The sequence below is a fragment of the Prionailurus bengalensis genome, chromosome B3, assembly GCF_016509475.1.
Source record: "Prionailurus bengalensis isolate Pbe53 chromosome B3, Fcat_Pben_1.1_paternal_pri, whole genome shotgun sequence".
Taxonomy (NCBI): domain Eukaryota; kingdom Metazoa; phylum Chordata; class Mammalia; order Carnivora; family Felidae; genus Prionailurus; species Prionailurus bengalensis.
This window is the reverse complement of record NC_057355.1, coordinates 117,295,472-117,783,058: the sequence shown is the minus strand read 5'-3', so window position 1 is coordinate 117,783,058 and position 487,587 is coordinate 117,295,472. Positions and strand designations below refer to the sequence as shown.

At 42.0% G+C, this 487,587-nt stretch overlaps 1 protein-coding gene and 1 long non-coding RNA gene across 17 annotated transcripts; one reads left to right on the top strand and one right to left on the bottom strand.

Annotated features, from left to right (window-relative positions):
* Window positions 1–691: 691 nt before the first annotated feature.
* SIPA1L1 (signal induced proliferation associated 1 like 1) lies at window positions 692–369,487 on the bottom strand. Of its 16 annotated transcripts, none has more exons than XM_043556489.1 (26): window positions 369,347–369,487; window positions 368,657–368,716; window positions 331,311–331,392; window positions 284,761–284,827; window positions 183,977–184,035; window positions 128,779–130,578; window positions 111,112–111,242; window positions 105,449–105,637; window positions 89,713–89,887; window positions 80,047–80,150; window positions 77,041–77,198; window positions 67,471–68,044; window positions 66,559–66,833; window positions 58,607–58,876; window positions 47,864–48,013; window positions 43,309–43,433; window positions 40,985–41,047; window positions 40,429–40,547; window positions 35,952–36,394; window positions 25,070–25,303; window positions 24,138–24,303; window positions 19,025–19,271; window positions 7,127–7,273; window positions 5,686–5,800; window positions 3,333–3,417; window positions 692–2,699 (listed from the first exon to the last, which is right to left on the bottom strand). In XM_043556489.1, exons 6-26 carry the CDS (start codon window positions 130,274–130,276, stop codon window positions 2,556–2,558), a joined length of 5,412 nt encoding a protein of 1,803 aa, XP_043412424.1. In that variant the 5' UTR covers window positions 130,277–130,578; window positions 183,977–184,035; window positions 284,761–284,827; window positions 331,311–331,392; window positions 368,657–368,716; window positions 369,347–369,487; the 3' UTR covers window positions 692–2,555. The 16 variants fall into 16 exon arrangements, with proteins under 16 accessions (XP_043412424.1, XP_043412434.1, XP_043412428.1 ...); XM_043556499.1 differs by having other exon boundaries at window positions 3,333–3,414; window positions 369,347–369,421; XM_043556493.1 differs by lacking the exon at window positions 369,347–369,487 and adding an exon at window positions 273,622–273,652 and having other exon boundaries at window positions 368,657–369,217.
* LOC122469278 lies at window positions 9,025–13,233 on the top strand. The gene is made up of 2 exons (XR_006293428.1): window positions 9,025–9,131; window positions 13,138–13,233. It is a non-coding gene; the product is annotated as an uncharacterized LOC122469278 (long non-coding RNA).
* Window positions 369,488–487,587: the final 118,100 nt, after the last annotated feature.

The following is a 487,587-nucleotide window of genomic DNA, read 5'->3' as shown; positions in this document are numbered from 1 at the left end:
CACCTTCTCCCGGGGACTCTCAACCCACGTCCAAGCCCTTCCCATCAGGTAAGAATCATGGTCTAAACAGACCCTTTTTAGCTTGCGAATCAGAGTGTCTGGGGGCATCCAGTCTTACCCTGTCTTGTAATTCTAGAAATTGTAGAATTGTTGAACCAAATAAAAGGAAGGAACTCTTGTCAGTTCTCAATTAGCTGCACCACTGGAGAGGAACAGTGATGTGGTAGATTTTAAAAATTTGGTTCCATTTGGCTTTGGAATGCATTATGATTTTTTCAGCAGATTAACTTTCCTAATTATATTTTGTACAGCCTGATATTAACAGGCATTTGTATTCCCGGAGCACACAACATCTAACACAGATTTGGGTGGTGTGGTCGAGGCCGTCCAAACATGTGCTGGTCTCGGGGAATGACAGTGTTGTCATGGAAAATCCACACATGGATAATGAAGAAGGAGCTAATTAGAAAGTGCTCTGTAAATATTAAATTATAAGCAGAGAAGCCAAATCAGGAATTCTCTAACGACGAACAGAGAATAAAAAAGGTTATTAACATTCTAAGAGGGGCAGAAACTTGGAAGAATCATCCTTTAGTGTTAAGGGAGCCTGATGAAAACACTGGTTGCAAGGAGGGTCAACGGGTTACTGGGTGGTCTTTGAAATGCGAAAACCTCAAGCAATAATACCAAAGCGTTTTAAAAGAGCATTTAAAATGAATTTTATTGTTTGAATTTTACAAGTAGTCTTTAAAGGCTTCAAACAAGAACTCTGTTGCAAAACTCTAATAAATAGCTTGCCCCAAGTTCCCAAACAAATGAAAGACAAAATAAAAAGTCAGGATAAGCAAGACTTCAGAATGCTTGGATGTTAGCAGTATTTCTCATTTACAAAGAGATTATCAGGCAATGTAACAATCTCCTTCATACAAGTCAAAGAGAGAAAGAGGCAGACAATTGAGATCTTTACAAAGCACTCCGAAATCTTCCTATTTTCCGTGATGGAAACGTCACCAGGAAAAAAAAAAATCCCTTGAAAAAAATCACAATCATGAATGAAACTGTAGCATAAAAGTCTGGTGGAGGGGGTGGGGGGAGAAGAGAGAACACCCATCCCATTCCCGTCAGGGTTGGAGGAAGGAGCTGAGATCACTTGGGGCAGGGAGCTTCCACACAGAGGACCGTACGTTGCGGAACTTTCCCTAGATCAGAGTTGCCACTGAAGGGACACGGGTGTCAGCTGAGTGACATTTTATGAAGGCAGGGAACAAGGCCACCAGGGGCTCCCTGGGTTCCTCAACACTGGTGGGCCCAGCGTGTCTGTCTGCAGGACTGGGAGCCTTGGAACAATGACCAGAGGCCCCAGAGTGGCTAGAGCGCTAGACAGGACAAAGAGCACATCAAGTCATTTCTGTAGCGGAATCCTTCGGCCACAAAGGGATTCAGCAAATGCCGTGCTTAAATCGCACACTGGGACATGCAGGTTTCAAAGCCCATTCTGTTATCACAGTCGTTGCTCCTAACAAGCAAGCAGGAAACATTTTAACATTCACTTTCCCTAGTTACAAACACTGGTGAAATCTGGCTTTGGAGAGGATTGATTAATTAATTAATTAATATGGTCATTTTGAGGGCGCCAAAGAGCCCAATTTTGCCACATTTTCATCTTTAAACACCTCGAACAAAAGCTATACTTTTGACCAAAATGCAAACGAGTTTTTAGTCTGGAGGAATTCTGAACCCAATGAACGTTTGGAGCCAGGAAGCCGTGGAGAGGCAGACTCCAACCTGGTAGGACTCAGTCACACCAGACAAAAAGGGGTCCAGCTCCGAGAAGCACACACCTGGGCCCATCTGCCTGGGGAAAGGAAGCAGGGGAGGAGTTACGTCACAATGCGGGACAGGAAGGGGGCGTGGCCCGGGGGGCGTGGCCCGAGGCGCGAGCCCGGTCTCTGGTGCACCTGGCGGTAACCCTGACCTGCCCACAGCGGCTAAGATAGGGACAAGGGCACTAGCTCATGCACAGGCCATTCAAGGGAGGCAGGCGTTTTCTTAAAGCACCTTCCTCCCCCGACGTTTTAGGAACAGAGGTAAGGAAATCCCCCTCCCTAAACAAACAACTTTTAAAAACTTTATTAGGAGCAATGACATTTGTCAGGATAAGGAGGGAAAGCTTGGGTTACCTGAAATAGATCAGAGCTAATGGAAATAGAGGCAGATGGGCCAGGACAGCCTAGGCCCACTTTTTTTTTCTTTTTTTTAAATACATAACAGATAAAGATATTGTGCAAAAAAATAAAGACATTCACATTTTAGCAGTTAAACTTTTATTTTACTTTTTAAAATTTTTATTTACTTTTTCGTTTTTCTTTTCTACAAAAGGCAGATAATGATTGTTGATCTGCAATCGTGTTGTGCACTCCCCGAGAGGGGCCGGAGTAGGAGGCCGGGGAGGAGGGGTGGGGAGGCAGAGAATGCTTTCAGTGTCACGGCTAGGGACTGCCAAATCTCACCGGAGAGCACCCCCGTGCCCCCCACTCCTGTCCCCTCAGCCTGCCCTAGCTCATGTCTATGGTGTTGAAGACCCACTCGGTGAACTTCTTGAGCTTGTCTGAGGCGTTCTGGGACTCCTCCTGCAGCCTCAGGTTGTCCTCCCGCAGGTGCTGGACCTCCGCCTGGAGGTGGGCTTTGTCTTCTTTTTCCTGGGAGGGAGGGGAGAGGAGAGAAGGGCTGGGAGGGGTGGCCAGGGATCTGTCTGTACCCTTCACCCACTTCTGTTCTTTAGCCTAAACATCTGCTAACAATGTGTGAACGTGGCCTGGTCCTAGACTCGCTCAAACCAGGGGACAGGTCTTCTGGAGACTCCCCACAGTTGGTTTCGGAAAGCCAACACATTCATGGGTCCTTGAGCATCTTCGAGAAGGACCATCTTAACTTTTGGACTATTGTTTTGGTGGCTGTTGGCTTAACACAGCGAAAGCCACTCGAGCAACAAAACAATTCTTCTTGTGTGAAGAAGGGGTGTGAAAGCCCGGATTAACAATGAAGACGTGTGGGTCTGGGCTACTGACCCCTGAGACGAGGAGTGGGGAGGCCGAGAGAGAGCTCGGTGGGGCTGGCGGGGGTTTGGGGGCTTTCACAATTGTTCTGCACGTGTGACAACGAAGGCCCTTCTTGCGCAGTGTGAGTCAGTGGGAACCGGGCTCCAGGTGGCCCGTGGAACACGTGTCCCGAGGAAACAGACAGTCCACGTGGTCAGTCCACGGACACTACTTAAGAAGGGTGTTTGTTCAAGCACAATTTGCACAGACCAGGCACTTTGAGAATGTGTTTACCTTCTTCAAGTCTTCCCGGAGCATCTTCAGCATACCTTCCAGCTGGTCCACTTTGGACGCCAGAGTGGGAGAGGAATCCTTACTGCTGGCGGCAAGAGACAAAAGACGGGTGTCAGGAGAAACCTCTGTGGCTGGGTTTGTTTGGCCCTTTTTTAGTGAGGCCGCTGTATTTTTTTTTTATGTCAGATTACTCAGTACGGTGACCCAATGTGCGTTTTCACTTTAAAAAGGAAAAGGTAATCTTAACAAAAGGTAATACAAGGGTGAATGCAGCCAATCATTAGCTTCCTTTGTTACAGACGCTGTCACTCCATGACAAGAGAATACAAGAATACGGGACAGAAAGTGAGAACGGGCTCTGGCAGCGGGAGAGGCACTTTCTGGCAGACACAGCCGTCAAGCAGTGCGGTGCTCCCTGCTCTCTCCAGCGGCTTTGAGGAGAAGAGAGCCACTCCTCTGTGTGCAGAGGGGCTGATGTCAGCTCTGCCTCGGGGCAACCAGGATAGCTAGGTCTCTGGTTCCCCGTAAAACAGTCTGTGGTTACTCATCCGGCTGCAGCTCAGGTATCGTGCTCTTGTCTTGAAAGCTTGTCTAAATATCTTAAAATAGTTAAAAAATAAGACCACAGGTTTCAAAAGCTTGTCAGTCCAACCTTAATGTCTCCTTGGCTATTGTGATGAGCGAACAAGGCCTGCAATTTTCTTTCTCCCAATTTACCTAAGTGCTATAGCAATGCCAGGCCAGTGGGGCACCAAAAAAAAAAAAAAAAAAAAACCCGTTAGAGGATGAGACAGCCGGGCAAGGGCGGAAGACCCTTGTCAACTGTTCTTCGTCCAACTCCTGTCTACTTGAATTCAAGCTGTGGAAAGTTCCCGTGAGTTCCAGCCAGATACGCCACCTCAGAGTCACACAACCAAGAATCTAGAGCCTTCCGCTGGGATTACACATGGCTACCACTTCGCAGAGGTCAAAAGGGAAGGTACAGACAGACCGAAGTTTTGGAATCAAGAAAAGGCAGTCTCGAACTGTGTTGATGTCTTTGGCTAATTCTAGACCTAATTCTAGATCTACAAGCCCAAAAGGCAAAACTCACAGTGCAACAAATGAAATGATAAGAATCTGCAAACTTTTAAGATGGGGGACGACCAGTTCAAACCCTTAGCAGCCTATCTTGACTTGCGAAGGTTTGCAAAGTGAATTTTGTGTCTGTGTACGCCTTGAGTTTTAAGAACACATTTAACTTCATTTATTTGTTCACTGAACAAAAAGAAAAGTGCCAACCATCACCCTCATCTTATGATTCCACAAAGATTTAAGAACTAGTTGGCTCAATAATCCTTAGGAAGATGGACTTGTTCATTCAGACTTCTCCCTGTTGGAGGAGGCCCCACCCTCGGTGGGTTTTTTCCTTAAAGTTCTCAACGGCCAAGCTAACTGCAGCCCTCCCACCAGAGACACCTCTATGATAGGAGTGAACGCGGCCTCCATTATACTTCTGACCAACAACACATTCCTCCTCTTCTCTCTTCTGAAGGGCATTTCCTTGCACACTTGCTCCGAGGAGTCTTCAGGAACAGGTCCCACAGGCTGTCTGGATAACCTATGCCGACCTCACTTTTCCTATTATCTGTTTCTGACCAAGTTTTAGAGATACCTGGATTCTTAACTGCCCTCAAAAGGTTTTAAAGGGAGATTTCAAACTGATGAAATTATTCTGTGTCAAGGAGCGCCTAATGCGTGTACCATGGCAGCCCATGGGCTGCTTTAATATCCATGATATGACACATATATATCCAACATCCTCACGCTTGAAACAGAGGGAAAATGGAAGTCTGCCTCTACACAGTTAAAACCGAAGTCAAAATCCCAGCTCCTAACTCTTAAGAAAACCCTCAAGGCCTCAGTCACTGCTTGCCTTTCATTCTGTATCTGATCTCTCTTACCCACCCTTGTGACCCAGACCTAATGTAGCTCTGAAGCTGCCCCCTGGGACCTGCAAAGATAGCGCCATGTTCCCGAGCACGACCGAGAGCAGAGGGACAGATTCCAAAACCAGGCTCAAGGCTACAAGGCAAGTGATTTTTCTTACCTTACCTGATAAGCCCCGAGGGCATACGTGTATCACAATGTCAAATAATGATGACTATTCATGATTCTAAGTCACCAAGAACAGTTTAATCATGTTTACGGTACTTAGTTACAAAGCGTTCTAAAATGTGATGAGCCTGGCCCTGTGCTGCTGAGCTTTGAGCAGCTAATCCACGTGGCCTCCGTCTCCTCTTCCCCACACTTGCTGTCACTAGAGGAGGCGACACACGGTGCAGGGCGGTGGCCTCACCACTGGGTAACCGACCTGCTGTAAGACTTCATCTGGGCCAGCGCCTGCTCCTCCAGCTGGTCACTGTTGGACGCGGCACTCAAGGGGCGGTGGTTTTCATCAGCAGCAGCAAAGAAGGAGGCTCTCTGGACTGGAAGGGAGAGAAGAAGCCATTCAGGATGTTAGAGCCACATCCTAGGTCCTATCTCTCAAACGTCAACAGCTGGCCTACACCGAGGGTCAGATCTGAACATTGTGAGCAGAGGCCTCCGAAACCTAGCTCCTGACCCGTGTAGGAAAAATTACTGTTGCAGCAGTAAGAGGACAGTAACGTTGTCAGTTCTCTTTGAAAAATACTTGTGAATCGATTTGTAGTCCTCCCTTCATTACTCATCAAAGTAGCATTCTATGAAATGTTTCCCTGGAAACGGGCATTGTGCCAAATTTCCAGACCAAGGCTTTCCACCGGGTGAGGATATAAAATGCACTTCTAGAAATGTTTCCACAAGATAGCTGGCTATCTCCGTTGGCTTCAAAGTCCAACCATACGTATTCCAAAATATACCAAACCAAAAATGAGACAAGAAAACGAAATCAAAGTTTGAAAAACCTCTCGTTAAAAACTCAAAACTGCTTCCATCTTAGATAAAAGAGTGACCAACAAATCGAAAGTTAAAATCAAGGCAGTACCGGGGAAGTACCATCAGCTAACATGGGGACGGATGCCCTGTGGACTCCGCCATGGTGGCCGGACTTCTGAATTCTGTGGCCTAATCCATTTCTCCTGAAAACTCTAGCTTGACTGAATAGCTACATTCAATTCTTCAAGCAAGAGCAAGACAAGCCCCAAACCATTCATCTGATATCACCGTTTTTTAAAAGAGTATTTCCAGAGAGTTTACATTGATGAACATAGAGTGAAGTCAGTCTATTCAAAACAGGTATTTGACAATTTTTGTGCACATACACAACATTACATTTAGTCACGGGAAATGTGCTACCAGAGTCTGGAGAGGTGAACAAGGAGCACAAAGGGAGTGTCCCTGACATTTGTCGAGACTGGGGCCGGCCAAGTGGACCAAGCATCCTAACAGATCCAACCACGCACTTTGCAATGATGTCTTTATGATGCGGTGAAAGACTCTCTCTGGACGTGTGATCTCTTCAGTCAAGTGACAGCTGGGATTCCCCCCACACCCTGCCCTCCCCACGCATGGGCAGGTGAGGCACAATGCTGTGAATTCCTCTGTGGAGGAGATGGCAGGCTCCACCTGTTTAAATCACGCAACGTGTGCCCCTACCGAGTACTCGGTAACTGTGGGTTCAACTGTTTCTGGCTGTGCCGGTCAAGTCCATGTGCTGGCGGGGTGTTGGAGGAAACCGAGTGGACAGGGACAGACCGGAGCCTCGCACTGCCCAAACCCCAGCGTGGCCCTGCAGGTCCTGTGCTGTCCTGTTTGGTCTGCAGCAGACTCACCCTCATAGGCCTTCGCAGCGTCCACCAGGTTGGACCAATCCAAATCCGCAGCGGCATCGGGCAGGGGCATCAGGCCAGGGTCGGGCATGGGTGGCCTTCGAGTCTCCTGGACGTCAGTGAGGGAGCTGTCCGAGGCTGAGAACTCTCCTACAGGAAGAGAAGAAAGATCAGATACTTCTCATGCCCACAGGAGAACCGCTCAAGGTCTTACCCAGTTCCTGTTACCACAGCAGATTTCTAACTCAGTTGTTGTCTGGAATCTGTTTCTAATCCAGCAGGCCACGAGGGGCTGTCCTAAAGCTGATGTGAACCAGGAACTGGCTTCTTCCAGTCTTAACTCATTTTTCAATAACCTCCCTCTATCTCATTTCTAGTAGTGTGAGACACAGAAAAGTTAGTTTTGCACCCAGGCAACATGTCTGCTTTTGTGGGAGCTGTCTACAGTGGGGCCCAGGGTGGCTCCAGTGTCTTGCTTTTTTTCAGTCAAGGATTCAGGCTAGGATGCTGAAGTGTGGTTTGACAGACAACTGGGGTTTGAAGCCAGACCAGGAAGCTTGTTGGTATCTGTTCCAGGGGATAGTAGGGTCGTTCTCACTGGACTGGGACCTGGACTCTGACCCACCTGCCTGTGGACCCCCTGCACCCCTGGGGCAGGAGAGACAGACTTCTCCCCAGACTACGCTGGCCCTGTACCCTGGGGATGTGTCTGCAGGGCGGTGTGAGCACCGAATCAGATGATGTGAGGGTGCTCGATTATCCAGATGGGAGTTCCTACAAGAAGGGGATGTTAGGATTGGTGCTGGCCTTCTTCCCCTTCCCAAGGGCACAAGGAGCTACTCTTGGGACTGGTTTGGGATCACAGCAGTCCCACAGCCTGAGCTGCGACAGAGAGTGAGCCACCAGTAGGCTGCTAGTGCTCAAGTTCATAGGGCAGAGAACAGAGGGAGAGGGCTGCTGGGCTCATGACGTGGAAATGCTCTCAACAGGGCAGAGTGTGACTACAGCACTAAAATCCATGCCAACGTGAGCTAAAAGCTCAGCTGAAATCACTAAGTGGCTCCAGAAATACCTGTTTACAAGGAGTTAAAAAGTTTCACCAATTATGATAGCCTGGTAAACCAGAGTATATTTAGTGCTTGTTTTCCCTTTCAAATTACATAAAGAACTGCTCTGAACTGCAGCTGCCAGTTATTAATGTGCTTAAAATTAGCAAAATTATGAGTAAATGGAAATCAACAAATACTGCCAGATATTAAACGCTTTGCTCTGTTTAAACCTGCTCCCACCAAGGGTAAGTGGGTGGAACAATTTTGTGTGTCACTCACAACCCCTCTGCCCTTTTCTCTCTGGTGCCCAAATTTCCATACGTGAAAAAGAGGTTGCTGCTTCCGCGTTGCCCAAACACATTTCAGTGACAGTCACTGAAACAAGGGCTGAGGGATCAGCCCAACAAGGCTTGCTCCATTCAGGACAGGGGGGCACACTGGGCTGCTGGCTGACTTTCAGGAAAGTGAGAAGGCATGGCTTCCTTGGCTGGACAATGACTGTGGGTGTGATTTCCAGGTCGCTTAGAACAGAAGCCTCTAGAAGACAGGGTCTCCTTTGACACGACCCACGCAGACATGCCTTCACAAAGGGTTTGTCACAGGAGCAACGGAATTCAGGGAAGAGGAACCCCAATGCGGAGGCACAGGGGAGAAAAGGGTAGGGCCTATTTGGTCACCACCAGGAGGTTTTTTTTTTTTTCTTCTAGAGTCTAGATGGTAAGAAGTGGCCATTTTGTGTGTCAACTGGTTCATTGGAGGGTGACCTCGTGGAGAAAAGAGAAGCCAGACAGGGGAGAGGAAGCAGCTGGAATCTGAGAGAAGCTGGCATGATCCCTGAGTGATGTCTGCCATCGGCCAGAAGGGGACCGTAGAGGCGAGCAGGGAGAAAGCAAACGAGGCAAGCAGGAGAGTCAAAGAAAACACTGCTCCAAAGAAGTAGCAAAGAAAGGAAGAGAAAGGTGAGTACAAATGGAGGCAGAATGTGAAATAAGGGCAGACAGGCATAATAAACAAGCAGGACCAGAGGTTCTATCATAGGCATCTGCTGGGCTGGGTCACAGTGGGGAGGGTAGGTGCAGAACCCTGGAATATAGGTGGATAGAGAGAGGAGAAAGGAAAAGAACAAATTTAAACCCATAGTCCCAGAATATGGCCTTTAATAAAATTGGGATCTAGTTAGGTCACAGAGCAAACAAGGTATTTATGAACCAAAGGCAAGAACATGGAGGTGCCTGGCATTAACACTATGCCTTTCCCTAAGCTAGTACTTGCCTGCTCACCAAATGAATGAACTGACAATGACTGGTGGACACCACAGGCAATACCCTCACAGTCAAGGAAAGATAGAACAATGGAAAGTCTGGGTTCATATGGTAGCTGGAGGGAGCCAGTGGATACAAGTCTCTAAAAAATAATTTAATGTTAGCCAAATCTGCCCAATCATAGTAAGCAGCTGGGAAGTTTGGTAAAAATATAATGCCAAAACTATACCTGTGTATTAAAATTGAAATTCAGCAGGTCTTGGGTAAGGTCTGGAAATCTTACCAAGCATGCCAGGAGGAGGTTTTTAGATGCATCTGGAGTCTCAGTTTTTATGGCTGCCACCCAGGGGATGCCCCTTGCTCACCTGGCTCTGGTGGCTGCAAGGGGGGGGGGGGGTGGGGTGGGGAGGGCTTCGTTCCTGGGTCCTATGGGATTTAAACAATTGGAGGGACAGTTCTTGACAGGCTACCACCAGCAGGGCACTGCACAGAGAGCAGACCAAAACAACTGCTAGTCTTCCTGTGACAGAGGCTTATTTGCTTGTTCTGGAGCTTTGGCCTAGGGGCAGGCTTCAGGTTTGGCACACAGCTAGGGGCCCACAGAGGTGCTCACAGGGCACAGAGGCCAGTGGATGCGATCTTTGTGCTTGCCCTCTGCTTTCCTCCAGCCTGCTGTTCTCAGAAATGAACTTATACACTCATCTAGGGTGCTGATTTTTATGACTGGCCATCCAAGGTGACACTATGAAATCGCCTGGCTCTGGTGGCCAGTGGGGCTTACACTTGTGGTCCCACAGGACTGTTTAGATTTGCATACTTGCTGCCAGAGTGTCTGGTTTACAATCAGTCTAAGTCTAGCTGCTGAGATCCTTCCCTTTGGGGACACTGGTCTTGGCACACCCCCAACTACTGAGATCCATTAAAAATAAAATAGGCCCTTTGGACAATCACAAAGGTTTGAGAGACAAGAAAGAGCTAGGGCAGGGTTGAACAGCAAGGTTCATCTCCCACATGAGGCCACTCCTTTAAGACTGGGAGAGGCAGCTGTCTTATCTAATACATAGACCAACACAAGGAATCCAGACAAAGGAGGAAACAGAGGAATATGTAACAAACAAAAGAACAAGATAAAATCATAGGAAAAGTCCTTAATGAAATGGACCTAAGTAACCTGCCTGACAAAGAGTTCAAGGTAACAGTCATAAAGATGCTCACTGAACTTGGGAGAAGAATGGATGCACACAGTGATAACTTCAACAAAAAGAAAATACAAGAAAATATTAAATAGAAGTCACAGAGCTTCAGGATACAATAATTGAACTGAAAATTATACTAAAGAGGTTCAACAGCAGATTAGATGAAGCAGAAGAAAGGATCAGTGGATTCGAAGACAAGGCAATGGAACTCACCCAATCAGAGCAGCAAAAATGAAAAAGAGTGAAAATAGCTTAAGGGACCTATAGGGCAACATCACACAAACCAACATTTGCATTATAGGGATCCATGGAGAAGAGAGCGAAAGGGGCTGAAAACTACCCTAACCTGGGGAAGGAAACATCCATCCAGATCCAGGAAGATCAGAGAGTTCCAGATAAGATGAACGTAAAGGGACCCACACCAAGACACATTACAATTAAAATCTCCAAAATTAGACAAGGAGAGTATCTTAAAAGCAGCAAAACAACTTGTTATGTACAAGTGAATCCCCATTAAGACTTCAGCAGAAGCTTTTCCAGGCCAGAAGGGAGTGGCATGATGTGCTCAAAATGCTGAAAGAAAAAACTGCCAACTACTGCAGTGATTTTGTAGCTACTTCCTGTTGCTATCGCAGGGAGGCCTGGTGTGGAACGTATATCCACTCAAAATGCAAGTGAGGCTAATCACCTCCGCATGAGCAGTTCTTCTCACCAGTAAACTGGGTATCACAGTAAAAAGTGATCTCCGTTCTCATATACTTTTCATTGTGTTTAGTGCAATACCATGAACCCTGAATAACACCAGGGGACCCATTCGAAGTGCTACTAGCGATGCTCAAAGTTTTCCCCAAAAGCAGAAAGACATGAAATTACACAAAAAAAGTTTAACTGCTTGATATGTATCATAGATTGAGGTCTGCCCCTATAGCCACCTGCCATTTTGAGCTAAATGAATCTTGCCTAAGGACCACTGTGAAAAAAGAAGAGGAGATTCATGAAGCCGATGCTGCAGCTGTGCCAGTAAGCACGAAAGCCTCGTACTTTTTGTGAAATATCTTTTTATCTCATATTCAAATGCAGCTCTTATGTGGGTGCAGGACTGCTGATAAGAAAGGCATTCCTGCAGACTCTAATAGCATTCACGAAAAACACAAAGTCATCACGTGACAATGCAAAGCAAAAGGAAGGTGAAAGATTTAAAGCTACAGAATTTAATGCCAGCAAAGGATGGTTTGATAATTTTAGAAAGAGGCTTGGTTTTACAAATGCTCAAGATAACCAGAGGAGCAGTTCCACCAACCAAGATGCAGCAGACAAGTTCCCAGATGCCATTTAGAAAATCATTGAGGAGAAAGGATATCTGCCTGAATGGGATTTAATGCAGACAAAATCTCTATTCTGGCGTAAAATGCCATAAGAGACACTTATTATTTACTCCATATGAAGACAAGTGTGCAGCAGGAAGGGATAGGCTAACTCTACTATTTTGTGCAAGTGCAGTTCAGGTTAGGATCAGGACTGCCCTTATCTATAAACTCACTCACCTCTGAGCCCTGAAGGGAAGTAATACCAGCTTCCAGTCTTCTGGTTGTACCAGAAGGCCTGGACAATGAGGACTGTTTTTCTGGACTGGTTCCATTGATGCTTTGTCCATGAAGTCAGGAAGTACCTTGCCATTAAGGAACTGCCTTTTAAAGTTCTTTGATATTGGACAATGGCCCTGGCCACCCAGAACCCCACGAGTTCAATACCAAAGGGTTGGTTTACTTGCCCCCAAACACGACATCTCTAATTCAGCCTCCAGATCATGGAGTCATAAGAACCTTTAAGACTGATTACACAGTACTCTTTGAAAAGGACTGTCAACACTATGGAAGAGAACCGTGATAGAGAAAACACCATGAAATTCATGAAATCGTCATTAGAGAGGAAGCTGTGAAAACCACCAAGCCCAAAATAATAAACTCTTCCTCAAGAAAACGGTCCAGATGTTGTGTAGGACTTCACAGGATTGATGACAGAACCGACCAAGGAAATCATGAAGGAGCCTATGGACATGGGAAAAAAAGGCGGGAGGTGAAGGGTTTCAACATGTAGATCTTGGGGAAAGCCAAGAGCTAACAGACACCACACCAGAGGAATTAACAGAAGATGACTTGATGGAGAGGAGTATTTCCAAACCAGTGCCAGATGATGAGGAATGAGACATAGAAGCAGCAGTGCCAGAAAACAAATTGTCACTGAAGAGTTCGGGTTATGCAGAACTGCTTTTGACTTCTTTTACAACAAGAACCTATGATGTGGACACTGAAAGGAAAGCTAGTGGAGGGTCATTATTGTATAGAAACATATTCAGAGAAATGAAAAAGCAAAAAAGTCAGAAATTGCAGTGTATTTCCATAGTTACACGGAACGTGTCTGCCTCTCCCACTTCTGTTGCCACCTCTGCTGGCCCTGAGACGGCATGGCTAACCCCTCGTCTTTCTCCCTCTCCTCGGCCTACTCAGTGTGAAGATGGGGTGAAGACCTTTACGATCCACTTCCGCTTCATGAATAGTAAGTAATCATCAGGCCATACAACTAATAAACTTAGCTATTGTGTATGTAAGTGTTTTCATGTGAAAATCTAGTAACTGTACAGCAAGAACTGTAGGAGGTACCTGTGTGTCATCATCGTCATGGTTGAAATAGTCATCATGCGATGTGCCAGTCTCGTATGGGAGTGAACAGCTTGTCCTTACATAGGCATAAGGTGAGTGATATTTAATATAAAAGTAATAACGTTTTAGTGTTCTTCCTGTTTTGTATTTTGCCTTCAAAGAATTACATTACCATAAAGTATTCCTCTCACTCGTAATTGGGAGAAAACTGCGTATCAGTCTATTGGAGGTTAAGTGGGGTTTTTTTTTTTTAGTGTAACCATGTTTCTAAAACTGTGCTATACATATACTAATACTTTATGCCATAAAACTTTTATAGCAATTCATTCATTAGTGTATATGCTAGGCTATCGTATCAATTCCACTAGGCTACCATAGAGCAATCATATTGCTGCTGCTTCATCATCAGTGCATAAATATTATCCTTGTAAATAAATATGCATTCCTTTTCACTTTTGATGGCTAGTGTTAACAATACGTGTGACATCTACAGTGTTTTGTATCATGAGACAAAGTTGGTGTAGGTACTGACCAATGATTAATCATGTAAGCAGACAAGGTGGACTTACAGTACAGTACAGTACTGTAAATGTACCTTCTCTTATAGTTTTCAATATTTTCTTTAGTTTTATTGTTAAGAATACAGTATGTAATGCATACAAAATATTTGCAAATGACTATGTTATTGGTAAGGCATCCAGTCAACAGTAGGCTATTAATAGTTATATTTTGGGAAAGTGAACAGTTATACACAGATTTTTTACTGTACAGGGGGTTGATATCTCATACCCCCTTGTTGCTTAAGGGTCAACTGTAACTACTTAAGGGATAAACAAGATAAAAAAGGTGTAAACTGTGACATCAAAAACATAAATTGTTGGGGCGCCTGGGTGGCTCAGTCGGTTGGGCGTCCGACTTTAGCTCAGGTCACGATCTCGTGGTCCGTGAGTTCGAGCCCCGCATCAGGCTCTGGGCTGATGGCTCAGAGCCTGGAGCCTGTTTCCGATTCTGTGTCTTCCTCTCTCTCTCTGCCCCTCCCCCATTCATGCTCTGTCTTTCTCTGTCTCAAAAATAAATAAACGTTAAAAAAAAAAATTAAAAAAAAAAACAAAACATAAATTGTTGGGGGGGGTTGTAAAAATGTAGAACTTTAGAATACTTTAAAACGTAAGTTGTGGGGCGCCTGGGTGGCACAGTCGGTTAAACGTCCGACTTCAGCCAGGTCACGATCTCGCGGTCCGTGAGTTCGAGCCCCACGTCAGGCTCTAGGCTGATGGCTCAGAGCCTGGAGCCTGTTTCCGATTCTGTGTCTCCCTCTCTCTCTCTGCCCCTCCCCCGTTCATGCTCTGTCTCTCTCTGTCCCCAAAATAAATAAACGTTGAAAAAAAAAATTAAAAAACAACAACAACAAAAAAAAACGTAAGTTGTTATGAACCAAAAGTAAAGTGTTATAAGTTGTTATATGAAAACCTCATGGTAACCACAAAGTAAAAACCTAACAATAGGTAACGCAAAAAATAAAGGGAAAAGAATTGTAGCACACCACTACAGAAAGTCATTAAACCACAAAGGAAGAGAGCTGAAGAAGAAAGGAACACAGAGGAACTACAAAACAGTAAAAAGTGTATTAGCTATCAATAATTACTTTAAATGTAAATGGACCATATTCTCCAATTAGAAGATAGAGGGTGACTGTATAAAAAAAAACCCACAACCCCTCTATATACTTCTGTATATGTCTATATACTTCTTACTTCAGAAATAAGGACTCACACAGACTGAAAGTTAAGGAATGACAACAGATATTCCACGCAAATGGAAACCAAAGGAAAACTGGTATAGTTATCCTGCTATCAGACAAAAAAGACTTTAAAACAAAACAAAGACACATAAGGATAAAGGGGCCAATCCAATAAGAGGATGTAACATTTGTATATATTTATGCACCTAACATAGGAGTACCTAAATATATGAAACAAATATAAACAGACCTAAAATGAGAAACAGCAATTCAATAATAATAGGGGATATTTGCTAACCCACTTTCATCAATTGATAGATCATCTAGACAAAGTCAATTAGGAAATATCAGCCTTAAATGACACACACTAGGCCAGATGGACTTAACAGCTCTATATAGAACATTTCATACAAAAGCAAAAGAATGTAATTCTTTTCAATCACACACAGAACATTCTCCAGAATGGATCATATGTTAAGTCACTGGTCTTAATAAATTTTAGATGACTGAAATTAAATCAAATATCGTTTCCCACTATAATGGTATGACACTAGAAATCAATTATGAGAAAAAGGAAAATTCACAAACACATGGAGACTAAATAACATGGTACTGAACAACCAATGGGTCAAAGAAGACATCACAAGAGATATCAAGAAATACTTTCAAAAGAATGAAAATGGAAATACAACATACCAAAGCTTACGGGATACTGCAAAAGCAGTTCTAAGAAGCAAGTTCATAGTGACAAATGCCTGCCTCAGGAAACATCTCAAATCAACAACCTAACTTTACAACTGAAGGGACTAGGCCCAAAGTTAGTAAAAGGAAGGCAGTAGCAGATCAGAGTGGAAATGTATGAAATAGAAACTAAAAAAAAAAAAAATAAACAAAATATAAAATTAACAGATCTTTAACTAGACTCACCAAGAAAAAAGAGAAGACTCAAATCAGAAATGAAAGAAGAGACATTACAACTGATACCAGAGAAATACAGAGGATCTTAAAGAGACTACTACAAACAATTGTACACCAGCAAATTGCACAACCAAGACAAAATGCATAATCCCCATAAACACACAACCTACCAAGACTGAATCATGAAGATTATGAAGAAGGCATGAAGACTGAACCATGAAGAAACAGAAAATCTGAACAGACCCATTACTAGTAAAGAGATGGTTGGGAGGTTTGTGTCTACTGATTCAACCAAAAGCCCAGGAACAGAGGACTTTACTGGTGAATTCTACCAAACATTCCAAGAAGAATTAATCCTTCTAAAGCTCTTCCAAAAGAAGAAGAAAAAGGAACACTTCCAAACTCATTTTATGAGGCTAGCATTACCCAGATACCACAATTAGACAGGGACACCATAAGAAAAAAAAATCACAGGTCAATGTCTCTGATGAACATGGATGCAAAATTAGCAGACCAAATTCAGTGATAAATTAGAAGGACCATATACTATGATCTAGGGGGATTTGTCTCAGGGATGTTAAGGATGGTTCAACATTCACAAATCAATCAATGTGATACATAACATTGACAAAATGAAGGATAAAAATCGTATAATCATCTCAATGGGTGCAGAAAAGGCATCTGACAAAAATCAACATCCACTTACGATAAAAACTCTCAAAATATGGGTATAGAGGGGATGTACTTTAACATAATAAAGGCCATATATGACAAGTCCATAGCTGACATCACACTCAATGGTGAAAAGCTGAAAGCTTTCCCTTTAAGGTCAGGAACGAGACAAGGATGCACACTCTTACCATTCTGATTCTATAAAGTATTAGAAGTCCTAGCCAGAGCATTAAACAGGAAATAAAAAACATCCAAATATGAAGTAAAATTTACTATTTGCAGATGGCATATTATATTAGAGAACCTGAAAGACTCTGTCAAGAAACTCTTAAGAATTAATAAAGGAATTCAGTAAAGTTGCAAGATACCAAATCAATTCTCAAAATCTGTTGCATTTCTATACACTAATAACATATCAGAAAGAACGATTAAGAAAACAATTGTATCAAAAGGAATAAAATACCCAGGAATAACTTTAACCAAGGAGGTAAAAGACCTGTACACTCTAAGCCATTAGACATCGATGAAAGAAACTGAAGACACAAATAAACAGAAGGTATTCCATGCTCATAATATTGTTAAAATGTCCATACTACCCAAAGCAATCTACAGAGTCAATGTGCAATTCCTATCAAAATTTTAATGGCATTTTTCACAGAAGGAGAACGAGCAATCTCAAAATTGTATGTAATTACAAAAGACTCTGAACAGCCAGAGCAATCTTGGAAAAAACAAAGCCAGAGGCATCACGATCCCGGATTTCAAACTATACTACAAAGCTACAGAAATCAAAAGAGTATGGTATTGGTATAAAAACAGATACATCAATGGAACAGAGAGCCCAGAAATAAACATATGCATACACGGTCAATTAGTTTATGACAAAGGGGCCAAGAATATCCAATAGGGAAAAGATGGTCTTTAATAAATGGTGCTGGGAAAACTGGACAGCCACATGCAAAAGAATGAAACCAGAGCACTATCTTAAACCAACATAAAAAAGTTAACTCATTATGGATTAAAAATTTGATTGTAAGACCTGAAGCCATAAAACTTCCAGAATGTTTTCTTCAGTAAGCTCCCTGACATCAGTTTTGACGATGACTTTTTGGATTTGACACCAAAAGCAAAAATAAACAAGTGGAATACCTGCAAACTAAAAAGCTTCTTCCCAGCAAAGAAAACCATTAACAAAATGAAAAGGCAACCTATGGAATGAGAGAAAATATTTGTAAGTCATATATGATAAGGGGGTAATATCCACAATGTATAAAGAACTCTTACAACTCAAGAGCCAAAAGACAATCTGATTAAAAAATGGGCAGAGAATATGAATAGACATTTTTCCAAAGAAGACCTATCGACGGCCAACAGGGAAATGAAGAGATGCTCAACATCATTAATCATTAGGGAGATGTAAATCACAACCAAAATGAGGTATCACTTCACACCTGTTAGAATGTCTATTATCAAAAAGGGAAGATACAAGTGTTGGCAAGGGTGTAGAGAAAAAGGAATCCTAGTGCACCGTTGGTGGGAATGTAAATTGGTGCTGCCACTATGGAAAACAGTATGGAGGTTTCCTCAAAACAGAGCTACCATATGATCCAACTATCCAACTATTCCTATGATCTGGAAATTCCACTCTGGGTATGCACCTGAAGAAAATGACAACTCTAACTTGAAAAAAATATATTGTACCCCCATGTTCACTGCAGCATTATCTATAATAGCTAAGATGGAAACAGTAGCTATTTCTGTTTCCATACACAGAAATATGTGTACGGAAAGTGTCCAATGATGGATGAATGGTACACACACACACACAACGGACTAATACTCAGCCTTAAAAAATGAAATCTTCCCACATGCAACAACATGGATGGGCCTTGAGGGCATTATGCCGATTGAAATAAATTGGAGAAGGACAAATAAGTCACGGGGTTTCCTGCAATGTACCACATGGTGACTACAGTTAATAACTGCGTATTTGGAAGCTGCTAAGAGACTGATGTTAAAAGGTCCCATCAAAAGAAAAAACAATTTTGCAACTATGCATGGTGACAGATCTTAACTAGACTCACTGTGGTGATCATTTCACAATACAAACATCGAATCATCAGGTTGTACACCTGAAACTAATATAACGTTACATGTTGGTTAAACTTCAGTAAAAACCAAAATGAAACAGATAACACTTAAGGTCTGGTGAGGCTGACCGTCGGTACCTGTGGGCTGGGATTACAGGTGAGAGGCTGAGGGAAGGGTGGCTAGCAGAGAACCTGAGCGTGCAAGCCACACTTGCTCCAGCTACGCCTCTCTGAGCAGATGGAGTGGCCCCTCTTTCTGGGGACTCACCTCCCTCAGCAGGGCTGCTCGGCGGCAGCAGAAAAACCAACTTACCATGCAACGACTTCATTCCCAAGGTGTAAGAAGGCCTCCGCAACGGAAGAGACTTGGGAAGAGAAGGGTACGTGCTACTGAAGAGGACGTCATTGGGCAGGGCTTGGTCCAGAAGTGAAGGCCTTGAGGTGAAAAAGTGCTCCCTCTGCCCGCTGTAAATGCTCTCGTCTGACAGCGTCCGGTGCAAAGCCCGCCTTGAGGTGGGGGTGGTAGGAAAAGGAGACTGAGGAGAGGAGAGCGCATGGAACTGAAAAACAGTGTCGAGACAACAAGAAGTAAATTTCTTGGGTCACACACCCAAGTCTCGGATTGGGGACGGGTGGGCTGACGAAATCACTGCTCTTAGACACCACCTCCCCCTTCAGATCCTAGAGCCTGGCAAGGAAGCCTCCGGCTCCACCATCTCGGTCTACACCCTTCAGAGCCAAGATGGGAGTTCCTGGCCATCCTGTCCTCGAGGCCCAGCACGCGGCCTATGGCCTACTGGTGCTCAGCACATAATTCAGGTGTGAGATTAAGCAGATTCATCAGGACTGTGTCACGGTAAGAACAAGATGATGATCAGACACATGTGAGTTTTATTTGAGTCCCCTGCCATTGACCGAATCTAAGCCCAGCATTTCTCAGGATTATTACGAGGAGTAAATGCAAACACTGGACTGGAGTGTTTATCGGTGGTATTAAGTGACATCATGGTCCCCAGGGGAACGGCCACAGTGCCAGGAGGTTGTCCCCAGAAGCTTAGCAGGTGACGCCATATGCTCTGGGCAACAAGAGCACTGGACCGTCGTGATCTATTAACTCCAGTAGTAGGTGCCTCTTGATGAACATCAATTACTAATACATTCAATGAGTTTTAAACATTTTTTAGGCTGGATTTCTATTTATGAAATTAAAATAGGGAAGCCATCTTAAGTGACAAATATTTATACAGGTATGTGCAAATGGCTGACATTCCACAGAGCTGTTCTCTCTTTTGCCTTTGTCACCAGATTTGATTTTACTTGAGATTCTTCTGCAAAAAGTGAACTTCTGAGAACCCCATTCATTGCGAAACAACAGATATATTAACAATGTTTGAATATCCAGCCTGAGAGCCAACAGAGTATTTGGTCTATCAGCAATAAAGCTACATTTATTCCATGGCTCTCAGGCTAGTGTTCACTTTGGCAGGGAGAACAATGTGGAGGACAGGTGAAGACGTGAGTAGGAGGGCTGAGTCATAGCTGGCAGAAGGCCTCTGTGGGACTTTCCGTGACACTCTGAAGAGGCAGAGGGATGATGGCACAGCCACGTCTGCTTTCAGGACGCTGAGAATAGAGCACACACTCAGGTTCACTCATGGGCTCTGTGCCTAACATGCTTCTGTTCAACAAACCAAGGGTTAATCATGTCAAAGCTGCCCAGGAAATGGTGTGCACAACTGCTGCCTAAATGTGAAAAAATTATTAATCCAACACATTGCAAATGAGCCCCAGGAGTAGCCAACTGTGTAGAAAGCGTGCTCACTTCTAAAAACTCACGAGGAGTTAAATGCAAGGTACATCTAAGCTTGCCTAGAAAACTAGAAAAACTAGAAAACTAAGCTGCTGTGATAAATTCTGAGTCTTTAAGTACAGGGAACTGGGTATGGAAATGGTGATTTCCCTTTCCACCTCAAAGAGAAGAGTGGGTGGGCATCACGAAGGTTAAATGGCTTGCTGATTACAATTTTAAAAACTAAAGCCAGATTCTCTCTTCTGTGTCTGCAAGCTTCTAGGACGATCACATAAGGTTTTGCCAACCACACCAGGCCCCGGGTCTCTCCATTCAAACACTGGTCCCAATTTTTTTTCTTTCTTTTTTTTTTTTTTTTTTTTAGCACTTCTGGGTTCAGCAAAGGGATTTCCTTTTCCAGTGAGTATCCCCACCCTTATGGTTTCACAGGACAGTTTTCCACCAATTTTAGTTTTAGCCCCTTTTGGGGGAAACATTAACATACTTCAAGGCAGTGAACAGCTCCCTTGAAGGGATCCTTTTGAGCAGCATGCTTTATTAAAAGTTACAACATCCTGCACTCAAATGGGAGGCGGGGTAGGTGATGGAAGGAAGCAATCTGTCTCGATGCTTTCCACCCATTAAAAAGTAGTCTTGTCCCAACACACTGGGATGTCCCCTCACCCCATCCCTCTTCAACTCCAGTCTTGTAGGTATGCACACCTATCTGGTTCTGAGAGTGCCCTCTGCCGGCCTCGCACGGTGCTTGCTGGGTGGCACCCAGTGCCCGCCCGCCCGCCCTGGGAAGGAACCACAAGTGAGTCAACGGCTGACTCGGAAGGGATCTGAGAGCCCATAAGACTGCGGGGTTTTCAAAGTGCTCCAACGGACCCTATGGGTTTCTCACAGCGTCACTGCCTGGGGAGAGGAGATGTTCAGGTGGGACCCAGGAGCCCAAGACACCCACCCCTCCCATCAGAGAAACTGTGTTCTCAGTTCTACATATTGGGCTTCCACGTATACTTTTATTCAAATTCCTGAGCTTTAAAATCATCTGGGCACCACCGCTCTACTCTGGGCTGGTTTCAAAGCTGAGGAACAAGGCATCTAGCTCCACGTCAGTCTCCTGTTCTCTCACTCTTTCTAGTCCTCCTGGCTGCAGAGAAATGGGTTACCCACACTTGCAATAAGCAAGCAGTGCTTACTGGTGGCAAAGCAGGCCCACTGATTTGTACTGTGTTCACTTGCGGCTGTATGCAGCCCTCGGGAAAAATATGGTTATCCCAGCTCTGTCCCCCAGTGAGGTTTTTTAGAATGTTAGAGCTCTGCTATTTTCCTTTCCTTGAGCTCCACAGCAGCTGCTGAGGCCGTGCAGCCACCCCTCTCTGTGCCACAGCCTGCCCGGCAGAGTCTGTCCCGTCCTGCAGCAGACATCATATGCCCGGGAGTGACCCTGTCATTTGATATTAACCAGCGCTCCTAAGTAGCACTTGCTGTCCAGGAAAGCTGATGTGGTCCGAGTGGGTTCCAAGGATCACACAGCCCAAAGCTGGCCGCTGCTGGGACCCTGACGAGGTGGCTCGGGGCCTTGAGCCAGGCATGGCCTGGAAAACCTCTCAGGAGCACGCTGGCCTTTCTGACACAGCAAAGCCCTGGGCAGTCAGAGAATCTTGGAAGACACATCGAGCCACTTAGCTAAACTCATCTGAAACCAAACCGAAAAGGAGGACGCCGGAGAGAAAACAGCCTTATTTCCAGCCCTGCTTGCAGCCTTTCCCAGCAACAGAGGAGCACTTTCTCCGCAGAGGGTCTCATGGTGATACAGCCACGGCACAAAGAGAGTGAGCTCCTGTTTCAACTAGGAATGTTAAAATAATTCATTTTGGAAATAAAAGCCAAGAAATGGAAGAAAGGGAAAACAGACATTTGCTTTCAATTATTTCTACTGCATAAGTAAATCAAAAGAATAGAGTTTGCCCCTTTCCAAAAAAAAAAAAAAAAAAAAAATGTTAAGAGAACTGGAGGAAAGATTCCTTTCAGGGCAAGTTTTATTTTCCTCTAACCTCAAAGGAAAAATCTGAAATAATTTTTATTTTGAAACTGGTACTTAAACGTTTTAATATACCTCTTTGGGTTCTGATGGAAAAAGAAGTTTCAAGCACTATCTTTTGCAAGGTTGCTAAGGAAACCATTTGTACCCTGGGTGATGAGTCAGAAGTCTTAAGTGCTGGCTTATAAAACAGAAATTACAGAAATCAAGAATGGCAAGTCTTTAAAATGATTTATGATGTTAATGTTTATGTTAATAAATCTATTTCTCAGCAGAACTCCAGACTGGCCTCTGGAATACGTTTAATTTCTATAAATGTGGATTTTTAAGTTTAGGAGGTAAATCTGACCTATCTTGAGGAAGACACACACACACGGAGGAATGTACGTGTGCTGCACACACACCAGAGTGGAGACAAGGCCACGCCGCTCATCCCGCTGGGCATGGCACCCTGCACTCTGATCCCAGTTCGAGGACAGCAAGTGTTCAGGGAAATATGTAGCTTACATCTTCAATCAGTTGTCAGAGTCCCTAAAGTACACTGTCTAATCACTTTAAACAGACTACCAGTCATTTGACTAAGAACCTGGAGAACAGAACATGTCAAAGCTTGCTGCCCTGACCTTCCTGGAGGTAGACTCCAGTCTCCTGGGGCTACACCACACACCGCAGACAGAAATGCCTTACGCTCAGAGCCAATTACGTTTGGGCCCCAGTCAGCAAACAACCAGCTCCGGGCCCTGGGAGTGTGAGATCGTGCACCTTCAAGAGCCTTGAGTAGGCTTCAGTGGTCCTCTGAGCTGAGGAGAGCAGAACAGAGCTGCCACGTGGGCAGGCAAAGGTCTGGCCACTGACACACAAACATACACCCTGAGCATGTGCTTGGGAAATGATGGGGAAGGAGGCTGGGTTTAGAGAAGGCATTTCTCGACTGTAATTCTGGGAGCGAAGTATAGAGAACGCTCGGTGAAGTAAAGAGAATCTAGAAAGTTATGAAGGTACGTGGTGTAGACCTAGTTTGCTGGGCTGAAGAGGTGGCTTTTGGGGGTGAGGGGGTGAAGAGAGTGAGTGTCCGTCAGGCAGTTTCTCTGAGCGACGGGCCAGTATGTGGCACACAGCCAGTAGGCTTGCCTGGTGGGTCAGGGGAGAGATGAGGCCAAAGTGCAGGCTGCTGTGGGCACACAAGGCAGGACGTGAACCCTGGGCTACTTGTCAGGGGGAGGGACCCTTCGGACAGAAGGCACTAAAGCCTTTACAGAAAACTCTGACAAGAGAGACAAAGGTGCCTCTGCAGAGCTCTCAGAAGCAATGTCATCTGAGCTAATATTTCATCAGGAGCATGGCTGGTGCACTGAAGAAAGCCTGGTGGCGGGAGAGACAGGTTAATCTAAAGGCAGACCGAGGGGTGTGGCAGCGGGGCAGAACACCCAAGCGTGAGCTCATTTTTGGGAAGGGGGTGATGGCGGGAGGTGGGCTCCACAGAAGAGGAGCCAGGAGCCAGCACTTCCAGGAGGATGTCCCTGCGGCGAGCAGCCCCATCCCGCTGGGCCTCTCTTACTGCCATTTACCCCGGGCTCTGTCCCGTACCTTAAAGTTCTTCTGCGATTCGGGAGTTGGGCTTTCCAGGTCGATGAGTTTCTTGAGGTCCTCCTCAATGGTGGACTTGGAGGCCGGCTTGGGGGACGCCCGGAGGTCCCTGGCTGAGGCACGCAGCCTGGTGTGGGCTATCTCGTTGCCGTCGCTCTGGTGACGCCTGGAAAGAAAGGGAAGAGAGGGTAGCAGCCCAGCTGACAAGGTTGAGGGAAGCGGGCGATGGGCCCAGAGGCTGTAAGTCAGTGGGGAAGTACAGGAGAGAAAAGGTGAATCTGCTGGGGTACCTGTTTGTGAAAGACACCACCAATCTCAATGCAAAAGAAAAAATTCTGATGACTAAATCACTCTTCTACGGGAAACTGTTAGCTCCACTAAGCCCAAATTAGCAAGACTTATTAACAAAAGACCACAGGCTATGAATCTCAAGTGTAAGTTTTGTACAAATACAAACAACATAATTGAATGAATCACGTAGGGTTTTGTTTTTCTTTTTTTTTTCTTGCTGTACTACTTTGTCAAAAAGTTCTTTATATTCAGGGGTAGTCCCTTTCTAATACTCCCTCCAGTGGCTCCCGGCCCAGTTAAAGATGACATGAGAAGGCTGTGATTAATATAATCAAAGGGATAGTGTCATCTTAGTGCCAAAGGGTCATTTATCCCAAAGTCTGTTCTTCAGACATACTCTCTTCCTACAAGATCGAAGATTCTCAAATCAGTGTTTTGCCACACATTTTATTTAAGGAATGAAGCAGAGAAATAACAAGACAGGTTTTACTCAGGAGGAAAGAAAAAATCTCCCTACCAAACACCAATGCCTTCCCAGACCCCAGGTGGCTTCCTCTCTTGCAGGAAATTGCCCCAACCTTTTCTGTTCTTGGTCATGTTGAAAGCGAACCACTCAGGAAGAGAAGCAAAAGAGTTCTTACTTTCTTGTGTCCATGAATCCCACGGAGTTTATGGTTCCTTCGGGTTTCTTCCAACCAATCAGGTACTTGCTGGTCGCGCCCTGGCGAGGGTAGAAAGTCCTAGGACCAGACGAGGAGGAGGAGGAGGAGGAGGAAGGTAGGAGCTGTGAGGTGGCAGGATGGAGCTCTTCTTTAGGGGAGCTTCTGGCACTGGTGAAGACAACGGGGCTGGGAGAGTGTCGGGAGCCCATGGTGCTGAGGAGAAGCAGGACAGAGACAAAACGACCCCGGTGTGCATGCGTGCATCCCGGGGTCAGCACAGCGGCCGTCGAAGTGTCGTCCAGGACAGGAGTGATGGCCAGGTTAAAGAACAATGAGTATTTCATAAAACAGTAATGGGGATGGGCTGGCTAGCCAAAACAGTCTTGTTTTCTCGCTATAATTTAAATGTCTGCTGTGAAAATGAAACACGGTCACCGGGGCTGAGTCTGCACTTTGAGGTTAGAAAGCTTAAATAGTTAAGACGGTCAGGGATGCTCTGAAACATGCTAACACACTGAGGTTTGCTACGGTGAAGCCTGGAAGAGGCAAGTAACAGGCGAACTGGCAATAACAGGTGGAGCAGTCTCGGTGGCTGTCTGCCTTGCCTTCCTCAGAACCAGGGCTCCTGGTGATGCTCCCCAGGTCCAGGCTGAGGAAGGGACACGACACTGGATCAGGCATACAGTTCTCCACACATCCACATCCACGGCCAAAGGGGCACACTGAGGTCTCCTTCCCCATGGCATCTGGCATTAAGACTGATTCTCTAGAAAGCTGTTCAATGGAATGGAAACGGATCACTATCCTACACCATATGCAAAAATCAACTCAAAGTGGATTAAAGACTTGAACATTAAGATCTGAAACCATAAAACTCCTAGAGGAAACCACACGGGATAAGCTCCTTGACATCGACCTTGGCAATGATGTTTATGGATTTGACACCAAAAGCAAAGGCAATAAAAGCAAAAATAAACAAGTGGAAGTATTCGAATTAAAAAGCTATACACAGCAAAGGAAACCATCAATAAAATGAATGCAAGTCATATTTCTGGTAAGGACACAATATCCAGAATACATAAAGAACTCCTGTAACTCAATAGAAAAAAAAATGTGATTAAAAATGGGCATAGAGGGGTGCCTGGGTGGCTCAGTCGGTTGAGTGTCTGGCTTCGGCTCAGGTCATGACCTCACACTCCGTGAGTTCAAGCCCCGCGTTGGGCTCTGTGCTGACAGCTCAGAGCCTGGAGGCTGCTTCAGATTCTGTGTCTCTCCCTCTCTCTGCTCCTCCCCTGCTCGTGCTCTGTCTCTCTCTCTCAAAAATAAACATTTTTTAAAAAATGGGCATAGAATCTGAATAAACATTTTTCCAAAGAAGATATATGGATGGCTAACAAGTATGTGAAAAGCCGCTCGACCTCACTAATTATCTAGGAAATGCAAATCTAAACCACAATGAAATATCACCTCACACCTGTCAGAATGACCATTACCAAAAAGACAAGAAATAACAGGTGTTGAAAAGGATGTGGAGCACAGGGAGCCCTTGTGCACTGGCTCTTACTACAATGAAAGTTGTCACTGAAGGTTTAGTGACCAGGATGGGGTCTGAAAGCATTTGCCAATAGCACTTTGTTGGTTAAAACCCAATGGTCCTGAACTGAATGAAGTATGGACTTCTCATAATGATGCATCAATACTGACTCCTTAGCTACAACAAATGTACCACAGGAACAGGAACGTCAGAGGACAACAATGGGGGAAACTGGTGAGGGGACATGGGAACTCTCTGTACGGCTTTGTAACTTTTCTGCAAGTCAAAAACTATTCTAAAATAAAAACGTTTCTTACTTAAAAACTAAGCAAGTGAACAAAACCAAAAGCCCCAAATCTTAGCGGTGCTGAGACAGGAGATACTACACGCAGATGAAAGCGATCTTGAACCCCCACCTGCAACCTTACCTAAACATCAATTCCAGCTGGCTTGTGTATTGAAACACAGATCCAATGATTCTGGACTATACCACGAAGAACACCTTTATGATAGAGGCAGAAGTCTCTTTAAAGGATCATAAAGGAAAAGACTGAACTCCATTGAAAGTAAGAACGTCTATTCATCAAAAGACACAGAAAAAGAAGATGTATAAAATACAGATCCAACAATGGGCTCCTCTCCAGAATACAGAACTCCTAAAAATCAATAGGAGAGACCACCCTACAGACAAAATGGGCAAAGATCTGAAAAAGGGATTTCACAAAAGAGGGTATCTAAAAGACCAGTACATGTTGGTGCTCAACATCATCAGTTAAGAGGAAAATGCAAATGGAAGTCAAAAGGGGAACCAGTACACCCCCACCGGAATGGCTAAAATTAAAAGACTTCTGACATCAAGTGCTAGAAAGGATGTGAAGTGACTGCAACGAGCACACGATGCGAGCGTTACTTGCCACAATCTGGTCGTGTGACAAACTGGTTCGGTCTCTGCGAGAGTTGCACGTGTATCATATAACACAGCAACCCCACTCCTAGGTATATACTCACAAGAAATGCACACGTATGTGTACCAAAGGACACGTACACGAATCTGTAACATCCATAAGTTGGAAACATTCCAAATGTGCAATAGTGGGATGGCTGCATGAGTTGTGGTAGGTTCCCACGACGTAAATATAACACAGCAATGCTACCTGCAACACATGGGTGAATCTCACCAACATAATGTTGACTTAAAGACACAGAATAAAACATATGGTAGGATTCCATTTATATAAACCCCAGAATAGGCAAAATGCGTGTGTGATTTTAGGATTCAAGACTGTGTTTACCTTCGGGAAGAGATGGGAATGACCAGGGAAAGCAAGTGAGAAGAGTGGGGGGAGGGGGGAGTTTGGATGTTGGCTAAGTTCCAGTTCTTGCTTTGGGTGGTGATCCCATGGGCATGTTCACTCTGTGAAAATGCAAGCGGATGAACACATATGACCTGTGCCTCCTTTGGGATAAATGTTCTACTTCAATGAGAACACACCCACAAAAATACGTAAGTCAATGACCTGAAAGTACAAGCCCTACATTCCATGAAGCTTGGCCACAAGCAGGACACAGAGGGGGTGGGAGTGGGGACAGAGCTGACCCAGCAGGTTTCCCACACTAACTGGGCCTTGTTAACACTGCAGATCAAACTTAACCGTCTCTTTTATTTTTGTAACTGAGGAGGAGGTATCAGGCTCAAACTTCAGAAGGAAATGGCCAGCCATATTCTGATTACTCTAACAAGTTTTCTTTTTCCCTGAGATTTTTGTAGCTAGAGAGGAAGGGAAAGAAAGAAAGGAAACAAATGAACAAACAAACAAAAAAACCCTTACAAGACCTCAAAGGGCAACATAAATTTCAAAACAATGCAATCTCACCCAGTTTTTACCTTGAATACAAAATTCCTCTATGAGTGCCATATCTAAACCAATGAGAACAAAATAACAGTAGGTGTCTCTGTTTTGGAAAACAGACTAAAAGTGGGTAGGTGAAGTGGGAAGGACATAAAGACAGAGGCAAATGAGCTCAGACACGGTAGCACAAGAGACTCAGGTTAACAGCAACACCCGGGAGCAGAGGCAGTGTCAACAGAAGTTTCTGAAATAGTAAAAGTGCAGCGTTTGGAGTCATTTGCCACAAGATGACAGGCTTGTGGTTATGTATTGCTCACTTAGGGACAACAGCTTATCTCTGGTTTGCAGACTTTCCCCACCTGAGTATATCCACCTCCTATGCACTTGTAACACAGATGTGAGGGTGTCTCAAGCCTCATCCGTGGTTATGATCTGAAGCAGATGCCCACAGAGTGAAAAATAAGTCAAAGTCTAACGTGCACACCTCTCATTGTGAATAATCATGTGCTTGCTTTGCCTTGATCAGCATCTACCAGCGAGTGCAAGTGTTTTTTAAATACTAGATCTGGTGCTCGCATTCTACGCATGTTAAAATGCATACTGCAGGGCCCCACCCCAGAGATTCTGAGTTGGGGGTGGGGAGGGAGCACATGGGTATATGTACTTGTGACTCATTCCCAGCTGATGCTGTGGCCCTTTAACTCCTAACTTGAGAACTACGGTACCATCGGTGCATTTGGATCGCCCATATTTTCCCTTTCTCAGCAGCAAGTATCTTGATGTGATAGTATGGGAATGCAAAACCCTGGGGCTTGCAAAGAGACCAAATGTGTGGTCAGAACAGAAATAATTAGCCATGAGAATGAAGAGTAAATTGTATAGTCCATTAATTTACAAATCATTCCTCCATGTTTTACAAAATAGCTATGCCCGTTTCCACCATAAGATCCAGACTGCATGAAAAGGAAGTTATGGAAAAGGCCTGGAAACGCCAAAGAGAGAGCAATATATACAGCATATACCAGTTCTTTGGAGCTCTTTGCTTCCTGTGTGAATTTCATTAGTTCTGTTTCCCTGGGAGGCATTCAGTAAGTTTTTTTAACTAGATTATAAACTCTGTGAAGGCAGGGATTTTTCTTTGTGTGTCTAACAATGACGGAATACACTAGACACCCAGTAAAATACCTCCATACGGTATTTAGCATGTACGGAGCGCACCATCTGTCTTAACTTCTTTACCTTACTGACACAGTCTGTCTCCCCCACTTAAATCTACGCCCCATAAGGGCTGAAATTTCTGTTTCACTGCTATATTCTCCATGCCTAATGGTCCCTGGCCATTGTAGACATTCAATATTTGATGAAAGAAACTGTCAAATAAACTAGCCATTCATTTTAATGTAAGAATTACGTATGAAGGCTGTATTTTATTCATATTGTATTTAAAATTGGACATTGCTTTATTTTTATTGCAAGAAATAATTAAATCTACAGAGTATGCTTCTGTTTACAAGTGTATTCTTAAAAAGATAATTGCTTAAGACCACGGACCTAGATATTCGTTTTATCTGTGAACATGATGGCTGGCACTAGATCCCAGGTGTGAAATAGCAGCACACTTTTATTCATGGATGGTTATAATCAAGACAGCCCTATTAACAATTGATTAGATTTGGGAACAAAGGTAAAAGCAAAAAAAAATAATTCACTGGTAGTTCTTCCTTCTTTAAAGTATACAACTCACAGCATGAAGCAAGGTGAGCACTTTGGTACACTTGGCCTCTAACTTCAAGTAGGCACACGAAGATCACCTGGGGGCTTTCCAAACACACATTCTTGGGCCCTATTCCCAGAGATTCTAATTTGATAGAGCTGAGGAGGTGCCTAGGCGAATGTATTTTTGCAGACTCTCCCCTAAGTGTGCACACTGCTGGAGAACCACTACTTGAATCAGCTGAATTATTCTATTGTTATGACTTCATTGAAATCCAACTTCATATTGTCAAGATCAAGAAGGTGAAGCCATTGGAGCAGGGTTTCTCCAGCTGTGGACTATGCCCATCTGCAGGTATTGATATAAATGAAGATTCCTTGGCTTCTGTCAGATCTTTGGGAGCTCCAGAAATCTGTATTTTAACAAACTCCCCCAAAGGATTCCCATGTCCCTAGAGTTTCAGAACTACTGTGTTAGCGTCTCACCTCCTCTTGCTCTAAAATAGGTGGTCTCCTCCTTCCTCTGCAGCCCAGTCCCCAGGCCCTGCTGTTGGTGGGGCTCCTCGAAGCTGACCAATCCTGTGGGCCTCAAACCACCTGGAGGGAAACGCACCCACACACTTCCCCTGAAAATCTCTGAGGTGGCTTTAGTTACAAAACAACTTCTTAATGTTTAGAAAAGACTCAGCTCAGAGAAGCTATTCATTCTCTCTTAATTGTGTATTTAAGTTACAGCAAGAGGAATTTCAGATACACAGACACAGGATAAAGTTTTGAAGAGGGACAGGATGTGATAAACACTGAACTTGCTCAGAAAGGTCATGGGCTCTGTCTTCTTGGGCTTACCTTACTCCTGTCCCCCTCTGGAAGCGGTCGGACAAGTTCTCATCCTGGTAGGATGGTTTGAATAGGACAAGGAATGGACTCTGCTCTTTCAGAATTCTTTTTGGTCTTACGATTTAATGGCATTTGCAGAATCTGGCCTTTCCCTATCAATGCGATGAATGAATCAGTTGCATCGTAGAACAAAGTAATGATAAACTTTGTGTCAGTGAGTGCTGCCCCAAGCAATCTGCCATCGGCACTTGACAGAAGTCTCATTTTCCCAATGTACACTTGACATTTCAGCCACAGTGGCTCTGTTTCTCAGTCTTTGAGATTAGCTGAACACCACTGCACTCTGGATAAAATAATCCCCCACTCGGTAAACCTGAAGAAATGGGGCACAGTAGCTTAGCACAGATCACCTGGAGTTCTGCTATAAAAGCAAAATGCGATGTACTCCTGAATGTCCACTCTGTGTCGGACCACAGAGCGGAAAATTATCGATGAAAATGATCCACAAACCTCAGGCAAGCACAGCCAACCACATGCTGAAGAGAAGCTCTGGGTTTGTCATCTGAGAGGCTGCACTTTCACATTCTGAAGAACTGGCTCGTGAATCTTAGAAAAAGAACATCCTCACCTTAAGAAAAAAGTGTAGATGAGAGGAACTGAATTGTTGGCAATTACAAAAAATTCCAGGCAGAAGGTATTTAAGAGAGAACTGTTACAGATAAAGATGGCAGAATAATTTCTGAACAAAGAAGGCGTATTTTCCACATACACAGGACGCAGAGGACCAAGGTGAGACACAGTGGCTCTAACACACACGCAGCGGTACACGATCATCGACAGTCCAGCGTGCTACGTTGACGGTGATGTAAAGTTAACGTAAGAAGCCCTTCTTTACCTCTACTCTCGGGAAACGTACAGCATTTCTGGTATGAATAGTCAACTTGTTAAGTCAACCAGAAAAAATACATTCATGAAACTGAACTGTACTGATGACCGTGGGCAGGCCTTTGTCCTGGACTTTAACTGGCCCTTCTAGTGAACGTCACACACTGACCAACTCACACTCAGACATCGATTATTTGCATACAAGCTATTAAAAAGTCCTCCCTGGTTATGTTCTGCAGATGAAAATCTTTCAGAGAAGTGACTTCGCTACAAGTTCCTGCTGTACTGGGCCTTATACACATACCTGTACATAGGAGCACACAGCTCTGTGCAAACAGTGACACTTCCATACAATGAGCTTTGACACGCAGTATTCGTCGGGAATCGAGGATTTATGTTATTTTTGAATCGGGTTATTAGTGGGGGCCTTGAGTGTTCAGGCAAAAAGTGAGATCTTTAAGGAACAAGTTACTCATATCTGATCACCAAGCTGTACCGAGCACCTTCCTGGTACGCTCCTGGCGGCACACAACACGCGAAGGTGTTTGGGAAGAACACATTGGGTGAGAAATCCTCCAGGACCAGATGGCAGGAAAAAGGAAGTCATCACACGAGTGTACTGATCGGCTGCAGAGCTCTGAGGGGGCCTAAGGAATCAAGAGGAAGCGGCAGAACGGCTGGCGAATGGGGGTGGCCACAGAGCCTGGATACTCGATCAGGTCAGGACAGGACGTCAGGAAAGAAATGTGGATTTGCAACTACGAGGTTTCCAGCTTTATAACGTGTGCTCTTTCTTTTTCTTAAGTTTATTTATTGAGAGAGAGACAGAGACAGAGAAAGTGAGCACAGCACACACGAGCCGGGGAGGGGCAGACAGAGCGTAGAGAGAGAGTCCCGAGCAGGCTCTGCGCTGTCAGTGCAGAGCCCCAAGGGGGGCTCCACCTCCTGAGCCATGGTATCATGACTGGAGCTGAGATCAAGAGTTGGACACTCAACTGACTGAGCCACCCAGGCGCCCCATAATGTGTGCTGTTAAATCTAGTTCTCACATCAGCATTACCACCGGTTACACAGCGCTAACTAAAGAGGTCTTTGGTCATCAGAGAAACCAGCACTGCCTACTGCGCAGGCCAGAACTCTAAGAAAAAAACGAACTCAGCTGGTAAGAGTGTTTTAAAACTGAAACTATCTTCACCTCTCCTGTGCTTACCACAAACCATTTTTTGAGTGGTTTAAGAGCTGAAAGTCAAATAGCCATTGCGGGGGGAAACCTCTCTCTAAATTTCCAAACTTCATAGAAAATACATAGATACTCTAGGAAGCAGCACTTCAGAGCAATTAATAGACTTTTCGAATGTAGAAAGTTATCAGTGTATATGATTTCTCTTAATGACATGCAAATATAACAACCCGGTGTAATTACCAACTTACATTAATGCAGTTCTCATGGGGTGCCACAAAAACCCTGCACAATCATCAACAGGGAGACTGGAGGACAGAGGGGGTAGGAACACAGCCCAGCCAGAAATACGCAGAGGAACTTAATCACTGTAATTTAGATTTTGTCACCAAGTCCCAGGTACAAGCTCTTTTATGCACTGTCAAGAGATCTCCACATTAATTGCTATTCCTGTCTTCTGAGGACACAAACACTCTAATTTGCAGTGATTTTGGTTTCTTTAGCTTTGTGCATTTGGTGGCTAAGTCCCCCTTTCCTCCAGAGAAGGAAGTCTGCTAAAGCTCTGATTATCCAGCCTGCTCTGCCAAGACCAACAGACAAGTCACAAAGCATCCTGCTTACCAGAGTCTAGAAATGAATGTGACTCAACCGATCAGCGGGTGGGAAGCCCTGTGCCCTCCCTGAAAGGCCACATTCTTCTCTTCTCTTCTCTGATAAGTTTGACTTTCAACAGAAAAGTTATTTCCAAATGATGATTTAAATGATTTCTGCATGGTCAGTTTGAAGCAGAAAACAGATAATGCTTTGGAGCCTTTGGGCAGCCCCAGTCAGCACAATCAGATAATGCAAGCTCAGGTGCCTACTTTTTTGGGGGAAGGGGGGAAGGGGGGAAGGGGGGAAGGGGGGAAGGGGGAGGGGAGAGAGAGAGAGAGAGAGAAAGACAGAGAGAGAGAGTGTGTGTGTGTCTGTCTGTAGATCCCCTGAGATTTATCAGAGGGCACAGCTGACGTCTTGCCCAGCGCTTTTCAACCTTACTACATGGTGATGCTATTCTAGGCAAGACCTCTATAATCTTTCTTCTGCCAACAAATTAGACCAGAGAGCCATATCCCCAAATGGAATTATCATTTTTAAAAAGATATCCTCCTTTTGGGGTACCTGGGTGGCTCAGTCAGTTAAGTGTCTGACTTTCGGTTTCAGCTCAGGTCATGGTCTCACGGTTCATGGGTTTGAGTCTCATGTCAGGCTGGGTGGGTGCTGACAGCGAGCAGCCTGCTTGGGATTCTCTCTCTCTCTCCCTCTGTCCTTCTCCCCCACTCTCTTTCTCTCTCAAAATAAATAAACTTTAAAACATTGTTAAAAAGAAAAGATATCCTCTCTTCGAAATAAAGAACAGAACACCAAAAAGGCAGAAGTCAAGCTAAACCTAGGAATGACACAGAAACTATCTGGAACTGAAAAACAGTCAGAGTCTGTGCACGGGAGCAGCCGATGAGACGGTGGGGCATGCCCAAAACAGTGAGTGACTGTTGTAATTATTTGTCATGTGATTCTAGGTCCACATTACATTATTATGGTATTTGACATCCAGCTTTCTGTTCTACTTTCCCAAATACTTCCTTAACGCATCTGAATCAAACACTCTATTTTTTGAATCGTGGAAAGGTGCTCGAGTGCCTGGTACTAAGAATATCAAGACTGCTTCCCAACTCCCTTTCTGTTTGGGGTCAAGTAGTTTCCAGGCCTGCAGTGTGGTAAACAGAATAAAAACCTGTGCAATGCTTCACACCATAGGGCCAAACGGACATTTTCAGATGCAAAGGTCAGGAATCTGATCACTAACAATATAGACACAATGAGAGAACTGAAATTTAACTGGTCGAGTTAAACAAATCCAAATTAAATCCAGGACATCCTCTGTCATAAAGATTATCCGGGGTTTACTGGCAGATTATGTACCTAGATTCCCATTTGAACAGTAAAACTAAATCTAGCTTCTTCGCTGTTTTTCTTCAGGGCATAATAATAAAAGGAGGCCCAGAAGGCAGCAAGGTCAGGTGCTGTCGTGCAAACCGATCAATGACAGCCAAGGATGAGAGGCAAAAGGAGAAACCACCACAGAGATCAACCGGCCCAAAAAGACAGTGTTGGAATATTTCCTCCTTCAAAGGGAGAATCTTGTCATATTTTGGATTTGGGGCTCAAATCCAAAAGAGGAGATGAAAAATGGTATTTATTTTGCCTATCAGAGAGATCTCTAAGGATACAGGAGAATGTGTGCTTTCCTGCTCCAAATACATGGGATGTCTAATTTTAGCTACATTTTTCTACTGGACTCCCCTCCCCCAACCCTCAACATATCACTGGCAGGAGGCAATTCCTGGAAAAGGATTCCCCTGCAAACACTGGCTAAGTCATGTTCTCTGACAGGCAGTGTGAAGGATGGGCTGGGCATCATAAATAACACCAGGTTCATCTTAGAAAAGACCCCTTTCTTCTAAAAATATGCTCAAGATTTTCTTCCAGTGTTCAAAAGACTGACTGATAGACGTTCTCTATCACTCCCTGAAAGCCTGAATTATGAAATTCTTCTCTAATTCTGGTACACAGGATAATTTTTATAAGATCAAATACAACTTTACAAAGAGTAAATCCGTATACTTTTCTCAGTTAAAAATAATGCATTAGGGTTGTAGGAATAAAATATTTTGGTGGCAAATAAAAGGCATACGTAAAAATAGCGGTCACTGCACGGAAAACCCCTCCTTTATACTCTACTGAGTGAAGCAAAGTGAGATGAGGCTGGAAACTCGATTCGGGAGTGGGCTGAGAAGGCCAGAGGCAGTAGGGGAGGGCAGTTACCTTGTGTGGGAAGCAGCGTCATTTATACTGAAAGTGCTGTTCTCCCTTGTCAGAGGGTTTGAGCCCGCTGGGCTCTTGCCGTGGATGTCCAGGCTCAGGGAGGACTCTGTTTTCCGGTCCATGCCGAGGCCGTCTGTCTCTAAAGTCCGATCTGCCATGGAGATCACTTCACTGGAACTATGCCACAGGGGCGCCACTTTCTCTTTGCTGGGCCCTGAGCGAGGGGACGACGTGGCAGCCCCCAGGGAGGCCGTGCTGCCGTGGCTGGGACCATAGGAGGTGGTGTCGATGCCACTGTCGGCGGAGGTGCCTTGCAGGTAGTTGTAGCTGTTGAGCTCAGACTCCGTGCGGTCCCCGTCGTACCACTTCTCGTCGCTGTGGGCACTTGACGCGTTGCTGGAGAGGGTATTGCTGCTGGAGTGGCTTGAGTAGTGGCTGTCAGACTGCAAGGGAAGTAAGACTGCCTTAGGCATAGGCTCTGCTTCTTGAACACTGGGAAGAAACAACGGGAGAATGGCCCTGTGGCATGTTTCTGGTTATGGGGTTCTCACGGCACAAAAATTCCAGTGATAACAAGCCAAATACAGGAGGGGCCTGGAAGAACCTATTCAGAGCGTTCATGGCAAAGAGTGCTGGAAACAGGCCACGTTTAGATTTAGAACCCATTTTTCAATTCGCTTAGGCTAAATACTATCAATAATATGGAGATCATTTTAATCAGAAGGTATGCTGGATTCCAAAAGTCCTACCAATCAGAGTAAATGTAAGGCAAAATATGAGGCTTATTTGTAAAGAGGTCTCCTTTTCCTTCCCCCCACTGGCGTCTGTGTAGGAGCCAGCTTTCTAAGGAGTGCTTGGAGATACGATTTATGCTACGTCAATTCAAGGGGTGAGCGGGGTGCGTGGTAGGGAAAGGAAATGATGGCGCTTGGACAAGTGGATATCTGCATGCAAAAAACAAAGTATGAAGATGGGTCCTTATTGCACAGAAAAATAAACTCAAAAGATCAAAGGCTTAAGTGTATGAGCTAAAACTGTAAGACTCTTAGAAGAAAACACAAGTATACATCTTCATGACCTGTTTATGCGATGGTTTCTTGGTTATGAATGATACCAAAACCACGAAAGATTTTTAAAAAATTAATTGGATCTCACGAAAACTAAAAACTTTTGTGCTTCAAGAAACCCAATTAAAAGACGGGCAAAGGATCTGAATAGACATTTCTCCAAAGAAGATATCAAATGGCCAACAAACACAGAAAAAGATACTCAATAACATGGTGCCTGGGTGGCTGAGTTGGTTAAGCGTCCGACCTCGGCTCAGATCATGATCTTGCGGTTTGTGAGTTCTAGTCCCGCGTCAGGCTCTGTACTGAAAGCTCAGAGCCCGGAGTCTGCTTTAGATTCTGTGTCTCCTTCTCTCTCTGTCCCTCCCCTGCTCACACTCTGTCTCTCTCAAAAATAAACGAACATTAAATAAATTAAAAAAAAAAAAAAAGATGCTCAACATCATTAGTTCCTGGAGAAATGCAAATCAACACCACAATGAGATAACACTTCACATACTAGATGTTCTAACCAAAAAGGCAGACAGCAGTGAGGGCTGGCACGGTTGGTGGGAATGTAAAATGGGGCAGCTGCTGTGGGAAAACAATCACAGCTCCATTCTTAGTATCTACTCGAGAGATGAAAACACATCACAAAAAACCTTCTAAATGAGTATTTACAGAGCATTATTCATAATAGCCAAAATATAGAAGCAACCCACATGTCCATCACCTGGTGGATAAAAAATGTATATGCATACAATGGGAAATTATTATCATAGAAAGAAATGAAGTACGAACACAGACCAGAACATAGGTGAACCTCAAAAACGTTATGCTGAATGAAACAAACCAGACACAAAAGGCCAAATAGCGTATGTTTCCATTCATGAGATGCCCAGAACAGGCACATCATCAGAGACAGAAAGTGGATGAGTGGCTGTCGACAGCATGGAGGGCATGGGAAGAGCCTGGGTAACTGCCTGAGGACACAGGATTTCTTTTGGGGGTGGATGAAAGCGTTCTGCAGTTAGACTGTGGTGGTGGTTGCACAGCTTTGTGAATACAGTAAAAAAACCACTAAATTGTATACTTTAGTTTTTCTTTAATGTTTATTTATTTTGAGAGAGAGAGAGAGGGAGAGGGAGAAGGAGAGGCAGAGAGAGAGAGAGGGAGAGGGAGAAGGAGAGGCAGAGAGAGAGAGAGGGAGAGGGAGAAGGAGAGGGAGAGAGAGACAGAGACAGAGAGAGAGAGAGAATCCCAAGCAGGCTCCGTGTTGGTGAGCGCAGAGCCCCATGCAGGACTTGATCTCATAAACCATGAGATCATGACCTGAGTCGAAATCAAGAGTCAGACATTTAACCTACTGAGCCACCCAAGGGCCCCTAAACTCTATACTTTACACAGTGGCTTAGCTGCTTAGAATGTTCTATAATTTACCAAAGAAATAAGATTTCAAAATATATCTGAATAAAATAATATTTTAAATTAGATGGGAGACAGGAAGTCCAGATACCTGGTGGAGATCAAGTGAAAAGAGAAGAGTAGACACTAGCTCAAGAGTGTGTGTGTGTGTGTGTGTGTACACACGCAGGTGCATGTGCATGATGGCTGAGAAAGGGACATGCTCTTCACTGGCTACGGAAAGAGGAGGAGGACACAGAAATTTCACTTTAGAGGGAAAGATTCTTTATTAAACAAGAACCCACCAATCCATTACCTAACTGGTGCCACTCTGGTTTTTTGCAACAACACCTTTTATGTTATGAGGTCTTCACTTATTTAATGTTTATTTATTTATTTTTGAGAGACAGAGAATGCGAGAGAGCGTGGGGGAGGAGCAGGGAGAGGGGAAGAGAGAGAATCCGAAGCAGGCTCCATGCAGTCAGCACAGAGCCCGACATGGGGCTCGAACCCACGAACTGTGAGATCATGACCTGACCTAAAATCAAGAGTTGGGGGGCGCCTGGGTGGCGCAGTCGGTTAAGCGTCCGACTTCAGCCAGGTCACGATCTCGCGGTCCGTGAGTTCGAGCCCCGCGTCGGGCTCTGGGCTGATGGCTCGGAGCCTGGAGCCTGTTTCCGATTCTGTGTCTCCCTCTCTCTCTGCCCCGCCCCCGTTCATGCTCTGTCTCTCTCTGTCCCAAAAATAAATAAACGTTGAAAAAAAAATTTTTTTAAATCAACAGTTGGACACTCAACCGACTGAGTCACCCAGGTGCCCTGGCCCTCATTTATTTTTAATGTTTGTAAGGCGGAACTTCTTTAGCTCTGGATCTGTGCTGTGTGAGCACTTTTAATGGGGTTAGCCCAAATCGAGATGTGCTAAGAGTGTAAAATACAGAACGGATTTCTACAGGAATGTGACACGAACCGCATTTGTTAAGTTTTGTAGGAGCCAATTAAAAAGTAAAAAGAAACAGGTGAAATTGATTTTAAGAGTGTATTTAATCTAACCTAATCTATCCAAAATATTATTTTACCATGTCATCAATATAAAGGTGCTAATGAAGGAAAGGAAATTGACAGACTGGATAATTTATCACTTACGACATGTTGTGATGACAACATCGCATTTCTTCAGTAAATCTCTCACCCACAGCCCAGTGCAGGGCGCTTGCCCACGCACAGGCATGTGCTGTTTCTTTAGTTCCATATTCATTTTACTAGGGCAAAACTTACATGAGCAAAACCTCTTATTCTTAATTCCACCCATAAGTAGTAAGGAATTAAGAAGAACTATGGTGAAACAAAAATGTGTGTAAGTGTGCAGGACCAGAGAAGCAGGACGGGCAGCTGTCAGGACGCTATTTATCCCCTTGACTGATGTTCCAAACAGATCTCATGCATGCAACTGTGTAAGCGAATCAAACCCACTTTCATTTCTTTTTAATTTTCTAAAATGTTTATTCATTTTTGAGAGAGAAAGAGACCACGTGTGTGCACGCAAGCGGGGAGGGGCAGAGAAAGGGGGGAACAAAGAATCTGAAGCGGGCTCTGCGCTGACAGCAGAGAGCCCGACGTGGGGCTCGAACTCAAGAACCTCGAGATCATGACCTGAGCTGAAGTTCGACGCTTAACCGACTGAACCACCCATGTACCTCAATAAAATCTACTTTTAGCACATTTCTGTTCCCAACATTTCAGGACTGCTTGTGCTGCATCACATGGCCTTCCATCCAGGTCTGTGGGGGTGGCAGGTGCATTCCAAAGAGGAATTTGAGTTAATCTCAAAGCAACCTTAGGGCCCCTGGCAACAGAAATTCCAGGGCCATGACTGCAAACACCCATCGCCCACCAGGGTCACGTGACTTCTTCTCTGACCATGTGGAAGAAACAGCAAAGCACACCGTGAAAACAGCCATTTTCACACTGCACAAAAGGCACATCGCTAGGAAGCTTATCATTTTTATCGTCTGACGGTTAACTTACATGCCCTTGTTTGTTTGGAGACAAATGGACCACCGGATCCTGCCGCATTAATCTCCCACTGGGGCTCTCTCGGAAAGCTGGCAGTACCTTTGATACTGCTGGGAGATGGCACGTTGGCTCTGGAATACAGCACAGGACATTACGGTGCGGGCACTAAATAGGTACAGGCACATGTTGACAAATGAAGACGGCTTGCCATTGCATTTCTCAGGTCACTGACCAGCAAACTCTGAATTTCAGCGATAAGCTTGTTGAGAGTTTACACGATAGACAGCATGTCAGAAACTAAGTGGCTGATGGGTAAAGCTTGCAGCTGGTGACAGTGTGTCACGTCATACACATTAGCATAGCCAAGTACCACCAAACCAAAGGCCATGAACAACGCGGCAAAGTTAGGAATCAACTTTTGGTTCTGGGGGAAAGTCGAGAATATATGGATTCAATTTATGAAATTCATTCATTGCAAAGTGTGGCTAACCTAGCTTGGTCTACATTACCTAGACAGGCATGGATGCAATCACGTGTTACTTACCATGACACTTTGGAAATATTTTACCTGTATATTCATGCTGCTCGAGGACAAAAGAATTGAAATCCTGAGGTCCTCTATAACTGTAAGCTAAGCACAACAGAAAAGACACACAGCAACTAGTTTACTTAAGACAATTGCTTCCTTTTGGACTCCAAGCTGGCGTTCAAGATGGGGTTCCAAAGGTAAAGGCTAAGCGATTTAGCTGCTTTAACACACCGGTAGCTAACAGCAACAATTCTGGACTTCTGCAGCACCATTGCTAAACGTAAAGGACTGGGCAACATACTCTATGACTCTGACTCTCAACCATTTCCAAAAGCAGAGGCAGAGAAATGAAATCTACTGAGATGGGTGTGCCAATTAAGCTCAACTCCTCCTCTCCACTGGGGTACCAGTTTGTAACACACTGATGTACAAAGACAGGTAGGTCTGCTAGCAAATGAGAATCTCCTCAGCCTTTTCAATCAGTGACCTGAAAGTCGTTACGGCGTTTTGTTCTTACAAGGTCGGCCCTTTATACACTCAATAGAGTACGCTGAGTAATGAGAACGGAACAACTGTTTTTCTTGATTTCTCCCTGGCATGGGTTATACCAACCAAGCCCCAGATTCCATCTGACGTGCCAATTCGAGAAAGCTAGGTTATTCCTCTGGAATCGTGGAACGTAAAAAATTAGAAAAAATTTATTCTAACATTTTATTTGAAGCCTTCGATACTGGACGGTGAAAGGCCACCAGTTGGTGTAAAGGTTTCTCTGGCAGGTTCTGGGGTATCTTACCAAAGTCATATCTTACTAACAGGATGGAACAATGTGTTGAAAAGATTCATTAGATTCATTGATATTAATTTCAGAGCCTTATCTATTAAGAGTGGGATGCCACCAAAACGAAAGTAGATGCAAGGGAGAAAAGACTGGAGGGAGGTTTATGTGAGCGAATGAATACAGGTCTAGGACGAGCCTCATAATTACCCTTTCCAGTCCCAAGATACCTTTTCATTCCCCATATGACTTCACATGAGTGGGAAGTGTGGCACTGAACGTTGCACAAAGGGCTTGCTGGCAGCTTTGTTCAAAGCCTGCACTAGGAGCCAAAAAAAGCTGCTAAAGTCATGTTGAAGCAGGGATCCTTTCCACATGTGTCGTTACCATCTCAACAGTATCAAAACATATGGGATTAAAAACATTCTGTCAAGAGCGGAGCAGCAGATCGGAAAATGCTCAGGTTTTGTGTGGTGGGGGTGGGTGCCGTGAGAGTGGGTAATGACAGATGGCTTCAGTAACAAGGCACATCTCACTGAAGTTACTGGAACAAAGCAGATCTCAGAACCTGAGAATTACATTTCTCTTCCTCAATTCCTGTCTTAGCTAAATATGTCTTCATTCCTTTCTACGATGACGATGACGGTCAGTGTATTTACGGGGGATAGTCATTAAAACAGAACAAACAATGCGTTTGCAAAGATAAAAAGATGGGTCTTTGCCTTAAAAGTTTACCCTTTTCTGCCCTGAAATTCACTTCTTTTTACCCCACACTGATGGTAATGCTACTAGAGATAAGATAAAGGGGGGAAAAAAGCCCACCCAACGGTCTAGATTCAAGTCCCTGATGTACCAGCTGTACTGAGGCTAACTCCCTGGCTACTGTTTTGAAACCCAGTCTTATTTCATGGGAAAATTTTGTTGCAGCAACTAGTGTTCCAGTGTCCCCGTAGAACAACTGCATGTAGGGAGAGAAAGGGCTGTGCCAGAAATCCAAATGAAGCCTCACTAATGCACATCTTTCCCATCCAGCTGTTTTATGCTGCTAAGACATGTCCTCAGCTGACAGCTTAATAGCAGAGACCCGGCGGGGTGGGGGGGTGGATACCACAGGAGGGAGGAGAGAGATCCTAACCAAGCTACATATGTGACTGAACAACAATTCCATCTCTTTCCCACTTTGTACAGTTTTTTTTTTTTTTTTTTTTTTTTTTAACTTGACATCAAGAATACCAACGAGTCTCTAAGGGCACTTATACTAGGCAAAAACAAACAAACAAGCAAGGGTCAAGGGAGATGCTTAGGACACATGTGGTTTGGCAGTCTGGCATTTTAATCTCGGTGCTGAAAGTAATTCCTATGTCCTTTCTATTTTTAAACTGGGGGCCACTTAGAATTCCTGGACTTTCCTCTCACGTCTTATTTGCTGCCCTCACTTATACATAATCGAACTGACACTTAGTTCTCAATCACATTTGTTAACCAAGGCTGTCTTCTACAACGGAATGCTTTAAGGACGTCATCAAGAGGTGGCCAAAGTCGCCTCGGTGTAATAGCAACTTGCTTCTCGGAGGAGTTAGTCACTTACCCATCTGGTCAGCAATGCTATCCTCACTTCTTTGCCAGCTGGGTGTAGATTTCCCGCTGCCACCAATATCTGACTGGGTGTTCTGCCTGTCGATGGAGGCTGGGGATCTGCGGCTTACTCCAAACCTGTGGCAATTCCCCCAAACAAAGGCAAAGACGACATCAGGGACCTCAGCCATCAGGGGAAGACAGTCCTGGGTGTAATGAACTGAATTCTAGTGACAGGCACTACCAGTTTTGTTTACGTGTTGGCATTTGTACACTCAGGCTTATGCACACGTACTCAGGGGCCGGAGCTGTGTGTGTTAGGGTCAACATACATCACTCTGTTTAAGAAAGGTACGTATGCTCGGTATATACACTGTAAACAAGGGCAGGAGACGTTAGCATCGAGCTAACCTAAGAAATATAGAATAGGAAACCCAAATTTTCTAGCCCACGTGTAGCCAAGCTTGGACTGTCATTCACAGGCAAGGGAAAGGCTTCCCAGTCCTAATGTTGCGTGGACATCTTCTAAGTGGAATATGTCAGGGGTTTCTCTGAACTCAGTGAGCTGCTAAGTCACTAAGTCATTCATTCCTGGAACAAGTATTTTCTGAGCATTTGCTCTAAGGTCTGAAAGATAAAGACTACTATCATTTACGTTGCAGAGTGACCACTTCTGAATTGTATATATTTTAAATTGCCTTTTGGGAAGGGCAATTTGGAAGTAGGTAAACTGGCATACATAAAGGCAAATGTCTATTTCTGGAAAGAACAGTTAACTATTTCATGAGCCAGTTTTATTTTGCCCTGTGCAGAATAATAATATGTGCCTAATTAAAGCATATGCCTTGATTAGCAATATCGGCAAAGTAAATACCGACTGAGCCCAGGAAAAAAGGCTGAGAATGTAAAATTCAAGGACTTACGTGGACATTTATAAATTTGTGTGTGGTTACTAATGAGCTTATGAGTAATCGACATGATAGAAGATTAACAGCCTGGAATGACGGATGCTTACAATACGTGTCTTATTTGCCACAGACTGATAAACACATGGAGAGAAGTAGCAAGTTATACACGGTAAGAGAAAGAGACCAGGAGGAGGGAGGTCTGGATCTGAGTTCCAGCCCCCCACCCAAAGTCTCGATTTATTTGTTAAATGGCAGTTCCATTATATGGATCTGGGGAGAAGGACCTATATAAAAGCATTTGCGAAGCAGAGAAAGCTGTAACATTAACCCGCTATAACCTCCTCCTAGCTACTTCTGCACAATGACCATTGTTTACAAACTCAGTCATAAGCCTTGCTAAACAAAGTTACCTCCATTATGATAAACAAGAAACTTGATTTACAAAAATTTCAGCAAAAGGTGCTCATTTAATAAAAAAGGGGGGGGAGGAGTGGTTCCTACAAAGACTGTGTGTGGATTTCAGTTCTGCCTTTCCTGTAAGCTGGAAGAAAATGGCTAAAACTGTTTGCATCTTTGTATGTATTTATTACTTATGCAATAATGCTTATTTTCATTAACAATAACAGCAAAGGGTGGTGGGGACGAGTCACTAATTATGATCTTTGCCATCTCCTCCCTAAGTAGGGTCCTCATTAAGCTCATATCTTCCAACTGGCCCTATGATTTTATTCTAAATTTTCAATAAATGAAGACATGTCCACAAAAGCACAGAGATAAAAGTTAAATATGAATTCTAATCTTGTTCTTCCTTTTTGGTAGCAGTGGAAACTAAATTAAAACCTCTGGATTTAAAGTCAAATGCTTTTCTGGCCATCTGGTTGTATGTATGTATGTATGCATTTATTTAATGTTTATTTTTGAGAGAGAGAGAGAGAGCACGAGCAGAGGAGGGGCAGAGAGAGAGGAGGACACAGAATCAGAAGCAGTCTCCAGGCTCTGAGCCCGACGTGGGGCTCGAACTCACAAACCACAAGATCATGACCTGAGCCTAAGTTGGAAGCTTAACTGACTGAACCACCCAGTCGCCCCTATTTTTTTTTTTTTTTTTTAATCTGGCTGTTTGGTTTTAAATGAATGACAAAGTAAGGCTGTCCTTAAATCCTGCCTTGAAAAGCATGTATCATCTGGCTGATACTTGAGGCACATTCAGTGACCACGAACTCTAACTCATGAGCTGGCCCATGGCTCTCCAGAGCAGGCTCACAGCCTGTCCTCATCATGGGCTGGAAACTTCTTCTCTACAACTTTTACTGGTCTCAGTTGCCTTCATGGACAAGCTTCCTCCCTCATATACGAGTGCTGGAAGAAAGCTGTAGTGGCCTGCCTACCTCTGTCTGTGCTTCTCGCCTTCAGGCTGTACACCCTCAGTTATGCTTCCCACCGTGATCTCCAAGCTCTTCCATTTACCCAGGTCATCCCTCCCTCTGCCACGATCTGCCTCATCAACTTTGCTCAAAGCGTGTGGCCCGAAAATACATCTCCAAGGATGGTAGAATAGACTCTATGTCTTTTCAACAGTGTTGTTTCCTACCTATCTCTCGTTTCCATACCAAACTGGTGCAGGTGCTTTCTCCCCCACATGTAAGTGCAGTGGGCATTACTAGTCACCCTGTTACCTCTCAGCTGATCTGGGTGGTCTCAGTACCCCCACACCAGGGAGTGGGCAGGCACGCCCTGCACACAGGCAATCACTGGGCCCACGGAAGCGGAGGGAGGAGGACAAGTGAGCAGATCACACTTGTGGACAACCGCTGTGTACTGATCTGATGTACTGGTGTTACTCCACGCTTCTGAGCTTCTTGAAGTTTAGTATTAATGGGTTTGCAGCAGGCTACATACACTCCTGCCTCATGGTCAACTCGTACACCCCTATTTTTACTGGGCTAAGTTGTAGAGTAGACGTGATCATCTTTCTCTTGAAAAGAGTAACTTTAGAATCCAACCTGGCCCGCGGGCAGTGCATGTGAATCAGACAATGGACAGTCTCTTGGGTCACTGATATATGCAAAAAGTGCCGGGGATCCAGACTAAAGAACCGTATCATTACCTTCTCGTCAAAGATCACCCCAGGTAAAAAAGATGTTATACAGTATGGCAAATATCATGGGTAACCTCACAAACAAGGGAAAATTCCTCACCACCACCTACAGTCGGGTTAGTGTCACACATCAGGTTGAAGAATTACCACCTTACTGAAAACACTGTGTAGGGTGGGCACTGGAACCATGTTTCTGACATTTAATATTCACCAAAACACTAAGGTTTCGGCTTACATTTTTGGTATACGTTTAAAGCGTACCCCAGTCATAAGAAAACTGCTTTTGTTGTCGTTGTGAGCTCATTTATATTTTATTGTTGTACTAACACTAAAGTTGCAGCGGGTTCTTATTTTTGAAGGAAAAGCAGGCCATTTAAATTCTACTAATTGAAACAAGGAATAGATTGGTTAGGACTTGTGGTATGGTAATGATAATAATACTTAACTCATAAAACCTTTTGCAGGAACTCATGAATGAGAGATACATTTTTTTTTTCTAATTGTCACTGAAGTAAATAAGACATGTGCATTTTAGATATACTACCCAGGGAATCTTGTGGAGGACCCCGCGATGCAGGAGGGGCAAGCATATTGTGTAGTGGTTTTATTACCTACTTTCTTCTAATATAAATATTTAGCATCAACAACAAAAAAATCATACTTAATAGCTGTAAAAACCAACAAAATGCTATAGGATAAAAAAAATACCCATTATGAAGGTATTCTTAGTAAGCCTGACTATTTTGTAACATGGAAAAATCTCAAAAAAGTAACCAAATCATGTGTGCGTTTGTTAAAAATGTATTTGGGGGAAAACTCAGAATAGAAACATGGGTTTTTATAAATGCCTCACATTTGATTTTCAAACGGTTTTGGGTTCTCCCCAGAGAGACACCCCAGCAGGAAGTCTCTGACAGTTCTTTGACTCTTGCTCTGGGCAAAGGTGGCATGTGTGGGTCACGTAACATTTTGCTGCTAATTACTTCCCAACTTCTAGTCGGTTGGGGTCTGTTTTTGTTTTTGTTTTCCTTTCTTTTTAGTGGCCTCTCAAATCAGGTACATTTAGCCTTCAGTCTGTATGTCTTGTCAGAGGCAAACAGTTACCTTTGGGTGTTTCGTGTTTTCGAAAGAGATGAGAAACAACAACCAACCACAGGCCGAGATTGCAGAAGCCTTTGAAAGTGTGAGAAAAATAATTTTAAGTTTCGAACAGGATGATGGTTCCCCCTACTCTAACAGCCACACAAACTCCAGCCAGTGCAAGAAGCATGCTCCCGAGTGTGCTTCAGAGGAAGTGACAAAATCTGTGCCGTAAGACTAGGACAGGCACGCGACTGCAGAAAGTGATGCAGTCTGATTTCTTTGTTTGGGCCTTGGAGGCTAGAGAAGGATGAAGAAACCACTTCCTGAGAAGTGGTTTGAAGCAGACATTAAAACATCTTCTATTGACCGCATTCCCCCTTTGGCTCCTCCTTTGTAGATGGGTCAAGGCACGTCTGAGTCACAGGTGAAAGGCAGCGATGGGGGGCAGGGGTCGTGCGGAGGGGCAAGGGCACACCTACCCTTCGGGCATGGACTTCTGCCGGTAAGTGCCTCCGCCAGAGCCCGTCTCGCTGGATGACGACAGGTTGCTAGGGGAGTTCCGGCACTGCTGGGACCTCGCAAGGGCCATGGAGGAGACCGTCACGTAGATGTCTGAGCCAGGAGACAGCCTGCGAGAGCAAACCAAAAATATGCAGTCAGTCCAAGGGGAAGTCCCGAGGCAATGCACCACGGATAATATCCTACCAATGCGACAGAGAAAGCGACTTCGTGGAGATAGTGAAAATGAGGCCAGCTGGAAGCCTACAAAAGAAACTTCTCCATAAAACTACTCCCTTAGGAACAGCTGGAAAATGGCTTTGAAGGTGGGGGGGTGGTGTGGGGTGAGGGGACATCAAAAATAATGGGGAAAAAACAACATGTATGTTTCCAAAAGCTGCCAAAATTCATTGGGCTGAATTGATTGTGCAGTTTCCTAGAATGGCAGTGCAGAGGATAACTGAGCCCCAGTGACATTAACATAGCAATTAATTCCAATTTTTCACACTGGTTCTCCCAGAGTCAAGGACCACACTGAGACCGGTGCATTCTCCGCGTCTTTGTCTTGGGGTGTTGTTACTCCAAGTCTGGAATGAATATTCCGATTTTGCTATTTGGTATTTGTAAATGTGGCTGAGCATCACCATATAAAAACCTCCAACAGCAAAAAAAAAAATGTCTAGAACGTCAGTTGTTGAACTTCTGCGATGTCCCAGCAGAGGTGTGTGCTCTGCAGATGGTCACCCTGCTGACTGGCTCTGGGGACAGAAACCAGAGCTCTGTCATCAGGACAGACACAGACTTTGTCCTTTGCCTCCTCTGTTCCAGTAGATAATAGGGCAACCCCGGGGACATCAGTAAGTGAAGCTGGCACCTGTGACTGGGGGTAACCTACATCTTCCTACTGATGTTTTGGTTCAGAGGGAACGCTGGCACAAATCCCTCGACTCCTGTGGCAGGGCAGGTCACTTCTGTGCAAGAGCGGAGTGAGAGGAATCGAAGTCACTCGTTCGGTAAGCCAAGCCTCTTGGTTGTAAATCCACCACTCAGTGTTAAAAGACTCGTGGTCCCCCAGAGCAGGCCGGGTTTTCTTTTCTTACCAGGACAGCTTGCAATGGGTCTGCACAGTCAATGCTTTCACATGAAAAGCCATCTTTTTACCCAAACTAAAGTTCTGAAGCCTGGCTACGGAACCCGATCCACTGAAACCCAGAATTTTCCAACAGCGAACCTGTGTGCCTTCTGGAGCAGGGCAGAATAGGGTTTCAGGTTCGGGAAGTTGACAGAGGGGTTAACAGAATCCCAACAAGAAGCTTTTCTCACAGAGAAAGGATGAGGACAGATGCTGAAATTATAACTCTCAAATCCTTCTATACCCAAGAGGCGGGTCTGACTTGAGAATCCAGATCTCTCCGCTCTGCCACAAACCCAGAATCTCCAGCTGTCTCCTAGACATCTCCACTGAACAGCCTCGATAGCAGCTCAAATTAAACCTCATCAAACCTAACAGGTTTTTCCATTCCCCCGCCCAGCCCTCGAAACCTGCTCCTCCTGTATTTGTTATCTCAGGCTGAACACCTTGAAACCATCTCCCCTGTCCCTTTCCTCATCTTCCATGTCAACTCCTCTAATTAAGTTCAACTTTTGATGAGTAGAAGCTGTGTGTCAGGCACCCTGGGTGCTGGTCTGGACAACACACAGACTAAGAAGTTAACTGGTCTTCAACCTGCTGATTGTCCTCCAAACTCCCTCATCTCTAGCCTGGATCAGCACACCTGGGCCCTAACTGGTCTTCAAAGTCTAGGCTCTGCTTACCCCATCTGAAGCCATCCCACATGCTTCTCCATAGCTTCCCTTTGCCTCCAGAATAGACCACCGAATGTCTGGCCCCCTCTTCCAGGCCTTGGACCGTCTTGTTCAAGTCCCTCCCCCTCTCCACGCCTTCTTCCTGTCTCCCTGCCCCCTACATTCTAGACACATTCAGTGTGCCCCTATTCTCAAACTCAGCTACCAAATGCATACCTTTACTCATCTTGCCCTCTCTGCCTCTCTTCCCCCTTTCTTACATAATGTCCTTTTTCTCTGAGGCTTAATTCCAACATCATATCCCTGAATTCACAGATTAATTAGAACCTCCTTGAGTCCCACATGGTCTGTTCTTTGCACCATTACATAGCACAACCTTTAGCACAGTTTTATGTGTGTCTATCTCCACAACTAGATTTGCTTCTTAAGGGGCAGGACTGAGACTTCCTTATCTTTACAGCTCTGACTGCTTAATACATGTTTGTGGAATGAAGGAGAACATCAGCAGTGCGGGTGGGTTCAGATTAAGGGCCCACAGTGGGGCACCTGGGTGGCTCAGCCGGTTAAGCGTCTGACTCTTGATTTCGGCGCAGGTCGTGATCCCACGGTCTGTGGGTTTGAGCCCCACACTGTCAGTGCAGAGCCTGCTTGGGATTCTTTCTCTCCCTCTCTCTCTGCCCATCTCCCGCTCAGTCTCTCTCTTTCAAAATAAACAGACGTTACAAAGAAGAAGAAGGAAGAAGAAGAAGGGCCAATAGTGACGTCAGCTGCCCACGCCAGGGGTTCCACTAATGGTGGGTCTGTATCAGTTGAAAAACAGTTGGCTGCTAATAATAAAGTACCAAAATTAGTGGATACTATACTAAGAGCAATGAAAACAGATTCAAAATTAATACTCTCCTTCAATGTGAGAAAAAGGGATGCTGGAATTATAACCAGATACCCCTGAGCATATCATCAGTCTGACAGGTAATGGCAAGAGAACTCGCTGGTAATGGCTCCTCTAGGTAGTACCAAATGGTGCACAAAAGGACACCGAGAATGCTCAGGTAAGGCCCTTGGAGGAACGGGATGAGAAGCTAGGGAAAGAGGCAGAGCTCCCATGCTCCTCCTGTTATCGCCACACAGACTCAGAGGAATACCAGCCACACAGCGGTGCTCTCATGAGGATACAGGCTCAGGAGAGGGCTATGTGTGTGGGGCAGCCACGGCGGGGTCAGGGACCAGTGGGGTCTTGGGACACCAGCTCATCCCTACTTCTCGGTAATGTGTTTTGATAAAAGAGAGATCAAGACCCTTCCTTAGGTACCATAAAATCCACATCTCATTTCTCTTCCATGAAGACATCTCCCAAATTTCTCCCTGTTTATTCTGAAACAATCGGAAGAGGTACGGATTAAGGAGCAGCGTGGATCCAAACGTAACAAGACACCACACTCCTCTCTATCTTAAGAGTTTGGCTTCTACAGGCGCGGACTACAGAGAAACTTCAACTACAGTTTCACTTGTAGGTGCTTTGATTTTCCCACCGTGAGGGGGAGGAGGTGTTACAGAAAGATGAAAACCAAGCACCATGTTCATGTTAACGTTAACATACGTGGTCAGGGCCAGTGTTAACATCTGGGGGCCCATGCGAACTCTCTCTTCAGGGCAATAAACAAGTAATGCCACTGAACTGACTGCATGGTGAACGTTAAAATGTTTCTGTTTCTGTGAGGAAGTAACCACTGATTCCACAGGAAAAGTCAAGATGTAGCTTACAATTGCATTTAGAGCCTGTTTTTCTGACTCTGCTCTCTAAAACGAACATTACTTTACAATAATCTCAGGCTAGTTCTCAACCTTAGCTCCTTTATTTGGCAAACGTCTCAGAAAATTCTACTTGGTTACTGGAGTTACCCCAAAGTGAAAAAAACAGCATTTCCAGGAGGCCAGCATTCCCTCCCATCCTTCTTTTGCATTTATGTAACTCAATAGTGGCTTTGTTTTCTGTCTGTCCACACACACAGCACACACAACCAGAAACTGACGGCAAGCCATCCAAATGTTTTTACGACTCTAGATGTACGTACGTATGGCGGGCAAAACAATTTTCAGAATTAGCTCTTATACTGATCTCTTACTATTCTTTTCAAATACTCTGAAACTGATACTACCACACAAATACTATTTGAGAACAGACCTCACTTGGGGAGTAAGAGGTCCCGCCTGCCTGGCACGGGCAGTGCCCTTCTGCCAGGGAGCGCCTGTGGCTGGTCATTACTCAAGGTGGGCTGTGTGCCGTCCTGTGCTTTGAAAACGGGTACCCCCCCAAACTGGCTCACAGAGGAAGCTAGCAGGCTGACTTCTTGAATCTCCACCCCCTCACCACCCACTTTATTTTAAGGGTTGCTGGGGCCAGTGAAGACTTAGTTAAGCAAGATCACAAGGCTTTTCCTCTTTTGAGATAAGCTGAGATCTTTCTACTTCCTCCTAGTCTTAAAGAGCACCCCCGCCCATGCCACGCCCCTCCCCAACCCCAGCATCTGGATGTTAATGCCCAAATAGGTTTAGAGGACGAACAGGAACGCATCTTTCAACTGCTGTGAGGTTTTTTTTCAATTCTGTGGAATGTAAGAATTTTCAAGAATGCTCCGGTCACTGTGAGAAAGGAAATGTCTAAACCTTTTAGTGTTAATTTCGGTAGATTCTTTTCCCTACATTTTTGTCAATTTTAGCCAAGAAATAACTAAATGTTTTTAAAGTAACTGATATTAAGTGTCCTCTGGAGCTCCCTCTCACTTCCCTCTGCAGAAACAAAACACCAGGGCTTTTTGATTGTATGACAAAAATGCAGCAATTGAAAAAGTCATGATCACCAGCCTGACAGACAATGCCTCCATAGTCTGCAGGACTCCACTGAACACCAGCTTTTCATTTACATGCAATGCATTTCACTGCGATGAAAACAAGGAGTTGAATGGAATGGACATTTAGGAAGAGATGGTCCAAGATCAGAGTCAGTTCTTCATTTTTCCAGAAGCATTCTCACACCAAGACAAAATGGAGAAGAGATTCACCCTCGAGATCCAGATTTCCAATAAAATAACTTTTGCACCCCACCACATCCTTCCCATAAACCAACTCACAGGGCCACACGTACAGTGTTCACATTAATAGATTCTCATTCAATTGATCTCTTCAGATTGTGACCAATTATAATTTATCAAGTTATGGATAAAGCATTCAGTATCCAAACAGCTGATGACAAAACTTTTTCCTGAGTAGTTCTGTATAGGTTGAATTATGTCCTGCTTTGTACCCCTAAGTGACAGCACTCCTAATGTGTCCAAGGAGACAAGGCCCTCTGTAAGCCAAGTGCAAACAGTGGAATGATGGTAAAAACAAGAGAGAGGGTTTCAAATAGCAGCAATGACTGACAAATTAGATACTTGAGTCCGTAATTAAGCACAGCATTTTACCACAACTTAGCAGTTAAAATGCTGTTCACCCAGGGAACAGGACCAAGTTGAAACCTGTCTTCAGCAATCTGTATCAACCAGAATTCTTCCAGAATTACGTAAAAAAAAAAAAAAAAAAAAAAAAAATGGGTTTTTTTCTCTAAATGACTCAAGGTAATGTAATTTGGGTGCTTTATCCAGGCTAGAGTTTGAACAAACTATATTCAAATTCAAGTCACTGTATGTACCTCTGTCTTTTTATCTCTTCCTACTGTGTTCTCTGTGAACCAGAGCTACCCCTGGCTTTCTGACCAAACACTTCATGTCAGCTGTTAGGATTGGATCCTGGAGATCCTGTTCCGATGAGCCTCCAGTGACAAGGTCAATTTACAACGAGGAATAACTCCCCTGCCCGGTTAGGAAAATACGGCAATTCATCACGCTGAGATAAACGGATCATCACGTCACAGCTGCTGGCAAGATGTTAGAAGTTCACAGCCCGGCACACATCATGGATGCCTCTTGAGAAGAGCCAGTTTTATATCTAAGAGTGACACTAAAGAACAGAAAATAAAAACGGATTGCTTGCAGGACCAGCTACATCGCAAATGCTAGTTCTGCCCTGTGTACTCGGGTACCTGGTACGGCTGTTCACTGAGGTGGGGGACACGCTAGAAAGAGGAGGTGATGGACGAGTGGGGGCCCACTTGTGCTTGTAAATATGAGCCACTAATGTGACATCCAAGGGCAGACGTTCAGTAGGTAGTCAGGCAAATGAATGTGACAAGTACAAAGGAGATCAACAGACCCCATTAAGGAACTGCCCACGTGCAGGATGGCTGACGTCGCTCAGACAAACAAGCTACTCTGAGACACTGCACAGCATGGGATTAAAAGAAAAATGAGGAAGGAGCCGTGGAGGACACACAATTGGGGGGGAGGGGGCGATGAGACAGGTGCAAAGAGCTGCCAAAAAAAAAAAAAATCAGGAGTTAAGGTTTTGGAAGATGGGGAAAAGGAGTCTGAAGGACAGAGCAGTGAATGGTGTCAGATAAACTAAAGACACCACATCCAGGGGCTTTAGCTCAAGAAACAGGGAGGGCAGGGGCTGTAGCCTGAGTGACCTCAGAGAAGCTCAAAAGTTCTAGGATTTAAGGGTCCTCAAGTCAAATCAAATGACTATGATTCAGGTGGACAGCACCTGTGGTGTCCAAGTTCACATTAGAAACTTCTAACCACAGCTGACTGCCTTACTAGAGGAAGAGGAGGGATTACATGGGTACTTGCTCTGTCTCAAAGCAGAAAATGACAGTGAAGATTGGCATGGGAACTGCATTTAGAGAGCACTTCCTTCAAAACGCAGACTGATGGGGCACAGGACTTGGGCTTCCTGTGAGGTGCTGGTTCGGAACCTCTCTAAGCGCAGAAATGCTCTCCAGCCAGCTGCTTAGAGCTGAGAGCAGTGGGGAAGCAGGGAACGGTGGCATCCAGGTAACACTTAAAAGTGTCCAAGTGGCTCAGATCCAACACCAAATATTTGCATAAAGGCTGGCGATGCTTCCTCTAAAAACACAAAGACAAAGGAAAATTCTTTATGCTAAGATGCCTGTTGTTTAGGCAAAGCCCCTGAAATAGATAAGCTTTTCAGAGCATATTAACACAGTTTGGGGCTTTATTACCGATCCCACATTATGTTTAAACACAGTAAAGTGTCCAGTTCAATGTGCTACAGCAGAAATTTTGGTTTTAATTCTACCCTTGCACTCCAGGTAAATTTGAGGCCAAAACAGTGATTCCATCACATTACTTACTTTTTTTAATGTATTTATTTTGAAAGAGAGAGCGAGAGAGCGAGAGAGAGAGCGCGCACACACGTGTGCAAGCTGGGAAGAGGAAGAGGGAATGAGAGAATCCCAAGCAGGCTCTGCACTGTCAGTGCAGAGCCTGATACAGAACTTGAACTCACAAACCATGAGATCATGACCTGAGCCAAAACTAAGAGTCAGACGCTTAAGTGACTGTGCCACCCAGGTGCCCCCATCTTACCTATTTTTGTTGAATAAATATTGTTCCTGTTAAGAAATACTATTCACACATATACTATCAGATTCTATTTCAAAAGGCCATCTGGAGAGCATAAAGCTCATATATTTAAGCCAAAGAGAATTAGACTTTAGTCTATTTAGATGGCAAACGAGTCATCTGTTTTTACTGCATTGGTTTCTCTCAACAATGTATAGAGAACACAATTGAGTGAAATAATTCTTGTTAGAAACCTCAAACACCAACACATTTTGGTATGTTATAAAAATCATGCCCTTGGTATTAAAGGAAAAAGGAAAATCTGTTCCACAAGTATTTAAAAAAAAAAAATTAAATCTTCCCAATGACCTTTAAGTCTGGGATCTTGCATAAAAATACAAGAAAAACTACACTTCTACAAGCAGTCAATTTGTGTTTTCATCTGAAATGAACCATGCTGGAACCAGCTGCGGTGAACGGAGCGGGCAGATTTGTGTAGCAGACGTGGGCAGGGCAGACTTGGGAGAGCTGCTGGCTTCAGCTTAATACAGCTGGTTTCTCTACAGTTAAATACAACCTAACCTGGGGAAGGAAAATAAATGGAAGGAAAATTATGTAAAGGCAATACTATGGTCTCAGTATTCAGCTCATGCTGTTATCGGTAAGGCAAGATTCAAGATATGGTGGACCCTGGCATTTAATTTGACCATTTGTGACACATCTGAAAGGAGTCCCTTTCTCCTACAGATTGCCCAGGTACAAATGTGAATGTCCCACAGGGCAGGACTGGTATGAGGGGGAAGGTTGAGTGCACGAGGAGAGCCCAGCAGCCAAGGGCCTCACTTCCCAATCTCAGTAAGGTGCTCTGTTCTCAGTAACACCATGAAGGGGAGGCTTTTCAGTTATGTTTTACTACACTTCATGGAGAAAATGATACTCCCAGGTAAATTTATGAATCTGGGGATTCATGGAGGACTCAGGAAGTATCCCTGATGAATGTCATGAGTCTATTCTATATCTAAGTATCTCTGAAACAATAGCAAAACAAAGTTCCTCAAATAGGATCTTCTCTGTGACTCCAAGTGGAAACTTAAAAAAAGAAATACTGCATTACTAAAAATGAGCAATGATGGGATAGGAAACCCAACTCTTTAAGTTTTCACAAAGGAAGAATACCTAACCACCACATATTTCAAAATGAAGATGAGCCAAGTGACCTGAATATCCTGCATTTGTAGAGCTGAGATTTTACAGGACACCTAAGCTCTCCATCGTTAAGATCTGAAATATCAGTCCTGTGTCCTCAAGAATACCTGACACTCGGAAACCTGAGAGGTTACATCTCCCCGAAAACCACTGGTGGCCTTTGCTCCTGCCACTTTCATCTGTGAAGCCTGGAGGGTGCCAGGGCCACTCCAATGGCTTTACGGGGAGAGCACTCAGATTCCCCTTCCCCTGGGGATTGGGTGCTAGTTAAGATGAACGGCAGACACAGGGACCTGCAGAAATAACCTCTCGAACTGAGAAGAGCTCCATCTGGGGAATAACGCAGTTGACGGGTTCTCTAGCACTAAAATCTGCCTGCATCATAAGATGATAATTAGCTACAAAAAATATTTCCACTTTTGAGGTCAGGATGTTCAGCAACAAGCTTTAGTTTTTGTTGCAGAAATTAAATTCAACATGGAATCAAAATACATCCTGTTCTTTTCTTATATGGAATACTGTATAAAGAAATTAACACAAAACAATTTAACTTGTAAAAGTCTGACGATTGTCCTGAAAGAGAAAGAAAATAGCATTAAGAGGGGAAGAAAGGGCCCTTCTCTAAACAATGATTTCCTAAGGCTCATCTTTCAAAATGTGGGCCAAATCATGCATCCTAGTTCACACACACCTTGGGGAGAGCCAAGTTTGGAATGTGTAGAACAAAGAGTTTATTCAGAGATCTCTTGGATGTTTTTACTCCTCAGAAATGAAAGTAAGAGTCCACATGCTCTATCGTTTATTGAGATGAAGAGTAAAGCTCTACAAATCACGCTCCAAGATTAAGTGAGCAATTTTAGAAAAGACAGCTAGTTTTGTTGGTGGCGGTGGTAGTGGTGGTTTTTACTGAATTAGTTTTACATGGTATCCTAGTGTTTCTGAACTAGTTAAGTGACAATGTTTTATGCAATAGATCAAAAGTTAGACTTAAGATAAACGACCTCCAGCTTTCTGGGGCGCCTGCGTGGCTCAGTTGGTTAAGCGTCTGACTTCGTCTCAGGTCAGTATCTCACAGTTTGCGGGTTCGAACCCTGCGTCAGGCTCTGTGCTGACAGCTCGGAGCCTGGAGCCCGCTTCGGATTCTGTGTCTGTCTCTCTGTCCCTCCCCTGCTCATGCTCAATCTCTGACTCTCTCAAAAATAAATAAACATTAAAAAATTTTTTAAAAACAAACAAACACAAAAACCCTCCAGCTTTTCTGCTCCCAACGTGAAACAATCTATGACTATGAAAGCATAGCTGGGGCCCATTTTCCTTGGCACTCTGTACCTGCTGGGCCTGGTTTCCACTGCTTAGCTGAGACAGACTCACGTTTTGGCTCCCACCTTCCTTCTGCCCCACACAGCTCCTAGAACAGTTCTCCCCAACTCTGGGGATTCCTGATCCCTCTCCAGTATGGGGGTCACAAAAATATTCGGAGATATGATCAAGACAAGCAGAAGTGTTGAGGAGAGGGCAGGGAACAGAAAAAAGTTGGCTTCTTCTAGCGGGCGACTAACAGCTTACTGAATTAAAATGGTCTCCTTCATTAGCATAGGTAATGCACAGTGCTATTATTTAGAATGTTTACAATCTTTTTTTTTTTCAATGTTATTTATTTTGAGAGAGGAAGAGAGAGAATCTCAAGCAGGCTCTACGCTGTCAGCACGGAACCCTGTGGGGGTTTGATATCACAAACTATGAGATCATGACTGGAGCCAATATCAAGAGTCGGACGCTTAACCAACCGAGTCACCCAAGTGCTACTAAAATTTTTACAATCTTCGTTAACAAAGTGACACAGACACCCAACCAAACACCTGCATTCTTTTGCTACTATCCTATCACTTCTCCCCAAGAGACAAAGACTATCAAAGATAACGATATGGTCAATGTCACCTCAATGTGTCTGCCAAGTTCTAGCCCATCATAGCCATTAAGCGTGCAGTGATGGTTTCTGTTGCTATCACATGGAGATGAAAGGGCAAAGCACAAATACCATGACTCAGAGCTGAATGCTCTGCTGGAACGTATCCCCTTTCACTCTCAGGGCTTTGGAATGCTCCCATGCTTTGAAAGCCACTGGGGCATGCATCTGTTTCAATTCCTGATTTCTAGTAAACCATGGAAACACCTAAAGCTAGTGTCTGTGGGTCTGGTGCTCCTTAAATCTGGGGCAGACTCGGAGCAAACCTTTGAAGGTGCACTCACCGCCTCTCCAGGGGGCGCCCGTCACTGGAGATGCTTCGAGGGATGTTGGCGGCTCTTTCCGGAGGAGCCATCTTCCCGTCTCCTTTGCCAGCATTCAGCCTCGAGGTCATGGGGCTCTGCACCTGGGAGGGGACTTGAGCTGAGTGCGGCCCCTTGTTGGCATTCCTCTGCCATTTGTTATTATTTCGGAAGGGAAACTTGAATTCGTATGAAACCCCTTCGTTCATTTTGTATTCCATCACTGGCATGCGGTACGTTTCAGAGCAACTCCTATTAGGGACACAGAAAGAAGAAAAATTAATACTGCTTCTTTTTGTGGGTGGAACCACACTGATTCTCATTAACAGTTAAAATGGATCAAACACTTCATTCTTTGTTTCAAACTGTCTTTTAATCATCGGGCCCTATAATTACCGTCCTTTCAAAAACCAGAACCCCAGGAAGTACCACACGAGTGTATTTTCCTTTGCTGCATCTCAACTATTGAGTCTGAGAGAGGGAGTCTTAAAAAAAACAGCGAGACCCACAGTCACCGGGGTGAGTGGAGGGGGTAGGTTAAGGGCAGAGTCAGGACCACGGCCTGAGCAGGAAATGCAGCCAGGCGGGCATGAGTGGGCCTCAGAGGAAACAAGCAGCTTTGTGCACCCTTTATCAAGTGTCCTGAACTGGGGACCCAAAAAGGTATTGGATTTGTTGGGATCCTAGTAAGTGGGGTTACATTTTGAAATCCAAATTGAGAGCCAAGTTTAGCTCAGAAGGAGGGGGAAAAAAATCACCAGGGAACAAAGCATAATCTGAAATCGGACTCCCTGCCCAGCAACCCAAAAGCCAGAAATGTCCCATAGCAGCACTGTCCCCAGATAGCAGCCTGAGTGAAATTAATGTCAGGCAAAAACGTCTTCTACTGCTTTAGCCCCTTTTTTGTGCTACCATCCCAACCCCCAAACCTTAGGAAATGCGGAACCCACTTTCCATTCCTTTTACCCAAACAGCCAAGGAAGGTTCAGTCCATTATTAATTTGATTGACAGACAAATTAACTGAAAAAAACCTATGCCCACTGAAGCATTAACTCAAACTGCGCATTTGAATTTCACTACTAAGTGAAAAAAATGACTTTTCTGCTTAAAGGAATTTCAGAGATTGAGAAGCAAGTGGGGAGCCTGGGAAAGGAAGGGTTAAGAGTGATTACGAAACATTTTAGAGAAAGAGGAGAGTCCAAGCAGTTCTGCCCACTAGAGACATAATGCGAGCTGGTAGCCACGTGAAAAAAGTAAAAGGGAACAGGTGAAATGAGTTTAATACTATACTTTTATTTAATCCAATGTATCTAAGATGCTATCATTTGAACATGTAATCAACAAATATTAAGAAACTAACAATGAGATGTACATCCATCTAAATCTAGTGTGTATTTTACATGTTCAGCACTTCTCACTGTGGACTAGCCACGTTACAAGGGTCCCTTGGCCACAGGAGATGCGTGGCTCCTGACTGCATCACACGGGTCTGAAGGTTAGGTCTTGACTTGGGAAATGGGGTTGTATGGTGGGTGCATAAGCCAGTGGAAGGTGCTGCTCTCTTAGGACCTTGTCTGCATGTCTCAGGCATAATTTCTGGGTTTCTAACATGTACCCCACAATGCTCCCTTCTCCCATGTCCCCACGAGAGACACAACTTTTGAGAAAGGCTGCCTCTTCCTTTTTTTTTTTTTTTAATGTTTATTTTCGAGAGAGAGAGAGAGAGAGAGAGAGAGAGAGAGAGACAGAGCATAAGCAGGGGAGGGGCAGAGAGAGAGGGAGACACAGAATTAGAAGCAGGCTCCAGGCTCCAAGCTGTCAGCACAGAGCCCAATGTGGGATTCAAACCCATGAACTGTGACATCACGACCTGAGATGAAGTTGGATGTTTAACCGACTCAGCCACCCAAGCGCCCAAGAAGGGCTGCTTCTGAGGTGCGTGCATTTGCTGGGGTCCCTGCCTGCTCAGTCTCAGTCCACATCTCCAATCAGCAGCTTTTCTTACAGTTCTCTTACCAGTCCTCCCGACTCCCCAAAACTCTTAAGTCAACCTTAATCTGACCCTCCACCCAAGGTTCCGCTGGACCCCTTAGAAGCTTTGACAGTGGCTTTCAAACTTTTTGGACCATGAGCCCAGTAACAAATGCATTTTACACTGTGATGCAGCATGACCCCCCCCCCCCACCACACACACACCCTTCCATTCTGCTGTATTCTGTGTTAATCCACTTCATTAAAGAAACACACTGAACGCAGCCTCCCAAATGGATTTCGTGATCTACTTAAGAGTTACAACCCGCAGTTCGCAAAACACTGCTTTATGGCACATTTGACATGACTTTTAGCAGTTAATGACTTCTTATGTAATAAACCTTTTCTCTGATAGGAGGGAATGTCACCTCAGGCTTTGACATAATTTCTAGCTTTGATTCTGATCTCTCTGACAAAAAAGCTGCAATACTTTTCTGATTCTTAATAGAGGTATTACTGTAGTATGGTTTGAAATCTTCCATTTCTGACTAAATATGGCATATTATATCTCGTGCTCCGGTCTATAAATATAATGCAAGAATCCTGCAACTTGCAAAAGGGATATTAATAAAAATAGGCAATAACCCATGGGAAAATTTCCCTCCACCTCAAAATCAGGACTAGCTTTTGCTTCACTCCAGCAGTGGTCTGTTTAACTTGAAAACTCCATGGATCATATCACTCTATCATATATATAAAATATCCTTCTGTTGGGTGCCAACCACCAGCACATGCACAGAACATTACCACCGTGTGTCCTGGGCACTAGCGTTTCCAAAATTTTCCTGTAGGCCATGTTTTCCCTTCTCCATACCCTACCCGCTAAGAGATTCTCTTGCTGAGTTTTTAAATTTCATGGCACTTCCTATGTACCTTTACAGGTACAGGCTGCTTCTCAAGTCCATATTGCATCACGGCTGATAATGATAGATAGGGATAACAGAAACGATAATAATGTACTATGAAATGGACAAGTTGCTTTCATCTTTTGGGCCTCAGCTTCTTTGGGAAACAAAAGGTTTGGAACTGGTCATCGCTAACTTCCTTCTAGTTCAAAAACTCTTTGAAATGGTCTCTTAAGCTACATGACATTTAACACTAAAACCAGTGAGAAGACTCCAAAGATTTTATCTTCTCTGTAGTCTATTTGGTTTCTACCACTCCTACTAACATATAGCTAGAAGCCTTCTGCACAGTCGATAACAGAATGCAGTAGGATAAAGCCTAAGGAGGGAGAGAAGACTCATTCGCAGAAAACGAAAGACGACGGATTCACAGTGCTAAACCTCGACCAACTCGCCACGTCTAATCACCTTCCAAGGTGATCAGACCACCCGCTAGCTTCCCATCACTTACTTATCTCTGCAAATATAAGAATGATACACGGAATCAAGAAGCGGGCAGTACACTGAAGACCAAAGATAAAGGCCAGCTTTTCGTGACCCACGTAAAAATTCACCAGGGGATTTTTATTATGTCATTCAGGTAAAGGTTGGTGTTGAGCAGTAACTAACACTGATCAGGGGCCAGGGACTCATCTGGCTGCACTACAACAGTAGGTACCACCACTGTCCCTGTTTAGGAGCTGACAAAACAGAGGCCTGGAGAGAGTCATCTGCCCAAGGCTACACAGCCAGGAAGTGGCAGAGCCAGGATTTGAACTCAAGGATTAACCCGCACGGGGGTCAGCCTTATTTTAATCACTAACTGAAGGCTACATCTACTCCCAGGCCCCAAACTTCTTCACTTCAAGTGACTACTGCATTTCACTCAGGGCACAGTCTGTGACAAACCTTTCAAGAGCTATGGGCCACAGGAAGTGCAAGTTCAGTATTTCGGGGCTAAGAGACACATGGCGAGACGCTGAAACCCTGGTGGTTGAAAAGCCACTCCTTCTCCCTACTTTTTCAGCCTCTTTATTCTTTCTTTCTCCCTTAGTTTCTGATTACCCATCACTCTGTCCTTTTCCAACACTAAAAACACAGGTGGAAAAACCATCGTGCAGCACACCCAACAGAGCATCACAACACTGGACTCTTGAATCAGCAGTCAAACGTCTTGAGGACAGCTAGGTCCCTAATAAGCCTTGTGATTTTTGTTTGGGAAAAATACTTAACCTCTTTGCACCCAAGCTCTTTGCCTGAAAAATGGGAGATCTGAACCAGACGAACTCTCACAGCCTTTCTGGCTCCAAAGCAGTAAGCTTATGCATTTTGAAATACTTGTGTTTTAAAATTGAGACAAAACTTTGTGATCCATTCTATTTAAAAGGTAATTTGGTCCTTTTATGTAACTTGTTTGTTTTTAGCTCTTCCTCCTGAATGGTCCTTGATTGCTTTCTTCAAAAGCTGTAGGCTAGCAGGCTTCAACAGAATAAAGGTCCACCACTCCCCAGCAACACCACTCGGAACATCACGATTAAATTTGGGTGAAACTGTTAATGGGGTGTTTTTCATCCTGCCAAGACGATGACCGACCGCTGAGGATTCAGAGGTCACAGACACCAACAGATTAATGCTGGTCAGGTTCCGGTCCTGGCTCCAGCACTCCAGAGTCAGGATGGCTGGGGGTGAGGGCCAGGGCACCCCCCCTCCTGCCATGTCTGATGGCTCACGCCCTGGGAAGCTTTCTGGTGGAGTCTGCAGGTAACCACCAAACCTCTTTTCCCAGCTGCCTGCAGCAGGCTATCCTGCTAGCTGGTCCTGCCTGACCACCTCCTCCTCATTGTTTTAATGGAAATGAAGACTTTTTTTTTTTTTTTTTTTTAATGAGCAATACATAGTAGGAGCTCAGGAGTTTTGCTTTACTCCCGCTGTCCTTTCTTCTCTTAAAAAACCCCTTTAGTTTGAAAGCATTCATAGAGGATCTGCCTATATCCTAAGAAGAAGGAAAAGAGCCCTATTTTACTTTTATTATTGGAGCTCCACTTTGCTGTTAAATTGTCTTTTTCATTAAAACAAAAAGACCTGCCTTTCACAGCTAAGGACTCTCCCATGTGAATACACACGGGTGATCGCCTATGACCCCTGAGCATCCTGGGGACGCGAGAAGCAGGCAGCTGAGGGGCAGCAGGGCACAGGGTGCCTGGGGGAGCCCTGTTTGCTCCGCCTCACGCTGGAGCTGCAGTAACAGCCGACAAAGGAGACAGTGACTAGTCAAGGAACAGAGTAATTAGTTGCTAGGAAAACAGCAGTGGGAGTGTGAAGTGTGGAGGAGAAGAGAAAAATGACAGAAGAGCATTATCTTACTTTGTTGAAAATTACAGCAAGGTGCTAATGCTTCAACTGTTCCTTTGAAGTTGCTTCTAAAGGAGGGAAGGGGAGAGTGGGCTTCCGGTCCTCCAAAGGCATGAATGGCGCCATTTCACACCTGCCCAGAAGGTGTGACTGTGGGTTTCCGGATGGAAACTGTAGTGAAAGGCACAGAGCATGCTTCCCAGGGAAGGGGTTCTGCGGTGGGGGTTGGGGGGTGCGCTGATCTCTCATCCCAGCATCTCCATCCCACACCCTCAGGGGGGTTCATTCCTAGCACCTCTCTGTCAAGTGATGCCCGCTCCACTGGCTAGGAGAGTGGCAATGAGTGACTCAGCAGCAGAGCTGAAGATTAAGACAAACACAGCTCATTCATTCAGGGATGTGCGGAGCCGGTCTGTCCTGGCTTGCGAGAGCAGACTGTGAGCATCCGCCCCCACTCTGCCTTCAGTGGGTTCTTGCTGGTAGCCTGAAATCAACCAGAGGCAGTATTTACACCATGGGAATCAGCAAATGCTACAAATCAAGGTTCCTGTCCTCAACAGAAAGCGAATGTACCAGCAGATCCCTCCTGATACTGGTGTGTAAAAACCAGATCTGTGCCCCAAGCATACAGAGTAGTAGTTAAGAGCCTGGATTCTGAAGTGAAACTTAAACTTGCCAGATGAGCTTGGAAAGTTACTAACCTCTCTGAGTCTTGGTTTCCTTTAAATAGGAATGATATTAATACTATGACCTCATAAAGTAGTTACAGGGATTAAATGCACTAATCCATGTAAAAGTGTTTTTTCTAGGATCTGGCAAATTAAATTGTCAACACATTTTTTAGTTGTTTTTAGCAACACACCACAGAAGACCTATCTAGCTTAGTATACTGCTGTAGATAAACCATCTCCTACCACAGGCCTATCTCTCTAGGGCCAGGCCTTCTGACCCAACCTTTCAGTAACCACCAGCCACAATTCAAAGTCAGCAATGTTGCCCATTCCACCCAATTCATCACATACACTCACGTACACCTATTTCCCTGCCCGCCCCCCCCCCCCCAACTGGGGAGCCCAGAAGCCAGGGGAAAGGCCTCTGAACAGAAAGATGACGCCACACCATTTATAGACTCATTCTGAGAACATCAGTCCTCAGACCAGCGTCTTTAACTGTACTATAGGTAATAAAGGTTGACAAGTTACAAAGCTTGGTTATCGTCTCCAGTTTATAGCTGCCTGTTTAGAAGCAATCAAGTAGACAATGTGAAGGAGAGACCAAGGGACAGAAGACAGAGCGACCAGAGGAGAAGTACAGAGCAGCTGGAGAGCCCCGTAAGGACCTAGCAAGCACTTCTGTCCACCTCCAGAGTCATTCCTGAATCCCAGTTCAGCAAAATGCTTAACAGTGATGATGATGTGCTTGAGAAACCCAGAGAAGACCGGGTTAACTAAGGCAAGGCACGTGTTTCAGAATAACCCCCCTTCCCCCAAAGAGCTAAAATACAAAGTTCTGGATATTTTGGTTTCCAGAGAAATCCAGTCATCCAAAAGGGAGCATTTCTTAAAGGTATTAGACAAAGACAGCTCACCGTATTCTGACACAGGCACTTAGGCTCTGGGCCATCTAGGCAGTAAGCAGGATTCAGAAATACTACCCTGAGTGCGGTCTGGTCTGCAACACTTGATTTGAAGAACGGAAGTACATTCAGGTTGTCATTGCTGCTTACTTCTTAAAAGACACAACCCATAATAACTGTTTACATATTCTGCCATCTCTTGTTCATGAATCTTAGAGCCCAGGTGTAGGACAGGTCACGTTTTGGGGGTGGGGGGAAGGTTAAGGATATTGTCTTGGCTTTAGAAGGCCTAAGAATTAATTGCCAAAGCTTAAGAGAAACTCTTAGAAAATAATGGGCTGAAAGCAAATTAACAGATTGAAAAAAACTAGTGAAAATAATATGGACATGCCCAAAGGAGAAAAGAAACAGTTGATTAAATTTGTTCCATCAAGAAACCTCCCTAGAGACCGAGAAATTAAATTTTCACGAATGCTGCTGGCTGGGCAGGAACTGGGAGGGGCGGGGAGCTCCTGGGCTTCCCTCTGTGAAAGGCCGGGAACCCAACTGTCAAAGCATCACGAACAGCACCAGCTCGTTTGAAGCCGATTCCCGACACAGATGCAGTTGAGCAAACACCTGCTAAGTCACGTCCGGGGTTCCAGGCTGAGACAGCAGGGGTCAAAATGGCATTCCGAAGTTTGGACAGAAAGAAGAATGAGAGTGTCATGGAACATAAAGCAAAAAAGCCTGATGGTCTGTGTTGCTCAGGGTCTTCTAATAATAAGTGCTCAATGCTTCTCAGCTACTGGTGAAGATGTTTAAGACGGGTATTACCAGACTTCTCTATCTGTAATGGCAACTTTCTAAATCCACAGATGTAAATCCTGGGAATGGTCCAAGTTAGTCACTCTTCCCAGCTGCTGCTGACACATGCTGAAAGGGAGCGATGCCCCGAGTCAGACTTTCCACGGACGGAACTGTGAGCGCCGCGTGTAACCCGGCATGCTTCGCGGCAGCCTCCTCCCCCACCCGGTAGGAGATGATGTTCTACGTGGTGCACAAACCCGGCCTTGGATTCCCAGGTTCACGGAGGCCAACGCAGACCTACCTCCGTGGGGTGCAGTCGTCATGCGGGGGGATGATGACAACCTTCACCGTGACAGATGTTCTCAGGAGATCAATCATCTGCTCGTGGCTCAGGGTGGCCACCGCCACCTTGCAGATCTCCACCAGCCGGCTGCCCTGCCTGAGCCCTGCCTGCCAGGCGTAGCCATAGGGCTCCACGTCGGCCACGATGCCCTCGTAGTTGACATGGAAGCCAAGCTGGCCTAGCCCGTTCCTTCGCAGAGTCATCTCCACCGATTCACAACCTTTTGACACAAACTGGACAAGGAAACAAAAGGTATAATGGTTTAGCGCCGTAGGGGGTTAAGTGGTGGACAGGGAACTTGGAAAACACTGCAAGCAGGGTGATTCTGAATACCCCGCTGCCGGCTGAGGAGCAGTGTGGTTATTTCCCCTTCACTAACCTCCATTCATTAGGCCAGAAAGAACATACTTGTTGCATCCAAAGCACTCAATGACTTCACTGAACTTACAAGGAAACCCTCTCACAGAGACCTACGGGGAGCTGGCAGCCAAGAGAGACTGTATTCTGCCACTCGCTTCGCCCTTAAGAAATTCACGGCAGCACAGGCACTCAATCGAACAATTCTTCTCAACGGCTAAAGCAGACTGGCTGGGCTACGTCGCCAGCCACCAGGGCAGTGGGACCAGGTCACACGCAAATGGTTTCCAACACAAACGCACAGCAAATGTGTCTTCTCCCACTGGTTCTACTTTTCCTTCTGAAAAAGGAGGGAAACCAAGTGTGACATAAACTCTGGGTTGCTTCAGATCACCAGGGAATTTTCAGAGGAGCTAAGAAAACAGCACCCACTAGGGCAACTTGGTTCTAGTCTGTATTGAAAGCTTTATGAGAGGGACACTGAATGTAGGTCAATGGAAGGAAAACACTCACCTGCAACCTCTTCACAATCTCCTTGATATCCTCGTTATTAATTAAACTCTCCACCGAAACACATTCTCCTCGCTCGTAGAAGATTTTGAGGCTGGTGTCAGTCGAGGTCCACCCTATCACATCTCTGCAGGAACAGTTGAAAACCACGCTCTTTGTTTCCTGCTCGATGAGGACGATGAATTCGTTGGAGACCCCCAACAGACAGTCTATTTCCATAGCTGTGTTGTAGTCTTTGGCCCGGACGACCCACACAATGGCCCCCATGCTACTGAGTTCAGCTCCCGGATATGGCTTAGACTTCTCCTTCTTCTTGGAGGCCAGAGAGATGAATGGGAACTTGCCAGATGGGTCAATTGGGGTGTTGGTGACATTCTTTTCTGCCAGATCTTTCAGGTATTCCTGGCGGGTCCGAGTTGCCATGGCCCGAAACTTCTCTGATTTATGAGCAGCGTTTTCTGCGTTAATCACTTTGGCCAAAAGGAAGTCCCTGAACACATTTGACTTAGGGAAAGTGACCCCTTTGGGGATGGGAGGTCCAAAGGAAGGCACGTCTCTGGACCTGGTGACAGCCACACTAAGAGACAAAGCAAAGGTGAGAGAGGAGCGTCAGTCTCCCGAGCCTCGCGGCACGAGAATAAAATACACTTTCTCAAAGACAAAGACATCCCTCAGGAGGAAACTGTCACTGTCCAACAAGAAACAGTACATACTTCTATTTAACAGGAACACACCTTTCCATTCAACCACATTTAGGATTTAGGATTTAGAGAACGTAAACTTTTCTGTTGGCCAAAAAACCCCAAAAGGCTTACAGTAAAAAAGTATTTCACTAACAGATAGTAAACCAAACATAACTCCATGAAGAAAAAGTTCATTGTAATATTCTACCTTTAAATACCTACTGATCATTTCCAAGCAGGGGTTATTATAATCAGCGTAACCTTTCACAACAGGCATAGATTTTGTAAGAACACAAATGTGGTCTCCATTTTAGACGTGATGCCTACATATGTGGACAGCTTATAATGAAAAATATCCAAAGATGCAGGACATTAAAAAAAAAATGGATTAAATTGAAAAATAATTGAAGTTGACCTATGCAACCAGACCAAAAAGCCTAATTTTAAAATGAAAATTGAAATTTCAGTAAGTATTAAAATGATTACGATTTTTACAGTAATAGCAACCATGTTTTAAAATTGTATTTTGGGGGCACCTGGGTGGCTCAGTCCATTATGTGTCCAACTTTGGCTCAGGTCAAGATCTTACGGCTCTCAGGTTCGAGCCCCGCATCGGACTCTGTGCTGACGGCTCAGAGCCTTGAGCCTGCTTCATATTCTGTGTCTCCCTCTCTGTCTGCCCCTCCCCCCTGCTTGCATTGTCTGTCTATGTCTGTCTCTGTCTCTCTCTCAAAAATAAACATTAAAGAACTTTTTTCTTAAAATTGTATTTTAAGCTGAGCTATTCTTTGGTCCACTTTCTCTACATTTGGTATTTGATTCTGATAATTTATTTGTGAGGAAAATATTTTGCTTTTCCTCTTCCTTTAGGCAAGACCAATTTGAGAAATCCTGCCCCAATCACTTCTTCTGCATAATACTGCTAAAATTGGGCCTAAGATAAGGACCATATGAGCATCTGTAATAACCTATTATTTTTAATTTCAAAAGAAAAAAAATCATGTTTTTCCTAAAACAGTAACAACAGAAGTTAAATGGAAACAGAAAGGTTTTGTGTTTTCTACTGTGTTCTCACGGATCTCATTCTAGGACCTTAGCAAAGTTTGAGAGGGCTGGAAATGATGATTCTAACAGAGCAAACATCTCTCTTTTCAAATTACCTAATTATTTAAAAGTGAGTCCATATGCAATTGTACCAACTATTAGGGCAGCAATACAAAATGCTTTTTCTGCATTTCCAAAATGGAAAAGTCATAATCAGAGAGTGTACATCTTTCAAAGTAAATTGAAGAACTCTGGTTCCATTACTATTTTTGTTTTGTTTTAAGAAGGGTTTACTTTAACATATTTAGCTTTGTGTTTCAAAAAATGATTATTTCTTGTGACAACAGGAGACATAAATAAAAATCAGGAACCTCAGGACAGAAGGTACCTATTTTGTCTGAAGATGCCATGGAATGCCCTATTTGTTGGTTTTCATAAATTTATTCATTTATTTATTTATTTATTTATTTATTTATTATTTTAAAGGACTATTTAGTTCACTTCATGACAAAGAAAGCTGGCAAGCAACACTCCCTTTTCTAACTGGAGAAGGGAATCCGCAGAACCTCCATATGCATTGTAGCCTAATTAGACCAGTCTTAGAAAGGCAATTTTTCTCATCTATTGTGAACTGTCTGGCTTCAATGCTGACAGCTGTATAATTTTAATTTGATCATTTTTTCAAAAGTCAAGCGAAAGATGCTAAAATCCAGATATGCTAGCTTTTCTAAGAGGAATCCTGTAAGGATCCAGAAATACTCATTTTTAAATCGGCAATTTCTTCTCTTGCTAATTTCACTTCAAATTGTCACTCTTTCTCAAGAAGCAGCTGTGGTTCTCTCTTAAATAAGGAGAGGAAAATGCTTATCAGGGGGCACCAATATGAGCACCATCTATCCATTTGCCCCTTAAACTTACTTAAGGTTTTTTACAGATCTACTTATTAACTGTTAGAACTTTAGACAAACATATACTGAAAACCCAGTGATAATTAGAAGCCTCTAGAATGAACTATGAGGGAAAGAACTGAATCTTGAACATATAATTATCGATGAATCATCATGGTAGGGAGGTAAATGATATAGGAGCTAAAATCAGCTTTGCATCATTAGAAACAGAACACTTACGGAAGATAAGGAAGATGACACCCTGGGATGCTTTTTTCAAACAAAGGGTTTCATTTTGGGTTCATCTAACTTCAAGGTTTTCTACAAGGTTAAAAGCTCATTAATTTAGATGCCACAGATTCTGAACTCCTGATAATAAGGCCTGCTTTAAGCTCAGCCGAAAGTATTTTTGCCTCTAAGAAGCCTTTCTAGAACTTCAGTTTGCTATATATAGATGCTTAAGATGTATTAATTATAAATGGTTCTTGCTATTTTTAAAAGCAGATTCCAAAGGGCTTCTGCTTGGACACTTGTTAGCTTCATAGGCAATACTCTGTCTCCTCAGAAATAATACATTCTTTACAATCACAACCATGCCTTATGTGATCAGCAGTATTGAGGACTAGGATGTTCTACTCAGGAGGGTTACCCAGCAGCCAGAAGTTCAGAGGCTGAAGCAATTAGGGAAAGGTAGCACTGGAAGAGAACACAGAGAATTCAGTGTTCCTTGAACTGTCAATAAAATCTTGAGTTTCCTCTTAAAATTCATCTGGAACCTGCATTCTGCTGAGGAGTATCTGCGTCCGTTTTAACACAGAAACATGCTCTGTCCCTCAAACCCTGGGAGTATGACCGAAGGACCAGGAAGGTGTCCTGAGTTTTACTGATGTTTGGCCTATCCTTGAACCTCTATTTGAGCTGCTGCTATGAATTCTTCACCTCTCCAGGAAACAGGCTGTGAGAAGTAAAGTGATGTGCCCAGAGCCTCTCACAGAGAGCCAGGACTGGAATTCGAACTTCTGGGTGGCCAGCAGCGTGCTCTATGACAAGACCATACTATTCCCCCTAAAGGAACATTTTTAACCCTTGCACTCTTGAGGCCCTTGCAAAAGGGACCATCCGTCCACAAGAGTCACACTGTGGAAGAGACCACCATTGGGCTGGGCTTCATAGCATTTGCTGGCATCAAAGACCCTGGATAAAGTAGCAGATCTGGACACCCAAAGCCAATTTCAAGATGATACACAGGAATGTTCCAGAGAAGTCTGAACAGAAGTCTCAATGGAAAAAAGTGAGAAGACAACAACGCCTGAATTTCTGAAGCACCGTGGAAATTCCAATAAACAATTCCAACCCCAAATTTAGAAGCAAGAGGACTCAATGTCAAAACGGTAGAGGGAGGTTTCCCCTTCTTGGAGCCTGGATCAGACTGCCAGTTTGGGGAGCATTCTGAGAAAGCAGGCCCAGGCAAAGGACAGGAATGACCAGCGGCAGAACAAATGTGTGCCTGTCATTCACTCCCTGGGGGGCTCTCGACTTCTAATAGGATCCATTCCCCCGCACTCATGGGGCACCTACTATGTGTCAGGTACTATGCGCACGTTGAGGATCAAGGATGAGAGGTCACACAGGCTCAGCCTTCCAGCAGTTCAAAGTCTAGTGCGGCTACATCCAGTGGTTTGAGAGCTCTCGTGGGAGGTGTGGGGTGCTACTGAAACCACTTAAGAAAGGCATTTACCTAATAATCCTGGGAGGGCAGGGGAGCCCTGCCACGAAAAGAAAAGCAAGAATTCGTCAGGTGAAGGAGGGGCAGGGGTGTGTAGGAAGAGGCATTCTGCACTTCTCCCCAAATGGTTTTAAACACCAAGAGTGACATATTCAGGTTTTTGTCTCAAAAAGGTCAGCTACACTGGACAATAGGGATGCTGACTGTGGCTTGAGACGGACCTTCTGAAAAAATTTCCACCACTTGACCCACTTTGATTTTTTTTCCTCCTAGCTGAAGCTTGCATATTTACTTATTTTTTTTCAAGAAAAGAAGGGCGTGCACATTTAATATGCACACACCACACTCCCTGCCTACACTAGATACTTTACTTATGGGATTTCAAGTAGATGTCAAGCAACCTTCCGCTGCACAGAAAGGGAAATTTAAGATCTGAGAGGTTTGACAATCTGATCTGATTCCAAGTGCTTTTTGCACTATATCATACTGCTGCCTTTCAGCATTTATTATATTTTAACCTCTGAATATGGAAATCTTTGAGAGGAGAAACCTACATTTCTACCTTTCTAAACGTACTGACCACAATTTAACACTTGTTTTCAAGGCTCAGGTCATTAAAACCACTTACTACTACACTGGTTTTAAAACTAATAATTCTTTACCGTCATCAAATAGTGAGTCAATGTTCCAATGTTCAGTTGCTTAAGATGTCCTAAAACTTTAAAAATCTTTTTATCTAACATGGGTCCGAATAAGGCCCACACAACACTGCAATTTGTCTTCTTTTTTATTCTGTTAATTCCTCTCCACTTCTCTCATTCTCTCTTTTATTTCTTGGATTTACATGTTGAGGAAACAGGGCTGTTTGTCACACAGCGTTGCCTGGAGTCTGAGTTTTGCTGAATACAGGCATGTTTACATGAAGAACATGTAAACTGGCTCCTCCAGAGGTTTGATCAGATTTAGTTTCAATGGTGGGGGAGGGAACAAGACTAATTCATAGGTGCGGTTGTATCCTTCCATTATGAGGCACACATTTGTCTCTTTTCGTGACATCTGCAACCTCTGAAGATCAGTGCCTGGGTCTCTTAATTCATGAGTTACTAAAAAATGCTGGGAAAAATTTTTACACTGTGTTTTAACAAAGTGAGGCCCTCAGGGGTGAGCTAAGTATATTCAGTCCTTTGTTTCCAAACCAAATGACTCCAGACTGCTGTGCTTACTCTTCACTTTGAGGTGAAGAGTTTTTCTACATCTCAGGAATCACTTAGTGATGTCTCAGCACATCCTTGCCACTGAACAGTTCTTCATCTTTTTGATTTGTTGCTTCTAATCTGCTCTATCAACCAGGACCAGATAATTAAGCTCAGTGTAATGATACAAATAAAACAAGAGACCGGGGGCTCTCTTATCAGGTATGAGCATAAGCTTTAGTACAGACTTAGTGATTAATTTCTGAGTTCTTGGCTATGTCTACCGTTCAAGGTTAACTGGTCTCTGGAATTAGTTAGAAATAGTCAGTTTTTCCTATTATAAATAAATTATAAATTATAAACTTTCCAATCCCTAAAGAGATAGAACATCCATTATTTCAGGACCTCATTTCCACATCCACCATAGGATTTTTCTCTCGTTGTTTCCCTATTATATCCCAGGGCCTAGAAGAGTGCCTAGCATACACATGATAAGAGCTGCAAAGAGCTGGTGAAAATAAATGAACAACAAGTTCCAAAGTTGTCTTTTTGTATACAAACTAATTTGCATGGTGACATCGGGTGAATTCTCCTAAAGCTCTCTTTACACCGTGCTACCGGATGGCCTCGCATTCCAAAGGGCTCCACTGCCTCGTAACCCCATCTATGGTAGCACCTTCTTCCGGCACCTGCCACCCCCCACCCTTTCCTCTGTCTACACTTCTGTCTACACCATTGGCCACTCCTAGAATTATTTCTTTTTCTCCCCCACTGAATTTCCTCCATCTATGCTCTAAAACATATGCCAAACCCCATTTTGTCAGTTCAACGTTCCTTATAACTTCAGCCTGTACGGGCCCCGCACTTCTCCACCTGATCACAGCAAGAAGCTCCTTTGAGAAAACCCCTTTTGTGCTTTCCTCAGCACACGTACCAAGGAGATGTCAATAAGTAAATGTGAGTGTTCCCTGGGGAAAAAGCTCAGAACAAGAGATTTTCAATGATAAAAAGTATTTGAATCCCTCTAACTGAATCACTGTAGAGTTAAATTAGATTTAAATCTAATTTAGTAGAAATCAATGCAGCTCTATAAACTTTTCAACCAAAGTACAGTAAATAAATGAAAGAGGCCCATAACTTCATATCCTTAGTATTCTGGGGAGTGGCTGGGGTATGAGAAAAACTCACAGGTACAGAAATTCTTTGGAAGACCTATTCTGCTTCATGATACATTTATTTTCAGAGAACATAAACCCTTCACACTCTTTCCCCCAAGCATTAACTACAAGAGAGTTGCCCTATCTGCTCTGGGACCTGAAGCATCTCCTGACATCCCCACACACTTCGGGAAACATGCCTACCTCACTTTGAGATGGACTGAGAACAATCAGTATACCTCAAATTAATAACAGGAAAAGATCTCTACTTTCGTTTCTTGTGATTCCTTTTAGTGATACTGCAAGTTGGTACGTGCTCTTGGATTTGCAAAAGGCCCAAGTTCACAGTTTCTAAGCAGGGCACTGGGTCTTCAAACATGCTTGGCAACTAGGAAATCCCAGGCCAGCTCATGTGCCATGAGCTGGGGTGTCCACTGTCTTCCCACAAAGGGTCCAGCATCACATTGCATGGTAGGGCTAAGAAGATGGGCTCGCCAGGCAGCAGATTAAAAATAAGAGAGATAGCAAAAAGCATGGTTTTCAAGGCTGGGGTGGGGAGTTTTAAAAGAACAAGACAGGGGTGCCTGGGTGGCTCAGTTGGTTGAGTACCCGACTTTGGCTCAGGTAATGATCTCATGGTTTGTGGGTTCAAGCCTCTGTGTGGACAGCTCAGAGCCTGGAGTCTGCTTTGGATTCTGTGTCTCTCCCTCTCTCTGCCCCTGCACCCCCCCAAAATAAATAAACATTACAAATTTTTTAATAAAAAAGAATCAGACAGACATCACTTCCTTCCCTAGCAAAGTGTTGAAGAAGCTTGAGAGACCTTTCCTCATTATCAGTCTATTTAGACTTACCCTGGCCATATTTTACATACTTTAAAAAGTGACACTCAATTCAGTCATTCAAAAGCTTTTAAAAAGCATGTCTGGAACAATCTGAGTATATGAGTCAACTTTTCCAGTTGCAACTTTTATGAAATCTAAACATTATTTCCAATGAAAATCAAACATCCTAATTGAGATGAGCTGTAACTCTAAAATGCACTCCAGATTCCAAAGTCTTACTCCAAAAATATGTAAAATAGGTCCGTAATTTTTAAAACTTAAAAATCGCCTATTGAAATAATAATTATTTGGACATACCAGGTAAATAAAATGTATTATTGGGTCAAAAACTATACTGCTAAAATTAATTTTACCCATTTCTTGTTACTTTAAAAAGTATGGCTATTAAAAAATACAAAATTAATACATGGCTTGCATTACAGTTCTACTAGACGGCACTTTATGTAGACAATGGCTTTTAAAGAAGAAATCTCTAAAACAAACCGCGAAGCTTTTCACTCCCAAACGTCATAGTGACCATTCCAAAAGGGGTTAGCTTTCTATCAGAGTTCCATGAAATCCTTGCATAAATCCAGTACAGAATGTGTTTCAATTGCTTGGGGATATTTTCTAAGTGCAAATAGCCATCCCTCCCAGGTATAGTCAAATGTTCTGCACTTAAGTCTGTCATTCTATTCTAAATAATAGCCATGTTATTCTAAATAAAGCAGCTTCCAGGGACCAGATTCTTGGTAAGAGGCTGCAGATCTAGGTCTCTTCTGTTGGAGTTCCCACCCCCTTAGCCCCAGAGTTCTGGAGCAGCTTGTAGGTCAGCAGCAAGGGCAGCAAAGACCCGTGCTTCACAGGGCATGTGAGCGAGGCAACATGGCTGAGCAGTGAAGGGGCTGGGCTCTAGAATCAGACTTAGTGCATTACAATCTAAACTGCCTGGTACCAGCTGACCTCGGGCCAGGGACCTAGCCCCACTGCTTAAGCTTCCTCACCTGAAAACGGGGGACAAAAACAGTACCTAATGCATGGGTTTTACAAATTAAATGAGGCAACCCATGTAAAGTGCCTAGAAATAGTGCTGGGCTTATCACCAGAGCCCAACATATACAGTTATTACGGGCTGTGCAAGGAAGGTAGTGGTTTACAGCAGTCCGGAGTAACCTTTCCTTGTTTTGTTCCCTGAGCTTGCTTGCTCCCCTCCCGTAATTAACCTGTACTGACTCCCAAAAGTAGACAGCTGTGGCTCTCACAACAAACCAACTGTCAGTCTGTATTGGCCACTTTCTGGGTAGGTGGCTTTATTAATTTAAAAACAAATATCCAGCATTAGCAAAGCCTAATCTTCCAAATTAAGGATGGAAAGACAGGATAAAATTCCATTACTTTAAACGGACAGATTCCTATTAGAAATATCTTGTTAATGCTAGAATAGCCTGACACATCTTCTTGGTACTATGACCATGTTGACCCAGCAATTCAGGTTCTTATCTTTGTCAACGCCCAAAGGCCTCTTGCAGATAGATGCCTGAAGTCGGACACTCCCGAGACTGGGTCGACACGGGACACTGAAACAATTCCACCAAGTGCTTACTAGTGCATACAAATACTTTGAAGACTGTAGTCAGAAACGTTAGAGTGAATCAAACCAGTCTTAAAGCAAGGGTCTGGGCTTTTTAGACAATAGTAATTAAAACAAAACTTCTCTACTTATTACATCATTCTTCTCTGCTCTTGCCACACCAAATGCAAAGTATAATTAGCAAGATGAGTAATTAGCTGGTGACCAGATGGTATGGACCAAGGACACCACCTAAGGAGGAGGTGCAAATGGAAACAGCAGGTGTCTAACCAGCGTGTCTGGGCAATGTCAACGCCATCGGGTGACATCATCGCGTGAATCGGCCATCCGCACACATAGTTTAAAGACAGAAGTAAATGGCAATAGACTTCCCACTGCTGCTTGAGCAAGCGGAGCAGGATGCCCCCCCCCCCCGCACGTGACCCCTGGCCCCGCCCACAAGGCTGCTACCAGGGTGCAGGTAGGTACCTGTAACAAACACTGTCGGTGCAGGGGTTGTGAACCCTGACGATGACAAAAACGTGCTGGAAGTGGGATCGGATGTTTTTTGGGCTGAATGGCTGTGCTCCGGGCTCTTGGAAAACAATTGTGACAATATCATTTCCAATGTGCCGCTTCCGTAGGAGCTGAAAGAAAAAATAAGCAAACGACATAAATGACAACACTCTGCTTTTTTCCTCCCCAATTCCCTTACATAACTGTATTTAAAACATTCACCATTCATCAGGGCATGTTAAGGTAGGTAATCTACAGTTACTGTCAATAATTTAGCCCATCTTACTCCCTCCGAGGAAGGTTACAGAAATGAATATTCTGAAATTTGCATAAAACGTAGAGCCCATTCAGGAGCTAACCAATATCTGGCATCTTATGCCAAGTTCCAGCATCTCCAAATTCTCAGTTTCCATAACAACAGTTTTGTTCCATTTTCACAGAAGAAAGAAACTTGCCACAGGGAAGATTTTTTTAGAGATGAGAATGGCTGAAGTAATTACACTGCAATTTATGTTCTGGTTTAATTCACTTCATTTAAAGAAATGTGGCTAAGGTGTTTTCCAGTATGTTTTTTGTGCCACGAGCTGGGAGTGCAGAAATTACTAATGTTCCAGAATATAAATGTAACAATTTCAAAGCAGGTCAAATTTCAAGTCTAAATAGTTTTTTAAATTGCTTAAGACCACCTTCTGTTTCACATTAAAAAGTGTTTTGGAAGGTGGCTTTCAAATTTAGGCACCCCAACTCATGCTAGGCCAGTGACTTTCCAAGTGGGGTTTATTACATATTTAAGTCAACAGTGTGAAAAAAAAGTTGAACAAAACTTGCATTTCTCGTATTTATTATATAGAGGCTCTTACAAGGAGGAAAATAATGAGATATAACACTATATCAACTATCTGTTAGGCATAAGCTTACATTCATAAACTTTTTTTTTTTAATTCGCCAGTGACTTTAACTTACACAAATTACATACAAGTAAAATCAATGATCTAGTATTAGCTGTTAGCTGGGAGAAACAATAGCCTTTTAGATTACGGTTGAGAATTGGGAGTTAGAATGTTCCAGAAATGTACTTTCAACCTTAGGAATTTCAAAGCATCCCAAATTATCCTCTAATGAGGCCATTTACTTTCATTTCTAAACATGATATATTATTGGAAGTTACAGAAATAAAGATGGTCTGTGCTGATGGTTACACAGAATGTACCCATTATTAAACATTATTAATCTACTCAGAATCTCGGGCATACAATTTGTCTATGTATTATGTCATTGCTGCATACATGATGTCATTGCTTTTGGATGCAATGTCATTCTTTACTCCAAATATTGCTTGATATGTAACACTAATATCTTAATAAAGGACCCAAATAGAAATAAATCCATCTATCCATCTCACATTCTATATAATGAAAGACAGTATTTATAAACAAATTCCTGCCACAAGATTTTAAAAGATATTTTGTTTTTGTTTTTTTCCCCAAGCATAAAGTGACCTACAAAGAAGAAATAAATTCTCTAGCTAGCGAATTAAAATTTCTTAAAATGCAGCAGTACCAATCACGCTTTTATCCTGAAATAGGACCTAATAACACTTTCACCTTGACTGGACCCCCAAATTAAATAATTTAGACAGCTGTCCATTTTAATGCCAACTCATGCTGCTCAACACACTTCAACTCATTTAATTGAATCTTAACTAAAATTTTCACCCTTCCCTACATCTTCCCTTTCTCTGCTGTGTACTCAGCCTTTAAATACTACTTGTGAATGTCCTGAAGTTTTTTGACCACTTACTGGTTAAAGTAAGAAACACGTTATTTTTCTTAGCATGATGCTTTCCTATCAGAGTAATGTAGAACTTGGAATTTGCATAAAACGAACTGTCAACAAGTTCTAGATCATGGAATTTATCTTCAATAGGTTTATTTTAAGATTTGTAGCTGATTCATTGCTTTGCTGCCTGTTTTTGATTACTTTCGTAATCATAGCAAAGCAAAATCTCATTACCTGGATTTGCGATTTAATCACACCTGCAGTGACAAAGTGTTAGATCAGATCAGTGTTTGGTTAAATTTTGTGAAAGACAGTGTGATTCATTCTGCAGCTGGCCTATGTTCTGTTAGCACAAAAGCTGACAATAACAAAATCTATATCCATTTTAAGGTCAGAGGGAATACTGGACCGCTTGTGTTTATAACAGCTTTTGAAAGGAGACGCTGTTAGCTCTCTGACTCTTTTAAATGTCAGTTTGGCATCATTTATTTTGCAATATTTTTAAAAAACAACTACCAGATACCTTCCAAAACAATACTGCCAGTTTCCATGTTGCTCTGTAACAATGCGTCACTTCTTAGTGTCTTCATTTACTACCTCATCGACCACATTTTAGTAATAGGCGTTGTGCTTTTAGACTTTTTTAAAAGACACGTGTATGATGTATGCAAATGCAAGGGTTTTTTTTTTTTATGTTCTTTGCTGTCCTCCTGACAAACATTAAGAAAAAAACCTTTTTCTGAGATCCCACGGACATTTATTCTGATTTTTCTCCAAGTCAGTGTACCAAACCTCCTTTGAAATCTGAAATGACACATCAGTACTTTCCTGCTTTGTCCCCTGGCCTCTTGAGATGAAACTTCACCCACTCATACATGTTCTCTGCAACACTGCAGGGTCACCTAATCACCATGATTTTAACTTGTTCTCTTCGGATTCCATGAAAACCTCAATCCCCGTGGGTGAAAAGCAAATGATTAATTCACAAAGCCATCCAGCTGGCTGTTAACCTAGAATCTGGGTCTCTTCATTTGTTTTCAGCTCATTTGCTATTCGTTATTTCCGCAAAGTACAAAAGCTTCCTGCTGTGGTGACAGGTGCAACATTCAATTCTGGTTTCAGATTTTACAAACTTGCCACTTAGGCTTCTGGGGGAAACGAAAAAGGGTAGGAAACACAGACAACACCGGGATCTCTTACCTGTTGCTTGTTATTAGGTGTGTATGGCAGCATGGTGGAAACATGGAACATAATTTCATAGTCTTTGTATGTTGTATACAGAGAATGGGTTCCAGTGGAGTCAGCTACAGTAAAAAAAAAAAAAAAATAGATATAATGATGAGATGACTGTAAGAATGGGAAAAATAGTTCATTTAAGAAAAATATCTCCAAAAAAAGAAAACAAAGGAAATCGTTTAGGATGAAAAGATGCTAGGTAAGAACTAGCATCAGTGTTCTTACCCATTTTTTGTATCTGATTCTCTTTGGCGGTCCAGGGAAGCCTGGGTCCCTCCTCAGAACAGTATTTGTAAATGCATGAAACAAACTACATCTGATTTCAATAGAAATCAATTATACTGAGAAATAGTTATCAAAAATAATTTTAAACTATAATAGCATTAGATTTCTGTAACAAGTTTTAGCAATTGATCGAATAGAACTACTATAATTCTGAAGTAGTGATGTGCATAAGCAGTAGTTTGAGGGATCTCCAAAAAAAAATACAATATGGAAATATCTATGCTTTCAATTTGCAATACAATCATAGGTAGAACTTACGCAACTGTGGTTTGTTGCCCACATTCATAATTGAAGGAAGTCCTAAATTTTAATTAGGGGTCAGTGAAAACAAATGTAAAATGATTTCCCATCCAAGTTCACACACCCCTGAACTCTCCACAGATGTCAGGTTAAGAACGCCTTTTCCAATATTTCTGATTCAAGCAAGAGAGTTGTTTTATTCTTAACAAACAGATGAAAACTTAAAAGGTCTGTAACCTGAATAACAAAGGTATTATAAGCAATGTCCAACAAGTTTTTATAGACTGTGTTCTGCTTTCATCTTCCTTAAGTAAGAGCAACCTCTACTCCCTTAATCATCAACAAATCAATTGCCCAGAAATAACCAGAAACCAGAGAAGAGAATTATTAGCTGTCCAACCGAAAGGGAGCGTCTCTGATCTTAAAGGACCTGGACTTGCAGGCTGCTAAATGACATTAGTGCGTTTGTTTGTTCATTCTGGGTAAATTCGAGCCTCATCAACCATACCGTTGAAGACCAGAACATTTTACTGCACTTCGGGGAAGCCGCAAGACAAAGCCTCTGGTATACACCAAGAGGCAGTAGTTCTCAAAATTTAGCATGCACACTGGCATCTGGGGAGCTGGTTTAAAAGGCAGATTTGCATGCACCACCCCCAGAAATACTGCACAGTCGGTACAGGGCTGGGCAAAGGAATCTATTTTAATAAACACCCCCAGGGTGACTGTGATGCAGGAGCTCTGCTGCCCTTAGGCACTGCTCCACAAACAGACCACAATGGTGGCTTGCAGACAGGCTTGTAAACATGTTCTAGAGCCTGGAGCTTCAGCCTCAAGCTTCTTGAAGGAACTTAATCTTTGAAGCTGACATAAAATGCAAAGGGTTAAAAAAACAAGCTAAAACTGAAATAAAGCACAGACTATTTTTCAAAAAATTGCTAAAATATCTACCAACAGATAGCTTCCCAAGAAAAAAGTATCTTCTAAATGCTAATGGCCACCAACACAAAAAACTATAAATTACTGCTATAAATAATTGGACTAAGACACGCCTCAAGTACGAAGAACACATCTACTTTTAAGGGCTCTACTTATAAATAACTTCTGAACCGATTAGTACATTTTAAACCTTAAAGCGAATGTGTCAGCTTTGACGTGTACTTACATGTGTTTCAAGTCAATTTTGGGCAAAATTAATGAACTAGAAAAGAGACTGTCATCCAGAACTCATGTGTTACATTTTGCTTTGTATGTCTGTCTAATTCTAAAAGAATTACTGCCAGAGAGGAAAGCTGATGTGGAAGACAACACTGAAGGTAACCTTGCTTTTCTACTTCTGGCCCACTCTCGCCGTCCTTTCTGCGTGCCTCATTTATGTAATAGACGCTGCTTGACCAGCCTTTTTCTGGGGACCTTTGGAAACCCTCAAGTTTTGCTGATAATTTTAAACAGTTTGAACAGTTCCAAAAGCTTCAGAGATGAAACAAGAGGCAAAACAATGCAATTTTCCTTTCCAAGCCATAAGGAATTTCAAAATCCTGAAAATACTATATAAGTAACAGAACTGTTAAATGTTACCAGAAAGAATGGAAAACGAATGTTTGCTATATTTCCCAAAGAATAAAGCATCCAATGTTTCTATTATTATATTTTTAGGGACCCGGAAACCCTGAAACCATGAAAAACTTAATCGGCATGGCAATCAGGAAAAAATGAAAATGACAAAATTCCATTTTGCTCTGGGTAAAGAATATGTATATTGAAAAATTTATAATGGGAAATATGCTTGAGAAGAGGGGTGGAAAGAAGATAATGCTCCTTCTTATCTGTATGGAGCTTTAAAAGTAAATTCGGGCATCTTACGGGTCATCTTAATAATCATGGGATTTGCCTCCAAATCATACTACCAGTGGGTGGCATATACCCACTAATAAGGTCAACATTCTATGCTAAGTCATGGAAAGTAAAATTTCTAATATTCAGTGTAGATGATAAGAAGACACTGAATAATTAAGGAACGATAATATTTTTCTCTGCTGCTTTCAAAAAGTGTAGATATGGGATAATATCCTACATTAGGCATTTCTATTTGAAGACTGTGATGAGACAGCACAAGGCAAGCTGAGGACAAAGCACAAGTTAAGCACACCCTCCTCCCCTGCCCCCCAGGTGGGATACATGTGACATTCCCCAGGCACTCTGGGCTGCCCAAGAACAAAGGAAAGGAAAGAAAACAAATGGTCAACTAGTAAGAGATCACAGTCATGTAGGACACAAGTCTCCATCAGTTTATAAATGTCTTAGTAAATTACTAGAAAAAGGCAATCTTATCAATAGCCTAATCTCCAGAAACCTATAGACTCAGTTTCCTGGAGCCCCAACATCACCTTCCCCTCCACAGTGATGTGGGGAACAAAGGCAAGAAGGAAATGGCAGGTAAAATTAAATTTCTTTATAACCTGCAGCCCATTTGACAAATACTTGAGACAAATATAGAGTATAACATTTCTCCAGGAACCCCCTACAGTTGTAATGTCCGATGCCTTACTAGAAGGAAAACAACCTTAGCTTGACAAGAGCTAGGACTCTCGTATATTATCAGTCTTTAGTATATGAAAGTCCTTCTGGAGGCCTCCTTTTTGCCTTTACCTCCCCCAGTTCCATAGTATATCACCAGTCATTCTTCACAACTCCAGTGCAGCTTTCTGCCCATGGGTCCTGTCCCTGCACTTTAATAAAATCACCTTTTTGCACCAAAAACATCTCAAGAATTCTTTCTTGGCCATCGGCTCCAGACCCTCATCACTCCAAAACCCCATGAATGGCATGAATAGGTTAATACATTTGTAGAGCAGTTTCAGAGGCAGTGTCATAATCATCTCTGACTTCTCTTTTGGGCTCAACTCCTTTACTTTTCTGTAGACTGAAACTTGGTTGATAAAGTGTATGTATATGAATCTGGATAAGGAAAAGTAATTAGATTTTTTTTACAACCATTTTGCAGTCACTAACGGATGTATCCAGAGTTAAGAAAAGCTAGATGAAGGACAAGGGGCCTACGCAACTTGATTTCAGGAAAGTTCCTAGTTTTAAATATTTATGAACACAAGAGAAAAGTAATCTTGTTACCTAAACTCATGCAGACTAAATAAAGTCAACAGAAGGAAGAGAGCTTAAGTTCCGTTTATTAAATGTCCTCACCACTAGAGAACACATCAAATGTAAGATGAAGTCGGATAGCCTGTAGATCTCATTTTTATCCTTTTATTTAACTTGAAATATAATCATTGTCAGTTGGCTGCTGGGGACCAACCCTTTAAGACCCCTGATGTCCTGTCTATGCAGCCTTGCCTCAGGGTCTGGGGAATGCAGAAGTCAATGCTCAGAAACAGGGTCAGGGCCAAGAACGGACATCTGGAACACTGGCATCATTCGAGATGAGACACACTTCTGCCCTTGTGGCACTATTTCACTCACTCACTAATGAAGTATTTGGGGAAATCAAGAATTCTACCTGCTCTGGCATCTATCATATTTACTAATATTCTTTCAATGTACATTTACACACAGCCAGCAGATGAGTTACTCTGCTTTAATGAGGGTGGAATAAAGAAGAGTTTATAGCAGTACCCTTGGCCATGGCAGGTGCATTCATATGGTATCAGTTTCAGGATATGTGAGGGTGCATGTGAATATACCTGGGACTCAAGGCATCTCAAAATCAGTAGCACGTTGAGAGATGACGAAGGACAAGATGGGTGTGGGGTTGGTACTTAGGAATCAGCCACTAGTATTTTCTACCAACTCCTCACTTTGCGAGACACCTGCCATTACCTGGCTTCCCAATTTGGAAGTAAGAAGATCTGAATTTGAATGCCAGTGACACCTTTGCTAAATGACCACAAACAAATCACATCACTTCTCTGCCCATTGATATTCTTGTTGCTGTAAGGATTAAGTGAATTAACGTATGTAGAGGTGCTAGCCCATAAAAGATGCTCAGGAAATGTGTTGATTAGAATTTGGAATTTTGTGCAGTTGAGGTAAAAAGTGTAGTCTCCTTAAACAAGGACTTTTATGTATTTTCATTTCTTTGCCAAGCACATCCCAGAAACACTCAGAGGAAAAACCTTACGTTAAAGTAGTTTGAAGTTGAAGGAGATGAAGAAAGAGTCCTTTCCTTCACTCATCAGTGTCTCTGACTCCAAATGCCCTTTGCATATGCAGAGCATTTAAACAATGCTAGTTTTACCCCCTTCCCTATCGAAGTTTAAATATTCCAAATACAGAAGGATTTATTTCCTTGGTTTCTTGGTTTTTAAAACACTGCTAACAAAAGGGGGAAGCAACAAACATTCACTAATACTACAGCAAATTAATGAAGGCAAGGCTTGGAAGGAATGCTTACAAAGGGCTCCTAAAGTCTCCTCTGTTCTGACTTGACAAACAAGCCTCATTCAGGAAATGATTTCCCAAATAATAATCCGTATGCACAGTTATAAATGAAGGTGGTCTCTAGCTTTCAAATAACACACTGCTTGGTGGGAAGTTTATTTTTGCATTTGCTATAGAATGAGAGGATGGTAATTATCTAGAGGTTATATCATTCAAATAAGGAAACAAAGTAAGGAGGGGGAACAAAAACCCACTCCTGAAAATTTCTCTTTGTAGAATTGTTCCACCCCGCCCCACTTGTAGCTTATTTGCTAAAAGACCTTACTTCTGAAAACAGGAAAATGGACTTTGTATGAAACACTGGCAAAGAGAAGAACCATTTCTTCTGAGCCTTTCCCTCCTTTACCAAAGTACTAAAATCCGAATATAATTGTAATGCATGACAAGTAGAGCTGTTTCATGAGTTGGCTTGGGTAATTTTAGCCCAAGGGCTGGAGAGAAGGGGAAGAGTCACAGGCACAAGGCAGAGAGCCCTGGGCTTCACTGTATTTAATTCCACATTTGTGCTTTCTCTGAACACCTCCTTAACCACAGCACTAGGATCTGTTCCACCTCACTAGTGCTTCCTTGCTGTCTAACATTGGGCACGTTAATCTAAAGAAGCCAATTCTGTAAAATGGGGAGAACCAGTACCTAGTAAACACTTTGAGGAGTAAATGAAATGACAAACACACAGAATATCTGGGACCTCGGCTTCCACCAGAGGTAACTTGGTACGGGACTTGTCCTCCCATCGTAAGTAACTAGAAAAACTGACGAAATATCTGAAACAACTTTTTTTCAGACATTTTACAATAGGCAGCATTGGATAGTGATCCCAGAGAAAAAAGAATAAAAGAAGATGAGCCCTCTGATCCCACCAGGTTTTCTACCTGGAGGAACTTTTGGAACAGCGGCACAGTGCACGGCTTTGAAGAGGGAAAGCCAAAATATACTGGAGTTCAGGAAGCCTGAGGTAGTTGATGTTCGCAGGGCAGCATACCAAAGGGGAGGAAACTACGCAGTGAAAGAGGTTCAGAAATCCGCATAAGGGTCTCCTTGAGTCTTGGGCTCACGATGAAGCTGCACACACAGAGGAAGATTCCACAAGCCAGGCAAAGAAAAACTATTAGGGTAGTGTACAGCATGGTGATCACGGTGAATAATACTGTATTGCATATCTGAAAGTTGCTAGGAGTAGATCTTAGATGTTCTCATTGCAAGAAAAAAGATTTTTTGTAACCTTGTATGGTGACACATGTTAATTAGACTTGTGGTGGTGGTCATTTCACAATACATGCAAGTATGGGATCATTATGTTGTACACGTGAAACTAACATAATGCTATATGTCAATTATAACTCAGTAAGAGAAAGAGGGAAAAACTATTAGGCAAAGAAAAACCACCGAAGAATCGTAAGGCAAACAATTCTCACGGCTGACATAGGGTTGGAAGGCACTCAAGTTCTAACCAGCCACAGTAAAGAGACCTCATTGAATATGCAGGTCCTCAGACATAAGAAAAGTCATGCCTTAGTAGCAGAGCTACATTAGAGAGTAAACACTGCCCTGGGTATGCTTAAGAACAAGATTCATAAAGATCAAGCTGTTTTGTAAGTAACTTGACTGCTCACCAAAGCAAAACTCAACACTCTTTGAAGAAGACAACACAATCTAGACACTCAACCAGAAAACATTCAGAATATATACTCTCCAATCAAAAGTAACCAGACACATGCAGCGCTAAAATGTAACTCAAAAGCAAGAGAAGATTTGTTAAATGGAGGCTTCAAATGACAAGGACGACAGAATTAACATGCAGAGACTTGAACACAGCTATCATAAATACATCAAGGAGGGGCACCTGGGTGGCTCAGTCGGTTAAGTGTCCCAACTCTTGAGTTGGGCTCAGGTCACGATCTCGTGGTCGTAGGATTGAACCCTGCATCCGTGCTGGGGTGCAGAGCCGGGAGGCTGCTTGGGATCCTCTCTCCCTCTAGCCATCCCCTGCTCACGCATTTTCTCTCTCTCTCTCTCTCTCTCTCTCTCTCTCTCAAAATAAACACTAAAAAAATAAAATAAAATAAATATATTCAAGGATTTAAAGGACAACATGAACCTAATGAAGATAAACTAGATAACTGAGAAGAGGACCAAATGCAATTCTGGCTTCTGAAGATGACGATATCTCAAATGAAAATTTCACTGGACTGGATTAACAGCAGATTAAGACACTGTAGAAGCAAAGCACAGTGAACTTGGAAGATATACTAATAGGAATTATCCAAATGGAAGCACAGGAAAAAAAAGGTTAAAAAAATTAAAACAGCTTCATTAACCTGAGGTACACTAGTGAGTGATCTAATGTATGTGTAATTGGAAATTCAGAAGATGGCAACAGAAAAAAAATGAAGATTGGCAATTACTACTTTTATTTGATGGAAACTATGAACCCACAGATCCAATCACACCTACACTGTCATATGTACAAGAAGTGATCCTATAGGAACACTTGTCCTGGAAAACATTTTCTCTTACTTATTATTTATTTATTTATTTATTTAGAAGATTTTTTTTTTTTTTTAGTTTATTTATTTTGAGAGAGAGAGAGAGAGCTAAAGAGAGAGAGGGAGAGAGAGCACAAGCATGGGAGAGACAGAGAAGTTGGGGGGGGGGCGGAGGAGGAGAGAAAAGAATGGGTCCCAAGCAGGCTCCACACTCAGTGCGGAGCCCGATACAGGGCTCGAAGTCATGAACCATGAAGTCGTGACCTGAGCTGAAATCAAAAGTGAGACACTGGACTGAGCCATCCAGGTGCCCCAGCATTTTCTGTTTTTAATGATTATACTGAAAGAGAGAGTTTCCTGACACAAAGTAAGGTTAGACAAAATGTGGTGAGATTATCTTCTAGCACACAGAGCAAAATCTTATCTTTGGGGGTGCCACGGCCAATGAGAAGCTGTGGGACGTGCAGAGGCTGGTTTTGACACTACTGGCTTGAAGTAAGAGAGACAAACATGCAAACTGCCTCTTTTAGAGCTTTACAATAGAAATACTTTCCGACTTTTTGTTCCCTGGAAGAAATCTGACACTCTGAAAGGACAGAAAAAGAAACTGTCTGCTCATTCCTCTGCTCATCAGCTATGCCCTGAAAGGTTACTAGGGGTCTTAAAGGAACCCTTCCCTGCTGAATATTACAGAACAAGTATGCTGCTAGAGGAGGTCAGCTAACCCAGGCTTATCCCCCTCTAGCCTGTGCAGCTATTGGGATTTTGAGGCAAAATATGCGTACGGTACTTATTTTATTTCAGTGTCTTACTTGATGCCACACTGCTTAAGTATGGTCTTGCTATACTTTTCTCATGTTGCCTTTCATCATCAAGAGGCGGCTGGGAATGTGTGAACACACAAATAATACACAGTCTTAATCAATTTCCAATCTGGCCATTCATGCATAGAAGCAGGGTGCTTAGTACACTCTTCCCAGAAGCTTTCATATAGCTCTTCGTGGTGGTGGTAATTTATAGAACACTGCAAACTAGGACAACATGAATGAAGCGTATAGGGCAAATGTCAGAAAATCTGGGAAAGAAGAGTTCAGGACATATTAAGATTTAACGTTTTATGCAATTGCAAGTAGAGTATGGAACGCTAAAATAATATTTAAGAGTCTAGGCTATTTATGGGCTTTAATAGTCTCTCCTGCATGTCGTTTCCAAGTTGGCAACAGCAAAACCATGGCAACAGGAAATTCTTCCCTGCAGTGGAGTTTATGAATGCTTTTCTGTTTTCATGACTCAACTCCTTATTTAATTTCCTGTACAGAAAATCGGAGATTACTATAGACTGCCATACAGATGTGCTAATCCAAAGACCCTCTCAAAGAAAAACAGGTCATAGGTGTCCATGGATGGATTCTGAGATAAAATTTAAAATTGCCTCCTCACAGACACACAGCAGACATCAACACACTGTAACCTAAACAGATGTTGGAGAACGTAACTATTTTATTAACGGCGTGGGGAATGGGAGTGCACAACCTTGTGTGTTCATGAGCCATAGCTAAAAAGACTGTTCCAGTATTGTGCTCTTAATCAACATATTTCAGGAGCCAAACTAATACCAAAGCTAAGAGGCCTATTTCCTTAGGGATTCAATTAGAGTACGAACAATAAAAATAGAAAAGAGGCAAACAAAAAAACCTCAATCTTAATAGAAGACAAAAATGAATAAGGAAACCCTTATCATGAAGATTGACTGCATCCATAAGCATGGGGATTACAAGATAAATCAACGAAAGTAAAAAATTCCAGGGCTTATGACCAGATGGCTACAAGATTCTGGAACTTTTAGTCGCTCTAACGTTCACCTAACTATAGTGACATTTACACAACCCTATCCAGGAGCAATCCCGCGTGAGTTGCACCCCTGCCCTATCGCTCCATCCACGCTTCTGAGAACACCGTTTCTTTTTAACAGTCCGATCCTAGCTACTTTGATTACAGTCGTCAAATGTTTTGGGGCCGCGTCCTCCTTCTCTGGCTTCCTCTCCCCCATCCCTGGCGGTGTTCTGCAGTAAATGGCAATATTGTTTTATGGGCAATTTAGCAGATGAACATCAACACAGCAGGACGGAAATAAGCCTAGCAGGAGAGTGTAAGTATTTCTTACTTTTGGTGTCAAGCTGTGCACGGTACTTCTCAAATCCTTTGAGCCGAACGCGTTCTCCCAACAGCTGAAGGAATTCCTCAAAGGCCGGGCCGGCTGACTCATTGTTGTATATCTCTTCTTCGGTGCTCTGTCCAGCTCTGCAGTACATGATGCCTACCTTCTGCTGATAGTTCAGCTGCGAAGAGAGGCGGTACGAGGCATATAAATACAGGCAGATCCACTGTGCCCCACTGAGATGCTCCTAACTCCTGGAGGGCACATGCCCAGCATGGCTAACAGGTCTCTTCTCTTCAAATCCTTCTGTTTTAATCCTTCTGTCCTCTAATCCAAAAACTAACAGTGGAACCAGCATCTATAATTATAATCTTCACAAATTAACAGAAAAGGTCAGGAAAATGAATTGAAATTTTCTGTATGTCAAGATAATACATCATGAGAACAGATGTTGATACTTCAGGGAATTTTCTCTGAGTGGATTACAAAGTACAAAATGAGGCTATAAAAAAAAATAACAACAACAGTTGGACAACAAAAGGTAATTCTTTTTCAATAATTTCCGCCTTTTAAAAAGGGAAGGCTGGGTGGGGCACCTGGGTGGCTCAGTAGGTTAAGCATCTTGGTTTCAGCTCAGGTCATGAGCTCGTGGTTCGTGAGTTTGAGTCCCACATCAGGCTCTGCGCTGCTAGCACAGAACCTGCTTGGGATTCTCTCTTTCTCCCTCTCTCTGTGCCCCTCCCCAACTTGCTGTCTCTCTCAAAAAATATATAATAAGTGAACTTTAAAAAAAATAAAAATTGAAAAAAATAAAAAAGGAAGTCCTTACAAATTTAAAAGCAGAGTTCCACTACACAAAAAATACTTTAAAATTGTATCTTTTAAAATTCATATCGTTTTGGACTAAGCAGCACATGAATGTTCTTGCTAATTTTTTTTTTCTGGTAAAACTGGGAAAGATTTCTCTCCCAATGCCATTTTTCCAATATACTAAATTATAAACCTCAGTTGTATCTTTCTTAGAGCACTACCATCATCAACAATGTACTTTTCAAATATTTTTCTAAAAGATGAGTGCCTGAATAGAAACTTTAAAAGGGGCTTCATAATGGCAAATCAGCTAGTGGCAAACAATCCTTCCTCAGAGACAGTTAAAATGAAGCATTCAAGAGACTTAAATATGATGTGACATTAATCAAAATATTTGCTCATCATTGAGAAGTCTAGTCATTCTGCAAACAAATTTTAAGGTGGTATTAGTCATTTAACAAGACTTTGTGTGTTGTTCTCAATACAAAAATTTAGACTTTGGGGGCGCCTGGATGGCTCAGTCAGTAAAGGAGCCGACTCTTGATTTCGGTTCAGGTCATGATCTCACAGTTCTGTTCGTGAGTTCGATCCCCACATTGGGCTCTGAGCTCACTGCGCAGAGCCTGCTTCAGATCTTCAGTCTCACTCTTTCCGTCCCTTCCCTGCTCGCACTCTCTTTCTCTCAGGAATAAATACACGTTAAAAAAAAATTTTTTTTTTAAATACAGACTTTAAATTCTCTACTGAAATCGAGGCAATCCACACTGCTTTGGCCTATATCCAGAGCAGCGCCACGACTGCTGCCTCAGGCAATTTTTATCTCCTAAAAAACGAAAGGGACGGGAAGAGGCAAAATTGTAACAGCTAACATTTATTGAATACCCGCTGTAAGCCAATCATTGTTTAGTACTCAAGATACATTAGCTTATCTTCGTAACAGCCCATAAGGCAATTATTCCTGGGTGACAGATAAGTGAAGGCGGAGGCTGGAAAAGGAAGTAACTAGCCCAGTAGGGAGAGACACAAGACCACAAATTGTCAGTCCTGTGATTCAGCTCTCTTAAATATTACCACGACTCAACCAGGCTAGATTTCTATCGCTGCAACATCCGCCACAGCCCCGTATTTGCAATTCTGAAGTTGAGAGGTAAAAACAAAATGTAAGCAAACACTTTTGGCAGTAAAACTTGATATGGACTGACATTAATACTTCTAGTTTATTTCTCATTGTGTGACTTCACACTTTTCCCCCCTGGGGAAATACTTATGTGATTGTGGGGTGTTGTCTCAGATCCCATTGGGAATATTACTACATGCTGTATACATCCTCTGGACATTTCTGAGCTCTGAAACGCATCGAGCTCTCACCGTTTTACATAAGGGACTGTGAACCTGAACTACTCTTTCCAACTTTCTAAACCAGATGATTCAGAATAGTAACAGGAAAATGTCACAGGGGACAAACTCTTGTTTGCTTTCCTCCCTCCACTGCACACAACCTTGTTGACAAGGAAGCTCCATGGCCTTTACATGACCCAGAGACATGAGAGCTCCCTAGGAGTGCTCTAATCGCGCAGAATTGGCTCTACCTTTCTCCGCCTCCTCCAACAAGCAGAAGGTAAAGTTCCCAGTCTGAAATTAGCAAATAACTGGATACGGTGATACTGGAATATTTTCAAAATAGCACGTGACATCACACCATTTCTATTTCATCATGGACAAAAGCACATCTAGGATTTAGTTCCTTTCTGTATACCACACGTGGGAAAGTCGAAATAGTGCACACCACTGACATTTCGCCCTTCTCTCGGCTGGCCGGCTTCAAATGTCTGAATGTGGCTAATGCTGGCAGGAGGGCTGCCACAGGTAGAGACCTCAACTTGGCTTTAGAATCAATCTGAGTACCTACCCTAGTAAGACTTAACAAATAAAAAATAGCGGTAGCCTCCATGTCAGTTACAAAATAGCCCTTAATACAGCCAGACCCTTACTGTCTCCCTGCAGGGAGAGCTATCAGAGACAAAGCAATGCGGCGAAAGCAAGGGGTTTGGACTATTTGCTGTTTGGCTCTGTGCCTCCCAGATCAGCCTTTCTCATGCAACAACGTACAACAAAGTCACCCTGTTCAACAGAAAGCATCACAGGAGCACTGGATTTGTGGATGGCTTTTTTAAACTTCTCAGATAAAGGCCTAAGATTTCCCTATGCAACATTCAGAGGCCTTCATTTATGTAACAAAGGAGTTCACTGCAGAGAAAAGTAAGGAAACTTCCCCCCAAACCACTGGAGAAGCTGAATCCAAGGACAATGAGACAATGTGCCGCCTTCTTTTGACTGATTTCTCATACTCTAGTGAACTCCACCGGCAGCCAGGAGAACCAAGTGATGTCTGCTGCTTGTGAAAAGAAGGAGCCTTTAAGAGGATTAGGAAATCTGTTAGAATGTCAAATGTCCTTCGTTTAGGAATTGTGCCGAATGTCACTGCTCTATCCTCTAACGTGACAATATTCTTGGTTTCCACTGCAATTAAGTCAAGGTAGGTGGCATTCTCTGAACGCAGGCTCCTGTAATCCTTAGTTAGCAACCATGTTCTCTGCCAGAATGAGAGGAGCTGTTGAGGAGGAGTTATGTCAATGTAACAAGCAACATTTCAAGGGAAAGAGCAAATGTAAATGGAGTCAGAGCCGCGGATTGGGGTTTTGAGTTAGGAGGTTACGTAAAACAGCACTCTTTTTTGTGAGACGGGCACAAACACACGCGTATGGGTTTACACATACGAATACGTACTACTTCCATGTGATGCTCAAAACGGAGTCATGATGACACCACAAGCCATTCTGAGGACACGCTGTGTTTATCCACAGTTCAGGATTTTTGCTTTGGGTAATCCCAGGATCATGCTATACAATTCCATGCTTGCCAGGGAGCATTATGGACGTGTCTGGACACTCCACAAATGCTATAAAAAAGAATCACGGTCAATCCTACAGGACACAGGCTGTCTCTGAGATGAAGGCCTCGAGTCTGGATAAAGCAAAGTGTCCCGAGCACCCGCCGAAAGTGACGCGGGCTCTCACAGCTCAGGACCAACTGTACGTAAAATTGTTCTTCCTCTGATAAAGTGGATACTTCAACACAGAATCAAAGAGACGAAAACTGCAATCTGATTTCCATAGCCCTGAGTTTCTGGAAAGATGGGATGATAAAGTCAGAGCCCTCTACCAGGAGAAACAGATTTGAAGAACCCGCTTCTCGGAGAACTGGTCTGAGGTTCGGCATTTTCACCTCTTCTTGCCTGCTGTCACAGCCTTGGGAAGGTCACTGGGGTGGCAAAGAGCACGAGAACAACCCAGTTCTTAAATTCTTATACAACTTTTACAGGGTCTGATTTAATCCAGAAATTTAAAACCGTCACTAAAAGGTGCTTACTTTACTGTGAGGCAGTTCTGAGTGTGGGCTGTGAAGCCTTGAGGAAGCCTGAATGCTACTCTGGGACACAGATATTTGGGAATAGTTTGATGCCTACAGTTCCTGCTTTTTATTAAACTGTTAGGTCATACAAAAGCAGTGTTTAATCTGAGGGTAATTTTGCCCCACTCACTATTGAGGCAAAACTATTGTGAGACTACTCCCTGCCGTGTGAACTATGAGGTTCTCCAGTCGACCCGGTGGATGCAAAAACTGTCCTCGGTTTTGTGGGGGGACTGAGGATTTGCCTCCCTAAACCTGTAGGGGGGTTCTCAAGGCTCCTCCAGCAGTTTCCTCAAATGCATGCACTTACCCCTCCTGGGCTTCCCTGGACTCACCTGTAAGTCTCCACTCAGGGAGACTCCTTGGGCATTCCCTGCCCCCGCCCGGCCATGCTCCTCCCTGTGCTGCAGTCTGCAAACTCTTTAGGTAGAAAGCTGGTGTGACCTTACCCTTCATTAATCTGTGTCCCAGCTCCCAGAGATCACTGTCCTTTGCTGCCTAATGCCCAATGTCATAAAAACCACAGTTTCATTGTTTTGCCTACTTTTTAAAAGGTTGTTTCAGATGGGAAGGTAAATCCAGTCCCTCTTTCTTAATCCTAGATGGAAGCAGAAATCTGGGGCGCCTGGGTGGCTCAGTCGGTTAGGCGGCCGACTTCGGCTCAGGTCATGATCTCGCAGTCTGCGTTCGAGCCCCGCGTCGGGCTCTGTGCTGACAGCTCGGAGCCTGGAGCCTGTTTTGGATTCTGTGTCTCCCTCTCTCTGACCCTCCCCCGTTCATGCTCTGTCTCTCTCTGTCTCAAAAATAAATAAACGTTAAAAAAAATAAAATTAAAAAAAAGAAATCTACCCTTGAGTTTTTGTCAACTTTATTGGTATATAACTTCTGAACAGTTAACTGCATCCATTTGATTTAATGAGTTCTAACACATCTGTACCACCATTAAAATATAAAATTATTTCCATCATCTCCAAGTTTCCTGGTTCCTGTGTACAGCCCATCCCTGCATCAACTAACTCAAGTGACCAGTTTTTCCCCCCAACTATAAATTAGTTTTGCCTACATCTTTAAAGAATATTTTTATTGGGGAACATCCATGGTGAGTTACTCTTTTGGCACTCTAGAAACTCCTGGTGGCTTCTACCTAAAATCAAATGGCTGATTTTAACAGCTAGTTGTCCTATTCTTCTTTGAAGGTGTTTTTCCCCCCCTGGCTATTTAAGATTTTTTCCCTTTTTCTTCTAAGTTCAGAAATTTTGATTCTGATGGACATATGCCTAATTTTCTTTGTATTCATCTTGCTTAGGGCAGGAAGAGCTCCATAAATCCATCTTAATTTATTGTCTTTCATCAGTTCTGGAAATCTTCTACCGGTATTTCTTCAAATATTGATTCTGTCCCCTAAATAATGCTTTACTTGGTTTCCTCCTGGGAATTCCATCACACATACGTATTTCACTCTGGCCCAATGTGTTTTAGGTACTTTTCTGTATTTCTCATATTTTTTGTCTCCATTCTTCAGTTAAAATTATTCTGGTAACTGCACCCCTAGGTTTACTACAACATTATTTACATAGCCAAACTATGGAAGCAGTCTGAACGCCCATCCACTGATGAATGGATAAAGATATGGGGTGTGCATATGTGTGTGTGTATGTATGTATGTGTATAAACACATGTGCGTGCGCGTGTACACGCACACACATTCACAAAGTATTATATAGCCATAGAAAAAGAATGAAATCTTGCCATTTACAACAACATGGATGGATCTAGAGAATATAATGCTAAATGAAACAAGTCAGTCAGAGAAAGACAAATACCACATGACCTCATTCATATGTGGAATTGAAGAAACAAAACAAATGAACAAAGGGAAAAAGAGAAACCAGGAAACAGATTCTTAACTATACATTTTTTTTTAATGTTTATTTATTTTTGAGAGAGAGAGACAGAATACAAGTGGGAAAGGGGAAGAGAGATGGAGACACAGAATCTGAAGCAGGCTCCAGGCTCTGAGCTGTTACCACGGTCCGATGTGGGGCTCGAACTCATGAACCGTGAAACCATGACCTGAGCCGAAGTCAGACGCTTAATCGACTGAGCCACCCAGGCGCCCCCAAGCTCTTGACTATAGAGAACAAACTGACAGTCAACAGAGGAGAGTTGGGAGGGGGTAGAGGGGGAACTAGGGGATGAAGATTAAAGAGAACACTTACAGTAAATGTTGTCACGAAGAAAAGAGAAGAAAAGAGAAGAAGAGAGAAAAAGGAAAAGAAAAAGAGAAATGATTTTTTCTCTTCTGCTCTAATATGCTCTTAAACACATCTATTTAAATTTTAACTTTGGCCTTTGTTTTTCCATTCCAGATTTTCAATGACTGTTTTACAGATTCAGTGATCCCTGAACTTTGTTTTTGATTTCTGCAGCCCTCATGAAATCAAGGCTAATTTGTTACCTAACTTTTATCTGAAACTTTATGCTGAACTTAGGCCCCAAACCACGCATAAAACAACGAATGTCTAAGGAAAAAAACACTACATGATATTGTTAATTTTGATGAATACATTTTCTCAGTTATCTTCTATGAATCAAGTTTTTGGTGTTATGTTTCAGAACTCTTTACCAGGTCCTAGATCCCAAAAAGTTTTTCCTCTATCACTGTCAAAATTTGTATAGTTTTATATTTCAATCAATGATCAATTTGAGTAAGTTTCTGTACAATGTGTAATATTTAGGTCAACATCATTATTTTTTCTATGGATATTTAATTGTCCCAGCACCTTTGTTTGGAAAGCCTATCCTTCCTACATCAAACTGTTGTTACATCTTTGTCAAAATCACGTGGATATATGTGGGGATGGGTGCTATTTCTAGTTTCTCTATCCTGTTCCACTGATCTATGAGTCTGTCCTCCCAATAATATAATGCAGTTTTGATTAATGTAGTCACATAATAAGTCTTGAAATCAAATACAATGATTTCTCCCATTTCATTCTTCTTTTTCAAAATTGTTTTAGATATTTTAGGTCTTTTGCCTTTCCATATAAATTTCAAAATAATCTTGTCTACAATTACAAAAAAATCTTACAGGGATTTCAATATCGTGTTAACCGTATATTAATTAGGGCAAAATTGACATCATTAAAAATCTTGAGTTTTTCAATCCATGAACATAGTATGTCTCTCTGTTTAGTTAGGTCTTCTTTAATTTCCTTCATCAGTGTTTTATAGTTTTTAGCACACTAGTCCTATACATGTTTTGTTAGATATATACCCAAGCATTTCATTTTTTATTATGGGATTAGAAGTGATATTGTATTTTAATTTTAGCTTCCACATGTTCATTAAAATAAATCAAACTGAGAACTACACCAAAGCAAAAAGGCTTTGCCCAACAAAGGAAACCATCAACAAAAGGAAAAGGCAACCTACTGAATGTATGTGCAAATGATATATCTGATCAGGGATTAATATCTGAAATACACAAAGAACATATTCAACTCAACACCAAAGAAAAAATGACCCCAAACAAGTAACTGGGGCACGACTATGGGCAGAGAACCTGAACAGACATTTTTCCAAAGAAGACATACAGATGCCAAGAGACACATGAAAAGATGCTTAACATCACTAATTATCAGGGAAATGCAAATCAAAACCACAATGAAATATTACCTTATTACGTGTCAGAATGGCTACAGCAAAAAACATGAGAAATAGTAAGTGTTGGTGAGGATGTGGAGAAAAAGGAACTCTTGTGCACTGTTGGAGGGAATGTAAATTGGGGCAGCCCCTGTGGGAAACAGTATGGAGGTTCCTCAAAAAATGAAAAACAGAAATAACATGATTCAGTAATGCCACTACTGGGTATTTACCCAAAGAAAATGAAAACACTAATTCAAAAAGATAAATTAACCCCTATGATTATTATAGCATTATTTCCAACAGCTAAGACCCAGAAGCAACCTAAGTGCTCATCAATAGAAGAATGGATAAAGAAGATGTGGGGTGTGTGTGTGTGTGTGTGTGTGTGTGTATGTATATGTATATATGTATACACACACACACACACACACACACACACAATGGGATATTACTCAGCCATAAAAAGGAATGAGATCTTGTCATTTGTGACAACACAGATGGACCCAGAGAGTATCATGCTAAGTGAAGTAAGTCAGAGAAATACAAATCATATGATTGTTTATATGTGAAATCTAAAACAAAGCAGAAACAGACCTATAAATACAGAGAAATGGTGGTTGCCAGAGTGGGTGGGTGGGTGGGTGGGTGGGTGGAAAGGACAACGCAGATGAAGGGGAGTGGGAGGTACAGGCTTCCAGCTGTGAAATGAATAAGTCATGGGGATGAAAGATACAGCATAAGGAATGCAGTTAATGGTGCTGTAACAGCGCTGTATGATGACTGATGGTAGGCAGCTACACTTGTGGTGAGCAGAGCATAAGGCACAGACTGGCTGAACCACTAGTACATACATTATAGTGCACCGAAGCTAATGTCACATTGTGTGTCAACTACCCTTCAACTAATACAAACGACAAAGATACCAAATTGATTGTTGTGAGTTGATGCTGAATCCCACAACCCTGCTGAACACACCTTCTAGTTCTAGGAAGTTTTTGTAGCTTCCTCGGGGCTTTGTACGTAGACTATCAAGCCACCTGAAATAGGGAAAGGTTTTTTTTTTCCCTTTCTCTAACATCTTTTATTTCCTTTTCTTGCCTTACTGTGCTGCCTAGCACTTCCAGTATCATGTCGAATAGCGATGGTGACACTGTATATCCTTGCCGTGTTAACACTAAGTCTTTCATCATTGAGGAGGATATAAGCTGTAGGTTTTTGGTAGATGTTTTTCATTAAATTGAGCAAGTTCCCCTCTATTCTCATTTTATCACAAACGACCACTGTGTTGTTCCTCAAATCCCACGGTCCTTAGCCGGTCTGCCTCCTCTCTATCCTGAAGATTCATTTTATGTTTACTTTTCATACAATGTACAAGGCATTTAGCTGTACTTAGCAGGAAGAATAGGGGAAAAAAATAGATATACCCCGTATTTCCAGATGTGAAACTACAAACTTACTTTTTAAAAATATTTTGTCCAGTGTTCCTGGTTCTTCTCATTGGGTGGTCTGGTCTGCAACAAACTACTGTGTCATTACCGGACATGAAGATCTTGTTCTTTTTGAAAGATCCTCATGATTCACCCTGACAGCATTTACTTTGGTTTGTTCTTTATAAACATGACAACTTTTTTAAACCACTTCTTAAAGATTCATCACTCTACTGTCCCCTAAAAAAAGAATGTCAAAGAGACTGGAAAAATTCAGTGTTGTGAGCAAAATATGATGTTAGAAAATGTATCCTCATTGGAAATTACTAACAAAAATAAAACTGCTTTTAAAAAATGAAATGGATACTGGGTAGGAAAGTTATTTTAAAAATCTGACTGCGATGCTGTCAAAATTATTTATATATGTGCACAGCCATTCTGATCTATTTTTATCTTTGGCATAACATGTTCTATACACACACGCAATAATCTTCTCTAATGTTGTGCAAAACTTCTCACAAAAATAAAAAGCTTCATATTGGGTATTAAATTGATCTGACACGAAGATGAATTTCAGTTATACAGAAAAAGGCTCTTCATTACAGCATTGTTTGTAACAGGAAAAGAGTGGAATCAATCCAAGTGCCCAACATTAGGGCACCTGATAAAATAAACGATGGTACAGAAACAAAATAGAATACTATGCAGCCATAGAAACAATGGGAAAGCTTTCTGTATACTGACATAGAAAGGTCTCCAAAACACATTACTCAGTGAAAAAGAGAAAATGTCCAGAGCGTGTTGTATATTCTAAGGAAGAAGTAAGACTCTAGATGCATATTTGATGATGTCTGTAGAGACACAGGAATATGTAAGAAACTAATAAAACTGGTAACTATGAGATCCCTCAAAATAAACAGAATTACTTGGATTTCTGCACCATTTGAAGATATTAGCTAGTTTATTCCCATGGGAAAGGAACTAGTTTAAATTTTTAATTTAATGCTGAATTTAAGACACAATCCACAAATCGAAGTTGAGCCTGAAACAGCTGCACTCTCTGGACTGTGAACCAAAGGGTCCTCACTGCATGTCGCTGCCGCGTGGAACTCCACCACTGCAAACCGCGGCTGTTCCACAGCCACATGTCTTCCAAATGCCACTGCTGTCAGTTGTGTTAATCACAGAACCCTACCACTGGAAAGGTTCCCAACAAGTCACCCATCCCTGCCTTAGCCAGGCAAAAGAGCACGGAGGAGCCAGTGCAGAGTAATCATCACTTGTGAACAGACAAGATAAAGCTACCAATAATGCCACACTGCCTTCTTCCACTGACCTGACAACTGTCGTGTATATTTCCTTCCTGATGATGTATGTACAGACCCATGAATTGTCTAGAACCAATGTGTGGCCATCTGAACTTTAGTTTGTGCATTAGCTGTTATCATAATCTAGGATAAAATTTCAGGAATGGCAACTGTTCTGCCACAGCCTCATTCATACAAAATGGGCCTTGGGAAAAATGTTTTCTTTATGGTTCGTTCTTTAAATCTTGCTGCCTGAATCAAAGAAGAAAGCAGCTGGTCAAACTCATTTATCCTCAATAAAAGAATGCAACATGGCAATGAACAGGCGAAGTCAGCAGCAAATTTCATCCGTGTCCTTAATCAAGGAATCAGTGCTATTTGTGATCAAATAAACATTGCTTAACATTTGTTCTTCAGATAAATATTGCAAACCTAATTAGAGATGATCACCTTTCCCCTTCAATGTCAATAACTTGAAGGTAAGACTTTAAGGAATAGAAAACCCCAAAAGTATTTTCATTTCTTTGCACTTTTAATAATTACCTAGAAAAACAGTGGAGATACTCATTTAGGAAAACCACTACCACATACATGAAACTTGACATCTCCTAATGAAAACAGGACTACCAATTTTCTCTACTGCAAACTGGCTATAGTACTTTAACATGTTCTGCTTCATACTGGGCACTGAAGCCAGCAGCAATAATGCTGAGAGCCATCTTTCCAGTTTCCTCTCCCACTCAAGGGGAGAGAAAAGGAGGATGGGGTATTTAGTGCATTGGGTAAGAAGGCAGGCTGTGGAGTCTGAATGCTTGGATTTAAAACCCGCCTCCACCAGATCCTAACTGTGACTGGTGTGGTCTTTCAGCATCTTTGTGCCTCAGCGTCCTTGTCTGTAAAATAAGAACAATAAAAGCACTGACATCAAAGGATTCTGAGGATTAATTAAAGTAATTCATGTAAACTGCTTCACGTGGTACCTAGCTTGGTCACTGCCCAATGAAAAGTATCTATTTTTATTACTCTCTTACATGTGCCTTACGCTCCTGTTCCGCAAGACTGCTTGCTGCCATAACCACACTGTGCTTTCATCCCTCTGTGTTTTGTGCTTTTTGTTCTGAATCTAGACCACCCCATTGCTTGTTCTCTGGCCTGATGAAACCCTCTTCCCTTCCATGGCCCATCTTGGAAATGGGCCTAACCAATCATGACTTGGCCCTGTTGGCTTGCACCTCCAGTGCTCTTTGTTTGCCGTTCTTTTATTACACTCATTATATTAAACCTGACTTTCATTACAGTAATTGATGACCTTGTCTCCTTCATGGGGAAGGATTCTGTCTTACTAGCCCATTTACTCTCCATAGTCTTTAACAATCCGCCAAGAGTGATTACTCAATGAGCATTTATTAGATTTGAAACAGTTGTGCTTACTTATGACAGTAAGCATAACATATTATACTACCTATGACAGCAGCTCTCTCATGGGATGCTTGCAAATGTTCAATGAGATGGCGCATGTAAAGGGCTACTAACAAGTTTTATTATTTTATCATTATCAACCACAGCTAAGAGTTCCTCAGTGCTCACCATGTGGCATGGTGGCTTTTCATTCCCCTTGCACAGAGTAGGTGAAATGAAGGTGCTTTTTAAATGACTGATGAAGAAAAATGGCGCTGATCCGGCAAATTGGTAAGTAACTATCGGCTATATTATTAAAAAGCCGGCTTGGATAATGAAATTCCTGATATTTTACAGCATAGTTTTGAGGATCAAAATAATTCAAGACCTGAAAAAATATAACTTGCAAATCTTATAAACGAAAGGTAGCATTATGCAAATGTGTGTACCCAGCGTTCAGGACTACTGAGGGTTTTGAAAACAGCACTGAGAACTTCCGACATTCTCCATCTTCTCAACCATAAACCAGGCCAATAATTAGAACCTCCGTGCAGGGCGCTAGGACGAGTAAATCAGGCAGTGTGGTGAAGTGCTTATGGAAGTGTGATAAGTAAACACACATGCTGATCTAATTTGTTATTATTATAAGTGATGCTCTCAATTATCTAGTAAGTGAAGATCTAGAACCATGACCGATAAACTAAGTCCGGAGTTGATCCAGATGTTCTTAAGTCACACACTGTTCCCAACTCTTGACAGTGTGAAATCACTGGTAGGTCACTGCCCTGTACAGGATGATGGACGAGGACATCAATGAATAGTGAAAGGCCCAGAAAAGTATAAGGGAGAATGTAAAAGCTTGGATAAGCCCCATACATAACTGGGATAAGCATACATTCATTTCTAAAACTTCAGGAATTAAAATGCCTCTTCAGTTCCTGCAAACATATCAGTCTAGTCAAATGAAGAACACATTTTTATATTTTGTGAAATGCTTTCTTTTACATATTACAGGCATAATTTTAATTCGTCCTTCTATTCATTTCGGCTTTTAAAAGTGGTAAAATGAGAAAATAAAGCAACAGAGATCCGAAAGGCAAAATGCCACAATGAAGCAAGCAAACAATGTTTTCTTTTTCCAAGCATAATTATGTAAGCTGTTTAAAGGAAAAAAGCTACTAAAGCAATCATTTAAATAAAACTTAAAGGGAGATCTAGAAGTTCTTTTCAGTGAGTCTAATTTCTTGGTATCACTCTACAAATCTTTTTAAATGTAAGGATGTACAAAGCACGAAATTTTTTAAAATGATGACAAGGATGGAAACAAAATGTTTTGCAATGATTCAAATGTGTAATCTACTGCACTTACATGCATTTTTTTAAAAGAAATCTGTATATGTACAAGGCACCAAAATAATCATTTTCTCGAAATGATTCCAAGGCATTAATGAGATTTTCTACCAAAAAAAGAACTCCCCAGACTAAACGCCTAAGTATGCATGTCATGTGCTTTTTACCAGCACAATCCTGGCTTTGAATGCTATGGAGACATAAATGAAAAGACAGAGGCCAAGGGGGGTGCCCCTTAGTTCAGATTTAGAATTGCATATATGGAAGATCAGGCTTTAAAGTTTTAGGTTCTACTGCCTAGTAAAATTTCCAAAATAAAACTGGGGAGACGCCCATCGGTTGCCAAATTTTAATTTCGCAGAGGAAAGGCATTACAGAAAACAACTAACATATATCGTCATCAATAATTTATGAAGGAAAGGATCATTTTAATACCCGCTAAGCATAAGAAGCCCTAATTTTAGAATGGACAGTTTTATGAATTAAATCAATTTAAGTTGAACTCACTGTACAGTGGTCTTATTTTTTCTGTGTTGATGGGATTAGGAATAGTTCATCACTAAGAGAGGGCATAACATGGGCTAGCGGTCCCACAAAATAACTTGTTCTAATGTAGGATTTAGAATGTCCAATTTGTGATTACATTATCAGTGTCTCAATGTGACTCTCCTTGGGGCACCTGGATGGCTCAGTCGGTTAAGCATCCAACTTCAGCTCAGGTCATGATCTCACAGGTCGTGAGTTCAAGCCCAGCATCGGACTCTGTGCTGACAGCTCGGAGCCTGCAGCCTGCTTTGGATTCTGTGTTTCCCCCTGTCTCTGCCCTTCCCCTGCTCATGCTTTCTCTCTCTCAAGAATAAATAAACATTAAAAAAAAATTTTTTTTAATGTATTCTCCTTGAAAAACATGGTCACTGAAAAGACCAAATCCATACAGTGGAGCCTAATCTTCATTTTTCTCTATTCCTCCTTTGTTAGACTGAATCTTCAGAACACTTACTGGAAAACAGCCCCCAAATAGTTAAGCTCACTAGTGCACCAGCAGTCTTCTGACACATTCAAGGTGCTCCCTTGTTTCCATGTTATAAACGTGGACATGCACAGCCTGCTGGAGGTCCACGCGTGGCACAGACATCAGCTGGCCTTTCTCACAAGTGAAACGAATGAAGAGAGAGAGAGTCATGATGAGAAAAGCTGTGTCCAACCACTGGTTCCCAATATATCCCTAGTGGCTGAATTAAAAGAACACACCTTGAAACAGACTTTTTAAAATTCCCATTCATTTTAATAACGTTGGAATTTTTGGTTAATTAAGGAGATACCATCAAAATTAGTTCATAAAATGCATTCAATAAAGGGACCGATTTTGTTTGGAGGGTGTTTTTTTTAATGCAATAATAAAGCTATGATCACTCATAGTACTAGGATGTAATATGGCTAAAACGGTTCAAGGACGTTCAAAGAGTCAGAGTATATAAATAAAACATCTAACAAAACTAGCCCAGATGTTCAAATTATTCCAAGCAGAATGTGGGCCCGCTCCCTGGTTAGTGGATTTGTGAGATCATAGTTTTTCACTCTCTACCCTTGTGCTGCCTCTGTATGGACTGTCCTATCGCCCAGCTGCATCTTGACCAAATGGCCACACAGGAAGTACAGGAAGCATAGAAGTAAGAAAATCCTGAGCATTTTCATTTTGTTACTAATTGGGACACAAATTTTTAAAATTCTGTATTTAGAAATCTTGGCTAGAAAACATCTTTGGTGGTATAAATAGGCTTTAAAAACTGAAGCTTTTAAGAACAGCTGTACTGTGGACAGTGGCTAACAGTACAGGCTCTGAACTTATTAACTGTGTGAACTTGGGCCTACTATTCCATCTCCTTATGCCTCAGATTCCTCATCTCTAAAATGGAGACAAGGTCTCCATTAATGGTGCCAGTCTCATAGGGTTGGGAGATGAAATGGGGTAACATATTGAAGGCACTGAAAACAGAGCCTGGTGAATATATTACTCTTATTGCTACTACTTATTCTTAGAATCCCTGAAAAATTCACTGCGTTTATGGAAGATTTTATACTAAAAGAGTTGAACACAGTTTAAGAACCCTATTTATCGATTCTGACACAGAAAATTTCATCAGATGAGGAATGTTCAGAGTTCAGAGAGTTAGGAAAACAGAAAATGCATAATTGCAAAGAGACCGACCACGCTCTGCAATAAATGCCATCCGTTTAACGGGTCAAAAAAGAAACCTTAAGTTCCGTATTCTGGACACCTAGCGGGAAAACTGAGCAACAAGAACGTCTTCCCCCAGAAGCCAAACTTACCCCTTGTTCGTCCAGTTTCATGAGTTGCTCCGTGACTTTGGGAGTGTTGAAGGCCAACCTCAGGCACTGGACGTTGAGCTCAGGAATCACGTGCTCCAGCACTTCCTTCAGGGGCAGCCCTCTGGCTGTCGAGTGCTTCGCCGTTGAGGGAATGGCATCCTCCAGGACTGAACCTCTCAGGGTCATGAGCTGAAAAACAGACATGTGCTCCAGTGAGGTCTCTCTCGGTGTGGGAGAGGAGTAAATACATCACATGCTCTGAAGGCCTGGACTCAGATGCCCCCGAGGAGCCGGGAATGACTTCTCAAAGGCTTAGCTACTTTGTATATGAAAAACAAGGCCAACACTTTGTTTTCTTTTTTCTTTTTTTTTAAGTTTTTTTTTTTTTTTAATGTTTACTTATTTTTGAGAGAGAGAGAAAGAGACAGCATGAGTGTGGGAGGAGCAGAGAGGGAGACACAGAATCAGAAGCAGGCTCCAGGCTCTGAGCTGTCAGCACAGAGCCCAACATAGGCTCGAACCCACAAACTGTGAGATCATGACCTGAGCCGAAGTCTGACACTGAACCAACTGAGCCACGCAGGTGCCCCTATTTTTTTCTTTTATAGAAAGAGAAGGAATGTGCATGAGCAGGGGAGAGGGGCGGAGGAAGAGAAGGGGAGAAGGGGAGAAGGGAAGAGAGGGAGGGGGGAGACAGAGAGAGAAAGAGAGAGAGAGAGAGAGAGAGAGAGAGAGAGAGAGAGAGAGAGAATATCTTAAGCAGGCTCCATGCTCAGCATGGAGTCCCATGCCAGACTAGACCTCATGACCCTGGGATCATGACCTGAGCCGAAATCAAGAGTTAGACATTCAACCGACTGAACCACCCAGGTGCCCCAAGGCCAACACTTTCAAGAAGACCCAGACAAGCCCAAAGGAACTCAGAGTCAAGCCTTCCAAGGATATCTACTTTAAAGCCAAATAAAATATTTCCTTCAGGAACTCAGTAAGATCTAGACCTTTATATGGCTTATAAAATGTCACTAACCAGGAAATTAAGAAGATATCCCAGAGAAACATCTGAAGAATGCTCAGGATTTACATGTTATACCTTTCTGATTTACAAAAGATAAGGGTCAAGTTTTAAATTTCATAACATATCATGGACAAGCATAAACTACTTATATCCCCAAATGCTACAAAAAGACAACGACTGTTAGTACAGCAGCAGAGTCTACAGCACTGCAAATTACTTTAGATTTCCCCTTATTTCTAGAAACACTTTCCATTATTATGAAATAAACAGAAGCAAAGAAATTTCCCCGTGTAACGACGATTTGTTGGAGTAAACAAGAAGCCCAAAGCGGCCGCAATTCCCAAAAGGTGTCGCGTGGCTAAGTTGTTAATGTAACGTAAACACTGTATGTGACCTAAGAAAAAAGCCCCACTGCACTGAACCCCTTTCCATGAAGCCTGTAGGTTACACGGGAGTGACAGGAGCTAACAGAGGAGGGCGTGTCGACAGGCAGGTGTGGCACTTGCGAGGGAAGAGACACACAACCGCGAATTCGGAAGGCTGTATTTACTGGGAAAGGGTAACAAGTTCGGGGCCCAAGAGAGTCCAAAGGCAGAAAACGGAGCATCACGGCTCAGAGCGCAAGAAAAGGCCCTCGCGGAAGAGGTGGCACTGAAAAGGCACCATGAAACCTGGGGAGGATTCTGGAAAATGTCAGAGAGCAAAGGCACGGAGATGAGAGAGCACGGGGCGTGGGCGTGAAGGAGCCACGGCTATGGCGCAGACAGAGCTGACGACAGCGCAAGGGCAGGGTGGGGAGAGCCCAGAGCGGGCGTGTGCACCCATCAGGCTCCCAGGGGCAACCTCAGACCCTGTCTGAGTGCAGAGGGTGATGCGTCCCTCAAGAGGAACCGCAAGAGGAAGAAGCCAGAGGAAGAAGCCGCAGGCAGACAATACGGTGAGCAGGAAGCTGCAAGCGTCCGGGAATCAGGCCAAGAGGGCATGATACGCGTCTAGCAGCAAAATGGAGGCCAAAGGAAAAACCACCAGGGAAGCAAAACCTCTAACATCTGCCAGATGATGCAGAAGAGGGAGGAGGGCAGGAAAAGCAAACTTGACCAACATCTTGCTCTCAATCCAAGAACAAGGTCCTATTCACATGATCAGTATCTTTTCTTTCATTTATAAATAATTTGGTTTCAAGTAACACTTGTGTAAAAACACATCATCTTCCTATGACTTAATACCTAATCTGACAGAAATGGTTTCTCGGATTTGTTTGCTTGATTGTGTTTTGAGTTATGGGAAACCGCCGAAAGACCCAGGTACCGTGCTCCTCTGTCCCTGAGGTAACGTGCCTGGGGCCCGGAAGCTACAGAGGCTCCAAGTATTTTCAGCTGAGAAACCAAGCCCGGGAATGCTAATCCTGTAGCACAGGGAAGACTGCAGCTCACCTCCAGGAAGCCAAAGCAGAGGAGAAAAAGCATGACTCATTTTTTATAACTGGATCACTAGCATTACTGATATTTCTGTTAATGATTTCCAGAAACAAGGCGAGAGGCCTTAGGAGTCCCTGTGTACCTTGCTTAAAAACACTCACGTGTCACAAGGTCTTCTTCAGAAACTGTCAGCTTTACAAACACGTTTACGTTTTTCTGTTTGTGTTGTGCACTGATGATTTCTATTGAAATGAAAGAGGAAGGACCAACATGCCTGTCAGGTGGGGACGGACCTCGAGAGAGGGTTCTATCAGAGGACTTCTGTTAGTTTCTTTGTATGAAAAGCCTCATTAAGACAGTACCATTAAACCACATTTAAGGATTACTTTCACCGGAAAGGAAAAAGTTCCACAAAAGCTAGGGGCATTCCATTAAATACACATGAGAGAGAGGAAGGAAAGAGAATGAAGGAAGGAGACAGAGGGGAAGGGAGAGCACGGCTGTACAATTCTAGGCATTAGCCATGTCATCGTGAACAACTCAGACAACAGTCCCCATCCCCACGGGGCTTAAATTCTAGTGGGGGAGACCGAAGACAAACAAAATAACAAGTACAGTGGGTGAGGTAGTATTAAATGTTCGTGAAAAAAGAAAGCCTCACATCAGATGTGAAATGGGATATGTGGGAGCAGAAATCTAAGATCCAGTGGCCAGGGAAGGCCCCTGTGGTTTAGGAGTCAAGGTCAGAAGGAAATGAGAAAGCTCCAGTCAGGAGGATGCCAGGGGAAGAACACAGCAGGACAGAGGAATAGGGAGCAGCCGAGCCCCGAGGCAGAGGTGTCACGGTGGCCCAGAGGGGAAGGAAGCCAGCGTGGCTGGAAAGACCAAGGGAACGGACGCTCTCCTAAATTAGCAAAGGACACTGACTGGTTTTTTCTCACGAGATGGGAAGCCACTAAAGGATTGTGAACTGAGGAATGACAGATCCGGTTTGCACTTCGGAAGGATCCCTCCTGGGCTGAAAGGATGCAGGGATTAAGGGCAGAGGCAGGAAGAAAGGTTCTTCTGCCTGGCCCAGGCCGAGGTGATGGGATGGAAGAAGGGGTTGAAATCTGGGCATATCTTGAAAACAAAGTCAACCAGTTTTGCTGACAGCCAGGGTGGGGCAGGAGGCAGGGAGGGGAGTCCAGTGTGACTTTAAGGTTTCCGGCCTGAACCCTCTCAATAATAGAGTTGTCAGCTAAACATTAATTTGAACATAAAAGCAAGCGGTGATGGTGTTTTGAAGTACAAGTAACAGTTGACTTGGATGTCCCAATCACAGGCTAAGTCAGTGGACTGCAGGGCTCACCAGACGGGCTAGCGGAAAAGGGAAGGACTAGCGGCTGCAAGTCCAGGGAAGGAAGGGGAGGTGCAGGTTGAACACTTTGGGCCCAGGGAGTGAGGGATGAAAGAACAGAGCCACCGATCATGGCAGAGGGATCACATGAACTCAGGATGGCAGTTAACGCTGCAGGGAGAGAGGGAATGTGGCAAGGCAAGCTGGAAGGGATGGTCATGGAGACCAGTGACCGAAGTGACCGGATGGGAGAAAGAAATCCCTCACTTAGAAAACTTTGACCTCTGGCATGAAGGACGGTAGGACAGTGGCGAGAAGAGGCATTTAAATGGATAAAAAACAGAAAAGGAAGAACCTGGTGGGGGCTGAAATAGGGGTGGCCTTGGGAGGGAAACAGGTAAGAACAGGAAACAGGTAAGAACAGGCAAAAACACCTGAAGTAAGGTAACAGGCTCAGAGATCCAAGAAGCCAGAGAGGGGCAACCACCTCGTCCAACTTCAAGAACAGCCATGTTCTCCGTGCTTTTCTACGTTCAACAAAAGCATTCACCCTGCTTAGCGATTAGCTCTGGTGTGGAGAGAAAGTACACTAGGGCAAGAGAGCGCTTCAGTCCTCTCTGGCCACCGTGTACCACACATGAGAAATGGAAGTTGTGCCTTTAAAAATCCTAGTTGTTTTTGTTTTTTTTTTTTTTTAATTTTTTTTTTAACGTTTTATTTATTTTTGAGACAGAGAGAGACAGAGCATGAACGGGGGAGGGGCAGAGAGAGAGGGAGACACAGAATCGGAAACAGGCTCCAGGCTCTGAGCCATCAGCCCAGAGCCCGACGCGGGGCTCGAACTCCCGGACCGCGAGATCGTGACCTGGCTGAAGTCGGACGCTTAACCGACTGCGCCACCCAGGCGCCCCTAAAAATCCTAGTTTTAATTTCCCCCGAGTTCAAGCTGAGGAACAATTACTAAGTGAAGCCAACCCCTGACACATGCCTTGTATTCAATGGGGGAAAGAGGTTAACTGTCCTATTTAAACTAGTTTCAAACCCATTATTTTCTAGATACCTCAGGGGAGTATTAGGCATTAATGCCTCACAACAGTCCTAAAGTGAATTTGGTGCAGGGAGGCAATAATAAATTCATAACTGGCACAACTATATATATATTTACAAAGAAAGCAAACCACTGTCCCAAACTTGTTCATGAGTTTTAAAACAACAACAACAACAAAAAAAACCCTGCTCTGTTAGCTATTTTATTTTTCCTTTTCTTTTCTGACCTGAATTTCATTTTAAAATAAAAACTCACATATTATGTGTGCCTAGATTCCTAAGGAGCTCCAAGAGCCTGTCTCAACGTGCAGTTAGATAGCCCTGGGTTTGACTGGTCTGCATTCTGTCTCCAAAAGGCCTAGGTAACAGGCCCAAGAGACGTCAAAATGGAAGAAGAAAAGAGCCTTTCCCTCTTCTTGGGTCAAGAACTGGCCTAAGCAACACTTTGTAAGAGTGAGTTTACTCTTTGGGTGACCTTCTCTCATCTGTAAGGCCCCTGGCTCAAGCTGGCTCAGGGCTTTCCGGCCCCCTGAGCCGGATATGCAATATCCACTTTGGAATTCTGAGGGCTCCAATTTCCTAGGGCCACACTTAACGGAGGTATCTTTCTCTGCATCAAAACTCCCATTCATTTATTGCATCTATCCAGAGCTCCATGGAAAGGAAGGATCCAAATCTAACCATTATGTCCACCCCCATCACCACCAGAACGAATGAAAGGGGCCTTTGTTTATTCAAAGGCATTTGTAACTATGTGCTATTAAATTTAATTGCTTTGCTACTGCGACCACTCCATTTTTTCCTCACTCCAATCAAGTCTCAATCTTTCTGGTTTGCAACTTACCTCACTGGTTCTAAAAATTATTCGGTAGTTGTAGGGAGATCCATTTTCCTTCGTCTCTTCTGGCTTTTCCCTCCGAATGCTCACAGCCACTGGTCCAAGATTCTCATCGGCCCCAAAATAGTTCCAGTGTTCTTAGGTAAAATAAGACAAAACAAAATTAGAACATTTACATAACACTTTAAAAATGTTATATTCTGTTTGATAGTAAGATCACTCGATAAAATGTCAATGCATTTAACAAATATTCTTCAATGAGTTACAGAAACAGAGACTTAGATACATAAGTTTGGTCTCAGTGAAAATAACACTGAATAGAGGTGGCCTATCGAGTTTTTTGTTTTTTCACTACCTCTGCAACTTACTATTTAACTATAGTTTTTAAAAGAGATTTGCGTTCTGTCCCTATATTCTACTGTTTAAAAAATTTTTATTATTATGTTTATTTATTTTGAGAGAGAGAGAGACAGAGTATGAGGCGGGGGGGGGGGGGGGGCGGGGAGCAAGAGAGGGAGACACAGAATCTGAAGCAAGGATCCAGGCTCCGAGCTGTCAGCACAGAGCCTGACGCAGGGCTCGAACCCTTTGAGTGTGAGATCATGACCTGAGGGGAAGCTGGACGCTCAACCGACTGAGCCACCCAGGCGCCCCATACTCTACCATTTAAATGGGCTGCATTATGTGGGCTTCCTCCCATAAGGGAAGGTTTGTGCCAATGCTCCTTAGTTTTGTTAAAACAATAGCAACAACAAAACCCTAAATCTGTTGAGAACAGAGTTTGAGGATTGAGGAATTTCCCCCAGATTAACAAAGACTTCCCAGAACTGAAGAGAGGAGAAAGGTCTGTGAGTCACCGAGTCGCACTCTGCTCCCAGCAAGAGTAGGGTCTACAAGGACAGAGCTTCTAAGTACGCCCAGGAGGCGGAAGTCTAGCATGGGGCTCTTGCACCTTACCAGTGGTTCCCATGCAGTGGGCACTAAAGGCGACCTACAGAGCCATGAACCTGGAGGGCACGTGAGGGCTGGGATAACAGGTCCCTCCTAGAGAGGCAGTGTGGCCAGGTGACTGACATGATGATTCAGGGCCCTCCCCCAAACGGGCTGCACTGCTCAAGACTCCAAAGGACTGGTGTTGAATGTACCTTCCTCTTGACCAGATGGAAAGTCAGGATCAAAATTAAATTACAGAAAAAAACTTCTTTAAATAATATTCACTGTACACTAAGTATATACTTTAAAAAAAAAATAAAACTTGTCGATACATGAGATGGTTCACAGATGAGGAAATCCACAAAACACAGAAATATATGAAAAACTAAAGTGGATAACTTATTCTTCACAGCACTTTACGTGGTCCTATTTCATTTACGTGTGACACAGGCATTAAATGACTCGGACATGACACGGTCAATTTTCCTCATACAAAATGCATGCGTTTGAAAATATGTGTCATTCCCATGCAAAATATAAAAGTATTCGAAAAGCCATGAGAATAAGAAGAAATAATAGCATAACATATCTAATCATATAGATTTAAAATTTGGGTAATGTATATGAAGGTACTCTGCAAGTACTGAAGAGTGGTCGTAAAAGATACAATCATAGAGTGAATGAGGGCTCTCCAAGAACGTCATCATACTCCCTGGAAATTCAAAATAAGAAAACACAATGGGAATACGGGCAATGAACCGCTCACACACGGATAACCAAACGCAACCCAATGGAGGTCACAACATTCACTACAAACATTTCTGTATACCCTCAAAGCTCTGCACGTGTGAATCACACTCAGGGGCTGTTTACTCTTACGTCGCATACAATTTCGATAAGCTTGGTTGTCTGGTCTTCAAGCTCACAGCTTTGTCTCAGAGGTGTGATCATTCCAGAGGTTGACAAAGTCCAGAGTGTAGGGCTGTTACGGACTTGCATACGGACGGCAATGTGATACAACAACTGACAACAAGGAAGAAAATGGAAAGGCAGGAGACAGAAACTGCATGAAAGAGCAGACAAGAACTTAAAGGAAAACAAGACAGCAGTCTGGGACCGTCTACTGAAGGAGCAAAGAGCTCAACACACTGAAAAAGCTTCAGAGGAGGCGTCTGAGTGGCTCAGTTGGTTAAGCGTCCAACTCTTGGTTTCAGCTCATGGTTCATGAGTTCAAGCCCCGCATCAGGCTCTGCGCTGGGATTCTCTCTCTCCCTCTCTCTCTCTCTCTCTCTCTCTCTCAAAATAAATAGACATTTAAAAAATATAAAAAAGAAACTAAACCCTGCATAAAACTCAATGTTTAAAAAGCAGAAAAGAAATTAAAGGTCATGTAAAGTTTTGTGTGTCATTAAATTCTGATCATATTTTTCTGCAATTTTTCACAGCTGTTAAATAAGTACATTTATGAGTTGGGAAATGTTCCGGAGATAAGTATAAGTCATTTCTAATATTTCATTCAGACTCTATCTTCAAACAAACCCATCTCTGGTTTGATAACTCTAGGCAGACTTTGTAAACTTTCGTGTGTGTCGGTGCAGAAACTTTTTTTCCTTTTTCCTTGAAAAAGAGCTCCAAGCAAGTGTTTCCATTTGTTCCTCCATTTCAGTTTCATGGGATAGATGGGAATTCTGGTCTAGTTCCCTGAGTTAAGTTCACTGCTATCATGGTCAGATTCTGCTTGTCCAAAATGTGTTTCCACTTGAGTAAGACTTACTCTCAGAATAAGAGCCTTGTTTTTTGTGCACACTGTCTGTTTCCTCTGCTCCCAGGGATTACAGAGGTATAGAAAAACACCCTTTCTACACGAACATACCTTTATTCAGTTCAAAATCCAAATGTACTGTGTACTCTCTGGCAGTGGACTTTGGTTGAGTATGTCACCTTAAATTGAATTTCTGAGTCCTTAAACTTTGATCTTAAGACAAATGACTCGGGGCGCCTGGGTGGCGCAGTCGGTTAGGCGTCCGACTTCAGCCAGGTCACGATCTCGCGGTCCGGGAGTTCGAGCCCCACGTCGGGCTCTGGGCTGATGGCTCAGAGCCTGGAGCCTGCTTTCGATTCTGTGTCTCCCTCTCTCTCTGCCCCTCCCCCGTTCATGCTCTGTCTCTCTCTGTCCCAAAAATAAAATAAACGTTGAAAAAAAAAAATTAAAAAAAAAAGACAAATGACTCTGATTTTTTTTCTTTAAGCCAAAATACCAGGGGCGCCAGGGTGGCTCAGCTGGTTGAGCGTCCGACTCCGGCTCAGGTCATGATCTCACAGCCTGTGAGTTCAAGCCCCGCATCAGGCTCTGTGCTGATGGCTCAGAGCCTGGAGCCTGCTTCCGATTCTGTGTCTCCCTCTCTCTCTCCCCCTTCCCTGCTCATGCTCTGTCTCTCTCTGTCTCAAAAATAAATAAAAAACATTAATAAACCAAGCCTTTTTAGAGGCAAATACCAGCCTTTTTAGAGGCATCCTATCTGGTCCTTCTGGCCAGTCTTGGCTCTGCCTGTCCTTCAAGCTCAGTAGCTTCGTCTTAGCACCTCAGGCTTTGGGTAGCACCTTCGGTACCTGCCCCTGGCTGTGCCATTAGTTTTTCCTAGCAGCCCTCTACCTACACCCTTAGCTGGCAGACTTATTCATCAGTTCCACAGGGCTCTTCCAGCCAGATCCACAAATCAGCTTTGTGTTTTGTGAGGATGGAAGGGGAAAGAGAGAGAACAAGAGCCGGGGAGTTGCGGATGAGTGTTACAGAAAGGCCTGGAAGCGTGTGATGGGAGAACTCAGGATGATGAAGTCTGAAGGAGGAGAGGGGAAGGGGAGAGGAACTGGACAATCAAGTAGGGTAGATAAACCTACTGACAGATGAGTTGACATACAGGCATTATACCACCCAAGGCAGTGACATTCTGGTGCCAGCATACTGGAGTGCCAAACCCAATACCACACACATTGTTACAATGATATCATGTCGTGCACTGAGGTGCTCTGCCAAGCATTCTACCTAATATTCGTGTCCACCATGAAAATACAGATATTTCCTTCTTTTCTACAGATGTGGCAGCTAGGATTTGGAGAGAATAAGTCACTGTCCAGCCACAACTAGCAAACAGCAAGCAGTGCCAGAATTCAAATATATGATCTTATACTGATTCCAAAGCTCATTTTTTTAGCCATTTGATATTAACATTATCTTCCCCAAAGTTCCTGATACTATATTATGAATTTTAAAAAGTCCAATACAATTTGATGCCTTAAGGGATGAACTAGCCAGATCATACATAAAGAAAGTTTTATTGAGCTCAAATTGCTTAAGTGGCCAGAGAAGCAATTTCTGCATTGTGTGCAAAAAAACCCTCCAAAAACCCAAAAAACTAAAAACACCTGGGTTTTGGATTGGTTTCATAGTCCCAGAATAGAAAAGATTTAGATTACTTAAAAGCATCTTAATCAGCAATCTCTGAAAATATATGAAATCAGATTTTTAAAAAATAAACAGGGTTTATATAAAAACAAAAGCTTTATTCCTTGATGTGCCATAAGCAAGGCTTCACTGTGTTTAAAGGGAGAGAGATTAACATTTTACTCATAGATGGTTGACTTCCCCCGCCTTCATTTTCCATATTTAACACCTAAACGAGTATTTAGTCTGAAGTTCTTAGTTCTGGTTCCCGAGTTTTAACAAGGATGATACAGAAAGTGCCAATCAGGTAGTTCTGCTATCACTAGAATATTCCACATAAATAACTGTATTTCTGGTTGATACATTCACAATAATAAATAAAAAATTCACAATCTTAGAAAGGGGAAATAGGAAACAATTCAAAGCTCCAGTAATTAGATCAAGTATAGCCACATCACCTGGTCATGAGCTGAGTGTAAAACAAGTGTATGGGGGGGGGGGGGGGGGAGCCCGGTATTTTAACTGTAAAGGAGGAAAGGAAAATACAATCAGAAGAGTTACAGGGTTTCAACCAGCACTTTCTGGACTGTTCCTGTGGTTTTCATACTTGCGGACTTTGTTATTACAATTTCAGTTGTGCATTTCCCTAGGGAGATCAGCATAATCTGCACTGTGTAGAATTATGAACAAAAATACATTTTTGTTTTCTAGAAATAATTTGTAAACTTAAAATATTTCCTTAAAGTTGTCAACTTAGAAATTTAAATAGGGAAATTAGATGTGATAAACGCGAATCGAAGACATGGGAAGCAAACGAAACTTCGCTGCTATCTCCCACCTGACAAACTAGCAACAACATCTCTGAAGTGAAAACTGGTGCTTGGCCGAGCTGAGCTGTCACGTTCATACTCTGCTGGTGGCCCTGTGAATTGATTCCAGCCATTTTAGAAAGCATCTTAGCAATATACGCTGAAGTCACAAAATGTTCATATTCTAACCTTAGTCACCCTAATTGACTACACAGAAGGAAAAGCGAAAACCCTCCCATTTTCTCTAGAAAAGGCACCTTAAGTCCCTGCAGCAGGAGGCACGGAAGATAGTTGTGCTGAGCTGACAGACCTGGGCCTCCCTACATGTCAGCAGGTCAGAGAATGGAACCATTGACAACTAAAACTATTTCTCCATGTTCAGTATTTTAAGCCACTGTTTGCTGAAACAGTCTACTGGGTGGGCTGCAAGTGTGCCACTGTTAGTGCAGTCGACCTGAACTTTGACCCTTGACACTTCTACTGGAGAATCTGGGTGCAACTAGAAAGCCTGCTCACTGGACCACATGCTTCTGCAGAGCGGCTCATCTCTGCCTCTTGGGTTTAAGTTGTTCAGATGTTTTGTTTTCGTGCAACTTATCCATCTTAATAAGACTAATAACTAGGTTAGAAAAGACAGATTTAAAGTTAGGAGAATTTTAAAAAAAGAAGAAGAAAAACAACAGCAGCATATTCGGCTTTTAAAATGAGAGACATAGGTTTGGCAAAGTAGCAGTAACAAGAGGCCAACTTTTTGAAGAATGGCTCTTTCCGAGAAGCGCACCACTCAGAGATTCTCAGTCTCTGGTCCCCAAAGGGCTCATCCTAATTATAAAGGGCGGAGGTTCCATGAGAACTAAATAGCCCAGGACTTTGCATCATAATCAAAAGCAGGTCATAGTAATGGATGTGGACATTTACACAGGACTGGCCACATGCCAGAATTCTGTCCCAAAGCACTCCACTAAGCTTATAATTATTGTCGCATAAGAGTAATTGTGCACATTTACAAAGTACACAGTGCTCTGAAGTTCCAATTCTTTTTTTCACAGGTAGCTCTTAAAAAGTAGGGTGGTCTACTTGACAAACTTGCCAAAATTAAGCACAAATGGGCTCAAAAGAGCATGTGACACTAAGCAACCCATACTAGCCCCCTAACTTGCCAATAAAAGATAGACTTTAATACAAAGTTATGTTGACATTAATAAACTGCAGCAAAATGATTAAAGGGGGAAAAAGCTCAAAGAAAACTATTTGAAACAAGAGGAAAATAAAGAGTAACAATCAAAATGGGGGGGGGGGTTATTGGTCATTATCTCTGAAAAACAGCCAGTAATTATATTTTTGAAAATTCAATCTCATTAGTGATGAAATTAAAATGTTTGGGGCCTGTAATAAATATTAAAAAATATATGCTATAAATATTCCAAGTAGGCAAGAAAATGTTCAACTATACAAGCTTAAACATACTAGTCAGACCTTTCTGATCTAAGCTTTCTTTTAAAAATTTTTAACGTTTTATTTATTTTTGAGACAGAGAGAGAGAGAGAGACAGAGAACATGAACGGGGGAGGGGCAGAGAGAGAGGGAGACACAGAATCAGAAGCAGGCTCTAGGCTCTGAGCCATCAGCCCAGAGCCCAACGCGGGGCTTGAACTCACGGACCACGAGATCGTGACCTGAGCCAGAGTCGGATGCTCAACTGACTGAGCCACCCAAGCGCCCCTCTTTTAAAATTTTTAAAATGTTCTATTTATTTTTGAGAGAGAGAGACAGAGAGGCAGAGTATGAGTGGGGGAGAGGCAAGAGAGAGAGAGGGAGACACAGAATGTGAAGCCGGCTCTAGGCTCTGAGCTGTCAGCACAAGGCCGGACACAGGACTCAAACTCACGAGCCATGAGATCATGACCTGAGCCAAAGTCACACGTTTAACCCGCTGAGCTGCCTCTAAAAACATTATTCTAATTTGAGTAAAACAAACATTATTCCAAGAATCCATAGGTTTTGCCAAACTGCCAAATAGGTCAATGGTGGGGGGTGGGGGTGGGCGGGAGAGACACTTAGGAACATCTGATGTCAACAATATGTATAATGAAAAACTAGGGGCACCTGGGCTGCTCAGTTAAGTGTCTGACTCTTGATTTTGGCTCAGGTCATGATCTCATGGTTTGTGAGCTGGAACCCCATGTGGGGCTTTGTGCTGGGTGTGGAGGCTGCTTTAGATTCTCTCTTTCTCTTTCTCCTTCTGACCTTCTCCCTCACTCATGCCCTCTCTCTCTCTCAATAAAAAAAAAAAAAAATTAAAAAACTGGAAAACTGAAATTTGCAATAGGTGGAAAACTTTAAATAAATGATGGCACAGCCAATTACAGAACGATGAAGAAATATATAAACTGTATTTAATGATTCTACCTTACTGAAAACATGAATAGGAATGTATTAAAAAGATGAGACAAATAAAATCACTACCAATCCTGTAAGATTAATTTTCTAATTTTCTATAGTAACTAATTTTTTTATGACAAATATTTTTTTTTAAGTATAAAAAAATGTATTTGGTTTGCAAATGGCCAGTGAGTGTTAAAAAAAAACTTTATAGTTAAAGGGTGCATACTAGTGTAATTCTTTACTTTTCATGTTAACACTAATTCAAATGCCAACTCAGGAAAAAATATAGCATTCAAAGGAGAGAAATTAACAATGAAACACCTGTCTATAACTACACTTTTTTGTATTTAAAACATCCTTTGTCCCTCCTTACCAGGGATATTGTTGCAAGGCATCTTCCTACATAAAAATGCTTTTGAAGGACCTGAAATAATGTCCCTCAGAGACAGCAACAAATGCAGTCAAGGGAGAAGTCACCACTGCTCAGTAGGTCAGAGACAACGCAGTGTGTCTCAAAAAAACGGCACAGCCCACACACATGCTGTCTCCCAGGTACAGATGTGGCTTCTGCTGATGCTTCTCTACCATCAAATGCTTCTAAGTTGACTCCAATGCACTTAGAGATCTCTCTCTGCCCTAAAGTTCAGATGAATGGCCACTATGTACAGAGGAGCGGCTCCATCAGAAAGCTGAGGAAAGGAACTGATACAACAGAGCAAGTATTTCTGGAGCACCTGATTTTGGAGCTCAGGATGAAGGGCTCACTGGGTGTCTACAGTTATAATGAGGTACGCATTGGAAAACAGGCGACAGGCTTTTATTTTGTGTTATCAAGTTGTCCTGAAATAACAGAGCTAAAGATCCCTTCCTTCCTTGAGACAGCAGAGTATAGAAGTTCTTTGGAATATGGAAATCTGTAAGCATGGTGGTGGTTTTGCTGCACTTCGATACAGCAAGTTGGGTAAGCATTAGATTTCATGCGGATGGTTCCTATGGTAGCTTCCAGTAACTGACTTCACCTGAGGTTTTTGGTTTTTTACTTTCATCTTCGTTACTTTATACTTAGAGAAGTTGCAAAAACAGTACAGGGAGTTTCCATATATCCATGACCCAGCCTCCTCCAATGCTACATACGGTACAATTATCATTCCCAGAACCAGGAAATTAACATTGGTACAATCCCATTAACTAAAGATTTTATTCAAATTTCACCAGTTTTTCCACTATGCCCTTTTTTTGTTCTGTCCCGAAATCCCATTCAGGATCCCATATCGTACTTAGTTATTTCTCCACAGTCCCCTGTAGTCTGTCGCAGTTCCTCAGTGTTTACCAGTCTTTCATGACCTTGACACTTTTGAAAAGTACTTACCAATCAACTGGGTTTGTCTGGTGGTTTCAAGTGATTGGACTGAAGTTATGTACTTTGGGCAAGAGAACCACAGAAATGATGTAACCTCAGCGTACCACCACTTCATGGGGTTCATGATAATGGACTTGGATTCACTGGCACCTGCCAGACAGTACATTACAAGTATCTTTGGGATACACTTTGAGATTATGCCAATCCTTCTCCTCCCCAACTGTCACCCACTGATTTTGGCATCTATCAGTTGCATCTACTACAGTTTACACTAGTAAAGTTCAGTCTCCATACCGGTGTGTTGGGCCTGTGGGGATCACCTGGTGGTCCTGGTTAATTTCCACTAAACCACCATGACCACACACAGACTTGTTTGTGGTCTCATTTCCTGAAAAGAGCGGAAAAGGAACTGCAACATATTAACCGGCGTCTGCAGTAGAACACAAGGTCATGCGCACAGAGGGCCCTCACAGCCTCTCCCTGAAGCTAGAAATACAGGATACACTCGACTCAATAAATCTTAGACTTCACATCCGCACCAAACATCGTTCAACTGTGGGACGTTTACGGAGCTTCCCTAATCTGGGGACTTTGCCTTCAAGGAGTGCTTAGGCTGGTTAGGAACCAGAGCATCGTAGAAACAAGGGCACAGGGTGACTTGGGGCAGTGGTGGGGAGCAGGGGGCAACTCAAGCATCACAAACCCATGACAGGCAGGAGCCTGCCAGGCGGTTGAGAGAGGAAGAGAACACGACACGCATTGCGCCAGGGTGGAGGAGGAAAGGCAGCTCCATGCAGAAACGGAGCACTATACAGTTGGCCCAGCTCTGGCACCCATGGTTCCTATCCTGCACCGTGGTCACCGCCCTCTCACGCTACAGGGACATTTGCACGTGAGGAGGTCTCACTGCCGTTCCAGTGCCAGCCCTCAGTCCTCCCTGTCCATGTCCAGGGAAGCCTGCTGGGGAAAGGGACGCACAGCACTGTGGGGAGGCCTGCCATCCACACCGGTCCTCCCAGGACTCTGACCACCAGACGACTAAGCAAAACCAGGAAGAGCACGACAGAGAAAAATGAGAAACACAGAACAAACATTTCTCAGGAGAAGAAATTTCTAATGGACGGCAATGGAGAGAGGTGAGGTATATAAAAGTAAGGATGAGCAATTATGAAAAATAACTGCAAAAAAACAAGATTAGTGGGATCCTGGGGATTAAAAATACAACTGGCTGAAATAAAATGGCAGGCCTAGATGACAGAATGCAGACAGGTGTATACCAATCCCCTCTCTGGGAGATAAAATTGATAAATCCAGAACAAAATGAAAAAGAAACTGAAATTGGGGCGCCTGGGTGGCGCAGTCGGTTAAGCGTCCGACTTCAGCCAGGTCACGATCTCACACTCCGTGAGTTCGAGCCCCGCATCGGGCTCTGGGCTGATGGCTCGGAGCCTGGAGCCTGTTTCCGATTCTGTGTCTCCCTCTCTCTCTGCCCCTCCCCCGTTCATGCTCTGTCTCTCTCTGTCCCAAAAATAAATAAAAACGTTGAAGAAAAAAAAAAAAAAAAAAAAAAAAAAGAAACTGAAATTACAAAAGAAAGACATGGCGGATAAATTTGGAGTTTCCACCATCCATCTAAATGGACTCCAGGCAAGTGGAACAAAGAAACTGTAGATTTTCAAAAAATATTTGTTGAAATTGGGAGGAAAAAAATAATGCTTGATGGTTTCTTGTTTGTCTCAAGGTCACCAAGGGCAGACTGTAAACACCATGAATACAGGTACATGTGCTTTTGTTCTCTGCCAGGCACTGTAGCTGGCACACACACTAGAGGCATAATCAATACCATTATTGAATCAAAGAATAAAGATACAAATGTGTACTTGTTTTTCAAGTAGGCTCTACTCCCAACCCCTAGATCAAGGGTCACACACTATACCAACTGAGCCAGCCAGGTGCCCCATGTGTACCTGTTGATTTTTAAAACTACTGAAAAAATATGAAGAACATTCCTATTAATACTAACTGGGATAATGAATTTGTGTGTGTGTAAGAAAAAACATAGAAGATTACAAGAACTAGGAGAGGGATTACTTTCTCCACTTCTATATTACTGATTTTTACCATAAGCATGCGTATCCTTTATGTGACTTATTCATTGTCGGTCTCCTTCACCAGAATGTAAGTTCCTTGAAGGTGGTCTGTTTTGCTTACCACTCCAGTGCCCAAAGCCTTGCCAAGCATCATGTAGGCACTCATGTGTATATAGCAGCCACAGATGAGCGGCACTTTCCCTTCCGGAAAGGGCTTGCAACCAAATGAGCCGCAAGAAATACAATTATAGCTGAAAGGCTCTGGCTGTAGCATCTTTGAATCTTCACAGTTTTCCAGCCCAGCCACTCTCTTTCTGGGCAGCCCCCATCCACAAACTGGGCATGCTGGGGGTAAGAGGGCCTGGCCAGTATTGCCCAACACAGGACCTCCTCTAAAGCTTATTCTTCACTCCACTGCATTGGCCATGACTTCGCTAGATCTGCATTGTGGTCTGAGGCTCCCCTTGTTCAATTCCGCTCTTGTTTTCCTGTCAGGGGGTCACATCTGCATCTTGGAGGACTCAACTTACCCAGTATATTCGTTACAGGATTAGATTTACAATACGATGTAAATTTACGCTGTTGCCAGGTTAGATTGTATCTGGCAAAGGCAAGAGGTTGGATTCTGAGTAGGGCAGACTAGACAGAGATGGAGACTGAGACACCTCTGCTAGAACCTGGGCGAGAGGCAATGAGGGTGTACAGCTGTAGCACTGGTAACAGGACACAGAGAGCAGGAAGTTAGCAGAGTCCCAGGAGGACTCAGGGGGCCTTGCCAGCTGATCGGAGGGGGAGCTTAAGGGAGACGAGGCAAGAAAGAGACTGCAATGCTTCAAATCCAAGCGACAGACGATACCAGTGGCATTTCTAGCAAGAGGGAGGTGCTGAGGGAGGCTTGTTCAGGGAGGAAAAACTAAAGTCAACATTTGTATGCAGGGCTTTGCACTGCCAACTCGACAGCCATCCAGGTGGAAGCCGGGGACAGCGGGGGAGAAAGGAAGCCAGAACAGAGGAGAAAGCCCGGGAAGACAGGGGTTGCATTTGGACAGAAATGTATGTATGCTAATTATCCTTTCCAAAAAGAAATTTTTGAGGTCATTAATGATAAAGGAAATACATAAATTATGCTACTGAAACAGAAATAAAAGATGCAAGTGGAAACAAATGTGTTAGTAATGAAGGCTGTATATGTGAGAATCAAATTTGGTCTTGGGAGTTGAAGTTAAAACAGAGGACACAGCAAAGAAACAAAATAAGCAAACCAATAAAATATACGTATCCCCAGAAAGCAGGCATTTGGTAGCTACCAGAAAACAGGTCCTGGCATCAAATTCCTAAAACAAATTTCTCACATGGAACTTTCCAAAGGGGCCAAAGAATGACATAACGGGCAATGCTTCATCGCCAGTTTTACTGCAACAGCAAATTTTGTTTTTATATGACTGGCTCTTAAAAAGATGACCTTGAATAAGGTCAAGTGTTTGTGCAAATGTGGCCTTCTGATGGTTTATCTTGATTTAAAAATAAAACACAGGGAGGAGTATCTGGGGCACGTACCCTCTTAACCAACTTCCACACTCCTCGGAACGGAGATGACTCAGGTACTAGGGAATCCTCAATGCCTTGTGGAGCAGAGTTCAGAATCTGTGAATCTGTGTTAAAACTCAGGAGATCACAGCCAAGAAAGGCGAGGAGGACTGTTTTCAAAGGAGCAAACATACAAACCTTCATACCTAATGGCCTCCTGGCTTCTGGAAGCCCTGAGCAGATAAAAAGATGGCAGCAAATGACTCTCCTGCATTAGCTCAAGAAAAAATTTAGTGCCCCAAATCTCCCTGAAAGGGTCACCTAATTAGAGATCTAACTTTAGACCAATCCTATAAGAGTTTACGTGATCTCAGTCAAGACAAAACACAAGGATATTAAAACAATGAATTAATTATACATGGATAAAATCTTTCCTCATTAATGTTGGCCCAGATTGACTATGAAGTTCAAGAACACAGAGCACAACATGGTTCAGTAAAGCAGACTTGTTGACTCGGGCTTATCACTTCCCTGAAGAATAAAACTATCCACATCAAAACACTAAACAGCATAACTATCCTTAAAGAAATCTGAATTATAAGATATCCCAACTTGTGTCAAGTTTAATGTCGCACAACTTATAGAAGGATTAAAAAAACAAACTAAGCACAGATTTTTCTAATAAGCTTTGCTGTATGGTGGTCCATGACGATCTATACATATAATCCACACCATAATCCACCAGAACTGCTACTTGATGCTCGTCTAACAAATGGTTGATGATTTTCCTCTCACTCTCTTATAAAGAAAACTGGGTATTACAGTAACAACTGAACTCCAACGACCAACTGATAGATCTGGGGCCCAGCATTCTGCTGGAACTGATTTGTGTGTGTGTGCTCATGCATGTGTGTGCATGTGTGCAAACAGGTGTGTGTGTGGTGGGGTGAGGAAAGGTGGAGGTGGAGGGCAAGGAAAGGAAACGATAAAAACCATCAAATATGATGGCTTAACGTTATCAGAAGAATAATTAGGTACACAAGCATCGGGAGTGGGAAACTATTCTTAGGTGAGCTTCAGGTCTGACAATGGCAGTTTCTCCTGGGCATTGGGCAGTAGAGAGAGGCCCTTCCCCACCACACATCTCCAGTCACTGGACTTTGAGAGGGACACCCCACCTGGCACAGAGACAAGCCAATCAACACTGTTGACCAATGGAGCGAGAAACACCACTGCCAAGGCAGCCTGTAGGCCACTCTTTTCCATATATGCATCACCCTGACTGAGATTCAGGAAGGACGGGCCTCGTGGACAATTAGACACTCAGTGCAAGATTGGAAAAGTCCCGTATGACCACAGAAAAGTGAGGTGAGTGATGGCTAGGAAAAGTCTCCTCTTCAACAAGCCACGAGGGTAACTACTTTAACAGTATCTTCCACTTACAAACTCCCTTGGTATTTTGATCATAGTAGCTACATAAAAACTAAACACAAAATACCTAGGCGGACTCAGAAGGGAGGTGACCCGACTAATTTTAATGCTATCCTACTGCCTAGTTTGTGTTTCTCTAGGAAGGCCTGGTTGTGTCACTTGAACTTACCACAACGACACGTTCACCTCAGGGTCCTAAGAGCATGAAATGACCAAGTCCGAGTCCGCATAAAGCACAATTAGTAACACAATAAATGTTAACGATGCTATTAGTGTCATTTAACCTTCGGTGAGTCCCACGCGCACTAGCAAACCAGCAGAGAGGAGGGGGCAAGAGAAAGGGGTGGGGGGCAGCACCGTGATGGCGCAGTGCTTATTTGAGTAAGTGCAAATGGTGGGCTTCCTTCCTCCATCGGTCCAGCCTCCTTCCAGCACTGGAAATGGCTTACATTGGTGGAGCCAAATATCCTCTCAAGTCTAAATTTGCAAAATAATGACATTTTTAAAAACAGTGTGACATCAGAAAAAGTGACTGCAGTTTCATGAGCCAAATAGAAGTAAAATTTACATGGAACGTCAACGGCCGAGTATCCTTCACTGAAGTGAATCCCCGCCGAGACTTAGCCACAGGGAAGTCAGGAATGCATTAAACAGCAGAATGGAAAATATCTGGCGATGAAGAGGCTGGAGTGACAGCCAGGTCGGTACCGCCACACTCCGCTGCTAGACGATAACCTACATCTGACGCTGACGTACTCCTTCGACCAGACAACTCGCTTCCAGTTTCCGATTAGGAAATTAGGAAAACACGATGACTGCGCTGATCCCAGCGCACCAAGCTGTGTAGTAAAAATTATAAGAGAATTATTTGTCTAACTATAATCTATAGGGTGACTAAGTATAGTGATCACCTAACTTTTTTAACACACAGTTACACTTTCGGGGCTTAACTGCAGCGTCAAATGAGGTTACTGAGAGCCATAATTTGTCAGATATCACTGTACTGTGACAAACGACCTGCCCATTTTAAAATTCTAAGTTGTGTGGCCCAAGAAAACACAGCGGGCACTCCAAAACGGCCTCCCATTGGACCGACTTCCTGGATTAACTCCTGCTGAGTTCCCTGCCTGCACCACAATGACGAATGCCCCAGGCCTTGGGCAGGCCCTCTCCAGGGCCACGCACACTCTGTTCCCACCGGCTGGACTTCATGCTGACGAAGAGTCGGCTGTGTCCTCCCAAACCTGTTTATGCCAGTCGACTTGTTACTGTAATGATGAAATTTAATTAAATATTATGGAAACTGATGGAATAAGAGTACTAATAAAGATAAATCTTGTTTCTATTAAAAACTAAACTGAAGGCTCTGGAAAGACGTAATAACAGCAAGTCACTAAAAAGAAAGCTATTGGATTAGATGTGGGCAAGACAACTATAAAAAAGGAGGAAAAAAATGAAACCTAAGATTCTGCAAGATTGGATTGCTTTGCTAAGGTCTGTTGTAGCCCTTGTGGTTGATACTTTTAAGGCAATGTAAAATTCAAAATAGTGGAAGCACTGTCAAAGAAAAGCCCTTGGCCTCACAAGAGTTTGCCGAGTCCATTTTTATAGTGGAGTGAAAATAAAACATTCTAAGCATGTATAACATTTTAAAGGTTCCCTACTTTTAACTGGTATTTTCAATTAACAAGTCCCAATTTTGCTGGGTAAGAGGGTATTTTCCATGCTTCAAATCAGAAATGACTTTGGATTAGTGGCTTTTACATTTATGAAGTGTTATGATCTGGATTCCTCTGGAATACAGATGCCCAAATTTTTATCCCATACAAATTTCTACCAGATTTAAATGGAAAAACATACTCCTTCCCTACAGTCTAATATAGTAGAGAGAAGAACACGATGGTTAAGGACATTACGCTGGTGAGATGCACCGTAAGTGGAATCCTGGCTCCCACATCACTAGCTCACATCAGCTGAACCATTTAGGTTCACTTAACCACTTCAGCCCCAGTTTTTTCGTCTGGAAAATGCCATCCTTACCAGTACCTACCTCGGTGGGCATTTAGACGTTGAAATGAGAAAATGCAGGTCACACCAAATGCGTACTAAAAGTTTCTGGTACATAGTAAGTGCTCAAGAATGTTTATTACTATTATTATACTGCCTAATAAGAAAAAGTGCCTACTACTACATAAGTAAAATCATAACTGATATGTTCTCTCTTATGTTGGACTCGATGCATCCATTTTTGGCAAGATGGCCTCCACCAACAGACAACTAAGAAACACCTGTGGGAAATGTCCCCAGGTACAATAAAGCAGGGGCTCACAGCTAGATACAATTTTACCTCCCAAGAGATAGTTGGCAATGCCTGGAGACATTTTAGGTCATCACAACTGGGGGAGGGGTACCTACTGGCATTTAGGGTACAGAGACCAGGGCTGCTGCTGACCCCTCCTACATCCTACAATGCCCGCAGGATGGCCAGCCCCCTCAAAGAATTATCCAGCCCCAAATGCTAAGATGGCAACACTGAAAAACCTTGTACCCTAACGGACAGTATAGAGTGAAGAAGTAATTTCTAAAATCTGAACTCCATAAAATTATTCTGAGAAAACACAGATTGCTTAAAAATGAAAATGGGATCTTCATTAGCATAGTGTCAAATATCAATGACACAGATACTTAGAGGACACGGATACTTAGCAACAAGACAAGACTCTTTTGGCCAACAAACTCTCTTGAATAGGGTCTATCATGTAATACCTCATGGTAAGTTTGATTCTAACGTGAGCAATGTAACACAGTTACGACGAGTACTAGAAGCGGAACTTCATTCAGAAGAATGAATCTAAGTAAGATTCAAAAACCCCAAAGCAGGAAGTGGAAAGTCAGAGAGCTGCTCCGGTACTCTGCATACAGGGAGGCCACTCACCAGGGCTGCCGAGATGACTGACCTAGCTAATGGATCACCGGTGTAGGTCCTCCCTTGGTGAGCAGCTGGTTTCTCAGCTTGGGCACTCAACTCGTATGACTTAAACTCACTCTTCAATTAATAACGTGTCATTGTTATGACAGCTCCCAAGACTTCATTGAAACTACTTACTGTTCCATGAATCACAGGGCCTTACAATCCAACAATGTATGCAATATGTACCCCCCCCCCCCACAACACCAGAAAGACTACAAAGGAAGTCACCAATGTTTTAAGGGTCCTTATCTCTCCAGCCTCTTTTCTACTCAAATCTGTTAAGACCTAGATTTGATTCCTGCGGGAAACTTATTGGCTCTGTGACTTTTGCCAAATAACACAATCAATGTTCACTAAAATTCCTATCAAAGTTATAGGAATGTATAAGTCCCATTTCCTGATGAGAACACTGAGGCAGAAAAGAAATGGTTCTGTACTAAGCATAAGACTGCTAAGAAAAGGCAGCACTAAGATGGTTTGTGTAGCTAAAAAACAAAACAAAACTGTATTTAAAATATTTTCAACTTTATGACATTTATCTCTCAAGGTAACAGAGCAAGTCTTTTCTACAAAGGCTATAATTGCATCCACTAAATTAAAAAAACCATTAATATTTAATATACATTTTTATGCCTGAAAAGAGGCAGTAACTCAGAAATGCAAAAAGGTATGAATTGTAGCAAATCTAACTACTTCATACATCATGGCAAAGGAGCTCTACTCACCCTTCTGATAGAAGAATTTCCTGTAATAGTACGCGCCCAGGTCCACATGCTCCACGATGTATCTCTTCACCCTGTCCAGATGCAACACAAGGTTGTCCTTGGGCACTTCAAGTACCGCCACTCCTGCATTTGTGCAATGGGAACTAAGCGTAGACTCAAAGGAGGCACTTTCACACCCACTAAAGGAACCAGAATTTGATTTTGACAGGCTGATTTTCCTTTCGCCTTCTCCACCTATCTCATTCCGAAAATACGGACAGCTCAATACAAGTTCATTGCTCTTATCGTCTCCCTGGTCCATGCTGAGGCTCCCCTTGGAATTCAGGTCCTCCGTGCTGCCCATCGGGGAGCTAAAACTGGCCGAGTGGGACAGAGGTCCGGAGACCAGGGATGCCACGGCAGCGGCCGATGCCCCCGTGGTGGTGTTTCTCCTCTTAATAACGTTGTGCCTGTTCATAATGGCCTCATTCAAGTCAAATAGTATACTCTGGACATCGTAGTGGGCAAAGCACTTCGGGCATGTCCAGGGCCTGACAGAGTCTTCTGACCGGTTGTCTTCAAGATCTGACGATTTCCCAAGTTCCTCACCTTTGGCATTGCGTAACTTACGAAAAATGGACGAGTCTCCAGTTTCAGACTTGGAGCGGCGCTTGAGTGGTTTTTCCCTTTCCTTAAAGAGCCGGAGGTTCTCCCTCTGGGAGATGGGCCCGTCTATGACATCCAGGGAGAAACCGGAGCCCTTGCCCCCACTGGCGATGAGGAAGTCACTGAGCTTGGTTGGAGTTGGACCTCGATCAGACTTGTCGTCTTTGTAGCCCTTTAGCAAGTCAAAGAAGCTTTCCCCGGACGTTCCCTGCTTATCAATTGAAGAGGTGCTACCATATTCCCTGTGCAGTGATGGCCCAGTCTTGTATGTGGGCGAGATACATTCATCGAAGCTATCCACGTCAAGTTCACTTATGGTGATATCGCTGTTGCTCCGCTGACGGATCCTGCGGAGAGCCTTCCTAGGGGAGCTGGGGTAGGCTTCAGGCATGAGAAATCTGGAGTCCATGTTCTCCGCCGGCCTCGTCTTGTTTTTCAGTGTGTTCTGTATGCTTTTTAACATGGCTGAGTCACTGGAATTGAGGCTAACAGAACTTCCCTGACTCACAGGACTGCTTTTGGAGGACAGGCTCTCAAGGCAACTTGAGGTTTCTATTTCCTGGCTTGAACGGCTAGATTCTTTGACGTTTTCCTTTCTCGGGGGCCAATCCGCAATCCTAGCCCTAACCCCCATCTTGGGGACTCCGGGGGTCGAGGTTATATGATGAGACCCTTCGCTTCGGGGGGGCCCTACCGGAGCCATGACCGAGGACCCTAAACTGCCATTCTGGGACCTGAAGCGTCGCATGTAGAAGTCGTCAGTGTGGACTTTGGGGGCGCCATCTGTGGCGACAACCGAGGCCCTTTCGGGGGCAGCAGGCCTCTCCGTCTGCGACCGTTTCAAGCTGGTCATGATGTAAAAGCAATCAGACTCAAATCCCTGTACAAAGGACCATCATATCTAAGTTTTAAATGTGCACTTCCCTTTTGGAGAATGGTTTCCAGAAAATATAGCAGTTGCATGAGATCTTAATCTTTTTCATTTAAAAGGTTAAATGATGCCTTATTTCCAAACCTCTGACAATCCAGATCTTCAAAACATTATAATCCACAATAGTTCCTTTGCTTCACTTTAACAGACAGCTGTCTTTCAGAAAAAAATGAATGGAACTTGTATTACGAGGACTCTGTGATTGCCATAATCCCATGCTTTCCCTAAAAGAGAAGGACAATTAGGATTAGCATTTGATAAATACATCTAAAAATAAATATGCAACTGCTAAAAGCAGACACATGAAAGAAAATAAAAGACTCAATAATGGATTGTGGTTTGCAGTTCACAGCCCATATTTTTAGTAAAGCAGGTTTGAAAGGAAGAAAAGTGAAAGCATTCAAGACCATCCATCATTTTAAATGATATATATTTTAAAAGACTATTCATACTTGAGCTTCACTGAACTGTTTCCTGTAAGAGGAGGGGCGTGGAGATCTCGTTCTAGGACATCAAGGCTCCTACCCCAAGTACAGACCAAGCACAGGCTCCAACGACCTCCAATAATGTAGAGCATCATGAACCCACCACTGTGCTGACCAGAAGTTCGAGACATAACCAACAGAGTTTGATAATTAAGCAGTGTACAATTTTTAAACAAGACAAAAAATTACGTTATCGAGTATGTTGCAATACTCACTTTTTAACACCTTCTGTATCTCAAAATCCTTACTTTTTTTTTTTTTTTTTTTTTTTTTTTTTTTTTGGTTCTTTACAAATGCTTAAGACAGTTGGCAAGAGCAAATACAATAGAGAGAAAAATAAGCAGGGTTTTCCCGGAGCCATTATACCCATTAGCACTCCTCTGTATTTCCCTCACTTTATTACTTACCCCCACAAGGAGTATCTCGGGATGGATCCCGCATTCACCACCACCCCTTCTCAAGCTCTCCTTAGTCTACTCTTGAAGCTAGAAATAATTCCACTAATTAACTAAATGCCTGCATTTCCTTACGCGCTGCATTCTCCCCCCGCCCCCCACCCGCCCCTCCGGTGCCGATTTACGAAGACAGCAGAAACAAAATGCTGCTCTGGACAGACCTGTCCATATTCCCCGACAGACGACAGAGAAGTGTTAGCATCCTTGCAGGTGATGGGTGAAGAACACCAACTTCCTTGTGAGCCCGTCAGTCGGGAGGCAAGAGGCAAGCATGCTGAGTGCAAAACCCCGCGTGGTTGCGTACATCCTGAAAATAAAGGCAGAGGACCCTTTTCCAGGGCTCCACGGATTACACAAGAGGTGGCCTTTAAATTCTTGCCAAATACATGTTTGGAAGGATGCTGCTGAACCAGCACTGCGCTGACAGGGCTGCATTGTCTACAAATCACGGCAGACGCCCCGGGGACGACCCGCGCTCGCTGCACTCCGCTCATCGGTAACAAGCACTTACTTCCACGATAATTAAGCAGCTCGCTAGTCGGCCTCCTGCCTCCGAGGCAGCCGCTTTAATTTCTCTTGCAGTACGCAGCATCGTTTGAGAAGACTCGCTGCTATTTAAAGGCTGGAACATTGAGGGGAGTTTCAAAAACTGCACGCTGCCTGCAGAATGCAGGGCCGGCTGAGCTCCAGCTGGGCTCATGGGCTGGGCCGGGCCGTCGGCCGATAAGCGCCAATTGTTTTCACTCTGGCTCCTCTTCCTCGGCTTTTGTGACGGGGAATAATGGTTTTGCATGGCCACCTAATTAAACCTGGCTTTTGAGCTTTCGAGATACTTCTGCCCTCAGACTGCTAGGATTTCCTTTACAATTCAAAACGCCGCATGCTCCTCTCCAACTGTAAGCCTTCAAGTGGAATAACGTGCTAACTTGCTTCCAGAGGCGCCGGGTATGCCCATGTGGCCACAGCTGAGGTTTAAGAAGTGCTCCTCCTAAGATGGGAGGGAAACCAGCCAACTGAGCCAAAATGCAAAGTAACCTCCAGCCCATCTCCATAGAAAAAAATCTTTAGGCAACCAAAGCTGGAATTTATGAGCTATTTTGTAACTGGAGGTGGGGCAGGCTGTTTATTTCAATGAACTATCTTTCAAACAAAGAATATACTAGCATCAAGCACAATTCTAAGTAGATTCTTACAAAAATCAGATGCTTTCAACATTTGTCACAAGCTCACAGAAATCCAAATAAATCTACCATTCCCAGAGCTTTTGGTCTCTAAAAGGCCAACGCACTAATGCCACGGTGATAAAAAAGACATTCTTGTCACATTTCATTTCGCTTAGAAAATAGTTTGTTGCAGAACTGTCTTTTTTTAGGAGATGTGAAGTTCTATCCATTGTAGGAGGAAACTGAAAGGCAGCCCTAAAAGACAATAAATAGAACTGACTTGGAAATGCCCAGGCTTGGCTGTCTCTACTACAGACCTCCTCTTCGGAACCATCTCACATGCTTCCTAGGTTTTTAAATGAGTTTTAAAAAATCTTATATTTCATAAAAATTTCTTTGCAGTTTAAAAGAAATGCCAAGACTCCCATTACGTCTTATAAAACAATGCAATGTTTCCTGTCAATTTCAAAATAGAGATGGGCACATAGAGAGAGAGAGTGCCCACAGTTTAATGACCTGTCAAAACCAAGGAGTTGAAGACAGACAACTAAGTTAAATAACAGATTTTTTTCTGTCCTCAGGACCTTCTTTCCTATTCTCATTGCCTCCCAGCCCCATCTCCCTCCCGTTCTCCCCATCCTTGTTTATAGCATCAAACCCCTTTCCGTGCAATATGAACTTTGGACACAGACTAGCATATGTAGAAATATATATATATGTATATGTTTTACATTTGTTAAATTAGTCAAAAATAAAAATTTCAACTATGTGTGTAATATTATGACAGATCTGTAACATCTAAAGCCTACTCCTTGGTGTTGATGGAAAAGCAAACATATGCTGACAATTATTAGCAATTCTCTTAATTATCAGCAAACCTGCCTAAGCATCACTGAATACAGTAAAAAGCAATAGATTTGAATAGAGGAACAATACTAATTTATAGCACGTCACCTCCATCTGTCGAAACAGTCAGCTGTATAAAAACTTCCTTGCTACACATTTAATTTTCCACCTCTATGTACTATTTGGAATGTAAGTGGAAGATCCACTTAGCAACCAACCCCACTGTTTAGTTCGGTGACTTCTTGCAAATTCTAGCAAACAAGAAGATGCGTTCAAATCCTACTGGGAAAGTCTTTTCATCACTCAAGGTCTATCACAACGTAACCTGCCATCCTTTCCTGACATCAATCTTCCAGAAAAAGCGCTTCCTCCTCTCTTCTAAATCATCCCCAGCATTTCTGAATTTCCTTCTGACCACTGACCACACGCTTGGTGCTAGAGGGTATTTGAGGAAACAATCTCTCCCTTCAAGGGAAGCTACAGGTGTAAAAACAGTCCTTCTGATTCTGGCTCCTTGAGACATTCACAATCTTGACCCCTTCCTCTTCCCTAAAACTCTCTTCTCCAGATTTCCCTGATAACCATGTTCTTCATTTTCTCTTGCCTTTCTCTTTTTGGTCACTCTTCAGTATCGCTAGTGGACTCCACTGAACAGCTAGTGATTCCAGAATGGCATCCTTGGCTTTGGCTGGCCTCTCTTACCATCCTTCATACTTTGGGAAGGGGCTATAAAGCGTATCAGTATTAGGACGTATGGGAGCACTGAATCCATTAGGATAAGATAGTAGGCACGAGTACACTCAGGTAAAAATATTACTCTGGAAAGCAGGGTGTTGTTGACTTGGTTGGGTCACAGTTGCCTCTGCACTGAATGAAGACCAAATAATGGAATTATATGAGGAGATAGCTGCATGGTAGCCAGTGTGGTCTGGTGACATCATAGGTACCTGAACTTTTAAATATAATCCCTGTGCAGTTACCTCCAAATCCCTACTCATGACTCTCTCCCCTAAACTCCAGATAAAATATATACAAGTACTCATTTGATATCTTCCTTATTTACCAGTTGGTATAATGAATTAGCTACCAGAAAAATGGAAAAATAATTTTTTTCCAAGAAATGAATGAGTGGTAAGGAAGTGAGAACAATAAATAATTGAAGGAACCAAACTAAAGGAACAACACGAGAAACTTTCCTTGTGCCAAGGGCATAAAGAATAGTTTAGAGGCTACATAAGAAGATGTGGGAATGAAAAAAAAAAAAAAAAAAACACCCAGAAACAACAACAAAAAAACCAACAACTATAGTTCTTCCCTGAAATAATTTACAACACAATATGGTATGTTCACCAAAAAGATGTAGCACTTCTCATCAAATACGTCCATATTACAAAATGGGATGTTGTTACATTTCTCCACTAGTACTTGTGAAATATTATCTTATGAAATTTGAGTCTTTATGAAAGTATCAATGTTAATAGTGTATAAAGTTGAATATATATAGATTTAGAATGCCCATAAATATTCTTTAGTAATGCCCATAAATATACTTCAGAATGTAATAGGAAGCTTATTTTATAATAGAATTATAACCTCACAGTGCCTGAACATTACGTTAGCTAGGACAACCAAATAAGGTAAACTATTTTCTTTACATCCCTTCCTGGCTTTTCTGAAGTTCACTCACATTGCATAAAAGTAACATCTCAGATGGAAGGGCTGTCTCAGTCTTTGAAGCGAGACTGTAACACATACAAACATCTCAGTGCAAGGTCATGTAGAATTTAAGATTTATGAATCAGCATGTAACTTTTTAGAGAGGAATTTCCCTTCTTTCATTTCTGTTCTGTCCCTTCAACAAAAAGCAGGAAGGATTGGGAAAAACGGGGTTGACAAATCCAGTTCCTGTTCTCCAAATGTTCACTATCTGAATAAGAGACCACTGATGGAGACAAAGTAGATGCAAAAACGCCCTGAAATTAACCAAGCGAGTAAAGAAGTTATAAAATGCAAAACCATATAATAAAACGAAGTTACCTTTGAATCTGGAGATAAGAAAGCAATTTAAAATGTGTCTGTTAGGCCAGAGCAAGAACCAAAAGGAAAAATAACATTTGGTTCCTACCCTACCGCCTAACTAAAAAAGTTCACTGAAAAAAGTTACTTTTCAAAGTCCTATTAAAGCTTGAAGATCCTTTGTATAGCGGAGGGTGAAGGAAACAACAAAATTCGGCAGAAAGCTTGATGGCGGAAACAGGAGACTAGAATAAAGAAGGTGCCCGAGTTTCGTGGCGGAGTTACTGGTGGGTAGGGAAATGATTCAACAGCTGGCAAAATAAGAAAAGAAGTTAAGTGTGCATGTTTATCTCTTACACTTAAACATGATTAGACTTATGTAATATGCAATATAATGCCAAAGGGCTAGGTCTGAGGAGCTCCATGGTAGAAACGTAGAGGTATAAAGTAGGGTATACTTTACCCTAAGGCAATAAGGCAATAAGTAGGCAATAAGTAAGGCAATAAGCAGAAGGGGAACAGTGACTCAGAATTATCAGAGGAAACACAACAGGTGTTTGAGGTGCAGGAAACGAACACATTTTTTTTTTAATTTTTATTTATTTTTGAGAGAGAGGGAGAGAGTGTGAAGTGGGGAGGGACAGAAAGAGAGGGAGACACAGAACTCGAAGCAGGCTCCAGGCTCTGAGCTGTCAGCACATAGCCCAACGCGGGGCTCGAACTCATGAACCGCGAGATCATGACCTGAGCCGAAGTTGGACTCTCAACCGACTGAGCCACCCAGGTGCCCCTGAACAGTTTCAAGGAAAATTGGAGTGTACCCACTCATCAGGGGCACTGAGCATTTCCATGCCTGGCACCAGGATATAAGAGACCAGACCAGACCAGTGGAGCAAGTGTATATTTTTCATATACTAATTTGTACATTAATATTCATTTAAAAACATAAAAATTGTATTCATCAGTACTGTACAATGTAATATACTACTGCACAGCTGATTATCAAATATGATTTGGTACAAAACCACTTCCTACCAAATATGATCGAGGGAAAAGGGAGTGTCAGAAATGGGAACCAGTAAATGTCTCCTATGCAGAAGGGAATCCTTGGCAGCTCCCCCAAATGGTGCTTCAAATTCTGCAAGTTATCAATCCGCAAAAAAGGGTCCCAGAATTAAATACGGCAGGGACACACTACGTATCACCTCCCTTAGGACATAATAGTACTTTTTAGTAGATTCAAGGTTACACGAAAAAAAAAAAAAACATTTATTTAAACTGAGATTTCTTAACTGATAAGACCCATGGATTCACTTTTTAAAAAAATAGAACAATTTTTATATTGTGCATCCTATGGAATGCAATTGGGGACAAGAATGTCCAATATTGGAATAATCTAGAATACAAACAAAATTGTATATACATTATAAATTTTGCTTTTAAAAAAAAAGTTACATAACAAGCCAAAAGAAGTTCCCCCAAAGGATTTACAATGCCTGTCTTTAGGTAGTTGGATTAAGAATAACTTCTGGGCTGGGGTGCCCGAGTGGCTCGGTTGGTTGGGCGGCCAACTTCGGCTCAGGTCACGATCTCACAGTCCCTGAGTTCAAGCCCTGTGTTGGGCTCTGTGCTGACAGCTCGGAGCCTAGAGCGTGCTTCAAATTCTGTGTCTCCCTCTCTCTCTGCCCCTCCCCAATTCATGCTCTGTCTCTCTCTGCCTTTCAAAAATGAATAAATGCTAAAAAAAAAAAAAAAAAAAAAAAAAGACTAATTTCTGGGGGCTTTCTTTTTTTTCTTGGTACTTGTACTATTTGTTTTCTAAAATGAGCAAATGTAACTTTAATAATCAGAAGAAAAAATGTAGGAAAAAAATAAACCCATCATTCTGTTGTTTAAAAAAAAAAAAAAAAAAAGACCTGGGAATGTAGTACGATGAACACACCTCTGACTCTGACTCCTAATTATAAACTACTGCCCTGTTTAAAGCTCCAACTACACAAATCACCGAACAAGTCAAAGCTCAACAGATGTTAGGTCCTTCCCCGGAGATGATCTTGCACTAAATCTCCTGACTTAAATGAAATCAAAGAGGGCTACCTGAAATGTAGAGTATTAAAGATGAGAAGATCAGCAGTATTTACAAATTTAATTACTTCGTACAGATGATTAACACAACTGCCTAAACTTCCTCATTTACAGATGATCTCTTTGTATTTAATATCAATATAAAATGCCCTGCAGCCCAAAGAGCCTCCATTTCACCTTGTCACCAGGTGGTGGTGACTGAAAACCCAGGTGAGGCTGCCTAACCGGGGTAATGGTTGAGCCATCAGCCATCATCACATGTCCCCTTTCCTGGGACGCTTCTACTTTCCCACCTTCAGACATCTTACCTGTCGCCACAGTCCTCTTTCTGCGGAGATTCAGGCTAAATGTAACGAATGTCCCCATTTGGGCTCTGCTATGAGATATTGACGGCTCAGGAAACCAACACTATATTTAACCTGAGGAGGGAGACTCTACTAGTATTGACTTTCCCCTCTGGGAACAGAAGGGAAAGAGACGGTCTGAACTGTATCAAGTCAGATTCAAATTACATAAGCTATGAAAGCTACCCTTGATCCACACACAATGAACAGCAGCCGAGAACCCACATCATTAAGACAGCTTGTCAGGTCGCCAACGTGGACCCGGGCCAGGGCACCGCTGGTGCTTTGCACTATACCAGTCACCCTCCCAGGGGGAGCCAAAGAGGGAATGTTTCCACCCTCAAGTCCCTCTAATCTACCTGGAACAAGTATGGGAATCCAGTGGGTTCAGTAAGATAGAACATCACAAATGGCTTTAATAAACATATTGTGGTTCTCTCAATTGAATATTTATATTCTAAAAAGAAATTTCAGAAAGTGTACTTGAAAAAAGCACATGTAAATTCAACTTAGGGTAGAAAGTAGCATCAGTAAGAATCACGGATAAACATAAAGTTGTTTCTATATACAACCCTAATATCCAAATAATTTTAAATCATGATGAATATCAACGGTAACCATATTTCATTTGGCATATTTAAATTTTTTTTAATGTTTATTTTTTTTGATAGAGAGACAGAGCATTGGCGGGGGGAAGGGGGGGGGGCAGAGAGAGGGAGACACAGAACCCCAGGCAGGCTCCAGGCTCTAAGCTGTCAGCGCAATGTGGGGCTTGAACCCACAAACCATGAGATCATGACCTGAACCGAAGTTGGACACTTAACCAACCGAGCCACCCAGGCACCCCACACTTAGCAGATTTTAAAATACCACCCAAGGACCAAGACTTAGAAGAAAAAAATTAAAACAAAATCACCCCGCACCGCTTTAGCATTTCCTTAAATACAGATTGCAGATGCTTTATTTGTCTGTTTCTTCCTACCCTTATTCCTGGCTAGAAGCTCTCCCTACAGGGCTCCAGAGCAGCAGGACTCCCCTCCACTTCTCTCTCCAACACTTGTTCATGTCTTCAGTCCTCACAAGCACCCTGTGAAGCAGTATCTCCGTTTTCAGGGAGATAAGTAGATTGTGTGCGACACCAGGGGCTAGCTCTCAGTAAATACTGGACTGGCAGAGAATTTATGGCAGAAAATTAGTTCAAATACACATTATAAAAGAAAAATCATCTTCCTTTATAGCCTGAGTTATTCGTTTTTTTAAATGTTTATTACCTTTTTTTTTTTTTTTTTTTTTTTGAGAGGCAGGGGAGTGGGGGGCAGAGAGAGGAGAGACAGAATCTCAAGCAGGCTCCATAAGGTCAGCGCAGGGCCCGGCATGGGGCTCGATCTCACAAACTGTGAGATCATAACCTGAGTCAGAATCAGGAGTCGGACACTTAACCGACTGAGCCACCCAGGTGCCCCATTTCTGAAAACAAACTCCTGTACGAATCTCTACATCTAGCAGGAGAAAAATACTGATTGTCAACTTTCTTAAAATGCTACAGTGGCCAAGCCACTTGTCTTTTGGGAAGCTTCACGGCCCCTCAATTGCCACCCTGTTATTGTGTGATTGAGGCTTGGAATTCAAGACTAAGTGGCACCCGTCCCCAGACTGCTTTCTCCTTTCCGGCACAGCAGGAAGTAGGTCTGCCCTAGACAACCGTGGTACCTTTCCATAAAGATCTACTGGATGACTGAACCCGAATTAAGGGTATCCCTCTCTGAGCTTGCATTCAGAATTTAAAATTGTGAGTTATGAGGAAAAAAACCCTGTCCAAACCTGTCATTTTCCACATGTGGTATCTCAGGGTCAGAAACTGGAAGTTCACCAGGGGCAAATGGCCAGGGGCAAAGCCCGTATGTGAAGCCAAATTTCCTCATTCCCAGACTCCCATCCTGTCAGCTCTGCCAGAAGTTCTTCCAGAACATGCTCTGCAACAATTTGCTGCCATCAGTTTTAACTTCAGTTTGAGCATCCATGATGCTGTACCAGTTTGTACACAACCTTGTTTACACAGCACCTCCCGGGAGGTGTGATCCACAGAGCTTGTGTGGAAGATTCTGCCGCTCAGAAGAGCCTGGATCGCTGCTCGAGGGGTCTGATGCCTACGCCATGTTGCTTGCGCTACAACACTCTACCTCCTAAAAACGCCTCTCCTCCCCTCCTACTTTTTGAAATTCGTGACAGCCCTACACATGGTTGGGCCTTTTCTCCCCAATTAGATGTTTAGATTCCTGAGGGCAGAGATCCATCCGGTTCTTCTCCCCAAAGTATCTAAGCTCAATCTCCTTGAAATGGAATCATTAGAAACAAAAGTCACAGGATCTCAGTTAAAATGGACTAGAAATTAATGGATAAAGTAATAGAATTCATACTGTCATTTAAAATGTGGTTATGGCTATCTCATAAATATCAGTGTGAAGGGGGACAGGTCAAGAAAACAAAAAGCCTACCTGAACAAAATTTAATACAGATTTCAGCTTAATTTTTCTCTTTAGGAGCCTTCGTAACAACAACAGAAGGGAATGAAAAATAACAGCAATTTGACCTTCTTCCCTTCTATCCAGTTACCATCAAAGGGCATGAAAAATAGCCACACGAATGAGCAAATCTTTTAAAAGAGCAACCAGAAGTGCATCAGTTAGAACTGGACAAGGCCCCTTCACAATGAAACCACTAAAAAGTAAACGAATGCACAATAGGATTAGGTCTTAAAAATGCTAGCAAAGTAAATAAACACATTCACAGGAAAAAGGAGGGGTGATTAGTCTAGCACAGGTGGGAGAGACAACAGAAACCAGAAATAAAAATAACCGTCACCAAATTCATGATGGTCAAGACAATTATCTTTTATGCTCATGTAATTTCTCTCCTGTATACAAGGCTTCCCATTGTTGCCTCCTTTTTCAAAGCTGTTTTTTTTTGTTTTTTTTTGGTTTTTTTTTCAAAGCTGTTTTTTAAATGAATGAATTGTATGCTTCTTGTTTAAAAAAAAAAAAAAAAAGGAAACAGTGCAGAAAAAGTGAAAAATATCTCTCTCCTTCAGGACACCCCAATACTAACCCCAAGGGGTAGCCACTCCTAATAGTTTGTGCATTCCTCCAGATATTGTGTGGGCCGGGCACACACAGTAAGACAGGCATTGAATGACAGATACAGACCAGAGAGAAAGGATACAGTGCAAGGGAGAGCTCACTTCTGAAGACTTAATCTAGTATATAACCAGAAAATGAAGGAAGGCAGAGGGTGGATGATGAAGAATTAAAGAATCTACTTATGTCCAGGAGAGGCAGAGGACCTCCCCCTGCCAAGCTGACAGAAAATAACTTGATGAAACACTTCACAACTGACACAATTTAAATCATATATGTGTGTGTGTGTGTGTGTGTGTGTGTGTCTAAATCCTGGTTCTGAAAATAGGAGCCCTCTACAAATGTTTCTGGCAACTTGTCAGCAACAATTAAGACAAGAGCGAATGAAATAACTTTTTTTTAAACGAATGCACAACACATTCCTCCAGGGTTTTTTTTCTTTACTAATTATGCACATATACAAACATTCATGCACATTATACATCACCCTCACATAAAATTACTTTTATCTATTCCTGACTTCTAAATGAGATTTTACTGACAAATTTATTATTTTTAAAAAAGGAGGTATAGCTGACATAATATTATGTTAGTTTCAGGTCTACAACTCAGTGATTCAATATTTGTATGTACTGTAAAATGATAACTGCCAGGAGTCCAGTTAACATCGTCACCATATATAGTTACAAAGCTTTTTTTCCTTGTGATGAGAACGATCAAGTTCCGTTCCCTGGCTACTTTCAAATATGCAATACCACAGTATTAACTATAGTCACCATGCCGTACATAAGATCACTGTGACCTACACATTTTATAACTGGAAATTTGTACCTTTTGATCACCAGCACCCAAGTCACTCCTCCTCAACCTCAGGCGACCACCCATCTGTTCTCTGTATCCATGAGGTTGGTTTTTGGTTTTAGATTCCACGTTACTCACAAATTTTGTAACCTTATCATTTAAACTTTGATTTACAAACTAGAAAAAAAGCTAATGAAAATGCAAACCAACCAAGCATTCAAAGACAGAACCTTAGGGCAGGAAGTCCTCTCTTTCTTGGCGACTCCTTTCATTTTTGTGACCAAGTGAAAGAAATTCCTTAACTGGAATGATAAGTTTGATCTTCAAATGTCATCTTGTGTGCCTGCACTAACACTCACTTCAAAATTTCATCACCCTGCCTCTTCGGTACTGAGTGCTTACAAAGTGCATGCAAGCACAACACTTACACTCTCTTGCTTAAAACCTCACACTAACTTCCCACCACTTTCAAGGCAAAAGAACAATCTCACAAACACAAGATAGATCCCTCTAAGTAACAGCCTTGTCTCTTTACGCTGTCAAGAGAGCGTATGGCTCCAGTCAAAGGGAAATAGAACCAGCTACAATGCCTTGAATATACCTTGAATGCACTCATGAGCTTTCAAAACAAACAAATAAACAAACAAAACCAAACTACACAAAACCAAAACACCAAGCAGCAACCTGTGCTGGAATACAACCTCATACAATTCTCTTCTGTCGTTGTCTTGGTTTGTTCCTACCCACCCCTATTTTTCCTGTTCACCTCTTACTCCTCGAGACTGCATTTAGGTACAGTCTCTCCTAGGAAGTTGTCCACACCCCATTCCAGCCCCTGCCATGTTGCCATGTTACCTTTTACACACATCCCTTGAGAGTACTGCATGTGACATATGGTGATTCAAAATCAAGACCGGGATTCTCTAAAGAAATTACCACCGTACTATGCATCATTACCTTCTAACACCAGCTCTGCTGGCAATAAAAATGAAGGATTCTCTGTTTGAAGTTTTCTGACAAAATAAGTGATTTTGAAGTTTTTTCACAAAATTGCAGGTAGAACAAGTTTAAAAAAAAAAAATACGTCGCAGAAAACTCTTTAACAGAACACAAGCGCAAGGAAAGGCCTAACCAGTGCTGTAACAATCATGGGTATAAATAAGCATCAAAGACATACAAATCAAAACAACACTACATCATTTTATACCCATTAGGAAAAATCCTAAGAATGCCAGTACTCACTGTTAATGGTGCACTGTTAACACAGACATCCTTATATCGCTAGAGGCAATGAAGATTGGTAGAACCCTTTCAGGGGGGAAAAAAAAAGGTAAACCAGAAAATAATCATAATCATATTGTTGGGCTCTGTAACCTCTCTTTCAACATTTGGAAACGTATGGTTGTCCAGAGGCAGAAAAGATTTTCTTCTGCTGAACCCCAGGACTCCTCCTCATACACCAACTCTTTCTGATCTCTATTTCTCCAGCAGGCCCTAGGATCTCTGCCAGTCTTTCCATTTGTCCCTAACACTCCCACCACAACCTTGGTTCCCAAAAGACAATCATGCAAAATATCCTGATGTTGCAGGGTTTTCTGATGCACCACCCACTAAGCCACAAGTGGGCCCTGAGGCAAGGCATTATGCCTTATTTATTAGCTTTAGTCCCTACAGAAGTTTAATGATAAATGTCATCCATATGTGAATACAAGAATAAGTGGTACAACAAACAATGAGAAGTGATTTTACAATCTATAGAAGGAAGACCTACTGTACAAAGATACACACTGCTAATATATACAATAGTTAAAGGCAAATAGTACTACAACATATAAGAAACAAAACAAAACAAAACAAAACAAAACACAAAACAGGAGTGCTTTACCTTACCTTCTCCACTCCCAGGAGCTACCACTTTCAATTCATACTACTGTTCCCTCCAATATTTCCATATTCCTAACTAACATGTTCATACTGGTACTTCTTGATTTACCTATCTTAGATATTATCTGAAGTTCTATTGTGGAAAATGAGAAATGAGCACGCTTTCAGTAAGTATCCCATTTCTTCCCTTGCCCTATTCTGTGTACATATTTCTGTATGTGCATGTGTGTACATGTATCATAGCTATACAGAGCAGGATTTGTATTACTGTGGTTATATGTCCTTAATTGCTTACTTTATGTTTCCTGGAGTTAATAATTGCTTCATTTGTTTTCCATTTGCTTCGTTTCTACATACCTACTCTTAATTCTTCCTAAACTCAATGAAAAAAAAAAAAACCCACAAATTTTTTATTACTGTTTTCCAGATGGTTACCAAAGCAATGGGTGCCCTATCAATTCCATTTCTCTTTCCTGGAGCCCTCTCTTCTGGAGCTCTCCATCCTTCTACTCTAATCTGACCTGGCTGAATGCTAGGTCTACTGCATTGGCATTCTCAGAAGCATCCCATCATTATCATCTAGACAGTTCCTTCTCTCCTCTCCTCCTAAGGGCCCCATGTTCCCCAGATCTCACATCTTACTCCCTCATTTTGATGAACACTATCTTCATTTGGCAACTGCCTAAGAAGTACATATGTAGTAAAAGCTTTGAGACCTGGAATGTCTAGCCTTAAATTGACAATTTGGCTGGGTATCGAACTCTAGGTAGAAAAACATTTACCAATGGAATTTATTATTTCATTATCTTCTAGCTTCCATTGTTGTAACTGAAAAGTCCAGTGATACTCTGATTCCTATTCTTTTATACATTACATGTTTTTTTTCTTTTTTCTTTCTTTCCCCTACCCCCCAGGAGGTTTTAAAAATCTTTTTAGATACTGGAGTAGAGTAGCCTTTGTGTGAACCTTTTTATAATCCTTTCATTTGACACCTAGTAAATCTTTTCAATATAAAAACATATCTCTTTCACTTAAGTGAAATTTTCGTTCTTTCTTTAAATCTTTTTTTTTTTCCAATAATTCCCTTCCCTTTACCTTTCTTTCAAAGTTCTACTTACTGGATACTGGATCTCCTAAATAGCTGCTTATCTCCTCTCTCCCACCATCCATTCTTTTTCTTTCAGGTACTAGAAAGAATTTTTTTTTTTTTAACATTTATTTATTTGAGAGAAAAAGAGAGACACACAGACAGAGCACGAGTGGGGAGGGGCAGAGAGAGAGAGGGAGACACAGAATCTGAAGCAGGCTCCAGGCTCTGAGCTGTCAGCACAGAACCCAATGCAGGGCCCAAACCCACAAACTGTGAGATCATGACCTGAACCAAAGTCAGGCTTTCAATCGCTGAGCCACCCAGGTGCCCCTGGAAAAGAATTTTTTTTACCTTCATTTTCCAACCATATTATTAAATGTTTCATATCGACTCCTGGCCTCAATTTTGAAAAAAAAATTTGTGTTCAATGATTGCTTCTTCCCATTAAAAAAATAAATTCTATTCTTATTTCATAACTGTAATACTTCATCTCATCCCTACTAATATTAAGCAATTAAAAAAAATTTTTTTAATGTTTATTTATTTTTGAGAGAGACAGAGACAGAATGTGAGTGGGTTGGGGCAGAGAGAGAGGGAGGCACAGAATCTGAAGCAGGCTCCAGGGCTCCGAGCTGTCAGCACAGAGCCTGACGCGGGGCTCGAACTCATGAGCTGTGAGATCATGACCTGAGCCGAAGTTAGCTGCTCAACCGACTGAGCCACCCAGGCGCCCCTAAGCAATTGTTTTTTTAAAGCTTCCTTTTCATATTCGGTGTCTGTATTTTCCCCACATATACTTTGCTTCTATCTGTCGTGATCACTGTCTTTCTCACATGGAAGGCTTTTGCTCATAATGTCTGCTATCACTGACTATCCTTTTATATTTAATATTCAGGCACTGGGGCACCTGGGTGGCTCAGTCTGTGAAGCGTGTGACTCTCGGTCTCAGGGTTGTGGGTTCAAGCCCCACGTTGGGTGTAGAGAGTGCCTAGAAAATATAATCTTAAAAAATATAATATAAAATATAATCTTAAAAAAATAACGTTCAAGCATTAAAAAGAAGCTCTGTGTGGAGGCATGGCTTGTTGACTGCTACGTGAACTTTCCTGGAGGGGACTGGTTGGGGACCCAGTTGTTTTACTTGTGAAAACTGAACATAGGGGAAAACAGAATTATGACTGTCTAGCATCTGTTTAGTCTCTGAGCTCTCTTCCCACATCCAGGGAAATTTCTTGCCTTATACAGAGAGTCTATCTTCCACCACAGGAGCTACAAATGCCACACCATCACCTAACCAGACATTCTTACAGATAGGGTGCAGACATACAACCTGCCCCTCAGCGCACGGGATAAGCACATCCCGAACCCGTGAGTCAAAAAGTAGTGTCTGGAAAGAGCAAGGGGCCGCGAGTCCACCTACGTGGAAAGTGACGGGAGCAGTAATGCCCCTCGCGTACAGTAGTGCCCTTGGTAAAGTGCACACGGTGGTAACACAAAGCTAGACGTCTAGTGTTCAGAGGCAGCACCACACTGGTTTTCTTGTACGACTGAGCATTCCCTTCGGCCACTTGGCCTCCCTCGTTCTCACCCATTTTCCAGACCTAGTTCTACAGCCTTCCCAGTGATTCGGCAAGTCACTAAATACCATTTCCATAAATCCTTTGCCGGCTTAAACCAGACGGAGGGTCCCCCCTCTATGCTGGGGGGACTCACAAATGCCACATGTGTACAGTTCATTTATAGGATACACTTCAGTTTCTCGAGAGAAGAATGGTTCCATTTCCTGTCTAGTGCTCAGCATTCCAAGAACCGAGCTCAGCAAAAAGGGTTTCAAGTAATTCCTCCCGTTTTCTGGAGGCTTTATGATCACATCAGGTTAGGGAAGGGACTCCCGCTACCTCGCTGCAACCAGCCTCACCCCTCCAATCTTCTCAGCAACTTGAGTCCTCCAATTTTGGGTTTGTACAGGGTCAACATGCCCTAGAACCCCTCTGTAAAGGCATTCACATTGAGTTCTGTCCACATCATTACTTACAAAAAAAAATCAATGACCAAAACTGTGCTGGTAATTCTAATCTACTCCTATTTTTCTCTTATTTGTCTTTGTATATATTCATGTCTTTTTCTATTCCTTTAATGACACTGGCATAGGGGTTAAGGAGGGAAAGGAAATAATTGTGGCATGTGTTCAATCTGATGTTTAACTGGGGACTGCAATGCTATTAGTCTAAACTGAAAACTTTCAATTACAAAATATTTGAAACCTGCAAAAATGTAGAGATACCTAGTACCCGTCATCTGGATTTGATAAATGTTAATATTCTGCCAAATTTGCTTCAGAGTACAAAGAAACAAAATGTTACAAATATAGCTAAAATATCAATTTCCAATCCCATCCTGCTCTCAGCTTCTCTGAAGAAACTTCTCAAAGATGCTATGTACCCTTCCCATAAGTATTTTGTATATTTATGAAATCTGTACAGATGGTATCATTTGGAACGCATCCTTTTACAACTTTTTTTCACACAAAATTTGTTTTTAAAGATTTATTCATGTTGATACAAAAAGATATAGAGCCTTTATAATAACTTCTGTATGTTTTCTATTCTTTGTATATACTAGGTTTTATTGAGTGCAATCTAGATTATCTCCAATGTTTTGCTATCACAAACAATGAACGAATGGCCACTACTTTCGTATCTTCTTTGGAGACATGTATGAAAGTCTCTCTAAAGGATTCTAGAAAGGGAACTGCTAAAACCTTGAGTTGGAGCAGTTCTCAACATTCTTAGATACATCAGACTGCTCTCTAACGTGCTTGGAACAATTTTACAATCCAGCCATGACATACAGGACATCACTTTCTCTATCATCTTTGCCTTTAAATTATCACCAGTATGATGATATCAATGCTACCTTATTGTTTTCACTGGCATTTCCCTGATAACTAGTTAAAATTTTAATTCATTTATTGGTCTTTACTTATGTTTTACCCATTTTTCATTATTATTGATTTGTGGGATTTCTCTATATGGTATGGATATTTATCTTCCATAAGATATGTATATCTGAATGTATTTCATATTCTATAGCTTGCCTTTTACCTTTGTTTAAGGTATGTCTTCTCATATACACGTTGAAAAAATTTAACACAGTCACATTTATTGCTCTTCTTTATATTTTGGGCTTTTTGGATCTTGCTCAAAAAAAATCCTTCCAATCGCCAACACCATACAGATGTTTTCCTATATTTTCTTCTAAAAGTTGAAAGGTCACTCTTTAAAAGGTATGTCTTTAATTCATCCAAAATTTGTTTATAGGAATATATTTTTAATTTTACCATTCTATTCTATTATTAGAATCAGTCTTTCCATACTGATTTTTAATACAATGCCAAAAAAAAAAAGTCCTCAGGCATGTGGAGGTTTCCTCTTGTGGTGTCCCTATCTGTTTGGATAGTCTGCTTTTCTATCTGCCAATGCCAAAGCAATAGAAATATCATAGTATTATAATAAATGCTGCTGATGCCATTAATTCCACTTCTTCAACTAATTTAGTATCATTCTTGTCAAGTTTCATGGCAAACTCTCTTGGTTTTGTCATTTTGATTTGTTTTCAAACTGCATTAAATTTATCAATTAACTTAGAAAACTTTAAATTCTGTGTAATATCGAGTCTTCCCGTTCAGTAACATATATAGCTCCTACATCTATAGATTTATTTTAAGATCTTTTAACCTAAAGATATTCATTTGTTATATTTATTATCAGGTATAGTATAGTATTTTCTTACTTAGACTAGGATCATTCATGTCATCACATTTTCTAATACCATACTGCTAACATACTAAAAAGCTACTGACTTTTTGTTTATTTACATCATATCCAGTAATCGTACTGAATTATTTAATTCTTAATAAAGAGTTTAATAATTCTCTTTAGTTTTTTTTGCAAAATGATAGTTTTCCTTTTGTTGCATTATTGAGATGGCTGGTTTCAGAAGTAACCCAAAGAATTAATTAAGAAGGACCCCTGTGGCAAAATCTCTCCTATAGTCACAAGGACTGGACCAGACTCTCAGGTGGAAGGCAGAAGATATGACTTTGAGACAGTGACGCTGAACAGATTGCGGGACGATTAACATGCCTAAAATTTAGGATACGATGTTGAGTCAAAAACCAGATATGCTATATTCTACTTTGTAAATATATACTTACACATGCAGATACACAAGGACTTCAAAAATAGAAGGGAAATGAAACAGCTGATATAGTTGAATGCCTGATTTTTCGGAAGGAAGAATTTTCTTCTTTATAAATATTTGCTATAAAGTAGCTCCCCCCCCAAAACAAAATAAAACAGGACAAAAAAAACCGTAATTACTTTGGAAATAATATACAAGGAAATAACACATGCTCCATAATTTTTATTAGAACTAATGACAGATCAGTAAGAAAGTCACGAAAATATGCTAGAATATTTAAAGGAAAAATAAATCTTGACCATATGTGGGTTTTGCGCAATGATAAAGGATCTGTCAGCTAACACACGTGATACTACTCCACAGAGCCCACCACAGTCACTAAAGCAAATGGCAAGGAGTACACTTTAGGTTGTGTTCTTACATTACCTTTTGTATGATTTTGGTAGGGAAAAGAGACAGATTATACTTTTGAAAGCATTTTTGAAATGCCATTCATTTGGACTTGATTATAAAATCAAAGAAAGATCTACTCTTCAATGAAACCACTAGGGAGGCCAACCCACCTCCTTCCCAAAACCAAATTCAGGAGCTTTGTAATTTAGAGCACACACAGGAAATGAATTTTAAGAAGTCTCCTTTAAGACTAGGTCTCCAAGACCTAGTGACTTAATTAGAAAACAGACAAAAATAATACCCTGACCCAACTGAAAAAGTTGTGTGGTACAAGTAAAACAAAAATTCAACAACAACATGAAGGGAAAATTGTCAAGAGAAAGAAAGTGAATGAAAGACATAACAGTATATATGAAAATAAAATACACTCGAACAAACATGATAATTTCTAAACAGAAACTCCAAAAAGAGAAAATATAATATAAACAAAGTAGGAAAGAATTAATGTTCTTCAAGAGAGGGCACACTTCTCTACATTACCTCCAACGGCTTTTAATTTTTGCCAATTTGATACTGTCAAATCCCAGTACTTTCTCTACAGAGAGAAATGGGAGGGCATGATTCAGAGGATGAAAGGAAACGACAGAAAGATACTTTAGTCAGGAAGTGAGGTATGGAAAAAGAGTGATAAAAAGCTGTGGGGCACTTGGCTGGCTACTCAGCAGACAGAGTATGCAACTTTTGATCTTAGGGTTGTGAGTTCCAGCCCCAAGCTAGGTGTAGAAATTCAAACAAACAAATAAGTAAATAAATAAATAAGAACTGCTGAGAACAAGGAAGGGGAAGAAATATCGCTCATATTTCTAAGTGGAGCTGAAACAAACCAGGCCTCCATGTATTAAAAAAAAAAAAAAAAACTTACAACAATTATATCATTTATTCACATGAAACCAAAGAAAAGTGGGTCTAGAGAAGAGAGAACCCCAAAGTGGAACTACCTTATAAGTTATAAAACAAAACAGTATTAAGGAGGAAGAAGAGGGGCCCTGGGTGGCTCAGTCAGTTGAGCACTGGACTTCAGTTCAGGTCATGATCGCATGGGTAGTGAGCCCCCCGTCAGGCTCTGCGCTGACATCATGGAGCCTGCGTGGGATTCTCTCTCTCCCTCTCTCTGCCCCTCCCCTGCTTCTGCCCTCTTTCTCTCCCTCTCTGTCTCTCTCAAAAATAAATAAACATTAAAAAAAAAATTTTTTTTAAGGAGGAAGAAGAAAAGTATAGATAGCCCAGCCATCTGTTTCCCTTACATCCTGTTCGGGAACAGGGCATGGTATAAATAATAAACAAATAATAATATAAAAAATATAGATAGCAATATTTATTCATCACTTATTGTGTATCAGGGACTGTGGAGGACATTGCATTAGAAGATGAAAATGGCTAGAAATATACACAGAGTGTAGTGAAAAGACCCAGAAGTACTTCAGATTTGCTGAGGGAAGGCTTCACTAAGAAAAGAGTTGAGCTGACTGTTGAAGATAATATAGGAGGGAGCTGGGATGCAAAGCTTGGAGACAGTAGTTCAGTAAAAAGGGAACATGTGCTGTAGCAGTGAGGAATCAATCAGAACACACTGCATTGCGAGGTATACTCAGTAATTACAATGGGATTAAGACCATGGATATAATATAAATAGGTCATGAGAAATGATTTAGTCCAGAGATAATGGTCCCTATGTGAAAAGGAATTGATTAGAATTCTCAAGAGATCCAAGCTTTTAAAATCATCATATAGGTTCTCAGATTTAAAAAAATTAGTAATATAAATATGAAAATGAAAGCAAATTACTTCAATTTATAGGTAGAATCCGAATGTGTAATAAAACAAAAACTCCCGACCTGTTGCATTCAAAATGTATAAACCAAAAGAAGACAGGGAAAATTTTAAAAGAAATATTTAACAAAACTGGATTAAAAGAAAAAAAAAACAACAAATGAGGCAAAATTACTGGATATTAAGTTTAAAATAAAACCATCCAGCTGGTGCTATGGTAACAGAAACATCTGTAATAAAATATGACATTTTGGGGTGCCTGAATGGTTCAGTAGGTTAAGCGTCTGACTTTGGCTCAAATCACGATCTTGCAGTTTGTGAGTTCAAGACCCACGTCGGACTCTGGCCTGACAGCTCAGAGCCTGCAGCCTGCTTCAGATTCTCTGTCTCCCTCTCTCTCTCTGCCCCGCCTCCACTCGTGCTCTCCTCTCTCTCTCTCCCTCTCTCTCTCAAAAATAAACATTAAGAGGGGCACCTGGGTGGCGCAGTCGGTTAAGCGTCCGACTTCAGCCAGGTCACGATCTCGCGGTCCGTGAGTTCGAGCCCCGCGTCGGGCTCTGGGCTGATGGCTCGGAGCCTGGAGCCTGTTTCCGATTCTGTGTCTCCCTCTCTCTCTGCCCCTCCCCCGTTCATGCTCTGTCTCTCTCTGTCCCAAAAATAAATAAACGTTGAAAAAAAAATTAAAAAAAGAAATAATAAAAAAATAAACATTAAGAAAAATTTTTTAAAATATGACATTTTTATGTCAAGCATTAACAAAGGAAATCAAGGGAAAAACTGAAACATAAAAAGAGAAATCAAAGTGAAAATAATAACACTCCTTTATTAATCAAACAAATATTTACTGTGTGTGTCTACTCTATACAAGGTATCATTCTTGGCACCGAGGCTACAGCACTGAATGAAAGTAACAAAATTCTTTGCCTTCCTTGGAGTTATAGTCTAGGGAGAGAGACAGACAAAAAAATAATAATAGTATTTTTAAAGATTATATACAATAAATAATCAATATATAATTAATATATATAATAATAAATATATAATGAAATAAATAATATCTTAAATTTATTATACTTTTAAGAGGAATAAAGCAGGAGAGGGGAGAATGAGCACCGAGAATTTCATTTCGAAACAAGGTCAGGGAAGACACAGAGGGAGGCATGGACGATTCCGCCAAGAGCAGGAAGAAACGGTGCAAGGCAGTCAGTGTCACACACACTGAGGACACAAAGTAATGACAAAGGACAATGAAGGACAAAATTCATGACACAAATAAAGTCATCCTGACCGCTATGCCCTAAAAAGAGGATCGCCTTTCTAGTTAGTTCACTCACTGTCTGTGGTATCTATATAAAAACAGACCCAACAGTAAGCACTTAAAAAATCTAAAATAGGATTATTTTTTTTAAAACTTAGTCTAGTCAAAGCTTAATTTTTAGGCGTTTCCAATAAAAACAAAATAATAACTATAGAAGCGAACTGAAACATGAGAAGATATTGTTAGAAATTCCTGAAAACTGAAAAGTGAAATTTCTAGCCTATTAGATACATTAAGCCAAAATCATAGAGTAAGATAAATCTGTAACTTTCAATGTAAAGGATAAACTGAGAATTCAACTCATAACCTTCAGAAAAATACAGGAAAATGTAAATACAGGAAAAAAGTAAAATTTAATAAGCTATAATAAACGTAATATGATAAAATACATATAAAAATCACAGTAGTAGAAATAAAAGAGAAGCAAATTGGAAATTAGAATATATAAACCACTGAATATTTTTATTTAAAAACAAAATTTTTTTTTAAAATTAATTACGTTTCTTTATTTTTGAGAGGCAGAGAAAGACAGAGCACAAGTGGGGGAGGGGCAAAGAGAGAGGGAGACAGAATCTGAAGCAGGCTCCAGGCTCCGAGCCATCAGCCCAGAGCCCAATGCCGGCCTCAAACTCACAAACAGTGAGATCATGACCGGAGCCTAAGTCGGACACTCAACCGACTGAGCCACCCAGGTGCCCCACCACTGAATATTTTTAAACATCTGAAAATGAATAAGCAAGAACACAGATGATTTCCGATTAAAAACCTAGCGTAAGGACTTAGAATACCAGAAAAAGACCAAAAAAACTAAGAAAGAAACAAAAAAATTATCAATACTTTCCAAATGAGATACTCAAATAGTTGTTAACTCTTTCCAAATTGAAGAAATTTTTAATTTCTTGATTAAATGAAGATATCATGCATTATATGTTCCATATGCATAGGAAAAAATACATGCAAAATGCAAACCATAAAATAAAATAAAAGCTGGCAGGTTATCTATTAAATTCTAAATTAAATAGGGTTCCAATTTCAACTCTCAAGATACTAGAGAAAACTAAACTCTTGTGTTTTATTTATTGAGAAATTACAACTTGCCAAGCACTGTAATGAAAATTTTACATACATTATCAACATACACAAATGCGATTTTAGGCAGTATCATTAAACCTGTTGGTATTCCACATAGATAATTAAAACAAGAACAAAAGTATAAGACCACTTAGTGGACACAAAGTAGGAATTTAATAAAATTCTATACAAGAATTCTAAAGGAATGGCTTCTACTTTTGGTAAAGGTACTTATTTTAGACAACAAAAACCCTATAAATTATTATTGGAAGTTGCATAATTCACTATGATCTAAAATGAAATGACACAAATATTAGGGGAAAAAAATGGGCAAAGTACCATTATTTTTTTATGTCATGGAGATGATAGGTGTTATATGGATCATAGCATTCCCAGCATCTAATATTATCAGGCACATAGACTCAAATAAATATATAATATATAATCACCTACATAAAGAGTTTACACAAATTGTTCAGAAAATACTAATAGTTGTTTGTGAGATGACAACATGTGGCTGACAAATATTCCAAAATGAGAATGTATCATTTTACAATGTAAAAAATATACTTTGTCATTTAGAAAAGCACCAAACTGAAAAAGACCAGGAAGAGCCTATTCACAAGAAAAGAAAATACGAAAGAAAATGTTTCACTTTACTGCCATACCAAAAAAAAAAAAAAAAAAAAAAAATCAAACTAATTCTTCAGTACAGTGCTTTTAGGGGGCAACTAGCTAAATGCTTCAAAAGCCATTAAAATGTGGGAATTTTAACGAAAATACTAGAACACTAAAAATCAATCTATACAAAGAAAGATGTAAATGAAAGCATTACTAATAGCACAAAATGAAAGTAAACTGAATGTAGAACTGCAAAATGGTTATATAAATTAAGACACCAAAGGATTTTTAAAATGGCATAATACTACACAGGAAACATTTTATAATATAACATTGAACTTAAAAGGTAGAATGTGAATTTGTATATATTTGGTGACTATTGTCTATGAATCATCTTCAGGTTTTAATCACAAATAAAACAGAATTAATCCTCTAGGTAACTACTAAAAAGAACTCCTTTTAAAAAAGTACAAATTCTTCACACAGATTTCAATATTCAGTTTTAGAGTATTACACTAAAGTCCCATCATAATATTAAGGAAGACTAAAACACAGCATTTGCAGTCCTAATACCTGAGTCACCCATGAAAATGACAAGCTATGGTAAGAATTATCTGAAATGAAATTTTGAGAAAATATCTATAATTTATTCCAAGGGGTGGAGGACACTGAAAATGCACAGGGTTTCTAAACTCATCTGGTACACACTGTACTTACTCTAACGGGTATGGCAGACACTATCCAAGGCCTACCTCAAGTTTTTCCCTCCCAATTCTTCCTGACAACAGACTCTCAATTTGTTTCAGGCAGCCTTGGAGCACCTCAGCAGGCGGCTGGCTCCGCCTTAGCCCCAGGGGGGAGATTAGGAATTCCCTAAATCAGTCATGGACTCTGGGGCCCCCTGGCCCTGGGGTAACTACCTAGTCCAGTTCTGACCAGTGAGAAGTAAGCAGATGTGTGCAGCCTAGTAACAGCTTCGCCTACCACTTTCTTCCTCCTGGGAGTACAGGAAGCCAGGAAGACCAATGGGCATCTTACGTTAACAAAGGCCAGCGGGAGGAAAGACACTAATCTCCAGGGTCCTTGGTGGCATCCCTGAGCATGTGTGCCAGACCTAGAAGTGACTTTATTCAGAAAATAAACTTCCCTTTGTTTGAACAACTAAGAGTGATTTTTTAATGCTTGAAGCAGATCACATTCCTAACCGATACAAGAAATAAATGTGCACAAAGGTGATTTTTATTCACAAACATCTGCCATTTAATTTTTAACAAAAGTAGATGATATTTTGATCAGATATTTAAAAGAGGGTGTAGGTAAAGAAATGAAGAAATAAATGAACAAAGAAATGGTAGATTACAATAGGATCTTTAAGATATTTCTCTAAATTTAGCTCCTACAGTAATTAGAGTCCACTAGAAAGTATATAAAACATCTTACACATGAAGTATAAATTTGGGGTGTTAATAAAGAAGTCTCCTTCTCTCAGCCTATATTTTAATGATTAATCAAGAAAAGTACTCCATGTCAAATCTTGCTCAAGAAAGTGGTAAGACTCTTCACACAAAAAACAAACTTACATAATTCTTTCCAACTTTAAATGGGAGCTGGCTTCTTATTTTTCAAAAGTCAGAAAACGTGCTTTTGGAAATCTCAAAAATTAAATTTTACATGTGGTAGGAAAAAAATGTAGAAAACTTTGTATGGTTTATAAAGGTGAATCAGGTTCAAAGTAGTCTAGTGATGCATCAGGAACTAGACCCAATCAGGTCCAAATCCTTTGATTTAAAAAAAAGTATTCCCTTAATTATAACTGTACATTAATCTGTCAGATCAATAAAAAGGTTACAGTATTTCACAAGGCTACCTCTATAAGATTTTACTGTCCTAAATGTTTGACACCATGATCTTTCATAATGTTCTGACACAATCCTGACACAATTCTTGAGGGTGTCCAATGCCACTGAGGGAAAAAAAATCCACAAACAGTATATACTAAGAAAAAGTTGTAATACTTTTTTATCATGCTATGCTTTTCTCTACAAAAAGTGAAGTTAAGTTTGAACAGAAAATAAAAATGTTGGCATCTGCTGCTAGGTTTGTATACATTTAAAATGTTTCAGAAAATTGGGGCGCCTGGGTGGCGCAGTCGGTTGAGCGTCCGACTTCAGCCAGGTCACGATCTCGCGGTCCGTGAGTTCGAGCCCCGCGTCGGGCTCTGGGCTGAAGGCTCAGAGCCTGGAGCCTATTTCCGATTCTGTGTCTCCCTCTCTCTGACCCTCCCCCGTTCATGCTCTGTCTCTCTCTGTCTCAAAAATAAATGTTAAAAAAAATAAAATAAAAAAAAAAATAAAATGTTTCAGAAAATTAAATAGGTGACAGATTTTTCAGATTCATAAACCAAACCTTCCTGAGCAAATCACCTATGCGTGTGTGTGTGTGTGTGTGTGCCAATTCCACAGCACCCAAAAGCTTTCACCAGCCTTCCATGCCACTTCTGATTACAGCTGGTTAAATGGAAGCACAGGAAGTGGTTCATCGAGGCTCCTGACACACCTTCTCTCAGAACAGAAGTCTATCTTCAAACTGGCTGGCACTCTGCACATGGCCAGTTTCTTACTGTCTCCTAACAATGGACTGCTCATAATGTATCCAGAAAATGTAAAAATCAGGTTCATCATTAGAAAAGGCTCTATATATAGTCATAAAAACAATGAGTATCTAGTACAATGGCTGATGCATTCTGGGCACTCAAGCCAAACTACTGTCTTTCCCTCTATTTTTTCAGGCTATTCCCTGATATCCACTTGCAAATATCTATTATCCAACAAATATTTGAGGCATTGTTCTGTGTGCTTTAGTTACTGCCCTAAAAATGTTTACATTTAGTGGGAAATACAATAAATAAGTAAAACATGACATAAGAGCAACATATAATACTTTGGCTTTGAATTCAATAAAATATTTTTTTGACCTATTGCATCTGGAATGGCACCAAAAATATTAATTCTAAAAACGGGTTTTTGGCTTAAAAATTATGAAAGGCAACATTAACATATCAAAAACCAATACTTTTAATAATTACTTACAATATAGTTTAGCAGTATTCATTTTCCAGCCAATTGGAAGTATTTTCATTTCAAATGAGTTACATATTTTTAAAAACTGAACTTGTACAAATTAGAAAATCAGTAGTTTTCATCATAAAATAAGCCAGAAATAATATTTTACATTCTCTCTGGCAGTCAACTCAAGCCTAATGTTACAATATTCCCATCATGGAAAAGTGAGGTAGGTTTCTTTATATCAGTTACACCTGACAAGAGCCAACTTTCATGGCTGGGCCCCTTAAAACAAGTATGAACTCAATTAAGAGTCAGTCATGACTTTAGTTGAATTTTATTTTTTCATTCTTTGTATTCAATAAAGTATCTCCATAAGGGCTCAAGTTTAATAGAATGGGAATGATAGGAATTGAACAGGCACTCCAGTATTGAAAACCAGAGCAAAGTCAGAAGGTAACAAATAGCTTAAGTGGGCCCTCCATGCAGAGAAACACAAAAACATAACCTGCAGTCACTATCACTGGCAACAATGTCCTGGTTCAAAGAGCAGACCTTCTTTCTTATGAAATTAAGGAGTACAAAGAATTTAACTAAAAATACAAAATGTCAGGGGAAATAAATGATATATAATGGAGAAAGATATTCTCTGTATAAAAGTAAAGAAAGAAATCAGAAAAGAAAGGCAGACAGTATTGGTTACGTAAACCTTTGAGACATCTGTGTACTAAAAGGCAAACCGAAAACTAGTAAGGAAACAACAGATACCACAGAGGTTTATATACTGAATATATATTAAGAGTCACTGTAAATCAAGATTAGATACTAAGACTCCAAAAGAAAACTGGGAAAAGAAGTGCTAATAGGCAATTCACGAAGAAGGAAATAATAAATAATTGGTTAAACATTTCAAAAATGTTTCTCTTCAGTAAATAAATACAAATGAAAAGAGGTCTTTTGGGGGGGGGACAGGTTGTCCTTGGTTTTTTTAATTTATTTTTTATAAAATGTGCTCACTGGCTACTGGGAGTAGAGTGAAAACTAGTTTAAAGAAAAAAAAAAAACTTACAGAAATATGTAACAAGAGCCTTTACAAAATGTTTACTTACTTTTACCCAGCTATTTTATTCCTGAAAATTTCTTAAAGAAATAATCCAAAAGACACAATCTTACGCAAAAGATGTTCATGACAGCATTATTTATAATAGGAAAGCACTATATGGAACCACAAAAGCCCTCAAATAGCCAAAGCAATCTTGAAAAAGAAAAACAAAACTGGAGGCATTACGATTCCAGATTTCAAGTTACATTACAAAGCAATAGTATTTAAAACAGTATGGTACTGGCATAAAAATAGACACATCAATAGAACACAACGGAAAACCCACAAATAAACCCACAATTATATGTTCAATTAATCTTTGACAAAGGGGAAACGAAAATGCAATGGGAAAAAGTTTCTTCAATAAATGACTTTGGGAAAACTGGATCGCTACATGCAAAAGAATCAAACTGGACCACTTTCTTTCACCATACACAAAAATAAACTCAAATGGATTAAAGACCTAACTGTGGTTCCTGAAACCATAAACATCCTTGAAGAAAGGACAGACGGTAATCTGACATGCAGTGCAGCAACATTTTTCTAGATATGTCTCCTGAGGCAAAGGAAATAAAAGCAAAAATAAACTATAGGGACTACATCAAAATAAAAAGTTTCTGTACAGCAAAGGAAACAATTAACAAAACTAAAAGGCAAACTACTGAATGGGAGAGGATATTTGCAGATGACCTATCTGATTAAGGGTTACTATCCAAAATCTATAAAGAACTGATACAACGCAACAGCCAAAAACAAATAATAACAATCCAATCTAAAAATGAGCAGAAGAGGGGCGCCTGCCTGGGTGGCTCAGTCAGTTAAGCGTCTGATTTCAACTCAGGTCATGATCTCATGGTTTGTGAGTTTGAGCCCCACGTGGTGGTGACAACTCAGAGCCTGGGGCCCACTTCAGATTCTGTGTCTCCCCCTCTCTCTGCCCCACCCCCCCACTCGTATTCTTTGTCTCTCAAAAATAAATAAATGTTAAAAAATTTTTTAAAAATGGGCAGAAGACATGAAAACGTACTTCCCCAAAGAAGATATACAGATGGTCAACAGACACATGAAAAGAAGCCAAACATCACTCATCATCAGGGAAATACAAATCAAAACTACAATGAGATACCACACCTCACACCTGTCGGAATGGCTAACAAGAAACAAAAGAAACAACAAGTGTTAGAGAGGATGTGGAGAAAAGGGAACCCGCTTGCAGTGTTGGTGGGAATGCAAACTGGTGCAGCCACCGTGTACAACAGTATGGAGCTTCCTCAAAAAATTAAAAATAGACCTACCTTACAATCCAGTAATCACACTACTAGGTATTTACCCAGAAAACACAAAAACACTAATTGAAAAGGATATATGCACTCCATGTTTACTGCAACATTATTTACAATAGTCAAATTATGGAAGTAGCCCAGGTGTCTGTCAATAGATGAATGGATAAAGAAGATATGGTATACACACGCGTGCGCGCGCGCACGCACACACACACACACACACACACACACACACACTGGAATATTACTCAGATATAAAAAATAATGAAATCTTACCATTTGCACTGACATGGATGGAGCTAGAGAGGACAATGCTAAGTGAAATCAGTCAGAGATAAACAAATACCATATGGAATTTAAGAAACAAAACAAGCAAAGAAAAAAGAAAGAGAGAGAGACAAACCAAGAAACAGACTCTTAACTACAGAGAACAAATTGGTTACCAGAACAGAGGTGGTTGGGGGATAGGAAAAATAGGGGATGGGAACTAAAGAGGACACTTCGCTTGATGAAAATGAAATACAGTAATTTTAAAAAAGAAAATAAATAAAAGAACTATAAACAACCTAAACGCCCTGAAATTATGGAATGTCCACAACACATTATATACTCATTACAATTACCTTCAAAGTGAGAGAGAACACAGTATAATGTTACGTTTATATTTAAAAACTTACATGTATAATCTGATCTCAACCCTGTAAAGAGGAAGAAACCCTAGGGGCGCCTGGGTGGCGCAGTCGGTTAAGCGTCCGACTTCAGCCAGGTCACGATCTTGCGGTCCGTGAGTTCGAGCCCCGCGTCAGGCTCTGGGCTGATGGCTCAGAGCCTGGAGCCTGTTTCCAATTCTGTGTCTCCCTCTCTCTCTGCCCCTCCCCCGTTCATGCTCTGTCTCTCTCTGTCCCAAAAATAAATAAACGTTGAAAAAAAAATTTTTTTAAAAAAATTAAAAAAAAAAAAAAAAAAAAAAAAAAAGAGGAAGAAACCCTAATAACAACAGCACATACATGGATGGGGAGAATACCACAGCACGCGGTATGTCAGGGTTGGTAAGGTTAAGAGCGATGGTCATCCTTCCCTTTGCATGCTACTCTGTACTCTAGGTTTCCACTGGCTCGAAGAAGATAGGCTCTCTACCAGCGCATCACACTCCCAGCACAGCACTTGGCACATAGTAGGTACTTAGAGAAGTATCTGTTGCTTAAATTGAAAGCCAAAGGAAAAAAATTAACATGGAAAAATAAACACACACACGCATACACATACATATGTCAATATACATGTATGTGGGTGGGAGTGTCTATGTGTACATATACATGCAGAAAGAGTGGCAGTACTAAAAAATGTAAGAGGGGGACACCTGGGTGGCTCAGGTGGTTAAGCGCTGGACTCTTGATTTTGGCTCAGGTCATGATCTCATGGTTGTGAGATCGAGCCCCGCATCAGGCTCTGTGCTGATCATGGAACCTACACGGGACTGTCCCTCTCTCTCCCCCACTCTCTCTCTCTCTGCCCCTCCCCCATTCACACTTTCCTCCTCTCAAAATAAATACACATTAAAAAAAATAATAATAAAAGTAAATAAAATAAAAAATGTAAGAGGGAGGGAGGAACTTTCTGCATGTGTGTTTAAACTCCTAATATGTAAAAAGCAGGGTAGTCTGGGTACCGCGGGCAAGGGGAACAAGAAAGAAAACATTCAAAATCTTGCCAAAAATTTTTTTATAAAAATAAAATCAGAGGATGTTGTAATTTGTGAATTGTTATCTTTGTTCAGATCAATATACAAATGAACAAAGAAAAGCACACACCAGCTCTTTATACAGAAGGTCACGTGGGGGGAGTTTTACTCAAGAATGCAAAGAATGTCTCCTTAAATTTCACCCTGGGGCTAACTGATAAGAAGCTAAATTCACGAAACAGAAAAAGGCAGTCTTTTCTCACTAGCCCATAGCACAAAAGCAGATACAAGTTTTTAAACTTCCTGTTTTTTAATCTTTGCAGTTATTTTTAAGTCTCTGATGTTTAAATTCCATAATTTAAGGTCATCCACTCTTAAATTCAATACCATGTCTTCATTCATGCAAGAGGAAGCAGTAATATTGTTTAAAAAGAAATGAGGCATCTAAGCTTCCTGAAATTAATGTTGGAAGGTTTCAGCACAGTGAAACCACCCTGGGATTAATAATTAATATTAAAAGGCATTAAACTGTTTAGAAAAAATGCAGTTTTTAAGCAGAAGAATTCTCCAAACCACCTTTGCTGAACAGAAATAACATCAGTACATGTTCCTAGAACTAACAGAAGATACTATGTTCATAAATATGGGGGGGGGGGGGAGTTTTCTCTGATTTGATATTAATCCTTGGCACATGTGAAAGTAATGAGCAGAATGTTCCATTCAGATGGGTCAAGCTCAAAGTATATAACTGCGCCAGGGTATGAATTTCAAATAAAAACCTCACCTGAAAAATACAAAGGACAGTCTGAGTGAGCCATCTCTGGTTTCCTGTGCATAGGAAACGACTGATTCAAGTTCAAGCATACTATGTGCAACATCAATCTGCAACATCTCCACTACTAATGAAGGAGATTAGAAATTCAAATTCTTCAATTAATAGGTGATCTCTGGTTACTTAATGCTTCATACACAATACTATGCTAAGTTCTCAGTTAAGAAAGTTGATGCAAACTACATTTATTCAAACAATCAATCAGTTCTACACTAAAAACAAGCATACATACACTCTGATATTTGCTTTCTATGCAGCGAAAAAAAACTCTATATGATGTAGAAGAATCCTATTAAGCAACTCAATGTGACCTCTGATGCACATAAATCTGTAAAATGGGAGCAGGCCAAGGAAAAAGGCTCTCTCCCTACACAGTTCTGGTACGTGTCCCATGATCTTGGAGTATCAATTCATAGGTCTGCTCAAATTCTGACATGAGCATTTTCCAGGGGGGAAAAATGCTCTGAAAAACATGCCTTTCCTACCTTGATGCCCAATTTTAAAACGTTCAAATTAAAGATCCCACTCAGTTGACTGAGAGGTAAAGAACTGAAAAGAAGGAAAAATGAAACAGAAGAAACACATTTTTTCCTCTTCTGTCATTACTGTTTTTAACCTAACATGTCTCTCAAAGCATTCGGCTCCATGGTGATGGGAGCAGGCGAAAAATATAGAAACACTGAAAGAACAAATTCCTTCAGAATATTTTAGGGTTTCTAACGCAAAGCTTACCGTGGAATTAGAGAGGCATGCTAAGTTGAAAATAGATTCTTATAACTTAGTAATGATGTAAGATGAAGAATCTTTCTTTATAATAGCTTTTTAAAAGTCTGCTACATTCCCTCCTCTTCCCAGCCCCCAAAACCAGCCATCTATTTAGTTTTTTTACATAGTAATTTCCCAGAGTAAAGCATACGGAAGAAAATACAGTAACTGTTTAGAGTAGTGGGTTTCAATTTTGTCCCCAGGGGGACATCTGGCAGTATCTGGAGACATCTGTGGTTGTTATAAATGGGGAGCAGTACTACTGGCATCCAGGGAGTGGAGGCCACGGGAGACTGCTAACATGCTACAGTAAGACAGCCTCCAGCACAAGGAACTGCCTGGCCTCAAGTGCCAGGGTCCGGAGGCTCAGACCCTGCTATGGAAGTATCTTTAACATTGAAATGCAATGGTTTCTAATTACCCAAGTTCCAAAACTAGTCCCTTAGGTCAAAGTCAAGTGAGGAAGTCTCCCAGACTCTCTTCATGGCCCACAGACGGATGTACATGATGACAATTCTACTTTTCCACTCAGGGTAGTCTTGAAAACTGCTCTTGGAGTTTTAATATTAATTTAATTTAATATAATTCAGCTGACCACTGAATGACTTATGAACTCAAAGGAAATATAGGACATAGGAAAACATATTTGTTTTGTTTGTTTGTTTTTAACGTTTATTTATTTTTGAGAGAGAGAGCACAAGCAGGAGAGAGGCAGAGAGAGAGGGAGACACAGAATCTGAAAGAGCCTCCAGGCTCTGAGCTGTCAGCACAGAGCCTGACTCAGGGCTCAAACTCACGAATTGTAAGATCATGACCTGAGCTGCAGCGGGACACTTAATCAACTGAGCTACCCAGGCACCCCAGGAAAATATATCTGTGAATAAACCTGAAAAGGGTCTTAAAGAATTTTAACTAACATAAAGGATGATGTCATTATATCACATTACCTCAACGAGATTCTATACATTTTGTAGCAGCAATAACAGATACCCCCCAATTCCCACTTGCTTGCTAAAAATCTTTCAAAATCTTCTTTCCTTCAAAGTTTTAATTAGATGCCTTGAGGTAATTAAATTTATTCTCCACTTCAATTAATAATATTTCCCGGGGGCGCCTGGGTGGCTTGGTCGGTTAAGCGTCCGACTTCGGCTCAGGTCATGATCTCACGGTCCGTGGGTTCGAGCCCCGCATTGGGCTCTGTGCTGACAGCTCAGAGCCTGGAGCCTGTTTCAGATTCTGTGTCTCCCTCTCTCTGTGACCTCCCCCGTTCATGCTCTGTCTCTGTCTCAAAAATAAATAAACGTTAAAAAAAAATTAAAAAAAAAATTAATATTTCCTGGATAACTTCTCTGTGAACTGTTCTAAAACCTGGGGATAGGATGGCGAGGATGGCAAAACCATCACTCAAAGAGCTTACTTTCTTGTACAGAAGATGGCTGGTTGCCTACTCTCGTCAACTGGTCGGTCAAAGAAGGCCTCTCTGTGAAGAAGTCATTTAAGATAAGACGACTTTAATGTTAAGAAGGAATCTGCTGCCCAAAAGAAGGACATTCCAGGCAGAAGGAAGAGCAAGTGGAAAGATGTAAAATATGAACGGACTTCGCAAGCCCAAAGTAAAGAAAGCCAATATGGCTGGAGGGGAGGGGGAGTGTCTTGGGGTAGGAGAGATAGATGGCAACAGACTGTAAGGAAGCTTGGAGGCCTTGGTAAGAGCAACATGAAGCAGCTGCAGGGTTCCATGGCCTTGTCTCGTGACATGACCCAGCATGAGATGCACATGGCATGCATTAAGGTGGGATCAGCAGAAATGGAGAGAAATGGAGAGAGGTGGGTGTTTCTGAAGGTAGAGACAACAAGGCACACTCAAAATTTAGATGTCAGCAAGCAGCATGACATACTGCTGGACGTATAACACAACGAATTAAGGGCAACTCTTGAATGTCGAGATGGGTGGACGGTTCTAGGTGGATGATTCTCCTGAGAAATTCAGAGTGGCAGAGAACCAGGTTTAAGGACTATAAGTCAGAGGGCCAACCATGCTGGTCTGCCTAGGACTGAGAGGTTTCCCAAGAGGTGGGAACTTCAGCGTTAAAACCAGAGGTCTGGGAGACCAGGCTCACTTTACATAGAAACCAAGAACTCTGTGTTAACCATGTCCACTAGACATGTGGAGACACCAGGGAGGCTGCTGAAAATCTAAATCTGAAGCAAGTCTGAACTGGAGATCCAGAAGTGGTTATCACAGAGGCACACGGATGGCACTGAGAGTCACAGAACTCTGTAACATCACCTCGGGAGAGAAGGGAAGAGGGCCCAGGACAGAGTTGGGATTTCTTTTTCACAGATAACATACTTACAGAGGTCTGTCTCAGTCTGGCTCTCCATCTACGTGGCCACTGCCTTCCAGACTGACTTCACACTCCATGTTTTTGACTCTTACTTTCCAGATCTCCCCAGAAAATCACTTAACACAAAGTAAAATGCACAATTCAGATGCTTTGGGCAGCTCATTTAAATTACTTTGCTAAAACCCTCAGCTCTGACTTCCCCCATTATACCCTTCAGAGGGCCTCTCCCGAGGGACAGAAAAGCCCAAATACACGGAATAGGTTTATTGTCCATCCTCTCCCTTCCCTTTCCCAAAGCTTCCCAGCAAAGAAATAAACTACTGCTACTGACAAATGTTTGGCCTCTTTTTCCTACTCCCAAACCCTCTTCTCCCTTTTTCTAATTATCCTCAGTAAGCATGACCCTCAACTTTTACAATCTCAAACTCTCACAATTAAAATAACAACAATACAGAACAACTCTCACAACTGACGAAAAGGAATACAGAAGCAAGTAAGTGGGCAACAGAGACTCCCCAAGAGCAAGTTTCAGTTGAGAGGGGCCCACGGTGCAGTGCATTAGTCTCTTTGAAAAGACTCCTAACACCCTTGGCTGCAGCTTAACTTGGGTCCACAGGCATTCAAAAAGGGAACAATTACCAGGGTGACTCAACAGATGGCCCATTTAAACTAAAGGATTAACACAATATGTCTGGTGACCTAGTTCAAGTAACTAAATAGAAACCTCCTGATTGGCCAACTTGTGATTGAAAATATCACATGTTTGCAGCTGACCTTGTCAGATCTAACTCTATCTGGCCAGTCTGGGCAGAGAGAACAAGAAAATAAATAAAACATCAGAAATAATCAAAAGAGGTCCCCTGATTTGCAATGGCCATAGCAGAATTACCTGGCTTCCCTGTGGGACAGCCCCCTCCCTGTGAGGGCAAGCAGGCACTCTGCCTAGGAGAACAAGACAAAGGGCATTACCAAAAAAAAATCTCTCACAAATAAGACTCTGCCTAAAAGATGGTAAGATAATTGAAAAGGTAGGAATTAAGAGAATAAATCAATGAGAACAATTTATACCTACTAAATCTCAATCTGTGGGGAAATGGATCCTCCATTGTGAGGCCCTCAATAAGGCCAAGGGAGCCACACTATGGCAGTCCTTCAGAAGGACTTCTCAAATCTTTCTCAGCACTGAAAAACACTGATCCTGAATCACTATGAACTCTTATTAGCTATAATAAAGGTAAAGCATTTGTAATCATATATTAAGGGAAAACAAACAAACAAACAAACTTGAGTTTAAAAACAAAAAGGGTAATAATACAATGTCTGGGGAGTAAGGCTCAAAAACTGCTCCTGGTCCAACAGTGTAAGCAGGTGCATATATAATCATGTCTTTTCATTTCACTTTTATACTGAAAACCATATTTATTTTATTTTTAATTAAGAATATTACAAATGTTTACATCCTAGTGTACATTATATTTAAAACACTGATTTCTCCTGTTGACTATATGCTAATAACTGAATTTTTAGGGCATTAAAAAAATGACAATAAAACATACACACACATACATCGATTTTTATCTGATACATGAATACCTTCAATAATCACTACACTCCTCTCTGTAAGGATAGAAATAAAAAATCCATTGGTAATAAAAGATAAGTTCTTTACCTTTCAAAGTAATGTAAATTTGGTAAATGATAAAAACTCAGTGAATAAAATGCTGATAACAGACTTCTCATTACATAATTAGGTTTACAGACTCACATCATTTTTCAGCACAGTAAAGCTATGCAGACACATTTAATGGATACTAGGTAGCATACATTTGCCTGAAACAAGAAATATATAATTCAATTTGTATATATTTAATGCATTTAATTGCTTCACCTTCATTCCGGTGAAATCACTAAACAACCCTTCATGTATCTATTCCATTAGCATTAAGACACTGTTCATAGCTTTATAATTGAATGATCTGAAAATACATTAATCCTTAGTTGGTACCTACTTTAAGAAATGCGTTCTGTGGCATCATTATGGCTTTACAAGAATAAGCAGAGCTTTTTAATAAGAGCTTTCTTTGCTTTTCTGACAAGCAAAGAAAAAGACATTGTTTAGATAAAGAAACAGAATGAAAACCCTAGGCAGAAATCTTGAAGAGGTGTAGCTCACGAACATGAGTCTGCTCTTCCAACAGCAACAAGCCAGAAAGCCAGAAAGCTACCTACTACTGTCCAGTAGCTTGGAGGGAAAAGAGCCCTCACGGGAACATTCCAACACAAAAATTGTCTTGGAAAATTAATATGTTCCCAAGTCATTTTCATAATTCAACTAATTTAAAAATCTATCTAGTAATAAAATACAGGGCACAAAGAAAAAACAATAGTTTTCAAGGAGCTCGTTTATTCAAAAACATCATTTCTGATGCATATAAAATTCTGTAGAGTCCCTGAAAAGACAAACAAGTTACTACCATCAAGTGCTAAAGAACTATTAGGCTAGCTCTTCACAGAAAACCACAGAGGACACAAAGGGCTAAGCACCACAGTGATCCCAACACCTGTGTTTCTGGCTGGATGTGGAAACTGCTCAGGGATGGCTTGGAAATGACTGAGAACAGGTATGACCACATGCAGAGGAATAAAAGGAGCGCCACCTCTGATCGTGGGTAACTGCGCATGCAGAGGGCAGAGGCAGTGCAGGCCCCTGCCCAGAAGGCTTTCCCTCTGCCCCCTAGACCAGGTGAGATGTCCACCCCTGCCAAGGGATTCCAAGGAGCCACCCGCTCTTTCAAAGCACTTCCCATGCTTTGGGGTGAGCTCTCTGGGGACAGAGACCAGGCCTTATCAACCTGTACGATGCCAGATACCAGCACACTGGACCACAGAGCGCCTGATCCATAAATACGTGCTATAAGAGTAAACGAACAGGGGAGCCTGTGTGGCTCAGTTGGTTAAGTATCCTACTCCTGATTTCAGCTCAGGTCACGATCTCACGGTTTGTGAGATCAAGCCCCACGTCGGGCTCTGTGCTGATAGATGGGAGCCTGCTTGGGATTCTCTCTCTCCCTCTCTCTCTGTCCCTCTCTCACAAAATAAATAAACTTAAAAAGAAGAAGAAATGAATAATAATAAGAAAGCCAGTGAAAGAGAAGAAGGTATTTCCACGGAGGTGAGAGAATGAAGAAGAAAAAGAAAAGGAGGAGGTAACTTTCGGGGAGATGAGGCAGAAAAGAAAGGGAAGAATGAGGATAATGTAGCACAAATGTCACAAACAAAGGAAAGCCCAGGAACATCTGGCTTAGCTCTGTATACTTGGAAGTAAGGAGATTAAAGAATTACAGGAGTTAAGAGCAAAAGCCACTGTGTAAAAAATTAGGTATAAACGGAGCAGGGAAACACTGAATACTTTTTTCCTGAAATCACAAATAAGGCAAAGATTTCAGTCTCATCCCTTCTGGTTAGTCTTATACTGAAAGTTCTAAGCCAGTTCAGTAAGGCCAAGAAAAACAAATCTTGGTGAATAGTATGAATCTTCAAAAAGGTATAAAGATGGGAAAGGAAAAAGTACAACCATCATTATTTAAACATCTACATGATCTATGTCAACCAATAATCCCATACAACACACACACACACACACACACACACACACACACTATTAAAACTAGCAAGTGATTTAGGAGGTTTGCAGGTCAATATACAAATAGTAAGTAAACAATTAAGAAATGAAATTTTAAAAGATCATTTACAGAAGCATAAAAAAATCTCACACACCTAACAGGCATGAGAAACCTCTCTACTGAAAACTGCCAAATGTTGCGGAGAGAAATTAAGTGGAGAGGTTTATGGACGAGAAGACTGAGCATCACCCAAACGTCTATTCTCCACAAATTGAAAATTAGGTTCAATGAAATCCCAATCAAAATCTAGCAAGCTTTATAGGGGAGCCTAGCTGGCTCAAATGGTACAGCATGTGACTCTTGATCTCAGGGTCATGAATTTGAGCCTCACGTTGGGTATAGAGATTACAAATCTAGTATTTTTATGGGGGGATAAAAAAGGCAAGATGATTCTAAAATTTACATGAAAATGCAAACAATCTGTAATAGTCAAAACAATTATAAAAATAAAAACAAAGTTGGAAGACTTCATTATTTGATTTCAAAATTATAAAGCTCTAGTGCTCAAGACAGCAGCATAAAATTGGCATAAGAACAGACAACAGACCAATGGGACAGAAGAGAGTCCAGGAATGAACTCATAAATATACGGTCAACTGATTTAAAACCAAGACACCAGCTCAGTTAATAAAAATGTCTTTTAATAAATAGTACTAGACATGCATATGAAAAAAAAGTCACCTCAATAATTGCCTTATTTCACACACACACACACACACACACACACACACACACACACAAAATTAAAGTTAAGTTATCAAGCTAAATGTAAAAGATGAAACCATAAAGTACCTTTAAGTAAACATTGGAAACTATATTCCCAAAACTGGACAGGCAGGGATTTCTTTCTTTTTTTTTTTTTTTTTTTAGAATTTTATTTTACTCTTTAAAAGTTTTTTTTAACATTTATTTATTTTTGAGAGAGAGAGAGAGAGAGAGAGCAAGTGGGGGAGAGGCAGAGAGAGAGGGAGACACAGAATCCGAAACAGGCTCCAAGCTCTGAGCTGTCAGCACAGAGCCTGACGTGGGGCTAGAACCGCCAGATCATGACCTGAGCCAAAGTCAGACACTCAACCGACCGAGCCACCCAGGCACGCCAGGCAGGGATTTCTTAGATAGCATACAGTAAAGCACTGACCAAGCCTAAGTTTAAAACAAAACCTTCTCATCGAGAGGCACCATGTATGTGTCTGTGTTTAAATATATATCTTAAATATATAATATATATTTTAATGTATATTTGAAATCCTATATATCAAGAATTAAAAGATTATTCAATAATAATTTGGAAAAACAATCAAGACTTGAAAACAGATACTCTGCCAAAAAAAAAAAAAAAAAGATACATAAATGGCCAAGAAGCACATGAAAAAGATATATAAAGATACCCCAAATCATTAAGACTTCAGTAAAAAACAAACTAAAATCATAGCGGGACACCGTTTCACTCTTACCCCACCAGAAAGGGCTAAAATTAAAAACAAAACAAAACGAAACCTGACAACACCAAATGCCGATAAGAATGTGAAGCAACTAGAACCTCATAAATTGCCGGTAGAAACTGGCACAACCACTTTGGAAAAAGAGTTTGGTAGTTTCTTATACAGTAAAACACATACATGTACTCTATGATCTAACAATTCTACTCCTAGGTATTTTTTCAAGAGAAATGAAAATATATGTCCACAAAATGACTTCCTAAGGTTGCTTACATCAGCCTTATTCATAGCAGCCCAAACTAGAAACAACCTAAATCTTAACACTTCAGATTGACACATTTTATTGCATGTATATCATATCTCAAAAAATAAAAAACAAAAAACTTAAGGGCGAAAGGTATAAGAGAGTGATGAGGTAACCCTCCCCTCCCCCATGCTTGTCTTCCCCATGTTGGAGACAGGACAGCATGAGAGAGACCCGAGACAGGTGGGAAGATCTGTGCTGGACAGAGAAAGAGCTGAAGGCTGTTCACAGGCAAAGAAGGGATGAGAAGGAAGAGACAGAATGACACGACTAAGAATCAACATCTCGAAGGCAAGCGGACCATGGGATGGAGGGGGTGAAGAGGTCACCTGTGGAGAGGAGCAGGATGTCACAGAGCAGGGAGGGAAGCATGGAGAATGGAAAAATGAAGGAGGTGGGGTGCTGGGAAGGAGGCCAGCCCTGAAGCTGCCTTTGGCTCCTCTGTCTCTCCTACCCCAGGAGTCAGGCAACCACTGCCGGTCCCAGGTGTACAGAATCCCTCTGTGCCATCCGATAGAAAAGGTATGGAAAGGAAAACCTTGAGGAATGCTCTTCCAGTGGCTATCCTGCTCGCCTGAAGCAGTGAGAGAGAATCTGGCAAAGGACTGGAACCTCTTGTTTGAACGAAATACACAGGGTGTCAACATAGATTATCTTTTAGAGAAAGAAGTATGCAACGACCCATCTGTTTCCTGCCCTGTAAGTGATTTGTTTTGCTACTTTTAACAAATAACTATGCAGTTAGGCCTGTATTTCCTTAAAGTGGAGAGATCACAGACTAACAAACGTTGAGAATTCTTAGGTTAGCCAAACACTCTAAATATGGACCATGGTCTCTAGGTTCATTTACTCACCAATGGATTGAACTTAACATTTAATAAATGGCCCACTAGAAGAGCTCATTCACCTCAGATGCAGTAGAGCATTATATATACTTACTAGAGGTGGAGACAGGAAATTTCTTCCTTGCAGTGTAAATAAGTCTGATTGATGTGGAAGCTGCAACTTGGGACTTTCTTTTCACTGTAGGTTTGGGTACTCTTGATTTTGCCCTGATTTCAAACAACTTAAAGTGCCTAAATAATTAAGTTTAAATATCATCTCTTTTGAAGGAGGAGACTTCTGTGCTAATAAGAGTTCAAATGTTTTCATCAGGTAAACCAAGTGTTTCCACTGCAACCTTACTTACCCTTCTTTTTCTTATTCAGCCAAGACATCACTTCCAAGATAACGGAGAACTTTTTTGCTAGCCTAGCTACAATACTGAGCTTTAAACAATCCAAAATTCCTAAAAGCAAATTCTAGAACTCCACTTTATCACAGCATTTCATAGAATTTGATTTCGATATATTTGATTTGATTTCGATAGTCCCCAACTTAGGATGATGGTCCAACTTGATGATTTTCCGACTTTACGACCGTGTGGAAGCAACAGAAAGTGTACTTGGAATTTTGAATTTTGATCTTTTTCCCCCACTAGTGATGCGTGTTAAGATCCTCGCTCGTGATGCTGGGCAGTGACAGCCAGCCGCAGCTCCTGGTCTGCTACGCGATCCGAAGGGTAAGCAACAAGGACACGGACAGCCATTGTTTTTCACTCTCGGTACACTGTTTAACAATCTGCACGAGATATTAAACACTTTCTGGTTAACAGGCTTTATGTGGGATGATTTCGTCCAACTTGAGGCTAATAATGCAAGTGTTCTGAGCACACGTAAGGTACGCTAGGCTGAGCTCTGATGTTCAGTAGGCTAGGTGTATTAAATGCACTTTTGGCTTATACTCTTTTCAACTTAGGATGGGTTTCTTGGGATGGAACCCATCCGAAGTGGAGGAAGGTCTGTATGTTGGAAGGGAAAGAAAATACAACGTAAGCAAGACATGTCCCTCTAATCAGGCAGTCTTAGAATACGTGCAATAACTAGCCCATCTCCTCCCTTCAGAGGAACAAGCCGCTGATAGCAAGCAAGTAGTGTTCTGAAATAAGTCCAAGTGGCTTGTCCGTGTAAACTATCAGCAAGCTACCACGAATGTCAAATCTTCAGGACAGGGTTTTAGAGCTCCCGCAGAGTCAGTACAGGTTTACTGTGAAATCCAAGGAAGCATTTCTGATGAGGCAGCTGCTGCCAGTGCAGAAGCACGCTCAGTCCTGCTTGCAAATGTGACATGGCATCATCCCACTGAAGGAGGCACTTGTTGGGACCGTATCTGCAGGAGCAGCATCTCTTCCCCCATAGGGGCTTGAGGACTTGAAACAGACAAAAATGGTTCTGCTTTCCAGTCACTCTGGGAGAGAGAGGAAGGAAATGTCTTTCTCCCCCTCCTAATTCTCCTTGCAAGTTATACCTGCTGTAGACCAGGCCACACATCTCTCGGAACAGTCTTTCACATGACTATGTACAAATTAAAAAGCCTGAGGGCGAAGAGTTAAATCAAAACAGCAATATTCTACACAGAAGCTCAACAGAGGCTACAAGCCCATCTGCCAGAGAAGCAGTCCCCCTGCTGAACAAGCAGTGTGGCTGAGACTCTGAAATAGTAATTACAAAAGCAAGGTATTTTTCACGTGGCCAGGAACTGTAGGGTCATTGCCAATACACCATTATTGCCGTATATGAGGGGCAGTGACCCCTGTATTTGTAAATATTATGAAATGTCAGAAACGCATTTTAATGCAATATATATGCTACAGCTTTTGTTCAGTATGCAAATCATTGACTTCTGCAAAAGGTCCAAGCAGATACAAAATGGCATAATCAAGAAACAGCTATTCCCTGGAAACAGGATTGTCGAAAGCAGTCAGTTCTCAGATGGAGGTCATGAACTAAACAGAGTATTGAGAGTCACCCACTCCAGCGGAGGATAATAGTAAAGACTACAGATGATACTATTTGTAATACTTCTACTTATGATACTTTACAGTTTACTAGAGAGCATTTCTGCATCCATTATCTCATTTGGGAATGTGGGCCGAATCTAGACAGGGTTACGGGGAGCATCCCAGCATCTAACAGACCCCGTGGCCTTTTTAAAGGTCACAGAAAAACAATGTTGTCCTGTGCCGTTGGAGGAAAACGACTCACAAATGTGAAATAATCTGAAATAACTGTGTCTTCTCTTGGGCTAAAAACCATCTGAGAAACAGTAACTAAGAAACTATTTTATAGGTAACAGTGTTCTCCCAGATTTGAAACCCCCATGACTGCAGTGAGTGGTACACTACATTCAATAAACATGTCAGAAAAAAAAAAAAAGGGGGGGGGGTGGGGGGTCTGTAAAAGAAAAACAGTAACTGCTTAAGAAACCAGACTCTTGGGGCACCCGGCTGGCTCAAGCGTTCAAGTGTCACTGTTAGTCTCAGCTCTGTTCATGATCTCAGGGTTCCTGAGTCCAAGCCCCACGTCAGTCTCGGTGCTGACAGCATGGAGCCTGATTACGAGTCTCTCTCTCTCCAACTCTCTCTGTGCCCCTCCCTCGCCTCTCTCTCTCAAAAGGAAAAAAAAGAAAAAGGAAAGAAACCAGACTCTTGCCTTCTTGCTGGCCCTTTCTTCCTTCCTCCCTCCCCTAATTCCTTCCCTCCTTTCTCGTTCATCTTTGTTGTCCCTGTTTTTTAAGCACTGAAACCTGTAAGAATGGGTCTACTTTGCCTTTTGTATCCAGAAATAGCAGAAGACAGACACAAATTCTTCCCAAAAAGTACCATGACTCTGCCTCTATTTTATACCATTAAGAAGAAAGTGAACTTGACAATCAAGTTTAAAGTCGTGGTGATAAGGACAGAGATCTGAAGTAACAAACTAGAAAAGGCAGAAGAGAAACATTCAAGCATCCAGATCACATTCTTCCAGACCTGAGAGATTAAACTGCCTTTCTGGACAAGGGATTATATCCCCAAGGAGTGATTCTGAGCTGTGGTTTCACACCACCTCTAGGGGACTCCAAGAATCTCAAAGAATGTGACAAAATTTCAGGATACAATTTTAATTCAACCAACTGACAGGACAGAAATGAAATGTAAGAATGGTTGGCCGGGAGCTAGACAACAGTGTGCCCTCTTATCTTAAAACCTGAATAGCTTCTCATACTTTTCATTCCCCTAGAGAAAATAAGAGAGATCCTAGTGCACAATTTTTTTTTTTTAAGTGTTCCACCTATTATCCTATCCTCCTCACAAAATTAATGAAGGAAGGACTCATCTGATAGCAAACTGGGCTGGTTATTTTAAGGAACAAGTAAGCCTATCTTTTTTCCTGTGGTTAAGTCAGTAAGTCAGTCACACTTTCTGTTAACTGAGCATCTACTATGGGGAGGAAGAGAACATTGACAAGTTAACTATTGCTCAAAAGTGGTCCCCAGACTTCGGTCGGGAGACAGGGGCTATCTGGTGCAGCTGAAGTCACAGAAAAAAAACAGTTGACGGAGTAATGGCAGAGTTAACAATTTCCCAATTTCCCCTTAGTGTTTTACTTTTGAAGACCACACACTTCTCACCCAAGCTCTTTCCTTTTAACTTTTTTCCCAGCTCAGGTCCAGCACTTCATTCTTTACCTGAACTCAGTTTGCTGCTCACCCTCCACTTAGAGAAGTCAAACCTGTCTACCGCTACCCTCTCCCCCAACCCCATCTCATCGGAAAAGGAGAAAGAAGGAAAAGGAGAAAGGTGGAGAAGGAAAAAGGCAGCCCTCTGCAAGGAACCGAGAAGAGGACTGGGAGACCCACTGAAAATGACTTATCCAAATCCCTTCCAAAAAGAGATTAATTGTAATCTTGCCTAACAACAAAAAAATCCATCAAGCTGTCTTTGTCTATCCCAACATTGTAGATAAAAAGACAAGGTTCAGAACTATTGAACATCATCGTGTAAAATCCAAATGTTTCACAGGTAAAGCAGGTAGCAAAATAAATTATTACTTATTAATGACTTTTGGCGACAAATTAAAATCTGCTCTCTTCAACCACTGAAATACAAAGATCTCAATGTGATGCTTACAACTAAAAACACACTGTGAGACCAACAAATCAAAGTTTGAATGCTTTCCAGTAACATAAACTTACCAAATAATCAAAAACTTGGCAATATTTGCCTAATAAAATTCCAACCAGTCTCTCAGTGGAAGGCACCACAATGGCAAAAGTGAAACCCAGTGAGCTGCTGCTGTGTAACAAAGAATATTCAACGAGGGTCCTATGTTTTTACGAACATGAGCAGCTTCGGCATTAACATTCTTTTTAAAACCCTCGCTTTCTTCCAGGGGTGGAGTCTCCCGAAGAATTCCAGGCTAAAATTTAAACAGACACAACGCCAAAACTGAATGATACCACAAAACGCAGACTTCCTTTCAAACAACTCCTACACTCTTTACTTGGAAGAGAGGCTAGAGGACAAAGCTCTCATCACTTGCTCTGTTTACACCACAGTGGCCTCAGGACAAGAAACTGTGGGGGTCGTTACTGGCCAACTGGTTGAAGCGCATCACTGCTCATGGAGAATGCCTCAGTTAAGGACGCTTAAAGCAGCCCATTGGACGCTGAGAGGGCTGTGGCATACCAAGTTATTTTGAGCCTCAGACAACGAGGACAGCAAGCAAATGCTCAGAAACTATCACGACACCACAGAGGACAAATACTTTCAGATCCAGGGAGATGTCTGTTGCTGGAGTTTTTGTGGTGCGATGATCTGAAAACCAGACAATAACCCAAGTTATCGTAAACTGAAGCAGGAAGTGGGACAATCAAAGGTCTGAGTCAGTGCAGAACTCCAAACTTCTGCAATGTGGAGCTGCTAAGTTGTGTGAAGCTGTCACGGGACAGGGGAGGGGGCAGAGAGAAGAGGCACAGCACTCGGGGATGTGCCAGGAGACAGATATGCCACATGAAACAAAGCAAGCCCAGGACAGACTATGACATTCAGTTATCTTTGAGGCATTACCACACACAGCCTTCGGTTGTTCGACTTTTCTCTCCTCTCCATCAGGGGGGCAGAATATATTTCTTTTAAAAGCATACCATTCTTCTACTCTTTCTATGTAGCAGTCTATTTCAAATACTCCTTCACTTAGAAAAAAACAACACAAAAACTCCCACCTACAGAGAAAAGCACGCCCTGCTCATGAAAATCTCTCCCTAAAAATCAATGGTAACGAAAGGTAACCAGTAGGGCTGTTCCAGCTTCTCTTTAAAGAGGCTGTCTCCCCCGCGTCAGGCTCTGGGTTGATGGCTCAGAGCCTGGAGCCTGTTTCCGATTCTGTGTCTCCCTCTCTCTCTGCCCCTCCCCCGTTCATGCTCTGTCTCTCTCTGCCCCTCTCCCACTTGTGCTGTCTCTCAAAAATGAATAAATGTTTGGGGCGCCTGGGTGGCGCAGTCGGTTAAGCGTCCGACTTCAGCCAGGTCACGATCTCGCGGTCCGTGAGTTTGAGCCCCGCGTCGGGCTCTGGGCTGATGGCTCGGAGCCTGGAGCCTGTTTCCGATTCTGTGTCTCCCTCTCTCTCTGCCCCTCCCCCGTTCATGCTCTGTCTCTCTCTGTCCCAAAAATAAATAAAAACGTTGAAAAAAAAATTTAAAAAAAAAAAATAAAGAGGCTGTCTCCGTATCCTATGACGAAATGGTGACAACCTGTAGAAATAAATACTTGCTGCAGTTTAGATGACAACAGATTTGACACATACCATATATAGGTATGCCAGAGTGTCTGCGTGCCACAACCTTCCGTCAGTCCTTCATCAGTAAGGGTTTTATCCCCGTTTTAATGGTGTACTCTGTGTTCTAGGAGAACACATTATTCGCCAATGTCAATAACAGCTACTTCTAGATAGTAAAATTCTAGATGGTTCTCATTTTCATCTTTATGTTTATCTGTTTTTTACATTTTCACAAGTATGTATATTTTTATGAAGTATTCTTTTTTTTAATTTACATCCCAGTTAACATATAGTACAATAATGATTTCAGGAATAGATTCCAGTGATTCATGCCCTACATATAACACAGTGCTCATCCCAACGGATGTCCTCCTTAATGCCCCTTGCCCATTTAGCCCATCCTCCCACCCACAACCCCTCCAGAGACCCTCGGTTTGTGCTCTATATTTAAGAGTCTTAACAGTTTTTTTTTTTAATTTGCTGGGAGACAGAATTAAAAGAGACTTTCTTAGGGCGCCTGGCTGGCTCAGTCGGAGGAGCATGTGACTCTTGATCTCAGGGTTGTGAGTTCAAGCCCCACCCTGGGCATAGAGATGACTGAAATACATAGATAAGAGAAAGAGAGAAAGAGAGAGAGAGAGAAAGAAAGAAGAAAGAAAGAAAGAAAGAAAGAAAGAAAGAAGAAAAGAAAAAGAAAGAAAGAAAGAAAGAAAGAAAGAAAGAAAGAAAGAAGAAAAAAAAGAAAGAAAGAAAGAAAGAAAGAAAGAAAGAAAGAAAGAAAGAAGGAAAGAAAGAAAGAAAGAAAGAAAGAAAGAAAGAAAGATTTTTTGATGCTTTGGACAAATACAACTGAAAGGATGTTATTCCAAAACATCATCGAAATACAATGAAAGAATCAAATTATAGCAGCAATTAATGCTGGGCCCTGGCCGACATCTTTACCAGCAATAAGCTCCATTCATTTGCAGAGTGGGGCTACCTTCTAGCAACTCCCTCTTTACCTGAGACCTTCATGAAGTACAGTGGGCACATTATCAAGTTTTAGGGATGGGGTCAAATATCCAGACAGAAATAGCAACAGCTGGTCTACCTTTCCACACGGGTTAGCAGAGCTCTCCAGATTAGAGAAGGGGCCCCTAACCCCACAGAGCAGACTAATTCTATTTAATTGATCTGAGAAGAAAAAAGAGATAGAGAGAGAGAGAGAGAGAGAGAGAGAGAGAGAGAGAGAGATGGGAAGTTTTCATCAGGGATTAGCATTCACTCAGAAAACTGAGATTTCGTTTGCACCAAGTTAGAAGGCATTTGCTCCTGAGGGAGATAGGACAGAATCAAACATACAACTCCTTTAGGCAGTTTTACACTCATTAAGAACTTTGGAATTCCTGACTGAGGTCTTACAAATCACTGCACCCATTAAACAAGAGGTACTGACTGCCATGGAAGAAATAATCTACACAAAGTAATCTAGAAGCCATCAAGTGATGTTAAATTCCCACCAGAGATACACTTTTCATGCCCCTCTGTTTAGGTATTGGCTAATGACCCAATTATTTATACAATATGCAAACCAAAGGCAATAGGGTTGGCTGATTTGTATTTGGTACTGAGGCATGGTCTCTTGGCTCCTAATTGCAAAAAGAGATGACGTGAAAGGTTAATTGGGTCATAAACAAGTCCCTGAGACAAACAGAATCACAGTTCTTAAAAGGGGCACTCTTCATAAACATAACCTAAATCGCTATACAAAGGTTTCTGTGATTTGTATTAGGGAAAAAAGCTGCACTAACCACATAATACATAATTTTGTCAAGGGGATTCATGAAATACTTTACCAGTTCCTTGGAAACTCATTCTAAAATCTATCAACTTAATTCAGTAGAAGTGCTGACAATAATTTTATAATTTGAACACCTGATTTTCAACAACCCCAAAATGAATGTGGCAATGTCTAACAGAGAGCAATGCCCTAGATGAATAAAAACAATCTGACTCACATGCTTGTACACACTGGCCACAGACACAAAACAGTAGTTACGCCTGCAAAATACAAAATTACATGGTGAGCTATGGCTTTCTTCTACTTCCTGTCAGAAGATGCATTCTTATGAGATGCCCACTCACATATATTCCAAAACAAAAATGAAGATTTATCCATGTATCAAAGTCAACGCACATTACAAGTCAAAAATCTTGTCTTTTTGCTATAGATTAGAAAAATCTGCTTCTTTTTCTCTTCAGAGCAGATACGTAAGACAGAAAGTGCTGGGCAAGACCCCTAATGTATCGTCAGAGAAACTCCCACCCCCAACGACAAAAAGAACTAATTAAAGGCTTACCTTCTATATAAAGAAAGTCTTCATTTTATCTTTAACCTAAATGACTCATAAATGTCCTCTACTTCAAAACGAATATGATTATTTTAAAGTTTTTGCTATAAAATACACTGAAACAAAGTACAATTATCTAGTGAAGATAAAAAAATGGTCTTCACCCACTTCCATTGCCAGATGCCTAATAGGTCTCAACAAGTCTACTGACCCTTCATTTTGAGAAAGGGAAGAAAAGGAGAACAAAATTCCATCCTAAATATGCGAGATACTGATGAGTGGGACAAGTTAGGAGGAAACAAAATAAACACAACATAAACTTGCAGGATTCTCCCCTTACCCCAGTTGTGCTGTGAAGGTTAAGCTGAGGCTTCAGACAGCAAGACAGCACCCCTGGATTCCCCTTCCTAACAGGCAACAGTTCACCACCTTCTTCATAAAGGTAAGGATATATAGAGCTTGGAGGAATATTCTAAAACAAACCCACAAAATTGAAACTGTCATACAAATGTCAAATATTCAACTGCCTTCCATTCTATTTAGGAAAGAAATCTGCTTCCATAAATGTATATGTATCCTCTAGAGGACTTTCAAACTCAAAGAACAAGTCTCCCTTTCTCATTCCCTCAATCAGAATAAAGAGCAGAAAACATTTAGTAGCATTCCAAATAATTTGTGCCAATTTAGATGATTCATGTATTGCTTTCCCAGACTAAATGGTCTATGGCCAGTGCTTTCAAGTCAACAAGGGTGCGGAGAGCAAGACCCAATTACACGTCTGACTCATTGTCTAGCAGTTCTCTCAGCCCCGTGGACCATCCCCCACAAAGGCACCATTTCATTTTGAGGTATAAAATCAAGCCAAGTCTACAAATCCCTTTATATAAAAAAAACAAATAAGATGTCATTACATACACACACACACACACACACACACACACACACACACACAACCAAAAACATCAGTTCACAGTACTGATTTCTCAAAGAAAAATTTCAACAGGCTTCTTCCCTTAAAAAGCAACTGTAACACTAAATTCTTAAAATAAGAAAATGCATATAAAACATACTATCGGGGGCACCTGGGTGGCTCAGTCAATTAAAGCGTTAAGACTCCTGGTTTCGACTCAGGGCATGATCTCAGGGTTCCCGGGTTCAAGCCCTACATTGGGCACTGCACCAACAGTGCAGAGCCTGCTTGGGATTCTCTGTCTCCCTCTCTCTCTCTGCCCCCCTTCCCTGCTCGCTCTCTCTCTCTCAAAACGAAATAAATATTTTAAAAAATATACTCTAAGATTATATTTTAAATATCTCACATTTATTGTGTTTATATTTGGCATAACATACAATATGGCGCACTATCTTGAAATCTGGTCTTCCAGTAGAAGAGTAGCTCTTTTTACAAGGGCCCTCATTGATTGGGTGTTTCCATTGATGGCTATAATCTTCTCACATTGGCAACATTTTACTTTAAGATCCTGGGCCCACACTGGAGGGAAAAAAAAGCTATAGATAGTTACATTTAAATAAAATTAAAAGAAGGACCCATTCTTTTGACAACAGAAAAACACACGCACCTAACACACAAACCTCCGATTTTATTTCAATAAAAGATGTTACTGTTTTCCTTTCTGTAACATGTATACAACATACATGAATTAAGGAGAAAATAACTTTTGAGCTTACTTTTTTCCCCCCACATGTTAAACATTTAAACAAAAATAACGTCCTGGGGTGGAGGAGGGGGGAGAAATTCTCTTCTGATGGTCATAAATCTTCCTCTGACACTTTATCAGTAATTATGCCCTCAAATTGAAAGGATTAATGATCTCTGAATGGAAGTGACTATTCAGTTCTGTGGAGGCCACATTCCAAACAAGAATAAGGGGTAATATGAATTCTCCAAGAGAAAAGAAAGAGTTATTTGACTGCAGAAGTTAAATGACCGAAGATGTATTTCAGACAAGCATGCTACAAAATGATCTCTAAGACTCCAGTTGGGACACCAAAGGAAAGAAGGAGACAGAACAAGTGCGGTACTATGTTGCAAAGTACATACCGTGCTTCCCAACCTGTTCATAGGTGTGGGTGCCTCTCCCAGAACTGCTGCCACCAGTACAACAAAGGAACCAACAGTTTAGAAAGCACAGAAGTAAACTCAGCAGGCACGACGGCAGGAAATGCACATTTATCTAAGGTGGCCAAAAGCACGCACTCGGACCGCGGGATGATTAGAGCTACTTAAATAAAGAAGCAACCAATATACTCTGAAAAGCCCAGTCATGACCCAGTTGATCCCGCACATGACAGAGGGGCACAGGGGTGCAGAAGCAGGTGAAGAAAAGGAACTCACCAGCAAACCAAACCCCAAATTACAGAAACCAAGATAAAAAGCTGTCTACATGTTGATTAAACTCCACAATTTAAAGTCTAACACATTTTTTTTTAAACGTTCATTTTGAGAGAGCGAGCGAGCGAGCCGAGGAGGGGCAGAGAGAAAGGGAGAGAGAGAACCCCAAGCAGGCTCCCCACTGTCAGCGCAGAGCCCCATGCAGGGCTCGAACTCACAAACGGTGAGATCATGACCTGAGCCAAAATCGAGAGTCAGACGCTTAACCGACTGAGCCATCCAGGCACCCCTAAAGTCTCTGATTGATTATAGATCACTAGGACATCTAGTAATAAAAGATCTTTTGACAAGTGTCTCAGAACAAATCTGTAGCCTCTTGCCATGATCCTGAATTTACTCTCAACTCCTCTTTGATTTTAAAGAACAAATGCATACAGTATCTACATTTACCTGAAGTTAAAAAGCATACAAAAAGTTGTATTACACAAATGTGATAAAGGCACAGACAAAAATGCATGAGAAAAAGAAAGAATAAAATCAGGACAGTGGTTCCTTGGAGGTAGAGAAAGGCACTGCTGCTAGGGCTCATTACCCTGGATGTTTAACTGCACCACAGAATTGGCAAATATTCCATTTCTCCAGGGTATTTATTGTAGGAAAGTACATATGGGTATTTGTTGTATTATTCCTGATGCTATTGTTTTTATATCTGAAATATTCACATCAACTTTTTTTTTTTAATGTTTTTATTCATTTTTCAGACAGAGAGAGACAGAGCATGAGCAGGGGAGGGGCAGAGAGAGAGGGAGACACAGAATCCGAAGCAGGCTCCAGGCTCCGAGCTGTCAGCACAGAGCCCAATGCGGGGCTCGAACTCACAGACTATGAGATCATGACCTGAGCTGAAGTCGGACGCCCAACTGACTGAGCCACCCAGGCGCCCCAGTATCAACTTTTCAAACAAGGAATCAGAAATTTGACCACAGATGGTTGTAAGACACACAGAGCAGGTCCACACCGCCAAGTATGCACCTACACAAGGAGCTGGTTTCAGGCGGGCAGACCAAGACCCTCTTCAGAGTTCACAGCCCAAGTGGGTTGATTACAAGGCAAAACCTTCCGGAGGGAAAAGAGACAGTGAAAGCGATAGATTTTATTCTCCCGTCTTTGAATACTAAATCACTCTATCTGTTAACTGTTGAGAGGGAAGAGGGTGCCACCCGAGGATGCCAGTCAACACCAGCACACCCTGCCAGTTTAATTTAATGGTATTATTTTGCCTTGCTTTGCAATTACTCCCACATTCCCCAGGGAGAAACTAATGGATTACTAAAAATAAAATGGAGTTGAAGTGAATCACTTAGGATGTTTTGGCTCCCAACGTAAACTGGCTTAAACAAAAAGGAAATGCACTGGCTCAAAGGCCTGGATTTCTGGAGGCCTCGGGGCTTGCTTCTCTGTCCTCCACCCTGTGTGGCTTCTTGCTCAGGCTGCAGCCACAGCAGATCTCATGCCAGCACATAACAACATCCAGAGGAAGAGAGAGAGTGGCAGGCTCTCCCTCTAGCCCTGTTTTAAGTATGAGACGACTTCTGCCAGAAGTTCCTGGCAGACCTGCCCAGGAGTCTCATCTACCAGGGCAGGATTACTGGGCCGTTCCTGAAACCATCCTTCCCTCCAGGTAACAGCCAACACTGGCTGAGGAGTCAGTCACTCGTGGACAAAGCAGGGATGGGACTGCCTCTAATGGGGCCTACCCTGGAGCTCCTACATGGGAGATAAATGGGATGCAGGATACGGATCCAACCCTAATGTCTGCTCTGCTGATATTTACTGGGAACAGCCTGAACAATACTGTGTTCGTCTGAAGATGAAATTAATCACTGTCGTTAGGAATTTATAGATATGGCTATAGACTCAAAAAGCAGACGGCCAAATGAATTGATCCCTTTGAGAAAAGTAGATTAAAAAAACACGTTTCTGTATTTCCACTGCTCCAACTTAAAGACACAAAGTCAACTCATTTGAAAGCAGGTAGGTCATAGGAAGTACGGGATAGCACTTACTATATTTTTGTGTCATGGCTGCAGAAATTTAAACATCATTCACATTAACAATGAATAACCTGAAAAGAAAAGAAAAATATAAAATAGTTAGAAAACAGTTCAAAAACAGGAAAACAACAGCTAAGTACAAAAGAAATTTCACTAAAATAAAATAGTTGCCAAAAAAAAAAAAAGTTTCATCGTTTTTCTGCAAGAGACAAACCAGCCTTTGCAAGTAGCCAGCTGCATTTAAATTAGAAGTCAGAGAAAACATCTGTAGTATTAGAGTATCTCTCAATATTTTCAAGTTCAAATCATCTGCATCTATCGTCAAACAAGCTAAATACATTTTAATCAACTAATATTGCCTTGGACTGCTATCTGTAAAACTGAAACAAAAACGGAATTATTAAAAGGATCTCAAAAACCATGTAGTCTACCCTTAGAAAACACTACTCAATCACTGCAAATTAAAGTTAGATAAATCAGCTTCAATTAATTTCTAAATTTCTAAACTCAGAGACATGAGGGAAGAGTTCTCAGAAAAAATACACAAAGTGGATTCAAATATTTGATACTGCGTGTTTATTAACACTTTGAATATTCAGCATACCACAGAACGCTAAAGAAACACACCCACACAACTAGGGACTCTACAACCCTGGAAAGGCTGTGAATATTTGAAAATGAAAGATGAGAACTTTTTCTCTATTCAGACCTCAGGACAAATAACAATACAGCAAAGCACACTCTTAATTAAGAAGAACTTAAAAACATAAAAGTCGATCTCTGCTGTGATGTTTCCTCGGGATGCTGTGCCCTGACAGGGCTGAGGATAGCTACAAATACCATGTCTAATTTCACCTTCCTCAGTGTATGTAAGATTCAGCCATGTTGTTGGCATCTAGTTTGTAGGGAGGAATTTTTTTCTCTACCCTCTCATGTTCAGTTTCTAGAGGCCTGCTAATTAAACTAACAAGGACAAATTAACAGGAGAAAAGGTTTATGTTAATATTTCTACACGCATGGGGATGTCACAGAAAAAAAGTTAAAACCCAAAGAAGCAGTCTGACTCAGGGGCTTAAATACCATTTTAACAACGGGCAATAAATTGTGGAGAAGTGACTAAACAGGGAAAGGGGGATTGGGCTCCTAAGGATGATAAACTGGGAAGATGACCAGGAAATGTATGGTAGATAGGACTGTTTAGTAAGATTATACAGACTGAAGTTTCTCCAGTGGTAAGAAGGGTTCTCCTCTTCCAGGTACAGAGACGGGATGCACCTTGACAAATGGAAATTTATGCCCCATTGTCAGGGGAACAACAGAAAACTCTTCCTGCATCTGCTATTGCTCAGTTTCCTTCACTCAAAATAATCCTTGCGCCAAAGTAGCATATTTTGGGGTGGCATATTATGATCACCTTCAGGTTCATGGAAATAAAAACACCATTAAAAGAAAAGGTGCAAGGGAATGCCAACTGGTGCAGCCACTCTGTGAAACAGTATGAAGGCTCCTCAGGAAATTGAAAATAGAACTATCCTATGACACAGCAATTGCACTACTAGGCATGTGTCCAAAGGATATAGGAATGAACCCCAATGTGTATTAGCAGTGCTATCAACAGTAGCCAAAGTATGGAAAGAGCCCAAATGTCCATCGATGGATGAATGGGTAAAGAAGATGTGGCATATATATACAATGGAGTACTACCCGGCAATCAAAAAGAATGAAATCTTGCCACTTGCAACTACGTGGATGGAACTGGAGGGTATTATGCTAAGTGAAATTAGTCAGAGAAAGACAAATATATGACTTCATTCATGTGGAATTTAAGATACAAAACAGATGAACATAAGGGAAGGGAAGCACAAATAACATAAAAACAGAGAGGGGGACAAAACGAAAGAGACTCTTAAATACAAAGAACAGGGGCGCCTAGGTGGCTCATTTGGTTAAGCACCCAAAGTTGGCTCAGGTCATGATCTTAGGGTTCATGAGTTCGAGCCCTGCATCAGGCTCTGTTGCTGACAGCTCAGAACCTGGAGCCTGCTTTGGATTCTGTGCCTCCCTTTCTCTCTGCCCCTCCCCCACTCATGCTGTGTCTTTCTCTGTCCCTCAAAAGTAAATAAACATTGAAAAATTTTTTTAAACAAATACAGAGAACAAACTGAGGGTTGCTGGAGGGGTTGTGGGTGGGAGGGATAAGCTAAATGGGCAAGGAGCATTGAAGAGGGCACTTGTTGGGATGAGCACTGGGTGTTGTATGTAGGTGATGAATCACTGAATTCTATTCCCGAAATTATTGAACTATAAGCTAAGTAATATGGATGTAAATTTAAAAAAATAAGAAAACTAAACAAACAAAAATAAATAAATAAATAAACGAATAAATAAATAAATAAATAAAATATTAAAAAATTAAATAAAAACATGGGGCGCCTGGGTGGCGCAGTCGGTTAAGCGTCTGACTTCAGCCAGGTCACAATCTCGCGGTCCGTGAGTTCGAGCCCCGCGTCAGGCTCTGGGCTGATGGCTCAGAGCCTGGAGCCTGTTTCCGATTCTGTGTCTCCCTCTCTCTCTGCCCCTCCCCCGTTCATGCTCTGTCTCTCTCTGTCCCAAAAATAAATAAACGTTGAAAAAAAAAATTTTTTTTTTTAAAAATTAAATAAAAACAGAGAACACTGAAAAGGGGAAAAAAAAAAAAGAAACACAAGGAGGACAGAATTTCTGGCTGGTCTTGGAATAGGGGTAGAGAGAAGGGAGATAAGGAGACAGAAAGAAAGAAGTGGATATACCCTAAGTTGACCCTTCAATGATCCATACCCTTGTGTAATCTCCATCCCTAAGTGTAGGTGTGATCTGTAACTTGCTTCTAACCAACAGAATATGGCAACATTGATGGGATGTTATTCCCATGATTATGCTATAAAAGACTGTCTCAGAAGACTGGACAGTGAGGGATCCTTCTCTTGGCCTTGAGGAAGCAAAAAACCATGATGGGAATTGCGTTTGGAGAGAGCCAGAAGGCAGAGAATCACAGGTAGCCTCTAGGGCCAAAGGGTGGCCTCCAGCAGATGGCCACTGAGAAGCTGGGCCCACACACAAACAGCCACAAGAAAATGACTTCTGCCAACAACTCAAATGAGGCTGGTAATAGATTCTTCCCTGGCCAAGCTTTCAGATGAGGACACAGCTCGGCTTACACTTTGCAGCAGCATCAGACTCCAAGGAGAGGATCCAACTAAGCCATGCCTGGGCTTCTGACCCATGGAAAGTGGTAATAATAAATGAGTACTGTGTTTTTTAAAAAAAAGAATAAAAGTGCAAGTCTCAGGGGCAGCACCTTGGTGGCACAATTGGTTAAGCATGGGACTTCAGCTGAGGTCATAATCTCACGGTTCATGAGTTCAAGCCCCACTTCGGGTTCCACACTCTCCCTCTCTCTCTGCCCGGCTGACTAGTGCTCTCTCTCTCTAAAAAATAAATAAGCAAATGAATGAATGAATGAAGGAAGGAAGGAACAAGTCTCAGAAGGGAAGAAGATATTTGCAATTCATGTATCTACTAAAGGACTCATTCAGCATATATAAAGAACTCTGATAAAATAACAAAAAGATAGGCCACCTAAAGGAGATAACCCAAATGGTCAATAAGCATATGAAAAGGCAGGTGCATAACCTAATTCATTACCATTTACCATATATATTAAAGCCACAATGAGATAAAATTACATACTGATCAAGATGGCTATACCAAGTCTTAGGACATAGAGCAATTCAGCTCTCATGCTCTGCTAGTGGGGGTGTGAACTAGAAAACCGTTGAGCGATATCTAATAAAGCAGAAGATAAACTTACAATGTGGCCCAACAATTCCACTCCCAGGGAATGCAGATGCATAGCCTCAAAGACACACACAGTAATAGTCAAAGAAGCATTCATTGTAATAACCGAAACTCAGTAACAAATAAATTGTGGAGTCTACACACAACAAAATATTATACAGCAGAGATCAGTCAGCTTTTTCTGCAAGGGCAACATAGTAAATATTTTTGGCTTTTGAGACCAACAGTCTGGGTGCCCTGCTTCAACTACTCAACTTTGCAATTTGGAGTGCATTTACACAGATAGGCAATAGGTAAATGAATGGGTATGGCGGTGTTCCAATAAAACTTTACTTACAAAAACAAGCAACCAGCCACAGGCTGTACTTTGCCTACTATACAGTAATAAATATATATGAACCATCGCTAATGCAACAACACAGATGAATCTCACAAACATAATGTTGAGACAGAAGACAGACACATGAGAGAATACAGTGTATGATTACATTTTATGAAGTTCAAAAATAGGTACGCCTATGTAAGTCAGGATAATAGTTACCTCTGAGGTGGGAAGAGGAGTAAGAAGAGATCAGAAAGGGCTGTGATGAGGGAGCATTAGGCAAGCTGGGAGCAAAGCACAAGCTAGCAGAGCATCACCCCCAGGTGAGATACATGTGACATTCCTCAGGCACTCCTGGCTGCCCAAGAACAAAGGAAAGGACAGAAAACTAACGGTTAAACTGATAAAGAGTCTCTGTCGGTTTACAAATATCTCAGCGCAATTACAAAAAAAAAAAAAAGGCAATCTTATCAATAGCCTAAAATCCAAGAACTCCCTACTGGCTGCAACGTTAATGCTTTGATAGAGGGAAAAACAGCCTTAGCTTGACAACACGTAGGCTACAACACCTAGGCGTCCAGTATCCTGTGAGTTTTCGTTAGCATATGAAAATTCCCTGAAGAAACTTCCTCTTGACTTTACCTCCCCCAACTCCAGTATATCACCAGTCACTCTTCACAACCCCAGTGCAGCACTTTCTACCCACAGGTACTGTCCCTGTGCTTTCATTAAATCGCCTTGTTTTGCACCAAAGACGTCTCAAGATTTCTTTCTTGGCCATCAGCTCTGAACCCATCATCACCCCAAAACCTTATCAGAGTAGAACAGGGAATTTTGGTGGGCTGGTAATACTGGATTCCCTGATTTGCGCGGTGGTTCCATGATCATGTTCAATTTGGGAAAATTCATCAAAGTGCTCGCTTAAGATTTACTTAATATGTGTTATACGTGATTTTAAAAGTAAAATATTTCGAGGAGCCTGTTAGTTAAACATCTGACTTCAGCTCAAGTCATGATCTCATGGTTTGTGGGTTCAAGCCCCAGGTCGGGCTCTGCACTGACAGCTCAGAGTCTGGAGCCTGCTTCAGATTGTTTCTTCTTCTCTCTCTCTGCCCCTCGCCCGCTTGTGCTGTCTCTCTCTCTCTCTCTCTCTCTCTCTCTCTCTCTCTCTCTCTCTCTCAAAAGTAAACATTAAAAAAAATTTTTTTTAAAGTAAAATAAGATATTTTACTTTTTATTTATTTATTTTTTAAATGAATAAAGGCCAGTAGTGTTGTTAGGGAAAAATCTGTTGTAAGATGGCCCACAGGACTGATAAGGGAATCCAGTTCTTGTCAGAAGACTCCCCTTCCGGGATTTCCTTCCTACCCTGCTCGCCACAGGTGCCAAATTACTGCTACTGAGGGATGCGGAAGTAACAGACTGTAAATTGTCCCCTCGGTTGATGCTCTGGGCTCAGATCTCTGGAGAATGATTTCTTCTGGGCCCACCCGTGTAAAATAAACCTCCCTCCTTCCAAGATCTCCAAGTGCCGCTCAGTTCTTCTGCCAGGTGATCCAGACCAGTTTCCGTAACAGTATAAATGGATGTTTTCTCAAAGCCTGGGTTCCCTGGACACGAACCACTCTGATGCAACAGCAAGCCTTGAGCCCTCAAGACGCATGATCCTAGAGCCCCTCTTCAGCTAGTATGATGTCTGCCCAGCAACCAAACCTTTGTTCTGAGTCCCAGGTGAGCTGTGGAGAATGAGCTGTGAGACAGAACACACAGGAGTGGCAGGAAGGGAATGCAATCCAGAGGGAGAGAGGAAAGTAACAGATGGTGGATGAAGAAATTGGTAGAAATAAGCCCCACATTTTAATACAATCTGCTAAATAATCTATACACAGAATAAAAGTCATGTGAGCAGCTTAGAAACACAATTTGGAAGGTGCCCTTTGGACAACAATAATGACATTTTAAAAGCTAACTAGGGCTCTTAAAACACTGTTGAATAGGGGCGCCTGGGTGGCTCAGTCGGTTAAGCGTCCGACTTCGGCTCAGGTCACGATCTCACGGTCCGTGAGTTCGAGCCCCGCGTCGGGCTCTGGGCTGACAGTTCAGAGCCTGGAGCCTGCTTCCGATTCTGTGTCTCCCTCCCTCTCTGCCCCTCCCCCGTTCATGCTCTGTCTCTCTCTGTCTCAAAAATAAATAAACGTTAAAAAAAAAAAAACTTAAAAAAAAAAAAACACTGTTGAATAGATTTGTTTCCAGTACAATTTCTTCCAGTTTTTGAAACTGAAGAATCAAACCTGACAGATGAAATAGTCTTGACTTTCTAGGTCTGCATACTTCAAACAGTTTCTGTATCTTGACTTCATCTTACCCATCTATACTATGTCTAAAACTTAGATACTTAACAACCCAGGGATCAGAGGAAGCCATTAACTTACCAGGGTTGTGCCCAAATACATTGGGAAAGGCAGAGAATACAAAATTGCCATAGACAACAAGACCATGGGCACGTTATAAGGATTCACATTCTCTTTGTATGGGCTTGTATCATGAGTGAAATAAAGAGCAAAGGAGTAAAGAAAAAAAATAAATGAAAAAGAAAAGTGAAACCCATTCACTGTACTGCATTTACTGCATAATTGATAAGTGTGAGAAACTGCACTAGACGCTGGAAATGCAAAGATAATGTTCCCATCTTTAAGGAGCTCACAAGCCTTATACATAGGAAGCTGACAAGCCTGTGCGTCAATAACTTAAATTAAATGTTATAACAGTTACACAATATTCACAAGTGCTATGGAGCTAGAGATTCACAGGAATTATCATGGAGGAGGAGTGGGGAGAAAGGGTGAGGAAAGGAAGTCTTTCCACAGCAGGTAAGAACTGAAATGGGTTTTGAATGATTAAAGATGGTCAAGGGAGGAAGAGGACAACGGCATCATTCTAGGTAGAGAGAGAGTGTGTGCAAAGGCACCGAGGAGTACAAGAAATCTATGGCAGCCAGAACATCTGTAATACAAGGAATAGAGAAGGAGTGACAGGTCTCCAAATATACATTTGTGTCTAGTTTTGACATTTGTAACCATGGTAACGTTTCACAAAATCAAGAAAGTAAATAATTAAAATCAACCCGTATGTGGGGGTAATTCAAAATTAAATACAATCAGTGACAAATGGACTGCATTACGAATGCACAACATAACCACTTACAGGAATGCAGAGGAAAAGAACTAACCTAGCATCTTTGGAGACCACTATCTTGACTATATACTCTGAGGCTAGAGACAAAACAAAGAAAGGAAGAAGAAAGGCCAGAATGAACTCTCTGATGTTGAACTCAAATCAGAGATGAGTTTTCATACATATTTCAGTAGATAATAGATATAGATAGATGTACATTGGTGTTGACCTCAAATCAGAGATATCATGCTTTCTAATATATGTATGTACTTTGTAGGTGATAGATGGATACAAGCATACCTTGGAGAGACTGCAGATTCAGTTCCAGACCACCACAATAAAGTGAATATTGCAATACAAGTCAAATGATTTTTTTGGTTTCCCGGCACATATAAAAGTTACATTTATACTACACTGTAGTCTATTAAAATAGTGTGCAATTGCATTATATGTAAAAAAAAATGTACATACATTAATTAAAAAATACTTTATTGAAAAATGCTAACTACCATTTCAGCTTTCAGCAAGTTGTAATCTTTTTGCTAGTGGAGGGTCTTGCCTCAATGTTGATGGCTGCTTACTGACCAGGATGGTGACTGCTGAAGCTTGGGGGACTGTGACAATTTCTTAAAATAAGACAACAATGAAGTTTGCTGCATTGATAGACTCTTCCTTTCATGAATAATTTCTCTATAGCACACGTGCTGTTTAACAGCATTTTAGCAACAGGAGAACATCTTTCAAAACTGGAGTTATTCAGGGGCACCTGGGTGGCTCAGTCAGTTGAGCATCCAACTTTAGCCAGCTTGCTGCTGTCAGCACAGAGCCCACTTCAGAACCTCTGTCCCCCTCTCTCTGCCCCTTCCCCGATTGTGCACATTATCTCTCAAAAATAAACATTAAAAAAAAAATTCAAGTTATGCTCTCAGACCCAGCTGCTGCTTTATCAACTAAGTTTAATCCTAAATCCTTTGCTGTCATTTCAACAATCTTCACAGCATCTTCACCAGAAGTAGATTCCATCTCAGGAAACCACTTTCTTTGCTCATCCATAAGAAGCAACTCCTCATCCATTGAAGTTTTATTCTGAGATTACAACAATTCAGTCCCACCTTTAGGCTCCACTTCAAATTCTAATTCTCTTGCTATTTCCACCACATCTGCAGTGACTTCTTCCACTGAAGTCTCGAACCTTTCAAAGTCATCCACGAGGGTTGGAATCCACTTCCAACATCCTATTAATGTTGATATTCTGATAATGACCTCTTCCCATGAATCACGAATATTCTTAATGCTATCTAGAATGGTTAAATCCTTTCCAAAAGGTTTTCAATTTACTTTGTTCAGATCCATCAGAGGAATCACTATCTATGGCAACTATGGCCTTATGAAATGCATTTCTTAAATAATAAGACTTGAAAGTCGTAATTACTCCTCGATCCATAGACTGCAGAATGCATGTTGTGTTAGCAGACCTGAAACCAACATTAACCTGATTGTACATTTCCAGGTTTGTACTCTCAATGAGCAGTAATATTCTGAAAGGAAACTTTTTCTCTAAGCAGGTTTCATCAGTGGGCTTAAAATACTCTGTAAACCATGTGGTAAACAGATATGCTATTATCTAGGCTTTGTTGTTCCATTTAGAGCACATGGGCAGAGTAAATTTAGCATCATTCTGAAGGGCCCTAGGATTTTCACAATGGTCCACGAGCACTGGCTTCCAATGAAAGTCATCAGTTGTCTTAGCCCTTACCAAGAGAGTCAGCCTGGCCTTTGAAGCTTTGAGGCCGGGCACTGACTTTTCTTCTCTAGCTATGAAAGTCCCAGATGGCATCTTCTTCCAATAGAAGGGTGTTGAATCTACATGGAAAATGTGTTGCTAAGTGTTGTCACCTTCCTTAATCATCTTAGCTGGATCTCTGGGAGAACTTGCTGCAGCCTCTACATCAGCACTTGCTGCCTCACCTTGCACTTTTATGTTAAGATGGTTTCTTTTCTTAAATCTTATGAACCTATTTCTGGAAGCTTCAATCTTTTTTTCTTCTGCAGCTTCTTCACCTCTCTCAGCCTTCACAGAATTGATGGGTCAGGGCCTTGCTCTGGATTAGGTTTTGACTTAAGGGAATGCTGTGGCTGGTTTGATTTTCTTCTGTGCAGACCACTAGAACTTTCTCCATATCAACAATAAGGCTGTTTCACTTTCTTATCATTCGTGTGTTCACTGGAGCAGCACTTTTCATTTCCTTCAAGAACTTTTCCTTTGCAGTCACAACTTGGCTTTCCGGCACAGGGTGCCTAGTTTTCAGCCTATCTTGGCTTTCCACAGGTCTTCCTAAGTTTAATCTTTCTAGCTTTTCATTTGAAGCGAGAGACACATGACTCTTTTTTTTCACTCCAATGCTTAGAGGCCACTGTAGGTTATTAATTAGCCTAATTTCAAACCGTTGTGTCTCAAGGAAGGGAGGCCAGAGGAAAGGGAAAGAGATGGGTGTGGGCTGGTCAGTAACAGTCAGAACACACACAACCCTCACCAGTTAAGTTCACCATCTCATGGGCAGGATTCATGAGGCCCAAAACAATTACAACGGTTACACTTACAAAGATCACTGGTCACAGATCACCATAACAAATTAATAGTAATGGAACAGTATGAAATATTGTGGGAATTACCAAAATGTGACACAGAGATACTAAGTGAGCCCATGCTGTTGGAAAATGGAGCCAAAAGAGTTGCTGGACACAGAACTGTCACAAATCTTCAATTTATAAAAAAAACACACTACCTTGCGAAGTGCAATAAAGTGAAATGCAATGAAAAGAAGTATGCTTGCAGTGTTGTTTTAATACATTACTACCATGATTTATTTTGTAGCGCAACCTGTCCCAGATCTGGCCAGAGCAAACCCCCTCCAAGATGGCTTCTGGGTCATTTTCACATCATTCTCTGAGCTTTTCCTTGCTTTCTGAAAATAGATGTTTCAGTCTCATTTTTTTACTTTCTCACCCTGGAAAGAACCACGGAGTCCTGGTTCCTTTTATTAGAAAGTGATATTTAGAAATCAAAATCCAAGCGCTAGAGGTGTTCATTGCCATTGGGTACTACTCTGAGGCACTCTCAGTGATAGCGTTAGCGAATATACATGTATATGTACTCATACATACCTACACACTCACACATTTTATCTACATCTGTAGAACTTTTCAAGGAATAAGACAAGGTGATTATCAAGTTTACATGAAAAGTCAAAGGCTCGAGAAGAATCAAGGTACTTCATAAGAAGAAGATGGTAGTGAGGCACTTGCCCTACCAACTATCAATTCCAACACAGCAGGAATTGTAGATTAACAGAGAAAGGTTGAATTATTTAATAATGGTACTTGCACATGTGTTTATTCATGTGTGTGTGGGGGGGAATTAAACTGAATCTCTATAGAGATTTCCACCATCTATAGAAAAATCAATTGTAATTTAACTGAAGACTTGCATATAAAAGGCAGGATTATAAAACTTTTAGTAGCCAGTAAAAGAATATTTTATGGCTTCAGAACAGGTTAGCAACATAAAAAAGAAAAGCCATAAAAATAAATTCATTCTACATTAAAATAAAAAACTTCTGTTCATTAAAAGTCACCATAAAAAAAAGCTAAACCACAAATCAGAAGATGTATAACCAACAAAATAATACAGTATCTAGAATACGTCTTTTATGAATGTCTAAGAAAGACAATCCAAGAGAAAAATGGATGAAAGTTATAAAAGAAAATATAAAAGCTTCTTAAACACATAAAATAATACTTAATTTCTCTAGTAATTAGGGAAACACAAATAAAAAGCACATTTACACACCCACAGCTTGACTAAATTTAACAAGTCAGACAATGTCAAATGCGTGGCACAGGTGTGGGGCAGTGCAAACATTCCAACTCCCAGATGGGAGTCATGCATTGGTACAATCACTTTGGAAAACAGTCAAGCATGGGTATATCTTACCGACCAATAATTCTACTCCCAAATTTAAGGTCACCAGGGGAACTGCCACCCAGAGATGAATACAACCGTTCATAACCACAGAAAAGTGCAAACAATCCAAATTCCAACAGGAAAATGAAATGTCATTTTGTTTACAGCAAAATCAGTGAACTCTGAGGCTAAATGCATGAATGTGGAAAAATTCAAGGGGAAAACCTCCCTAAATACTTTTACAAAAAGGAATCACATACAAAATGTTAACGAATTAGATTACAAGCTCACTAAAGGCTGGGTCAGGGCTACTTAATAGTCATTAAAAGCCTCCTATAGTTTTATGCTCAGTACTGTGGATATTTCCAAGACATAGACCATTAAGTCCTCCAAGAGACCATAATATAATTCTCTACAGCTTTGAACACAATACTGAGCCCATGGCAAACATTAGATTAAACAAAACAAAAAACTGTAGATCTCATTTATTACTTAATGAAGAGGATACTTAATTTCCCAAAGTGCTATTAAAACACTTGAGAGGGGCACCTGGGTGGATCGGTTGGTTAAGCGTCCGACTTCAGTTCAAGTCATGATCTTGTGGTTTGTGAGTTCGAGCCCCGCATCGGGCTCTGGGCCTACAGCTCAGAGCCTAGAGCCTGCTTCAGATTCTGTGTCTCCCTCTCTCTCTACCCCTTCCCCGTTCACAGTCTGTGTCTCTCTCTTAAAAAAATTTTTTTTAATAAATAAAATAAAACAAAATAAAATAAGACACTTGAGAAGGCATCATCCACATTATAGTTTTTCAAAAGAAAAAATATATATATTAAAAGAAAAGAAAAAAAAAGCTATTCTGTTAGTCAACTACCAAAACAGATGAGATCCCTTCTCTCTGGTTCATCCCAATTAGACCCAATTTGATTCATTTAAAAAAATATATTATGGCAGTATAACTTTCTACCCCCAAGTAAACAACTTTTCAAATCAATACTATGAAATTAAAAACAAAACATTTGTACTAACACAATCGCTCAGTTATATCATTGAACCTCTAACAGTGATCGACACTGTGTCACCCACCATTTGCTAAGCTAAGCTGGCTGGGAGGTTCAAGTGAGGTGCACCCCTCGTAACCACCCTCAAAGCAAAAGTTTCTTTACACGGTACGGCTAACAGATGTTAACAATGTAGAAAAATTACATATTTCAATTTGGCACCAACGATATATTCTTCTTGATTTTAAACATTTCAGGGGCACCTGGGTGGCTCAGTCGGTTAAGCATCTGACTGCAGCTCAGGTCATGATCTCACGGATCGTGAGTTCGAGCCCTGCATCGCGCTCTGTGCTGACAGTTTGGAGCCTAGAGCCTGCTTTGGATTCTGCCCCCCCCCTCCTCTCTCTCTCTGCCCCTCCCCCACTTGCACTCTGTCTCTCTCTCAAAAATAAGTAAACATTAAAAAAAATTTAATGTTTTAAATAGTGTTCGGAACAGAATATTACAGCCCATATTTTACATGGGTAGGAATTGTACTAACGTCTATAAAACAGATTGTAAGTTACATAGAGACATCAAGTGACAGTTCTACCCAATTCACCTCTAACTCATTCTGTTTGCCTTCTAACAGCATTATTTTAAAAAGAGCAATTCCACAGCCCAGAGAAGAGATTTCTATTTTAAGCAGAGGTAATAATCTTTACTTATGTAAGAAGCAAGTATACTGATTAACAGAAAAAACAAACCACAATGGCACACACTAGAAGTATGCTGGGGAAACAATTAGTTTTCATTCTCAAGGGTATGCACTCAGTATTATCAGTCTACCAGTCACTAAATTTATTAAGCCATAATTTTGCTACACGAATTCTCCATTCTTTCCTTTAGAGAACAGAGAATAATCAGAAGGCAATGTTTGCTTTCCTCTCTACAGTAACAACTGTGCATTTGGCCTGAATTCTAAATAACCAGGTTCTTTTGAAACTCAGCCAATGTACAGATCTTTTCACTAAAAATAAGTGTGAAGGAAACAGGCTCAAATCATAAATGTCATATTTATAACTACTCAAAATGCGAGAGAACAGCCTTCTCAGATAATTTGGATAAACATGCACAGACCTCACCATCACCATACATGCTCTACGGTCACTAAAAACAGAATTGTTAACAACTTGAAGCATAAATATACAATTGGATGTTTAATGACATCAGCATTGGTGACCTAAAAATCTACTGACATGGTATTTAACCCATCACGCAGTGTCTTTCTACACTGGTGAAGCCTACATTAGGTGTGACAGTTTTATATGGTAACTTGGCTAGACTAGAGTACACAGTCATTTAATCAAACGCTAATTTAGGTGGTGTTGTGAAGGAATTTTGCAGATGTGATTAACAGCTATAACAATCAGTTGACTTTAAGTAAAAGAGATGACCCCTGATAATGTGGGAAGGCCTCATCAAATCTGTTGGAAGGCTTTCATCCCCAACACTGAAGTTTCCTAAAGAGGAAGGAATTCCTCGAACAGTCAGCATTAACTTCTGCCTAAGTTTCCAGACCTGCCTTACAAATTTCAGACACAGAGCCCCACAAATGCATGAGCCGCTTGTCTACAGTACACCTAAGCGTCCATCTCTGGATGAGTGGATAAATAAGCTGCGGTCTGTATATACAACGGACTATTATTCAGCCATACAAAGAGAGAAGATCCTACCATGGGCCACAACATGGATGGACCCTGAAGGCATTATGCCAACTAAAATAAGTCAGGCAGAGAACGACAAAAACAAATACCGTGTGATCTCGCTTATATGTGAAATCTAAAACAAAACAAAACAGAAAACAAAATCCAAACTCAGAGAAAAAGAGGTCAGACTTGTGGTTATCAGAGGCAGATGGCAGGGGAAAGAGAATTGGAGGAAAGTGGTCAAAAGGTACAATCTTCCAGTGGCAAGACACGTAAGTACTGGGGATGAAATGTACAGCATGATGATTAGCAGCCAGCTAATACTGCTGTATGATATGCAGGGAGGTTGTTGTTCAGAGAGTAAATCCTAGAAATTCTCATCACAAGGCAAACATTTTTTTCTTTTCTTTTTACCGTTATCTCTATGAGAAAGTGGGCATTAGCTAACCTGTTATCAGAATCATTTCACAACCATTGTGCTGTAGGCCTTAAACTTATACAGTGATGTATGTCAATTATTTCTCAACAAAACTGGGGAAAATATATATATTTTATACACACAAACACACATATGTATGTACGTGTGTATTCCTATTGATTCTGTTTCTCTAGAGAGTCTTGACTGATACACTAGGCAAAATGAGAATCCCACTATGAGTTTCAATGGTTTGGGTCACACAAAGGAAGAAACACCTTAATTTAACTCAGTTTACCTGGGAAAACGAAGGCATCACTAGCCTACCAAAAGACCACCCCTAGTGACTGAGACACTCCCCGACCAACTTGAAATAAAAGCAGACTGTGAGCAGGCCACCAGAGTATCAGTATGACAGAGTGCTGTGGGAAGAACAGGGGAACAGGACTTCTGACTTGGGGTCTGGGGAAGGCAGAGGGGGGCTGGGAGGGAAGTGGGCAAAACAGAGAAGGCAACAGGGCGGCAGAGCTGTGAAGGTTAGCACTTCATCAGCTGACCTTTTAAATTCAGCCAGCAGTATTTCAGGACTTACTAGGTCCCACGTGTTTGACCTCGACTATCCCATCTCTAACTCCTCACCACATTAAGCGGCAGATACGACTATTATCCACAATTCTCAGGAGGGCCGGGGAAACGAAGGATACAATTCTGTAAGGTGACATGGCTACTAAGTGCTATTGGATCCCAGTTTTGAACATAGGCTCTAAGTCGAGCTACTGGGCTGTATATTTCCCTAATAGTATTTCCCAGGCAGAACAACAGGGCAAAAACATTCCAAGCCAAAGAAGCTTTAGCAATTTAGCATTTAGCATTTCGCAATGCCATAGGCATTTATCAAAAGTAAATGGCAAGCCACGTTTGAGATCGGTACACAGACGGGATTGAGGGGGAACAGAAATAGAGAGGCAAAATTGTATAAAAAGAAAAGATTTCTGGTTCAAAACTGCTAATAACTCACAAATTTACCTTCTGGCCTTCCTCCTATCTCAAATTTTATAAGAAATGTAAAAATACAAATAAATTCACAGAAATACAGGAAATCCCAGGACAGATGGCACTGGCAGACCAGAGTAGTGACAAGTTCTGAGAAACAGAAAGCACACTGAAACAGACTGAAAATGAAATTCAACAGAACTGAAAGACCCCTTCGAAGTAAGAGGATCAGGGCACCTGGGTAGCTCAGCTGGTTGAGCATCTGACTCTTGATTTCAGCTCAGGTCACGATTTCATGGTTGTGAGGTCCAGCCCCACGTCATGGAGCCTGCTTAAGATTCTCTCTTTCTCCCTCTCCCTCTGCTCCTCCTCTGCTCATACTCACACTCTCTCTACAAAAGAAGGAAGAGGAGGAAGAGGGAGGAGAAGGGAGAGGGGAGGAGGAAGAAGGAAGAACGAAGAAGGGGATGAGCCTTCAAATATACTTTCCTAGCAGACTCTAGGAAAACCCAACAAACGGGTGTCAGCAGAAATACACCTTGGATGTTGAGGCAGTTAATTAAAGAACATGACACCTGCATGGGTCCCTTCTCTAGAAGAAATGTATTGGGTGGTATCAGCCCCAGATTAAAGCCACGAGGAATACCCACAGTGATCCTTTGGACAAGAGATTTCGGACAATGTTCCAAATAACTTATAATGGAGTTTCCCTGCACTCCGAAGACAAATAACTCACACATCTTACGGGGAACTCACCCATATGGCTTGCCCACCGGCCATGGCTCCTGTAAATCAGAGCACAGCACTACCAGGGAAATAGAACCTGTAGGACAATGCTGAAGTCAACCTTTTGGTTCTATCGTTTACTACATATAAATCTATGATAAACAATCAAGGGGGTTTAAAACATGACACCCCAAAACATGCTGATTTGGTATACTGACTTTTTTGAGCTAAAGATACATCTTAAAAACAAGTCCATGCTGACCTCCCCCTTTTCTTCCTGAAAACAGGAGATAAAACTCCCATATGAAAACTCCCATTCCTGCTCCCGGAGGAAAAACAACATTCTGAGTACCAGAAACAGAGAGCTGAAGCTAAGAAGAATCTGTACGAACAAATTCTTTTTAAATAAAGCCTACCACCTTACGTTAGCCTCCCCATACATTTTAGTGTCTTTTCCACAATCACTACTCTTCATTCAACCTAATATATAAACACTTAGGCCCCAACGGTTCCTTGGGTCTTCATTTTCCTGCTAAAGCTCCCATGTACATGTTTAAAAAAATTTTTATGCTTTTCCAATCTGTCTTATGTCAACTTAAAATTCTCAGGCCCAGCCAGAGACTCTAAGAGGGTAGAGGAAAAGCTTAACTCCCCAATATAATCACTATCCATTCCAGAACATTCAGCAACATGGAAAAGAAGGATCAAATTCAAGAATGCCAATGAAAAAACAAAGAACATGTTTCTACAAAGATGATAAATTTCCTCGAGAAATTCAAGGAAATTGGACATCCACACACACACAAAAAGAGATTCTACACCCTGGATCCATCCCCAGTGGACATCCTGGGTTCTGTCCATCATCCTCTTCCGTTGGCTTCCTCCCTTCTGCCTATAAACAAGTCCAAATCTGCCTTCATTCACAAAAAAGCTTTTCCCTTGACCCGGATCCCTCTCCAAAATAAAGAAGCAATGAGGTAAAAGGTGTCAATGATGATTTGGAAGTTCCTCACTTGAATAACTGGGTAGATGGTTCTCCCGTTAGAGGAACAGAGACAGAAAGGAAGAATGGGAGACAGACAGGGGAGTGCTTGATAATAACACAGAGCTCATAAAGCGCCTTTACAAAAAGAGCTTATAAACTAGGAGCCTATATACTGAACTTGGTCCATGGACATGTTTTTTTTGGCCAACGCAGTGTTTTAAAAAATTCAGCCCATCCTTTAAATTTCAGACAGTTTAACAAGCAAATCCTCATTTACACTTTTCTTCAAAAACTAGAAGACCGGGGAACCTTGGGCCCATATTCCCACATGGCACCAAATGGCCAGAGCCAAACAGCCTGCATGGGGCCTGTGATCTCCCCTCCCCACTGTCCCCAATTCTGTCTTCCTGACCCTGGGCCTATGTCAAGGGCTATTTATCACTCCACTTACTCTGCTGTTTTTCTTAGTGTAGAAAAATATTTTTTCTTACCCTGAGGCCTGCTTTTACTCATTGACATTGTTGGCCAGGCACTTAAGCTTGCAAACCTGCTGAAAGAAACAGAGTCAAGAAAGGGGTTGAAAATATGGGTCTCTGGCTGTTCGCCAGAGACAGGGCTTGAAGTGTGGCTTAAGGTGGGTTTGAAATAGGTTAACTGGAAGAGGGTTGAGCTCACAAAAAGGAATGTATAAGAGAAGACAGCGACTATGGATGAAAACTCTAGGAAATGCCCACAATTCAAAACAGTAAAAGAAAGGTAACAGTAAGTGAAAGGTAAGTTCAGGAAGTAAGACATTCAAGAAGGCTTTAAGTATGTGGATGGTGCAGAGATAGCAACAAAAATTCACTTAGTCGAGACACTAGCACTGCAGAGATCAAAGTCCCTGTAAGCTAATTTAATCAATAGCAAAACCAACCAACAACATCAATCAAAATCAACTTACACTGCCCGGGAAACTAGGCTACTTACCAAGTGGTTAAGGTAGAAACAGAAGGATGTGTCCCTGAATTATTGAAAGTGGAAATACTAGAAACAAGTTCTCGAAAGCCATTTTTCATCGACCAGTTACTACAGCGTTATCGAAATCACTTAACTTTTATCTTACCTGTTAAAAGCATTTCAAAATAAAAAGCAAAGGCAGAAAAAAAATATTTGGCACAATTCAACAGCAAAATTTTCCTCGAATTGTTACATGTAAGAGAGTAACTTGTACTACTACTAGAGTGAAACTAGTCAGCACAGAAAAAAAGTTACTAGGTTTTCCTGCAAATTTCTATGTAACAAGGAGAGAAGAAGTCCATTTAACATTAGAAGATTTGTAAGAATTTAAAGCATCACACTGGCAAAAGCCACCAGACTAGTGGGAATGTCTCTGCACATATGGTTTAAAAAGATGACGATTTGGAAATTCTACGGTCTAAGATAGGTATCTCTGTTACATCTTTTGTAAGACTGATAAATGAGATACAAAACATGGATACAAATTCAAAAAAATACAAACTCAAAATTAAACTTTACAGGTGGAAATGCTCACCATCATTAACAATAAAGAAATATGCATTAAAGTAAAAATGAAGTAGTCATCATTTTCTAACTATCAAATTACCTAAGTAATCTTCTGTATACTTATAACTATTAAATTAGTGAAGGGGAGCAGAGTATGTGACCCCGAAATATGCCATTTTGCCATGTGGGTTATTTTGAGCTGAAACCAATCAAAGCCTACAGACTCAGGGAGAGTTGGTTGTTTTCCCGCCTCCCCCTTAACTACCTAAAAGAATTTCAATAGAGGGTATGTACTAGGAAGGGAGCCAATAGCAAACATAACATTTTATATCAGAAAGACTTATCTGCATGGCCTGGCAAACATTTGCTCTTCTCATCTTCCTGGAATCTGTTTTCCCTAGCTGGGGACTCTAGACCCCTGTTCCCTTCTCCTTAGCCCTGAAGAATGGAATGTAAGTCCCAATTCCCTGACTGCCAAGGAGCCTCTCATATATTTAGGGCTCTAAAATTAAATTTGTTTTTTTCTCCTGTTCATCTGTCCTATGTCAATTTAATTATTAGACTAGCCAAAGAACCTAGAAGGAAAGAAGGGAAAATTTTCCTCCCCTGCAGTTCTGGTGCCCAAAGTGGGGCTCTCCACTAGGGCTTACACACTCTGGGGTTGCTGAAGCTGAGAATCCTGGGACCTCTGACAGGAGCCAGCAGAAGGTAAGAATGCTTATCACACACACTCGTCTCCTGGGTCTCTACCTGCAGGGTCATGTGGAACTGAGAGTAGTAGGAGTCTTTTTCTTTTTCTAAATTCAGATCAGCAGGAGAAAATACTAATTCTGTGTGAATTAGTTCCTTGGGTATAGCAACTCCAGTAATGACTTTTTATGAGTACTCTTGTTTTCTATTGATCCCCTTCCTTTCTTTTTTTTTTTTTTTTTTTAACATTTTTATTTATTTTTAGGACAGAGAGAGACAGAGCATGAACGGGGGAGGGGCAGAGAGAGAGGGAGACACAGAATCGGAAACAGGCTCCAGGCTCCGAGCCATCAGCCCAGAGCCTGACGCGGGGCTCGAACTCACGGACCGCGAGATCGTGACCTGGCTGAAGTCGGACGCTCAACCGACTGCGCCACCCAGGCGCCCCAATCCCCTTCCTTTCAAAGATGATCACTGGTTTCTTTTGTCTCTGTCTTCTGCACCATTTGTCATAAGGAGAAAATCCATAAGGCAGAATGCAGGCACAGATCCTGTAAGCCTGTCGTTCAAGGCAGCCTCACAGACTGATGAGTTCACAGTTCTCATCAGACTAGGGTCTGTTTAGACAAACCTTGCTCTGAGTGCCCTATGTAAAAACCTGCTGAGGTTTTCTTTTCGTCTTGCTCCATGCCCTGAGAGCTTGTCTCTGTGACCAGTGAGAATGTTCTCTCTGGTCTCCACCATCCAGAAGGTATAGGTACCGATGTGCATCTGGGGGCTAGTCAAACACACCGGGATTCCAAGACACAAAGTCACAAACAGCATCCTCTTTGTCCAGTGATGCCAGCTCTCAGGAGTTTGACATAAGGGGTCCTAGTCCATACGGGGCCTTTGCCTTCTCAACGTTCATGGTCTTGTTAGTGCTGGAAAAGTCCCATTCTGGTAGTGCCTACCCTGTGCCACAGATTCCCATGTCTCATTTCTTCCACTATACCATTTTTACTGGCTGGGAAAAAGAAGGTCTTCCCTTTCCTAGGCTAACTCTGGGAAAGAACTCTGCTAAGTGCTGCATCTCTCTCTTTTTTTAAGTTCATTCATCTATTCTGAAAGAGAGGGAGAGAACACATGTGTCCGTGTGCGCATGCCTGTGCATGCGTGGGAGGGGCAGAGCAGAGAGAGAGAATCCCAGATAGGCTCCGAAATGCCACGCTGGCGCAGAGTACGATGTAGGGCTTTATCTCACGAACCATGAGAGCACGACCTGAACTGAAATCAAGAGTCGGACCCGGAACTGACTAAGCCACCCCAGGAACCCCAAGGGCTGCATCTTTTGCACCCTCTTTTGGGACACCTCTTGCTTCCATGGTTAAGCCATAAAAAGGCATATTAGTTTGTGTCACTACAGAGATGAATGTAAGACCCTACTCATCAATGGCCAGATGATGGATCCTTTGAACTGGCTATATTTGATAGGAAAAAAAAAAAAAATTAGAGCACTCTCATCCTCAACAATTGTCTTACGGGTACCTACGGAAAGACACAAAAAGAGAACACAAAGGAATACAATGGCTAACTTCAGAGTCTGCCTTAATTAGATGAAAGAACAGAAATGAGACTCAGAACGAAAACTAACATTCACAACATCCAACATAAATCCTTTCTTAAAATCCAGCCCCATCTCCTCAGCAAATTCCCTTAGCTCCCAAACCCCTCCACCCTCTTTAGAAAAATCCCTTGAATACCTGGTTGCCGGTTTTGGCTTCTCTTCCCCTGCAAGATTTACAAAGAGCACGCCAGCCTAATCTCTAGGCCCAGAGTATACAGGTTACTCAGGGGAACGATGGAAGCCAGGAAGTGAATTTAGCGGAAGCACCCAGACTACAGTGAGGCTTGCTTTGCTGGGCTCTATAATTAAGTTCTACAGGTTTCAGGCCTTCCTAGGTAATGTCCCTTGGGGATCTATCCTAGGCTCCCCCAACCCAAAGAATTCATGTCCCACACACAGCAACATCTTCTGAGTCATAAAGCCTATCTAGCTCTACTCTCAGAAGATCCTATCGAACTTAAAGGGAAATTAAGGTGAATGGCCACTCACAGCTCCACTCACAAGGACCTTGTTTAGCTGCTAAGAAGTATTCTTCCCACCCATGAATATGCTATAGTTATCAGACAAGCCAGGGCCCCGTGGGGGACAAAAAACCCTCACAAAAAAAAGATGGCCTGAAATTCTCCCAGGCCTCCTGCAAATGTCTCAGCTGGGGCTGATATTCAGGGGCTAACAGAAGCATTAGTAGAGGCTTTTCTCTCTAAGGTGAACTGGTCTAAGGTTAAGTTGTGCACACAGAAAGGAGAGCATCTGAAGGCCTTTGCTGAACACTTAATAGACTTTTGAAAGGCATACTTCACTAAACCCTGAAGTTCCAGGACACAGAAATCTTTTCATTTCCACCGTAGTAGGACATTCTCTCCACAGTTTAAAAAGAAACAAATTCAAAATAACCTGCTCAGCTAGGCCAGTCAACCTCTAAACATTATTAGAAGCAGCCACCCAATCCTTTGAAGACACCTCGCAGAACGCAAGAGCAAAAGGGTTCAAAAATCAACAATTCTTGATTTGCAACCTGCATCTTTAAGGAACCGAAAGCATGACTCTGAGAGCAACTCAAAATCCATTCAGATCCTTCCCTGTTTCCTTCAGACGTGAGCAGATATTGTAAAAAATGAAGCAAAGCTGTCCTGCACGTGAGAAAAAGTAAAAACTTAGAATAGTAATTGCTCTAGACAAATATATCCCAAAGGGCGAAAACTTACATTCTTTCCCTGTCCCTTGAAGATGTAAATCTTACCATGTCTTTAAAATGTAAACACCCCCGCAGATAACTAAAACACAGCCCACAGTCTCCTAAGATGGAGGGGAAAAGGTGTGTGGGGCGTGCTTTTTAAAATACAAATTGCTAGGGGCGCCTGAGTGACGCAGTCGGTTAAGCGTCCGACTTCAGCCAGGTCACGATCTCGCGGTCCGTGAGTTCGAGCCCCGCGTCGGGCTCTGGGCTGATGGCTCAGAGCCTGGAGCCTGTTTCCGATTCTGTGTCTCCCTCTCTCTCTGCCCCTCCCCCGTTCATGCTCTGTCTCTCTCTGTCCCAAATAAATAAATAGACGTTGAAAAAAAAAATTTTTTTTTAAAAATAAAAAATAAAATACAAATTGCTATAGGGGCGCCTGGGTGGCTCAGTTGGTTAAGCATCCGACTTCGGCTCAGGTCATGATTTCACAGTTCGTGAGTTCGAGCCCCGCGTCGGGCTCTGTGCTGACAGCTCAGAGCCTGGAGCCTGCTTCACATTCTGTGTCTCCCTCTCTCTCTGCCCCTTCCCTGCTCATGCTGTGTCTCTCTCTGTCTCAAAAATAAATAAGCATTAAAAAAATAAATAGAAATTTAAAAAAAATACAAATTGCTATAAAGGCTCCCTTGCCCAATCTATTCCATTGGCTCTGTGAGATTACTTATCAAGGACAAGCATAAACCTTAAAAGCCTTCTTCACAAAATATTAGTAAAAAACTTTAACGTGGGTGACCTTAACTGGTTCCTCTGCCAGAGGCACAATTATTTACAAACAGTGAGTTTTGTATTGCACCTGATTCATAGCTAAAATTTTAGAACAGAAGCTGTAGGAGGACCTCTGTTTGTGTCTGTGTGTTTACGTATGTCTAAGAATGTATGTTATACATATGTGATATTTTTCTGCCACCAGATGGTATAGCCAGAATTAATTTGTAAAGCGCTCTATTTAACTGGCCCAAAGACAAGTGCTTATCAAATTAAGCATTTCTAAATCTCAGAAATATGATAGAAACTAACCCAAATGTTTTTTTAAGTTCACATGATCCGGGATAATTTTTGGTAAATAAGAGTTAATTTAAGTTTGTTGGTTTAATTAACACAGACATGTCAGCAGTAAGTATAATGCTTCCATTCTACCCAGCTTTACTAAAAGCCAAATAAGCTCACGGTATGTCTGTTAAAATTTGCCCTCAAGAAAAATAACTAAAGATGATGGCTAACTCATTTAATCTCTCATAAAATCTTTGTAAGTAATCTAAATATGCTTGTTAAAAACAAATCAATTAGGGGCGCCTGGGTGGTGCAGTCGGTTAAGCGTCCGACTTCAGCCAGGTCACGATCTCGTGGTCCGGGAGTTCGAGCCCCGCGTCAGGCTCTGGGCTGATGGCTCGGAGCCTGGAGCCTGTTTCCGATTCTGTGTCTCCCTCTCTCTCTGCCCCTCCCCCGTTCATGCTCTGTCTCTCTCTGTCCCAAAAATAAAAATAAACGTTGAAAAAAAGAAAAAAAAAAAAAACCAAATCAATTAAATAAATGTAAGTGGGCAAGAGTTTTTAGCAATAATTATGTTTTATGGTGTATCTACTCAAAAACAGCTTCCCACATCTTCGGTAATGTCCACCATTAGTTTTGCTAAATTAACTGACAGAAGTTCTCTGAACTTCTAGATTACTTCCAAATAAGATAAAATACTGAACAATGGTTACTGAACACAGGTTTACTTACTTTTGCCTTATTATAGAGAAACTAAAGATAAATTTGGGTGTTAGCATGTCTTCTGCCATAATGAAAGCCTTTATTATCGGGAAGCTTATAATTTTAGAAATTATAAGATGTACTCATAAACTTGCCAGTAACCCACACTTGTTCACTTCTTTATTTTCACTAGAAATTAAGTTTTTAAGGGTTTGAAATCCTAATATATGTAACTAAAGCCCCTAAAAATAATTAGGGAAATATCTCATATCCAAGAAAAGTAAGATGTGTGTTTTTGGTAAGCAAAGGTATGGAGGGGAGGGGGAGTGGAGATACAGTTCATTGAGGGAAAAGAAAGAAATTTTGTCCTAAAGTAAAGCTAGTTATTTCAGAGGAAAAAGAGGAAAAAATCTAGACAAAATCTGAATGGAGATAAAAAATAAAAGCTGTAGAAGGTTTATGGAAAAAGAATCTTGGGAAAGGAAGTTTTACATATGGTCAAGCGGGCTAAGAATGGAATAGATTTAATTAAGAATGAATTTTAATTTTATTTTATTTTTTAATTTTTTTTAATGTTTATTTATTATTGACAGAGAGAGAGAACATGAGTGGGGGAGAGGCAGAGAGAGAGGGAGACACAGAATCTGAAACAGGCTCCAGGCTCCGAGCTGTCAGCACAGAGCCCGACGTGGGGCTTGAACTCACGGACCGTGAGATCATGACCTGAGCTGAAGTCGGACGCTCAACCGACTGAGCCACCCAGGCGCCCCAATTAAGAATGAATTTTAATATCAAAAGTACACTGGTGCAAAATCAGAATGTGGTTATGTCTTTGTTAAAAGGACAACCTTTTCTTGAACTTTTGGTCTGCTATTGGTAACAGATGGTGAAAATTTCTTTACCTTTTAGGTAAATCTGCTTAGAAAGCAAAGATTTTGTGTCTTACCAAAATAATTTATGGTGCTTCACGCTGTCTTTATCAGGTCTTTGATTACTTAAGAAAACCCAATCTTCTGAATATGAAAAGAGATACATCTTATTCACAATTATGTAACCTTCTGTATTTGCCTTTAAATTCTTCTATTGTCACTTCGGTTAAATAGATAATTAAGCATTATTTCATAATGATCCATGATCTTATTTAGTCTTATGTTCAAAGCTTTTGATGTTTTGACAAACTTACCCAAGATCATATTCTAAATGAAGTCTTTTTTTTTAAGTTTATTTATTTTGAGAGAGAAAGAGAGAACAAGTGGAGGAGTGGCAGAGAGAGAGGGAGAGAGAGAATCCCAAGCAGGCTCTAGACTGTCAGCCCAGAGTCCGATGTGGGGCTCAACCCACAAACCATAAGATCACGACCTGAGCCTAAACCGAGAGTTGGGACACTTAACCGACTGAGCCACCCAGGCGCCCCTAAAGGAAGTCTTTGTGACCTTGAACTAACTTTAGGATTTTTCAGAGGGCCCTGGAACATCTCAAAAGGATGAAAAGAAGAAAAAAAGAAATTAAGTAAGTGATGATAAACTTTCTTAGGTTACATTGTACAGGTAAGGGTTATGAATACAAGTGTTCTAAAAGTTGTATGAAATTCCTAAAAATCTCGTATGTTCTGGTATAATGTACAAGAATCATTTATAGTTCTAGTGATTATTTTAAAATGTTGTATGACACAGAAATAACCAAATTTCCTGGTCAATACCATTATAATGAGCTCTCATCAGACCTTTAGCCACGGCCGTTTTAAGTCTTGGTCATTTACAGAGAGTCACTGTTTGATGTTTTGTAAATACATTCCGTCTTCAGAGAGACTCGTGGAAAGGATTCTGGCAAGGACTCTAGAATACAGGTTTCTGATCACATGAAGATCAAACTAGTGAACTGGGAACGAATTTACGGAATTTACGGAATTTGGGGAAAATGATGGCTTCCTAAAATTGCTAACAAAAGATCAAGATCAACAAGAATGAATTCCATGGGACTGAATGAACAGGTGAGGATGGTTCTAATTTTATTACTTGTTGTTTGAAACACTGTTCAACCTCTCATGTTTTGTTTTTCCAGATTTAAGGAAACCTCTTCTCTGATGCTATCAGCAATTTGGTAAAACATACCTTTGTGAACAAAGATAAGAACACGTTTTTTTCTCTCTAACCTGATGCCTCCAGAATTCAAAACCTTTTAGTGAGTATTCTTATCTTCATGGCAATATAGCTATTTGCATAAGCTCAATAAGAATCTGTTCTTGGGGTGTGTGGGTGGCTCAGTCGGTTAAGCATCCGACTTCAGCTCAGGTCATAGTCTCACGGTCCGTGAATTCGAGCCCTGAGTTGGGCTCTGTGCGGACAGCTGGGAGCCTGAAGCCTGCTTCGGATTCTGTGCCTCCCTCTCTCTCTCTGCCCCTCCCCTGTTCATGCTCTGTCTCTCTCTGTCTCAAAAATAAATATACATTAAAAAAAAAAAAAGAATCTGTTCTCCTCAGGGTGCCTGGGTGGCTCAGTCGGTTGAATGTCCAACATCAGCTTGGGTCATGATCTCGTGGTTCCTGGGTTTGAACCCCATGTCCAATTCTGTGCTGACAGCTCAGAGCCTGGAGTCTGCTTCGGATTGTGTGTGTGTCTCTCTCTTTGCTCCTCTCCTGCTTGTGCTAAGATAAATAAACCCAAAAAAAAAAAAAAAAGAATCTGTTCTCCTTATAACAAGTTACACTTGGAAATTGTTTATATCATCAAGACTTTGACTAGAATGTCATATTTCAAAGAGACACGTGACTCAGATATGACCAGACCAGACAGCTTAGGGAACGAAGATTGACTTTATTAAGCCAATAGAGCCTACCAGTAAAAACTACCTGGTCCTTGCTTACAGAGTTCTTGGCAGCTTTACCAGGGGAGTAAAGAATGTCACTCCCTGGCAGGCACAGAAACCTCAAGATACTTTGGGGACTTCAAGAATAAAGGATTTAACCCAAATCTAAAGGTATTACAGGTTAAATTTGATAGTAAGTCCTTGGCATGGCTTCCTAGCCGTGAGAGGCTTTTATAAGTCTAATCTGAGATTCCTTATAAAAAGTTCCAGCAAAGCCGATTAAAAGTCTATAGTCAATCCCTATTCTTGCTGCACTCATGTCAATAATCAGGCCAACCTTAAAGCAAACAAATTAGATTTACTGTGATTATCGTTGATAAATATGGGGGTGAATTTAGAGAAAAAAATTATGTTTCAGTAATATACCATTGTGGGTATCAACTTCTAGCACTGTGCATTGTTTTTCAGGTTCTGTTTTCTACCTGTACAATGGACTAGATCATGAATTCTTCCTAGTTTCCTCCAATATTTGGCTACAACTCTCCAAACTAGTATTTCCAGTTTTTCTCCTACCCCTCTGACTTGGAATCACTGAGAACCAACACTGCCCTCTTCCTGAAGCCACACAAGCTGAAGTGGATCAACTTGACACACTGCAGAGAAATCACCACGACCCTGTGTGTACAGAAAATCTCCCTTCTGGCTGCTGTCTGGGACACTCAGATCACCTGGCACATTCAAACTGCAAACCAGGAAAACCTGTGTCAGACTGCCCCGGCTTCCCCTTGCTCTATCTGAAGATGCTTCAAACCTGACATCTAGAAATCTCAACTGGCTACTCTCAGAACTCAGAAACTGGGATTACAGTCCCCTCCCATCATTAACCATGGCTTTTCTTTTGTTTCCACAAAATGCTTCTTACTCAATACCTGATTTCCTGCCTGAAACGAGTTTAACTGAACTGACCTACCATCAGGACTAACAGACTGGTCCAGTGAGATGAAGCAGTCTACCAATTCAACTTCTGAACCTTGAAACCTCTTAGGGAAGTTTCAAAGTGAGACTGAAGAGGAGCAGAATCCACTTTGGCTCTAAGACTGTGGATTATTTTGAGCTGAAGGCAATCAAAGCCCATAGACTCAGGAAGACAGGTTTTATCTTGTTCTGTTTTACATCTCCCTTAACCTCCTAAAAGAATTGAGATAAAGGGCCTGTACCAGGAAGACAACTAATATCAAAGATAACTTTTTATATCAAAAAGTTTTATCTGCATACCAGGCAAACATTTGCTCACCAAAGATCTGCTCTTCTGGTCTTCCCTCCCTTAGGGACCAGATCCCTCGTCCCCTTCTTAACTCATAAGAATGGGCTACAAGTAGGGGCACCTGGGTAGCTCAGTCAGTTAAGCGTCCGACTTCAGCTCAGGTCATGATCTCACAGTTCATGGGTTTGAGCCCCGTGTCAGGCTCTGTGCTGACAGCTCGGAGCCTGGAGCCTGCTTTGGATTCTCTGTCTCCTTCTCTCTCTGCCCCTCCCCTGTTCATGCTCTGTCTCTCTCTGTCTCAAAAATAAATAAACATAAAAAGTTTTTGTTTTTTTTTTTTTTTTTTTTTTTTCATAAAAAGTTTTTTAAGAATGGGCTACAAGCCTCAACTGACTGCTGAGGGGCTTCTCGTATCTTTGGGGCTTCCGTACATACGAGATTAAATTTGGTTTTCTTCCTGTTCATCTGTCTTGTAAGTAAATTGTTACATAAGCCAGAGGACCTAGAATGGAAGAGGGGAAAAGATTTCCTTCCCTATATGAGGAAAATAATCTTTTTTTAAAAACTTTTTTTAATGTTTATTTATGTTTGAAAGAGAAAGAGAGACAGAGTGCGAGCAGTGGGGGCAGGGAGAGTGGGAGACAGAGGATCCCAAGCGGGCTCTGCCCTGACAGCAGAGAGCTTAACCGACTGAGCCACCCAGGCACCCTGGAAAGTAATTCTTACATATTTGATACGAGTGAGCCTGTGTGCAGCCTTATGAATTGGGATACAATCTTTAAGAATAGGTCGTCTTTAGTGAAATGCTCATAACCCTGGTCACCAATGGCACTCCTAGAAATGGATCTTATGTCAATAATACAACAGAAGCAACAAGTTACATGAATGAATATACACTCTACAACAGTGTCTTTTAAACCACACATAAAGAATCTGGAGACGAGTTGATTGTCCCAATACCAGAAACCCTATATAGAAAATTATAGTGCATCAACACTGTAATCTCTAATTAATTATACTACAATATAACAATAAGGAAGACCATGTGGGCCCTGGGAAGATCGCTGATATCATGTGACGGAAGACAATAAAACAATATGCCTACCAAGACTACAACGAGGTAAAGCCAAAGAGGGAAATATTCCAAATGTGGAAATAATTAATAATACACTAGAGTGATAGACTTATGGAGCATTTTTTTCTCATGTTTCAGTATTCTTGTAATAATACAGTGGATGAAATAGGAAGAAAATTTGGTACCATGGGATTATTAAATTGGCACAGAGACAAAAACTGCAGCCAGCATGCCAAGGAGAGAGCTGAGGAGAGCTAAGTGTAAGAGGGCTGGAAAGAGGAGTTTTTTTGTTTTTTTGTTTTTTTTTTTTTTAATTTTTTTTAACGTTTATTTATTTTTGGGACAGAGAGAGACAGAGCATGAACGGGGGAGGGGCAGAGAGAGAGGGAGACACAGAATCGGAAGCAGGCTCCAGGCTCTGAGCCGTCAGCCCAGAGCCCGACGCAGAGCTCGAACTCAGGGACCGTGAGATCGTGACCTGAGCTGAAGTCGGACGCTTAACCGACTGAGCCACCCAGGCGCCCCTGGAAAGAGGAGTTTTAACAAATGCATAAAAGGAGGTTGCCAGCTGGAGAAAATCAGAAGGCTACTAGGGACCTGAGACCTACAGTTTCAGCGAAACAGCAGAGACATCAATCTTATGCAGAGAACTGATTAATAAATAACTGATATGAGCAAAGAGCTGTGACTTGGGCAATGCTGGGAAAGAAAGGGGTGACAATCTGGGAGAAGAAAGAAAGGTGATAGTCTGGGGAAGAATCAGGGCTGAGAAAAGTTGTGTTTTGTTTTGTCGTTGGGTGGGGTTTTTTTGTTTGGTTTTTGAGAAAAGTTATTTGTTTTTTGTTTTTGTTTTTTTTAGGTTACAACCTAGAAGACTAAATAGGAAAGAGAGGAATCGAAATTTCAGAAGAAAAGGAACATGAAGAAATGGCTATTGGAGGCCACAGGGCACAAGGCCTCCAATGACACGGAGCAGAACGTGGCTTTTGATTTTCAGCCCCCGAAAAGCACGCAAACTTGTTTACAGGCGGAACACTCCAGTGAAAAGTTTCATATCTTCTTAGAATGAGAGACACATTAGCACATGCCTCCGACAGGATCTGAGCATAAAAGCAAGCCACACAATAAACGATTCTCACACTGACTTCTATCAAAGCTAGAGGTCCTGAGATAAACCCCAAATAAAATAATTGTGTTGGCATAGTGATGTGTGTTTTGCATAGATCTAAAACTCACATTTTTCTTCATTTGGACATCACTGAAATCACAACGTATCTTGTACATCAGTGGCATCTTAGCACCGCATCATATAGAAGGCTATGGTTTCTTAGTGACATGTAAGAGAATGCGACATGAGACAAAAAATAATGGTCTGTCTTACAAACTGGAAGGATCTTAAATTCAATAAAACGTGGTATCCCTGTGTCCTTGCAGGCTCCTCTCTCAGGTCACTACAGAACTACAATAGAATCAAGGAAAGGGAAATAAAATCTTGGCATATGCAATTTTAAACTACTTGATTTTATAAAAATAAAAAGCTGTGAACATTTGGCCAGGCAGATTTCTGATTCTATCTATAATTAAATGATCTCCATGGTCCTGCTTCAATAAAGCTTATTCATGCTCATAAATGTAGAACATAAATCACACATACAACACATTTATGTTTCACAGCTCTCCATGTAAGTGATAGTCATTTCACAGCAGAGGAAAAGTGGCATTTAAGACTAAACCAGGGGTGCCTGGGTGGCTCAGTCAGTTGAGCGTCCGATTTCGGCTCAGGTCATGATCTCACAGCTCATGGGTTCGAGCCCCACATTGGACTCTGTGCTGACAGCTCAGAGCCAGGAGCCTTTTATTCTATGTCTCCCTCTGCCTCCCCTGCTCATGCTCTGTCTGTCTCTGTCTCTCAAAAATAAATAAACATTAGGAAAAAAAAAAAAAAAAGACTAAACCAGCCTACTTTCACATAAGCATAATATACTTTAAAACAAAAATACTTTTCTATTGGACAAAAATCTGATACAAGGGCATTTTTATTTAAAATATTAAACTTTTGGGCGCCTGGGTGGCGCAGTCGGTTAAGCGTCTGACTTCAGCCAGGTCACGATCTCGCGGTCCGTGAGTTCGAGCCCCGTGTCAGGCTCTGGGCTGATGGCTCGGAGCCTGGAGCCTGTTTCCGATTCTGTGTCTCCCTCTCTCTCTGCCCCTCCCCGGTTCATGCTCTGTCTCTCTCTGTCCCAAAAATAAATAAATGTTGAAAAAAAAAAATTTAAAAAAATAAATAAATAAATAAAGTATTAAACTTTTGGGACACCTGGGTGGCTCAGTTGGTTAACATCTAACTTTGGCTCAGATCATTTCCTCACGGTTTGTGAGTCCAAGGCCCGCATCAGGCTCGGTGCTGACACCTCTGAGCCTGGAGCCTGCTTCAGATTCTGTCTCCCCCTCTTTCTCTGCCCCTCCCCCACTCGAGCACGCACCCTCTCTTTCTCTCTCTCTCTCTCTCTCTCTCACACACACACACACACACACACACACACACACAAACATTAAAAAAATTAAAAATATTAAACTTTGAACAGAAATACTAATTAATGGGGCACCTGGGTGGCTCAGTCAGTTAAGTATCCAACTCTTGTTTCAGCTCAGGTCAAGAGCCCAAGGTTTGTGAGATTGAGCCCAGCACAGGGCTCTGGCTTCACAGCACTGACCTTGCTAGCAATTCTCTCTCTGCAGCAACCCCCCCCCCCCCCACTGTGTGCATGTATGCACTCTCTCTCTCTCTCAAAGATAAATAAATAAACTTAAAAAAAAAAAAAGAGAAAAATATTTATTAAGGAACTACCACTCAGGGCACTTTAAAGTACATATTCACATCTTTGCAAGTTTTCTATAAATCCAAAGTTATTCCAAAATAAAGAGTTTACTAAAATAAATAAGTATATATAGCTGACCTTCAAAAAACATGGATTTGAACTGCATGGGTCCACTTACACACGGAATTTTTTCAATAAATAAAGTACAGTATTGTAAATGTATCTGCCCTCCCTGATGATTTTCTCAATAACATTTTTTTCTGTAGGGGCACCCGGGTGGCTCAGCCGGTTAAGCATCCAACTCTCGGTTTCAGGTCATGATCTCAAGGTTTGTGAGTTGGGGCCCCACATGGGGCTCTGTGCTGACAACATGGAGCTTACTTGTGATTCTCTCTCCCTTTCTCTCTGCCCCTCCCCTGTGCTCTCTCTCTCTCTATCAAAATAAGTATAAAAAATAATTTAAATAACATTTTTTCTGTAGCTTACTCTGTTGTAAAAATACAGTTTTTATACATATAACATATAATATATGTGTTATTTGACTGTTTATGTTATCACTAACGCTTCTAGTCAACCGTAGGCTATTAGTAGTTAAGTTTTAGGGTAGTCAAAAGTTCTACATGGAGTTTTAGTTGATAAGGGGGTGGGCACCTCAACCCCTGAGCTATATTTAAAGATCAACTGTGGGGCGCCTGGGTGGCGCAGTCGGTTAAGTGTCCGACTTCAGCCAGGTCACGATCTCGCGGTCCGTGAGTTCGAGCCCCGCATCGGGCTCTGGGCTGATGGCTCGGAGCCTGGAGCCTGTTTCCGATTCTGTGTCTCCCTCTCTCTCTGCCCCTCCCCCGTTCATGCTCTGTCTCTCTCTGTCCCAAAAATAAATAAACGTTGAAAAAATAAATAAATAAATAAAATAAAGATCAACTGTGTGTGTGTATATGTATGTGTACACACACATACACACACACACACATATAAACACATTTTACAGGCAATTTCATTGGTGTTTTAACCTCAACAAATGGTTTGTCTGGAAATAAAAAGGGTAAAGAAAAATACATAATGAAACATTTATAACATTAAACACCTTTGGAAATTACCATAATCACAACAATTAACCACTCCAAACTGGCATGCACCACAAATTCTTTAATGTTTTATACAGATAAGGAAATCAATCTTGCCAGCCAATAAATTTATTATACCCCTGCCTATACAACTGGAAACATAAAAGATAATCAAGTCAATGAAATTAGCATCTTAAAATGTTTCTTCAGCACAATCAACTTAGGTTAGGCCAGTGACTGTCTCATAAAATATTTTAAAGTGATTCTAAATATAAACATGGGTTCAGCATCAATGCCAAAACAGGTACCATGCTAGAAAACTCCTCCATGACCCTCTAGCTGTGTAACTATTATTAACCATGTTTTTCTAATGTTTATTTTTTAAATGTTTATTTTTGAGAGAGAGAGAGAGTGTGATCAGGAGAGAGCCAGAAAGAGGGAGACGAGGATCTGAATCGGGGCTCAGCACAGTGAACACAGAGCCTGATGCAGGGCTCAAACTCAGGAAACATGTGATCATGACCTGAGTCATGAAATCAAGAGTAGGCCACTTAGCCAACTGAGCCACTCAGGCACTCCTAACTACGGATAACTATGGTAATTTACAAAGCACTTTTCTACACTATCAAATGTATTAATTCCAGATCTTCCAATTTTTAAAAAATATTTTTTACACCATTTGAGGATAAACTTAGACCAAGTTCATCATGCTGACTAAGCACATTTCTTCAATGGAGACACAGGTATCATGGCTACAAAATTTCAAGACCATCAGCCAGAACAGATGTTACATGATCATCACATCATCAAGCAAGAAATTGCAGCTAATTTTGTCCTCTATAAAAGGGGAATATGCAGAATTCAGTATGTTTAAGATTTTATCAACTGTCTTCTATAAAATTAAAGACATTTTCATTTTCTTTTTTACTTGCTAATTTGTTTTTATGCTTTTACAAAAAGCATTTTTTGATTATTTAATTTTTTTATGTTTGTTTATTTTTGAGAGAGAGAGGGGCAGAGACAGAAGGAGACACAGAATCCGAAGTAGGCTCCAGGCTCTGAGCTGTCAGCACAGAGCCTGATACCGGGCTCGAACCCATGAACCATGAGATCATGACCTGAGCCAAAGTCAAACACTTAACCGACTGAGCCAACCAGGCACCCCTGATTATTATTTAATATAAGTAATGTGTTATGTCAGAAGAAATAAACAGTTGCTGCCCTCTAGAAAATTAGAATACACAGTAGAAAGAAATATAAATAACTTTAACATAGGGCAGAAATGGTAAGTGCTAGAGGAGTTTCATGAGAACACAAAGATGATAAAATTATATTAATTAATGAGCATATTAGACCATAACTAGATCTGCATTATTGCAAGTTAAAAATATTCTCCCTGGACTAACAGGATCACTAGTAATAAGAACTTATCAGCACCTCATTTTAGTTCTCTGTAACATTTTTTAAACATTGACAGGTTTTCATATTTAATAAACCCACTATAGTTTATTCCTAACTTAACAGCCAAGAAATTTTCTTTCTGAGATGTTTAAAATATTCACACTTTACATAAATCCTTATAATAGTGCAATACTGTGATTTATAAGAAATAAGAAATATATATTTGATCACTCAGATAACCAAATACGCCTTTCTCATACATTTTTGGTCTTTTTCCAAGGTTCTTGACTCACTGCTCCCCAAATCCTTGGAATTTCTTAAGTGCTAAGAGCTTAAGGGTGTCTCCATATTATTTTAATGTTATGTTACTGGTTGGTTGCCAACGGAGCCAACCAAGTCATTAGGATTGGAACTTTCAGTCCCACCCCACAGTCTCCAGGGAGGGGAGAGGGGCAAGAAAGAGAATGGCAAATGACATCTATCAGGCCTACATAATGAAGTGCCTGTAACAATCCAGAGGATGGAGTCTGGAGAGCTTCTGGGTTGGTGAGCACAGGGAGTGGTGGGAGAGTGGCATGGGTGGAGCCATGGAAGCCCCACGCCGGGTCCCCGTACCTCGCCCTCGGCGTCTCCGCATCTGATGATTCGTGTCCTTTACTATTCTTTGTAATAAATGGGTAATCTAGTTAGTAAGCGGGGTTTCCAGAGTTCTGTGAGCCACTGTAGCAAATTAATCAACCCAATCCACCTCCTGTGGGTATACAGGTATCAGAATGATACCGCAGGACACCCAGTTAATGTCCACGGAATTGCTCGGTGGTGTGGGGAACCACTCCCCTCCCAGTGAAGTTGGGTCCAGGAACCCAAAGAAATATGGCCCAAAGAAAAATGGCCAAATAAAAGCATCAGTCCTTGAAGGAAAGAAGGTTTTTATGAACAATTATGGCTAACACCAAAAAATTCTAGTTACCATTTCCATGTCAGAATGCAATATGCAGATGAAAAAGACAGAAAAAATGGATTTTTAAAGGTAAACCTTTACAAAAATTGAAATATACACTTAAGCATGTTAAGTGTACACCTGCCAGGATTTTCACAAAGTGAACCCACCTAATGTAACTACTATTCAATCAAGAAAGAGAATTCCTCACACCTCAGAGGCCCCCCTTATATGTCATCAGTAACATCCAGAGCCAGCAACCATCGTGACTTCTAGTACCGTAGATTGCTTCTACCTATTTGTGAACCGGTTGCTTTATGGCTCAAGGAAAGTACAAGGTGGGAAGGCACTTTATTTAAATCAGGTCAAGGAGCATGCCGGCTTCTTTCACTCGACCCTGTGAAGTCCATCTATGTTGTCCCAGGAAGCCTTAGTCCTACTAGAGGAACTCACCACAGCATCTTTCCCCGTTTACTACTGAGAACACTTTCGTTTTTTCCAGTTTGGCATTAGTACAAATGCTGCCGGCTGGGGGAATGCTGGAGCAAAGACTGCATCCCCCGGGGCTCCCACTGGAAATGTGTGTACTTTGCAGCTGGTCCGCACTTGCAATGCTCAGACTCTTGCACGTGTCATCCTTGCAAGAATACAGCATGTCAGGATGGTTTTAGTCTTCTTTTCTCTCTGATGTTGAGAACCTTTTAGAAGGCCTGTTGCCAAGTGACTGCTTTTGTGAACGGTCCGTTCACAGTCTTCCGTCTTTGGCTGGGGGAGAGTAGGAGGGAATGGAGGGCCTGGCATATATACATCTATGCGGCAAACATCTTCTCCTACTGTGTGGCTTGTTTTTTCATTCTCTTAAGAATGTTTCTTGATGAAGAGAAATCCTTAATTTTTACCAAAATGTTTATTTTTCGGAGACAGAGAGAGAGAGTGAGCAGGGGAGGAGCAGAGACAGAGGGAGAAAGAATCCCAAGCAGGCTCCACACTTGTCAGAATCCATGGGGGGTTCAAATTCACAAACCATGAGATGAGATCGTGACCTGAGCCAAAATCAAGAGTCAGATGCTTAATCGACTGAGCCACCCTGGTGGCCCGAGAAATTCATAACTTTAATGTAGTTCAATTTATCAATCTCTTCCTTTATGGTTAATCTCAATGGAATTCAAATACTTCTCCCCAAATGTAAAAATAGGAACAGTTAGACTTTAAATCAATATACTGGCATGTTCCTAACCGAAAGTTAATCACTTTAAACGAGTTTATACAAAGATTTTAATTTCTAACAAACTAAGCATACAGAATGGCTCAATTAAAAAAAAATCTTCCAGGTCATTCTAATGTGAAGTGATTAGGAAATGTATCCCTGCTTTCTGGTGGGGTACATCCCATACTAATGATCTCCATCCCGGTCAGGAACAATTATTTTAAATTTCTACTCTCAAATAATTTTGAACGATGGTTCTTAAAGATAAGTTTTATTTGGGTATCATGAAGAAATTTGGGAATCTAAGTAAATGTGATAAAAAGGGCCCTGAAAACATTACATCCCTGCATATTTCATAACTGAAATTAGGGTGATCATCAGCAACCTTTTTCTTGTACTTTAACTTAGATAATTTCAGTTAACATAAAGGAATTACCATCTCACTTCACATCCTGAAATGAGAACCAAAAATAACTGAGGAAAATAAAGCTGTTAGATTGATAATTTAAGACATGATCTCTGCATAACAAATTATCATATTATGATATAATTACACATTCTTTGAACAAGAACTTGCTTGACAGTATGAGGCATGCAAAACAGTAAAGTACGTTATAGACTTAGGTAAGAATCTGATCGAGAGCACACAAGCAGACGTTGCTGTTTATAAAAATTACCCACATAGGAACCGTTTCCTTATCTAGTTTTATAATTTATGTATTAAACCACCAAGTCACTAATCGAGTTTATTTATAACAAATGCATCAAAAATGACATGATGAATATGAGGGAAAAAAATCAACCCTGTACCCATCATTTAAAATTTCATTTCTGCAACAATGACTTGAAGAATATACTTTTTCTTGTCTCTCTTTAGTTGAGTTGACATTGGTGTTAATAATAACTCACATAGGAGCACCTAGGTGGCTCAGGCAGTTAAACATCCAACTTCGGCTCAGGTCATGATCTTGCAGTTCGTGAGTTTGAGCCCCACGTCGGGCTCTGTGCTGACAGCTCAGAGCCTGGAGCCTGCTTGGGTTCTGTGTGTGTGTGTGTCTCTCTGCCCCTCCCCTGCTCACATTCTGTATCTCTCCCCCTCTCTCTCTCACTCTCCCTCCCTCTCTCTCTCAAAAATAAACATTAAAAAAAATTTTTTTTAATAACTCATATAGGCCCTCTCATTTGAAGAAGCCAAAGAGCCCACAAGTATCCTAACATTGAAAAAACAAAACAAACAAACAAAAACCCCAACAAGTACCCTAACTAAAAAAACTAAACTAAACTGAATTATAAAAAACAAAAACACAAACACAAAAAACACTTCATTCTGTCCTGGCTAGCGATAAACAGAAATATCTCACTTATCAGGAAGGTTCCATATGACAACTTCTACTCACCCCACAATGGCCAAGAAAAAGGAAAGAAGCAAAAGAGGTGGGAGAGAAATTACACTGAAAAACAGAGAACTATTATAATGAATCCAAGGTTGCGCAGCTGCACCCACATTGCTTCTGAAAAAGAGCAGAATATATATTGTTTGTTCAATGCTTAATGCACATGCATTCACACTCACATACCTCTCCTATCAATTTCATGGCCCCAGTTAAGAAGCACTGAGAAACAGATGTTACTGAGTTTAGGAACTTCACCTGGAAAAGAGCTCCTGTAGCATTTATTTTAATGTTTTATTTTTTCTTTTTGAGAGAGTCCAAGCCGGGGAGAAGCAGAGGATCTGAAGCAGGCTCTGCATTGACAGCAGAGAGCCCTATGTGGGGCTCGAATTCACGAACCAAACCCTGAGATCATGACCTGAGCCAAAGTCAGACACTCAACCGACTGAGCCACCTAGTGCCCTGAGCTCCTATAGCATTTAGAGAGGCACTTTACTATTCTTTTTCAAACACAATTCTAACGGGCTTATTCATGCTTATTTCATAAAAGCAATAAACCAGAAGGGGGACAGGAAGTGGGACAGCAGCCAGAATCAGGCATACGGCAGAGAAGTAAAGCTTAAAAGAGACATAAGCAGCCTAACAACACACAGTAGCCCCAAAAGCTTCCTGGTAGTTCCAAACCTACATAATAAATGTAGCTCATAATAATCACCTCTGTTATCAAGAAGAGATTATATTCAGTGTACTTAAAATCATTGTTCTCAGAAATGGTTAATATAGAAAATTTAAAGCATCATTCACCACTACGGAAAGGCAAATTAAAACTGCTACACACCCACTAGAATGGCTAAAATAAAAAATACTGGCAACACCAAGTAGTGGCGAGGACAGGAACCAAGTGGAACTCTCAAACATTGCTGGTGGAAATGCAAAATGATAACAACCACTGTTAAAAACCGTCCGGCAGTTTCTTACAAAGTTCAACATACACTTAGCCTGACCTGAGACCCAGAAATCACACACCTGGGTTATCTCCCTAAGAGAAGTGAAAACTTCCACTCATAAAAAACCTCAACACAAATGTTCATAGCACCTCTACTCATAAATCACCCAAACTGAAAACAGCCCAAGTGTCCCTCAAGGGGTGAATGTAAAACACACTGGTGCATCCACACAATGGAAGACGCAGCAATAAACAGGAACAAACTACTGATAGACACAACAACTCAAATGAATCTCGAAGGCAAAGAGGTGCTAAATGAAGCAAGTCAGTCTCAAAGGGTTAAACAACGGAACGACTCTATTTATACGATGATGTGATTCCTTAAGTAAAGTGGCATCCTCAAAAAGACAAAATGACAAGAATGACTATAGATCAGTAATTGCCAGGGGATATGGGTGGGAGAAGAGGGAACTATAAAGGGACAGCAAAAGGAAGTTGGGGGGGGCACTTATGAAACTGTTCTGCATTCTGACTGTGGTAGAACTTACAGGAATATAAATAGGTATTAAAATTTACAGAACTGTACATAGGTATGATAGTTTACAACTGTGGGATACTTTTAAGAGAGTTTTGTTTTTACTTTAAGGACATATCACTATCACAGATATAACAAAATGCTATGAAAATGTGGCAGGTCTGAAAAACTGTATGATATTATAACACTCTAACATTCTTGATGAGGGAGCATGAGGCAGGCTGAGAGGCAAAGCACAAACTAGCACCACCCTCCCACCCCCGAAGGGATCTGTGTGATATTCCTTGGACACTCCCAGCTACCCAAGAACAAAGGAAAGGGGTTTAGGTGTTTGCCATGGTAATGTGGGAAACTAAAGCAAATGAAAAATTAAATTCCCTTACTGCCTACAGCCCACTGACTAGTCCTTAAAACTCCTCCTTCTGGGAGTCCAGCTGCCTCAATGTTGATACTTTGCCAGGGGCAAAAGAGAACCCAGGCTTAGCATTGTCCAAACCTGGAGGATCCTATTCAGTCTACTTCCTTTATCTCAACTGCCCCAGGATATATGCTGGCAATCAGGCTCCAAGCTGACGGCCCCCCCAATATGCATCTGAAGGGTACTATGACTTAGGTTTTACTAAACAGTGATAAATGGTGTTTCCCTAGCAAGGTCCCTCAAGGTCTTGGAAACCTTGCTTCCAAAATTCCTTAGAGACTTACTCTCCCCCTGGCCCCCTCCCAACTTGAGGGTATATAATGACTACCTGTCATGACCCCAATGCAGCTCTTTCTGCCCGCAGGTCATGTCCCATGCTTTAATAAAATCACCTTTTTGCACCAAAGATGTCTTTTTTTTTTTAATTTTTCTTTAACGTTTATTTATTATTGAGACAGAGAGAGACAGAGCATGAACGGGGGAGGGGCAGAGAGAGAGGGAGACACAGAATCAGAAGCAGGCTCCAGGCTCTGAGCCGTCAGCCCAGAGCCTGACGCGGGGCTCGAACTCACGGACCGCGAGATCGTGACCTGAGCTGAAGTCAGACACCCAACCGACTGAGCCACCCAGGCGCCCCCCAAAGATGTCTTTAAGAATTCTTTCTTGGCTGTCAGCTCCAAAACCCACAAACCCCAGCATCACCCCAAAACTTCATCAGTTCTCCTATTGACACATGACTGTTATCACCTTCAAAGATAGAAAAACATATACCAGAAACAGTAACTGTAAGAGAGCAGGAGCAGCCATACTATTATTAAACAGAGTGGACTTTAAGACAAAAAAAATTAGTGAAGAAAAAGGAATAGTTTAAAACAATAAAAGGGGTGATTAATCAGGGAGATATAATAATTACAAATACTTCTATAATCCAACAACAGAGCCCCAAAACAAATGAAATGAAAATGGGCAGAACTTAAAGGAGAAAGACAATTCAACAGTAACTGGAGACTTCAACACTCCATTCAAAATTATTGCAATTCGACAGAAAAGCAGCAAGGATATGAACACTTAAATAGCACCGATAACTATAATGACCTGACATCTAAAGAACACTCTGACAACAGGTAACACATTCTTTTCAAGGCTCAAGATTAGACCATATGCAATGTCACAAAATACACTTCAGTACTGAAATAACACAAAATATGGGACTCCAAAGAATTAAGTCAACGACCAAAAGAAATTTAGGAAATCTCCAAATACTTGGAAATTACACAATAATTTCTAAACAATCCATGGGCCAAAGAAAAAAACTGTAAGCAAAATTAATACATATTTTTAACTAGATGAAAATAAAACCCAACATGTTAAATTTATAGGATGTAGCTAAAGCAGTTGCCAGAATTTTACAGCCTTAAACTTAGCCTATGTTTGGAAATAAAAAAGATCTCAATTCATTTCCACTTAAAAAAATTAGATGAAGAGTAAACTAAATCCAAAGCAAGCAAATGGAAGAAAATTTAAAAGTTAAGAGCAAAAATCAATGAAGTTGAAAACAGAAAAATAATAGAGAAAAACAATGAAGCCAAAGTTGGTTCTTTTAATTTAAAAAAAGTCAATAAAGACAAAACTTTTAGACTGACCAAGAAAGAAAAAGACACCAATTACCAAAATCAGGAATGAAGGAAGAGGCATCACTATTGACCCTACAGAATAATTATGAAAAAGTGTATGCCACCAAATTAGACAATTTAGATGAAATAGACAAATTCCTGGAAAGACATAAATTAGCAAAACAGATTCATGAAGAAACAGAAAATCTGAATAGACTTATAACACGAAATTAAACTGGAAATTAAAAATCTTGTCACAAAGAAAATCCCAGGCCCAGATGGCTTCACTGCTGAATTTTATCACATATTTAAAGAATAATGCCAATTCTTCAAACTCTTCCAGGAAATACAGTTTGAAACAGAGAACACTTCTCAACTCATTGTATGAATTCAATACTACCCTGATACTAAAGTAAAGCACAGACATTATAAAACAGGAAAACAAATGAATATCCCTCATGAATATATACACAAAAATTCTCAATTAGTAAACCATACCCCAACAACAATAAAAAAAAGGTTAGATACTATTACCAAATAGGATTCATCCCAGCAACAGAAGTTTGTTTTAACATCTGAAAATCAGTAACACCACATCTGAAAACTATTTTAATATAGGAAAGGACATAAAGTATGATCATATATAGACAAAAGTCAACACCTATTCATGATTTAAAAAAAAAGAAACAAAACCTCTCAGCAAACTAGGAACAAAAGGGAACATCCTCAATCTGATAAAGAGTATTTGCACAAAACCTACAGGTATCATCATCCTTAATGGTAAAAGACTGAAAGTTTTCCCCCAAGAATCTTCATTCCTATTAAAACACTAACTTTAAAAATGTTCTTTACAATGTAGCTACTCAATACCTATGGTTGCCTTTTTGAAGGAAATTCTACCTCTTTAAAAAATGCTTATTTATTTTGATAAAGAAAAAAAGAAAGAGAGAATCTCAAGCAGGTTCCACACAGTCAAAAGTCGAGCTCACAGTCGAGCCCAAAGTGGGGCTTGAACCCACAACCCATGAGATCATGACCTAAGCTGAAATCAAGAGTTGAACTCATACCTGAGTCACCCATGCACCCCAGAAATTCTACCTTTTATAGTTTCAACATTTATGTTATGATGAGAAATAACTGTTGCAAGTATTTTGTTTTAATCCAAATAGGTATACAACAAAGAAAAAAAATATGTAAATATTTCGAGATGTTTCAAACAATGTCAGTGGTATGACATTTCTATCCTAATAGTATGGCAGGGTAATCTTGGGAGATTTCTAACCATTACCTGGGTAATGCAAAAATATTCACAGTAGCCCTCAGTCAGAAACACATCAATTATTATAACATGGACTACACACACACACACACACACACACACACACACGTGCATGTGCACGCACGCACACATACACACACACAGTATATACAATATACTGTGAACTCTTATAAACAAAAAGCAAACAAAAACCCATATTATCTCTTCTTAAAAGACATTTATTTTGATGTAAAAAATTACATTACAAAGGATCACAATGCATAATTTTGTGTTGCTAAATGTACCAGAGAGACTCAATGTTTAAAGGCTAATTCTGCTTAAACATAAAGGCGCTAGTAAAAATGATAACCATTAAGACTATAAGAGAGGTGGTGTCCAGAAATGAAGATAGATTTTACTGAGTAAAAGAAATGCTGAGTAAAAGAAAAACTGTTATTAAAGCTTCTTTTTCTGTGAGGTCTAAATAACTGAAGTATCTAAAACTTTAAGCTTACCATTTTGTTTTAATCGGGAACAAAATTTTAGGCAGTAATTCAAATATTTCACGTAAGCTCAATATATGCTTGCTCTCTGATCATTAAAAGGCTAGTTATAAACTTCATAACCTCAATCGTTCCCTATTAACTTTTCTGTGGAACACAACACATTCTATGTAAACCTTAGACCTGGGCGTGATAAATGGAGACATGAATGACTCCATAGGCTAATGCCTGATTATTCACATGCATAGTATGGATGTTAACTTGTAGCATTTGACAGACTGTGAGTTCATTCTGACTCATCTAAATAAAACCGAAGAACTTATCACACAACGGTCTTGTTATCTTAAAATTAACCTGCTAGCTTTTCTGTTTCTCCAGCCTGTCCTAGTCAATAAAACATCCAACAAAATGTACGGAAATCAGATTCTATTCTACGATACACAGATTCACTGGAAGTAACTCACTGGAAGAGACAGAGGTATGGTGTGAAGATGGGGTCCCAAGGACAAGGACACCGGTTTCACGTAACCCAAATGCACACTGCCTTTCAGAGCCTAAAACAGAGCTGTGGGAATTACAAGAAATACCCTATCAGATCCCCAAGCCCCAAATGTATCAGAGGTCAGCTTTCTAACAGCAGTGTCTATTTTTAAACTAGTGTAAGTTGGGCTCTAAATTTGACCTGCATTTAAATTATCATCTGCTGAGGAATGTCCAGCTGGACTCATACACAGTTCAAGTTGCTCGAGGGAGGTCCAAACAAAGTTCATTTTATGCGCAACAGACAAAGCCTTCTCTTAGCAACTGGCATCCTCCACAAAGCAAGGGCGGCAGCTGTGAAGAGGGAGCCATCCTGCAGCTGAGTGTCCCTGGAGTTTGCTTCTTCACATAACTATTAAAGCAGGCCATTCTTCACATTTAGAGAGTTTGGGGAAACCAGTTTCCGATTGCTTAGCACAACAGAATGAAGTAAAAGGGCATATTTTCAATGTTGTGCAGAGTACATGAATATCATCCCAAAGAAGAAACCAACAAAAACCTATTTTTGAGGTTCCTCACAGAACATTTCTTTTTAGAAAGTACAAGTTCACAGGGCCATACTGACCAAAATAGTCTCACTGACAATACAGTTTTCTGTTGCATTTATGTTCACCAACTGGAAGATAAAAGAAAACCATCAATATCCTTTCATCGTTATCAGTCAAATAATTACAGCACCAATTGATGATAATTTTGGAAACTGTGATCCTCATTTGTGAGGAAGCCTCAAGGCACTCAGAACTTTCACAATTTTTAAAAACTTCTATTTCAAGTATATCACAGTGGTGTTAAGATTGGCCTTACTGTATCACTTAGAAAAACTACATCCTAGCAACCTTAGTAACACATTAGGAAAACCGCTGCCAGGACAAAGGTGAAAAATAAGACAAATAAATCTCTGAAACATCAGCAACAGATTGCAGATAATCTGTAAATTCAAAACTGTCTGTAAATACAACTACATAAATTATCTATCTCTTTCTCTAATCCAAAACAACAGCAATTTAGTAAAGATCCATAAATAAACTATTACAAGTCAAGAATGAAAGTAAGGGGTGCCTGGGTGGCTCAGTCAATAAAGCGGCCGACTTCCACTCAGGTCATGATTTTACTGTCTGGGTTCAAGCCCCGCACTGGGCTCTGTGCTGACAGCTCAGAGCCTGGAGCCTGCTTCAAATGCTGTGTCTCCCTCTCTCTTGCCCTCCCTCACTGGTGCTCTCTCTCTCCCTCGTAAAAATAAAATAAACATTAAAAAAAAATTTTTTTAAGAATGAAAGTAAAATATCAGACATGGCCACATATATGTGTCACACACCAAAGTTGTCTCTTCTCGTTAGCCTACAATTCTGGCCCAGTCCACCATGCCTAAAGATAAACCAACGCTGTGATTCAGAAGGCAGAGGAAATCCAAACATTTCATTTTCTAGGTATCTGAAAGGTCGATCCGATTTTAAGATTCAAAAACTACAGACCATGAAAAGTAAACGCTCAGTATCTGCACCAAAGGCCTTGACTCAATCATGCCTTATTCAGTCATTCATCCAAAGAACATTTATTGAGCTATGTGGCCGAGGCTGCTTGTTACTACCCAATATCCACTCTCCTCTTGTTCCTAACAGAAGCCCCGTTGATCTAGGAGAAGCAAGGCATCTAACTTTTTAAAAGACTACCTTTCTGAGTCTCCTTTGCAGCCAGGTGAGTGCACGTCTGGCCAATGAGAAACAAGCATATGCGTTTTGAGAAAATTAAGCAAAGAAAGGTTGCTTCAAGGGCGCGGATTCTGTTCAGAATTTCACCCTTGTTTCGCTCTCTCTTTTCACCTTCTGGAATATGAATGTGATGCTTCCAGTAGCTATCTTCCATCAAGCAATCGCCTTAAGGAAGATCGCCAGGAACTCAAAAAAGAGAAGGTTCAAGCAGTATTTGTTTTTCAGTGTTGCCAAATGCAGGGCAGTAGTGGCCAAAGAAGCCACAGAAGCTACATAATCACCTCTGCTGCTGGTTTTGCCTCTTTATGGCAGCAACAGTCTGGTGTCTTGTACATATGAATATAAAAAGGCTTGTAAAAATCTTGGAAAGAACAGGGCTTAAGGAACAGTACAGTACTTATCTACCATATGAGAACTTAATGTTCTTAAAGGAGAAAAAAGAAAAAACGTTAAGAATCACAAGTCCCTTCTCTGTTCACACCTTTAATCTTTCACTTAAGCACTTACACACTAAAGACAGAGTGTCTGTCTGCCTGTCTGTCTCCCCCACTATCCTAAAAGAACTTAGAGACAAGGACTGCTCTTCCTCACTTCTACAGCTCCAGAACCCAGCACAAGGCAGACACTAAGGGTTAATAAACAACATGAGGTTGGTGAATCCAGCCCTGCTACCTAACAGTCTTCCAATGACAGTGAATTCTGTTTCAGAACTATGCCCAGGTATCTGTGGGAGGGCCAGCTCGTTCCCAAAGACAAAAGAGCCCGTGGGAAAACTGTTGGTCCCTGCCCAGCTAGGGTGCACCTCTGGGATGCAGGGACCTCCCTCACGCATGTCTCCGCAGGTGGAGCACGATGAAAGTAAACACTGGAGAGCTCCAGTCTTCCTTTCTCCCTCACTCGTTCCCGCTCGTTCATTACATTTCCTGAGCACCTACTATCCACCACACACGGTACAGGGCGCCAGGAATAACTCTAGCCAACAGAACACGGCGACTGTCCTGAAGGAATCTATCATCCAGAAAAGCACAGAAGCAATTACGTACGATACACTGTGAAACAATGAGGGATATATACAATGTGTGATTCCTATGGAAGGCTGGGCACCTGTCGGAGTGCCCTGCGGCCTGTCTCATTCACTCCACTCCATCACGGCTGTATCTCCTGTCCGTGATACGGGCAGCAGAGACCCCGAGAACACCCAGCAGGAGCACCTGAGCCACTACACCAGGGGGTTCGTGGGGCACAGAAGGTAGTCGGCAGGTAGGAGAGGAAGAGCCAAGCAGTGAAGTACAGCTTGAAGGATGACAAGAGTTTTCCCAGGTTAAAAAGTATAAGCAGAACTTTTCATAAAGAGGATTTACCAAGCAGAAAAATCCAGAGGTAAGAAAGATACAGGACATCAGAAGGGCATGGCAGACTTCGCTACTGGATTACGAGGACAGCCACCCAAAGCAGTTTTTACCACCTGATGGAAGAGCTGTCACATGTTATGTCTAAAGCTCTATGAGAAAGACCTCAGGATCTTCCACAGATATTTCTAAAACATGTGCCTTCCAGAGAAGCAGAAAGAATTTTTTAATCTGAAGCATGTAATAATATCAATCCTGCTCTATTTTAAGCTCAGGCTATTAATATTTATAATTAAAAAAAAATCACTTAGTAGAGAGAAATAAAAGAACATTAAGAACTTTATAAAGGATGCCTAGTGGCTCCGTCAGTTAAGCACCCAACTCTTGATTTCAGCTCAGATCATGGTCTCATGGTTTTTATGAGTTCGAGCCCCAAGTCGGGCTCTGCAATGACTTAGAATTCACTCTCTCTGCCCTTCCCTTGCTCTCTCTGTCTCTCAAAATAAACAAATAAACTTAAAAAAATAATAAAATGTCTTAAAAAAGAATTTTATAAAAAAGTACAGCAGTGGACTGAAAAAAGTTTCTCCTAGAACTGAAATATTTTCTTAAAATATCCTTACATAATACAGCTCTCTTTAAATTTTAAAAAGATGGTTAGGCAGATCCATGACTTAAAAAATAAACTTCACATTTGGTGGCAGAGTCAACTCTTTCAAACCTAATGTCCACTGCCCTTCCCTTCTTCTTTAGCAATAGAAATCTGACTTTGTTTGGGCTGGCAATGTGCCTACTTAAACACCACAGCTGAGCCTCCCTTGAAGACAGTGGTCGCCAAGGAGTTTCAAGGAGAAGTCCGTGGGTAGAGATTCCAGAAAGTTCCTTTTGCCACTTTTCTTTCCCTTCCTTCTGTAGACAGCTTGGCTAGAGATCAACAGTGTCCCATGGTTTTGTGGAAGACAGCTTTATGCTGCTTAGGATGCTAAAAGCCAGAAGGAGCCTAAGTCCCTCCCTGATGACTTAGTAGAACCACCACTCCTGGACGATTTTCCTACAGACATTTTATGCGAGAAATCAACCACGCTGACAGATCTGTGTTCCTAATAGTCAAACAGAACTTTCATTGCAGATGCTACAGAATATTTAAAGTACACATGGTAAGATTTGGCAAGAAGCAGTTTCAAAAAGATTTATAGTATTAAAACATTATTTAAAAAAAAACATTATTTCATGATTCACTATCTTTTTGACATTGAAATCACACATCCACATCATTACTAAACAACATTTTAAATCAAAATAAATCTTTTCCAATGTTTTCCTTTGGGCACAAAAGACATCTCGTTCTTAAAACATCTGACCCACTCTGGGAGCTGAACTGGGGAGTGAGTAGGGCCAGCAGAACAGACCCTGAGAAGCGGGCACGTGGGGGTGGGAGGGGGGCACCGTTAAGTATCTGTAACAGCACAACACAAGCTGTTTACAAAGAGCTTCTCTGGGCTTTACAAGCCAGGTGTATTGTCAGGTAAGAGTCGCTTTGGAGACCTATGATTTGAATTAACCCCTGGCTGTCACTGCCACTATCACAGAACCACAATGGGATTTCAATGTCATAACATTCTTATTCTCTTTGATACTGTCATTTCACTTTTAAGAAGTATCCTGTCTGAGAGAGGTGAGATTACATTTTCATGGAAATGAAACTGTACTCCTTTCTCCTCCTCCTACCATCAAAACAGCTAAGGTATTATGTGCAATGGATTATGCCTAACAAATGGAGTAATTCCACAGAGCGGGGGGGGGGGGGGGGGGGGGGGGGCGGGGCGGGAGGCGCTCCTATATTTGAGGAGAACCAGAAACTTACAGACTGTAGAACAGGAAGGTCAGGATCACCTTCTTCATTTTAATTCAATGTGTAGGTTTTGTTTAAAGCTAGAAACAAAACTCAAATGGAGAAACTAAAGAGAAAATAATTCTACTTCCATTCTTATCTCTGTTCACCTTTTTAAAAAGAATATTCCTTAGTACTTCAAACAGAACAACAAGCCTACTTGATAACTGTAGAATTCCGCTCTATGTTGAATTATTACACAAACACCAGCTTTCTTTATGGGCAAATGGAACAGTGAGATGCACATAATATCCAAATTCAAACCTGGATTTGAATCCTGGTTCTAATAACTACTAATTGTGGGTAAAACCTTGGGCAGGGCAGACTAATTTACCTCTCCCTGGCCTCAATTCCCCAATTCCTACAACTCTAAAATGAAAATAATGTTGTCACTCCCCTCTTAGCACTGTTGGAAAAATTAGTGCCAGTTAATGTATGTACGAGGCATTCTATAGCTATTAATACGATGTTAAGTACTAATAGGGTTTTATTTTGTTGTCAAAGGTAAAAGATTAAAAAAAAAAGGGCTAACTGAAAGTTTCAAGTGAAATAAAAAACGAAATGAGAGCTAGAGTAACTTCTGAGTAAGAGTCCCCTCAGCTCCTCCCTGAAACATTCTTAGGGCTGGGAACTCAGGAGCTGGAAAGGCAACTCTATCACTCTTGCAACACCACAATGACACACGCTGGGCATGGGATCTACAGCGTGTCAGTTTCTGTATGAGGCTTGAGGGAACACGTAGTAAAGACACGGTCCCCTGCTTTCCAGGAATTCACAGCACCCTCCCAGGCACAGGCGAATACAATCCAGCGACAGGCAACGAGACAGGTGGATACCGAGTGCCACAGCAGTGCAGAAGCGGGGCACATCGCGCAACCTAGCGCTGTCAGAAGGCAGGCAGCCTTTCAGTAAAATCTTACAGAACCAGGAAGTGGAAAGGGAACAGCACAAGCACCCTGAGGTGAGAGACAGCAAGGTGCGTCAGAAGTACGAAGTGCAGGGGCGCCTGGGTGGCTCTGTCGGTTGAGCATCCGACTTCGGCTCAGGTCATGATCTCACGGTTCGTGGGTTCGAGCCCTGTGTCAGGCTCTGTGCTGACAGCTCAGAGCCTGGAGCCTGCTTCAGATTCTGTGTCTCCCTCTCTCTCTCTGCCCCTCCGCTGCTCACACTCTGTCAATCTCTCTCTCAAAAAATTAATAAACATTAAAAAAAAATTTTTAAAAGAAGTATGAAGTACAAAGCAGGCAGACGGTGTGGATGCCCAGGCTCCTCTCAGAGGTCTAGAGGGCAACATATAATCCTGGACTTGCTCCCGCAGGCTGTGAGGAGCCTCGGAGACAGGAGAAGGACATGGCTAGACATGCGTTTTTGCACAGAAATTATGGCGGCAATGGGGAAAATGAACTGGCTACAGAGGCAGAATGGGACGGTATGCTAGCATCCAGGTGAGCAAGAAGAAGGCTACAGACCTAACCTATTGCAAGATTTTCTAAGGAATTACAATTAAGCTGGGTCTTTCCTTGGTTTCTGTAGAGATTGTGTATATACGTCATGTCCCAACAATACTAATGGCTCCGGAAGAACAGAAAAGAAAGTGGTCTGGTTTTAAATGGTCACTAAGTGAGGTACCAAGTCAATGAAAGGTGCATTTGGAGACATTTGCACAGAGAGGAACATGCAACTTCACTGTAAGATACCAGAACCTCACTATCAGTTTCACAATAAAATGCCTCTGCTTAAGATCAGCTGTTAGGAACAGAAATAAAAACCAAGTCTCAAACATCTGTCATTTGTCCGTGCAACTGTGGATAAACCACATTATAAACAAGTGTTTAGAGTTAGGTAGAGAATAAAATTTTGAGGGCCCTCAAATTTTGACCCTTTGAGACTTTTCCCCAGTGATTTCAGTATGTCCTGGTCCTACAGAACCAACAAGTCACTTATCAAAAAGAGAGCAAAACAGCTCTGGAGGCATGAAGAAAAGATCTTATCTGTGCCTAACTATCAGGCCAAATTGCTCACAGAAAGGAAGGATCCCACACAAGTTGTCTGGCTGACTCTCAGCTGATTGCTGTCTGTACATTCACAAAGGAAAATGTGATAAACATGAACGTCCAGGCACCAGTATCCATCTGGACAGGATGTTAACACCATTCCTCAATCCCTCAAGGGTCTTATTCTCTCTTAGAAGTATAAAATCAGCCAACTGGCTTGAGAGCACTTTAATTAATTTGGGTGAGAAGAAGAAAAGGCAGAGAGGATTCATCTCTTCTGAACACAAACAAGGACACATTTCCTACTACCATTTGGGAAGCTTAGAAGATTCAGGGTATTAGGACCCTAAATTATCCATATGAAAAAAAAGTACCCAGTTCTTATTTCCATGACCCTCAAGCCATCCAAGTCTCCCTTTCGATGCAGTCCCGTCACTGGGGCATACCACAGCACAGTGCTACCAAGCAACATGTACTCAGGAAGAGGGTGGTGATAAAAAGTGGTTACTTATACCAAGCGGACAAGGGGAAAACTGGCAGAAGAAATGTTCTGATGACAGAATGACTCATAACACCAAGACTGTTCCCATTCTTCCTCTGGTTTACACTGGATAATCACTAAACCCAGCACGTGATTTTTAAAGCTTCTACATACACCTAGTCAAATATTCTTTACTTTTATAAAATGTATGTAATTTTTAGTATTTTATTTGACCTTCTCAATCCCATCCTTCCGAGAATCTTTCTCCGTTCAACTGAGTAATCTTACAGCTAAAAGGTTAAAAGCAAAGCAAAGCTCTCGGGCCAGACCACATGAATTCAATCCTGAACACTTATCCCCTCTGTGCCCGTGTCCTCTCCCATCAATCAGGACCAGCCTCACCAGGTTCTCGTGAGGATGGCATGGAACAACGATGGAGGGCGCTCCGCACAGGGTCGGCTACAGAGCTCCAGAAATGCTCCCAATCATTAGTAGCCTTAAAGAACACAAGCACAGCAAGCACTAGGAGAGCCAGTGGAATAGTCCTCAAAGACTCAAGCATTTTATAATAAAATAGGTGCCCAAAGCATAAAAACACCAATAATAACAACCACTGTAATATATCTATAAAAGGATAATATCCACAGGATTATCCAACTATTTTCCCTCTTCAAATATTACTGTTACTTTCTAAAATTTTAATGCAAAAGGAGTTATTTTTAAATACCTTAAACTTGGCCTTTCTATTTTTTTTTTTATTTCTTTTTTCTCATGTTTATTTATTTTTGAAAGAAAGAGACAGAGTGCGAGCAGGAGAGGGGCAGAGAGAGAGGGAGACACAGAATCCAAAGCAGGCTCCAGGCTCTGAGCTGTCAGCACAGAGCCCGATGGGGGGCTCAAACTCACGAGCCACGAGATCATGACCTAGGCTGAAGTTGGGACATTTAACTGACTGAGCCACCCAGGCACCCCTAAACTTGGCCTTTCTAATTGTCTGTTCCCATAACCTGCTGTGATTCTATTAACAGGGCCTCCTGAGTTTGATTTCAAGAGACTTACAATCACCTACAGTTGATTCCTCCCTCACTAATTTTTAATGGATTTCTACAGATAAATAATTACTTAAATTAGCTAATTTCTAGACCATGTAGTTGTTTCCACTAGGAATCCACTGAGCTATATTTATTTTTCACCAGCTGTCTGGATAATTATATTTAGTCCACATTTTTTTAAAGTCAGAAGAGAATGAATATGTTAATAATTAGCCTCTCTTTTTTGGACTTCCCTAAGTCCTCTGATTCCTCTCAAAGCTTAAGCAAGGGAAGTTTAGAAGGAAGTTGTATCAACTCACATCTCAGAGGCAACTCGATACTAGATATGCAAGGCTTAAAATCAGACCATTGTTGATGTAACAAAAGATAAGAATCACAACATAAAAAGAATACTGAATGGCCACTGATTTCAGATGCATTCAAGTGCATTAATTCGCCTAAAATCAAATGGTACTAAATGTAAATTGCACACGGCACTAAAATGTTTGCCTTCAGTTGTTAATTTTTTAGTACGGAGGAGGAGCAAGAGAAAAAAATCCCACTGTAATCTCAACACAGGATTTCCACAAAACTGAAAGGTTTCCACTCTGTTCTCATATTTACAAATGCAAATAAAACCAATTTAGCCCTATATAGTATGACTTAAGAAAAAAAAAGCCAATGAGGCGGCACCTGGGTGGCTCAGTCGGTTGAGTGTCTGACTTCGGCTCAGGTCATGATCTCACAGTTCGTGGGTTCGAGCCCCGCGTCGGGCTCTATGCTGATGTCTCAGAGCCTGGAGCCTGCTTCAGACTCTGTCTCCCTCTCTCTGACCCTCCCTCTCTGTGTCTCCCTCTCTCTCAAAAATAAACATTAAAAAAACAATAGTCTATAAAAAACAATTGTCCACAGAATACTTATTGTTTTAAGATTTATGTAACTTGCCCAAAACAGTACTCCAGGTTTTGTATTTAAAAACAACATAGAGGGAGGGGCACCTGGGTGGCTCAGTCGGTTAAGCGTCTGACTTCAGCTCAGGTCACAATCTCGCAGTCTGTGAGTTCGAGCCCCACGTTGGGCTCTGGGCTGATGGCTCAGAGCCTGGAGCCTGCTTCCGATTCTGTGTCTCCCTCTCTCTCTGCCCCTCTCCCGTTCATGCTCTGTCTCCCTCTGTCCCAAAAATAAATAAACATTAAAAAAAAAAAAAAAAAAAAAAACATAGAGGGAGACTGGTCCCAGGTAAGATGAAGAAAGCACACTCCAGTCTCTCACCGAATGCAACTATAACACCTAGACAAAGTGTAAGAAATAGCTCTTTGAAGGTTCTGAAAAGTAAATGACCATAATAGGCTGATGGGGGGGGCACGGTAGTGTAAAACTTAAAGTAACACCAAACCAGTGAGGAATGTCCCCTTTTTTTCCTCCAAAATCCTCCAGGCTGGAATCAAGGCAGCCACACACCTGAAAATGAGCACCAAGATGTAGACAGAGGGGGAACATCTGGAAAAGCTCCAAGTTCTAGCTTAAGAAGTGCGGAAAAAGGATTCCTGATACCCCAGAGAGTGGGAGAAATTCCTCACTTTTCTTCCTTTTTATTTCTCTAATTTCTTGCTTCCCAGGCCAACGTAATCACAAGGTGGCAGTGGGCAGAGGAAAACAGTCACCTAAACCTCCGAGGGATAGGAAACTTTCTTCCTCACTGCTCAGAGGACTTACGCTCTCCAGATATAAGGGCAAATGTCTGCTGCCTTTTTGCTGTCTTCCTGCGTCCTGGTCCAAAATGTAGGTAGTCACAGGAAGCACCCTGCCCCACTCTAAACCCCCATCTTTGTGCCTGGAGGACTAAAAAAGGGAACCTCAGAGAAACAGGAAGCACTGGAGAAATCAACCCACACAACTATAGCCAACTGATCTGGGCCAAGGTGTAAAGGCAAACCACTGGAGAAAATATTGTCTTTTCAACAAACAGTGCTGAAACAAGTAGATATCCTTATGCAAAAAATGGAACCATGACCTAAACTTCAGATCTTATACAACTATAAATTCAAAATAGATCATATGGATCTAAGCATAAAATGTAAAACTATAAACCCTTTAGAAGAAAACAAGGGAAAATCTTTAGGATATAGGATTAGGCAAAGAGTTCTTGCTCTGAGAGAAAGAAGACGTAAGTACAGACTGGGAAAAATACATAAGGAATGAAGAATTTTTATCCACAATATATTTTTTTTTAAAAATGAAAACTAAACCAAGAAAAGAAATAAGTAAAAATAGGCAAAAGATTTCAACACAAATAAATAAAACACAGATTTAAAACACAACAGAGGGCGCCTGAATGGTTCAGTTGGTTTTGACTCAGGTCATGATCCCACCGTTTGTGGGTTAGATCCCCACGTCAGGCTCTGTGCTGACAGCTCAGAGCCTGGAGCCTGCTTCAGCTTCTGTGTGTGTGTCTCTCTCTACCGCTCCCCAACTTGCACTCTGACTCTCCCTCAAAAATAAATAAACATTTAAAAATTTTACAAAAAAATAGAAAAGGGGCGCCTACGTGGCTAGTCAGTTGAGCATCTGACTCTTGATTTCAGCTCACATCATGATCTCACAGTTCCTGGGATCGAGCCCTGCGTCAGGCTCTATTCTACCAGCACAGAGCCTGCTTGGGATTTTCTCTCTCCTCTCTCCCTGTCCCTCTCCCTGCTTGCATGCACTCTCTCTCAAAATAAATAAACACTAAAAAGAAATAGAAAAGATCAATGAAACTAAGAGCTGGTTCTTCAAAAAGATAAATAAAAAACTGATAAACCTTTAGCTGAACTCATAAAAAGAGAGAACAAGAGAGAAAGAACTCAAAATAAGAAACAGAAGAGAAGTTACAATAAATGCCATAGAAATAAAAAGGATTATGAGACTACTACAAAAAAATTATACACCAACAAATTAGACAACCCAGAAGAAATGAATAAATTCCTTAAAACAAAAACAATAACAAAAAAGAACTTCTAAGATTGAAACAAGAAATAGAAAACCCAAACAGACTGATTACTAGCAAAGAAACTGAACGAGTAATCAAAAAACTCCCAACAAACAGAAGTTCAAAACCAGACAGATTCACATGTGAATTCTAGCAAACAATCAAAGAGGCATTAATACCCTTTCTTCTCAAACTATTCCCAAAAATAGAAGAGGAAAGAATGTTTCCAAATTCATGCTATAAGGCCAGTATTACCCTGATACCAAAACCAGACAAAGACACTACAAAAAAAAAAAAAAAAAAAAAAAATTCCACACCAATATCCCTGATGAACACAGATACAAAAATCCTCAACAAGTATTAGCAAACCAAAATCAACAATACATTAAGAGGATCATTCTCCATGATCAAGTAAGATTTATTTCAAGCAATGCAAGGATGGTTCAATATTCACAAATCAATCAACATGACACAGCACATTAACAAAATGAAGGATAAAAATGACATAATCATCTCAATAGATACAGAAAAAGCATTAACAAAATTCAGCATCATTCATAATTGAAAGCCTCAACAAAGTGGGTTTAGAGGGAACATACCTCAATGTAACAACCCAGGGCTAACATCATACTCTATGGTGAGAAGCTGACACCTTTTCCTAAGATCAGGAATAAGACAAGGATATACACCTCACTACTTTTATTCAACACAAAACTGGAAGTCCTAGCTGCAGCAATCAGATGAGAAAGAAAGAAAGAAAGAAAGAAAGAAAGAAAGAAAGAAAGAAAGAAAGAAAGAAAGACAGAAAGGCCATTCATTCATATTGGTAAGAAAGTAAAACTTTCACTATTTGAGATGACATGATTACTATATACAGAAAAATCTAAAGACTCCACCAAAAATCTATTAGAATAAACTGATTTCAATAACGTTTCAGGAGACAAAATTAATACAGAAATGTGTTGTTTCTATAGACTAATAAAAGACTAGCAGAAATAGAATTAGGAAAACAATCCCATTTACAATTGCACCAAAAACAAAAATGAAAGAACACAAAACCTTGATATAAATGTAACCAAGGAGGAAAAGACCTATACTGTAAAAGCTGTAAGACACTGATGAAAGAAACTGAAGATAATACAAATAAATGAAAAGATATATCATGCTCACAGATTGGAAGAATATTGTTGAAATTTCAATACTACCCAAAGCAATCTACAGTTTCAATGCAATCCTTATCAAAATACCAATACTATTTTTCAGAGAATTAGGATAAATAATCCTAAAATTTATATTAAACCATAAAAGACCCCCAATAGCCAAAGCAACCCTGAGGAAGAACAAAGCTGGAGCTATTATAATCCCAGATTTCAAATTATACTACAAAGCTACAATGAATCAGAACAGTATAGTATCGGCACAAAAACAGATACACGGATCTATGAAGCACAATAGAGTCCAGAAATAAACCTACACTTATATCGTCAATTAATCTACAACAAAGGAGGCAAGAATATACAGTGCAGAAAAGACAATCTCTTCAATAAATGCTGTGAGAGGGGCGCCTGGGTGGCGCAGTCGGTTAAGCGTCCGACTTCAGCCAGGTCACGATCTCGCGGTCCGTGAGTTCGAGCCCCGCGTCAGGCTCCGGGCTGATGGCTCAGAGCCTGGAGCCTGTTTCCGATTCTGTGTCTCCCTCTCTCTCTGCCCCTCCCCCGTTCATGCTCTGTCTCTCTCTGTCCCAAAAATAAATAAACGTTGAAAAAAAAAATATTTTTTTTTTAAATAAATGCTGTGAGAAAATCAGACAGCTACATGCAAAAGAATGAACTGGACCACTTTCTTCCACTATACACAAAAATAAACTCAAAATGGATGAAAGACCTAGATGTCAGACCTGAAATCATAAAACTCCCAAAAGAAAATATAGGCAATAAACTCTTAAACATCGGCCTTACCAATATTTTCCTGGAACTATCTCCTCCATTAACAGAAACAAAAGCAAAAATAAACAATTGGGACTACATCAAACTAAAAGGGTTTTTTTCCCCTTTTGCACAGAAAAGGAAACTATCAACAAAATGAAAAGTCAACCTACCGAATGGGAGATTTTTGCAAATGTTGTATCTGACCAAAAGTTTAATATCCAAAATATGTAAAGAACTCCTACAACTTGACACCAACAAACAAGCAATCCAATTAAAAAATGGGCAGAGGGGCGCCCGGGCAGCTGAGTTGGTTAAGCATCCAATTCTTGGTTTCAGCTCAGGACATGATCTCACAGTTTGTGAGTTTGAGCCCCACGTCAGGCTCTGCACTGACAATGCAGAGCTTGCTTGGGATTCTCTCTCTTTCCCCCTCTCTCTTTGCCCTTTCCCTGCTCATATTATTTCTTCCTCCCTGCCTCCCTCCCTCTCTCTCTGTCCCTCAATAAATGAGCAAACTTAAAGTGCAGGGGCGGGGGGGGGGGGGGGGCAGAAGACCTGAATAGACACTTTCCCAAAGATGACAATGGCCAACAGACACATGAAAAGATACTCAACACCACTAACCATCAGGGAAATGCAAATTAAAATCACAATGAGGGAGTACCTCACACCACTCAGAATGGCTAATATCAAGAAGACAAGAAATAACAAGTGTTGGTGAGGATATGGAGAAAAGGGAACTCTCATGCACTGTTGGTGGGAATGTACATTGGTGCAGCTACTATAGAAACTAGTATGGAAGTTCCTTAAAAAAAGAAAAAACCAGAAATACCATGTAATCTAGTAATTCTACTTCTGGATGTTTGCCCAAAGAAAACAAAAACACTGATTCAAAAAGCCAGATGCATCCCTATGTTTACTGCAGCCTTTTTAACAACAGCTAAGATTGGAAAAAACTTAAGTGTCCAGTGATAATAAACGGATAAAGAAGAGGCGGTATACATATACAATGGAATATTACTCAGCCATCAAGAATGAAATCTTGCCATTTGTGACAACACAGATGGCCCTAGAGGCTATTATGCCAAGTGAAATAAATCCGCTAAAGACAAATACCATATGATTTCACTCTTATGTGGAATCTAAAAAAAAAACAAAAAACACCCAAACAACAATAACAAAAACAGACTCATAAATACAGAGAACAAACTGGTGGTTGCCAATGGTGGAGCAACAGATGAAGAGAATTAAGAGGCATAAACTTCTGGTTACAGAATAAGTAAGTCAGAGGAATGAGAAGTACACCAGAGGGTGTATAGTCAATATGGTCAATAACAATGTAACAATTTTTTATAGTGACAGATGGTAACTACACTTACTGAGGCATTTCCTAAAGTATATAATTCTTGACTCAGTCTGTTGTACACCTGAAACTAGTAACACTGAATGTCAATTATACTTCAGTTAAGGAAAAAAAAAAAAAAAGACCTGAACACACACTTTACCTAAAAGAGTATACAAAGGACTGCAGGCAAGCTCATGAGAAAATGTTCATCAGCATTAGGGAAATGCAGATTAAAACCACAGTGAGATACCACTTCAATCTCTACTAGAAAGGCTAAAATAAAAATTACTGATAATATCCAGTGCTGGCAAGGATGTCAGGCACCTGAAACGAACAGTAATGATGATAATAACATCGCTGCTGGGAATACAAACTGATGGTTAACTCTGGAAAATGGTTAACATTTCTTTCAAAGTTAAATGTACGCCTACCACATAACCCAGCCATTCCACTCCCAAGTATTTACCCGAGAGAAAGAAAAGCATGTGTTCATGTAAAGACCTGTACTAAAAGGCTCATAGGTAGCGCTATCTGTAATACCCACAAATCACAACCCAAATATTCTTCAGTGAGTTAATGGACACACACACACAGTGACACTTCCACACGATGGAATAGTACTCAGGGATTAAAAGGAATATGCTATCAATACCCACCCCTGGGAAGACATGACACTGAAAGAAGGAAGTCCGCTTCAAAACATTACACACCACATGCTTCCCTTTAAACAACATCTTTGCAAACACTAAACTACAGAGGTAGAGAACACATCAGTGGTTGCCAGGATTTAGGGGGTGGGAGAGAATGTGGCATAAGGACACTTTCTGAGGGGAGGAAGCAGCTGTGGAACAGTTGAATAAATCTACACGTGTGTTAAAACTCACAGAACTTGTACAGCCAAATGAAACAAAACAACGCAAAACAAAAGCAATTTTAACCCAGGTTAATCTTTTATCCAACATAAAAATATCTGAAACTTGCAACAACATCTTTGCATAACTAAATTGTGTAAATAACTGTACTGAATATAACCACAGAAATGGGTTTTACAGACAATGGAACATGGAGTATTAAATATTATTCAAGCCAAGTTTATAAAACATTTCAATAGACACCAAAAAAACTATTTCTTCCTAACGTTAACTGTTCAATCACACACACACACACACACACACACACACACACACACACACTAGGACTGTTCAACAGCAAGGAAACCAATACTCAACAGGAGCCAACAGTTCTCGTCATTCAGGCATCTGGATTTGGAGATGCTGGTGCTGCAAAGCAGGCGAATCATCAGGGAACCGGATGCAGAACCTTGGAGCCATCCAAAGGGTGCCCACTACCACCGGGTCCCATCTCTGGCCACATGGGGTTTCCACAAACCCCCATTTCCTCAACAGGGAGCACTGGCACATACAGTTTGTTTTCAAGCTCGAAGAGTATGTATACAAAAGGAAAAGGTCCAGGAAACCAGTTTCACTGAGAACACCTGCACGCTGCCATCATTACCGCCACAAATGGGCGGGTGCGTGCGCAGCGTGCCCGAGCCCGGCCCGAACTTCCACACGCCTCGTTAGAACTGCTGCTCTATCTACTCCACGGGTGAGTGGAGGGACGGACCGCTCTCGACGGCCACTGCTAAGCTGACATGAGCCAACCCTGGACTACAGTGCCGTGATAAAATCATTTTTAAAGACACATCTCTGCACTATTTCTGTCGAAACAGGTTAGTCTTCCATTTCCTCAAGGCATTTTTTATGGAGTCGTTTTCACCTATTTCAAAGAAAGGAGTAACCATTAAAAGAGTTAATCCAGATGTCACCCCATCCCACTTTCAGTGATACCCCTCTCCTTTCCAAGTAGGCCCTACATGATTTAGTGCTGGCCACTCAATAGTGTCAAGGAACCAAAACTGTGTTACTTTCAAAAGTATCTTTTTTTTAAGAGAAAGAAAGAGAGTGCATGAGCAAGGGAGGGACGAGGGAGACAGAGATTCTTAAGCAGGCTCCACACCAACACAGGGGATTGATCCCACAACCCTGGGATCACGACCTGAACCAAAATCGAGAGTTGGACACTTAACCAACTAAACCACGCAGGCATCCCAAAAAGTATTCTTAAAATAGAATTTTTTATGATGAAGCTGTGAATGTTTTCTTTCCTTTCTATATTTCTCTACTTTTCAAAGGTTCTCTCTACAGAAGCATTAAAATAGTTGAATTCCCTTTCTTCTACTCCTAACATAATTTGCCATAAATTATGGTTATGACCATTATGTTTTCGTTATGACTAATCTTGGGGAAACCCTAATTTTTGATCTAATATCCCACCATCACCACCAAAGGGGGTGGGGATAAGATACACTAAACTTTCAGGTACCATTGCTCTCACCCAGTATTACAAAAATAATTCAATTATAAATGTAAGGTTGAGTCTGGATATTTCTAAAGGGAAGAAACTCTTCCTTGATGTGTTTAACTTGCTTGAGAACAGTACAGAGGAACAGATGAGCATTTAATAGGCCTGCTTTGATTATAATATTTCAAGCCTGAAGTATACATTACATTATTTTTTAGAAAGGGATACTTCTTAGAGGCACCTGGGTGGCTCAGTGGGTTAAGGGTCCAATTCTTAGCTCAGCTCAGGTCTTTGATATGAAGGTCATGAGTTCAAGTCCCGGAGGCAAGCCTCATGCTAGATGTGAAGCCTACTTAAATAAAAAGAAAGTAGTACTTCTTGGCGTTCTTTATATGCTGAAAAATAATCAGCTTGACAATAAACAACTGAACCTGACTCACACACAGGGTACACGGCTTTCTATTTGATATCTGGAGTGATACAATGTTAAGTGAGCCACTATGGCCATGCTCTCCTTTCTGGGGTATTATCTATTATTTGTATTAGTCTCAGCCAACAAAGACACTCTGAGTTCAAAATAAAATCAGTACACAGGAATTCACACACACATTATTTTTTTAAAGGAAAACTCATTCATTTTACATGATTTAGAGAGAAGTTTGAAAAAACATTTTTTTTCCAGGCTGGAATATATTAGCAAGGCCTCCGGGCAAAAATGCAAGTTAGAAAATCAGGACTAAGAATGTAACTGTAAACAGTCAAATGGAGAAAGGAAAACTAGATGCCATTATGTGAGGACACCACACAATTTCTCCGGAGAGAAATTTCGAAAGCTCCTAGGTATTATGATGGCACAGGTACATCAGCGTGCAGTGCGTGGCAGAGAAGTCCTAACTAAACAACAACAGGGTTGACTGAGATACTCCACAAATCCCTTACAACTAAAATACTCTCAGTCTATAATTATGGCACAAGATTGACATCTTTTTTTTTTAACGTGTATTTTTGAGACAGAGGGAGACAGAGCGCGAGTGGGGGAGGGGCAGAGGGAGAGGGAGACACAGAATCAGAAGCAGCCTCCAGGCTCTGAGCTGTCAGCACAGAGCCTGATGCGGGGCTCAAACCCATGAACCGTGAGATCATGACCTGAGCCGAAGTCAGACGCTTAACCGACTATGCCACCCAGGCGCCCTGAGATTGAGCCTTGGAGCTTCTTAAGGTTTTGCCTTCTTCATCACTCTAGCTGGTGCCTGGTACCTAAGAGATACTCAAGAAATGCCTGCTGAATAGGAAGAATGTAAAAAGAAATTCTACTAAGAAAAGGACCATAACCCCTGGTGGATGTTATCTGCTGTTCCCCGGAAGCACTAAGGACACCCCTGCATCACAACACCTCCTCCTCTGGAGGAGTCTTGTAACTGCACCATCGTTCCACAAAGGAAAACAATTTCCTCAGACAAAATTCACTCTTCAGTTCATTTCATAGTTGATAATAGCTGGTACCGAGAGAAGTCTCAGCTCTGCCAATTTTTCACAGCTCATTAGGGTTTGCATTATCAACATGACCTTCAACCTGTGGTTCTTTGTAGGAATCTTTTAAAGCCAGGTATCAATTTTATAGCTCCCATGTTAATTAAAGCTGATTAGCACAACCCATAAGGCTACTGACCAAATGCCTCAAGTCACAACAGGCTGACAGCAAACAAGAGAGGAAGGGCCCCTCTGCATCCCCTGCACCGAGGGAGTCCCACACAAGAAGCTCCGGGTCAGCCGCACCCCAAACGGGAGACTTGACTGACACAGGACCTACACAAGGGTCCCAGCTTCAACCCCGATGTTGAATGTCAGTAAATTTTAGTTTCTTAGAACTGCTTAATAACAGCTCTACTATTTTCTTCCTGCTCCCCAACACATGCACCCCTTCTGGAAAACATAAACCTAGGCTCCTTCTGATAGCATTTCTGCTCTCTTTAAGTAAGCTCTACCCACTGACGTGGGGCTCAAACTCACGACTCCAAGATCCAGAGTCACACGTTCCACTGACCGAGCCAGCCAGGCGCCCCTCAAGTTCTTGTTTCAAAGACAGACTTGTACCTCACCCAGTTTATTTAACTTTTTACCCACAAGCAGTTCCTCAGTTTAGGACTTTTAAGCCAGATTCCTATTACTACTTCTTTCCATACCTAACTTTGCTGGAGAAAAGACTGGAATACATTGCCAGGAGCAGAAAGACCAACAGATTCAGAATCACAAAACCTGGGTTCAAAACCTGCCGTTACCAACCAGGTAACCTGGGGTAGGGAAATGACCCTCTCTGAGACTCCATTTCTTTGTTTCTAAAAGGAGGAAAATTCTAGTTTGTTCACCTTACTTGGTTATTATAAAGATTAATATCTATTGTAAATTATTAATAACAACCATGGAGATTAAAAGCAATTTTATGGGGCACCTGGGTGGCTTAGTAGGTTAAGCATCCAACTTCGACTCAGGTCATGATCTCAGAGCTCGTGAGTTCAAGCCCTGTGTCAGGCTCTGTGCTGACTGCTCAGAGCCTGGAGCCTGCTTCGGATTCTGTGTCTCCGTCTCTCTGTTCCTCGCCTGTGTGTGCTCTGTCTCTCTCTCAAAAATGAATAAAGACTAAAAACAAAAAAATTTTTTTAATTAAAACCACTTTTATTTGTATACTTATAAATACTAACATGTTAATTATATATTATGTCATCTTTATTATTATACAGATGAACACTAAAATTATTTATATATGTATGTACGTTATATAACAATAAAGGTAATTTTGTTTGTATTTTTAATTGTAAGCAGTTAATAATTATTTCAAAGACGAAAAGTAACTTTTACTGTTTTATTCATGTTCCCTCTTACTTAAGTCCTTCTATGACGTACTACCTCTCAACAGCAACCAAGTTCAAAAGGCCTCTTTGTTAAAGCTTCAAATCATCCACTGCTGTAATATAATAAAGTACTATGTAATTACAGAAATAACACAAGTGGAAAACTACAAAATTTAAAGGATAAAACATAAACTCAGAAGCCGCCCACAACCCTACCACCCAGAGGTAAACTCTTAATATCGTGGCACAGGTTTTCAGAGATCGTGTAAAATGCTTTGTACCCTTTGCAGTTTCACATCATCCTGTGCACATTTCTCCATGTAGTTCAGGGCTCCTCCAAACTCAGAGGCCCGACCATCATGTAACAGTCCTCTACGTGTTCAAGTCACAACTGAACCAGTTTACGCTATCTGATGGATAGGGTACATCTAATGTTTACATTACAAAAATTAAAGTGATCAACATCCCTCAACATAAATTTTTATGAATTAAAAAGAAAAACGTTTTTGCCATCGAGCCCAAGAAGTGGTAAAGCAGGACATGAGCACTTTGATGGCTTTTGGCACAACAGACTGCTTTTCACAAAGTCCACCCGGTAAAACCCCACTGAACTAAGGTAACAGGATGCTAATTGATTTAGAAGCTGGAAAGGCTAAGTTAGCAGAGACCCCTCAACACACACACACAGCTTAGCCATCTAATTTGAAATGTACAGTCTTTTACCATTTTCCTGAAGTAGAGTGAATGTCTTTTCCGTGAATAACAGGCCTCCAGACTGACTATAGGCTAGTCATTCTTACACAAATCACAAGCAAAAAGCATCATCCACAACTCCCAATCTCCCTTTTTTATTAGAATGGAATACACACTCGCAGGCCTTCAGGAAACAAGCTGAGAATCCTTACAGAAGTGTAACTACTCCCCCATTCCTTTAGAGTTGCCATGACCATACCTAACTTAATAGCATTCTTTTTGGAGGCCTGCCTTTGGAAGCTTTGAAAAGTATTTAGCATATTTTTGTAGAAAAACAATATATTTAGTCAAATTACATACAATTTCCTATTATGTAATTACACAATAACAAGTACGACTGACCAGAACGGGCTTTTGTTAAAAATGAAACCAATTCTTGATCAACATTCAACTCAACCAGCAGACCTAGAAGGACTGAGAGCCCACAGCGTGGCTGCCTCAATGAGCCTGGCGGGAGGAGGAGAAAGGGAGACAGAAGTCACCCAAGAGAGCTCTCGTCTCTCAGCCCTTTGCAAATACGGAGTATTGTGTGTTAAGAGGCATTTTTTAAGCTTTACGTGTATATGTAGGGGCAGTATACACCTACACAGACACAGGTAGTCTCTGAGCTCAGGGAAAGAGCAGAGCACGCGTTAGCGTTGAACAGACTTGCTCAACGGAAGCCAAGAGCAGCCAACCGAGCTCCCTCTCCTACTCCTCTCCTACAACCAACCTCCAACCTCTAGGCCTGGTCCCCATCTCTTGCCCCTTTCTTTCTAAATTCAGTCATCAGCTGAATTCACCCTGTCTCAAAGCTTCAAATACCAAGTACACAGTGAAGACTCTCAAATCTGAAACTCCAGATGCATGTCAAAGAGCAGAATGCGGATGCCTCACCCCCCAGATCTGCTCCATTCACCAGACCAGAAGCTGCCACCACCATCCACTCAGGCCAAGTGGCTGCTGTCCTTGACTATTCCCGTTTGTTAACTCCGCATCCAACATGACAGTAATTCCTAGCACTTCTTCGTGTGTTTGTGAATATATTCCCTCTCTTTAAAATGTAAGGGGATGTCTAGAGGAGAAGGACCCCAACTTATTTCACAGATCTCCAGCCCGCCAGAGTAGTCTCGGGTACACAGTCTTTGATAAACCCTGTTGAGTGAAAAGAGCTCCTCAAAACTTTCAGACTCCTCTACAAAGTTTTCCACGTATAGCTGGAAGACCAGAAGAAAATCTTCCAACCCCTTTTGAAATACACAGTATTCGCGCCTTGGGCATGACAACAGACTACTTACCCCAACACCCTCATTTTACAGATATGACCCTTAGGGTCCCAAAACCTTTACAAAATTTACCCAAGATCGTGAGAACACCTAAATCTAATGACATACAAGCAGCTCCGCCAAATGATCACCACAGGCAGACCTCCTCCTTGTGATTATATCCATTTCTTGCAAGTATTTGGAGAGCAGAATTGGCTAATATCTGAGATGCTTATTTTTTCATTTTGAGGTATGTAACAGGCTTCTTGCAGTGTCCCCAGCTGCACAGCCACTGGAAAAGCCCACAGCTAGTCTGGAGACTGCTTAAGTGCCAGAGAATAATCCACAGCAGACAGAAACTAAAAGTCTCCTTGCCTGGATTAAAAATCCCAAAGTCACTGCGGGAAGCTGTTGTTGCTAACTGCTCCTCCTTCTTTTACAAACCCTTCCCTGTTAGAATCCACTGTGACTTTCTAGTACAGATAGAGTGTAGCTGGGTGTCTATAATCTGGCACCTGTCGTTTGGCTTCATATTCAGCTGTCCAAAGGTTCTTTATAAATTGCAGTAATGGAAGTTTCCCCCCACCGCAGCTACAAAGCTCCCCAAGGTAAACTTCTCAAAGGTATGAAGTCATGTTACCACCTCACCGGCTTTATCATTTCCCTATCCTGATCTAAATACCCTGGTGTTTACAAAGCTTGTGGTATCACATCATGGGGCTCCCCTGACACAGTGTAAGGGGCCTGCCAGGCACCCCCAGCCGCTGCTACTAGCTCAGGGCCAGAGCCACGGAGGCAGTCAAGGTTGGCCAGCCGCCCATCTGCCCCCCAGCTCCTACTCACCTAACCACATCAATCTCCTGGCTAGGACTGAGCATGATGTGTGTGAACTCATCCACTGCATGATGAAGGGTTCTGTTTGTTGTTGTTGTTTGTTTTTTATTTCAGAGACGGAGAGAGAGCATGTGGGGAAGAGGGAGGGAGGGAGGAAGGGAGGGAGGGATGGACGGAGGGAGGGAGGGTGGGAGGCAGGGAGGGAGGGAGAGGGGGGGAGAGAGAGAGAGAGAGAGAGAGAGAGAGAGAGAGAGAGAGAGAGAGAATCTTAAGCAGGCTCCAGTCTCAGCAAGGAACCCAATGAGGGGCTCGTTCCCATGACCATGAGATCATGACCTGAGCTGAAATCAAGAGTCAGACACTCAACCAAATGAACCACCTGTCCTCTAAGGTCAAAATTCACCTTTTATACTTCTTCATTCCCCCTCTGCTTTTACTGTAAAAGATTCACACTTTTTCACTTACACATTGCTATATAACACTCAATTGTGTATATCTCCTTTTGGGTACCTATGTAAGTATGATGCAAGCTTTCAAAGTAGTAACCATGCTTTTTATTCCTTTTGTAAGCCCCAGGGAATCTAGATTAGTATGTAGCATGAAAGCTATTCCACAAGTATCACTGACTGATCAAGACATCACTGACTTAGTTTAAAAGAACTGGGACCGATTGTAGGAGAAGCTCCCGTAACGCACACATCTACCTATTTCACGCTTTACAGTCTTGCTCATTTGTCCTTACTATGTGCCAGGCACTGTCCTAAGCACTTGATATTAATTTGTATCATTCTCCTAACAAGGTACATACTATTATCACTATGATTACTATTTTACAAAGGAGGAAATTGAAGCACAGAGAGATTAAGTAACTTGCCCAACATCACAGAGCTGGTAAGCGGTATAGGTAAGATTTGAATCCAGGCAGCCTGGTTCCGAAGTTAATGCACTAAACCTCTATGCATGACATAGTCTGCAAGAATAACACATTATACTTGAAAACATATGGGCCAGATTTTGCTTCTTCAGATTTTAAGTTGTGGCAGTAATCACATTTTTTTAATTTGACACAACGCAATCCGCAGTTACTTTTTTAAATCACAAAAAATACAATGATTTTAATATGCTCCTAAATAACACATTTAGATTTGGGCTTTGCATGCTGTTTATACTAGGAAGTGCATCTGCTCTTAGCATTAAACATGACAAGCTATTTTATGATTACACAATAGAATGCCAGTGCCATCATCTGATCAAACAAATAGTGAATGATTAATGCCTCTTCGTAGAGAAATTTCTTTTTAAACATATTAACATATAAATAGCTAAGCAAATATTACTTGATTCAGATAACCTAATATGTACAAAGACAAGAAAGTTCTTTACCTATAAATGATAGTCAACACTCACTTCGACACAGCAACATCCAATGGTGGTTTGTAAATACCCACACACGGTGTTGACTCAAAGAATCACCTACCAACTGTCATTAATGCTGACATAAACCTGGACACTGAGATGGCAATGAAATCTATGGTTGGTTTCACATGACAATTAAAAGTGTTGCAGCCAGAAAATTTTTCTGCAGAAATGTTCTAAAACCTCGTCTGTGAGTTGTAGGACAGAGTCAGTTTCACTTACGTCCTTAAAATGATGAACTACTTACATGTATCAGTAACTGATTTATAGATCAAAAGCACTTAGCAAAACCTCACTCAATCAAAATGAAGAGAACAAATATGAAGCAGAAAATCGTTCTCAAAATATACCGAAAGAACAAATAACTAAGTCCATTAAATCTGGTTCCTATGCACAGTATAGAAGAGTTTGTAAAAACTAACTGGTCAATGTGCTTGAGACTATAAACATCCATTTTAATCCATTTTAATCAGAAAGAGTAGCAAACATTCGGCAGAACAAATACTATTTAAGAAAAAGGATTTAATTTGGTTCATAATGCACAGAAATCTCCACTTAGGCAGAATTTTTAGATTAAAAAACTAACATAACCTTGCTAAGAGGCTACAATTAGAACACAGAGACTTTTTTTACTGTTGCTTTCAGCATGGCTCCATTAAATGCCTGTTGTTTATCTATACAAATAAAGAGCAGCCTGAGAACTGTCCCACTTTCTTTGAGAGTTAACAACTGAAGCTAATGTTTCCTTAGTGAGAAGGCCACTCTGGAAGAGTGCTGTGAACCTGGCCCGTTTCCCTTGCAGCAGACACAAGCCCGATTTGCAGCAGGGGCAACACCAGCTTTGCGAGGGAATCTCAGTGTCCTTAAGTGATGCATGTGAACAGTCTTAGTGATGCTCATCTGCTCAGCTCAAAACAAAGGACGGTCTTTCTCCCCAATCAACAGCAAGCTTCCAATGTGTTTAATCATACATTCTAATGGAGGGCAGTCCAATGACAGGGTGAAGCTTCCTTAAGAGTAACATTAGCTTCCTCCTGTCCGGCTCACCTCTGCGTACCTCTCACATCCAATACAGGGAGCCCCTTGTCTTCCCCCAGAGGACTCCACACGTATCTCAGAATTGACTGAATCACCAGCACACTGTAGCGTTACTTATTTCAACCCAGACACATGAAAGGACTTGCGCGAAATCGCCACTCAGATTTACTAGAGAACTGGAGTGGGTTCCCCCACATGACCCCCAAGTGTGTACTGTGAAAGTCTCTCTTTACTTGTGCTTGAAAAAGAGACTGTTGTGAGAAATACGATGCGTGCAGCACAGCTAGTACCTAGTAAACACTCAAAACACGGACCCTCAACGAAACACCGATTGCTGAGAATTCTCTTAAGCCTTAGATGCTGGAACTAGTGATGTTACTACAATGTCAGAGAGAGGCATTAAGTAGTAGGAATAGGCGATAACCCTGAGACATCTGAACGCTGATAGCAGTTTTGAGCCCCCTACCGTATCTAGTAAAAACAAGTAATTAGGCCAGGTTAAATAGCTGAGTCAATTTGATCATTTCACTTCAATTTCTTATCACAAGAGGATTTAGTACCTTAACAGGCAAATCACACCAGGCAACTTCACAGGACATTTGTACATAAACACTACATCTCTCCCCGATAAAATATACGCAACATCAAGGTTGCAGTCTTGTTCCGCACTTAACACCTCTGGTTTCTTTATGGGGATAAACATGGTCACCAAAAGAACATTTGTTTGTTAGCAACAATGTGGGGTTTTTTTTGTGACAATGGAAATACATCTCAAAAAGGTTTAGAGCAAAATGGTATATACAGATACGACCTACCATATAGTTTCATCATGATCATCTATAAAAGGTTCTAAAATTATAAATCAAATTTACTATTACATGCAATGGCTAGAGTGCCAAATTCTCAGAGAGCCAAAATCCTCACTTATAAAATAGAGGTAATATCTCTCTTAAAGAATGAATATCACTAAGATGGCATGTGAATAAAATCATTTCAACGTGGAACACAGACCTAAGCCTAAGCTAAAACCATGAAGCTTTCAGAAGAAAACACAGAATATTCTCAAGGTGAGGGGGCAGGCAAAGGCTTCCTACGACACAGGAATAACCACTTTTTAAAATTGATACATTAGATCTAGTCCTATATAAAACTTTTGATTATCCAATGACATTATTAAAAAAAACTGGGGAAAATCATGGCAAAATATAAATCTAAAAAAAGAAGGAACAGTATGTGGGCTCTGTAAGGAACCCCTGCACTCAGTAAGAAGATGTTCGCTGTAGCTTGTTTATAATAGCCTGTGTGGGAGGAGACAGCTCCACAGAGGAAGAGGAGATGCTGGAAATTTCTCTCCTGCAAAGAAGAAAAGGCTAGCAGCTAGACTGCCCAGAAGACTACTTGAGGGAGAAGACAGGAAATAAAAACTAAACAGATACAGGACAGTCTGAACTCCTAAAAAATACCCTGGACACAGTGCCAGTCAACACACATTTAAAACTAATTTGGATTTAAAGTAGTGGTTTTGTTGTTCTTAGATTGGTTTCAAAGAGCTTCTATCCAATTTTAATGCTGGAAGCGATCATTCTTACTTAGGTTCATTCAATTCTCCAAATCAAGAAACATGTATTTGCATGGAAAATATATTTTACTTAAGAAACTAGATTCACATCGTATCACATTTTAGACATTTTCTGTTCTGCCTAAAAATAAACTTTAACTCTTCTACGGCACTAGGCCATGAAAAGAAGGATGCAAAGTAATATGAAATGGCATGGAGTTGCCAATAATCATTAAAGTTTTTCAACCATAATCCCTGAGCTGTGATTTTATATAATCATACATTTGGTTCTGTCTAGACATGTTAGACTGGCAAAGCATACCACCCTACCCCACAAGCACTGGCAGACCAATATATAATAAACAGTTATCCACTGTAGCATTACAGGATGTGAAATTGATAGTTTTAAAATGTAGATGTTAACTACTTATAACAATAAGAATTATGACGCTTTCTGTAAGTTTGTTTTTTTTTTTTATGCTTCAAGTTTTTATTTCAATTCCAGTTACTTAACATACAGGATAACACTGGTTTCATCAGAAGAATTTAGTGATTCGTCACTTACATAGAACACTCAGTGCTCATCATATCAAATGCCCTCCTTAATGCCCATCCCCCTACCCGCCTCCCTCTAGCAACCCTGTTTGTTCTCTGGAGCTAAGAGTCTCTTTCTTAGGGTTTTACTGACAGTTTTTCTAGCGCAATCTAAACACATTATGAATGCTGGGTCAGTTACTGTGTCCCTGTACTTTCTCATTTGCTTGACCCTTCTCTCTGCTCTCTGCCCGGCAGTGTGCAAGGACCGCTTTGCTACTACCCACGCACTGTGCTCTTGCACAGTTACACCACACACTGACTTGAGATGCTATTTCACACAAATTAGTGAAAGAATTATCTAAACTCCAAGGTTCTGTCTCAGAGGACTATCAGAACCTGTTTAAACTACCAGTTAAAAAAGGATACCACATGTGAAAACGAAATAGCCTACCTTTTTCCCTGTCGACTGCTAAAGGGGAAAACCGCACAATTTCTAAGTACCGTTAACACCATAGTAAATGAAAGTGTTTTGACCAAAGTAGCTAAGATGTCAAATCAACAAATACTGTTACATAAAGGATTAGGGGCAACTGAAGTATATCACTTGAAGCTAAAACAAGGATGTATCCTATCACCATAAAATGTGAGGAGAGAAGCATAAATACACAGAAAAAAACAGGGAAGAACAATTTAACACAGTGGGTCAGGCACTGAAGCAAACAGATGTGGGTTCAATTCCCGGCTCAGCCACTGACGAGTGATGTAATCTTGTCAAAATCGGTTAGCCTTACAAGTAACATCAGGATGTTGCTCAACATCTCATAGGATGATGTGGAGGTTAAATAAGATCATGAAGGCAAAAGTCTAGCAAACTTCTGGGTACAAATTATTCAATAATGATTAACTATTATTATTGCACCTAAAATTTCCTCAATAAGGACTCTGAATTACTAAAAGGCTATAAGAGAACAAAATCTCATCACATAAAAAATGCCAATTAAGGACTTCTAGTTTAGGAAGTTTATCTTGTGGTCTCAACAGTGTTGTGGAAAGTCAATAGAATTTTAAATTTTAAATGAGGAATTGAGGCAGTGAGAATAAGCCCTTCTCCTCCTTTTCTTCCGATCCAAACAATTTCAGAGAAAGGATGAGGGGGAAAACAAAACAAAAACAACAATTTTAGAATCAGCCATTACAGGAATCACTCATGTGGTCAAACAATGGCACACCTACAATCATAGCTAAAGGTAAAACCATTTTCACGTAAAGTCACAAACCTGCACACTCAGCTCCTCTTGCTTGTAAACCAGCTTGTTGCAGTTACACTACAATGATTTTCTGGGGCAGGCTGCAACTAACTGAGCAAGTACCTGTGCGTGATAAAAATAGGAACTTAGTACAAAGCACAACACTCTATTTCATTTAATTCTTCATTCGTGCTCCACTCACAAAGGATGCGTGCCAGGCTCTGACAAATATTAACATGATAATAAGGGCAATCCTGCAGGGAAAAGAGCATCTATGAAAAGTGTAAAGAAGGCATGGACGGCCTAGGATGCCCCGTCTCATGCAGCACACGTTTCTGAACCTCCACAGTGAGAGGGCAGAGAAGGCCCGTAAGTGGGGGTGACACCGAGTAGGTGAGGCCAGAGCTAAAAGTAAAAGGGGCTTTGCCTAAGCTTCATCCTAAACATTACGGTTTTACAACACATACCATTTTTGGTTGATAGGGTAAAATTCTCAAATTTTATCTACAGTACTCCTTTAATTAGCATATTTATTCACAGTCATAAAAAGATAAACTATGTAGTAGCTTTGCCCGGAACGAGACACCAATTTCGAAGTATCCATATTCTGTCTCCCCGTCAAAGGTAGTTCCAAGGCCACCTTCTCCAGAAAGCGTTTCTTGATAGACTTCAGCGGAAAGTTGTCATCCGCTATGAATTCCTGCGGCATTTTGCCCCAGGCTGAATACCTCATACCGGTTGCCCTTTCTACCTCATATTAAGGTTACCTTCCTATATGTCTTAGATTTCCATAAGAACTCAGGTCCCTTGGGAGATGGTTCATATATGATTTACCTAGGACAGAGAGTCCTGCAGGAGCTGCAGCGTTCAAAACAAACAAATTAACAAATGCATGCTTTTGTTCCCTTAAGATTGAAGCTTGGCCATAAATTTCTCTAACTTCATCACCTCTACTGGTGGTATTAGCGTTTACTGAAAAATGTGTCTTTAATCTGGATGATTACTTGAAAACCTCGGCACAGTATGAGACAGAATGAGGCTAGAAGAACAATTTTCTCCATAACATACCCTACGTGGCCTTCATCTGAGATTCAAACACTAGCACTCCATTTTTATATGTTACTGGTACCCCCAGGACATCTAAAGAGTTGACAGAGTTGTTCAACTTAAACTAAAGGTCCTAAATACTATGATTTTCCATCATATAATCATAAAATCAGAGTTAGGAAATTGCCCCTCACATTTACTCATCATGTGGCCTTTTTCAAGGCCTCAACTTCCTCATATATGAAACAGGTGTAACATTACCTATTTCACACTACTGGTGAGGATTCAGCAAGAAAACATGACAATGCTTGGCATCAAGCCGGGTACACAGGACTTGCTCAATACCAGTGTTATTTCAAGATGGCAGACTGAAGTTCTACCATGAAGTCTCCCTATTCTAAGACCAGTAATTTGATAATTAAAGGATGTCTTAGTTTCCTTTTATGATCCAAAAAAAGTTAATACTAAAAGCCAGGAACTGGATGCCAAGACTACCAGTCTTCTTCAGATATTCCATGTAGCGATGAGACCCAGACTTAAGTCTCAAATCCACTTTCCATCTGCATTAAATTTACTTGCAATTTTCTACTGTAGAGTGAGATTCTTTTAAAAGTTACTCTGAATAAAAACGGGGTGAGTCATTCTTGATATACAGGTCTAAAGAAAATCAGCACACGAAAGCCCAAAAGTTTTCCCTTTCGGATTTCTTAAATTGAATTCTTTGGCCAACATTTAATCAGTCATGATGTAAAACGAATAGGTAACTTGAAATATTTCACAGTGTCAAACATTTGCTCAATATAGAACAGAAAATCACATAAACTGGATCATCAAGCAGCACAATTTGGATGCATGACAAGTTGTATCTATTAATGACTGCCCCACTTAAATGATCCAGAAGAATCAACTTCGGGTCTGGCGATTTGAAGAACTTGGGCGTACAAGCCCTCGGTGTCAGAGGAAGGTAACCGTTTCTGTTACTGCTAACATGAAGTTGATTAGCACAAGATTTAATATCATAAGATTTCCTCAGAAGGGAATTTATTCAGGTCAAAGCGCAATTTCTCACTAGTCCTCAGGAAAATGCAATCTAAACAAACAATGGACACCACCCCACAGCCACTAGAATGGCTAAAAGGAAAAACTAAAAGTAAGTGTTGGTGAAGATGTGGAGCCACTGGCAGGCTCGAACACTGTTAACAACGGTGACCTGGTATAACTACTTTACAATGTTCTGTGTTACCTACAAAAACTGAACAAACACATAACACAACCCCAGTTACCCATTCCTAGATATAGATGCCCAACAGAAATGTGCACCTCAGTGCCCAAGAAACACATACAGAATGGGCCCAAAACAGCATTAGCTGTGATGGCAAAAACTGCACACACACGCACACACACACAAAACATGTTCAGTATAAATAAAGAAACTGCAGTAGAGTTACATGTCAGAATACTACATGGGGAGAGAGAAAACCTGTTATACCCACAAATATAATATTGAGCAAAGGAAACCAGACTAAGAGTACATACCGTATTACTCCATTTTTATAAAATTCATAACCAGACACAGCTAGCCCATGGTGATGTAAGTCACAACAGTGGTCACCTTTCCTTGTATTGGGGAAAGAGGGTGAGCAAGGGTGATGGAATGGGAGAATACATGAGGAAGCTTTTAGAATTAGATAATATTCTAACTTTTAAGTTAGGTAATGGTTACACATATGTGTTGAGTTTACAAAAGTTTATCAACGTAGAAAGCTTAGAGTCTGTGTGCTTTTCTGTATGCATGTTACACTTCATTTCTTTTTATTTATAACAAAAACATCAAACTATTTGTGAGTGCATGTATCTATATATTTAAGTATAAAATAATAAATATATTTGGAGGAATAGAGCGCTTTTTCTTCATAAAGTTGGCATTGTGTACAATTCCTAACATGCATTTCTCTTATTATAGCATGACTATTTTCCCTTCTCTCAAATATTTTAGGATGTACATTTTTATGGACGCATTGCTGGATACAGTATTGAATAGAGCCATAAATTACTACACATAATTTCCAAATTTTTACCTTAAGCAATGCTGCAGTGAACGCATGGTACAGACATGTGTTTGTACATGCTCTCCATTTCACTAAGACAAATTCCTAGAAATAAATTCCTGGGGCCAAAGTATACATTTAAACATGCTACAAGTGTACAATAACTCTAGAAAAATTTTCATCAGTATTGTTTAAGAAATCTTAGTCATCATTTATTTACACATAACTATATGAAAAACCTGGCAACCCAGACTAAATAACTTCTCTGAAGTTATGCTTAATTAATGGCCTCCTCCTCTTACAAAGATTTTAGAGCATTTTACAGAAATGGGTACAGAAACCTGGGGAAATACTCTCTAGCTATAAATGGATACCCTGAGAAATAAATCTATCGACATCAGTTATAGGACTGACCAAAAATCAATGAAGTCCCAAAACAGAAACATAACAGAATATAAAACCAAATAAAAAATTGCATACATGTATTTTTATGTTGTAGGTGTACAGAAAAATTACATAAGGGTATTTAACAAAATGTTAAAATATACTGTTGGGTTTAGGATCTGGGTAGTTTTTACTTTTTTTTTTAATTTCCTTTTATTTGTTTGCGTTATTTACACTGAACACATGTCATTGTTAAGATTAAAAACTAAGCTAGAAGATCTGAGAAAAATACAGTCCCCTGATAAAAAATAAGACAACAGACGTCTTCTTCCTGTTCACAAAACAAATGAAACTGGTGACAGAGAACTTTTTCAGTCTTTAAGGTTTTTCTCCCATAGACTTTTCATCAGTCTTCTGGCATATGACACAGGGTTTTTCAACAAAGCACATGGCAGCAGAACAAGTAAGGAAAGAAAAGCAGCAGGAAACTGGCACCTCCATAAACACCAAAAAGTCATGCTTAGATGAGACATTCTCCACCCCGCCTCCAAACCTGAGCCAGTGGTGCTGACTCTGCACCATACACAGAAAATGTGGGCATTTTCTGCTAGGAAAGTCATTCTTGGTTCCTGTGATGGAATTAAATATATGGGTATTTCCTGGTTTGCTATCAAAATCACCATGACTTCCAGGTACTCTCTATCTGAACAAAAAAAAAAAAAAAAAGGAGCTGGAGACTTCCCTGTTGCAGGAAGCATAGCCTTAGGTCTAACGTTCATTATATCCTAGAGACCCACAGAGGTGAATTCCACTCCCTAGGAACACAGGAATAAGCTACTCACCAGGTAGCATTTTACCCATTATCTCAATTACCCTTCCTAAGAGAACGAAGGTTACTTCATTTGTTCAGAGAGAAAAACAATAGCCATATGGAGTTTTCTATCCCAGCCAATCAAATCATCCACACTGAGCTACGGAATTGGAACCAAAACTAGAATCTAAATAGTCCTTCCTTCGGGATAGTGTCTTGCTAATCAATGGCAATTAAAAACAGAGCTTTAGCAAACCAAAGATCGAAACCCTAATATCAAAACAGCTGCAGCCTTCTTGGTGTCCCTTTGGTTTCAACCACCACCAAGAAAGTCGCTCAGTCCTGACTCCAGCAGCAACTCTCCCACTTTGGAACAGGCTGGCTCAAAGAGTAAGCACCCCACTGAGAGTAACAGCCTTGTTCTCCCAGCCTAACTTCAAACAAGACAAAACAGCCACAATGTGTTGTCACATTTTTTTTTTTACAACTGGATTTTAAATGCAGGCTGTTATGAAGAGTCTCTTGGCTACAGTTCAAAGGACCAAGAACATCCTAATGCAAAAACATTTTCAGCTTCCCCAAATTCTACTTCTTTCAGCCAATTTCAGTAAGTTCTCTTTATCTCAACTAAAAAATTCATGTTATTCTTGTTTTAAGTGTCCAGAGCCTCTTCAAAATAACAGAATTCCAGTGGCTAGAGTTAGCACACAGGCCATTTCAAGTGAGTCAATGCCTCAGAACACAACCAGTCCCAGGGGGACCTGCAGTGGGGGACAAGGAGGTGGGTGGTCAAAGTATTAGCCCCTATGAGTTCAATAAATCACCAATCCACGCAGATTCAGCATGATGACTCGATGAACCAGGTGATTAACCAGACGATGGAGAGCAAAAATGACACCAAATCCTAAACCCCAGAAGACAGCCACACCAGACATTCAAAGGACCATTCAACGATAGTAGTAACAGGGCACGAAGTTTGGACCAAGCCCGGGGGCTACCGCAGCCAGCAAGACACATCCAACTGCCCTCGATAAACTCAATGGCTAATGAAGACAAAGACACAGAAGTGGAAATTATAACTGGATACATGCCATAGTCATCATAACTACCATCGTTTCATGAGAGCCTTGAACCTGCTTGTAATTGTACGTATTTTCATTTCAGATTCACAATTACTCTATCACGTGAGTGTTACAAACCTTGGGCAAGTTCTGTGGGCCTTAGTTTCTTCATTTCTAAAACGAAGGTAACACCTACTCCATGGGAGTAAGAGTACATGCAAAAGCACGTACAACACTGCCTGACATGTGGCGGGTGATAAAGGTCAGCTCTTACTATTATAAAATCATTGGTGTGGTTGGTGTTATTATCACTGGAAAGACAACCAAGAGAAAAAAGTTAAGACCCCTAAGAGAAAGAAGAATGGTAGCTGCCATATACAGTCAAAGGGCCTCAGACAAGCTCCTTCAGCTTCCTCGTGTGTAAAATGGGATGAGGCTACCTGCCCCCTCCTCCTCCTCACAGGGCTGTGCTGAAGGCCACAAGAAAGCATCTTTAGCCAGAGAACACAAAGCCGGAAAAAAAAAAAAAAAAATCAAAAGTAGGGTTTTAAAAAAATCCCAGGACAGCTATGGAAGAAGAAAAACCACGGTAAACTCCCCACTAGCTAGTGACGCCAGGTATCATACCGGGAGTCTTGCATCGGCAGGGGGATCAGAACCTCGAGGGAAGTATTTGACCTCATTGTTCCCCATCATTTTAAAGGCAATCCCGAAGTGCTGGGAAATCCAACAGCCCAAAGGCACCACAGGCTCACCTGGGGCACCACGAGGCCACACAGGAGAGACAGATCTAAGCTGCATTTTATTTCAGCTATGAACATCTGAATGAAGTGATTTTCAAGCTTTATTCTTTATTTTATTATGTCTTACAAAGTTTCCTTTCACCACAATACTAATTGTAAAAGTGAATAGAAGATGAAGTTTCCAATTCTGGCTCGTACAACTTCAAACACACGCACAAGCTTCTGGCACTATTTTAATCTTGTGCTCCGTTCTGGAAGACCACAGACACCGAACAAACAGCTCCGGTCCTGTGAAGTTTTCTGAATACGTGCCCTCTCTCTCTCTGTGGGGTCTACTCAGCTCATCAACTGGCAAATGCACTCTCAATTATGGTTTGAATATTTTAATAATTTTAATTTAAAAATATTAAGAACATAAATGAGGATTTTTTTTGTCCCATTCTATTTTCCAAATCCTCCAAAATTAGCACCTATTACTTACCTCGTCAGCAAAAAGGAAGTCTTTAAAATAAACAAAAAGGCAAACTATTTAATTTTAATTAGAAACCCCGGCAAGCTACCTAATATCTATTTATTTATTTTGTTTGGCACAACAACTACAATTAACTGGGACAGAAAATGTATTTTGCAAGAGAAATTCAGGTAAGAAGTATCTGTCATCCAACTGTTAAAATCAACAAATGTCAGAGACTTGTACACTTATCAGTGTTTTACATTTAATTAAGAAGTAATTATGCTAATATTAGTATCAAATGCATATCTCCGTACAGCACATATGCATTTAGTTAGCTAACCAGCAGCACAACCAATCAGAGAGAGAATGTCCAGTGCCTACCATTCACAGCAGACTTCAGACAGATGGACAGATTCAGCCAAGCTAAAATCTAATTTGGTTTTCAAACAAATTTTCCAAGAAAGAAACAGTAATCTGTGTAGATAAACAGGATTCAGCTTCAGCTTCTGGCTGATAACTTCTCTCCAGAAAACCAGAGATGGGGGAGAACTGCTTATCTTCCTTAATACGTGGGGTAGACAGTGATCAATCAACAAATACTTTCTCCAAAGGGGGTAAAACTGTACCTTGATTCTAATCCTAGACTCTCATCGAAGCACCAGACAACTGAGTATCCTCTAGGATCACGGAACATGGAGGAGGTCACACTTCTTGAACAACAGAGTTTCTCTAACTTATTCCCTGCCCCGACCTTCCGCATTCAGATACCAGAAATCAAAAGCTCCTACTTGTATTTTCAGCTTGATACACTGATTTTCTTTCTACCTTGGGACACATAAAAACTGTCAATGCAGCAATCAGATTGTATGTTCCTTTCCACTAATTACAATTATTTCAGATGAACAAGTTTTCTCTGCCCAAATAGAATATGAGCCCATTTTTAAAGTTTTTATACTTCAGTACTTAATTGTTTATACTTAAATTTGGCATCTGCTAGCTTTCACTCAGCCTTCTAACCCTGGGCACCGATAGGCCCTGGGGTGGAGGTGCCTCCATGTTTAGGAACTGGCTCTTACGGGCGCAAAACAAGAATAGACAGCTGCCTAGTCCAGGCCTCGGTGGCAAGGACCACATCATCACCTTCTTCAAAATCTCCCAAAGCTATGGGGATCATTCACAATCCCCTCACATAATACAAAATCTGTAACTCAACAGTACATGGCGGTAAAGTCCAGAGTTGCAAACAAGGAGTGGGTGGCATATACCTCCTGGGCCTGGCTCAACAATGCCTAATGTCAACACCATTCTCCAGAAGCCAGAGAAAAAGAGGTCACCCTTGTTTCTCACAGTCTGGCACAGTACATGGGCTGAGTACAAAAAAAAAAAAAAAATCACATCTCCTGATCTCCCACGATGAGCAAAAGAAATGTCAACCCGGGAACGGTGTATGGGAAACAGTCTCAGGCACTGAGAGGCTTGGGGCATATTCTTTCCCTATTCTAAGAACTACAACTCAGGAGAGTCTGGGAATTTTTTAAGCTTATGTCTTCCGAAGTTGCTCTGATTTCAAAACATTCTCCTATAAACCCAAAGAAAAGTACTAAATGGCACACTTCTACTTTTTCAGAGCAAATGCTAATTTGATTGAGAATTTTATACTGGTCTCACAGAAGTAAATGAAGTCATTCTTTGTGTCCACAGAGGGCTGGGAAGGGCTGTCGCTCCCAACTATTTGTAAAGGCTCTGGGCACCTGACAGGAGGCTATGGGTATTACTTTCAGAAACATGAATTACCTGGCTGTGTCCCTAATGCACCTGCTAAGTATAGCCAGAAACTAGAGCCCCACCTCAGAGTACCAATCACACACACACACACACACACACACACACACACACACACACACAGAACTTTATAACACCGCTGACCTCTAACCTTCAAAAATGTCTTGTTTTGTTTTGTTTTAATGACTATAATAGGATTGCCTGGACAGGAACTGATAACCAAAGAAAAACATGTCCAAGACTGGATTTCATGTTATTTATCTCTTGTGGGTCCAACAGATAAAAACTGTAACTCCAGGCTCTCCTTCTCCCTCCCACCTAAGCCAAGTGCCAAGAGGTGGACTCCTGGAGCTCACAGGCTGGGAGAAGGCACACCTAATGCAAGTTATTTTCTGCACCAGGAGGAGAAGATGAGTCATTACTGCACCACTACATGGAAGCTGTCCCTGCTGACCCCCTTCCTTTCTAAGACAGAGGTTGCGGCAACTCTAACTACAGCTGCATGTTTCTGCCATCTAATATTTCAAGCTCAGTTTGGTCTTAAAAATCTAAATTCTACATGGAAATCATTCTACTTAACCTGCTTAACATAACAAGATTGTAACCATCAAGAAAAATCACTGAGGGGCACCTGGCCGGCTCAGGTGGAAGAGCACGAGACTCTTGATCTCGGAATTGTGAGTTCAAGCCCCAAGTTGGGTGTGGAGATAACAAACTTACGGGGCGCCTGGGTGGCTCAGTCGGTTGAGCGTCCGACTTCGGCTCAGGTCATGATCTCACAGTTTGTGGGTTCAAGCCCCGCATCGGGGTCTGTGCTGACAGCTCAGAGCCTGGAGCCTGCTTGGGATTCTGTGTCTCCCTCTCTCTCTGCCCCTCCCCTGCTCATGCTCTGTTTCTCTCTCTGTCAAAAATAAATAAACATTAAAAAAAAAACTTAAAAAGAAAAATCATTGAGTCTTAACAGCAAGTGTCAAGGAAGGGCACCTGCAAATATATTTGTTGGTTTCCCAAGGGTCCTGTTGCCTAAATCATCTCAAGTACATTAAATATCGACAACATTCTCTGCTTCAATTTGGCATGTGGCACGTGGTTTGAAAACCAATGTCATTTTTACCCCTTCAGAAGCCCATTGGAAGGAATACAAGGAACTACAATAAGTATAGAAAGGTAAAATCCTTTATCGGTGATTAAATTTCAACAGTTTTCAAAACTGATATACTGATTAGCCTAAAAGATAATTTCCTTATAAAAAATATTAGAAACAGTAGGCAGTACCCACTAAGGCCTTATATATAATGCATCAATTATCTCCTAACACTAGATATTGAGCTGCAAAATGTAAAACAGAATTAAGGAAGTCTAAACATTTTCCAGAGACAGAATGACCACTGTGAAATCTCTTACAGTATAAAAATCAAATCTCAGGACTTTTTTTTTATTTGATTTGATATTTGATTTTATTTATTTACTTTGAGAGTGAGAGAGAGAGAGAGAGAGGGAGGGAGGGAGGGAGAGAGAGAGAGAGAGAGAGAGAGAGAAAGCGCAAGTGGAGGAGGGGCAGAGAGAGAGGGAGAGAGAAAGAATCCCAAGCAGGCTCCACATTGTCAGCACAGAGCCTGATGCAGGGCCCAAACTCACAAACTGTGTGTGAGATCACGACCCGAGCTGAAGTCAAGAGTCGGACACTTAACCAACTGAGCCACCCAGGTGCCCCAAATCTCAGGACTTTTTAAACCTAATACCAACCTATAAGCACAAAATTTATCTCCCCACACATTACTATAAACTGGCTCCCAGATGAACGATGCCCAGAAGTTTCCAAGGGATACTCCAACAATCACCCCGGTGTGCAGCATGCCATATTATCATGCTATACCATCGAGAAGAAAATGTAAACAGTCACAGAAACAAAGGCTCTATTAGCTTGATCAAATCTTCAAATAATCAGCTTTTCTTCATATTCTGCTATCACTCTATCAGAAAACAAATCACACTTAATATTTATACACATTTATTTCAACTTTCCATTAAATGTTAACAAAATAACATTTTTTTCCATAATTAATTACTAGAATTACAGAAATTAATTCCAAGTTGCCAGGAACAAAAAAAATCTTATTACTGTTCCATGCTTTGGCAAACCTTGTTCTTGCATCTATACTGTGGGCTTTGAGTCAAGTAAAATGAAATCTTGGCTAGAAAGGAGATATATTAATTTAGAGTAGTGACCCTTTCTAAAGAGAATGGGAGAGGATGCCAGTAATACACATTCTGTATTTTTTAAATTAGCCTACAAGATTTTATATTTTTAGTTACTTCTATTCCACTTGGTTATTTTATCCGAAAAGAAGTTTAAAGTGTTATTAACATTTTGAAGCAACATATCAAAAAGGGTTTTAAAATCTTGATCTCTCGGGGCGCCTGGGTGGCGCAGTTGGTTAAGCGTCCGACTTCAGCTCAGGTCACGATCTCGCGGTCCGTGAGTTGGAGCCCCGCGTCAGGCCCTGGGCTGATGGCTCAGAGCCTGGAGCCTGCTTCCGATTCTGTGTCTCCCTCTCTCTCTGCCCCTCCCCCGTTCATGCTGTCTCTCTCTGTCTTAAAAATAAATAAACGTTGAAAAAAAATTAAAAAAAATAAAAATAAAATCTTGATCTCTAACAAAACATCTAGAACCAGGAGAAAGGAGTCTTAATTAAAAATGTAACCAGAGGCATCTGGGTGGTTCAGCGGGCTAAGAATCCAATTCTTGATTTCGGCTCAGGTCACGATCTCACAGTTTCATGAGTTTGAGACCCATAGCGGGCTCTGTGCTGACTCTGCAGAGCCTGCTTAAGATTCTCTCTCTCTCTTTCTCTCTCTCTCTCTGAATAAAAACATAACCAGTTTTTTTCATCAACTACAATAGCTACGCCATAGGAACAACTATCCAAGATTCATCCAACTTTTACTCAACAAGTGTGTATGTAGGACTTACTGTGTCCCACACGCTATATCCAGCCATGGACAGACAACGATGAAACAAGACAAACACAGCACCTGACTGCAGGAATTGTACAGAGTGTATGTGTCCTTCTGTGCCACCACCTCTGGGCTCAAAGAGAAAATGTGCTTCATCATCAATCCTAACTAGGGCTGAACAAATCTCCTTCTTACAACGATACCCGTAAATGAGACAATTTTTATTAAGAAGTATAAAATTATAATCCTCTCCAAAGAGCAGTATGATGGATATATTTTTATAAATAATCTAGATGGCTAAAAGCCCAACCAGAGCCCTTTGGGAACTTCTGGCCAATAATACAAGGACAGTGGCCACTGGAGGCCTGGCTGGAGCTGGAGCTGGTTCTTTTCTGGGACTAGGGAAGCCAGCCCAGGAAAGGCCACATAGGGCGCTCCTGCCTAAATGCTTACCAGCCTAAATCCCATGGGAAAAACTCCCTGTGCAAGACTTTGGACCTGAAACAGACCCGTAAATAACCTCCATCTATGGCAGACTTAGTGACTGTGTACATAAAATAAGCCCCAGAAATACCACCATTCAAACAGATTTATAACAATACCACGTTTCCAGTCACCTCACAGCCATGAATTCATCAGGTCGACAAGATTCTGAGAATTTATACAATCAGAATTATAGTTCATAAAACAAACAACTAGGTTTCGTGATCTTTCCTAAACCATCAGTGGTTTCTCAATAACGACATAAAAAGGGTCCAGGGGCACCTGGGTGGCGCAGTCGGTTAAGCGTCCGACTTCAGCCAGGTCACGATCTCGCGGTCCGGGAGTTCGAGCCCCGCGTCGGGCTCTGGGCTGATGGCTCAGAGCCTGGAGCCTGTTTCCGATTCTGTGTCTCCCTCTCTCTCTCTGCCCCTCACCCGTTCATGCTCTGTCTCTCTCTGTCCCAAAAATAAATAAAAACGTTGAAAAAAAAATAAAAAGAAAAAAAAAAGGGTCCAAATTCTTTAGGTGCTCCAAGTCCTAGATGAGTGGGTTTCAACCTGATTTTTCAACTCTTTTCCCCCACACCCCTCTACACAGCCATCACTCCAGGAAAAGTGAACTATTCTCTCTTACCTGAACACACTCCTCTCTTTACCTTTTCCCATGCCTTCTCTCCTGTGTTCCATATGTTCTGAGTGGCCACTGATAAAGTGCCTCTCTAATTCCGAATTACATCCACCCTGTTGTGCCCAGTTGAAGGGCCACCTCTTCCTCAAGCTTGTGTTAGTGCCCCTTCTACTGAACTTCTGGTGGGCTCTCTCTGTGGAAAGGTATGCATTTTGGAAAAAACACCACTGAAATCTCAACTCTGCCATGTACAGGTTAGGCCTTGGGCAGCGGACTTGCCTCACTAGCCTCAATGTGGACAACACAGGGGTTTCAGGAACTACTCTGCAAGGTTTAGGGGTTTCTGGGCAACGTCTGTGGCCATGCGTTCAAATCTCAGTGCTAACACAACTGCAAACGGACTGACGGAACTGACACGCCATGAGCCTCAGCTTCCTCATTGGGAGAAAGTGTTCCCATTTCTCAACTCGGAGGAGCTCCACTTATTTCATGGCGGAATGACAGGTGTCAGGGAGCCACTGCAGAGCTGACTCCCATGCCTGGGCCCTGGCGCCCCCACCCCCCATCCTCAGGGTTAGCGGCCCTCCTCTCTCTAGGCTCCCGTCGCACCCTATGCTCCCCTCCGTCACGGTATTACTGGCCCCCTCCATCTGGTGGCACATTTATAACCCAAGTGTAGACTGTCTGGCATTCTGCAAGCACTCTGATGAATACATACACTAGGTCTAAAGTGTTTCACAGGTATAAATCGAAGCACACCAATAAAATCAGGACCCTGTGTGATTCTCAGGCTGAAAAACAAAGGAAAACACCTGTTGAGAGGCTACTTATTCTTTCAGGTCCAGTTCAGATAATAATGCCCTTGACTCACTGAAATACTAGAGCTGGGGCTGTGCCAACACTCCATAGCTGCCTCCTCCGGGAAGGCTTCTGCTGCTTCCCCAAGAAGGACACTTGACTTTGCCACAGTGAAGCAATTCATCTCTAGCAAAACATACCACACCCTTCCCTGTACTTTTTTTTTTTTCTTAACCACCTTACCTCCCCAATCTGAAGGTCAAGGAGGGCAAGCAAGGCCTGTGTGTGACTGGCCTTCCTTCCCAGCCCCTCCCTCCCCCCCCCCCCCCACAGAAAAGGGAAATGAAATGGATTAAAAAGGAGCATTAAAGCTTCAAGAGAAAAATCATCCAAATCACAAGCCAATTCAACATCTCATGATTGCTCTGCCAAGTGACTCATCACCTCTGAGACCCCAAAGTCAGGGTCTGAATAGAACTAGACAGCCAGTCCTCTTACAACTACAGGAGGAATTCAGCAGAATCTCCCAAAATCAAAAGAAAAGCTTTCCCCTGAAAAAGGTTTTCATTAGTGGTAAAAGAATCAGAAACAAGAGAAAACACTTAACTGAAACAAAAATGTTGGGGGGGGTGGTTGCAGCTCTTTCTGTCCTTTTAAACTTTATAATGTTCATGATACTTTAATTTAATATTCTTCCCTCCTCAAGCCAAATAGTTTTCTTAGGGAAAAAAATCAATGCTTTACATTCCATATTCATGAGCAGTTACAAAAATAAACGAGCACACACAATGGTAGAGCTTTTAAAAATTAACGATTAATCAAATTAATGAAAGAGGACTTATAAAATGTATTTTGAACCCGCTGTTTTCCAATTCGGGTATCACTTCATTAAAACATCTGCTTTCTACCTCTGACACTTCAGAATCGGCAACCCTGGAACACACACCCAACGCCCCCCACCTTTTTGGTGAGGGGTAATGGCAGGGAAGAAGGGGAAGGTTGTGGTTCTGGAATTAAATACTGACTTCCCCTCTCCTTGTCCGTGGCACATTCCCTGACAGAGTAAAAAGAAACAGAAGCTTGAATTGCATTCCGAGCTCACTGAAGCGTGAGAAGCCAACCACGAAAACAAGTTCATGGGGGGCAACCTGGTGATCCCTTGTGTTGCCCTGCCCTCTGTGAAGTCCGCCTGCCGAGGAGCCCCCAGCTCTCCTTAGGGCGCCAGAGGGGAGCTGTTGGAAATGCTCTCCCCAAGCTAAAATCAACCTCGTTCATCCAAGAACAGTAAGCAGGGAAGCCAGAGGGAGGAAAACCCTGCTCTCCTAGGATTTTGGGACCGATTCCAAGAACTCTGCTTCTCTCGCTGCCAGCAGCACCCATCAATTCCCATAGTAACCAGCCCACGGCTTTCCAACTGGCCCCCAAGGGAGGCGGGCATGCTGCAGAAAGAAGCACATGGGAGTGTGACCCAAACCTCAGGCACCCTTCCAGTGTGCCTTCAACATTCCCACTCTACCTCCCTGCTGCCCTTAATTCCCAGGTTACCACACGGTTCTCTCCTTTGCCCCTTCAAGCTGGCGCTGAGACAATGAAGGGACTGTTTTCCTAGGGCTCCGCACAAAACAATCTCCTGTTTTCTGATGCAATCTTGGTTCAGGTCTACTGGGTACTAAAGCAATCATGTTCCCCCCACCATACTGGGCATAAATGTTTGCTGAATGAAGGAATCCTCTGGTACAGAAATAACGATTTCAAAGATAAAGGGGTATAGATTTGAGATCCAGGACGGGAATGAAGAGGCTGCACTCCAAAACGGAATGAAGAGCTGATAAAAGGGTGCTGAAGTAGGTGGAGACACCTCGTCTTTGTGAAGAACGGGATTTGGTTCTTGTGATGAGCAAGCAGGAGTGGGAACAGGAGGAGGAAGGCCACACAAAGGGGACTGACAGTATTTCTGTCCCCAACACACTCACCAAGGGCACTGCAATCAAGAACCATGGCTCATGACGGTGATGGGCTTAGAGGATATGAAAAGCATACCTGGTGATTTTCAACAGGGAAAGGGAGAAGGATCAAAATGGGGGGAAGACATTTCGAGAGGTAAAAATATATTTAGCTGATTCTAACATGTTTATCTAAAAGATTACTATGTTGAGATTTTTTTAACTAAAAAAGTAAAGGAGAGAATCAAATTAAAAGTGCTCAGCCTGGGCTATGAGCCCATCTGCAGGATTTCACATCTTCAACAGAATTTAATGGCGGAAAGGAAAGGAGATCATGAGGGTGACAGGAGGCTACCATTGCCCTTGGAGTCCATGCCCCACTCAGAGGATGCACATGTCATTAGTAGATGCTGAGTAACACGTCTGCAGGGTTGTAACATACAAGCTATACATGCGTCCATGATACATCTTAACAGATACTCCCAAATCACTTTCTAGTCAGGATCCCACAGCAGTATGGAGGGCTCCTTTAAACACTTACCTACTGGATGCACGGCACTGTGCTAATAACAGACTCTCAAGCAATAAAACAAAGACCCCCAAACATGACTCCGCATCACCAAAAGCAGAGGGGAAATGGAAGGCAAAATATGGAAACGGTAAACTTTACTGGGATAGAAGGTAAGATTAAGAACAACTGTTCTTGGGGCACCTGAGTGACTCAGTCGGTTAAGTGTCCAACTTCGGCTCAGGTCATGGTCTCATGGTTCGTGGGTTCGAGCCCTGCATCAGGCTCTGTGCTGACAGCTCAGAGCCTGGAGCCTGCTTCGGATTCTGTGTCTCCCTCTCTCTCTGCCCTTCCCCTGCCCACGCTGTCTCTCTCTGTCTCTCAGAAATAAATAAATGTAAAAAAAAAAAAAATTTTTTTTTTTTAAAAAGAGCAACTGTTCTTCATATTATCAGTGACAAACCTCCTTAAAAGTAAATCTTTCAGGGCGCCTGGGTGGCAGGTCATGATCTCATGGTTCATGGGATCGAGCCCCGTGTCAGGCTGCTACACACTGACAGTGCAGAGCCTGCTTGGGATTTCTCTCTCTCTCTCTCTCTTTCTCTCAAACTAAATAAGTAAACTTAAAAGGGAAAAAGAAAAGAAAAAAATTTTTTCAAAAAAACATTTGATATTGAAAAATATCAAAATCAACACAGAAATTTATTGCAATCCCAGTAAGATTAACAGGATATTCTTTTGGGAATTCAGAATCTATGTTTAAAGTTCATATGGAAAAATAAGGGAGCAAAAATAATGAGAGTAATTATGAAAAAAAAGAGCAATAAAAGAGACAAGGCTTAATACTTGCCTAGTTAAACATGTTATAAATACATAATAATCTCAAAAGTGTGAAACTGGTCCATGAATAGACCATCAAATCAAAAGATAAAATGAAAATTCTAAAAATACTTTGGAGAGCTTTGTAAGATAAAATGTGACATTTAAAATCAGCGCAGAAAAAACAAATCCCTCTATAATGGTTTTGGCACACTATACAGCCACATGGAAAAGAGAATGGGATACCAACTCACCAAAAAAAATCTCAAATTGATCAAAGAATCCGACGTTAAAAAAAGAAACAAAAAGATTAAAAGAAAGCAGGAAACATTTTTTATACTCTTGGAGAGCATAAGACAACCTTCCTAGGAAGAACATGAAATCTAAATCTCATAAAGTAAAACATAAATAAATATGATTATCCAAACATAATAAATTCATAGACTGCAAGTTAGCACAAATGACAAAACACACACCCAGTGGAAAAAATCAAGAGCTCCTACCACAAAATGGAATAGCTTCTGTTTTTATATAAAGAACTTATCTCATTAGAGAAATGGATAAAGGATCACAGAAGTCAATTCACAGAAAGAAAAACTGCTCTTAAACACAGGACAGTATATACAGCCTCATCTATAACAAGAGAAATGCAAAGGAAAACGACAAAAAGATTCCCTTTTCAGCTATGAAACTGGCAAGGATTAAAAGGTCTAATCACACACTCCTGGCAAGAGGAAGGAGAAGGGCACACATGGCTGATGGGAGTGTAGACTTGTACAATGCCCGTGGAGAGCAGTTTGGCAATACTTACGACAGCCATGAAGACACATATTCTTTAACCTGGAAATTCCTCTATATAAACCTGTATACTTTCAAGTTCAAGGACTGCCACAGAGGCACTATTAATATCAAAAGATCAGAAAGAAAGTCCATCATTATGAGACCGGATAATAAAGTACAACCATAAACTGGAACAGAACAGAAAGAAAGCATAGTGCAGTATGCTACAATCTATATAAAAAATAAATTTTAAAAAGCATCCATACTGAATGCAACATGACATTTCTAGATTAGATCCTGGAAAAGAAAAAGGGCATTAGTAGAAAAACTGGTGAAATCTGAATAAAATTTATACCATTTAGTTTCACTGTATAGCCTTTTGGATTTTACTCTGTGGACATGTATTAGCTATTTAAAACATAACGTTTAATTTTTTAAAAACCTGATCATTGGGGCACCTGGGTGGTTTAGTCAGTTGAGCATCCGACCCTTGATTTCAGCTCAGGTCATGATCCCAAGGTTACGGGCTCAAGCCCTGCATCGGGCTCCATACTCAGCATGGAACCTGCTTGGGATTTTCTCTCTCTCTCTCTCTCTCTCTCTCTCTCTGTCTCTGTCTCTCCTCTGCCCCTCTCTCCCCAGCTTGCACACTCACCCTCTCTCTAAAATAAATAAAATGAGAGGTGCCTGGGTGGCTCAGTTGTTAAGTGGCCGACTTCAGCTCAGGTCATGATCTCGTGACTTAGGAGTTCAAGCCCCGCATTGGGCTCTGTGCTGACAGCTCAGAGCCTGGAGCCTGCTCTGGATTCTGTGTCGCCCTCTCTCTGCCCCTCCCTGGTTTGCACTTTGTCTGTCTCTCTCTCAAAAATAAATAAACATTAAAAAAAATTCTTTAAAATAGATCAAATGAAATAAATTTTTTTAAAGTCCCTAATTATTTTGCGATTAAACCTACATCATACATGGCACTGATACCGCTAATAAGAAACATCAAGGGTAGAAACATGGCTTCAACACTTCTAACGCTTGAATTATTGCACCTAAATACCCATCTTTATTACCTGCTAGATGACTGGCCCTTTAAGGTAGGGGCCATGTCAACTCATCTCTGTACTCAAAGAATCTAGAGAGTATTTGCCACATGGTAAGGGTTCAACAAATGAGAGTCAATATTAGCATGTTCTGGTCCAGTGATTCAATTTTTGATTAGTAAGAAATTTTGTATTTCAAATATCCAAACCCCTAGAAGGCTAGGAGTTTCCCTCGGTCCTTAGTTCATAATGACACGGAAGAGAAAAGGAGGAGGCAGAGAAAGGTGAAGTGATTCTCACTGAGGAGGATCTGGGCATGAAAACATAGGGAGGCAAACAGAGCTCTGTGCCGGGAGCTGTAGGGACTATACAGATGAAGAAGACACAGTCTTTACAGTAAAAGTCAGGCATAATTTAGGCCAACACTCCCCAAGGTGAAAAGTGTGACACTGCCTTGCATTTTCCAAAGTGTCCCACACAAAGGCTATTAAAATGCTTTTCAAGGAAAAATGACTTATTTTGCAATATAAGAAAATGATAAAACTCCAATTTAGACAAAGGTTTAGTTTTCTATGATGTCTTCTCGGGGAAAAATTTTGTGGGTAGCATGCTTAAAAATGTCCAAGGAAAAAAAATTCTAGCCTCAAACCCCATCCATACCTAATTTTCTAAGTGTTCAAAACACAAAAGATAAATAATGTAGGAAATCCTGAGGTCCCTGAACAGGCAAAGAAATACTATTGAGTTTCTCCCCAAAGCACCAATCACCACTGTCCCATCACATCTCCACAAACTCAACTCTGAGCCTGGGACCCACACCATAAAGTAACAGAACTTGGGCAGAACTTTTGATCTCTATGAACACTTATTTCTATTTATAAAGAAATTTAGAAATCAGACAGATGGCAGCTACGGCTCCTTTAAGGTCTAAAATTCTATTACATGTCTCTTCCTTCACATCCCAAATATAAACAAAGACCTTGGAGTCCTTTCATGCAAACACACATGCATTTGTCTGTATGTCCTGGGGGAAGGAGCTCTCTGTAATACTTCCTTCCTATTTCCAGAGCGGCCCAACACACACAAAAAAACAAAGTAATATCTGACTACAAACTGAAGGTGCACGTAAATGTTCTCAAGTGACTGGGAAAAGGATTTATTGACCTCTGTGTTGAAATTCAATTAAAATGTGAATGCTGTACGGTGAAACCTTAGTTCAACTGTGCATTCATTGATGTTGAGAGGCTCATATAAGCCTCGAACTTGGCTTTCATAGATCTTTTATGTACCAGTCAGTCTATATATAACTTCTGTGAATTATCTTTAGAAACATATACTGCTACTTGATATTTTTACTTTGTTTACCACTTTCATAGCATGGAAAAAAGAACACTGAAGAAAGTTGTGGGCGTATTCATCCATATGCAAAGACGCGTGAATTATCAGTGGAAAGTTTTGTTCTAATTTATTTAACATAATCCTCAACCTTGACCCACTGGCTTGAAAGGTGACTCAGGAGCTAATGCTGAGAGTTCATCTCTGTCAGTTGAAATTTTCCCTTTCAATACACAGGAATAACATTGTGCCACTAATAAATGTGGTTTTCTTTTAAAGTTCTTTTTCCCTAAATAACCAGCATTTTTATGGTATAAAGTTTTTTTATAAATAACACAGAGAAAGGGAAGAGTTTTCCAAGAAACATACAAATAAGTTCAAATTTCCACAGGGAAAGAAGTACTTCGGTGGATGAGGATATGAAATCATATCCATCTGTAGGACTGGCCGGGAATGCCTTCCTGAGGAAATGAACTCGAACGTGTCTCAAAGGAGGAGGAGGTGGCTGACAGGTGGCAAGGAGAAAGGGAAATTGCAGGCAAATAAAGGGACGTGCGTAAAAGCTACCTCTCTGGTTGCCTCAGGAGCAGAGCCACACATTGACCTAACGTGTGGCAAAGGTCATCTTAGTCATTAGGACAAACGGGAGGGAAGGAAACTACATGCTACTCCAGGAGCCTCTTCGCAGTTTCCTCACCTGGTACGGGAGGAGGTGGGGCCACAAGGCTTCTCTGGCCCGTGCAGCCACAAGGCACACGGCACGGGCACCTGGCGCTCCCGCAGCCCTGCGAGGCATGTGGCTTAACGGACCCATTTGACAGACGGGAAGAGTGCAAGGCTCAGGATCCCCGTGAGGCCTCGGTTAAAGGGTTTCGGAAATTAAAAGGAATGCTGCATGATAACTATTGTGGAGAAAGAAGTTGCATTTTAAGACCTGACAGCTTCAAAAACCAGAGCTCCGGCGCATAATCAACTGATCAAACAACAATTCCCCTCTTTTCGTAAGAGACCAAGGAAGCAATGAAAAACTGTACCTGTCTCCCGTGACACGCCAGACAACCACTGGGAGGAAAGGAAAAAGGCATATACCGCTCTTTACTGTGAAGAATATTCTTTAAGGGAAACCAAACGACAAGGCGGTGTGTGCCTATCCCTGCCCCAGTGAGCAGAAGCCCCCATTTAGTTACGTATTCCCTCGGCGTGTGGTGTCCATAGTGTGGCAGGGGTTACGCAGAATACACAGCACATTCCTCAGCCATGAGAACAGAGATGAGCAGTTCACCGAAGAGGCCCTTCCACACCTCAGTGGCTCTTCAACCCCACACCCAGCTTTGCCTCCAGAGCACAGATTCTAAAACTGGGTGTTATTTTTACACAAGAGCTCAGTGGTCATTATAATAATGTACTTGCTAATTATTTAATTGCAGAATTCTCTATGTATAAATAAATTCACATCTGGTAGCAAAAATATAGCCCATAAATAAAAATAGTCTTTAAAAAAAAAAAAAAAAAAAAACAACTTCAAAGTCAAATACTGGAAGTTAGTAAGGTCTACCTATTTGTAAACTACAAGTCAGTCCTTCAGATTTAGCTTCTACCCTGTCCTGGGGGACAGAGTTGTGAGTTCAAGCCCCATCCTGGGTATAGAGATTACTTAAAAATGAGATCTTAAAAAAAAAAAAGGTGAAATACAGATAATATTTCCGAAACCACTGCTAAATCAAAATCTAATCAAGTGTAAAAAGACAAACTACCAGGAGTAACCAGAACATCACGAATGAAGCTGGGGTTTTGTCTGACAGAGAGCAGAAGATCCTGCCGACTTATTACACGGCCACACAAAGCTGCAGCTGGTAGAATACATTATGACGGGCGTGAGCCTGCATACACATTCTTTTCCCAGGCTAAAAAGTTGACAGTCACTAAAGAGGGCCTAACATAGAAATGTTTTAAAAAAAAAGTTGAGACAGTAACATCTCAACCAAAATAGGCATGCTCCCTTTTATAGTTTTTCTTAAGTTGATTTGTTTGAGAGAGAGAGAGAGAGAGAGCGAGAGAGAGAGAGCGAGAGCATACGCACAAGAGCAGGGGAGGGGCAGAGAGACAGGGAGAGAGAGAATCCCAAGGAGTTCCATGATGTCAGCACAGAGCCCCACACAGGGATCAATCTCACAAACCGCAAGATCGTGACCTGACCTGAAGTCAAGAGTCAGATGCTTAAGCGACTGAGCCACCCAGGGGCCCCTGGCATGCTCCCTTTACCACTTGGAGTCCTTTCCCACCAGTGGGGCCTATGTTTGTGAGGATGTAAATTTAACTTTTTTTTTTCGTTTTTTAGAAAAAGAGAGAGCTGAAATCAAGAGTCAGATGCTTGACTGACTGAGCCACCTTGGTGGCCCTTTTCTTTTTTTTTTTCCCCCAAACTTAACTTTTTAATAAAGATCATCTTCTGGTAACAACAATAAGGGTCCCTTTCTTGGGTCGCCTGGGTGGCTCAGTTGGTTAAGCGGCCGACTTCGGCTCAGGTCATGATCTCGCAGTCCGTGAGTTCGAGCCCCACGCCGGGCTGTGTGCTGACCGCTCAGAGCCTGGAGCCTGTTTCCGATTCTGTGTGTCTCTCTCTCTGCCCCTCCCCCATTCATGCTCTGTCTCTCTCTGTCTCAAAAATAAATAAACGTTAAAAAAAAATAAAAAAAATAAAAATAAAAAAAAAAAATAAGGGTCCCTTTCTTGTAGCGGGACTCTTCAGAAAATCAGGGCTTGGATGGGCACCATTTAACTCCTCCATTTTTAACCCTGTCGGCGCACCATCGGCCTGGCTTTTCCTGACTCACGGAAAATAAAATACACTCTCAATTCCAAGAACTGCATCGCTGATGTTACATCTACCCGTAACAGCTAGCTGCTGGAATGGAAAAGAGAAGAAGGGAAGAAGGAAGGAAAGGAGGTAGGGAGAAAAGCAATAAGAAATTTGTTGCTGCAATACCTGTAATTAATGTAAGATTTACTTTAAATATAACCAAACGTATCTTTCTCATTTTTAGTTACTATAATGCCATGATTTAACAGAAAATAAGTTGCAGAACAGTAAATGAATAGGAAAACGTCCTCCTTATAGCACTAAGTATAAAAATAGTTTATAAAACAGCATGCACAGGATTCCAATTTTGCTTTTTTTTTAAATTTTTTTAATGTTTATTTTTGAGAGAGAGAGAGCGAGCATGAGTGGGGGAGGGACAGAGAGACAGGAAGACCTAGAATCCCAAGCAGGCTCCAGGATCCCATCTATCAGTGCAGAGCCTGACGTGGAGCTCGAACTCACAAACATCAAGTTCATGACCTAAGCGTCCGATTTCCAATGCTTAATCTGCTGAGCCACCCAGGCGCCCCTCCAATTTTGCTTTTAAAATGTATACATGGTCACACAGAAGAACAAAAATGAAAGAAAACTATTAAGATCTTAGCAGTTCTAAAAAAAAAACAAATGACTTACTTTCTTCTGTAATAAATTACATGACAAAAAAGCAGGAAGGGAAAATGTTACACATTAAGAAAGACCTACAAGAGACAAATGCAATGTGCCACCCTGCTTGGATCTTGAGTCCAACAAAACTGTAACACTGCACTTTTGAGACAATGGAAGAAAGTGAACATGAACTGGAAATTACAGAACGAGCTAGTAATATTAAATTAGAATAACTGTTAACTTTGTTAAGAGTAACAACACTATGACTTTTTAAAAGCGATTATCTGTTAAAAATATTTACTCAAGCACTTATAGGTAAAATGGTATAATATCTAAGTTGTGCTTTAAAACTCAAAACACAAAGCAAAACAACAGAACAAAACCCAAAAGCAGGAAGAAGATAGATGTTAACAAGAATGGCAAAATGTCTGTAATTGTTAAAGCTAGATGATTTAGGTATATTAGGGCTCATTATGCTATTCTCTCTACTTTTCTGTATGTTTTAAAATTTTTATAAATAAAAACTAAAAATGCTTAGAAGGATAGTTACCTCTGAGTGGTGGGGATTGTGTGAACTGGGTGATTTTTACTTTGATCTGTGTGTCTCTTAGGAGCATCTAGATTTATACAATAAATATGAATTACTTTGGTTACCTGAAGAAACAAATGTTACTCTTTTAGTGGGTGGGGGGGGGTGGATGGGGGGGGTGGATGGGGGGGTGGGGGTGGGGGGCGGTGGATGGATCTTTCAACGCCCCGTTCCAATGATGCCACCTCCATGGATTTAATTCTCCCTCTACGGACACCACAATGCATTTTACTTGTATTTCTACAAAAGGTTTTATTACATTTAGCCATTCATTATGGCAATTTTTAATTAATTAGGTCTTATCTCTCTCTCTCCAGGAAAACAACTTGAGTATAAGAGGCATTTGTTTTTTGGCATTTCTATCCTAGTCAACATCAAGCAAAAAACTCTATATAAACAGGTGTTAAATAGTTGTTTACTTAATTAACTTTTCCACTAATAAATTCAGAGGGGAGACAAATGGCAACAGAAGTAGAATGTCTTACTTGTACCTTACTTCTTGTAACCACAAAAGCTTTCAGGCTGAGACACATCCAGAGGTCCCTACACAAAGACCAATACCTGTCAAATGTTACCTAGTCAATTTCTCAAACAATCTGTTTTCCAGTTGACTAGGGGGAAAGAAAACATCAGTCAGTAGCAGAAAAAGGCCAATTACTAAATCAAGTTATAGACTTTAAAAAAAAAAAAAATTACTCTCCGAGGGGGAAAAAAATCAAAGTCTATTAGTTCTTCAGCAGCCATTCATTATTTAACCTACTGAACACTCATCCAGAGCAGTGGTGGGTCAGTGCATTTTTATTAAGGAAACCATCATGGCAGAATACAGAGCCAGCCCATGTGCTGAGACAAACAATGGCTCAGGAAACATCCCCAGCTCTGAAAACACTGATGCCACGTGGAAAGGCCACATGTCCACATCTCTCTCACGTTTTCTTTATTATCATCCACTCACTGGTGGCCTTGGCATGTTTTGTGCAGACAGCTTTCCTCAAGCCTACGGCCTTCATCTCTATATGCTCGTGGTTAAAAACCATTTCCAAAAAGATACAATAAAGTCATCCTCTCAGGGCAGCAAAAACCCAAAATAGGCCATACTGGACTTCCCTAAATGGAAGACTTCCCCTGCCTTTGCCTTAATTTCACACACATAGTTTTGATGAAAGAGACTCAAATACTGGTGAACATATTTACAACTTCCTTTTATATGTAAAATATGCTTAAATACTGACAAAGATTAGAATAAAGCCTACGTTGTAAAATAAAGCCCCCGCCACAAAGCGTCCTGAGTCCTTTGACAAAAGCGGGATCATGAAGAACTGGGGATTCAAACTCCTCCCCAGTTTCATCTCCAGTTCCACGCTGTGATCTGCTCCCAGAAGCCAAGTCTTCAAAATCCCTCCACCGACCGAACTTTTCAAGGAAGGGAGAGGCTGAGGTCTGCACCACTGCCACCCTAACTTCTCCCCACAAGCACTCACGTTCATGTTCTTGCTTCTCTCTTTTCTGATTCTTTACTTCAGACATTTGCTCAACTCCACTCCTATTTGGCAAATTTTAGATTTCCTAGACAGTCAACCGGAAAACAAACGGTTTGAGAAACTGACTAGGTAACGTGGTACCAGTGTAAAAAATCGTATCAAACCCAGGGCCCAAAATGAGGACCAGGTACTAAGAAATAAGGCATTCTTCCAAAGACAACTTAATTCAATTCCTATGAGCATTTGTTCTATTTGTCACCAGAATGAGTTTAAGAGAGGCAACTCTTTGTTTGATGTGGGCAGCTGTGCTGTTCTGTTTTGAAGAATGTAAAGGTAAAAATTCAGTGAGAGTAAGTTGTTCCTACACAAGATAAAAAGGGGCATGATATTAGCAGTAAATGTGAAGGGGCCATACCACAGTTCCACAGGGTGGTAAAAATGTTTGGTAGGCCAAAGGATTTCACAGAATTTTCTTTCTTAAGAACAAAGATGGAGGCTTTGAATAATAAATAAGTATACTAGAATAACCCAAGGCATGCCGAACTCAATTAAAATTAGTCATGGCCACAGAAGAAAGGACAACTCGGCAATCAATCCCTTTGCTATAACTATTAAAATTTTAATAATTTCATATTATATTATATAGTCAGCATTTAGTTAATAAAATTTCATCTAGTATTGATCTTAAGAAATTGTCTCTCTTTTGTACTCTCGGTGCCCCTGGGAAACTTCAATGTAGGCTGACCCAAAGCCTCTAAAAAGTCTCCAGGAGGTAAGCATTTGAGTTCTGTTCTTCGAGTTAGTGTATCCAAAATCCAATTCTCAATTAATCTACTGTCTGTCGCTGAACTACCTTTAAAGAGGAAAGTGTCCGCCTAGGTTTTATGGAAGACACAGTTCGTCAGAACAACAAGCAGCAAAGAGAGAAGCTGCATCAGTGGACGTGAGGCTCGACAAGCGGGGAGGAGACTCCAGTTTTCAACTGACCTCTGAATCTGCTACACTCATTGTGTTGTCTGGATGGCCAGTGTAAGGCATTACGATTATTAGGTTTCTTGCTACGACCACAGACAGCACCAAGAAAAGCCCAGGAGACTGCACCAACACACATTTTCTTTTCTCTTCTTTTTATACTTACTAAACGGTTGGGACTTCCCATAAAACAATTAAAAGTAGGTCTTTGCCTTTGTGTCTCATGCCAGCAAACTATCAGTCCTCGTAAATGTGACCAGTTGTTCTTTTTTTATTCTATTCTCAAGAAAAGAAAGAAGTGCAGAGCTTTTTAAAATTTCCTCAGCTACTCTCCCATTAAAAGCAGAAACGTAGGACGCAATGACCAAATTGGAATAAGAGAAAAATTTAAACAGCATCTCACTCATCTATTAGTACGTAACTGTCTACATAAGAAAGGGAAAGTCCAAAGCAAAAATAAAACATTTGGGAAAATTATTCAAATATTTCAATGTGGAAAGCAAGTAATTTAGTCAGGGATTATCATCAATTAACATCACTCTACGTTTCTCGCTGGGCATTGAGAAAGAATATAGAAACAAAAAAATTTAAAGGAAGGAAAAGAAGTATGCTTTCTCAATTCGATTTTGTATTCTAGAACAATATTACTCAAAACATAAATAAATAAAAATGTAGGAGAATGGTGGATTTAAGAAGATACACATGGGACACATGGGACAGAACATGTAACGCTTCGTGGGTTTGTTTGGTTTGGTGTGGTCTTTTAGACTTCTGTTTTCTTCTGACGAAGCGAATTGATTCAGACATCCCTTAAGTGGAGAGTCTTTGGATAGGTAAGTGTGCACTTAGAAGGCCAAGAAAGAGACATGGCACCAACAGGTCTGGCAAACCATTCGATCAAAGCCTCCCTTGTCTGTGTGACCAGTTATGAATGCTTAAGAGAAGACTCTCCCACCTGACCTAACAGATAAACTGTGCTAGCGTCATCAGATATTATCTCCATTAAAAGAAGTGATTTAAGTGCCCCAGGGTTCAGGTTAAGCTGAGCAACTCAATTCAAAAGACAGGGTATAGCTGCTACAACACGAAAGCTAAACAAGCTTGGCCTCAACAGTAATCCTCAAAGTAAGGCCTCCACTGACAACTGTCATACTCAAGTTCAATCAGGAGCCGATCCTTACTTAAGAGTGTTTAGAATACAGAAAGCCACACGGGGACTGCACAGAAGGTACATGTTTCTCTTGTATATAGGCACTCCGGAGGGGAAAAAAGTGAACCCTGAAAAGTAACTTCCAAGATTGAGGTGAAGACCAGAGGGCACGGATTTCTCTTCCTTCACAAAGTACCTGAGCTACAGTCATGGGGCATTCCTGCTGGCTTCCTTCTTCACCACTAAGCAATTTTTGATGGTTCCAAAGATGCTACTTTCTCAAAGACAGGTTTTCAATTGTGTTGCTAATAAAAGACGTGGGCTTTTCAAATGGCTACAAATTACAGAGACCTACAAATCCTTCTTGGATTTCACGTTATTAAAGAAGAATGATGCTGAGATTGGTCAAATAAATGCTAGCAGGAAAGTGTCCTAATGCACTTTAAAAACATTTTCAGAGATAATCATTCCTCAATTCCTCTTCCTGAAATTCAAGGAAGGTCGGAAACAGCTAGCCACTGTGAAAGCAGTGCTCCAATTACCCTGCGGGCTTCAGGAGAGAAGCCCTAAACTCTGCACAAAGGTTTACAATGGAGAGATGCTCAGATAACCTTGACCGTCCTTTGTAGGCTGTAATGCTCCAGAAGAGCAGTAGTGCTTCTGCTCCCAACAAAGCAGCAGATAAGAAAAATCCCCAGGTCTTTGTTTCAGCAAAACCAATGAAACAGACATATCCCTAAACCACTTGCTTTATCTCAATTTCAGAGTTTAAATTATATTTAAGCATATTATATAGCATTTTTAGCTTGTGGAAATGTCTCTCTCTCTCTCTCTCTCTCAATCAGAATGAAGCTGTTGTTTTTCTCAATAAGCATATACCCTTTTACAACTTATTAAAGTGTCTGAGAAGTGTCCAATGAAACATTAGAGCACGCGTAAGGTGGACCTGGGCTCCTACCCGGGAGTAATAACCAAGGGCAAGCACTCTGAGATCAATGGTAAGACCCACATCGGTAAATGTCGGCAATACATCATCCAACCATCTCTCAGTTTTTCAGGATAAGCCCTGCTTATCCAAACTAAAATTTCCAAATTATACACTAATGTACCAGAGTTAACAACATGGGTTGAGGTATAAACCCCCATCACATTTTAAGAAACCCAAGGGAGATTTTCTGAAACGTATTTACTATGGAATGGGAACATCAGTAGGTAACAAAAGCCGTCACACAATGAAGTAGGAAAATCCAGTGAGGAAAAAACTGAGCATCCACACTTGAGGGGTCCAAATTTCACGACAAGTAGCAGGTCTTCCAAGCACGAAAGTGTGAGTGATATGCCCTTCCCCCAGCGTGACTTTGTGACTAAGCCACCAACTCACCTCATTCCACTTCAAAGTCACCGGTAAATCTTGCGTTTGAGTCCAACCTGAGGTATTCTCTCAAAACCTAGATTAAAATAATGATGAACTTCAGTATATAATAAAGTTCTTTTCGAACTCTGAAAAAACATACAATTGTACTTCACAATATTAAGGGGGAAAAAAATCACAGCTACAAATCAAATCGTAACTGTGAAAGGCTATGCCCCACTCCTAAAACCTTTAACTGGAAATCTCTTTATGTGTAGCTCAACACACATTTAAATGTAAGCCAACCAATAGCCACTCCCACTTAAAAAAATTTTTTTTTTTCAACGTTTATTTATTTTGGGGACAGAGAGAGACAGAGCATGAACGGGGGAGGGGCAGAGAGAGATGGAGACACAGAATCGGAAACAGGCTCCAGGCTCTGAGCCATCAGCCCAGAGCCCGATGCGGGGCTCGAACTCACGGACCGCGAGATCGTGACCTGGCTGAAGTCGGACGCTTAACCGACTGCGCCACCCAGGCGCCCCTAGCCACTCCCACTTAAACAACAAATTCTTAAACCTAGTTATTCAGTCTCTAGGCAGACTGCCGATCCAGGGCCTCTATAATCTGGTCAGGAAGTCTGAGGAGAAACTCAGGAACCTGAATGGGTAAGAAGGCCCCCAACAAAGTGATTTTCATGTAATCAGCCTGTCACGTGCCTATGGGAACAATTGTTCTGAACCAGTGGTTCTCAACAGGGGGTGATTTTGTACTGCAGGGGCTATCTTACAATGTCTGAAAATATTCTTGGTTGTCACAGCAAGGAGAGGACGTATGCTACCAGCATTCGATGGGTGCAAGCCAAGGATGCTGTTAACCCCTCCCTACACTGCACAGGACAGCCCCCCCACCGAAGAATTATCCAGCCCCAAGTGACAACAGCACTGAGGTTGACAAATCCTGTTCCAAAGCAAACAACCGTTCTGATTATTTAGAAATTTTACAATTCTCACACGGGTCATTTCAGGTAGGTTATAAGCTCCCACTACATTTCCTGTGACTAGTGAGCTTATTATTAGTTAAAAGATTCAAACATGCCCCATATTAGTAACATGCAGTACATGTATCCATTCTAAAAATATTAAAATAAATCGGAGTATACATGTCCTTAAGAGCTTCCAAGGAACTAATTTTTAAATTTTCACTGAGGAGAAATACTACATCAAACTAGGTGAACTCCCAAAAAGTCTGTTCCCAAGCATATAAAAAAACGGAAGGTAAGAAGACTAAAAAGAATCAGAACTGGGGCGCCTGGGTGTCTCAGTCAGTTAAGCATCCAACTCTTTTTTTTTTTTTTTTTTTTAATTTTTATTTATTTTTGAGGGAGACCGTGCGAGCGGGGAAGGCAGAGAGAGAGAGAGGGAGACACAGAATCTAAAACAGGCTCCAGGCTCTGAGCTGTCAGCACAGAGCCCAACATGGGGCTCGAACCCACAAACCATGAGATCATGACCTGAGCCAAAGTCAGATGCTCAACCAACTCAGCTACTCAGGCACCCCAAGCGTCCAACTCTTAATTTCAGCTCAGCCCAGGATCCCAGGGTCATGGGGTTGCGCCCTGCATTGGGCTCCACACTGAGCATGGAACCTGCCTAAGATTTTCTCTCCTTCTCCCTCTGCTCCTCTCCCCCACTTGCACTCTCTCTCCTCCTCTCTCTCTAAAATAAATAAATAAACAAACAAACAAACAGAACCAGAACTTAGTTTCCCTCACAGATATTCTCAATTCCTGCTAAAGACAAGATGGACAAAGTTCCTCTTCCCAGCCTGTCACCCGAGATGGCAGGACTCTCATCTTTTATTCAGCTAAATATACAGGTACTTCAAAATCCACTTTAACTGTATTCAAAATGAGACTTACTGATAACAGATCTTTCAGTATCTATCCCAGTTGCTAAAACTTGCAGTTTTTACATGACTGGCCCCACACAACACACCCCCAGAATAGGTAAAGAAACCTGTAACACTCAAAACATATACTTTGCTTTGTCAAGCTTAATTAATGAGCCGTAACTAGCTAATTACATAACCGAGACATACCTGACAGCTGATTTGCACCAGTTAGGTACATGAACAAACATGTGGAGTTGAAAACTCAAACGAAAGGATATCATCTATGAACACACTTAGAAAGATTCCATGAGGATTAGTGCATTCCAACTGGACATTTCCTTGACGTGGTGTAGGAGTTTATATTCTAATTATAGACTGATTTCTTCCTCTGAGTCCCCGGTGCTGTGAGGAACTACCTAAATCAAACTCAAAGCATAATCCCCGCAGGTAGTGAGCACCTGGATGAGTGGTGGGCGGTGGGCAGACGGGCATCCATAACCCCAAAGCACAGGCGGGGGGTTTGGCGGGGTAGGCTGAACCGAGTCGGAGCCACGCTCCCACCTGGAGCTCCCTACCCGTGCTCCGGGAACCTCTGCACTAGCCGAACCATTAGGAAACTTGACTGAGCGATGTGCTTGTCCAGAGGGAGGGCTAACATACAGTCTAGATTCAAGATGCCGTGAAGCCAGTGTAGAGCCCATCACACCTCCCCCCTTAGAGGATGAAGACAACTGGGGAGGGCGGCCTCAGACAAAAGCTAGAAACTAATGACCTGGTCAGAGAGGATTTCTTAACACCCATCAGTGGCTCAGAGAACAAAGGAAAGTACTTTTTGCTTTATGAAGCGAAATGATTTTCAGGCCTTCCTTTCTTTCTGCCAGAAAGGAAAAAAAAAAAGGAAGACTGAAAAATTACTGGGAAGGTTCAGAAATATTAACGCACGATATGAAATTTATTTTACCCAGCCTCTGTGTTTCGAGATTTAAATCAGTCTTCAAATAAAAAATTCATAATTAAATTTCAAAACATAAACACTTTATTTTTTTTCCCTCTCCCCAGTAAAATATATTCTGTTCCAAAAAAGAAAGGTTGCTCAATTTCCTGTCAAAAGCAATCTAGAGAAGGCCACCTACACTGTAAAAGCAGCAAGAAAAAAAAATAACAAAATGCTGAAGAAAAGCCTGCACGAGTGGGTGTATACTAAGTGCAAGGTAACTACCACTCTGGGCTTTTTCAAGCTTTTTTTTCCCTGATCATTCTGAGAAATATGAAAATTAGTGTAACTGCTAAAGACAAGTTTGTCCTCCAACCAATCTAAGGAAAACAAGCCTGATGGTGGATTTCAGCTCCACCAAAGAGAGGGGTAGGAGGGGGCAATCAGGGCCTTTCACCCAGGATTCTTTGTACAGACAGACAACTTAAACATAATGTTTTCAGAGAAGGAAGGCTGGTCTAACAATTAACCTTCTCCCCCACCATGTCGCATCCCAAACTTCATGAACTTTTAAAAATGTTTTTAATGTTTTTGAGAGACAGAGAGAGTGAGAGCACAAGCAGGGGAGAGGCAGAGAGAGAGGGAGACAGAGAATCCCAAGCAGGCCCAGCACTGTCAGCACAGAGCCCTAGGTGGGGCTTGACCCCACAAACCATGAGGTCATGACCTGAGCCAAAGTCAGACGCTCAACCGAATGAGCCACCCAGGAGCCAGATAAACTTCATGAACTTTTAGAGTAGGACCAGCTTGGTCCTAATAAGCTTAATCCCAAACCTCTGGGGACTAACCACTCACATGAGCTGCCTAGATATGGGTTACTACAGCATCGAATTCACCACTCTGTCTATACAATTCCCCTTACCCTGTATGCTTTCTGAAATTCTAAATGCTAAGATAACAATCAACCAGCCCAACATTTTTTTACTGAAAGCCTACTGAAATATGCTCACTACTAAGGGAGATACAGTGGAGGGAGAAAAAAAAAGGAAAGGAAAGCTTGAATAGCTCACCAGCAAATTGAGGATAAAAGAACAAAAACACAAAGGAAGTCAAAATTAAAAACAGTATTGTCACTGAATTATAACACAGTAAAAGGCGCTATTTCTATAAATCATACTTTCCACAAAAAGGAGTTTGTCACAATAAATAATGAGCAGGGAAAACAACATATTAATGAAATGATGGTAAACATTTTAAAACCAGTACACCAGAAGACAAAGTAAGATATGGCAGAAAGCTACACTGTAGGGCAGCTGTTAAGACAAGGCAACATGAGAAAGCAAACCTCTTAAACCTTAAATGATTTGTCTGATAAGCTAACAATTAACTGCAAACAAGAGGGAACTTTTTGTTCTAGTCTGCTTAATAATCTCAGACCACCCTACAAAAAAAACTTGCAAGACTACTTAGTACAAATAACTATTTCTCAGAACCACTTGAGAGTAAGTAGCCAACATGATAGCCTCTCATCCCCACAGAGTTTAGGGAACAACTCCTCCATAGAAGGGCATTCTCCTACAAAACTGTAATTATGGCCATGAAAATCACCCAAATCATATGGTACCATCATCTAACCCACAGACCAGATCTTAACGTTCTCCAGTTATCCCAATAATGTCCATTTTAGTAAAAGGATCCAGTCCATCCAGGATCTCACACTGCACTCAGTTCCCACATTTCATTGGTGCATTTCAATCTAGAATTCCTCAGACGTTCCTTGACGTTCATGACATTGACAATTATGAAGATCCCAGGCCATTTTTGTAGCACGTTCCTTAATTTGGGTTTATCTGATTCTTTCTTACGATTAGCTTCCAGTTATGAATTTTCAACAGGGATACCAAAGAAGAGAGTTCCCCTCCTTGTACCCTACCAGGTGTATGTGCTATTTTCATCTTTTTCCCTTACTGGTAACGTGAACTTGTATCATGAACTTGACTTAGGGGGCATCTACCAGACTGCCACTGAAAAGTTAACTCTTTTTCCTTTGTAATTTCTAAGTACTTTGTGAGAGGATACTTTCAGACTATATAAATATCCTACCAACAAATGTTCACCCGATATTTGTGTCCAGTGATAATTCTTGGCCAAATTATTTTATGACAGCTGCCAAAAAGTGATTTTCTAGTCTAATAATTCCTACCATTCTAGTGGGAGGAAAAAATGGTATTCAGAAAAGCCAAGCTCTGGGTGTGCTTACTGCAACTGGGTTATTGCTGTTCCCTGGTCATCCAGGAGAACAGAAGAACATGCACACACTTCCTTCATTATTTGTTTGGTTTGTTTTGTTTTTCGTCATTTCTTTCTATATCTATGTATACTGCAGACCAGGAGTTCATCCAGATGCCCTGAATTCCTATCCAAACACAGCGTCTTTCTAGCTTTTCCCTTTCCCTTCCCTGTAACAGTCCTAAACCTGGCTCTCATTAGCCTCACTTTTCCTTACTGGATTCAGCCCCCCATGTCATTGAATGCTACCCCTAACTCTGACCTAGTATCAGAAAAGCCTTCTCTCTAACTAAAGGACCAGTAAAGGAGAAGCCCAGAGAGACAAAAATGTTATGACAGACTATATATAGTATGATTCCATTTTGGCAAAGCCCAAATAGGCAAAGCTAAAAATATACTGTTTACAGATATATTCATTTTTTAAAGCAAGGGAATGCTGAACATAAAACTCAGGACAGTAGTCCCTCCAGGACAAGGCAGAAGGATGGAATCACAGAGGAACCCAGTAGCTTCAAAGTGCTGATCAGGTTCTAGTTCTTAGTGAGCACATGCCAGTCCTAAGCACAAGTTCCTTGACCCACAACTACGCCTCACTAAACCATGAGGAGGTCATTAGCACAGTCTCAATTTTGCCTTTAAGATCTGAGGTCTAGAAAGATTAAGCGCGTTTCCTATGGTCACACAACCAACAAGCAAGAGTTCAGACACAAACCCACGTCTGACTTGAACCCTCTTTTCCCTCGACTATTCCTCAAACAGAAGAAAGACAGGCAGGACAGATGGAGCTATGGTTCTAAGGCTAAGATTCCTCTGTGCCTCTGAACCATTTCTAGAATGCTATTTAGGGTATGGGCAAGTCTAGGTCCAAAACCAGGGCGTGGGGGAGGGGATAAAAATCTTCCTAAAGGCAAGGAAAGAGGGCAGAGGCACAAATCTGGGCCATACTGAGACTATGTGAACAACATAAACAATCCTTTAGGGAGAGTTTCTATTATATTCCATATAGGCTACAAATTCTGGCTCAGTTAAGTCACCAAATAAAATCTCCTCTCAGAGAGCCCTGGTAAAATCTTAATACTAAGTGTTTTGTTTTGAAATCAGGAAACAAAGGAGAGAAGACCGGCAAGCCATTCATGAAGTTCCAAACATATACCAAACGGGGCAAAATGACAAATCACTTAGCACAACGCATGAAACATGAAATATGTAATAAAATGTTGAGCATTTTTAAAGAATGTGTATAATGGGATACTGAGGCAGAGCAACAATACTCTGAAGGAAAGACGAGACATCCCAGTAGGTTTAAATCCTGCTCTGCTACCTGCGGGTGTTTTAAAATTGCTAAAATCCAAGAAGATGGAACCCCATAAGAAGAAAAGAAAAAGAGAGAGCATATTTGTCTTCTCAAAAAGTCAGAAATAACTGCAATCTAACTGCACTTCTGGTAGAAATATCTCCAGAGTCTATTAGTGATTAATAACAACTCATACCACCCAGAAAAGTCTCATGATAGATAGACACTAATGATTTTGTGATCTTAGTTCAAGTTTTCTATATTTATCTGTCTTTACAATGGGATATGTTTCCCCACTGTTGATTTCCAAGGGGTGGAGTATAAACCAAATCAGAAGTAATTTTAAGTCTAGACTCCTCCCCAAACCTCCCCCACCACGGCCGCCAAAAAAAAAAAAAAAAAAAAAAAAAAAAGTCTATCTTCCCTTTCCTTTTCTTTCCAAAGAAATCTAGACCCAGGCCACAGACTAAACCAAATACTACACAACAAAAGAAAACAAAGCACATGTGTAAAATGGTGAAAAAGATTTCAAAAGTAACAGCAACTTCATGCTGTAGCCTGAAACTGTCTATAATACATAAAGGTTAAGAAATCCAAAATGATCCTGGAAAGACAGGAAGTATGTGAGAAGCACACAGAAGGATAAACCTCATTAGATAAAAAAGGAAGGCATTTAACACACCTCCACAGGGCCTAGACTCGCTTTCTTTCTTTTTTCTTTCCTTCTTTCTCTTTTCTTTCTTTCTTTCTTTTTTCTTTCTTTCTTTCCTTCTTTCTCTTTTCTTTCTTTCTTTCTTTCTTTCTTTCTTTCTTTCTTTCTTTCTTTCTTTTTTAGGCTTTTAAGTTACTTTCTTTATGAAAAGCAATCAGGTGCTGTTGAAATCAGCATCTGGTATTAAAAAGACAAGAAGTGGGGCGCCTGAGTGGCTCAGTCGGTTAAGTGTCCAACTTCAGCTCCGGTCATGATCTCACGGTTCATGAGTTCGGGCTCTGAGCTGACAGCTCAGAGGCTGGAGCCTGCTTCAGATTCTGTGTCTCCCTCTGTCTGCCCCTCCCCTGCTCACACTCTGTCTCTCGCATTGTCTCAAAAATAAATAAACATTTAAAAAATTTTTTCTTTAAAGACAAGAAGTTATCCTGAGGTATTTCTAAATGAAAATAACAAAAAGAATAAATTAATCCATAGGCACGTATTTCTTTCATCCTACTGTATTAAGCTTACATGATCACAAGACAAGCAGTAATCATTCCTGAGAATTTAGGGACAACAGCCCAGCTTTAAAAGAAATTTAAAATCTAAAAAATAAATACGAAAAAAAATGTATTAGTTTTTTAACGACGAAAAGGGGAACATCCTGAAACATATGAAAGATTTTTCTTGTAAACTCCCAGATAATGAATTTGGGGCAAAAGTCAATATGGCTATGGAAGAAATAAATCCTCCCAAGCTAATCTAATTTAGTGTTATTGAGACAACCCACTTATCAAGGGACTGCAAGACTTGAATTTCTTAACATTAGTGGATTTGACAACCCATGAAGACACAAGAAAAATGTTCTTCCCCTGGAAAGTATATACCAATGGTTCTCTGATCTCAGGTTGTACAAACTACTAATTCTTCCTTCCTGCAATTCAAAATGTAACAGTTAGAAATAAGTCCTTTTGCAAGCTTAGTAGCCTCATCTTGAGGCTTCTCCAACTCAAAATCACTTCTATGTACCCATTTGTTTGAGACAAAAACCTAAGATTCATTGTCCATTCCACAGCCCATATCCATTCTGTTGAGGCCTGTAAATTCTACCTCCTGAAGGCCACCTTGAACCCTTCCCTCCTGTCTGTATCCACTGGCAACACACGAGTCCAAGCCACTCTTATCTCTCAACTAGACAACTGCCCCAGACTCCTCATTAATTTCCACCCACGATCATTTTCCACAGTGTAGTCAGACTGACTTTTTAAAAGGTTAAACTGCATAATGTTATTCCCCTGCTGAAAACCTACCAGTGGCTTTCCATATCCTGAGATGTCAAGAAGTGTGAAACAGATAAGATTTTACTCTAATTTCCAAGCTAACATGTTAGACTGTCACAGGTGTATGAATACCACGGAGGACATGAGATGCTTGGGTCAGAGAGACAAAGGACTTGATTACTCACAGCAACAGCAGCAGCCAGAGTACCAGCATTTTTGGTGCCAGTCCCTTAAGGCTGAATGAATTCCCACCAGGCAACACTTGCACAGCAGTGTGCTGTGTTACAGGAGAGTAACCCTGAGCTTAATGAACCCAAATCTTTTATAATGGGCAGTACACCTGCCTGACCTTTACCCCAGAAGGAGATATTATCTTGATCACACAGACAATAAGTGTACCTGATCTCTGCCCTGGAGGGTATCTTCCAAGGCTACTGACTATATAAATCATCCCTAAAAAGAGAGTCCAAAACAAAAGTAGTCAATGCAGAAACACAAGATACATGGAAAATTGTCTCCCAACATTAGAATAAAAGCCAAATTTCTTACCATGGCCTATAAGGCCCTACACAATCAATCTGTTTCTCTTCAATTCATGTGGAACTCCTGTCTCTCTAGCTTACTATGGCTGTAGCTCCACTGCCACCTTTGGTGTCATCAGGTAAGTCAAGTTCTTTTCTGCCTCAGGACCTTTGCATATGCTTTCCTTTTGTCCAGAAATGTTCTTTCCCTTAGATGTCACTTCCTCAGAAATACCTTCTCTTGTCAATCTATCTATACAAGACCCTACACTCACTGTTTATTCTTCTTTTTGTCACTTTTCTCACTTATTCATTCAGTCAGTCAACATTTACTGGGCACATACTATGTACCAATCGTTATTATTATAGGCATAATAATTAACCTTATCCACTTATTTATTTACTAACAGTCTTCTTTAAAGGTAAAATCCTTGTCTTTACATTCATCCACAAAGGCCCAGAACTTAAAATTTGTGCCCTCAATAAAACTCTGTTGAATGAGTGAACAAGTACTACACTACAAAGTACTAAAATATTTCCACATCAGCACTGAGCAAAAAGCATAAAATCAGAAGCTAGAAGTCCTAAATTCAAACCCTGGAGTCATCATTTAGTGGCACTTGAGCAATTCTATTAAATTCCCTGCAAAATGAAGAAAATTCTTCTCCTGCCTAACTCACAAGATTATTGTGAAGATCAAATGATGGAATCTATCTGGAAGCCCTTGCAAATGCTAAACATAACTTAAAACCAGTAACAAATCAAAAACAAAAACAAAACCAGCAACAAATCAATAGTTAATAGTCATGGGATAGTCATTCATTCAATAAGAATATACTAGGCCCTTTACTATGAGGGTAATACTATTGCGAAAATTAAAATGTAAGTTAAAAGTGTACAACTTTAAATGAAATTAGAAATTGGTTAGTTCTTTAATAAACTTGAGGAACAGTATTTTCCCTTTAAATACCCTTTGTACATGCTTTAAAAACTTTCAGATAAAAGGTGAGTCACCTTTACCTGTTCCCAATCCCGGAATATTAAAAGAATGTTTTCTACTTATTTTTTAAGCAAGTCACTCAAATGCCAATTTAGAAAAATTTTAGACTATATTTACACCACTGAACACCAGTCCCCAAAACAGGAATTTTCAGCCTTCTGGCAAAATTTATCAATTTATTAATTTGTTTCTTTTTACTGACTTCATGTGAAACCAAATGCAGCCTCTTTACTGCAAGGCGGTGTGTGTGGTAATCTCTGTGTGTGTGTGTGTGTGTGTGTGTGTGTGTGTGTGTGTACATGCGTAGTGAAGGGAAAGGAAGCTTCATCTTACATTTGTAATAAAAAGAGCGCATTCAGAATTAATGCTCCAGGCAGCCAACAAGAGGAAACAGAGTGACCATCCTGAAGTATAAACAGAGGGCTGGCAACCTGACCACTGACAGGGGCGGTCAACTCAGACAAGCCACACACCTGGCGTTGAGTTCACCAACCAGCTCATCCTTCATAACCTGACCACGCGATTTCACAGAAATTAATTAAAAGGGAAACTGCTTCTGTGATATAAAAAGATAACATACAAATTGATAAAAAGGAGGGTGCAGACAACATTCATTACAAAGGAAATAAGGTGGAATATGAGAACAGTATGATCAAGATTGCTTTCACATGACCTTTCTCAAATTCAATACACACACATGTAAATAACTAAAAGAGGTACATTGTGAGAGTAAAAAGGAGGAATAACACGAACTGGTGCTTCTAAATATTAAAGTCAAGTATGAAAATGAGGGAGAGTACACGGGAAGGCTCCTGGGAGCTAAGAAAGATGTGCAGGTTGAGAGGACAGAAGCAGATGATCTACAATCTACACGTGACAAACACGAAGAAGCATACATATATTTCAGTACGTGTATACAATTATATGTGGTAGTTTTTCATTACACAGAAACTGCTTCCTTACATGTTATTTTCATGATGGCCACCCACTCCCAAATTTGGGGGGAAAGAGGCAGCAGCAGTCATCAAACTATTCACACAGCCCTCAGTAAGTACAAGTAGGAACAAAATCTAGGGCATCTAGAAGTTTCTGCCTTGAATTCATTTAAATAGACAATGTCGAAACCTCTCTTTCAATTAAGCAATTCCCCTTATTAATAATACTAATGCTAGTTGCTATTTGAGTGCCTGCAATATGCCAGTCACGTAACAGTCTCTGTCTCATACAATCAATACAACAATTCTAGCAGATACAAGCAAGGATCAGTGAAGTTGTAAATCTTGCCCAAAACAAATTAAGAAGTGATGGCACTGAAATTTAAACCCAAGACGATCGATCCTTTCCCAATATTCTTGCTCTTTTTATGCTGTATAAACCTCCAACAGTAACAGTTAATATGTACTATGTTCCTGGCACAATATGGAGGAATGAGCTTTACATTCATTATTTCATTTAATCTCTAAAATAACCCTGCAAGGTGGTTATCATGAGCCACATTTTTTTCGTTTGAGGAAACAGAGTACTTCAATAACTGCTGAGGTAACACCGCTAACTTAATAGTAGGAACAAGCAGGAACCCAAACCGAAGTCCGTTTGAAACAAGGCCTGTGTTTCTACTACTGTATTATATAGCCTCCCTTTGCGGTATTTGGAATAATTATAATTTAGGAATTATTTATAAATTATGAATTTACTGTTTATAATACTACATGAAAATACACATATAAGCTGTAAAGTATGTTAAAATATGTATTTTGTAAATGTGAAGTGTTAATATACAGAGTTTATAAATATGTCAAGTATGCTAAAGTATGTGTTTTATAAAATATGTATTTTATAAACTGTATTTTTCAGAAAAAATGGAAAGGTAGGACAAAATATTATTATCTATGAATGATAGGATCACTGGTAATTTTTTTTAATTTGTTTTTCTAGTTTTTCCTTAAATGTGATATATAACTTACACAAACGTAAAACACACACAAAAAAACCCTACATTTTAGATTGTTTTCCCTCTGTTCTCCAGAACCAGTCAAAACTAAATTTTGATTAGAAAACATGGATCAAGTTTAACATACCTCCAGAACTGAACAAAAGGTGAACAACAATGAAAACCATGCCACAGAACTAAATCACACAGACCCTGGTAGCATGAAGGAAAAATCGTTTTTTGATTTTTGTATCATACTTACCACCCCTCCCCCCCCAAAAAGAAATTAAGTGAAAGAGACATATTCAGAATTCCCTCAGTTGGATGAAATGCTTGGGAGAAAATTACCAAAACCAACCAAGGTCACGGAACTCAAGAAAAACACCCTCAGCAACTACAGAACCTTCATGGACAACAGTCCGTTGTAGTGACTGTCCAGGCATTCGAGCAGATTTAGAGTTAATCTGAAGAAATGACTTGGGAACTCTGATATGTCATGTGACCTAAAAAACTAAGCAAAATGTAAACGGCCCACATTCCACCACACTTACTTTGCGAAATATACACGCTCCACCTCATGTGCACTGACCCCACATCATCTCCATAAAACCTCTTCAGAAGCAACAGAACCATAAACTGAGAGTGGGAGGTGGGACATTTCATTTCCCTAACGGAAACCACCACTCAACTACTCACTGGGTAAACTGATAGAAATATAGTATTTATTTTCAAAGCCATCACACAATGTGCATTCCAATGAAGAAAACAGTATGGGAGAAGGAGGGAGAAAGGGGGAACTTCGACTTTTTCCAAAATATTTTATGATCTCAAACAAATAGGCAGAATGTTAAGATCTAATGAAGCTGGAAGGTATTATAGAATTCTCTACCCTTTCCAGTCTACTTGAAATATTTTTAAATGAAAAAGTAATAAGGCTTAATATTTGTAAGTCAATACAACACACATTCCTCTTAGTGTACCTGTATTCATTAAAACACACACACACACACACCATCTCAACATCCCTCCAACTCCACTTGTGACATTTTACCACCCAAGGAAACCAACGCTGACATGAATACTAAACAATCTCTAATATTTAGTTTGCTCTTTTGCAAACAAAGCATGAATTCAGAAAAACTGCCACATGAGAGAACAAAAAAATTTAAAATTTTATTGATGCAATGATGCCAAACAAGTCATAAAGCCTGAGATGTTCTGTGTGTACACCTTTAATCCATTTCCAAAAGGAAAATAACAGGTTTACCTCTCAAAATAGCATAGTTTCAGAACAGAGAGTCCTAATCCCCCCCAGGAAAGCACAGGCTCCAGACACCTTACAAAGTATGCCACCTACTCTTCACACCAGAAAAGTCACTTTTGGTATATTAAAGTGACAAGAAGATATATTAATGACAAGCTTGAGGCCTGAAAAAAGAAAACAGATCTTTAGAGAGTTAACTTCTCACTAAAAGAACCAGAATCACATTTGTATGGTACTTTTGACCGCATGGGCAAAGACGCTAAGTGGAAATTGCTGTCACACACAGGAAACAGATGGGGTGGATAATGCAACTAGATAATCAACTGCCCTCCTCTTCCCTTCACTAGAATTTAAGAAACATCCAGTTTATAATGAAACAAACTAGAAAAGCGGAAGTTCATAGTTGACGCAGGACTTGAATGCATAAAGGAACACATTACAAGCACCACAGGCTGGTTTGAGGTAAATGACAAAGAAGTTTCAACTACGTGTTTCCTCACTCTCAAAAATGACTCTAATACTTGCCACGGTCTCCGTGAAGGCCAACATCTATCTGTACCTTCACCAACCAAGCAAGTCAGATCTTAATTGAGGTATAATTATTTGCTGTATTTAAGAGCAAATATTTACTTAGGGGCACCTGGGTGGCTCAGTCGGTAAAGCATCCAGTTCTTGGTTTCGGCTCAGGTCATGAACTCACGGTCTGTGAGTTCAAGCCCCACATCGGGCTCCATGCTGACAGTGCAGAACCTGCTTGGGATATTCTCTCTCTCTCTCTCCCTCTCCTCCACTCATGCTCGCACTCTCTCTCAAAATAAATGAATACACTTAAAAAAAAAAAAAAAAGTAAAAGTATTTACTTTAAGCCAAACACTTTTTTTAAATTTTAATCCCAGTGAAGTTAATATACCGTGTTATATTAGTTTCAGAGATACAATACGGTGATTCTACACTTCCATACATTACCCAGGACTCATCATGATAAGAGCGCTCTTAATCCCCACCACCTCTTTCACCCATACCCCAGCCACCTCCCCTCCGGTAACCAACAGTTTGTTCTCTATAGTTAAGATCTGTTTCTTGGTTTGTCTCTCTCTTCTTTTTCCTTCGCTTGTTTGTTTTCTTAAATTCTACATATGAGTGAGATCATACGGTATTTGCCTTTCTCTGACTTATTTTGCTTAGCATTATACTCTCTAGATCCATCCGTGTTGTTACAAATGGCAAGATTTCATTCTTCTTTATGGCTGAGTAATACTCCATTATATACGTATCACTTCTTTATCCACTCATCAGTTGATGGACACTTGGGCTGCTTCCATAGTTTGCCTATTGTAAATAATGCTGCAATAAACATAGGGGTGCATGTATCTTTTCAAATTAGTGTTTTCATATTCCTTGGATAAATACCCAATAGTGAAATTACTGGATCATATGGTAATTCTGTTTTTAATTTTTTGAGGAAGCTCCACACTGTTTTCCACCATGGCTGTATCAGTTTACATTCTCACCAACACTTGTTTCTTGTGTTTTTGATCTTAGGCATTGTGACAGGTGTCAGGGGAGACCTCGCTGTACTTATTGATTTGCATCTCCCTGATGATTAGTGATATTAAGCATCTCTTCATCTGTCTGTTGTCCATCTGTATGCCTTCTTTGAAGAAATGTCTCTTTATGTCTTCTGACCATTTTTCAACAGGATTATTTGGCGTTTTTTGATGTTGAGTTAAGGTCTTTATATATTTTGTAAAGTAACCTTTTACACATACGTCATTTATAAATATCTTCTCCCATTCAGCAGGTTGTCTTTTAGTTTTGCTGATTGTTTCCTCCCTTGTATAATGCAAACACTTCTTTAAAAAAAATTGTTTTTAATGTTTATTCATTTTTAAGAGGGAGACATAGCATAAGCAGGGAAGGGGCCGATTGAGAGGGAGACACAGAACCCGAAGCAGGTTCCAGGCTCTGAGCTGTCAGCACAGAGCTTGACACAGGGCTTGAACCCACAAACTGTGAGATCATGACCTGAGCTGAAGTCAGATGCCCAACCCACTGAGCCACCCAGGCACCCCTATAATTCAAACACTTCTCAAATGTCAATTAGATATAAGGCTCTGAGCAAAAACCTGCAGAGCTCCAAAGATCCAGTGGCAGACTTTCCTCTCAAAAAGTTTACAAGCCAACTCATGGTGAAGGGCATGTAAAACCCAAAGTGTTGGTAGGTACAACTTCAAGAAATGGCAAAAGAACACAAAACTGGTAAGATCAACTCAATGGGATCAAGGAAGAACAAATAAGTTTCCAATGGTCAAGAGAAAGAGCGAGGAAAAGCAATTAGGGGGACGAAACAGAAGAGAGACAGAAAAGGCTACAATGCACATGACATTTGAGTAAACAAAAAGTATAAATTGTGGAAACACATTTTAAATATTAAATTTCATACAAAGAAACACTTAAATTCTAAAGACTATATGGAAATTGTCCCTGAGAGCCACAGGACATGCACTGGCTTTACTATCCATTCAGTGTCTTCTCTAGCTTTGGCCTCATAGCCAGGGACCCAGATCCCTCCCTCACCACCATTTCTGGCATCGGTGAACTTGTGTGGGATCGATCATCACATGATTACAAAGATACTAGTAAATCTCATCATCCTAGTAGTGTCAGTTATAGGCACAGGGCATGTCAGAGTTGTCACTGTAGTGTGAATACTCACCTTCAGATACAGAGAAGCATTCAGATGAACTAGGAATGACTCGCAATTCTATCAGGCCATTGAAGCTTTTTTTTTTTTTAAATCCATGTTGGTGCTAATGCCTTATGAAGTTTTGTGATCATTTTCATTGTACATGGAGAGGTAGGCTAGCAGAGTGACTGCGTGTGTTTGGTTTTTACCCCCAGTTTTATTGAAATCTAACTGACCTATAACATAGTATTAGTTTAAGACGTACAACATTAATGATGTGATATGTGTATATATTACAAAATGATCAGCATGATAATTTCAGTTAACATCCATCACCTCACATAGTTACAAATAAATATTATTGCAAAAGCAAATGCTACAATTCTAATGATGAATTTGAAAAACGTAATAGTAGAGAAATAGTTTAGAACTTCCAAAAAGTGCCTAAATTGGAAAATAACAGCCTTCAACAAGTTATCATAAAAAACTAACATTAAATTTCACTTATTTAATTCCATTTAGGCCATAAGACTTTGAAGAAAAAAAAAGACAATCTATGTGGGAAATTTTCACACCTTATAAAGCACAGAAAGCAAACTCTGCTACCTTAGTTGGAGAATTCCCTCCTCATGTCCCTGCTTGAGGTGTTCAAACAAGAGGAAATAGAGGCTTTTACATTTAAAAGGCTACCTGGACAAAAGAAAGTCTGAATACCATACATGGCAAATAATGCCAACAAAGCACCACTAACAACCAAGTTGCAAAGAAAGTAATTCATTGGCTGGCACCAACTGGAAAGGCAAGAAGAAGGACTCAGGGGTCAGTGGTGGAAAGCTGGAACCACTCCACAAAGTTTCTAAACAACCAGCTAAGGAGCTCTGCCTGCCTGTAGGCAACAAGGAAATGAGGAACTACCGAAGGTTCATGAGGGACTGTCACAATCAGAACCAAATGTGCCTTTATGTATGTGTGCAAACACACGTGCATATACATATTTTTTTCTTTCCCCCCCAAGAAACTTCAACAGTAATGTGGAAGAGGGCCTGAAAGAGGAAGGGTGATGAATAAAGAAATACCAGTAACAAGGCTGCGGCAATTTTCCAGGAGAGTGGGAACAGAGCAATCAGTGAGTTTGGGAGAGACCGCCTGGAAAACAATGAGATGTGATGACTGAGAAAAATGGAATCAAAGTCAAAATAAGAAACTGCACCACCATACAATGAACTACACTGTTCTCAAAAATAACACCTAGGTCAAAGTTACATTCAAGTGATCTTTGAGGTTATTAATATTTATCTTCAACATAGTCTGAAACCATCCATCGGCCACACAGAGACCAGTTCAGGAAACAGTCAGCTCTAAATGGGCATTATGACATTTGTCCATCTAGCTTAACTTGAACATCTATCAGTAGATAATTTAAATTTATCAAGAGATACAAAATAACCTACAGAAGAAACCTTACAAAAATAAGATTAACTCAAGATTCTCTGTAATAAATAACATTTGCTCAATGAATTTCCTAACAGAATCTTCAGTTTCATGCTCCAGTTAATGAATTTTGGCATTAACTCATTATCTCACCTTGTAAAATATAATAAACCTTTTAAAATGACACGTAATATAACATACGGTAAATTATTAACGATACTGAAAACAGTATAGAAGTTTGTATATACAATGTAGTTAGGTTTATTGTCTATACAAGAAGTAAAGAGCTAACATTTCAGCAAAAAAAAAAAAAAAAAAAAATCACACCATTTTTATCATGCCGCCTTTTTTTTCCAGCTTTGAGGTATAAGAGACAAAATTGTAAGATATTTACAGTGGACCACATGATGATTTGATGTATGTATACACTGTGAAATGATTCCTTCCATCAAGTTAATTAATACAACCATCACTTCACATATTTACTTCTTTTTTAAAAAAAACTTCTCAATTAAACAATAGAGTGTTAATCAACTATAGTCACCACGATATACATTAGACCCTCAGAACTTACTCATCTTATAACTGAAAGTTTGTACCCCATACCACGTTCTTAATATTCAAAATGAGAGTAACTGACCACTTAGATGAAATCGCTTTGAGGAACATGCTGGTTCCTAAAGATTAACAGACTGATCTTGAACGAACTGACAAAACACACAAATCCAAGTCAACAATTCAAAGTACAACCATAAATGAACAAACAAGAGATAATATTTGACCAGGCACATAAAAATCAGGTAAAAAGAAAGGGGGCAAAAGAAACACACTTGTTAAGGGCCTCCTATGAGACTGATACCGGGCTGAGAAATCCAGACACTCTCTCCCACCCCCATACTCACTGTATAATGAGTCTTTGGATAATCGAGTATAAGCTTCGTGAAGGCAGAGAGGACTTGGTAACCAGCATATCTGCAGGTTCTCACACAGCACCTGGCACACAATAAGTACTCAATAAATATCTGTTAGATGCATGGATGAATGGATGGATGACTAGATGGCTGGTGTATCAATGAGTAATTGTTTTTAATAATCATGTTGGCCTAGCTCATGTATACCAAAAGAGATCCCAGCAGCTTAGGGGAAAGGGAACAGGAAATGTTCTCTAAGCCACTGTGTTCCCCTCCCCAAGTACAGCTTATCACAGTAGAGTGGAAAAAGCACGGGCTCCGCCAAGTTTCAGACGTAATTACCTTTAGTGGGTCCCTGGACAAGTTACTACTCCATGACTGAAATGCAGAGACTAATTCTTTAATCTTCAAGTTGTAAAAAGCTTAACTGAAATAATATATACAGAGTACCCAGCAAATACCTAGCACATAATTGGTACTTAATAAATATAAATCTCTCCACACACTGGGCCACGGGAAATGACCCTGGTGCTCACACAGTCTGGTTCTTAGGGATAAAGTCCAAGGGAGGGGTCTTAGTGAAAGGAATCCTAGTGCAGTCCACAGCAGGACAGCTCTTGAATCATTTTAAAATGTCAATCCAAGGCCTGGCTCATTACGTCATGTTGGAGGAATTAACAATCATAGCATGGGCCTATCTAAAATTCAACGAGGGGACTGGCCTCTGGAAACCAAAACAAAACAACCTGCATATATTCTGTGCCTGGCAATTTCAGGCAATTGCCAAAATTAAGATTACTTTTCTTTGTTATTACGTTAAATCTACTTTATTGACAATATTAGAAGTCTACAGTTGGTCCTTGAATAACACAGCTTTGAACAGTGCAGATCCACTTATACATGGATTTTTATCAATAAATACAGTACAGTACTGTAAATGTATATTCTTTTCCTTAGGATTTTCTTAGCAATATTCTCTTTTCCCTAGCTTATTTTATTGTAAAAATACAGTATGTAATATGTGTAACATACAACATATGTGTTAACTGGCTATTTTTGTTAGTGGTAAGGCTTCCACTCAACAGCAGGCTCTTAATAAAGTTTTGGGAAAGTCAAAACTCATACTCAGATTTTCAACTGGGGGGGAGGGGGTCTGCATCCTTAACCCTGACACTGTTCAAAAGTCAACTGTATTTTTTAGATTTGATAAAAGTATAGATCATCAAGGATTCTTTTCAGGAAAATTTCCCAAGGGTCCTATTCAGGCTCCATCTCTAAGAGACCAATATAACTGCACATTTGGCTATAATTATGCCCTCGTGTATTTTCTCTTTCATACTTATACAGTGCAGCCCAATTATAAAACATGACTAATATCCCCTAAGTTTGTACCCATAATTGAACACATAAAAATAATTTTTTAGGGCCGCCTAGATGGCTCAGTTGGTAAGTGTCCCGACTCTTGATTTCAGCTCGGGTCATGATCTCACGGTTATGAGATCAAGCCCTGCTTCAGACTCCCGCTGAGCATGAAGCCCATTTAAGATTCTCTCTCTCCCTTTCCCTCTGCCCTTTCTCTGCCCACAGGCACATATGGGTGGGCACACATTCACTCTCAAAAAAAAAAAAAAATGAAGAAAGAATTTTTTAAAGAAGTTCTAACACTTTCCTCTTTTGAGGTAGTAGCAAAATAAATTACAAATTTTTTAAGCTATCTTTCTAATTATTGCTTATCTATCAGGTGAAGTCCTCTTAATGAGTCAAAAAGAAAATTAGCTATAGAAGGTGCTTTGAGCATATTATTCAACTACAAGTGTCAGGAATATCTAAAATGTTTGGGTTTTTTGCAACAGGAATCCACATTACTTAAATCAAACCTGAACCCAAAATCATTAAATTCAAATATGCAATTAAATAGTGTGCTTACGGACAAAGGTCATCTTATTCACTGCTGATTTTTAAGGAACATTTTACAAAGGATGTATACAGGTTAGGGTTAGGGGAGGTGAAGAATAAGAGAACAAATTTGGATAGAAGAAGACAGTCCCACCAGAGAAAGTCTCTCAAGTAAGAAAGTTCTTTCTTATAAATAAAAATCTGGGTATCAATTATCAAGTCCAGAGAGTGCATCAATGGAACAAGAGATTAAGAACACAACATTCTAAGAACTGAACCGATTTACACAACCACTATCTACAAAGTAATAATCCCTTACAGAGGGTTCCAGTTAATGAATCAACATTTAGAAATGAATTCGACATAATTTTACAGAGGAACTGAAGCTCTTTAGAATAGCAAGGGAAGGCACACCCTATTTTGATTGGAATCAGCCAGAAGCTCTGAGAAAAAGGATTCGTGCCCAGTAGAACAACTTGAAGAAATCTAGGACGGTATGTTGGCAGGGAACAAAGAACACACTTGGGCAGCAAGTCCTACGCTCCGCCCAAAGGAGCATCAGCAACGCTATCCACCCTTGCCAGCCTTGATGCACACGTGTACCGGGAAGCTTTCTGGAGAGCACGCAGGTTTCCCCTGCTACCCAGAAGTAGAGCTTTCTCATGAAACTTTTCGTAAGCCGAAGTGGCGCAAAGCGAAAAAGTCATTTCCATTTCATGAAAGCAAAAACCCTCTTTGGATGTCTTTCAGATAGCGAAAACAGGTATGAACACAGGTCTTTCGTAAAAGTGAAGTGGCCCAAAGCAAACCTGGCCAAAGCGGAAGAAACCAATCCTGCCCTGGGAACGTACCAGCTGGGAACAGGATTCTCTCACCACAGTATGAAATACTTGTTCCCTTGGAAATAGATTTCTCATTGTTAACAAGTCATTTTCTAGTAGACATCAATGTTCGGAAATTTCTGTTTAAGCGTATCAGATATTGCAGGGTCTGATCAGCGCTGGAAAACCAGACTACCGGTGCCGATTAACTGCCAAGCTCTTTTTGAAGCAACTCCTGTACACGTGAGCATGGTCGGTTATAAAAACCAGCCTTTGCCAACTAGGAGCTCTATGCCACGTTAGAATACGGTATGTTCCTGAGCTGCTCACAGGGCACACACAATTTTCTTTGGAACTTATCTTAGTACGGATTTCCTTCACTCCCAAATTCTAATGTCACCTTTCTGTAAATGCCTATCACTTCTTTACAATTCAAAAAATAAAAATAAAAAACGGTAATTTTCCATTTTCTCTCAGCCTCACTTTTTTGTCCTGATAAAGCATGTCTGGTATTTTCACCATGGGCACCTTTGCCACAGACGTCTTTGCTGCAAGCACTTTCATGTTTCCACCTCGTAAACAATTGGCCATAAGGCAATTTCCATAAAAAACAGAGTAACTGGTGGGCAGTTTGGTTTCATTTAAGATAAAACAACTGGTTGACAGTTGGGTTTCATTTCACCATTGAAGAATCAACCGCCTTCAGCACAGTTACTGTACTGAAAGCTGGTGGTCAGTTTGCTTTCATTTCTCCATTGACAAAGTTCCTTTTTTATTATGTAAATGTCACCTAGCCCCCATAACGGTCTATACGGTGGCCAGTAGCCATGGCGGTCTTAGAACAGCAGTGATCACTACAGACACCAACCTGATAGAAAATATGGTGATAAAGCCAACGGGAGGTGTGAAATAAGAGCGAAATGCCAGACTGCACACTGTGCTGTACCAGAAAATGACAACACGTCGGTTACAACAACAATAAAGCCCTGTTAGTTGCAGTATTACATCAGTATTTCTTCTCCGGTTCCCACACAACCCTGGACTATCAAAGGACATGTCACAATATGCCGAGAGTGAGCAACATTGTAGAAGGCTCTCACAGTGCAACACGCACCCGGGTAAAAATAGGCGACCTAGAATTTGGAAAACTGATACTTCTTAAAGAAGGAACAATTAGTAATGAATTTTACCTAATTTTTCATGTTTCATTATGTCCTTTCTAACATCCCTCTCTTATCTTTCATTATTTTACCTCTGACGCCAAAACTACCTCACAGCCAACGAGTGACGCAGGAAAAATGTTTGTGGTAAAACTACCTAGCACACTAACTAAGATGCGGCTCTTCTTGAAAATATAACTGCAACAATTTAATAACCTTTTTTTATCCTTTTTATAATTAAAAAAAAAATTTTTGAGTACAGTTGATACATAATGCTACATTAGCAACAGGTCAATTTGATAACTCTGAAGGAGGTTTAAAAGGTCACCCAAGATACAAAGTGGTTTTGTGGAAACGAGGATGTCCCACCACATTAACAACATCCTCTCTGTTGGCATTTTTAATAAAGGGTTCAAGAAAACTGTACTCCTGACCTTCTAAGGTGTTAATCAGCCAATCAAAAGTTCAGCTATTTGTCTCACAGATGTCAAATGTCAAAGCCACAATAAGGTACAGTAAAGTACAGTAAGGCCACAGTAAGGGACAGTACAATAAAGCAAATGAGGAATTATATTCATTCACTCAAAAGTTACTGAATGCCCTGAGTGTGCCATTTATTGAGTGCCTTTCAGGCACTGAAAAGTCAAACAGAATACATAGTTCCAAATACTTGACAATCCAAAGGAACAAGCTAAACAACTAAATAAAAAATTTCAGCAATATAATAACAGAGGGATGTGTTCTAAAGTGACTAACTTAAGGAAGCCAGAAAAACTCTACAGATGGTAACTTTAGCTGGTCCTAAAAAAGGAATTAATTAATTTTTTTTTTTTTTTTTTTTTTTTTTTTTTAGCAAGAAGAGAGGAGTGCGTAAGAAAAAGAAACAGTAAGGGCACCAAAGGACAAAAGTTGCCTTACATAAGAAATTTCCCCATCACTGAAACAACCAAGGCTCAGTGACAGAGAAAGGAGAGAGGAGTCAGATAGGAAGCAAGATGGCCTTTTGCCACATTAAGGGAATCAGACTTCTTCCATGTGTTATGAGAATTCCTATACTGTTTGCCTGCAGGAGCTCATCAGGTCCTCAAACTTCCGGAAGATGGAGATGGGAGGGGTCACTCGGCAGGGAGATGGGTGGACACTCTTCCTCTACACCCAAACTTACATAAGCTGAAAACAACCCTCAGGGTCCTCTTGGTACCAACCACATAAAGAATGGCTTCAGATAATCTTTAAAATGTGGAATCTTGGAATGGAAAGGGAACCAGCAGAATAGTCTCACTTCTTCCCATCAACTACCAGAATCCCTTCTATATACCTCGATAAATGGCTCCATATTGGATAACAACTAAAATGTCCTCCTCCTGTCTTCCTTCCTCAGAAGCACTTTCTATAGTTTTTCTAACTGGGCCATATTTGGAATCTTTTCTAAAATCTTCTCTAACGTGAGCCCCTCTTTAGAATGGACACGGGTTGGTCAGAGCTGAGCACAAAGAACCCAAGTGCCCTTCAACCACAGCAGAGCACTGAACCACACTGGGCTCTCTGAGTGGACAAGGTGTTTCTTGGTTGCACAGACCTTTATAAAAGTTAAGACCTGGATCAGATGAGATCTGTGGTCAAATAACACACCTTGTCTTTGTTCATTTGAACTGTTCTCATAAGCACTATTTACCTCTCCTTAAAAACCCTTATAATTGCAAGTTAACATTCAACTGTGTGATTACCTGAATAATATCTTTGTATCCCCAGCCCACGGGCCCATATCCTGGGCGCAGGCACAAAACTATCTGACGGTGTTTTGGTTTTTAACTCCTTTCCATTACCATTGTACTATGAGGTCTCAGCATAGCACCTGTTACAAAGGAAGGGCTGATTCAATAAATGTTAGATGAAGAATTAAATGTGTACACAAAAAATTACATGAAGCAAGATATGGTAGGTATGCTAGGACCGTTGAAATCAACATTCTGTGGAATCTCAGTGGAGATTTTTTCAACTTACTCTGGGAAGGAAAGGCATCGTGGAGGAATAAAAGACATCCAAGCCAACTTCTGAGTGGTGTTTCCACCAAAAATCCAAAGTAAAGAAAATATCTGGGCAACAGACCAACCAATAAAAACCATATTTTTGAAGAACAGTTATTCAATGGGAAACTGCTCATAATATTAAGTTCATAAACAGGATAAAAAACAGTATGCACGCCCCTCCCACACACACACACACAAGAAAACCCTGAAAGGAAATAGTTTAAATGTTAATAACAGTTATTGCTGAGTTGCAGAATTACTGGCGATCTTTATTTTCTTCTTTATATTCTATTGTAGTTTCCACAATTTTCTACAATAAAGATCCTCATAATCAGTGGGGGAAATGAAAGTGCTGTAACATTTTAAATCTTCAGGCTTTATCAAAAAAGGCTTCTGGACTGTTATTTTTTTCACAGTCATATTTTATGTGAAATGTTATAAAGCAGAGGAATGCCAGATAACAGATTTCAGTCCTAAACAATGTGGTTCAGCCCTAAACAATGCTCCCACCCTCCCAAAAAAGTGCATTTATTCTACTGTTTTGCATCTTGACAACTGGTGTGAAGGGACTCATGTTTACAGGTTAATACCGGGAAATCAGAAGCCAGCATCAGTGACAGCACTACTCCACAGAACATCAATTCCCTTTCACACTCTCAACGGGGCCCTTCAAACAATGAAATACACACACCAACAACACCACACTGCAGTCAGCATATCAAACCTAGGAATGGAAGGGCTCTGATAACAGCTGCATATTATTATTAACAAAGGTTCACCTTTGAATTAACAGATAACTTAGTCTACAGTTAACAAGTTAAGAAGTACGCCACCAAAGGCTGCTGCTACCAAATAAAAGAAGGAAACTACACCAAGTCTTCCAAAACATGAGGCATCCAGCTTGTCTCCAGCAATCTCCCGGAAATCTGAAACAGGAGTTTAAAGTACCCTTGTGTATCCAAGACTAAGTAAAATATAAACGCAGTGGTGGGAAAAAACTACCACTTTAAAATAGATGTCAGACTTCCTACCAACAGGACTATCCTAAAACCAATCCAAATGGGAAGAAAAAGGTTCTCTGAGCAATGGTCATCAATCATGTCTCTTCCTTGTTCTGACAAAGAATGGGAAAAGGGAAATATCCAAATTACGAAGATACGCAATTTCCAGATAGCTAAACCCACATCCCCTGAGTCATCTCAGAAGGACTCCTGGCACAACCCACTTCTTTCACTCCCCTTACAGGCTCCAACCTTTGGCCTACTTGTCCCTCTTCTCTCCAGCTGCCATGACCTACCCACCTCCTAGGGCTCTGTTCCTCTCAGGACTTCTTGCAGAGGAACCTGCCCTATTTCACCCTTTACCAAGCCTCCCTGTCTCTGAAACAAACAAACCTTCCTGAGTACTTTGGAGATTCATCAGAAATCACTATTGATCAGCAGGTACGCTGGTAAAAAATGTAAGGCACGCCATGATTAGAGATTCAAGAAAGCTCTTCAGTGAGAAATTAAAATCACAGCTGAAATGTAGGTAGACTTTGGTGTGGAACAGATGGGTCTGGGCAGCTTTAAGGCCCCAAAGCTCCTCAGATGATTCTGATGTTCAGCCAGGGCTGGGAACTGCTGTTCTAAATAAACCCTCAGTCTTCCGCTGTTCGTGAACTAAGCGTATTCAAGATTCCACCACCTTCTGCAGGGAGGACCTCCAGTCCTCCATCTATTCAGATTCTAGGCCACCCAGTTGGGAAAGAAGAGCAGGTGTGACACTGCAAGCCTCTGGAGTCTGGAAGTTGGCACAGAAAGGGTAAGGTTCGGTCGCGTTAAGAATTCACTTCTGTGAATTCCTAGCATTCCCCAGGCTCTACAAGCAGAAGGTGAAGTATGTGTAGGAGTTATCCACACTTAAACCCTTAGCCTACCTGGTGGATAATGACATTCATGCGGTTTTGTAGAAAATTCCTTATGAATGATCTCCCATATATGCAAGATAAATTAGAATTAACTTCTTTGCTTACAGCTTAGATCAATTAAAATCTAAGTGGTGGCTTTTGCTGTGACAAAGACCTCAACACACATTTTTTGCTGAGTTAACTTTGCATTACTTTTTCAAATTCGTGGTATATTGTCTTTAATTGAGGAACAGTGAACAAAATATTTTGCAGTATCTTCTCACTGTGGGAAAACCTTACAATTACACTGCCATTTTCTGTAAGTTACAGTTGTTTCTCACAAATTCAAATATTTGAATACCTTGCATAAAGAATTTATTGTGCACTGATACCTCACTAACACAATGGGCTCTGCAGAGTAGGATTTAGATACAAATGTGATCAATGTTGGCTTCTATCCAAGAAGATGTTTCCATAACATCATACTGATGCTCTAGAAACTGACCTCAACTGCTCTGCAGCATTTTAGCCATAAGAAACTGAATCATATCAAAAGTATCTGCCTTAGGGTTTTATTTAAAAGTTAAGCACAATAAAACCAACCATTTTAATAGCTTGAGAAACAAGAAAGCCGCAAAATCCAGTAACTCAAGCACTGGAGGGTTATTATGCTGAAGTCACTTTCCCTCTGTGAAAGAAACAAGACATTTTTCCGTGTGCTAGAACAGAAAATCATGACACATGCCTACTAGGGAACAAATGTTTGACAGATAAAATGGTTATACAGAGGGACAGTTTCAAACACATGTATGCATACCTTGTCATAAACCATCTTTTCACGCACATTTTTATGTGCTTTCTATAATTCAGAAGATCCTAACAGCTCAAGAAGCCACACACACAACTTTCTTGGCTACAGTACCCATTCCTGTCTGATTACTGAATTAAAAACAAACTTTCAGATCTGACCTTTACTATTTTTAAATAGTTCTGTGTTAAAAATATTTATTCAGTGTATCGCGTTTAGTATCTACCCATATCTAAGAGCCAACAAGTATTCACAGGGAAGTATGTGCACACGTAACATAAACCAGATGGGAGGTATGCAGTGAGCACAAAGTACGGCACTAGGACTCAGAAGAGTGGCGTTTGAAGTCTGGTTAAACCACACACTCACTGAACCTAGTTAAGCCTCGGCCAGGCCACCCATACATTAAAGACTGTTAAAACTTGACCTGTCTACACAGCGGTGTGGAAGGTATGTATCAGTGAGGTAACACATTTACAAACGATCTTAAACTAAAAGTGTACAGCATTTTTCATCATGCAGTTGCTGTTCTAGCTAGAAACCACTAGGGCACCCCAAAACAAGTCAAATAATGTCCCTCTGTTTACTCATCTTTTAACTTTTGCCACTTCCTCCTTCCCTCCCTCTCTCCCTTTCTTCCTTCATGTAACAGATATTCGCTGGGCTTCTACATAGACCAGACACAGTTCCAGACCTGTCCTGTCCAATACCATAAGCAGGAGGAACATGTAGCTTATATTAAGCATTCAAAATGGCCCTAGTCCAAATTGAGACATGAAATACACACTGGATTTTGAAGACTCGGTACAGACAAAAGAAAGTAAAATGTCTCGGTAATTTTTTATACTAATTACGTGCTAAGGAGATAATGTTTTGGATGTTAGATTAAACATATGTATTATTCAAGTTAATTTCTTCTCTTTGTGCTTTACTTTCACATGGCAACTAGAAGTTCAATTTTTTTTTTTAAGTTTTATTTATTTATTTTGAAAGAGACAGGGAGAGGGAGGGGGAGAGTCAGAGAGAGAGCAGGAGACAGAGGACCCCAAGTAGGCTCCGTGCAGTCAGTGCAGAGCCCAATGCGGGGCTTGTTCCCACAGACGAGAGATCACCACCTGTGCCTAAATCAAGAGTTGGACATTTAACCAACCTAAGCCACCCAGGCGCCCCTAGAAGTTCAGAAATGTTTAAATACAGAGAGGCGTACATTAAATTTCTATTTAACAATGCTATTCTAGACCCTGGGGAGATTTTAGGGAACAAAACCAAGTTCCTAACCTCATGAAGCTTATGTTTAAACACCTACAACCCTAAGATCTTCAGTAATCTACAGAAAAGGGAAACTAACTCCAGCAACTGTGTGTAAAGAGGACACTAGGATGGATGGGCCACACACAAGGGACAAACCTTCTTCCCTCTAGCCTTTCCTTCTACCCATGGTAGGGCCCACGGTCCCAGAACAATCAAGCAGTAAAATGGTGAGCTAAGACCTTGACCATCTTGGGAAAGACTGTCCCTCCCCTGTTAGGCACGCACTCTTAAGAACACAGCCACTATTAATCCGAACTTAGTGAGAGAGAAAGCTTTTAATTTGGGAGCATGGGTAGTTTCATGGCATCATTTGCAATACTTTGGCTTGAGCCTCAAAAACACTTTTAAAAGGTTTTCAATTGTAGGAAGAAGTTTCTTAACAAAGACACCCTGTCTGCCTTCTAACACTCTCATTTATTATGAGAGTTCTTCAACGAGTTCCTCTCCATGGGTCCGATTAACCACGCCTCTCCCAAATATCTCCTAAATACCGAATACCTCAGTCCCCGCATCACACCCAGAATGCTTCCAGAGAAATGGCAAGAAGCTGAATTCAACAGCACAAGTCATGGCCACAGTCTCAACGTTCCTAATGGTCTTAGACGGTCAAAGGAAACTTGAGTCGGGCTGACCATATGCCAGCTAAACGTAAGGTTACTTGTTTTAAGATTTTAAGGAATTCCTTGAGGGCGAGTTTAATTTAGACCAAATGGGCCTGTTTTTCTACAGCACTCTTCCTACCAAAAAGGCATCGTGCACACCTGAATTTCATATTCCATGTGTGTTAGGAACTTACCTTAAATTCAAACCACAACATGGCAAATGTTTTGCTGGCCCATCCATCTCTCTGGCAGATTATAAGGAAAATCAGGGCTCTCAAGAGATTCTCTGCACTATAAAATGCTCTAGTGGGTGTGGCAGGAAGCTGAGAGGCTCGGGTGTCAGGGCAGGTAGTGTTATCTCATAACTGATCCCATCTCTGTCCTCTGCTCACGCTGTTCTCCCAACCGGCGTGCCCTGTCCCCTCTGCCAACTTCAACATTACACCTCCGTGAGGGCCCAGCCTAGAGCCTGGCCCTCCCAGAAATTGTTCCCAGCAACCCCAAATACAGCATAATCTCTCTCCTTCTTTCTCAGAGGAACCCAGTCAACCAAAAATTGTATCATCTATTTATCTCTTCTCTAGGTATTCAAACACCTGTAACTCAGAAGGGTAGCAATTTAGAAAGTCAGTATGATGCCTGAGAATTTATCACCCTCCCTTTCAATCAGCTGGGATTTATCTGAGCTTTATTCGGCTACAATGATGAACCTAACGCCAGGGACACAAAAAGGACCCACAATCCCAATACTCACGTAATTCACAGCCTAGGTGAGAAAAAAACAAAGTCAACAACCATCCTGCCACCTAACGAACACCGTATTAAAGGTGTGGGGGCCAAAGAGCCACGGGAGCCTCCACGAGGGTTCTTCTCCCTTGGTGAGGGAGGAAAGCCTCACAGAAAGGTGATATAGAAGCAAACACTGAAAACTGAGGAGATGCTGACAGGGTAACACGGGAAAGGCATTTCAAAAGCAGTAAAGCATGGCACATTCAAAGAGGTAAGAGAGTATGTTTACAACTCTTGTACAGAAGCACTAAAAAAAATGTCTTCCAATATATTAAAGTATTCGTGTGGGCATTTGAGGCTCTACATAACAGACGCCAAGCCACTTTTGCTATATTTTCCATAGTACAACATAGCCAGCAAGGGTGAGCTCTCTGAAACTAGCTCAAATTCTACTAACTGCGTAGCCTTACACAAGTTTCTTAACCTATCTATCTACACCTCAACTTCTTTATCTGTAAAATGGGGGTGACAGTAGTGCCTACCTCAAAGGGCTCTTATGCTGTTATGAGAAAATGAATTGAAACAAATAATTATCACAGATTAGGCATTCAGCAAATGCTTGTATTAGTATTATTACAACTATTATTTACTTTTCCAAGCTAGACATAATAGCAAATCTGAAGTTCTTGTCCCCATCACCTACCCATGCCTCAACATTTAGAACTTTCTATGTCCACCCAGCAAGACATTGCTGAAATACCACCACCTACACGAAGCTTCACTGAGCCTGCTCACCTCACCCATTAGGGAAATGAGTGTCTCTCTCCCTCCTCTGAACCCCCCCAGTCTGTGGGCCCCTCTTGGAGCTCTCTTCACCCCAGTATCACTACGCACGCGTCAGATTTCCCAACAGGCCTAGAGCTCTTTCAGGGCAGGGGCTACAACTTGCCAATCTCAGTCTTCCCCAGAGAACCGACAGCCCTTTTCACATACGGGCACTCAGTGTTTCCTGCTGAACAAATTAAAATACTCTCCCCTTTAATTAAGTCAAGAACAGACTAGTGCTTTTAAAATTGCCGTAGCATCTACCAAGCTATTCTTCCTAATAAAAACCCTTACGCAGAGAGAAACTCGGTGCAATTTTACATGGCTCCTTTGTAAGTGAATCCTAAGAAAAGTCAATAGTAAGATGTTCTTAAAGGGACTGACAACTGACAAAACTGAGTAAAAACAGTAAAAACTGCTGGGTAAAACAATCTCTCCCCTTTCTACATCCTCTGAACGTGTTCTAATGTAAATTTGTTTAGGCTATTGTTGCTTTTCTGTTCCATAGTTACAAAAGGTGGGACAAAGTTTCCACAGCAATGCCGTTTTCATTGCTTACCCAGATTCTGAAGCCTTCTGTCTGGTTTTACCACTTTCTACCACCCATGTAAAGGAAGGCTAGCCTGGAACCACCCAGAACACTTGGCTTACACAATTACAGTGTCAATACCAAAGTACACAGGACTCTTACCTTTGGTGTCCTGGTCCTCAGTGAAAGTACAGTGGAAAACCAGAATCACCACTCTTTCTCCAAAACTCACCTAACTCAAAACATAATTATTGCTAAGTACAACTTCATTAAAATCCTAAACTTTAATTAGCCAAGAAAAATTTTAAGTAGGATTGGCTTCCTCTTAAATAAAAATGTTTTGACATTCAAGCAATTCAAAGACAGCCTTCATTTACTATGCCGTATTGGTGATTTTTCTAAAAGAAGAGCCCTAAAAAATAAGGTTTAACAAAACAAAAAAAGAAGAGGGGCGCCTGGGTGGCACAGTCGGTTAAGCGTCCGACTTCAGCCAGGTCCCGATCTCACGGTCCGTGAGTTCGAGCCCCGCGTCGGGCTCTGGGCTGATGGCTCAGAGCCTGGAGCCTGTTTCCGATTCTGTGTCTCCCTCTCTCTCTGCCCCTCCCCCGTTCATGCTCTGTCTCTCTCTGTCCCAAAAATAAATAAACATTGAAAAAAAAAATTTAAAAAAAAAAAGAAGAGAGAACAGAATAAAAGAGAGCTCAAGTGGTACTTCCCGGTCTTTAAAAAACATATATGCAATTGTTCTCCATAGTATCCCACTGAATCTCATGGATTCAAAATGAAAGAATCAGGCAAATAGAATGTGAAACACATTCAGAGACGAGGACACCAAGAACGTGCAACTTGACCAGCACAAAGTAGACGAGAAGTCCAAAAAATCATCACACTGCAGCTGCCAAGGCAGTAGCAAAACAGGACTGTTCAATTCAATAATAATGCCACCTTATAATTGAGATTTTTTTAAATATTTCTAGGACCAAAAAGATCATGAGCAAATGCACTAGAACAGCTGCTTAAACCAATATCCTCATTTTTCAAGCATTGAAGCTGTTTACACCTCATGTCAACAAAGGTAAAAGTTCATAGCTATAGGACTCTTTTATTTAAAAAAAAAAAACAACAAACACACCATATCTGGTGTATGGATCACCATTATCCCCAACTTGACAAAAATCACTATAAATATGCCATTTCTTCCATAGTCTAGGTGCTTCTAAATACACTAAACAAGAGCAGAGGGGGAGGGGAGGATTCCAAACTCATGAAGTAAGTGACACACAAATGAATGCTATAATTTACACTTTGTCCAAATATCAACCGTGTAATCATAATAGCTAGGTATTAACATTCTTTTTTTTTCTTGCTCTCCCGATTAAAAGTGGGAAAACTTCCATTTTTTTCTCACATCTGAAACATGCTTTAAGAGGCTTATGTGAACAGCATTTAAATGTTGCTAAAGCCACGAGTAGTTAGATCTTTGGTCTTCAAGAGCCATGGACCTTATTCTCAAATACGACCATAACCATGAAAGTTATCATGGTGATTAAGAGCTCAGACATGGCTGGATCTAAAAGCACTGTAAAGCATCCATATTATCCATATTCCACTTGAGATCACGGCCTTGCTTCCCAAGGCTAACAGCTATGCCGCTCTATCAACGCCTCCTATCCCTGACACTGCTCTAGATTTTAGATTTGTTCTTCCCTCCCTTCTAAAAAACTCAATGGACCTATTCCCTTAAGGTCCCATTCTCTAGGTAAATTACAATGAGCTGGAATGCCAGAGGCAGACGATTATCTCAACATAGAATTTCTTCCTCAGTGATAATACCAGCACTTAACAGGTGTCTTTAGAAAGCATCCCAAAATACCAGGTTGAACATGGGGCAACTTAGAGGTAAATTCTTGAGGATCTTTTAAATAACAACATTCAGCGATAACAGCTTTTAGGGAGTTGTCTATTCTACTTTCACGTTGGACTGGACCCAGGCTGTGAAAGTGTCATGAAATAAGCATTATTTTGGCAAAGCATAGGACAAGTTTTCCACCGTGGAGAATGTAATACTAAAAGTTATTTGCAAGAACCATTCAATTCCCAAAGAGCATAAATACAAATAGTTTAATCCCTGACTGTCCAAGAACACATTAATTACTCAATACACCAATTTACACAGATGCCCCACTGTGTAATTTTTTAAAGACTTTCCTGTCTTTGATTTTACATGTAAGATACCCTTAACAAGCCTGTTAAGTCTATATTTCTCATTTATAGGTGAAGAAACTGGCAGTGTATTTAAACCACTTACCCGTATTAAAACAGCAACTCAATGACTTTTGAATTCTAGGTCAAGGAATCTCCTATTTTATACGACAGACATAATGTGTTCATTTTCAAAATGAAGGCACTTGAAAGAAAACAATGTCTACCAAACCAAACACAAAGAAAGTAGAACACCACGAACACTTTCTAATGTGAAAGGAATCCACAGCAAGAAATACGTTAGTTTTCAAATCACTGAAATATAATGGACACCCCCACATACAAACACACTTTCTTTTTTTCCACACATGGCAAGAAAGGACACTAAATTAGCGTTTTGCATACTGCAGATCAGTTTTAACAATAACATACATCAATTAAAAAGCCTCATGTAAATAAACTAGAAAGTAGATAAACAAAAGTAGAGACTAAGGGGCACCTGGCTGGCTCAGTCAGTTAAGTATCCGACCCTTGATTTTGGCTCACATCATGATCTCACAGAGATCAATCCCTGCATCAGGCTCCACAACGACCGTGCAGAGCCTGCTTGGGATTCTCTCTCTCCCCTTCTCTCTGTCACTCCCCCATGCATACGCTCATGCATGCTCTCCCTCTCTCTCAAATAGACATTTTTTTTAATTGTTAAAAAAAAAAAAAGTAGATGACTGAATATATGCTTGCTTCCATTCCTTCCAGAAATGACAATAAATGGAAGAAAAATAAAAGAGACAACAGCATATAAGAGATGTCTACAAAATTCCAAAAGATGAGAAACCAATGTGTAAGTGGAAAATGATTCAGCAAACTGGACAAAGCTGAAATCTAACTGCTAAAGACAGAGGAGTGCAGAGGCCACCAAGAAGAACATTCAACTAAAAAAAAAAAGGTCTGTTGATGATGCACAATTCCAGAAGGGCTAAGAAACTGAGATCCTATTAAGGGGTGAGGCTGAAAACAAAAGGAATTGGTATGGTTTAAGGGTCTGCATCAAGGAAATTTCCCTAATCCCACAACTGAGCAACTTACTAATAAGGATGAAAATGGGGTTTAATCTGCATGCAACTAATGAGAAGATCTGGCCAGGCATAAGTGAGGGTAGGAATGACTCCCTGCACTGAAAACATGAGGTGTCAAGCTCCAGTAGACAGCCAGCAGGCTGGAAGACTCTTCAGGAGAAAGTGACCAACCTGAATGAAAGAGCACTCTAGAAACTGGCACCTGGGGATGGTCATTGAAATGGCAGGGCCCAAGCTAATCATCCAGAGGAGAATACCAGACACTAGCCCTACCATGCACACTGAGTTTGTCATCAACTTTTAAGACAAAGACCATCACCAGAGGAAAAAAGAACATTATAATTATAACAGGAACAATTTATCATGAAGACATAACAATTATAAATGTATATGCATCTCCAAGTAGAAGCAAAAATAGAATGAAGGAAAGAAAAGACAATGATATGATTACAGTAACAGATGTTCACGCTCCATTTCAGCAATTGACAGAATTAGACAAAAAAAAAACAAAATCAGGAAAGACACAGAAGATATGAACAACACTATCAACCACCTTGACCTGACATTCACAGAAAATCTAAAACTGAAGAATACACATTCCTTTCAAATGCACGTGGCACATTACCAAGAAAGACCATATAGTCTCAATAAACATAAAAAGACTGTAATCACACAAAGCATATTCTCTGACAACACAGAATTAAACTAAAAGTCAGTAATAATAAGATGCCTAGGAAAACTCCAAATGTATGAACATCAAACAACACACTTATAAATAATTCATGGATCAAAGATAAAATCAAAAAAGTAAATTAGGAAATATTTTGAACCAAATAGCAACAAAAGTAAAACATATCAAAATTTGTGGGATGCAGCTAAAATAGTACTTAAAGGGAAACTTAAAACTTTAATGCTTAATTCAAGAAAATAGAAAAGGATCTATCATCATGACCCTAACATTCTGTCTTAAGAAATCATAAAAAGCAGAGCAAACTAAACCCAACATATTAGGAAGAAAATAATAAAGACCAGAGTCAATGAAGTAGAAAACATACAGACAACGGACAAAATTAGCAAAACCAAAATATAGGTCTTTAAAATTACTGTCAAAACTGACAGACTTCTAGTTAGATCAAAAATAAAGAGAGACAAAACACAAATCACCAATACCAGAAATGAAAAAACATATACCACCAGAGATCTTGTCAACATTTAAGAGGATAATAAGAGAATACTTGACACAACTTACATAAAGCAAATAAATTTCTAGAAAAATAGAATCTATCAAAATTGGCACAGGAAGAATCAGAAGATCTAATTAGCCCTTTACCTTTTAAAGACAGTAAATCTGTTGTCAAAAATATTCCAAAGCAGCAAAAGAACAACTCCAGATGATTTCACTGGCGGATTCCATCAAACATTCAAAAAGGAAATTTAACTTTTTCAGAAAACAGAGGAAGGATCATTGCCCAACTCACCTTGTAAGGTTAGCAGAATGCTAATACTAAAACCCGACAAAGACATTACAAAAAATAAAAATTACAGAGCTGTATCCCTCATGAATATAGACACAAATACCTTTAACAAAACTTGAGCAAATCAAATCTAATAATATATTAAAAAGGTACATTATGAGCAAGTACAGTCTACTCCCAACAATTGGTTAACATCTGAAAATCAATCCATGTAATAGACTAAAGGAGAAAAATATAGGATCAGATCAGATATAGAAAAGGTGTTTGACAAAATCCAACAGCCATTCATGATAAAACTCCCACAAACTAGGAAGAGTTAGAGAAGTTTCTCAAACTGATGAACTGCAAAAAAAAAAGAAAAAGAAAAAGAAAAAGAAAAAGAAAAAGAAAAAAGAAAAACACCCAAAAACAACATCACACTCAAAGGTGAAAAACTGACTTGTTTTTTCCCCGAGCTGAAGAACAGGCAGAATGTGTGTCCTTGTCACATTTTAGGCAACAGGAGGTCCTAGCCATTCAGGAAGGCAAGAAAAAGAAATAAAAGGCATAAAGATCTAAAAGGAAGAAGTAAAACTTCTTATCTGCAAATCATGTGATGGTTCATGTGCAAAGTTCTAGCAAATGTACGAAGCAACTATTACAGGGGTGCCTGGGTGGCTCAGTTGGTTAAGCGTCCTGACTTTGGCTTCAGGTAATGATCTCACAGTCCACGAGTTCACATCGGGCTCTGTGCTAACAGCTCAGAGCCTGAAGGCTGCTTCAGATTCCGTGGCTCCCTCTCTCTCTGCCCCTTCCCTGTTCACACGCACGCTCTCCCTCAAAAATAAGTAAACATAAAAAAAAAATTACAAGTAACAAATTTAGCAACACTGCAGGACACAAAGTTGAAAAACAGTCGAGTATTTTCTCACATATTGGCAAAAACAATTAGAAAATAAACTTTTTTTAAAATTCTACTCTTGGGCATATGGGTATGTGTATACACACACCACCACCACCACCACCAAAATCAGGGAATCAACAAAGATGACAACACAAAATAGAAGAAGAAACAACCTATGGACCACCCCCCCCCCCCGCAACAGGGTGATAAAGAGAAGTCCCCAAATGGCAGCTTTGTAGAGGTGTGACAGCAAGCCATTCAGCAACAGAACATGGAATTGAGGTAGACAACGCCAAGAAAAACTGGAACTGATGGATGCCCTAATATGTTTTACCATTTGAGTCCTTATAGTGCTACCAGAATGTTTAGAAGAAAATTATTGACCAGCACAAAGCTAAGCCAATCAAAAACAAAGTAACTACCATCTCTGAAAAAAAAAAGAAGAATCATGGAGTATAGTCTGTGGCCCTGGTCACCAATATTCAAATAATAATACTGTAAATGTTGGGGCGCCTGGGTGGCTCAGTCGGTTAAGCGTCTGACTTCGGCTAAGGTCATGATCTCTTTGGTTTGTGAATTCGAGCCCCACGTCGGGCTCTGTGCTGACAGCTCAGAGCCTGGAGCCTGTTTCGGATTCTGTGTCTCCCTCTCTCTCTGCCCCTCCCCCGCTCATGCTCTGTCTCTTTCTCTCCCTCAAAACTAAATAAACATTAGAAAAAAAAAAATTTTTTTTTTTTTAAATAATACTGTAAACGTTAAATGACAGCTTGGCCAAAAATTCGATAAAATTATCATTGGGAGTGGGGTGCCTGGCTGCCTCAGTCGGTAGAGCATGTGTGAGTCAAGCTCCACATTAGGTATGGAGCTTACTTAAAATTAAAAAAAAGTAATCTGGGTGTCACCTGGGTGGTTCAGTCGGTTAAGCATCCAATTTCGGCTTGGGTCATGTCTTACGGTTCACAAGTTTGAGCCCCACATCAAGCTCTGTGTTGACAGCTCAGAGCCTGGAGCCTGCTTCAGATTCTGTGTCACCCTCTCTCTCTGCCCCTCCCCTACTTGTTCTCTCTCTCTCTCTCTCTCTCTCTCTCTCTCTCTCTCTCTGTCTTTGTCTCTCTCAAAAATAAATAAAACATTTAAAAAAAACTTTTTTTTAATTTTTTTAATTATCACTGGGAGGATGGGGAAAGACAAGTCAGGAAGTTAAATCCTTATCTTCTGCAGGAAATAGTCAAAAGATAATGCTTAGAGTTGAAAAGCCGGGCCATAGGAGTAAAAATAACTTCTTTAGATATATGGCAGTAAATGCTAGAAGAAGCAGTTAAAAAAGAAAACCCTGCAAATGGCTGCTTCTGAAAAGCAACAGGTGGAGCCTAAGAACTTTTCTTCTCAAGCCTGAACTATAATTTTACTTCGTATTTAAACCAGGGATATTATTACTTTGCTAAAAAAAAAGAAAAAAAATTAAGTTTAAAATAATAAACATTTCAAATAAAAATCTATAGTGTCAACCTTGGGGCCTCTGACAAGGAAGTATTTTATAGTAGTTTATAGACAAATCAGTCTATAGTTTATAGTAGTTTATAGACAAATCAGTTTGAATAAAACACATGAAACGTGCATAAACAATTACAAAAATTTAAAACGCCTACTTATAGAAGGCAAAATTTTAAATGCCTACTTGAAAAACAAGTTCAATAAAAACATTTAGTAAAAATTAAGACAATAGAAACACTGAGTCCCATATCAAATATATCCAGTTTCCTGATAAATACTGAAAATGGTAATGAAGGAAGTAAAACACTTTTTCACAAATATTCACATCAGGAGCGCCTGGGTGGAGCATCTGACTCTTGATTTTCACCTCAGGTCATGATCCCAGGGTCGTGGGATCAAGTCCCACGTGGGGCTCAGTGCTGAGTGTGGAACCTGCTTAAGATTCTCTCTCTCTCTCTCTCTCTCTCTCTCTCTCTCTCTCTATATATATATATATATATATGCGTGTGCGTGTGTTTATCTATACATACATATATATATATAAAATGAAAAAATTTTTCTTTTAAATATTCACATTAGCCTCAAAGAATATATAATATGCCCAAAAGGCCTTTCCACACACAGTAACCGGCAACTTGATTTCCATTCCTCGGCTGCCCAAGGTAACCTGCAGTGTTTTCCAGTACCATCTAAGAGCTCCAAAGACCCGTTCCTCACATTCACACAGAGACACCCTGAATGGACACATCACCAGGCATTTCAAATAGAATGTCTCTAAACTCCACACCACCCAATCTCTAGAAAGTGAATTATTTCTGAGGGTACGTTTTGTAAAACAGATTTCACGTCACAAAAACACCAGTAGGGAGGGGAGAAAGAGAGGAGAAAACAGACAAAATTTTGAGGAGCATACACATTTTTAAAACACTTGTAACATTTTAACTCATTCCTTTAGATGTTAGGTGGGAGGCTTTCTGGAAACCCTGAATGCTATTCATAGTTCCATCTCATCAGAAACATTCCAATTAAATGAATGATATTAAGGTAATTATCTAAGAAAACACTCAAGGGAACTCTACAGATGGTTTCTACAGTAGACTCCATGCTGTGGGGCAATTTCTCACTGCAGATGTATGTGGCCCGTGTACTCATTCCTGTGCTTGTCAAGTGTAATCTGTGATTATGCAATTGAACATTACAGCCACCTCAGGCCATTCCGTGTTTAAAGAGAAGTGTTTATGGCCATATCCTGCCAAACAACCATAATACCACTTAACCTCAGTCTAACCACTGCTTGAATGAACTTGTTAGGGTTACAGTGAAATACAGATGCAAAACAAATAGTAGGCCAAGGAATGTGATGTCCACATACTAAAAAGAAGGGGGGAGGGTGGTGGTAAATCCTTACATAATGCCCCTTAGTCACTGCGGCAGAATGTACTTGAGCATTTACATTCTAAAAGCTGAAAATTACAGTATGGAACACAGATAAAAATAACAAAATCCAAACTCCAAAAAGAAATGAATTCCTCTGAAGGGTGGGGTGTGTCATCTCAGAAAGCAGCCCCAAGTACAATGCTGTTTCTGGATCTATCCAAGCAAATCAGTAAATCTAGAAATAAGAGAAAAAGATGAATCTGAGAACACTTAAAATGTGCTGCATGGAGTAGACTGCACTGGGCTATTGACTGAAATCCACTGCATATCAATAGCAACTAAGAGTCACTACCACCCAATTGCTTCCTATGATCTAAGCTCACTTTGTGGAGCTAGAGGAACTTTTAGTCAACAAATCCACACGGGAAGATGAACCAACATTCCCTTCTGTTGGCCAATTATGAAACATTGGCCAAAAATATTTCCTTTTAAAAATGCTTATAAGTTAAAAACCAGGAATGAGATGAAATGCTGATGTTTTAACTCTGCTTTACTGTAAGTTTTCTTTTTTATAAATTTTTTTTTTAACGTTTTATTTATTTTTGAGACAGGGAGAGACAGAGCATGAACAGGGGAGGGTCAGAGAGAGGGAGACACAGAATCTCAAACAGGCTCCAGGCTCTGAGCTGTCAGCACAGAGCCCGACGTGGGGCTCGAACTCACGGACCGCGAGATCATGACGTGAGCCGAAGTCGGCCGCTTAACCGACTGAGCCACCCAGGCGCCCCTTAAAAAAATACAGAATTCAGTCTCTAAGGCTGAGAATCCAGCAAAAGATCTATTTCAACCATCCAGCCACTGTATTTTAAGGCTTAAAAAGGAGAGACTAAGGACACTAAGAGTTAAGAAGCTGACCATCACATGTGTTCCAGACTATGCCACTTAGACCTCAGTTTTATCATTCAAGTGAAAAGTGACATAGAGTACACAAAGAATCTGTGAAACCATATCTTCACTAAAACTCCATCTATAATAATCATTACTGAGAAATAACCACCCACGGCCACTTAAAATATTCAAAACTATGCCTTCAGTAAAATTATAAGAACATATATTCCAGTGTGCTTAAAAAAAACTTTGAGGCTGCATTCGGGTGTTCTCATCAACACAGATAGATCATTTTAATCTTGTGTTCATCATGAATGAACAAACCCATCCAGAAGTATTCGCCTTATTACTCAAGGTAAGGGGAAGCATTACTAGAATTCCATTTCGCAATTCATCTACATTACCACTGACGAATGTTCTTATTCACACTAATATAATTCAGGACTGATAGCTGATTAAGTACAGAGTGAATTATTTAGTCCAATATTATGTTATCGGTGAGGAAACAGCATTCATTTACCAAGGTTATTCTGTTAGTTAATAAATAGAATTCAACAACAATTCCCCATCTAGTGGCCTCTTTCATTCCAAAATACCAATTATTCTATTCAATAAGCATTTATATTTATTAATTACTATATTGCTTTTATTATACTTACTACAAAATCGAATACTCTAAAGCATGGACTATTTCTGCACAGGTGAAATTATTACTGGCATTAAAAAAGCAAAATAGGGGCACCTGGGTAGGGCTCAGTCAGTTGAGCATCTGACTTTGGCCCAGGTCACAGTCTCACAGTTCGCCAGTTCAAGCCCCGCATTAGGCTCTGTGCTGACAGCTCAGAGCCTGGACTCTGCTTCAGATTCTGTGTCTCCCTTTCTCTCTGCCCCCTCCCCTGCTCGCACTGTCTCTCTCTCTCTCTCTCTCTCTCTCTCTCTCTCTCTCTCAAAAATAAATACCATTAAAAAAATTTTTTTTAAGCAAAATATACACATACAAGTAAATAAGTAATTTGTGATGTCATTAATAAAAGTACCATCTCTGATTCAGTGAAATCCTGGCAGACTGTTTAGCATAGTAGTTGGAAGCAGGACCTTTGAATCCTAGACCCATAACTAGCCTTGGGCAAGTGATCTGACCTCTCTGATCCTCCATTTCAAAATGCTTCAACTGGAGAACACCACCAAATCAGTGGGTTACTAAGAGGAAGAAATAAGACTATGTATATAATAAGCTCCTAGCAGAGTACCCAGCGTAAGTACTGACATTACTGTTGCATTGCTGTTACTACTCAAGGAAAAAGTATGAAGCAATCACAGCTAAGGGAGTTAAGAAACATACACACTAATCTTTAAAAGTCTATTCAGGGGCGCCTGGGTGGCGCAGTCGGTTAAGCGTCCGACTTCAGCCAGGTCACGATCTCGCGGTCCGTGAGTTCGAGCCCCGCATCAGGCTCTGGGCTGATGGCTCAGAGCCTGGAGCCTGTTTCCGATTCTGTGTCTCCCTCTCTCTCTGCCCCTCCCCCGTTCATGCTCTGTCTCTCTCTGTCCCAAAAATAAATAAACGTTGAAAAAAAAAAAATTTAAAAGTCTATTCAAATAGTGACAGGATAATACAACAAAAATAAAACAAAATTTACAAAGATCATACGAAAAAGTTCTCCAAGGTCTAGTATATTTTGCCACAATATTTTAAGACTTAAGTTCTTTTTTTTTTTTTAATTTTTTTTAAAGTTTATTGATTATTGAGATTGAGAGACAGGGAGAGACAGAGCATGAGCAGGGGAGGGGCCAAGAGACAGGGAGACACAGAATCCGAAGCAGGCTCCATGCTCTGAGCTGTCAGCACGGAGCCCGACACGGGGCTCGAACTCACAACCAAAGAGATCATGACCTGAGCCAAAGTCAGACGCTTAACCAACTGAGCCACCCAGGCGCCCCTTTAAGTCTAAGTTCTATCCTGACTTGAGCAGAAACTGTCTAAGATTTCATAAACAAGACATTTACTGCTTTATCTCCCAGTATCTATAAAACAGAGTAAATAGTTTAATAATAATTAACTAGTGGTTTAATAAGATCTAAGAAGAATGTTCACTAGCATTTTTAATAAAAGTGAAAGACCGGAAACAGGCTAAATGTCCAACAATATGAAAATATATGAAAAAATCATGCAGCTGTAAGAAGAATGAGAGGATGAGAGGGATTTATATATTCTAATATGGAATGATCAAAAACATGCTCTCAAACTAAAAAGAACACAAATATGTAAGACTCTATGTTGATACAACCCAAAAAAATAGTATGTCACGTGTATACATATTTACGCACTTAATTCATACACAAAGCATCAAAACTATGCAACCAATGACAACCTCTTGGTTTTATTCTGCATAATTCTTTTATTTCACTATTTCAGTGACACCGTATTTTTATATTACTTGTTTAACTCATGAGCCTCAAGGAAATCCAACCAATAAATAGACTAGGCTAAAATCAAGTAAAATAAGTCTTAGCAAGCATTTTATAGTTTACAAAAGGATTTTGCAATCCTTTATATAAATCCTTTAAAGTCTCTCAACACGGTATCTAATTGGATCCCCACAATAAACTTCTAGAATTTAAGGTAGTATCCTTATTTCAAAAATAGGAATGGACGCTGGGGCGCCTGGGTGGCTCAGTTGGTTAAGCTCCCAACTCTTGATTTCGGCTTAGGTCACGATCTCACAGTCGTGGGAGTGAGCCTCGAGCCCGGGCTCATGCTGGGCATGGAGCCCACTTAAGCTTCTCTTATGCCCGCTGCCCCTCCCCCACTCGCATGGGCACAAGCTCTCTCAAAAAAAAAAAAAAAAAAACCAAACCTGAGAACAAACTTAAGTATTTATTAATCCAAGGTTAATAAATGCAGAGTCAAAACGGAAACACAGTCCGCCCCCACCCCCATCCTAAATTCACTGTTCTGGTCTTCACACCAGAACACCATAAATTGAAAACACACAAATTGAAAACACGGTCATCTTACAACAAGGCTCTCTAAATCTCTATAGTGCTTCTATTCACGGGAGAGTCACGGGACAGTCCGAAGTGTGGAGGAAAAGGCATTCCAGTAGGAGTCAAGGATCAGGGTTCCAGTCTGAACGACGTCATTGCTAAGACTTCACAGTAAACCAAGTTCTAGGTCAGTGGTTCTCTGTGGGCTGCACATCAGGTTCAACAGTGATGTTTTTTTAAATAATAGTACTAACTCAAGCCTGATCTCCAGAGATTAGCATTTAATCTGTTTATTAAAAGCTTCCCGGGTTATTCTAAATTACAGCTTGGTAAAGACCACAGATATCCTTATCTGATGGAAATAAAAATAAAAGATATTTAAAAAATCACTTTGCTATATATACTTTGCAGAGCTGAAAATGAGGGATGAATGTTTTATGAGAAAATCTCTTATAAATAATAAAATGCCTCACATATGTAAAGAAATTATTATTTATTCATTCAAACATGTACCAGGCATGTGCTGGGACCAAGAGCGGAGGCATCGCCCTCAGAGGTGAGGAAGCTGCCACATCCTCAAGTAACTGCCGAGCCCTGGGAGCAGGCACAGCAGAGTTCAAAGATGGTGATGAGCAGACCAGACATGGGGCCCAGGGGTGACGGTAGGAAGAGGGCTTAGAAAGGCCTGCACAGAGGAGACCCTCGAGCTAGGTCCTGGCGTTCTAGACAGAGGGCACATCACACGCAGGCAACATGGTCAGAGGTCTTCAGAGAGGTCTCCAGCTCCTGGGGATTCTTGAGACCCTCGCAGGGTTAAAGGTTAAGGTTAAAACTATTTTAATATTAACGCTAGGACACATCACCACCAAAACCTAGGAACAGCCCAAATGTTCTCCAACTGGTAAATGGGCAAACAGAAGTATTTTCATACATTGAAATAAGACTCAGCAATAAAAAAAATAGAAAAAAAAAAAAGAATCAGTGATATACACAACAGCATGGATGAATCTCAAATGTGTTATGTTAAATGAAAGAAGCCAGCCTCAAAAGGCTATGACTCTGCGACTCCATTTACATGACATTTGGGACAAAGCACAACTACAGGACAGAAAAAGGTCCGAGGGTGTAAGGCTAAGGGCAGGGGAACATTCTAGAGTGATGGAAATGTTCTTTATCTTCCACAACCACAATGCATTTGTCAAAACCCAGAGAAGAACCGAACACTTAAAAAGGTGAATTTCACTGTATATAAGTTATGCCTCAATAAATCTAACTTTTAAATGTAATAGTATACAATTTGCCTTTTCTTCCTCTTTCTCTCCTAAATGTACAGTGTTTGCCAGAAACTGCAGGACTAATGATGTCACCACTCTGCAGCTAAGGGGCAATGATGTCATCACTCTGCAGCTAAGGGAATGCAAGCTTATATATTCTAATGTTCTAAATTTTTCTCCATTTCAATACAGTAAGTAGTAATGGATATAATCAACATCAACACTAAAGTTCTCTTGGGGCTTCAACAATTTTAATGCTAGGGTTTCTGAGACCCAAAAGTTTGAGAATTGCTGCAACAGGCAGTGGGAGAGGCCCAGGAGAGTTCTCAGCAGAGAGTAAGGGGATCTCACCCTTGCAGAGAGCCGTGCAGGGAGGTGAGTTAAGAGTTACTACAGAGGTCAGGGGCACCTGGGTGGCTCAGTCGGTTGAGCATCCAACTTCGGCTCAGGTCATGATCTCGCAGTCCATGAGTTCGAGCCCCACTTCAGGCTCTGTGTTGACAGCTCAGAGCCTGGAGCCTGTTTCAGATTCTGTGTCTCCCTGTCTCTCTGACCCTCCCCCGTTCATGCTCTGCCTCTCTCTGTCTCAAAAAATAAATAAACGTTAATAAAAAAAAAAAAAAAGAGCTACTACAGAGGTCTGACTAAGCTGATCCCAGGATGAACTGGAAAGAAATTATGTCCATACACCATCTGCAGCTTGTTATAAATCCCAAGCCAGTTTGTCTCTACCGAGCTCTCTTTGCTGGTGTGCTCATGTTTTGCAAACTAATTTCTGTTCACTGGTAACACAGTCAGGAGACAGAGCCTGCTACAAGAGCCATCCTACAATGCTTTACTGAGCAGTGATTTTTGGATTACTCACCCAGTTGCCACAGTCCTTCTTCAAAGGATGTTATTAATTTAAAATTGAATTTTACATATTTAAAAAAAATTTTTTTTCAACGTTTATTTATTTTTGGGACAGAGAGAGACAGAGCATGAACGGGGAAGGGGCAGAGAGAGAGGGAGCCACAGAATTGGAAACAGGCTCCAGGCTCTGAGCCATCAGCCCAGAGCCTGACGCGGGGCTCAAACTCATGGACCGCGAGATCGTGACCTGGCTGAAGTCGGACGCTTAACCGACTGCGCCACCCAGGCGCCCCGAATTTTACATATTTTAAACTTGAAAAATAACCATCGTAATGAGGTGCAAAAGCTAATATGGGGGTGGGAGGAGGACTCAATGCCTCAAAATCAATTAGAAAAACTAGGTAATTGATTAAAAAGCCAATATATGACTTCTATGAAATATGCTTTTATTTGTATCCAGAAAACTATGACAATCCCAACTCAGCACAATGTTTTCTATGCAAATGTTTCTTTGATTGGGGGGAGCTGTTTATGTCTGGTCTGCACAGTTCCCTTTCCTCCAGGGGAAAATTCATTTCTAAATACTAGCCCTGTAAATTCCAAATTACTTCAAGTACAGGGCTTTTCCTATGATCTCTTATGCCCAGAGCTATTCTTGTACTTTGGGATGCCACAGAGGTAGAGACATTAATCTGAAAATCATCTATGTGTTTAAACTTCAAATACATGGAAAATAGATGACAGAGTAATCGATCAATTATGGGAAGGAAAGGGTAGGTATTAGAAGAAAGGATGATTTCCTTCCTCCATCTAAAAAAACAAAAAAGGGGCGCCTGGGTGGCGCAGTCGGTTGGGCGTCCGACTTCAGCCAGGTCACGATCTCGCAGTCCATGAGTTCGAGCCCCGCCTCGGGCTCTGGGCTGATGGCTCAGAGCCTGGAGCCTGTTTCCGATTCTGTGTCTCCCTCTCTCTCTGCCCCTCCCCCATTCATGCTCTGTCTCTCTCTGTCCCAAATAAATAAATAAACGTTGAAAAAAAAAATAAAAAATAAAATAAAAAAACAAAAAAAACAAAAAAAACTTAAATACAACTTTAGGCCATTATGAGTGTATATGTATGTTAAACTGCCATCACATATTGATTGCTTCTCTAATGGTTTTAAGTAGCCAACTCGGCTGACACCTCTTATAATCCCAAACAGGTGGATACCTGTCTAAGGGTAATCAATTTGCTGCCTTTTAAAAAATTCACCTATACTTCTATTCATGTGAAAGGGGGTAGGGGACATGCCAGACTCCTGCCAAAGCAGCTGTGTATTATTAAAGATAAAGTAAAATTATCTCCTTACCTGAAAGTACAGTCCTTTTGATCTACTTCTTATACAGGAATCTGGGATATTAGTTTACTGTCATTCACATTTGAAACCGAACCTATGGATTAAAAAGGGGAAAATAATTAATTGGAAATACATGCACAATGAAGATAAAAACATCAATCTGATCAAAGATGAGATTTCCGTACACTTGTTGAAGCCAAATGGTTTCTGCAGGAAACCTGTTTTCTGTGACTCAAATCCAAAATGGAAAACGTGGGTGGTTCTTCCTGTCTCATCATTAAGAGTCAGCCAATTGGCTGATAAAGTTTTCACACAACTTAAGCTCAAACTCCAGCCTTCCATCTGCTCTAATACTGTCATACCTTGGGGAAATGAAAGAGAAATAAAGGCTTTCTTCAGCCTCAAAAGAAGACTTTAACGGGCACCTTACTCCATCCAGACTGTACTTGAGCACAAAACTTCAAATCTTCAAAACTTCAAATCCAGAAGACGTGAAAAAGAATGAGAGCTACATCACAAAATAATCCAGAGGCTTTATGGCTGTCTCTGACCTTGGAGCTACGATTTCTAAAAAAAAGACAAACGAGTCTGTGTTGGGCACTAAACTACATTCAAACGCGATCGTGGAGCAGGGGCTTCCGGCCCGGTTGTCTTAACCACAGAGCTGCACTGCTTCCCACCCACAAATCACTCACCATGTGCCAGGACGTGCCTGCCAACACATTCTGTATTTGGGCTTCTCAACATACAACTCTGCCAGACTGGGACGTGAATCCAGTTAATTCTGCAGGGTATTTCTGCGTATCCACCTAGAGCTAGTAAACTAGCCAGTGTGATACACACAACTGAAAACACACAAGCCACGGGACAACTTCAAGGAGAAAGAGACCACGGGTACGTGACACTAGCGTGGTGAAACAATCATGGGGGCCTTTCTGCCAAAGGCCTCCTCACATTTGCACCTCTGACCAGTGGAAAATCTGCAAATGTTGTAAGACCACAAAAATTTAGATGGCTACTTCCAACATCAATACAAGGACTCCAAGTGACAAACTGCTCAAGGGCAGCAACTGTCCAGTTCCTAAAGATTCCAGGCTCCATCTGAAAATTCCTCACCCTCGGGGGTTGTCTCAAAAATGCTAAGAGGCTAATGGAACTTAGGCTGCTTAGCAGCAGAAGGAAGGGTCTTTCATGAGTCACCAGTGACTGCTCGACAAGTTCTCGCGGAGTGACTCCCCTGCAGTCACATAGGAGAACCCACCAGCCAGATTGAAGCGAGGGGGCACAGGCCCCCAAAGTATTCATCCTGAGGGAACTGCTTCCTGGGGAGACCATGAAACTTGAAACACGCACACCGCCTGTAAATTTACATTTTAGGAAATACGGGTATGGAGGTACTAAGCAGATTATGAACAAATACGTATCATAAGCTCCTGGAGCTGGAAGAGACTGCAGTACCCCATTACCACTGTAAAACCCTCATCCTACAGATAAGATTAAGTCAAAATCTCCTGACTGCCAGCCTGGGGCTCTTCCTATCACACCCTGCCCTTTCATCAACTGTGGAAACGATATTTTGGAGCCTATTAAAATCAAGCTACAAATCAGTCTGCAGGATAAAAATCTCATTTAACCATGTGTTGCAAAAAAAAAAAAAAAAAAAGATTAACACAAAAGATTAAGAAGCAAAACCTTTAGAGTAATTAATTCCCTGCTTGGGGAAGGGGTAGGGAGGGGCTGGCTGTCTTTCTCCACACAAACATGATCTAATCTTCAGGGAAACCATATGTACAAAATTATATACAAAAGCCTCTTTTTATTTTTTTTATTTTTTTAACATTTATTTTTATTTTTGAGACAGAGAGAGACAGAGCATGAATGGGGGAGGGTCAGAAAGAGAGGGAGACACAATCCAAAACAGGCTCCAGGCTCTGAGCTGTCAGTACAAAGCCCAATGCGGGGCTTGAACTCATGGACCGCAAGATCATGACCCAAGCCGAAGTTGGACCCTTAACCGACCGAGCCACCCACATGCCCCTAAAAGCCTCTTTTTAAAAAAATACTGATCGCTTCCAAACCTGTACCTCTAGCAAAAAAAAAAAAAAAAAATACAAAGCAAGATGCCTTACTTCACTTACAGAATGCTGAATTAACAAAAATAGCAATCCATTCTTCCCAAGTTGAGGTGAAAACAAGGTATATTTTCACTGCACTATAATTAATTTCCTCTATTATAATGTATTTTTAACTTCAGAGCAGATCAAATAAATTTATTGTTCCACTGTAGTTTTCTTTTAAGATTCTGATTTTTTAAACACTTCTAACACAATAATGTAAGATGATCTTTGATTCTGTTCATTTCCTCCAATTCCAGATGACAATTCCTCAAGCACAAAATGTGCATGCTTAGACACATCAAAAGAGAAGAATGCAATTTGTATAGGATGAAATATCTGCATGAATTTTTGAAACCTTTAAGATAAAACATAAATCTATGAACAAATTCATAACTGTCCCTAGGTTATCTATCTCCAAGGCCTGTACACTCCTCTCTTAAGGACACTTCAGTTAAAACCTGTGACAAAAATGAGTCCCAATTCTACCATGAGTTCATCGTGTGATGTCGGGCAAGTCATTTACCCTTTGGGCTCAAGCGGACATAAAAAGCCAGTATAGTCTATTTCCAAGATATTTCCTAGGTTTCTTAACATCTTCTTAAGACATTAAGGATCATCTTTATTTCCCTTGAATTCTAAAAGTCAAATATATCTTTAAACAATAAGAATGAACATTTAAAAGTTACATTATGCCCCAGAACTTAGCAGGAAGCTACCACCAGGTTAGATAAGTGAAAATTTTGAAAATTTTAGAAAACGATGGACTTCATCTGCATTCAATGTATCTCCCTGTCTTGTGTTTCAACTTCTAGGAACAGGTGTGGAAATGTACTTTCACATCTGGATGACTACTAAGTGTTTTTTCAACTCTCCCCAGACCTTGACTCCTTCCTCTTCCCACCCCTGCCGCCTCAGGACCTTGACAGTCTGAAACCTGGCTTATGTGCCACCAATGCTGAAAATGAAAAGCTTTTCTATCAATTAGGTTTAAAACCAGCTACCACCCAAATCTGTATCTGAGAATTTCTGTGTACATTTTGACCATTTAGTAATCTACATTTTAAAGTCTAAAGAATATGTTCCATGTTCCACTAATATCTGCAAATGTAATGATTTTTTTTCATCTGAAACGGAGTTTCTTGCTTATTGCCAAATAAGCAAGAAGTTCCAGAAAACTTGTTTACAACACAACTCATACCCTTAAGATAATTTATTTTCTTCACGTACCAGTTGGTGATTTTGCCATCCCCGGGGAGTGCATGAAAAAAACATAAACATGAGGACCGTGAACCTGGCATTTTACTAGTAGAAACCCTAAAGAGTAGTTGCTTCTGCCAAGTTCATGCATTTGTATACTGACTACCTCTTACGGGCAGGCACCACTTACTCTTCTGGTGGGAATACACGAACTGACAAAAGTCTGCCTTCATGGAGCTTGTAATCCAATGGAGACACGACCCACAGAATACATGGACGTAATACAGACATAAGATATATCATGCACTCATCAGCAGTAAACATAACATAAACACAAATGACATGGGAGATACATCTGTATCGTGAGAGGGACCATGTGCTATGGAAAAGGAGTCCAGGGCGGCAAAATAAGGGGATTCAGGAGTGAACGAAGGGAAGGCAAACTGCAATCTTAAGTGGCTCACAACAGAGGCAGCACCTGAGCACAGACATGAAGGAGCTGAGAAGTGAGTCAAACTAAAGTTTCCTAGTAATTTTTACCTTGTACTGACTGTGCGTGTACCAGCAACGCCTCCTCAAAAAGAACGGCATAGGAGCAAATTTATGAACAGCCCAGAAGTGTAAACAGAAGAGAGCTGTGGGGAAACCGCCTTCATTTTTGCACATCAGTTTACGCCAAGTGAAACTTACATCTTCAATTAGGCATGGTCATTGAAGGGGTTTTCTCCCCGCCACCCCCCCCCCGTGTTAGTTTGAACAAAATTCTTACTTCTGTGATCCATTTTCCTTAAAACTCAGGAATAAATTTCCAAGTATTACTTGACGCGCAGAAGAATAGCACGCAGTATTATCCAACCAACAACCCACTGAGCCATCCAAACTATGACACCAGGACTTAAATCTCAGCACAAGAGCCCAGGAGGCACTGGAGCTTCATCCCAATGGGGAGAAACCAGTGCTTCCCCAGAGAGGTTACTGGGGAAAGACCAGGTAGGCTGTGGAATCAGGAGGCCTCCACCGACCAGCTGTCGAACCCTGAGCAAATCTCTTTACTCCCTGGCCTTCGATTTCCTCGACTATGAAATCAGAGCACCGGACCACATGATTTCCAAATCCCTTCCAGGGCTAGATCCATTTCAGAAAAAAAGTTAGGTAAATAACCACACCCAAAAAATTATAATAATGCTAACCTACCATCACAGATCCATATACTTTGTTCTTCTGAGAAAGTAATGAATTTATACTGACCCACGCACAGAGTCTTAACTCTCCCTCTCGGATCAAAAGATTCACAAGAACGAGTCTGGACTAGTTGACTAAGGACAAAAGAACTTGCAAAAAAAAAAAGACAGTTATTTTTGTCTTGGCTTTATTATCAACATAGTCTTATTAAACTAATACAGAAATCCTAAACTAACACAAGCATGCACCTGCTGGGATTTTAAATATTCCTCACGCACTATCACCCCCAATTTTAAAAAGCATGTTTTTAAATGGTAGGCTTCCTTCAAAGTTACTTGTAATCTATTAGTATTCTTACTACTATACTATTACAAATAGGTGCTGTGATAAGCATCGTATTCAGAGGCCCCAAATCTGTACTTGCTCTCACCGTTGTTTACCAGCTCCCTTCTGTGGAAAGCTTACCTTCCCAACGCAGAATTAAAAAGAAAGCAAATACAGTGATTTGGGATGGAAGGATTAGGTTTCTAGCTTTCTTTGCCCTACAGTATTGGCAAGGCTTGTGAATTAGGTTCTGCCAACCACACGTACCACATGGGAGGGACTCCTTCAGGACAGAGTCACATCACGTGGGAAAAGAAGCAAGGGGGAAGCAGCCACTCTGCTGGCAGCGTGAAGGGATCCTGGCTCTGGCTTCCTGATTTGGAGAATCCTGACTCAGGCAGGGGCAGCAGCCCCCTCACAGGGCCAGTTCCACGGTGCAGCACTGACCACCATTCCCAGAAATTCAGCCTATGGGCTCTTTCTTCAGCCCTCCCGACGATTTGCTAAGCTGCCTATCACCCCTCATAAATCCCCATCTGCTTACACTCAATAGAATAGATCTCAGTATCTGTAACCAAAAACCCTGACCAATTCACACGGCACATATCCCTTTCATTATTTCCATATACAAGAGCTGAGATTGAAAGACACGAGTAACACACTGAACATTCCACTGTAAGTCAAGCGTTCTTTGTTTCCAGCCAGGGCTCAAATCCATAATCAACACTTCCAACCTTCCCTTATATGCACTTTCTCATAAATTTCATCACCTCTGCTACGCAAGGAGAAGAAAATGATTTTTGCCTAACTAATTTTCTATCAATAAAGAGTCTGATGACAGTAACTTGGCGAGATATTTGAGGACAGGATACAATAAACATCACTTTCTATACCAGCTCAAGTTTATGGAGAAGCAAACATTCCCAAACTGCAGACAAGGTGATCTAATACCGTGTTGCAACGCCAAAATGATCAGCACTCTGTGCCAAGGCACAACTTAATTCACAAAGCAGCAATGAACTTTTCACTTACCTTCACCCATCCCTCGGGGCAAGACCAAAATGTTAAAACCACAGGCACATCAGGTAACTAAAATATTACCCTCTTATCTCACACCAAAAGCAGACTGGAAACACCAAGAAGTGATTGCATGTATTAAAATAAAACTCTCTTCTTGGTAGGAAGACGTTAAGTCCCATAAAATCAGTTGACAAAGATGAGAAAAGTAATCAGTGGTTAGTAATACTTTTCTTTGAAATGGCAGGAGAATCTTGCAAAGGACATTTGATATCTCTGAATAATCAAATTACTCTATATTATCAAACTGCACAAAATATTTCTCAGGTAGTACTCAAAGGCAAAACTTTTATGAAAAGATCACTTACGCACTTCTGAAGCCAATTAATGACAATGATACTCATTCAGAAGGCGACTCAGCTCTGCCAAATTGAGAGTGGGTATTCGATTCAAAGGACAGCACAAGTATGCATGAACAGATTCCAGACAGGTCTGCTGAAGTTAGCGCCCACCACACTCTGGGTCACAGGCACTCAGAGCGACTCCAGCTGCCCTGAACTGCTTTTAGCTAATGCTCTGCAGCACACTTAGCTAACTTCACACTGGTGGTGGGGAGAATGGAAATACACAACAGTCAAAAATAATGGTACTTTCCCCTAAGGATGAGGCAAATGAACTTGCTAAAGAAAATTCCGAGTTTGGCTTCTTCAAAACAAAATCTGAAAAACAATAATTTCATAGAGCTTCAAGGCAAGGAAGTTACTAAGATGAGTTCAGAGCTTTACTATGATTACACGTGCACTGTATGTGCCCTTGAGATGCACCTGGCTCTTGCTCTGGCTCTTTTTTTAAGAAATGGAGTATTTCTGGGCTAGAAATGACACATGGCCTGCTTTGAAGCTTTTTTTATGGCTTCTCATATTTAGACTCTAACCTCAATCTACTGCAAGTTTAAGGATAGAGATGATGCTCATTCATCAGTAATACCGAAGACAAAAAATACGTATGTAATACTACAGATAAGTGAGTTCCAAAGTTAGTCTGCAAACCAATGCCCACAAGCGTAGGTCCTCAGGGAGATAAGGGGTGAGGGGATCGTTTATGAGTATTTCATAAAGCTAGCTACATTTATGCAATTGAAAGGGTTGCTCTTTATTTTGAGACCATGTCCTTTCTATTCTTTTCGTATCCAAATGGCCTTTCTTCGTAAAATGCTGAAAATTTTTTTAAATTAGGTCTGTAACATGCAAGTCTGGTACCACTGCTCCAGATTTTCTGCACCTTCTCTATCTATCTCCAACGTCCCACCTCCCCTCCTTCAGGTTGCTAAGGCAAAAATAAAAATAGAACCTAATGCCATTCCTGGCTGCTCTTTTCCCCACCCCATTTCCAGATCATAAACATATCATGTCAGCCTTGCTCTCAGAACGCATCCATAACCAACCACCTCTCACTACCACAATGAAGATACAGAACATTTCCATCGCCCCAAAAAGTGGTATCAAAATGGCCAATAAACATATGAAAAAGTCCTCACCTGCCCTAAATCTACAGGGAAATGCAAATTAAAGCCACAGTGGAATACCTCTAACACCCACCAGAACAGCTAGTTAAATGGCAGGCAATAAATATCAAGTGTTGTCAAGAATGTGGAGCTCCCACACCATGCCGGTGGATAACCACTCTGGAAAGCTGTTTCTCAGTATCTACGAAAATGAACAGACTCATACCACACGACCCAGCAAGTCCACTTCTAATTACATCCCCCATAGACGTCTTCACCAGAGACAAACACAGAAAAGGGAGCACTATTCACTTGCCGAGGAATCATCATCATACAACGGAAAGCTCTACAGCAACAAAAATGAATGAACTACAAATACTTGGAAGATCACGGATGAATCTCACAAACCATGTTGAATGAAAGAAGCCAGAAACAAAAGAATATATCGCACATGATTACATTAATATAAAGCTCACAAACAGGCCAATAGCAAGTTCTGGAATTAGTGATCAATGGGGTAATACTTTGGGAAGGGGTGACTGAGCCTTCTGAGGGGCTAATAACATTCTATTCTTAATCTGAGTGCTGATGACACAAACGTGTTCACGTCAAGAAAACTCATCCCACTGCATACTTACGCTTTTTGCACTCTTTATGTTCTTTATACTGTAATATAAAGTTCTGTTTTGTTTTGTTTTCAATCACCTTCTCAATAAGGCTTTCTCTGGCCTGGCTTCACGAACATGTCCACCACTCCCCAGTATTTTACATCCTTCCTCCACCCTTTACTTTTCCTCCTCAGTACTTGTCAATACCGGAATACTATTTCACCTACTGGATATACTTTACAAACTTACCTTGTTTATTGTCGGTCTCCATGCACTAAACGCTACGCTCCGTGAGCACAAGTATTTTGTCCATTTTGCTGAGCGTGTACTGAGTCCCCAGTGCCTAGAACAATGCCTAGCGTCGATAGCAGGCACTTAATAAATACTGATTTCATTCATTTATTAATTATACAGCCTTGCCCAGTTCAACTGTTTGTGGATTCGAGCCATTAATTCTTACAGTCGTTGTGGTACACTGAACAATAAGTCAGTTCTGTTCTGGCTTCGTTCACATTTCTCCACGTGGTTCTGGGACCTCTCATCTTCCTGATCATCCACTGGACGCTCCCACTTTTCAGATTTCCAGATCAGGTTCTGGCCAGTTTGAGGTACAATACAATGCTAACACTCTTAAGTTCTGTAACATCCATTTTTATGAATGAAGCCTAAGGCTGCATTAACTTGTTTCTTAGCAAAATCCACCTTGCAGACTCATAGTGAGTTTAAGGTCAAATAAAATTAACAAAGAAACTTAACACTATTTTTTTTCTTCCTCCACATAAGCATATAAGTCAAGAAATATTCCCATCTTGGGTGCCTGGGTGGTTCAGTCGGTTAAGCATCCGACTTCAGCTCAGGTCATGATCTCACAGTCTGTGAGTTCAAGCCCCACGTCGGGCTCTGTGCTGACAGCTTGGAGCCTGGAGCCTGCTTCAGATTCTGGATCTCCCTCTCTCTGACCCTCCCCCATTCATGTTGTGTCGCTGTCTCAAAAATAAATAAACATTAAAAAAAAATTTTTTTTTAAAGAAATATTCCAATCTTATAACAGGGTCTTTGGTCCTAAATGTAGACATTTTCAGGTGTCTCTCCACCCACTACCACCACAGATTTTAGTACACCATTCCAACCCTTTAAATCCTTTTTTGTTTTTTAGATTTATTTTTATTTTTAAGTAATCTCTACACCCAATGTGGGGCTTGAACTTACAACCCCAAGATCAAAGAGTTGCATGCTCCACCGACTGAGCCAGCCAGGCACCCCAACCCTTGAATTCTTTTGAAGCAGTGTTTCTCAACGTTTTTTTGTTATCACTCCCTAAGAAGACGTTTTAGACATTTTCCTTAATCATGCTCCCCCATGAAATGTTAATACCACAGATATATACTGTATATTTATGTACTTGTACATATTATGCTTCAAATATGAAAGAATAAAATTTCTGCCCCCACCAATTTCACCTCCTTGAATGTGCATCTTCCTTTTTTTTTTTAAGTTTATTTATTTATTTTGAGAGAGAGACAGTGCAAGTTGGGGGGCAAAGGGGAGGGAGAGAGGGAGAGAGAGAATCCCAAGCAAGCTCCACACTGTCAGCACAGAGCTCGACCCAGGGGCTCAAACTCACAAAACCATGACCTGGGCCAAAACCAAGAGTTAGATGTTTAAGTGACTGAGCCACCCAGGCACCCCAGAACACATGTATTTTAAAACCTTGATTCTGTCAACTGCATTACCTTACCTTTCTAATTTTGCTTCACATGTACATTTGCCAACAATAAAACCATTGTGATAAAAGAGATAAGTTGTGGGGCACCTGGCTGACTTAGTAAAGCATGCGAATCTTGATTTCAGTTTTCTAAGTTCAAGCCCCATGTTGGGCATAGGGCTTAGTGTGTAAAAAAAACAAAAACAAAAACAAAACTGTGTTAAAAAAAAAAAAAAAGATAAAAGTTGTAACCCAAAGGGGCACCTATGTGGCTCAGTTGGTTAAGCATCCAACTTCAGCTCATGATCTCGCTCACAGCGAGTTCGAGCCCCGCATCAGGCTCTGTGCCGACAGTTCAGAGCCTGGAGCCTGCTTCGGATTCTGTGTCTCCCTCTCTCTCTGCTCCTCCCCCACTCCCCCATTTTGTCACTCAAAAATGAATAACCCAGAGAAATAAAGAGTCCAGCACAACAGGAAAGGTTTCCATCCCAGCTGACACAAATCCATTAAAACTATTATTTTAGGGGCACCTGGGTGGCTCAGGTTGAGTGTCAGACTTCAGCCCAGGTCATGATCTCAAGGTGCTTGAGACTGAGCCCGGCATCAGGCACACTGCTGTCCCCTTCAGAGCCCCCTTTGGATCCTCTTTCCCCTCTCTCTGCCCCTCCCCCATTGGCACTCTCAAAAAACTAAACATTTTTTTTAAACCTATTTGTAAAGTATATTTCTTCAACAAGCTACAAACCCACCAAACACCCAGTTCATATTTCCATCTCACTCATAAGAACAGCATTTTGTTAAACTAGACAGTGCTGAAATAAAAAGACAGCAGTCCCTTAACTAATAACCTATCCAACCTTCTTAGAATGTATTTTTAAAAAGAATGCAAAATTAGCACAGAATGACTTATTTTAGTCTCTCCTAAATCCCTCTAGAATCTGTTCCTGTTCTTGGCCTCCCCGCCTGTGGACTCCCTACCTTCGCTCTTGTAAGAGCTTCCTGTTGCCCTAGGTTCAGATTAGTACTTTTTATTTTCCACATTATTAGCAAACTTTTTAAGTGCAAATCCGCTCTGTCTGCTCCAGGGATATTTTAAATCTTTCCGGAGCTACTCTAGCCTGTAAGATAAAAGTCCCAACTCCTCAGCATGACACGCAAAGATTTTCACTGTGAGGCCAATCAGTGGTCAGCCAGCCACATCTTCCCGTTTGTAGAAAGCTTCTCCTAATCACTTTACCCATGATAGCAGAAATGCTCTTACACCCACGCCAGCTGGTACCTGCCCTCCCCACCTTATCCACTCTTCCCATTTTAGAAGTAACCTCACCTCTTCAAAGACTTCCTCTTCTCCCCTCTCCTTCCCAGGGTCACAAAGCACCTTATGACCTGATTTATGGGCACTCTGCATACATTTTGTAATTACTTACTTACCAGAATCTGTTTTCCCCACATTGAGCCATTTAAAGGATGCACGCAAGGAAATGCACCATGAAAATTTGCTACAAGCTAATATCCTAAACCAGGACCCTAACATCCACCTGTGTATTTCTGGCACCAGGATTATCAGGACCCTCTGGGAATTGGAAGAATAAATATTTTTGGAATGACAGAAACCATCCTGGCTCCAGATAACCACTACCTCTGTCTCTCAGTGTTATCAAATCACCTGTTTAAACCTAGACTCGATTTCTGCCAGAAATTCACATGAAACTTAATCCACGTTCCTTTCTTTAGAAAACAAAAACACTGGTTTCAGGAGTTTCTCTCACCTTCTCACCTTGAGGTTTCCAAGTGGGTTCCTTGAAAATAACTGCAGGGTTTTCGGTATGCTGGGAAACAACTCACTTTTTTAACTGAATGAGAACTCTCTCCCTTTACTGTATCTTTTGTATTCTACCATTCTCTGTCTGAAAGCCACTTTCTTTGCTAGAGAAAACAGCAGAGGAAAGAGTGAATGACTCTTAACTCCCTCCTTTAGTAAGATTAAACGGTCTAGCTTCTTTCTTCTTCCTCATCTTGTTTTATAGACTGAAAACCAATTTGCATATAACTTATGTTTATTAAAGTGGAACACAAATACTCTCTTTGTCACATCAAGTCCACTCTTAGATATATATCCAACAGAAATGTATGCCCATTTGCACCTCAAAGGGCAGAACAAAGATAGGAAACTGAAACTCAAATATCCATCAAGAGTACAATATATAGGGGTGCCTGTTAAGCATCCGACTCTGGCTCAGGTCATGATCCTGCAGTTCGTGAGTTCGAGCCCTGTATCAGGCTCTGTCTGATAGCTCAGAGCCTGAAGCCTGCTTCAGACTCTGTATCTCCCTCTCTGCCTCTCCCCTGCTCGCTCTTTTGCTCGCTCTCTCTCTCTCTCTCTCTCTCCCCTTCTCAAAAATAAACAATAAACATTAAAAAAAATTTAAGAATAGAATATATAAACAGTTGTATATTCATACAATGAAAAACTACAGAGTACTTAAAAAGAACTATAGTTAGAAGCAACACATGGATAGATTTTACAAGTTAAACAACAGAAACCAGGCACAAATGAAAACACACTTTAGGATCCCATTTCTACAAATTTCAAAAATCTTTAAAAACAAATTTATGGTGTTAGAAGTTGAGGGTGGTTACCTCTGGGGAAGACGGAGGCTAGTGATGGCAAACATACATGAGAAGGCTTCAGGGGGCTGGTGGTGTTCTCGTTCTCACCCCGTGTGATTACACAGAGGTATTCATTTTCTGATGATTTACTGAGCCTCATCTTTTTTTTTTTTTTTTTACTATTAAAACATTCTTTTTTTTTTTAAATATACATACAAGTTAGTTAGCATATAGTGCAACAGTGATTTTAGGGGTAGATTCCTAATGCCCCTTACCCATTCAGCCCATCCCTCCTCCCACAACCCCTCCAGCAACCCTCAGTTTGTTCTCCATATTTATGAGTCTCTTCTGTTTTGTCCCCATCCCTGTTTTTATATTATTTTTGCTTCCCTTCCCTTGTGTTCATCTGTTCTGTCTTAAAGTCCTCATATGAGCGAAGTCATACGATATTTGTCTTTCTCTGACTAATTTTGCCTAGCGTAATACCGTCTAGTTCCATCCACATAGTTGCAAATGGAAAGATTTCATTCTTTTCTTTTTGATTGCCAAGTAATACTCCATCATATATATGTACCACATCTTCTTTATCCATTCATCCATTGATGCACATTTGGGCTCTTTCCATACTTTGGCTATTGTTGATAGTGCTGCTATAAACATTGGGGTGCATGTGTCCCTTCAAAACAGCACACCTGTATCCCTTGGATAAATACCTAGTAGTGCAACTGCTGGGTTGCAGGGTAGTTCTATTTAATTTTTGAGGAACCTCCATACTGTTTTCCAGAGTGGCTGCACCAGTCTGCACTCCCAGCAACAGTGCAAAAGAGATCCTCTTTCTCTGCATCCTCGCCAACATCTGTTGTTGCCTGAGTTGTTCATGTTAGCCATTCTGACAGATGTGAGGTGGTATCTCATTGTGGTTTTGATTTGTATTTCCCTGATGATGAGTGATGTTGAGCATTTTTTCATGTGTCGGTTGGCCATCTGGAGGTCTTCCTTGGAGAAGTGTCTATTCATGTCTTTTGCCCATTTCTTCACTGTATTATTTGGTTTTTGGGTGTAGAGTTTGACAAGTTCTTTATAGATTTTGGATACTAACCCTTTATCTGATATGTCATTTGCAAATATCTTCTCCCATCCTGTCGGTTGTCTTTTAGTTTTGCTGATTGTTTCCTTCACTATGCAGAAGCTTTTTATTTTGATGAGGTCCCGGCAGTTCATTGTTGCTTTTGTTTCCCTTGCCTCTGGAGACATGTTGAGTAAGAAGCTGCTGTGGGCAAGATCAAAGAGGCTTTTGCCTACTTTCTCCTCGAGGATTTTGATGGCTTCCTGTCTTATATTTAGGTCTTTCATCCATTTTGAGTTTATTTTTGTGTATGGTGTCAGAAAGTGGTCCAGGTTCATTTTTCTGCATGTCGCTGTCCAGTTTCCCCAGCGCCACTTGCTGAAAAGAGTGTCTTTATTCCACTGAATATTCTTTCCTGCTTTGTCAAAGATTAGTTGGCCATACACTTGTGCGTCCATTTCTGGGTTCTCTATTATGTTCCATTGATCTGAGTGTCTGTTTTTGTGCCACAGTGAGTTCATCTTTATGATGCACTTGATATGCACTATCCTTATAACAGTCTGTAGAAATCACTGTGGTAATTTCAGATTTTTTCCCCACCTATATCTAGGTCATCCTAGATATAACCTGTAAACACCTGTAACCATTCGGTCTATCCTTTTATCTGCATACTTACTATGTGCCCCTTTCACTTTTGTACGCCACTTAAAATCTGGCTTCCTAACAAAGTAGAAACACAACCCACAGAATAAGAAAAAAATATTTCAAATCATATCTGATCAAAGATATGGATTCAGGGCATGCAAACAACTCCTAAGTCTCAACAGTAAAAAGACATATAACTCAGTTTCAGAATGGACAGAGGATCTGAACAGACGTTTCTCCAAAGAAGATAATACAGTGACCAATAAACACATGATGATCAACATCATTGGTCATTAAGGAACTGCAAATTGACTCCACAATGAGATTCCACTTCACACCCGTAAGGACTGCTGAAATAAAACACCATACGGTACAGCAACAAGTGTTGGCAAGGATGTGGACAAACTGGAACTTTCACCTACTGCTGGTGGGAAAGCAGAAGGGTACAGCTACTTTGGACAACAGCCTGGCAGGTTAAACACAGAGTTACTACAGAAGTCAGCAATTTCAAGAGAAATGAAAACATGTGCACACAAAAACTTACCGCATGAACAGCAGCATGATTCTTAACACACAAAAAGTAAAAACTACCCAAATGTCCATCCAATGATGGATAAAAAAAAAATGGTATAGGGGCGCCTGGGTGGCGCAGTCGGTTAAGCGTCCGACTTCAGCCAGGTCACGATCTCGCGGTCCGGGAGTTCGAGCCCCGCGTCGGGCTCTGGGCTGATGGCTCAGAGCCTGGAGCCTGTTTCCGATTCTGTGTCTCCCTCTCTCTCTGCCCCTCCCCCGTTCATGCTCTGTCTCTCTCTGTCCCAAAAATAAATAAACGTTGAAAAAAAAAATTAAAAAAAAAAAATGGTATAAAACCATACAATAGAATATTACTCAGCACTAAAGTACAGACGCATGCTACAACATGGATGAACCTTGAAAACATCATGCTAGGTGAAAGAAACCAGACACAGAAGACCACATGTTATAGGATTCTATTTGTATGAAACATCGACAGACAGCAAGTAGATCAGTGCTTGCTTAGGTCCAAAGCGACGAGAAGGGGGTGGGGGGGGGCAAGAGCTAAAGGGCATGGGCTTCTTTCTGAGGTGATATAAATGTTCTAAAACTGGCTGTGGTGATGGTTGTACAAAGCTGTGAATATCCTAAAAACCAGTGAATTATGCATTTTCAATGGGCTAATTATGGTATGTGAATTATATATCAATAAAGCTGTTATTTTTTTTTTTTTTAATCTGGCTTCTTTTGCAATGGCCCTAAACAGCTGCGCTGCCTCCTTCAGAAGCGGGCCCCATTTCTGCTTATCAGTGTGATTTGGAATCTACAATCACAACTTTTGTTTCTTGGAGCTTCCCACCCATCTGGACGAAACCATACTCCTTTTTATAGTCCTGCTGGCCTTGGAGGTACCATATCTTTTCTCTGAGCTTTGTGAAACCTCCTTCTAAAATTCTAGGCTGTAAGACTCTTCATCATGAAGAAATGGAAGCCACTTTCACCCAAAGTTCTCAGCATAAATCAGTGAGTCACAATTCCTTCTTTAACCTTCTAAGAATAGATCAAGGACTTATCAGGTGTCTCCATTTATCAGGTTGAGATTTCCACAAAAATACAGACAGTTGAAATGCACCATTTATAAACTACCTTACCCTTGTGCCAGCTCTGAACTTAATACATATTTATTCAAGGATGCATGTAAGATTAGGCTCTAGGAATACAAAACTGCAAAAGACACAGTCCTGGCCTTCAAGGTCTAACAGGAGAAGAAAACACAGAAAAATTATTTTAACATATTTTGACAAAGCTCCCCCAGCTTCTCTCTATCCTGGCACTTAATAGGTGACTTGTACTTTTCTGTTACCCGTCTGTCAACCTGGCATGCTTTCATGAGAATGGACTGCCCTTTGAATCCCAAGGACCGACAGTGGCAGGAACGCAGGAGAACTTCAACAAACTCTTGATTGAATATGTGTGAATGAAAAAGCATGGATAAGCAAGGATAACATTTTTCCTACATGAGCACCCACCCTGCCCTCTTAAACTCTTCTCAGTGACAAATCCCAGCCACACTTGGCTTTAGTGCAGTCCTTGCTGAGGCAGGCAGGGAGCAAATTATGTTGAGAAGATACCCAAGTTGATTCCTCCCTCTGCCCCCTGCTGTCTCCTTCATCAGGGAGCTCTTAGCTTTCCTCCCCCTAGCCTTCCCCCATCTAACATCCAGGGGAAAATGTTCAGGATAACTTTTCAAAGACAACTATAATGCAATGGGATATTCCCGTGTAACGCAGATGAAATATGTTTCCAAGAACCCACCATTATAACCTAAATGAAATGTATCTTTCCACCAGGAAAGCTAAAAAGCTAGGAAGGCTTGTAAGAAGGGAGGATGGGCGGTTGACATGGACTGGGTGTCTATTATGTGCCTATATATGCTGTTGCACAACTGCCATCATAATCAGAGCTCCCATCTATTGGTACTAAACCCAAACTGTGGGGAGGGCGTGACTACGTTGTCTCATTTCTTCTTGACAATAACCTTGTGAGCTAAGCATCATCACTGTCCCCTTTTTAAAAAAGAGGAGGGCACCTGGGTGGCTCAGTCGATTAGGCATTTGATTCTTGATTTCGGCTCAGGTCATGATGCCATGGTCCGTGAGATCAAGCCCCGCATCAGGCTCTATGCTGACAGCATGGAGCCTGCTGGGGATTCTCACTCCCTCTCCCTTCTGCCCCTTCCCAGACTGCGCATGTACTCTCTCGCATTCTCGCTCTCAAAATAAATAAATAAACTTTAAAAAATAATAAAGAAGAGGAAAGAGGTTGAGGAACCACCTGAGGTCACTGTGGTAGGATGGAAACCAGGTCTCCAGTCCCAAAGCCCACGTGTGCCACTACCACTTACCAAGAAACACTGTGTAACACGGGAATGCACCTTAGCCTCTGTGTCCACGTTCTAAATCTAAACTGCACAAATGAGGGCAATTCCTTCCTCAGATGTTGGCTATGAAAATTAATGAGACAATAATATCCAAAAAAGTATTGGTACGAAACAGACTTTCAAAAAATGAAACTTCCCTTTTTGGCTTCTCCTGTTGTGAACTTCCTGGTCTTACACCATGAGCACTCAGTGGACACACCGTAACTTGTAAATCAGCTCTCACGCCCTGTCCTCGAGGGCAGGCTTGGTCTTACTCATATCCAACAGGTTAAAATAAAATTAACATTTGAGAAGAACATCTAGAATGCCAAATCCCACCTTACAAAGTTTTAGGACACAACTCACTTGTAACTCAGAAACTATTCACAGAGAAATCTGAGGTCGAAGCTGCTCTTGGTTTTGTTTCCCGGCGTGTCCTTCCAGAGGAATCCAGACACCCCCCCACCCAAGGCTGCTGCTGCCCCCAAGGCTGATGTCACGCTGCCCGTGGCAGAAAATGCTGCAGTTTTCCCAGGGCCTCTTCCTTCCCCCTGTCAGATTTCACCTCCAGATTACTGGACAATCACTGGTTCCTTGTTTTCAGAAGCCATTTTTACAAGATAGGAAACATGAAAACATTAACTGTGGTTAGTTATACTGGGTGGTAAAAGGGTGGAGGACTTTTTTCTTTTTCTTCATGTTTTCTGCTATTTTCCAAATTTTCCAAAAAACCTTATGCAATACTTTCACAATACAAAGCCAGAAGAGAAGAGAAAAGCCAATATATTTAAATGATTTCCTTTGTCTGCTACTGGACATCTTCCTCCCTTCTTCCCGACTTCCCCAACGAGCTGGAAGCATCTAGAGAACAGGTCTGCTAAATTATCTGCACAACACTCAACACAGGACCTCCGCCACAGCAGTCAGTACCTGACACAAAACAGCTCAGTATCTGTCGAGTGCCTGATGAATATTTGGGTACTATTTATTTTTTAAAAAAACTTTTTTTTTTTTTTTTTTAGCGTTTATTTATCCTTGAGACAGAGAGAGACAGAGCATGAACGGGGGAGGGTCACAGAGACAGGGAGACACAGAATCTGAAACAGGCTCCAGGCTCTGAGCTGTCAGCACAGAGCCCGACGCGGGGCTCGAACCCACGGACCGTGAGATCATGACCTGAGCCGAAGTTGGACGCTCAACCGACCGAGCCACCCAGGCGCCCCTAATATTTGGGTACTATTTAGAAATGGACTTTGTTAATAGCTGGTGGGTAGACCAAGGTATGGATGTGGTATGTCTTTAATGAACTTGGATTATCATAGTTATGTATTATTAAAAAGGTAGCTTTCTGGGGCGCCTGGGTGGCGCAGTCAGTTAAGCGTCCGACTTCAGCCAGGTCACGATCTCGCGGTCCATGAGTTCGAGCCCCACGTCGGGCTCTGGGCTGATGGCTCGGAGCCTGGAGCCTGTTTCCGATTCTGTGTCTCCCTCTCCCTCTGCCCCTCCCCCGTTCATGCTCTGTCTCTCTCTGTCCCAAAAATAAATAAAAAACGTCGAAAAAAAAAAAATTTTTTTTAAAAAGAAAAGAAAAGAAAAAAAAAAGGTAGCTTTCAAAAATCCAAAGCAGTCGGACATGAAAAGCATGTGACCCACAGACAAGGTGAACTACTGAGGCGACTCACTGTTGCAGGGGTAAACGGAGAACAGGGTAGTGAGCAGAGCTTAAGTCCTTGTGCGTCCAGCTCTAAACGACGCCCAGAAGTTCATTAAAATAACCCCCGGGCTCTGGGCCCCACTTAGAGGGCACACCGAAGCCCAGCTCAGCTACCAAAGTTGAGGAACACTCTTTAAAATTAATCTTTGTTCTTAAGATTAAATAATAAACCTAAATACTAAAGCAAACAGGGGATTAAGATAAAACCACCCAGCAATGTTATCCCTCCACCAAAAATCCTTATCTAATACACCAAAGCAGAAAACTTTGAGGACTGATTTAACATGGAAGAGAAGTCTCAAATGTTTGATTTGGAAAAAGGACCTGAACATAAAATTTAAAGAACAGTATACTGGATTCAATAAACATACAATGTTCACAAGTCAATAGAAAATTTAAGGTGATAAAAATGTTTTCCTTTTTACCATGACCTAAGTTAACTAAATTTCCTTTTATTAGTGACTTCAATTCTGTCTGATCAATTGAATGTGTGTTTCCTCGAAGCGCACTTGATTGCCAGGACCGACCTTACACCTGTTTTTGTATTTTCAATAAACTTCAGTTTTATTAACCTCTCTTTATATATCTGTATATTGCTGGAGCGCCTGGCTGGCTCAGTTGGTTGAGTGTCCAATTTCAGCTCATGTCATGATCTCCTGGTTTGTGAGTTCAAGCCCCAAGTGAGCCTCTCTGCTGACAGCCCAGAGCCTGGAGCCTGTTTTGGATTCTACGTCTCCCTCTCTCTCTCTGCCCCTCCCCCACTCATGCTGTGCCTCTCTCTCTTTCTCAAAAATAAATAAACGTTTAAAAAAAATCTGTATATTGCTAATATGCCTCCTGGCTCTTAAAAGGCACTTACTTCAAAACAAAGCAGATGCTGACTTGATGAGAGTATGATAATTTTAGGGCAATAGGTGGAAATCAACGACAGGATGACAATGTCACAGCAGAACCCGTGCTCCAAGATGAGACTGAAAGCATTTCAGCCAGAAAATACATTTCTCACGTTTCCTGTCTTGCCTTCAGTTGGGAAGTGAAGTGAAAATGTTCTTACTAGGAAATAATTCTGTCATTATTAAGAACTCTGTTGAGATTTATTATTTATTTCAGCATCACCATAAATATTTACATTTCATCTAGCTTTTTGCACTAGACACATTTGCAGCCCTGGTCCTTGAACTTCTCTCGCAGGTGTGAGCCCTGTACGAGGCTGTTTCCCACATCTTAGTAAGTTCAGCAGGCCAGAGAGAACACTCAACAACCATTAGCTTGACTCCAATGGAAGGGAGAAAATTAAATATATTATCCGAGAATTTTTCTCGAGGAGTCTGATATACTTGCTCAGATGCACCTCCTAAAAGTTCATTCACCTACCACCTAATTTTTCTTAGTGAAACCAACAACAGGAGGAGGTGAGAGAAATTAAAAGAAATGGGGTAATGCCTGCGCAAAACCATGCCTGAGTCTCCGGAAAGACACAAAAAGGTTAAGGGTCTGAAAGTGAGGCAAGTTACTTAACCTTTCTCAGCTTTGCCGTCTGTTGATCATACCTATTCCACAGGAATTCCACAAGGATAAAATAAGATGATCTAAACAAAGAACCTATTCATTGGTAGAGTTCAGCAAAAGCTATTTATGACCATTATTAGCTGAGCACTGTAGAGGTCACCTTGACAGGCCAAAGTCCTACAACAGATACAGGAAAAGAAATGGCCCAAATGGGTCACAGGCCAGTTCTGGGAAACCCAGATCATCACTGGAGATAAAAAACAGTTTCTAACTCTCCACTGCAGCACAACACAGCCAAGTGATAAACTACACACTGTGCTTAAAAATTCTACCAGCAAGACCAGCCTTTCACTGGAGAAATGGATGGAGAGCCTCTATCACCAGCGTGGACAGTGTTTAAAACAGGGTGATGGTCACAGCTACCCTATTACACAGACAGGCTGTGCAGCATTTCCAACAATAAAATATGTTCTATGCACACAGCCAGAACATGGCTGCAACAGGTGACTGCATTTCCCAACTCAGTGGCTGCTGCAATGTATGTTCATGTAGGAAGAAGGTTTATCACAGGAACTCAACAGCTTGGCTCCCACTCGTGGAGTCCTAATGTCTATCTTCAGGCTTGCTATAAAGATTAGCAGTGATGTGACATGAAGGGTCTGGCACACTGGGCACTCAGTACGTGGTCTCTGTAAATTTTATAACTAGGAAGCAACAAAATCCAAAGGCCGAGCCTGCCATGAAGCAATCGAAAAGAGAGTGGCTCCTTTTCAACCAAGAAATTAAGGTGTCTGAAAACAATTGGATAAAAAACACAGTAACAAGACTTACAACAGGGAATAAATCAGGCAACAGTAGGTTAATCAGTTTGCCACCCAAGAATGAATGCCAATGCGCCCATTCCTCTGGAGCAAATAAACACACAAAATGAGGAATGGTCCCTATCCTCCAAGGATCTCCATCTACCCAAGGAGAAATCACATGGTTTCACCTGTCTATCTGCATTGCCCCCTCAATTCTATGTCCCATGAAGACAAAACCCACAAGTTCACACTGCTGCACAGTGCAGGAACGCAATAAAAATTTGTTAAACAAATGAGACACTCATAGGATCTCAAGGACTAAAAGAGTCACCTGCCTCAAAAGTTTCCAAGCCTGGCTTTGCAGACTGCTCAATCTGAATGTCCAAGGTGCAGAGAACCCATGTATTTAGCATGCTCCCCAGAAGATTCTAACACTCCATAGAGACAGAACCACCAACCTCCTTAACCCCCCATGAACTATCTGAATGGCCTTTACAAGGACCCATCCAGAATGATCCAGCCTAGGCACGCCAAGGGGAATGCAGCCTGTCACACCCCAAGCAAAGTCCTTTCTGATGCTCATTCAAATGTCTACTCCCGTCCCTCTCTATGAGGCCTGGGAAGACAAAGGTAATCTCTCCTCCTTCAGCATGATGGACCTCAACTCTTTTGACAGGGATGACATCCCTTCCAAGTTTTCTCCAAGCTAAAATTCTTTTTTTTTTTTAATGTTTATTTATTTTTCAGAGAGAGACAGAGTGTGAGCGGGGGAGGGCCAGAGAGAGACAGACAGACAGACAATCTGAAGCAGGCTCCAGGCTCTGAGCTGTCAGCACAGAGCCTGATGTGGGACTCGAACTCAAGAACTGTGAGATCATGACCTGAGCCAAAGTCAGATGCTTAACTGACTGAGCCACCCAGGTGTCCCTCCAGGCTAAAATTCTTGATGAATCACCCATTAACTATTTAATGCTAAGCTCCATAAGTACACAACACAGTACAACAGCATATTAGAGAAGGGAGAAATCAAGGTGAGTTACACTAACCAGGAAGAGGTCAGAGAAGGAGGTGGGCACAGAAGAATGAGAAAGACACAGATAAAACCGGAACTCAGGGGCTGGTATTGCATCAGAGGAGAGAGGAGATAATGAGAAGGAGTGTGATATGCAGGGAAGGGGATAAGAGAGATAAAGCTATGGGTGAGGAATGTAGTCTTTTGAATTGAATAGAACTAAAATGGAAAACGAACAAAGACTCAAGAGAGTTGGAACAGTTGGGAAGAAGAGAAAGCAGAGACAGTTGCTGGAGAGGCCAAAGAAATCAGATAAGCAGGAGAGACCCTAGAGAAAGGTCACAAAAGCACATAGGAGAGTGTGAGTCTGATACAGTAAGGTAATGCAAACACTTTAGCTCCCTGGAGGTGACAAGGGTACCTAGGTGGTACCTTAGAAAGGATTGGCAGATAAGAAGGCCTAGAGACTAGAACAGCATGAGGCAAGGTGCTCACAAAGGAGTCTGCTACAGCCACCTAGATACAAAATGAAGGGCAAGGGTCTGTCCTAAGATGGTGGCAATTAAAAGAGGAAAAGCTGAAAACAAGAATCAATTCAGAAGAAAAAAAAAAAATGGAGGTGCTTGGTCACAGACCAGACCAAAGAGAGAAGAAAGGAAAGAATCAGAGATGACATTTGGAGAGCTACTTGAAAAACTCAAGGAAGAAGCAGGAGCTCAAGGAGAAGCAAGATAACTGCGCAGCCCCATGCACTGAGTGCGAGCAGGGTGACCTGTCGACGAAAGCTTCAAAGTTCAATCCCCATTCCAGAAACACACATGGCAGCTCACGGTTTTGCTCTTTTCTCTGGTCCCAGCACTGGTTGTAGTTTCTGTGCCAGCAGACAAGGAGTATCTGGTTTTGAGCCCAAAAAGTAACATCACCACCCAAGTTCAAACGTTGTGGTAGATAGAGCACGCCGAAAGAAGTCAGCCATGAAAGCCCACATATTGCCTGAGCCCATTTACAGGACACATCCAGAGGGGGTAAACCTGTAAAGATGCCAAGTGGATTGGTGATGGCCTAGGGCTGAGGGCAGGGAGGCGGGATGGGACTGGGGACAAACAGGGAGTGACTGCAAAGGGGGTTGGAGTTTCTTTGTGGGATGATGAAGATATTCTAAAATTGTTAATGGAGATGGTAACACAATTCTACAAATGTACTAAAAACTGATTTGTACACTTCAAAGGGGAGACCCATATAATAAGTTAATTATAACGCAACAAAAGTGTTACATAAAGAAAAAAATTAAAACATAAAAACTTAGGAGTGCATATTACTGTGACCTCACAAACTTAGACCCCATCTCCCCAATAAAAATGATTAGGAGACTTGAGTTCAATCAAAAAGCTATCAGGCGGGGCGCCTGGGTGGCGCAGTCGGTTAAGCGTCCGACTTCAGCCAGGTCACGATCTCGCGGTCCGGGAGTTCGAGCCCCGCGTCGGGCTCTGGGCTGGCAGCTCAGAGCCTGGAGGCTGTTTCCAATTCTGTGTCTCCCTCTCTCTCTGCCCCTCCCCCGTTCATGCTCTGTCTCTCTCTGTCCCAAAAATAAATAAACGTTGAGAAAAAAAAAAAAAAAGCTATCAGGCAATTTGGAAAATTCTAAAATGTATCTTGGTCTAACAAAGCTATATTCCTTCCAGGGCTTCCTGTTCCCCCGATGCCTTCCCTCATTACTAAAGCCATCACTGCTCTCTCTACGCTGAACACCTAGCATATTCATTTAGCCACAGCTCCCAACAACTGTCGGTCATTCATCAAGAGTTATACTCACTACATGTGCCAGGCCCTCAAAGGCACCCCTCTCTCCTCTCTGAATAACCTGCAGTGGGCCCCCAGCTGATGCCCAACCGAATCCTGTGGACTAAAGAAGAAACAAACCACAAGGGCAGTGAGGAAAGTGTAGTGCCTCTGTTCAAGCTGCCTGGGGCATCAGAAGAGCTGAGAACCAGCACCTACATCTCTGGACTGAAGACGTTCCTAAAGCAACACCTAACCTTTGGGAAGGTATCGATCATCAGCAAATACTACATCTCAAGGACACAACTATTTACTGCAATCTCTAAAGAAGGACATTTAGTAAGGCTGAAACACCACTGATTGAACTCTAAGACTGATGCTTCCAACATTTTCAGTTGGATCTTAAATTTTAATCTATCGGGTTCACATATACATTTAACATATTTTATCTGCCTGTAACAAGGCTTTAAGCAATCCCAACACCTAGGAATGTATAAATAGGTTTTCTGAATCAAGTAACACGGACAGTGGTCTCTCTAATGAATGTGACCTCTTAGACCCTACTTGTTAACTGATGCAAGTCATGGAAAGCCTAAAATAATAAAGACCCTGAGAAAGGAAAGAGCTGGGTTTTTTCCACCATAACGTCCTCCCACCTAAACAACATCACTTTGGCTTGCAGCTATGTTTATTAAGGGCCAAGTCTGGCGCCACACGCCGTGTGGTACTCCAGCGGCTCTGCGCATAATGAAGCTCTCGGACACCCTGAAGGGAACCAAAACACCAAACTCTCCCAGAAGCTGCGCAGGACTCACAGAATGAATCAAAAAGAAAGCTGTTCCATCTTTTGGGAAAGAAAACCAGCCTTTGAAAGGCAAATGCCAACTTTCCACAATACATTCTGGCCCACGGCCTGTGACTTACGTAGTTCAAAAGAGACCACACAGTATCTAAGATGGTAACCAGCCTACTTTCCAGAAATAATACCACCATTACAAGACATAACGTTAGAAGTGTTACCTTTTTTTTCTCATTTGATCTCAAGAATTCTGAGAAGGGCAAACACTTTCCCCATTTCACAGACGAAGAAACGGAACTCCTAAAGATGGACTCCCCTCGTATGTCAACGGCGATCTCATACCCAGCATGTATAAATCAGCTCTCAGCTCCCCGTTCCTCCATCTTCCCCATTTCAATGAATTATTCCACTTGCCGAGGTCAAAACCCCGGTGTTATCCTTGACTCCACTCCTTCTACCATGCTACCTCATCACACCCTTCAGGGAATCACATCAGCCCCACCTGAGATATGTCCAGAATCCAGTCACTTCTCATCACCTCCACTGCTATCATCGTATCTGACCCAGATTATTGCTAGAACCCCCAGAAATCCCCCCGCTTCCACCTTAGTCCCCCCAACACACATACTTTATTCTATTCTCTACATAACCAAGTTTTTTGCTTCAAAAATACGTCAGATGAAACCCTTTTAGAAAACCCTCTGGTGGCTTCCCATCTCACCCAGAGTGGTTCATTATTGTATATATAGGATGAAACAGTATCTGCCATCCAGAAGATGCTCAGTGAATAATGCTGACTAGTAAACAAAAGAAAAATGGCCAAATTCAAGAGCCAGGATTACACAAATCTTCCAGGGCTCTTAGTAACAATGAGACCAGATTTATAACAGCAAATAATGCACATGGGAAGAAATTCTTTTTTTTGAGAGAGAGAGAGCACACATAAGGGGGGGGGGGGGGTGGAGAGGGAGAGAGAGAGAGAGAGTGAGTGAGTCTGAAGCAGGCTCCACACTGAGCACAGAGCCCGATGTGGGGCTTGACCCCATGACCCTGGGATCATGAAAATCATGATCATCATGATTGAAATCATCAATCATGAAATCAAGAGATGGACACTCAACCAACTGAGCCACCCAGGCACCCCCAGGGGAAGAAATTCTCAAATCTTACTTTGAATAACTGAATCCTATCACACATAATCAATACAATGTTCAATTTCTAACAACAAATTCGTTAAAAAATATTTTATAAAGCCATGAAATCTCACACTACGTTATGTGAATATTACATATTTGGTAACATGGGACAATTAACAGCTTAATTATCACAGCACTGGTAACCAGATTTTCAGTGTGACTTTCTACATTCAGTAACATGACGACACCGCATCTCAAGACTACCATGCACGTAAATGACAAGGACTTTAAAAGACTCGGATCCAAGCACCTAGAAAAAGGGTGATAAGCATTTCAAAATCTCCCACACTGGCATTATATCAATCTTCTGAAACAGGAATTAAGTTTCTAGGGTATTACAAGTAACAGCAGAAAAGTTAGATTCAGAATTATCTCCTACCAAAATTATAAGGACTCTCAGAGTGAAGTTAAAATGTTGATTGTTTTCAGATCAGAGTGAAACTAATGCTAAAATTATCCACCATTACAGAAGTTTCTCACTAAAATGTTTTAGAGTTAAAAACAAATTCTCTGAACTTCTTTCTTTAGTTCTTTCAAAAACATTCCTACTATCTGTAAAAAGCCTTAAATCTCCTAAATCACAAAAATAAATTCACAGAATTTTAACAGTTGGCCTTAAAGGAAACTTAATCCAATCCTCAACCTTCTTCCTCTTACAAATGAAAAGATACGTGGTATGTAATAAGCGAACAATTAAAATGTGTTGAATGAGTGAAAAAACGAAGATCCGAAAAGGGTATATAACTCTTTTAAGGTCAGACAGTTAATGGAAAAATCCAGATTAACCAAACCTAGGTTTCTAGATTCTTTTGGAACAGATGTGGAAGTAGAGGAAACCAAGATTTGAAAACCTTATCTGGGTCCTCAGGAAAAACTTAACCAAAACTCATTTGAGGCTAAAATTCATTAGTTGTGTCACTTAGAAAAGCACTTGATTAAAAAAATGTTGCCAAGACCTATCTCCTTGGAAACCAAAAAGGCAGAACTGTCTAGGGTTTCTTTCTTCTTCTATACAAAGAATATTTAACACAGGACTATTTTCATAATAAGTAACTACAATTGTTTTGCATCAGTGGTAAAACAGGTGGCCTCTGACTAAAAGAAAAATCAGCCAGAGGAGGAACAGAACGCTGAAAAGGACCTTATCAGTCACTAGAAGAGTTATCAGCCACAAGAGAGCAGGGATCAGACATTCTTTTGTCACTACAAGCAGCCACTAGCCCCTGGCATTATAGTGGGAGTCAATAAATACAGGATAAGTGAGTAAGTTACTCCTCAGAGATTCACCCATGTAGACATAAATTCATTTGGTCACCACCGAACAAATCTTTACTTCAGGCCTACTAAGTGCAAACATACTACATTTTCCTCCACAGCAGTTCTACCAATGGCCCCTCAAGTAAGACACTCAACCAAAACTATCCTCACAGTTTTGTCAAGATAACAAAGTATGACTTAAGTAGCCTAAATTACTTACTAAAACGGTCACTTAATTTGCTATTCTGGTTCCAAGCTCTCTCATTCAGTTCATCCTGTGCAACCGAGCCAGGTTAGTCTTTTGTTCTTTGCACATCCCAGAAAAGAAAACAGTGCTGTGGCTAAGTATTCTATCTTTGTATGTGGTCTACCACTATTCAATAAGCAGATGTGGAAAATCAGAATCAACTGACCTAGAATAGGAAAAGATAGTGTCAAGGAAAAAAATGCCACCGTGACAGTTCTTACAATAATTGATACCACTGAGGGGCGCCTGGGTGGCTCAGTCAGTTGAGCGTCCAATTTCGGCTCAGATCATGATCTCACGGTCCGTGGGTTCGAGCCCCTCATCGCTCTGTGCTGACCGCTCAGAGCCTGGAGCCTGCTTCGGATTCTGTGCCTCCCTCTCTCTCTGCCCCTCCCCCAATCATGCTCTGTCTCTCTCTGTCAAAAATAAACATTAAAAAATAAATTTAATAATCTTGAGATTACCACTAGAGGCTTCCCTTTAACACTGTGATACCACTGATCCAGGGGGACACACATCCAATCTTCAAGATCAATTCAAGGTCCATCGCCTTTCTGAAACTTTCCCAAGCCACTGGACTAGGTATCTGTGAAATAACTTTGTAAACCAGGAAGTGCTAGACACACAGCTCTTACTATACGAGTTGCCAGCTGATAGCCTTGCATACATTCTACCATTTAAATCACTTTACTTCATTCTTTAAATGCATCTAATCCCCTCAAAAAAATGAAAAATTCTACAAATTGTTTTCTCAATTGTTGACTTCTCTATTCTCCATTACTTAACACCTAGAATGGCATAAATTAAAAGTGACATTCACACTTCCTGATTTTAATATACTGCAAAGCTAATATAATCAAGACAGTTCTGGTGCTGGCATAAAGACAAACAAACAGACCAAGAGAGTAGACAGCCCAGAAATAAACCCTTGTGTAAATGGTCAACTGATCTTCAACAAGGGAGCCAAGACCATTCGATGAGGAAAGGACAATCTCTTCAACAAATAGTGTTGAGAGAAGAGAACTGGATATCCATACGCAAAAGAATTAAGTTGGACCCTCATCTTATACCATACACAAAAATTAACTCAAAATGGATTAAAGACCTAAACATAAGAACTGAAACTATAAAATTTCTAGAAGAAAACACAGGAAGGAAGTTTCACGACACTGGTCTTAGCAATAACTTCTTGGATATGATGCCAAAAGCACGGGCAACAAAAGGAAAAATAGACAAATTTTGAAAACTTTTGTGCATCAAAGGATACAATCAGCATAGTGAAAAGGCAACCCACAGAATAGGAGGAAATATAGGCAAATCATGTATCTGATAAGGGGTTAATACCCAGAATATATAAAGGACTCCTACGACCCAACAACAAAAAGTCAAATAACCCCATTGAAAAATGGGCAAAGGAACAGGCACATGAAAAGATGTTCAGCGTCGCTCCTTATCAGGGAAATACAAATCAAAACCACACTCAGATATCACCTCACGCCAGTCAGAGTGGCCAAAATGAACAAATCAGGAGACTATAGATGCTGGAGAGGATGTGGAGAAACGGGAACCCTCTTGCACTGTTGGTGGGAATGCAAATTGGTGCAGCCGCTCTGGAAAGCAGTGTGGAGGTTCCTCAGAAAATTAAAAATAGACCTACCCTATGACCCAGCAATAGCACTGCTAGGAATTTATCCAAGGGATACAGGAGTACTGATGCATAGGGCCACTTGTACCCCAATGTTCATAGCAGCACTCTCAACAATAGCCAAATTATGGAAAGAGCCTAAATGTCCATCAACTGATGAATGGATAAAGAAATTGTGGTTTATATACACAATGGAGTACTACGTGGCAATGAGAAAAAATGAAATATGGCCTTTTGTAACAACGTGGATGGAACTGGAGAGTGTGATGCTAAGTGAAATAAGCCATACAGAGAAAGACAGATACCATATGGTTTCACTCTTATGTGGATCCTGAGAAATTCAACAGAAACCCATGGAGGAGGGGAAGGAAAAAAAAAAAAAAGAGGTTAGAGTGGGAGAGAGCCAAAGCATAAGAGACTGTTAAAAACTGAGAACAAACTGAGGGTTGATGGGGGGTGGGAGGGAGGGGAGGGTGGGTGATGGGTATTGAGGAGGGCACCTTTTGGGATGAGCACTGGGTGTTGTATGGAAACCAATTTGTCAATAAATTTCATATAAAAAAAAAAAAGAAAAAGAAAAAGAAAAATGGGCAAAGGATTTGAATAGACATTTCTCCAGAGATGATATACAAATAGCCAACAAGCATATCAAAGACGCTCAACATCATTTATCAGAGAAATGCAAATCAAAACCACAATGAGATACCACCTCACACTCTTAGGATGACTACTATGGAAAAAAAAAGAAAATAACAAGTGCTGACAAGGATGTGGAGACACTGGAACCTTCATACACTGCTGGTGGGAGTGTAAAACCACTGCGGTTTTACAACTACTATGAAAAATAGTACGGAGATTACTCAAAAATTTCAAAATAGAACTACCATCTGATCCAGCAATCCCACTTGTGTGTATATTCAAAAGGACTGAAAGCAAGGCCTGAAAGATACATTTGTACACCCATGTTCATACCAGCATTATCCACAGCAGCCAAGAGGTGGAAGCAACCAGAACGTCAATAAATGGATGAGTAGATAAACAAAATACGGTATATACCCAGCATGGAGTATTATTCAGCCTCAAAAGAAGGAAATCCTGTTATACGCCAACACGTATAAACCTTGAAGACTTTATGCTAAGTGAAATAAGCCAGTCACCAAAAAAACAAATACCGCATGATTCCACTTACGTGAGGTTATCTACAGCAGACAGAGTCACAGAAACAGAAAGCGGAATGGCAGTGGCGAGGGATAAGGGGAAAGGGAGAGGGGAACCATTTCATGGGTGTGGTTTCAGACTGGCAAGATGAGAAAGTTCTGAAGATCTGCTTCGGAACACGAATGGACTTCACACTTAAAAATGCTTAAGATGGTCCACTGTGTCACATGTTTTTTTACGACAGTAAAAAAACGTGAGGGGCGCCCAGGTGGCCCCCGGGTCATGATCTCACGGTCTGTGAGTTCGAGCCCCGCGTCGGGCTCTGTGCTGACAGTTCAGAGCCTGGAGCCTGCTTTGGATTCTGTCTCCCTCTCTCTCTCTCTGCCCCTCCCCCACTCATGCTCTGTCTCTGTCTCAGAAATAAACATACGTTAAAAAAACAAACAAACAAAAACGTCTAAGTGCCAACACAGGATTACCAAATTGGATTTTCACGTTCTACCTCCACTGCAGAATCGAAGCAGCCTGACCCTTTGAGGTGTTGGCACTCATTTCCAGAGATTTTTCCAAGTTGTCTTTTTTAGTCAAGGCTAGCAGAGAGGACCAGAGGCTCTCTCCTTCTCACCCATTCAAAATTAAGTTTACATACTCCCAGCCAGCTGCTCTCTGCTTTAAGCCTACTACTGGTCTACCTTATTGTCAAGCAGAAGTTCAAAAATGATACAAAAACTACTGTGCTCTCCACTGGGTGGGGGAGAAGCATAACAGAATCATCCACTGAGTCTCTTCAACCCTCCATCCACCTGATATCTCGCCTGCTGCCCGGGAAAAAAGCCCCAGAGTTCACTGTGATCCCCTACCCTCTCCACCCAAGCACTTCCTGCTCCCCCAAAACACACATCCTACCCAAACTGCTGAAAACCACTATTTTAAAACACTGCCTTGAAAACGGCCTTCAGAACAATCCCACCGAAAGCAATTATTAGGCTGACGTTCTCGAACTCTGAATGAGCCTTTTCTGTGAACGCTGTAGCTCTCCATAACCTATCATTTACCTACTGAAACATTTTGTTTTGCAATTATTATACCTCATTTCCTATTACAAAGGATTAGCACTAAGATCTTTAAAAAAATAAAGTAACAAGGAGACGCTCTGAAGAATCACAGGCACCTCCCAAACTAGAAGAGAGGAACCACACTGGGTCTCCACCGGGGCAAGACATCCTCACAGGTTCTGAGCCATGAGTCAAACCCCACCCCAAACACATACAGACACACAGCACACTCTCTTTACGTAGGAAACGCCAGCCGCTCAGAAATTAGACTTGGGCAAAGTAAACAGGCAAAACCTTCTGAGGTTTTCACAGGAGCAGCCAGAATTAGGCCTAGGGAAAGGGAGGCGGTAAATCAACCACACATCGAGCTGCAGTGCAAGGAGAGGAACATGTATTTTTGAAGTCTTCTAAAGAAAAGCAGTTTGGGGGGCGCCTGGGTGGCTTAGTCGGTTAAGCGGCCGACTTCGGCTCAGGTCATGATCTCACGGTCCGTGAGTTCGAGCCCCGCATCGGGCTCTGTGCTGACAGCTCAGAGCCTGGAGCCTGTTTCAGATTCTGTGTCTTCTGACCCTTCCCCGTTCATGCTCTGTCTCTCTGTCTCAAAAATAAATAAACATTGAAAAAAAAATTTTTTTTTAAAGAAAAGCAGTTTGGTTCCAACAAGTCACAAACTGACATTTCTTGCAAAAATCTGGGAAAACACTGCTTTCCACTTTTTTCCTAGGTACACGTAGGTGAAGCCAGCAATACTAACCAAATTGGGTGAAAATTTTAGGACATGCAACTAATTTATAAGGATAGATCTTATAGGCTTCTCCTTACAAGTACTGACTCTTCCTGAAAGCATGAGATACCACAGTTCAGCTGTCAGCTGCTTCTCTGAGAGCATCACCAGCCACAAAGAAACTTGTAAAAACCAACAGTCAGTTCTGGGAACTAAGACTGGTAAAGGGAATGCAAGGAGCTCATAACATATCCAACCAGAATACCTATCTAGGCAAATAACTCTAGAATATGAAATAATAATAATAATAAAGGGACCCAAGGAAAAGAGACTGATCACAGTCAAGTCTGGATTACAGAAACGTGATCATTCACCATGAAACCCTTTGCTTTTCCTTTCTCACTAGCTTTCTTGTGAGCAGTTCAGAACTCATTCTAAAAGGAAGCAAGACCCTAAACCACAAAAACCAATTAATGATTGTACCTGTAGCTGTGGGAGAAGACGGCTTTGTGGAGAAAGTGGAAAGAGGAATAACCAAAATTAACTATTGTATCTGCGAAAGCCATTTAACCCGGACCCGCTCTGGGGGAGGAAAGAGGAAAAAGAAGCCGGCGGGGGCCGAGGCTCCACGTCCTGTCCTGCCCGCCCGAGTTGCCTCCGAGTGACCCCTGTGCTGGCGCAAACCAGACACCCTCCCTCTCCAAGCCTGCGCACTGCGACCCGCCTGCACGCTCCCGCCTCTACTGAATTGAAAGAGGGAAATCTAACATTATGTAATTGCCTGTTTCCCACAATTTAAAGTGAGGCATACTATAATCCTAATTAGAGGGAGAAGTTGGTGCGACATGACAAGTAACAAATTAGAAATCTAAAGACCGAAAACTCTCATCCCAGACTTCCAGAAGCAAAGAGAAAGGGCCTCGCGGGACGCCGCGGCACACCCACCACGACACTGCTAGTGTAGGAGGGGCCGACTGAAACCGCCCCTGACGTTCCTCCATGGCATTTCGGGGTCATCCCTCTTGGTCTTCAAGAAAACACCCATGTTCTCTTTATTCTCCCCAGGCCAAAATTAAAGCAGAAGATGGATGTGGGCTGGCCCCTACCTCGGAAGACAGACCCCGATGGGTCGCCTTCCCCTTGTGCTCACAAAGCCAGTCACACACCTCATTCCATCCCTGGCTCAAACCACGTATTGGAGAGATCCCGAGCGAAGGGATTCTTTCCCATGCTTCTGTCACTCCAGAGCTCATCAAAAGCCCACCCGAAGAAGAGTTACCATGTACGCATAATTCATTTACATCTAACCTATCGAAAATTAAGTGCCAGACAGGTGTGTGGACTTTGTTTGGCTTTTTTTTCTTTTTACTAGCTAGACATAGAGGGGGGAAAAACAACTAATGAGATCAATTTACTTCTTTTTTTTTTTTTTTTTTTTTTTTTGAGGTCAATTTACTTCTTATACCAACAAAGGATACTTTTGGTGTAAGAAGTGGATAGAAAGTTGGGTTGTCAATCTCAAGAGGTAGTGGAACACCCAGATTTTAAACAGCACGGTACGTGGAACAAAACACAGAGTTGTGGATGAGCACTGAAAGAATAACATAATGCTTAATCCTCCCAGGAAAAAGGAGAGCCCCTCATCTAAAGGGCAGTCACCCAACTGGCAGGGATATTTCTTCTCTCCTGGGTCGGATTACTCCAGCGGCAGGTAGGGTGGTGCTATATAAATAAGTTGCATTTTCAGCAGGAAGCTCCTTCAACAAGTTCCTGTTTTATGTGCAATTATCCCTCCGCCTGGTGACCCATCCTCCCCACCAAACCCCCACCGCCTGGTAACACTTAACACGCAACTCAGAGAGAAGGTCTACAAGTTGCCACCAGAAACAGGGAAGGTACAGCCACTTTCGTTTACAAATGAAAAATGAGATAAAGAAGGGAAGAAAATGGTAAACTAAAACAAATGAAGTTTGCCTTCTCTAAATTATGCTGAGTTAATAATATCTATCCTTCACCAAAAAAAAAAAAAAAAAAAAACCCACAGGGGGGGAAAGGCCTACCAGCTCTACCATGTAGATATTTTAACTAACTCATAAGTTCTTTTTCCATAACTTTGTAATTTGAGTAACTCTAAAGCTTACTTACCAAATACTACATCAATGCTGTTTACACAGCGTTTCAACCTTACTGTGGATTTTGTTTCCTTAAGCTTTGCTTCTTCTCATTGTAGACACTTAACCCTGAACAATTACGAGGAGGAGAGGGAGTAGTAAACAAATTTTAATCTACAGACTCAAAGGGGAAAAAAACAGGAAACAAAGGAGTACAGTTAAATCTGGAAACCTGACTTCCAATCACTGCCTGATCACTAAGTAGTTCTTCTATAACCTTGCACAAATCACTTCAACTTTCTAGACCTCAGTTTCCTCACCTGTAAAATGGAGAAAATGGGCCAAATGATTTAAGTTTAAAATCCCTTCTAGCTTCAATAATCTATGAATCTGTCGATCAGAAAGAAAATGTAATTGCAAATAAGACTTTATGACTTACAAAGTACTTTCAAACATATTTTCTCATTAATTCTTGCAGCAAAGCTGTGAAACAAGCATTATGCCCATCTCTGCAGAAAAAGACAGTTTTTCCGAAAGACAGTTCAGAGAGTTTGATTATTTTTTAAGATCCCCTAGCCAGAAAATTTGAAACCCAGACCTTCTGAGGACAAACACTGGGCTCCATTATTTCAAAAATTAGTAAGTTAAAATTTAAAAATAATTGATTGCCTGATACGCAAAACCTTTCTGGGGACATTGGCATATTATAATACCAAACCCGGAAAGGTTACTACAAATGGCCCCACTGGAATCACAGGGCCCAACAGCACACCTCCCAGATAGAGGCACTGAGCAAATATTGCCTGACTCACCATACACCTCAAAAGATTAGGAATACAGTGATACTATGGGGGGAAATTTTTTTTTCTGAATTTGAGGTATGATCTCCTATGATCTGATTCAAAAGATAGAAAGAAAAAAAAAAAAGAAAACAAAACAGTAGAAAGAGGCATTCCATATCAGAGATCCAGCTCTCCATTAGAAGGATGAATCTATGTGTCTTCCTCAGAGAAACTCCAATTTGATCAGTGAACCAAAAGCCCAAATGTTGAGAGGTCACCTGGAAATCTTCAGGATATCCATACTTTATACACACACTGATCTGGACCAACAGAAATGATAACACAGCCATGAGGACTGATAAGAATCATGTTCTTATCAATCACTACATACTTTCCCCTCAATTGGAAAGATTCAGGGAATCTGTACTCTTACACTGTTCTACCTCTCATACTTCTGTTTCCCAGCTCAAAGAGACAGAAAACAGCCATTTATTGAAAAATTCAAACTAAATTTAACATACGATTTATATACGTCTCAACTCAGTCAACCAAGATCCCCCCTAAAGTCTACAAAACCACTAAGATCAAGCAATCTTCAATCTATGACTTTAAGGGTTTTTTTAAGTTTTTTAAAGTTGTTTTAAAAAATTGGTGGGGCAGAGGGCACTACAACAAAATTACTGATGCAATTCAAAGCAAAAGCAAAGTAAGGAAATACAAACGCCAGAAAGTAACAGTGAAAGAAAAGAGTTAAATGAAATCTCAGTATACAATCTAAGCGAGGGGCTCTGGATTTATTACCAAGGGTTCAAGTCAACCTTCCCATAGGATCCTAACAATTGCCTGAACTTCAGATCTGAAAAGTTCTCTGTACTAGAACTGCAATTTCAAACCGGAGGAGCAGCACCAGGAACCGCAGAGAAGCTAACAGCAACACCTACTGACTATCTTGAGCCACTTGCCAAACTTGTTCTCTCAGTCAACTAGAGAAATCTAATGATACAGTCAATTTCAAGAGTCCTTTACTTAAGCATAATGAGATAAGAAAATAAGTTGTCACCCACATAAAGCCATCCATCCCCCAAAATCTCTTAGTTTGCCCTTAACCATTTATGAGCAAATCATTACCCAAGTCATTTTAAATGCACTGCTAATTGCTGATGCCTCAGTATAAGTAATTTATTCCATGGGAGAAATGCTTTAATATTAATATTCTCGTTAATAACTGGCATGTCATCTACTACTTGGACACATCAGTGACCATAAACTGCTTTACATAAACCTTTTATTTGAGACTACTGCTGTTACCACTGTTCTATATTATTCCCATCGTTTTTGGGTTTTTTTTCCCCCACCCTAGTTAAAGGTGACTTAATTGCAGCCTTCAAAAAATAAAAGAAAAGTGAAAGTCATTAAATCAGGATTATATAGAAAATTAATACTGTTACTAAACTGGCTGCAGAGTATGATTCTATAGGACTTCATCTTGTACTTTTCCAGAAGATTAAGTCAGAGAATCTTTGCCTTGGATGAATATTCCATATGAGAAAAGAAGAGAAAGTTGACACTTAACTCCCACAGAGTACCAGTATAAAAACAATGGCTTTAAGAGTCTGAGTCAGAGTTTCAACATGAAAGGCTTACTTTATAGAGGAAACGCCAACCCCAGTTCATCCAGATAGACCTGGAACCCGATGAAAGACGACACCTTTACTCTGAAATTTGCATCGCATCACTCACTGGCTCCCAGTTTAGAAATATAATCGTCCAGCAGGTAGTAAGAGTTTCAGTGAATGTTAATCTCTAAAACACCCGTCATGAAAAATTAAATCTATTAAGGTAAACGCCGTCTCTAGGGACCATCAGTCCCCAAATGCTTCCCTTCAAAAACGAATACCAACAACTCAATTAAACAACATCTTCCCTAAAGTGAGCCATTTCCCTTGTCTCTATATTTAACGAACGGTCAAACTCGAAATTTCAACCTGCCCAATACGGCTACATGTCCACGCAGATATGCCGTGAAGCGATAGGGAGCCTCGCAAATTTCCTTTAAGGGCAGGAGAAGTTGGAAACAGATGAGGCTAAAGAGGAAAAGTTCTTTTTGAAGCACCCTCACGCCTCCCCAGCCCTCTCGAGGTTTACTTGCTCCAAGGAAAGCAGGTTAGAGCATCCCCTACTTTCCCTGTCCCCCGGACCCGGGGAGAGAAATTAACCACCCGCGGGCACCGAGCTCTCTTCTCCCTTTCCCATGACTAAACCCCTCGGCCTGTCCTTTCCAACGCAGCCTGCAAAGCGCTCACCCAGGTGACTGAAGGGGAGGGGTGCCCGGTGGAGACGAGAGCTGCCGGGTGGGCGCAGCCACCCCGACGGGGGCGCGGGTCTCCCGGCCTCTGGCGGAGGCGCTCTGCCGGTAGTTATGCAGCTTCGGGTTCCTAGGTGCGTGCGCGCGCGCCGTGCGCGGTGCAGCCCGGACTCGCCCCCGCCGGGCTGCGCTATCAGCACGCCACCAAATCGGAAATAAAACTTTGACCGGCCTCCCGAATCCCGCTCCGGGCCCTGCACCCGAGCCCCGGCCAGAAATGCAATGGGGGGGGGCTGTCAACAGTCCTTCACCCCCGCTCCCCTGCCCGGACCCCGGGGCGCTTGGAGCCACTTACCGCTCTGCCCGGCCTCCCGGTGCCACCGCGCGTCCGGGGCGCGTCCGCCGCGCGCTCTCCCTAGGGAGAAAGAGAAACCGTGTGGACGGTCGGCGCGCGCTCACTCGCCGCCTCCTCTGCGGAGAACGGCGGGCAGCGAGGCCGGGCCGGGGCAGGCGGCTAGCGGAGGGGGGGCCCGGGGGAGGTGGCGGCGGAATCTGCCCAACTCCCGAGCTCCACTCCGAGGGGAACCCGGAAAGGAGGCTGGAGAGCAGCCTGTGGGGGCCGCGCTCCTGGAGGAGTGGGGGACGGAGGTGCCCCCGTCCCCGGGCATCAACTATTGTCTGGGCGTCCTGGTCCCCGCTCGCGCCGCCTCCGAGGTTCAGCGCCCCCCATGCCGCCCGCCAGCCCCCAGGAGAAAAAGCTGGGGGCGGGGGCAGCCGGCGAGTAAAGCGGGTATGGGGTGGCTGGGGGGCCGGGGTCTTGGAGGTCGAAGGTGGACGCAGGGGAAGGGGACGTGCGTGCCGAGTGGGGGGAGGAGACAGGTAACTGCAGACGGGGGTGGGAAGGCCCGGGAGGACCGATGGGGGGAGGAAATGGGGAGGGAGCCACGGAGGCGGGAAGAGATGGAGTGGCTGGGGGGCGGCCTCTGAAGCCCAGACCTGGCCCTCCCCGGGGACCCTCCTCCCGGGAAGTCGGCGCCGCACTGACTTTTTCGCTTACTCGCTCACGCACGCACTGAACTCGCTCACAAAGTTGCCGGCGGTGGCGGCGCCTCACTCGCCCTTCCCTCCCTTCCACTCCCCTCGCCTCCCCGCCTCCCCGCCCCATTCCTTCCCCTCCTTCACTCCCTCCCTCCGCAAGTCTCGGGTGAGATCACCTCTGGGCCGCTCGGCACTGCGCTCAAATCTCGCGAGAGAAGCGGCGGCTCTGCCAGGCCGGCGGGGGAAGTAGGAGTTGGAGGAAGGTGGGGGACCGCGGAACTCCTAGTTGCTATGACGACGGCAAAGCCCTGGATTCCTGTCTCCAGCAGAGAGCCGAGGCTGCAAACGTGGGTGCAGTTTTCAACCTGCCCCCTCCCTTGCCAGACACCCTAATGGTGGGGAAATCGAGGGCCAGAAGCGAGAGGAGGATTTTTAAGCCTATTCGAGAGGACATCTGTAGAACAGCGTCATATCTGGCCAAATTTGGCAAATGAAGCTAATTTTTTCCCCCAGAGGTTCAGGGGGAGATTTCTGTCACAGAAGCCAGCACATATCTGTATCCCCAAATATCAACTGTATATTCAGTTTTTCAGCCCTCCCGTCTAATCTCATCCGCCAGCCTCCACTCCTTAGGCTCCCTCTCTCCTCCCTCCCCCGCCTCCCCATCACCACCACCACCAGGCTGGGCTCCTTGAGGATCTGGCAGCTTCTTCATGTTTGTGTTCTCAGCGCCTCCACAGACTTGGTACATAGTAGCTATTTACTTAATGTCTATGGGGGGGGGGGGGGGAAGGAGCACAGGAGTCTGTGCGTGTTCTAATACTTTCCTTTCACCCTACCCGGTAGAGTATGTATCTATTTCTCTATTTACCTTAGAAGGTAAGTTTCTGCTCCACAGCCATATTTTGTACTCTATTTCTATCTGCGCGTTTCTGTTCACACAGAATGTGTCTGTTTTTCAATAGTTCTAGTCCTTCCTTTCTCCATCTTTGTCTCATTAAAAAACTCAGGGGGGGGGGAGTTATTTTGTTTTGTTTTGTTTAATCATTAAGCTTTTCAGAGGCCTCCAAACCTACTTCAAAATGCTGCTAAGGATGAAGACGAAATCTTTTCACACCCTGTTTCTTCTTTTAATCGTAGAAACTTTTCTTTGGGGGCTTTAAATAGTGCCTAAATAAAATGGATGCTGTGAATGGAAGTTAAGCTTGAACTTTAGATTTCAAAAGGGATGAGTGAAAAATAGATTCCATGGTATAGTGAATTATATCTCAATAAAAAACTAATAAATCCCATTCCTACTTACATTAATATGAGAAAACTGTGATTTAATTCAATCCCACAGAACTAGAAAGCCTAGGAGAGGGCATGAAGACTAGGCAGTTAAGACTCTTTTGGGTCAAGTGCAAGCTTAAAGCACTAGGTTGATGAAAGTTTTTACCTTAGAAACCTAAATGATACAGTGATTGAAAAGCACTGGCTAACTTCAGGAGACTAGGTTTGAGTTTTTCTGTGTCCCTAATAATTGAGTCTCCTTGAGAAGTCGTTTAATCCAATTCTTCATCTCTAAAATGAAGGGATAGCCCAGATATGAGATCGTACAGCTTTAAAATTCTATAGCTCTTAGACCTATAAAAATTTCCAATAAATAACATATTTTCCGTTTCTATCAAAAAATAACAAATGAGTGTTTCATTTTATAGATCTGTTTCGCAAAGTTATTTAAGTGTGGACAAGTTGATTTTCAAGTTTCTCTTGTCTCAACTATAAAAACAACAAAAATATTAACCATGTTACAGTAATTTCACAGGGAATCCATTGTTCAAGATTTGTTTTTACACTAACTCGAAACAGATTCCTTGTTACTTAATAAATACACTAACTCAAAACAAAGACCAAAACTGAATATATCCACATCCCACCAAAATAACTAGAAGGAGGTGGGAGGAAGAGAAGGAAAAAAGAAAGAAAGGAAGGAGAGAAGGAAGGGAGGGCGGGAGGGCAGGCCTTAAAATTACACACTGGTGTTTTTAATATAAATTTTTTTACAAAGAAACTCAATAGAGTATCATCATCCATCCCGTTGATGTGTTTTAAGGAGCCATCTTTCATAGAATAGTACACTGTTGTAAATCAGTAACTCATTTGCTCTGACTCAACTTGTAACATAATTTTGCCCTTAAAGGATGGCTGCCAATCTGTATCCATCCACCAGTACAGTCACAATTTCAGGGCCACCTGTTTTATGACTCCCAGATAGCCATTTGATACATTTGAAATAACTGATCCAAGTGCTAACCAAATCTATTAACTTTATTCAATGCTTATCAGGCTCAACAGTGGGTATAGGCCTCAGATTAGGAAGGGAACTTCCCTAACCTTCAGACAGAGTAGAATCGGAGAAATTGTCCCAGGGACCTAAAACTGCTCTTTCAAAGCCCCAGGCTACTATTTACCCTTCACTGATGACAGGCCTTTCACTTGCGTTACTGAAGGAGCTAAAGGTGAAATCCACCAAAGCTGTAGGTTCCAGTTGCATGTTTTCTGGGTTAGGCACTCCCTGTGTATCCTCTTAGCCTTCTTGGGATTTCAAAATAGGAGACAAGAGGCAACAGAAGAGTAAAAGGGTAGGAATAAAGAGTTTGCCAAGTACAGATTATATCTCAACACCATTCCTGCCTCCTTGCTCTGGGCTCTTCTACCCACCTCTGCCTGACTCCCTCCCACATACACACAAGGGATGTGTAACCCTTCCTAGGGATGAGGAGAACATCTAGTCATTTCCTGTTCCTCCCTCCCAATTCCCTTCTTAGTTTGTTAGAACACATTCCCTCTGGTTATTCAGTTCTACAAAACAAAACACCCTAACATATCCAATGTGGAATGAATTTTGACCCAGAAGCCTACCAAGCAAGCAAAAACTGATACTTTTTAATATTATAAACATCATTTCACATTTGCATATTTTTCAGTTAAAGTCTGGCATAGCCATCCCATTATCAGTTCAGAACTTTCTGTTACTGACTATACATCTACAGGGAATTACTAACACATACATATTCAGAAAAATTACTCTTGACTATTAGAAAGGACCAAGGTGCCCCCAAATCATCCAAAATTAAGTTATATCTAATGCTGTTTCAACTTTAGGGTTTTATTGTTTTAGCCCTATGTGATATAACTTGAGCTATCTGAATACTAGATTTCTTAGAACAGTTCAGTCTCCCATCTGCATGATAGTATTTATTATATGTTTAAATACCTACAACTTTATAATCAATTAACATTGCTTAGCAAAGCTTGTACACTTCCTTGTCTACTACCCAACTCTTCTAAAGGACTATTTCACACCTTCTCCCCCTTCATCAAACCTCTGGCTTATTACAGCTAATGCCCTTGCTGCTTCTTTCATTGATAAAATAGAAGCAATCAGATGACACCCTGGCAAACCCCCTGTGCCTGACTGTGAGGAACTCTTCTGTCCTCCTGCCCTTGTGATGAACCCTCAGTGCTCTAAGCTAAGACTAACCTCTCCCACCGTGTACTGGTCCCATCCCCTCTGACCCAGAGACATCGATTCAGCAATTGCCTCCTCTCTCCTGCATCAGGAAATTCCCCTCTCTACTGAATCATTTCTAAGAGTGTCTGCATGCTGTATTATCTGCCATAGTAAAAAAATAATAATAATAATAATAAGACATTTCCTAGATTCCATGTCGCCCTCCACTTCACTTTACCCCCGGAATCTCCGAAAGGTTTTGCCATGCTTGCTGTCTTCAGTTCCTCTCCTCCATGCTCTTGAATCCACCCTGGACAGCCTTTTACCCCTACCAGTCCAAGGAAACAGGTCTTCTCAGGGTCCTGAGTGACTGCCTTGGTGCTAAATCCAGCAGTCAGCGCTCATCCTCACCTCATGTGACCCCTCAGCAGTGGGGAAATGTTGCTCACTCTTATCCTTGAAATACTTTCTTCACGTGGCTTTTAGGCTACGAGTCTGTCTTGGCTCTTATTCCAGCTTTCTGGCCTTCTCAGTCTTCAGTCTCTAAACTCAGAAGTCCCCAGGTCTCTAGAGACACCTTCTCTTTGTGGTCTCTTATCATCCTGTGGTTATCTCACCAATCTCATGACTTTAAGTAACATCCATATTCTGACTACCCTCAAACTTACATCTCTGGTCCAGACACCTCTCCGAAATCTAGACTCCTACATCTGTGAAAACTAATAAAGGGAAACCTCACTAAGGTGGAGTCCAGAGGCTAGAAGAGGGAGCCCTACCACTCAACCTCAATTACAGAAACAATTGTCAATTACAGACTCCCACTAGAAGTGTCAATTACACACCTTGGGCAGAAGAATCCTTAACAGGAAAGGATAATCAATTACAGGCCTCAACAGGGAAAAGATGTATATTACATCTCCTACAAGAAATCCACTACTCCCACAACTCAGCCAATGAGAAACCATCATCACCCTGAACTCCCGCTTTTCTCCAGCAGACTTCCCTTCCTCCATATTTTATTATTATTTTAATGTTTATTTATTTTTGAGAGCAAGAGAGACTGTGAGTGGGGGAAGGGCAGAGAGAGAGAGAGACACGGAATCTGAAGCAGGCTCCAGGCTCTGAACTGACAGCACAGAGCTCAACTAGGGGCTCAAACCCACGACCCGTGAGATCATGACCTGAGATGAAGTCGGACACTTAAGCGACTGAGCCAGCCAGGCGCCCCATGGACTTCCCTTCAAAACAAGTCCCCGTAACTTCCTCCTCCTTCTGCATAAAATACTGTCGGTCTTTGTTGGATTTGCCTGTAGTTTCTCCATAACTTGCTTGTCCTGAATGTAGTTCTCCATTATTCCTGAGTAAACCCATTTTGTTGGTAGAACAACTGATGGTTTTATTTTTAAGGTTAACACATCCATCTACTAGTTAACATCTTCAACTGGATGTGTATTAGGTATGTCAAACTTCACCTGTGTAAAACTGAAAAGCTCCAGATATTCCCCTCCCCCTCCCCCCAAAAAACCAGTTCCTTCCTACAATCTTCCCCACCTCAGTTAAGGGCACCCTTCCAGAGCTTCAGAGGTTTCTGATCAGAGCAAAAGTCCGGGGCCATCCTTGACTTCTCTCCTTCTCTCATGGCACATATCCAGACCATTCGTGAATTCTGTTGGCACTTCCTCTAAAATACGTGTAGAATCCCATCACTTTCTACCAAATGCAAGTCTCTGGTTCAAGCCTTTTCTCACTTGGATAATCACAATATTCTCCCTAGAGGTATCCCTTTCTGATCTCTCTATTCCTGCCCTTTCCCCCCCCAATAATTTGTTCTATATACAGGACCTACGGTGTGGAACGTAAGTAAGTCAGATCAGGTTACTTCCCTGCTCAAAAGCCTTCAGGTTTTCTCATGTCATTCAGAGAAAAAGCCAAAGTTCCCATTCTGGACCAGGGAAACATTCTCTCTGACTCCCCTGTATACCACCGACTTCATCCCCTTCCTCTGCACCCCACACACCTCCCCCTAGGCTACAAAGGCTTCTCTCCGTTCCCTTGAATACACCAGACACTCTCCTGCCTCCAGCCCCTGCATTTGCTGTTCCCTCTTCCTGAAAAGCTCTTCCCCCAAATGTCTGTGTGTCTCACTCCCTGAGTTTCTTTAGGTGTCTGTTCAAAGGTCACTGTTTTCTTCATTTGCCTGCTTGCTCCTGGTGCTCTTTCTTCTTAACCGTGTGTTATTTTGTAGGTGTCTCTCTCTCTCTCTCTCTCTCTCGCATTCATAAGGTAAGATCCCCAACACAGGAGTTGATGTCTGCCTTGTTCGTGCTGTATTCCCAGCACAGTGCCTGGCGTGTATAGAGTAGGCCTTCAATGTATGTTTGTTGGATACGCAGGCAATGCTGTTTTAAATTTTTTTTTTTAACGTTTATTTATTTTTGAGACAGAGAGAGACAGAGCATGAACGGGGGAGGGGCAGAGAGAGAGGGAGACACAGAACCGGAAGCAGGCTCCAGGCTCCGAGCCATCAGCCCAGAGCCCGACGCGGGGCTCGAACTCACGGACCACGAGATCGTGACCTGAGCTGAAGTCGGACGCTTAACCGACTGAGCCACCCAGACACCCCAGACAATGCTGTTTTAAAGACAAAGTAAAAAGACTTGCAGGGTATGGTAGACAGACTGATTCCCCCTAAGATATCTGTGTCCTAATACCTGGTCACCTGCCATGGCAAAAGGGATTTTGCAAATGTGATTAAAACCTGGAGATAGGGGGTCCATACCTTAGGGTATCTGAGTGGACCCAATGTGTAATCACAAGTTTCCCACAAGAAGGAGGTAGGAGGGTCAGAGTTAGAGTCACAGGAGATAAGACCGTGGAAATAGGGTCAGACAGAGATTTGAAGATGCCACACCCTGGCTGTGATGATGGAGGAAGAGGCCACAAGCCAAGGAAGGTAGGCAGCCTCTTGAAGTTGCACAAGGTGAGGGAAGGAGACTCTCCCCTAGAGCCTTCAGAAGGATTTGTAGCCCTGCCGACACCTCGATTGTAGCTCACTGAAATCCATTTTGGGCTTGCGACCTTCAGAACTGCAAGATAACAAATTTGTATTGTTTGGGATCGCTAAATTTGGGGTAATTTGTTACAGCAATAAGACACTACTACACAGAGTTTACTCAGTGTAAACTCTGTGAAGGCAAAATGTCTGTCTTGTTCATACTTTAAAAAAATTTTTTTTAATGTTTATTTTTAAGAGAGAGAGAGAGCGAGCGCACGAGCGTATGAGTGGGGGAGGGGCAGAGAAAGAGAGGGAGACACAGAATCCGAAGCAGGCTCCAGGCTCCGAGCTGCCAGTGCAGAGCCTGACGCAGGGCTCTAACCCACGAACCGTGAGATCATGACCTGAGCCAAAGTCGGATGCTCAACCGACTGAGCCGTCCGGGTGCCCCATGTCTTGTTCATACTTAAGTCCCCACTGCCCAGCACGATTCCTAACACAAGCAAGGCACTCCATGAACGTTTGTGGAAGGAAGGAATGAAGTTTAACAGCAGAGCAGAGTCAAAGCTTCCATCCTGATGGGGTGGCAAAATCACTTACCTGGCCTCACCTTACCCCAGAAAGGGAAGAAAGCATATCTTTTAGGAAGCCTCCTTGAGCTTTTTGAGTCACAAAGATATAGGGGCAAAGGGGGGGAGCCAACCCCAGGCTTAGGCACCAATATCGGCAACAGAGAATGAAGACCAGTCACAGGGGGCCTTGTGGATATGTTAAGAAGCTTGGTCTTTCTTCTGTAAGCGATAGGGAGCCATTAAAAGATTTTCAGCAAGGCAGAGGTGTATTCAAATTTGCATTTAGGAGGCATAGCACACATAGAAATCCATGGGTCAGAGAAGAGGTCAGAACTAGAGTCATAAATGTGGAAGGCAGTAGCTTATAGTTGCCGATCTATTGGATTTAGATAATTTTTAAAAATTTTTTAAACATTTATTTAGTTTTGAGAGAGCATGAGTAGGGGAGAGGCAGAGAGAGAGAATCTCTGTCAGCACAGAGCCTGATGCAGGGCCCAAACCCATCAACCAAGAGATCATGACCTCAGCCAAAGTCAGACGCTCAACCGACTGAGCCACCCAGGTGCCCCTAGATAACATTTTTTAATGTTTATTTATGTTTGAAAGAGAGAGAGAGAGAGAGACAGAGAGAGAGAGAGAGAGAGAGAGAGAGAAAATGTGAGTGGGGGAGGGGCAGAGAGAGAGGGAGACACAGAATTCAAAGCATGTTCCAGACTCTGAGGTGTCAGTACAGAGCCTGACTCGGGGCTCGAACTCACAAGCCAAGCAGTGAGATAATAACCTGAGCCGAAGTCAGACGCTTAACCCACTGAGCTACCCAGACATCCCTAGATAACATTTTAATTAAAAGCACCCTCACAAATTTTCTCTCATTCTCATAGGTATGTTCTATTGAAACATACTCCTTGAGCTGTTCATGTCATTCCTGGTTTGCTGATGATTTTCTTGCTATCATGGGTTCAATAAAAATCCCAGAAGGACTGAAAGTTCTGGCTCACCAACCCTTTTGACCTTTTTCTACATCAGCATCAGCGCATACTACCCCAGCTATACTTTTTTTTTTAAGAAATCTACCTTCTCTGAACCATTTCAAATATTTTTTATTCATTTCTCCAGTAGTATCTCCTTTCAGGGAGCTCTTTGTGCTGCTTAAAATAATGTGAACATTCTCTCAGGAGCTGGAAATTTCCTTCCAACTAACCCTGTCTCTTTATTCCTTTCATCAGATTCCATGATCGAGAATATGTCGAGAAGGAAGGTGGAAAAAAAGGTCTCCCTCCGCTCCCTTGTCTTTTTAAATCCCTAGAAATGAAAAGAGGCTTGCTCATGACTTGGAAGTGATGGGCTGTGGCCTCCCAGAACCATCTGCCTCCTTCCATTGCCAGCCAGAGCCACCGCAATGTTCACAAGAACCCAGGAGCTGTGGGAGCTCTCGAGTTGCACCTGTCCTGTGGGATCCAAGGAGAGAGCAGATTCTGTAGCGGTCACACATTGTGTGTTCATATGCAATCAAGAAACATACGTAATTAGGGTGACTGCTTGTGGACATACCAAAGAGCATGACAGGCATGTTAAAGCCATCATAGCCTTTATTTGGGGGCAAAGAGGAAACAATGAATATGCTGATAGTTCAAATATGTTTAGGGTCTTAAAACAGCTCATCACTTACTCTGAACTTTACAAATCACTTTTCAGAGATGAAGTTTGTAAATGTCTCTTTCCGTCTCATTTGACCTCAACATTTGAGGGGTAGTGATGAGTATACTTACTCAGGTATGAGAAATAGCCAAGGTCACTACATGTAATTTTTTACTTATGTTGCAGATACTCAGCCTGTGGAGTGGAGGAAAATCTACTAGACTTTGGATTCCAGCTTGGATTTCCAGATGCTAACTCAACCAGATCAATTGTCACTTTAATAAGTTGTTTAATGTTTAATTTTTCTGGACTTTTATTTGTTTAAACACAAAAGGAGAGGGCGAAGAGCCCATCCCTTTGGACTAAACGTTTGTATGTTGCCATGTTAGCGTCTTTCATGTGTCTATATGCTCCTGGTTAAGAATCTGAGGTCTGGACTTTTGCTCCTGAGCAAGCAAAGATTCCTGAACCTCCCTTCCTTTGCATTGATCTCACGCCCTTCCAACTATGATCTTTACTTTCTCCTGGCCTCTCCTGCCTCCTACCCATTCCCCACTCCCAGCCCCATCCCAGATGTCAAAGGCCACCACAACTCGTGCTGGAAGGTTGGAGAGGGGCAGAGACTCGGGACAATCCCTCAGCCTTGTCCTGTTGTGCTCTTGTGGTCGGTGCCACTAGAGTGGGTGTCATTCTCGCTTGTGGCCCGGCCAGCCTGTGCCAGCTGCTCCAGTTGGCTGTGGGACTCTCGGACCTGCTACTCCCAGCTGCTCCCACTCTTAGTGCCTAGTCCCTGGGCTGCTGGGCGCTTATGCTTTCTTTGTTCCACACTTCCTCTGAGGACGGCTCAAATCACAATCCCTGCCAAGTAACTGGGGACTACTTGAAGATTCAGGATTGGTCTATAGAAGCCATTCAAATCCCCCCAGCTGGGACTGATATTAGGGGAGCAAAAATGAAAGTGTCACACCTACTGGTCTTCACCTGAGGGCAGTTCTGCATGGTGGGGTCAGAGAGACCTGGCCTCACACCCCACCTCTACCTCCAAACGTTCCATGGCTTTGGAAAAAGTTACTTACCTAAGCCTTGATTTTCTTGCCTTTATTTAATTTTATTTTTCAGTGTTTTTTATTTCGGAGAGAGGGAGAGGGACAGAGAGTGAGCAGGGAAGAGAGAGAGGGAGACACAGAATCTGAAGCAGGCTCCAGACCCTGAAATGTCAGCACAGAGCCCACTGCAGGGCTCGAACTCAAGAACTCCGAGATCATGACCTGAACTGAAGTTGGATGCTTAACCGACTGAGCCACCCATGTGCCCCGGTTTTCTTGCCTTTAAAGTGGGAATAATATTCGTGATTGTTTATTTACTTACTTAATGTTTATTTATTTTTGAGAGAGAGAAAGAGCAAGTGACGGAGGGGCAGAGAGAGGAGACAGAGGATCCAAAGCAGGGTCTGTGCCGACATCAGGGAACCCAATGTGGGCTCGAACTCACCAACGGTGAGATCATGACCTGAGCCAAAGTCAGACGCTTAACCAACTGGGCCACCCAGGTGCCCCACATGTTTGTTTTTTTAAACACATGGTTGTTTTGAGGATTAAATGAGTTAACATGCATTTTTTAAAGATATTATTTTTAAGTAATCTCTACACCAACATGGGACTCGAACTCACAACCCCAAGATCAAGAGTTGCACACTGTACCGACTGAGATTACAAACATTTTCTTAGACTCTGTGGGTTGGTTATCTAAAAACCATGCACAACCCCCTTTTCCCTCCTTGGCCTCCATGTCTTTCCAGATTTCTTAAAGCCTTCCGAACGAGCTTACATAAAACAGGGAAACTTCTGGAAACCCTGAGCTCCAAAAGATCCTAACACAATAAAATACAAATGCAGAAATGTAGAAAGACAGTGCCCTCCAAGCTCTTTCCATCACTCTTGTGCTATTCTCTCTGCATCGCCTGCTACCGCGTTCTCTCTGCACAATGGTTTCCTTGACTTTCTTTGGTCCACATAAGGAAAATACCTCCCAGATTCATTCCAGACTCAAACATCTCCCAAGTTTGCAAAATACCCGGAGAGAGAAGGACCTGACTGATCAGGTGCCTGCCTCTAGACCAAACAACTGTGACCAGCAGTCTGAGGCCGTGTTGCTCAAAATGGCATGAAGGATCCTTGACAAGACCTTGGGGGTGACAGTTCCCAGGAAGAGGAAGAGCAGACCACAAAAAAAATGAAGGGTGGAGGGGTTATGTGAGAGGTGTAAGACTAGGCTTCATCCCTTAAGGAAATTATCATATACGTAGCCGGGGAGAAGACAGAAATATTAAGTCTTCAATTAAGTTTCAATTGATTTTGATGCCAAAGGGGATAATGTAAGGGGAAAAAAACCCAAAACGATCAATAGTGGTGGAAGAAATCTTGTGCTTCTTGAGATCCAATCAATAAGGCCCTGCAGCTCTCCCTGCAAGGTATCTGCTCCTTGGGACTTCCTCCCCTTACAAAGCTCTAGGCCTCACCCTTCCTTCTGTCTTGAAAGACAAGATGTAAAAACACTTACTCAAAATAAAAGATGGTTAGGGCACAGGCTTTATCAAACAGGGGAACTATTTAAAGCGGGATCTTTCTGCCCTGGGCAGGAATTAATGGAATTAAGCCAGGAAGGGGGATTGACTATAGTGTGCAAATGAAAGACGTTACCAAAGAGGATAAAACAGGATTAGCGGCATACTTAGAATTTATGGAAAAGAGATCAAGAAGTTAGTGATGGCTCCATGAAGCCAGCGGATCTTAGCTCCTGTGGTGAAGATGAAGGGAGGTGGGACATTCCTGGAGGGAGAAACAGTGAGCAAAAGAACTGAGGTCGGGGGCGCCTGGGCGACTCAGTCGGTTAAGTGCCCGACTTCAGCTCAGGTCACGATCTCACGGCTCATGAGTTCGAGCCCTGCCTTGGGCTCTCTGCTGTCAGTGCAGAGTCTGGAGCCCGCTTCAGATTCCGCGTCTTCCTCTCTCTCTGCCCCTCCCTCACTGCTCACGCCCTGTCTCTCTCTCTCTCTCTCTCAAAAATAAATACACATTACAAAAAAAAGAACTGAGGTCAGAGTGAATGCGGCATGTTTGTGGACAATCACACGCAAGGGAGTGCAGGGCAGCAGTCCCTAACCGCGGGATGCCCAGTAAAAGCACCCACTGTGCCTGTTAAATGTAGATTCCTGGGCCCCAGGTGCAGAGATTCAGCTGTAGTTGGTCTTGAGACAGTCCTGGGATTAGACATGTTTAGTAAGCACCTCAGGGCTGCCGTAGGTCTACAGAGCACGACTTGAGAAACGCCAGCATTGCCCATTAGACAAAAGAAACGGCTTCTCCTTTAGAGTATGTGTTCACTCTGCGACAGCAGCTGCCAGACTACCAGGTCTCTTCTGATAGCTTAGGAGAGCTGCACTGAGCCAGTGCCCCTGCAGGCTCTTCCTGGGGCTACTGTGGTCCCTGGTCCCGAGAGGGGCCACTTGGTCACCAGCTGGTCCGGCCTTCAGTTCACAGCCTGTGCATTGCGACACCCAGCTCAATATGCAGCAGAAACAGTCTAGATGGTGAACACTTCTTAGATAATGCTGCTGTTTCTATGTCTCACTGGTTCTTTTAGTTGTCTTTTATTATCCAGCCAAACTGATTTTTATATAAACTTAATGATAGGCATTTGTGTAATAGTAAAGAGTGATTTATTTGTATCGATTTTAAAAAAGAGGTTGTATGTTTGAAGAGTTTTCTGTTCTAAACTTCCCAAGAGTTGGTACTATTAATTAATCATACGTTATTTCTTTTTCTTTGTAAGCCACTTTGTATCTCCTCTCCTGCAGTTCAATCCACATAATTTCCATTAAGGTATCATTTTACAACAAGAAAACAGAGTTAAGAAATAAGACATCATTTTCAAGGTGTTGGGACTGAAACTGAAGTTTCTTAATACCCTACCCAAGGGTTTTCTTATTAGGCCATTATCTTGTCATTATTTTATTCTTGAGTTGTTCCCTTCAATTACTTTCAGAAAAAATTAAAATGCTAATAAGATGTTTTCCAGGCCTTTGAACCAGAAATCCCAAGTACACACAGAATGAAGGTAACTTTTCACTGGCCCTCCCTCTTCTCTGCTTGAATTTCTCTTATTCTTCAGCCCATCTGCAGTCAGAATTTTGCAACCATATTTCTCTAGACCTACCGTAAGGACAGGACAGGAAGGAATCTGCTGTGTGTCGTTATGTTCATTAGTTAGGAGGTTCTCGCTCCATCGTTACCGTGAACAGGCTTTGAGTCTTCTATCTAATTTCCATCCAGTCCCATTCTATTAGAAATGTGACTACTATTCAGCAAGCGAACTCTTCCAATAACCAGGAGAAAGAAACATGATGACTCAGTCCTGTTGGGCTCCAAGCACTGGATACAGTCCCATTTGAAACCTCTGTGTCCTGAGACTGGTCTGCATCTCTGGTCTGGGCTGCCTGGGAGCACACAAGATGAAAGAACATTTACTGGCCCATCACTCGGGGTGGTGAATCAGACCAACTCGGATGAACAATAGTTATAAGTAAAGTGGCTCTCTGGGATGCTAACCATACTCCAGGCTGCTCTCTCAGGATTGTGTTCTGCTTCTGTATTATTACATAATAAATTGCCCTCCAACTTAGAGGCTTAAAACAACCACCATTGTATTATATTTCACAATGTTCGGGTCAGAGAATTCTGGCAGAGCACAGCCAGGTGATTCTTCCGTTCCAAGTTGGTAGTCTGGAGATTTCACCCATCTGTCTACACCTTGTTGGGTATGGGTGGGAGGCTGAATTCTGCGGGCACTGCTACCTGGCTTCTTGAGCGAAGCAGTCTCAGGGGAGTCGGAGTTAGCTGGCAGAGCTTCCAGAAAGGGTGTTCTGAGGGACAGGAAGTGGAAGCCGCCAGCATCGTAAGGTGTGGGCCTGGAAATTGGCCTATTACCTCTACCATATTCTCTTGGTCAAGCAATTGCATCACCGGCCTATGTAACAAGAGAGAGGAATGGTAAAGACTCTGTGGCCATCTTTAATTCAACACGGAGCTTGTTCACCAGACATTTGTAGAGCACGTAGTAAAGCCCAGGCTCAGTGCACAACACGGGGAATATGGAGGAATGATACCACACTCCCTGCCACTAACAAGTCTACAGCCTAGAGGAGAAGCTGATGTATTATATAGTTCCTGTTCATAAACTTTCAATAATTCTCAAAGACAATAAATCAGTGAAACCAGGAGTAAATTTTAGGAGATAATTTAAAATGAAAAAGAGAAAAATCCCCTGTCTAATAATCTCTAGTTTCTCATAATTCAAATGTCTGTTTATCTAACAACACCTGGCATTCAAATAAATTGTGATGCGGAGCCAAAGCTTGAGGTGTTAGAGGGGAAAATAAAGGGCAGAGATAACTTCTGTGAGAAATAGATCTCAGGCACGCTAAGAAATTGTAGTCAGAGCTCTGTGATCACCGGATAAATTCCAAAACACTTCAGTCCTCACGTGTAGGGCAAGTGGTTAGACCAGTTATAACCCTTGGCAAACCTGTCAATCACAAACCAGAGAAGGCTGACCCTTGCAGCAGAGCATTTGGATCACAAAGGAAAGGCCGAGCAATCGGGCCTCATCTTCCTGGGAAAACAGGGAAGATAATGTTTCTGGCTCAGCAGCCTTCCAGCTAGGATGTTGCCTCGCCCTGAAGCAGAGCTGTTAGGCATGAAGCCACTTAGCTTAATAGACTGATATGTCACAACTGTTTCAGGTTTGAGATTTCCAGCAAGAGTTTGGGAGACTATGGTCACACTGTAACAACACTGTGTCTGTGAAGCAGAAACATGGCAAAGATTTGGAGAAAGTGATTTCGAGTCTGCTTTTTAGGGATGCTTCCTGATGGACACGCCATCGAAATCACTGACCTACAAACCGTTCCCTGACTGCTATGTTCTCTGGGCTTCGTCCATGTCACTCTCTCACCCGGAGCAACTGGGTAGTACTGGAAAGGGGAAAGGAAAACATGAGAATGTGGTTGGGACCAAAGAAGTGGCCTGAACAGCCCAATATGTGGGAGGCACATGTTGTTCCCGACAGGGATGCAGCTGACAGATGCTGTTGTTTAGAGAAAAGAGATTCACGTGGTGGGAAAAGACCTCATATAGGGTGTGTGAGCTTTAGGTAAACAGAGGCAGAGACGTCAAAGAAGGTGGCTCTAGGCTGGCAAAGCAGCACGTGTGAGAAACGAATGTGGGTCCAGCCAGTAGCTTTGAGCACCTACTCTATGGCAGGCATTGGCTGCTAACGAGCCCTGTATGGGAGAAGGACACACTGGAGAGACCTGGAGGAGACTGAACTATCAGCACCGCTATCTAAGAATGCTGAGAAATAAGGGTAGCAACATAGGCACGCTCAATTTAGGAAGAGCCTGGAGTCCTCTACTAAAGTCTTTGAAGCCAGTGTTCCTCATTCTAGGCACAGAAATTCTTTTGTTTGCTTCAAAGAACTCTTGATAGGTCCTTTTCCAAAAGCATAATCCACATTTCACAGGAAAAAGACAAAAAAAAGAGCATCTCCATTCTACATATATCGCTGTTGCCATCACTGTTAAACATAATTTATACGTGGGATCAAATGCCTAGTGGTTCTTCGGACCAGTCCCTGTACCCTTTGACTTCTCATTCTTCTATATTTCTTGGTTTAAACAAGATCTGAACTGTGTATTGCACAATGATTTCTAAATATCACTGGATTTGCTTGGATGGGCAATTATGAAATAAGGGGCAAACTATTTCACATGTTGTGTTTTTCTAAATCACATTATTGAAATCCTCAGTTTACTCTAGGAGGATGAGGCAAGGAGAAGGAAGAATGAATACCATGTACAAAGTCATCTCCTGAAAAGCGTACAATAATGGTAATCCCTTGTGCTTGCTCCCCAGTGTCCCCACCCTACCCATCACATGACACTTCCCCAGTGTCCCCACCGTGCCTATCACGTGAGACCCACCTTACATCCAACTTCTTCCAGACGTTCTCTCAAACCTTTCCGTCCACAGCTGATGATGTCCCTCCTAGATTTCCTCTTACACATACGCCATTATTTAACTCTCTCATTCATTTTTAGAAACTAAAATAATAAGCATTTTGAGAACAAGTAGATCCTATACATTTTTATATTGCTCAAGGTCTAGCTAATAATAATAATAGCCAACATTTATTGGTCACTTAAGTGTGCCCAGAGCATAACTTGCACTATTTGATTTAATTCTTACCATCATCCCTAGAGGATGGTGCTGTCATTATCCTCACTTTACACATGAGGAAATTGAGGTGTACTCAAGGTTCTATGGCCAGAAAATGATAAATTCAGGATTTGAAGGTATTCTGACTCCAGAGTCCATGTACGTAACTACTTCTCAAAATAATACAAAAAGTATTTATTGAACATTTACTGTGCTCCGGGCATTGAATAAGGGCATTATGTGGATTACTTCATTTATTCTTCACACATATCTATGAGGTAGGTAACTATTATGGTCCCCATTTGAAGGATGAGGAAATTGAGAGGTAGTGAGATTGTTGTTTTTGTGAGAGAGCATTTAAGGTCTACTCTATTAGCAAATATCACTGTATTAACACTGTCTTATATAATACAGTGTTATTACTATAGTCACCGTGTCTTAATTAGAGAAGTAGTGAGTTTTTTAACTTTTATTTTTTATTTTTGAGACAGAGAGAGACAGAGCATGAACGGGGGAGGGGCAGAGAGAGAGGGAGACACAGAATCGGAAACAGGCTCCAGGCTCCGAGCCATCAGCCCAGAGCCCGACGCGGGGCTCGAACTCCCGGACCGCGGGATCGTGACCTGGCTGAAGTCGGACGCTTAACCGACTGCGCCACCCAGGCGCCCCGAGAAGTAGTGAGTTTTAACAGCTTTGTCAAGAGCATAGATCTAATAGGGGCTGGAACCCAGACTGGGACCAGCTATGACTGAGTCTAGAGACCACTGAACTTCTACCTAGTACAATAAGAGTCAAGTATGTAGAATGGATCACCTAATTGGGGAATTCCTTCCGTATACCAACATCCTGGTGGCTACAGTTCTCTTACTTTAACCATTTCTTCCATGACGTGTTTTGCAATGTCTCCACTATCCTAAGGGTGATCTTAGAAAACATCCATCTTAAAGTACGATCTTCTGAACTAGAGCAAATATCTCAGATGGGATCTGATCAGACCATGTCACAAGTCCCATCTCCCAAACAGAATTACAGCGTTCTTAAAGCAGGATTACTGCCATTCTCCTTTCCATGGCCCTTAGCCCCAAGTTCGGGGTGCCATGTTAGTTCCTATCTTCTGCCTCCTACATGCTCAGCTCCAGTTTCTGAATGTGATAGTGGCTAGGATTTCCATCTCCATAGTGAGTCGGGTATCGGTTAGGAATGATTTCCATTGTTAATAATAGAACATCTATCAATGGCTTAAACAAACGTGCTTTAATTCTTACATCATAGCCATCTGGACAAAGTGGCTGCTGGCGTTAGTTTAGTGGCTCAGTGATGACAGGGCTGGCATTGCCATGATTCTCTTGGCCTTTTCTTCTTGGTTACAAGTTTCAGGCAAGCGAGAAGAGGTGAAGGATTGTGCCAGTTCTGTTCCTTTTAGTTTAGTTTTGTTCTTGTTTTTTTTGTTTTTTTTTTAAGAAGACTCCACACCCAGTTGGGGCCCCATGTGGGGCTTCAACTCATGACCTTGAGATCAAGACCAGAACTGAGATCAAGAATTGGACACTTAACCAACTGAGCCACCAAGTGCCCCAGTTCTGTTCCTTTTAAAAGAAAAAAAAAAAAAAAAAAAGCTTTGCCAAAGTGTCCTCAGCAAACTCTCCTTCTGTCTCATTGGCTATCACTGGGTCATATGGCACTTGAGCTACATGGGAGTCTAGGAAGCTGGGGACCATGACTGTTAAGACTAGTTTAGACCTTCCATAATCCACTGTTTGGGTCTGGGCACATTGCTGCCCAGAACAAGCAAAAAGGAAGAAAAAGACCTTGGATACCAGACAGGCATATAACAGTGTCTGCCATGGTGGAGCGTGAAAGTCATCTGCAGCTCTATTTTCAATGTCTAACTTGTTCAGAAATGAAATTAGTCTTTGGGCAGCAATATATACATGCAGCCACAGCCTCCCTCCTTACACTACTGGAATCCACTCCAGTTTCCTGCTAGAACTTCGTATGAATAGAAGACGTGGTCGCAGCTAATTCCTGCCAATCTCTTTCTCTAAACCTGCAAGCAGTTAAAACTTCCTGGAATCTGAACAAATGTCTCTGATTTTGGACTCAGACTTGACCCTTAAGAACAAGTACTATTTGTTGCTCGTGACGCTCTGCGTCGTGTCCCATTCTACATTTCCAGATAAGACTTGTTGATCTTGGACTTGGACCTGGATTGGATTTTGGTCTTCGCTGACTTTAGCTCAAATCCTCTTCCCAGCTGGGAACTCCCAGCATGCCTTGAAGCCCAACCCACACCATTTATGACACATAATAGATTACTAAATAAATTCACATTGAATTGTTTTGACTATTTAAATTCCCAGGATGTCAACTGCTGTCACTAACAGCAATAGCCATCTGTCAGAAATGCTATTAAGGAAGTAACCTCATTCAATGAAGATTTGTAGCAAGTTAACTTTAATTTATTAGGCAATATGGTCAAAGATAAATAAAGTTCCACTTTGGAAAAGGAAATTTTTGAGTGTTGTACATTGAATAATGGACCACAACAACAATCAGATAGTGATAAAACAGGATAAGCCTGAATAAGGGTTGATCTTGTGCTGTCTGGCCAATCTACACTGAATATTGATGACTAAGTTTTCAGATAAAAGAAATACAAGGAGAAAGTTAGAAGAGTTCTAGCAGACCAGGGTAACAAATACCGTAACATCACGTATGAATCCCAATATCTACATTCCAGGGAAGTGTTTCATCTGAAAAGTGAAAATACTTTGCTTTATCCAGGTAATGAGAATGATTTAACCTTCTATATTTCTCTATAGCTCAAAGCTAAGAATAATGCCTAACCATATTAACCACATTTGCCTAGAGTCCTGGTAAATGTGCATCTCTGTAAATCTGCAAAACTTTTCATTTTCTATTTTTTCCTTAATATGTCCCATTGAAAGTCATCTCAAAGGTTTTTTTTCAAAAGATGGGTTTTGTTGTTGTTGTTGTTGTTGCTGTTGTTGTTTGGGGGTTTTATGGCAGGAGGGTACAGCCCAAAAGGATTAATGTTAATCAGGTCCTGGTATACAAATGTTTTGTGATCTAGCTTTTTACAAAACATTAGCATAATAGAATAACTAGAAATAGATAGGTAGATAGAACGTGATGTTCCTATTATATCAAATAGTAGGAACCACTTAACATGGTTCGATAGGATTTGAATGGTGACTACATCAAGGCTGAGCTCAAGGTAACTACATCAAGGCAAGAGTTTGGACTACAGATATTGTGGCAATGTTGCTAATTGGAGGAAATTCCATATGCTGTTGTTCTTGGGCATGCATATGTCAGGGATGATATTTGACGGTGAAAGTTTAGAAACCCAACTTATTTTCTTACTGTCCTGAGGTCTCCTGACCTATTAAGGGAGAGCCACGATTTTCCTTCAGGGAAATTCAAGGAATTAAATGAATGCTCAACTGAGACCTCAGAGTACCATCTCCTAACCAGCCATGCCAACTCTGATTGACTTGTAGTGACTGTGGGCACCGTCTTTAAAAGGGTGCTGAGATTTCATCCAGACTCAATGGGAAAGATGCTTAGCTTTGCTAACGATCTCTGTCAGGGGTGGGGGCAGGCGAGAGTGCAGTGGGAAGCATGGCTCTACATGCCGTTCATGCTATCGATCAGTGTCACCTGAGAGCTTGTTAAACCATAGATGGCTGTGTTTTAATACATCAGGGGTAGGGCCCGAAAATTTGCATTTCTGACAAGTTTCCCACTTTTGTTAATCCTAGTGATCCGGGGATGACTCTTTGAGAAACGTTTCCAAAGGTTAAAGCAGAAATAATCTTAACCAAGAAATTTTAAAAAATTATTTCCAATCGTTTTAATTATACACAAGTCTTGATATAGCAGTTGAAGATTTTCTGATTTTAATTAACAAACATCTCCACGGAGTCACTTGAAGGAGTTAACCGCCTTTTGTGCCCTGGAGAAATTGATGCGCTGGATGAGGTGTTTAATATTGATCATTTGAACTTTAAGGAGATAGGAGCTGAAGACAGCAGTTTGGAGTGTAGTGTCAGATAGAATTGTTCTCTCCGTGCTAATTAGATACCAGCAGAAGCTACATATTGAGACGTCTCTTGGTTCACGGATCATGTAATGAGAACAGAACAGGACATCTGTCCACCTCTTTGCTGGGCCCAAAGAATGGCATCCTGCTCATCTAAGAGCTATTAATAGTAGTTAATAACTTAGTGTGTAGCAGGCAGATCGGGTTTTACGTGTAGTATCACACTTAATACATTATCACATTTAATCCTCACGTCAACCATTTTCCAGGTGAGAAAACAAAGCCTCCAAGAGATTGAATAACTTTCCCAAGATCACAGAACTAGCAAGGGGGCGCAGCTGGGACTTAAATCCAGGCAGCCACCAGGCCTTATATTCTACACTCTCAGAGCAGTACAGCTGCAAGCCTCCTTGAAGTCACTAGGTGCCGGTTGACGGGACAAGGACAAGGACACATCCCGGCTTCAGAACGTTTGAGTCAGACCTTGAACGTTCAAAGACACTTCCCCTCCACTGTGATTCTAGAAATGCTATTTGAATGCAATTTTGGTTCACACGGGTCTCCGCAGTCCTTATCTGGCAAGGCCACCCCAGTGACAAGTGTGGGCTGTGTTACCAAAAAACTCCCTGTGTGTCTTGCCATCATCAGTCATATCTCCTTTTATTTTTTTTATTTTTAAAGATTTTTTTAATGTTTTAAAAAATATATTTTGAGAGAGAGAGAGAGAGAGAGGGAACATGTGCATATGCTCACATGCACAAATGGGAGAGGGACAGAGAGAGAGGGAGAGAGAGACTCCCAAGCAGGCTCCATGCTGTCAGGGCAGAGCCTGACATGGGGCTCGATCTCACAAACCATGAGATCATGACCTGAGCCAAAATGAAGACACTTAACCGACCGAGCTACCCAGGCACCCCAGCCATAGCTCCTTTCAAACATGCCTAGGGACTTAGTTATTCAAAGGAATCTATTGGCAAATGCTCTTCTTGAGAAATGAAAACTTTTCTTGTAATGAAAACAGTCACTCTATGTTCTGTTTCACCAGTCTGATTAAAAAAGAAAAAAAAAAAGCCAGATTTTTTTTTTTTTTTTTTGGCAGGTGGGAGGTGTTTGGTTTGAGTGGGAAGAATTTAGCCCACAGGAGAAATCGGGAGCCAACGCCAGAAGCCCATTTGCTTTTTTATCCTTCTCTTCCGATCTCTAAGGGGTAAGAGGACTGACTTAGAGCTGGAATAGACATGGTTGCACCGGACATGAATTTCCCTGCCTAGGTGGTTAGTCGCTGCCCCCATGCCAGGGGACATTTTCCTTGCCCAGTGAGACTCCACACAGTGGACTCCACGGCAGCCTGGTGAGCATGCTGAACCAGCCAGCCAGAACTTTCCAGCGTCTGGAAGGCCAGCATCATTCCATTTTGGGTAAAGATCAAGGAAAAGGGACAAAAACATTAATCAGTAGTTCTCACACCAAAGGCCAAAGAGATCCTTTGTAACTTTTGCACATTATTCATCCGAGGATGAACTAGCAAAGAGTTCAATGGCACTTTCTCACAGGGAGCCCTCTTCTTGGGAATCTTCTCACGAATGTGAGTTTGCCTGGATTTGCCTCTGTGTACTTAACTGATTTACAGAGCCATTTTAAATTGTGAAAACTCAGGGGCCATGAATAGGAAAGAGGAAGGAAGACACAAAGCCCACACTAAAACCTGTTCCCCCAGAATAATCGCTCTGCTGCACCAGCTTCACATATTGTTATTTAAACGATGTGTTAAAAAGCTGAAAAATTCGCCCTAATCCCTGAGCTGTATATAGATCGATTGCTTCTCAAACTTTCCACCGATGTACTACCTCTAACAGCAGAAGGGCTGAGCCATCCACGTTGCCCCTGGCCTCCACACTCTTCGTGTCTGAGGGTCATGGGAGGAGCCTGCTGACGGCCACATCTCCTCAAGAACTTCTGTTTTAGATTAAAAAAAAAAAATTTCACATAGATTTTACACCCCTTCTTTGGGCCTGGGAAGTTGGGTACAGGTCATGTATCCACCTACTGAGCCATCAGATCAGCTCGGGCTCATCCAGTCTGGGCTTTGAAGTCACGTGTGTGACCAAATGTCCTAGACCTATTACATTCTACTTAGAGCAGTGTAAGTAACCAGGCTGTGCTCAGTTAGAATTTTAGATCCTTTCTCAAATACAAAAGGATACACTGCAGTCCAAGTTAAGCCTTACTGATTATGGTGAGGACAAAGGAGACACCAAGGGAAAGGATGTAACTTTAGCCCCGCAGAAGGATTGGTAAAAATACAAACATCTCAAATGAGCGTTAAAAGGGGGAGAATACCGTATGCGATGACTAGATTCTGAATTATAAACATAGAAGCATTTTTTTTTTTTTTTTTTTTTTTTACAAAGGGGGTTATGGAGAGAGCCTGTACAAGAACCTTGGACCTCTTTTCAGTGATCATATAGGTGGTGAGAGTATTGGTATTGTTATTCAGAGTCTGTTGTGTATAATGTGGGGTAAAGCCGCAGCATCCACTTTTCATTTTTTATCACCCCCCCCCCCCCTTTGGGGAGCAGAGTGGACTAACAACCCCAACTTGGCCCTCTGGATCTCCTGCTGTGTTCAAACAGAGGCCACGCCCCCAAGGCTGCTCCCAGCCAGTGAATGAGCACAGCAGAGGTACCTTAGTCCAGGGGCTGCTTCCTGCTGGTCACATGACTGCAGCTGACATTTTTGGCTCCAGGGCTCCCCATCCACGTGGCCGAAGCTCTCTTACAGCTGGGGTGCAGTCTGGGGTTCTTCCTACCCATCCTCCTTCCCCCCCACCCTCACCCCCAGTCCCTTTCCTAGGTACTAGACTGCAGGCTACTGCCGCCTCTCTTCTTCCCCTTTCCCCTTTTCTCCTCCTGGATATTTTACGTGTCTAATCCCAGGGTGTTTGACTCTTGAAAGACCTGAATTAACCTAAAAACAAATGGGTAATTATGAGATATGGCAGTTCCTCCTTATCCATGGTTTCTGTTTTCGGTGGTTTTTTTTTTTTTTTAATTTTTATTTTTTTATTATTATTATTTTTTTACTGTTTGTTTTTTTATTTTTGAGACAGCGACAGAGCATGAACAGGGGAGGGGCAGAGAGAGAGAGGGAGACACAGAATCTGAAACAGGCTCCAGGCTCAGAGCTGTCAGAACAGAGCCCGATATGGGGCTCAAACCCACGAACTGTGAGATCATGACCTGAGCTGCAGTCGGACGCTTAACTGACTGAGCCACCCAGGCGCCCCTGTTCTCTGTGGTTTTAATGACCTGCAGTCAACCTCGGTTTGGAGGCTGATGATGATCCTCCTGACATATTATCAGAAGGTCCGGAGTAGCCTAACGCAAGTCACAATGCCTTTCATTCAAATCATCGTGTAGGCATTTTGTTATCTCACAGTATCACAAGATGGGTGAATACAATATTATGAGAGTCCACATTCAAATAACTCTGATTACAGTATATTGTTATAATCGTTCTATTTTATTAGTTATTACTGTTAATCTCTTACTGTGCCTAATTTATAAATTAAAATTTATCATAGGGATGTATGCATAGGAAGAAACATGTATACTGTGTGTGTATGTATATACACACATGTGTGTATATACAGTGTGTTATACCATATATAATATATATATAGTAGGGTTTGGTACTATCTGAGGTTTCAGGTATTACTGAAAGTTTGGAACCCCCACAAATAAGAGGAGATTACTGTATTCTAATTTCTGGGAGTCTCCGTGTGAAAGAAAAGACATAAATACAGAGTAAATCAAATAAAAACCTCAAGTCCCGCATGTGAAATGGAAGTATTAGTTTGTGAGGTATGCTATCTTTAAATACCAGCCATTCTCCGGGATGGTCTCCAGTGATTCTGTCCTGTGGATGTTTATGCCCGTGTGTAGGCCCCACCCCTTTCCTCCCCTGTGTAAACCAGTAGGATACCTTGGGAATGATGGAGTGTGACTTCCAAGGCTATATCATAAAAGGCAGTGGTCTCTGCCTTGCTCTCTTGGATCACTCACTCTGGGGAAAGCCAGCTGCCATGTCTCAAAGACCTTCAAAGAGGCTCTTCAGAGAAGCCAAGTGGGGCCTCCGGCCAAAAGCCAGCACCAACTTGCCAGGTGTAGAGTGCACCGCCTTGGAAGTGGGTCTTCCGCCCATGTCTAGCCTTCAGGTGATTGTAGCCTTGGCCGACATCTTGGCTACAACCTCATGGGAGTCCCTAAGTCAGAACCACCAGCTAATCCACTCTCAGATGCTTGATCCAAAGAAATGAGATCACGTATGTTTCTTGTTTTAAGCAGCTACGTTTTGGGGTAATGTGTCCCATAGTACTAGATGACTGACAGAAACCCACATGCGCGCGCACATGTGCACATTTTATAACTTTGTCCTTTCGTGAAGAGACCTGAAAACAATGGGCCACCCTAGTGGACTCCCTTAGCGCTCAGACTGTGGTCTGGAAATCCCACTTCACTCTGAACTTCTTGGAGGAGTGATATCAGGCTCAGGGTAGGAAAAGTACAGAATGAACCTACAGCATCTTCTGGTAGCAAGGAAGCTACCAGCCACTATTAGGGTCCCCTCAGAGGACTCAGGAGTCCACTGAAGGTGACTCCCACTAGCCCAAGATGGGATCATTTGAGCTTCAATAACAACAATAGCAATGGATTGAAACCTCTCAAATGTACGTAAATCTACAAGTCATAAGGACATTAAAAAATAATTGGTCACCTTTGGAGAATAATGGAGAATTAATTTATTATCTTCAAAAGTGGTAAAAAATAGGAAAGAATCAAGCATGTATTACCTTTTCTATATAAATTGCACCACTGGGGGCGCCTGGGTGGCTCAGTCGGCTAAGCGTCCGACTTCGGCTCAGGTCACGATCTCACTGTCCCTGGGTTCGAACCCCGCATCGGGCTCTGTGCTGATGGCTCAGAGCCTGGAGCCTGTTTCAGATTCTGTGTCTCCCTCTCTCTGCCCCTCCCCCGTTCATGCTCTGTCTCTCTCTGTCTCAAAAATAAATAAACGTTAAAAAAAAAAATTAAAAAAAAAATAAATTGCACCACTGGATTAGTAGACGAAGGAAACATCTCTTCATAAAAGCATTCTAGCTGATAAATGAGAAAGAAATGATAGAATTAGTACATCACCAATTTGCAACCGCAAATGACTTAATGGATCTAGACATAATCAACAGCTCCTCACCTCGCGAAAGGAGAGACAACCAGACATGATATGCCTCCTGAAGAACGAACAGAGCACCACCTGTGGTGCCACCAATGAGATCAAACTGAGGTCCAATTAAGCTTCTAGATCCAGCTCCCAATTTGCAAGAAATACAGAGATAGGAGAATATGTTGAACTGCATCACGTAGTCAATCAGCAAATTCATGTATTCAAGTTCAGATTTGTGTATTCAATCAGCAAAGTCCAAAATGTAAGAAACTTTATAGGTGAGGTAGCCTGGGTTCTTTTTTTTTTTTTTTTTTAATTTTTTTCAACGTTTTTTATTTATTTTTGGGACAGAGAGAGACAGAGCATGAACGGGGGAGGGGCAGAGAGAGAGGGAGACACAGAATGGGAAACAGGCTCCAGGCTCTGAGCCATCAGCCCAGAGCCTGACGCGGGGCTCAAACTCACGGACCTCGAGATCGTGACCTGGCTGAAGTCGGACGCTTAACCGACTGCGCCACCCAGGCGCCCCAAGCCTGGGTTCTTTAACAGATAAAGTGTAAGGAAAAGAAAGGACCGAAAGAGAAACCTTTAGGTTCTGAGAGACGTGAAAGACACAGTAAATCTTTTTTCTTTTTTTAAGTTTTTATTTATTTATTTATTTTTTTTTTTAATTTTTTTTTCAACGTTTATTTATTTTTGCGACAGAGAGAGACAGAGCATGAACGGGGGAGGGGCAGAGAGAGAGGGAGACACAGAATCGGAAACAGGCTCCAGGCTCTGAGCCATCAGCTCAGAGCCCGACGCGGGGCTCAAACTCTCGGACCGCGAGATCGTGACCTGGCTGAAGTCGGAGGCTTAACCGACTGCGCCACGCAGGCGCCCCTTAAGTTTTTATTTTTACTTTTTATTTTTTTTATTTTTTTTTCAACGTTTATTTATTTTTGGGACAGAGAGAGACAGAGCATGAACGGGGGAGGGGCAGAGAGAGAGGGAGACACAGAATCGGAAACAGGCTCCAGGCTCTGAGCCATCAGCCCAGAGCCCGATGCGGGGCTCGAACTCACGGACCGCGAGATCGTGACCTGGCTGAAGTCGGACGCTTAACCGACTGCGCCACCCAGGCGCCCCTTTTACTTTTTATTTTGCGAGACAGAGAGAGAGAGAAAGTGCTTACATGTGCACAAGTTGGGGGGGTTGAGGAACAGAGAGAGAGAGAGAGAGAGACCATCCCAAGCAGGCTCCTCACTGCCAGCACAGAGCCCAATATGGGGCTCGAACACATGAACTGTGAGATCATGACCTGAGCTGAAATCAAGTGTCAGACGCTTAACCAACTGAGCCACCCAGGTGCCCCAAAAGACACATAAAATCTTAAAAATTGTCAAGAATAAACTGCTGGAACTGGAGGGTGTTATGCTAAGTGAAATAAGTCAGGCAGAGAAAGACAGATACCGTATGTTTTCACTCATATGTGGATCCTGAGAAACTTAACAGAGAACCATGGGGGGAGGGGAGAAAGGGGAAAAAAAGTTACAGAGAGGGAGGGAGGCAAACAATAAGAGACTCTTAAATAGTCTTAAATACTGAGAAGAAACTGAAGGTTGATGGGGGTCGGGGGAGAGGGGAAAGTGGGTGATAGACACTGAGGAGGGCACCTGTTGGGATGAACACGTGGTGTTGTATGGAAACCAATTTGGCAATAAATTATATTTAATATATAAAAAAGAATAAACTACAGTGTTTAGAGATGTATACTTTGGAGATGAAACTAAAGAAACACAAGCAAGCAAAGGCTAGAAAACAATAGTTCTTAAACTTTAAAAACACACCAGAATCACCTGAAGGATTCTCAAACCACTGATCACTAGGCTCCACCCCCAAAGTTTATGATTTAGTCGGTCGGCGATAGAAACCAAGAATTTGCATTACTATCAAGCTCCCTATAGGGACGAAACCTCTGGACTTTTATGACCACTGCCATAAAAGTCAGAATAGTGGTCACTTGGGATGGGAAGGATGAGAAAGAAGGGAGAGGCCCATGCTTGGGACAGGTGACTGGCCAAATTGATGTCTTTGCTGTTGGTTGTAAGAATGTGAGCCCTGGGGTGCCTGGGTGGCTCAGTCGGTTGAGCGTCCGACCCCGGCTTAGGTCATGATCTCCACGGTTTGTGAGTTCGAGCCCTGCGTCAGGCTCTGTGCTGACAGCTCAGAGCCTGGAGCCTGCTTCGGGTTCTGTGTCTCCCCCTCTCTCTGCCCCTCCCCTGCCCATGCTCTGTCTCTCTCTGTCAAAAATAAATAAACATTAAAAAAAAAAAAAGAATGTGAGCCTTATAATTCATTAAGCTATACATTTGTTCTATCTGGGTTCTTTTTTACATTCATTTATTTATTTTGAGAGAGCGAGTGAGCAGGGGAGGGAGAGAGAGAGAGGGAGAGACACAATCCCAAGCAGGCTCCACACTGCCAGCGCAGAGCCCGATGCGGGGCTCGAACCCACAAACTGTGAGATCATGACCTGAGCTGAAACCAAGAGTCAGACACTTAACCAACTGAGCCACCCAGGTGCCTCTCTGTGGGTTTTTAAATGTTTTATTCTACAACAATGTTAAAAATTAAAATTCTGCGAAATTAAACAAATAGTAGACTTCTAATTTTCACAGTCTAATTGAATGATTTCCTCATCTTCCCAAACCAGAAAGTAGGTGTGGTACATCTGTCACATATACTCATTCTAGACTCAATACCCTAGACTGTCAAGTACCCTACTACAGATATTGGATAATTTATTTGTAACTATATGCTTTTCATTCATCCTTATCAATAATATTTCTTTTTTTTTTCTAAGTTTTAAGTGTATTTATTTAGTTTGAAAGAGAGAGAGCAAGGGAGGGGCAGAGATAGAGAATTCCAAGTCAGTGCAGAGCCCAATGTGGGGCTCGAACTCACAAACTGTGAGATCATGACCTGAGCCGAGATCGAGAGTCGGATGTTTAACCGACGGAGCCACCGAGGTGCCCCTACCAGTAATATTTCTGAAGCACCAGTGAAAGTAAGGCCCTGTGCTCTGTATGAAATGTTCAGAGTTAGAACGAAATAAAACATGGATCCAATCTCAAGGCACTTTGGGTCTACTGGGGAGAGGCAGATTTTTATAAAGCTAAAATTAGAAACACTGACTATACTTTCAGTTCTTCTCTTCAATACATTTGATTATCTTTAAAAAATTTAGAAGAATATACATTTAGAAGTCATATTTATAACCCAAGTCTAAAAATATTCTTAAAATATTTATGACAAAATTAAGTTTTAGCACAACTTTTATGGTGATATCTTTACAGTACTGTATTTTTATTTCATCTTGCCGCCTACGTATCACCATCAAATATTTATTGAGTATATTGATTGTTATTAAATTAAAATAGGTTCCCTGGGCATATTGCCATGTGGCCAGAGCAAGAGCATAATATTAAGTGACCATCTTCCTATCTCTTGTCACTTCAATGTCAGCAAGCTGGTCATGGTGGTCGACCTTCCCGTTTCTTTCTATTTCCTCCCTTTAAAGGAAATAGATATTGTGAAATTGTGTAAGTTCCTCTAGAACTCTCATACTTCTGAGGAATGGCCAGAATTAGTCATTTAAGTTGACATAGAATAGCAGTGGCTGCACAGTTACTCAGCTAAGAAGTAGATACTAAGAACCTCCTTTATGCTTTTTATGTGTGTTTGATTTTGTTTTTGTTTTTTTTTAAATGTTCATTCCTTTTTGAGAGAGAGAGACAGAGCATAAGCAGGGGAGGGGCAGACAGAGAGAGACACAGATCTGAAGCAGGTTCCAGGCTCCAAGCTGTCAGCACAGAGCCCGACGCAGGGCTTGAACTCATGAACCGTGACATCATGACCTGAGCTGAAGTTGGAGGCTGAACTTAGTCACCCACGTGCATCTGGTTTTAGGTTTTTTTTGGGGGGGGGAGGGGCTCACACTATTGAAAATCAGATGAAAGCTTTGACCTTGTACCTCAAAAAGTGCCCAAATTATACCACAAAACTTCACGAGACTTCCTGGCTGCTTGTCAACATGCGTGGATTTCCCATTGAGTTCAAGGACCAGGCAGACTACTTGGTTTCATTATACTGTATTATGCTGAGTGCTGGGAATAGAAATATGTAAACAAATGGTCCCTGCTTTCAAAGAGCTTTCATCCCAGGGGCGCCTGGATGGCTCAGTTGGTTGAGCTCAGTTGGTTGACTTTGACTCAGGTCATGATCTCCCAGTTCGAGCCCCGCATTGGGCTCGCTGCTCTCAGCACAGAAGCTGACGGCTCAGAGCCTGCTTTGGATGCTCTGTCCCCCTCTCTCTTTGTCCCTTCCCGACTTGTGCTCTCTCTCTCTCTCAAAAATAAATAAACATTTGGAAAAAAATAAAGAGCTTTCATCCTAGCGAAGAACAAAATAGACAAAAATATTTTTATTGCAAAAAGATAATGTTTTAATTGAGCTATGCACAGATAAAAACCTTCTGGTAAACAACACGATTATTTTTATGTGCCTATACCTTTTTGGAAACAAAATGCCTTAGAGCTCTTTGTAAACCATCTTATCCAGATGGAAAAACAGGGGGAAAAAAGAGATCCTGAGCTTGCCAGATATGACTCAGCAAGTCAGTGACATACCTGGAAATAGAAATGAAAACTGAAACACGTTTTCAACAATCTACCTTGAAACAAGCAATCTCTCTATTAGCTCAGCACAGCAGTTGGGACAGAGGCAGCTCTGACACCGTAGGAGGAGGAAGCCAGTGAGTCAGCTCGATGTGGAGACCAAGTTTGAAGAAAGTCCTCCTATGCGGAACGGTGCGGAATTCTGACTCCCTGCCTTAGTCACTTCCTCCCTGGTGGCAGGGGAGACCCAACCAAACTTTAGCAGCTATCCATCCTGCCCCTGTGTTTTCTTTGATCTGTGACACAGATCCTGTCACTTCTGACTTCTAGAACAGCTCTTGCTTCCCGCAGGTGGACCAAGTGGCTAGAGGGTAAGGGGGAAGTGTTCCCGCCTGTGAACTCTGTCCTGCAGACTTTCTGGGGAAACTTGTCTTGCTGGCTCAAAAAGCCACGAGAGTCTCCTGGGGAGAAACTCTCTGTTTGAAATGATGTGTTTCTGGGGCGCCTGGGTGACTCTGTCAGTTGAGCGTCTGACTTCGGCTCAGGTCATGATCTCGTGGTTCTTGGGTTCGAGCCCCATGTCAGGCTCTGTGCTGACAGCTCAGAACCTGGAACCTGCTTCGGATTCTGTGTTTCCCTCTCTCTCTGCCCCTCCCCCGCTCAAAAATAAACATTAAGAAAAAAAAGAAGAAGAAGAAATTATGTGCTTCTGTCCCCAGCACCTAGCCTGTGGCCTGACTCATGTGTGGGTGTTTGATAAAGATAAGTTGCAAAATTGAGTCAATTTTTCATGACACATAAGATCAGAAAATCATGTTATCATAATTATTAGAATGTGCTAGAGTTGTGTGCTTTGCATTCTCCACTAAATTGTGTTTGCCTAAAAGGCAAATATGACATTTGTTCATTTCTGTATCCTTAATACCTAACATATGACCTGAAGCACCACAGATGCCAATTAAATTAATAAATGAGCGAATGTTGAATTCTGTAGAGTCTCTATAATGTTAATTCTTGATATAGAAAAAAATGGGGGGTAGCTGCAGAGAGAAAGGACTAACTAAATTGTTAAGGACATTTTTATTAGACTACTGCTTATTTTTTTAAATCTAAGCAATAACGGGAACTGTGAAGAAAAAAAGTAATCACCTCATCCAACTTGCCTGAATCCAAAAGTAACCATGATTAAAATTTGGTTGCTATGATTCCAGACATCCCTTAATACATAAGTTAACAGATAATGTTTTTAAATATTAAATTGATCTACTCTAATTTCCTTCTGAATTGGTTCCCCAGAAGCCTTCCATCAAGAGGGCTGAGTTGTTGGGTTATAAGGCATATTGGTCTGAAAAACAAAAACAAAAACAAAAACAAACAGGTACGGCCGGCAACAGGGAGCATTAATCACAACTGACTTCCTTGACCTCTTGATTTCAAACAAGAAAATATTCATGGAAGCTAGCCATTACCAAGAGAGAAAAAGATCTTTAAGCTCTGTTATCTCCCTCTTTAATATCACTGCTAGATCATAGAGCTTACAGGGAAGCTGGCATACAGGGGACCTCTCTCCCTCGTGTGATGACCGTGCCATGAGTTTTGGCTATTCTAGAAAGAACACATCAGAAGACAGATGTGCTGCAGATGACATGGAAACCCCAAAGCCTGCCCAATTCTAGCTCCCAGAACTGTAGGAAAAGTAGGGTCAGACGGGGATCCAGAAGGTCAGACACAAGGTTCCGGTTTTCAGCCTGCCTCAGAACCAAACTTGTATGTACACAGCAAGCCTTAGAACATCCAGATGGCTAATCCAAGGATCTAAGAACCTGAGGGCTTTTCCACCCCCTCCTACGGGGAGGTTGTCTGTCTCTAGAGCAGCCCTGTATTCCACCTCCAACAGGGCACACAGCTATAGGGCAGCAACATTGGTGTGTCCCCCGTAGGTCATTAAACCTGAGGCAGTGTCCTTCACCCCCCATGGCTTTGCGTGGTCTATAAGTGGCCCAAAACTTCCTACATGTCTGAGGACAGGAATATAGAGGGGCTGATGGGGTCGGTGCACAGGCAGAAGCCTGATTGTGTGGGACATTAACACCAGAGGCAAAAGGCCAGGACCGTAAATGCCAACGGCTTGTGTCTCAGAAGCCACTGGTCCAGGAAGGAGTTACAATAGCCAGTTCAAAGCAGAGATCAATGGTGATGGGAGGGTTGAGCATGGATTTGAGGACTCTGTCTTCCCTTCCCTGCTGATGCCACCACGAGCTCCTATAATCCACCTTCCTCTGTAAAGGCAGAGTCCACCTTGGAGAGGAGCGAGAAGGAGAGGAAATTTGAGATACAGAATTGACCTCAATGAGCTCCTTAAACCACTGACTCAAGTTTACCAGATTGGAGTAAATTTTAAATCTCCTTGTATTGCAACCACCACGGCGATCATTACCACACGGCTGAAGGAGTTTATAACCAGTAGCCCAGCATTAATTTTAAAAAAAAGGTGGTGTTGGGGCGCCTGGGCGGCTCAGTTGGTTAAGCATCTGACTCTTGATTTCAGCCCAGGTCATGATCACATGGCTCATGAGGTTGAGCCTCACATCGGGCTCTGCGCTGACAGTTCACGGCCTGCTTGGAATTCTCTCTCTCCTTCTCCCTCTGTCCCTCCCTCTGTGCATTCTCTCTCTCTCTCTTTCTCAAAATAAATGAATAAACATTAAAAAAATTTTTTTTAAAGGTGGGGTCTTTTCTTTGTATACATGAATATAGTAAATTTGTAGCTCAGTTATGCAGGTACACAGATAACAGTATAGACAGATGAATATAAACAATCCACATCAACATGTGGCTATATTGCGTGTCTCCTTAGGACTCAGCTGCACGTAACAGAACCCCTCTCATAGTACAAGCAGACAGGGAGACCAGAACAAGTACAATTATCAAGAGCCTGGGGAGCAGGCTTCAGGCTTGGGCCTCTAGGATGATTTCCATAACAACACTTCAGAACTGGTGTGTCAGGTGTTGTCTACCTCTGGGACAATCATAAGGCTGGAGAATCTGGAAGGGAATGTCTCAGATTCAGGCTCTAGGATTATGCCAAGGATAGCCGACTGAAAGATGGCCCCCCAAAGCTAACCACACCCTCATCCCTGGACCCTGTGAATATCACCTTATGTAGGAACAGAGTCTTTGCAGGTGTGATGGAATTGAAAATCTTGAGATAGGATTATCCTACATTATCAGAGGGAGCCCTAAAGGCATTCACATGTATCCTTACAAGAGGGAGGCAGAGGGAGATAACAGACAGACAGACAAGAAGGCATGAATGACAACACAGACTAACGTCTCATCGTCTCCCCAGCTGGTTCTCTCTGGGGGGGGCGAAGCACACTCCTGTCACAAGCAGCAACCTGAGAAGTGGCCCAAATAGGTTTGAAAATAGCTCCGCCATTCCCACTGCCCTCTCCTTTCTGAGAGAAGTAGACCCAGATCGCTTCCACACCTTTTGCAAACTTGATTGCATTTGTCTTTATCACCATCCATCTTAAAATGTGATTCCCAGCCCAGAACACAGCAGCCAGACAATGAGCACTGCAGGCCCCAGAGCAGGCCTGGCCCTTCCTTTGTTTCGGACATTCTGGTCTATTAATATGGCTCAAGTTCATGGTAACATTTTTAGCGGTTATAGTTCACATTTACTGGTGATGAATTTGTCTTTAATTAAGACCTCTAAGATGTTTTCATATGTGCTGCTATTAAGCCATATCTCTCCCATCTCGTATTTATGTAGTTTTTTTTGCAATTGTTTTTTGCTTGTTTTATTTATTTATTTATTTATTTATTTATTTAATTTTAAGTTTATTTATTTTGAGAGAGAGAGAGAGAGAGAGAGAGTGAGCGAGCAGGGGAGAGGCAGAGAGAGGGAGAGAGAATCCCAAACAGGCTCTGCACTGTCAGTGAAGGGCCTGACGTGGGGCTTGATCTCATGGACCATGAGATCATGACCCGAGGCGAAATCAAAAGTCAGATCCTCAACCAAATGAGCCACCCAGGTGCCTCCGCTTGTTTTTTTGTTTTTGTTTTTGTTTTTGTTTTTAGACCTTCGGTTATTCATTCTGTTTACATTCATTATTTTAAATTTGGTGTATTTATTTTGAACTGTCCATCTTTTTGGATAAGAATTTTATCATCTGGTTCATCGGCTATCCCTGAATGTCCAAAGTGTGTCACCAATGTCCTCATCTGGCTAACTGCAGTTTCTGGAGTCCCTTAGGCATAACTGTCGATGCGGGCTTCCCACTTACTAGTTATGCGATGTTGAACAAGTTCATTGTCCATTTCGAGCCTGCCTAAGAAGTGGTGATAAAAATGGTACCTACCTTTAGGATTGAATATAAAGTGCTTAGCACTGTGCCTCATATATATTAAACACCTAATCAGAGGTAATTATTGTTAGAATTATTGATTAAAATGCGTAAGAAGGAACGGACGGAAGAAAGCTCTTCGGCAGGCCACTGGAAACTCCCCAGGACTTGAATTAACCATTTAACCAACAACCTTTGAGGTTGGTCTTAGTGTTGCATCTACCTAATGGCCCCACTGTAGAAATTTCATTTTGTTTCTGCTGTTATCATGAGAGACATTGTCATAAATGTTGCTCAAATCCAGATGACCTTTGCTATAGCATTCCACCAATAGCCTATGGAAAAGAAAATGAGGTTGATCTGCCCTGGCTCTCTCCTGGGGAACCCTTCCTTGCTGCTCTCTGGGGTTCACTGCTTCCCTTTGTAGGAGCTAATGAATGATTAATTCAGCAAATGTCAACTTTACTGGTCTAGAGAGGAAGGGTTCAACAGAGTGCCTCAAGACATGTCCCCTTTCCAGGGGTAGAGCAGGGACGCAAAATGGGGGTATTCCTAGCCGTCTATCCCTATGACACCCGGAGTATCTCCACCTTGACCGGCTTTCTATATTTGAGTTCCATAGATTCTGGCTGCCTTTTTTAAAAGGGCATCAGGAGGGATCTGAGAGCCAAGGTTTGGAAACAACCGGTCTCGGCTATTTTGAGATCTCACCTTTTTATCCTTTGCTCCCCTTGAGTTTAAGAACATTCCACTTCTTTATGCTCTGTCAAAGATCACCAAGAATAGGACAGCAACTTTATCTGCAACAAGTTATTTCTGACCTCTGTGATGTAACTTGCTCTAGCTGAGACTCCAGCCCACCTGAGATACATGAGCTCTTGACCCCAGCTTCCACTGCTGTTCATCATCTCCTGTAGCACCTCTTTCAGGATGAGGAGCTTCCTCTCTGCAGGGGAGGCAGATGGCCTGCAGGACCCAATAGCTCTGTTTTCTGTCATCTGTTATCATCTTGCCCTAAGCAAAGGAACGGTGCTTTCCTTGTTCTCGTTCCCATTACTGACAAAGTCCTTGAATTGTCTTAGCATGTTGCACAGGACCCAGCTGTCCCGGTTTTCAGAACCCTTACGGCTTTTACAAGTGGGGAATGACTCTCTCAGTCTCTCATTTCCATTCTTGCTCTTTTCTTTTGTTATCGAACCAAGTGCTTGTGCTGCCCTTTCTAATCCTCTTCGGGTTATGAAGCCTTTCTTCTCTCCCTTGTTTGCATGCTTTGGTTTTTTGTTCTTATACCAAGTTTCTCATAGTGCTCTCTGTATAATCACATCTAATTCTTTGGTTGTCTCCCCATGTTTCCCCACCTTCATTCATTTAGAAAAAAAAAAAATGTGTCAAGGTTCACCTGTGTGCCAGACTCTGGGTGAGCACTGGGGATATTATACGTGCTCCCATTCTTAAGAAGCCGAGGGGATATAGGTGAATACAGTGTGACTGCTTTGTCACACTTCCATCGTTTAAATATTTTGCCTCCCTGTTGAATCCCTTCGTGTTTAGGACCTGAGACCGTAGGATAACTCCGGGGCAAGAAATGACCTCTGTCAGTTGTGAAAGGACATGACTTTACTTTGACTGAAGCCTGAGCAGTGGGATTATAGCCAAGACTGGAAAGAGAAAGGGAGCTAGGTTGTACTAAGTGCATGCTGAGCGCTCTCTGACTTACACTGTCTTGTTCTTCACAAAAACCCAGGAAGGGGATATCATAATCCTCATTTTATAGATGAGGAAATTCCATTTTAGAGAACTCTAAGGCGACAGAGCTATGAATCAAGATGCTGACATTCACACCCCCGTTGTGTGTCCACGGTCTCTTGTTGCGAAACTCGGCCCCCTTTGAAATGGTGCCTTTGACCTTCCATGTCTCTGCTTAACTCGGTCTACTTTTCTCATCCCCTCATAAACTCAGCCTGGAGCAGAACTTTCGTCTTCCAGCAGCTTTCATTAACGACCCCAGAACGTTCCATAATTCCATGCAATCCCTCTCCTGGGGTTTTCATCGTACTGTACTGGTTGGCTTTTGCCCTACGGCTGTCGTGGGATTATTTCCTGTTTGTGCACTTGGCTTTCCTCATGGGGTGACCAAGGTCTCCCACCTCCGTGACTAGAACAAGGTGTCCACATGTGGATCACGATCTCCTTCAGACTCAGTCTTTGTCCTTCCCCTCCTCTCCTCCTTCGCTGGACCTTTGTTCTATGTCCTTTTCCTCCCATTCACTTGCAGGTTTATAAACCTTCTGTGCTCACCAGAGGTTGAACATCTAGGTTTCTACCCCAAGTACATGGCAAGATGGTGTCGACCTTTGTCTTTACAGTTTCTGCCCTTAGCAGGGCAGTAGGGCCATACCGTATGCCCAGAGTAGGGGTTTTAACCACCAGCAACGGGGAGCAACCCAGGCCAGATCGCTCATTTCCCTCCTCCTGTAGAAATGTGGTCTTTTGGGGACGCAGCCCAGTGTCACTCAGTTCCCTTGGTTCTAGCTCTTGACACCCTCTGAAGCCACAGCTAGCACCCTGACAAACTCTGAGCTCCACTCTCTGCTCTGTAACCAGCCCCTTGCACTTCGTAACAGCCAGAACTTTTGCTTTATTCATGAGACATATGGCATTTTCCTTTGGAATCTGTAAGCTTTTTTTCCCTCTCTCCTTTTTTTTTTTTTTCATTCACATTTTTCCAGACCTTGTCCAAGGAGGAAGACCACGGTTTTTGTTGCTATTTCTGCAGGCAGATTCTTCAGATGGTTAGACAACAGGTATCGGTGCCATATGACATAACATGTGGAGTTTGCTATTTTTTTTCTCTCTTGTCTCTGCAAAGTGCACTTATCTTAGCTGAAGCCTGTGAATCATTCATCTCTGACATGTTTTCTTAGCCCCTGACATCATTGTGTGGTAACACTGCCATTGTCCCTTAGCCAAGACTAAGCAAATAGTCAGTGCAGGGCAAAGGGTTAGCACTCATGCCATCGCCGAGCTTCTTTGTCAGTCGGTGCATCTGCCAGAGACGGCCCTTCCTCCTTCACTGCCTTGTCCCCATGCTGACAAGTCTCTGAGCAGGTGTGTGGCAATTGTCATCCATCATGTTGTAAGTAGAGACAGTAAAGAGTCTGGATAAGAAACTTGCTCAGGGACACGTGAGTTGGTGACAAGAACCACCCAGATGGCTTCTAGGTCACAGACCCCGCCTGTCCTGATATTGTCTGTCCCAAGTATACTCTGGGAGCCTTACCCCTGGTCTTACCCAACACCCAAACAGAACTCTGATACCATTCACTGGGCACCTTTTATGGGCCACCCATCGTTCTAAGAATTTACATGTATCAACTCTATTAACTTTTAACAAAGCTAGGAATTAGGGTCTATTATTATCCCCAGTTGATATATAAAGGAACTGAGGCACAGAGATACCAAGTAATTTGTCAAAAGCCACACAGTCATCAGTAGCAGAGCTGGAATTTGATTGGCTGTCTGGCTTCAAAGCCTAGAATACCCATCTCCAAATGTGTGTTCTGTTCTTTTGGTGAACATATCTCCCAGAGAAAGTGGGAAGGGATCTGTGGCTGATTCTCTTGGTTGCCCAGAAATCAGTCTCTTCCCTTTCTTCTCCCAGAGCTCTGATCTTATTCACTCTTCTGGGAAGTGCATGTGCTTTAAAAGAGCAGGGGCCCAAGTTCCAGGTGGTGAGTCATGGACGGTCTAATTCCCAGTCTGATTGGTTTAGCGATGGATGTTGAGGTAACTAGAAGGTTCTGGATAGTTTCTTTTCTCATCTGAGAGTCACACAGGAAGAAGCTCTCCCTTCCTGCCTTTAGACAGCGTGGTGAGCAGGCCGTGTGATGCTTGAAGCTGCTGCAGCATCTTGGGACCTCAAGGGACAAGCCAAGGACAACATCGATGCATGAGACTGGTAGAGAGTGAAAAAGAAAGAACAGGGCCACGGAGTCTCAGAACGAATCAACTTCAGAACCACCTTGTCTCAGGATTTTTTTGCCTTGTGAGACACTAGCTTTCCTGATTGTTTGGCCAGGGCTTCTCAGATTGGCACTATTGACATTTTTGGCAGGCTAATTCTTTGTCGTGAGGGGCTGTCCTGTGCACTATAGGATGGTTAGCGGCATCCTTGGCCTCTATCCGCTGGATGCCAGTAGAAGCCCCCTTCCGGGGTTTGACAAACATCCCCTGTGAAAGTAAAGTCGACTCTGGGTGAGACCACTGGTTTACGCCCTTGATCTCCTAAATGGAATGTCCACAACATGATTCATTGATCCATTTTGTTTTGTGGAAAGAAGGTATTAGAACTTCTACTGAAAATTGTTTTTTATCTCAACCTCTCAATTTCTCTAAATTTTTTATAATTTATATAAACACTGGTACAGCAGTATAAGAATAGAATTTTAAAATAAATGCATGCATTGGAGTGTATGTTCAAAAACTGATTTTGCAATAGTAGCCTTGTGATCACAAAAACTTGTTTCGATCACTTCTAGTTCTGTTTCCTCTTACATGCATCAAAAGCATCCTACATTCCTAAAAGGGTAATATTAGCCAACTATAATATTGTGATTTGTAATAAGAAACATATTGGGTCTTCATCCCATTCCTGGCATGGAGCGCCTAGAATTTCCTAAGTGATAAGAGTAATAAAGGTGTCTTTCATTATCATTGCAAACCCCTTTCAATCTCATCTGAGTTGATGTTAATGAGGTTACTTTTGGAAGGCCCCTAAGGATGGGGGCTGGTTGCCAGGGGAACCAAACTTGATTAGAGGGGTGGAATTTTTAGCCTCCCTGTCACACTTGGGGGAGGGGGGAGGGGATGGAGGTTTAATCACCAGTGGCTAATAATTTAATCAATCATGCTTACCTAATGGAGCCTCCATAAAACCCCAAAAGGGGGGGGTTCAGAGGGCTTCTGGGCTGATGTGCTGGGAGGGTGGCAGGCCTGGCGGGGGGAGGTGGAAGCTCCCGGCCACCCCCCCCCCCCGCCCCGAAATACCTTGCCCTATGCATCTCTTCTGTCTGGGTGTTCTTGAGTTATATCCTTCATAACAAACTGGTAAACTAGGAAATAAACTGTTTTCCCTGAGTTTTGTGAGCTACTCTAGCAAATTAATCAAACCTGAGGAGGGGTTCATGGGAATATCTGATTTATAGCTGATCAGCCGGAAGCACATGTGACAATCTAGACTTGCAATTGGCATTCTCTGGGGTGGGGGACAGAGAGTGTGGGGGGGGGCAGTCCTGTGGGACTGAGCCCCTTAACCTGTGGGATCTGATGCCTTCTCCAGGTAGACAGTGTCCGAATTAAGTTAAATTGTAGGACACCCAGCTGGTGTCAGAAGATCGGTTGGTGTGGAAAACTCACCCGTACGTCTGGTCACAGATGTGCTTGGTGTGAGTAGTAGAGGAGAAAACAATGTTTCCTTACGCTAACACTGAATGTTTACAGTGTGCCAGAGAGGTTTAAGCCAACACTTACCCTCATGACAACCTTAAGTGGTGGGTACTATCATTCCCTCATTTTACAAGTGAGAGAGCTGAGGCAAAGAGGGATTACACGGGTTGTCCCACACCGGAAATTTGGGACATGACGGAGCCAGAGTTAGACCCCAGCCTTCTAACTCCAGAGCCTGAGCACTTGACCATCATGCTGCACAGGGTCCAGGCTTCATTTTACAGACAAGGAAGCAGAGCCCCAAGGAAGTTGACGAATTCCAGCCAGGGATGCCTGGGTGGCTCCGTCGGTTAAGCGTCTGACTGCTGATTTTGGCTCAGGTCATGATCTCCTGGGCGGTGAGTTCAAGCCCTACATCATCGGGCTCTGCGCTGATAGCGTGGAACCTGCTTGGGATTCTCTCTCTCCCTCTGCCCCTTCCTCGCTTGCACACTCATGTGTCCACACTCATGCACGCTCTCAGAGTAAATGAATAAACGTTAAAAAGAAAAGAAAAGAACCCCAGCCAAAGCAGGGAATCGGGAGTCAGGGCGGAAACGAGGACAGAGGCCACAAGGCATCCAGTGAGCCTCTGTGTCAGGAAGAGGGTTCAATTCTCCCTAACAATGAGATGACATTTCTCATGGGAATCTCATCTAATGGATGTGACCCCCTGCCCCCCCACCAAGCCTGATCTATCACTTGGAAGTGTCAGGAATCCCCACGAGCCGCCCTTAACCTCTGGAATCATCCTCTACTTAAGACAGGAAGGAACAAAGGAGACTCTTTTTATTGGTTTGTACCGAGCAAAGATGAGTCTGTTAATCCATTCACTTTCAGATTTCTTTTGTTTACCGATGGAAATTATCCGGACGTGTTCTTTAAGCTAAAAGTAATTTCTTCTAAGGGAAAGAGGATAAAATAAACTGTGTCTCTGACCTTTGGTATTAAAATACATTTACATTTTCTCAGAGTGGGGCAAAGCACAGGCAGAATTTCCAGTCCCCTCAAACCCTGCCATTTCCTCTTCTCAACAGCTGCTGCTACCGCACATTCTAAGTGCTGGGACTGTGGCCCAGGGGACTATTTTCTCCACAAAAAGAAAGGTGGATTAGTGAAAAAGTAGAGGACCAATGCTGGAAGGATATTACCAGAAAGTACAAGTCAATGGATCACCCGAGAGCAATGTTTCTAAAAATAAGCAGCATTGTACCAGAGATTTTCTGAGATTCTTCCATGAATCTTTCCAGGATCCAGTAATTGAATAAATCATTACCAAAAAAAAAAAAAAAAAAAAAAAAAAAAAAAAAAGTACTATTAAGCCAGGTGCTGTTCTCACTGGCAGGGGCACAACAGCGATCAAAACACAGTCTTTGCTCTCCTGGAGCTCATCTGGTAGAGAGGAAGAGACAACGGATAAACAAATGAACCAATAAGTACAGATTATCTGTCATGAGGTGATAAGGGCTATGAAGAAAAACAAAGCAGGTCAAGGGGGAGAGATACCGCTGAGATGGGGGTTTGGTTGGTGTGGTATAGTAAGAAATATACTTTGTCTCTGATTCCTGGCACGAAGCTCCTAAAACCTTGGAATTTCTCGAGTGATAAGAGTGTCTTTTGTTATTCATAAGGAGTCACTTTGCGCAATGAGGTGACTTACAGTGGGTCTCTAGATCACCTCAGGCTGGTCACCAGAAGGACCAAGTGATTAGAAGGTTGGAATTTTTAATTCCACCAACTGACCTCTAGGAAGGGGAACTGAGGGTCTGTTGATTAAAGCCACTCTAGCAAATCAATCAAACCCGAGGAGGGACCTGTGGGAACCTGCAATTTATAGCCAGTTGGTCCGAAGCACATGTGACAGTCTGGACTTGGAATTGGCATCCGAAGTAGGGGCAGTCTTCTGGGACTGAGAGCCCTTGACCCGTGGGATCTGACACTGTCTCCAGGTAGATAGTGTGAACATTTAATTAAATTTGTAGGACACCCAGTCAGTACCTGATAGAAATTAGCAAACTGCTTGGTAGTGTTGGAGAAAAACACAACACGGTTAGATAAGGTGGCTAATGAAAGCTTCTCTGGTGAGGTAACATATAAGCAGAGATCTGAAGAAATGGAGGGAGTGAGTCTTGTGGTCTTCCTAACAGAAGAAACGGCACATGCAAAGGTCCTGAGGCAGGACAATAGTCAAAGGAGAGCAAGAAAGCCAGTGTGGCTAGAGCAGAGTAAGAGAGTGGGGAGAGTAACAGAAGATAACAGATTTTGTAGGGCTCAGTAGGCCTTGGTACAGACTTTGAAGTTTACTCTGAGAGAGTTGCCAAGCTGTTCAAAGTTTTGAACGGAGGAGTGGTAAGAACTGACTTGCCTTTTAGCAGGACTCCTTCGGCGACTGCGTGCAGAATACTATCTCTAAAATCTGGCATTTCTCACCATAAGCCGTGAGAAGTTGGGGAAGACAGGTAGTGGGTAACTAGAAAGAGAAGTGCAGGATGTTTCGGAAATCTGTAATGGAAAGGTCTGATCTAGTCTGAGGATCTAGTGGCTTCCTGGAAGAAGTGATTTTCAGGTGAGACGTAAAGGATGAGTAGGAGTACAGGAGATGAAGAAGGGAGGGGAAGACCTTTCCAGGAAAGGGGACTACACGTATAAAGACCCGAGGTATGAAACAGCCATACTCAACGGGGGAACTGAAACAAGACCCATAAGGCTGGGCCAAGCGGGTTAAGACTGGAGAAGGGAGAGGCCATCCTGCAGGGTTGGGTCCAGAGAGAGTGGTGAGGACTGGTCATAATCTTAAAGCCAATGAAGGATCAGATTTTCACTTTCACGGAATGACTCTGGGCACAGTATGAAGGATACATGTACTCAGCAGGGCAAGGCTGGATGAAGGGGAGCCCATTGGGACATCATGTAGCAGTCTGGATAAGAGATCCAAAAGGCTCGGACCTGGCAGGGGCAGAGGGGATGGAATAGATGGGTTTGAGGGATATTTAGGAGGTGGAAGAGAGCAGACTTGGTCATTGTTCGGAAGTGGACGGAGGAGGACCGGCCAGCAGTGCTCCATGACTTGCCCTTGGGTACCCAGAGAGGTGAAAGTGCCATTCCTGAGAGGGGAACCAGGGGAAGCTGCCACGTGATTTGCAATTCCAGGGCTTTGGCCAACACTGGTTTTGCCTCTTGAGGAGAGCCAGTGGTACTCTGCAGGTAGAGTGTGCTGGAGTCAACTTACGCCGGCAAGCCAGGTGTTCAGCAGTTGGTAGCCTGAAATCAACTGTGGGGGACAATTTGTACAATGAGGGAAAACATCACACATCACGGCTTTCCTTCCAGGGAGCCAGTATAGAGCACACCGCTAACCGCAAGGAAAATTTGGCCCCATGATTATTGAGTGAACTGAGGTATCTCTGTCACTTACTAGCTGGGTGACTCCGGTATGGTTTCTAAACCTCTCTGGGCCACCATCTTCTCAGCGGATAATAAGATCTGTGTCCTTGAAATAAATGAGGCAGAGGAAGGGACAAGGTATGGGAAGGGTCAAACATATTAGTGGCTAGCTAACCAACTGATATTTGAGGAAGATAGTCAGAGGGCAACTTTGCATCCATCTCTCTGGGTTCTGGAGTTTGGTCCACCACCTACTGGCTGTGGGCAGGTCACCTAAACTCTAGACTAGTTTCCTTACCTGTTAAGTGGAAGAAGTCATAGTGCCCAACTCATCAGGTAGGTGGAGAGGACTAAGTGAAATGATGCGGGCTCAGAGAGGATGCCACAGAGGTAAGATTCCATGATCATATTCTCTCCTTATATCTGGCTGGTTCATCAGAGATATCCAGATATTATTAATTTAGGGAAGTCTTCCCTCCCCATCACCTGTGTGAGATATACATCTGTGCTTGGAGTACTAGACCCTCGGGCTTTGTCAGCTCTGGTGAAAGAGAGGCTGAAGGTTCAGGAGGGTTCGGTAGCTGTCACAGACATGCCCGCTCCACCCCTGCAACACAGGCCCCAGGACCAGCTCAGGTGCTTTCCCCTGATGCCCTGAGGCACTCCGAGGATACCAGTCATGGCTGCTCTTTTGTTTTATGACTTTCTGGACTTCCTGCCCAAACACCTTGCCTCCTCCCAATCTTTTATCTAATATACAGATTCCATGATTAGTAAGATATTTGAGAAGGCAGATATTAGAAAGCACGACAGGCAGGATGCTGAGAGATCCATCCATCCATCCATCCATCCAACAAATATTTGCTAAGCCTCTGATATGTGGTATGTGCTTCCTAGTGCTGGGGATATAAATTGAAGAAACCCTTTGTGTTTCTCACTGTCACTGAAGAGAGACTCATAAATAACTCTAAGGTCAGTTTTCATCAAGACGGAAAGCCCAAGTGAGAGCAGCTTGAACAACAGACACATTTATTGTCTCAAATATCAAATAGTCCAGAGGTAGGGCAGGTGGCATGTGCTTTATATACAGTTCCAGCTCCTCTTCTCTATAATTCTCTTGGATTCGACTTGCTTTGTGTATATCGGCGTCCAAACCAGGCTAGAGGTAATATGGCTGCAGCAATTCCAGCCATCACATCAAACATCACAACATCCAAAGGGAGAAAGACAAGCATGTCTTCCTGTATTTCTTTCTTAGAATAGAGGAAATTTCTGTCACAAATTTCCCAGAAGGTGTACCTTCCCATCTCAGTTTCCAGAATCAGGTCACGTGCCCATTTCAAACTTCATCGCTCGCAAAGGGAATGAAATACCCTCAAGGGTACAGACTAGTCAGGATCTCCCTCAGTTCTGAGAATGGGGTCACCGTCCCTGAGTCTCATGGGAGAGGGTTGGATAAGATGAACTTAGTGAATAAAACTGAGTTCTGTTAGTAAAGGGGGTGAGGGTCCTGGGTGTTTTGTAAGTGGCAGAGCGCACTCCACCGGACTGGGGAGATGCTATGGGAGGTGTTTGTACATTGCATGATGGGAGTTCCGAGGGAGGGACAAAGTACGTTTCTGAGTGAGGGAGGGGAGGAAACAGTGGGTGGGTTTCAACGTTTATTTATTTTTGGGACAGAGAGAGACAGAGCATGAACAGGGGAGGGGCAGAGAGAGAGGGAGACACAGAATCGGAAACAGGCTCCAGGCTCCGAGCCATCAGCCCAGAGCCTGACGCGGGGCTCGAACTCACGGACCGCGAGATCGTGACCTGGCTGAAGTCGGACGCTTAACCGACTGCACCACCCAGGCGCCCCATGTGGGTGGGTTTCAAAGAAGAGGTGACTTGGGACCTGAGCTGGAGATAAAGAATATGAGGCTTCAAGTCGCACCAGATCCAGATGGGGAGGGTCTTGTAAACCCTTCTCAAGAGATCTGGCTTGATCCCACGCAAAGTATGGAAGCTCTATGCGTATTTTTAAATCATGCTTTTGAGTTAAGAAATAGGAAAGGGGAAGGAAAACAAGCACTTGTGGAACGTCTACTATGTGCTCAAGTCCCCACAACGCCCTACAAGAAGCCTTGAATCAGCCCACATCTGCCAGGGCACACGTGGCTCAGGAGGCAGGGACCACAGCCCCATCAAATGCCAGGAGGCCTCATTGACTGGCTGCCGGCTGCTCCTGATGACAGGTGGGATGAGGCCGCGCAGTTCAAAGGGCATGGGGTGGCTGTTACAACCTCACAGGAGGGGGAACTGCATCTGGATTGAAGCAGGAGCGGCAGGGATGGAGAAGAAGAAACAGATGTGGAGAGGAGCACAATTCACGGGAATTCACGACCAAGGGCTCGTGTGGGTGACCAGAGAGCGTTTTCCAAGATATGGTCGGCTCGACCATAATCTTTGCTTTGAAAACTCAAACTTGTTTCAATCCTCCTGATATATTAGGGAACAATCTGGGCATGATACAAATTTCAGGATCAGCTTTGCACATACTTGCCTGTCAAGAAATACCAGGTGAAGGCAGAAAACCACATCCAGTTTAGGGGTATACAAAACATATCCCCGCGTGTGCACGCGTACACACACACACACACACACACCCTCAAACATCTACCAGCTGCCTCAGTTCCCCACGTGTGTTATGAGCCACACTTACCCAACCTGGTGCTTCCATTCTGTGCCTCACGGTAACTTACAAAAGGCAGCCTTCCAATGCCACTTCCATAAGCAAACTATGGGTCTTTGCAAGTGCCATGTTCACTGTAGTATTTATGTACTTCTCAACCATCTAACATAGGTAAGACCATGCTACCATTTCTATTAGGTTCCTTTTTTTTTTTTTTTTTTTTAGCCACTGATGAAGTGAAGCATTGTACCCATTTTCCCCGTGGTTTCCATCGGTCAGTTCTGTACCGCACGCCGATGTTTAGGAACACGGGTGTTGGTATAGAACAGATTGCACCTTCAAGCCTTCCGGTGCAGATTCCTGGCCTTACGACGATGCACTTTACTGAAAGGGGCAGGGTTGCAGAAGCAGGTTTGGTGTGGGAAGGGGATACTGGGGCTTTGGCTTTGGACATCCTGAGACTGGAGATCCAGGAGAAGCTGGAGAGTATCTAGATGACTAAAAATATTGAAGATCAGGACACAAGAAACTAAACAACTAGGGGATATGGAAGTCGTTTTGGAGACAGTGAGCAAATACCAATAATTGAGACCACATCAGTGAGAGAGGCTTCCCAGAGAGTCTGGGAGGTAACCGGAGGGACCCCGGCTTCCAACGGCAAGGTTGGTAGAGAGGGATCAGAGAAGGAAGCTGAGCAGCAGACAGGGTCAGCGAGCTGGAGAGAGTGAGGTCAGGAAGCCAGGAGAGGTCAGAGTTCATGATGGGAAAGGTGGGCCAACAAGGTAAAATGTTACGAGTCTAGATAGAGTGAGTGCTGAACTGTGTTCCTCAGATTTTGGTATTCCCAAATCATTCTTAGCCACAGGGAGGGCAGGCTTTTGGAATCTCTTCTCCCAGGGTTTTTAGGGCATGAAGTGAGGCAAAAGAATGGTATTTTGTAAGGAAGTCCCAACTGAAGGGAAATGTTAAAGATATCTTTGGAGCGAGCAGGGGGGACTAGAGGAGAGAAGAGACTTAAGAAGGGGATGGAAGGGGGCACTCGGCTGGCTCAGTCAGAAGAGCAGTGACTCTTGATCTCAAAGTCGTGAGTTCGAGCCGCACATGGAGTGTAGAGATTACTTGACTAAATTAAACAACTTAAAAAAAAAGAAGGAGGAGGAGGAGGAGATGGAAGAGACAGAAAGAGACGGGAATGGTTACATTTGGAGAGAAGGGTGATGCCTTCCTCCCCGGAGACAGGAATGAAGACAGCAAGATGAATTTCAGCATGGCAGACTTTATATACACAGCCTCTCTTCTCCTTGAGAAGTGAAGGGGATGTAAAAACAGGATTGCAGTGGCTTAACCAAGAAAGGGCTTGGCAAGAAGCAACAAAAGTGGCCAGTCCAAGGCTGAGGTACTGGAAAGCTAGGTCTGGCTGCAAGGGAGTCTGGGTAGCTAGCGTTTTTTAACTATTAGGAAGGACAAAAGGGGGAGTGGATATTGGGTGGACAACTCGTCATGCCTGCTGCTTGAGAATAAGGAAGAATGAATTCTTAGGACACAGCTGGCTTTCGAGAACACAAACTGGCAGTTGGACCAGTTTGTTCTGGGGTTCCATCACGGCCAGTTGGGTAACCGGGGGAGTTATTTTACTTCAGTGGGCCTAAAATTTTCTCATCTATAAGAGAAGTTGAGCCGTATTATTATTTCTAAGATTAAAAAAAAATTCTACTATGTGTAATTCTAAGCATTTCTTACATAGCAGGAAACGACGATTGACTTTCTTGGAAACGTGAGAAACCCATTGATGATTCTTTATTAAAGCTAGCACTCTTGGGGCTCCTGCGTGGCTCAGTTGGTTGAGCATCTGACTCTTGATTTCGATTCAGGTCATGATCTCACAGTCCTGGGATCGAGCCCTGGGCGTGGAGCCTGCTTGGAATTCTCTCTCCCTCTCCCCCTCCCCTGCTTGTGTGCGCACTTGTGCACACTCTCTCTCTCTCTCTCCCCCGCTCTTTTTCAAAAAAAAAAAAAAAAAAAAAGCTAGCACTCTTTAAGTTCAGAATGACACAGTGCACTCTGTAGGAAAAAGCTTATCTACAGGTATGTTTGATAAGGTTTATTAGTACACCAAACTCAAATTTTTCGGAGTTAAAAATGCACTTAGGAAGAGTTCTGTAATTCAGACACCTACAAGTGCAATTACGAGGTGGAAGCCCATGAGGTTTAAAAAATTTAACAGCAGGGGCACCTGGGTGGCTCGGTCGGTTAAGCGTTCGACTCTTGATTTTGGCTCAGGTCATGATCTCATAGTTTGTGGGTTGGAGTCCCCCCATCAGGCTCTGTGCTGACAGTGCAGAGCCTGCTTGGGATTCTGTCTCCCTCTCTCTCTGCTCCTCCCCTGCTCACTCTCTCTCTCTCTCATAATAAATAAACAAAACCAAATAAAGATAAAAAATTTAACAGCAATTGCCTTCCAAAAATGCCGTATCGATGTGTATTTCCCACCAGCAATGTACCAGAGTGCCAGGTTCCTCAGCAGAAAATATACGTAAACATGAAGAAATAGTATTATGAGTTCTTTTATTCTTTGTCAGATACTGTTATATGCCCTTTACAACTGTTTTTTCACGTAATTCTCCTGGCTACCCTATGAGGTAGGTAGTGGTATTATGCCCATCCTAGACATAAACTAAGTCTCAGAGAGGTTAAACAGCTTCCCCAAGGCCATACACTTAATCATTGCCAAAATTGAGACTACAATCTATGTCTATCTGACACCGAGTCTTTCCCTCTTAAATTGTGTATGCCACTGCCTCACCATTTATTCCTACTGGGTCTTTGGTCTGCATGGAGAGACTTGGGAAGCCTTCCCTATCCAGCCTCATGATTCTGCCCAGAAGCCCTAACGCCGCAAAGGCTAGAATTTGGTCAAAAGCAGTATTGCTCAGAATAAGTTTGAGACATCACAAAGCCACAGAGTGGAATGATTCACTAATACAACCTTCAAAAAGCATAAAAAGGCCTCCTTTTTTATGGTTTTCAGCCGAGTGAATAACATAGGAGTAAGGAAATTGATTTCCACCTTTGCTTCCCTCTCTTTGGGAGGAACTGTGTCTTCTGGATGCATTTTTAAAGAAAAATCTCCGGCTTTTCTTAGTAGTCTGTCATAGACCTGAGGTGAGGTTCCCATGGGTCTTAGTCTATGTGCTTTTGATGGTCCTTGGATATGTGGCCACTCACACAACCAGGTACTGAACTTCATTTTGTTGTAGCACATAATCACCACAGGAGGGAAAAGAAACCACTGAATGGGTTGACCTGTGCTCATGGTGTAGATTTTGTTGTAACAGGGTCAATGAACTGTAGTAGCCTTTAGTCACTGACCAGTTCTTAGAAGCCTGCAAAGACAGAAATGGCCAGCCACAAGTAAATCTTCAGAGTTTCACCAGGGCCTTTTTTAAGGGAGTAAGAAAAAGGGTAGTAGCAGGGTTGAAATGGTCATCGCAAATCACGGGAGTACACTGAAGAGACGTACTCATATGGCCTTTGAAAGATGTACACTTTGACATCGTGAAGATGCATGGGAGGGGGGGTGGACTTAACAACCGGTGATGGGGAAAGATGCTTAGATTGGGCTGAAAAAAAACTAAGAGTCTTCTATCTTGAAGCCTGGAGGACTGACATCAACTGATGCAATCATGTGGTTTTACTTTATTAATCAGGTGGATGATATCATTTGGTTCTTTTATAGCTTTGTTGAGATGGAACTTGTTTATAATCAAACTTACCCATTGAAGCATAGAGTTTAATGAGTTTTTGCTACATATATGTAGTCATGCAACCACCTCCATGTCTGTAGGACTTGTACCCCTTCCTCTCTTTCATTTCTGATGTTGTCTATTTATTCTTTCTCTTTTTCCTTTGCCAGTCTTGCTAGGTATTTACTTTGATTAATCATTTCAAAGAACCAACTTTTGGCTTGACATTCCCTCTGGTTCCTCTGTTTTCTAGTTCACTGACTTCTGCTCTTATCATATTCCCTCATTTTTACTTACTTTGGGTTTAATTCGCTCACTTTCTTTCTGATTTCTTAGGTTGTAAATTTAGATTATTTTTGGTAACAGCTTTATTGAGATATAATTCACATGCTATATAATTCAGCCACCCAAAGAGTACAATTAAATGGTTTTGAGTACATCCACAAAACTGTGCAACCGACATTAAATATATTTTAGAACATTCTCATCACTCCCCAGAGGAAATCCTAGGCCCTTTATCAGTCACCCCACCCCCTTGCTAACCCCCCTTCTCAGCTCTAAACAACCACAAATCCAATTTCTGTCCCCACAGATTTACCTATTCTGGACATTTGCTATAAATGGAGTCACACAAAACATGGTCTTTTGTGACTGATTTTTTTCACTTAGCATAATGTCCTCCCCCATAACTTCCCTCCCCGCCCCCATAATGTCTTCAGGGTTCTTCACGCTGTAGCATACATCCACACTTCATTTCTTTTTATTGCCAAATAACATTCCGATGTATGGATTTGCTACTTTCTATGTATCCTTTCATCAAGAGATGAATAGATGATTTATTTAAAGTTATTCTTCATTTCTTTTTTTTTTAATGTTTATTTATTTTTGAGGGTCAGAGAGACAGAGTGCAAGCAGGGGCAGGGCAGAGAAAGAGAGGGAGACACAGAATCCAAAGCAGACTCCAGGCTCTGAGCTCTCAGCACAGAGCCCAATGTGGGACTTGAATTCACAAACCGTGAGATCATGACCTGAGCCAGAATCAGTTAAGAATTGGTTTAAACAACTGAGCCACCCAGGCGCCGCATCTTCATTTCTAATATATGAACCTAAACATGTAAAATTTCCTCTGAGTACTCCCTTAGCTGCATCACATGAACTTTGATATCTTATATTTTCATTAAAATCCTATTCAAAATATTTTCAAATTTCCCTTGTGACATAAATCATGGACTTTTATAAATGTATTGGTTAACTTTCAAATGTTTGGAACTTTTGCGTATATTTAAGTTAATTGTGCATATTTAATAACCTCTAATGATTTACCTTTGAGTTCACTGGTTTTTTCAGCTGACTCCAAAATGCTGTTAAAGGCATCCAAAAATCTATTGTGTTTCTATACAGCAATAGATTGCCTCAAAAGGAATTAAATACCTTGGGATAAATTTAACTAAGGAGGTGAAAGATTATGTATTAAAACTATAAGACATTTATGAAAGACATTAAAGGAGACACAAATAAATAGAGAGCTATCCTGTGTTTGGGGATTAGAAGAATCAATATCATTAAAATGTGCATATTACCCAAAGCACTCTATAGGTCTGATGCAATCCCTATCAAAATTCCAATGGCATTTTTCAGAGAAATATAACAAATAATCCTACAACTTGTATGGAACCACAAATAGCCCCAAACAGCCAAAGCACTCTTGAGAAAGAAGAACAAAGCTGGAGGCATTATGCTCTCTGATTTCAAACTATATTACAAAGCTATAGGAATTAAAACAGGATGGTATTGGCATAAAAACAGACACATAGATCAATGGAACAGAATAGAGAACTCAGAAATAAACCTACACATAGGTGGCCAGTTAATTTACAACACAGGAGCCAAGAATATACATTGGAAAATAGACAGTCTTTTCAATAAATCGTGACGGGAAAACTGGACAGCCACATGCAAAAGAATGAAAATGGACCACTGTCTTCCACCATACGCAAAAACCAACTGAAAATATATTAAAAACTCAAATGTTAAGACATGAAACCATAATATTCTTAGATTAAAATATAGGTGATATGCTCCTTGACATAGGTCTTGGCGATGATTTGTTAAAATCTAACACAAAAAGCAAAAGCAACAAATAAGTGGGATTATATCATACTAAAAATCTTCTGCACAGCAAAGGAAACCATCAGAAAAATGAAAAGGCAACCTGTTGAATGACAGAAAATATTTGTAAACTATATATCAGATAAGGAGTTAATATCCCAAATATATAAAGAGCCTTTTGGGAGGATGGTGGTGTAGGAGGACGCTGGGCTCACTGCGTCCTGCTGATTACTTAGATTCCACCCACACCTGCCTAAATAACCCAGAAAACCACCAGAAGACTAGCCCAATGGATTCTCCAGAGCCAAGCGTAGACAAGAGGCCCACGGAAGACGGTAGGAAGGGCGGAGAGGCCGTGCACGCTACACGGACTAGCAGGAGGGAGCCGGGGTGGAGGGGCAGCCTGCTCGCCAAGCAGAGCCCTGGAGTCTGGCTTGCAAAAGCAGGGGGGCGGGGGATGGAGTGTGTTTGGACAGCAAGCAGGACTTAACATCTGGAAGGCTATAAGCTAACAGCTCTGCTCAGAGAGCTGGACGGCTGGAGGACAACGGGAGGGAGAGTTGTTGAGCCCCAGATGACAGAGCACAGCTTGGCAGGGAAGAAAGGGGCTCGCCAGCGCCATCTCCCTTGCCCATCCCCCAGCCAAAATCCCAAAGGGAACCAGTTCCTGTCAGGGAATTGCTTGCACCGCGCAAACACCCAAGGCTGTGCTTCTGCAGATCCATCCCTCCGGCAGCGGATCTGACTCACTCCCGGTGCCACAGGGCCTCTCCTGAAGCGGATCACAGAAGGGTAAGCGAGCTGAGCCTACCCCTCCCACCCCTGTGCACCTTGTGGATCCACCCCAGCTAATATGCCAGATCCCTGGCACCACAAGACTTGCAGTGTGCAAGTAGCCCAGACGGGTCATGCCACCCCACAGTGAATCCCACCCCTAGGAGAGGGGAAGAGAAGGTACACACCAGTCTGACTGTGGCCCCATTGGTGGGCTCGGGGAGACATCAGGTCTGACTGTGGCCCCGCCCACCAACACAAGTTATTCAAGACAGCACAGGGGAAGTGCCCCGCAGTCCCGCACCACTCCAGGGACTATCCAAAATGATGAAACGGAAGAATTCCCCTCAAAAGAATCTCCAGGAAATAACGACAGCCAACGAACTGATCAAAAAGGATTTAAACAATATAACAGAAAGTGAATTTAGAATAATAGTCATAAAATTAATCGCTGGGCTTGAAAACAGTATACAGGACAGCAGAGAATCTATTGCTACAGAGATCAAGGGACTAAGGAACAGCCAGGAGGAGCTAAAAAAATGCTATAAATGAGCTGCAAAATAAAATGGAGACAACCACAGCTCAGATTGAAGAGGCAGAGGAGAGACTAGGTGAACTGGAAGATAAAATTATGGAAAAAGAGGAAGCTGAGAAAAAGAGAGATAAAAAAAATCCAGGAGTGTGAGGGGAAAATTAGAGAACTAAGTGATGCACTAAAGAGAAATAATCTACGCATAATTGGTATTCCAGAGGAGGAAGAGAGAGGGAAAGGTGCTGAAGGTGTACTTGAAGAAATAATAGCTGAGAACATCCCTGATCTGGGGAAGGAAAAGGGCATTGAAATCCAAGAGGCACAGAGAACTCCCTTCAGACGTAACTTGAATCGATCTTCTGCATGACATATCATAGTGAAACTGGCAAAATACAAGGATAAAGAGAAAATTCTGAAAGCAGCTAGGGATAAACGTGCTCTAACATATAAAGGGAGACTGATAAGACTCGTGATGGATCTCTCTACTGAAACTTGACAGGCCAGAAAGGAATGGCAGGAAATCTTCAATGTGATGAACAGAAAAAATATGCGCCCGAGAATCCTTTATCTAGCAAATCTGTCATTTAGAATAGAAGGAGAGAGAAAGTTCTTCCCAAACAAACAAAAACTGAAGGAATTCATCACCACTAAACCAGCACTACAAGAGATCCTAAGGGGGATCCCGTGAGACAAAGTACCAGAGACATCGCTACAAGCATGAAACCTACAGACATTACAATGACTCCAAACTCATATCTTTCTATAATAACACTGAATGTAAATGGACTAAATGCGTCAACCAAAAGACATAGGGTATCAGAATGGATAAAAAACAAGACCCATCTATTTGCTGTCTACAAGAGACTCCTTTTAGACCTGAGGACACCTTCAGATTGAGAGTGAGGGGATGGAGAACAATTTATCATGCTACTGGAAGTCAAAAGAGAGCTGGAGTAGCCATACTTATATCAGACAAACTAGACTTTAAATTAAAGGCTGTAACAAGAGATGAAGAAGGGCATTATATAATAATTACAGGGTCTATCCATCAGGAAGAGCTAACAATTATAAATGTCTATGCACCAAATACAGGAGCCCCCAAATATATAAAACAATTACTCACAAAAATAAGCAACCTTATTGATAACAATGTGGTAATGCAGGGGACTTTAACACCCCACTTACAGAAATGGATAGATCATGTAGACACATGGCCAATAAAGAAACAAGGGCCCTGAATGATACATTGGATCAGATGGATTTGACAGATATTTAGAACTCTGCATCCCAAAGCAACAGAATATACTTTCTTCTCGAGTGCACATGGAACATTTTCCAAGATAGATCACATTCTGGGTCACAAAACAGCCCTTCATAAGCATACAGGAATTGAGATCATACCATGCATACTTTCAGACCACAATGCTATGAAGCTTGAAATCAACCATAGGAAAAAGTCTGGAAAACCTCCGAAAGCATGGAGGTTAAAGAACACCCTACTAAAGAATGAATGGGTCAACCAGGCAATTAGAGAAGAAATTTAAAAATACATGGAAACAAACGAAAATGAAAATACAACAATCCAAATGCTTTGGGATGCAGCGAAGGCAGTCCTGAGAGGAAAATACATTGCAATCCAGGCCTATCTCAAGAAACAAGAAAAATCCCAAATACAAAATCTAACAGAATACCTAAAGGAAATATAAGCAGAACAGCAAAGACACTCTAAACCCAGCAGAAGAAGAGAAATAATAAAGATCAGAGCAGAAATAAACAATATAGAATCTAAAAAAACTGTAGAGCAGATCAATGAAACCAAGAGTTGGTTTTTTGAAAAAATAAACAAAATGGATAAACCTCTAGCCAGGCTTCCCAAAAACAAAAGGGAGATGACCCAAATAGATAAAATCATTAATGAAAATGGATTATTACAACCAGTCCCTCAAAAATACAAGCAAATTCAGGGAATACTATGAAAAACTATATGCCAACAAACTGGACAACCTGGAAGAAATGGACAAATTCCTAAACACCCACGCTCTTCCAAAACTCAATCAGGAGGAAATAGAAAGCTTGAACAGACCCATAACCAGCGAATAAATTGAGTCAGTTATCAAAAATCTCCCAACAAATAAGAGCCCAGGACCAGATGGCTTCCCAGGGGAGTTCTACCAGACGTTTAAAGCAGAGATAATACCTATCCTTCTCAAGCTATTCCAAAAAATAGAAAGGAAGGAATACTTCCAGACTCGTTCTTTTAAGCCAGTATTACTTTGATTCCTAAACTAGACAGAAACTCAGAAAAAAAAGAGAACTACAGGCCAATATCCCTGATGAATATGGATGCAAAAATTCTCAATAAGATACTAGCAAATCGAATTCAACAGCATATAAAAAGAATTATTCACCATGATCAAGTGGGATTCATTCCTGGGATGCAGGGCTGGTTCAACATTCACAAATCAATCAACATGATGCATCACATTAATAAAAGAAAAGAAAAGAACCATATGACCCTGTCAATCGATGCAGAAAAAGCACTTGACAAAATTCAGCATCCTTTCTTAATAAAAACCCTGGAGAAAGTCAGGATAGAAGGAACTTAAACATCATAAAAGCCATTTATGAAAAGCCCACAGCTAACATCATCCTCAATGGGGAAAAACTGAGAGCTTTTTCTCTGAGATCAGGAACACGACAGGGATGTCCACTCTCACCGCTGTTGTTTAACATAGTGTTGGAAGTTCTAGCATCAGCAATCAGACAACAAAAGGAAATCAAAGGCATCAAAAGTGGCAAAGATGAAGTCAAGCTTTCGCTTTTTGCAGATGACATGATATTATACATGGAAAATCCAATAGACTCCACCAAAAGTCTGCTAGAACTGATACATGAATTCACCAAAGTTGCAGGATACAAAATCAATGTACAGAAATCAGTTGCATTCTTATACACTAATAATGAAGCAACAGAAAGACAAATAAAGAAACTGATCCCATTCACAATTGCACCAAGAAGCATAAAATACCTAGGAATAAATCTAACCAAAGATGTAAAAGATCTGTATGCTGAAAACTATAGAAAGCTTATGAAGGAAATTGAAGAAGATATAAAGAAATGGAAAAACATTCCATGCTCATGGGTTGGAAGAATAAATATTGTCAAAATGTCAATACTACCTAAAGCTATCTACACATTCAATGCAATCTCAATCAAAATTGTACCAGCATTCTTCTCGAAGCTAGAACAAGCAATCTTAAAATTCATATGGAACCACAAAAGGCCCCAAATAGCCAAAGTAATTTTGAAGAAGAAGACCAAAGCAGGAGGCATCACAATCCCAGACTTTAGCCTCTACTACAAAGCTATAATCATCAAGACAGCATGGTACTGGCACAAAAACAGACACATAGACCAATGGAATAGAATAGAAACCCCAGAACTTGACCCACAAACATATGGCCAACTAATCTTTGACAAAGCAGGAAAGAATATCCAATGGAAAAAATCAGTCTCTTTAACAAATGGTGCTGGGAGAACTGGACAGCAACATGCAGAAGGATGAAACTAGACCACTTTCTTACACCATTCACAAAAACAAACTCAAAATGGATAAAGGGCCTGAATGTGAGACAGGAAACCATGGAAACCCTAGAGGAGAAAGCAGGAAAAGACCTCTCTGACCTCAGTCATAGCAACTTCTTACTTGACACATCCCCAAAGGCAAGGGAATTAAAAGCAAAAATGAACTATTGGGACCTCATGAAGATAAAAAGCTTCTGCACAGCAAAGGAAACAATCAACAAAACTAAAAGGCAACCAACGGAATGGGAAAAGATATTTGCAAATGACATATCGGACAAAGGGCTAGTATCCAAAATCTATAAAGAGCTCACCAAACTCCACACCTGAAAAACAAATAATCCAGTGAAGAAATGGGCAGAAAACATGAATAGACACTTCTCTAAAGAAGACATCCAGATGGCCAACAGGCACATGAAAAGATGCTCCACGTCGCTCCTCATCAGGGAAATACAAATCAAAACCACACTCAGATATTACCTCATGCCAGTCAGAGTGGCCAAAATGAACAAATCAGGAGACTATAGATGCTGGAGAGGATGTGGAGAAACGGGAACCCTCCTGCACTGTTGGTGGGAATGTAAACTGGTGCAGCCATTCTGGAAAACAGTGTGGAAGTTCCTCAAAAAATTAAAAATAGACCTACCCTATGACCCAACAGTAGCACTGCTAGGAATTTACCCAAGGGATACAGGAGTACTGATGCATAGGGGCACTTGTACCCCAATGTTTATAACAGCACTCTCAACAATAGCCAAATTATGGAAAGAGTCTAAATGTCCATCAACTGATGAATGGATAAAGAAATTGTGGTTTATATACACAATGGAGTGCTACGTGGCAATGAGAAAGAATGAAATATGGCCCTTTGTAGCAACGTGGATGGAACTGGAGAGTGTGATGCTAAGTGAAATAAGCCATACAGAGAAAGACAGATACCATATGTGTTCATTCTTATGTGGATCCTGAGAAACTTAACAGGAACCCATGGGGTAGGGGAAGGAAAAAAAAAGAGGTTAGAGTGGGAGAGAGCCAAAGCATAAGAGACTCTTAAAAACTGAGAGCAAACTGAGGGCTGATAGGGGGTGGGAGGGAGGGGAGGGTGGGTGATGGGTATTGAGGAGGGCACCTGTTGGGATGAGCACTGGGTGTTGTATGGAAACAAATTTGTCAATAAATTTCATGTATTTAAAAAAAAAAGACCCTTTCACAGACAAACCAAACCAAACCAAACCAAACAAAACAAAACAAAATATATAAAGAACTTATATAATCCAATAGCCCCAAAGACCAAACAACCTGATTAAAAAGCAGGTAAAGGACCTGAATAGACATCTTTCCAAGGAAGACATACAAGTAGCCAAGAGGTACATGAAAAGATGCTCAACATAATTAATTAACAGGAAATGGAAATAAAAACCACAATGAGATATCATCTCACACCTTTTTGACTGTTATCAAAAAGACAAGAGATAAGTGCTGGTGAGGATGTGGAGAAAAGGGAACCCTGTGTACTGTTGTGGGAATAAAAACTGGTACAGCCAATATGGAAAACAGTGTGGGAGTTCCTCAAAAAAATTAATAGAACTATTCTATGATTCAGCAATTTCACTTTTGGGTATTTATCTAAAGAAAACAAAAATACTAACTTAAAAAGATATATGTATCCCCATGTTCACTGAAGAATTATTTACAATAGCCAAGATATGGACACAGCCCAAGTGTCCACTTATAGATGAATGGATAAAGAAGATGTGATATACATATACAATGGAATGTTACTCAGCCATAAAATAGAATGGAATTTGCCATTTGCAACATGGATGGACCTTGAGGGCTAAGTCAGGCAGAGAAAGACAAGTACCATGTAATCTCTCTTATATGTGGACCCAAACAAACAAACAAACAAACAAACACAACACAACAAAAAACAAGTTCACAGACATAGAGAACAGACTGGTGGTTGCCATGAAGCAGGGGGTGGGGGTGACAGAAATGCATAAAGGGGGTCAAAGGAAAGAAAGAGCCTCCTGTTATCCTGATGTCTCTAGATCTAAAAAGAAAAAAAAAGGCACCTGGGTGGTTCAGTTGGTTAGATGTCTGACTTCAGCTCAGGTCATGATCTCAAAGCTCATGGGTTGGAGCCGCACGTCGGGCTCTGGGCTGACAGCTCAGAGCCTGGAGCCTGCTTGAGATTCTGTGTCTCCCTCTCTCTCTCTCTGCCCCTCCCCAACTCACGTACGCTCTCTCTCTCTCTCTCTCTCTCTGCTCCTTTCCCGCTTGCTCACTGTCTCTGTCTCTCTGAAAAATAAATAAACATTAAAAAAATTTTTTTAAGGAAAAAAAATCTTCCATTGCCTCAAATGCTCTAAAATAAATACAGGCCAAATCCCAACCACGAATGCATTTCTCTCTTTATACTATGACCTTTCTGTTATCCTAAGCTTAGGCAAAATGAATGAGTAATGCACAAAATTTGCAGAAGATGACAGTCAGAAGGTTAGGAAATTATCAAGGTAACAAAAAATTTAAAAAGTATTTTTTGAAGTGCTAGGGACACATGGTCCAGAGTTCTACATCTAAGTAGACAATTCAAAGTTTATATATGACTGGGACAAGTTCCACCATCTCCAGAGTTACATAGTGCAAAATATAAATGTAAGTACTTACAATTATGTAAAGCCAGAATTTAAAGATGATGGTTTGGTTAGCTGATTTGAACTTTATGTACTATGATAAATAATCAGAAGTGAAAATCGGGTACAAGGTAAAAAAAAAAAAGGCATCCAATGAATTTTTATTTCAGTTATTGTAATTTTCAGCTCTACAATTTTCTTTTGGTGCCGTTTTTATACTTTCTATGTCTCTGCTGTGATTTCCCCCATTCTGTTAACTTCCTGTAAGCCATTCATTCCCTTAAGTCCTTGAATATATTTAATGGTTGCCGTAAAGTCCTACCTACTTAGTGTAACAACATTTAGATAATCTCAGGGTTCCTTTTTTTGCCCTGAGTATGGGTTACATTTTTCTATTACTTTGCATATCTAGTGGTTTTTAATTGTATGCTGGTTATAGTGAAAGGTACAATGTGGAGACTCTAGATTCTGTTAGGTTCCTTAGAAAAGTAATCTTTATTAGCTTGGCTTGACTCAAATTCCAAACTCCCTTTTTCTGCATTCAACAGCAGTTGAACTCTGCTCAGTTCTTTCAGCTTCCAGCTTTTCTGTTCTTCCTTTCATTCTTCAATTTTTAAAAAAATATTTTGCTTTTCTCTTTCCCTTCTTCCTTCCCTTCTTTTCCTTCCTTCCTTCCTTCTTCCTTTCCTTTCCTTTCCTTCCTTCCTTCTTTCCTCCTCTCCTCTCTTTTCTTTTCTTTTCTTTTCTTTTTTCTTTTTTCTGGTCAGTCAAGAAATGGAGTGAATGTTTTAGATAGATTTTGAGTCTCATACCTTCTATAGTTTATTCCCTTCTAGATCCCACCCCCACGCCCCAATTCTGGCTCTTCTGCCAGCCTGACTCTCCACCAACAACTCAAGACGTGGGTTGCTCTGGCAAACATGCAAATCTCAAGGTCCACTTTCTACTTTTAAGGCCAGACTTCTCTCCACTTTGCTTACTTTCAAAGGACTATTTTGTATGTATGCAATTTATTAAAAATTTTTTTAATGTATATATATTTTTGAGAGGGAGAAAGAGGTGGGGGGGGGGGGGAGAGGGAGACATAGAATCCAAAGCAGGCTCCAGGCTCTGAGCTGTCAGCACAGAACCCGACAAGGGGCTTGAACCCATGGACCACAAGATCATGATCTGAGCCAAAGTTGGAGGCTATCACTGACTGAGCCACCCAGGTGCCCCACAATTTGTTTATTTTGAATATTATCTTATTTTCCTTATTATTTTTTATTTTCAGAGAAACAGAGAGAGTGCTAATGGGGGAAGGGCAGAGAGAGAGGGAGACAGACTCTCAAGCAGGCTCTGCCCCATCAGCCCAGAGACCAACATGTGGCTCAACCTAAGAAACTGTGAGATCATGATCTGAGCCGAAATCAAGAGTTGGATGCTCAGCCGAATGAGTCACCCAGGCGCCCCAAACATTATTTAAATAGTTATATCATTATAATTTATGAGAGGGTTTGTCCAAACAAGCTGCTCTGCCATTATCAGAAGTCAAAATTTGTTTTCAAACCATTTTTTAAAAACACACCACTTGCACAGATCTCACAGGGAAGTGATATAGGTATGATGTATTTTAAGAATATGGTTTTGGAGCGCCTGGGTGGCTCAGTAGGTTAAGTGTCCGACTTTGGCTCAGGTCACGATCTCACATTTTGTGAGTTGGAGCCCCATGTCGGGCTCTGAGTTGACAGCTCGGAGCCTGGAGCCTGCTTCAGATTCTGTGTCTCCCTCTCCCTCTGCCTCTCCCCTGCTCATGCTCTGTCTCTCTCAAAAAATAAATACATATTAAAAAAAAAAAGAATGTGGTTTTGGAAAGAATCAAGATTTATTACAAATATTATAAAACTTAAGGAAATAAATTTTTAGGGGAAAATCACATTCTGAGGTGCATTCCGAGGTACAAACATTAGGTTTTAAAGGGGGAGGGAAACTAAAAAGGAATAAGTCATCAAACTATTGTATCAGATCAAAAAATCAGTACTTTTCACAGCAGACTTTAACATCAAAGAGACTGATGCAGTGCCAACGTGATTGAAAGCCTTCCATTTTAAAATGCTCTGTCAACTTGGGGTCAATTGAGATGTTAGATGTCCTCTAGTTGATCCCACCTCACTCAAATTATCTGTAGCTATAAATGACAAACAACATGCATTCCTGAGGCCGTGGCTAAAACAGCTGCCACAGGGGCGCCTGGGTGGCTCAGTTGGTTGGGCGTCTGACTTTGGCTCAGGTCACCATCTTATGGTGTATGGGTTCCAGCCCCACAGGGGGCTCTGTGCTGACAGTTCAGAGCCTGGCGCCTGCTTCTGATTCCATGTCTTCCTCGCTCTCTGCCCCTCCCCCACTTACGCTCTGCTTCTCTCCCTCTCTCAAAACTAAATACACATTAAAAAATAATAATAAAAATAAAACAGCTGCCATAGAACTAATGAGGCTGAGGTTGGTGGGGGCACAGAAGGACCCCATAGACTCAAGGTCATGACTGCTGGGGCAGGAGCAGCACAACAGGGATCGGCCTGTTTGATGAGCAGTGGTCATGACAGATCTCATCCCTGGAGAAAAACTAAGGTTCACTCCTTGGCAAGAAAAAAGAAATTATTGTTTTTAATATTTATTTATTTTCGAAAGGCAGAGTGCCACCTGGGTGCCCCGAAACTTTTTAAATTAAAATAAAATTTTTTAAGTAAACTCTACGCCCAACTCAGGGCTCAAACTCATGACCCTGAGATCAAGAGTTGGGCGCTCTACTGACTGAGCCACCCAGGCGCACCCAGCAAGAAAATGTAATAGTAAACATCTCTTGAAAATAAAAAATTTCAACACACCATCATCGAAGCTAGTCTCATACCCAGATAACTGGTTAGTGAATTAGCAAGATGAAACAGTTAAAAACTTCCCTAGTATCACTGATTCCTTTGGGTTGTGAGTGTTCTCTGAGACTCTTCTCTTAAAAATGAAACTCCTTGGGAATGCAAGCTTGTGCAGCCACTCTGGAAAACAGTAAGGAGGTTCCTCAAAAAACTAAAAATAGAACTACTCTATGACCCAGCAATTGCACTACTAGGCATTTATCCAAGGGATACAGGTGTGCTGTTTCGAAGGGACACATGCACCCCCATGTTTATAGCAGCAATATCAACAATAGCCAAAGTATGGAAAGAGCCCAAATGTCCATCGATGGATGAATGGATAAAGAAGATGTGATACACACACACACACACACACACACACACACACACACACAATGGGGTATTACTTGGCAATCAAAAAGAATGAAATCTTGCCATTTGTAACTATGTGGATGGAACTGGAGGTATTAAGTGAAATTAGTCAGAGAAAGACAAATATCATACGACTTCACTCATATAAGGACTTTAAGAGACAAAACAGATGAACATAAGGGAAGGGAAGCAAAAATAATATAAAAACAGGGAGGGGGACAAAACATAAGAGACTCATAAATATGGAGAACAAACAGAGGGTTAATGGAGGGGGTGTGGGAGGGGGATGGGCTAAATGGGTAAGGGGCACTAAGGAATCTACTCCTGAAATCATTGTTGCACTATATGCTAACTAATTTGGATGTAAATTTAAAAAAATAAAAAAGAAAACAAGTTAAAAAGAAAAAAAAAAGAAAGAGGAAAACAAAGTTGGAAAGAGTCCAAATGTCCATGGACTGATAAATGGATAAAGGAGATATGGTGTATATACAATGGAATATTACTCAGCAATCAAAAAGAATAAAATCTTGCCATTTGCAATGATGTGAATAAAGCTAGGGAGTATTATACTAAGAGAAATAAGTCAGAAAAATACAAATACCATGACTTCACTCATATGTGGAATTTGAGAAACAAAGCATATGAACATAGGGGAAGGGAAAAAAGAGAGAGGAGGGCAAACCATAAGAGACCCTTAACTATTGAGAATAAATGGAGGCTTACTAGAAGGGAGGTGGATGGGGAATGGGTTAAATAGGTGATGGCATCAAGGAGGGCATTTGTTATGATGAGCACTGGGTGTTGTATGTAAGTGATGAATCACTAAATTCTCCTCTTGAAACCAATATTACACTATATGTTAACCAACTAGAATTTAAGTAAAATCTTGAAACAACAACAACAAAAACTATTCCTGGTGTTTAAATATGGATGCCATTTAAGGAGTGTACTTGTTGTGATGAGCATGAGGTGATGTATGGAATTGTTGAATCTCTATATTGTACACCTGAAACCAATATTACTGTATGTTAGCTGTAATGGAATTGAAAATAAAAATAAATAATATAGGTGTCCAATCCAAAAAAAAAAAAACCCAAAAACAAAAAAACGAAACTCTTCTTGTAAAGGTTAAGATCTTACCATTTTGAGATGCAACCATTTTAAAGATCTTTCCTTTGCTAGAACTGTGTTAGAGCAACGTGAAACTACTGGGGGTTCAAAGTATTATAATTTTTTGCCCTGAAATAACTGAGCTAATGATACTAATTTAGATTTTTTTTTAAAAGCAATTTTATATGATCCAGTGAACCATCAGGATTGAGAGGGAGACAAAGAGAGAAAAACCTGGTTCCCAAAGATAAACTGAGACCCTGGCTGAAAGACAGAGGCATGGGAGTAAACTCTTGACGATGTTCTGAGATGAACGCAAGAATGAGTTAGAAAGAGGCAAAACAAGAATCCAGTGTCATTTTGAAGAGCCACCAATGTTTAAAGTTCAAAGCACCATGACAGGTTATTTTAACTGGACAGCGTATTGCTGGCATATTTTTGAAATTACTTTTCAAGTGTTTAATTGTGGTAACACACATACAACACGAAACCTATCATCTGAACTATTTACGCTCAGTGGCATGAAGGACATTCACACTGGTGTGCGACCATTGGTATATTTAAAACACTGTAACCTTTACGATGGCCCTGTGATCCCATGTCCTAATGCTTACTTTCTCTAAGGTTCATGGTCTTTCCTTGAGAAGAGAAGACTCAGAGAGAAGACATTGGTGGCGGACGGGTGACCTTACAGGGAGGAAGAATTTGGCTCCACATGAGAGAGAATTTTCTGCATTTAGATCTGACCAGCAGAGGAACAGGGGGCCTGAGAGCTCCCTTTGAAGGTGAAGAGCGTTCACACGGGGGCCCGCAGGCCATCTGTTGGGTGTGTTCTGGAAGAGATTCCCGTCCTGGGTGGGAGAGGGGCCTCTGGGCTTCTCTCCAACAACGAGATCCTATGGCTGAACTGACAGGAATTACTGTACACTCAGGTTTCAGAAGAGCTTGTTGGACTTCAAGGACATCAGATTGGGGCTTTAAAATCGTCACACTTAAAACCACTTATTGACAAGTTCATCCTTTCTTGGCACATTGTCCACTGCTTTTGTCTAAACTGTGACGTTTAGGCCCCTAAACTATGAAGAGCAAGCCCCATCCAAGCACTTACCAACCAAGGAATATGGGGCAGATGACCTTCACAAGAAGCCAGCTTCCACTTACATGGGGTCTGCTGGCTTCAGATTTGCTCCCTTCCAACCCATTTTCCATTGCTGTCGGAATATTCTAAGATGTAAATCTGAACCTATTACCCTCTCCCATTTAAAAAAAATTCCTCCACCGTACCCCCTAATTCTCACAATATAGGCTTAAACGTCTAAGCACGGTATCCAAGACCACCCTGCTCCTCTCTAGAGATTTGTCTCTTGTCCTTTCCTCTCTAAAATGTTCATTTTAGCTGGAATGAATGCTTTCAATTCTCTAGTTCTTGTCTGGCTAACTTCTATATAGCCTTTTTTTCTCAAGTTTTTTTTTTAATGTTTATTTTTCAGAGAGAGAGAGAGAGAGAGAGAGAGAGAGAGAGAGAGCAGAGAGAGAATGAGAGAGAGGGAGACTCAGAATTTGAAGCAGGCTCCAGGCTCTGAACTGTCAGCACAGAGACCGACACAGGGCTCAAACCCATGAACCGTGAGCTCATGGCCTGAGCCAAAGTCAGACACTTAACCCACTGGGCCACCCAGGCGCCTCTGTATATCCTCTAAGACTCAGCTCAGGTATGGTCTTTTATAGGAAAATATCCCTGATTTCCCTTAGGGCTTAGCCAGAGCTCTTTATAGCACTCATGTTATCTGTGGATATGACCATGAACATGAAACTTTCCTTATTTTTCTACTCTCTGAATAAAAACTTAATTACATGAATTATCTGTTCCTTGAAAGTCTCCTAAAACTTTGCAGGTAACACATCTGGTGCTTTTAGAGAGGTGGGTATGCTTATACTTAAAATTATTGACTTGGTTTCCCTAATGGGTTGGTTTATACAGATTTGCTACTTCTTCTTAGGTTAATTTTGGTAATTGCTTCTTCATTTCAATAATCCATATTTTTCTAGAAAAGAATACATATTTTGTTGAAGTTTTTAAACTTAATGGCAATATTTATCGTATTGTTATACTTGTGATTTTTAATATATCTACTATGCCTGTTATGTCTTTTTTGTTAATATTGTTTATTTGAACTTTTTAAATTTTGTTTCAGTCTTTCTAGGTAGTGTATTCCTTGAGTTTTCAAAGTACAAGTCCTGGCGGGGGGGGGGGGGTCACCTGGGTGGCTCAGTAAGTTGAGCTTCTAACTTCATCTCAGGTCACGATCTCATGGTTTGTGAGTTCAAGCCCCACATTGGGCCCTGTGCTGATACCTCAGAGCCTGGAGCCTACTTTGGATTCTGTTTCCCTCTCTCTCTGCCCTTCTCCCACTCGTGCTCTGTCTCTATCTGTCAAAAATAAATAAACCTTAAAAAAAAAGTACAAGTCCTTGGTTGGTTGAATCTATTGTTTGTTTTCTATTCCATCAACATTTACTCGCATCTTAATTACTTGCTTCATCTTATTTTCTTGGAATTACTCTGTTATTCAACTTTTTTTTTTTTTAGCTATTTGAGCATAAGGGCTTATTTTAAATGTTTCTGGTTTTAATAAATTCATTTAAGGCTATGAATTTCCCTTTATATACTGCCTTAGCTGTTTTCCATAGGTTTTAATATGTAATGCTTTTGTTTTTCACTTTAAATATTTTATAGTTTCTTCTGATATTCTCTCTTTTTCTTAATGTTTTTGATTTATTTTTAGTAATCTCTACCCCCAACTTGGGGCTCGAACTCAGACCCTGAGATCAAGAGTCACACATTCCTCCAGCTGAGCCAGCGAGGTGCCCCTCTAATTTTCTCTTTAGCTCATGAATTGTTCAAGTAAATTTCTCCTAACTTTACTTTGCAGGATTTCATTTTATTTTGAAAAAATTTTAAATTAGAAAAACTGAAATAGTTATGAAATAAATGGAATAGAAAAATGAATACTTCTACTTAGTTAGATTTAAAAGTTTTTAAATTTTTTTTTTTTTTTTTTTTTTTTAGAGAGAGAGAGAGAGAGAGAGAGAGAGAGAGAGAGAGAGAGAAAGAGAAGTGAGTGGGGAGAGAGAGACAGAGGGAGGGAGGGAATCTTAAGTAGGTTCCACTCCGGGCAGGGAGCCTGACACAGGGCTTGATCTCACAACCTGGGATCATGCCCTGAGCTGAAATCAAGAGTCAGATGCTTAACTGAATAAGCCACCCAGGTGCCCCAAGTTTTTAACATTTTGCCATTTTTCTCCATTAACTCTTTTTTTGATGAAGCAGTTGAATTTAAGTTCAGATCATGACACTTTACCCTTAAGTAGTTATTAACTATTACTATTATTGGTAGACTTTTCTTTCATTTATAGTTTTGCTCCTAAAGCTTATCAAACACTTTTTCTTTAAAGTCTGTTTTGTATGCTATTAATGCAGGTATATAGGCTTTCTTTCAATTAGTATTTGCATGGGAGTCTTTTTTTACTTCTTTATTTCAAAAATTTTGGTGGAGGTAGGTTGTTTATTTAGATATGTTTCTTACAAGCTATGTTTACTTGAATTTTATACTAACAATGAACCGAGAAGGAAATTAGAAAACAATGCCATTTCCATAGCACCAGAAAGAATAAGAAACTTAGGAGTAAACTTAACTAAGGAGGTGAAAGACTTGTACACAGAAAATGAGAAAACATTGCTGAAAGAAATGTAAGACATAAACAATGGAAAGACATCTTGTGTTTATGAATTGGAAGACTTAATATTGTTAACATGTCCGTACTACTCAAAGCCATCTACAGACTCAGTGCAATCCCTATCAAAATTCCAATGACATTTTTTAGAGAAATAGAAAAAGTAATTCTAAAACTCATATGGAACCACAAAGGACTCCCAATAGCCAAATCAGTCTTGAGAAAGAACAAATCTAGAGACATCATATTCCCCAATTTCAAAATATTTTACAAAGCTACAGTGACCAGAACAATACAATACTGGCATAAAGGCAGACATATAAACCAATGGGACAGACTAAAAACCAAGAAAAAAATCCACATGTATGTGGTGAGCTGACCTTTCACAAGGGTGCCAAGAATACACAGTAAGGGTAGGGTAGTTTCTTCAACAAATGGTGTTGGGGAAACTGAATACCCATATACAAGAGAATGAAACTGAACCCTGATCCTATACTGCACACAAAAATCAACTAGAAATGCACATAAGTATATTCAGATGCTACCATTCAAAGCCTCTGAATCATCGGTTGCCAACTCCAAATGGGAAAACAGAAAGTCTACTGTGCTTGGTAGATTTTGTTCCTTATGAAGTCACCGTGTGTTCTTTTCTATTATTTTTTCAAAGAAACTCTTGTTTTGAGGACATCATGCTTTATACATCTTTATAATTGTATTTGTTTACAATTTTCCCCCTTGACATACAATTTATGGGTTTTAACAAATGCATGCATCCGTGTAAACTGCATGTTTACCAAGATGATGAATATTTCTGGCATAGACAAGTTTTGCCTGTTCTAAAACTCCATGTAAAAGAACTCACACAGCATGTGCCCCCTGGTCTCTGGTATCTTTGCTTAGCATAATATAAAATTTATCTGTATTGTTGCATATACCATCAGTTTTTTATTTTCATTCTTTTGCTGAGTACGATTCCATTGGATCCATGTATAAAATTTTTCTCCAGTTGATGAACATTTGATTTGTTTCCAAATTTAAACTATTGTGAATAAAATTACTACAAACATTATTATACAAGTCTTTTTGTGGACATATGTTTTCATTCTCATAGTTAATGACCTACAAATGGGATTGCTGCCTATAGATAAGTGTGTTTAACTTTTGGAGAATCATTTATGATTGTTATGTCTTCCCTATGAGTTGAAACATTATTATTATGACGTGTACATTTTTATCTCGTAGCACTCCTTGTCTTGAAATCCATTTGTCTGCTAATAACTTAGCCCCTCATCTTTTCTTATGTTTACTGTCTGCAAGGTATATCTTTATCCATTTTGTTACTTTCAATCTATCTGAGTCTTTCTTTACATTTAAGGTGTGTCTCTTGTAGATAGAATATGAGTGGGTCTCCATTTTTTTTTTAATTCACTCTATCTCTTTTAGTTGGAATGTTTAATCTGTTAACTCTTCATATAATTATAAATATGACTAGATTTAGGTGTGTCAATTGCCATGTGTGTTTTTTTAAATCTTTTAAAACTCTTTTTAAAATGTGTATTCATTTTGACAGAGAGAGAGAGAAGAGGGGCGGAGAGAGAGAAAAGAGAGAATCCCAAGTAGGCTCTCCATGTTGTCAGGGCAAAGCTGAATGAGGGGCTTGATCCCACAAACCATGAAATCATGACCTGAACCAAAACCAGGAGCCAGATGCTTAACCAACTGAGCCACCAGTCCCAAGTGCCCCACCATTAGTTTTTTGTCCATCTATTTTTTTTGTTGTTGTTCCTCAATTTTCCTTCCTTGTCTTTTGGGTTAATCAAAACTTTTTTTTTTTTTTTTTTACTGTTTTAATTCCTTTTTTAGCTTTGTAGCTATACTTCTTTGTATTATTTTTTTTCATCACTCTACTATAAATATTCATCTTTAATTTACTACAACCTATTGACAGTTAATATTGTACCACTTCATGTAAAATGTAATAGTTCTGCAACAGTATACTTTCATTTACCTCCTCATCCTTTATGTTATGTTATGGTTGTCATTTATGTTTCATCTACTTACACGATAAACCCCACATTATAGTGTTTTAATTAGTATTTTAATTCCAAGCAGGCTCTGCACTGTCAGTGCTTGAACTCATGAACCATGAGATCATAACCTGAGCCAAAATCAAGAGATGGAGCTTAACCAACTGAGGCACCCAGGCAGCCTGACATTGGTCTTTTATGTGCACCATGTACTGATTATTTCTGCTGTTCTTTATTCCTTCCTGCAGAATTGAGTTTCCGGCTTGTGTTATTTTCTTTCAATCTTAGGAAATATTTTTTCTTGTAGTGCATGTCTGCTGTTGACAATTTTCTCATTAAAAAACAATCTAAATGTCTTTTTTTTTAACATTTATTTATTTATGAGACAAAGAGAGACAGAGCATGAATGGGGGAGGGTCAGAGAGAGAGGGAGACACAGAATCCGAAACAAGCTCCAGGCTCTGAACTGTCAGCACAGAGCCCGATGCGGGGCTCGAACTTACGGACCGCGAGATCATGACCTGAGCCAAAGTTGGACGCTTAACCAACTGAGCCACCCAGGCGCCCCTCTAAATGTCTTTTGAATTCACTTAAATTTTTGAATATTTTGCTAGACATAAAATTTTTGGTTGACAGTTTTGTTCTTTCAAACCTTGAAAAGTTGCTCCATTGTTTCTTGTCTTCATTATTTTTTCTGAGAAGACTGACATCATTAGTATCATTGTTTCCTTGTATATAATGTGCTTTCTTTTCTACACTTGCTTTCACAATTTTTTTTTTCAATCTTCGGTTTTCATTAGATTGACTTAATGGACATACGTGTGGTTTCCTTCATTGTTATTCTGCTTAGTATTTGCTGAGCTTCTTAGATTTTAATATTTATATTTTTCATCTAATTTGGGGTTTTTTGGCCATTATTTCTTCAGAAATCCTCTTTTTCTTTTCAGCATTCTCTTTCTCCTTTCCTTCTGGGACCCAATTACATTTATGATAAACTGTTTAATATTATTATATATGTTATTGAGATTATGGGATTTTTTTAACAATATCTTTTTCTCAGATGGGATAATTACTGTTTATCAGTTTTCAAATTTCCTGATTTTTCTTCTGCAAAGTCATTTGCCAGTAAATCCAGCCAGCAAATTTTTGTAAGAGCAGATATTGCACTTTGTATTTCTTTAATTTCCATTCAGTTCATTTTTGTTGTTTCCATTTCTCTGCTGAGACTCCCCATTGTTCATTCATTATGATCATATTATCCTTTAAGCCCTTGAACATATTTATAATTCCTGCTTTAAAGCCCTGTCTACTTATTGCAACATCTGGTTCATTGATGATATTTGTTTGCCTTATCTCTTGACTATGGGTGAAATTTTCCGGTTTCTTCCTATGTATCATAATTTTTATTGTATGCTAGACATTGTGAATGATATGTGTGGGATATCTGATTATGAAGTCTTCCTTTAGGCAGTGTTATTATAACAAGGAGTACATTTTTAACTCTTCTTAAACTTCATATTTAAGTATATTTTTTTCCAACAAGTCAAATACTTGTCATTATCTGTATCCTCCCAATTCAGTCAGAAACTTATTTTATTTGCATTTATCCTCTCCATCTTATTATTGTTGCTTAGATTTTTAGTTTTAACCTTTTTTAAAGTCATAAAAATTACTCATTATTTTTACAATCAATAATGTCCAACTGATTTTTATCATTTTTTTAAGGCTTCCCATTGTTTCCGTCTTCCCAAGCCTTCTTTGTGGTTTCCTTTTTTCTGAAGTAATTTTTTTTTATTTGGGAAAGTTCACATTAAAAAGAAAACCCATTGGTGGCTTTGCTCCAAGATCTCTGGAAACTTTTCTAGACCTTTTCTCCTCCAAATGTTGTCCAGGGTCAGTAGAATAGGCATCACTGGAGTGCCTCAGGTTAGAAATGCAGACTAGCCCAACCCTAGACCTACTGAATAAAAATGTACTTTTAATAAGATCCCTGGGTGATGTTGTACACACATTAAATTTGGAAAGCACAATTCTATACTACTTATTACACTAGTGATGTTTTCTTTTCTTCCCCTTCAGGATGTGAACGACATACAAACACTGTATCTTACAATTCCATCCCTTAAACCTACACAGTGATTGCTACAGAGTAGATGCTCAATAAATGCTTGCAGAATGAATAAAGTGGGGATAATGACATGCCTACTGACAGGTTGTTTGCTTTTGGTGAGGGCTGCACCTGAGGCTGGTTGGTTGTGTTTTGTTTTTAGATTTTCTTTAACTATCACCCTCCAGCAAATTATGGAAACCCCTCTACTTTGGGGTCCACCAACACTATCTGTCATCTCATAACCACATAGCAAAAGCTTTTTCATCTCTTGATGGAGCTGTTAACCTGGTGATATGAGAAAGATTAAAAAAGAAAGAAAGAAAGAAAGAAAAAAGAAAAAAAGAAAAGCCAGACATCAGAGAGCTGTTTATTTAGGACTTGCGTTAGGTTAGGCTGTTAGAAACCGCCCAGAAGAAAAAAATCCTTAAAAATAAGGCCAAAGGGAATGGAGTTAGATTAGGCCACAGCCATTGCTGCCTGCTAAGGGGAGAGGAGTAGGCAGAAAGATCTGAAATTCATCAGGAATGGAGGAAGAAAGGAGAGAAGAAGGATGACATGAGGGGAAAACAAGAGAAGAAAGGTAGATACATATGGGAAGAAAGCAAATTTTCCATCAGCACCAGACCCAAGGACAGAGAAAAGGACAATTTTTGAGTTGTATCTAGTGCTTAATGCTTGATAAATGCCTACTGAATTAAGTGCACATGCTTTAGCCTGACATTCAGAATTCTTCACATAATGTTCAAATCTTGCCCTTCAGTCACACTTTCCATTATCCCTCTGTTTATGCCCTACTCCAGCCAAATTGCATCACTTAACATTTGTCCTTGTTGATCTGGATCATTGCTCACAATTCTCTTTTGACCTGGACTGTCACCTTGTCTGATCTCCTTCTATAAAAATTCTACCAATCCTTCAAGGCCCTTCCAAAATGCCCCTCTTCCGCAGGCTTTCATTTATTTCCTCCCTCATCTTCCTCTTTGCAGAGAATCCTCTAAGATGTGACTTTTATCAAGTCTAGTTATTTGTGTACCTGCCTTCTCTTACTGAACTGCAAATGTTATCGACCATTTTGTCTCTCTCAATCTACCAGAGGACAGTCCAATGCAGATCAATGCAAAAGGCATGTACTGGGCATAGAAAATGAGATGATTTCAGTTTATTTGCAGTGAACTGATTTGGACCTTACCTGGAGATAGAGTGGTTTCCTTCTCGAAAACTTGCCCTTTGGGGCATCTAGGTGGCTCAGCTGGTTAGGCGGCTGACTCTTGATCTCGGCTCAGGTCATGATCTCATGTTTGCTGAAATTGAACCCCGTGTAAGGCTCTGTGCTGGCGGTGAAGAGCCTGCTTGGGATTCTCTCTCTCCCCCCCCCCCCCCTCTCTTGCTGTATCTCTTTCTCTCTCTCAAAACAAATAACCTTAAAAAACAGCTGCCCCTCATTCTATTTTAAAACTTTGAAAGTTTTGTGTATTTGTTTATTTGTTTTGGCCAGGCATATCTAGCTTCCTTTTTCTGATTGACTCACAGCTTGGTCCCATGGAGAGTTCCTCTTCCATCTCCCACTGCTGGCACATCTTCATATATGCATTTAATTTGGAGTACTAACATAGCGGGCCATTCTTACCCGTGGTTGTGACCACTTATGAGTGGCCTACGAGGTTGATGATATGTCATAATTTATGATCTTCCTAGGACATGGATTTATCAGCACTGCCTGGTGTATAACAGTAAGTCACTTGAAGATGAGCACACCTACCTGACCACCTACCACATTTCAACACAGCTTTGTTGTTTGTTACTCACTTGATAATTTTGGTGACTCCGGAGGGGAAAGCCTCCTGTATCTCAAAGAGGTAACTGGATTCAGATTTGTTTGGCCCAGTTCAATGTGGATTTGTATCAAATTTAGAAAAACACATTAGTTACCAACATTTTAAAAAACCGAATACATTTTTATTAAGTAAGGTCCATGGTTCATATGGGGTTCATTTTTGAAAAATATATAGGGTTCATTTTCTCTTTTGTATAGTTCTATAGGTTTTGGACAAATGTATACTGTCAGGTATCCACTACTGGAATATCATACAGAATAGTTTCACTCCCCTAAAAATCCTCCGTGGTCCACTTTTCATCCCTCCCTCCCTTTTCCCGAGCCCTTGGCAACCACTGATCATTTTAGTCTTGCCTTTTCCAACATGTTATTTAGCTGAGATCATAGAGTATGTAGCCTTTTCAGGCTGACTTCTTTCACTTAGCAATATGCATTTAAGGTTTCTCCATGTCTTCTCTTGGCTGGACAGCTCATTTCTTTTTACTGTTGAATAACATTCCATTGTCTGGATATACCACGATTTGTTTACCCACTCACCTACTGATGGACATATTGGTTATTCTAGGTTTTAGAAACTATGAATAACCCTTCTGTAAACATTTGTGTGCAGGTTTCTATGCAGACACAAGTTTTCGACTCATTTGTGTACTTAACAGGGAGCACAACTGATGGACCGTATGGTGTCGTTATGTTTAGCTGTATAAGAAACTGCCAAACTGTCTTCTAAAGCAGCAATAAATGAGATTTCCTGTTGTTCCACACCCTCACCAGCATTTAGTGTGGCTAGTGTTTCGGATTTTAGCCATTCTAATAGGCATGTAGTGGTATTTCATTGTTGCGTTATCTTACAGTTCCCTAATGACACATGATGTGGAGCATGTTTTTATAAACTTATTTGTCATCTGCGTATATCCTCTGGTGAAGTTTTTCTTCAGATCTTTTGTCCATTTTTAATTGGGTTGCTTGTTTACTTATTGACTTGAAGAGTTCTTTGTATATTTTAGATACAAGTTCCACAAAATACGTGTTGGGCAAAGATTTTCTCCAAGTCTGTGTACTGCCTTTTCATTATCCTAATGGTGTCTTTCAAAGAGCAAGAGTTTTAAATTTTAATGAAATCTGATATGTTCCCTCCCCCACTCCCCCATGGATCATGTGTTTTTGGTGTTGTATCAAAAAAGTCATTACTGGGGCACCTGCGTGGCTCAGTCAGTTAAGCGTCCAACTCTAGCTCAGGTCATGATTTCACAGTTCATGGGTTCGAGGCCTGTGTCAGCCTCTGTGCTAACAGCTCAGCACCTGGATCCTGCTTTGAATTCTGTGTCACCTTCTCTCTCTCTGCCCTTCCCCTGCTTGTGTGCTCTCTCTCTCTCTCAAAAATAAATAAACATTAAAAAGTAATGATAGCTTACATATATATATATACATATTATATATATATGCATACATATTATATATATACATATTATACATATATATATACATATTATATATATATATGCATACATATATATATATATGTATGTCATGGGGTTTCTGGGTGACTCAGTTAAATGTCCAACTCCAGCTCAGGTCATAATCTCACAGTCAGTGGGTTCAAGCCCTGCATCAGGCTCTGTGCCAACAGCTCAGAGACTGGAGTCTGCCTCAGATTTTGTGTCTCCCTCTCTCTCTGCCTTGCCCTGCTCATGCTCTCTCTCTCTCTCTCTCTCTCTCTCTCTCTCTGAAAAATAAACATTAAAAAAAATTTTTTTTTAATTAAAAATTTAAAAAAAGTCATTACCAAACTCAAGCTCACCTGGCTTTTCTCCTATGGTATCTTCCAGAAGTACTGTATTTTACATTTAAGTTCATGATCCCTTTTGAGTTACTTTTGTGAAAGGTTGATCCATACTGAATTTTGACATGTGTGTGTATATTATTTATTGAAAAGACTATCTGGTCTCTATTGAATTGCCTTTGTTCATTTGTCAGAAATCAGTTGACTGTATATGTGTAGATTTATTTCTGGGCTATCTTGTCCTATTGATCTATTTGTTTATTCTTTTGGCAATATGAAAGTGTCTTGATTACTGTAGTTTTGTAGTAAGTCTTGAATTTGGGTTGTTTAATTCCTTTGACTTTGTTCTTCTTCTTTATTATTGTGTTGGCTATTCTGGGATTTTTGCCTTTTCATATAAACTTTAGAATCAGTTTATTGACATCCACAAAATAATTTACTGGAATTTTTATTCCAGAATTTGTGATTGTGTTGAATCTATAGATAAAGTTGGGAAGAACATACATCTTAACAATGTCAAGTCTTTCTATCCATGAACATGGAATACCTCTCCATTTATTTTGATCTTCTTTGATTTCTTTCACCAGGGTTTTGCAGTTTTCCTCATATAAATCCTGTACATATTTTGTTATATCTGTACATAAATATTTAAAGCTTGTTGGTGCTAGTGGAAATGGTGGCATTTTTCTAATTTTATTTTATTTTTAATTTTTTAAAATATTTATTTGAGAGAGAGAGAGAGAGAGAAAAAACATGAGTGGGGGAGGGGCAGAGAGAGGAAGACACAGAATCTGAAGGAGGCTTCAGGCTCCAGGCTCTGACCTGTCAGCACAGAGTCTGACGTGGGGCTCAAACTCACAAACTGTGAGATCACGACTTGAGCAGAAGTCGGACGCTTCACCAACTGAGCCACTAGGTGCTCCAGTATCTTTCTAATTTTGAATCCCATTTGTTCATCTCTAGTATATAGAAAGCAATTGATTTCTGTAAATTAACCTTATACCCTGCAAACTTGCTATAATTGTTTATTGGTTCCAATTCCTTGGGGTTTTCTACATAGATAATTATGTCTTCTGTGAATAAAGATAGTTTAATTTCTTCCTTCTTAAACCTATATATCTTTCATTTTCTTTTCTTATTGCATTAACTAGTACTTCCAGGATACAATCAGGGTATTCTATATAGATGTCTTTATTTCTTGAACAAAAAATGGAGATAGGCCAGCAGCTTATCTTGGAAGCTCGGGCTGGAGAGGAAACGGAGCATCTGCTTCTAGTTAGCTGCAGTCCCCATCATTTCTCGGTAACAACGCTTTGTTTCTTTGTGAAAAATGGCAAGAGAGAGTTCAATTTCTGTTTAAATTGAAAACACGGTCTAAAGGTACCAAGACCTTCACAAAAATCAGAGAAAAATCTCTATGGACGTGTAATTTGGAAAAAACACAGAGCCTCCATAAAGAGTTCCCTGTTTGCATAGTTGGGAATTTTTAAGATTGCCAAATGCCTCCTTGTGCATGTCAGTGGTCTGTGAAACAGGCACCCCCCATCACACCACCTCACCTACATCTTCCTCAGCCTACCCATTAGATCTTAAAATCCCGTGCTTATGCTCACTCTTCTCCAAAGCCAGTTCTCACCATTTCTTTCTTTTTTCTCTGTAGCATTGCCATTCTACGTTACTCTTCCTGCCTCTGCCCTTATTCTTTCAAGGAACACCTTGATGTATTAGGAACCCAACAGGAAGGACCCATGTGGTTTGTACTTTAACTCCACGGTGATTACCCTAGAATTTTTTGTTTGCTTTGGTTCAGATATATTTTGGGTTAACAACTACAATGAGCTTAGGAAATGTATCACCATAATCACACCATTTCTGTGAGAACATGTGTTGGAATCACAAAAAATAACTTAAGATGGAAGACAACTTGTCACTAAGGAGGCCACCTGCAGCCCAGTAAGGACAGGAAGACCATTTTGACAAACAGACATTAGCTGCTTCAGTGCTTTGTGCCAGGTGGGCCAAAACTGGGGTTTGTTTGTAGAACCAAGTATGTCATTGTGTGTGTGTACGTATGTAAGTATGCACACACAAGCATGCATGTGTGGTGGGGTGGGGAAGGAGGGAAGGAAACATCATCACAGTTTGCCCAGTTCAAATTCAAATATTTGGCTTTTCACAACTCTGGCCCTTGTAGGCGTCAAGTGTTACATTCCTTTCTACTTTGGGGCTGGATGTCATCAGCTATAGATAGGAAAACAGTTTCAGGAATCTTCTTTTGAATTTCAGAAGAAAGTTATCTAGTTTACAGGGCAACAAAGTCAGGCATGGGCATATTTATTGAAGCTCTACGGCAGTGATTCTCAACCTGGATGCACATTAGAACCACTAAGGAGCATTTAAAACCTACCGATGTCTGGCCCTACCTTAGACCAATTAAATCATATTCTCCAGGATGAGGCTCAGGAAATAAGTGTGTATGTATATACCACCAAACCAATCCCCCGGTGATGCCAATGTGCAAATTGGGTTAGGAAACACTCTTCTAAGGGTGTAACATTGAAGCTTGTACCTCCTTCAGATGTGATGCTAAGATCTAATAATCTTATCTGAGCAAGGATCCTACACCCACTCCGGCAGAGGAGGCTGTTTATAGACAATTTTCTTCTGTGACATTATAGGTACCTGATACTTTAGAAGGGAACTGGGTCTCCTTTTTAATAAACAATGTTCACTCTTTCAAGAAAAGAGGAGGTAGAATTGAAATCCACCAAGATAATTGAAGCAAATAGCTCTAGGCATAGATGACAAAAAGTTCTGCATATCCATTACATAAAGACAAAGGCTGCTTTTAGAAGACACATACTTTGTACTAAAATTTTCCCTCTTTGGAATTATCCATAAATTTCTACGTTAACTTGTAGTTGCTGAGATATTTCTTATTGTTGAGAGAATACCTTCTTTCCCTGTCTTTCTTTCCACAATGTGCTTTCCTTTTGTTCCTTTTGCTACAAGTTGGAGGAGCAGGAGGACAGGAATCCCTTTATGTGTTTATTTTATTTTAAAGGCAACACATAAAATCTTATCAAAACAGGAATCCAGTTAAAAATACTTTCTATACTTTCTGGCTCATTCAGCAGTTGGGTAAGGAGTAGACATGGGAGGGATTCAAACATTAGTTCCTGAGGGAACAGTATCTGGTATCTATTTGGTCAGTATCTGGCATATCTATTGGTAAGTCAAGCCACCATAAGAATGTAATTTGTGGAATAAACAACCAAGAACCAACACCCAAAGTCTTAAAGTAATCAAAATTGGAAGCTATATCAGTTACTGTGTCAAGGAGGAAAACTGATCTGCTTTAGAAACTAACTTGGTTCTCTTCTGGGGTCAGGAGATGTGCTCCACTCCTCAAAGGTTGGGATGTCTGGTTGGATGTGCTAATTCAGTTTACCTGGATCCACAGGTGGGGGCCACAAAGTAATGGCTCTATGATAAGAAGAAGTTGAGGAAGGCAAAAATCTGAGACCATGGGGAGAAAAGGAGAAAGGAGAAGGAGTGAGAACAGGAGGCAGGAGAGGGGTGTGCATGTAAATGTCTACACTCATCAGATCCCATGTGTAATCCATTTACTCTTGCACACTGACTCATCTCTGAGCTAGGAGAAATTTGCATTGACTACAGAAGTTTGGCTCTTGAGTTTAGAATGGAAGAGTGACCTGTCATCACTTGCTGGCCATTGATGAGTATGGGGCAGAGAGTGTGGCTGTATCAAATGGTCATCTGGAATCATCATCACTTTAGGAAAAACTGTTCAAGATGCACACACTATTGATGCTGTCATCATAGCAGAAGATAGATGGCCTTCCACGTTGTCATTGCCACAGCTTCTGTCAGACTTGTTTACCGAGTGTTTGGCTACACTGACAGGTTGGTTTAGTTAGAGCAGAGGAACTTGTCTGACACATAAAGACAGTCTGAGAAGGTGGCCCATATTGGATTTCCATGAGCAGGACGATCACAAGACTATTCCAAACACGCTTCCTGCAACTTTCCTCAAATAGTTGAATTTCAGTAGATACTAATCTTCCTTTAGCGTGTTTTGGTCTGTGGATGAGAGAAGAGAGGAAGAGGAAAGCCAGGGGATGTGGTCCACAACGCATGGTCTGGTTTTCTTATATATGGGGAATTTGACTTTTCTTTTTATGAAAATTTGACTTTAGGATTCTGAAAAGTAAGAAATAATACAAATAATATCCATTTATATCCATACATCTGGTAGTATGTATCAGGCACATACAACAACTGTCCTGGATATTCTCCTATGTGCATACTGCCCCTCCCCCACCCATTCTTTTCCCTTCTTTGTCCCTTCAGCTTTTTGTTGGGTTTGGTCAAGGTGGGGAATAGTAGTGGAGATCAAAGGGTAAGAGAAGAGAAAAATGGGAACATTTGTTTCTCCTGCCTCCTTGTTCTCAGCCCCTAGGCCAATACTGTTTTTGTGGACTTACAGAATGCCTCATTCATTGCCATGGTATCCCTCACAACACTGCCTCCCATGAACGAACTCACATGCCAAAGATATTGTGCTGGAGGTAGATCTGCAGACATTAAGTAACCACCCAGTGCCTCTCAACTAGAAAATGGAGTCAAGGATAAAAACCAAGCCTCTCCAGGGGCGCCTGGGTGGCGCAGTCGGTTAAGTGTCCGACTTCAGCCAGGTCACGATCTCGCGGTCCGTGAGTTCGAGCCCCGCGTCAGGCTCTGGGCTGATGGCTCAGAGCCTGGAGCCTGTTTCCGATTCTGTGTCCCCCTCTCTCTCTGTCCCTCCCCCGTTCATGCTCTGTCTCTCTCTGTCCCAAAAATAAATAAACGTTGAAAAAAAAAATTAAAAAAAAAAAAAACACCAAGCCTCTCTGATTCTGAATCCCATGCTGTTTGCCCCAAGTGGCCACATCCCATTGTTGCCCCATCAGATGTATCTTCCAATTTCATGCAAAATAAGTTTTCCTTGACCTGAATAACAATGCAGACCAAATGGAACCAACAGACATGTACAGAACATTCTATCCAACGGCAGCAGAATACACATCTTTCTCAAGTGCACATGGATAGATCATATGCTGGGTCACTAGGCAAGCCTTAACAAATTTAAGAAAATTGAAATCATATCTAATGTCTTTTTAAATCACAATGGTATGAAATTAGAAATCAATAATATGAGGAAAACTGAAAAATTCACAAATGTGTGGAAATTAAGCAACACATTCCTGAACAACCAATGGGTCAAAAAAGAAATATAAAGGGAAATCAGGCAGTACCTTAAGACAAATGAAAATAAACACAAAACGTATCAAAACTTATTCCATGCAGCAGAAACAGTTCTAAGAGGGAAGGATATTGCAATAAATGCCCACATTAAAAAAAAAAAAAACCCTCAAATAAACAACCTAAATTTACATCTTAAGGAATTAGAAAAAGAAAAACAAACTGAGCCCGAAGTTATCAGAAGGAAGGAAATCATAAAGATTAGCAGACATAAAACGGGGTAGAAATAGAAAAAAAAAATCGGTGACAGTAAGAGTTGGTTTTTTGAAAAGACAAAGTTGGCAAACCTTTCACTAGACTAACCAAGAAAAGAAGAAAGAGGACTCAAGTAAACAAAGTTATTAATTAAAGACGAAACATTATAACTGGTATCAGGACCACAGAGGCTACTAAGAACAATTATACACCAACAAATCGGATAGCCTAGGAGAAATAAATTCCTAGAAACATACAACCTACCATGACTGCGTGAAACAATAAAAAATCTGATGACTAAGGATATTGAAGAAGTAATCAAAACCTCCCAACAAAATAAAGCCTGGGGTCAGATAGTTTCACTGGTGAATTCTACCAAACATTTAAAGAATTAATGTTAATCCTTCTCAACCTCTTCCAAAAAAACTGAAGAGGAGCAAACACTCCCAAACTCATTTTACAAGGTCAGCATTACCCTGATATCAAAACCAGACAAGAACATGATGTGAAAAGAAAACTATAAATCAATATCCTTGATGAATACAGATGCAAAAATTCTCAATAAAATTCTAGCAATCCAAATTCAACAGCATATTAACAGGATCTTACACCATGATCAAGTGGGGTTTATGCCTCACATGCAAGGATGGTTCAATATATTCAAATCAATAAACATTTTATACTACATTAATAGAATGAAGGTTAAAAATCATATGATCCCAAGAAAAATGATGATCCTCCCAATGCAGAAAAAACGTTTAACAAAAGTCAACACCCTCTCATGATAATAGCTTTCAACAAATTAGGTACAGAAGTAACATCCCTCAACATTCTAAAGGCCGTATGTGAAAAAAGCCACAGCTAATATCACACTCATCATACTGTGAAAAGCTAAGAGCTTTTTCTTTAAAATCAGAAGAAAGTAAGTCATAAAGGAAAATAAGGAACAAGACAAGGGTGACCACTCTCACCACTGTTCAACATGGTACTGGAAGTCCTGGCCAGAGCAGAGAGATGAGAGAGAGAGAGAGAGAGAGAGAGAGAGAGAGAGAGAGAGAAAGAGATCATCCAAATTGGAAAGGAAGGAGTAAAATGATCCTTTTTGCAGATGACATGATCTTACATACAGAAAACCTTAAAGATTACACCAGAAGTTGCAGGACACAAAATCAACCCACAAAAACCAGTTGCATTTCCATGCATTAATAACAAAATATCTAAAGGAGAAATAAAGAAAACAACCCCATTTCACAATACCTTCAAAAACAATCACGTACTTAGGAATAAATGTAACCAAGGAAGTGAAAGAGCTGTACACTGAAAACTATAAGACACTGGTAAAAGAAATTGAAGATACAAATTAATGGAAAGAAATCGCATGTTTATGGATTAGACGAATATTGTTAAAGTGTCCACACTTGCCAAAGTCAAGTATAGAGTCAGTGCAATCCCTATCAAAATTCCAATGGCACTTTTTTTTTCACAGAAAAAGAAAAAAAAAAATCCTAAAAGACCTTGAATAGCCAGAGCAATTTTGAGAAAGAACAAAGCTGGAGGCATCACACTCCCTGATTTTAAACTATACTACAAAGCTATGGTAATCAAAACTGTAGAGTACTGGCATGCGATCAGACACATTGATCAACGGACTAGAATCAAGAGCCCAGAAATAAACCCATGCATAGTAAGTCAACTAATATTTGACAAGGGAGCAGGAATATTCAATAGAGGAAAGGTTAATCTTTTCAATAGTGGTGCTGGGGAAGCAAAATCCATGTGCAAAAGCATCAAACTGCATCCCTGTCTTACACCACTCCCAAAAATTAACTTAAAATGCATTAAAGACTTAAATATAAGACCTAAAACTATAAAACCTCTAGAAGAAAACATAAAGAAAAACTCCTTGACGCTGGTCTTAGCACCAATACACACACACACACACACACACACACACACACACATATACTTTTTTTTTTTGGTTTGACACCAAAAGCACAAGCAACAAAAGCAAAAATATGTAAGTGGAAGTACCTCCAACTGAAAACCTTCTGCATAGCAAAGGGAACCATCAGCAAAATGAAGAAGCAACTTACGAAATGGGAGAAAATATTTAGAAACCATATATCAGATAAGGGGTGAATATCCAAAGTATGTAAGGAACCCAGCCAACTCAGTACCAAAAAACTCCCTGAATAATCCGATTAAAAAATTGGCAGAGGAACTGAATAGATATTTTTCCAAAGAAGACATATAGATGTTCCACAGGTACATGAAAAGATGCTCAAGGGGCGCCTGGGTGGCTCAGTCAGTTAAGCCTCCGACTTCGCCTCAGGTCACGATCTCGTGGTTCTTGAGTTCGAGCCCTGCATCGGGCCCTGTGCTGACAGCTCAGAGCCTGGAGGTTGCTTCGGATTCTGTGTCTCCCTCTCTCTCTGCCCCTCCCCCTTCATGCTCTGTCTGTCCTTCAAAAATAAATAATTTTTATTTATTTTTTTATCAATTATCAAATTATTTTATCAATTTATCAAAAAAATGTTAAAAAAAGATGCTCAAGATCACTGATCATCAGGGAAATGCAAATCAGAACCACAGTGAGGTATCACTTCACACCTGTTTGAATGGCTATTATCAAAAAGAAAAGAAGCAACAAGTGTTGGTGAGGACGTGGAGAAAAGGAACTCTTGTGCCCTGTTGGTGGGAATGCAAATTGGTGCAGCCACTCTGGAGAACAGTACAAGGGCTCCTCAGAAGACTAAAAACGGAACTACTCTATGATGCAGGAATCCCACTTCTGGGTATGTATCTGAGGGAGTGAGATCACTATCTCAAAGAGATACCTACACCCCCATGTTCACTGCAGTGTTGTTCACGATAGCCAAGACGCGGAAACGGCTTATAAACCTACTGACGTGTGGAATTAACAAAAGGTAAACTCATAAAACCAGAGAATAGAATGGTGTCTCCAGGGTCTGGGGGGGTGGGGGGTGGGGGAATGGGGGAGGGGTTGATCAAAGGGTACAGACTTCTAGTCATAAGAGACGTTAAGTTCTGGGAATGCGAAGTCAGTCATGGTGACTAACAACGTTGTATTGCATGCTTGAAACTAAGATCTACTGGGAGAAGATCTTCAGTGTTCTCAGTATGCACATAGAAAAGATAATCATGTGAGGTAATAGATGTATTAACTAACCTGCTGGGGTAATCGTTTTGCAAAATATATGTGTATCAAACCGTCACAATTTATACCTTAAAGTTTCCCAATGTTATGTGTCAATTACGTCTCAAGAAAGTTGGACAAAAAAGTACCGGGCCTTAACTGAGGTGGTGTAAAATGTTAGCGGGAAAGAACAGTGGTGGTAAATAGGGCTGAGTCAGGGGGGAGGGTTGAGCGCTTCCTCTCTGAGAAGCCCTGACGTGTCACTTCACTTCCACTGTCCTCAGTCACTCCTCTGTTACTGCTGTCCCTGAGGTACAGAGTCCGTTGAGGGGCTTAGCAGGCCTGGTTTGCGGTCACCCCTTTTGGTACCATTGCTGGCACCCAGGACAACTGCTTCCCCGTGCAGTCTGGATCCTTGGGCCTTCTCCTTCACATGCTGACTCCCAATTCTTTGTTTTTAATTTTAATTTTAACCTTTTACTTTATTTATTTATTTTTGAGAGGGAGAGAGAGAGTCCAAGAGGGGAGGGGCAGAGAGGGAGAGAGACAGGCTCCCAAGCAGGCTCCGCGCTGTCTGTGCACAGCCTGATGCAGGGCTCGAACCCATGAGCCGTGAGATCGTGACCTGAGCTGACATCAAGAGTCAGATGCTTAACCTCCGGAGCCACCCAGGTGCCCTCTTTTTTTTTTTTTTTTTTTAAGTTTTTAAAAACGACTCCCGGTCCTGTTCACCTGTGCCCGGATGGCCTTGTGCTTCAAGGGAGGGCCCCACGGAACGAATCCTTATCGGCCTCAGCCTGTTTATCTGGTTTCCCTCGCCAAAAGATTGCTGTGGGCAATTGCATGGGTGTCACACAGCTGTGCCTAGAAAGATGTGAGGGAATGTTGTCAGAGGCACTTCTGGAAAGGCATTCTTCGCTCTTTAAGAAGTTACATAAGTGAGGGCTTTGTCTTTTTTCTGTCTTGACTATTAGGATCTGCGTGGATGCCTAAAAACTGCCAAAGTCATGAGGAGAGCCATCCTGAGGGGGTGTCAGTCTGCAGAGGAGAGAGGAAAGGGGTCCGATCACCACAGGCCTGGGATCCTTGGCTGGAAGAACCCTGGTGCTGCCCTGTGTCACCTCACGACCTGTTTTAGGACATGATAAATACCCCTTATGGTTCAAGTTCCTTTCTGCCGGGTCTCCTGTTACTTGCGGCCAAAGGTACAATGGGGACAGATACATACAGACTGTGGCTCTGCGATTCACCTCTAGTACCCAAGGACACCGTCTAAAGGAGATGATTCTGTCCTGATCCTGTTTGGATCCCTTATTCCACCGTCTTTGTCCAAACCTCTACGCGGTGCCTTGAAACGGTCACCCCAGTCCTAGGTCAAGCATCACAAAGAAGAACTCCAGAAAATCTTTGTTCTCGATCTGCTGCCCTGACCCTCCCCTGCTCTCAGTTCTCCTGGCTGTGGACTTGTTTTTTCTCCTGCCAGTACGCAACTTCCCTTTGTCCTCAGGCTTCACTTTGAGGACAGCCTCCCCCATTGGGGCTTAGACTTCCCACGGGTGAAGGTTCGGGGTCTCCCTGCAGCCACACTGCCTCGCGGGACCTACGTAAGCGTCCCTGTGTCCCTCTCATCTCACACCTCTTTTGGGGCATCTCAGGAGTTTTGCTTTTCTCCTTTTTGGTTTGAGTCTCTCTTCTGGGTTCCTTTGCTGCCATGTCTGCTTCCTCCCATCAGGGGTCTGATTCCACTGCTGTGAGTCCTCAGTCTCTCTGTCTGAACTGGCTCAAAGTTCCCCCCGAAGGTGCTGAGTTGTCTGTCGTCAGCTCTACGTCCACGGAGGGCAGCTTCTCTTTGGTGCGTGCTTCTTGCAAAAGCAGCTGCTGCCTGGGACGGTCCTCCTTCTGTGTGCTCCCACACGGCTGCCCCTGTTCCTTCTCTCACACGTGGGATCTGAACTCTTGGGATGGCTGATTTTGCTGAAAAGGAAAGCACCCTCAGATCGGACGCTATTCTATTTTATGCTCCCGACCTTCTCCTCATTCTCAGGTTTAGCAACCAGGGCTTTCTCTGACCAGTTTTTCAGGCCCACAAAGCTGCATTGGGAGCCGAGCGGTATGCAAAAATGTACCCAAAACTTTCCTGCCCTTGTTTTAGTCGGAGATGCCTGCCTACTTGAAGGTCCGTTCCAGCTCTTAAATTCCATGCTTCCAAATAAGATAGTAAAATATTCAACTTTATGGATTGCTAACAGATTCTTGGACCAAAGCTGGAGCCACCCCCAAGATCCCTGATTGGGTAACAATGCAAAGTACAATGGTATCACATGTGCAACGCATTGTCTTTCCTTTTTAAAAACTCATTTTACGAAACCCCTTAATTGAATCAGGCTTGAACTTCCTGTGGCATAAAACCAAACAGAATTACACTGATGCTAAAAATGTAAATGTATCCCAGATACCACTGGATGATGTATTCATGGGAACATTTAAGCCTGAAGACTTACATGCACACATTGTGATTCTAATGGAGAGACCGAGGATCAGGCATCTGAGACATAAACATTTATGGAAATATTGTAATTCCCTGCTTTCTTAGGATTTTAAAACTAGTTTTGACCTTGGAATCCTAGAACGTCAGACCTGGGACGGCCTCGAAGGGATCACTGGTGAATGGTAAAAAGGATCCCTGGAAGGGTAAAATGACACACTCAAGGGCACTCCAAGTACAAACAGAGCTGGAGCCAGGTTCGGTTCAACACACCTGTATTAGGCTTCTGCGTCGTGCCTACCACTGATCTGGGTGCTGGGGTCCAAGGGTAAAGAAGAAACAACCCCTGCTGCTTTTAAGGCACCTCCAAGTGACTGAATGTCCAGATCAGCCCTTGGCATCCCTTCTCCCTCATTCTGATGACACTCCTTGAGAAACGGGGAACTCTATATTTAGCAGCACATGCTTCAGAGACTAGGAAAAAATAAAGAATAAAGGAACGTCTTTTTGTCTCCCTCATCGTGAGCTCTGCTCCCCAAGCAGAGCCCCCTACTGAGTCACGGGGGGTCCGCTAGCTCTGCCCCTCAAAGCTTTGCCTTTGCACCTCTCATTCCATTGCACAAGCTCCCTCCATATTATTCATTCATGACATATCCATGGAGAGCTACAGCCTGGTGACATTTCAGTTTATCGCAGTCTCCCTGCTCGGTGGCAGGTGAGGGGATATCCTTGGGAGAATGCTTGTAAGAACACTTACTTTCCTTTTTTTTTTTTTTTCTTTTTCTTTTTTAAGAGTGCAGTCAGCTCGCCAAGGAGGAAAATTGCACGGTGTGATGCTCTCCACCCGCGTGAAGATCCTGGCCCCGATGCTGGGGCCTAGCATCTCTCTTTCATAGTGCTGTTGCCAGGCAGACTTGTTACTGACACAAATTTCCTCCCTGATAAGTTGAGTTCTCCCCCCCACCCCCCGCCCAACTTCATTATGCCTGCAGCCCGAGCTCCGCTGCAGAGGAAGCCACGCCAGACACCCTGATTCACGCTCCTAAAATATCAGCCGGCCTGGGTATGCGAGTGATGCGATAAATCTGGAAAACATAAATCAGATTGTTGGATGCTATATCTGTCCATGCGCAGAGGCTGCAGCAGGCACAGAGACATGCCCTCCAACTCCCTGGAGGGCTGCACCCAGGCGGAGGGTAAAGGTCATGGCTTCCAGACCTGGGAAAGCAGATGAGGAGGGCAGCAGCTGACGTGCAAAAGGAGCCTTAAAACTGTTGACATACATCCCAGGCTCCAGACACAAGACTGAAGTGTTCAGGCTCAGAGACTGTCAGGAGAGGCTAGAAAAAGAAGCCTGAGGAGAGGCCCCGATGCTGCAAATCTTCCAACGTAAAGAACTTATAAAGTCCCTGAGTAGGGACATCAGAGGGAAGGTTGGCTTCAGCTTCACTAGCAACCAGTCAAGATGGAAAATCAAACATACAGGTTCTAGTAAGGTGGAAGCTTCCTTAAAGAATACTCTAGAAAAAGGGAACCAATAAGGCCTTTGCTAAACAAAGAAAAAGTGTTTTCGCTGAGCCATTTAGTCATTTCAAGGGCCAGGAGAGAAGGGCCTTGTCCATTTTGCTTAGTTCCGGCCATTTGATCTCATAGTTTCTTGACCTGGGCCTGGAGACAGCTGGCTAGTCCCAAATGACACTACTCCTCGGGGTCGGACATGTCAGGATTCTTAGTACAAAGGTAGTTTTAAATTTGTATGGAAGAGGGGCAGCTGGGTGGCTCAGTCGGTTAAGCGGCCGACTTCGGCTCAGGTCATGATTTCGTGGTCCGTGAGTTCGAGCCCCGGTCGGGGGCTCAGAGCCTGGAGCCTGTTTCAGATTCTGTGTCTCCCTCTCTCTGACCCTCCCCCGTTCATGCTCTGTCCCTCTCTGTCTCAAAAATAAATAAACGTTAAAAAAAAAAATTAAAAAATAAATAAATAAATATGTATGGAAGTAAAGAGGGTTCACACCTCAGATTCTTAACCCTTAGACATCGCTTTGCTAGGGTTTGGTCGTGCTGTGTCACTGTTGACTCTGCCCTAAAATCAGATCAGCTTCTCTGGGGCTTTGTGCCCGAGGATGCAGAGGAAAACCTAGGAGAACGTACGGACAGAGAGGTAGGATGGGGTGGGAGTGTGTCCTAAGAGCAAAGCAGAATTTAAATTAAAGGAAATAAAGCTGTGGGTAGTAGGGCCAACGGCTCCCCTGACATCGTGGTATCAGTTGAGGAGCCCAGCTTATCTGTCTCCAGGTGTTCCAGCGGTGAGTGAGATCATTAATGTGCAACAAGATGAGATATTGAGAAGTTAATTGTAGCTTATCTTTTTTTGCTACTCTGACCCATCAAGAAAAACAATGAAAAGATCATTTTCCCCTTTCCCTTCCAGGGAAAACAGCCAGGGCTTTGTGTTCCCAGAGCTGGCTGTCCTGACCCCGGGCAGGGAATTTCCAGCCCTTTGTGCATCGGGCCCACCTGGGGGAATTAAGGAGGCTTCCAAGAAGGTAAGGGAGTATAGGTCTTTGTGATTTGTGGATAAGAGAGTGTCAGGGCCTCATCCCCAAGGGGTGGTTGGATCTGGATTCGTGCGATTCTCCACATGACCTGTTCCCTACGCTTCGTGCCCCAGCCATGGCCCGATGAGACCTGGCTGTGGATGCTCACTGTCATGGCCCTGGGAGCGGTGTTAAGGGTCCTCATAGGGGAGCCTGGGGATACACAGAAGAGCGGTGAGGGCCATCTCTGCAGTTGCTTGGAATAGAAGTGCCCAACAGAAGGCAGCAACCAGCACATAGTAGAGGCTTCAAAGAGCAGAAACAGCCAGAGAGATAAGAGTGACCCTCAGCAACTGACAGGAAGCTAGTGAGTGAGTTGACCTTAAAGCTCTTCCAGGTCCAAGATCACACATTCGTATATCACACAGAATCCCACATGCCCTCTGCCTCCTTTTCCTAAACCCATCTCCCCCATCCCACGACTCAGAGTAACTGACACAGCGTCCACGGACTTCCGGCTCACAAGCACGCTCTGGTCTCCCCTCCACCTCGGCCAAGGTGATGCACCATTTGCACGCCATGGTCCCCAGATAAGTCTGTGCATGTGGGTATTGGGGGAAGACATGTGCCTCAGATTGGCTGCGTCCACGATGCCAGCAAAACATTACATAAGATTTTGGATTGAATTGAAAAAGGCTTCTCTTTTGTGGTCAGCCTGAAAAACTGGCAGCTGCACACCATCAGGCACCAACATGCAGGGAGCCATTTCCCTGTTTGCACGGGAAGCCCCGGCGTGCTCTCTCTTTCTCTAGAATCACACCACCGAGCCGGCTGAGGTCTCAACTCTGGCCCTGACACGTGGCTGGTTCTCCTTTTGCTTTCTGAGTTCAGCCCACCTCCTGGGTCATCTGCCCAGGAAAGACAACACTGCCACGTGCAGGCCTGAGCTTGGCTTCTCGAAGGCGTTCAGCCAGGCATGTTCAGAGCGCCAGGATGCCCCATGACTGGGGAGAGGCCTCGGGGGATGGCACCTGTGGTTTGACTGCTTTCCTCATGTCCCGGTCCTGTCCCTCCATTTCGATTCCACTTTCCAATGTGCACCCCTTCCTCTCTATTAGTAAGCACCTAAGTGTTCCACACGGTCCGGTTTAAGCATTTCTTTCTCTGGGAAGCCCCGCTAAGCACCCAGGCAGAATTCACTGCCTGCGTCTCTACATCAGGCCACTATTTCATTTCCCTGTGGACTGCAGTTAATTGCTTACCTGTCTTTCTCATTTACTAGATAGTAAATCCTTGGGGAAGAGAAGCCATAGCTTATCAATCCCTGAGCCTTGCGTAATTTGGGTAGAAATATTTTTCCTTACGTCTCTTACAAATTCACTTTTTAAAGTTTATTTATTTATTTTTTTTTAATTTTTTTTTTTTAACGTTTATTATTTTTGAGACAGAGAGAGACAGAGCATGAACGGGGGAGGGTCACAGAGAGAGGGAGACACAGAATCTGAAACAGGCTCCAGGCTCTGAGCTGTCAGCTCAGAGCCCGACGTGGGGCTTGAACCCACGGACCGTGAGATCATGACCTGAGCTGAAGTCGGACGCTTAACCGACTGAGCCACCCAGGCGCCCCTAAAGTTTATTTATTTTGAGAGAGAGAGAGAGAGAGAGAGTGTGTATGCACATGAGAACAGGGGAAGGGCAGAGAGGGAGCAAGTGAAAGAGAATCCCAAGCAGGCTCCACTGTGTCAGCACAGAACCCAACATGGGGCTTGATCTCACGAACCATGCGATCATGACCTGAGCCGAAATAAAGAGTCGAAAGCTTAACCGACTGAGACACCCAGGCACCCCTACAAATTCATTTTAAAAGTCATACTAACTAGTGGGGAAGCCCAAAGTATAGAACTATCTGGCTTTCCAAAGAGATCACAAGCTATCCAAGTCAAAAATTCTCATAAAGTCGCCTCTGGAAAGATACATTTCTTTTAAAACAGATTATGGTAAAATACCCATACCATAAAATTTACCACTTTAAATAACCATTTTAAAGTGTTTAGTTCAGAGGCAGTATGTACATTCATACTATTGTGCAGCCATCACCACCACCTATCTCCAGAACATTCTCATCTTTCATCATCTTACCCATTCAACACTAACTCCCCACTCCCCGTTCCTCCAGCCCCGGCAACCACCATATAACTTTCTGTCTCTGTGAATTTGACTACTCTAGGTACCTCATGTAAGCGGATCATACAATATTTGTCTTCTTGTGACTGCCTTATTTCACCCAGCATAATGTCTTCAAGGTTTATCCATGTGCACGGGTCAGAATTTCCTTCAAGGCAGAATCACGTTTCACCATATGTGTATGCCACGTGTTGTTCATACATTCATCCCCTGGGAGACATCTGAGTTGCTTTCATCTCTTGGCTATTGTGAATAATGCTGCTAGAAACATGGGTGTACCAATACTTTTTTGAGACGCTGCGTTTACCTAATTTGGGTTGTAAACCCAGGAGTGGAATTGCTTGATCGTACAGTAATTCCATGTTTAATTTTTTGAGGAGCCTCCATCCCGTGTTCCACAGAGGCTGCACCAGTTTACGTTCCCAGCCACATGCACAGGATTCTCATGTGTTTGTATCCTTGACAACACTTACTATTTTCTGTTTTTCTTTTTTTCGTGGCAACCACCCTAACGGGCATGAAGCAGTACCTCACTGTGGTTTTGATGCATTTCCCTGATGATCACTGAAGTTGAGCAAAAAAGAAATTTCTTTGATGTTTTTTTTTCCAGCTTCTTAAAGAAATACAGCATGTGCTATAGAAAATTTGAAAAATACAAAAACAAAAGTTATAGAAAAGTACAGGAATACACAGGAGGCAAAAAAAAAAAAAAAAAAAAAACTACGTGTAATCTAGTTTCCTAGAGATAAACACTGTTAACATTTTGGGAATATCCTTCCAGTCTTTTTTTCTACGTAAATGAAATGTTACGGCAAAAATTCATTTTTTTTGAGAGAGGGAGAGAGAGAATACATGAGCGGGAGAGTGGCACAGAGAGAGAGAGAGAGAGAGAGAGAGAGAGAGAGAGAGAGACAGAAATAATCCTAAGCAGACTCCATGCTCAGCACCAAGCCAAAGGCAGGGCTCGATCCCATGCCCTGGGATCATGACCTGAGCCTAAATCAAGAGACAGATGCTCAACCGACTGAGCCACCCAGGTGCCCCCTAAATTTATTTTCTTACTTAACAGCTTCCCACCCCAAGAAGGCGGCTTTTTCTGTTCAGTGAGTTGTTTGCTAAGTTCCTTGAGGGGTACGCTGGAGGAAAAAAATATATCCTTGGTTTTGAGTTTATTACCAGGTTTTTGTTTTGCAGAGAGGACATATAACAAAGGGCAGGGGGCAAATTGCTCAGGCGGTCAGGAGACTTTCAGGGGCTGGTGATTGTGGAAGGGAAGCATGTGGCCAGAGAAGAGTGACAGTGAGGACAGACCACTGACAAGGGATGAGAATTTTGGAGGAAAGAACAGATGCCCATAGAGGGATTTGATTACATGTCTGTTTCTAATACAAGATCCTCAATAAAATCTGTATTGCTCACCGGAGAGCGGTGGAGTGTATTTGCAAGTGGGGTCACCATGAATGTGCCAGAAGTAGAACATGGCTGCAGAGGAACAAAGAACAAATGTGGAAACAGAAAAAGCCGTGGCTTCTGCCCTTACAGATATTGGAATTTGGAAACTTGGGCTGATATTATGCACACTGTTCTTGAGCTATTTCTCCATGTAATGTAATAATCTTCTAGAATATTCTTCCTGGGCAAGACTACAAATCAGTTACCAAAAATCCACTTTTTCTTCCTGGGATCCTTTGCAGTTAGATGTGGCCACATGACTGGGTTTTAGCCAAAGGAGAGAGGAAAAGGTTTGTACCATTTCTGAGAGGCCACGGTTTATACCATAGTCTGTCCTAGCTCATATACCATCAATGGATGCAACTTAATTACCCAATATGCTATTGCTATTGTTAGTTGGAATGGATAGGTTGCATTCTGAGAAGTGGAATTATGTTTCAGTTCAACTGCCTAGTCATTGGGTGTATCAGATAAAATGCTTTTGGCTGCAAGTAACAGAAAACTGAATTAAAACTCATAAACAAGGAGGGATTTATTGGCTAACTGGGAGTCCAGAGGTACAATGAATGGCACTGATTGCTACAATGACATGAGGACTCAGTTTCTTTTTCCCTTCCCTCTCTTTCACACCTACTGTTGGTTGCCTTCTAGGGCTAACTCCCTGGTGATTGCAGGAGGCCTGGCTGCAGTGAGGTCCCTATCCTGCCTTACTCCCATGAAACAGGAAAGGTTGTCTCCCACAGTGAACTTCGTGCTGATTGGCTCATCCCAACATCAAATTCTGTGGCCACCACAATTGGATTGCCATGGGTCTAGACCAATCAGGGCTATCTGCTGGAGCTGAAGGTAGGCTTGGTCCCATACATACCACATGGCTGCCACCGATGGTGCTTATTTCCATAAAGGGACAGATTTGGATTGCCCAGATATAGAGAAGGAAGTCACCTGACTCTGGTGTTCTCTGAAACAGAATTAAGCTCTTTTGGAGACACTAAATAAAAGTCAGGTAATTTCTCCCTTATATGCATTGAAATATGTCTTTGGAAAAATTACTTTCTGCAAAAAAGACAAGAAGAGTGAAACTGTGAAAGTGATAGATGATTTGAAAACAAGGACACAGAGTCAACACCCAGGGGAAAATTAAATGACTTGGAAACAAAGTCCAGATATTTCAGAAAGAATATTTTATCTGAGGCACTTTTATGGTGGTATGGTACAAAGCAGAAGAAGAGGGCAGTGGTATATTCTGATGTCATGTGCAGGATACTTAAGTTCAAATCTGTTTCTCAGTATGTTCCCTCTCTGTTATTAGCATACCTTGCTCACTTATCATGCAAATTAAGCATGGCTGTCAAGGACACGGTGTCTATGCTAAGTTCAGGATAGATATGCTGATCTCAGCTCTTCCTCCAGACTGTGTAAATTCATTTTCTTGGACATCATACCATGTTCTAGAAATAAAAGGTGTAGTTAGGTGAATGCTTTTTTCCCTATACTGTATTACCTTCCCTCTAAGACAGGAATTAGAGAGATTTTACTTATTAGTTGAGAGAAGAACTGGGCCAATTATTTTAACACACACAAAAATAATTCCTTTCAGCACAGATGCTCTTTGATTGACTTAAAACCCCTGTGTGTAAAATCTGCACAAACAAAAGAAATGCAAAGAGATCTGGTATAATAAGATTGAGTTCAAATGGCAAGACAGGTGTTGCATTTAAACTTAATTGGTTATGCCAACCACAAAATAGTCTAATTCACCTTCTCCACTGCTCTATGGTGAGAACAGAAGCAAGAGAGCCTCTCTGCTTTTCTGCCCTGCCTCTTTCCCAGTGCAATCCTTGTCTTTCCAATGTAATCCTTCCAATGCAATCCTTAAATCCAGCTCAATTTCCACTCCTTCCTTGATTCTTCCTCCAGCCCTTGTCTTCAGCCTTCCTGGCACTCACAGAAATGGTACCAAAGAGTCGAGGTTAAAAGCTCAGACTGTGATGTCAGATCTACAATCAGCCTACCTCCTCAGTGACCTGGGGCTCTACCACTCTGAAAGATGGGACCAGGAAGGTGACTGTGAGGGATAAAATGAAGTCATGCTTGACAGAAGCAGTCAATAAATACCAGCTATTGTTGATATTTTACATAGAGTCCCCTGCCCCTGACTTGGAGAAGCACAACACTGGGCCGATAGTGTCTGTTCAACCTACCCCAGTTGCATTGAACAGAATGGAATTGAAAATGTTTTCCAAAGTGGAGGATGGTCGTGGACCATGTTGGACAGGAAGACCAATGGCTATAGGGCAAGGGTCATACCACCCCCAAATGGGCCTGCAGTGGGTCCTCCATAAACGCAGCATGCAACATCTATGAACTTCAACCAACTCCAGTGACCAAAGGAAACCCCAGGGCTGCTGCTATCGGAGAAAGAAGTTAAACAGAGACTGTGGGTGTCAACACGCTGTTCAAAAGAGCAATAGTCAGGACTTTCTGTTTGATGGCTGGCCAAACAGAAATTTGTGTCTTGCTGGAATTTTGAAATGGACCAAACTCACGAAAATGTGATTTGTTAGATTGTGATGGGTTTGGATGGGACAGACAATGCTTAACGTTTTCAGGGAACAACAGATTTTCAGTCACCTAAGAGTCAATAAATGAGCCACTTACAAAGGATCTTTATGTATTTGTTCATTGAAACAAATCTGTTAGGCCCTGGGTTGAATAATACAAGCTCACTAGCACTTGTACTTGGCATCATGGAAGTTTCTTCCTTTCTCAAACACCAATGTTGATTGCTTATTCATGACCAGTGGGAAGAGCCTGGACCAGAAAATGATGTAAACCAGCCTCAAAGCTCAGACTTTGTTTTCCACTAGGCAAGATCTTGGGAAAGTTATACATTTTCCACATATAAGTTTTCTCATCTAGGAAATGGGAATAATCATTCTCCCTACCTCAAATGGTTGCCATTAAACAAGCTAATCCATATAAAGAACTCAGCCCAGTACCTGCTATATGACAGCCGTTCAGTAAATGCAAGCAATTTGGGTAATTATTCCACAATTCTGATTTCTTACTATTTTTCTCTAGCATTGTCTTCAAATTCTGACTAGTTTGTCTAACCACATCTTTGCATGGAACTCAGAGACAGCACTTGGTTGTTTTAAGGAATTTGCATTTTTTAACCAATAAATCTTCTGAATAGTGCTCTGTGAATATCAAGAATGGTAAGGATAAGGCTTGTCACCGAAACCGTGTAGGAAATGGGAAAATTAGACCCAAAGGTGAGCGCAATTGATATAATTTACAATTACTTTTTTGAGATATTAGCTCCTCTTCCAAATGGAGTTGTTTTCCTCCCCTCAGCAAAACATGCTTCAAGTTCTTCTCCAACTTGAGAAAACTTCTATAAATCAAATAACTACCAAATCATCTCTGCCCCTGAACTGAATCTGGGAAACTGTGAGTTATGATGTTATGTACTTAATACAGCAAGAACGAGCTTAAAGTAATTCTCCTTAGAGAGCTTTACAGAATAGGCACCTTTTGTATGTATTTGCAGGTGACATCATAGTCTCATGGTCAATGGGGAGCGCCAAGAGTATTGACAGGGCCCTGAGCAGTGATAGCACCTCTCACCTGGTCCCTGGGGGAACCATGACCTCTTCGTGAGCCACCTGTCCAGATATTTCTGCTTGTAAAAGGATGCAGGGACACTTGATCTGCATGAGACTGGAATTTCCATGTCAGCCTTATTATAAGAAGGCTCTTATAACCCCGGAGGCTAAAAGTCACACCCTCAACAGTCACTGGTGAGCCAGTGAGAATGTGGTGAGCAAGAAAGACACAGCGGCTGCCCTGTAGGAGCTGACGGTCCTGTGGGAAGGACAGCAGCTAAATGACTGGGCAAACACGAATTAATTACACTTGCAATGAGTACCGGGAAGCACAGAGCAGTACTGGATTTTACACTGGGGCCTCGTGAGAGGGGGCAGGGTGGGTTAGGCATGAAATTGAAAACATAATGTTTACATCAAAACAAGCACAGATACATGATCAGCAACACAAACCTGGCTTCAGTTTTAAAGATAAAGCTGGGGACAGCAGAGAGGTCTCCCCTTGGCCTGGAAGGGTGGGAACCCTCCAGGGTTCAGGGATGAGGCTTCAAGTAGCTTGGTGTGGCTGAGCAGGACGTTTGAGTGGCCCTGGCTGGGGCACAAGGGCTTGGTCTCTGGGGGTGAAACCCTCTGAAGGAATGAGAAGGTACCTATGGGCTGGCTGGAGGGCAGCCCATGGCCAGGAGGTGCCTGGCCCGGATTGGCCGCCACCAACTGGCTACGGCTTTCTCAAAATTCTTGCCGCAGCTTTCAGATGGTCTTCTCAGCCCAGACGGCCCCTCTTGTTCTAAATTGTTATCTAATCTTCACTCAGTGTGTGTGTGTGTGTGTGTGTGTGTGTGTGTGTGTGTGTGAGAGAGCGAGCGAGCAAGTGAGAGAGGGAGAGGGAGAGGGAGAGGGAGAGGGAGAGAGAGAGAGAGAGAGAGAGTGAGAGTAGAGGAGAAGAGAGGAAACACACTTCTGGATCACTCCCTTTTCCTACTCTACTCTGTTCATCCCTCTCTTTGAGCAACTGTCAACTCGTCTGCTAGTTACGTGTTTTAAGTCCATCCCTCTGGACACAGTGGGCTCAAAGACAGCGGCCATAAAGTCAGTCATCATCTGAACACTCCTGTGCTCCTCTACCCCGACTCCGCATCTTCAAACTTCTTAGACTAGATTTGTAGGAGGCGTGGAGAAGGGGCACTCAGACTGCCCTGGGATGAGCAGCGACTGATGGGGACAGAAAGCGATGAAGGCAAGAGAGGGCAGCCTTCTCCGTCACAAAGCATGTGGGATGGAAACACCTGGAGAAGTCTCAACCCCGACCAGCCCTGAGGTGGTAACAGCTGCAGGAGAATCTCCGGGACCCAGGAAGCTCCCAACACAGTAGAACCTGAATGTTTCCAGGGACTCAGCCCAGAGCTATTAAATCCTTGAATTCTGCAACAGCATCATATCAATAAAGGTCCTAAGTAAAATGCATTCTGAAAATGACCCCTTAGCAACTTCCGTGATCTTATTACGACAGGACTCGTTATTTGCAATGGTATTTCACTTAGATCCCTTGCCACGCATCATCAGCAGTTGTCTTGCTCTCAGAATAATTTGTCACATAAAAAAGTTTTTGCCTGTGTGACAGTGAGTACGAGGAGCAGAGAATGCCTGTGTTGATGCACAGATGCTGGTGATTAGTAGTAGAGTAGATTAGTAGAGTAAATGCTCCCCAACATTTGCACTCCTATACACAGTCTGCATTGTAAAATTTGATGCCTGAAGATACAGAATACACTTTTTTGAATGCTGGGAATTTAATTTATGGTGTATTTCAAACCAGTGGGAGAAAGGTATTGGGCCGATATGCTGCCTGCTTTGCAGACAGAGGAAAGGTGGACCTCCTTCACCTCCCATCTTCCCCAATAATTAATTCCTTGTGACTAACGAGCCGGGCGTAAAACAAAATTAACAATCTTAAAATATATGTATATGCAGGGGACTTAAAAAAATAACACTGGGAGATAAGGAAAGTCACTTAAAGCAAGACTCCAAACCCAGCAACCTTAAACAAAATAAATGACAAATTCGAGGACAGGAAAATGGCAAATCGCGCAACGACAAAAGATGCTGTGAACAAAATTATAAACAATGGTGCAGCCGCTGTGGAAAACAGTATGGAGGTTCCCAAAAAAATTAAAAATAGAACTACCATAGGACTCAGTAATTCCACTACTGGGTATTTATGCAAAGACTATGAAAACACTAGTTTGAAAAGATATATGCACCCCTGTGTTTACTGCAGCATTATTGATAATAGTCAAGCCATGGAATCAACCTAAATGTCCGTAGACAGATGAATGAATAGAGAAGATGTGGTATACACACACCTGGAATATTATTCAGTCATAAAAAGAAGGAAATCCTGCCATTTGTGACACCATGGATAGACCTTAAGGGCGTTACACTAAGTGAAACAGGCCAGACATAGAAAGACCAACACTATATGATCTCACTTGTATGTGGAATCTAAAAAGCTGAACTCACAGAAACAGACAGTAGAATGGTGGTTGCTAGGGACAGGGAAAGAAATGGGTAGAGGGTGGTCAACTTCTAGTTATGAGAAGAATCTCCCAGGAAAGTTTTCCTCAGAAGAACCCCCCTAGCTGTGACACTCAGACTTCACAGAGCATAATGTCGCTCTCCAATACATCGTGCTTTGGAGCAAGGTTTATACAGAAAGTTTTATTTGTACATCCCCTAAATTCAATATAACATTTTAAAATTTGAACTTAAGTTTTGAGAGAGAGAGAGAGAGCATGTGCACAAGTGGGGAGGGGGTAGACAGAGAAGGAGAGAGAATCTTAAGCAGTCTCCATGCTCAGCTTGGAGCCCGACATGGGGCTCAATTCACGACAGTGAGATCATGACCTGAGCTGAAATCAAGAGTCAGATGCTTAGCCAACTGAGCCATCTAGGTGCCCTCAATATAACATTTTAAACAAAGTGGTATTGGAAGGGGGGAGTTCTCTAGTAACTTTCCATTCGGAAAGAATGTCAGAATCACATGCAAATATTGTGGAAAGTGCCCAATGTCAACAAAGGGATCGAGTCAGATATTGACGATACTCAGGCCATGTGACTATACACATGTAAATATCCCTTAAAAGTCATATTCACCATTTGGTCATCAGGAAGCAATGTTTCGTTTCGTGCAACTGACATGCTGATATATTACACATATTGACATTTTTCTGTGTTGTAGGAAACTGGTTAGTAGTGATGAATTGATAGGAGAGGGCCTGCCTTTACATTTTACATTTAACATTTAACATCAGTGTCTGTTTTTTTTTGTTTTTTGTTTTTTTTTTTATTTAAAAAAAATTTTTTTTTTTTAACGTTTATTTATTTTGGGGACAGAGAGAGACAGAGCATGAACGGGGGAGGGGCAGAGGCAGATGGAGACACAGAATCGGAAACAGGCTCCAGGCTCCGAGCCATCAGCCCAGAGCCTGACGCGGGGCTCGAACTCACGGACCGCGAGATCGTGACCTGGCTGAAGTCGGACGCTTAACCGACTGCGCCACCCAGGCGCCCCTAGTGTCTGGTTTTTAAAGAAAGTTCCTGATGGTAAATAAGAGATGTTTGTATTTACAACCAGTGGTACAGACAAAGGATTACTATTGAGAAGATATATCAAATAGCTCTTTCAAATGTGAAGGAAAAAACAACCACTAGAGAACAGGCAAAGAATGGAAACAGATAATTCACAACAGAACAAATGTGAAATCAGATGGTAAATGCAAGTAACACCCAACCTCATCGATAAAGAGAGAAATGCATTAAATACCGGAAAATAAGGAACTACCACTTTTACAATTCATCAGATCAACAAAAAGTTTGATAATATTGAGTCGTTGAGGATTCAGGAAATCGGGAACTTTTACGTTGCTGACGGCTGTGTGTGTTGATGAAGGCATTTTTGAAGGCAAACTGACAATACTTAAGTTGTAATGCACACACGCTCTATTTTAACAATTTAGTTCTAGAAACCTGTTATTCAGAAATACACATGTGCACAAATATATGTGCATGTATAAGGATAATTATCGTGGCATTATTTATAATAGCAAACAATTTTGAAAATACCCAAAAGTACACAAAGAATGTAAGGATACTATGGCATGAAATGGCATACAGTTGTTAGAAAGAGTGGGGTAGATTTTAGGTGCAGAAATGGAAAGGTATCTGAGACATATTAAGTGAACAGAGAAAGTTTCAGAGCAATATGGGTACTATTCCATGTTAATGTGTATGCCTCTCTCTCTATAAGTATAAATAAATAGAAATTCAAATACGTAAGAAAAGGGATTGCACGGTTGAGAGCAGTTACCTCTGGGAAAGAAGTCATCCTAGGAGGAGGTGGTGGAGACAGGTTCTCATTCACCAAAAGTTCCAGTTTCTTCCTTTGTCATGCTCCTCTCTGTAAGGGTATCCCCATGCTGTTGACCTCTGGAATGGCCATACGACTTGCTTTAGTCAAAGAAGTGACGTTGGTCACTTTTGTACAGAGTTCTGGAAGTCAGGGCACCATTGGCCTTGTCTTTTTCTTTCTGGCATGAGATTGACAATGCTCCAGACAGAGTTAGGTTTTTCCATCAGCTTTGGTTCTGGAGTGAGGAGGGCAAGAGACACAGCTGTAGCAGACTCATAAAAAAGGCGTAATGTGAACAAGAAATAAACATTTGTGGCTACAAGGCCACTGAGATTTGGGAGTGTTTGTTACTGTAGTATAACATGACTTCTTCTGACTGATACAAAAAGAGGAAGACATCTACAGGTTTTTCCTCTGTGTATTTCTCTATTGTAAGAGCATTCTGCGGTGTATATATGTATTTATATACTCATGTGTTAGTTGTATAATAAACTAATTTTTAAAAATTGGCATCTTAGCGAAATGATTTACAAATGGTTACATGTCAAGGACCTTCAGGATTGTTGACAAATAAAAATTGTAAAGTTCAATCCCAGAATTCCAAGGACAATGGCGAAGTGCCTGCCTGAGACTGGCAGGCCAATCCACCATAGCTACCGCCTACAGTGCTGTGAAAAAGTGGAAGTTGTGTTGTCAAGCCAGTGACCAAGAAATATGGTGGTTAATTGACCATGTGAGAATTCTTGTGCACATTAGTGAGGGAGGTCAGGGAAGTAAGCTACCCAACCACAGGGTCAATCAGAGGCATCCCAATAAATGGTGGGACCACACGATCGCTTTCACAAATATTGAGAGACATGGTTCTTCAGTAGTAAAGAGAGAGTTACAATTATTGCTGACTCACAAGTGTCTGAATATGTCTGTTTCTTTGGCTGTGTCCTGAATACAAAGACTTTGAGAACCGTTGACCCAGAAAATAGAGTAAAATTGCAGACCTATTGTCTGCAGGAGACTCTTAGCTCCTAGTGGCTGCTGCCCCTTGCTCAAATTCCAGAGTCTCGACACTTATTCCCCGACTGAGCACCTCCTCTTTGTCAGGTACTATAATTGTCAGCAGCAGTAAAGATGTCATCTTTGATCTCAAACTCACAGCCTAGCTGAGGAGGCAGAGCCATAAAAACTATATACCCAGAGCCAGAGATAACAGTAACAGCAGGAGTAACCCTTTCTTAAAGGGGTGGTAGTTTTCCAAGCACAATGCCAGGTATATAATTTCTAGTTCTCAAAAACGATCCTGTAAGCCAGGTATAATTACCCCTATGTTTTCAGATGAGGAAATGGAAGTTGAGAGAAATTAAGCTACCCCCTTCAGTTCTGACAGGTGGTAGAGAGGTCTTTTTGTTGTCTATACCAAGGCATCTCTTCTGCAAAGGGAGGAATAGAAAATAGCATCAGAGGGGGCATGGCTAACTTTGAATCAGAGCTCTAACCCTTCAGACTACTGTGTGGAGATCCAGCCTTGTGTTTATGTTGTCCCCAGAGGGCAAGGCAGAGCTCTGGTTAGTGGCCAGCCCGGCAATCTGACTTAGGTTAGTTATGGTTAGCAAGTCTCCCATTTCTGCCACACCCCTCCTTCTTCTGGTGCTGGAAGTAAACATCTTACTGGCTTGGGGCATGAGGGTGGGGATCAGGGAAGTCTTCACAATAGGTCTGCTATTGTGCAAAGAATTCTAGAAGATGCAGATCTAGGTTGTGGAGACACATGGGACCCCCAAGGGCCAATCCCTCAAGTCCCTTCTGTGACTGAGGTTGGGGAACTGCTCACACCTATTTGCCCTCAGCTCAGTAGCCTGTTTAACATTCTTCCTGGTTAAGCACTCAGCATAAAGAAATGCCCTAGGAAATCTAACTCTGTCTGTTCTCAGTTACTTAAGTGAATTTAACCTGAACAAGGATATGGCGGGACTCCCAGTCCCAAAACTGCTTTCACATGGGGCTCGTTTTCCCGCTCGGCAGGGAAGTGGAGAACAGTGAGTGGAGAAAGGTTCATCACGAGAGCCTAAAAGAGACTGAAAGACCCTGAGCAAGAGGTCTTGGGGGTGGTCTCCTTTCCTGGGCTCTGTTCTAGGGCTGAGATCGCTGGGTTCAATCCTCCTTTGAGTCAAGCCCCGCCCCCCCCACCAGAGCCCGGAATAGAGCCAGGAGCTTCTTAGCCAGATGAGAGGAATTCTAAACAACCTACAAGATGGCAAATCAGATTTTAGTGAGTGGTTCAGCCCTATGCTGTGGGTGGGAGGGAAGAAGAAGCCCGGTCCTGGGGTCAAGCACAATGCCAAGAGAATAGGAGCTCACGTGTTGAATGAATAAACACATGAGGTGTACAGGGAAGGACGCATTCATTGGAAAACCCCAGATATTGGATGTTTTCACAGCCTCTGAAGAACTTGTTTTCTAGAAGGCTCATATTGAGGTAAATTAATGGGACCTTCAGTATTGTAGTTGTCTTAGTCAAATTCAGACTGCTATAACAAAATGCCACAGACTGACATCTATGTCTCACGATTCTGGAGGTTGGAAGTCCAAGATCAAGGTGCTGGCTAATTCAGTTCCTTGTGAGAGCTCTCTTCCTGGCTTGAAGATGACTGTCTTCTCCCTGTCTTTGCATGGTGGAAGGAGAGAACTCTGGCCTCTCCACCTCTTCTCATAAGGATGCCATTCCCACTGTGGGGGCCTCACCCTCATGACCTTATCTAGACCTAATCACCTCCTGAAAGCCCCCTGTTCCAAATACCATCACAATGGGGGCACAAAACTACATGTTGGTGGGACATAAACTTTCAGTCCGTAACGGAAGTGTATTAAGATTACATGTTTTGTGGCTCTGCTTTTGTGCAAAAGTTTGATCACTGAGGTAGAATTCTATGATAGCCCCCCAGATTCCTGCCCCCGCAGGGTGTACATCCTGTGTAGCTCCTTCCTGGAGATGGGTGGGCCTGACCTAATCAGGTGAGCCCCTGAAAAGACAGTGTAGAGGTCAGAGATGGAAGAAGTCAGAGAGACTGGAAACATGAGAGTGGTTTTGCTGGGGCCTTGAAGTAGCTAACAGCTGACGTTGTGAGAGAGCCTGTAGAAGGGGCCACGTGGTGAGGAGATGTGGGAGGCTTCTGGGAGCTGAGGGCAGTGCCCAGTGACAACCAACAAGAAAATGGGAGCCTCAGTCCTACAACCAAAGGCACCTAACTTCTGTCCAAAGCCCCATGAGCTCCGAAGAGGACTCCATGCTTCAGATGTGGCTCCTCCGCCATCTTGATTTCAGCCTCCCGAGACCCTGAGTAGAGAACAAGGCCACTCCGTGGCTGGAGGTCTGGCCTACGGACCTGTGTGATAATAAAGCTGCACTGCCTCAAGCCCATGAGGCCAATCGTCATTTGTTACACAGCAGAGAAAACGAATACAATCTCCTTTCCTACAACAGAGCAGCCCACACCTGAGTTCCTTTGCCCTGTTAAAAACAGCTATTTGGTTGTTGGTTGCATTTCCCCCTTACATTAATACACCACTTCCTTTCCATTTTCTTTTCTTTTCTACTGTTTCCTTTGGGAATTTACATAGTAATTAAGATCTGCGGTGCACACGCTGTTATTTTTAACACTATGTAACACGGAAAGCTCTATTGCCTTCTCCCCAGCCTCTACAAAGCATTTCCAGGGCACGCATTGCTGTGAGGCTGCTGTTTTCCTTCTTCTCAACCATCGCGCGGGGCTTCCAAAGCTTAACATTATGTTTATTACATAACAGCAAGACATAAGCCCAAACAACCTGCTGCTGGGCTTTTAAATATAGCGGCAGCAGAAATCGCTTCTGGGCTTGATGAACAGCCACTTCAAATGTCTCCTAATTTCAGCAATTTTCTGGTCTATAGAATACAAAGTCTAAAAATGGCTCTGAACGCATTCAAGTGCCCTCACAGGAAACCCACCCCTTCCCCGCCGGCTACACTGGTGCCTTTGCAGGAAGGGGAGAGGGAAGCCAGGGGCCCTCGGGGCTGTTGGGATTTGCAGGCAGCCTCTCAAGGACTATTGCCTGTGTGTGAAGATGCCGTCAGGGGAGAGAATGGGGAAGGCACAGAAGTGGAGCCCGTCCAGGTTGGCACCACAGTGACGTGACTCTGGCAGGGCCCTCTCTCCCTTCGTTCCCGCTCTGATTGCCAGGACCACCAGCAGTTGTACTCATCCATGGGATTCTCTGTTGCATTAAGAACCCACTCAATCTGGCTTGAGAATAGGGAGGTTCTCGGCTTGGGCGATCAACTGAGTAGAATTTGAGCCGTTTAAACTGACCACCCCCGGTCGGTTTTATTCTCAGGCACCAACGCCCCATTCAGTGCCCCTCCTCTCCCCACTTCACCCCAAATCTCTGGGCTCAGCCCGTGGGAAAGAGTCCCTCTTTGCTCTATTCCAACCACCTAGCCTGAGCTGACTGGTAGGGCTCCTCTTAAGTCAACACTGTGGCCAGGGAGATGGAACCCACCGTTTGGCCAGGACAGGGACATGTGTCCACTTCCAGAGCAGGAGTATGAGGTCACCAGCATGGACAGCAGAGGAAGAGTGGCTCCCCAGCAGAAAATCAGGGTGCTGTTACCAGAAGAGGGGGGGGAATAGGTGCTGGGCGGGCCAGAAAAACAGTATCCTCTAGCAGTCTGACCTATTCTAAAGCAGGGTACAGTTGGGAACCCTTGAGGCATGGAGAGGCAGTCAGGAGCAAAGGGTCTCTCCCCACCTCTGTGCTTCCACTGAGCTGCCCAGAATCCTATGTGTTCATCCATACATGTGCATGCACCTCACCCAGGTCACCAGCCTACAAGTAGAATCAAGGTGTTAATTAATTAATGAGAGAGCACAAGCAGAGAAGGGGCAGAGGGTGAGGGAGAGAGAGAATCTTAAGCAGGCTCTATGTCCATGCTCAGCTTGGAACCCGATGCGGGGCTCGATCTCATGACTGTGAGATCATGACCTGAACCGAAATCAAGAGTCGGCGGCTTAAACGACTGAGCGACCCAGGTGCCCCTCAAAGGTATAAATTTATAGCATATTTTTTCTCGCCTGGGCCCTCCAATTTCCTCTCACCTTCAAGGCGGTAGGAATTTCTGTGCCCCTGTGCTAGATGTAAAAGTACCAATTTGTTTTGCTCAATTTTATTAACATTGGGGTCTATTTAATTTTTATTTCTTCCAGTATTTATTTTCAAGCCAAGAGTGCATGCACAGGAGCGGGGGAGGGGGTGGGAGGGAGGGAGAGAGAGAGAGAGAGAGAGAGAGAGAGAGAGAGAGAGAGAATTCCAAGCAGACTCCACGCTCTCAGTGCAGAGCCTCACATGGGCTCAAACCCACAAACTGTGAGACCATGACCTGAGCTGAGATCAAGAGTCAGATGCTTAACTGACTGAAGCATCCAGGCGCCCCAATATTGGAGTCTATTTTAAAACCACTCTAGTATATATAACAGTACACTTTAAAATGTATCCTATCTAGGGGCGCCTGGGTGGCGCAGTCGGTTAAGCGTCCGACTTCAGCCAGGTCACGATCTCGCGGTCCGTGAGTTCGAGCCCCGCGTCAGGCTCTGGGCTGATGGCTCGGAGCCTGGAGCCTGTTTCCGATTCTGTGTCTCCCTCTCTCTCTGCCCCTCCCCCGTTCATGCTCTGTCTCTCTCTGTCCCAAAAATAAATAAACGTTGAAAAAAAAAATTTAAAAAAAATAAAATAAAATGTATCCTATCGGTTTATCTATTTGATTAATGATACTTGAATCATGAATTTTATATTTAACACAAGGAATGTGATTGAATGATTCATTTATGTATTGAACTCAGATTTATTGAATATTGACTAAGTGTTAGGAGCCAAGGGAAACAAAGATATCCAACACTTCTCCAAAAGTTTACAGGGATGCCTGGGTGGCTCAGTCGATTGAGCGTCCAACTCTTGATTTCAGCTCAGGTCATGATCCCAGGGATCTTCACTGAGCATGGAGCCTGCTTAAGATTCTCTCTCATTCTACCCGTCTCCCCAACTTGCATGCACTCTCTCTCTCAAACTAACAAAATAGTAACAGAAGTTTACGATCTACTAAATGAAATAAGCGCACGGCACAAAAATAGCTAAATATGGTTCTAGGTCAGAATCAGTCTGTTTCTTTAAAAAGACAGCTTACTCTATGTTCACCTAATTCCTAGCTTAAGGAGTTTAACTGAAATCAGGGCAGGTTTGGCCCAGTATCTAATATGAAAAGGGCCACTCAGCGGTTCTGGATTCAGGAAAGATTCTGGAGGCTGGGGAGAGAGCTGTAGTGTTGAAAGGAACCCTTTGGCTTCAAAATGAAGCAAGACTCTTTTGACCGCTCCAAAAGAAGCTGTGTGAAACCCAATGAAGAAAAGGACAAAATTCTTGATCTTTTGGCTTTTTGGCCTAAGTGAAAAAACAGCACATCAGATTACCAATGGCACATTACCCATTCGGAGAATCTTTTGGCCAATGGATTGCAGAAGAGAATCCATTAAAGATATCATCATACGAAGTCAGAACAGAGAGTAAAGGTGAGGGTATATGTACTGGGCATTGATGGGGTCTACTGAAGTCACCATGCTTTCCAAGTTAAATATCTCGAGGAAGGGCCCTCGTCGGCCTATCTTTGGTCAGATGTTCCCCTTGGACTGGTTAACTGGGGCCAAGGGGGAAAGGTTATGTTATACAAAACAGTTGATGATTCTGTAGAAGCCATGTTTAGGTGGGGTCGGGGGGGAAGGTAACTGGGCAGAGGGTTCACCACCTGGGGGTGGGGTGGGATGGGGGGAGGTGGGCGGACAAAATTATGGGTCTGGTATGCCTGACTTTAGCTGGAGAGACGTCAATGGCTCAACTTTAATTTCCTGCCACTTAGCATAGAGTTACTCTTGCTTCTGGGACTCAGATATTATTAAGCCTCAGCTCTAGAAAACAAGCCATGGATGTGATAACAAATCCCTGCCTGGACTGCTAAAGCTGGGTAATGTTCTTCACCCTGTACCACATGAGTCCCCCACTTTGGTAGCCTGCCTCAGTAACTCAGTCTTTCTAGAACCGGACTCCTTAGGTGCTGGGGTCCTTACCCTGGACCTGGCCCGGGTCCCAAGCTTTATCAGGTGCTGGTGGGTTCCCCAATGCTTCCTGGATCCCCAGATGCATGCCTTTAGTTCCACAGCTGTCCCCCTTCCTGCTGTAGTTAATGGAGGCCTGATTACTGCTCCGAAGGTTATCTTCGAGACAAAGCTCAGTGTGAAGGTTTTGCAGAGTACTGATGGAGGAGTGAAATGAGAAGAAAGGGGGGAGAGTCAGTGTTCCCGGAGGCAGTCAGCACCAAAACTGTCTGGGAGAGCTGGGTGACACGGAAAAGACCACCTGGGGAGTAGTTACTCCCCCCCTCCCCCCCCACCAACTTCCTCTCCTCCCCATACTTCTGGGGTAGGGACTTGGAGCTGGCTGGAGCGGGTGAGCGTGGTGAAATATGACCCCCAAAATCAAATCAAGACTTGACAGCCTCAAACACCACAATAACTAAATCTTGCTGTGGACCCAGCTGTAGATATTTGGCTAGTTTATGAGAATGCTTGAAGACCACATGCAACGTACAAATCACATGGCAACCCGTAGTCGGCCCTCCAGGGTTTCCCGTTTTCCCAGAGGCGACCCTTCAGAAACCTCCACGGGGGTCTTTGCCACTTCCTGCCCTTCCTAGGGGACGATGGGGTGAAAAGAGGACACGAGTGAAGGCTGCCAGTAGACCAGCAGTGCCAGTCACTTCTCAGACCATCGAACCGCCCCCCCCCCCCCCCCAAGACGTGAAAAGACAGCCCAGGCCCCGTGCAGTTTCTGGAACTCCAGGAATGAGTCCTGAGGCAGAGGCCACAGCCCTTGTGTCGGACCAGAAAGCTAAAGTGGCAGGGTCAGAAAGGCTTCTCCTACTGTCTAGGGGGTAGAGAAATGGTCAAAACATCCAGGTTTTAAAACGCCAGGGATATGAGGAGACATTGATCTCTAATCCCTGGTCTTTAAGGGGGGAAAAAGAAATCACTAGACTTTTTTTTTTTTTAAGCTAACTCTCAGAAGGAAGGGGTGGTAGCGATGGTGCTAAAGTTCTAGCCATTTCTGGGGCGCCTGGGTGGCGCAGTCGGTTAAGCGTCCGACTTCAGCCAGGTCACGATCTCGCGGTCCGTGAGTTCGAGCCCCGCGTCAGGCTCTGGGCTGCTGGCTCGGAGCCTGGAGCCTGTTTCCAATTCTGTGTCTCCCTCTCTCTCTGCCCCTCCCCTGTTCATGCTCTGTCTCTCTCTGTCCCCATAAATAAGCGTTGAAATAAATAATAAATAAATAAGCGTTGAAAAAAAAAAAGTTCTAGCCATTTCTCGGTTCTGAGCGTAGACGGTCAACTGCCGAGTTTTGGTGGAGACAGCGCGGCACAGTAAGAAACTGGGAGGGACCCCAGCTGGGCATTTCTTAGCTGTGGGACCTTGGACAGTTTCTATAACCTTTTGAGCCTTAATCTCCCTATCTAGGAAATGGCCACACGAATAGAATCTCCCTGATGTGAAAAATGAAAGGAAAGAATGCACGCGAACTCTTGGCTCACTGCGTGGTCCACGTGGGGAATCCGAGGAAGGCAGGTGTTTTGTGAGAGGGAGCGGGCAGAAGGTGGAACAGGTGAAAGCAGGCATCACGGGCAGGTGTGGTGGTTGGGCCACAGCCATTTCACAGGAAGTTCCCCTGACGTTCTGCCTTCGTCCTGCTCCTCCAGGAATCTCCAACACCAAGCGGGGGCCTGATGTCGAGCAGGCCCTCGGGCAATGCTTGCCTGCTGGTCAGGGAGAGGTTTGCAGGAGGGAAGGAGGGCAGGCGAGAGAGGAAAGGGCAGAGGAAAGGAGGGAGACAGCCGTGAGGATGGAGTGACAAAGCCTGAATGGCGGAAAGTGCCCTGTCTTTAGAGCTCCTGCAAAATTAATGGACTTGCTGTAGGTAGAATGGTTTCAAAAGCGCTTTGGAAGCCAGATGGGAAGCTTCTGTCACTGTTTTCACGGCGAGCTTAAGTGAAAACAATGAACCCCATTCTCGCCTGCAGGGAAGGTTCTGGCTCAACCATCCTCTGGCCAGCCTTGCTGAGGTGGAGCCTTCCCAGCCTCTCCGCAGATGCCCCTCTGGCTGGCTACTAGCCTCTGGGAGGCTGTCTGGGCAGCAGGCGTGGGGGAAAGTGCTTTGAGGCAGAGCAGGGCAGGGAGGGCTAGATGATCCCCCCCTCTCCTGCCAGATGGGCAGGAAACTCCGAAAGTGAACCAAGTTCTGAGCCTGGGGGGCTTGGAGCCTTCCTGAGAAGCTGTGGTTCCACACGGAGGCTACTGGAAAACCGAACTGCTACGTAAAGATTCCAGTTACTAATGTGGGGAGAAGAGAAAACCCCAGACCAAGAGGTATGGCAGGGTCCTCCCACCCGCTTTGCATCCCACCCTCTGTCGGGCCCCTTGGCCTCCCTGCACCTTTGTTTTTCATCTGCCAGCTTCCCCGTGCTGCAAATGACCTTTTGCCTCTCTGTGTCCCCAAGCTATATGGCCGAGCTTCTACCTGACACGTGTTTCACTCCATCTGCCCTGAAACTTCTTTTTATACTTTAGTCAATTGTTTATACCACTCTTGACACAGATCGTAAGCTCCTCGAAGGCAGGGATTGGTGGGAAACAGTTAATAATGATCCAAGTTGAATCATTCACTTAACGAGTACTGACCAAGCCCCCCTAGGCACTGTGTTCAGCTCTAGAAATGGAGCAGCGAGCAACTCAGATAAAAATCCCTGCTCTCAGAGTTTTCTTTCTGGTGTGGAAGACAGATAATAATGACAGAACATAAACAAAGAGAATCAAAGCAGGGGTCCTGCGTCACACCACTGGTGGGGGGGGGGAGCTATTCCTGCAGAATACAATGTTAATGGCACTCCCTGGATTGCGGGAGACCAGCTGCCCTGGGGACGCGCTATCCCCAGGGTCTGGCCAGATGCCTGATGTGTGGTAAACAGTCTGTCAAGATTGATTGAAGAGTAAGCAAATGAATAAATGAGCGGTCTTTCTCCATGTACTTACGTCTCATAATGTCAGACTCTATCCATTTTTCTCTCCTTTCTGCATATGCTTCCTGCATGCACCTCCTTGAGGTTAGGCAGGGCCACGTGACTAATTCTGTCCGGTGAGATGCCAGAAGTGCCGGGATTCACTTCTGGGCGGGTGCTTGACCCCCCCCTCCAGCTTTATCTCCTCCTGCTGCAGTGACCAAGGTAGCCAGAAGTCCGAGCCCCTGAGCGATTCTGTGGAGCAGAGCAGATCTTCATAGGAATCATTTGCAGGATAAGCCTTTGTTATGTTAAGACACTGAATCTTTGGGGGTTTTTGCTCCCTGGGCATGGCCTAAACTATTCTAATGCTCCCACCCTCCTGTAAGCTCTTTGAAGTTCAGGCCACTGGGTCCTTTATTGGGTCCGGCACAGAGGTGATCAGAAATCGTTAAAAAAAAGGGGGGGGGAGCGGGGCGGCTGATAGACCAAAAAGTAATGCACATCGGTAAGTATTTTTGGGCTTTTGCCTCAGCTGGAATCCCTCAGCTCTTCGGGAAAGTACTTCTGCGGGTCCTGGGCCTGGCCACCATGGCAGGGTTGTTCATTTCCAATGGGTGGATTCCCTTCTCCCCGCGAGGTCCTCTGCCCGGTGAGGAAGGTAGTGCTGCCCTTTTCTTTTCTTTTTTTTTTTTTTTTCAACATTTATTTATTTTTGGGACAGAGAGAGACAGAGCATGAACGGGTGAGGGGCAGAGAGAGAGGGAGACACAGAATCGGAAACAGGCTCCAGGCTCTGAGCCATCAACCCAGAGCCGGACGCGGGGCTCGAACTCACAGCCCGCGAGATCGTGACCTGGCTGACGTCGGACGCTCAACCGACTGCACCACCCAGGCGCCCCTGCCCTTTTCCACAAAGGAAAAAAAGCACGAGTTTCTCACCATGGGACACAAACCATCTAGAGGAAGGACATGATTTAGGAAAACTCTAGGACCCCAGAGTTGGAGCCATTGGGGTCTTCGCCTACCCAAGCCCCCCAGTGTGGCTCACACAAAACCGAGAGACCCTTGCAGCTGTGCTCTGAGGACAGAGATAGGGACCAAAACACTCCCTTCCTCCCGGGGTTAGGAAGACACCGCTTCAGACCCATTCCTTAGACCAGGGGTGATCAAACTCGGCAGGCATCTGCACCACCTGGAGGGCCGGTGCGAACACAGACTGTCAGCCCTCACCTCCGGAGTTTCTGCTGCAGTACATCTGGGGTGGGGGCTGAGAATTTGCCTGAGTCCCGGCTGAGGGCTGCTGACCAGAGGGAAGGGCAGATGTGTGTCATCAAGGCAGGCCCCCGGATGGGAGCCAGAAGGAACCTGGGGCCGATCTGGGTGCAGAGGTGGCCGTGAAAAACACGTTTGAGAGCGGGTCATTGGGTAGTGGAAAGAGCACTGGACTGAGAGTCCGAAAACTTGCAGTGCTCTCCCATAAGGCCTTGCAGCTGCTGACCGCCGCCAAGATGGGCCCCTCTGGAGTCAGTTGAAGCAGCTCTCTAACTTCTCTCATGGGCAGACCTGCCAGGTTTCTGGGTGGGTGAGCCCCGCCCAGGGCCCTGCGCCCAGTGCACTATCTGCACCAGACCTGGGACCCAGCGCAGGAAGCCACCAGACGGTGCAAAGTGCCCTGCCATCTTCTTGCTGACTTACTATCCGTGCTCCTGGTGGGGCTGTGCTGTGCCAAGGGTTAGCGTGGGTGGCCGTGACTCACTCAGCCTCTTGGGGAAGCAGATGCAGCTGGTGCTGCCACGGAAACAGGCTAAATCAATCCCAGTCTCCGTAGGGGGCAGAGAACAAGCTGCCTGCAGCCAGTGAGTCGGGGCCGCTCTGGTTCTGTGCTGGGTGCAGCCACCGCACCAGCGAGCACAGCCTGCTCCGGAGCGGCCCTGGGACAGCAGCAACAGAAGCTTGTGCAAGCGCTGGGGCATGCGACAAGGGGCAGACGGGAGGCTGCGTGTGATGGGGACACAGACTGGGATATCTGTGCTTCCAGTGGGGTGGGGAGAGGAGGGGAGAACCTCGCTCTTGACGCTCTTCCTGAACTTTCTGGAAAGGTCTAACTCCTCTGAAGCTGCTCCCTCAGTAGATGACGTGGAGCTGCCCTCCCTCCCAGCTGGCCAGAAATATACCCCCGAGAAGAAGGGGAAACCGAGGCCAGAGGTTGCAATGACCTCAAAAAAGTCCCACAGCTGTCAGAGGCAGAGTGAGGCTGGGCTCCTGAACACCGGATTCTCATCGTTTCCACTGGCCACTGCCTCCCCAGGGAACAATCTGATGGGCCGTGGGCAATTTGCTTTGCTTGAATATCTGCTCTTCCAGGCAGAGGGTAGTGCCGTTGATAACAGGCTCTGCTTTTCCCAAGAACAGCGGTGAGTCTCTAGCCAGCTTTCTCCACCTTCATCAGCTCCTCAGTCAGGCAAATGAGTTTCCACTGGCTCCACCAAGCAGTCAGTGGAAATCCCAAGTTTCCAGTGTGCCCAATGTCCTATCATTACAGCCTTAGGCACAGAGCCAGAGCAGGGCGCCCTGGGTCTTCAGACCAGCCTCCACCACCCCCTCCACCTGGGTAGGTGAATGTCTACACTCTCCAGGCCCACCTGTGATTCTCCGGCCATCTCCCCTCGTGTCCCCTGTTCCCAGCTGAGGCTTACACCGGGGCGGGGGGGCCCAGAGGCCCCTCAGCCTCACAAAGCGACCATTTCCCACTTCCCCAAGACCCTGGCCGCAGACGGGGCTGTGAGCAACCTTCCCTTCCAGATCGTAGTGGAATAAAGGCCAGCGCTGGGCCCCCACCTCTCTCCTGCCTTTCCCCTCCCACCTCCTGTTTTCCTGCCCTCCCTGTATCTTTGATCCATCAATGATCTCCCTTGTCCTGATCGCTCAACTTATGCCTTTCTGTGAGTTCCTCCTCAGCCTGTAAACACGTTTCTGTCACTCTCACATAAAAAACCCCAACAACAACAACAAAACCCTAATGAAACCAAATCTGTGTTCCACTCTGGTTACTCTCCTTCCTTAACTGCTTCTCAAACCAGCCTGGGCTTTTCCTCTCCCCTCCCCTACCTCCCAAGGGCTCCCAATGTTTTTCTGTGGTGCTCCGCTCCCCTGCCGGTATCCCCAGTGGGCATATCAGTGGCGGGGGGGGGGGGGGTTCAGATGTCCCTAATCTGTCTGGACCTCAGGGCACCAGAGGGAGCTGGGGCCCTTTCACCCTACCCACCACACCCCCCCCCCAGCCATGCATCTTCTTTCGAACCCCAAAGAGCAGTTACACTTGTGTTCAGGTTTCCTGACCCATCTCCTTGAGCCCCAAGGCTCTGCCCTCCCTCCCCACCCCTGCCCCCAAGCTGGGTTCTCCACCAGTCTACAGGACCAGCTAAAAAAAAAAAAAAAAGGATGTCTGATATCCCGTTCATCTTTGGTTTTCCCTACCAAAAACATTTTATCCTCCCCAAGTCAAAGGAGATGGTCTCCCCTGCGTGGGAGACAGGCAGGCAGACACCGGAGGGTGTGGACGGTGGGGAGTAGAGCAGGGGCTCCTGAGGGGGGCACTGGCAGCAGAAGCCCACCGCCAGAATTGGCCTTCTGCACTTGGTCAATTCTTACGCATTGGAGCAGAATCCTACCAAAGGGACCACTACAGAGTGGAACACGTTCTCAGTGTCGGAGCTGAAGGGTAGGCTTTGAAAGAGGTAGGAGAAAATGTTTCCTTTGATCACAGTCTAAGAAGCACCAGGAGGGCAGGGCAGACTGATCTCTTACCAGCTTCGCAGTCAGATTTCATGTTTGAGGGCACACCACGTTGAGTGGCCCTCCCCACCATCGCCCTCCTCCCTGTGCGACTCTGGGCACAGCCAGGGAAGCCCTGGGCTCTGCGGGGCGGGGAGGTGACTCCCACTGGAGTCAGCCCGCTGGGACCCTAGGCAGGAAGAGGCTGTGCCTTCCATCAATGCGCTTTGCAGACACAGAAGCTCTCGACTCAAAAGGTGCCGCTGAAAACGGCAGGGCATTTCTGTGACGTCAGAACCCAGGCTGCCAGTTTGCTCTCCCCTGGCTTTTAGTACCCAACTCCCATCCCAAGACTTGGCCAGCCTTCTGGAAACGGCACGGAAAAATCGACATACTTACAGCCTCACATTGATTCTTCCCAAAGCCCTTCCACATAAACCAACATGCAGACTGTCCCATTTCAAAGGGGCCTTATGGCTCAGGGTTCAGGATCACTGCCAGATGACCAGTCTGCTGCTCGACTAGTTCCCAGGGGAGAAGGCTTTCTGGGTGATTAGGAATCTGTAGAAAGGACTTTGGTAAATGGAAATGTCTTCCCGATTGTGATCTGAAATCTGCCTCCTTGTAACTTCCACCCATCTTGATTCTGCCCCCTGGTCCTTGGAAGAACAGGTCTCATCACGCCTCTCGCTTGGTCTTGTGTCAGCTGGAGGAGGTGAGAGGGGGTTGTTTGCCTCTTACAGAGTGAGGCTGCTTAGCGACACCGAGGGGCTGTGAACAAGCTAAAGGTGGAGTTGGAGAGAGAAGCCAGGTGTCTCCACTCCCCAGGCCAGTCCTCCTCCGTCCATTACTCTGCTTTTCTTCTCTTTTCTTTCTTTTTTCTTGTCTTCCTTTCAGAGAGTGAGAGCATGCGAACAAGGGAGAGAAAGAGAGAATTTTAAGAAGGCTCCACGCTCAGCCCAAAGCCCGACATGGGGCTCAGGGTCACAACCGTGAGATCGTGACATGAGCTGAAACCAAGAGTTGGATGCGCAACCAGCTGAGCCCCCCAGGAGCCCCTTTTACTCTGCGTTTCTTAATCCTTGCCAGTTGGTGCTGTGCTGAGCACTTACTGTGTGCACCCGGAATACTGCAGGCATTGGACACCTTGCTCCTTTCCAGAGAGCCATCGATTCCAGCTCAGGACACACACACACACACACACACACACACACACTTCAAAGCAGGCGCTCAGCCAGCAGCCTGGGGGGCTCATCTTCATCAGGGGAGGTCAGCCTGGAAAACCAGCTCTCTTCCTTACTTTCAGCTGCTCCCCCCAGCACCGGCAGGAAAGGGAAAATGTGGGGAAGCTGATCTTAAACAGAGAAGAGAAGGGCCTGAACTTGAAAGGAAGAAGAAAGGCCTGGAGAAGAGTTTGGAAATGACAGCCGTCAGCGCTGGGCTTGGAAAGACGGCACAGAGAGCTCGTGGGTGTGTGGGTGGGAGGGCTCTCACCGGTGCCAACGCTGAGTCGTGTGGCAGCCGGGAAGCAGGGGAGCGGGGCCCCGAGCGGTCCCCGGACTGCAAACCAGAACCGCAAGGCCTGGTCTCCACAAGGGCAGGTCCTAGCAGCTTCCAAGCGCTTGGGTAACAGGGCCGGGCTCCACCCCAGAGATGTGCCCTCATCCTTCTTAAAGGCACCGTGCTCCTATTTCAATGTCTGCCGTCAGCATTAGCACTCAGCACTTCAGGCTTCACTTTCTGTCCCTTGGACGGCAGCATTTACTCCACCAAATCCTTTAGGCACAGAGACCCAGGCTCTACACTCTGCAGCTTATGGATGCAAGAGCTGACATCTCCTGTTATGGACCAAATCTGTCCTCCACCACCCAAATTCATATGCGAAAGCCCTAAGCCTTAATGTGGTGGTATTAGAAGGCGTGGCCTTCGGGAGGTAATTAGGTTGAGACGAGGTCCTGAGGGTGGAGACCCCATCATGGGATTAGTGCCCAGAGAAGCAGACAGACCAGAGCTTTCTCTTGCTACCGTGTAAGGACCCAGCAAGGCATCCAGCTGTCTGCAAGCCAGGACTGGGTCCTCAACCAGGAGCCAAATTTGCCAGCACCTTGATCTTGGACTTCCCAGCCTCCAGAATTGAGAGAGATTAATGGCTGTTGTTTATAAGCCGCCTTGGCCGTGGTATTTTGTTATAGCAGCCTGAGCTAAGACATCCACTCAGATCCTCAGAAGTAGAATGTGCAGAGATTTGGTAACCTAAACGGCACTACAGAGAAGTCAAGATTTGCCAAGCTTGGTTTCCTATGGCGGAGGGGCAGGGAAGGAGAACTGTCACCTCTGTGACAGCCACCGTTGGCTCTAATCTCTGGCTGTCATCAGGTTGAAGGGCTAGTGTTGGACTCAGGGACTCCCAGTACAGATCTAATGAAAGACAGTTCCAAAGGAGATGAAAATTCCTAAGTGATCGTGGGCTATGGAATTTCAGACAGGTGAGAGATGAAAGTTAGATCTAGGCACTGGTCCTGTCTTTGCCACTAATAGCTGTGTGGCCTTGGGAAATCACTGCACCTCTCAGAACCTTCATTATTTCATCTTCCATGTGAAGATAAAGCCCGGTCTGCTCCACCTTCTTCAAGGCCGGCTGTAATCTGGCATGCATGAAGGCACTTTGAAAAAAAAAGGAAATAGAGGGATGAATTCTTATTCCAAGTGGAATGCTCTAGAAGGGCATCAGGCAAGGTCACGTGATGAAGAATTTCCCCTAGTTTTCTGAAAATGTGCTTCTTTAAATATTATCGTGAGGAATCAGGCTGAGAAACACGGTGCCCCAGCCCTGAGGTGGGGTCTCGGTTCCCGCACGAGGAAGATGAAGGTTGTGAAGTACACGGCTAGGGCCCTTTGGGGTCTGGCTGGCCATTGAACTTGCTGGAGTTGCAGCAAAGATTCTAGGACATCATGCAAATACAAGTGGAGTGACTACTCTATAAGATGATCAGTGTCAAGGTTTTGGAAGACAGAGGCCTTGCCTGAGAACACCTTGGGGTGCAATGGATCAGGCAGAGGTTCCCAGGAGGCAAATGCAGTAAGAACCATAGAAGACGCTTGTGCCAACTGCTAAGTGAGCAGAGCCCGAGATTAGTTAGCACTGGAGAAACCAAGGAAGGCTTCCCGGAAGTAGGAACCGAGGATGAGCCAAGTGGCCTGCACGGATGCCATGCATAGTGACAGTTCCATCTGGGCCAAGGCAGAGAGTTCTTATTTGAGATCCCTGGCCTATATATATGGCTCAGTTTCACAGGGATTTGGGGCGCCTGGGATGAGCCTACTGACCGAAAGCACCAGGTGAAGTGCTGGCAGCGGGGAGGATTTCAGGACGCGGAGATCATAGGTGATGGGCCGGGAGGTGATGGGCGGAATGAAATTCCAGCAACGGCCACGGTGAGACAGCAGGCCCAGGGTGGGAAGGCAGGGTCCAGAAATGCTGTCAGGTCTCATGTGGGTGTATTTGGAGAGGGTGAGGAGTCAAAATGAAAAGCAAGGATGGGAAGCCAGGTAAGGCCCGCGCTTAACGCGCACCAAGAAATTTGGACTTTGTTCCGCAGGCAGGGGGCAGCCATTGGCTGGTTTTGAGACTATCTTGATCTGGCTGATTGGCAGCAGCAATGTAGGGAACCTCAAGGCAAAAATGACAATTTGGCAAGAGGTGTCGGAGAGAATTGCTAGAGCAGAGGTTGTAGAGACGAAAGGACAACAGGAAGATGAGCTCCGTAATCAAACAGTGCTTGCTAGTGATACCACTGAAGGGACCTTGGTTGTTCTGTGAGCGTCTACCAGTCTGCCTCCTTCCTCCCAGCACGCGGGTTCCCTCTGGGGGCATTTACTCTTCCATGATATATATAGTCCGCCAGGCCCATCCCTAACTAACGAGCAGGTCTGTGCCTCTAGCTGGGCCAAGCTACAAG

What these genes read in the sequence shown, in the direction of transcription:
- SIPA1L1 (XM_043556489.1), bottom strand. Translation starts at nt 130,276, where the DNA reads ATGACCAGCTTGAAACGGTCGCAGACGGAGAGGCCTGCTGCCCCCGAA. An exon ending in TGCACAGCTTGACACCAAAA is followed by an intron (nt 80,151 to 89,712) that starts GTAAGAAATACT and finishes TTTTTACTGTAG; the next exon opens with CTGACTCCACTGGAACCCAT. An exon ending in CACCTAATAACAAGCAACAG is followed by an intron (nt 77,199 to 80,046) that starts GTAAGAGATCCC and finishes TTTTTCTTTCAG; the next exon opens with CTCCTACGGAAGCGGCACAT.